The 499,095-nt window shown below is 41.4% G+C and overlaps 3 protein-coding genes and 5 non-coding genes across 12 annotated transcripts; all 8 read right to left on the reverse strand.

Moving 5' to 3' along the window:
* Positions 1–76,366: 76,366 nt before the first annotated feature.
* DYM (dymeclin) lies at positions 76,367–449,233 on the reverse strand. Of its 4 annotated transcripts, XM_065932679.1 has the most exons (18): positions 448,960–449,232; positions 437,830–437,935; positions 427,571–427,762; positions 398,964–399,016; positions 393,054–393,147; positions 391,970–392,103; positions 380,804–380,876; positions 354,674–354,799; positions 353,161–353,303; positions 315,761–315,943; positions 311,149–311,327; positions 308,428–308,553; positions 296,074–296,187; positions 294,972–295,066; positions 202,367–202,469; positions 155,143–155,325; positions 141,490–141,603; positions 76,367–78,528 (listed from the first exon to the last, which is right to left on the reverse strand). In XM_065932679.1, exons 3-18 carry the CDS (start codon positions 427,708–427,710, stop codon positions 78,379–78,381), a joined length of 2,010 nt encoding a protein of 669 aa, XP_065788751.1. In that variant the 5' UTR covers positions 427,711–427,762; positions 437,830–437,935; positions 448,960–449,232; the 3' UTR covers positions 76,367–78,378. The 4 variants fall into 4 exon arrangements, with proteins under 4 accessions (XP_065788751.1, XP_065788753.1, XP_065788752.1 ...); XM_065932681.1 differs by lacking the exon at positions 398,964–399,016 and having other exon boundaries at positions 448,960–449,233; XM_065932680.1 differs by lacking the exon at positions 437,830–437,935 and having other exon boundaries at positions 448,964–449,232.
* Positions 162,340–162,412, reverse strand: TRNAG-CCC (transfer RNA glycine (anticodon CCC)). Its single transcript has one exon. It is a non-coding gene; the product is annotated as a tRNA-Gly (tRNA).
* A 20,086-nt stretch (positions 449,234–469,319) lies between the features above and the next one.
* On the reverse strand, positions 469,320–474,964 carry C4H18orf32 (chromosome 4 C18orf32 homolog). 2 transcript variants are annotated; one of them, XM_065932683.1, is made up of 3 exons: positions 473,466–474,964; positions 471,006–471,193; positions 469,320–470,061 (listed from the first exon to the last, which is right to left on the reverse strand). In XM_065932683.1, exons 2-3 carry the CDS (start codon positions 471,168–471,170, stop codon positions 469,996–469,998), a joined length of 231 nt encoding a protein of 76 aa, XP_065788755.1. In that variant the 5' UTR covers positions 471,171–471,193; positions 473,466–474,964; the 3' UTR covers positions 469,320–469,995. The 2 variants fall into 2 exon arrangements, with proteins under 2 accessions (XP_065788755.1, XP_065788756.1); XM_065932684.1 differs by having other exon boundaries at positions 473,551–474,805.
* Positions 474,965–475,077: 113 nt separating this feature from the next.
* Positions 475,078–479,583, reverse strand: RPL17 (ribosomal protein L17). Its single transcript, XM_065932682.1, has 7 exons — positions 479,287–479,583; positions 478,658–478,710; positions 478,524–478,564; positions 477,942–478,076; positions 477,587–477,685; positions 476,311–476,502; positions 475,078–475,272 (listed from the first exon to the last, which is right to left on the reverse strand). The coding sequence occupies exons 2-7, from the start codon at positions 478,695–478,697 to the stop codon at positions 475,225–475,227; spliced, it is 555 nt and encodes a 184-aa protein (XP_065788754.1). The 5' UTR covers positions 478,698–478,710; positions 479,287–479,583; the 3' UTR covers positions 475,078–475,224.
* Positions 476,198–476,261, reverse strand: LOC136168090 (small nucleolar RNA SNORD58). Its single transcript, XR_010663244.1, has one exon. It is a non-coding gene; the product is annotated as a small nucleolar RNA SNORD58 (small nucleolar RNA).
* LOC136168093 (small nucleolar RNA SNORD58) lies at positions 477,774–477,842 on the reverse strand. Its single transcript, XR_010663247.1, has one exon. It is a non-coding gene; the product is annotated as a small nucleolar RNA SNORD58 (small nucleolar RNA).
* Positions 478,389–478,453, reverse strand: LOC136168091 (small nucleolar RNA SNORD58). Its single transcript, XR_010663245.1, has one exon. It is a non-coding gene; the product is annotated as a small nucleolar RNA SNORD58 (small nucleolar RNA).
* Positions 478,788–478,853, reverse strand: LOC136168092 (small nucleolar RNA SNORD58). Its single transcript, XR_010663246.1, has one exon. It is a non-coding gene; the product is annotated as a small nucleolar RNA SNORD58 (small nucleolar RNA).
* Positions 479,584–499,095: the final 19,512 nt, after the last annotated feature.

A 499,095-nucleotide genomic window follows, 5' to 3' on the forward strand; every position in this document is an offset into this window, starting at 1 on the left:
TAGAAACCAGATGAGATCACGTAAGTGACACTCTGAAAAGTTTCATATGCCATATAAATGCCAGATATTTCCTCCCAAATAAAATCTTTAGTGCCTTTCTTGGTAGGCACAAAACATTGAATGAGATTTGAAAAAATGGAGCTCTGGGAGGTCAAAATCTGCCAAATGCCATAGGGCATGAGTTTAGATTTTGAGGCTCTGACCCAAACTGTGGACAAGCTCCTCTACCCTTTGATAAATACTAAATACATTCATCTTCAGCTATATGTATGTATATGTGTATTACACACAGACACACTAGGAAGGTGTGTAGGAAGGACCACACTTTGAGGGTCCTTTTGCAATAACCTGGGGTTGTATATCTGCAAATACAGAAAACCTTATGCAAACATGATATGAATAATTAGACTATGGTGGCCTGAAGAATTCCATGGACCGTATAGTCCATGAGGTCACAAAGAGTTGGACACAACTGAACGATTTTCACTATTTCATTTCACGGCTATAATATGGCTTCTCAGGTGGCACAGTGTAAAGAATCTGCCTGCCAATGCAGGATATGTGAGAGATGTGGGTTTGATCTCTGGGTCGGGAAGATCCCCTGGAGTAGGAAATGGTAACCCACACCAGTATTCTTGCCTGGAAAATCCCATGGACAGAGAAGCCCAGTGGGCTACAGTCTATGGGACTGCAAAGAGTTGAACATGTCTGAGCATGCACCTTTACATTTACCTTTTCTTTTCTTTTTTTAACTATAATAACACTGTCACCTGTGCAAACTCCAGAATTTTAATTTTACACATTTCTGGCATAAATTGGTGTGATCTTTCTGGACAGCAGTAGAGAGTTTGACCAAGAACCTTAAAAATATTTCTGTGGATAAACAAACCGTGGTATGGAATACCATAATGGAATACAATGGAATATTATTCAGCCTTGAAAAGGAAGGAAATTCTGACATATACTACAACATGGATGAAACTTGAGGACATGCTAAGTGAAATAAACTGTCACAAAAGGACAAATACTGTATGATTTCACTTACATGAAGTACCTAGAGTAGTCAAATTCATAGAGACAGAAAGAACAGAGGTTACAACAGGCTCAGGGGGCAGCGGGAATGAGGAGTTAGTGTTTAATGGATATGGAGTTTCAATTCTGCAAGATGAAAAAAATTCTGGAGGTGGATGGTGGCGATGGTTGCACAACAATGTGAATGTACTTAATGCCACTAAACAGTACATGTAAAAATAGTTTAAATGGTAAATTTTATGTAATGTATATTTTACCACAAGTTTTAAAAAGTGTTTCCATTTCTGAACCAGTAATCCATCTAGGAATGTATTCAAAGGACATAATAAGAGAAGAGGGCAAAGATGTTTGTATAAGGGTGTTGACTTAAGTCTTATTTTGGAACAACTGGAGACAGTCCAAGGGCGAAATAATAGCAGAATGAGCAAACAGATTATAAAATATCTGTGTTAGGAAACACCATGCCGCCAATAAAAAGCTTGCTTTTGAAGAATATATAATGACATGGCAAAATATTCATGAGAAACAGGACTCAAAACCATCTGCTCAAAGTGATCACAAAATTGGAATATGATACCACTATATGAAAAAGGAAAAAGGTCATAAGGAAGCAAACCATTGGTTACCTCTGGGTGGAAGGGATTATAGACACATTTTTACGTTCTTCTTCATGTTTCCTAATGTTCTTTGATGAGTATGTATTAATTACTTTTATATTTCAGAAAAATGGTAATTCAATATTAAAAGGACTATGGCGCTTGCAGATGTGTCTCTAGATCCCTCGTGGATCTGGGTACGCTCAGGCAGAGTGGCTCACAGTGTTTCATAGAAGAGACTTCCAAAAGCTCTCCTGGAAGATGAATCAGGTCTGTAATGTACATTGTCTACAAAATACTTACGGCACAGTGGAGATACTTGTGATAAATGTCTGTGATTATGTAACCGTGGTCAAAAATACTTTATTGCTTTGGGGTATCGGTAGCAGTTTTGTTGAAATTTGGGGGATTATACAAAACAGTTGCCTAAAGATGATATGTCAGAAATACGAAACATAAGGTCAAATGTATATTTCATGTTTGAGAAGGATGTGGTTGACAAGTATGATTCACATGGGTTTAGCTAAAATGTCCAAAATATAATCTCCATTATATGTGAAATAGAAGTATTAGAAGTTGACAACCTAAAAGACAACATATAATGGAAGAAAAGCTCCCATTTTTCAATGCAAACAAAACAAACAAACAAACAAAAAATACTTAGGGAAAGCATTCCACAAATAATGCATGAGCTAAAGGCAGGCATTTTTCAAATGCTAAAGAAGACTTGCATGAATGAAAACATACACCCTGTTCTTGGATAGGAAGGCAGTGTTACAAAGATGTCAATCCTTTTCAGATTAATGTATAATTTAACTTAATCCCAATAGAAATGTCAATGGGTTTAAGCTAAAGATGTGCAGGGGAACTGGCCAAGCTAATAAAAGTAAGAGTAAAGTTCAAATGAAAAGCAAATGCTAGGTAAAATTTGAAAAAGAAGAGGGATCGGGACTAGCCCAACTAAATATTAAAAAGATACTATAAAGCTTTAGTAATTAAACAGGTTTTTACTGACACATGCATAAATAGATCCATGCAACAGGATGGAGAGGTCAGAAAGCAGTTTAAATATATTTCTTTTCAAAGAATCTAGTTATGACTTTGATAAGTTTTTATATTATATATTTGTTTTCTGTTTTGTTAATTGCTGGGTTCTGAGTTCTGTTGTCCTTTTCTCTTTGAATTTCAGGTGTGTTTCTTTCCCCCTAACTGAATTAGATACTTAGATCATTGATTTCTTAGCCTTCCTTCTTTTATAACACATACATAAAAACTATACATTTCTTTCAGTATAATTTTAGCTATAGCTTATAAGCTTTGATGTATTTTCATTGTCATTTAGTTAAAAATACTTTCTACTTTCCATTTGACCCATAGTTTATTTTAGAAGTGTGTTGCCTAGTTTCCAAACATTTGGGGGACTTTCTAGCTCCCTTTTTGCAACTCAATTTCATAGCAGTCAGAAAACATTCTCTGAATGATTTCAAATATATATATGGGATTTAGTTAAATATAAATCTTTCAAATCACTTGAAAGAAAATGAATATCCAATAAATAACATTGGGACAACTCAATGGGGACATGGAAAACAAAAACACCAGTTTCTCACTTCACATAATAAAGGAAATTCCAGATGGATCAAAGATTTCAACATAAAAACTAAAGCCATAATATTAGAAAAATATAAGAGGAAACTTTTAAAACATTTCAGAGTAGGGAAAAGTCTTCTAAATCTAACCTGAAAAGATTGATAAATTTACTCAACATAAAAATACTCAAATCTTTGCTGGCCCAAACTACCATGAACTCGCTCTTACAGGTGAGAGGGCATGTTCTGGGAGGAATATGAGCAGAAGTTAAGTACTGGTAGAGTTTAGGACTCGGCAAGTTTCATGGCCAATAACTAGGTCTTGAATGGTTGGGATTCTATAGATAGGGAGGAAGTGGGGCAAGTACTTCAGATCCTGGGAAGTAAGGACAGGCAAGCGCTTCACCATGTCAGCAAAGCATTTGCTTCAGTCTTCAAGGCGGACTCATCTCATTTAGTGTAATACATTGTCCAGGACTCTAATCAGATGTGTGGGTCATAGGTGATAAAATCCTTCCACACTGAGCACTCTGAGGTTCCTTCCAGATCTGCCACATAGCCCTGCGACCCTGAGCCCATCACTAAATCCCACTGGGTACCATCTCCTCAGCTGTCAAAATGGACAGCATACATATACATACCTATGGCTGATTCACGCTGATGTCTGGCAGAAAAGTGAAAGTCCCTCAGTTGTGTCCGACTCTTTGCGACCCCATGGACTATACAGTCCATGGAATTCTCTAGGCCAGAATACTGGAGGGGGTAGCCTTTCCCTTCTCCAGGGGATCTTCCCAACCCAAGGATCAAACCCAGGTCTCTCGCATTGCAGGCAGATTCTTTACCAGCTGAGTCACAAGGGAAGCCCAATGTTTGGCAGAAAGCAACACAATTCTGTAAAGCAATTATTCTTCAATTAAAAAACAAAAAACGTATGGCATGAGAAGTAGTGGTTAGAAGCACAAACTTGGGACTCCCCCGGTGGTCCAGTGGCTAGGACTCTGTGCTCCCAATGCAGGGGGCGGGAGGGTCCATCCCTGATCAGGGAACTAGGTCTCACATGCAACAACGAAGACTGAAGATCCTAAGTGTGCAGTCAAATAAATAAATAAATTAGAAGCACAAAATCTGGAATCGAACTACCTGGGTTCAAATCTTGGCTTTGCCCCTTGCTAGCAATGTGCCTCAGTGTTCACATCTATAAAATAGGGAGGATGATCATGGTACCTTCATCGAGGATCATTCTGAATTTAATAAATTAACACTTTCATTAGTATATGTAGCAAAACATTTAGAAAATCTCTGACATATAGCTCTATGTTAGCTGTAAAATAACAATCATCAGTGTTACTATTATTTAAGTTGACTCATAAATGAAAAAGACCTCCTATACTAAGAGGTAGATGACTTCGTTTGTAGTTAAAGACGGAATTTTACATCCTGAAATAAGAGATGCTGGGAAATCTCTTTCCTATTATTCCTCAGGAATTACAGACTCAGGATTAGGAAGAACATTAGACATGATTAATAGGAGATCAGATCATCCGGCCTGTTTGAAGAAGTTCAAGCCTCTGAATTGCGCTTTCAAGGAAACCTGCTCTTCTCTTGGTGAACTTTTTAGTTAGAAGGCTGACGCCAAACTGAACTGGTTTGCCTTCTTATAACTTCCCCTCATCCATGCAACTCCTAGCTTTAGCAGTCATGTAACAAATGTAACCTCCCTCTACACTCCAGCTCTTCTTGACAATTTTACCAAGTCTTCCTTCACCTCCTCTCCTAGTAACTAAACACGCTCTGTTCTTTTGGGCTATTGACCCAGAATAGGATTTCTGATCCCTCACCATCACTGTAGCAATGCTCTGGAGGGTCTCAGTTGGTTAACATTCCTGTTGAAAGTTGGTACCCAGATCACAGCATTTTGGGTCTGGAAAGTCCCACACATGAATGCTGAGTGAATGAATGAATGGGACAAAGTTCTCCAATTAGCACCATAATATGCCAGAACTATCATCTCCCTTTTATTATCACAAAAGTGAAAGTGTTAGTCGCTCAGTCATGTCTGACTCTTTGTGAACTATAGCCCGCCAGGCTCTTCTGTTCATGGGATTCTCCAGGCAAGAATACTGGAGTGGGTTGCCATTTCCTTCTACAGGGGATTTTTCCAACCCAGGGATTGAACCCAGGTCTCCCATATTGCAGGCGAATTCCTTACTGTCTGAGCTACCAGGGAAGCCCAGAAGTTTATTATCACAACCTCAGATTATATTAGCTTTTCCAAGTGGAGCATTCAGCTCTGGTCCAGCCTTTCTCCCCTTTGTCATCCTGAGATACAGCTACGGTCATCACCAGCATTTCTGCCATGCCCCTATTTTCCCGGCACAAAATTTCCAGGCATCTAAGTACACAGTGGGATCTGAGGAAACTGATGGACCAAGACTAGTCTAACTTAGTGACAAGGCACAATTTTTTTTTTTTTTTTGCCATGCCCCAGGGCATGGGGGATCCTAGTTTTCCAACTGGGGACGAACCTGTGTCCCCTGCAGTGGAAGAGCAGAGTTCCAACCCCTAGACTGTCAGGGAAGTTCCAACAGGGCAACATTTTTGACTGATCTACAGACACAATAGAGGGAGATCCTCTTGAACAGTAGGTTAGCTGAGGCACAGAAGAATAAAAGTTTGATCAAGGTCACCCAGGGTTGGGGCTGGAGCTGCCCTCCCTCACAGTGCCCTCCCCACAGATGTGCGTGTGCTCAGCCCCGTGCTCTGGTTAAAGGGTTCATGCTGCCCCGCAGAGCAGTCCAGCAGGAAAGCCCTGGTTAGCAGGCATCCACGCACCAGGGCTCTGGGAGGGCATGCTGCGTCTGCCCTTCGGCAAACTACTTCACTTTCTAGATTATGCTTCCTGGAGGGCGGTGAGAGGGGTGTTGGTCTCTCCCAGCATTAAAGTTTAAAGCTTGAGGCTTCCCTGGTGGTTCAGTGGTAAAGAATCCCCCTGCTAACGCAGGGGACACAGGTTCAATCCCTGGTCCGGGAAGATCCCACCTGCCGTGGAGTAACTAAACCTGTGCGCCGGAACTGTTTGTGCTCTAGAGCCTGGGAACCACAAATGCTGAACCCACCTGCCGCAACTAGAGAGGAGCCCCTGCTCTCCACAGCTAGAGACGAGCCTTCATAGCAACGAGGACTCAGCACAGACAAGAATAAATAAATTAAATAGTAATTAAAAAGAAGTTTAATGCTTAAAATCAACTTACTTTATGATTTATTAACCTTTTCTTGACATATAACCTACATACAGAAAAGTGCATGCATCTTAAGCATACAGCTTGATCAACTATCACCAACTAAATACACCCAACTCCCAGGTTGAAAACAAGAACAACACTGGTACTTAGAAACTCCCTTCCTCTTTCCCTCCCAATCACCCCCAACCATGGTACCTAACCATTTTCCTGCTTCCTCACACCTGGGATTACTTTTGCCTGCTTTTGAACTTTCTGTAAAAGGAATCACCACATTTTTTAATGCACTTTTTTCGAAGCAACTAAAAATTTACACGACAAGGAATTTGGGGATGCCATTGTTTTTGATTTGGGCAACCCGCAAGCTGCTTTAAATTCATTCTATATGGACCACGAAGAGATCTGAGAAAAAATATTTTACTTGGCCTGATCAACTCACCAAATGAATCTCAGCAGCCTCTCTGGAGGCCCCTGGGGCTCCTTTGCTAGTGTCCTTACCCCTGTTCAGAAGCACCTAAATCCTATGATTCTAAGACCCAAGTCAGACTAACTTAAAAAACCAAACAAAAACCCCTTCCTTTCAGGATAGTTTTACATTTTAGTCAAGTTACAATACAGTGCAGCCCGTTCCCACATACCCTGCACTCAATTTCCCCTATTGTTAACATCTCACATTACTATGATACCATTTTGTCACAACTCAGAAACTGGATTGGTTTATTACGATTAACTCAACCTCATACTTGATTCTAATTCCATAGTTTTTCCCTAATGTCCTTTTTATTTATTTTGAACAAATGGCTGATTCTAAGGTGTGGGCAGGAACTGCTCAAAATAAGTCTAGAGAACCGTGTAGTGTCAGAGAGCAGGAAAGTGCTCAAAGATCAAAAGGATGGGGCATACATTACATTTAATCCTCATGTCTCCCTAGGCTCTCTGAACTGTGACAGTTTCTCAAGATTTTGCTTGTTTTTGATGTCCTTGACAGTTTTGAGAAATATTGGTCAGGTATTTTGTAGACTGCAACTCACCTGGGTTTGTCCGATGTTTTCCTCGTGGTGATGGGTTTGGGGGAGGAAGATTATAGAGATGAAGGGTTGCCCTCACCACAGCAAATCAGGAGGCCACGACACTGACATAACTTCCCCCTGGTGACCTTGATCCTGATCATCCGACTGAGGCTGTGTCTGCCGTTTCTGCACTGCAGAGCCCCTCTCCTGCTGTCCTGCCCACACTGTACCCTCGGAAGCGAGTCACGAAGCACAGCTCACATTCAATGGGAAGGGTTTTAAGCTCCACTTCTTTGAGGGGAGAATGTCTACATAAATTAATTGGAGTTATCTGTGTGGGAGATTTGACTCCTCCCTTATTCATTCATTCCTTAGATCAATCATTTCTTTGTGTCAGTATGGATTCATTCACGGATATTTACTTTACACTTTGTATTAAAATCCTCTATGACGGTGCTTACTCTTTTGCTCAAATTGTTTCAGCCTTGGCCATCAGGAGCGCTTTCAGGTGGCTCCTGTGTCCCTTTCGCAGACCCCATCCTTTTCATCTTTGAGCACTTTCCTGCTTTCTGGCACTACAAGGTTCTCTAGACTTATTCTGAGCATTTCCTGCCCACGCCTTAGAATCAGCCATTTGTTCAAAGAGGAGATTGGCCAGTTTTGACTCCCTTTCCCCTCAAGATGCTGGGAAATAGCCCAGCTTTATTATGCGGCACAAACTAGCCGTTTGCAAATAGTTTTAAATCCAGTTCGATGTTTTGTGGAGTTTTCCTCTGATTTCGGTTTGTTGCTACAGTTCGGGTGTGTGCTCAACCTCTTTGCCTACCAGCTCTTCTCCCAAATGGTTTCCAATTTGCTTGAAGCTACTTTCCTCACTCACTTGACAGACTGTGATGTTGACCCGCCCCAAGTGAGTCAGGATGCAGAGCTGAGAGAATAAATTACAGAGGTCTTCCTCTTGCCAGGCCTACACACACACACACGCACACACACACACACACTGAGGGGACACACATACTCACCCTGAGGACACACACCACACACACACACACACACACACACCTGCCCACCCACCCAAGAAGGGAGAAGGCAACCACAGGGCGGGCAATAGAGGCCTTCGCTCAGACAGCCGTGTTCAAAGGGAAGAACAGGGAGGCGCTTGGGCAATCCAGCATGCAGGTCTGAGCTGGCCTGGGGTTTTAGCACAGGAGGAGTGAGTTCTTCTGAACAGGACCAATTAAAACCTTTTAAAGTAATTGTTCCCCTGCCTTCTTTCAAAGTGGAGCACTAATCGTCTTTCACTCTTCCCACCATTCCATCATTTAAAATTAAACCCTTTCTTCCCTCCCAGGGCTGCCTGTGGCGCATCAGAGAAGTCACACTACCCAGGTTTGCAGCTGGGGGGCTGTGGAAGGCGGTCCTGAGGCTAACTTTGCTTAACACAGAATGAACAAGGACTCTATCTGGCTCTCATCACCGCCCCCACCCCTGCCGCAGAGCAGAGAGGAGAGGGGGAAAGAGTCAGACAGGTTCCCAGAGCACATGACCAGGTAGAGAAACCTCCTGGCAGTGCTGCCCAGGATGCCCACGAACATTACCCGGCCATGGTGGTGGGATGGGCAGGGCCTCCCCTGGACGGGGCCATGTACCTTTTGCGGCTCCTGGAAATGAGATCCATCAAGGGGACATCACCTGTCCACCTTCTCTCTTCTCTCCCCCTAGCCAAAGTCCCTCCTTTAGGGGAGGATTGTACAAATGTCCCAAGGCTCTGAAGCCATGTGGCAAGCAAAGTTCTCAGGGGAAGGTTTCCCTGTGGAAGTAGGGTAATATATAATTAATGGTACTGCACAGACCTGTGAAGGTTACCTTGACCTTGACTGAGTGATAAATATAACTGGACTTAGACACAGAGCACCCCATTCAGAAAAGCAAAGTGCTGTCTCCTTTTTTATTTTAAATCTCATCTCTGTTTTGCCTCTCTACAGTATCAGAGCATTTTAAGGAAGGAAAACCCACGGGCTCTGTCTCTGAACGCTCAAGACCTCCAGTCACTCTAGTCGGGGTGAGGGGTGTTGGCCTTCCCCGCCGAGTCCACTGTCCTAACCCTGGCCGGGTGGGGTGGCGAGTGACCCAGTCACTCAGCCAGTTGGTGGCAAGGCTGTGACGGGAAACGAGGCCTGGAGACGCCTCTCGCGTCTAGGCGCTTCCCATAATGGAAGCCTTCGCTCCATTAAAAGTTATTTTCAGGATTCCACAAGCCCACCATCATCTCCCCACCGCCCCCCCCATACGGAAAATTTATGTAAACCAGTCAAAATAAAGCAACAGTTTCTTAATAAGTATGTTTGGCGTTTCTCTCTGCACCCAGGCGAGAGGAGGAGGACTTAAAGGTTCCAGTGTTCTTCTCTATACAGCCAGACTATTTTTAACCAGTTAAGGACGCACTCAGGCCCACACCCCTCAGGTTAAGCAGGGCACCCCGGTTCCGCCTGACCCGGCGCCACCGTCCTCGCGGTCCACACACACCCCCCCCACACACACACCTCCCGCACACACACCCCTACACACACACACACACACACACCCGGCTAGACACAGGCGCACACACAGAGACACAGACACACCCCAGCTAGACACAGGCACGCACGCACGCGCGCGCACACACACACACACCAACCCCTACACACACACACACACACCCTAGACATAGGCCCGGGGCCGGGTCCCCTCACCAACTGCATCCGCCCCTCTCCCCTCCTGCCCCAAGTCCCACCAGAGGCCAGGCATCGGGGGAGGAGTTAAGCGCCAGGTCGGTGGCGCCGGAGTCCCAGCTGGCGAGGAGAGCGGGTTAAAAGACAGGATCCAGAGGAGGCGGGGAGAACGCAAAGAGGGGGTACATCATTCCCAGCGGGGTTCAGAGGAGGCGGAGCCGCCGGGGCGGGGGGATTCTCCCGTGGGACGGGGGGAGATGCTCGGTGCGCCTCTGAAAGAGCTGCACGGGGACATCCCCGGGGACTTCCAGCCCCCTTCCGGGCTGCGGGGGTCCAAGGCTCGAGTCACCCGTGACTCAGCCGGTGCTGGCGGCGGGGAGGCCCGGGGAGCCCTGAGGACTCGCTCGGCGCGCGCCCGAAAACACCGGGTTGTGGGGCGGGGGTATGGGGGTGTGGGGCGGGGGTGACGGGGTGTGGAGCGGAGAGTGGGGCGGCGAGAGCGCGCGCGCAGCGGAGGCGCCGGGCGGAGACCGGGGCCCGGCCGTGCGCCGTCAGCCCGGCGCCGCGCTCCGAATGCCCGCGCCGCCTCCCGGGGCGCCGCGCGGGTGGCACAGGTAGAAGCCGGGGCGGGGGCGGGGGCCACCCCGGGGCTCAGGTTCCAGCCGCCTGGCTCGGCCCGCAGCCGCGCGCTGCCAGCGGGCGGGCCCGGGGGGAGTCGGAGGCGCAGCGGGGCGGGGCCGGCGCGGGGCGGGCCCCCCACCGGCAGCACCCCGCCCCGCTGCCCGCAGGCGGCCGAGCTCCCGCGGCTGCGCTCTGGGCGTCGCTGGGGGCCGTGGGGGCGCCCCCGCCGGGCGCCGAGGCGTGGCGTCCCGAGCGGGGCGCGGGGAGGCGCGCCCGCGGCGGGGACCCGGGCGGGGCGCGGGCCGCACAGCCGCGGCGGCGGCGAACCCGTAAACCTTAATGACAGCAATCTCGCCTGTCTGCGCCGCTGACTCACGCGGTGACCCAGCCTCCAGTCACCCGCGGCCTCGCTCTGGCCTCAGTTTCCCCGGCCGCCGAACAGTGAAGCCACTGTGTCGCTATTCATTCCTTAGAGCCCATTCACTCCTGGAGCATCGCCCGCCTCCCCGGGGAAGCGACCGAGGAGACGAACTTTTAATTATCTCCCTGGTGGGGTCGGGGTCGGGGAGTGGCGGGGAAGGCCGAACCGGGCTGGGTAATTGAACTCAGGGCTTATTCCCAGGTCGGTTTCAGCTTTTTATTTTAGACCTTCCTTTCAGCACTTCATCCTGCTTTCGTTTTACCCCTTTTTCTCCACTCTGGTGGAGCTGCTTGAAAAGCCACGAAGTGACTCACCGCCTAGGCCCTGTTGGTTTAGACTTTTCACAAATATTGCATGTTTAATTAATCTCCTCGCTATGAACTTCAGCGCCTACCGAGGGCCAGGCCCTGCGTTGTGAGTGTTAAAGATGAGACTGGCAGTTCCTAAGCCCGGCCTGTCAAAGGAGCCACCTTGTTAGATCCTTGTGTAGGAATGAAATGGATCAAATTACTGATGCAAGCAACAGCGGATGAATCTAAGCCAAACACAAAAAAGTACATACTGTGTGGACCCCCGCCCCCCCAAACCCCGGAAAATGACAAATTTGATCCATAGACCACCATTGGTTGTTGGGGGGGCGGGGGCAAGGGAGGTGGCTGTGATGAGGACAGAGCAATTCAGGGATGATGGAAATGGCGCATATCTTGATCAAGGTGGATATGTGGGTGTATGTATATAGCTGTCAAAACTCACCAAACTCTAAGATGTGTGCATTTTATTGTGTGTAAATTATATCTCAATAAACTAACCGAGGCCATTAGTCTCAGGAGTCTAGGAACTTTGTCAGCCTCTGGCATCATTCTGAACATTTGAGAATGCATTGAGAGAAATAAGTTAAAATACTATAAAACTGGCGAGAGAAGGGATTGAGGAAGGAGCAATGTTATTTGTTGAAGGCTCCAAAGAGAAGTAGTTGCATGTGTTAATTACTGAAATAGTACAAGTCCCAAATATTGCTGTTACTACCCCCATTTTACAATGAAGGAAGCAAACGCAAAGAGATAAAATGACTCACCAGCCTCACTAGACTTATCCTGGCAGTCATCACTGAAAAGGACTGTCTGCATTGCTCAGTGGACGTACCTGATTTTATCGCTGTGTGTGGGACACTGAGGTATGACGTTCAGGTCACCAGCAAGGGCTTTGGAAGCAGAGGGGACCTGTTAGAACCCTGCCCCTCCGCTTTCTAGTGGTAGGAACTGGGGCAAATGACCCTCCCTCGGTCTGGGTAAATTGGAGACAGGACCCTCGGGAGTTGTAGTGAGAAGCTGGGAAGTGCTCCGCTGGGCGCCTGGTTCAACAGGTGCCCGTGAATGTTGGCACCACTGTGACCTTGAGCAAGTTCCTTTTCTGTAAGGGCCTCGGTTTCCTCACCTGTCACATGGGAGGGTGGGCTCTAAGTTCCCCTCCACTCCCTGATAGCCTGGAGGGTTTGGAGGATTAGCTGGGGAGAAAAGGACTAAATAATGTCCAGGGCTGAGGACAAGTGCAGTTCTTGGAAGGGAGGCATCCCAAGAGGCCCTGCCGCCCTCTCAGAGCCTCAGAATGGAAAGGATCTGTTCGTGTCTTTGCTAATCCACGCCCTGCCCTGCAAACGGGAGCATCTTCCGACTCCCCCTGTGAGTGTGGACGCTGGCTTCTGCTGGTATGTGTCCTGGGGTGGGGGCTCAGTCCTCACGAGGCAGCCCCCTCCACTACTGGGCATCTCTGGTTTCCGAAGCATTCTGCTTCCTCATGTGGACCCCCAGTCTGTCCTCCCGGGTCTCTCTCTCTGACCACAGTTTTGGTGACCAGGCCCCGTGACCCCCTGGGGAAAATTTTCTTCCTTTCCCCCTGGGTTTCCTCTTTCCTCTGCCCAGACCCTTTCCCTTCAACAACTAAGGACTAAACTGAGGGAAGGAAGGCCAGTGTGTGTGCCCACGGGGGACTGACAGACAGCCTGTTCTCAGCATCTTTCGGGATCTGTGTCAGCCCTGTTCCCAGAAAGTGGGGTGAAAGCCACGGTGACCTCCTCTGAAAGACACCCCGTGTCTCTGGTTCTGGGAGGCAGGACCCCCACACCTCTGCTTCCCACCCCTCCTTGCTCAGAGGCCAGCCAGCCAGGGAGATTTAGAGACTGCAGAGCAGATTCAGACACATCAGAAACACATCACACACACACACACACACACACACACACCCCAACCCCTGTGCATACACCTCACACCCCAGAGAATCTCACAGCAGTGCACAGCTGTGGCCTCCCCTACGGGCCTAGTTGAGGGGTCCGAGCAGGGTCCTGGGCAGGGCTGGGTGCCCCTGAAGGAAGAAGGGCGCTGTCTCATTTGCACAGAGGCTGGGTCTGTGCTCCCCGGGCCTCTGGCCTGCCCCCCACGGCGCAGCAGTCCCCCCACCTGCAGCCCTCTCTGCACAGTTAGACCTCAGGGCCCTCGGGGCACCCCCGGCCTCCCCACTGGAAGTCCCCGGCCCGTGTGGGGACCCCACTGCTCTGCGTACCCCTCCTCCAGGACCTGGCTTAAGGCACAGCTCAGCTCTTCCCTCCCTGTGCCTCTCTGTCACTTATCACCCAGACCGCTCTGTCACGGTTCACCTGTTTAGCCCCCACAAGCTTGTTCAGCACCAGCTTGAGCCAGGCCCTGGGCTCGGGGCTGGAGACGCAGAGTGGACGAGGTCAAACTCAGAGTCCGTGGACATCAGCCCCCTGCAGGCCGGTGGTCACACACAGCGAGCTGGGTCATGGTCGAAGCATCCGTGGAAGCTGTAGGAACCCAGAGGGGGCACCTGGAACCCTGACCAGGGGAGCAGTCATGGAGAACTTCTTGGAGGAGGTGCACGCCCTAAATGCCATTCACTGTGACTCACAACATGCTGAGCTGTGTTCTCTGTCACTATAAAGGGAGGCCTTGACTTGAGTCCCCAGCCTTGGGAAAGGGGGTCCGACTCAGCTTCGGTGTCCTTGTCCTTGTGAAGTAAGAATGCCAACCTTGTCCTTGAGGTGATGTGGTGAGGTGGGTATGGACGCCGCACAGCCTGCCTTCAAATCCTGGCCTCGTCACTGCGAGCTGTTCTGTTCAGCCTTGGGCAAGCTAGCTCACTCCTGAGTCAGTGTCCTCGTGTGAAACACGGGGGTCGGAACAGCAAGTCCTCGCAGGGGTGTTGGGAGGATTTAAAGCGTTTCGGTCGGGCAGGGGTTCCGCGCGGTGCCTGGCCTCTGGTGAGCCCTGTGTGCAGAGGGTATATGTACATGGTTAGCAGGCCCTGGCACCTAGGAGGCGTTCAACCCATGTGCCGGCACGGACGTGCCCTCAAACCAGTCTCTTCATCCTGCCGGACCTTTAACTGTGTCTGAAGGGAGAGATACCGGGCTGACGCAGAGGTGTTTTCTGAGCTCCTTCGGGACGCAGGCTGGGCCTCGGTTAGTGGAGGGTGCGGCGGAGGCAGGGAGGCTCCTCCGGTCACTAGGTGGATGGCCACAGGTGCTGGCCGGGTGCTGGGCTCCTCCCAGTCGGCACGGTCGCTGGGAGAGTGGCAGTGCCACTCACCGTGATCTGAATGCCTTCCTAACCTCTCCCTTCTCCAAACATGGGCTCACCTTGGCTTTGAGCAGATTTCCGTGAGCACTGCCATTCCCTCGTCTGTTTCTCTCTCCTCAAAATAAATATGTAAATATCAAACATCTGCCCATTCCTCAAACACCTAGAGCTACATTAGGACCCAGCAGTACCACTCCTAGGTATATACCTGAGAGAAATGAAAACATATGTCCTCATCTGTAACATGGGAGTCATAACAGGAAGGACGTGTATGGAAACTTGTATGGGAATATTTACAGCAGGATTATTCTCAACAGTCAAAGGGGTGGAGACAACCGGAATGTCCCTGAGAGGACCAATGAATAAGTAACAGATGGTATATCCACACGACCAGAGTATTATTTAGCAGTAAAAAGGAATAAAGTACTCATACATGCTAAAGTGTGGATGGATCTTGAAAACATTAAACTAAATGAAAGTGTTTGTGTGAACACTCAGTGATGTCTGACTCTGCAAACATGTGGACTGGGGTCTGCCAGGCTCCTCTGTCCGTGGAATTCTCCAGGCCAGAATACTGGAGTGGGTTGCCGTTTCCTTCTGCAGGGGAACTTCCTGACCCAGAGATTGAATCTGGGTCTCCTGCATTGGCAGGTGGATTCTTTACCATTGTACCATCTGTTGTTGTTCAGTCGCTCAGTCGTGTCCGACTCTTTGTGACCCCATGGATTGCAGCACGCCAGGCTTCCCTGTCCTTCACCATCTCCTGGAGCTTACTCAAACTCATGTCCATTGAGTTGGTGATGGCATTCAACCATCTCATCCTCTGTCGTCCGCTTCTCCTCCTGCCTTCAGTCTTTCCCAGCATCAGGGTCTTTTCCAGTGAGTCAGTTCTTCACATCAGGTGGCCAAAGTATTGGAGTTTCAGCTTCAGCATCAGTCCTTCCAATGAATATTCAGGACTGATTTCCTTTAGGATGGACTGGTTTGATCTCCTTGCAGTCCAGAGGATTCTCAAGAGTCTTCTCCAAGAAGATTCTTTGTTTGAACACCACAGTTCAAAAGCATCACTCCCGGGATCAGCTTTCTTTATGGTCCAACTCTCACATCCGTGCATGATGAAGGCCCTAAATGAAAGAAGCCAGATGTAAAAAGCCACCTATTATATGAATCCATTTATTTGAAATGTTCAGAGTAAGGAAGTCTATACAAACAGAAAGTAGGTGAGTGCCTGTGTCGTTGAACCCAAATTCACCTGCCCAACATGTAGTGAGGCCAAACAAACGGAAGCGCAGGAGTTTGGAGTGGAGAAAGATATGTTACAAGGACCAAGCATGAGGGGCTTCCCTCATGACTCAGTCGGTGAAGAATCTGCCTGCAGTCCAGGAGACCTGGGTTTGAGTCCTGGATCAGGAAGACCGCCTGGAGAAGGAAATGACAACCCACTCCAGTATTCTCGCCTGGAAAATCCCATGTACAGAGGAACCTGGCAGGCTACAGACCATGGGATTGCAAGAGTTGGACACGACTTATCAACTAAACCATAAGGACCAAGCAAGGAGAACGGGATGCCTCATGCTCCAAGGATCCAAGCTCCCTGATGAATTTTGGGGAAGAGTTTTTATAGGCAAGATTTTGGAGATCTGCAGGGTGTGTGACCTTCCTATGGTTGGTTGGTGATGAGGTTAACAGGGTTGTTCTAGGAATCTCAATCATCAGCCTTCTAGTTCCAATCAGAAGGGGTCCATGTTCTTGTGTTCAACCTGAAGATACCATCCTCTACTTGGGTGGGGGCCTTAGTTTTTGGGGAAGAACTCAGAGATCTGTATCAGATTGTTTTACATGCCCCCCATCCCCACCCCAAAGGAACCAGGCCCTCCTTGTCCTGCACTATTGTTTCTGCATTCCCTCGCTCTCTTAATTTGTAAGTGAGACTTCCCTTTGAATCTCAGGGAAGGTCTACGAGGCTGAAACATTTCCCCTCCAAACAAGAAATGGGGGACATGGGAAAACTTTTGTACATAGTAGGGTCCCACAGCATCCTACTTGGTTTCAATCCCCCTCTTCTTTGATACTTCTTAATCTTGAGGGGAACAGATATTGGACAAGAAAATGAATAACATTTTGGATAGAAAGGTTAATCATAAACTTGGCAGAGGAACCTGATTTTAGTAGGGGATTCTGTCTTAGTAAAAGAAGGCTGAGTGCCAAAGAATTGATGCTTTCGAACTGTGGTGTTGGAGAAGACTCTTGAGAGTCCCTTGGACTGCAAGGAGATCCAGCCAGTCCATCCTAAAGGAAATCAATCCTGAATTAGAAAGACTGATGCTGAAGCTGAAGCTCCAATACTTTGGCCACCTGATGTAAAGAGCTGACTCACTGGAAAAGACTCTGATGCTGGGAAAGATTGAAGGCAGGAGGAGAAGGGGATGACAGAGGATGCAGTGGTTGGATGGCATCACCGACTCAATGGACATGACTTTGAGCAAACTCCAGGAGATAGTGAAGGATAGAGAAGCCTGGTGTGCTGCAGTCCTTGGGGTCACAAAGAGTCGGACTCGACTTAGCGACTGAAAAATAACAGTTTTGGTTGCTTAGGGCTAGGTTGGAATGGGGGTCTGTGGTTGGGGAATTGGAGAGTAATAGCTAGACATGAAAGGCTTTGAGGTGATGAAAATATCCTAAAACTGACAGTGGGGATGGTTACACTTATCTGTGAATATTCTGAGACCCACTTCATTGTATACTTTGAATGAGTGGGTTGTACAGTATGTCTATTATATCTCAATAAAGCTGTTAAATAAGTACGTGGATAAATGCAGCACTATGGTCCTGACGCAGCTCCCACAACTTGGAGGGGGACAGTGTCGCGTGCAGAGGTCCTGCGTGGAGTCCCCGTGGTGTCCTCCTGGCACCTCTCCAAGCCCACGGCCCGCACAGACCAGAGTGCCCCCTTCCGCTCTTCTGGGGCTGCGTGCACCCCACAGCATCATGACTGACCTTCCTGCTTCCTCTTATCACCACAGCCTGGGAAACCCCACCTCACTGATGGTTCGGTGCCCAAACCCGCCTCATCCCCCCACGACCAGCCTCAGCCTGAACTGGTCGCTCCCTGTCAGGGTTCCTGGGTGTTTTGCTCCGAGGGAGTGAGATTGTTTACCTGTCTCCTTCCCTGGCTAAGCAGAATCTCCTTGAGACTGTCCCACACCCGTTCCTGGAAGAAACCAGGTGCTGAATAAATGCTCTTGAGTTGATCTGAACAACAAGGGACTTGAGGTGAACCAGTGAATCAAAGCCTTCCACCTGAAATGTTCAACCCTTTACTCAGATTCTTTTTTTTTTTACTGACTCATTACTTAAATCCATTTTTGAAAGTTACATAATTTTTAAAGTAACCATTTATAATTTACTTTGACTTTTTAATCTAAAACTTAGAAAATAAAAGTATAATAAAAGCGCATACAGAATAAGACATGATTGTGTCTTGACTGTGTCTGTTAACACAGTATGTGGACACACATGATCCATACATTAGCAAAATACATCTGCTCCTTGGGTTGCACCTTTGACCTTAGTGAAAACAGTCAGAATAATACATATCTAAGAATAAGGAGAGTATTAATTTGAAGGAAAATTGCTTTACAGAATCCATTTTTTAAAAAAACATAGAAAGTACCCAGTGAACTTGAGTTGGAAGCACATCTACGCATTTTCTGAATGCCTTCCAGTTGAACTGGAATACAATAAGAACAATGTTTCCCAAGCTGAAATTCCCCTAGTGTGCAGAAAGTTCTACCTATCCTTTGTTTGGGGGTTCCTCACCCCCTCTGCAGGTGAGAACTCCCCAACTCAAGGTTCCTTGCAGGTTGGTGAGAGATAGGGGAGAGGGTAAGGCCTCTCCTCTCTCAAGGTCACACAGGCAGGCCTGCAGGCTGGATCTTCCCTGGAAGCTGTTTACCTCCTGGGTAGGAAAAACATCTGCCCAACAAATTCCCTTAAGATGTCACCATAAAAAGGCTTCTGGTATTGGTCCTCTCTTGGGTATTTGCAGACAGTCCCTGGGAAAGAGTTGTTTGTATAAAGAGCTCACTATTTACAGGCCTGTTTTTTTTTTTTTTTTAATTGCACCTTCTAAGTTCTAAACTTTTGGCAGAAAAGTACCTGTCATTGTTTTGTATTCTTAGCAAGGAGCTTCAGATGTAGGACTTGCCTGAAGGTTTGGATTCAGTAGACCTGAAGTTTGGGGGTGGGGAGTTTTGCATTTTTAAAGAGTCCTTGTGATTCTGGTGCTCACCAGGGTTTTAGAACAATTTTTATGCAGCACCATTTGCTCAGACGAGAGTCGCACACAACGCAGGAGACCTGGGTTTGATCCCTGGGTCAGGACGGTCCCCCGGAGAAGGGAATGTCTACCCACTCCAGTTTATTCTTGCCTGGAGAATTCCATGGACAAAGGAGCCTGGCGGGCTATAGTCCATGGAATCGCAAAGAGTCAGACATGACTTATCTTCTAAGACTTTCGGGATTTGCTAATGAAGGAATAATGAAGAAGAAGGGAGGGGCTGATAGCTCGCCCAAATATTTCACCAGATAATCTTTTTCTGTTGGGTACTCAATAGGTGCTTAACAACTGTGGCATGTGCAATGAGTGAATGCTTGTGGTAGTCTGGGCCCACGAGGCCATGAGCAATTTCTCCTTGCAGCCTGAGGGGACCCTAAGGATTCCCTAAGGGTCACTGCGCTTTCAGAAATGGTAGCCACCAGCCTCTCATGGCTATCATTTAAATTTAAACGAAAGATGAACTTCCACGGTTGCACCTGCCACAGCGGAGCGCTCACACGCTCTAGAGTCCTGGGGGTCTGAGTGCCGATGGGTCACTGATGCAGGCTTGAGGGACAGGACCCCCGTTCTCTTCTTGCTTTCAGGGGTGCTTCCGGGGAGCTTACTGGAATCAGAGCTCCATGTAGTTAAATCACTACTCCCAGCTCAGCTGGAGGAAAAACCTGATGCTCAGTGAGTGTTTATCCCTTCGTAGGCTGTGTTCATTGTAAAACTCTATGTTCAAATTTTATTAGAAATCTTTCTTAAATCTATCACATCTTCCCCTGAGCAGAACGGAATGCTTTCTTTCTTGGTGACTGTGGTCCCCTCTGCGAATCTTGTTATTTCTTTGGGCTATAACTTCAGAGTAAATATGAAGGCAAGCCCCTCATCCTGCTCCAAACAGTTCAGATGGCTGAGTCTGGATCACTTTTTTCTTCTGACAGCATTTTTCCTCCCCTTTCACCTTTTACTCATTCATGGTCTGGACACTACTAGTTCATGCAAGCAGTTACAATTGAACATAAAGTTTCAAAGGTTTTGACTAAGGTCTCACCAACCAGTGAAGAGTTTCTGTTTTGGAGCAAGGCTTTTTGACATCTGTTTGGCTGCTCAGAAGTCTTCTATTTAAATCCTTCTCCTGCAGGCTTCCCCGATGGCTCAAGTTCTTTATGAATCCGCCTGCAATGCAGGAGATACAGAAGATGCAGATTCCATCCCTGGGCCAGGAAGATCCCCTGGAGAAGCAAATGGCACCTCACTCCAGTATTCTGGCCTGGAGAAACCCAGGGACAGAGGAGCTTGGTAGGCTACAGTCCATGGGGTCACAAAGAGTTAGACATGACTGAGCACGCATGCATACAAACCTGAGGTATTTTAAATATTAATTAGTTGAGGTTACCACTGATCATAAACACAGATACCAAAGAGGGGAAGCTGCTCCTGTTTCCAAAGCTTATCTTCAGCTCCCTGTGACTACCCTGTGGAAATGGGGAGCAGGCCCTAGACTGTCCTTAGTACCTTCTATTCAGCCTTTTCTTCTCCCCCCAACCACTCCCGACAAATCACAGACTTTGAGTCTCCTTCTGTACAAGGAGCTCCCAGATCCTGACTCCGAGTTCCATCTGGTAGAGCTTTGGGGAGCAGTTAACCCAGACCTGAGGGCTTGGGTCAGGACCCTCCCAGCCTCCTGTCTCCAAGGGGCTTGATCAGAGAGAGGCACATTCCTGGAATCCAGCTCTTCTCCAGTCTACCTGCATTTTCTCATAAGAACTTGGGGAGGACAGTGTTTCTCAATGGCATCTCACTCTGAGGGTAGAACGTCATGTCAGGAGACACACTCGTTGGCTGGGTCCAGGGCCCTCCAGCAGCCCCGTCAGAAATTCAGAGGTGGCAGCGCTAAAGGAGGGGGACCCGGATCCCCAATCTCAGGCCGCCCCCGACAGAACCCAGGCCGAGAGCCCTCCCGCCCTCTGCCTTGTCCTTCCCTTGGAAGAGGAGAGCTGTCACTGTTTTCTTCCTGGAGGTGGAACAAGGGTGCAGTCGGAGAGAGGATGGGGAGAACGGGGGAGGAAGCCGTGTGAATTCAACCCCCCACCCCACCACCCCCTCTGGAGCCTATGAGGCACCCCAGTTTGAGGGAAGGTCTAGGAAATGCCAAAAGTGGAAAGAGGTTGCATTCTCTCGGCCTTACTTTGGGGTTACTTAGGACTTTTCACACCCCAAGATGACTGCCCAGACCCTTCAGCCTGTAATCCAGGAAAGAGTTGGGGGATGTTTGTTTCGAGGCTCTGGGGTGGAGTTTAACCACACTCTCCTGCCATCCTGCCGTTGGTTTGGACCATCCACCCAACCATCAGGAACCTCTTACCCTTCCTGGAAAAGCCTCCCTGAAACATCCAATCCTGTACATCCCCTGTTTATAGAAGTCTGTTCCATTTTGACCAGTGCGGTTGGTTCGGCTCGTCACTGTTTGTGGTCAAAGTCTTTTTCTCTCTTGGTTTTCCCTGGCTCTTTTTGCCCTGACTTTCTCAGTGGTCAGCCAGAAGGGCACACAGCCTGCAAAGCCCCCTGGCCCTGGCTGGAGCCCCAGGGTACTGGCTTCTTGGTCCCTGTCCTTCCCCTTCACCCCCGCCCTGCAGAGAGGAGAATTTGTTCAAGGAGACACAGAGGTGGAAGTGTTAGAGCTGAGGGAAGGCCCTTGCCCCAGTATTTTACACAAACAAGACCATCCAATGGTTTTGGGCTCTGATTGAAAATAAATTGGTCTTTCTGCAGTTCTCTTTTTTCTTCCTTCAACCAAAATATGCTCTCTTCTGTTTTTCCCTCTCCACACCGGAAACTCTACTTATGATTTTTAAATGGTCCTAACTGGGGAGAGGAAGTTGATTGGCTGGGGAGAGAATTCCACAACGTCCATATCCCACTGGGCCGAGAGTCAATAGAACGGCCCTCGGGGCTCCAGGCGGCGGGAGACCGGACAAGCCACGAAGTATTTATTTTCTGTGGCTTTGCTCAGGCCTCTGCCGACAGAGTTTTTATTGAATCTGGCCCCAAAACTGCTGGGATTAGGCCTTGCTTGGCTACTCAGAGAGAAGTAAGTGTTCTCAAAAAAAAAAAAAAAAAAAGGCTGCCCTCCCTTGCCCTCTCTTTTCCCTGTTCCACTCTCCCCACGTGGTTTCTTTGTTTAAAAGTTTTCCAAAATTTGCTCATACTGAGGAAGAGAGTCATGTTTTTCTGAAAGCCTGGGACGGCTCCTCTGGACCCGTGGCTGGCGTCAGTCTCGGGAGAAGATGGGGCAGAGATGAAGGAAGGGTCAGCCTCCTTAAAGAGGACTTTGTCTCAGAGCACTGCGGAGCCCAGGGGAGGTGTCAGGCAGAGGGGAGTGGATCCAGGTTCCTGAGCTTCAGACTTCCCAGCAGTGCCCTGAGGAGAAAGGTTTGCAGGGGGACCAGAAGGGAAGCAGGAAAGGCAATTAAGAGATGATTGCAGGGTCTGGGTGAGAAAGGCTGGTGGCCTGGACCAGGCGGGTGGAGGGAGGCAAAGAGACGTAGATGTCCTCCCAGGCCTTCCCCCTGCAGCTCAGAGCTCAGCGCAGGCCCCAGGCCTCCGGGGAGCCTCACTCACGACACAGGCAGCCTCCCTTGAGGTGGCAGCTAAGGAAGGATGTGAAGGGCCCCGTGCAGGTGGCAGACCTTCCCGAGGTCCCAGGCCCTCGCCTGGCAAGGCCAAGGCCAGAATCAGGCAGAGCCGAGCTCCCCTGCAGGGGTTCTGGGCTTTCCTGTTAGACCCTAGAAAGGAGGCTACTTGGTGCTTCAGAGGGCTCATGATCTGCCGGTCTGAAACGGGCTCTCTGGCTGTGCCCTGTGACTTGGGCCTGGCCCAGATCTCGGTTCCTGAGGAGGAGGCCTCGCACGGCCCCTCTGGGGCTGTGAAAGGGGCTGTGAAAGGGAATGAATTCCATCTAGAAACCTCTGCCATCCTGATGGAAGCCCTGAGGTTCTGGGCAGGTGACCCCCTAGTACCTCCTAGCTGCTCCCCCCGCTTCCCCGCTGTGCTCTCTTCCCATTCTCTCTTCTTTCACAAACTTCTCTGCTTGCGATGTGATCACTCTTAAGGCACCATCTAGCAACCAGGTGTATTAACTCCTGTGACTCCTTTATTTGTTTATTCATTCCACAAAGAAATAAAATAACTCTGAGAAGGTAGTGCTTTAGGTCCTAGAGGGGAGCAGCCTGGCTGCTGTTCCCTTGGGACTCTTGCACGCTGTAGACAAGAGGTACTCAGAGAAAAGCCATAGACTGTTGCAGAGAAGAACCAATTCTTAATCTATGTTGGAACTGTTTCTTTGACTTGCTTTTCCTTGCTGTTGTTATTATAATCATACTTAATGGCCTGCCTCAGCGGACGCTGCCCCTCTGCCTGTTAAAGTGCTTTTGTTCAGCTTGCAAGGGAAATAATCTGACCCTGCCCACCTGTGAAAAGAAGAGCTGAATACACCCCTTCCAAAGGCTTGAAATGCGGGAGACCCAGGTTTGATCCCTGGATCGGGAAGATCCCCTGGAGAAGGAAATGGCAACCCACTCTATTATTCTTGCCTGAAGAATCTCATGGATGAGGAACCTGGTAGGCTACAGTCCACAGGGTCACAAAGAGTCGGACATGACTGAGTGACTTCACTTTCAGTTTTTCCAAAGGCTGGCCATTCCTGATGATGTTTTACAAGACTGATGGCCCTTTTTACTTTACTTCCTCACTGCCTCTCCCTCTCTGTTCTGCCTTTTGACTTTAGCTCCTCACTGCTTCTCTCTCTGGTTCTATAAAAGAACCTGGCATCCAGACCCCGGAAAGATGGTTACTTTAAGACATTAGTCGGCCATCTTCTCCATCTGCCAGCTTCCCAAATAATGTTGTATTCCTTGTATCAACACCTCGTCTCTTGGATTCATTGGCCTGTTGTGTGGCAAGCAGGGCAAGCTTGGATTTGGTAACAAGACCACCACCCGAAGGCAGGTCTCCGACCAGGGCTGGGTTAGCTCTTTGCCAGCATTGAGAGAGAGGAGAGCATCGCTGGAGAAAGCACAGGGGCTGGACGAACACAGCATCTGTAGATCAGCGAGGCTCTCCTGGTGTGTTGGGTGGACCGGCGAACATAAGACCTCTCTGGACACAGGCTGTGGCATCGAGCCAAAGATTTGTTACACGGACAAAACACAGCCATGTTGGGTCTGGCGGTCTGTTCATCTGGCTCCTTGCTCCACGCGCAAAGGACTATCTGTGTCGTGGGAGGAGAAGCTGGTTATCACTGGGGTTTATTGTGGGGCTATTAATAATGAGCGTATCCTTGCTCCAGGATGGGGGAGACAGCTTGGGGCCAGCCGGCCCTGTCCCTGGAGCCCCATCCCTCCTGCCCTGCCAAATTCCGCAGAGCCCAGTGGATAAGATTAGCAGTTTCTACTTCCCAAAGGCCCAGGCCTCAAATTCTTATCCAACTCCAGCCTCCCTTAACTTGGGTGGAGACAGAGCTGGTCTGCAAGGGCTGGGAGCTCAGAGTCCCCAGAGAGACGCCGGTCAGGCAGAGGAGAACCTCAGAGGCGCCTTGAGTCCCGAATTCTTGGTGCCGCTCTGCAGGACTTTTCACTCCTCTCCCCACTTTGAGGCCCCCTATTACTCTCCATAGAGTCACAATCCTGAAGACAATTCTGAAAGTGGATGCCCGGTTGCCTGCCCACCAGTGGGCAAGAAGGAGAAAGGGGTGGGGAAGCCAGGCCTGCACACAGCCTGAGGAGTCCCGCCTGGCCTGGATGCTGTGTCCTGTCTTCTGACCCCATGTCCTGACAGCGGCTCTTGCTCTGGTGTGATGGGCCAGGCCTCAGGGCCGGCCTGTCCGTACCTGTAGCTGGTGCCCCCATCACCAGTCAGCCCTCATCCACCCTTTGCCTGCTTCTCTGCTTACCTGGTCTGTGCAAATCCCCCCCCCCCCCGCCCCCCGCCCCACTAGCTCATCCAGGGCCAAACAGCAGAGCACACACTCTAGGCCATGAGGGACTGCTTCATGGCTTCAGGTTTCAGGCTGATTGGTGTGTATGCAGGAGCTGCTGGTTCCTGGGCTGCGCGGGCGCACACACACACACACACACACACACACACACACACACACACGCCCCTGTCCTCAGTGAGCCTCTAGGAGGAAGGCAGGGCTCCATGTTTCTTGACTGTGAAGATTCACGAGGTTCATTTTAAATTCCCTGGGAACACGTGTCAGGAACCTGGACTCTAGAACCCACTTGGCCGCCTTGTGCTGTGTGACCCTGACAAAGTCACCTAACCTTTCTGTGGCATTCTCATTTCCTACTCCAGGAGGAGATTCCATTAGTCTCTCTCTGCAGAACCTGTTAAGAATGAGGCCAGGAGGAGGTCACAGGTTATAGCTGGGTTAAGTCATGCCCAGATTCCTCTGGGGAGGGGAGGAGTGCTGGGGCCGCCCTGCCCCAAGGCAGGATGGGATCCTGGCTCTCTGTCTGCAATCTCTGGATTCCAGCCTGTCTTCTGACCTCCCAGAAGCTTTCCTGACTTCCAGGAAGGAGGGCGGCTACTTCAACTTGGACCCTTCCCCTCTTTCTCTTGAGTGCTCCCCTGCCCACCCTTCTGGCTTCCCACCCCCTTGCTAAGCTCTGATCTAATCCAAGGACAGATGTAGGCTGAGAAGCCTTCAGATGATCTTCTACCTACCTGACACTGGAGAAGAGTGCTAGGGTTTCCTGTGGGAGAGCCATGGCAGTGACCTTGGCCCATACAAAGAGGGGGGAGGGGGGTTTAGAAGTGCTGGGATTGCCTGGAGGCCTCCCAGTGGCAAGGGAGAAAGAGGAGAGGCCTGAGTAGGTTTTGCTGGATCAAGGCTGGGACTGGGGGTAGGATGAGCACCCTTCCTGGAGTAGACAACACGTGGTCTTCGGAGGGTTAGAGGGAGAAGGAAAGGCCGACCTTGCACTGCAGCCTAGCACCCCCAGCTCCTCTGTCCTTGGGAATATTTGTTCCAAGTATTCTTGGGTATTCTTGTCCAGGCAAGAATACTGAAGTGGGTTGCTATTCTCTTCTCCAGGGGATCTTCCCAACCCAGGGATCAAACCCGGGTCTCCTGCATTGCAGGCAGATTCCTTACCATCTGAGTCACCAGGGAAGATTTCAACCTTGGAGGGTTTGAATCCCCTGGACAGCTTTAACAAACGCAGGTACACAGGCTCACAGCAGAGACTCCGATTTCGTCACTTGTGAATCCCGGCCTCTAGAGCCTTGCCTGTCTCCAGGTGAAGGGCACCCTCTCATCACACCCCCCCTCCCCAGTACCTGAAGGTTCTTCCTCCCCCCAGCTCCTGCCAGGAGGACACCTTGCTCACCTGGGGCGACTGTTGACACACCTATCTTTCCTGCAAGTGAGGCTTACCCACCTTACCTGGCCACCCCATCCAGGTAAGTGAAGTGGCATTTTCTGCTCAGGTGGGAGTAAAGTCTCATCATATACCTGTCCCTCAACCTCAAGTTCAAGTCAGACATGTCGGGGAGTCATGGATCTGCGCCTCCTCTGCTCCCCCATCCAGCACTGGCTGGACAGTACCCCAACCCTCCACTATCCCGACAGCCACCGGAAGTGTGGGTGGTGACTGGTGGCAGCTGCTGGGCCGGCCAGTTGTGCAGTCAGGCCAGCCTGGGGTATCCAGTTTCTTCCTGAATGGGTGTCCAGCCTCGACATGACATCATCCACTTTTTAGGACCTCCCATTGAGGACCTCTCGGTCACTATCCCCTCCTCTGGCTTCTGCTCTGGCTTCTAGAATGTTCCCTCCCACCATTCTCACTCTTTCTAAAATTTTGGCTGTGCTGCGCGGCTTATGGGATCTTATTTCCCCGATCAGGGATCAAACTCACGCCCTCTGCAGTGGAGGGGGAACATTCCAGTTGTTCTGTCTCCTTAGAGTTCTCCAATATATTGTGAATGACACTACTGAAACATCATACCTGCTCTGGAATGCTCTTCCCCGCTTCATCTGGCAAACTCCTATTCAGTCCTCAAAACCTCACTTGAGTGCCGCTTCCCCTGGAAAGCCTCCCAGGACCTCCTGGTCTGCATGCAAGAGTGACTTGGCCTGTGATGGAGCACATCTGCTCAGACTTCCAAGGTGGCGACTCTTCCTGTTGCCACCACCCACGGGGAGTTTGGAGTCCTGAGAGGGAACCACAGAGTGTTCAGATGAGGGGAGAGAGACATCACTCAGCCCTTGTGGGGGCCAGCCTGCACTGACTGGGGCCTATCCGTAAAGACATGTCAGACTTTTATGGGACACAGCTGGCAGAGCCTGCAGTGAGCTTTGCCCACATGTCTCAGGCGAGAAGTCGGTAAGAGGTCTTCTCAAGTGAAAAGCAGAGGCCCACCTACCAAGGAGCTTTCCGGGGTGATGCACACATTCTGTATCTTGCTGGGGTTTTGGTTACACAGTGTGTTCATTTGTCTAAACTCAGCCATCGTACACTCATGATTTTGTGCGTTTTGCCCCATACATATATTTTTATCTATTAAAAAAACACGCTTTAAACAAATGCTGAAATCCTGTGAATGATGTGCACGCTGAAGTGACCTGCAATTTACTTTACAACATGTCGGGAGATTACAAGGGATGGAGAGAGGGTGACAGTGGGTTCAGTAGTGCATTTGGGCAGAGTGCCGGTGGTGGGTAAACAGGTATTCCCTGTAAAATCCTTGCCACTTTGCAGTATATTTGACAATTTAAAAACAACTTCCAATAAAATGTTGGTGCAAGAAAGTGGAGGTCCACGGCAGAAGATGGGACGCCGGAGGTCCTGGGAGACTTTCCATGGGAAGTGGCACTCAAGTGAGGTTTTGAGGACTCGATAGGAGTTTGCCAGAAGGGGGGAAGGGCATTCCGGAGCAGGTATGATATTTCAGTAACAGGCAGGAGGGGACGCTCTGCCTGCTTCTGAATGAGACAGCCCAGGCTCCCAATTGAGAATCATCCTAGCTCTTCCCGGAGGGACTGGAGGCTGTTGGGGTTTATAGCTTGCATTTGCACTAGTGGCCTAAAGTGGGTTTGCTTTATCCTAGCATGTGAGCCCTGATGCTCTCAACAGATCCATCAGGGGTCCCCGTAAACCCCCACATGAAGTCCTGGGCGGGACTCTACCTGACATTGCAATCAGGTCCAGGGAAGTGACGGACCCCGTGTTACCCCCAGCACCCAGTAGAATCTCTTTCAATGCGGCTTCTTCCTGCTCCTGGGGTGATGGTTACCTAGCAGGATTCGCCGTGTCCTCGGTTCCCCCCGCTGCATGGTGAGCCGCCAGGAGTAGGGGCCACAGCTGAATTTTCTCTGCCTCCCCCGCGCTTGGCACAGTGCTGGCGTGCGGTGAGGCTCGGAAATGTTTGCTGGGTGAGCGAATGCTCTCAACTGTTTCACGTCACCCGCTGGACTCGGCCAGCCTGGGTGCTCTGACGGTGTGTGAAGCTAAAGGTGAAGTCACCCCCCCAACAGCTGCCAACGGAGATGCCCTGAAATTGCTTGCCAGGTGGGGGTAGGGGACGTGGTTAGTCCCTCTGTCGTAGGTCAGGATGGAGCTACCCAGCCTGGCAGTGAGCGACACAGAGCTTGCCATTGCCTCTCTGGCGTGATTCCTGCAGCTCCCAGCAAGCTCCATCTGCCCAGCCAGGCAGCTCTACCTCTGCACCGCTGCTCACCCAGCGTCCCCTGGCCTGGACTGTCTTCTCCACCTCTCCCTCCTGTCTGAACTGCGCCTAGCTCCCCAGGCCTCGGTCTCCCCGTGTGGGAGCGGCGACTGTTTCCTTTAACTTGTCCATTGCCCACTGGCCTTTCTGCCAGCCTAGCACCAAGCAGACAGTGTTATTAATTACTTATGTGGCATGACCAGTGACTTCTTTCCTTGTGTCCGGCTGAGCTCCCGAGGTCTACCTGTTCCCCACACCCTAGCCCTCCCCTAGGGCTTAGCACCATGCCCTAGAGGGTTTAGCATCGTGCCTGAGAGAGACACACAGGTGAGCTGGTTGACTGAGAGTGAATCTTCAGGGCTGGTTTTCAGTACCAGGACCAGAACAGAGCCATTTTTTTTTTATGAATGAAGTATCTGAAATTGAAACCTGGCAATGTGAAGACAGGAGCGATGGTGCCCAGACAGCGAGGCAGGGATGGTGCGAGTTGAGGCTCCCCACTTCTCCTTTCTCCAGAGCCTCACCTCTCTCTCCTCCTTGACCTCGAAGGGGTCTCACATGGGCCCGCTCCCCTGTCTCTTTCTGAGCTGCCTTCTGTAAAGTGATCTTGCTATATTTACTTAAACTTCTATTTAAAGAGGAATTCCTCATAATTACTCAGCCGCAGAGAGCTGACACTGTTTGGCTCTGTTTATTTAGTTTCTCCTAGTGATTGGCAAAATGTCCTCAGTGGCTTTAAAGAGCAGATATAGACAAATGACCCGCTGGTCATAAAATAAAGTATGATGTTCTTTTCTGTCCTCATGGGAGATGGCATGTGGAGGGGAGGTGCCTCACCATCTCATCCCACGAAATGCTAAACCCCGTCATTTCTGATGTTGGATTAATGAAGCAGTTTTATAATTTTTGAAAGGCTCCCCCCATATCATCTGGACATGAATATGTATGTGTATACAGTAAACCCTTCTCATGTACACACACAGACGTTCACACCCACACACAACCTCACAGACAGCAAAGGGCAGGCACGCCAACAATGGATTGAAGCAGGGATTAATACATCTATTTTTTTTCTTAAAAAAAAATCTAATTGATATTTGGCTTTTAGCCCAGTAGTGGAGCTAAAATAGTAAGTTATTTATATAGAAATGATTCCCTAGGCGCTTTGCTCTCTCCTTTCTCACCCCGCTTCCACCCCACCGCCCATGCAACGACCTTCCTGCTCTGACAACCCAAAGGGAAGAGTATGCTGAATATCATTAGTGAAACTTTGTGGGTTTTCTTCCCCCTGGTTGCGCTGTGTGCCTTTCGGGATCTTAGTTCCCTGACCAGGGATTGAACCCCGGGGTCACCACAGAGTTCTAACCATTGTGCCACCAGGGAATTCCCTCATTCGTGAAACTCTGGCCAGGAACTGGGCTCAGAGATGGTTGGCAATCGCGAGGGGGGTTGGGGGAACTGATAGTACACTGCGTCCTCTCCAGTGAATCCCAATGAGTTTGAAAGCGTGCAGGCAGCGGGGACGATTGTCATGCCTCCCAAACGTCACCTGACCAACCTAAGCCACCGCAGCCGCCCACCCCTCCCCACTCTCAGGAGCCCCTCTCAGCACCGTCCCGCCAGCAGCCCTCTGAGACCTGCCTTCATGGGCACATCCTGTGTGCCCTCTCCCATCCCTGTCCTACGGCTCCCCTCCGGCAGCCTTGAGCTGACCCCTGGGGATCGGGGCAGCCTTCTGAGGCCTCCTCCGCCCGCCCTTCCCTGGGTGCTCTGCAGAGACCTTTGCGGGGCTGCCTGTTCCTCTGCAGCGGGAGCCCCGTAGAGGGGTCTGGGCCTGTGCCTGGCCCCCTGCCACGTCCTCACAGAGTGGGGACCGTGGGGTTGGCGGGGACACACGTGTTCGGGGCCTTACACGGCGCGGTTCAGGAGCCCGAGAGATAGCTGCTGTTGACCAGACCTCTTGGCCCTTGTAGCCTACTTCCCGCTGGGCCCAGGCCTGGGCCAGTGGGCCTCCCTTTCTGGATCTGCCGTAGCTTTGCCTCAAAAGCTGGCTGGCCCTTCTGAAAGAGCCGGGGGCCTCTGTGATGCCATCCTCCATAGCTCCTTTGTCCCAAAAAGGGTTGACAGGGTGTCCTGAGCCCCAGCCGAGTCTTCAGTTGGTGATGATCCATCCTTCACTTCCTGTTCTTTCGGTGACCTTGCTCCCCAAAAAATCAAGAGGACCGTTTCTTTTTCTTTTTTTGTGGCCCTGCCAAGTGGCTTGAGGCATCTAAGTTCTCTGACCAGGGACTGAACCCTTGCTGTGGCACTAAAAGCCCGGAATCCTAACCACTAGGCCACGAGGGAACTCCCATGAGGACCATTTCTGTAAAAGAGATTAGACAAATAAAGATAGAGTGAGAAGCCAGGACCTTCCCCATTCCTCAACACAACCAACAGGGCTCCCCAGGTGTGCTCCACAGCCCCTGGGACAGCCTGCCCAGCCCACCGGCCGCCCCAACCAGCCTGGGGCCTTGTCTCTCCACGGTGTTCACAGCCCCTTTATCACCCGCTTTCCCGAAAGGTCGGCTAACATGCAAATGCTAGCAGAGCCACCAAATCCTTTCCAGTGGTTAAATCCTAGCTTCAATTAATATGATTTCAGCAAACATTGGTTGAGCACCTCTTGTTTCCAGGAGCTCTGCTTGTTTTTCTGCTGTTGATCTTGTTTAGTCTCTGAGTTATGCCCCACTCTTTTTTGACCCCATGGACTGTAGCTTGCCAGGCTCCTCTGGCTATGGGATTTCCCAGAGCTCTGCTTACGCGTCGGTAAACAAAGCACGTGGACCACTACTTTCATGGAGTTTACAGTCTAGCAGAGGGATTCCCAAGTTTTGGGTGCGTGAGAATCACCGTGGGGAGCTGTTAAAGTCCAACGTTGGGCACCAACACTAGAGTTCCAGATTCACCAGGTGTCGGACACGGAACCTGAGAATTTGCTGATCTAGAAAGTTCCCAGGTGATGCTGCTGTGGTTGGTCCAAGGACCACACTCTGAAAACCACAGGTCTAGCAGATCCCCAAAGAATCAGGACCCAGGGCAGTGATTTTTTTTTTTTTGTTCATTTGTTGACTTTCTCCCCCCATTTGTTTATTTTCACCTTTTAAAAAAAAATTTTTTTTTGGCCATACCATGAGGCTTGTGGGATTTCAGTTCCTAGACCAGGGATTGAACTCAGGCCAGTAGCAGTGCCTAATTCTAAGTACTCGGAGATCAGGAAACTCCCCAGGGCAATGATTTTTAAGACTTTTAAAAGAATGGCAGTTCAGAAAAATAAAAGGGTGACAGAAGCCGGCAACACAGGGCCCTCAGGTGCTCAGCCTTTCAGGGTCTCGAGATTTCTTCTGGGTGGGATGAGCTCTAAGATCCTTCCTAGGTCTTGTTTTCTGGAGGATGGGTGAACTGGCAAGAGAGGAGGAAGTGAGCAAGGATGGGGAAGCAGGGCAGAAGGTTCTGGAAACCCTGGGGTTGGGCCGATAGTGGAGAAGAGGAGACAGCGGGCCTCCCTCTGCCCCCCCAGCTTGTCTCTTGGGTTCAGCAGTCTCCTCCGGGGCGGCTCCCACCCCCGGGTCCCAGACACCGCTGCAGCATGGCGGGGCCAGCGAGACCTGGGAGCCGCCGCTGCCCACGGCACCTACAGTTTTAGAATCTGAAGAGCAGATGCCTCTCCTTGCTAAGCAACTCGTGAAACAAACAGCTTGCTTCAGGGCTTTCTTTTTTGAAGCTGACTTTGTTGTTGGTGTGGCGAGATGTGTGTACAGATAAGCTTCTCAAAGTGATGACATCACAAGAATAATAATAATAAAAAAATGCTACTTTGCACTCTGTGTCCTTCACCTCTGAGGCATATTCTTCAAAATAACCACAGGTCCATTCTCCTTGGGACCAGCTCCAGGGGCTGGGGTGGAAGCCGGTGCTGACATCTCTCCACCTCCCCCCCAGAGTCTCAGTTTCCCCATCTTAAAAATGGATTGAGCTAGATAGCTGTTAAGGTCCCTGCCATTCCCAGTTAGACACATAGAACTGATTAAAACTGGGTGTGTAATCAAACTCCATTGTTCACTGTAGTGGTGTTTGTTGTAAGTGAATGCCACCTGGATATATATAAGAAAAAAAAATTTTTGTTATGACAAGGGGTCAGAGGTTGCTCCAGAGCCCTGAAGCTGCCATTATTTGTGAGGGCATCTCCCTAAGAAAAATAAAATCAGAATTCCTAGACAAAATTAGGCAGGGGCCTGGGCTGTGAGGGACCCTGAGGTTCAAGCTTCTTGGCTCCACGGGATCCCCTCTCCGGGTGATTAAAGGCCCTCTGTTGTCCTGGACAGACACCAGGGTCCAGAGTAGTAGAGACCCTCGACACCGTCGTCACGCGCTTGAATCGGCACGTTACAAACCTGAGTGTCTCCCGCACCCATCCCGTCCTGGCCTGTGTTTTGGTCTCGACACTGCGGTTGCCTGGCAACTGTCTATCCTATAGGAATTCACACTCGCCCTTCCAGGCAGACGCACATTTAATTTCAGACCCGGAGTGCTCCGTGATGTGGGATGTCACCAGCCTATGCCCTCACAGAAATAACCCCAAGCACTCAGTCCAAAGTAGCTGAGGGAACTGATACCCGCATTTGATCTTATTCCCCTAAAATAGCTTGGTCCTGTTTATGGGGCCGCCGGTGAGAGAGGGGACGCAGGGGCCTGGCTGTGCTCACGGCTTCCTCCCTCCCGCCGGCTGCTTGCTGCTCCGCGGACACCGCCAGAGACACTCACAGTGACTCAGGGCCTTGAACATGATGTAACACCTCTGGCTCCCGGGCGGGGTGATGGGGAACGTGTGTGACAGCCTTGGAATTCCAGGCGGGACCCTTGGTGCCTGCCGGCCAGTTCTTGACCAAGGTCAGGTTTGGCTGAGAGCTGGGCTCTTGAGCCTCCTGGGGGTGGCTGGGGAGGGCGTCCTGGCCCCTGGGCCGGAGCTCTCACTGAGGATGAGCTCAGGTCTTGGCCGGAAATGACCGCTCATCAGTCCATTCTCTCAAGCACTCCTTCTCAACCTTGACCTTACACTGCAATCACCTGGGGAGTCTTATAAAACACGGATCTGATGCAATAGTGAGATTCTAACGTCACCAGCCAAGGTTGAGAGCCAGGAATCGTTCACCTCCCTGACCAGTAAGGGTTTTTTCCCTTTTGGCAGGTGTGTCTTGGGTCTTGGGCACCCCTCGGCTCTGACATCCCAGGGCCCTATCTCACGCTCCCCAGGCTCCTAGGCCCTCAGCCATGCATCAAGTCTTGACTGCCGGCCTACTATGCCCTGACCAGGGCTAGACTCCCCCAGATGGCTAATCCTGGCCCTCGAGGGTGCTGGGGAAAAGTTAAGACTCCTTGAAAGGTGCTGGGCTGGGACTGGGGTGAAAGGAAGTGGGGCCTTCACAGGGTGGTGGGTAATGAGTGAAGGTAAGAGTTGGCTATTGGGCTTTGAGAATATATTGTAATATATATTTTATTATCATATTATATTCTATATCATATGCATAATAATATAAGGCAGTGTGAGTACTGGTAAAGTAGAGCTCACAAACAGGCAAGCATCAGTTCAGTTCAGTCACTCACTCGTGTCCAACTCTTGGTGACCCCATGGACTACAGCACACCAGGCCTCCCTGTCCATCACCAACTTCTGGAGCTTGCTCAAACTCATGTCCATTGAGTCGGTGATGCCATCCAACCATCTCATCCTCTGTCATCCCCTTCTCCTCCTGCCTTCAATCTTTCCCAGCATCACAGTCTTTTTCAATGAGTCCATCTGTTCATTGGTCACTTTATTTTTTAATTGCTTTTTTTTTTTGAGCTTTTTATCTGTCATATCTTTTTTTTTTTGTTTATTTGTTTTTTGTTTTTGTCTTTTCATTTATCTTTATTAGTTGGAGGCTAATACTTTACAATACTGTAGTGGTTTCTGTCATACATTGACATGAATCAGCCACGGATTTACATGTATTCCCCATCCCGATCCCCCCTCCCACCTCCCTCTCCATCCCATCCCTCTGGGTCTTCCCAGTGCACCAGGCCTGAGCACTTGTCTCATGCATCCAACCTGGGCTGGTGATCTGTTTCACCATAGATAATATACATGTTTCAATGCTGTTCTCTCGAAACATCCCACCCTCGCCTTCTCCCACAGAGTCCAAAAGTCTGTTCTGTACTTCTGTGTCTCTTTTTCTGTTTTGCATATAGGGTTATCATTACCATCTTTCTAAGTTCCATATATATGTGTTAGTATGCTGTATTGGTCTTTATCTTTCTGGCTTACTTCACTCTATATAATGGGCTCCAGTTTCATCCATCTCATTAGAACTGATTCAAATGAATTCTTTTTAATGGCTGAGTAATATTCCATGGTGTATATATACCACAGCTTCCTTATCCATTCGTCTGCTGATGGGCATCTAGGTTGCTTCCATGTCCTGGCTATTATAAACAGTGCTGCGATGAACAATGGGGTGCACGTGTCTCTTTCAGATCTGGTTTCCTCGGTGTGTATGCCCAGAAGTGGTATTGCTGGGTCATATGGCAGTTCTATTTCCAGTTTTTTAAGAAATCTCCACACTGTTTTCCATAGTGACTGTACTAGTTTGCATTCCCACCAACAGTGTAAGAGGGTTCCCTTTTCTCCACACCCTCTCCAGCATTTATTGCTTGTAGACTTTTGGATAGCAGCCATCCTGACTGGCATGTAATGGTACCTCATTGTGGTTTTGATTTGCATTTCTCTGATAATGAGTGACGTTGAGCATCTGCTCATGTGTTTGTTAGCCATCTGTATGTCTTCTTTGGAGAAATGTCTGTTTAGTTCTTTGACCCATTTTTTGATTGGGTCATTTATTTTTCTGGAATTGAGCTTCAGGAGTTGCTTGTATATTTTTGAGATTAATCCTTTGTCTGTTGCTTCGTTTGCTATTATTTTCTCCCAATCTGAGGGCTGTCTCTTCACCTTGCTTATAATTTCCTTTGTTGTGCAAAAGCTTTTAAGTTTCATTAGGTCCCATTTGTTTAGTTTTGCTTTTATTTCCAATATTCTGGGAGGTGGGTCATAGAGGATCCTGCTGTGATTTATGTCGGAGAGTGTTTTGCCTATGTTCTCCTCTAGGAGTTTTATAGTTTCTGGTCTTACATTTAGATCTTTAATCCATTTTGAGTTTATTTTTGTGTATGGTGTTAGAAAGTGTTCTAGTTTCATTCTTTTACAAGTGGTTGACCAGTTTTCCCAGCACCACTTGTTAAAGAGGTTGTCTTTTTTCCATTGTATATCCTTGTCTCCTTTGTTGAAGATAAAGTGTCCATAGGTACGTGGATTTATCTCTGGGCTTTTTATTTTGTTCCATTGATCTATATTTCTGTCTTTGTGCCAGTACCATACTGTCTTGATGACTGTGGCTTTGTAGTAGAGACTGAAGTCAGGCAGGTTGATTCCTCCAGTTCAATATCTATTTAAAAAAAAAAAGACAACATAAAAATCACCATCGGGACTTCCCTGGCGGTCTAGTGGTTAAAACTCGGAGTTTCCACTGCAGGGCGCACAGGTTTGATCCTTGATGGAGGAACTAAGATCCCATATAATATGCAACCAAAAAAAAAAAAAGCCCCCCCAAAAAATTCACCCTCTTGTCCGTTTTTAACCATATAGTATGATAATGTACGACTGTACAGTACACAGATGTGTATACACTGCTGTGTCTCAGATCTCTGGGTCACTTTTGTCTTGCAAAACGGAAACACTACAATTATTCCCCATCCCCAGCCTCTGCAATCACCATTCTACTTTCTGTCTCCATGGTTTTGACCACTCTGAGTATTTCATGTAAGTGGAATTGGACTAGTTTGCTCTACTCAACATTGTATATTTAAGGTTTATCCATGCTGTAGTGTGTTACCTAATTGCCTTCTTTTAAAAGGCTGAATAGTACTCCCTCCCACATGTATACCATGTTTTTTTATTCATTCATCTCTCAGTGGACACTGGGGCTGCTTTCACCTCTTGGGTGTTGTGAATCACGCTGTAATTAACATGGGTGTGCAAATATCTCAAGGCCTTGCTTTCGATTCTTTTGGATATATACCTAGCAGTGAGATTGTTGGATCAAATGATATTTTATTTTTAATATTTTAAGGAACCATTATACTGCTTGCCATAGTGGCTGTGCCATTTTACTTTCTCACCAGCAGCAACAGTACCAGTTTCCTCACATTCTCATCCTCTTGTTATTTTCTTTCTGCCTCTCTTCTCTCCTGTGTTGTTTTCCTTTTTAAAAAAATTTTTATTTATTTTAAATCGAAAGATAATTGCTTTTCAATATTGGACTGGTTTCCGCCATACATCAACATGAATCAGCCATAGGTATATATATATCCTCTTCTCTTGAACCTCCCTCCCACCTCCCACCCCATCCTACCCCTCTAGGCTGTCACAGAGCCCTGGCTTGAGTTCCTTGAGCCACACATCAAATTCCTTTTGGCTATCCACTTTACATACGGTAGTGTGTCTGTTTCCACACTACCTTTTTTTCCTTTTAACTGTGGCCACCCTAATGGGTGTGACGTGATACCTCATTGTGGTTTTGATTTATGTTTCTCTAATGATTGAGCATCTTATTATATGCTTGTTGGCCATTCATGTATCTTCTCCAGAGAAATGTCCATTCAGGTCCTTTGCCCATTTCTTTTTGTTTGTTCATTTGTTTGATTTTAGTTGTGGAGTTGTAGCAAGTTCTTTATATATTCTGGATAGTAATCCTTCATCTGATATACAATTTGCAATTCTTCTCTCCCATTTCGTAGGTTGCCTTCTCTGTTGATTGCTATCTTTAATGTGCGGCTCCTTGGTCAGTTTTTAAATACAGTAGGGAGCTGACCAAATAATTAAAGAACATGCATCAATTACTTGCATTTTGTATAATAAAATTTAGACCTCAAGATTGAGATAAAAATCAAAGCAACATTACACCTACCAATTAATTCTAGCAATAAGTGTAGCAAAATTTTTAGAAAAGATGTTGCGGCTCTACTCTAAGACTCTCCTCCTGCACCTCACAGAGGGCCATGGCCTCCCTGCCATCTAGAGGAGCAAGCCCCCAGCTAAGGGTCTATCTTCCAGAGAAGAAAGATCTAGATCATGGGTTCTGGGAGGAGGGACGTGCTGGGGGCTCCTTGGCTGCATTTAGACCCCTGCGACCCCACTGGCAGCAACATGGGGCCCAGGGCCCTGGGGGAGCTCCCACTCAAAGCTGAGGGGATGATGAGGGTAATTTTACGTGTCAACTTGACCAGGCTTATGTCTCTACAGAACCCTGACTGACACAGGTGAGGAGGGGTGTGTGCCGTCAGGACACGCCCGGCCTCACTCCAGGGCTGGACTCACCCCGCCTGGATGCCCCTGGGCCCCCCTCCACAAGCCTGTGCCTGGGGGGCCCTCCCGCCCCTCACCCGGCCCCCAGTTCTTCAGTCTGCCTGAAGTGACACGTGAACCTGCCTCAGGTTCCCAGAGGGCTCGCCGAGTTTTTTTCCTTAGAACCTTCACCTCACATCCGTGAGGCCATTTCGGCCGGCTTTAGTCGTGGTGGTTCGGGGGTCGCAGTTTTCTCCTCAGGGAATACGTTGAAGGTGTGAGCACCAGACAGAGAGTCCAAGATCTCAGCAAGTCGTGCAACCTACCCAGGCCTCAGTTTCCTCTTCTGTAGAGTGGGAGTGATGTCTCTGCCTGCCAGGGGCCGAAGGCTGAGGGGGAGTCTTGAGCCAGGCGTGCAGGCGATGGCAGACAGGCCGACCCCCAGTTCCACAACTGTCCACACAAGGCTTGGATGAGCCAAAGCCCCAGGTGTGATCCTAAGGTCCGGCCCAGGAAAGGTGCTCTGGGAAGGGGGCCTGGAGTCCTCGGTCCAGCCCGCCCTGATCATCAAATCTCTTTTTGTTCCTGGGTCAGTCACTCAGCTGCCCTAGGCCTCAGTTTTCCTCATCTACAAAGTGGGAATAATGATACTCCTTTCATCTAACTCACCACTACAAAGAAATATACAAGTTTCTTTGGTCTATTTAAAAATTGCTCACATATTGCATTTAACAGATACACACTACTACATGTAAAATAGATAAATAACAAGGACTTACTGTATGACATAGGGAACTGTATTCAATGTATAATATCCTATAACAGAAAAGAATCTGAAAAATAATATATATGTGTGTGTATGTGTGCACACATGTGCATAAGGCACAGATGGTGAAGAATCTGCCTGCAGTGCAGGAGATCTGAGTTTGATCCCTGGGTCAGGAAGATCCCCTGGAGAAGGGAATGGCTACACCCACTCAAGGATTCTTGCCTGGAGAATTCCGTGGACCGAGGAGCCAGGTGGACTTCAGTCTGTGGGGTCACACAGGGTCAGACTTGACTGAGCAACTAACATTTTCACTTCACTTTTTACCTTTTTTCAGTTATACACACACACACATATAAAATATATATAAAACTGAATACATTACATATACATGACTGATTCACTTTTCTATACACCAGAAACATTGTAAATCAACTATACTGAGGGAAAAAAATTACTCACATATACATGGTAAATGTTGACTAGGAAAGTTTGGACCCTGGTATGCTGTCCTCTCCTTTTCCAGGGCTGGCAGTAAGCACCCCTTCCTTGCATTTGCAGGTGTCTTTGCACCCAAATCCCTGTTTGCGTGTATATATTTGTATGTCTATTCATATTTCTTCTATTTTTGGCCGCGATGGGGCGTCACTGCGGTGCCCTGCGTCTTTGTCGCTGTGCTCAGCCTTTCTGCAGTTGTGACGAGCAGGGCCTACTCTCCAGTTGCGGTGTGTGGGCTTCTGGTCGCGGTGGCTTTCCTTGCTGTGGAGCGCAGGCTCTAGAGCGCTCGGGCTTCAGTAGTTGTGGCTCACAGGCTTCGTTGCCCTGCAACGTGTGAGATCTTATTTCCCGGACCAGGGATTGAACCTGTGTCCCCTGCATTGCAAGGCAGATTCTTAACCACTGGCCCTCCGGGGAGGTCCCCTGTGTCACAGATGTTTAGATCTTCATCGCCTGCATGGGTTGATGAATTGGGCTGGCGGCGTGGGACGGTGGCGACCTGGTGTAGCAAGCAGTCCCTGTGGCTGGGTTTCCGTGGCCGTCGGAGTCCCCAGACCGGGGCTCTGTGCTGTGCTGGGTCGCTCACTTAGTCGCGTCCGACTCTGTGTGACCCCATGAACTGTAGCCCAGTAGGCTCCTCTGTCCATGGGATTCTCCAGGCAAGAATACTGGAGTGGATTGCCATGCGCTCCTCCAGGGGATCTTCCCAACCCAGGGATCAAAGCCAGGTCTGCCGCATTGCAGGCGGATTCTCTACCGTCTGAGCCACCAGGGAAGGCCTGGATTCTGTCCTGGAGATTTTTATTCCCTGGGCCCAGGGCCTCTCACCCCTCTAAGGAGGCCAGTGGCATCATGCCCTCTGGCATAATGCTAGGCTTCAGCCAGGCCTGGACAGTGGTCCCTTCCTGGACAAGGCACAGGCTTCAGGGGTACGTGGGAGAGAGTGCTCAGGGCTGAGCTTTCTCAGGACCTGGACTTCAGGGTGGACAGGAACCCTCGGCCGTCTCACCTCAAGGGCCTGAAATGTGTCCATTTTGCTTGACTCTGAGCCTGTCCCAACTGAGACCTGAGTCTGCTTACCCCCTGTCCATCCCCCTGCCCCTCACCCCCGGCCTCTGGGGCAGCTCCTCCCTGGCAGGGTAAGGAGGCTGGAGGTGGTCCTAAGAGGGAGGCAGGAAAAGACGGAAAGGAGAAAGTGGGGTGTGTGGGGGGGGTTCACCAGGCGGTCTGTGGGGTAGTTAGCGGGAGACATCTATGGGCCCTGCCCAGTGCACTTCTGGCTTCATCTACACCAAAGCTGGCACGTTTCCCATGCTCCCGAAGCCCAGCAAGCGGTTTTCTCGTAAGTGACTAGTTAACAAGTTATGTTAGTGACGTATGTGAGCCGAGCCTTCAGCTACAGAAGGTGGCTGACAGGACTCTCCCTTCCTCCTGCGCAGCGAAGAATGAAAATGAAGCATTTCTGCAGGAACAGTTTGCAGTGGCTCAAGAGCTGTCTACACTTTGGGGCAAAGAAGGGAAGAGGGCTGCCATTTCTCCGCGGCCAGGACAGTGCCTGGGACACAGCCCAGCGCAGAGCGAGTGCTCCGCGGAGGCTGACTGAATGCATGACCACCGGGTCGGTTACCAACCAGAAGGATGGCGTGACCCCAAGCAACCTCCATGCTACCGGACTCTCAACCCTCACCTTGCGCCATCTGTCCGCAGGAGTTGGGAGGATCAGCCCCTCCCCCTGGGCTCAGGGACAGCAGACACCGATCCCTTCCAGCCCCCCTCCTCTTCCTCCTCCTCATCGTCTTTCTCCCCGGGCTGCTTCCGTGTCTTCTCTCTGCCTGCTTCACTCAGATGCTCAGAACGTCGTCCTTGAGTTACGCTCTCTGTCGGCTTCAGGAAGGAGATTCTGGTGGCCTCACCCAGTCCCCTCAACTCCAGACTCATCCATCCACCAGCTTCTCTGACCTCTCCACGTGGACGTTTAGTGACCTTGTCAGACTCAACAGGATAAACCTCAAACTCCTAAGCTCCCCGCAGGCCGCTCCGCGAGTGGGCTCCCCCGCTTGGTCAGTGGCAACCCTGTCCTTCTGTGACTCCCTAAACCCTAGCAGTCATCCTTGAGCTCTCCTTTCTCAGACCTCACGTCCCATCTGTCATGGACTCTGCCTTCAAAGCATAGTCAGAATGCAGCCCCTTCTTGTCCCCTCTATTAACCACTGTAGTCTCATCTGAAAGTGTCCATCATGCACTGGTGTCCCTGCAGTCTGATCTCAACACAGAAAACAGAGTAGCCTTTCAGAATGCAAGGCTCTGAAATCCCACCTCTGCTCCAAACCCCCAACCCTCCAGTGGCTCTTTGCTTGGCCCAGAGTAAAACCCAAATAGCTGACAGTCGTCTGTTGCAGTGTTTCTCAGAGCAGGTGACTCAGATGCACACTCATGTTTGAGAAGTACAGGTCTAATAATGACCTACTTCACCTGGTCCTACCACCTCCTTGACCTCGTCGCCTCTCCTCCCCCAGCAGTCACTTCATTCCAGCCAAACAAGCCTCCTTGTCGACCCCCAGACGAATCCCTGCCCCAGGACCTTTGTCCTGGCTGCCCACTCTGCCCCTCGCCTTCTTCAAGTCTTGGCTCTATGTCACTCTCTCAACTGGGCCTTCCTTCCCCCCATTTTAAAACCTTCAACTCTGTTTTCCATTATAGTGTTGTGTACCTTTTGATGTTTTATATCACTTATTTCTAATGCTACTTGCTTAGAGGCTAATGCCTCCCACTAGGATGTCAGCTCTCCTTGGAAGGGACTTCCTCTTTGTTCACTGATGCATCCTAAGTGCCAATAATGGTGCCTGCTTCAGGGTGTGTTTGTTGAATGAAAGAACAAATGAATTAATGAAAATCCACATGACCCCGAAGAGCAAAAGCTACCATTTATTGAGCACATATTTTGTTCCAATCTTTTTTTCAAACATCAGCTCTAATTCTCGCAAAATTCCTGCAACCTACATAGCACAATCTTCATTTTATGGATTGAGAACTTGACTCAGAGAGGTTAGGCAGTGTGCCAAAAGTTACCCAGCAAGAAGGGGCTGGAGATTGGTGTCTTTGTGATTTGGAAGTCTCTGCTCTTTCCCTGATACCAGGCAGCTCCGAAAGCCCTCTACCTGTGCCTCCCAAAGGCTGCTGCAGGCCCCCAACAGGAGGTGACATAGTCTCAATGCCGCAGCTTGGGTAAACCCACTGTGTCTGGGAAACATACCGTAAGAGGTAAGGCAAGCCCTGGCCAACTGGAACCCATTCATCTGTGGATCAGAGCACAAAGAAGAGAACCCAGGCTCCTCCGAGTCTGCTGGTGGCGAGGAGGGGGCTGGCGAGTGGGTGGGCTGCTGTGGTGGTTGGGCTGCCATCCAGCCTTCCTTCGATTCTCATGCAGCCCCTCAGAGGGTGTACCCCTTCACCCAGTCTCTAAGCAACCACCTTCTGCAGCAGGCAGGAAACGATCCATTAATGATACGTTAGGAAACCCTTGCTGAAAATAATTACACCCTCCTCTGAGCAACGTGTCAAAACACGCAGGGTCGTCAGCACAGGCAGAGCCCAGAGGCCAGCCCCTTCCCTCCAGCCCCTTCCTCCCACTCGTTCTCCTCAACCTGGCATGTCTTCTGCCTGCAGACCCCCTTCCCCCTCTTCCTGAGACTGGCAAAGTGGGGGGCACCCACAAAACCCACACTCCATCGCTTTCATAAACCATGCTGGTCAGCTGTCACAAGCCTCAGAGGATGGACCTCATGCTTACAGAAGGTTTGGAATCAGGGCTGCCCCAGGAACCCGGGATGGATGTCACTGTAGCTGCTGGCCCCTATCCCAACTCCTGCAGTGGGGTTTGCAGAGTTATCGGGGCCTTAGGGCTCTGATAGACCTGGGCTTCAGCCCCTGCTTGACCTTGAGCCAGGCATTTGACCTCTCTGCGCCTCAATTTCCTCACACATCAAGTGGTCATAGCGAGTTTATAGAGTTGTGATAATTAAATGACCTTTAACCAGTGGGTCTTCCTCTGTCCTAGAACATGGCCCATCATCAGGGTTTCACAGAGATGCATGACTCTCTTAGGGCTGATGTGACTTAATAGTGAAAGATTAAATACAGAGCACCCAGTAAGCAGGGAAGAAGTTTGGAAGAAGATAGAGATCTGGGGGTCCCAGATGATTAGGAAGAGCCAGGCTGGAAGGATGGGGAGGGTTTGCAGAGCCAGAGGGACAGGCAGGGAGGCAGCAGTGTGGGTCTGACTGAAGGGAGAGATAAACACTGAGCAAGCACATCCCCTTCAGTGACTTGACTTCTCCCTCATCAGAATTCAGGTTCCCGTGGATCGGAGTCTGTCTGTCTGGTTTCTCTGTCTTCCTACCACTGGCCCAGAGTCGTAGATGTTTATGGAACGAAACAACCAAGAAAGGAAAAAAGATGATATGCCAGGCCAGACCCATCACGCAGGATCCCAGAAGCCCAGGAGCTGACTCTGAAGATGGTGGCGAGAGGGGTGCATTTTGGTTACAATGGGTATGTGTATGAAAAATCCTTCTCTGTACCTTTCCTCCAGGAAGAAAATCTGAAAGGATTCACTCTAAATCGTGAAGAGGGGTAACCTCTGGAGAGCAGGAGAGTGTGGGTTTTCCAACTTTTACTTTTTATATTTTGCCATTGTTTGAATTTTAAAGGAGCAAATCATTTTGCAATTAAAAAAAAAAAAGTCAACAGATTGGAAGAAAGTTTGGAACCACTGGAGCAGGGGACTGAGGGGACACATTGGTCCTTGCAGGGTAGCTGGTGGGGAAAGAAAAGTGCGCGTTAGTCACTCAGCTGTCTGACTCTTTGCGACCTATGGACTGTAGTCTGCCATGGGTTTCTCCAGGCAAGAATACTGGAGTGGGTTGCCATTTCCTTCTCCAGGGGATCTTCCCAACCCAGGGATTGAACCTGAGTCTCCTGCACTGCAGGTAGACTCTTAACCATCGGAGCCATCAGGGAAGCCAGCAGGGAAGCTGGTGGGGAGGTCAGCCTTAACTGTCCTGGGGAAGAGTCGGGTGCTCCCTCCCCTCCTGCACTCAGCTGAGGCTGTGGGGCCCGGTGGTCAACAGGGGTGTGCTCTGGACCGCCCAGGGTCCAGTCACTCCTGAGGAAGGCTGATGGCCACGAGGGGAGCAGAGGACAACAGCTCTCCCTGTCCCTGCCCCGCCTGGTCACCACAGCAGAACTCCTTACCTAGGGAGAGAGAACCACTCATCATGGACTTTGGGGCCCCAGTTGGGACTGCAGAGGGTCCAGTAATCTCGCCAACACAAGCATCTTCTTTCCTTGTAAATAAGGCCTGCTTTCAGCCTTCCAATATGATGGGCTGGTTCACCGTCAGAGGCAGAGCCGAGGGCGGGGCACCTCCTAGTTTAGTGGGGGTCATCGGGCAGAGAGGGCGGAACTATTCTGGGAAGGGGAACACAGAGGTCGAGCCCAAGCCCTGCCCAAGCAGGGGGTTTTGACAAGAGGCTTAGGCTGGGTGGGGAAGGCGGCTGCAGGACCCTCTCGGGGGCTTCATCCAGGCGGCTCTGGGGCATTTCAGAAAGATGTCACCTGGAGGAGGCCTGTAGAGGAGGGCAGGCGGCCTGAGGACCACACCCCGGGGCCTGTGGGGGTGTCGAGGGGGGCAGCTGTACCACTGTCCTGCAGAAGGGGTGAGAGGGGCTCAAAGGGACAGAAAGACTGAGGCGCTGCCCCATTCCTGCTAGTGACCTGCCACCTCACCCCCACTTCCCACCCTTTGCCAGCAACAAAATCACCCGCAGCTGACTGCTTTCTCCAGCTCTCTCAAGCGCTCAGACGGTAATGAATCTGCGTGCAATGCAGGAGACCCAGGTTTGATTCCGGGGTCAGGAAGATCCCCTGGAGAAGGGGAATGGCAACCCACTCTAGTATTCTTGCCTGGAGAATTCCATGGACAGAGGAGTTTGGCAAGCTACAGTCCTTCGAGTTGCAAAGAGTCAGACATGACTGAACGACTAACACTTTCACTTTCTTTACTTTTCAAGAGCATATCTTTTTTAGAAAAATTGAGTAATTTATTTATTTGGCTGCATTGAGTCCTAGTTGTGGTGGGCAAACTTAATTGCCCTGCAGAATGTGGAATCTTCCTGGACCAGGGATCAAACCTGCATCCTCTGCATTGCGGTGAGTTCCTTACCACTAGGTCACTGGGGAAGTCTCAAGATCATATCTTTTTATTTTAATTTTTCTTTATTTTGTGTGTGTGTGTGCCAGTCACTCAATCATGTCTAACCCTTTGGGACCCCGTGGACTGTAGCCCACCAGGATCCAAGGGAATTTGTCAGGCAAGCATACTGGAGTGGGTGGCCATGCCCTCCTCCAGGAGATCTTCCCAACCTGGGGGGGAACCTGCATCTCTTATGTCTCCTGCATTGACAGGTGGGTTCTTAACCCACTAAGCCACCTGGGAAGTCCTTTTCTTCATTAGTTTCTAGAATATCAAATATGTGTTGGCTGAAAAATGATAAAACAACACAGAAGTAAGGAAATAAATGAAAGTCTGCCCCATCCTTGGTCTAGCCACTTCCTTCTTTCAGTCCCAGTCCCCGGAGCTAACGGTTTCTTCTCCTTCCTTCTCTCTCCTCTCTCTCTCATGTACTTGTAATATTGTTATTCTGTATTATTGTTCAGCTTTGATTTGTTTTGTCTCCATAAATTTGGGCCGACCTTTTGCATATTCCTCTATAACTTGCTTTTTCATTCAATAGCACAATATCATGGAAACTCCTGGGAATGAATGTAATGCCTGAGGTGCCTGGTATGAGGCTGTAGTTTCCTGGAACAATCTGTACTGATGGGCATTCAGGTTGTCTCTAACGTTTTGCGAATTCAGACAAGGCTGCATGAACATCTTTCTAAAACCGTCCTCTAAAACCGTCCTCGTGAACTTGTACTATATTTTCCCACATGTAGAACTGCCGGGTCGAAAGTGAGGTATAGGGGTGTCCCCGGCAGTCCAGTGGTTAACACTTCGCCTTCCGATGCAGAGGGTGTGAGTTCAATCCCTGGTGGAGGAGCTGAGATCCCACATTCCTTGTGGTCCCCAAACCAAAACATAAACCAGAAACAATGTTGCAACAAATTCAATAACCATTAAAAAAAACAAGTGAGGTATATGTGTAAGCCCCTGAATGCTGTTGCTAAACTAGCCCCTCAAGCTGCTGCTGCTGCTAAGTCACTTCAGTCATGTCCGACTCTGTGAGACCCCATAGACGGCAGCCCACCAGGCTCTCCCATCCCTGGGATTTTCCAGGCAAGAGTACTGGAGTGGGATGCCATTGCCTTCTCCAACCCCGAAAGAGGAGGCCCAGTTTGCTTTCAACTGACGGTGCCTGATAACTGTTCTCACATCCCTCCCAACATTGCATGTTATTAAATTTTTAAACTTTTCTCCACATTAATAGAAGAAAAATGATACCTCAATGGTGTCATTTTGCATTTCCTCTGATTCCAAAGAAAGGCATTGCCAAAGAATGCTCAAAATACCACACAGTTGCACTCATCCCACACACTAGCAAAGTAATGCTCAAAATTCTACAAGACAGGCTTCAACAATAGGTGAATCGTGAACTTCCAGATGTTCAAGTTGGATTTAGAAAAGGCAGAGGAACCAGAGATCAAATTGCCAACATCTATTGGATCATTGAAAAAGCAAGAGAGTTCAAGAAAAATATCTACTGCTTTATTGACTATGCCAAAGCATTTGACTGTGTGGATCATAACAAACTATGGAAAATTCTTAAAGAGATGAGAATACCAGACCACCTGACCTGCCTCCTGAGAAATCTGTGTGCAGGTTAAGAAGCAACAGTTATAAATGGACATGGAACAACAGACTGGTTTCAAATTGGGAAAGGAGTATGTCAAGGCTGTGTATTGTCACCCTGCTTATTTAACTTACATGCAGAGCACATCATGAGAAATGCTGGACTGGATGAAGCACAAGCTGGAATCAAGTTCGCTGGGAGAAATATCAATAACCTCAGATATTCAGATGACACCACCCTTATGGCAGAAAGTGAAGAGGAACTAAAGAGCCTCTTGATGAAAGTGAAAGAGGGGAGTGAAGAAGTTGGCTGAAAGCTCAACATTCAGAGAACTAAGATCATGGCATCTGGTCTCTCACTTCATGATGAATAGATGGGGAAACAGTGACAGACTAATTTTGGGGGCTCCAAAATCACTGCAGATGGTGACTGCAGCCATGAAATTAAAAGGTGCTTGCTCCTTGGAAGAAAAGTTATGACCAATCTAGACAGCATATTAAAAAGCAGAGACATTACTTTGCTGATAAAGATCTGTCTAGTCAAAGCTATGGTTTTTCCAGTAGTCATGTATGGATGTGAGAGTTGGACTATAAGAAAGCTGAGCACCGAAGAATTGATGCTTTTCAACTGTGGTGTTGGAGAAGACTCTTGAGAGTCCCTTGGACTGCAAAGAGATCCAACCAGTCCATCCTAAAGGAAATCAGTCCTGAATGTTCATTGGAAGGACTGATGTTGAAGCTGAAACTCCAATACTTTGGCCACCTGATTCGAAGAACTGACTCATTAGGAAAAAACCCTGATGCTGGGAAAGATTGAGGGCAGGAGGAGAAGGTGATGACAGAGAAGGAGATGGTTGGATGGCATCACTGACTCAATGGACATGAGTTTGAGTAAACTCTGGGAGTTGGTGAAGGACAGGGAGGCCTGGCATGCTGCAGTCCAGGGAGTCGCAAAGATTCGGACACAACTGAGCAACTGAACTGAACTGATTATTGGAAAGAAAAAGTATCTTTTTATACATTTATGAAAAATTTTATTTTCTTTTAGAAATTTCTTCCCTCCAACCTTTGCCTGTTGAGTTATCTTTTGCTTATGTCTAGGCGGTGCAGTGATAAAGAATTCACGTGCCAATGGAGATGCCAGAGACACGTGTTTGATCACTAGGTGGGGAAAATCCCCTGAAGGAGGAAATGGCAGCCCAATCCAGTATTCTTGCCTGGAAAACTCCATGGACAAAGGAGCCTGGCGGGCTACAGTCCATGGCATTGCAGAGTCAGACACGACTGAGTGACTGAGCACAATACAATATACCACAGATTCAGGAGCCAAGTCCTTTATATTTTACGTCTGATGCAAACAAATATAGATGTTCTCATGGTCTGTCATTTGTCTTTGAACTTTGTTTATGCTTTACTTTATGCTTTGTTTTGCTCCTCCTTCAGTTTCTAAGTAGCCAAAGGATTCCTTTCTGCTTTCTGGGTGTCCCCACATCTCGTAAATACTACCCTTCAAGGTAAAAATGATGGCATGGCGGGAGGAGTGCTTGGTGTGGAACTCAGACCTTGTTGGCAGAAAAGCCCAGCCCATAGGCATTACCCCCAGAGAGGTATTTTTTCTGGCAGAAGCCTGGAACCACGGCCTCTGGCTGCCCTTGGAACCATCCCTCCTGCCCTCAGGAGCCTGCAGACTCCCTCCTTGGGCTCCACTGGCCAGGGAGGCAGGAGAGAAGGAGAGCAGGAGACAGGATTTGCCTCCCCCCACCCGACTCCAGACGCCATCCCACTGGGAGAGGGGAGGGCAGGGGCGCACTGGCTCCAAGGCCCAGGTAGGAGAGAGATGCTAATGGCCTCTTCCGGAAAGACTGGGGCTCGGGCTCCAGCGGGCAGATCAACTGACCACAGCTCAAGTCCAGCAGAGACGCCAGTCTTATCTCTGGGGCCTCCGCAGGGCGCCTCGGGGAAATGGGTCAGCAGAGGCAGCCCCTGGAGCAGACCCCATGCTCCCCCACCCCCACCCCACGCTCCCACCCCCCAGGCCCCCCATTCAGTAGTAAGGACCCCATGACCACAGCTGCCCTTTAGTTGTTAAACATTTGGGGTCTTCCCTGTTACAGAGACACTGTGTGTTGTGCTGTGCTGTGCGTTAGTCCCTCAGTTGTGTCTGACTTTGCAACCCCATGGACTATAGTCCGCCAGGTCCCTCTGTCCATGGAATTTTCCAGGCAAGAATACTGGAGTGGGTTACCATTTCCTCCTCCAGGGCATCTTCCCAACCCAGGGATCAAACCCAGGTCTCCCGCATTGCAGGCAAATTCTTTACCATCCGAGCCACCAGGGAAGCCCACGAATACTGGAGTGGGTAGCCTATCCCTCCTCCAGGGCATCTTCCTGACCCCAAGATCGAACCGGGATCTCCTGCATTGCAGGCGGAATCTTTACCAGCTGAGCTACCAGGAAAGCCCAAAGATACTATAAACGACATGCAGAAATCACAGCCATCCCGGAAATGAACCATGTGGAATGTACCAGTCACTTGGGCCCCCACCTCCCCCCACCAGGTCTGAGTCTGTCCAGGACTGATCTGAGTTTCTCTCCCTTTTTGAGCCTCTTTTCCCAGCCGTTCCAAAAAGGCGTGCATGACGTGATCCTGACTTCAGAATGTTACACACAATACTTCCTAATGATCTAACAGTCTCACGCTTATCTGAGCTCCGGTTCCTTTTCCCTGGTCTTAGTGTTGTGTTTTATTTTTTCTCCTCTTTTTAAAAAAACCTTTCTTATCATGAAACAAGCATAGATAAAACTGTGTTTAAGACAAATGTAGGGATGACTAAAGGATTGTAAAGAAATGCCCACACCCACCACACAGATCCTGGGAACGTTCCACAGCCCAGAAGCCACCCCACACCCGGGGGGCCCTTTTGGCCTCCTTCTGGTCTCTCATCCTGACTGTGCCTCATCCCTCGCTTTCCTTTGTATCCGACCCACGTAGTTTGGCTTTGCCTGTTTGCGTCTCTTTCTTAGTGGCTTCCCTGATGGCTCAGGGACTTCCCAATAGCTCAGATGTCGAAGAATCTGTCTGCAATGCAGGAGACTGGGATGCGATCCATGGGTCAGGAAGATCCCCTGGAGAAGGAAATGGAAACTCACTCCAGTATTCTTGCCTGGAGAATTTCATGGACAGAGGAGCCTGGCGGGTTACAGTCCATGGGGTTGCAAAGAGTCGGATATGAATAAGAGAGTTAACACACACACAGTCCCTGATGGCTCAGATGGGAAAGAATGGGCAAGGTCAATGGCCTTGTGTCCTTAAGGGTGGTCTCCTGGGTCAGCTCCAGACCCCCAGCCTGCATCCACACCTCCCTAAGCTTCACCTGTGCAGAGGGCTGCTCTGGCCTCCACCATCCACAGGTGAGAGTTCCTTCTCCCATCACCACTGCACAACCTCAGGCAGGTAATTAAATGCTATAAGCTTCAGTGTCTTCTGTATAAAGCGAGACATTAGGAGCAATGGATGTGTCATACGCAAAAAGCGTCTGACCCAGTTAGTAAGCAGCACACAAATGCTGGCTCTTACCCTTGAAACTTCCCACCTCCCTACTGAGGCTAGTTCTAGTCCCAAGGCTTGGTATCGCTTTTCCCTTCTCTTTGCATGGGACTCTCTTGCTTCTCCATCGGGGCCCAATCCAAATGCCTCAAACTTTTATGACACCCTCCAGCCAGTGACTTGCTCCTCTGGCATTTCTCTCTCACCCTGCATTCCTACATTCTAAAAGCCTAATAAAAATCTCTGTCATTTATTGGGCAACTACTGCATGCAAGTTCTTTCTATATGTCATCTGTCATTCTGGCATCAACCAGGAAAAGTTGATTACAGCTCTGTTTTATAGGTGAGCAAATTGAGGCTCACAGAGGTTAAGGGAATTTGCCTAAGGTCATAGAGTCACTGAGTGAGGAGTCTGGGAGTCAAATCCAGGAGGGCAGAACTCATCCAGGACCACCACTAGCCTGGGCAGAGCCTTCGGACATGTTTGCAAAGGCAGCTTTTCCTTGGGGCACACGGAGCCCTCAAAGGGGTGAAAGTTGTACAGATGGAGTCCAGGCGGAAGATGAGCCCCACCGAGCCGCTGGCAAACTTGGATGAGACACGGACAGGAGGGATCCATAGGAATGGCAGGTGCCCTAAGCACCAGAGCAGGTCTGACCGTGCCTGGGGAAATGGGAAGGCCCCTGCGGAATGCCTGCTCAGAGGCCCCAGAATCTACCTGGGAGGGCCCAGAACCATCTATGAGCCTTTCATATCTTCTGAACTTTAGCATAGGTAAGACCCTGGGGGCCTTATTACTCAGTTAATGCTGTGTGTGCCTGCCCGCCCAGTGGCTTCAGTTGGGTCCGACTCTAAGCGACCCTGTGGACTGTAGCCCGCCAGCTTCCTCTGTCTGTGGGGGTTCTCCAGGCATGAATACTGCATGGAGTGGGTTGCCATGACCTCTTCCAGGGGATCTTCCCAAGCCAGGGATCGAAAACACGTCTTTTGTTTCCCTCATTGGCAGACAGATTCTTTCACCACTAGTGCCACCTGGGAAGCCCCAGTGTGTGGTTCAGTTCAGATCAGTCACTCAGTCATGTCTGACTCTTCGCGACACCATAGACTGCAGCATGCCAGGCTTCTCTGCCCATCACCAACTCCCGGAGCTTGTGCAAACTCATGTCCATCGAGTTGGTGATCACATCCAACCATCTCATCCTTTGTCATCCCCTTCTCCTCCTGCCTTCAATCTTTCCCAGCATCAGGGTCTTTTCTAATGAGTCAGTTCTTTGTATGAGGTAGCCAAAGTATTGGAGTTTCAGTTTCAGCATCAGTCCTTCCAATGAATATTCAAGACTGATTTCCTTTAGGATTTACTGGTTGGATCTCCTTGCAGTCCAAGGGACTCTCAAGAGTCTTTTACAACACCACAGTTCAAAAGCATCAGTTCTTCAGTGCTTAGCCTTCTTTATGGTCCAACTCTCACATCCATACATGACTACTGGAAAAACTGTAGCTTTGACTATACCAGCCTTTGTCGGCAAAGTAATGTCTCTGTTTTTTAATATGCTGTCTGTTTGTCATAGCTTTATGGTAGTTGTGGCCAATTTAGAGGCAGCAGCCTTCACCCTCTTGGCCTCAAGGGACTGTGTAAAGAAGTGGCCAAGGGCTTCAGAGTCAGACAGTCTGGATTCAAGTCCCAGCTCAGTCACCGTCTGCTTGTGCTACCTTGAGCAAGCTACTTCTCAATGCTTCAGTTTTCTTATCTGTAAAATTGTAATGAAAGATTGTACTTACCACTTCTACATAATTGTGATTAAAGATGCTACTTGCCTCATAGAGTTGTTATTAATGGAGGGATTAAGGAGTCTATACATGCTCAGCACTGTAAGGGTTTGTGTGTGTATAGCGGGGTGCTTACCCTTAAACCAATGGCCAAGGATCCTGAAGACTCTGGGAGATCCCAGTGGGCCAATGGACAACATCCATGAGTATACATCCCCTGGATTCCAAGCCTTCTCTAGGCCTGGGTTCATCTCAAGAAAGGTGCACCTAGCTGACTCAGAAGCAGAGAGAGGAAAGAAGGAATGCGTTGGAAACTCATCTTGGTGTGTTCTGGACCACACGCGAGGTGCTTCACAAACATGGATTTCATTTGTATTTTACCACTCTGTGAGATAGGTGTTATCAAATCCCGTTTTGTGAAAAGAAAAAAGAAAAAAAAAAAGGCTCAGAGAGGTTAAGTAACATGCCCAAGGTGCCACAGCATTGGGATTTATGCCAGGTCTACCTGGCTCCAGACTCTGAACTTTCCTTCTACAACTAACTTACTGCCTTAAGGGGGGCAGCCTTCTGGTGCGGTCCTGAGGGAATGACTAAGGTGATAACTTTTATTCTCAAAAATTCCTGCTTCCCAGAAATAACTTCAGAGCCTTAAGAGATTGGGATTGTGTTGACTCTCCAGATCATTTTGGGAGTATTGTTATCCTAACAACACTACGCCTTCCAATCCATGAGCGGGATGCCTTTCCATTTATTTCAGCCCTTTAAAACGTCTTTCAATGTTTTGTAGTTTTCAGAATATAAGACCTACATTTCTTCAGTTAAATTTGTTGCTAAGTATTTTACTTTTTTTGGATTGGTTATTACGAATGGAATTTCCCCCTTTAATTTCATTCTGGATTGTTCATTGCTGGTGTACAAAAATAAAGCCGGTTTTGCATTGTGATGTTGCAGCCTGCCAACTTGCTGAACTTGTTTACTAATTCTAACAACAATCAGCTCAGGGCTCTCAGATGCTCGGCCTGCTCTGGTGTGACTTTGACCAGAGGGTGGAAGCGGGGCTGGCAGGGGAAGATGTTAGGCGGACTGTGGGTCTCCTGTCACCAGCTCAGAAAATGCTGATGGGCCCTGCTCCCCGACTCCCCAGCCTGCCCTGCCCCCCACCCCCAGACAGGGAGCAGCGTCTTGCTCATCTTCACTCAGGGCCACAGGACACACAGGTGCACACTCCCCGCTCTGCCGTCAGAGGAGACCTAGGCTCCGGGCCCATCCCTGGCCGGGGGGCATCTCAGCCCGCTCTCTCTTCGGTTACGGGCCCACTGCTTCCTGCGTTCCTACCCCGCTCCTTCTCGCTCCTGGTTCTTCCTCAGGACTCCTCTCCAACAGGGCGAACCCTCCTGCTCTGTAGGAACCCCCTTGGCCCTTTAGCCCCGGGGCACAGCATCGTTGGGTTGACCCTGGCACAGAGCATGTGTTCAGTAAACGTTCCCCCCCACCGAGTGTGTAGACAGAGGCGTGTGTGTGTTTGGGAGACGGAGGATGGGTGAGAGGGGTGGCCCAGGGCTGGGGAAGGCCCCTCCGGAGTCGGGACCCCGTTCTCCCATGTCCTCCATTCCCGGGGAGAGGCCCCATTCTTCTGGGGTGACTCCCGGGCCGCGCCTGGGCTCGGGGCCCTGATGAAGGTACGAGATGGAGGAGGTATTTATGACGCGTCCACCCAGAGGAGACATGTGGCCTTCCAGCCGTGACCTCTGCTCACGAGTGCACCAGGCGGGTTCCAGCTCGCAGAGGGGAAAGCTGAGGCCAGGGAGGGAGAGAGTTCATCAAGAGACGCCTCCCTGAGGGCCAGAGCGTTTCAGGAAAGAGAAGTCTCCTTCCTCCTCTTTCACCAAACCGAAGGGAATAAGGGCAATTTGCATACAAAGGTCATCTGCTCCTAGAGGGGCTTCTGGGTGCAGGCCCGCTCCTCGCTGGTATCGCCCTCCCGTCTTCAGGCCCGTGCTGGCAGCTGCCCTCTGGTGAGGGTTCACAGGGCAAAGCCGCTGCTGCACACCAGACCTACTGGGGAAACTGAGTCCGAGGCCTGGGGCTTCCCTGGTGGCTCAGTTGGGTAGAATCTGCCCGCAAAGCGGGAGACCTGGGTTCCATCCCTGGGTCAGGAAGACCCCCTGGAGAAGGGAATGGCAACCTGCTCCAGTTTTCTTGCCTAGAAAATTCCATGGACAGAGGAGCCTGGCGGGCTACAGCCCATGGGGTCACAAAAAGTCGGACACAGCTGAGCGACTAACACTTTCACCTTCTGGGGAGTCTGGGGGGTGCGGTGAAGCAGCAAGGCCATGAGTGTGGACGGGGGCAGGTGCACAGGGCTGCGGGGAGCCGCAGAACAGAACCCCTAAGGAGGGGTGGACCTTTCCCCTGGACTCGTGCCCTGCTGCCGGCCTCGATGGGGGAAGGGCCCTGCCCGGGTGCTGCTATTCTGCACCCCGCCTATGGCCCTGTTCAGGGGGAAGGTGGCAGACACGGACACTGTCCCCCTTATGTCCGGGGCCACCGTCCACCCAGCTCTGGGATGGCTATGCGGTTGGGGCCCGGCAGCCCGCGCGAGTCCTCTGCGTCTCCCCCCACGCGAGTCCTCTGCGTCTCTCTCTGGGCCTCTGAGCATTCTGGGCAGACTCTGCTCCTTGAACCCTGGGCATCCGAACAGCTGGGGGCCCAGGTACCTGCTGGCTGGGCAAGGCTCCTCTCGACCTGTGGTCCTGACCTGGCTCGTCCTTGCTGCCCACCTGAGCTCGGAGACAGGGGTCAGGGGGCTTCTGGGCCGGCTATCAGCCCCCAGACCTTGGAAAAATGATTTTGTTTATGGAGCCTCCACTGCTGTCTTCATGTGTCATCACATTTAAGCCTCATGGGAGCCTTATGAGGTGGGCAGTTTCATTAAATCCGTGTCCGGATGAGACAGTGAGATTTTCTTACCGGAGGTCACAGACATGGTAAATGACAGAGAGGAACTGCTCCCCACCTCCTGCTTGTTCCCAGGCCCCACCACCACCGCCCACCCCCCATCCCTGGGCCCAGCTTGGCGGGGGGGATCTCACGGGCCTGTGTGCTGCAGGTGAGTGTTCAGTCTGGGGTCTTCTGCAGTGGGAGCTGGCACGCCTGTTGTGGCCCCACTGTCTGATCTATCTCCTCACTCAGGTCACGGGGGTGATGCACAGCTCAGGTCACGTGTATGTGGAAGAGGGAGGGAAGCCCTATCTATCCAGGATCTGGTGTTCAGGGTGCAAGCTGGGGAAGCCAGCCCTGGGGTGGGGTCCTGGGGAAGAGGCCCCTGGCCCTGGGCATTAGGCGCGTGCCTGCGGAGGCCCCAGCCTGGCCTCGGGGAGAGTAGGCGCCTAGGGGCCAGCAGGGGAGGTTTGCCGGGAGTCCTGGGCAGATGCTGCGGTGTCTGCACCTAGTCCTGGCGAGATTCCCATGGGTGGGGTGACCTTGGCCCAGCCTGCCCTCTCAGGGCTGCAGTCCATGGCTGGGAAGTGTGACCCTCCAGGGTCCCCTCCCGCCTGCCCTCCTGGGATGCCCCTGGTTCTAGGAGAGGACCACGTCTTGGCTGCAGGTGTGTATGTGAGTGTGAGCGTGTGTAATGCATCTGGGTGTGAATGTGTGACTGTGTGTGTTTGTGTCGGGAGTATGCCTGTGCAGTTCTGAAGTGAGTTATGTCAGGTGCCCGGAATATTCTCCAAACCAAGCAGCCCCGGTGCCCCAGCCTGCCTCCCTACATCCTGGGGCTGCTGGAAGTCCCCAGGCTGCAGCAAAGTGACCAGCAGGACCCCCGGGGGGCCTGGCCCATGGGGGAGGGGCAGAGTTGGCTCTAAATCCTCCCCTGCAGGCCCTTTCCAGCCCCCTAAGCTACTAGGGGGAGGGGGAGTCCCGTCCTTGCCCAGGACTAGGGGTGGTCTTGGCTCTGCCCCTGCCCCGTGCATCCTCCTTACCCAGGGCCCTAGATCGTCCCAGCTCCAGATCCAGCGCTTTGGGGTGACTCGCTGTGGTTTAGCCCTGAAGTCTGCTGACCCCCGGGCTCCCCAGGGTGACACCGCACCCTCCTACTGTCTGGCCCGGGGCAGCTCTGCTCTTCAAACGCCCCCCACACTTCTGAGGGCTCAGGAGGTCTGGGGTCGTCCTTCCCACCGCGGGGTGGGTGGCGTCAGAAGCCCCAGTCCTGGCCTCTGTGGATTCCAGACCTGTTTCCGGGAGTGTCTACACCTGTCCGTGGAGGCGCCATCCCCGCACGGGCTCGCAGGTCTGGCGGCCCTCGCTCTGTCTCTGCTGCTCTGCGGGCAGCCCGCCTCCTTCCACTAGTGGCCGCTCCCCTTTACTGGCCTGGTCACCTAGGCCGAAGCTCCCCCACTTCTGGGAGAAGGGGAGCTCAGCTAGCAGGAGGCTGGGGAGGGGCAAGGGGAGCCCTGCTCTGGGGAGGAGGGCTGCGTCAGGCTGCTGAGGCCCGCGGTGACCCAGAGTCCAGGGCTCCCTCGTGGTACGTTGGCATCATGGCCGTGGGCCGGCCTGGGTCGGGTGGGTGGGAGGATGGATGATGTGATGACGCGGTGCGGAGAAGTCACGGTGCTGAGGGGCCGGGCGTCCTGCACCGCCATCCACCGGCCGCAGTCCTTTCGCACCCCTGTGGCCCTCCGTGTGGGGTCTCACGGCCTTCCCGAGGACCCCACCCTTCAGCCTCCTCAGCCGCCTCTGGTAGAGCAGCCCTGACCTTTGCCAGGCCACGCCTGGCTCAGCCCTCGAGGACTGAGGTCCGTACCCCGGAATCCAGTGCCGCCCGCACCTGAAGTCCTTCCACCCCCACCCAGCTTCTCCCCACACCGACCCACTCCCCCGGGGGGACAGCCCTTGTCTGTCCCCACGCCTTGTCATGCTTCACTCCATCCTTCTTGCCCAAAGGCCCCTATTTCCTCCCCATCCTCTCGTGGGGGTCCCCAGGCCCCCGTCTTCTCCCCTCGATGGAGGGGATGGAAAGGCGGAGGGCTTTCGAGTCCAGAAGGAGACACAGCACTGACGGGGAACCTCCCAAGGGCTGTGTCTCCAGGTCGGGGTGAGTCTCCAGGTCGGGTGAGTGAGCTTCCAGAGGCATGAGCTCAGCGGCCCTGCCCCAGGGAGGGGCGGGACCCTGTGGACAAGACCCATGACCTCACCTCTCCTGGCTCCAGCAGCAGCCCTGCCCACCTCTGGAGAATTCCATGACTCAGGTAAGAGGGGTGGGGCCCTGTCAAAGTCTCAGAGCCAAGGTCACGGGGCCCTGCCGCCAGACCCCGCCCCCATCTGTGCTGTTTCCATAGAGGTACACGGCCAGGACTGCCTTTCCTACTCAGCCAAGGGACCAGCCTCCCCAGAGGGCAGTGAGGGGAAGCCTGCAGGGCCCGGAGGGGAGTTCTGATGATCTGGGGGGCCAGGGAGTTGCAAGCTGCAAGCTCCTACCTGGCTAAGCCTGTTGGGTGGGGAGCCTAGGGAGCAGCTGCTGCAGGCAGGACTAGGGGCCTGGGGCCTGGGCCTGGGCCTGGGCCTGGGCCTGAAAGATGTTCCTTAGCAGATGGGAGGTTACACTCGGGCAGCCAAGTGCAGTTGCATAGGTTGTGCACTGCTTAACCCTAGGAGGCGACCCCTCCACAGATTTTGATGTGATGGCTGGTGGATGTGAAATGTGATGGCTCCATGCTCACTCCTGCTCTCTTTCTCCCCTCTTTCTCTCCCTCTCCCTCTCATATACTCACACACAGGCACACACTTAGTTGAGTGATTTTTATATCAAAGTCCTGATGTGTGCACATTTCTTCTGTCCTGTTTAAAGAAGGCAGCAGTCACACAGTAATGGTGATTGTGGCATGGGGTTCCAAGAACAAGAGGAATGGGTTTAGAATGGAAAATCTGAATTGCCTTTCTTCTAAAATCCCTTTCCCAAGACTGCTCCATGTTCCCCAAAGTCAGAATTACCATCAAGACCCTAACTTGGATCCCATGGGACCAGGCCTTGGTGGAGAGGAGTCGCTTTCCCATTCTCAGGACCTGCCTCTTGCTCTCGTGTGGGCTGGGCCCTTGCTCATGTTGTCCCCCATGCACATTTTGAGGCCCAGCTGAAAGGTGACCTTGTCCTGGAGGCTCCCCTGAGCCCTGAAAGCCCTCATGCCAGCCCTCCCGCTTCTGAGGCTCCCATCTCTCTCTTCTCTGACTCCTTTCCCTCAGACTAAAAACAGACCCATATCTTTGCCCACTGAAACCTCCTGCTACACAATTTCCGCCTCCTCTATTCCCTGCTCAGCTTACTGATATGGAAGGCTGTATCCTCAAAGATGCTGGCCACGGGCTCTCTGATCCCATAGCCTCTTCCACCCTGTGATCATGAGCCTGTTCAAGCCAGGTGGGCCCGTGACCAGTAGAATGGGGTCAGCGTGAGGCTGTGTGACCTGAGGCCTGAAGAGGTGATGCTCTTCTGCTTTGTCTGCTGGAAGTCTGCGTGGCGCCCTGACCACCGTGTCCAAGTTCAGCTCCTAAGGCTGTCATGCTGTGAGGAGGTCCAGGCCACAGCGTGGCCGTGGGCAGATATTCTAGTTGCCAGCTCCAGCTGAGGTTCCAGCCAAGAGTCGGCACTGCCACCAGCGTGAGTGAAGATGCCGTGAGGTCACTTTGGCCCCCAGCTGCTGAGTATCCTCCAGCTGTAGAATCTTACCAGCTGAGCTTCGCCCATCACAGGGTAGAAACAAGCTGTCCTCTCTGTGCTCTGCCCCAACTGCTGAGCCACAGGAGCTGTGAGCATGATGACACGGTTCTGACATCGGGCAGGGCCCAGGGGGGTACCTGAGCACAAGGCCTTTCTGTGTCTCCCATTTCTTTTTTTTTAAAATTAATTAATTTTATTTATTTATTTCTTTGTTTGTGCTGGGTCTTCGTTGCTGTGAGGGCTTTTTCTCGAGTTGCGGAGAGTGGGGGCTGCTCTCTCGTTGCCGTGGGGGCTTCTCACCGTGGCTTCTCTCTTGTTGCAGAGCACGGGCTCTGGAGTGTGCGCTCAGGGATGGCGGTGCCAGGGCTTAGTTGATCCACGACACGTGGGATCTTCCTGGGCCAGGGATCGAAACCGTGTCCCCTGCATGGGCTGGGGGATTGCTCTCTTTGATTACAGCAAACAGCCTGCATTCATCCTCTATGACCTCCCCTGAGTTCCAACGGGCAGATTCCAGCAGTTGTTAATCAGGGACCGGAGGGAACGGGAGGCCAAGGACAAACAGTCCAGAGCAGCCTTGGGCAAGGTCTTGTTTCCCCATCACAGGATGCACACAACAATATCTTTGAGCTATTTTAGAGATAGTGAAACCCCCTCCAGGTAGGAGAAGTTATCAGTTAATCATGGTATGCTGCCCACAAGCGTGCAGACTCCAGACCAGGTGGGCCTGAAGGTCGATGCTGCTGACTCCCATTTACCTCACCACCGAATGACCAGAAGAAGGTCTGTGAGCTGATCACACTCTCCTTGGACAATTAATACAAGACTTCTCACTCTCTTTCCCAAATGGGGGACAGACACACAGTTTTGGGAGCATTAGCCGGCTGTGTCCCCGTTTGCCTGGCTAAGCAGGAAGGTAAGGTGAAGTCGCTCAGTCGTGTCCGACTCTTTGCAACCCCACAGACTGTAGCTTACCAGGCTCCTCCATCCCTGGGATTTTCCAGGCAAGAGTACTAGAGGGGGTTGGCATTTCCTTCTCTAGGGGATCTTCCCGACCCAGGGTTCGAACCCAGGTCTCCCACATTGTAGGCAGACGCTTTACCGTCTGAGCCACCAGGGAAGTTCTTCACCCAAAACTCTGTCTCCGAGATTTGATTCGGTACCTGTACACAGAGAAGCCGAATTTGCGGCATCAGTTGCTTTTAGCTACTAGATCTGGGGTTGTTTGTTACATAGCAGGAGATAACTGAGACTGCTGTAGTCTGCTTCTGCTCCCACCCTTGCACGGAAACCCCTGTCGCCACCCCAGGACCTCTTGGTGGCTAAAGTCAAATGGGTTGGTTTCTGCCTGACCTTTCTTCACGTCTCGGCCACCATTTTGGCTTCTAGGAAACACCCTGACCCTTGGCTTCTGACGCCTCCCTCCTTCCCGGTTTCCTCCTTTTCTCCTGGTGCTGGGCCTCCCCTCATGGGGTTCCCTCCATCAGTCACCCCTTGAACGTGGGTGTTCTCAGGAATCCGCCCCAGTTTCCTGCTTCTTTCCTGGCACAGAGGACACCAAATCCACGTCTTGGGTGCAGATAACGTCCCAGAGCCCCCATCGCCTCTCATCCCACCCCCACCCCGGGGGAAGCCCCCGACCCCATCCACCCCTGTCCCTGTGGTTGCTCCCCAGGTGTGGTCTGAGCAGCGTGGTTCCCAGGTGTGGAGCCAACCTTTGGGATGGGTGCCCATCGGGCTGAGGACAGAGGTGATGGGAAGGTACTCGTATGTGACCGAGTCAGGGGCTCTGGCAGTGCTCCCGAGTAACCAACTCATGGCTTTCGGGAGAATTCGAACATAACTGTAGATTTTCCTCCGATGCCCACCAGCCCAATTAAGGACGCAGGGCCCAGATGGACGTCTTTCTCTCACTGTCCGCAAATCAGTTCACCGTAGAGTGTAAAAACAGAGCTTGCTGCTTCCAGTTACCCCCTCTGCCGCCTCCTGCATCAGCTCTGACTCGGCCCGAGCGAGGGGACAGTGGGGTGAGGCCGCAGAGGCCACGAGTGTCCCCGAGCGCAGGTCTGAGGGCGGGGGCTGCCCACCCCGAGCGCCCCCGTGGACGGGCAGACAGGCCAAGGTCAACAACCAGGGAAGCAGCGACACACAGGGGGCGGGAAGCCACGGTAGAAGCCGGGAGCATGAGGAGCTGGCGGCGGAAGGCTGAACTGGAGGACCCCTCGGGCGGGTGGGCGTGGAATCCTTTGAGGCTGCGGACTTGTCAGAAGACCCGCCAGGAGAGACCCTCGGGGAACTTGGCGTGACCTGGTGGGGAGTGGCCTTGGCGGGGGGGGGGGGGGAAGCGTGGGGAGGCCAGTGTGGCCGAGGGTGGGTTCAGGCAGAGGCGGGTCCAGCTTTCCAAGCCAGAGAGAGATCATGGCGAGGCCCTGCCCTGGGTGCGAATGTTAAGGGTGGGAGGGGGGAGAGGCAACTGTCCTGCGCGCCCAACCAAAAAGGGAAGCAAGAAAGCGGGATTGAAAACGGAGGCTTGCTGGTGGGAGCAAACTCAGGGATGGCGTCTGGGGTTATGGGCTGGCTTGTATCCCGCCACTTCCCAGTTCACATGCTGAAGCCCTAAGCCTTAGAATGTGACTGTATTTGGAGATAAGATCTTTAAAGAGGTGGTTAAGGGCAGGGCAACCCACTCCAGTGTTCTTGCCTGGAGAGTCCCATGGACAGAGGAGCCTGGAGGGCTACAGTCCATGGCGTCTTGAAGAGACGGACACGAATGAGCGACTGACAGTTAAGGTAAAAGGAGGTCACTAGTCTGGGCCCTCATCCAACATGACTGGTGTCCTTAAAGGAAGAGATTAAGACACAGACAAACCGAGGGAAGACCGTGTGAGCACACGGGGAGGAGGCTGCCACCCCAGGTCAAGGAGGGGGGCCTCAGGAGGACTCAACCCCACCAACACCCCCATCCTGCTCGCCCAGGCTCCAAAACTGGGAGAAATAAATGCCTGTGCTTTAAGCCCCCCATCTGTGGAACTAATTAAGCAGCCCAACAGCAGACAGACATCTAGGTTCCAAGCTGAGACAGGAGAAGGGGTGTATGAGTATTGGGGGGCACGGCAGTGTTTTCAGATGAGGCTGTGCTTCTCCGCCCCCACCCTACACAGGAGGCCTCCGGGGATCCCTCACCCCCATCTTTTGGCTCTGAAGCATTGCCCTTCTCTCCCCATTTCTTTCTTTTTTTTTTTTTGCTGCAAAAAGCTTTATGGTTTCCATTTGGTTTAAGACTTGGAAGAGGCTCCAGGGTGTTAAAAGTCTGCCTAGTGGCTACAGAGAGGGGCTTCTGGCAGGAGCCCTGACATTGGAGGAGTGGTTCCTCAAAGGCTGCTGGGCTTCAGAGGCTCCTAATCATACTTGAAGGTGAGACTTTGGAGGACTTATGGGACCAGCCAGCCTGCGGAGGTTGGTCAGGTGGTCCACATCTTCTAGGATGTGTCCCTCCAGGAAGTCACCGAGGTGAGGGTCTGTGATGGTTCAGAATCCAGGCCACGCAGATCCAAAAGGGCTGGTTCTGGTGCTTCTCCATGAGAAGGGCGGCTTCCAGAGCATCCTGGGTTTTACCCAACTCGTCTTGAGATGTTTCTGTGCGTCCTGGAAGAGGGTGTGGCTGCAGTGCTAGTTTTGCATTTTCAAGAGATGCTGGGCGCCCTTGCACTTCTCCTCAACCCATTCGTAGAAAAAGTGGCCCGTGCCCTCCAGAGCCACATCATTGTGGTCAGCATAGAAGCCCAGAGAGAGGTAGGTGTAGGAGGCCGGCAGAGGTGTGCTGACCAGGCAGACAGTGACCTCCACCTCAGTGGAATGATTCTGACAATTCTGGGAGCTCATAGTTGATTGTTCATGGGCATGTATACATGCAAACTCGCTGCAGTTGTGTCTGACTCTTTGTAATTCCATGGACCATAGACCACCAGGCTCCTCTGTCCATGGCATTCTCCAAGCAAGAATACTAGAGTGGGTTACCATGCCCTCCTCCAGGGGATCTTCCCGATCCAGGAATCAAACCTGCACCTCTTATGTTTCCTACATTGGCAGGCGGGTTCTTCACCACCAGCGCCACCTGGGAAGCCCTGGTAATAGGGTGGTTGCTGTTCAGTCGTTCAGTGCTCCGACTGTTTGCAACCCCACGGACTGCAGCACGCCAAGTTTCTCTGTCCGTCACCATCTCCCAGAGTTTGCTCAAACTCATGTCCATTGAATTGGTGATAGGAGTTAAGCTCAAAAAACGATGTTGGCTGGTCTTGGTGATGGCGGAAAACTGAGTGGCTGATTCTGAAGGTTGCATCTGCAAAAAAGGGTGGAGGGTGGTCAGAGGCTGGAGCGAGGGGCATCCCTGGATCTGTTCTGTCCTAGCACTGCTGAAGAAAGAGACAGATCCTCGGGGCCGCTGAGCACGCTGCCTCTCTCAGTTCTCGAAGACTCAGCTCCTAGAAAACACACAGTGAATGTGGAAGTGAACCCGGAGGTCCTTTAGGAAACACCGCACCCCACCCATCTCCCACGATGCTGTAGCCACAGTCGTCTCCAAAGGTGCCCAGACACGTGTGTGCAACACACACGCACACACGTGTGCCCATGTGCTTACACTCATGCCAATATGTCATCTATTAAAATTCCAGTTTTACAGACTTGTTTTAAAATTGCCCAGAGGACATGGAAAATAGCCCTGCTTTGAAGATGTGTGCATGTTGGAAGGGCGGTCTCAGCCCACATCTGGTTTTCGGGTCTCTGGACTGAGCGGGGCTGGGGGGGCTGGCTCTGGGCTTCCTGCGCTCCAGTGGGGGGCACGGTGGGCTTGTTTCGGGGTATGTTCATCGCCTGGACACCCCCTGCTCTGCCAGTACGCACCCTGGGTGGGGGCTTGCACTGACCTGGGGCTGGTAGGGGGCAGCAGGTCCTGAGGCCCAGGCCTGAGAGAGAGGGGGGTTGGGAGGGGTCCTTGAGGACAGGGGGATGGGGCAGCCAGGAGCTGGGTGAAGTGTCAATGCACAGGATTCCTTCCATGGGCGTCCTGGCTCCCCACACTCAGGAGCCCTGCTGGTTGGCCGGCCTTGGCAGACAAACGCTTTCCCCGCAGAGAGCAGCCCCTCCGGCGTCTGAGGCCAGTTATCCCCGGGATTCACTGGGCAGAGGAGGGGCGGGGAATGGACATGGAAGCACAGTCTGGGGGGTTGCTGTTCCCTGTCCTCCAGTCTCCCGTCCACTGAGGACACGCTCAGGAGGGATGCTCTGAGGAGGGAGCGGGGGGCTATCGGGGGGCCCACCAAGGCGGGGGGAGGCTGCCACCTGGCAGGGGCGCTGCGCCACCCCCCTCCCCACCTTGAACACCCCCGGGGTGCAGGCCTGCAGTTGAGCTACAGGAGCCCAGGCGGGGAGGACAAATGTTGGGCTGGTCCGGAGTGGCTTTTTGGAGGAGGCTGGATTGAAACTGGACTAATAGGATGAGCAACAGGGTGAGGGGGTTTCCCCCAGTGGCTCAGCAGGCCAAGAATCCGCTTGCCATGCAGAAAACACAGGCGATGCGGGTTCGATCCCTGAGTTTGGGAGACCCCCTGGAGAAGGAAATGGCAACCCACTCCGGGATTCTTGCCTGGAGAATCCCATGGACAGAGGAGCCTGGCAGGCTACAGTCCATGGGGTCACAGGGTCAGACACGACTAAGCGACTCAGCACACACACACAACAGGGTGAGGCCTCCTCGGAGGCAGCCAGGACAGGCGCTCTGCCCTGGCCTCGAGCAGGGCTCCTTCTGCCCCCTGCACCCCCCAGCCCCGCTCCCCCCGAGGCCCGCTGTCCCGCAGCTTTCTGCGGCCAAAGTGCTGGTCCCTCTGCACCCCATCTCTTCCACTGCACGCGGGGAAGTGCCTCCTCTGAGGCGGTCACCCAGGTGACTTCAGTTCAGAGCCAACACTGTTGGCAGCCTGCCCGTGGCAGCTGCCACTGAGAAGCCCCTGCCACCCGCTGAGCCCCCGCTGCCCAGGCCTCGCATCTCTAGCGTTCCTGCAGCTCCACCCGTGACACGCTTGTCATCCCTGTGGCAGACTGGACGACCCAGCTGCACAGACGCCTGCCGAGTTAGCCTGGCCAGCTGCTCTGAAGCCGGGTTCTTTCTGGTGGGGCCGGGAGGACCGCACGGATGCCCCGGGTGGGGCTGTATGTGCGGGAGTCAGCTTCGCCTTTGGGAACCGGGGGGCCCCCGGCCCCTGCCATGCCCCCTTACGTCCCAGGGGCATTTCATCACTTCTCCTGCCCCCAGATGTTCCCTGGGGACCTTACAGATGCCAGCAGGGTTATGGGCGCGCCAACGGTGCTGTCCGGAAGAGTTTCTCAGTAGAGGGCCCCGACAGGGACTCTGTGGGCGAGGGGGTGGGTTTGTCCCAGCAGCCTGGGCCGGGCTGCCTGGCAAAGACAACTTCGGGCCTGCCTTCAAGGGGGGACAGACAAGGAGAGGAAGGTGGAACCACGGAGAGCCCGGGCAGAGGCAGCGGGGCTGACGTTAGAACCTCTCCCTGCCCAGCCCTGGCCCCCAGGGGCTCAGAGGGTAAAGCCAGGTCTCCTCTGGGACCTCCAGCCCTAACCCCCACCCTTGGTATTTAGGGGTTTAGGTGTGGGGGCTTTGGGGGTGGGGGCAGCCCGGAGGTCAGCATGAGGAGGCTGGGAACCGGTAAGGCTCGGGGGTTCAGGTGGGGCGCCTGGGGACCCCTCCCAGGCTGGGGGCTCCTCTACGTTAATCCCCAGAAGGTTCTTGAGTTCCCCAGCCTGGCCGGGTGGGCCCCTTCAGGAGCCAGGCTGGGCTGGGCGGGAGGCTTTGTGCTATGGCGAGGACAGATGTTTCCAGTTTGAGGGCTCGGTTGTCATAAATTGTTTGTTCCCCACCAAACCCTGTTTTCTATTAAGCTGACTCTGGGAGACAGAGGAGCCGCCATTTGTCCATGTAGGTTGTGTGTAGGAGCCCTGGTGAGGAAGTGGCTGTGGGTCCGTCCACCCTGCACACATCCTGACCTTGAACAGGCCCTTGTCCTGAGAATGGTCCCCTGGCTCCCCGGCAGTCTCATTCAATTGAAAGGTTTGAGAGCTGGGATCAGGAGACCTCTGGGTGGGGGTTCTCTGTCTTTCCTCTCTGCCCCTGATCATAGTCTACACTGTTGGATACCCGTCCACCCCCGCCTCCTGTTTCCTTCTTCCTAAAAGAGACTGATTTACATTCCGGTACTTACTCCCCCTTATACAGCTGATCCATCCAGGTTCCAGATCCTGATTAGTTTGATATGATGGCAGAAACTTCTCCTTGCCCGCGATGCTATAGGAAAAGGCGTGGGAAGGAGGCCTGGGCTGGAAATGTGAGGGGACCTCTGGAAGAGAAGACCCAAGCTGTGTCCTAGATGAGATCATGCCTTGATGCAACATCAGGAACTGTGGCAGCCCTCTTGTGACTATGTGGTAAACCAGTCAGAGGGTGTCAAAGGTACAGATGGGCAGAGTCTGGGTCCTTTAGATGACATTGGGCTGCTGCATGAGCCCTCTCTGAGACTTCTTACCATGTGAAATAATACTAGCTATTATTTATTGAGTGCTTATAATGTTCTAGACGCTGTGCTAAATCCTGGCATATTTGACAAGTGTTTCTTGAGGTCAGGCTCTCGTTAAAGGTGTGGGATACAGACATGCAGAAATCAGACGTAAACCCCTGACTCAGAGAATTTAGATTTTTTATGCTTTAAGTATTGTCTCACTTAAGATTCAAACAACTGCATGAGGTAAAGTGACAGCTGCCAGTTTGGTTCACGCAGCACACTCCCACCTCTGTGAACTGGGCTTTCCTGACAGGGGCTGGTGAGCAAGAGCCTTCATTTTCTAGGCTCCCCTGCAGCCGGGGTTCTGCAAGCACCTGGCTTTCCCTAAGGGCACCAGCTGAGACGTGGTGGGAGAGAGCACGCAGAGGTGGCAGGTACAGGCATTCGGGCAAAGTGGTGGCACTTGGTTCCTCTGGGGCAGCTGTGGGAAGAGCTTAGTGACTGGTCTCTAAGGTGCGTGGAGGGGTGCTGAGTGCTGGGTGGGGAGGCAGTCAGGCTGCCTCTCAGTCCTGGGGAGCAACTGGCTATTTCTCCTGGCTGTGTACCTTAGTTCCCCAGCCCAATACCCAGAAATAAATCCTTTTCTACCTAAATTAGTTCACGTATGCTACATAATTGCTGCAAATAACATCACCTAAAATGTGCCTTTCAGCTTGAGGAGGTGGTTGGGTGGTAGATGATAAGAAACCACTCACAGGGGGTGAGAAACCAGTGTCTCTTGTTGGGCAGTGGGCAAGTATTAGGTCAAGCTGCTTCGTCCCATATTTAGGAAGCAAGGCCACAGCCAGACATTGGGCTGGGTGCAGGGGCGGGCTGGGTGCGGCTTCTTTTCTCTGAGGGGTGTGTGCGGTGCTCTCTGTGGGGAAACAAGACTGGTCATGGGTGATGGAGACCCGCAGGAGAATCCTCCTTCATCCCTCTGCAGATGCAATAGCAATGGTGAGTCTTCCAGCTCATGAATCTAATATGCCTCCACTTACCTAGGGTTTTAATTTCACTCATTTTTCTTTTAAGATTGATCTCCGGGCACTTAATGGAGTTTTAAAAGGCTACTGTAAATGGTACACTTAAAAATTTTCATTTTCTCATTGTTCTTGGTGTATAGGAATATGAATGATTTTGTACATGACCTGGCGCCTGGAAGCCTTGCTTGTTCTGCCCATTTATTGGTAGATTCTTTTATCTACAATAATCATGTCATCTGCACAAGATGACAGTTTCTTTCCATCTGATCCAATCTTTTAAAAAAAATATTGCACTGGGCTAAGATCTCAGGTACTACTGCCCGCCCCCCAATACACAGTGAAATTTTTTAAATAAATTTTTAAACATTTAATTCTTTAATTAATTAAATTAAATTTAGATTTGGGGCTGCACTGTGCCTTTGTTGCTATGCATGGGCTTTCTCGAGTTGCATCGAGCAGAGGCTACTCTTTAGTCGTGATGCACGGGCTTCTCAGTGTAGTGGCGTCTCTCACTGCGGAGCACGAGCTCTCGGGTGTGTGGGCTTCAGCAGTTGCAGTGCACGGGCTCAGTTGCCCCACGGCACGTGAGATCTTCCCAGACCAGGGATCGAACTCACGTCCCCTGAACTGGCAGGCGGATTCTCGACCACTGGACCACTAGGGAAGTCCCACAGTGAAACTGAAAGAAGTTTACAGCGGACACCTGTATACCCACCATCTAGATCCTGCCACTCTAGATTTTACCGAGATTACCATACTAGCTTTACTACACATCTTTCCATCCTTCCGTTCTTCCATGAATCCATTGTTTTTTCCTTTCGGTGATGCATTTCAAAGTAGCAGCAGAAATCAGTATAAATTCTCCTGGTACTGTGGCGTGCGTATCAGTATCTAGTATCATTTGAATGGTACTATCATTTGAATGATATCTAGTATCATTTTGAATAGAAGTGTTAAATGGAACATAATTTTCTAGTTTCTATCTTAGAAGGAAAATTTTGATACCTTTAAGTATGATGTGTTTGCTGTAGGTTTTTTGTAGATAACTTTATCAGATGGACATTTCCTTATTTTTCTAGCTTGCTAAACATATCACTCAATGATTGATTGTTGAGTTTTATTAAAAAAAAATCTGTCCACATCTGTTATCATTTACTTTTCTTTTTATTCTGTTAATGTGAATGACTTTGGTTTTTGAATGATAAGCCCAATTTCATCATGATGTATTTAAAAATATTTCCTGTTATTTATTTTGGCTGTGCTGGGTCTTTGCTGTCATGCACAGGCTTATTTGTGGTATGTGGGATCTTAGTTCCCTGACCAGGGATCAAACCTGGGCCTCCTGTATTGGGAGTCTTATCCCCTGGACCACCAAGTAACTCCCAATCATGAAGCATTTTTATATAGTGCTAGTGAATAGATCTATTTGCTAATGAATAGACCTTTTTTAGCCATGATGATAAGAAAGATTGACCTGTAATTTTGGTTTCTTATACTGCTAATAATATTTTTGGTATCTAAGGTTTACGCTAGCCTCATAAAATCAATTTGGAGGTTTTCTATTTTCTGGAAGAGTTTGTGCAAGATTGGCATTTATTTCTCTCTTAGATGTTTAATTGAATTCACTAGTGAAGCCATCTGGACCTGTAGATTTCCTTGTGAAGCAATTTTAAATTATGGGTTCAATTTAGGCAATAGATATAGAATGATTCCAATTTTCAAGATCTTCTGATGTCAGTTTTACTTATTTTTCTAAATTAATTTTTATTATAGTTGCTTTACAATGATTCTACTGTACAGCAAAGGAAATCAGCTATATGTATCATATATCTCCTCGTTTTTAGATTTCCTTCCCATTTAGGTCACCAAAGAGCATTGAGTAGAGTTCCCTGTGTTACTCAGTAGATTTTCATTAATTATCTATTCTTTGCATATTATCAATTGTGTATATATGTTAACCTAGTCTCCCAATTCATCCCACGCTGATGCCAGTTTTAGAGAGCTTTTTTTTCCAAAAAAAGAAATTTGTTCATTTAACCCAAAGTTTAAAAACAGCTTTATTGAGGCAGAATTGACATACAAAAACTGCACGTGTTAAGTGCATGATTTGATTAGTTTTCATATACGTACGCAGTCCTGAAACACCACTCCATCTATATTTAAAATTGATTAGTATCTATAATATCCTCTTACATGTTTTTAATGTGTGCCTAAGCTGAACAAATTCACCCATTTTTCACTTCTGAGACTGGCTGTTTTTCTGTCCCTCCCCCACCCTTCCACCTGTTCTCCTTGCTTCCTCATCAATTTTGTTACAGGGTTGTCAATCCTTTTAAAGAACGAACTTTTCACTTTCTTGATTCCCTTTATTATTTATTTGTGTTCTACATTTTGGCTTTTATTTCTGGGTTTCATTTGCTTTATAAAAAATTTCTAGGTGGTTGCCTCAGTTCAGTTCAGTCGCTCAGTCGTGTCCGACTCTTTGCGACCCCATGAACTGCAGCACACCAGGCCTCCCTGTCCATCACCAACTCCCGGAGCTTACTCAAACTCATGTCCATCGAGTCGGTGATGCCATCCAAACACTTCATCCTCTGTCGTCCCCTTCTCCTCCTGCCTTCAATCTTTCCCAGCATCAGGTGGTTGCTTAGATAATTGATTTTCAGCCTTTATTCTATTCTGTGTGTATCTGTTAGTCACTCAGTCGTGTCTGACTCTTTGTAACCCCACGACTGCAGCCCACCAGGCTCCTCTGTCCATGGAATTTTCCAGGCAAGAATACTGGAGTAGGTTGCCATTTCCTTCTCCAGGGGATCTTCCCAACCCAGGGACTGAACCCAGGTCTCCTGCATTGCAGGCAGATTCTTTACCATCTGAGCCACCAGGGAAGTCTTCTATTCAACATATACAATTAAAGATATAAATTTATAAGCATAGTTTTAGTTGCAACTCACAAGTTTTCTTCTCCGTAAGTTTGAATATGTAGTATTTTCATTATTCAGTTTGAAATATTTCAAATTACCTTTATGGTTTATTCTTTAACAGATGGGTTATTTAGAAAGGCGTTTAACTTTCAAATTTGTTGTTGTTCAGTCGCTAAGTCCTGTCCAACTCTTTGCCAACTCCATGAACTGAAACACACCAGGCTTTCCTGTCCTTCACTATCTCCCAGAGTTTACTGAAACTCATGTCCATTGAGTCAGTGATGCCATCCAACCATCTCATCCTCTGTCACCCTCTTTTCCTCCTGCCTTCAGTCTTTCCCAGCATCAGAGTCTTTTCCAATGAGTTGGCTCTTCACATCAGGGAGCCAAAGTATTGGAAATTCAGCTTCAGCATCAGCATCAGTCCTTCTAATGAATATTCAGGGTTGATTTCCTTTAGGATTGACTGGTTTGATCTCCTTGCAGTCCAAGATGCTGTCTTCTCCAGTACCATAGTTCGAAAGTATCAATTCTTCGGTGCTCAGCCTTCTTTATGGTCCAACCCTCACATTCATACATGACTACTGGAAGAACCATAGCTTTGACTAACTTCCAAATAAATGAGGATTATTACATTATCTTTTTGTAATTGATTTCCAGCTTAATTACATTGTGGTCAGAGAACATATTTCATTGGCATTAACTCCTAGTTTGTTGAGGCTTGTTTTTATAGCTCAGCATACAAATTTTGGCATATGTGCTATTTGTGTTTGAAAAGGAAGCTGTTGAACGTAGTGTTCTACATGTATTTATTTGGCCAAGTTTTCTAATTGCATTGTTTACATTTTCTGTAACTTGATTTTTGTATGCTTGCTTTTACTCTTACTGAAATAGATGTTAAAATCTCACTATACTCACATATTTGCCAAAATTTCCTAGTTCTATCAACTTTTAAGATTGTATCATTACGTGCATAAGATTTAGAATTACTACCTCTTTCTGGGAATTGAAATGACTGCTTTTATTTCTAATATTTTTACCTTAAAGTTTGCTGTAATGTTAATGTATCTACACTAGTTTCCTAGGATTGCTGTTTGCTGGGTACATATTTCTCTATCCTTTCCTTCAAAATTTCAAAATTCACATATTTTAAAAGTGTTTCTTGTAAATAGCATATAATTGTTTTTATTTTTGTTTCTGTTAAATTCTTTTGGTTTTATTGAGATGCAACTAACATACAGCACTTTGGAAGTTTAAGGTGTATGGCATAATGATTTGACTTTAATATATCATGAAATGATTACCACAGTTAAGTTTAGTGAGCAGTCAACATCTCACATAAAAAATCAAATAGAAAAAAGTTTTCCCTTGTGATGAGAATTCTTACGATGTATTCTTTTAGTAATGTTCATATATAACTTACAGCAGTGTTAAATTATATTTATCATGTTTTACATCATATCCCTGGAACTTAAAACTGGCAGTCTGTATGTACTATGGTGTGTGTGTTAGTCACTCAGTCATGTCTGAATCTCTGTGACCCCATGGACTGTAGCCCACTAGGCTCCTCCGTCCATGGAATTCTCTAAGCAGGAATGCTGGAGGGGGTTGCCATTCTCTTCTCTAGTTGTACTACAGTAGTTCTTCTAAAATCAAGCCTGACAGTCTCTGTTAGTCCATTTACATTTAATGGAATAATGGATTTATCATGTATATCTTACAACCCGCTTTCTATTTGCCTCACCTATTCTTTTTATTCTACCCTCCTTGTGAAGCTCTTAATCTTGTCCATGGAATTATTCCCTCTTCTGTCATTAGTTTGGAGAAGGCAATGGCACCCCACTCCAGTACTCTCGCCTGAAAATCTCATGGACAGAGGAGCCTGGGAGGCTGCAGTCCCTGGGGTCGCTAAGAGTCGGACATGACTGAGCGACTTCCCTTTCACTTTTCCTTTCATGCGTTGGAGAAGGAAGAGGCAACCCACTCCAGTGTTCTTGCCTGGAGAATCCCAGGGATGCGGGAGCCTGGTGGGCTGCCGTCTACGGGCTCGCACAGAGTCGGACATGACTGAATCGACTTAGCAGCAGCAGCAGCAGCAGCTGTCATTAGTTTGAAAGTTCTACATTCTTACTAATATTAATCACAATATATACCCTAGACTTACCAAAAATCTAATATTAAATGAGATTTAAAAAACTCTCTTTTAGGATAATGCACAGAGCTTAGAACACTTAAATCCTATTTAAACCCTCCCCATCTCTATGCCTTTAACACATATATAAACTTCATAAGACACAATTATTGTTTTATGTAGTATTTATGTTGACCTGTATATTTCTCATTTTCATTGCTATTCAGTTTTTCCTAAAGCTCTGTCCTTATATTTGGGATTATTTTCCTTCTGCCTTTAGGATACTTTTAATTTTCCTTTAGGGTATGTGTGCTAATGAATTCTTCCAGCTATTTGCATATAAATGTCTATTCTTCATTCTTGCAGGATATTTTCCCGTCAGAAATTTTGAGGCGGGCTGTCATTTTCTTTCAGCACTTCACTGTAGTTCACTATCCCTGCTGAGAAGTTAGTTGTCAGTTTAATTGTTGCTCCTTTGATGGTAATCCCTCTTACCCTTGCTCCACCCCTCAGTAGCTTTAACATCTTTTCCTGGGTTTTCAACAGTTTCACTATGATGTGTCTAGGTGTGGACTTATTTATCCCATTTGAGATTTGGGGCCTACTGAATTTATGGTTTGGTATCTTTCTTGAGTTTTGGAAAAGTTCTCAGCCAATATTTATTTCACTCTCCTACGTTTTTGAGATCTGAACTACATTTAGGTCAGACATCCTCACTGTATCCTTTGTGTCTCTTACCTTCGATTCGCTTGCTGACTGCTTTTGCTCTGAATTTTTCACCTTACTCATTCTTTTCTCAGTTGTGACTAATCTGCTCTTAGACCCATCAACTGAATTATTAATTCTTGCTATAATATTTTTCAGTTCTAGAATTTCCATTTGGTCCCTTTTGTTTCTAACTCTCTGAAATTCTTGGGCACACTGTTTGCTTTTAAACACAGAAAGCATAGGTGGTTCCAATTTTGTGACTGAGACACCTGGAGACTGTGGGCATTTTTTCCCTCTGATTTTTTTTTCCCCCTCTGATTTTTAAAAATGTTGTTTTAAAAATTAAAAAAAAGTTTATGTTACTTTTGGCTGCACTAGGTCTTGTTGCTGTGAGGGCTTTCTCAAGTTGTGGCAAGGCGGGGGCTACTCTTCATTTGAAGTGCGCAGGCTTCTCATTGCAGTGGCTTCTCCTTGCGGAGCACGGGCTCTAGGGCATGTGGACTTCAGTAGCTGTGGCTCAAGGACTCGAGAGAGCAGGCTCAGGGGTTGGTGTGCACAGGGCCCCTTGGCACGTGGGATCTCCCTAGACCAGGGATCGGGCCGGCACCCCCTGCATTGCAAGGCAGACCCTTAACCACTGGACCATTAGGGAAGCCCCCTCTGATGGTTTAAATTCATATAACATATTATTTGGTCTTCTCATATACCTGGATATTTCTGATAGTAACGGACAATCTGAGGCCTTGGGTTATGCTCCTATATTAGGTCAGTTTGGGCTGTTCTAACAAAATACCACAGACTGGGTGCCTTAAATAAGAGACATTGATTTCTCATTTCTGAAAAGGCTGGAAAGTCCAAGATTAAGGGGCTGAATGATTCCATTCCCGGTGAGGGCTTTTTTTCCTGGCTTACAAACAGTGGTCTCTTTGCTGTGTCCCTTTGATGGAGAGAGATCTCTCATCTTTCTTCTTGTAAGGGCACTAATCTCATCATGGGGCTCCACCATCGTGACCTCATCTAAACCTAATTGCTCCCCTAAGGCCCAACCGACTAATACTATCACCCTGGGATTAGGGCTCAGTATGTGAAGTTGGAGGATACATTCAGTCCTAACAGTTCATGTTCTCCGGAGGGAGTGTACATTTGCTAAGCACTGGGGCCACTAGTAGTTTCACCTCAGCCCACTTTCAGGGACTGAATGAGGTGATTTAGAAGCTGGATCACAGTATCCATGAAGGGTAGTTTACTGATAGTAATGGAGTGCTAGGTAATCTAAACCTCTGGCTAATGGTGGCTTGGAAACCTGCCAAAATACTTAAAAACTTTGTTGGAGTCATCCCAGAGCCAACAAAATGATGAAGCATTACCTGGTTAAAGTCACGTGGGGGACAGCTTTCCTCTTTCCAGAGGCCGTGTCTGAGTAGCTGGCACTTTTGAAGCCTGGTGAAGTCAGAAGGGTAGGGGTTGCCATACATGATCTGACCAAGGGGGTGGGAAGTTCCTGATGGATCTCTCTTATTTTGGGTGGGAGATCCCTAATGAGATTAAATTTTATGCTTTGAATTCTTAAAAATAAAAATGCATTATTTGCTGTGGATTGTGTTATATAATTCACTCCTCAGCTGTGTCATACGAAGCTTGGCTCGTCAGAGACTAGTAGCCCTGAACTCCTTGACTCCTGGAGGCGATATTAAGACACTGGAATAGCCCTGAATTTGGTGTCAGAAAGCCCGGAGATCAGTCTCTAATATCAAGTGGCAGCTACTGAAATTACAAGCACCGTGCTTAGGAGGAAGTTAAGAGACCAAAGGGTTGACCCTGCAAACTCAAGTCTATTAAGTATCAGCAAGTACCACAGCTCTAATTTATGGCTCTTGCAAAGCAGTGACTCAGTCTGCAGAGAACCGACATGCCTGAGGCAAGACCCCAGCTTCACAGAATCTGAAGGATAGTATATTGCGTAAAGAATGATATATTAAGAAATTGAGGGCCTAAAAGCACCCCCTGCCACATTCCTCTTGCGGGGGGGCGGGGATGTTCTAACAAGCTGGAGGAACACTCGCAGCCGAGTGTCCCCACTGACGCTGGTCCTATGTTCTTTCCTGCTTCTCCAGCTCCTGCCATTTCCTTCCGAAGGAGAGGACTGTGTGCGCCGCCTACTTTCTGTGCTTCAGGGACCTTCTTCCCTTCCCTTCCTCTGTCTTTGTCCTTGAGCTCCTCCACAGCCCCACTTCCATCTGCACCGCTGAATGGTGGCCATTCTGTGACGCCGACCTTGCAAGGCTGTTGTTCACAGATCCTGCGACACAAGCCTCAACGGGTGACGGGACCAGAGCTACAGTTCCGCAGCTTGTTTGTACAGCGCCTTGAACTCCGAAGGAAAGGTGCTACTGAGAGGAGCACATTCTTTTAAAAACAAACATGATGACAGATGACACAGTGCAAAAACAGCTCTGTATCTTGGGCAAAATCAGATGTGAGTTTACATGCAAACACACAATGAACGATCCTGTGTTGCCTCATTCTACATGGTTTTACTTTGTGGAAAACCGAAGGAATTTCTAAAGCAAATTAACGCAAGTGTAATTCAAGTTTATCATTTTAAATTTATTGTCATGTAATAAATCTTTCACAAAAATAAAGAAAGGCCGCTGGAGGGTTTGCAGAGCCGAGGCAGTGGCGTCTGGAGTGTTTTGGGGACTCCAGCCCTCCTGTCGGAAGAACCGACGGTCCTGTAGCCCAGTGACAGACCCATGTCACTGCGCGCTCCTCAGCCTCTCAGGGTGGTGCTGGGGTCCCACCAGGGGCTCCTCTGCCCCACGTGACCCTTTCAGATGGTTGTGTTTTGGTTTAAAGGAAAGGAAGCGGATCAGAATGCTTGGGAAACAAAGCGATGCATCACGTTTCCATACAGGACATATAAATAACTGCGACCTGAAATGGGCATCTAGTATTTTCCCCTTTCTGACTGGAGGATTCCATCTTCCACCTTCACACTGCCTCCCCTTCAGGCCAGACTAAGCAGAAGCCGTTCACAGGCCTCACCTGCTGGTCTGAGGCCCTGTCTGTGCGACCTTCAGGGAAACATCAGGGTCCCAGCCAGCGTCTCTGGCAGGGACACTCAGAAGCCTGAGGCTGAGGCAGCAGCGGCCAGGCCGCACGGGCCCCCGGGGTCCACCAGGCACGGGCCCCCGGGGTCCACCAGGCACGGGCCCTCCCTCGGTCAGCCGGCCTCAGGGGGCTCTGGTCGCAGCCCTGGCCTGATGACGACGAAACCGGCCGACCTCAGATACTTCCTTTTTTTTTTTTTTTTTCTCAGATACTTCCAAGAGGGTGGGCAGCCAGGCTGTTCAAGGGGGAAACCACACAAGTGTGCACTGACGTGTCACGCGTTTAACCCTTCCCAGAGCTCCGTGTGAGAGAAGATGGCTCCCCTCAGGCCCTCAGAAGATGGTGATGGATCAAAGTGACTCTGGTCGCCAGCCGGGGGACAGGAGAGAAGCTGCTTCTGATACAGATCAGGCAACAGCAGGTTGAAACGGGTGCTTCCCATGCAGAAAAGCACATAACTTTTGTGTCTCTGAGACTGAAACTAGGTCCAGAGGGGTGGCCATGGACCCAGAGCGTGGCTGTAAAGGCCTGTCCCTTCTGTCCTCAGTGCCCGCTGCTCTGCTGGGGCAACCCCGGCGCCGCGTCCCTCAGAGGAGCTCAGGAAGCCAACTGCGGCTCACACAGGCCCCAGAAGAGTTTAAATAAAGTCAGAGACGGACAGGAAAACATGTCTTTCATCTCATGTGGAACACTGCATTAATCAAAGTGGTCTCCTTTTCCTCCTACTGGTCTGGTTGAAGAAAAAAAGACTGCTTTCAAAATGAAGCTTTTCTTTTCCTAATGATTAATACAGAGAAGATTAACTTAATTTGTGCTAGACTCCAATTTAATTCAGCTATAGCTCAGAGGCCAAATCCACAGAAAAGCTAATCTGGGCTTCATGAGGAGGAGTCATTTCTTTCTTTGAGGGAAAGACGTGGAGGATCTAAAGGCTTTATCCAAATGCCCAGGCTTCCATCACGGGTCCTCTGAAAGGCCACTACACACACACACGGCTTCGTTTCCTTATTAATTCCTGTCCTGTCATCTTTTCAGATTGATATTTCTCAGTGTTGAAACACAAACACACCACACACACACACTCTCAAAACAAAAATCCTGAGCAAGCAAAAAAGAAAAGAAAAAGAAGTATGCACTGGTAAAGTATATTATATGCCTAAGGCATCAGGTTTCCTGGAAAAGCTCTAGATTTTTGGTTTAGAAATAAGATTGCATGTAAAATAGCTGGTTTTTACATTTATTATGGTTGCATACCCCCCTCCCACTTTTTGCACTATAATCTAAACTGAGTGATCTATTGCCAACTGGCCTCAATTCTCCAAACCCACGTGTGCAAGGGAAACACGCCTGTGTGATCCTCTTTAATAGAAGATGTACCAGGGAATCTGTCTACCTCCATTCCCCAGAAAGAAAATAAGTAGAAGGACTGCTTGGATGGAGGGGGTTGGAGGCCAGGTGGGGTGGGGGGTGGGGAACGGGGCCCGCTCTCAATCGGAATCCATCGTGAACAGCTGGATGTCCTGTGGGTTCCAGTAGAGGCCTACTGCCGAGTTGTACACCAGGGACCAGACGTAGGGGATAAAAAACTCCTCAGGCTGCTCCTCTTCCACATATTTGAATTTCAGTTCTGGAAATTTCTGCAACGAAAAGAAGATGAGGCGATCAATCTCACAGGCCTGTGCGAGAGCAGCCGGAGTTTGTACACAGTGTGTGTGGGGTGCAGCGGGCCTGGGAGTCCCGGGCCACAGACCCAGCCTCCCGATGGCCCTTTGGAGGCCGGGTGAATCCCCCACGGGAAGGGCACACAAGCCCACCAGCCCTGGTCAGGGATGTCAGCGTGCTGAGAGCAGCAGGGCCCGGACAGGGCATGAGGCGAAGCGAGAGACGTCAGGCAGGAAAGCAGGCCGTGCCCGGGCAGACAGTGCTCAAGCAGAGACTGCTGCATGGCTGGGGTCCCGTGGCTGGGTCTCCTTCAGACGCCTCCCCTCTCAGGGCTGAGTCACCTTGGAGGCGAGGACGTCCCCCCCATAGGTTCTCGGCCTTGACTGTGTGGGCGGGCAGCGCCGGGTGGACGTGGTGGGTGAGGGTGAGGCGGGGGTGCTCCAGCCCTGCAGAGCGGGCGGCAGAGGGGAGCCCCGGCTCTACCACGCTTCAGGTGGCCTGGCCGCACTCTGCAGTCCCAGGTGAGGAGGGAGAACACGTGGAGATTCCTGGAAGTGGCACTTTCACTGCAGCATTTCACCAGGATTGGGGCTTCTGATTTTCTAATCTTACTCCTGATTTATTTATTCCAGCTAGAGCAGAGGAAGTGATGTCCCCCCTCTTTGGCAGCCGAGGAGCCCGGGGTCCCCAAAGGTCCCTGTTGGGGCCACTTTCCAGGCCAAGGTGACACCAGCCAGAGTGGGTGCAGTTTGGTTACCTGTGTCCCAGGTGGAGCAGGGACAAGGGGAAAGTGTTTCAGGAGGAGGGGCAGTGCGGAAGGTCGAGGCGGAGGGCTGAGAGAGAGAGAAGGGAGACGCACACACAGAACGCATGGCCCACGAGAGCAGAGATTCTATATTCACTGTGTCGGCAGCTATGTCCCCTCAGAGAGCGGTCAGACACTTAACAAATGATTTGATGAATGACTCAAAGAAGCAATCAACCATATAAGGACCAACTACGCCCCAGACACAATGGTAAATACTTTACGCATATTATGGTAGTCAATCTCTCTTACGTGAGTCACTCATTCATCGTTCTATTGCCTGAATGTCTGCTCCCCTGCACACCAGGCAGTGTGTGCATCAGGACCTCAGGACACACAGTCGCTGTCCTCACAGAAGGCACCTTCTCGTGCAGCAGAGGGACACAGAAGCGGCAGCCACAGAGCAATGACAGTGCAGTCAGTCACCTACGTATGGATGAGCTCTGTTTCGAGAACACGTTTGTAAGTCCAACCAAGTTAGCCTAGGTACCCAACTAACACAATCGGCTACATAGTACTATAATGTAATAGACTTATAATACTTCTCAGACAAATAATACAGAAAAAAAAACCCACCAAAAAATGAAGAAAACACTTTTAATCTTACAGTTCAGTACCTTGAAAAGTACAACAGTACAGCACAGCTGGCATACAGAGGCTGGCACTGAGTGGCCAGGCAAGAATTACTGACTGCAGTAGGGAGAGGAGGCGGGAGATGGCAGAGCTGAAGGGTCGTCAGCAATAGGAGATGGAGGGCAGGGTGCAAGTCCACTCCTGCCTGATGTTGATCGAGTGCATCTCTGAAAGTTGCTACTTGAAGGTTCGTATGTACAGAACTTCGTGTTCTAAGAAAGGAGTTCCACTAAGGAAGGATAGTGGTTCCAGAGGCCTGCGGGAGGTGGAGGGGCAGCCAGGTGAAGAGGGACGCGTGCTCCTTCTGAGGGAACAGCAGGCAGAGAAGGCAGGAGGTGCTTTTTGTTGGAGGCAAGAAGAGGGACAGTGGGGGAGCCAGCCTTGGCCAGCAGGGCCCAGAGGGGAGGACGGAGTCGCATGAAGAGCCCTGGCCTCTGCTCGAAGATCCTTGGAAACCTTTGAAGGGTCTCAGAAGGGGGCTTGATGAGACTGGCTTTGTGCAGGGACCACTTGATCACAGTGTGGAGGACTAGAGGGCACTGGTGGGGACAGGGCCTGGTCCAGGTGAAGGGAAAATGAGCGTGAACTAAAATGAGTTAAAGATTTTAAACAAAAAGTGAGGGTGTGGGGGGACTGGTGGTGGTGGGAGGTGGTGGGTTAGGGGCTAAGAGTGGGGAGGGAGTAAGGGAGCTACATACACGGAGTTCCCTGGTGGCCCGGACAGAAAGAATCTGCCTGCAGTGCTGGAGACTTGGGTTCGATCCCTGGGTTGGGAGGATCCCCTGGATGGCTACCCACTCCAGTATTCTTGCCTGGAGAATCCCATGGATAGAGAAGCCTGGTGGGCTAAAGCCATGGGGTCGCAAAGAATTGGACATGACTGAGTGACTAACACTTTCACTGTTTTCACTTTCACACAGAGTTCAAGAGATTTTTCAGATAACATGTGCAGTGATTAAGACTAAACATCTAAGTGCTGGATCCTCAGGGTTTCAGAATGACGACCGTGGGGCGGGGTTAAGCAGGAAATGCTTTGTGGCAAGTAGAGTTCTGAGTTAAGTCTTAGCAAAATGTACAGGACATCATGCAAAGGAGGGTCCTGGTCATGGCTGCTACCTCGACACACCATGACGGCACAGTCCCCACCTGTTACAGCTCTAATGGAAACCGACTTCACTCCACGGCTCCCAGGGCATCAGTAAATACAGTCTATACACAAAAGGGTTTTATAAGCAGCCCAGACTCCAACCTTACTGACCGCTATATGCACCCTCATACATTTTACCCCATACTTTGCGAAACGATTCAGGGTTAACGCAAACCCAGGCCTCTCCAGGGCACCAGTGTTTCCGAATCAGCTCTCCCCCGCCCTCAGTGCAGGCTAACGGTCGTGCGCTGAGGGCCGTGCTGGCTTCAGCGCACAGGGACAACTTCTGCCGCTGGGCTCCTGGCGTCAGTCCGGCGGACAAAGCGCGAGCAGCGGGGATGTGGCCCTGCTTCTGGCGCTTACTGGTCTGACTGGAATTCAGTTCCGTCCCCCAGCTTCCCGGCCTGCTGGGTCCCTCCCACCCTGGGCCCACAGTCTCCGGGCACGCCACAGCTGCTCAGCAGCTGGAGGTCTCTGGGGCCCAGGCGTCCGTGATAAGCCTCCTCACGAGCTCTGCGTCACTTCCGGCCTGGCATGGAGTTCTCTGGTGTGGGGGCAGGGTTCTTGGAGGTGGCAAAAGGTCTTTGTCATGGAACCGGGTGTTTTACAGGTAGCAACACAATGATCTTCTTTTCCAAGAAAAGCTTGCATCTGTAGCAAGAGGGTGCAGAGAGCGGCTGCCACCAACCGAAGGACTCCCTGAGCACCAGGTCGGTCTAGAAGCTTCCCTGACGTGTCGTGGTCAGTCACCACGGTGTCCTGGCGAGGCCCCCGTGGCCAACTCCACAGACAGGTGAGCCAGGGCCTGGAGCAGCTGAGTGCCTTGTTTCAGGTTACACAACTTGTGGGGAGGAGTCAGGATTGGAGCCTGGGTCTGACTTGGTGGGAAAGTTTGAGAAGAAATAGCACAGTCACAGATACCACAGTCACCCTACTGCTCTGTCCCCAGATCCAATTCTCCAAGGCTCCAACGGGGCCCTTTCACTATATGGATAGAACCTAGCACACACACAGCTGGTCCTGAAAGAAGTGACCAACCCCACATTGATGTCGAGCATTAAGACATGTGGGGCTTCCTTGGTGGGCCGGTGGTTGAGAATCCACCTGGCAATGCAGGGGAGCACCGGTTCGATCCCTGATCCGGGAAGACCCCACCTGCCTCGGGGTACCTGAGTCCCAGAGCCACAACTACTGAGTCCAAGCCCAGCCACCACTGAAGCCTGCACACCTAGAGCCTGCGCTCTGCAACAAGAAAGGCCACCGTGATGAGAAGCCCACAGACCCCAACAGGAAAATAGCCCCCGCTCTCTGAAACTGGAGAAAGCCCCCCCACAGCAATGAAGACCGCCCCCCCAAAAAAAGAGCCAAAAAAAAAAAAAAAAGAATCAGGAAAGTGTGGTAGACTGTGTGTGTGAAGAAGAAACAAGTTTTACCCTCTAATAATGAGGATGCAAGTCCTAGCTCTTGGAGTGGCCTCAACTTTAGAAAACCTTTCACACTGTCTTGGAGGGGAGGGACTGGGCTGGGGGCTCAGACGTGGGGTGGCTTGAAACCCGCCTCCCAACACAGCAATGACTCTTTCAGCTGGAATAATAATATCCTACGTTTTGAAGTGGGAATGTCACCAATACAACACATTTCTGGTTGTTAGTGACAAAAATGACTAAAAGATGTGAAGCCTTTTCTCCATCAAGTGACTATTCAGGGGTTTTCCTATGAAGGCAGGCCTCAGGAAAGGACATGAGGCAGCTTACCCAAGACCGCCTTCTGTCCCTCCAGGGAGGGTGGGATGGAAATAAAACGAGCAAATTGCTTTCTCAAAAATTCCCTCCAATGAAACTAAAGAAACTTAGGCAAGAGCTGCTTACTGGGATGGCACTGCCTTCATACGCTGGCACCAAGTCTGCTCGCCCTCGTGGTTTGGGGGAAATTCTGACGACTCTCCCATTAGGACGAGCCATGAGTCAAACGCTGCCTTGAGGTCACACACAGCCAGATCCAGGAAAAGGCCACCAGGAGAAGCGCCTGGCACCCCCCACGGCTTCCCTTTCCACCACCTGGTAAAAACAAAGCTGAAAAGGCCTTGTTTTTATTTTTGCTCGAGTTTACTTCAAAATAATCCATCTCACTCTGGAGAGAGTAGTAAACAAAACCTCAATGTAGGGTAATATCCACGTGAATATCCATATATAATAGTATATAAAAATAATATGAAATACTATAAAGTTTACTTGACAATAGCAAACATGTATTTCATTACGAAGTTTTTCAAGCTGATCAATGATTATTTCTATACAAGTTCTCCATAAAAGCTTAATTAATTCCGAGATTATGGGTAACATTTATAGCTACCATAACTGATTACCTATTTTATGGCAGGCATGTTCAAACACATAGACATATAGCTACTCATTTAATCTTTGAAGTAACTAGAAAAAGCATCTGAAAAGCAGGCACATGATCTAGTTCTAGCCCCAGCTTTTCCCATTCATTCATCCATCCATTCATTTATTCAGCAAAAACTTTCTGACAGCCTACTGTGTGTGTAGCAAGCACAGTACTAAAAACATAGCTGTGAATAAGATGAACACAATTTCAGCATTTAAGAGCTAAGAGTCCACTCCTGATTGGCCAGGTGACTTGGGAGAAGTCTTGTATCCTCATTCCAACTTAGGCTCTTTAAAACGTAAGAGTTCACTCTACTCTAAGATTTTGAATTTAACCATCCTGTTTACTTCACAGAAATGAGATTAAGTGCCTAATACAGAAGAAGCACTCAATAAATGTTGGCTATTATTACTGACAATAAAGTGACATGCAAATGTAAGGTACGCTCTTATTTTAGAACTTTTAGTAAGAAAATCCAAAGTCTAGAAATACCACTCCTGGCCTTGTCCTAAGCCCATTTCTCATATTCTACCCATGGTGTACATTTCTAAAGTGGCAACCCTATTTCCTGACTGTTAATAATAATAGAAACAGAAAGACCCTGAGCTTTCCCACATAAAAACCCAGGAAATGTGCTGACAAATGGCTTAAAAGCGACAGACTTCTCTTCATTAATGTTTTTAAAGAACAAAGTTTTGTCACCAGCGAAGGTAGGTTCTGAAGAATGGCCTTCTGTCTGAGTGGATCCTCACTTGCTGAACAGTGAGCTATATGAACAAATGCATGGTTTCATGTCTGCGCACATCCCTGTGATGCAGCTATTTAACTGGATGGGAGGTGGGGCTTGGCTCTGAGGGGAGTTGAGAGCCATCGTGATGATAAGAGAGGGATCACCTCTAAGCTGTATTTGACATCAGTCTCCCTGGATAATTCTGTGGCAGACACAACAACCTCCAATAGGGGTGTGGCGTCTAGCTCCGAGAGGACACGGCTGGAGAGGCTGAGGTGGCCAGGAGTGGGGACGCCAGGCCTCCTGTCAGCTCACAGAGCCCACCCAGCAGGGGCGCTCTGAGGAAGGGACACACCGAGGGTGCCCAGGTGCCAGGGTCGTGGGTCACTTCACCCACAACCACCCAGTAACAAGCAGCACCTCTCAGCTCATCAGTTGGTCTCCACAGCTATTGGGGTTGAGCTTGCATATTTGTTTACTTGGGTACCATCTGTTCCCCTCTAGAACACAGGTCCCAGGAAGGCAGGGACCTTGCTAAGAGGACAGCATCTAGCATACTACTGACACTGAGGAAATGTCTGCTGAGTGACGAAGTAAATGAATGAGTGCATGACTTCAACTCTGCACATAACTCTGTGACATAGGTTTATTAACTATGTTGAATGGATAAGAAAACCAAAGCTCAAAAGGATAAATAAGATGCCAAAGAGGACAGAGCTAGGAAGTGGAGGAGCTGGAGGCCAAACAAAACTACCCTTCTCCCCTGCACGCCCCTCAGTCGACAGGGACCCAGCTGTGCGTTTCTTTAAAATGCCTACATCCCACATGGACGGGAGGTTTTCACGTCTCTCTAGTAATGATAAAGAACCTCAAGCATTTCTTCCATATTCCCAGCTGCTAAGTCGCTAGCCCTCTGTGCTTGAGCGTCCTCACGGGGAACAGATGGGATTGATCTCCAGCTCTGGAGTCCAGGTGGCCCCAGGCTGGGGGTCAGGAGGCATCAGGAGGCGTCGGCTCTCTGCTGGCTCAGCTACTGGCCGGCTGAACCGTTTGGGGCAAGTCACAGCATTTCTGCATGTCTCGGTTCTCTTGTCTTGTAGGAAATGAAGGGCCTTGAGCTCCTTCTGAGTCTTCTGGGTATGGTTTTATGAGGTGACCCCAGTAAGGTCTCCACTTTGGATACCTTATATCTGCATGCCCCCCAGGCTCTGCTGGGTCCACCTGGAGAAAGGGCTGGATGAGTTGGGGTGAGGGACAGCCCTCAAGTCAAGCACTTGTAGGCTGCCACTCAGCCAGGTGTCACCTGGGGGCAGTCTCAGCGGAGAGGGTCAATATCTGAAGGTTCCTAAGCTGCCCTGGGGGCTGACAACAGTTGGGTTTAAAAGGCTAAGACTCCCAAATGCTTAACAATCAAGACACATACGAGGCTGTGGTTGGCCTGCTGAGGTCTGAGAGCTCGTGGCTAAGTGGGCTGAGGTCCCAGGCATGGCCGCTTCCATGGAGTGTGTGCCACTGGACACAGGGCAACCCAGAGAGCAAGCGGAGACACAGTGGCATGGACACACTTGTTACTAGCAAAACCCAGGCACTGCAGACAGTACACGCTCACACCCCTCAAGTTCTAGTACCAGCTCCTGCCTCCTCAACAAGTGGGCTGAGGGAGATTGCTTCTCGGGTTATTTGCTTGAAATTTTTCACCAGCACTTAAAAGGTTCAGAAAGGGGGATAAAGCATAAATAGTAAGAAAAACAGAGCATTTTCTCCAGGACTGGCTATACAAAGCAAACATAACAAAGCACAAAGTAAAAAGCTTCCCTTTTCCTGCAATGAGTTGTTTTTAAGACAGTGTACTGGGAAGATTTTAAAAGGGCAAATAATAGGCATAAATCATAAGAGTTTGGAAAACACCATTCAGTCAACCCGACTGAATGGGAGCACAGCCTCTGCATGACGAACCCTGTCCAAGGAGCACCGAATCTGACACCCTTCCCAACATCTCCCTGTCTATCTAATTGGAGAGAAAGCCCACCTGGGTTGAGACTGAAACAGACATTCTTAAAATATGTGCTCTTCTAAAAGAGATGCTGGGAAAGACTGAAGGCAAAAGGAGAAGAGGGTAACAGAGAATGAGATAGTTGGATGGCATCACTGACTCAATGGACACACGTTTGAGCAAATTCCGGGAGAAACAGTAAAGGACAGGGAAGCCTGGCGTGCTGCAGTCCATGGGATCACAAAGAGTCGGATACGACTCAGAGATTGAACAGCAACAACAATACTCTTAGAACTCGAGAGCTAAGGAAATGAAAGACAAGAGGCTCTATTTGCACTAAAGACACTGGGGACACATTTTGTTAAGATTCAGTCCAAGAAATATCATAGTCTGAATGTCAGATCAACAACCTAGAAAAAGTCCTTTTCCTCTGCTCTTTTCACACCTGTGAAGAACGCTAATGCCATCCTGTGCTGGCTCAGGGAGGCCCAGGTTCCTCACTTGAGAACATCTTCACTCCTGACCTGGTCAGCAGGGCCCAGGCCACTGGGGTCTTCCTGACTCTGAAGCCATCCTCCCCTCTCTACCTCATCTCCTCTTTTGCCTTCTAAAGCCCCCCTATGGGCTCAGTGAGGACTCCTGGGTAGATGGGCTTGAGAACCCACTGAAGATCTGGAAAAGCTGAGGAGGGGGTGGCTCTGAGGGGGTGGGAGCTTTGGTGTGACAGTTACGGCAATAAGGGGCGAGGAGAGGGCGGGGTGCTGGTCACCGCAGGCCCAAGCATTCACCCCTCTCCTTCCGAGACAGTTGTGACTCAGCTCAACAAGGAGGGAAAACCCATCTCTCAAGCTCAGGGCTTGGTCTCAATCCAAAGCTACTTACAACAATCTTGTTGTTTTGACTTTTGGAGCCAGAGGTAATGCTAGACTCTCTCGAGTTTGGCCGGAATGTTTTTTATCAGCTCCAGTGAATCAACCCACCGCAGTGGGACATCCGGACGCCCAGTCCAGAGACAAAGCAAAGGTCTGATTTGGTGGTTGAGACTTGGGTATAATATGCAGACCAAACGCTTTAAAGACTGTCTCTGCTGTCAGCCATGTGATCTGGTGGAAACCCACAGGAAGTTCAGTGAACAGATGTAGGGCTCAACTGCAATAATTTTATTACCGCAAAAGTTCAATGGAGTTTTCCCCCTTCTACCATTTATATAGATAGCATCAGAAACTCTAGCAAGTCCCTGGCATGGCTCCAGAAAGTTTAGTGCGATTTAAAATCAAACAGCTAGATAGCACATTGCAAAAAATTCTTTCAAAGACCGTATCAACCCTCTGAATAATAGACAAGTGGTGGGTGATGGCTGGCAGCGAGGTGGCCCATCACTGGTGGGAGACGGTGTGGGATGGGGTGGGAGAGGTGAGTTGCTGCTGGTGGCATGCCCCGAGGCTGTGGTGGGCAGGTTCTGTGCACATGGAAAGCAAGCTGATTTCAAGACCCCGTCATCAGGTACCCAGGGAGGCAACTACATGCAGTTATTTTATCGTGGGGTGGATTGGGGATGAAGAACCAGTTTTCCTACTATTCCTTCCCTGGTTTAATCTCACTGTATAATGTTGGGTCCCTCAGGAACGGGTCCTTAAACTAAACATAGGAGGTGAGCACCAATTATATATGAAGCATTACACTTGAGAAAGGAGGAAAGGAAAAGGAATAATTGCTGCTCCTCTAACAGGGGGGATAAGTTAGCAGGACGAATAAGAACGGTAGGAGCATGACACAAGATGCAAGGGCAGTGTCCCAGGCAGACTGGCTAACACTGGGGTCAGATGACTGTGGGTGGGCTTGAACGGCAAGCTTTACAAGAAACATCCATATGACCAGTTCAGCTAAATTACGATCTGAACAAGCCTGAGCTGCAGGCTCTTCTATGTGTGATAGAATCCACTGTAAATAGATCAAATATTATTGCTTAACTGACATTAAGGAGATAAGCACTGGCCTGTAACAGCAACACTGGATGTGCAGCAGTCCTATTTTATGCAAATTAGTTTCAGAATGAATTAAATCTAAAGTATAGAAAATTAGAAAGGGGCATTTGTTTTTACTTTACTCTAATTCTATTTTGGGGGGCTTCCCTGATAGCTCAGTTGGTAAAGAATTCATCTGCAATGCAAGAGACCCTGGTTCAATTCCTAGGTTGGGAAGATCTGCTGGAGAAGGGATAGGCGACCCTCTTCAGCATTCCTGGGCTTCCCTGGTGGCTCAGGTGGTAAAGAATCCACTTGCAATGCAGGAGACCTGGGTTGGATCCCTGGGTTTGGAAGATCCCCTGGAGAAGGGAAAGGCTACCCACTACTGTATTCTGGGCTGGAGAACTCCATGGACTGTATAGTCCACGGGATCGCAAAGAATTGGACATGACTGAGCGACTTTCACTTTTGGCTGCACCGTGTGGCATGCAGGATCGAACCCACACTCACTCTCTGTAGTGCAAGTGTGAAGTCCTACCCACTGGACTGCCAGGGAATTCCCTAAAGGGCCATTTATTAAAAATTATAAATTAAGAGATACAAAGCTGACATTAAGAAGTCCGTCATGAGGTGGCTCAGAAGACAGTCACAATACCTTGCATGTCTAAGAGCATGACGGCTGGCTGGGCAGTGGGCACCTTCAGAATCTCCCTAGGAAGAAGAGAGCTACAAGGTGAGCAGGCATGCTAAGTCACTCAGTCGTGTCTGGCTCTCTGCAACTCCATGGACTGTAGCCCACCAGGCTCCTCTGTCCATGGAATTCTCTAGGCAAGAACACTGGAGTGGGTTGCTGTTTCCTCCTCCAAGTGATCTTCCCAACCCAGGGATCAAACCTGCATCTCTTATGTCTCTTGCATTGGCAGGCAGGTTCTTTGCCACTAGCGTTACTGGGGAAACCCAGGGTGAGTGGACACCTATGAATATTTTGAAAGCTCAGGCCAGAAGACCACCTCTGAGATTACAAGGGACACTAATGGCTCTGTGACTGGTGGCCAAAAAAAAAAAAAAACCTCTTAGGAAAAACAGAAAGATACAATATAAGGTTGAGCTTACACTTGCAATGAACTCTTCACCATCACACTATCAGTCAGAATCTGAAGTCTGCTGGAGTCTGAAGTCAGAGCAAATGTCCCTGTTAGACTCTCTCTTTTTGGGTGAAGGGGCACTGGGAGGGCAGCCTGCAGGAGAAGGAAGGAAGAACAGGTTCTCCTGCTACAGGAGAGTTTGAGACGGGCCTTGACAAGTGAGTACTGACCTGTAGGGATTGGGGAGGGGCAGGGAGGAAGCTGGCATTGCTCGTGGAGAGACCCTGTGAGCAAACACTGAGGACGAGAACACTCTCTCGGGCCTGGCAAGTCTTAGGGGACCCAGACACAGGCTCCAAGGCCAGCAGGTGCAGATGCCGCTGGAAAGAAGGGATGAAGACAGAGAGGGGCCTCAAGGGCTGTGATGACACATCTATTCATCCAGTGAGCCTAGAACTGAGAGAACAGACACGTTGGGGATAGATATTTCTAATTTAAACATCATTAACTCAGATGGCAGTTGAAGTAGCCAAGGGTGTAAACTTCTCAAGAAGACTGAGCTGCAGTATTGAGTACTGACTGAGTATTGATTGAGTATTGTAGTATTCAAAACCCTGTTCTAAAGGCAAAACAATCTGAATACAGAAGACTGGGAGGAGGAGAATGTTTTGATTCCATGGTGGGAGATGCAGGGCAAAAGTTAAGAATTTACTAGCAGAACTTCTTGGCTGAAAGCCAGCCCAGAGGGGGAGCCACAGATAACTGGAAAAGTGTATCTTCCTGCAGTGGGCTCTTTATTTTGGACAGGACTCAGATACCCAGGGCTTCCTTCACAGCTCAATTGGTAAAGAATCTGCCTGCAATGCAGGAAACCCCGGTTCAATCCCTGGGTTGGGAGGATTCCCCTGGAGAAGGGAACGGCTACCCACTCCAGTATTCTGGCCTGGAGAATTCCATGGACTGTAATAGTCCACGGGGTCCAAAGAGTTGGACACAACTGAGCGACTTTCACTTTCACTCTCAGATACCTGGTTAAGAGAGTGAGATCCCAGGAAAAAAAAAAAAAAAAGCATTACCAGGAAATAAAAGTCCAAGTAGAATAAAAGCTCCATGAGGGCAGGAAATTTTTTTCCCCCTACTGATACATCCACCAGTGTTTAGAAGATTGCCACGGACTTGAGAGGTATTTGCTGACTGAATGAATAAAGGAATAAATGAAGAGGTAAAAATTGCTGTTCATAAAAAACTCAGTTATTGGAGGGGTGTGGGTGGGGTGGGGTGGGGTGGGGTGGGTGGCGGACTTCCCTAGTAGCTCAGCTGGGAAAGAATCCACCTGCAATGCAGAAGACCCTGGTTTGATCCCTGGGTTAGGAAGTTCCCCTGGAGAAGGGATAGGCTACCGATTCCAGTATTCTTGGGCTTCCCTGTTGGCTCAGATGGTAAAGAATTCGCCTGCAATATAGGAGACATGGGTTCGATCCTTGGGTTCGGAAAATCCCCTGGAGGAGGGCATGGTAACCCACTCCAGTATTCTTGCCTGGAGAATTCCCATGGACAGAGAGGCCTGGTGGGCTACAGTCCATGGGGTTGCAAAGAGTCGGATATGACCAAGCAGCTAAGCATTCTGGGGAGGTGGGGGACAAGAGGGGAAAACTGGATCCTGCACACTGGATGAGTTAGTGGAATAACTGCCCAAATTTATTTGGGACAAAATGAGCCAAATTAATTTGAGATGCAAATGAACTGACTTACTGGGATTTGGGGGCAATACTTATAAACTCATTAGATTAACTTACTTCTCAAACTACCTGTTCTCCTTGCTTACCACCATCCTACCACTGTCATACATAATCTGGCTTACCTAGGAAACTGGATCCTGGATAATGGATGACATTGATATAGATAGTCACAGTCATATTTTTATATTTCAATATATACCTAATTATGGAAAATAAACTTGAGTTCATCAACATGCACTAGTCATGAACCAATGCATAATATGTGAATGGAGAAAAGTTGATTTTTAATGAGTCCTTTACTTTTTCCTTTTGTCAAGACTATAATATGGTTTTTAAAAAGGGGGAAAATAAGGCCTTAAAATGTAAACAGTAAGTCCTAATTAGTGTGTCTATGATAATATTTCTTTATACTTTTTTTTTTTTTTTTCAGATTAATATGTGAATTAAGAGGGAGTGGCAGACAGAGATTTTGGAGAAAGATTCTGAGTCCTGTTTAGACAAATTCTGGCAAAGCAATGATCTTTGCCATGTCTGAAATGTCCGTGCTGAGAGACACATGCGGGTGACATGTGGTGGCTGTGGGAACAAGGACGGGAGAGGCTTTGCTGGCAGGCCCCAGACGGACTGAGGTGCCTCTGAGTGAAGGGGAGTCTCAGTGATTATATCAGGCAAGAAGACACTCTTTACCACAGTATGTCAAAGAGATATCTGGAAAGAGAATTCCAACTAAGATGAACGCAGAGATAAGAAGTTGTCTTAATTTCTTAAGAGTTATCTCCTTTGAACATTCTTAGGATTTAAGTTATGAGCAAATGTGACAGTTTTTCAAGTCTTCTTAAAAAGTCTTGCCTGAATTATTTCTTAGCAGGAAGTTAAAACTAGGCTCTGATAATCAATATCCCTATGTATTCACTATACAAGAGAATTTTTCCCCTCTGCTTATGGAAAGAATAATCTATTCCCAGTGTTCTATGAAAAGCCTGTGGTTGCTAAACCAGTTATGCTTTCTTCAGTCTACCTGGAGAAAACCCCACTTGAATCCATGGTTCTAAAGGCAAGCACTTCAGTCTCAGTGCTTCCTATGGCTGTCCTTCCCAGCGACGCAAGTATGATCCATGAATTGGATGGACCACATCTGTGACTTCCTGTCCGATGCTAAGTCCTGGACCCGTGGTTATTCCAACTGTCGTGATCAATGAATTAAAAGCACAAAATGAGGTTTGTTTCCTTCGCCACAATCATGAGGACTAATAAAGGGAATGAGGAACCTGAGAGGAAAGGGAACAGAAGCAGAATGCTCCAGAAGATTCCTAATAAACCTGTTTGTTGTTAGGAAGTGAGTCTGCCTTAGATGCCACTCAGTGACGGTTATGTCACTGTGAGAGAGAGCTATCTAGAAAACGGGCACTCCCAGCTTCAACTAGACAGGCCTAGGTCACCTAGGAAAATCCGTGTTACTCTCCTGGACCATGACACTATGGGGTCCTGGAATCATAGAAGGTAAGCACTAGAAGAGACTCTCGATTTTAAAAAGAAGGTACAAAAATGTACAAATAAAACCACAAAAATCCTTAACAGTCATAAGGTCCACCAAGTTAACTGGAATTCATATTAAATGACTATACATTGATTTCCTCAAGAAATTGTTCTAATATAGGGAACATATTCATTACCTTAGTCCAAAACTCCCTTAGACTTGTGCTTGTTCCCTTTGGGGAAGCCAATGACACTGTCTCAAAATTAAAAAAAAAATGCTATTGATAAAATAGCTGTGTTTTTATCCCCCTGAAGCCAGAAAACATATTATCAAATGATTCAAAAGTTTGATTTGGTATCATGCATCACATTGTAAGGGGTTTCCCTGGTGGCTCAGATAGTAAAGAATCTGCCTGCAACATAGGAGACCCAGGTTCAATCTCTGAGTTGGGAAGATCCCCCGGAGAAGGCAATGGCAACCCTCTTCAGTATCCTTGCCTGGGGAATCCCATGGTCAGAGGAGTCTGGCAGGCTACAGTCCATGGGGTCACAAGAGTCAGACATGACTTAGCAACTAAGGACATACACACACATCACACTGCAAGATATCGTCTCACTATGTAAAACAGCTATCAGTTGTGAGACACTCAATTCGTTGAAAACCCCAAGACAGAAGATAAGCAATGAATGCATCAGGATGAACTAACCAAAGCAGTTTGTTTAATTTTTCCCAAGGAAAACATGAACAGGAAGAAGCAGAGACAGAGCAAAGTGGGTGGTGGGGTATGTCTGTGAAGGGTGGTGGGTGGTGGTGATGGAATGAGAGAAACGCTAGCACAGGACAGCTATGTGATTTGACCACTAGGACCAAAAACAAGAAGGGGAACCTGTCCTACTGTACATTAAACTGTAAAACTGAAATAACCTGAATGGTGTACTATCCCTCCCTCTAATTTGGACTACCACAGATGGATATGATTTAGCACTTCTACCTGTTATGTTATAATTACAGAAGAATTAACCAACAAGCTGTATAAAATAGGTATTTTATGTATCTAGGGAATACATCCCTACATATCTAGGGAATACAGGCTGTATTTTATTTTACAGTGAAAAAAATGTGCTTGAGATTTAAACTTTCAAAAGTTGTGCAAGTTTAAGATGTATATATTTCAAAATACGCACAATTACATGAAAGGACCAAAGGTTCCCTAACTTACCAGCTTTCTTCCTCCTCTCTTTGCATTTCATCTAAATCAACTAATCAGTCTGTCAGGAAAACTTTATGGAGTATGGCAAGTATAAAGCAAAGTTCAGATGCTCAAAGAACTGAAAATCTAGTACGGAGACAAACTGTAAATGCACAAACTAAACATGTAAATATCCATTTCATTGTTAAATACCAAGAGTAGTGACACAGGCAGTGAACTACTGAAAAGTTTCCAGCAGGAAGAGATGAATACATCTGTTGTGTCTGCGACAGTCCCCATGAAGGCAGGGGGACCTGGGCTGTTAAGGTACAGAAGAGGTGAGGAGACCATTACTTCAGGCAGGGACAGGCAAGGCAGGAATGAAGAGTAGGCTCAGGGGCTGGGGGGCAGAGAACAAGGGGACTGGGCTCAGAGTTTGAACTGTACTCATTTTTCCTGGACTCTTCAGGCATCAGGGAGAGGGCTATACAGGAGGTAAGAGATGAAGTTTACTCAGATGACTGGGTGGTAGAGGTGGTGGTGCTAACGGTGACACGTGTGTGTGTGTGTGTGTGTGTGTGTGTGTGTGTGTGTGTGTGTGTGTGTGTGTGTGTGTGTGTGTGTGAGAGAGAGAGAGAGAGAGAGAGAGAGAGAGAGAGAGAGAGAGAGAGAGAGAGAGAGAGAGAGAGAGAGAGAGAGAGAGAGAGAGAGAGAGAGACAGAGACAGAGACATTTCCCCCAACAAACTACACCCATTTCCTCTTCCCACCCAAGTTACAGAAATGAGATCTACTGACTAGTAGCATCAGTATCACCTGTTAGAAAATCAAATTCTTGGGTCCCAGATATTCTGCGATTCAGGAAGGCAGAAGGGAAAGAATGACCTGAGAGAGAAAGAATTTCCATTCTGGAGGAGCCATATGAAGGAGCACAGGTTCTCAAGAATTGGGAAGAAGGATACTGCAGAACGGCAAAGGGCATCCTCCCACAGGGGAGTTAGAAGGACAGACACCATGTATGGCTCCCTCAACTGGCACATGGGAATACCAAGGCCTTTATTTTTTATTTTTTTTTTTGTAAAAAAAAAACAAACGCACAGTGGTTTATTGAATACTTACAACGTTTACACCTTCAATATTAATTCCACTTAATTTTAGAGGACGGAAGTGCACAAAACAAGGAGCTGCTGGAAACATCTTCAAAGTGGGAACCACATCAGATGCAACTGTGGCGCTAGACACTTACCCCCAACATACATGATGGTGGTGGTTTAATTGCTAAGTCGTGTCCTACTCTTTTTTTTTTTAAATTTTTAAATATTATTTATTTATTTATTTTTTATTAGTTGGAGGCTAATTACTTCACAACATTTCAGTGGGTTTTGTCATACATTGATATGAATCAGCCCGTGTCCTACTCTTTTGCGACCCCATGGACTGCAGCCCACCAGGCTTCTCTGTCAATGGGATTTTCCAGGCAAGAATACTGGAGTGGATTGCCATGTCTTTCTCCAACCAAGGCCTTTAATAACAACCATTTATTTCATTATATAACAAAAGTCCACACAGTTGAAGCTATGGTTTTTCCAGTAGTCATGTACAGATGTGACAGTTGGACTATAAAGAAGGCTGAGCACCAAATAACTGATGCTTTCAAATTGTGGTACTGGAGAAGACTCTTTGAGAGTCCCTTGAACAGCAAGGAGATCAATCCTAAAGGAAATCAATCCTGAATTGGAAGGACTGATGCTGAAGTTGAAGCTCCAATACTTTGGCCACCTGATGTGAAGAGCCGACTCACTGGAAAAGACCCTGATGCTGGGAACAAATGAGGGCAGGAGGACAAGGGGACGGCAGAGGATGAGATGACTGGATGGCATCATGGACCTACTGGACATGAATATGAGCAAACTCTGGGACATAGTGAAGGACAGGGAAGCCTGGCATATTGCAGTCCATGGGGTCACGAAGAATCGGACATGACTTAGCGACTGAACAACAACAATTTCAGATGGCAAGGCTAAAATGTGGCAGAGACCTAACAAGAAATAAGTATTTGGGGCCACTGGGGAGGCTGGCCCTAAGACATAGACAGAGGCTGGGAACCATCTCCATGGAGTCTAAAAACAAAATGAAGGTAATAAGAGAGAAAAAAAGGGAAAAGGATGGCAAAAAAAAAAAAAAAAAAAAGTGCTTCAAGATGATCTAATCTTCCATTGACAAAAGCCTGTTCTTTGCCATTCATGGAGCCTGCTTTTATCCTTTCCTATACCAGAAAAAATATAAGTTTTAAGTTTCTTGTCTTAGTGTGTTAGAAGTTTAAAAACTGGCCCTCCATATCTAAAGTGGAGTGTGGTGCAGGCTTCAGGGCAGACTGGAAATTTAACTGCACTGTATACCAGCTAAGTTCACATGATTTTAATTTTTTCCCATAATTTTCTTAAGAAAGGAATGTTTTACCATTCTGAATAAGCAATACCACTGACGGCAAATTTTTTAAAATATATGCTCAGAGGTGGCAAAGCAGTGGTACTAATCAATAGGACTGGGAGGCCCAGAAAAGAGTGACTCTACATGCTCTGAAGAGGGCTCCTCCCGGAGCCCAGGCCTGGCACTGACACAACTCACATCCTGGGTTGAAGCCTCACACCTACCCTTCTACCTTCATGTGATCTTAAAAAGGGGTATTTCATAAACTGGAAACATCACATAAAAAGGACTGCTCTTGGACTTCGCTGGTGGTATGGTGGATAAGAATCTGTCTGCCCACGCAGGAGACACGGGTTTGATCCCAGATCCAGGAAGATCCCACATGCGGTGGAGCAACTATGCCTGTGCACCAAAACTTTTGAGTCTGTGCTCTGGAGCCCATGCGTCACAACGACTGAAGCCGGAGTGCCCCAGAGCCCGCGCTCTGCAACAGGAGAGGTCACCGCAACGACAAGCCCAAGCACAGCAAGGAAGAGCCGGTGCAGCCAAAAAGAAGGACTGTCCTTTGTACATGAAGGCAGTAGTCCCAGCCCCTCAGACTTATTAACACAGATCCTTTTATATGTGTCTTCTCTGATCTGGCCACATACTTGTACCTGATTCCTCTCAGGGATGTGGGTATAGGATTCGAAAGGGACTGGCTTCGAATCCTTACTGGCTTGTGACTCCAGAACAGCGAGGGGGACCAGGTGGTGATGAGTAACACTCATGAAACATTCTAACCCACAGCTTTATCAGCGATCTACACTAGATCCCTTCCTGCACACTTCAGAGAAGCTGGAACTTCTGCCTTTGCCTGGGCACTCACACTTCTGTCCACCACTGAATGACACTATTTTTTTTTTTTTTTTTAAACCTCATAAGGATGCAGCCTTATCTGGAACACCTCTGATTTCCAAGTCTCACTCTTAAGTTCTTGAGACTGAGGGCAGTTCCTGAGAGGCAGGTATTCCTGAAACTTAGGACATAAGACAAATAAATCATAAATCACTTATTAGTACAAAACATTTTGCTAAAGATGCTACAGCCTTATTTTAAGCCTCATTAGGTACAAAGCAACCTGAATAAAAGATTCGAATGTGCTCTGAGCTGAATGGAAATTCTAAAATTGAGGAGAAAGAGCTAAATGATCTGCAAGTCTTAAATAGGAGGATATACACCCAGAGGGCCCCAGATCTGGGGAGCAGTGGTCAGAACGAGCAAAGCAAGGAGGCTGGGAGGTGCTGGTGCCTGTGTCCTGGGCAGCAGGGGTTCCATGTGCGGCGGGGACGGGCCGAGATGGGACAAATGCAAGCATCGACCGGGGGGCCGGAGCCCTGTGCCCTCTGCCTGTCACAGCCTGGAAGCCGAGGCTGGGCCAGGCAGGACCCTGGGCTCCTGTCCCTTTTAATTCCTCAGCTTAGACAGGCTGGAGGTTGTAAAAGACGGGCAGTTGGCACTTTCTGCTCCTCATGGCAATGGTCAAATGTGCCAATTACGTGAGGCTGAAATAAACACCATGGTAAGGAAGCATCAACTTTGAAGACTAATATGTATCTCTCCCATCCAGGCTCTGAATGGCACAATGGAGCGAAAATTCAGAATATCTGAATTTTAGACTTGGTTCTGACACTAATAAACTTCGACAAATAATGTCACCCTTTGACACTTAGTGACCTCATCTGTAAATCATTACTGCTGATGAGGCCCGCTCTGCCAGCGGTGAGGGGCCGACGTGGAAGGCTGGCTGTGAGGTTTATGTGACTCACGCGGGGCCGGGGGCACAGCGAGGGCAGGGCAGAGCTGCGGCCAACCCCTGCCTTGCCCACGGAAGCAGTGCCCCAGAAGGGCCCTAAACGAGCCCATCTCCCGCCCTGGGACAGTTACCGTCAAAGGAAAACTGGGAACAGCAGGACCCCTGCCTTCTCCATTTTGGTCGGTTGGCCTATTTACTTATTTTTCAGAGCAATGCCACAGAAGGCAAGTAAAACATTTGTAGGTGAAGTGTTTGAAGATCTATGGTCATTTCCAAAACACAACAGTGGTTTAAGAGGAAGCAGTCTTATGTTTTACAATATAGGCTCTGATTAATCCAAATTTACATATTTCAATAAAGAAACATGCATTGCTTATCTTTTAATTTACTTTCAGGGACTAACCACCGATGACTCAGTTTGCTATACACTGCAAGCATGTACACTAAAACTGGAATTTACCTTGAAAGTATGCAGAAGCATTTTGAAGGATATTTCTAAGAGAAATTCTAAATTTAAACAATCAACATATTATATTTTAGAGGAATACTGAAATGATAAAACACTTTTTTATACTTAGAGAAAAGAACACAGTTTATTTAGAGAAAAGACTATAGAACTATGAACTATTTGCTTCACTTTTTAAAAAACAAAAATTTGGGAAGATAAGGTAAAACTATAAATTTTCCCTAAAGAGAACTACTGTATATTTAGCATGAAAGGGATAACATCTGAGTTCTGGGGCTTTTAAAATACAGCTTTACTTTCTTAAGGAAGAGAGAATGTTGTGCTTACTGCAAGAGTAATTTACATTGTTGATACATCTTCCACAGTTTCTCCATCCTAGTGAACATACAAAACACTTTCTGCTGAAGAAGGATGTTAAGATAAAACTTCTGATTAAATCCCTCTTGTAAGGTGACCTGCTAACCCATGCATCCTTCCTTCCTTTGTATTAATATTTACATTTTAATTATAACCACTGATGATTTAACAAATATGGTATTTTAACACAATGGCAGATACGAAAATAATGGTCTCCTTTGCCACCTGGCTGATGGGTCTTCATCATTTGTTGTGACTACACCAAGAGCCCAACCAACTGGCTGGCTCTGGCCGTTTTCCTGGCTGTTCTGGTGGTCAGGGCTGCAGCAGTGCAAAGCAAGGCACAGACTGCGGCCCCAGAGCCGCTCGCTGTGAGGGCGCTGGGCTAGAAGCCTAAGTTGAAGGCTTACTCAGTACCATCGAAGGCCCAACATCTCCCCAAACATTTTACTAGAGATGCCCACATGCAGCCATGAAATTAAAAGACGCTTGCTCCTTGGAAGAAAAGCTATGACAAACCTAGACAGTGTATTTAAAAGCAAAAACATCACTTTGCTGACAAAGGTCCATCTAGTCAAAGCTATGGTTTTTCCAGTAGTCATGGATGGATGTGAGAGTTGGACCATAAAGAAGGCTGAGCACTGAAGAATAGATACTTTCAAAATGTGGTGCTGGAAAAGACTCTTGAGAGTCTCTTGGACTGCAGAGAGATCAAATCAGTCAACCTAAAGGAAGTCAACCCTGAAAATTCATTGGAAGGTCCAGTGCTCAAGCTGAAGCTTCAGTACTTTGGCCACCTGATGTGAAGGGCCAACTCATTGCAAAAGACCCTGATGCTGTCAAAGACTGAGGGCAGGAGTAGAAGGGGGTGACAGAGGATGAGGTGGCTGGATCGCATCATCAATGGACATGAGTTTGGGCAAACTTTAGGAGACAGTGCAGGATAAGGAAGCTGACTAGTCCACGGGGTCTCAAAGAGTTTGGCATGACTTGCAATGAACAATAACATGCACAAAAGTGGAGAGAAGAGTGTGCCCTTCGACCATGGGCATCATGGTCAACTGACAGTCATTTTTGTTTCAGCTATTTCCAACTTCCCTCCTCCGAATTATTTTGGCATCAATTCTACAATTTTATCCCCAAATATTAACCTACATATTATCAAATAGGTAAAAATTTCTTGCTCTACTTTTAAGATAACTCATTAAAATTAAGTTACAGAGTGATCCTTTGTACCATAAAAGTATTTGACAAAAAATATGTCACATGGCCTCTAAGTAATCTTTTTTTTTTTTTTGCCTCTAAGTAATCTTAACAGTTACTTGGAGAGTTAAGATGAGTGCAAATGAAAAAAAAAAAAAAAAAAAAAGGGGAGTCATCAAAAAGCAATTCTCCAGTGTAATCTATTGTTTAGAAGAAGTAATGTACTAATTACCAGTCCTGATTTAGATGGATTCTAGGATGTGTACGAACAATCCAAGTGACCTCCTAGCTCCGTCCGCTTCCTCTCCTTTATACAAACCATCGGCCTCTGCCAAAACGAACTCTCCGAGGTCCTCTGCAAACCCCAGGCGATTCCCTGCTCCTTGCTGTCTGCTTCCAAGACTGCTCTTCAGAGCTAAGACGTCCTCCCCACCACATTATCACTTCCAACACAGCAGGCTCAAACGCTTCCCATCCTCCTCAAAGTCCTTCATGGCCCCTCCAGTGCTGGGTGCCTGTTGGCCCACCCACAGGCATCCGTCTGTACACTTCCCACAAGATGCCTGAACTGGACACAGGTTTGCATATGGCTTATGTTTTGAACATAGACTTTGCTGAGTGAGGAACGTGCCCTCCCCTGTCAGGAGCTACGGTGACAGGAAAGATGCAGGTCTTGCAGATGAGAGCAGGCGGGGAAGCTGGGATGTGATGGTGGAGCTGAGTGGTCCTGAAGGAGGTGGTGAGGCAGGGCAGCTTTTCAGCACAGGGAATTATTTGGAGGCCTGGCCAAACAAGAAAAATGTCTCAGCCCTCCGAAGATCTCCTGGATGCACAAGAGGGCCACAGGAGCAATGGTGAGTTCTGATCAAGGGGGACATCCTTGGCGGTCTGGTGGTTAGGACTCGTCACGTCCACTGCAGGGGGTGTGAGTCTGAATCCTAGTCAGCGAACTAGGATCCTGCAAACTTTGCACACACACCCCTCCCCCGCCAAAATCTGGTCCTGGTTCTCCGTGGCTTAAAGAAAAAAACCTTTGATGACTTACCAGTGAGAACTACTGTCATAGAAAACATCTAAAAGAAAAGACAGGGCTTGCACCAAGGTGTTTACAACCTAAATCTGGAGATAAAACATTTATAAAAATAAGTAAAAGACAAGGAAGAAGTGATAAGTACTGTGTAGGTGTACAAATAAGCATTAACGTAAGGAAGTTCATGGAAGGGAGACATCACTTTAAATGGAGGCATCAAGGAAGGGTTCAAGGAGGAGGTGGCAATTGAGTGGTTTGTAAATGATGGGTAGAAGCTGCACATGTGAAGATAGGAAGAAAGGCATTACAGACAGAGGGGGAGACGTAAGAAAAGACATGGAGGCAGAAAAGCACAAGTGTGCCCAAGGACCAGCCCAAGTTCAAGCTGTTCAGAAAATGGGGACTAAAAGGGGGAGTGATGTGAAACAGAGCTGAAGGGCCGCTTTACAGAACCTTACTGAGCCTGACTCTAGACTCTGGTCTGTGCAAAAGCCACTATGTGTGTTTGAGCAGAGCAGTGATGGGACTGGAATGTTGCTGTGGAGGATTACTTAGGAAGCAATGGGATCCATTTGATTGAGGAGGGCAGGAAGCAAGCCCCTTGCAGAGAGCTGGCAACTAGAGCAGGGGTCAGGTGACAGGGTGAAGGCCTGAACCTGAGATGACCTTGGAAGAGCAGAGGGGTGAACAGAGGAGAGGGTGAGAGCCACCCGGGCGAGGGAGAGAGCAGGGAGGCAGGGAGGGAGGGAGGGAGCAAGGAGGCAGGGAGGGAGGGAGGTTTGGCTGCTTTTCACCACTGCCCCTCCCCAGAAAGGGAGATGAAGGCTCAGAAGAGACAGATCCAGAAATAAATCCAAGAGTCTCCTCTGCTGATGGTCATATGTTGAGTCCAATGACCTTTGTTACTTTTGTTTTTCACTAGAAACAAAGGAGCAGACAAATAAAATCCGGTTCCATCCTCTGTCTGGCTCCATTCTAATGAGTCTTTATCTTTGTGATATGGTTTCCTTGAGCCTGTTTGCCTCTGGGAAGGGGTCTTGGTGCAGCTGACATCACACAGCCTGTATATTTAGGTCAGTGGTAGCTGCTGACAACAGCCTGCAGTTCCACCAGCCTCACAGACTAAGCACGCTGTCTGGCAGGGTTTATCACAGTGCTGGTTCTCCGGTCTCTATCTTTGAAAGCTGGAAATGGGAAAGAGAGCCTGGAAGGAAGTCCTAATATCTATTTCTGAAGGGAGATGTTTTCCTTAATTTTGTCAATTTCAGCTTTTGATCATCGGCCTGTGGATATAGAGAGCAGTAATGACAGCTTAGGAACAAGGGAGAGCGGCTGTCAATGACTAAGTTTCTGATTCCAGTCCAGGAAACGCACCCACATCTAGTTCAGGTTCAGGACCTGCTGAGCAAAGCCCTGGTCAGTCCCCGGGCCTTGACTCTAACATCTCCAGGGCCTGCAGACGCACACTGACTAATGGACAGTCCTCCTGTCAGAAGTCTGAGTCAGGAAACTACCTCCCACATGTTTGAGGGGACAACAGCAAGCCCTAAGGTTCCTGGGACGAGAGTTAACCTGGATTGAACTCAAGGTTCTTCACAGGACCCTGTTTCCCAGGCTTGGAATGCACGTGGTTCCAAGGTCACACTGCTTGTCACGTGTCCTCCCCCCCCCCCCAACTCCCCAACTTTGCCCTTTGAATTATTTGGGAAGAAAACAGGAGTCCGTAGGACACATTAGGGTTAAGGGTTCCAGCTTAACAAAACTGATTTCAATAAGGGAGTTCAGGCTATACAAAGTTGAGGCAACATGCTCCCACTCAGAAATGTGCAAGCAAATTTCATTTCCAGGGTTCTGTTCTGCCCCACGGCATTTCCTCCTCACTTCTGGAAATCAGGAATGGGAATGGAGTGGGTGACAGAAAGGAGGCGATTAGGATAAACCTGGAAAGCCACTAAGGCAACCTGACTTCATCTAAGGGTAAGAGGCAACCAAATTCTCACACTGGCGCTTTCTGTATCTGGACTATTCTGTCACCATTAGTTTTTACTCAACTCTCACTCTCTTTCTCCAGTCAGAAACTAGGCCCCTACTAAATGGAACTTCCACGAAAACACAATTATTCTCAGGACAAAGAAACAAGAGAACAAGCACATGCTCAACATGATGTGCTTCCAAGGGGCCCTCCCGCTAAGGTTAGTACAAACTCTGCAGACTCTCGCACTTTACACAGGCCTGCACATGGAAAACGCACATGAGAAAGCTGACGGAAACAGTCAGATTCTCAATTACTCACAAGAGATAAAAAGCCACATGTTTCTCATCTATGCCTGAAGAATCTCCCTCTGAAGTATAAAAAGCTTTAGGGTCCAAGTTGTACTGAAGGTGTAGTTTATAAATAAATGAATATATAGAGAGAACTAAAGAAATATTAATTTGTAATACTGACAGATACTGTATCACAGAGTCGAGAAGCTGAGTGTGGTTTAGGACAGTCCCAGACCCAGAGGAGCTTCCTGTCTAGGGGACAGCCGTGTGTAGCCGTGTGTGTGTGCTCAGTTCTCAGCTGTGCCTGACTCTTTGCGACCCCACGGGCTATAGCCCGGCAGGTTCCCTGGGAAGGACTCTAAAGGCTAGACCAGCGGAGTGGTGGGGCAAGGCTTTGCTGAGAGGGAGGTAATTTCTAAATCTAGAGAGAAAGGGGTGAGTTCTGACAGGGAGGAAGCACTTTAAGACACTGGGGGAAAAAACACAAATAGGGTCATGTATGCAAAAACAATAGGGAGAGAGTAAAACCGGTCACTCCCCAAAGAATGAGGTTTTTTTTAAATTTTGGTTTTATACATTTTTTTTCAGTCACAGAGGATCTTAGTTCCCCAGCCAGGGACTGAACCTGAGCCTCCTGCAGGGAAATAGCAGAGGAACTGCTGGACCGCCAGGGAAGTCTGATGCATTCTACTTCATATAAATGGATAGTTTATAATTTATAAACCTTCTGTAGATTCTTTATCATAAAACTGCATATGTTACAAAAAATTTATCAGAACAACTGCAATGCCTAGCAAAGCAACCTTTTAAGGCAGATTCTAGCTTGGAAATATATACATTCTTTGATTTCAAAATGGCATGTCTCACAAACCTAGTCACTGGTTAATAAAAATGAACTTCTGAGATTTCACTGATCTTAAACTACTCTTTTTATCTATTCTCCAAAAAGTCATCTATCATTTACAAAGAAAATGTCTTTGAAATAAACATGCAAAAACTTAAATCAAACACAGAATTTTGAAAACAGCTTAGTTTTTGTCAAGTCTTCCATAATGAGCTCTATGACTTCACATTCCCTAAAGAAACTGTTAACAGTAAGAACTTTTACATTCAGTTTTTGAGGTCCACTCTGAATTTTCAGCTATGATCTATTTGATTAAATCTTACTTGAAAGTTAAAAATAATAAAAACAACTATAGTAGACTGATGCAAGGAAATTTTTAAGCTTTGTACTCATATGTAGAGAGGCGAACATGTATTTGAGATGTCCGGCAAGAGTATATTAAGTTCTCTTAATAAAACTTCTGGGATACCATGTTCCAAATATACATTTTTCCTTTTTAGACATCTAGATCTCCAACTGAAATTATTTAATTTTTTCCCATGTTCAAAACTGTATTTTTGCTTTACTTAAAAAAACCAAAATTTTTATTATGGAAAATTTCACACACTGAGACACACAAAAGTAGAGAGTATAGCATAAGAAACCCAATGTACCTACTGGTTAGCTTCAAAGATCATCCAGTCTGCCCAAATTCTTATCTACCGCATTTAAAAAATATAATCCACAGTAATGTATCAGAGTTGAAATAGTTAAAATAATTACTATTATATAATACTTATCAGTGTATATAGTTCCCCAAATATCAAAAAGGCCTGCCTGCAGTTGGCTTATTTAAATCAAGACCCAAACAATGTCTACACATTAATTTTTTTTCTTTTTCACTCCTCCAAGTATTTATTAACCACCTGATAAGATCATTCCAATTCCGAAGAGGGGCAATGCCAAAGAATGTTCAAGCTACTGTACAACTGTGCTCATCTCACATGCTAGTAAAGTTTTGCTCAAAAATCTTCAAGTAGGCTTTAGCAGTATGTGAACCAGGAACTTCCAGATGTACAAGATGGGTTTAGAAAAGACAGAGGAAACAGAGATAACATTGTCAACAGCCACTGAATCATAGAGAAAGCAAGGGAATTCCAGAAAAATATCTACTTCTGCTTCATTGATTATGCTAAAGCCTTTGACTCTGTGGATCACAACAAACTGTGAAAATCCTTAAAGAGATGGGAATACCAGACCACCTTGCTTGTTTCCTGAGAAACCTGTATATGGGTCAAGAAGCAACACTTAGAACTGGTCATAGAACAACTGACTTGTTCAAGATCGAGAAAGGAGTATGACAAGACTGTATGCTGTCCACCTGTTTATTTAATGTATATGCAGAGTATATCATGTGAAATGACAGGCTGGACGAATCACAAGCTAGAATCAGATTGCTGGGAGAAATATCAACAACATCAGATATGCAAATGATACCACACTAGTGGCAGAAAGTGAAGAGGAACTAAAGAACCTCTTGATGCAGGTGAAAGAGCGGAGTGAAAAAGCTGGCTTAGAACTCAACATTCAACAGACTAAGATCATGGCACCTGGTCCCATCACTTCACGGCAAATAGGAGGAGAAAAAGTGGAAGTAGTGACAGATTTTATTTTCTTGGGTTTCAAAATCACTGTTGACAGTGACTGTAGCTATGAAATTAAAGTTATTAGTTTAATTCAGCCAGATCAGAGAGAATAACTCAGAAACACAAATTGTCTCAAAAGTGCTTACAGGCCAATCACAAGCTTTGGCTTGGGCTTCTATGAACATCACATCACATCACATCACCGAAATACCCACAGAAGATGTGGCCTTTGATTTAGAGAAAGCAGGGATATAATCTATATTCTTATTCCCATTTGCTTTACAACCATTAACTCCCAAGTCCATATATTCATCATAATAACTCCTCTAATTCATACTGACAAGGCCATCTTCCTTTTTTTCTTTTTTTGTGTGTGGTAAACAACATAAAATTTACCATGTTAACCAATTTTAAGTGTACAATATTGTTATGTATATACACACTGTTGTGAAAAAGATCTCAAAAAATTTTTAGTTGATCTATCCATAGTTGTGAGTGGGGTATTAAAGTCTCCCACTATTATTGTGTTACTATTAATTTCCTCTTTCATACTCGTTAGCATTTGCCATACATATTGTGGTGCTCCTATGTTGGGTGCATATATATTTATAATTGTTATATCTTCTTCTTGGATTGATCCTTTCATCATTATGTAGTGTCCTTCTTTGTCTCTTTTCACATCCTTTATTTGAAAGTCTATTTTATCTGATATGAGTATTGCGACTCCTGCCCTCAGATTGGGAGAAAATAATAGCAAATGAAGAAACAGATAAAGGATTAATCTCAAAAATATACAAGCAACTCCTGCAGCTCAATTCCAGAAAAATAAATGACCCAATCAAAAAATGGGCCAAAGAACTAAACAGACATTTCTCCAAAGAAGACATACAGATGGCTAACAAACACATGAGAAGATGATCAACATCACTCATTATCAGAGAGATGCAAATCAAAACCACAATGAGGTACCATTACACACCAGGCAGGATGGCTGCTATCCAAAAGTCTACAAGCAGTAAATGCTGGAGAGGGTGTGGAGAAAAGGGAACCCTCTTACACTGTTGGTGGGAATGCAAACTAGCACAGCCACTATGGAGAACAGTGTGGAAATTTCTTAAAAAACTGGAAATAGAACTGCCTTATGACCCAGAAATCCCACTTCTGGGCATACACACTGAGGAATCCAGATTTGAAAGAGACACGTGCACCCCAATGTTCATTGCAGCACTGTTTATAATAGCCAGGACATGGAAGCAACCTAGATGCCCATCAGCAGACGAATGGATAAGGAAGCTGTGGTACATATACACCATGGAATATTACTCAGCCATTAAAAAGAATTCATTTGAATCAGTTCTAATGAGATGGATGAAACTGGAGCCCATTATACAGAGTGAAGTAAGCCAGAAAGATAAAGAACATTACAGCATACTAACACATATATATGGAATTTAGAAAGATGGTAACGATAACCCTATATGCAAAAAAGAAAAAGAGACACAGAAGTACAGAACAGACTTTTGAACTCTGGGGGAGAACGTGAGGGTGGGATGTTTCGAAAGAACAGCATGTATATTATCTATGGTGAAACAGATCACCAGCCCAGGTGGGATGCATGAGACAAGTGCTCGGGCCTGGTGCACTGGGAGGATCCAGAGGAGTCGGGTGGAGAGGGAGGTGGGAGGGGGGGATCGGGATGGGGAATACGTGTAACTCTATGGCTGATTCATGTCAATGTATGACAAAACCCACTGAAATGTTGTGAAGTAATTAGCCTCCAACTAATAAAAAAAAAATTTTTCACTGTGCAAAACTGAAACTCCAGACCATTAAACAACTTTTTCTCTTTCCTTATGGCAATTACCATTCTCTGTTTCTATGAATCTATCTTACCTACTTCATATAAATGGAATCATTTTTTTGTGACTGGCTTATTTCAATTAGCATAATGACTTCAAGGTTCATCCACATTGTAGCATGTGACAAGATTTCCCTCCTTTTAAAGGCTGAGTAGTATTCTACTGTATGTACAGATCAGACTTTGTTTATTCATTTGTCCACTTTCTGGCTATGATGAACAGTGAGTGCTGCTAGGAACAAGGAGCAGGAACAATTGAGATCCTACCTTCAACTCTCTGGGATATATACCCAGCAGCGGATTTGCTGGACCATTGGTAGCTCTACTTTTAATTTTTTGAGGAACCTCCAAACTGTTTTTCATGGTGCCTGGATCATTTTACAGTCCTACCAATAGTGCACAAAGGTTCCAATTTCTCCATATTCCCCTCACCAACGTTTGTTATTTTTTAAAATAATGGCAATCAGAATGAGTGTGTTTTTTAACTGAAATTTTAACAAAATGTCTACCTCATGTCTCATAGTAAAATATATTGCTCACTTAAGAAAAATTTTAAAACAGGGTTTTAAAAAAATTTCATTAGGTCCACAGTCCAAATAGAACAACTATTAAGCATATTCCTCTGAGCCCGTATGTACGCTCAGTTGCTCAGTTGTGTCCGACTCTGTGCGGCCCCGTGGACTGTAGCCTGCCAGGCTCGTTGTCCATGGGATTTCCCAGGCAAGAACACTGGAGTAGGGTTGCTATGCCCTCCTCCAAGGGATCCTTCCCACTCAGGGACTGAACCTGTGCCTTCTGCATTGGCAGGCAGACTCTTTACCACAGAGCCACCAGGGAAGCCAGATTATATTTTAGGAGAGATAAATAATTTGATTTCTAAACGCAAACAAAAACAGTGAGAAGAGTCTTACATACTGATAAAAGTATTTTTGCCTTCACTGAAATCTCCTTGTTTAACATTTCAATGACTTACCATGTTTAACTCATTTTTAAAATAAAGGAGTCTTCAAGGACTGCCTCACTGTTTTTTAGCCTTTTCTGTTATGAAATGTAACACACAGACACAAAAGTCCACAAGCACAAGTACAGAACAACTAAGCTGGTACAAGGCAAGCACTCATGTCACCACCGCCCAGGTCTGACAAAGAACACTCCCGCAGCATCCCTCATTATCGCTGCCTTGACCTTGACAGCATCCTTTCCTGTTCTTTCTTGTACCTTTACCACCTACATTTGCATTCCTTAGCACTCTCTTTGAGGTCTGCCTCTCCTTAAACTTCATATTAATGAAATTACACAGTATATATACCCTTTCACTGGAGTCTTTCATTAAGCATTGAACATGTGAAGTTCACACACAGCGGGCTTGCTATGGTTCACTCATTTGCACTGCTATCTGGTACTCTATCCTTTAAATATATCACAATTTTTAAATTAATTCTACTACTAATGGATACTGGGTTATGTCTAGGGTTTGACTATTATCAACCATGATGCTATAGCTATTCTCATACGTGTCTCCTGGCACGCAACAGCATGAATTCACGTTAGGAGTACACCAAGGAGTTAATCGGTGCACATTTGTTCAACTTTAGCACACAGGCCAAACTTTTACTGAAAGTAAAACTGAAAGTGCTAGTCAGTCACGTCTGACTCTTTGCGACCCCGTGGACTGTAGCCTACCAGGCTCCTCTGTCTATGAATCCTCCTGGCAAGAACACTGGAGTGGGTTGTCATGACTTCCTCCAGGGGATCTTCCTGACCCAGGGACTGAACCACATCTCCTGCATTGGCAGGCTGGTTCTTTATCACTGAGCCACCAGGAAACCCCAAAAGTTTTGCACTGCCCTGTCTGAGGTTTGAACTCAGGACCTTCAGATTATGAGACTGACGTGCTGCCTACTGTGCTCATGTGCATTCAAATACAACCCCAAAATGCAGCTCTAAAAACACAGTACTAGAACACAGAGCCCCTGAGGCCTAGCCTGAGAATATGATAAGGCCTAGACAGACCTGTGATGTTACTGGGACAGGCCATACAATACTCCAAAAGTGGTCCTTTAGGAAAGACATTCTGTTGGTCATAAAGAAGACAGGTCAGGGAAAGAGTATTTGAATGAACACAATCACATCATCAACAGCAAGCACAAACTCACGGCATCATTTTTCTATATAAAGAACAGCCAAGAGCCAATTACTAGCAATAGTTGGACTTTCAAAAATTTCGAGGCTGCTTTGATGGATGATTCAACCTGACGTTAGGAGTGCCAGTACCCCTTGAATGTTGAGAAGTGTCACACGGTGCAAATGGATCAGGAAACCAGGCTCTGGGGATATATCTGCCCCTGCAGTCTGTGACCTTGGGCCATGAGTCAAGTCTCTTCATTTCTCTATTCATAAAATAAAGGGGGTGACCAGGATTTCTAAATTATCTCTTATCTCTCTGTTATAACAATGAATGCTGAGAGAAGGCATATTTTTTGGTCCACTTCCTTAAAAGTGAGAAAAACCCAGTCTGGCTCCTCTGTATCTTTCCCACAAACCCTGAGGCTTATGGAGCGAACCGGCACACCCTGATGCTGTTCCTGAGAAATGAAGGGAAACTGCAGAGAATACTGTTTCTTTATTTGAAGATTTTTTTTGTTAGTCTGGGCTGCTGGAAGTGAGAAGTGTAAGACAAATCAAAACAACCCAAGAAGTGAGCCCTGGCACTTGGCTGCTTTTGTTACAACTTCAGTATCATGTGCAGCTCTCATATGCCGAGGACAAGAGTGGAAATTTAAAACAAGGACGTGGCTTCTCCTATTTTTTCTCCAGGAGTGATTATATTCCAAACTGCCTGTTTTCTTCAACTAGAGAGTGGTACAGTTGTGAGATACAGGCAGGGCCAACTCTAACAGTAAATGTGAATTGTACATGTGAACTGTAAACAGTAAACATGGAGTTGACAGTTCTTTTCATAAATACATAAAGTGTCTTTTTTTTTTGGTCACGCCATGCAAAATGCAGAATCTTAGTTCCCAGACCAGGGATCAAACCAGCACCCCCTGCAGTGGAAATGCAGTCTTAACCAATGGAACACCAGCAAAATCCCTAAAGTGTCTTTTAAAAACACTGGAATCAGGAAAAAAATCTGTAATACCAAGTTTTTAGCTTTTTTTTTTTTTTAATATTGATAATAACATGTATACTGAGGTAGCATGAACAAAACAAAAGCAGTAGCATAATAGGCTGGTTATAGACAGAGCAGAGCTTCAGTGTTAGATCAGCTGGCTCAGCCTCACTTCACAACACGGAACTTTCTAGATGGAGTGACGTGTGAGTTAAATGAGACAACCGAGTCCTGACAGAGTTACTGATATGATCATGAAAAATGGTGCCTAACCTGTAAATTACTATAAATCAAACCAGTTGCTACTTAAAAAGAATTTTAAAGTTACTGTTTAAGAGGATCTGACTATGATTCCTTTCAAACTGAAATATCAGACCCACCAGTCAGTTAAAATCATTCATCATCACTGACTCAACGGACATGAGTCTGAGCAAACTCCGGGAGACAGTGAAGGACGGGGAAGCCTGGTGTGCTACTGTCCCTGTGGCTGCAAAGAGTCAGACACGCCTTGGCAACTGAGCAACAACAGGAACTTCTCTGTTTTGAGTGTCCAGATTAGTGATTTGAGCTTTCTTTGGGCTTGGGTCAGTGATGTGCTGTTCTGAAAGATGAGGCCTTACGTTTCTCTAAGACAGAGATGACCTCAACTGGAGATCCTATAATTGCCCCACCTTTTCCCCAGGGTCAAGGCCTCTACAGACCTGCAACTTCTCTTGAATTGTGTGCAAAAGTTCCTAGAAGATAAGGAAAAGTAAGATTCACACGTGTTGTTTTTACGTGCTTTCCCTTCTTATACCAGGACAAGTGGCCGTTGATTTTCACTACTGTTGACCTACTACATGGAAGTTCTTTTAAGCTGTGGCTTCTGATCTCTTACAGACCTGAGAATCAGATGGCCAAGCTTGTTAGGATCATATATCAGGTTGTAAGCAAAGGGCTTCCACGAATCAAGTGTGCAGGAGTTGACTGTTTAGAACCTACAGTTTTAGTTCTTGGTTTTGCTGTTGAAGAGTGAGGTTGGCACATAATGGGAAAATGACATCGGCTAACAATTACTGAGGGCTTACTCTGTGCTAGGAACTTTGCATTATTGGTTCTTACATTTCCCCAGCCACCTCAGGAGGGAAACAAGGCTATGAGACAGACCTGCTCTGGAGGGGAGAAACTGATATGCAGTGAGGGTTAAGTAACTTTCCCAAAACTCCACAGCAGTGGACACACGATTCACTCTTAAGACTGACAGCATCCTGCCTTCCTATCCATTTGCACACTTCAGGGCACTGGGCTGGGATCCATGTTCTGTCGATCGTCACTTCTTATTTCTAGTCAGGGAAATCAAGGCACCTCTAAATCCTGCAGAGTTGGAGCGGTCTCTTTCCTTTGCCATTCGCATCCCCTAATCTAACTTAAGGTTTCTCATTTGAAAAAGATGAGTCTTGGACTGCGGTTCTATGAGCTGTGCCCTCCTAAACGAGAAGGCTAGGGGACAACCTCTAGCAGAGTGCTATGCAGACCACAGTTGTGGCTCAATCAATACTAGCTGGACAAATAAATGAAAAGCAAGCAAATCCTAACTGCAAATAATAGTTTTGTAAGAATATGAATGGTAGTCACTGGATGTTGGAGATATTTATTCAAGGACTCAGAGGTCTGAGGATTTCTGGGAACAACATAAATAAATATAATGACCCAGAGCCCACACGGTTCCTTGTACCCCATTATATCCTGATTTGAAAACCCCTCAATACGGCTCAGTGTCTTTCTTTAACAGGGACTGTTAATGACAAGAAGCTCTGTGAGAGAATATGGAGAACAAGTACAAAGGACTAAAATACTCCCTGATTTTTCATTTTCAGATCCTGCAGTTTAGGGCGGAGACACAGATGGTCAGAGAGGAAGGCAAATCTTTTATAGCACCTTACTTGCTATTATTTCTTATCTCTGTATCAACAGGAAGAAGGCTGAGTGCACAAATTTAATAAGAGTGCTACTTATTTAATGGCAGAGGTTGTTAGAAACAAGAAAAAGAGCTAGGTATATTATCTGACTACTTTGTTTGTGAAATTCCTCTAACATACTTTTTAAAAGAGAGGCTGTGCTTTCAATGCCCCAAATACGGTCTTTTGCTACAAACATACTGAAACTGAATGGAGAAAAATAAGATCCCTCTTGACTACAAGTAACCACCCACTTCAGTCTGTGTAACACTCCGGGATACAAAGAAACCATGGACACAATGCTCTACGTGCAATTCAAGTTCACAAAAGCTTAGCTCTAGTGATGAAGAGAGAAAATGATTCATTCGCTGACCTTTTATGCAACCAGTGTGTCTCTTTGGGGTTCAGATTATGAGCAAAGTCACCAGCCTGCATGGGCTAAGGGTTGGCTTTGCGACTTTATATATTTTTAGCAAACAGGAGCCATGCCAGTCAAGGGAACTACTGTTTACTGACAATAATTCTTTACTAACTTGGGGGCATAAAATAATCAGGGCTAAAAGTTGAAAGAAAAGTCTCTCCAAAGAGGGGGAAAAGAAAGAGTCTAAGGAATTCACTCCTAAATATGACGAAGTGCATACACTAAATATGAGACGCCTAACGTCAGAGAAAGGACAATAATGGTAAGACAAAGGTTCTCATTTACAGCGTCTTTTCATAGGGACTACTGAAAATTAAGTAAGGCTGTTCCTAGCTGCTACTGCTATCAATTAGCCAGCAGCCACTTCCACAGTCGTAATAACTGCCACATGCCCGCCGCGTATTACCTCTGGGCCTGCTAATTCCAAACACAGGAGGTCGAGACTGTGGACTGCACTCCACAGACCAGCACACAGCCAAATGCCTTGCTAGACAGATTCTGTTTTACAAAGTGAAATGATTCAGTACGTCAGAATATTTTAGATAATTTAGCCTAGTTCCGCTCCTTAAACATATGAACTAGATTACATACTTTGTAATAATTTAACCTTCACTTACCCAAACATTCTCTATGCGTACAGCTCTGTGCACAACTCTGAGATTCTATTTTCATTCCTTGCAGTTTCACAAAATTTAAACAATGATCTTTGGTCTAAGTTACAAGGATATCCTGCCAATAAGGTGGTTCGTGTCATGTTTAAAGGACTTTTTTTTTTTTAAATGAAAAAAAAAAATCAGTTCCATTAAATTAACACTTCACTTTGAAAGACGAAGTTATCAACACTGAAAGAGAAAAGAAACTGAAAGTGAAAGGTGCTCAGCTGTGTCTGACTCTGTGACCCCATGGACTGTAGTCCCTCAGGCTCCCCTGTCCATGGAATCTTCAGGCAAGAACACTGGAGTGGGTAGCCATTCCCTTCTCCAGGGCATCTTCCTGATGCAGGGATCGAACCTGGGTCTCCCATATTGCAGGCAGATTCTTTACCATCGGAACCACTGGGAAAAGTCCCTTGAGAAAAAAAATCCTATCCTAAAGGGTCATCTTTGATACCTATGGAAGCAGCCCCCAGGCTCACTCCACGGCCTGTTCCTCACTCCAGCCCCTTCTGTGTGGGGTTCCTCAAATCCTAGTATGGACAGAGGTACCCGCTATCAAGGCATGAAATGCTGGGCACCAGTAAAGAGTTAAGGCTCCTCCTGAACTTCGGAAGAAACCAGATTTCGGTCAGTGAGGTTTGGCAATGTGAGAAACCCTGTAACCAATTTCATTTCCTGATAAATGAATGGCCCACAGGGGAAAGTTGGCCAGTGAGTTTCAGAACTGTTGAGAGCTCAGACTTTACTGCGAGACTCCTTGAAGGAGCCAGCCTGTCTGTTGCTTATCGCTGCTGGGCCAGCCAGCCCCGTGCAAACAGGGCAGCTGCCAGACTCCATTCACAGCTTGCTCAAGTGCAATTAAGAAGGCTTCACAAACATGCGCCCTCTAAGAAATGACACCCCCATGCCAGATCCCTTCCATTCTACTGGGCCTTTTAACCTGCATGGCTACAAACATATGCCTATTAAAATTATTTTAGAACAGCAGATTCAATGGTCTTCACCATTTAAACTTATTCCACCCGTCCGACCAAAACCAATGAGTTTAGCTTTAGAACTGGGGAAATGCAATACCTAAAATCAACAAATACTTAGATAAATAAGAGAAAAACGCAGGAAGTCAATCTGAGGGGAGTTACATAGAAAGTACCTCAAAGTGCGGGAACAACGTCACTGGGAAAGTCAGTCGGGTGATTAATTGCAAGATCATTCACATTTTAAGCTGGAAAAGAAATAAATATCTGTATGCTTAAGTAAATGAAAAGGCAATTCTCATAAATATAACCACAGATGTTGTATTTATGCTTAAAATGCAAACAAAAAATTTTAAAGAATATTTTTTCACATTAATTCAGAATTGGTCAAAGCATATGCTTAAAAATATGTGTGCTGACTTCAAGTAAATTTTCATCAAAGGTGAGCTTGACAGATTTAACATCACTAATTTAGGCTTGCTTAGAAAACACACACAATTACCCTAACATAAAATAGTCAAGTGAACACTTGAAGGCGGGAGAAGGGAAAAAGTTCTAAATAATGGCTTCAGGCTCTTAATTATAAAAAATAAAGAAAACAAAATCTGAAACTAGTGAGCTTTCAAGAGGCTCACAGGCTTAGACTAGCAGTAAGGAACCTGGACTTGATTAGCCTCACTCTTGCAAAAGGACGTCACAGCAGCAATGAGGAAATGGTCGAGGTTTATGGAGAGGGAGAATGCTAATTTCATCCACCAAGAACAACGAAGAAAACCTGGACAGAGGAAAAGCCAACGAGCCCTCTCGCTTCCTTGAGCATTTGATCCGTCTTTTTCTTTTCTTCATGGTTTTAGGACCAGAAGATGTATCCTTTCTTGGACTCCACTTGGTGGAGATTCTTGGTGACACTGAACTGAGCTGTCTCCAGGGCCAGACGAGTAGAAGAAGTCTATGCATTCACTTGCAGGGAGTCGGGAGTCAGTAAAGGTTTATTTATACCAAAGGTTAAATCATTTGGTAACAGAAAGGAAAGACTGAAGGGAAAGGGAGTTTCCTAGGTTCTTTTAAAACCATCTGAGTTGTGACTCTGATCAGTCATGGGACAGTTTATAAATCAAGGGCAAAAATAAATTTTTCAATATTATGTTTATGAACCACTCCAAATGTCAATGATCTGCATATACAGTAACGGTGCATGGTACTTTTAAATTGAGAAAACCAGCACAACTGAAAAGGTTTAATTTAAAAATAGGGCTCATTACCTGTGGTAGGAGAATGAGCCTGGTTCTTAACATGAAAACTGAGTTATTTAAAGGATAATCATCAGTGCTTTGTGGACAGAGCTACAAATGACTACTGAGTTTAATCGCCAAAAAGCACATTTGAGGCCTTTAATTAATCTCAAGAACTGTTTCTTGTAAATATTCTGCAAAGCACATGAATTTCTTATATGGTAAGTTCCAAGAGAACTAAAACATTTTTCCATTTTCTTCTGAATGTGGCTGCTTTCCGTCAGTCTCAAGTTCAGGAGCTGGATGGCATGTGAGTCAGGGAGAGAGGAGCGGAAGGCTTCGAGAGTGATAACGTCAAAACTGCCGTGGAAAAGGCCTGACGTGACTAGACTCACAGAGTTCTGATAACAGAGGTCGTCGATGAGCCGGGGGGAGGCGGGCGGGGCAGGGTTTCTTCAGATGAGCATCAACTCAGAGTCCAGGAGGTCAGGGACCCAAATTCAACGCTGCCTCCTTGTTGGAGAAGGACGGACAGCACAGCCTTTACAGCCAGACAATGGATGAGGACTGGTGACCCTGGGGATGAGGTCCTTACTCTGAGGAGAGGCCAGGGAAACTCCCCGTCTCAGGATGCTTTTCCTTCCTTCCAGGTTCTTTTCTGTCAACATGAGTCACCATACTTTCCTGTCTGAGAGCTGAGTGTGTGGCTCCTGAGGACGGAGGTCCTGCTGGCTGGGTGCAGGTCTGAATGGGGGGTGCTCCCCCATGCCCACTACTCCTCACACCTCTCCTCGAACTTCCCTCCTAGGATTGGGGTCACCAACAACAAACAGGACCAACACACAGTTGAGCAGATGTAGGTACCAGGAGGTTCAGTGAAGGATGAACAGGGAGGCAATGATAGGATCAAGAGAAAAACACACATTTCGGGATCCTTCCTTGGGAAACTGGCAACAGGCACGCTGAGCTAAACTACAGACTTGAAATTTTATCCACGTTTTGATGACGGGGGTAGTGGGTAAGGCTAGAAAATATCGGAATTTTTCCAACACCGAGAATTCAAAACATTTTCTGCTCTGAGTCTTGGAAACAAGGAATGGTAGTTTAAGTTTTGAGGTACGGAAGCAGAGGGATCAAAAGAATGTTTACTCTGTTTACTAGAAAAAAAATGTTTTATGAAGTGCTCTTTCCAGTGGAAGACATAATTATTATTTTCTGCTGGGAAAGAGTCTGGCTAATTTACAGTAAGGATCTGATATAACATGGGAAGAGTTTAAATCCTATACACTTAAAAGTTTGCTAGCACATATTTTCCTGTAGAGGCTGCGGTCATGTTTATCCTCCATTTAGACAGAGCAATGTCAGAAATGTGTTAGCAGGAGCGCCCTGTTACTGCAGCAGAACAACATTAAAGGGAATTTTCAGAAAGCAAAGCAAGCAAGCAACCAAACCAACCCAACCCAGCCCACCCTTAATCTTACTACTCAAAGTAAGTAAATATTTTCATTTTGGGGAATAATCTTTCTGTTTGTGTATGTGGGCTTACATTCGGATGGGTGATACATACACACCCCCCCACTCCGAGTAAGTGTGTATGTATAAATATAAATATGACCATAGCTGCAACCATATGAAAAGTATTATGATGTTTTGGGAGTCTGGGAGACACATTAAGAAAAACTGCCAATGCCTGCCTACTTCTAGATGACACTGTAAATTATTTCATACTTTTCGTGTGCTCTCCATGTGACAAAGATTATGCCAGAAATAAACCACTGAAAGATGTTTTGGTAAAACGTACTATTGTAATTGTTCAAGTAATCACAACTCCAGTGTAATAGCAAGTGCTATGCTGTCTAGGTTTTGAGACTGCAGCCCCACAAAATGATTTTTCTGGAGTCATTTCACTTGTATATGAAGATTTACATGAAAATGAAATGATGATAAAGTGCAGAATGTTCATTTCCTAAAGACACCTGGGAAGCAGTGAGTTGCTCACATTGTTTTTAAAAACCCCTTGGGGCAGGGGAGGCTTCCCTGGTGGCCAAGTGGTTAAGAATTCGTCTGCCAATGCAGGGAACACAGGTTCGATTCCTGATCCGGGAAGATCCCACATGTTGTGGAGCAACTAAGCCCCTGTGCTACTAAGCCCGTGTGCCTACACCACCTTCTCTGCAGTACGAAAAGCCAAGGCAAGGAGAAGTCTTTACGAGGTGAAAATGACCAAACCGATTGTTTCCTTCTTTTTTTGCTTGAGAGTAGTCCCCACTTGCCACAACTAGAGAAAGCCTGCACACAGCAACAAGCACCATACAATTAAAAGTCACTAATTTTAATGTCCAATTTGATGAATTTTGCTGTTTATATATAATCATGCAACCATCACTACCATCAACATAGAGAGGAGAGGCCCCTCCTGGCCCTTTGTACTTGATCCCGGCACTGTCCCCGCTTGGTCCAAGGCAGCCACAGATCTGTTTTTCAGTCACAATTTTGCCTTTTCTAGTGTTACATTGATTTCTAATTATCTAATTCAGCTTTAATGATTTAAAAATTATTGAGGCTTCTTCTATGGCTCAGTATTCTGGTCTACCTTGGTAAATGTGCCATATGCATTCAAAATGATGAATTCTGCCATCACTGGGTAAGGTGCTCGATGAATATCAATCAAGTCAAAGTGATGTCCTATGCCTTTGCTGATTCTTTTTTTGTCTAGTTGTTCTACCAATTGCTGAGAGGAGGCTGTTAAAATCTTTAAAATAATGGTGGAATTTTCTGTTTTTTTGCTTCATGATTTTGAAGCTCCGTCATTGGTGCATATACATTTACAATTATTATGTCATCTGTTGAACTGATGTTTTGATGACTTTGAAGTATCCCCTTCATCTTAGGTTTATAATAGCCGATGTTAGGGAGCTTCCCTGGTAGCTCAGCTGGTAAAGAATTCGCTTGCAATGCAGGAGACCCCAGTTCGATTCTTGGGTTGGGAAGATTCCCTGGAGAAAGGATAGGCTAAGTATTCTTGGGCTTCACTGGTGGCTCAGACGGTAAAGAATCCACTTGCAATGCGGGAGATCTGGGTTTGATCCCTGGGTCGGGAAGATCCCCTGGAGGAGGGCATGGCAACGAATTACAGCATTCTTGCCTGGAGAATCCCCATGGACAGAGGAGCCTGGAGGGCTACAGTCCATGGGGTCGAAAAGAGTTGGACAGGACTGAGCGACTAGGCACAGCACAGCACAGCTGACGCTAATATCGCCATTTTAATCTTCTGCTGTCTGTAAGGTGTTTGATTTTCTTTCCATCCCACCTATACTTTTATATTTAAAGCACATCCTTTGCAGACAGTGTATAGTTGGGTCTTATCTTATCCATTTTGATGATCCCTGCCTTTTAGTGACTATTCAGTGCATTAACATTTAATGTAATTATTGATATGTTTGGCTTGGTCTCTCATCTTATTTTTAATAAATATTTATTTTTGGCTGTGCAGGGTCTTTGTTGCTGTGTGTAGGCTTCCTTTAGTTGTGGCAAGTGGGGGCTACTCTCTAGTTGTGGTGTGTAGGCTTCTCATTGTGGGACCTTAGTTCTTGGATCAGAGATTGAACCTGTGTCCCTTGCATTGGCAGGAGTATTCTTAGTCATTGGATCACCAGAGAAGTCTCTATCATCTTATTTTTTGCTTCTGTTTGAATCCTCTGTCTTGTTCCTTTGTTTTGCTTTTCCTACTCGGGGAGAGGAGGGGTTAATTATTTGAATATTTTTTAGATTTCTATTTTAATTCTTCTGTTAGTTTTTTAGCTGTTGATTTTCATATGTTTTAAAATAGTGCCTACCCTAGGATTACAATGTATACCCTTAACTTTTCATAGTCAAATTATAGACAATAATTGACTCCTTCAGGGAAAACACAGACTGTCATACAGGGCCACATCACACAGGATCACTCACATTCATTGTCTCTTATCCTTTATGCTGCAGGTGTGTGTGTGTATGTGTGTGTGTGTGTGTGTGGTACATCTACATACATTATAAATCCTGTAAGACAATGTGATAACTCTGGTTTTAAGAATTTACCTAGTTTAAGGTAACGAATGAGGACCTACTGTATAGCACAGGGAACTCTACTCAGTACTTTGTAATGATCTTTATGGGAAAAGAATCTAAAAGTGAGTGGATATATGTATAACTGATTCACCTTGCTGTAGAGCAGAAACACAATACTGCAAATCAACTCTACTATCACACAATAAAAATAACTATATAGCTTGTTTAAAAATAAAATAAAGAGATATAAACTAACAAAAAAGGGGGGAGTGGAAGGAAGAAAAATAGAGACAGAATAGATATGAATATTTTTCATTTATCTAGATATTTGCCATTTCTGGTAAACAGGCATTCTTTCTGAATCCAAAAATCTGAGTTTCCATCTGATACCATTTTCATTCAGCTCAAAGGACTTTCTTAGCATTTTTTTATAACGCAAGTGTGCTGACAACAAGTTCTCTTGGTTTTCTTCATTTTGTTTTCATTCATGAAAGATCTTTTCATTGGATACAGAATTCTGGGTTGACTAATTGTTTTTCTCTTGCACTTTAAAGACTTTGTTCCACTCTCTTCAACACTCTACAGTTTCTAATAAGAAGGGATGTTGATTGGATTATTGTCCCCCAATATGTACCATGCCATTTTTTCTCTTGGTCTTTATTGTTGATTTTTAATAGTTTTGACAATAACGTGCCTTGATAGGGGATTATTTGTATTTATTCTGTTTGTTGTTAGTATTTCACATCTGCAAACTACTGACTTTTTTTATTGTCATTACTTCTCAGCTGAGCCTTCTCATGTCTCTGCTAAGATTTTCATGTGTTGAAAACATGTTAAATGCAATGAAAACATTGAGGAGAGTTACGGTAACTGCTTTTAAATCCTTGACTGTTAGTTTCAACATCTGGTTCATTTTCAGGTTGATACCAGTTGATTTTCTTTTGTGCAGAGAACGTGCCCCACTTTCTTGGTTCCTTGGATGTTGGGAAACTTTGGATTGCATGTGTGTAACAGTAACATTAAGTTGTGGAGATTCTTGTCTGCGTTTGAACTGCAAACGCAGCAGCACCAATCTCTGTTCAGATCTTCTGTTTTAGCTAGGTTGCTTAAAGTCTGGTCTACAGATGTGTAGTTCAACGTTTAGTTCAAGGTATAGGTAGACAGACTTTAGGGATCCTCTTCTCTGATTCTTCCTCTTCTGGGATACCTCCACTATTTTCAGAGTTCGTAGATTCTCAGCTTCTTTTTTTGGTTCTTCAGATCAGGAAGGCTACATCTTTCCCCATATGTCCTATCTCTGCTGTATATGCCTGGGACTGCAATTGGCCTCAGGCTAAAAGATCTCAGAGATGGGAAATGTGCTATTATTTTCCATCCTCCAAGCGAAAGCACACTCTCTACCAGTTTTCTTGCAGCTGTTTATGTTTCTGCATCTTTTGGTGGCAAGTCTGATCTGAGTTCAGAATTTTGGTCACTGGCTGAACTGCTCTGAGTCTGTTTCTCACATATGGTTCAGGCATCAGTCAGAGGTGTAGACAGATACAATCTGGGGGCTCCTCTTCTTCCCCTTCTGGGATTCTGCTACTCTCTTTAGCACTCACACTTTGCCAGCCTCACTTTTGAGGTTCTCCAGGTCAGCACAACTAAGAGTTTTTCCATGTGAGTCCCTCGCCACCACACAGTAAACTGCATGGACTGTGCTTAGTTCTGGGCTAAAGTCATGCACATGGCTTTACTTACATAGCTTTCTGTCTCCCTCTTCTAAATGAGCATGAGCTCCCCGCCAGAGTCTCTTTGCTTCTATTCACTCTTCAGTATATATAGGTAGTTGTGCTTTGTATCATTTGTCTGAGTTTTACAGTTATTTTGTATTATCTGTCTGAGCTTTATAGTTGTTTTCTGCAACGGGTATTATCTAGTAGGGTATCAGTCTGATTCATGTCAAAGTATCGCAAAAACCACCACAATACTGTAAAGTAATTAGCCTCCAATTAAAATAAATAAATTTTAAAAAGTATTCCTAAGCTAATTTTCAACCATGCTGAATGAACTAACAAATTAACTCAATAATATTTAATAAGCAGGTATTCTGTGCAAGGCAGTGTATTATGTTAAACACTATGGAGGGAATATAAATACAGAAAGTACACCAAGAAGCTTAAAATCAAATGAGATTAAAATATATACATACATACTGATATATAAGATAGCAGGAGAATTTTTAGCAGCTTAAAATTGGAAATAATCTAAATGTTTACCATTAGTAAAATGCATAAATCATGGACTATTTACACAATGTGATACTAATACATCAGTGGAAAGGAATAAACTTTGTGTAACAACATAAACATCTCTCATAAACTACATTAAGTAAAAGAAGAAAGGTGTAAAAGAAAATAAACTGCATGAATCCTTTTACAAAAAGTTTGAAAACAGGAAACCATATTGTTTGGCACTATACATACAGATGGTAAAGTTATAAAGAAAAAGAAGATAATCATCTCCAAAGTCCAGACTGTATATTCACAGAGGAACAGGGTACATACACTGGGACTTCTGGGTTGTTGGCAATGTTCCATTTCTTATTTTGAACAGTGATTACATAGATATTCACTGTCTCACAATTTTAAAAATTAAAAGAAAAGGGGGTGGATTTATCAGTGGCCAGCACCTTGACTTCATTCTAGGTAAGATGTACAACTACAAACAAGTTATTATTCTTGAGACTCAATCTACTTCTGAAAATGGGTATCAGATATATTTCTTCCAATCTCACTGAGCAAAAATTTGCTGGTTTAACTTAGCTAGTGCCAGAGAAAAGTTGACTAAGTGCTTTTAAAAAACTCTTTCCTATTTAAATGTAACAGAATCAGTTCCATTTGAAAGATCACGCGAGAAATCTTTCTGATGAGACAAGATCCTTCCTGGACACAACTAATTAGCCTATAACATCATTTTTTAATACTTGGACTTTTTGTATATTAGGTTTTCTTCAAGAGGGGCATATAGGTATCTTCATAATCTAATAATTGGCACTATATTAGTCACAGATTAGGAAATCCTCTCAACTATTTGCCCAAATTTCATATTTTAAGCTATGCTTGGGTTAAAGACTGTATTGCTCTTCCCAAGTTTCAAAATGGATTAGATTTCTAACAGTTGTGTTCAGTGTCCAAGGTATTTCCTACTGTCCTCAGAGCTCCCAGGCAAGAAGTCTATAAAGAACCTGGTGTGCTGAATTGACAAGAAAACAAAAACTGTTAATAAATAAATTGTCTCAGATTCACTGTTAAGCATCAGTTGTATTCACAGTCTTCACAGAACTGTGTTAGGGTTTTAGGACCTCAAATCTTCTAAAACCAACAAATGCTGTATAAAAAATTAACTGTATGGCCAGATACTTAGCAGTTACCTCGGTGTAATTAGTTATATGCCAATCACTGCACCTTCCAACTTGCCCCAGAAATGAAAGCCACCATAATGAAAGCAGTTTTGTTCCTTCAAAGGACCATTTTGCTATGTGTAATGAATCATATTAGTGTTTTAATAAGACAGTGGACTTTGGTTTCTTTAAAGTCTTATATCACCTTAAAAAATCTTCAAACTTTTGTGCTACATGCTCAACTTAAGAACAGCCCTTCAAAAATCATAAGAACCAAATACAATTACTTAGTTTTCTTATTCTTTTACTTAAAAAAATCTATGCAGAAAAGCTGTTTTGAGAATACTAAAAAAATAAACAGAACTCAGAAAAGAAATTACTATATATAATTTGTTAGTCACCCTTTTAATCAGAACTAATTCAGTCTTCACTTATCATCCATTAAAAATATATAGTTCTGTAACTATCTGGGAGCCATTATTTCTTGGCATATATTAGATTACAAAATATTCTGCAAGGATTGTAATAAATGACTTGAGCAGTAACTGTAGAGGCAATGAAACAATATCAGTAACTTTCATATAGTCAACCTAATAGAAAAGTCAAGATTGGGACAGATAAAGAATGATAACTGGTTCTGTTTTCTAACCAACACAGTAGATTCTCTTTTTAGGAAATTTTAGCTTATGAATCATAAATTTCTGATTATACCAAAGAAAATAATTATATCAAAACTAATAGCAGAGATGTAAGGATAAAGTAACAGATTAACTTGATTCCCTTTTCAAAGGAAGGGGATCAACATTTTTCAGAGCTGCCCTTGCATAATGAACTTGTGTCTCTTTGTCACTGGAAACTATGATTTGGAGAACTGGGCAAAAATCTCTTTTCGTATAGAAAAATCAGATGTATCTATCATTTTTCAAGTAAGACTTCTAGTTTTCATAACTATATGCAAGATGTAATGATAATAAAGACCAAATTTTTATACTCTTTGAGATCATAAAGTAAAAAAAATAAAAATTAAGCATAATTCTTATCCACTGAAAGGAAGACAAAATAGGCTATAAACTGCTTACAAACCTACGATATGTTTAATTAAACAAAAATAATGTAAGACATTATAATAAATATGAGTCAGTTTGTTTATCAAGAATACCTATCTTAAAAGTAAATATAACATGAAGCTACTGCATGTGTAGTACAATTTCATCATTACATATGAGAAAACCTCAAGAGTGTTTTAATACTCCTTGAAGTAGCTATGGGTATAACTGTTCAAACATTCCAAAGATTACAACACTGTATATAGATACTGTCAAAACCAAGAACTTAATTAGGTGTATTATGAATGTTTTAGGTTAAACAAATTGATCTAATAGGCAAATGGCTTTGTGAGTTAGGAGGAGACAAATTTTTAAGATTTCAAAGAAGGAATAGTTTCTTTATGGCTCAAAGCTAAGATGGACTGAAACCATCTTGGACAAGCCATTCTCTTATCTCTAAATTCTCTTTTGCCTGTTTTCTCACTTGCAAAATGTAAATTTTCCTTACAGTTCAGATAGTCGTTGGGAAGACGAAATGAGAACACTTGTAAAAAAAGAAAAAATACCTACCAGAGGACTTAGCAAAGAGCAAGTGCTCAATAAACCTAACTCGATGGTAAACAACAAAGAAAAAGGAGCTGAGTCAAAAGGAGGATACATAAATCAGACTAAAGAGCAGTTGCGCCATTTTAAAAGACCATAGCTTTTAATTTTTTTGCTACTATTTGTTTATTAATTTACAAAATAATTGTGTTATTCTTATATCTGGGTTACATGTAAAAGAAATCTATTTAAAAGAAATCTTCTATTTTAAGGTTCATGAAGTGAAAGTTCTTTGTCATTTGTAGGAAAGGAAGATAAAATCATTCTAATCCTAATCAAGGCACTGGACTGGTCAGTTAATGCTGGCCATCATTTCTTTGGCTTTTATCAGGGGAAGGAACTGGAGAAAACTGGGCCACACAACAGTGGTTCGCCAATCTGGCAGATTATTGAGATTACTGAGAGAGCTGTTTAAAAAGCCAGATTCTCAAGTTCATCATCAGACCACTGAATCAGAACCTGAGACGGGATCCAGACACCTGCATCTGAAAACAATGCTCCAGGCAACTGTGTTCATTCTTTTGGAATCCTCACCTTGATGGAAGGAGATTCAGTGTAAGCAGATTTGTTCTTGAAAATGGCAACCCACTCCAGTATTCCTGCCTGGAGAATCCCATGGACAGAGTAGCCTGGTGGTCTACAGTCCACGGGGTTGCAAACAGTCGGATACGGCTGAGCAACTTAACTAACTAAGACTATACAGAAGAAATTTTAATATCAACATTTAAAAATTTCTACTGTGCTTACCATCGTCCTTGGATCCTCCATGGTGGCTCAGACAGTAAAGACTCTACCTGCAGTACAGGAGACCCAGGTTCAATCCCTGGGTCTGGAAGATTCCCTGGAGAACTACAGTCCATGAGGTCGCAAAAAGTCTGACACAATTAAGCGACTAACACTTTCTCACTTTCCTATAGTCCTTATCTTAAAAAAAAATTGCCCTGAAGGATTCAACTGAGGGTCTGACTGTCCTTGGTTAAGTACCATTTGCTTCTTTCATAACATATAAAATTGGTGACTTGGAAAGCTAGAATGGCATTCTGCATGTGTGTGAGAGGTGTGCACATGAGCATGTGTGCATCTGAGATCACATATTACACATGATACTCCTCACATGGGGATTGAATGGTCCTAAAGCCAGCATTATCCCAGCAGTTTCTGAAACCATTTATGATCATGTTTACTGTTCTATGAGAGGCAGAATTAACTCATAAATAGGACTCGATCTGTCTTTACTGGATGAGAAACTCAAGGAGGGTTAAAACGGGAGGAAGAGCCACTCTGCTGGCCAACCTTCTGCAGAGATCATTTGTGGCGTGAAGGAAACGGCAGGAATGTAGCTTGTCTCCCCTTTGAAGGAGAGAAGCCCAGCACAGAGCTGTCCCTTTTACACTTAGTGCTTCTTAATCATCACCTACAAGTAAAAGGTGACTAAGATAATATTCCAAAAAGAGAAAATGGTAAGGGAAAAAAGGTCCAAAGTGATTTTAAAAATACAGGAAACAAAAATGGCTTCAAAGAAGCCTGATAGTTCCCACATGTTCTTCACTCTTCAAGAAAGACTCAGCAATAGAATAAGATCACCTAAGAAACTTTATTCTAATAACATAAATTAGAATAATTTACTCTGCTTGAACTTCAATAAAATCATGGCAGGTCAGAGTCAAGAAGAGAACCCCTGAGAAACTATTAAAAATTTAGTGAGGCCAATTTACATAGTAATTAACTTACTGATGAGGAGTACTACTGTGGAGGTCTTCAGACCAGTGTGTTGCAGTTATAAGGATGTACTGAATGTGGCACAGTTATTACACACTTAAAAAATGTAACTATTTCAGCAGAGTGACCAGGGCCTCCACTGTGAACTTACTAGCTTCTCTATAATATTTTGGTGAGAAAGCTGACCTTGCAAAAGTCTGTAAAGAGCTGTTCTCTAAAAAACAATCTTTACTTAAACGAGCATCTGGGACCATCACTCAGTGGTCAACAGTCCCCCCTTTCTGTCTCTCTCTTCCATTCAGCAAATATTGATACTAAAGCACCCACTATGTGCCAGACACGACTGCAGATACATCAGTGAACAAAATGTGCAGATCCGTGCCTTCCTGGAGCTTATTTTATCTGAAAGAATAATAATAATAATGTAGTATGAATAAGAAGTGATGGAACAGTCACTCAGTTGTGTCTGATTCACTGTGACCCTGTGGACTGTAGCTCGCTAGGTTTCTCTGTCCATGGGCTTCTTCCAGGCAAGAATACTGGAGTGGATAGCCATTTCTTTCTCCAGGGGATCTTCCCAATCCAGGGACAGAACTCGGGTCTCCTGCATCACAGGCAGATTCTTTACCGTCTGAGCCCCCTGGGAAGCCCCCAGGGAAGTCCCCATACTGTCGTATGAAAGTGGAAGTCGCTCAGTCGTGTCAGCTTTTTGCGACCCCAGGGACTAGCCATGGAATTCTCGGGCCAGAATACTGGCCTGCGGTGGGTGGCTGCTTCCTGCTCCAGGGCATCTTCCCAACCGAGAGACTGAACCCAGGTCTCTCGCATTGCGGGTAGATTTTTTACCAGCTGAGCCATCAGGGAAGCCCGTATCATAGTAGGCTAGGTGATAAATGCTGTGGAAAAGGAAGGCCTATGGTGGGATTAGGGGGACTGAGAGTGCTGAAATTTAAGCAGGGAGGTCAGAGCAGGCCTCCCTGAGAGAGAGGCTGCATTTGCTCATGTGAGTAAAGACCTGAAGGAGATGCAGGAGAGAGATGTGCAGGGACCTGGGGGAGAACAAGGTGGGCAAGAAGAAGCCCAAGCAGAGGCCCAAAGGGTGGAGAGTGCTGGTGTGTCTGGGGGATTATCTACTGCTGTGCTTCTGAAACTCAGGAGTTACTCAGAGGGCCACTGCTGGGTCCCGGCCCCAGAGGAGGGGCCGGGCTGGTCGTATTCCCATGGGTGGAAACGTGAGAGCGTGGATGTGTAAGGACGCAGAAGAGTGTGTCTGTGGACATGAGGAGTGTTGGATCCTGTGGACCCGGAGGCGGGGCATCCAGGAGGAAGTGGGCACGCCACCGTGACACTCAGTATTTGGCCCTGGAGACAGAAATGATAGGGAAACAAGAGAGGCCTGGGGTGGAAACAGGGAGAGACTCCTAATGGGAGGTGGGGGAAGATTTGCAGCCAGTCTCCCGCATTACAGGCAGATTCTTTACCAGCTGAGCCACGAGGAAAGCCCAGTCAGTATTAAGATGCTCTGAAAAAACTCAAAATTTCAGTCAACTTCCTGTATTTCTCTTCTTGCAACTAATAATAGTAGTATAAGGATTCTAAGAGGTGGATATAAAATGAAGACTTTAAAAATCATTTAGCATGACGCTGCCGGGTCACTCTTAATTTCTGTAATTTATCAGGTGTTTTAAGGGAACGAAATGAGAAGTTCAATTAGTGCCAGTAACGTGTACTACTGTACAGTCTCCTATTCACCCTAAAAGAGGAATGGTATTCTGGTTCACTCCCCCTGAAAAGCATGACTGAACTTTCAAACACTAGATGTGGCAAAATTTTTAATCCTCAAGTGACATGGGTAATTTACTAAGCCGAAGCAAAGAAGGGACCGGGAAACTTTACATAATGAAGTACGAGGTGTATGGTGGTGGCTGAGAACCTGCACGGATCTGGATGAATTTTTAAAAAGTAATTAATCTGAGTGGCTGTGCCGGGTCTTCGTTGCCACGCACGGGCTTCTCTAGTTGAGCAGCACAGGCCCTAGGCGTGTGAGTTTCAACAGCTGCAGCACGCAGACTCAGCAGTCGTGGCGCATGGACTTAGCTGCTCTACAGCACGTGGCATCTCCCTGGACCGTGGATGGAACCCGTATCCCCCGCACGGGCAGGCGGATTCTCATGCACTGTGATGCCAGGGAAATCCCTGGATGAATTCTGACTGATCATCACGCCATCTCAAATGCTCACTAGTCAGTGAAATGGGAGCCAGCGGTGGGCTCTGCTGTAGATGTAGACAGTGACAAACAAGCTGCAGCTTCTGACTGAGCTCCGGGAGGACACACCAGCTTTATTTATTTCCCTCCAAACTCGAAAGGAGAAATAAGCATCACAGGATTTCAGAGCCTGTTCTTTATGTCTCTGTTTACGTGGGAGGGTCCCAAAAAACTAATTACCTGGTATTGCCTTTCCCAGACTTCACGCAATACCAGTAAGGAGAGGATGTTTAGAATGATATTAATACTATTTACTCTGAACAGCCAAGTTGTTTAACTATATAGACAGATTTATCCAAAGAGTATATATTCCCACACAGGATATTATACAAATATTTTACAAGGCTATGTCAAATAACATTTGATTGAAAAATATTTTATTTGGTTGAAAGTCAATTACTATGCCATGGGCTTCCAGATCTTAATGTTGACTTGCCCAAAATTGGAAGAATAATTCTTCAACAAATTTGGCTTCAGTTCTGCAACGCAAGGAAAACTTCAAAAACTTTTGGCTCATCTTCTTCAGTTGACATTAGCTGGCTAATGTCTCATGAGTAAGAGGCCCTGTGCTTCTCTTAACAACCCAAAAGGCGGTTCTAAATTTTCTAAATGTTTAATTTATATTTTAAGAAAGAACAAATCAGTAAGTACATACTGTTGTACACTTTGACAAAGAGCTCACTATAACAGCATTTCCAATTTGAAATAACCTCTTTTACATCACTCTCATGTACAAAGCTATTATTACATACCCAGCAATTATTTTATCAGTATATATTAGTGAGCCACCCAAAAGCCTACAATGTGCTGTCATGTGGCATGGTACAAATATTATTCAACACACAGCTTGAATTTTCAATCAACTTCAGATACAGCACAATCCTGTGAATTAAACTCTAGAGGTTTTAAGTGATTCGTTTTATTATAAACAACCCAAAAAGATGATTAAAATAATTGAGATAAGGCTTGATTATAAACAGTCTTTTTTTCTGGAAACATCTGTGGTAATAATGTGCTATCATTTAAACCAACTGAGAGTGACTCACCATCTGTGAGTAAATGTAATTTTGGTTTCTTTTCTAGTACTGGGAATGGATTTCTCTCTCTTTCTTTTTTTAAGCTGAATCATCCATCCTCCATCTATCTGTCCCTCTTGTAACCACAGAGTGAGATGGTAAGCTGCTGTCAAGAATACAGTTTCTTGCTATGTTCCAAAACAAAATTAACCAGCCCATTTAAGGAATTTATCTGTGACCTTGGCTTCAATGGGATCTTCCTCTAAATTAGAGTTAACTGGCCTGAGACCTCCCACAGATCAATAAATCTGTGCATTCATTCAGTCATAAATTAAAAAAAAAAAAAAAAAGAGCTATATTTCTCATTTATATTTTACTGTCTCAAATATATAGGATATTTCCTTTCTGAATATATAGTATAATAAATGAACAACAAAGTAACACTGAAACATATAGCCTGTACAGTGAAACTCATTTTCCTTTAAGGTAAGTATTACAGTGAACTACAAAAAACTTTCAGTATCTGCGATGGCCCATGGAGACCTTGGGCCAGAGGTGTTCACTAAAGAAATTAGAAAATAAAAGTTGCATCAGAATAAGTAGAAAAAAATGGACTAAAAACAGAACTCGTGCGATAACCCAAAAGAGAGGAGGTGAGGTTTATCAGGGATGGACAGATAGAAAAGAGTACCTGGGGATCATAGCAGAGTGAGGAAGTGCTAACTATCTGAAGAGAAAGGAGGTGGGAAAGGACAGGCGAGTGGAAGAGTACAGAAAGTTCTAAAAAGGCGGCGGCTTAGTGCCCAGGTCTTGTTTCCCAAATACCATTAAAAAAAAAAAAAGGGAATCGGGGTCATTGAAGAAGTGGTTGATTCCACGGCTGGGGAGGATACAGGAGTTAATCTGGAGGAGCTCCCGCTGGCCAGAGCTAGAACAATTTGAGCATCAAAATAAATGACAGTATTCAATTATAATCTATAGGATAAAATACAAAATTATTGTTAGGTAAATACCACAGTAATAATTGTGTAGGGACGCTCCACTGATGAATGATAAAATCAAGGCAAAAGTGTCTGGAGAAACAGGATGTTAGCAAAGTCTCACTCCTAAGATAGTAATTGAAAACAAAGGCAGAAATAGTGACTTTTCACTGGAGCAATCTGGTAGATATCACAGTAACTGACTGATCAAGTGTAACATCAAAAGTAGTGAGATAGGCTGATACTAGGTACCGCCTAAGATGATGAACTGAGAGGGACACAATGGTACTTTCATGGTATTTTTGCCAAATGCTTGTATAACTTCAATATAATCACGAGGAAACAAGAAAAACCCAAGTTGAGAGACATCCTATAAAATAACTGACCAGCAAACATCCATAGCATCAAGGTCATGAACGACAAGGAAAGACTGAGGAACAATCTCAGGTTGGAGGAGACTAAGGAGATTTAACAACTAAATACAATGTGGGTCTTGAAAAAATTCTGAAACAGAAATAAGAACACTAGGAGAAAAAAAAACTGGCATAATTCAAACAAGGTCTGTAATTTAGTTAACAGTATTGTACTTATGTTAATTTTCTGGTTTTGATAATTGCACTATAGTTATATGTAGTTATATGTGTTGTTAACATCAGAGGATCCGAGATGAAAGGTTTACATGAACTGTCTCTATTACTTTTGCAACTTATCTATAAGTCTAAAAGTATTTTAAAATAAAATGTAAAAGACAATCAAGGTGGCATTGATTCAAATATCTTCTCTTCTCAACACCCTGCACATGTCGCTGCTCAGTCATGTCAGACTCTTTGTGACCCCATGGACTGTAGCCTACGAGGTTCCTCTGTCCATGGGATTTTCCAGGCAAGAGTACTGGAGTGGGGTGCCATTTTCTTCTCCAGGGGATCTTCCCAACCCAGGGATCAAACCCGGGTCTCCTGCATTGCAGGCAGATGCTTTACCCTCTAAGCCACCAGGTAAGCCCTCTCAACACCCTATGACTATCTATTAATAAAACTGCTCCCTCCCCAATACTGTCTACACTCCTCTAATTTTATTTGTTGCTGTTTAGTCGCTAAGTCATGTCTGACTCTTTTTGTGACCTCATGAACTGCAGTCCGCCTGCCAGGCTCCTCTGTCTGTGGGATTTCCCAGGCAAGAATACTAGAATGGGTTGCCATTTCCTTCTCCAGGAGATCTTCCCGACCCAGGGACTGAACCCGGGTCTCCTGCCTTGGCAGTGGATTCTTTACCACTGAGCCACCAGAGGAGCCCCCATCTTTCTTATTACTACTACCTAAGATAGCAAACACGAAATAGTGGCAGACTTTATTTTTGGGGGCTCCAAAATCACTGCAGATGGTGATTGCAGTCATGAAATTAAAAGACAGTTACTTATTGGAAGGAAAGTTATGACCAACCTAGACAGCATATTAAAAAACAGAGACATTACTTTGCCAACAAAGGTCCGTCTAGTCAAGGCTATCGTTCTTCCAGTAGTCGTGTATGGATGTGTGAGTTGTACCATAAAGAAAGCTGAGCACCGAAGAATTGATGCTTTTGAAATGTGGTGTTGGAGAAGACTCTTGAGAGTCCCTTGGACTGCAAGGAGATCCAACCAGTCCATCCTGAAGGAGATCAGTCCTGGGTGTTCATTGGAAGGACTGATGTTGAGGCTGAAACTCCAATACTTTGGCCACCTGATGAGAAGAGCCGACTCATTTGAAAAGACCTTGATGCTGGGAGATTGAAGGCGGGAGGAGAAGGGGACGACAGAGGATGAGATGACGGATGGCATCACTGTCTCAATGGACATGAGTTTGAGTAAACTGTGGCAGCTGGTGATGGACTAGGAGGCCTGGCATGCTGCAGTCCATGGGGTCGCAAAGAGTCTGACACGACTGAGCGACTGAACTGAAGATAGCAAATACTACAAAGTAAGCTACAAGGATATATTGTACAACACAGGGAATAGAGCCAGTATTTCATAATAATTATAAATGAAATGAACTTTAAAAATGGTGAATCACTATACTGCACACCTGTAAATTATTTATTGTCTATCTCCTTCACAAGAAAAATAAATTAAAAAAGCTCTATGAGGTAGGGATTTTTGTCTGTTTTGCCCACTGTTATAACCAGAGTTTAGAACAATGTCTCTTCACATATAGGGAGAGACAATTAAGTGAATTAAAACTGTAAAGAGGGTGGTAAATTAAAAATTAGAAAAGCAGGTCTGGAGATAGGAAATTTCACTTCAGGACTCTTGAATTCTATAAGTCCCCATTTCTTTTTTAGAATATATAAAATGAGCTTTTAATTTGTCTACTTACTACATTTACTAAGTAACTACTATGTACCAGACACTGAACTAGGTAGGCATCAAGAGGATGCAGGTGACTAAGACATGACCCTTATTCTCAAGGAAGTTATAGGTGAGTGGGAGAGAGAAAATATTTAAATAACTGCCTAAAGGTAGAACAGGAGAGGAGTTCCCCAAAAAGTACATATAAAATACAGTGGTTATTTAGAGGAGGAGGCACAGATAGGTTGAGAAATAAAAGGAAAGGCTTTATAAAAGTTGTTAGATTTATCAAGGGCTTCGGTGAATGCTTAGAATTTGAATAAACAAAAAGCAAAGGGGGAGGGGGTGGAGAATGGTATATCGGGAAAAGAAAGTTGTATAAGCAAATCCAAAAATACAGGAAGGAAGAAGGCACAGAGATAGTTCTGCTTGGTTGGAGCACTCGGTGGGGTTGGGGTAGTGGTGAGTAGGGATACAAAGGAGTGGAAGGGCAGGCTGGGCTAGATGGTGAATGGTCTAGAATTCCAGCCTGAGGATTCCAGACCTTATCAGGCTGCAACAGAGCCTGACCTCTAAAGAGTTAAAGGATGTTATTAGGGCACTGCTCTATAAAAATTCTTCATGGAATTTTAGAAGACAGAACTCTAGACTCATAAGAATTACAAGAATTCTTACTCATAAGAATTGTTGGTTCAGATGGTAAAGAATCTGTCTGCAGTGTGGGAGACCTGGGTTTGATCCCTGGGTTGGGAAGATCCCCTGGAGGAGGGCCTGGCAACCCACTCCAGTATTCTTGCCTGGAGAATCCCCATGGACAGAGGATCCTGGCAGGCTACAGTCCATGGGGTCGCAGAGTCAGACACGACTGAGTGACTAAGCACAGCACAGCACAAGAATTACAAGAGGGACTTTCCTGGTGGTCCCGCAGCTAAGACTCTGCACTCCCAGTACAGGGTCCTGTGTTTGATTCTTGGTCAAAGAACTAGATCCCACATGCTGCCACTAAAGATCTTGCATGCCACAACTAACACCTGGTTCAGCCAAATAAATAAGTATTAAAAAAAGAAAAAAAAGAACTGCTTGAAATCTTTGGGATCATCCTGTACAACTTTTTATCAACAACTCTTTCCATCTTCCCCCTATCTTATAGATTTGAGCCCCTTTGTCATCTGGCTCAATCTACACATTTACCATCCAGACTTTATTGCGAATACATTTCACTACTTTAAGAAGCTCCATATGGACTACTAAAGAACTTGACCCGTCAGAAAATATTTCCTTAGGTGGAACTAATACCTGTCTGTATTCAGTCACTACCCATTCATTGCCCTGTGGTATAAAATAAAAAGCTTAATTCCTCTTTTAGAGTATAATCCTTAAAGTAGTTGAACACAGTTCTTGTATCTTCCTTTCTTTTCCGAGTCACATACTCTCTACTCCTAACCTCATGTGACTTAACAGGGTCTTTACTATAACTTCACATGCTTGTGAACACAGTGTATTTTACTGATGAGATGCTCAGATGGAACCTAACAATTGCAGTGTGGTCTTACCAGCAAGGAAGAAGGTAAGGTACAGGACAGGGTGAATGAAACAGACTCTGAGAGACTGCCTTGGTTTGAACCTCAGTTTTGCCTCTGGACAGTAGCTTCTCTGAGGCTTAGCTGCCTCACCTAGAATCAGGACAACAGCACTAATTCATGGTGCTATAAAGCGCTTAGAAGAGTGTCTCATAGCACTACTAGTATTAATGTGGCGCTTGAGTTCTCAAATTCTACTCACAGGCTATACCTGCCAGCATTGTGAGAAACTGTGTATCTGAAGCTTAACATGAAAAAAGGCTGGTAGCTCTTGTTCCATTCTTATACTTACCTTGGCTTTGATTTTATTTAAAAGATATATTCTTTTCCAGTTTGAGATTATTCTCAATGAAGGAGATAAACGGGAATTTGAAAATGGGAGAAGGTATCAATCATGTAATTTTGTCCACTGTTCCTAGGCTGAAGGCCCACAACTTATTCTGTTGCTTTCTCCTCTCAAAAGTCCCCTTCCAATTCGAGTCTTCTGACAACATTTATTTAAGCTCATGCCACTCCATTACATTTGTTCTCTATACATACCATTCTTTCCATCTTTTGCACACATCCTTTAAAAACTCCGTGCTCATCAAGAAGCTTCTCATTTTGCTTCTTGTTTCTTTTGATGGTATGCCATACTGTTGGTGTGGCAAGCACCTCACTTCCCCTTTCATGGTGAAAGCCTGGAAACTACAGCCCCCAGCATCTCCCCAGAAGGGTTTTGGGTTAGACTGTGGCGATGAGACAAACTTGTATTTCAGAAGGTAGAAGAGACACAGAGGCCACTGGTGCTCTGCTAACAGTGGTGGGCAGGCTGTGGGCTTCAGCAAATGTTTTGCCAGTGGTTTCTAGCAATCTTCCTGCAGATCCCCACAAAGATGCTGCAGGCAGGCCAGACCATTGGTGATGATATTCTTGCCACTTCTGATTTCCTGAAAGCCAGCACTGGCTTTCAGTGAAGTTGGTTTCCCTGGTCCTTTCAATGACTGCCAAATTTCCTATATTAAATTGCTTCCTGTTTGCAATCAGGGGTTTTATTTCTCTGACAGGTTTGGTAGGGAGAACAGAAGCTACTCTTTGTATCTTAAGTATAAAGGATTTTATAGGGAAAACAGATTTACGCAACTGTTGGAAAGGCAAGATCAGAGATGCTGTGACAGAAGACTGTCTACAGCACTGGAGCAGGTGGTTTTCAAGAGCTCACAGCAAGCAGCTGCGGCAAACCTCAGTATCTGTGGGGAGCCATCGATGACCCGCACTGCCTACACAGCACGAAGCCAAGCAGGAGCTGCCCTGGAGAATAATAACTCCTTCTCATCTGCCTGATGAAGAGATGATGTGGAGGAAAATTGAAAGCAAAAGGAGACGAGGGCAGCAGAAGATGAGATGGTTGGATGGCATCACTGATTCAATGGACATGAACTTGGGTGAACTTTGGGAGATGTGAGGGACAGGGAGGCCTGGCGTGATGCAGTCCATGGGGTCGCAGGAGTCGGACACGAATGAGCGACTGAACAACAATAACTCTTCTGCTTTCCATTTATGCAAGTGTGCCTCTCCTTAGCGACTTCAACTCAGAACTACAAGACAGGAGGATTCTGGGAAATGCACTCTGGCACTTTTCTGTGATGTGGAGGAGACTGGAGAAGGCAGCGGCTGTGATGCAGAGTTGAAAACGTACTTCAGTACAAACACAGTTCTCATGTTTGTTTGCACAGGACAATCAGTGATTGAACAGTAAATATTTTTAAATTTTATTTGTTTTCCATCCCTCTTGTATTATGTTTTCTTGTTTTGAGCCATATTCAACTTTGAGCAATTTCTGTGCTTCTGGCATACAAATCTGACTTCTCCCTTTGCTATGATGAACTGAAATGTGAGCTGTTTGTCATTAAGAAAAAAAAAAGGCCCCAGATTAATAATACACAGTCTTACTGTTTCTTACATCATCTGAGAGTAAAACTGTTATCGAAAATGTATCCAATATTCTGCTTTGAGGGGAATGATAATGTTGGTATATACACAGACAAAATGATACTCTTAGGGATGGAAAGGTTCTTAAAAGTCACGTAGCTGGATTTGCCAACCAATATTTGAGTCCTTGCAGTTGGAATGGCAGATAATTGCATATATGCACCTTACTGTCTGTTCCTGCTGCCAACAGCAGGCTCTGGGAATGGATCTCAGCACTCTTTCTGCTGGACCTGTGCGAAGCCTGAGACTCCTCCCCTCTCCATGCCGGCCAGCCCGTGCCAACAGGTAAGAGCCTCACCCAGCACGGAACCTGTCTGCCTTCCTGTAAGTGGCCATCATTCTCCAATGCTAACATCTCCTGTGACAGTGACTGCATCACTGCCCAGAAGTTGCCTATTCCGTCTCTAAGTCTAGCTGACTCTTGAACAACAAGGATTTAAACTGCATGGATCCACTTAACGTATAGGTTTTTTTTCCTAATAGTAAATACTGCACTACTACTGCACCTTCCACGCTGGGTTGAACCCATGAGTTCAGAAGAACTGCGAACACAGAAAAGAAAGATAACACTAAGTCATGTTCGACTCTTGCATTCCCATGAACTGTAGCTCGCCAGGCTCTTCTGTCCATGAGATTCTTCAGGCAAGAATACTGGAATGGAAGGGAATGGCAATTCCCTTCTTCAGGGGAACTTCCCAACCCAGGAACTGAACCCAGGTCTCCCGCATTGCAGGCAGATGCTTTACCAACTGAGCTACATGGGAATACAGAGGGCAACTAAATTCCATCTGGGTTTTTGACTGTGTGGAGGGTCTGTGCCCTTAATCCCTGCATTGTTCATGGGTCGACTGTAGTTCCATTTTGCAGAAAGTTCTTCCTTATATGGGACTGAAATGCAACTTTTCTGTATGAAGCGCCTACCCCCTTGGTCCTGTTCCTGAGATCAACATAGTAGGGCCAACTCTGCTTTCGCAAACAATTTTTCCAGTACTTGAAGACAGTAAGTCTCTTCTGCTTGGATCCTGTGAATTCCTGTAAGTATGCCCTCTGTTCTTCCACAGTATTAGTGACTCACTGAAAGTTTTCCAAATTGTCTTAAGGTGTTGCCTCCAAAATTTGCTCTGAATTTTCTAGTTCAGACAGCCTCTAGATACTACTAGCTATGTATATGTACATTGACCTATGTACACTGTTGAGTCACACAACATTTAGCAAAGGGGAGCCAGGCATCTATGAAAGATGTAGCTAGCCAATGTCTGAAAATTGTCCTTGACACCACCTAGTCTAAGTCCAAATTCACTTCTGTAAATAATTCTTCCAATACTTGCAGACCAGTTCTCCAACCAGTCCATCAGAACCTATGTTCAGCCACTATTCCCTGGAGCTTTTGTAAATAATACAGATAATGCTCAGTTGTGTTTGACTCGTTGTGACCCCATGGACTGAAGCCTGTCAGGTTCCTCTGTCCATGGAATTTTCTAGGCAAGAATATTGAGCGGGTTGCCATTTCCTATTCCAGAGATCTTCCCGACCCAGGGATTGAACCCATGTCTCTTGTGTCGCCCTCACTGGCAGGCGGATTCTCTACCACTGGCACCAGCTGGGAAGTCTGACGCAGACCCTAACTATCTCCTAAAAGACCTAAGCGCACTCCTCTGCCAGCCAGACAACTACTTGGACAAACTGTTAGCACTTCCACCTTTCCATCATGGTCCAAGTCAAGCAATAATTTACCTGATCCCTCTGCTCTCACATTCGTACTAAAATCTACTCTCAACACATCAACCAGAGCGATTCTACTAGAATCAGAACCCCACCATGCCTCTCCTCTTCTCAAAATCTTTCCCTGGCTCCCCATTCCACTATCCTGCCCCACCCCTTATCGTCTCTGCTTACCTTGTGCTCCTCTCCCCTTGTCCACACAGGTCTAGCTGCTTTATTCTTCTCATTGTTTCTTCAACATGCCTGGCATCCTCCTGGCTCTGGGCCTTTTCAGGCACTGCTTAGCACTCTACTCTGAGCCAGCACATTTAATTTGTTCACCTTCTTTTTTTTGGTTATAGGTTGGCCACACCATTCTGTTAATTCTACAACTTTCTCCCACCACATCCTCACTGGCACTCCCAAAACCTCTTAAGTTTGTGCGATCATTTCTTTATTTTCCAGAGCATCTACCACTCTAGATCATTTTGTTATTTATTACATCATGCTGATTATTTGTTGTCTGTTTCCGCCTGCTAAACTACAAGCCCTGAAAGGGCAGGGATTTTTGCTCACTCTGCACTCAGGCACTTGAGAGCAACAGCTGTCACAGAGCAGATGCTTGATAAAGGCTTATTCAGGGTCGATGGAACCTGTGGCAAGCTTTAACCTAAGGTCACACGTCCTCGTCACTGGTCATCGCCCCCTTCTCCTGAACTCTCATTCCCACCCTGCTCTGGGCTTTCTCTCCCATGATCCAACCTCCTGTTACTTCTCTGCCTCCTATGCCCCACGCCGCCTTTTCAAACCCCGACTTCATGGTTATTACGTCCCGCGACATTCTCAGTCCCTGCACTGGATCTTCTGGCTCTCCTGCTCATCTCTTTAACAAGAACCTGGTTTGCCCCTCAGGACTCCCAAACCCCTGGAGCCTCTGGAAGTAGAAGCTGATGGTTTTTCACACTCCCCAGTCTTCAGGGCCTGGAGGTGCAGCTGGTGCCTTGTTTTCACTGCTGTTCCTTGGTTGTTGTTCCTCTACCCTTAAGTACAAAGCTCTGTTCATATGAGGCCAATGTAAACTTCTCTTCCTTTTACCTGTAGCACGCTGATTCCTAGGCTGCTCTCCCATTTACTGTAGTGTTTGGCTGTCTTTATTTCCCCCGATGCCTTATCATCCTGGGTTGACTATGATGCCCATGTGTATGGCCCATGGTTGACTTCCAATCCATTAACTGGCTCAATCACACTGACTTCTGTTCACATCCGCATTGTTTCAGTCCCCCATTCATGGCTGAATCCAGACCATGTTGTCATGGAGATCTTCTCCTTGTGAACACCTTCAGTCTAAATATACTGCTCTCTAATCACAATTTCCATCACTTCTACTTCACTGGTTCTTTGATCTCATTCAAATCCCCCTTCCCTCTACTCCTCTGCATTATCCTTACAGTCTCTTGATTGTTATACCTCTTTCTTGACTTTCCTGAACACTACGATCCATCGCTTCCTGTGAGTTGCCACTCTAATCATCATGCCCTGTAACATGGCATAGTTCAAATAAATTCGAAAAGGTGAGAAAAAATCTGAGAGACCTCAGATATCTTACTTCAGGTAAGAGAGGAAATAATATGAATTCTCTACACATACGGACTTGTCAGGAAAAGAGAGCCGTCAGAGCTGGAGGGTCTGGTGAACTGTGATCAGGTTTTATGTTGTTGCCACATGGTGGTGCCATTTTAGCTGAGGAGCAGACCACCCCCCGCCCTCTGCTCAGCACTGTGTGAGCCGCAAGGCTGTCTGCGTACAGTGGAACTTCTGCAAGTGATTATGACTAATGCGCTGTTGCTTGACAAACTCTGTTATTATAACTGAAAATATTTTCATATCCTACAATGTTCATTAAGCAGCAGTGCCAGTGATAGTGCTGCAAAGCGCAACCCCCAAACAGTAACTTTGCAAAGAAGTCAGTTGTGATAAAATATTATGAAGAAGGCCAAACATTCACTATGACACCCTGTGTGTTGTTCATTTAGGAATGAGCACTCCAAAAAAAGGGAGGGGGGGGAGGTAATGAAAGAAAAAATTAAAAGAAGTACTAAGGTAAAAATAGGCAACAATGCCATACATTCACACATTTCTCCCCAAATATCTCCTTTACATCTTTTCCTGTGGGAAAATTAGTCTTGAAGTATGAGTTTTATATCATGAGATTGCCACAGGAACACATTTAGTGCATAGATTTAAATGTTTCCTCTAAACACTGTTTTTCCCCTACCTCTTCCACAAAATACTCCTCTTTCTGTAGCTACACCCAGGTACATGGGAAATAGTGTGGTGATTACAAGTATGGACTTGGGAGCCAAAGGCTGGCGTATGATCTCCTAGTTCATTAATTTCTTAAGTGTCTTATATATTAACTGACCAATCCTCACAACAGCCCTTTGAGGGTAAGTAGTGTTATCATCCCAATTTTCAGATGAGGATACAAAGATAGGTTAAGTAATTTACATTTAGACCCCCCAAAAGCACTAAGTAAACACTGTGTAAGTACTAGCTACTGCTGCAGTTAACAGATCATCATCACTATCACCACCACACCATCTATTGATCAAATTTTGATGATACACACAAGACTGAATTTATTTCAGTGGTTTAAAAAATAAAGTGCTCCTTTATTCACAGTATTTGAATTACTTATAGTATTATGCAGTGGTTACTGGATATGTATGCAGTGGTGAAGACAGTTCTTTTGCGACTTCTTTTGGAAAACTATCAGAATCTTTTGTAACAGCTCTGCATGTCATTGTAGAGGAGAGTAGGCAGTATTTAGAGAACATTTCCCAGCACAAGTGCTGGGTAAGTAGTATGATTCTGAATACACCCTACTCAGACAATAACATTTACATCAATAGATAACAACAGTATGTTTCTTCTCCCAGTCCTACCTTCAGCCTGTCCTTGGGCAGCGCGACAACCCCTTGCTTGATGATTTCCAGGACTCGTTCCACTGACAGCTCAGCTCCAGCTTGTAGCAACCTTGAGCTAAAGAAGGTGATCACCTGGAATGCAAAGTGTTATTTTTTTAAACAAGTAGATACATGAGATATATTTTCAGTAGATGCCTTTCTCACATGGTAGTCAAAGGATCATTGTTCCATTTCTTAGAGTGACCTGGCTTTTAACTCACCCGCTCTCCTAAATCAGTCCTCTATAAAGGGTTTGATGGCTAAATCACAGCCAATCCCCTGAATATTCAGGGTTGATTATCCATTCTGTGGATTAAGTAGGTTCCTGAATTGCACTTTCTTGTGCTACCCCACCTTGCATTTATATTTCATTTAGAGAGAAGCATTCATCAGAAGGTAGGAAGAGAAAGCCAAAGTTTAAAATCTGTTAATATTGAGGCTTAACAGTAACTGTAAAAACAAGTCTTAGGAAGAAAGGAATTTGAAACTAATGGCTAAAATGATGTTTTGGGGATTATTTATCAATTTAATTTATCCACAATACTCATCTCTGATTATCAGGGAAAATCAACAGCAAGCTATAATTTTTTTTTTTTGGTTTCATGTCACAGCATAGCCTGAACTATGTAGCAAGATGCTAAGATAGTAACATTCTGGAAATAACACCGTCTCCTAACACTTGTCATTAAAAACTAAAAGAATATCATCATTTCTTAGGAAATCACTTACAAACAACAATATTAATAAATCAAGATGACCATGGGTCACTTTTTATTTAAGAGCTATACTATACACTATACACAAGTGTTTATAGAGATGCCTGCAAAATATAAAAATTTATGTTGTTTAAAAAGTTGAGTATTTCGATTTACATGCTTTCTATTTTATAGGTAAGATATTTTAAGTTACTAAGAATTATTTCCAAATTGTTTTCTAAATTTTCTTTCAGGATTATTCTCCTAAATACTAATTGTTCAAATGCACAATAAGTTTTCTCCTAACCATTCTAGTGGGGAAGGTGCATGATATGACATAAATGCCACTGAAACGGATTTATTCTGAAAAGCAGAGAACCAGCTAGAGCCAGAACCTTAACAAGCTTGTGCCTTGAAAGATGGTGGCAGTGAGTGAAAACAAAGGCAGCCAATGCCTGGCTACACTGCTGTTGATTCCAAATAAATCGTCTCTTTATCTCAGGCAGTTTGCTGGCACCAGCTCCTTTGCAAGTTGCTTATTTTGTCCATGACAGGTTGGTTTTCAACATGTGCCTATGGCTCTTGTTTTTTCCAAGTCAGATTTTAAGCTCTTTAGGGGAATTTTGGGATAAAATTTCATTCAGAGTTTAGTCACAGCAGGTACTGAAATTGATTTTGATAAATCAAAACTGTCTTTTTACTTTTAAATGGACATTTTGTACGTGTAAAAGAAGTAAATTCAGTGAAAACATTTTTTTTGATTTTTGGTTGTACCTCAAGTTTTTGTGTTTTAATCAATATGTTGATGATCCCTTGACAACTTATTCAGTGGAAGAGAGATTCAGAGAATTTATAAGGAAATAGATGATATTTTGTGTCTTTAAGACAGATGCAATGTGTAAAGAAGACAAAGATTCAATGTAACTGGGGGACCAGACACAGATCAAACAGGTACAGTGAAATGGATTTAAACGTCATGGTAGCATAAACTACAGACTTCTCAAAAGTCAGAGGCCTAGTTTGGGTCCTGCCTGTGATGCTTACTAACAATGTGACACTCAACTTCTTCCAGATGTAGAACTGTGGAGTGGCTAGGAGCACTTAGCAGGTGTCAGATAGCTTGGGTAAATCCCAACTTTCCTTATAAACTAAGGCAAGTTATTTAAGGTCTCCATACCTGAGTTTCCTGATCTATAAATATCAGGTATGGACCTGTCATATACTGCCTTTACTATGTGAGGTATGTTCCTTCCATACCTACTGTGTGGAGAATTTTTAATCATAAGTGGATGGTGAATTTGTCAAGAGTTTTCGGCATCTATTGAGATAATCATATGATTTTTATTCTTCAATTTGTTTTTAAAGTTGCATATCACATTGATTGGCAGATTTTGAACTATCCTTGCACCCTGGGATAAATCCTATGTAACTATGGTGCATGACCCTTTTAATGTATTGTTGCAGTCAGCCTGGTAATATTTTGTTGAAGATTTTTGCATCTATGTTCATCAGTGATGTTGGCTGGTAATTTTCTTTTTTTGTGATGTTTTTGTCTGGTGTTGGTATCAGGATGATGCTGCCTCACAGAGTAAGTTCAGAAGAGCTTATTCTGCAATTTTTGAAATAGCTTGAGAAAAACAGATATTAATTCTTTTCTAAGTATTTGGTAGATTTCACCCATGAAATAATTTGGTTTGGATTTTTGCTTGTTGAGGGTTTTAAAATTACTGATTCAATTTCATTACTTGTAACTGGTCTGCTCATATTTGCTATTTCTTTATGGCTCAGTTATGGGAGAGTGTGCATTTCGAAGAATTTGTCCATTTCTAAGTTGTACATTTTACTGGCATACAGTTTGTTTACAGCAATCTCTTATGATCCTTTGTATTTCTGCGGTATCAGTTGAAACGTCTTTGTTTCTGATTTAACTGATATGGGTCCTCTTTTTTTGGGGCTAAATCTGGGTAAAGGTTCACCAATTTTGTTTATCATTTCAATGAATCAACTCTCAGTTCCACTAATCTTTTTTATTTTTTTTTTTCAGTCTCTATTTCAGTTACTTACTTGAGAATTTTCCTGTTTCCTGAAATAGGCTTGTATTGTTAGAAATTACCCTCTTAGAATTGTTTTTGCTGTATCCCATAGATTTTGGATCATAGGTCATGGGATCATTTCCATTTTCATTTGTTTCCAGGATTTAAAAAAGTTTCCTCTTTTGATTTCTTCAGTGACTCTTTGGTTGTTTAGCAGCATATTGTTTAGCCTCCATGTGTTTATTGCAATTTTTTCCTTCTGGTTGATTTGCAGTCTCACAGTACTCTGGTTGGAGAAGATGCTTGATATGGTTTCAGTTTTCTTAAATTTGCTTACAGTTGTTTTGTGACGTAGCATGCTGTCTATCCTGGAGACTGTACAATGTGCTCTAGAAAAGAATATTCTGCTGCTTTTGGAAAAAAATATTCTCTATGTAATCTATTAAGTCCATTTGGTCTAAAATGCCATCTAAGGCCAATGTTTCCTTACTGATTTTCTGTCTGAATGATCTGTCCATTGGTGTTAGTGGGGCTGCACAAGGTGATTTCAAGATGAACAGATGACCCCTGCAGATGCAGTGGGTTATATTATAGGACGAGAACTCTGAGCTTAGGGAACATTAACTCTTATAATGGTCAGTAAACATGTCTCCCTTTTGTTCTAGAGGGAAACAAAGACATGCTCCTAACCTTCCCCCAAACTGATTCCAGGTATCTGTACAACTCATTCTCTACTTTTTTCAAGTCTGAGCTCAAATGTACCTTCTCAGAGAGGTCCTCTCTGACTTCACTCTTTAGATCTGTAATTTCACAACCCTATTCCAAATAGTACTCATTATTCCTCTCTTTTTTTGGGCATAGCAACTCGTAGACATTGATGTCATTTACAGAGCTAAGGAAGACTGCAGAAGAAAAAGTTGGTTCATTTTGTGTTTGATTTTTTTTTTTTGGAAGAAAATAAAGAATTCTCATTTAACCTTGTTTAACATTCATGGAACTGTTATACAGGCAACTGACTGTGCTAAGGCAACCAGGTTTTCTGTATTTCCAGGTCTGGAAATACAGAAAATCTAGTATAAATTTTACACTGTCCAGAGACAAAAATAGTTCTTGCCTTTATCATATCACAAAACTATTGTTGTTCACTGTCTCTGTCCTCTACTTAGAGTCAGCCATGACATTTCTTTCACGCACTCTCCAGTTTGGTGTGGTATTTCAATCTTGTCCTGTTGCTTGAATTCAGTCAGATCATATCACCTTATGAGTTAGATGCAGAGGCTATGTGCTAGTTGCTAATAATAATTTGGCTACCTGAAACACACATGTATAGCTCCTTCTGCAGAAGTTAAAAGTACTCCAAAGTAGTCACTCCAGGCTCAGACATACACTATTGCTTAACGTCTTAATAAAAAATATCAACTCTCAACTCCCTGTCAGCTAAAAATAACAGTAGATTCACAGTCTCCTCTACCAATATTTTTCAAGGTTAACTCCACAAAAGAAGAAATAGCAAAGGTTTGCTTAAGCCAAGATTTCAGGAGCATTTAGGCGAGGGCAGGAGAAGGTAAAGTGCTGAAAGAGGCAAAAAGTTATTTATATCTTTATCATGGCAATCTTTTCAAAATATGTAAAAACAGGTTAAAATGATTTTGAATGAATTTCCAGCATGCCCAACACTATTCTGGATGACAGTATTCAACAAAAAGTTGTAAAATCTGCTTATTTGGAATCTTATTTAGGTTTATCCAAGTGAATGCTGAAAATATGGAGTTTATAATGAAAAGACCTGGGTTAAAGGCTGAGTGATTTACTAGCTAAGTGACCCTGAACCAACAATTTCACTTCTGAAGGCTTGCTCTGCCTCCCTCATGAGGATAATTTACAGGTCAAACGAGATAGGCATATGCAAATAACCCTCGGTGAAAAGCTCTAGGCAAACATGTGATCATTATTTAAGAGGATGATTCTACTATTTATTTATTTTTGGCTGTGCTGTGTGGCTTGCAGAATCTTAATTCCTCAACTCGGGATTGAACCTGAGGCCTGGCAGTGAAAGTGCTGAGTCCCAGCCACTGACCAGGGAATTCCCTAAGAGGATGACTCTTAGGTGGAGATCTGTGTTAAAAATCACCTAGGAAGCCTTCTCGCAGCCTGTTTGTTTCCTTATTTGTAAAGTGAGATCATAATAACCAGTTTACTGGTTTAAGAGGATTAAAAGGGTAATATATGTAAAGGTACTTAAGTCTTATTCCCAGCACTTAATAGAGACGCAAAAAATGTTTAAGCATATATTTATCTAGTTTTAAGAAGTGCACAATAGCACACAGCCAAATGTTTACCCTGAAGTTGCATTTTTCACTGAATACAGCTGCAGTGTCAATAAGCAGTCCATTCTGGTGACAAGGGCAGGATACAAATCTAGTTTAACACTCCACTTTTATTTCTACTTGTTTATATACTGTGAGAAAAACAGTGAGGGTCCTATTTCTTCTATTTCTTGACTCTGCTTTTTGCTTCTTCCAAAGGAGACTAAGTTTCAAATGGATGTAAAGTCCTTTGCATAGTTCTTGTATGTCCTTTCAAGAAAAATATGGTCCTTCAGGGTTATTTTTAAAGTGTCAATAGCAGGTTACTTTACTCATGGAGTAAAGACTGACTTGACATCACTGGAAGTTAGGAGGAGAAAAGTAAATTTCCAGGTTTGTTTTCAAACCTTTTCAGGTAGTGAATAGGCAAATCAATGAGAAACTGGAGGAACATTTAGTGAATGGCGATAGTAATCAGGCAAGATGATTACAAACAAGGTTTTTTTTTTTTTAATCAAACTGCCTTGGTTTCAGTTCTAGCTTTATCACTTTCTGAATGTGTGATCATGAGCAACTTAAATCTTTCTAAGCTGGCTTCTTTATCTGCAATTGAAAATTAAAATGAAATATACCTCACAAGTTTGTTTTTTAATGAAAATTAAGAGACATAATACATGCAAATGCTCAGCAAGCATGCTATAAAGCTAGCAGTACTAATGATTAATAGAAAAGGAACAAATAGTTTTTGATGTGGTTTAAACATTTAACACTAAATAATTCAAACAATGTGTTAAAACATGATCATCCATCACTGATTACAGTTATGAACATAGGAAAAAATAAATTTTGAGTTAGTCTTTTAGCAGAAAGAAAGAGAAAAAAATGGGTTATTATGAAAAGAGGTATTGGTAATTAAAGGGGAAACACTTCCTTCCAATACACCACAGATATAGTTTATCTGACACATATTGTACACAATTCAAGTGACCATCCAGAGGAAGAAAACAAGAGTGGAAAGAGGGGAGAGGGAGGGAGTGAGGAAGGGAGGGAGGATGGAAGGAAGGAAAGGATAAAAGGAGAAAAAAGATAGGAAGGAAAGAAGAAAGAAACTGAAATCAGAGAGGTACAGTGAAAGGTAAAAGTTATGATAGAAAGGGGAGGAGTTTGCTATAGGGCAGACTGAAACAATTAGGGTGACCCAGGTTAGAAATATGGAAGTTAAAAAAGGATATATTGGACAGTTCTATAATTCAAAGATCTGGATAAATCTTGGAAAAAGCAGGATATTCTCCACCCTGGAACTTGAAAGAGATACATTGATAAGTACTCTAAGAATATATTATTTTAGTACTGCATTGCCCTTTCCTAGGTGATATTCGTAGAGCCAGTTAGACATCAAGAGACCCAAGAGTACAACAGCCATTCTGTTTACTTTGCATACACTTGAAATTTTTTTCTAATAAAATGTTTTTAAAATAAAAAAAGTATAACAGGCCACACTTCGCATCAGATTAATTTAAAAGGATACAAGGTGAAGAAACAGAGAATGGGCACAGCACAGTCACAGGCTTTTGTTTTTGCTGGGAGTGCTCATGGTAGCCTCAGGGTTAGTCTTTGGACCCTTCAATGATAGCGCCGGCGTGAGAGAGACAGACTGCAGCGGGCAGATCCAACAGCCGCCCGAGCTGAGAAGCCAGATGCCAAACAGAAACCAACGCCCCTTGTGACACTCACGGTCCCTGAAAAGCACATGCCTTGCTGTGAGCTTTTTTCCACTCAGGGAAGCCCAAAGCTATAGTCCTTCTAGCCCAGACTCAACTTACAACCAAATGTCATGAGCAATACACTATTAGGAGAAGTAAGAAAGGCTCTGCTTTTCCTACCCAGAAACTCTCCTTTCTGGATAGTTTCTTTGAGAACTGGGATCGGAGAAGGACTGCACTTTCCAGAGACTCTCTCCGTAGACTCTACTTTTTCCATGGAGGTAAAGGTCTCTAGGTGCTTGGGTTTTCTCATCAAAGCAGACACTAACATGCATTCTTGGACTGTAAACTAGACCACCCAGTTGTCAAAAAGAATCTAGCCAACAGAAAAAGGTAGGAATAAGCTGCGACGGATGTCTCGTGGCCAACCATTTGTTTCATGATCTTATTAACAATACTTGTCAATTTTAAAAGGAGATGCTCTTCTGGTTAAACCCAGACTTAACAAGAAGGACATGGGGCCAGAGAAGAAATATTTGAGAAGTGGCCTGAGGATGCTATTACATATCCTAAATATCAGTGTATCTACATACCTATTCATAATGGTGAGAATTTAATTACAGACCTTAAATGTCAAGTCTAACTTTAAGATACAACCATGCTCATCTGAAATGATGTTTCTGCTTTACTCTAACTTCAAAGATGACGATGGTACTCAGCTGCCCCAGTTTTGTTAATGAAATCTAAACAATACTGATAGTAGTTCAGGAAAATGACAAGGGTATGAATGGCAAAATAACTTGCTATAGCTGCAATTGTTAGGTATATAGTTGAGGCAGCTTAAGGCAAGTCCATGAAAACACTAACTAAACTGACAGTGAAGAGTTTTAGTTTTTATTTCTGTTTACCAGCAATCATTACACAGTAGTGATATGGAGTAAATCAATGAACAGAGCTGCAAGAGTATACATAGTGGTAGTTAAACTCAACTAAACTCACAGCCTAATTGTGTGGATTCCAGAGTATTTAGCAACTCACAGAACTTATGTGTTAAGAGTTTCGAATGGGAGCTTGGTTATAGTTCAAAGCTGGTTTCAATTAAGTACCTAACAGCATACAAGACTCTACTGGGATGAGCAAAAATTAACCTACTTGGCTTATGCGAATGGAGAGAACTGTTCTTAAATATCTTAAATGTGATCAGAGTCCATGCGTCCATCTATGTATTGCTGTTATCCTGGAAGAAGCCAGGAAGTTTACACCTTACAGGTCACTCTTACCCTCTTTTCCCCACCCCCAATATTATGCAGTCTCTAACTCAGCTTTTAAAACCCTCACAGAAGGAGGCACAGATCCCAGGCAGGAGCTTGGAAGACTCTTAATATGAGGAAACTGGGTCTAAGAAATAACACAGTGATACTGACATGAAGGGGCTTGAAAGGAAATGGCCATCTTTCTCATAAAAGTTTCAAAGAGAGGAAACAGCAGGAGACAGAGAAACAACCAGGAAGAAATAATTAAATGAGTATTTGAAAGCCCTGAGCATGAGTCTCTAGACTCAAAGGACCCTCTAAGCGCCAAATACAACCGACCATGGCACAGCAAATCATGAAGTTTCAGGACACAATAATAGAGAGGTGTCCAAAGCTTCCCAAGACAACAGTCATATATTAAAAAAAATTTTTTTTTCAGACATTAGAAACTAAAAAAATTAAAAACCTATCTCACATATACCCTTTTCCCAAAAAGCTACAGTAGTGTAAGCTCTATCAATTTGAAGCAGTAAACCAAGAAAGAGGACTTCACAGGACCCAAGATCAACCAAGGGGACAGCTGAGGGAAATTCTCAGAAGGTTCTGCACTTGGGCAGGAGAACCAGAGTCCAACCTGGCTGGGGCTGGAAGCAGTTCTCCAAGAAAAGAATAGGACTGAGAACTGGATGTCTGACTATTCTGAGAGGATTGTTTTAAAGTTATGTCAGAAAGTTTGTATCTGTGTTAGTGACTGGATATTTGTGAAACATAGTGAAGAAAGGTCTAACAACATAACTAGAACAAATAAAAGAATCTACACAAAGATAAATAACTTAGAAAAACTGGCAAAACAGTTGCCTAGGCATCACAAGAGGAAACCCAAATGAAAACCACAATGAAGTGCTATTACAAAACTGACAAAACTAAGGTTCACGAGGTTGTGAAGTAACAGGAATTCTACATACCACCAGTCAAAGAGTAAGATGGCAGCATCCCAGGTAGCACTAGTGGTAAAGAAATCGCCTGCTAATGCAGGTTAAATATAACAGATGCCAGTTTGATCTCTGAGTTGGGAAGATCCCCTGGAGAGGGGAATGGCAGTCCACTTCAGTATTCTTGCCTGCAGTATCCCAAGGACAGAGACTGGGTGGGCTACAATCCACAGGCTTGCATGGAGTCGGACACGACTGAAACAACTTAGCAGAGCGCACACATAACAAAGGAAATGGTATGTGTTGTGCAGCAATTTCACTGTGAGGTGCACATCCTGGAGGAAGGTATGCACCTGTGCTCAGTCATGATGGAAATAACTGTATGTACTTATACTTGTGCAATAATTACTTAAAATCTTCCCAAATTTAAGTAAATGATATGCAAATATCTAACTTATTGGAAAAGTCCCCAGTGCTGAGAGAGATTGAGGGCAGAAGGAGAAGAGGGCATCAGAGAATGAGATGGCTGGATGACATCACCGATTCAACAAACATGAACTTGGGCAAACTTCGGGAGATGGTGAGGGACAGGCAGGCCTGGCATGCTGCAGTTCATGGGGCTGCAAAGAGTCGGACATGATTGGATGACTGAACAACAACAAATATAAGTAAAACAAGGATAGGAATGGTAGCTCTTCAGCTTCCTCTTGTGTATAGCAACTGTGAACCTGATGAGCTATACAACAAATATCTGTGGAATCAAATCAAACTGGGATACATTAATATAGCAATAGAAGGCTTAGCAGAAAAGTCTTTTAAAAAGAACAGGAAGGGAAGGTTCACAGAACTGTGAAAAATGTTCAATCACACTAATTATGAAAGAAATAAAAATTAAAAACAACAATAACATTTTAATACAAAATAGCAAAGGCTAAAATAAATATAATACTCAAAGCTATAAAAATATAGTGAGGTAGACCCTCTCATAGCTCACTTGTAGACGTATGAGATGATGCACAGATACATTAGTTGTACAACATCCAGACAGCAATTTGACATGGGGTGAATCTTGAAACTACAGACACCTCTGACAGGAAATTCCAGTTTTAAGACTATACCAACAGCAGAACTAAAAAAGGTGAGCTATACTTTATTTAGAAGCTGTTAATTATCAGTTAATTACAAAATATTAGAAACAATCAAATAAGCAATAATGGGGTAAGGGTTAACATATTTTAGGATCTCCATAATATAGGTTAATGTTGTTTGGTCGCTAAATTGTGTCTGACTCTTTGTGACCTCGTGAACTGTAGCATCCTCCTCTGTCTTCCACAATCTCCCAGAGTTTGCTCATATTTATGTCCATTGAGTGGTGATACTATCCAACCATCTCTCTCTCAACTGCCCCCTTCTCCTTCTGCTTTCTGGCATCAGGGTCTTTTCCAAAGAGTCGTCTCTTCTCATCAGGTGGCCAAAGTATTGTAACTTCAGCTTCAGTAACAGTCCTTCCAACGAGTATTCAGGGTTCATCTCCTTTAGGATAGACTGGTTTGATCTCCTCACAGTCCAAAGGACTCTCGAGTTATCTCCAGCATCACAATTTGAAAGCATCAATTCTTCTGTGCTCAGACTTCTTTATGGTCCAACTCTCACATCTGTACATGACTATCAGAAAAACCACAGCTTTGACTACAAGGACCTCTGTCAGCAAACTGATATACTGTCTAGGTTTGTCATAGCTTTCCTTCCAAAGAGCAAGTGTCTTTTAACTTCATGACTGTGGACACTGTCCACAGTGATTTTGGAGCCCAAGAAAATTAAATCTGTCACTGTCTCTACCTTCCCCCCATCTATTTGCCATGAAGAGATAGGACCAGGTGCCATAATCTTAGTTTTTTGAATGTTGAGTTTTAAGCCAGGTTTTTCACTCTCCTCTTTCACTCTCATCAAGAGGCTCTTTAGTTTCTCTTTGCTTTCTGCCATTAGAGTGGTATCAACTGCAAATCTGAGGTTGTTGATATTTCTCCTGGCAACCTTGATTCCAGCTTGTGATTCATCCAGCTCCGCATTTCACAAGTTGTACTCAGCATAGAAGTTCAATAGGCAGGATGACAATATACGGTCTTGTCATACTCTTTTCCCAATTCTGAACCATTCAATTGGTCCATGTCTAGTTCTAACTGGTGCTTCTTGACCCACATACAAGTTTCTCAGGAGACAGGTAAGGCGGTCTGGTATTTCCAACTCTTTAAGAATTTTCCACAATTTGTTATGATTCACATAGAGGCTTCAGGGTAGTCAATGAAGCAGAAGTAGATGTTTTTCTGGAACTCCCTTGTTTTCTCCATGATCCAATGAATGTTGGCAATTTGATCTCTGGTTCCTCTGTCTTCTCTAAATCCATATTGTACATCTGGAAGTTCCCGGTTCACATACTGCTGAAGCAAACTGAAGGATTTTGAGCATTACCTTGCTAGCATGTGAAATGAGCACAAGTGCACGGGAGTTTGAACATTCTTTGGCATTGCCCTTCTTTGGGATTGGAATGAAAATAGATCTTTTCCAATCCTGTGGCCACTGCTGAGTTCTCCTAACTTGCTGACATATTGATTTTAATGGCATCATCTTTTAGGATTTGAAATGGCTCAGTTGGAATTTTGCCACTTATGGCCCACTTGACTTCACATTCCAGGATGTCCAGCTCCAGGGGAGTGACCACACCAACGTGGTTAACCAGGTCAGTGAGACGTTTTTTGTATAGTTCTAATGTGTACTCCTGCCACTTCTTCTTAATCTCTTCTGTTTCTGTTAGGTCCTTACCATTTCTGTCCTTTGTCATGTCCATCCTTGCATGAAATATCTCTTGATAACTCCAATTTTCTTGAAGAGATTTCTAGTGTTTCCCATTCTATTGTTTTCCTCTACTTCTTTGCACTGTTCACTAAACAAGGCTTTCTTATCTCTCCTTTTTATTCTCTGGAACTCTGCATTCAGTTGGTATTATCTTTTCCTTTCTCCTTTGCCTTTTGCTTACCTTCTTTCCTAAACTGTAAAGCTTCCTTAGACAATCACTTTGCCTTCTTGCATTTCTTTTCCCTTGAGACAGTTTTGGTCACTGGTTCCCATACAATGTTATAAATCTCCATAACACTGTAGTTCTTCAGACACTTTGTCTACCAGATCTAATCCCTTAAATCTACTCATCATCTCCACTATATAATCATAAAGGATTTGATTTAGGTCATACCTGAATGGCCTAGTGGTTTTCCCTCCTTTGTTCAATTTAAACCTGAATTTTTCAATAAGGAGCTCATGATCTCAGCCACACTCAGCTCTAGGTCTTATTTTGCTGACTGCATAGAGCTTCTCCATCTTTGGCTGCAAAGTATAATCAATCTGATTTCGGTATTGATCATCTGGTCATGTCCACATGTAGAGTTTTCTCTTGGGTTGATGGCAAAGTGTGTTTGCTATGACCAGTGTGTTCACCTGACAAAACTCTGCTGGCCTTTGCCTTGCTTCATTTTGTACCCTAAGGCCAAACTTGCCTGTATCTCAGGCATCTCTTGACTTCCTACTTTTGCATTGCGATCCTCTATGATGAAAAGGACATATATTTTTGGTGTTACTTCTAAAATTGTTGTAGGTCTTCACAGAACCAGTCAGTTTCAGCTTCTTCAGCATCAGTGGTTGGGGCACAGACTTGGATTACTGTGACGTTGAATGGTTTGCCTTGGAAATGAACTGAGATCATTCTATTGTTTTTGAGGTTGCACCCAAGTACTGCATTTCACTCTTTTGTTGACTATGAGGGCTACTCCATTTCTTCTAAGGGATTCTTGCCCACAGTAGGAGATATAACAGTTATTTGAATTAAATTCACGCATTCCCATCCATTTTAGTTCACTGATTCCTAAGACGTCAATGTCCATTCTTGCTATCTCCTGCTTGATCACATCCAATTTACCTTGATTCATGAACCTAACATTTCAGGTTTCTAAGAAATACTATTCTTTACAGCATTGGACTTTACTTCCCCCATCAGACACATCTACAACTGAGGGTCGTTTCCACTTTGGTCCAGCTGCTTCCTTCTTTCTGAAGCTGTTAGTAATTGCCCTCCACTCTACCCCAGTAGCACACTGGACACCTTCCGACCTGCAGGGCTCAACTTCTGGTGTCAAATCTTCTTGCCCTTTCATATCTCCATGGGTTTCTCCAGCAAGAATACTGGAGTGGGTTGCCATTTCCTCCTCCAGTGGACCGCGTTTTGTCAGAACTCTCTACTATGACCTGTCTGTCTTGGGTGGCCTGGCACAGCATGGCTCATAGCTTCACTGAGTTATGCAAGCCCCTCTGACATGCCATGACAAGACTGTGATCCATGAAATAGAAGTTATAGTTATTAAAATGTGAAATTTTCAAAGAATTAATATCACAAGAAAATGTGTTAAGTAAAAATGGTAGAATCCAGAACTATTAAGATATAAAATATGATCTCAATTCTCCTAAAGACATATGTGCATGTACATACATGTGCATATAATACATACACACACATGTGGAAAGTGACAATTGTTAGAATAGATGGCAAATACCATTAACGTTCAAGAGACTATTGTAGGTTTTTTTTTAAATCAAGTTTTGTTAAACTTTCTCTACTTTTATGTTTAAAAAAGAATCATAATAAAAATCTCCATTTACACTTACCAGATCAATATTTTGCATGATATCCTGAAATGAAGGATGAGTTCGAAATTGTTCAAAGAGATCTCGTTTGTAAAGAAGTGCATACACCAAGTTTGGATTGTGATGAAGAGAATTTGTCAGGCAAGAGTTGATGATCTCTAACATCATTCGAATCACTTCTTCAATGACATTTAGGTCTTGTGCCTGATAAAGAAAGAAAATCCCCATAAGAGTCAGTGTTTTCCTCCTTGACACAGAATTAATTAGAATGAGGGCACCTGCTTTACAATTATAACAGCACTGGAATGATCATGCACAAGAACTGTTTAAGATTATTTTTGTCAAGAATTTTTAGAATTAAGTTTATCAGTTACTAAAGGATTTGAGTTATACTTTTGAACTAAATATGGTGATAATCATAAATTTCACATTAATAAATTATAATTGCCAATTTAGAAGAAAATTTGGAGTTTTGATCAATAGATCCTAATTTGTACTCTTATCAACGTACCACCCTAAATCACTAAACTTGCACAATATAAAGTGGTGGTAGGGTCTTATCAATTCCAAGAAGAGTTTCTAATTCAGAATATGACCTCACTTTTTGGCACTGTCATTTCAACGTTCATATTTACAGATAAACAGCCTAATGCTTTGTTTCTGTTTCCTGAGAGTTAATAGTCTTTGGGAATCTGAACACGAAATAGTTAATAAGAGAAAAATTCAAAGTAAGTAATCAACACATCTCTTGAAAGAACAATGGAAGGAAAAAACATAGGTGAATATGACACTTTCCTTCTTCTTTTGAGTTTTCTAAATTATGTTTGACAGTTCGGGCAAAAATTGTAACACTGATGTGGTTCTCAATGGATGCAAAGGAATACCGAAGACAATTACATTATAAACCAGGGAGAGCAAAGGAATTTAAAGAGAGGATACTTTCTACCTCTCATTTGAACTGGGACAATGTCAACACTACGAGATGTGGCAAGTTATGTAAGTTATGTATGTAAAGTGTCTAGAGCAAATCCATACAGAGAGATTTCAATAATTAAAATCTGAACAACTGGATAAAAAATACATGAAGAAACTCTATGCTATCTACAAGAAACTTCAAATGTAACTCACTTTAAATAAAGTTAGATTGAAGGTAAAAGAATGGAAAAAGATATAACATGAACTATTAATCAAAATAAAGTAGGAATGGCTATATTATTATTAGGTAAAATATACTTCACATCTAAGACTGCATGGCCTACCAAATAAAAAATATTTACTATCTGGACTCTGATGGAAAAGTTTATATCCTGATCTAGCAGACAAAAAGGTATATTTATTTCCGTACAATTTACCTCCACCTGTATTGCTTTAAGAACAATGTCCAGCAACAAATCAACATTTACGGGACAAGAAAAAAGGAAAGTAAAAACAGTGTCCAAGGGATAAAGTGGCCCATGGGTAAGAAACACCTGCCAATACAGGAGACATGGGTTCTAGCGTGTGGGAGATCCCAGCACGCCGCGGAGGAGCAGCTAAGCCTGCGCGCCACACCTTCTGAGTACACACTCTAGAGCCTGTGAGCTGCAACTACTGAAGCCCACGTTCTCTTCAGCCCTGCTCCGTAACAAGACAAGGTGGAGAATAGCCTTTGCTCACCGCAACTACAGAAAACCTGTGCGCAATAACGAAGACCCACTGTAATCAATCAATCAATAAAAATAGATAAAATACTGCTATTTACCTCCTGAACAAGATCAAAGGAGGTTAATACACTTTTAACTTCTTGAACAGCAAGGTGCTGACCCCATTCTTCCCTGTTTTGTTACAGTTGCTTAGGTTTTTAATTTCATGTTTTTTTTAAAAAAAACATAAATTGTTTTTTAAAAAATCAGTACTCAAAAAAGGCCAGTTTTCATTTCAATCTCAAAGGGCAATGCCAAATAATGTTCAAACTACTGCACGACTGCACTCACTTTACATTCTAGCAATGTAATGCTCAAAATCCTTCAAGCTAGCTTCAACAGCATGTAAACCGAGAACTTCCAGATGTACAAGCTGGATTTAGAAAAGGCAGAGGAACCAGGGATCAAATTGCCAACATCCACTGGATCATAGAAAAAGCAAGATAATTCCAGAAAAACATCTACCTCTGCTTCATTGACTACACTAAGGCCTCTGACTGTAGAGATCACAACAAACTGGAAAATTCTTCAGAGATGGGAATACCAGGCTACGTGACTTGTCTCCTGAGAAATTTGCATGCAGGTTAAGAAGCAACAGTTAGAACCGGACATGAAACAACAAACTGGTTCAAAATTGGGAAAGGAGTATGTCAAGGTTGTATACTGTCATCCTGTTTATTTAACTTATATGTAGAGTAAATCATGTAAAATGCTGGGCTGGATGAAGCACAAGCTGGAATCGAGATTGCAGGGAGAAATATCAATAACCTCAGATATGTAGATGATACCACCCTTACGGCAGAAAGCGAAGAGGAATTAAAGAGCCCCTTGATGAAAGTCAAAGAGGAGAGTGAAAAATCTGGCTTAAAACTCAACATTTGAAAAACGAAGATCATGGCATCCAGTCTCATCACTTCATGGCAAATAGATGGGGGAAAAATGGAAACAATGACAGACTTTATTTTCTTGGGATCCAAAATCACTGTGGACAGTGACCACAGCCGTGAAATTAAAACACGCTTGCTCTTTGGAAGAAAAGCTATGACAAACCTAGACAACGTATTAAGAAACAGAGACATTACTTTGCCTACAAAGGTCCATACAGTTGAAGCTATGGTTTTTCCAGTAGTCATGTACGGATGTGAGAGATGGACAATAAAAAAGTCTGAGCACTGAAGAATTGATGCTTTAGAACTGTGGCGCTGAAGAAAACTCTTAAGAGTCTCTTGGAAAGCAAGGAGATCAAACCAGTCAATCCTAAAGGAGATCGATCCTGAATATTCACTGGAAGAACTGATGCTGAAACTCCAATACTTTGGCCATCTGATGTGAAGAGCCAACTCATTGGAAAAGACCCTGTTGCTGGGAAAGATTGAAGGCAGGAGGAGAAGGGGATAATAGAGGATGAGATGGTTGGATGGCATCACTGACTCAATGAACATGAGTTTGAACAAACTTCGGGAGATGGTGAAGGACAGGGAAGCTTGGCATGCTGCAGTCCATTGGGTCACAAAGAGTCGGACAGGACTGAGAGAACAAAAAGTCAGCGGTTGGCTAACTTTACATATGGGTTTCAGTGCCCACCACTGATTCTTGCATTCTGCTTCTCTACAGGCAAACTTCTCTTCTCTTTGAAGTACAGCCTGTAATAGTGCTTTCAATGAAGTCTATAGATAATAAACTTTCAGTCCTAGTGTGGCTGAAATCTGTCTTTATTTTCCATTCACCCTTAAAGCTTATCTGGGTACAGAATCAGTTACTTCCTTACACCCTTTAACGACACTTGCTCACTTTATTCTGGCCTCTGCTTGTGGCATTGGGCAGTTCACCATACAACCCTAACTGCTGCTGCCCTGTGGGAAGCTCTGCGGTAGCTTTAAGGCGTCCTTTCCATTCTTTAACACGCCTGGCTTCCACAACCATGTGTTTCAGGGCTGATTTACCTTCATTTATTCTGCTTAGTATTCAGGGTGCTCTTTCCATCTGACAACCTAGTCTCTGCCATAAAGATAATTTGGATAATTTTTTCTCATTATCTTACAATTTACTGTCTTTGATACTGTCCAGTTTAGAATTTGTCTACTGAGCTTTCAAATCCAATGACTATATTTTTCATTGTAAGCTTTCTAATGAAATAGTTCTGAGTCATGTTCTTGTTTCATTTCTCCCTGTTTTTATTTTATATTTATTTATTCTTCTCAATAAATACTATATCCTTCATTTACCTTTGAGGATATTAAAAATATTTGAGTACTTTCAAAATTATCCTATTAATTTTTGCTTCTCTTTGGATAAACTTACCTTACACATGATCATGACTATATTGGCTGTCTTTCTTAGTATTAAGTTAGATTTTAGCATATATTTTGGAATTTTAGTTATGTAGGCTCACTAAGTATGGCTTAATCCTCCCAAGCCTACAGGTCATGCAGAGCTTTCTAGAGCTCTCAGTCTGAAAAGAGGTCTCATCGTTGGTTTATCAGGGCTGCTGCCCTGCAATCACATTAAAGCCAGGATAAGCAAGGTCTGTCACCAAGCCACATCCCCTCACAGTAGGCTCAAGATTCCAGAGTGAGGCTGGTTCTGGGTCTTTCCACATCCCTAGACACAGAACTGGGTCTTTATCAGTGCCTCTATTCAGGCTCTTTTCAGTAAGCGATCTATTCTCCTTCTTACTTTCCAGCAGGGAACCCGGCACTAGCGTGCTGCCTCCCAAGGGCCCGAGTGCTGCGCCTGCCTCGCAGCAGCTGAGCTTCCAGCCACTACTGCCTCCTTCCAGATGAGAAGCTTAGCAGCCTCACAGCTTCAGACCCTGCTATCTGCTTCGAGCGCTTTTTCTATTTCTCATTGATCAAGAAGTTCTCTCTCTCATTTTAGGGTGTGGCTATGTGGTTTCAAGGTTTTTTTATAGTTATGGTTCATTTATTACTTTTATGTGTTTGGAGCAAAGAAAAGGGATTAGCCTTCATATTGGGAACTGACAACATAATCGTGACTATGTTCTCTCAATTGTATTTTCATCTTACACTGCTACTTAAATTAGAAGAAGAGGAGAAAGGAACTTTGAGTTCAGAATTTTCTCTGAAATTTCTCTCATCTAAGAGCAAGCCAGTGAGTCGGTATAACTATCATAGTAATACAAATCAAAACATTAGCTTTCTGCAGAATTTCATGTTCCTAAGTATTTTGTACCCATTTATGTTACATATAACATATGTAACATATGTTATATGTAATATATCAGGCCCCTTAAGTCCTAATATATTAAACTTAAATATAAAAAATGAATTACCTATTGATAGCTTATACTTTCTGCTTTCAAACAAACATATTGATAATTTATTCTCGATGTTTTATTAAGTAATTTGCTGCAACAAACAGGATAATATATTCAATCCCCAAACAGGGATCTGCTCATTTAAACCCAAACGAAGCTACTCAACATCTATTTTGCCCCCGAGTCAGGTGAAGCACAGACCACCTCAGCAAGTGTGCGCCACAGTAGGTCTGACGTGCACTCGTGAGTCTGACTGAGGCTCCTCAGGAGTCATGCCAAGTCTCCTACACGTAAAGGAATTACTAGGTGGCTTACGTCTTTGTTTACTGTTTCTGTGACAAGTTCTAATTCTAATGCTATCTTTCAAAGATTATTTTCAGCTGCAGATTTATAAATTAAATGTCAAGAACATAAAGTTTTTCTGTCATTACTAAAATTGACTAAAAATATAATCAAAGGAGCTAGAGCAAAGACATTTTATACAATATCATATTTTTTCATATTATCACTCACACTAGAAAGCATACTAGTGCTTTACAAAACAAAAATGAGATATGAAATGTAATTCAGAAATTAAAAATAAGCTTAAATTAGGGAGAGGTTGATTATAATTTTCTGATAATACCTGTTTTAACATGTAACTCTATAAATCATTTAAATTTTAAATCCTATTACGGAAAGAACATAGAGATAACTGCCTTTCCAAAGTAGATAAATTAAATATTACAAGTGCAAAGAATCACATCTCTTAGCTTTAGATATGTGCTAAATCCCACTTTTATTAATTTACAAAACTAGTCCTTTAGGGACTAGGTTTCCTTTTTTTATGGAATAAAGTTTCTTAAAAAGACACATTTTCTTTTTTTTAAAAGACACATTTCCAAAAACTAACCAAAATTAGCTTTGTCAGAGATAAAATTAGATGGTTCATTGGTAAAGTAGCAAAATACAGGGAGAATATTGTGTCTTTTTCATTCATGGTATTTACTTTTTAGTACATACAACTTCCATGCCAGGAATGGATCCCACGTCAAATAGACTTTCTTCTCAAAAAGAAAAAAAAAAGCCAGGCTTATTTTATTGCAGAAAATCTCAAATGTAAATACAAGGGCCTTGAGAAAATGGCCCCCTTTTCAGATGTTTCTGATGGTTTTGTACATGTTGGTAACGAACAGTGAACATGATCTGTGTTAAGTAGTGAATTCACGTCAAACGGACAAGCTGGCAGCTGTGGGAGCACCTTACCCTGTCAACAGCAGTCAGGGTTGCTTCCTTATATAAACTTCCTTTTTCTTTTAAGAGGGAATTTATACAGTTAAATAGTTCCAATTCATTTGTTTTTAGTTTCCTTAAGAGAAGCATATGTATCTTGTTTGTATTAGTTTTGGGGGGATTCCAAGAGAGTTGTCTAAATTTCCTGCATTTTCAGCAGAAAATAAAAACCTTCAACAAAATTAATGGGACTTGGCCAAAGTGGGGAAGAGTGGAGTGGAAGCTACAGGCAAGACTCTTTTTTTAAAGTTAACGTGCAAATGGCCTTCAAAGCCAGTCATTCAGTGATGGAGTCTTGCTATCTTTCTGCTGTTAAAATTCACTGGTGCACATTGCTGAAAAGCTTTGTGACCATGCTATTTCCGGCCAGAACTGGAATTGTCCCAGAATATCAAGATTCTGATAGCAAGAACTAGCTTTCTACTACATGCAGAATTACAGCTGAAGAATAATCCTGCGACCAGAGGAAATGATGTGAAACATTAATAACGTGGCGGGTTGGGGGCAGCGGTAGGGGTGGGGGGGTGGAGATGGCTGAGCTCTGGCACCACTGTCTTGGGTAAAATGAAGTGGTCGCCTTCTTCATCCCTTGGGCAGGGTCTGAATGTGGCCAGTGAGCCTAAACTAGAATCCTGGGAAGCCTGTTGTTTACAGCATGCTTACTGGTGGCGGGAAAGCAAGATAATGGTGACTGCCCGGGGACATGGGTTAACTTTACGTGTTTTTGCACACCCGGAAAACAGCCAGAGAACTCCAAAAAAAGGAATGTGCCAACTGAAATCCAGCTAGGCTGCAGCCCCCCACATCTGCCTTAGCTGGCTACTCATACTGGGCAGCATGTGGGGTGTGGAGCTGTGCTCCTCTCCCCTTTCCCAGCCCTCCCGCTGGCAGAAGAGAGGACGTGCACATGGAGCTTTTTTTAAAACAAGGAAATGTAATTAATTAATTCATCATTTAGGCCATGCCACGTAGCATGCAGGATCTTAGTTCCCTGACCAGGGATCGAACCTGGGCCCCCTGCATTGGGAGTACAGAGTCTTAACCACTGGACCACCAATGAAGCCCCTTGAGCTTGGAGTTTTCCATTTTGTTCTTAAAAATACAATGTTTTGGAACTTCCCTGGTGCTCCAGTAGTTAAGAACCCATTTTGCAATGCAGGGGACACGGGTTCTATCCCTGGTCGAGTCACTAAAATCCCACATACCACAGAGCAACCAAGGCAGAGTGCTACATCTACCAAGTCGGCGTGCTCTGGAGCCCATGCACCACACGTGGAGAACCGGAGTGCCATGATAAAAGACCCTTCAGGACACAGTGAAGATGCGGGCGCCCCAACGAAGACCTGACACAGTCAAATAAATGAATGATTTGTTTTGAAAGAGCAATATTTTATATTAAGGATTAGTACGCATGTCTACTCTTCTCCAAAATACATTGTTTATTATAAAACCAATGGCCTTCCAGATCCTATAAAAAGTAACATCTAAGTAAAATAAATCTCTAGGAAGATGTACTGCTTTTTTAAAAATGACTTTGACAGTTGACCGAGTGCTTCCTATCACCCCACTTTGAGATATAAGAGTCCCAGCTCCATCCCAATTCTGCCAGTAACTAGGTATGTGACTTTAACCTGAGTCACAGTTCTTTATTTGGGAAAATAAGTGCTTCTGAGATTTTAAAAATCCCTTCCTAGTCTCAAGTCTTAATTTCCATAAAAAATGCAGAAAATACTGAATTCAGAAAGCAAATTTTATTAGACTAGCCAAAAATGTTAACTCATAGTAGAAAAATCTTTACAGTGACCTCAACCTTCAATAAAATTTAGAATTTACTTTAGATTACTGTGGCACCTAAGTGTCACTGTTCATTTAGAAAGGGAAAAAACAAAACAAACTTTGAGAATAAAAATGCATAGGGCTAAGTTCAGAAACAGTCAGTCTCTAAACCAGGGAATCTACTGATTCTTCTATAAGTCACTTTTTTGCAGTATTTGTTAATTATCTTTGATATTGTTGATGCATAGAAGGGAAATAATTGCTAAGCTCTAGGTCAGGAATTTCACATAAATATCAGAGACCTAAGGTGCTTGGTGCTCTTTTTTCATTCTCTCTTGGGGAGAAGGATGGGTGGTGCTAAGAAAGGCAGTAAAGTATCACACATAAGAGAGCTGTAGCTCTGATGTTTAAAAAAAGGGAAAAAGGAAAAAGAGAGGTAGCTACAAGTTAACAGAGAGAAGCTCTAACATGGGTTCTTGTCTCAGTTTTGCTATCAACTGGACAAGTCACTTTCTGGGTCTCAAATATAAAACAAAATGGGCTCTTTGGGCAACATAGGGAAGCACTAAGAGACGCAGATTGACTTCTGCTTAGGATGTAGAAAGTGGCAAAGAATGCCATCTCCTACTGTAACAAGGAGGAATATCCAGATAATTTAATAATCAAAAGTCTTCTTAAGGCCATCAGAGAACAATTCTGCAAGGCAATCAAGAGTAATGAATTCCCAAGAGGGACAAGCCCCTCTAAGGAAGGAAGGAAGACAAGCACTCCCTCGCTTTTGGCCAAGAGCAGGCAGAAGAGGTAGTCTCCACAGAAGTGGGTAAGAAAAAATCAGCTACAATTTTAAAGAATTCTTAACCGCTCAGTGTGGTCTAGTGTGTCAGTCTGCAAAGCAAGAGCCTCAGATCCAGTGGAGTCTGTACTCACCAGAAAGTTCTCTTCCACCGGCCTTCACCAGCCGCTCAGGAGCACCTCCACATGGCTCAAGCTTGCAGAAGGTGACCAGCTGCTGCTGCAGGTAGGCACCAGGACTCCCCTCCTTCCCAGACATTCTTCTCAAGCTAAGCAAAAGCCTTAAGCTATCGGAGGAGCAAACCCTCTTAGCCTAGAGCACACGCAAATTTTCACTGTTTCTAGGGGAGAAGTAGGAACAAAACCCAACTGAACGAGAAACAATAACCCTCTTACCCCAAGGACATAGGCAAAGACCCATTCCGGCAAAAGAGACAGAAACAAAAACCTAACACTGGGGGTTGGGACCAGGATCCCACGCCTCTACCAATACCAGGTGGACGTCTACTATCATTGGGGAAGGGGCACTCAACTCCCACTTAAGGCCCGCCACAGATATTAGGCGGTTTGGTTGCCAAGGGGAGGAGAGGCAGAGATGCTGAGAAAGCCCTATCTCTAAGACCCAGGTGCAACTACGGACTCCCGAGGATTAAGGCTGGACCAGGACAATAGAAAATACTCCTTCTCTTCTCTAACTCCACTACATGGACTGCTGAAAGCAGAGTATGGTAAAGGAATACTGAAAAAACCCCACAAAACACAGACCCATTCTTTAAACACAGGTAACAACTGCTGCGGGAAGCTGAAGTTGGTGGTACAATGAAGATACAAACCCCAAACTCAACTCCAGTCCTAACTAGAAGGATCCAATGCCATACTGGCAGTCTAGTGGCACAGGTGTGCTCTTTTACAGTCATAAACAATTTTTGCTTCAGATTCTGTTTCTATTCAATGCCAGACACAATGTTTGGCATTGAATACAAAATTAGAGGACACATAAAATAAGTGACATGACCCATAAATAAAACAGAACATATGATCTGGGAGATGCTGGGGACTAAGCCTCAAGACAGAGTAGAATGACGTGTGCTCTTCGTCTCCTGCGGGAACACCAAAATCGCTGCTGAACAACCATCAACAGGACATTGGAGCCCACCAAAAGTAGATACCTCTTGTCCAAGGACCAAGGTGAAGCTCCAATGAGACAGGAAGAGGGCTGCAATAATGTTTAATCAAACCTCATACCTGCCAGAGACTTCTGGAGCGCACACACGAAACTCTGTGCACACTAGGACCCAGGAAAGGATCGTGACCCCCACAAAAGACTGAGCCAGCCCTGCCTGTGAGTGTCTGAGGTCTTCTGCGGAGGTGCGCGTCAGCAGTAGCTGCCACAGGGACAAAGGCACGAGTAGCAGCAGGCCTTGGAGGCACAATGTGTGGCGTAAGTCCCCTTGGAGGAGGCTGCCATTAGCCTCCCCACATAGCCACCTGATGGATGATCCACAAACTGAAGAACAAATATACCAAAGAGTTCTCACACTTGTGGAAGTACTAGTTCACAGAAGAGACCTCCCAATGGGGATCCAGCAAAGGGACTGGGAATCCCCAGGGAATCTGACTATGAAGGTCAGCAGGATTTGATTACAGAATTTTCACAGGACTGGGGAAACAAGAGACTCCTTGGAGGGCACAAACAAAACCCTGTGCATACCAGGACCCAGGTGAAAGGTGTAGCGACCGCACAAGAGGCTGAGCCAGATTTGCCTGTGTTTGGGAGTCTCTGGCAGAGGTGTGGGTGGGTCGACAGTGGGCTGCCAAAGGGTCAGGGACAATGGCAGCTGTAGTCCTAGGAAGCATAGCATGTTGGCATAAGTCCTCTTGGAGGAGGTTGCCATTAGCCCACCACAGAGTGTACTATATGGCAGCCCTAATAGAGACCGCAGACTCCTCAAGTCAAAGTACAGGTAGGGAGCGCAGTCCCACCCGTTAGCAGAAAACTGGACTAAAGATTTACTGAGCATGGTCCTACCCACCAGAGCAAGTTTTTCCCACAGCCAATCCCTTCCATAAGGAAGCTTGCATAAGTCTCTTATCCTCATCTATCAAAGGGAAGACAGAATGAAAATCACAATCACAGAAAACTAACCAAAATGATCACATTGATCACATGGATCACAGCTCTGTAAAACTCAATGAAACTATGAGCCAAGCTGTACAGGGCCACCCAAGATGGACCGGTCATGGTGGAGAGTTCTAACAAAACGTGGTCCACTGGAGAAAGGAATGGCCAACTACTTCAGCATTTTTGCTTTGAGAACCCCACGAATAGTATGAAAAGGCAAAATGATATGACACTGAAAGATGAGCCCCCCAGTTTGGAGGTGTACAATATGTTACTGGAAAAGAGCCAAGAAATAGATCCAGAAGGAATAAAGACGCTGAGCCAAGTGGAAATGACTCCCAGTTGTAGATGTGTCTGGTGGTAAAAGTAAAGTCTGATGTTGTAAAGGACAATACTGCATAGGAACCTGGAATGTTAGGTCCATGAATCAAGGTAAATTGGAAGTGGTTAGCCAGGAGATGGTAACAGTGAACATTAACGTTTTAGGAATCAGTGAACTAAAATGGACAGGAATGGTTGAATTTAGTTCAGATGACCATTGTATCTATACTGTGGGCAAGAATCCCTGAGAAGAAAAGGAGTAGCCCTCATGGTCAATAGAAGAATCTGAAATGTACAACGTGGGTGCAACCTCAAAAATGAAAGAATGATCTCAGTATGTTTCCAAGGCAAACCATTCAACTTCATAAAAACCCAAGTATGGAGAAGGAAATGGCAACCCACTCCAATGTTCTTGCCTGGAGAATCCCAGTGACGGTGGAGTGTGGTGGGCTGCCGTCTATGGGGTTGCACAGAGTCGGACACGACTGAAGTGACTTAGCAGCATGCCCCAATTACTAATGTCAAAGAAGCTTAAGTTGAATACTTCCATAAAACCTACAAGACCTTCTAGAACTAACATCAAAAAAAGATGTCTTTTACATCATAGGGGACTGGAATGCAGAAGTAACAGGCAAGTTTGGCCTTGGAGTACAAAATGAAGTAGGGCAAAGGCTAACAGAGTTTTGCAAGGAGAACCAACTGGTTATAGCAAACACCCTCTTCCAATGACACAAGAGATGTCTCTACACATGGGTATCACCAGATGGTCAATACCAAAATCAGACTGATTATACTCTGTGCAGCCCAAGATGGACAAGCTCTGTACAGTCAGCAAAAACAAAACCGGGAGCTGACTGTGGCTCAGATCATGAGCCATTTACTGCAAAATTCAGACTCATCTTGAAGAAAATATAGAGAAAACCATTAGGCCATTCAGTTCAGTCCAGTTCAGTCACTCAGTTGTGTCCGACTCTTTGTGACCCTATGAATTGCAGCACGCCAGGCCTCCCTGTCGATCATCAACTCCGTGAGTTTACCCAAACTCATGTCCATTGAGTTGGTGATGCCATCCAGTCATCTCATCCTCTGTCGTCCTCTTCTCCTCCTGCCCCCAATCCCTCCCAGCATCATGGTCTTTTCCAATGAGTCAACTCTTCGCATGAGGTGGCCAAAGTATTGGGGTTTCAGCTTCAACATCAGTCCTTTCAATGAACACCCAGGACTGATCTCCTTTAGGATGGACTGGTTGGATCTCCTTGCAGTCCAATGGACTCTCAAGAGTCTTCTTCAACACCACAGTTCAAAAGCATCAATTCTTCGGTGCTCAGTTTTCTACACAGTCCAACTCTCATCCACACATGACCACTGGAAAAACCATAGCCTTGACTACATGGACCTTTGTTGGCAAAGTAATGTCTCTGTTTTTTAATATGCTATCTAGGTTGGTCATAACTTTCCTTCCAAGGAGTGTCTTTTAATTTCATGGTTGCAACCACCATCTGCAGTGATTTTGGAGCCCCCAAAAATAAAGTCTGACACTGTTTCCCCATCTATTTCCCATGAGGTGATGGGACCAGATGCCATGATCTTAATTTTCTGAATGTTGAGCTTTAAGCCAACTTTTTCACTCTCCTCTTTCCCTTTCATCAAGAGGCTTTTTAGTTCCTCTTCACTTTCTGCCATAAGAGGCTTTTTAGTTCCTCTTCACTTTCTGCCACTTTTCATGCAAAGAAATAGAAACAATAGAATGGGAAAGACTAGAAATTTCTTCAAGAAAATCAGATACCAAGGGAACATTTCATGCAAAGATGGGCACAAGAAAGGACAGAAATGGTATGGTCCTAACAGAAGCAGAAGATATTAAGCAGAAGTGGCAAGAATACACAGAAGAAGTGTACAAAAAAGTTCTTAATGATCTGGATAACCACAAAGGTGTGGTTATTCACCTAGAACCAGACATCCTGGAGTATGAAGTCAAGTGGGTCTTAGGAAGCGTCACTCCAAACAAAGTTAGTGGAGGTGATGGAATTTCAGCTGAGCTATTTCAAATCCTAAAAGATGATGCTGTGAAAGTGCTGCACTCCATATGCCAGAAAATTTAGAAAACTCAGCAGTGGTCACAGGACTAGAAAAGGTCCGTTTTCATTCCAAGCCCAAAGAAGGGCCACGCCAAAATGGTTAAGACTATCCCACAACTGCACTTATTTCACATGCTAGCAAGATAGTGTTCAAAATCGTTCAAGTTAGGCTTCAACATGGGCTTCCCAGGTGGCTCAGTGTTAAAGAATCTGCCTGTTAATGCAGGAGCTGCAGGAGACATGGGTTCAATCCCTGGGTCAGGAAGATGTCCTGGAGGAGGAAATGGCAATCCAATTCAGTATTCTTGCCTGGAGAATTCCATGGACAGAGGAGCTTGGTGGGCCATAGTCCAAGGGGTTGCAAAGAATCGGACATGACTAGTGACTGAGCACATACACAGGACAGGCTTCAACATTATGTGAACCAAGAACTTCCAGATGTACAAGCTGAGTTTAGATAAGGCAGAGGAACCAGAAATTAAATTGCCAGTATCTGCTGGATCAGAGAAAAAGCTAGAGAATTCCAGAAAAATTTCTACTTTTGCTTCATCGACTATGATTAAGCCTTTGACTGTGTTGATCACAACAAACTGTAGAAAATTCTTCAAGAGGTAGGAATGACAGACTATCTTGCCTGCCTCCTGTGAAACCTGTATGCATGTCAAGAAGCAACAGTTAGAACTAGACATGAACAACAGACTGGTTGAAAATTGGGAAAGGAGTACATCAAGGGTGTATATCGTCACCCTGCTTATTTAACTTATATGCAGAGTATATCATGCGAAATGTCAGACTGGATGAATCACAAGCTGGAATAAAGATTGCCGGGAAAAATATCAAGAACCTCAGATACACAGATGACATCACCCTAAAGGCAGAAATTGAAGAGGAATTAAAGAGCCTCTTGATGAAGGTGAAAGAGGAAAGTGAAAAAGCTGCCTTAAAACTCAACATTCACAAAATAAGATCATGGCATCCGGTCCCATCACTTCATGGCAGACAGATGGGGAAACACTGGAAACAGTGACAGACTGTATTATCTTGGGCTCCAGAATCACTGTGGATGATGACTGTAGCCACATAATTAAAAGACGCTTGCTCCTTGGAAGAAAAGCCATGACAAACCTAGACATCATATTAAAAAGCAGAGACATTACTTAGCAGACAAAGGTCCGTATAGTCAAAGCTATGGTTTCTCCAGTAGTCATATATGGATGTGAGAGTTGGACCATAAAGAAGGCTGAGTACCAAAGAATTGATACTTTTGAACTGTGATGTTGGAGAAGACTCTTGAGAGTCCCTTGGGCTGCAAGAAGATAAACCAGTCAATCCTAAAGGAAATCAACCCTGAATATTTATTGGAAGGACTGATGCTGAAGCTAAATCTCCAATATTTTGGCCACCTGACTGGAAGAGCTGACTCACTGATAAAGACCCTGATGCTGGGAAAAACTGAAGGCAGGAGGAGAAGCAGGTGACAGAGGATGAGATGGTTGGATGGGATCTGCTGACTTAATAGACATGAGTTTGAGCAAACTCCGGGAGATGGCGAAGGACAGGGAAACCTGGTGTGCTGTGGTGGTTTAGTCACTAAGGTATGTCTGTTTCTGTGACCCCATGGACTGTAGCCTGCCTGGTTCCTCTGTTCATAGGATTTCCCATGCAAGAATACTGGAGCGGGTTGCCATTTCCTTTTCTAGGAATCTTCCTGACCCAGGGATTGATCCTGGGTCTCCTGCATTGCAGATGCATTCTTTACTGACTTGAGCCACCATGGAAGCCCATGGGGTGCTGTAGTCCATGGGGTCGCAAAGAGTCAGACTTAGGGACTGAACAACATGGTCCCGGCAATTCTAACGTTAGAAATTTATCCTAAGGAAATAAGTATGGCTGTACTCAAGGATTCACCCTTGTGAATGTTTATATTAAAGTAAAAAATCCTCACCATACCTGAATTTGTTTTCTATTATTGCCATAGAAATCTATCACAAATTTAACAGTTTAAAACAACGCTGATTTATCTCGCAGTCTCGTAGGTTTGGTTGGTTCCTCTGCTCTCGTCTCAAGAGCCCCAAATCAAGGCATCAGCTGCGTGAGGCACTTATCTGGAGGCCCTGTAGGAGAAACCCTTTCCAAGCTCATTCAGGGTGTGGGCAGAATTCAGTTCCTCAAGGCTGCAGAGCTGGGTTTCTTATTTTCTTGCTGGCAATCAGCCGGGAATCTCTGTTAGGAACTTCCTGCTGCCCGAATCACATTGACCCTTCCATCTCACACCAGCAATGCTGTGTCAAATTCCTCTCAGCTTTGAATCTCTAGGACTTCCCCTTTAAAAGTTTGTCTTCTGCTCCAGATGGATACAGTTCTCTGCTTTTCAGGGCTCACATGTTTCGACTGGGTCCACCTGAATAAGCCAAACTAATCTCCCTATCTTCATAAACTTACATCTTTGGTGCTCCTTTTAGGTAACTTAACAAATCCAGGGGTTCTGGGGATTAGGGCCTGGACACTTTACACAATCCCTTCAGGGTTATAATGCCTGCCATAAAGCAAATGCACAACAGCAGATGACTGGTTAAAGGTAGTCCATCTGCACAATGGAATACCATGTATGTTATTAAAATGACGGGTACTGGGCAACTCACTATGAAATGTATAAAAGACAGTAACGGACTGACAGAAGCTCAGAGGTGAATGGTGGTGGTGGTTCAGTTGCTCAGTTGTGTATTCTTGTGACGCCATGGGCTATAGCCCATCAGGCTCCTCTGTCCTTGGGATTTCCCAGGCAAGAATACTGGAGTAGGTTGCTGTTTCCTTCTTCATTAGAGATAAATAGGTAGGTAACAAAATAAGTTTAGTAAAATATCCACTAAAGAATTTAGGTGTTGGTTTATGGATTGTCACTGTAAAATTTTTCTACTTTTATAGGTTTGAAAAATTTCAAAAAACAATTAGCTCAGTGATCTTCTAAGCCCTCCTCCCCACTCAACCAATGGTCTTCAAACTTCACGGCATGAAAATCTAGGTGTCTGTGAGATTTCTAGCAAAGCATTGGCAAATAAGCTTTTGCAAAAGGTCTGTAAAGAGATTGTCTCAAGTAGCATTAAATAGCACTCTACTTTAGTTTTCAGATAATTAGCAAATCAAAATAAAAAGCAGTAATATAGGATGCATTTTCTGAATTGTTAATGTTAAGAACCAAACTATATTTTATGCTTGAGGCATTTTTATTTTTAAAACAGAAGTTTCCTCTAACACAAAACTAATGCCATCTCTATCAATTATTTCTAGATGGGAATAAACAAATCTATCCCACAGTTTAACAAAATTTGACAGAACAGGCTCCCAACTGATTGAAATAGAGTAATGAATATAACCAGAGAAGACAATGACTTCACAAACAGTAACTGAAGGCCAATGTCATGACATAATAGCATAGTATTAAGCACTGGGGACAGATTCTGAGGCTATAAAATAAACTGTGGTCCTTGTCCTTTACACCTTGGAGTTATAGAATCCTGTCTAATTTTATAAAATAGAAACATCTCAAAGACACTATTTTCAAGATAGCAAGGAATTTAACATTTACAAAAGGGAACAAAAAGCTAACTTGCTATTTTCATTTGGAAATATTGCAAATATAACTGAAGCATGCTAAACGTCAATCTAGACACCAAAAAAGATTCCTATGGACTCAAATCAGGAGCAATTACTCTTATGACTCCCCAATTTTATGGGAAATTGGCCAGAATATGGAAGAGGAGTACTATGGCACAGGAGTTAACAGGCAAGGTTCTGTGGTCAATCTGACTGGCCTTTGAATCCCTGTTCTATTACTGCTCATGTGATCACAGGCAAGATCTAAACCTTGATTTCTTTATCAGCAAAGCTATTAGAGTGTAAACAAGATAATGTGTATGTAAAATACCAATGCCTGCCTGCAAAAGGGGCTCAAGAAATGGTTACTTTTACTAGCAATAGTAAGAGTAAACCAAAATTTCGTATCAGCTTTAGACGTAACTGGGACGTGTGTTAACCATCAGCACTCAGTCAGTCAAACAAGCGCACTGTTCTCTGACTCACACAGAGAAGAGCTTCCACGACACTGAAACTGGAGTTTTAAAACATTTGCGTACATTTCAATGAGATGCTCTGAGCTAACTGTGAATCTGAGCTCTTATGCCCTTGCTATACTAAATGGTTAATCCTTTAAGGAAATACTGTGTTCAAAAATATTTCAAGTCTACTGCTGAAATATAAGTGACTCCTGATTGAAGACAGCTTGATTTGAAATCCACTGCATTATAACTATATTCCACATAATGACCAAAGGTTGTATTTATGGTTGCTTAATGCTGGGACCAGTGCCTACGTTTTGTCCAAATAACTACCAAGGCTCACGATTCAGTCAAGGTCAATGGCAACGAGGGTGACTCAGTCTGCTGCTACAATTAGAGTGAGGGATCACTGAAGAAGTTGCCATGGCAACTGCCTATTGCCCAGCAATTACCATTCAAAAACTTTGGGAGGCAATCCTGTATTAAATTTGCAATTTATTTCTTGTGGCAGAAACTAATTCTAAAAGCAGTTTGAAGGTCCTTAGAGTAACGAAGAATGCTTACTACAGGAAGAGTTACTAAAACAAGATGTCTTCAGTCGAAATTTCATTGGATTTATATTTTCAAAAGCCTCAAAGGCACCCAAAACAATTTTTAACATGCTGTTGTTTGTGAATATAGAGCTATAAACTACACATTTTTCATTCACTGACATCTATGCTTATGTTTCTGTAACATGGAATTAATGTGGGGGACTTTAAATGCCCCACCGTAGGAGCCAGCTCAGCAGTTAGGTCATGAGTTGCGGTTGTCTGCCATTTTGCTAGTTGGTGCCGATTTCTTGGGAAAAGAGAGACGCTTAATTTTATTTTCTGGAAATTCTTCCTGGACAAAAGTTTGTAGAAACAACTATCAATATGTAAAATATAAAATCAAAATGGGGGAGGGCTAAGGTAGTATGAAACAAATACTTCTTTTAGAGGAAAAGAAAAGGTGATAATATAAAAATGTGGGAAAAGGCTATTAAAGGAGTCTCTCCAGTCGAAATTTATTTGACAACAAGGAATAGATTTTCCCTTTCCTTTCCTCTTTGCATATCTTTAAGTCTACTTGTACCACTTTGGGAATAGGAAAAAATTTTGTTAGGAGGAAGATAGGAAATGCAAGTAAAAGACATTTTAAGGTAATGAGTACATAGTAACAAGAAAACTTTTAAGCACCAATGCTAGTATCATTGACAACAAAGCTAAAATTAGCATTTCTCATAAAAAAACAAAGCACACTGACAGTACAAGGAAGTAATACAATGAAGATGCGGCTATTTCTACAATGTGCAGACCATTAAGGTGCAATTTCATGGTAATTCTCTTTGGTCCACTGTCTTGTAGGTTTGTAAATAAAGACAGGCAGTTTTAGTTTTTCTTTAAAGGAAAACCATGGTTTCCTTAAGGTCCAAAATCAGAGAGGTTATTAGATGTGCACAGGCTCGAGTGGAACAGACTGAACATGCTGTAGTATGTGTGCAACAGTCACAAACATGAGTGCAAGAGAGTCTTCTGTGATGGGCGCCACTCACTTAGCTTTGGCAAGGACCTAAACGTGCACAGCTGCGATTACAGAGCCACCTCCGCCTCACTGCATCAATAAAACCAACGATCAGTTTGAACCTTCCTGAAAATCACTTGGGTTTCACCAAAAAATCATACTGAGAGCTAGGTGAACAAGAATTCTCAAATAGTCAAAGAATAAGAAAATAGCAGTAAAAAATCAGTTTTAGCAATTTAGTTGCTTTCTTAATAAAAATGCCTCTCCAACCAAAATGTTTAGGAAGCAGTTTTTCTCCTTGTATGTGTGTTTGATTTATGTTTAAGAAAAGATGTTGTGACATTATTTGAACTAATTTACTGGTTATTATTCAACAGTGACTGCTAACTCTCTTTGGTGTGCCGACAAACCAAATAAAAGAATGATTGGAACCTTCTTAATGGCTTCAACTCTATGCCATTCAAAATCTGAGTAAATGGGGTGAGGAATTGGTCGTGTTGGGTAAAAAGAATTCAAAAACTGAAAGACATATAAAGACAGAGGGAGAAATTAAAATCTCATTAGCTACACACACAAAAAAACAGTTACAAACTGCCTTTTACAAAAGACCTCAAAAACAGCTGCTATGTGAATATTCCTTATACTTCCTTCCAAAGAGCTCTGGAAACAGGAAGGATACTGAACACCCGCCTGGTACTCCATGCTCCCCTGTAATTTACTGGCCCTGGACGATCTGGTTCAAGGGACCCTAGGCAGCTGGGGAACTCTTATTAACTCTTTCAGGTGACCTGGCTAATTGGTGCAATTTAATCAATCCTCCCAATAGCTATTTATTAGTTAACACAACATTCCAAGACGAAATCTGTCCTTTACTTAACAAACACTGCAAGACTGGCGCAGTGAAAAGGTACTGGATGAGACTCAGGATTGAAGTGGTGACCAATTGATGGAGCTCTTACCTAGACGGAGCCTAGACCAGTGGGAGAGAACTGTGAATTGTGGGAAATCCTTCAAGGCAAAGAAAAGGGAGAAACAGGAGGATAAAAAATGCAATTTAGACTGAGGCTTGAATAAAGAAGCACAGGAAGTGTCCCATTTAAGACTTCACATTATAATGCTTTCAAGAGTTTCAGTCAATGTCATTAGAGATTTCCAATTAAATAAAGAAAAATACCAGAAGTAGGAGAAAATGCTTAATTGTGGAATGCATAATTTATTAGCAGTTTTAGCCAATCTCTCTTGAATTACCAAAAATCAGACTATGCTTTATAAAGTGAGGGTGCTGACAAGCTTGCTATTTTATAGGCTAAGCCTTAGAGAATAACATATTAAATTCAGTTTTGAAAATGAGCCCAAATATTTATTGTTACATATGTATAGTTTCCTGTTCCTTATTTCTTTCCTCCTAAACTTCTGTTTTAATTTTTATCAAAGTAACAAATAGTGTGAAAGTTGGGATGACTACCAGATTTGAAACAAAATAAGAGCAGTCAGTCCCCTGATCCATCCTCCTTTCCCTTCTGTAAACGCCCACTCCCCAGAGGTGAGTAGTTTGAGCCATTTTAGCTATTTCCTCCAACATCTGTCTTCTTATTCTGAAATAATATGTGTATAGTGTTATTTCTTGATTTTAGAATGTTTAATTATCTATTGACTTCTTGAAAAGTGAGGCATTTCCTCTTCTAAATTCATTTTAGAATTAGATAAAATTAGATAAAGTTTTTCTGATTTACTTAACTGAAAAGAAAAATTTTTTTTTTTTTTTTTTTTTTTTTTTGCCGCACCACACACAGCATGCAGAACCTTAGCTCCCTGACCAGGGATCAAACCTGCAGCCTCTGCACTGGAAGCATAGAGTCTTAACCACCGAAAGTGAAAGTCGCTCAGTCCTCTCGGATTCTTTGCGACCCCATGGACTGTAGAGTCCATGGAATTCTCCAGGCCTGAATTCTGGAGTGGGTAGTGTTCCCTTCTCCAGGAGATCTTCCCAACCCAGAGACTGAACCCAGGTCTCCCACACTGCAGGCAGATTCTTTACCAGCTGGGTCACCAGGGAAGCCCCTTAAGCACCTGACTGTCAGGTAAATCCCTGAAGATATCCATTTTAAAATCATCGTATGAAGGAGACAAATAAAAAGAAACATGTATAGCTAGAGGATCTGCCCAACCTAGGGGTTGAACCCAGGCCTCTCAAATTGCAGGCAGATTCTTTACCAGCTGAGCCACAAGGGAAGCCCAAGAATGCTGGAGTGGGTAGCCTATCCCTTCTCCAGCAGATCTTCCCAACCCAGGAATCAAACCAGGGTCTCCTGTATTGCAGGCAGATTCTTTACCAGCTGAGTTGGCCCCTAAGAACACAAGCTAAAATGCTGAAAGAAATGAAACAAGATTTAACTGGGAATCTCAGTGTAAGTATTGCATTTCAGACTCTTTCGTTGACTATGATGGCTACTCCATTTCTTCTAAGGGATTCCTGCCTATAGTAGTAGATGTAATGGTCATCTGAGTTAAATTCACCCATCCCAGTCCATCTTAGTTTGCAGATTCCTATGAAGATCTACAAGACCTTCTAGAACTAACACCCAAAAAAGAAGTCCTTTTCATTATAGGGGACTGGAATGCAAAAGTAGGAAGTCAAGAAAACACCTGTAGTAACAGGTAAATTTGGCCTTAGAGTACAGAATGAAGCAGGCCAAAGGCTAATAGAGTTCTGCCAAGAGAACGCACTGGTCATAGCAAACACCCTCTTCCAACAACACAAGAGAAGACTCCACACATGGACATCACCAGACAGTCAACACCGAAATCAGACTGATTATATTCTTTGCAGTCAAAGATGGAGAAGCTCTATACAGTCAGCAAAAATGAGACCAGGAGCTGACTGTGGCTCAGATCATGAACTCCTATTGCCCAATTCAGACTTAAATTGAAGAAAGTGGGGAAAACCACTAGACCATTCAGGTATGACCTAAATCAAATCCTTTATGACTATATAGTGGAAGTGAGAAATAGATATAAGGGACTAGATCTGAAGACAGAGTGCCTGATGAACTATGGATGGAGGTTTGTGACACTGTACAGGAGACAGGGACCAAGACCATCCCCAAGAAAAAGAAATGCAAAAAAGCAAAATGGTTGTCTGAGGAGGCCTTACAAATAGCTGTGAAAAGAAGAGAAGTGAAAGGCAAAGGAGAAAAGGAAAGATATACTCATTTGAATGCAGAGTTCCAAAGAATAGCAAGGAGAGATAAGAAAGCCTTTCTCAGCGATCAATGCAAAGAAACAGAGGAAAACAACAGAATGGGAAAGACCAGATATCTCTTCAAGAATATTAGAGATACCAAGGGAACATTTCATGCAAAGATGGGCTCAATAAAGGACAGAAATGGTATGGACCTAACAGAAGCAGAAGATATTAAAAAGAGGTGGCAAGAATACACAGAAGAACTGTACAAAAAAGATCTTCACGACCCAGATAATCACGATGGTGTGATCACTCACACTCACCTAGAGCCAGACATCCTGGAATGTGAACTCAAGTGGACCTTAGGAAGCATCACTACGAACAAAGCTAGTGGAGGTGATGGAATTCCAGTTGAGCTATTTCAAATCCTAATAGATGAGCTGTGAAAGTGCTGCACTCAATATGCCAGCAAATTTGGAAAACTCAGCAGTGGCCACAGGACTGGAAAAGGTCAGTTTTCATTCCAATCCCAAAGAAAGACAATGCCAAAGAATGCTTAAACTACCGCACAATTGCACTCACCTCACATACTAGTAAAGTAATGCTCAAAATTCTCCAAGCCAGGGTTCAACAATACATGAACCGTGAACTTCCAGATGTTCAAGGTGGTTTTAGATAAGGCAGAGGAACCAGAGATCAAATTGCCAACATTTGCTGGATCATTGAAAAAAGCAAGAGAGTTCCAGAAAAACATCTACTTCTGCTTTATTGACTATGACAAAGCCTTTGACTGTGCGGATCACAATAAACTGTGGAAATTCTGAAAGAGATGGGAATACCAGACCACCTAACCCACCTCTTGAGAAACCTATACGCAGGTCAGGAAGCAACAGTTAGAATTGGACATGGAATAACAGACTGGTTCTAAATTGGGAAAGGAGTACGTCAAGGCTGTGTATTGTCACCCTGCTTATTTAACTTATATGCAGAGTACATCATGAGAAACGCTGAGCTGGAGGAAGCACAAGCTGGAATCAAGACTGCAGCGAGAAATATCAATAACCTCAGATATGCAGATGACACCACCCTTTGGCAGAAAGTGAAGAACTAAAGAGCCCCTTGATGAAAGGGAAAGAGGAAAGTGAAAAAGTTGGCTTAAAGCTCAACATTCAGAAAACTAAGATTATGGCATCTGGTCCTATCACTTCATGGGAAATAGATGGAGAAACAGTGGAAACAGTGTCAGACTTTATTTTTTGGGGCTCCAAAGTCACTGCAGATGGTGATTTCAGCCATGAAATTAAAAGACACTTACTCCTTGGAAGGAAAGTTATGACCAACCTAGACAGCATATTAAAAAACAGAGACATTACTTTGCCAACAAAGGTCCGTCTAGTCAAGGCTATGGTTTTTCCAGTAGTTGTGTATGGATGTGAGAGTTGGACTATAAAGGAAAATGAGTGCTGAAGAATTGATGCTTTTGGACTGTGGTGTTGGAGAAGACTCTTGAGAGTCCGTTGGACTGCAAGGAGATCCAACTGGTCCATCCTGAAGGAAATCAGTCCTGGGTGTTTATAGGAGGGACTGATGTTGAAGCTGAAACCCCAATACTTTGGTCACCTGATGCAAAGAGCTGACTCATTTGAAAAGACCCTGATGCTGGGTAAGATTAACGGGTCGCAAAGAGTAGGACACAACTGAGCAACTGAACTGAACTGAACTGAACTCAGTGTAAGATCAAGCTCCAAATTCTATGACTTTGAGACAATGGCAGTTCACCAAATCCCCTTGTACCTCAATATTATCTCTGTAAAATGAGAGCGAGAGAATGATCATTTCTCTTGCCTTGTTACTGGAGTAGAATCGGAGTCTGCAGAGTTGGGACCATTTTCCAGAGCACTCTCTAAATTCAATTAGACCTGTTAACTGTACCCTATGGTCACTACTTTTGACTGACAAATTTATTTCGTAACTCTCAGAATATGATGAATCCTAGGTGGCTGCTTTATTCCTTTTCTTTTTCTCTTCTTTTCTTTCTTTGTAAGAGTCTGGCATTCTCAATAGGCACAGTAGTGATCCTGCTGGCATTCTCTCTTGCTCCTGTGCTATTACATCTAATTTGTGTGCTTTTATAACTTTGTACTTATGCCCACGGGCTTTTGAACAATGGGCATCCATTCAATAAATCCAAGAAATAAATGACTTGATGATTGTAAGCGCTTTGAACTCAATGGACAGAAGGCTTTACATAAGTAATATAATAGTAAGGACACTAGGATGAAAGATTGAAAAGAAAAAAAAGATAATCTAAAGCTTTTTCAGACACACACTCTCCCTTTCCCTCTCTAATTGTGATTCTATGTTACATAGCACTCATTTCCCTCATTTGTACTTGGTTTTCAAAACCTCTTCCTCTATATTTTTTTGAGAGGAAAATGACAAACATTTATAAAGTAAAAATACATTTATACGTGCTTTCAAAGAGTATTTCCTTTGAACCATGGAAGGGATGGTGAATGCAAGGCTTATTATTTAAGGTAAGTGATACTTAAACAGATCCTACAATCTCATGGAAATAATATCAGTGCTATGAGGAAACCATTCCTATAACCTGAGTTGTGGGCATAATGTACATTTTGACTTTAGTACTTTTCACTTTGCTTGGTAAGCATAACTTAATTTAAAATTTGACAGAGGCACAGGTTTAAAGAAAAGTAACCAGCATATTTAGCTGCTATAAGTTTATCATTGTGAGATGTTGTTAATCACAGTTCTGACGTATAACCTTTTTTTCCCTTTGTGGCTGTACCATGTGGCTTGTAGGACCTTAGTTCCCTGACTAGGGAATCAAACCTGGGAACAGCAGTGGAAGTGCCAAGTCCTAACCACTGGACCACAGGAAATTTCCTAATTTGTGTTTTAAACAAGTTTAACTATGATCATTTTTTCTATTTAATTATCACTCAGCTAACCCAGTGCAACAATGATTCAATTATTTATCCCCTCTGACGTGAAACTCTGGATAATCTAACTGAATTGCCATGTATACTAGGATATGTTTCTGAATTCTTTTTCTTCCAGTGTTCTCTTATTTATTTACTTTTAACAAGTATGTATCTTCAGCTGTGCTGGGTCTTCACTGCTGTGTGCGGGCTTTCTCCTGCTATTGAGAGCAGAGGCTGCGCTCTAGTTGCGTGTGCGGGCTTCTCATTGCTGTGGCTTCTCCTGAAGAGGAGCATGGGCTCTAGGGCATTCGGGCTTCAGTAGCTGCAGCTCATGGGCTGTTACTCTGTGGCATATGGCATCTTCCCAGACCAGGGATCAAACCGGTGTCCCCTGAGTTGCAAGGCCAAGTCTTAACCACTGGATCACCAGGGAAGCACCCTATGTTAAAAGGAACAACTCTATTTCTGTGGCATCATTTCTAATGTACTAATTAGTAAAACTTTGTGTATCCTGTTAGAAGAATATCTTCCCTTTGCTATTTTTCAAAATTTTAGATAGCAGTTCCACAGTTCACCTTTAAGTCTCTGCTCTGCTTTTCCATTTCTCATGTCCTTGGTGCTATGAATGGCAAGTAACATGCCTGAATCTTTACCTCAGTAGGTTTTCAAAATGTGCTCCCCGGACCTCTCTGGGTTTTTTATTTTTTTCACCATTTTGTCTCCTACACCTACTTGAAGTTCTCCAGGGCTATTTTTTTTTTTTTTTTAAAGCTAGAAGTGTTTTTGTTTTCCTTCTCTCTTTGGGTACTTCTCAGATGGAAGGAGCTCTAAAGGTCCTCTTGGCACTAAGGAAAGTTTGAACTCACCTGCCTTGATCTGTGAGGACTGCCTGATGTAGTTTCACTCCTTGTTATTCCTTTCCTATATTTGATGTTCTAGCCAAACTGGATGTCCCTGTGTCCTGACCATCCCACAGTCCACTTCACCACGGGGCCTTTCAACATGCAGCTCCCTCCTGCCTTTCCATCTCTCCCACCAACCTGCATAGGTATCTGCCATGTAACTACCATGTAATGAGCACTTTCCATCTGCTAGGCAAGACAGCAGATGTTGTTTAGTGCATTATACTATTTAATCAGCTCTCCCAGGTGGCGCAGTGGTAAAGAATCTGCCTGCCAGTGCAAGAGATGCAGGGGGTGCCAGTTCTGTCCCTAGGTGGGGAAGATCCCCTGGAGAAGGAAATGTCAACCCACTCCAGCATTTTTGCCTGGAAAATTCAATGGACAGAGGAACCTGGCGGGCTATAGTCCATGGGGTCACAACGAGTCGGACACAACTAAGCGACTGAACATGCATGCATAACTATTACCATTTGTCCACATAAAAACTTCATAAAAGTCGGGTGTGCTAAGAAGTAGGCAGGGCTTGGTCTTCACTGCCACTCGTGGGCTTCTCCTACTTGGAGCAAGCGGGGCTTACTCTCCAGTTGCAGTGCAAGGGTTTCTCGTGGGTATGGTTTCTCTTGTTGCGACGCACAGGCTTAGTTGCTCCAGGGTATGTGTAAATCTTCCCAGACCAGGGATCGAACCTGTGGTCCCCTGCACTGGCAGGCAGATTCTTAACCACTGGGACACCAGGGAAGTTCTAACCAGGAGACGGAGAATAAGCAATATCATACTCTTTCTTTCTTAGACTTCACTTTTTAAAAATCTAATCCCTAAAAGAATCTTCTCATGATTAATCTAGCTACCTGTCAGTTTACACTATTCAAAATAATTCCCATTTCTACATGCCCAGATATCATCTCTGTTTTGCCAAACCCAGTGGCTATGTTTTAATCCTCATTTCATCCTCAATCTTCAACCTATAGTGGGTTCATTCTCTTTCTTCCTTTTAAGACACGGCCTACCTGACACCACACACTTCCTCATCTATCCAGCCTCTGAAGGCTGGCAGCCCCCTAGGGGTCCTTCTTTCCTTCTCATGCCACTTTCTCTCTCATTGTGGGCTCATCTCCCTTGTGACTTTGAATATCTCATTCTGCATTTCCATCTCCAGTCTAGAATTATCTGAGTTCCAAGCCACTCTCATCTCTCACTGGGTTGATTCAACGACTATGAGTCTTAACTCTTACCTCTTTAAGTCACTTCACCACAAAATGCTTTTCAAAAGCATATTAAGCCAGATGCTCTATTGTTCAGAACGCTTTAAAGAGAACTTCCCTGATGGTCCATTGTTAAGAATCCACCTTCCAATGCAGGGGATGTGGGTTCGGTCCCTAGTCAGGGAACTAAGATCCCACACACTGTGGAGCAATTATACCCACATACCACAACTAGGGAAAGCCTGTGGGCTGCAACAAAGACCCAGTGCAGCCAAACAACAACAACAAACCAAAAAACAAACCAAAAAACCCTTTAATGCCTTTATTCCAAATTATGGATAACATCTAAACTCCTTACAAGGAGAAGCCCGTCAGGCTGACACTGACCTATACTTCTAATCCCACTTAATACTTTCCCTACTCAGCACATCCACACTGCAAGACATTCTGATCTGCTTAGCGCTTCCTGAATCAACAGCCCTGTCCTGCTTCACTGCCTTTGCATATGCTGGTAAACATACTACTCCCACTCTTTCTCCACTATTACTCATCTGTCAGGTCTCAGCTAAATATCACTTTCTCACAGAGCAAGCAGCCGAGCTCACCCACATCCCCCAATCTAAATTAAGATTCTCACGATTCTCCTGCATTATGCCTACCCTATTTATAAATTTGTATTCATCTGCTTGCTAATTGAGTGGGCTCTTCCCTCCACTAACTCCCTGAGGTGGGGGGTGGGCAGGGTCCATGTCTTGTCTGTTCAATCGTCACTATGTGCTCAAGTGAAGTGAAAGTCGCTCAGTCGTGTCCAACTCTTTGTGATCCCATGGACTATACAGTTCATGGAATTCTCTAGGCCAGAATACTGGAGTGGGTAGCCTTTCCCTTCTCCAGGGCATCTTCTCAACCTGGGGCAAAATATGACATTAATAAAATCATATGTTTTGAATGGATGATTCCCTCCTTGAATTTATACTTTGTTTTACTTTTGTATTTACTGTATTTAATCCTATTTTAAAACTAACAAGTAACTAATAGTATGACTGTTATGATTATTTTCAGAAGTGGAAGTTAAAACTCAAAAGATTAAGTCATTTCCCTACTGTTAAACAGCTATTAAGAGAGGGAAGCAGGATTCAGACCCAGGTATGTCTGATTCTAGAGTCTTTCTTCTTGGATGGCAAAATGGAAGCTCAGACATATGATTTATCAATGACTTACGTAATGAGAACTTGAAAGCTTTCTTTCGTTCTGCTGGGAAAGTAAGTAGATATGTATTATTATTTTACCTATTGAGGATATAAATACAATCAATTCATTTAAAAAAGTCTCTGTGGCTGACCCCTGTGATGTTAGTGACTTGATAGGTTCCTTAAAGACAATGGCCAGGCCTCCTAGCATCATGCAAGTTCCATGAAGCTTTCTGTAATGCTTTATCTCTTGTGAATGCTCTGTAAGAAGTAATGATGTTGCTATAATGAGAGAAATGTCATGCTGAGTTATTTGATGAAAAGAAATAAAGCAGTGAGGATGGCATCAATAGAAACAAAAAAAAAATTCACAGAATACAGAGTTAGAAAGAGATCTGAGTAGTCACCTCCACTATACTTCTGGAATCAGTTCTGGAGCATTTCCGTTAGGTGCAGACCTCATCTCTGTTGTACCTGAATCGCTAATAGGAAAGAGTGCTTTTCGATTTACATCTGGTACCTAACTAGTCCTTTTTGGTGTAGAGTTTTTTTAACTAGAAAAAAACAAGGTTAACAATGGGCATCGCTATTCCAGTTATCTTTAAACTGCCACCAGAGCACTCCTGTGAGGAACATTCATGCCTCTAAACAGAAAGGTGATATGGCTCTGAGTCAGTCAGTGTTAGTCACTCAGTCGTGTCCGACTCTTTGAGACCCCACAAACTGTAGTCCGCCAAGCTTCTCTATCCATGGGATTCTCCAGGCAAGAATACTGGAGTGGATTGCCATTCCCGTCTCCAGGGGATCTTCCCAACCCAGGGATCAAACCCAGGTCTCCTGCATTGCAAGTGGATTCTTTACCGTCTGAGCTACAAGAAAGATAAGGCTCTACTGATAAACAAAACCCAGTGAAACAAAGAAACGATACTGAAATTTCAAAAGTTGAGAAAAATAGGTACAATTTTAATAATATGTTTTATTAAATCCATTTTAAATCTAAGTCCATAGTTAAATCAGAAATCAATTGTTCTTGCTATTGTTGTTCAGTCACTCAGTCATGTCTGACTCTTCGTGACCCCATGGACTGCAGCAGACCAGGCTTATTCTTATGTCCAGATAAATACTGACCAGGAAGTATATATGGAAAAGCCCATCTTACCTTCCAATCCTGAATAATGATAATCATATATGAAAGAATACAATCTTGGTATGATAATATCTATCACTTACTGTGAACCTACTACGATCAAGGTATTAAGTCAAGAACGTTTTATGTATAATCGCCAATATTTAATCCAACTTATAGAGTAGGTATTAGCATCCTCATTTTGTGGATGAGATAACCAAAGCTTCGAGAGCTACAATAAGTCCTCTGAGGTCACTAAATATTTACTAACCAAAGTAGCATATCAAGTAAGTGTTAAAACTTAGAGTTAACTCAAGTCTGTCTAACTTGTAGAGTAAGCTTATTTCATAATTAGCTTTAGTTTTTAGTGATGGGAGGATGAAAGACATATTTTCCTACTATAGGTGGTAGAAGCTGTAGTGGTAGTAATACTTGCCACTGATATTTACACAGTATATATTTATATGTTGTTGTTTAGTCACTGAGTTGTGTCCAAATCTTTTGCAACCTCTGAACACCTGTAGCCCGCCAGGCTCCTCTGTCCATGGGATTTCCCAGGCAAGAGGATTTTATATCACATATGTATAAAGTTATAGTTATATGTCAGATATTGTGCTAAGTACTTTCTATGCATTATCTCATTTCATTTGTATAACAATCCCACGGGCGAGGTATTGTTTTTATTTAACAAATGAGGGAACCAAAAATCAGCAGGGTTAAAGACAAGGTCACATGAAGGTTAAATCTAGTTTTTTCAGATTCTTATGCTCTTATTCTTTAACTTAAAAAAATAATGTGGTAAAGCATACATAACATAAGATTTACCATCCAACCATTTTCTACCACATCAGCAGTGTTAAGTATAAGTACACTCACATGGCTTGCAACCTCTTTAACTTTTTTAACTGGAAAATTTCAAATATATACAAAGATAGGATAGAATAATGAACCTCCATTTACTTATTATCCAACTCCAACCATAATTCAACTTATGACCAATCTAGTTTCCCTACACTCACCCACTTTCTCCCCTCAAGTGTCATTTAAAAGAAAACTCCAGACATATCTTTTGACCATTAATATACTGATATGTACCTCCCAAAGATAAAGATTCTTCTTTTAAAACTACAATTCCATCCTCAAATATAAAGGGTTAATAGTACTCTCTGAAAATTATCAAATATTCAGTCTTCAACTTTTTAATTTGGCAAAAAAAATGGTTTTTGTCTTCTCTTTTTTTAAGCAAGAGTATGTTAGAATGAGGTTCCAAATAAAGTCTTTATAGTACAACTGGACTTTACTAAGGGATGTTTCTCTCTTTTTCATTGTAATGTATTAGTTGATCAAACCAGGTTATTTGTCCTATCCAGTTTCTCGCAATATGGATTTTGGTGGTAGCATTTCATGTTTCTCTGTTCTAGATACTTCCAATAAACTGGTAGATGAATCTAGAGGCCTGATCACATTAGGCGTTTCTTGTTTGTTTGTTTTTAAAGCAAGACTACTTCATGAATGATGGTGTGCTCTATATCAGGAGACACGTCATGTCTGGTTCTCTTTTTTGTAAGTCAGCAGTTACTCATGTTCATCACTTGGTTCCATTCATTTATTAAGGTTCGTTAAATAGTGATATTCTAATTGTATCATTCCCTTTTCAGTTGTCAGCTGTAACATTTCCCTAAAGAGGCGTTTTCTCACGTCTATTGTTTTGCTACCATCTTATATGAAAGGCAGGATAAATCCTTTGTTTCTTTTAGTAGAAATCTTGTTGCTAGTGATGTTCAATGCTGTGCTACTGGGTTGGTCACTATTTCTGTGAGTTCAAAGGACAGAAACAGAATGACTAAACATAGCTACAGATATTAAAAAACAAAAACATGAGTCCATACAAAGACTTCCTATTTAAACTAAGATCAAACAGTTTTTATTCAATCTCTTCTATTTTATATCTACATACACTGCTTCCAGGTTCCCAAGGCAATGGGGAAAACAAAATTAGAATGTTGTACAATTGCTCCTTTGCTTTATCTTGCGTTACAAGCACAGGTCTTGAGATAACAATACCAAGGTTGTTACACAAATGTGATTAGTGAAAACAGTTTAATTTTTTTTCAGTTGTGTCTTTAAGGCACAGCCTACTAGGGAAGGAGAGTCACTAGGATGTTTGGTTATACCATTGACTGGATATATATTTAGATTTATTTCAATTATTTAAATTTTAGAGACTATTCTTTCAAACTGTTTTATGATCATGTTATATGTATTATCAGTAATATTGAAACCAGCTCTACTGAAGAAACTTTTTCTTAACTTGGGAACTCTTTACGTAGGGTTAATTTAAGTTAAATCTAAAGCAACAGGAATTAGAGGCTACCTTTATCCTTTTCAGAAATCACTATTCCTTCACTCTCCTTACAGGTAACTGTCAAAAAAAATTTTTTTTTTATAGTTTGTCCTTCCATGTTTTTCAAATATAAATCGATCCAAATGGATAAATAAATATAAACAGATCCAGATATAAATGGGTATCACCAACCTATCCTGAAGATGATTATGTGGCAACATACAGAACTTCATATAGCAATATTTTTCATTTATTTTTATAGATGGATAGTACTCTATCACGTGAATGTACCAAAATTTATTCCATCAGTTCTTATCAGTAGTTTTAGACTGAAGATCAACTTGTTTGGTTTCAATGCTCTCACATATAATTTTATGTTACATTCATATACATTCAGGTCTTTTACCTAAATGTTAGTTGCTTAGTCATGTCTGACTCTTTGCGACCCTATGGACTGCAGCCCTCTGTGGGATTCTCCCACCCAAGAACACTGGAGTGGGTAGCCATTCCCTTCTCCAGGGGATCTTCCGGACCCAGGGAATGAACCCAGGTCTCCTGCACTGCAGGTGGATCCTTTACCATCTGAGTTATCAGGAAAGCCTTTCATATGTGGTATATGTTATTTGCTTTCTTTTTGTATTTTATTTTTTGGCATTCAGGAAATTTGTATTTTTGTTTTAATGGTTACCTCTATGTGAAGAACTTTATGTAATCCCTGTTTCTTATTTTTTGTCATTTTCTATTGGCTAGCTACTGTAAGCAATATCAGATTAGCTCATTACTTCATCTTCTTCCTCCCACTTCTCTCCCAGCATCTGAAATAATATCCTTTAACTCCCAATTAACCATCAGGCCATCAGCAGTTTATTCTGTTTACATGTTCTCACCATTTCCCTCCTCCATATTTTAATAGTTGTGATGTACCTAACATGGTCAGATACACAACCTTCACATACTATCTTCACTCTCTCCTTCATGAATATTGTTTCGTGTTAGTTCTACGAGTAAAAATATACATAGTGCTTATCACCAGTCTTTATATTTGTATCTCCCCAGTCACCGTGGTTGTCTAAAGTTCTTTATCTAGTTCAGGGACTGGCAAACTACAAACCATGTGCTAAATGAGATTAGTGGCCTGTTTTAATGTGGCCTTTGAACCAAGAATGGTTTTTGCATTTTTAAAGGAAAGGGTTGTAAATGAAACTCCCCAAACAAAGACAGGTGACAAAGACAGCAGTAGAAAACCTTTGCTGAGCACTACTCTTGTGGAGCCCTAGGGAAGGGAACAATATTCTCAGAGTTTCTATATTTCATAAGATTGTGTTTCTTATATTTACAAGTCAGTTTGCATGTACACTCAGTTGCTCAGTCATGTCTGACTCTGCAACCCCATGGACTGTAGTCCACCAGGCTCCTCTCTGTCCACTGAATTTTCCAGACAAGAATACTGGAACGGGTTGTCATTTCCTACTCCAGGGGACCTTCCCGACCCAGGGACAGAACCTGTGTCTCTGGCACTGGTGGGCAGACTCTTTACCACTGAGTCAGGAAGGAAGCCCTCAAGTCAGTCTGGAGGGATATAAAATCTGTGTCTCTAGCATTGGGAGGCAAATTCTTTACCACTGAGCTAGGAGGGAAGCCCTCAAGGCAGTTTGGTGGGATATAAAATCCTTGGTGATGGAGTCGGTGATAGACATGGAAGTCTGGTGTGCTGCAGTCCATGGGGTCACAGAGAGTCGGATGCGACTGAGAGACTGAACTGAACTGACGGAAAATTGTCTCACGTTTGCTTTCCTAGAGTATCTTTAAAATGTCATTTCACTTTACTGTGGTATAAAACACTGCCAAAAAACCTGTTGACAATTTTATTCTCTTTACTTAAAAGTGACCTGGTCTTTCTGCCTGAGTACCCTTCAAGTTTTTTTCTCTCTCATTTTGTAACTGCAATTTCACTGGAGTTTGTGTTGGTATTTGTTGTCCTGGGTTGAGTTTTCAAAGGCATACAACATATGCTTTTTCAACACGTAGTTTCAAATCTTTTCCTTCATAATTTAGAAAAGTTTCTTTTAAGTATAGCTTTTAGTATCTTTTTTTTTTCTTTTGGGGGATTCCTAATTTATATATGTTGGATTTCTGCCTACACTATCTAGTCACTTTCTCGTGAATCTTTTTTCTTTTCTTTTTGCTTTCAAGCTTTTCTTCCTTTTCACTTTCTGTTTTTCTTAAGGAATTATATGTTTATTTACTAAATGTTTTATCTTTGTGGATAGTCTACATTTCTGAAAATTTTTATTTCTAATTTTATTTAGAAATAAAATTTGTCCACTTGAGTTTTTATAATCCTGATTTATGTTGTTCTGTTCTATCGTTTTCTTTTTTTTTGTAAGTTTTATTTTTTTTTTTTATTAGTTGGAGGCTAATTACTTCACAACATTTCAGTGGGTTTTGTCGTACACTGACATGAATCAGCCATAGAGTTACACGTATTCCCCCCTCCCTGTTCTATCGTTTTCTTAGTTTCTTTTAAATTGTTCTGAAAAGTTACTTAACAATTTTAATCTATTTTGTGGGTATATCTTATGATCATGTTGCCAATACAGGTGTTATTCTTCTTATTCTCTTCTTTCTTTACACTGGATTTGACTGTGACTTCTCTCTTTTGCTCATTTTTAATAAAGTTAGTTTTCCTGCCTTTCTTCACCTTTCTGTGAAGTGTCCATAAACATGGCCATGCACCTTCTAGAATCTCCTGACTCTCTTTCCCAACCCTACATTTATCTGAATTTTTTTTTCTTTGCATATAATCCCTGACCTCCTCTGGGGCTCCATTTCTGGTAGCTTCACCTCACTGTGGGGGCTTGGTCCTAGAAGAGAGCTTCAGCCATTGAGTTTTACAAGCTGACAGGGCCCAGAGGCTGGAACCCCGTCAGCTCTTATAGCAGACCCCTAACATTGAACTCTGGGTTACAGTGTGCAAAACCCCTTCCAGTTTCAGGTGCTGGCCTGTGCACTTTCCAATGAATCCCTCTGTCTCCTTCTCAGATGGTCCCTTGGATGTCTCATTCCTTCTAGTTCCTCTCACACTGATACTGCAAGGATCTTGTAGCTCTAGGTAGTTTTTACCCACCCTCTGGTATTTTGGGTTTCATGTGGCTACCCTGTCACCTAGTTTTATTGTAAATGTTGTGTTTGTTGATGCACTCTATTTGTTGTTTTCATGGGGAAATTTCAAAAAAACTAAAAAACTTTGCAGCTGGATCCACATTCCCAAGAATTCTCCTGACAAAGCTTATATGCCTAACCACTATATATATTCTTAATTAAAAGCCCTTCCACTCTGTAAGACTCAGATGAAAACCACTAAAAACCTTTTATGATGTCTTCTCAGAGCAGTCTTTTATCTGTAGCATTCTATAAAACATAAACTGTTATTTATCAGATCTATAAACATGTACATCACTCTGTGATATCTACAAATGTCTATCTCAAATCCTTAAAAGAAAGGATCAGCATCATCATTTTGTATTTCCTATCAAGCCTTGTCACACACCCAGGCCCGCTACTGTCGTGTAACTCCAGGGTACACCACGTACACTGTATCTGAGGGTTTCAGGGACATGTACCAGGGACGTGGTTCACACAGAATACAACGAGAGTGGAGTTCCCTGTAATTCCCATACATTGCAGGAAAGCACATCCCTTCCTACATACCCAGTGTATCTCCACGGAACTAATGGAACCAGAGAATGCCAATGTTAAAGAAGTCACACGTAAAAAATCTATTTTAAGATACAATTTAAAGGCAAGGAAATCAAGAATCAGACTGGCAAAATAAATTGCCCAAGACCAAAGCAAATTAAAGATAAAAAAACCAGAACACAGGTCTTCTAACTTTGAAGGAAATGGGAACCCACTCCAGTATTCCTGCTTGGAAAATTCCATGGACAAAGGAGCCTGGCAGACTACAGTCCATGGGGTCCCAAAGAGCTGGACATGACTCAGTGTGTGTGCGCACGCACACACTCCTCTAATTTTTGGGCTGTTACTCTATCCAAAACTTTTCTGGATCACTCATCAATATGCATTTGTTCAAGATATTTCTAAATATGGTCCCGATAATACCCTTTCCAGCTACCAAACCCTGCCAGGCTGACAGAAGCTCTTGTCTCAAGCCCTCTACATTCACTGTTCCATCTTCCTGGAACACACTGCCTCTACATGACTCACTGCTGCTCCTTCCTTAGGCTGTGCTCAAACATCACCTTCCCAATGAGGCAAACCCTCCACTGACCACCCATTACTACACTGCTACCTTCCTTTGGCCTGTGGTCTCCATCCCTTTATCCTGCTTTACTTTCCCATGGGAACTTCTTACATTTCATTCACTTGTTCATTTGTTTGCCTGTGCATACAATCATTATATATCTCTCTTCAATAGAATGCAGGCTTCATAATGGCAGAAATTTTTTTCACTGATGTCTTCACAGAGCAGAGAAAAAAGTGGCTGAGAAGATACCAGTTGCTCACTACTTTTTGATGAAAGAATAAGGAATTTCAAATACCAAATGGAGTTTTTTATGCTTGTACTACTCTTGGGTAAGTAGTATTACTGTTAACCCAGATAATATTATTAATTACGTGGAGATCAAATTTCAAATTGCCAACATCTACTGGATCACAGAAAAAGCAAGGGAATTCCAGAAAAACATCTTTCAGCTTCACTGACTAAGCTAAAGCCTTTGACTGTGTGGATCACAACCAACTGTGGAAAATTCTTAAAGAGGTGGGAATATCAGACTACCTTACCTGTCTCCAGAGAAACCTGTATGCAGATCAAGAAGCAACAGTTAGTTAGAACCAGACATGGAAAAATGAACTGGTTCCAAATTGGGAAAGGAATATATCAAGGCTATATACTGTCACCCTGCTTATTTAACTTATATGCAGAGAACAACATGTGAAATGCCGGGTTGGATGAATCACAAACTGGAATTAAGACTGTTGGGAGAAATATCAACAACCTCAGATATGATGATACTACTCTAATGGCAGAAAGTGAAGAGGAACTAAAGAACCTCTTGATGAGGGTGAAAAAGTTGGCTTAAAATTCAACATTCAAAAAACGAACATTATCACATCCAGGCCCATCATTTCATGGCAAATAGATGGGGAAAAAGTGGAAACAGTGACAGATTTTATTTTCTTGGGCTCCAAAAACACTGTAGATGGTGACTGCAGCCATGAAATTAAAAGACGCTTGCTTCTTGGAAGGAAAACAATGACAAATCTAGACAGCATATTAAAAAGTAGAGATATATGAACTTTGCTGACAAAGATCTGTATAGTCAAAGCTATGGTTTTTCCAGTAGTCATGTATGGTTGTGAGCGTTGGACCATAAAGAAGGCTGAGCGCCGAAGAATTGATGCTTTTGAATTGTGGTGTTGGAGAAGACTCTCACAAGGAGATCATACTAATCAATCCTAAAGGGAATCAACTCTGAATATTTTTTGGAAGAACTGATGCTGAAACTCCAATACTCTGGCCACATGATAAAAAGAGCTGACTCACTGGCAAAGACCCCGAAGATGGGAAAAATTGAGGACAGGAGGAGAAAGGCTGACAGAAAATGAGATGATTGGATGCCATCACTGACTCAATGGACATTAAGTCTGGACAGACTCTGGAAGATAGTGAAGGACAGGGAAGCCTGGCGTGCTGCAGTTCAAGTGATCGCAAAGTCACAACTTAGTGACTGAACAACAGCAGCAGTGGACCATTCACAACAGGTATGGGGAATTTAGGACTTATGCATTTGGGTCTAAACCCTCACTTGGTATCTTCTATGATCTCAAATTTGCATTTTGACTGAGGTCACAAGGAGACTATTGTGTTGCTCTAAAATATATCTTTTTCTTTAATGTACAATGCTTACTGATCAACTTAGTGAATGCATTAATGACAAGCTTTTTTTAGGGTCATGTTCTAAGCCTAACAGCATTCTGTGCTCGACCCAGAGTTTTTCCATCAGCCCACACTCCAGGATTTACAATTTTTTCCATTAAAAAGAGCTCAATGATCCTCATCTATTTTCACATCAAAAGCAGTATTCACTAAAGCCTGAGGTTAATGAATGGACAAAATCTGACTGTACTGACTTCTCATGATGTAAGTGGGATCTTTAAAGTTCAGAATGACAATGGCTCCATCTTTAAAGCTGCTATAACTCAAGGGGTGTTGAAAGCTCTAGGAATAGAATATCACACTGTTCCTGGAGACCCCAATCTTCAGAAAAAGTTGAAAAGGCTAATGACATTATTAAAAGACATCCATGTAAGCATCACTTTCACTTTCTTCCTTTGTTTTCTTCCCTGGTGGCTCAGAGGGTAAAGCGTCTGCCTGCAATGTGGGAGACCTGGGTTCTATCCCTGGGTCGGGAAGATCCCTTGGAGAAGAAAATGGCAACCCACTCCGGTATTCTTGTCTGGAAAATCCCACGGATGGAGAAGCCTGGTAGGCTACAGTCCATGGGGTTGCAAAGAGTCAGACATGACTGAGCAACTTCACTTTCTTTCTTTTCTAAGCCTAAAAACGTACTAAATTTTTAATAATCAGTATTAACTTTCTTATGAAGATGTATCATACTGGTCAGTGAATTGAAATTCGAGTAAGAATAACTTTTGTTTCATTATTAGCAGAGTTTTAGCTCATTATCCAAATCCAAGTAAGAGATTAGACCCAAATGCATAAAAATAATTAACCATGCATGCCTGTCCAGTTTATTATTAAACAAACATGATAAGTAACTTCAGTTTCGAGGATTGAAACTTAGTTCTTATAAGTTCATTTTCCAAAAACAACTACTTTGTTGTGTTAACAAATCAAGAAAACCAATACACTCCAAGCATGGAATAGCTTCTAACTGTCAAAGCACAAATCAACTTGTCTTCTGCTTCCCAAAGAATATCACTTCTCATGACTGAGATCTTCAAACTCACATCTCGGAAACTCAAATAATTTATGAAAAAGGTGAGAAACAATTTAGGCTTAACTTTCTCTGGTGTTCACTGAATCTTCTAATAATACCTGAAGCCTAGATAAACTCTGATGATTTCATGTTCATTTTTGCATTTATAAAGTAATACTCAAATATTCTTATAAAGATTTTTTAAGAATTTTTCAGGAAGCCATGAAATTTCCAACAAAACAAGCAGAGCTAAATTCTCAATACAGTTTTTTTTTTTTCTCAGAAATTAAATCCACTAAGGAAAGAGTTGAGTTTCCACTCACACAATGAGTAAGATTACTAGTTTTTGGGGGTCTTATTTGGAGAAACTATAATAAAGTGCCATTTATAAAATATTTGCAGCTTTGACTATAATCAACTGTAATAATAAGATACCAGCTCAAAAATTCTTTTCATTTAAACCTCTTTTGTAATACTGCTTTTTAATAACCCTCATAATAGCCGAATTAAAGGACCCCAACAGAAATCATTCATCCCACATAAAACAAACATTGCCTTTTCTTCTTAGCTTTGTTTTACAGGCTACATTATTTCCAGATGACGCTTGAGGGGACTATGGTTTCAAGAATTAGATGCTTAAATAGACAGCTGCTTTCTATTTGCCATGTAAATCAAGGATATATCAAAGAAAATTCCAAATAGTAGACTTCTTTTCTTCCTATTAGGAACTATGAACTCAGGCAGAAAGGGAGAAAGAGAGGGAAAAACAATAAACAGTTGAGCAAATTAATGATTTCTAACAAAGAAAGTTTGAAGAATCTTAGGAAAAGATGTTTTTATATTAGCTCTGTACAGCAGCAGGTAAGAATGTTTTCACTCCAATGGGAGGGGGAAGAAGGAAACTGTGCTCACTGGTTCTTACAAATTTATCACACATTGCTACTGAATTTAATATGCATGGGTTATTTTTTCTGTATTCTTTAAACTTCTCTTAGAAAGTTAATTAATCATTGCCAGATTTCAATGCAAACATCTGTTTATAAGGCAGTAGAGGGAACATAAAAGTTACTTAAGTACTTTTCATGATAATTTAAAAAAAAGTCCTTAAAAAGGATATTCTACCATATTCTATGAGAAGGGACAGGACAAATTTCCTCTCTAGGAATAAAGGGCAGTAGTCTTTATCTCAATTCAGGTGTGTTTCTTAAGAGTGAAGGAATTTATTTTTCTCTTTTAAGAAAGAGGGGATTTCTCCAACTCAAATTGTCTTTAGAAGCATTCTCAGAACATTTCTGAAACTCCCAGTTCAGAAATGCATCAAAAGCAAATTATAACACAACCAAGAAAATCAGCCTGATTATGTTAAAGTCCTGGTTTTTAATTAGGAAGAAAAAGTGGCAGGGGCGGGGTGTGGAGCTTGCTCACTTGCTAAAGGCCTCATTTATTTGATTTTTTAAATCAATTGTTCTAAAGAAGAAACTTCTTGGGACTTAATCCGTGTGGGGCTTGGAATTTACTTAAGTGCACAGCAGTTGTAGGGAAGGTAGTAAGATTTGTAACTTTATTCACAATGTTTGATTCTTGTTTTTTACATTGGTTTTGACATTATGAAAGCAACAATTAAGATCTTGATTCAAATTTCATGATCCTCCTTGGAGAACTGATTGATTTTAGGGCTTAAGCAGAGGGAATATGAGATGAGTTGGAGCACCGTGAAGGTTGCAAAAAGAAAAAAAAAAGGTTGATGCATATTCAAAGGGTAGCGGACAAAACCTGAAATGGCTAAAGTTGGAATAACCTGAGTAACAAAATAATGACAGTCCTGGATGATAAGAAGAAAATAAGTATCCAGGAGTTTATATTGATAGAAATAAATAACTGCACAGGCAAGAACTTTGGGGTGAGGTGACAACTCTTCCTTGCAGAATTCCATTTATAAATGTAGAGGGAATGAGACAAATAGAAAATCATTCCAAACTCAGTAAAATAATGATGCAGACAAGATTGATCAATGGATGCTAGGATTTGTAGGAAAATGTTTAGGAAAAACTGGATATTGGCATTGTCTCCAAGTATCTTCCCCATATACTCTTCCAATATAGTAGAAATATTTAATACTCTAACCAAGTATTTCCAGTATAGTGAAAATAACTACTGTATAAAGCATACAGGAATTATAAAGGGAAAATCAGCAAGTTTACAGTGAAGAATATTGGCAGACATCATCCTAGTGATGTGATCAAGTGAAAACATCACCAGTGCGTGTGTGCTAAGTCGCTTCAGTCATGTCTGACTCTGTGCGACCCTACAGACTGCAGCCCATCAGGGTCCTCTGTCCATGGGATTCTCCAGGCAGGAATACTGGAATAGGTTGCCATTTCCTTCTCCAGGGGATCTTTTCAACCCAGGGAATGAAGTCACCTCTTTTACATCCTCTGCACTGGCACGTGAGTTCTTTACCACTAGCACTACCTGGGAAACCCAAACACCACCAGTGATATAGACCAACCCTGCATACTCTCTGGAGCGATGCTCTAAGAAGGGCACATCACTTCTGTAGTATCCTTTTAAATAATGCATAACATCAATCTAATCATGAGAAAATGCCAGACGAACCCAAATTGAGGGACATTCTGCAAAATAACTGATTAGTACTCTTCTAAAGTGTCAAAGGTCATAATATACAAAGAAAGACTAAGGAAACATGACAACAAAATGCAATGTAGGATCCTGGACCGGATACCAGAAAAGAATAAGGGCAATAGTGTTAAAACTGGTAAAATTCAAATGAGGTATGTGTGTTAGTCAACAGTATTGTACCAAGGTTAATTTTTTAGTTTTGAAAAATGTTTTATGGTTATGTAAGATATTTACAAAGAGGAAAGCTGGTGAAGGCTATATGGAAATGGGGAACACATGTACACCCATGGCTGATTCATGTGAATGTATGGCAAAAACCACAATATTGTAAAGTAATTAGCCTCCAATTAAAATAAAAAAAATAAAATTCTTTGTAAGTCTAAAATTATATGAAAATAATAAAGACAGAAAGGACTGAGGGAGGGAAAAAAGAAAGAAGGGTGAGAAGGGAGGGGCAAATAAGTAATAAACATGACAAAAACATAAAGATTTTTATCTAAAAAGAAACGTATAAGGTAATAAGTTCTATTTTCCCTTCTTTTCAATCTAACTCCCCATAGGTAACCACTATTTAATATTTTCTTATGCACTATTCCAGAAAAAATAAATGCATACTTCCAATCATACATGTACATATAACCTATATACTATAAAGTATGGTTTTGTTTTTTTCTACCAAATAAAGTGTTATGGATATCTTTTCATATAAGTCTATATGGATTGAATTTGTTTTAAAAATATCTGAAGAACACTGTATTGGATAAACTTAAACTTTAATCAGTTCCCTAAAGATAGATTTTTTCCCCCTTAAATCCATATTTTTGCTCTTAAACCAGGCCGAAAAAATCTGGCTTCCCAGGAGGCACTAATGATAAGGAGTCCACCTGCTAATGCTGGAGACATAAGAGATGCAGGCTCAGTCCCTGGGTCAGGAAGACTCTCTGGAGGAGGAAACGGCAACCCACTGCAATATTCTTAACTGGAAAATTTCATGGACAGAGAAACCTCGCAGGCTATAGTCCATGGGGTTGCAAAGACACATGAGCGACTGAACACACTTGTGCAATTGCATTATCTAGTTGACTTTGGCAGTTTCTAAAGTCAAGTCATGCTCAAGAAACATATTTTCCCTCTCTGAAAATATTGACTTTTTCAGAGTATAAAATTAATTTTTCTAAATTCACTCTCATGCCACAATGCCAGCCAAGCTGGTATCTACATGTTACTACACTCGACAAATAGTTCTTTTCTTTCTACAGTGCTTCAAGTACTAGTTTTTTTTTAAATGGCTTCATTGAGATAACATCCACGACTATGTGCATGTATGAGTGCACGGGTGCTCAGTCGTGTCCAACTCTTTGTGACCCCCCTCGCCAGGCTCCTTTGTCCATACTGGAGTGGGTTGCCATTTCCTCTTCTGGGGGATCTTCCCGACCCAGGGGTCGAACCTGCATCTCCTGCATTGGCAGGCAGATTCTTTACCACTGATCCAGCTGGGAAGCCTTTACAACCATGTACTATGTTAATTTAAATGCATAATTTAACAGTTTCTAGTACATTCAGAATTGTGCAACCATCACTACAATCTAATTTTCAAACATTTTTATCATCCCTGAAAGAAACCCTGAATTATCAGCAGTCACTGGCCATCCTGCACCGGATCATGGATTTTTTCCAATAAATATAGTCGGCCCTCCATAGTCTCAGGTTTTACTTCGGTGGATTTAACCAGTCTTGGATAGAAATTTCTATCCATGGTTGGGTAAATCTGAGGATATGGAGGACTGACTGTACATTACCACTTTATATAAGGGACATGATTATATAAGGGACATGAGCATCCTTGGATCTTGGGATATGTGAGGGCTCCTAGAACCAATCCCCCTCAGGCATTGAAAGACAACAGTATACTATGTTTTTTCCTATACTTACAGCTTATGATAAAGTTTGATTCATTAACTAGGTACTAGAAGAGAATGTCCAAATTGCTAGCATCACTACTCTTGTGCTTTAGGGTCATTAAGCAAAATAAGGGTTATTTAAACACAAGCACTGTTATCCTGCAACAGGCAGCTGATAATCTGGATGGCTACTATGTGACTAATGGTCGGGATATGCTGGACAAAGGGATGATTCATGTCCCAGGCAGAATGGAGCCAAACATCGAGAGATGTCATCATGCTACTCAGAATGGTGTGAAATGTAAAACTATCAACTGCTTATTTCTGGAATTCTCCATTTAATATTTTTGGACTGCAGTTGACCGTGGGTAAATGAAACCTCAGAAAGCAAAACCGGGGCTAAGAGGGGGATGACTGTACTTGCTTAGCAAGTTGGTGATAAACTCTTAGTTACTATTTCTATATCTGGGGATTTTTCTGATCTGGCTCTTTACTCTTTTTGGCCAGGGTCTTTTTGGCTTTTGCCTTTGCATTTATGTTTGGATTGAGATGGGAAAGTGGATTCTATGAAAAGGTTAAAAAGTTCTTTAATGATCATACGGCAATATAATTTGGTTCCTTAAGATTCCATTGAGAATAAACTAGGCATCTCAACTAGTTGCCAAGATAATCATTAGAAATTAGGGAAACAATGTTTACATGTAATTGTGACAACAGTCCTAATTAAAAGCTACAGTTTACATTTAAAAAGCAGCTATAATTCATTTATTATTTTTGTTTCACTGCCTATATTCAGATTTTGTTTTATATGGCCAAAGTTATTTTAAGAGGTTTATTCTTTTCTTTTTTTCTTTTTTGGCTGAGCCTTGAAGCAAGTTGGGTCTTAGTTCCCTGACTGGGGATGGAACCTGCACCCCCAGCAGTGGAAGTGCAGAGTCTTAACCACTGGACTGCCAGACAAGTCCCTAGGGGTTAATTCTTAGGAAAACAGTGTTGAAAGATTCTTCTCTAACAATTCTCTCATGTTTTTTTAGTCACTGAATTAAATTTTATGAAACTCTGATATAAAGACACCAAAACTCAGCCAAGTCAACTGAACTTCATTCACTAGCCTTCCTAGATGCCTTAATCACTCTCTGACCAGCTATCACTGTAGTGAGCATTCTCTCTCCCCATGGAGAGCTCAACTGCAATTTTTGTTTTATTTTTCCTTAAGCAGTCAGGGCATTTCCTCATTATCTAGAAGCTGGCTGAAGGTTTCAGGTTTCTCCTGAGAGGTTCAGACAAAATGGCTGTACTAAAGTACTAATGCTAATGTTTTTGTAACATGCTATTTGTTTTCTATGTTGTTACTCAATTGACTGGTGAATTACCCAGTATAATGACAATAAACTTTTCTTAATAAACTCAGAAATCTCTAGGTAGACTGAAAGTACTCTACGTACTACAGTGAGAAGAAAAACAAATCCTTATTTTTATGCACGTATTCAAACTCTCTGTTAATATAGTTCTCTCAGTCCTGGTGTAGAAAGTATACATCTGGGAATTCACTGCTGCATTAAGGCCCTTTCATTTTCCTTTTCCGTCTTTTACAAACAAGTGTTCTAATGCGTTCGTTGAGGACACAGAATTTTATGTGGCTGTTGGCAAAGACACTTAACAAATGAAATTTCTGGGGAAGAAAAGGGGAACATACTTTATTTGTTCAATTAATGGCCAAGTTAAAAGAAAATGATAATGAGAACATGGTTTCAAAAGTTCACTCTCTCATACACAGTGTTTTGAGCAATGAGAATGACCAATAAAACATGAGTTGTCACCAAGAACTACCGCAGCACCTACTTTTGATGTTGCTACTGTTTTCTTTAGTTACCTTTCAGTCTAGCGGCAGGAGGAGTGATTCACAATTATCGATACTATGACTGAATTAGTGTTACCCACCCTCTTCACTTAGCTCTAAGGAAAGGCAGCAAAATTCAAGTTCATAAACCTATCTGAAAAATGCTGTGATTTGCAAAGTCTCATACATACAAATGTTAAAATAAGACTGTCAATGACAGCTTCATATGGAATTTTCCTTGTATTTCTTGAAAGCAGATGCTTCGAGAAGTTCCTTTTTATTAACACTTAGTGAAAATTTCATGCAGGAGGAAAACAAGGACTCTGTAAAAACCGTACAGTTCAATAGCAGTCTTCATATATCCATTACGAGTTCAGCTTGTGCTTTCACTGCACAATCACCTCCATAACTGGCAAATGCTGTTAAATATGACCCATTTTCTCAAAGAAAATATCAATTTTCAGGCCTCTGATTAGAGGAGAATACTACTAAGGCAACCTCAAGCATACACATTCAACACATTTTGTGTGGAATGAAACAACAGGAATACTATATAAATCAAATTATATGTGTATAAAAATGACAAAACATTTACAGATGAACAAAATTCACATTCTTAATAAACATAACCCTGTTGCCACTCTGGCCCCAGATGTGGATTCCAAGGAGCAAGTATAAAGAATTACTTTTCTTAGAACAAGTTATGATGAGGAAAGAATTATATCAGCCATAATGCTCATTTTTTCAAAAAGATGAGAATATTCAGCTAGCAGGAAAAATTTAAAAGATACTTTTTTTTTTTGGTAAGAGAGAAGTACTTTGGAATTTCAAACTTAATACCTGAAATGGGATGACAGATCATAACATCTTTCTCACACACACACTAAATAAATAAATAAAAGAGAAGAAAAACAGCGCCAGTCAGGTTGTGGCTGCACATAGCTATCTCTGTTTATCAGAGTCTGATATCCGGACTGGGTGCTGTTCCCACAGTCTCGTATCAGCACAACCATTTAGAAATGAAACAAACCACAGCAGGAAACAAGCAAAACAACTCTCTGGCTGTCTGGTACATATCACCACTTCAAACTCAGAATATAAAAATTCTCTGCTCAAGTTTCTGAATATTGACTTTAAGTTGTCCCCAGATAAACAAATAGGGACGTCCTTATTAGAACTGGATGAACTATCTCTGTGACTCGTGACATGAAAGTTTTTCGTAGCCTCATCTAAGCACGCTCCACAATATAAGAAGTGTCACGGACAATGCCGCTGTCCTAAAGGAATCCACATAACGGGTTCCCCTTCTTATTCCACAGGGCTCCTCCCTGGGCTGTGTCTATTCTAGTCTATCATCCTCCTCTGAGGCCAGGTGGTAATAATCTCTTCATCTTTAAAGCAGGGGGAACAAATGCCACATGTTACTGCTGGTCTCTGCTGACCATGACCGACGAGACCCCCAGCAGAGCCAGTTAGATTCTCGCTCCCGGGACCTGAGCATGGCAGGCCTCTGAACAGTCAGCAGAAGGCATGACTCTCACTGAAACATGTTAAGGGTTGGGAGGGAGTGGGGTGGAGGAAGGCTGAGGGCTGCTATTTCAGATAGCAACTAGAGAAAAGGGGCCTACGGGACGCAGCAGCAGAGTAAATCTGAAGCAAAAAGAAGCAGATAACAAAACTAAATGTCCAGAAAGACAGGCTATTTTGAAGAATCCAATAGCTTTTCAACCTTAGGTTCATGTTCCCTGAAATTCAGGTGTGTATCTTCCCCTTGAGTTTAGTGAGAAACCTTTGCATACTTATAAAATTCCTCCTTTCATTTCTCTGTTTGGATGGCATTCCTGACTAAAGTAATAAGATTCCTAATTATTAACAATCATTGATTTAGGTTTGACTTTCTTCAACCACGTGTTAATAATCTTTGAAAAAACTTTTTCCCTTAATTTGAAATGTTTCTCCTTTATTTTCTATTACAGGTTTCTCAGTGGCCAAGAACAGTCAGAACTTGGGAAGAGGGGGAATTGTTATTTTTTAATTTAGTAATGAAAGGAAAAATTTTTTATTGACAAGTAAGGTAACTACTTACATAATCTGGTAGAGGAACATCATTGGAACTCAGCGAACCTCTCAAGGACTGTGTGGCTTGTTCCAGAACTTTGTTGTGTTTTTTTGACAGCAAGGAAAACAAGCTGAAAAAACAAACAAAAGCCCAATTATATTAAAAGAACTAAGTGTCTCCTTTCATAGGTTTTATATGAAATTATATAATTACACAGAATGTCAATTATTTCAAAATATACTTGTAAATGATTATTTTTCCATGCCTGTGTGAACAGCAAGATTAACAATACTATTGATATAATAAATGATAAAGTGAAAAGAATGTTTAAATTCTAAGGGCTCTAAAAAATAAAAGTTTGCCAGTTTAAGACTGTATTTCAAGCACAAGAGAAACTTTCAGAAGATTACTATCATGGAAAGAAAAACAGTGGACAGAAATTTAGAAAACCTGGGACATGAACTGACTTTACCAGTAACTCAGAGTGTATACTCTGTTACAAATCACTTGAGCTTGCTGTATCTCAATTTTTCTCATCTTTCAAGTAAGTATATTAGATTATTTCTCTAGCATAATATACAGTTCATGATTCTATATTATGGCTTTATATTCTTATTTCTCAAAAAGACTGACTTTCAATATTTGTATTATAAGATTTTGTTTCTGGCCATGATGGATTAACTGGTACTGAATAACTTGCCTGTGTAAACAACTAAAAACTGAACAAAATATATGAAATAACTGCTTTCAGATGCTCAACATCTGAGTACAGGATTATGATCCCTAAAATAAGAGCGATCCATAGTGCTGTGTCAGTCACTCAATAGTGTCTGACTCTTTAGGACCCACGGACTGTAGCCCATCTGGCTCCTTGGCCTATGGAGTTCTCCTCTGCTACTGGAGTTCCAGCATTCTGCCCAGGTAGGAATACTGGAGGGGGCAGCCATTCCCTTCTCCAAGGGATCTTACTGACACACGGATCGAACCCAGGTCTCCTGCACTGCAGGTAGTTCTTTACCATCTGAGCCACTATGGGAGTCTTTTGGGGGGCCCGAGTGATTCATTACCTAGAAAGTGAGTTTCTATCTAGAGGAACATTTTAGACTGTGGCTCAGAAAGCTGAGGCCCAAGCAGTGCACAAGAGTACTATACTGAGAAGACAAACATGAATCTGGGGCTTCTGTGGCAGCTGGAATTTGCAGAGTAGATTGTTAGACTGGAGGGAACTGCAAGAGAGAAGTCCAAAACCTGCTTCAGTGTCAATTCTTGAGTTTTTGGCTAAATACTAAGCTGTGCTGTGCAGAGACAGACCTCACAAGGTATGACAGTGAACCGCCATTCAGAAGGCACGAACCGAACAGAGATTTGGGAAATCACAAAAGAATGGAGGTATGCTGAAGTTCCAGCCTGTCAGAGTGGATAACACTCAGTTGAATTCTTGGAAAGGTGATGTTTCAGGAGTAGTATTCTGACCAAGAGTAAATATTATTCTAAGATGGATCCTAACAGAATTAAGTGAGTGATTTTCAAAGTATAAAACAAATTTACATTAAATATAAATGGATTAAACCCTCTGGTTAAATGACAACAGACTGTCAGACTAGGTAAAAAAACTAAACCCAAAAGCATGCTATTTATAAGAGTCACACTTGTAAATTTCAAGATACAGATAAATGAACAGTAAAATGATTCAAAAGAGATATTGTTTAATACAAACACTAATCATAAGAAAGGTGGAGTGGCTATATTAATATTAGACAAAGTAGGTTTAAGGATAAGATTATTACTAGAGATAAAGAGAGAAATTTTATAGTGAAGAATTTACCAAGAAGCTGTAACAATCATAAATGTGTATATGCCAAATAATAGAGTTTCAAATATACATAATTATATGATCCTAATATTATATCTACTGTATCTAATGAATACAGAATTCCTCTTTGGGCTAGACAACAGGTTAAAAATAAAGACAATTCTGATTCCATGTACTTTTCCATATAACTATGGCTTGTAGAATCTTTTTTAAGGCCTGAAACATTACTCTAGTATTTCTTGGTGGTATCTTTCCAAATAGAATATTGATCTGAATATCAATTTAGGAAAATACCTAATTATTTCAGATGGTTTAAATGGGATAATTACTGAAAATAAGACTACTAAGTATTCTTTCCAGATTAAGTATTAACTAACATTAAAATGTTAAAAAATGAATGAAAACGTTTCTTAACACTTATGGGTAATGCTGGATGTGCACAAAGTAAATGGAACAGAGTCAAGAATATTCTCTAGATTCACATTCAAATACTGCAGGAAAATCAGTGATATAATTACTGGGTGAATAAGTGTGAAATCATGTAACACTGATCAAGCACATGTTGATAAGAGAGATTTCTGTGAAATGGAATAGTCCAGTAAAGTTTAACGAAGGGGTTAGACTTTATATAAAGTTTTGAAGAGGAAAAAAATCTGTGCAAGAAGAGAGAGAAGGTATTTCCAAAAAGAAGGCAAAGCACAGAGGCAAAACGGGACAGAGAGAAGAGTGAAGTGGAAGTGTGTAAGGAAGTAGGAAAAAGACTCAATCTGTAAGGGTTTGTGTATTGTTTCTGTCATTTTATTTTTATGGATCTTCTTTATTTGAGTTTTAGTTTTGCCTTGTTTTTTCTTTTTCCAGATTAAAAGTAAACATCATGCTTTTTCCTCACATTCACTCCTATGACCCACTGGTAACAAATGTTAGCAGTTTATTATCTATGATTCCAGAAATGTTTTATTCATCAAAGCATGTATAGGAATGAATACTGTACATATACATCCATACTTTTTAATTCACAAAATAGATATTGCTCTGTACCTTCCACTTAATAATACAATCTTTGATTCATTCAATAAAACATATGACTGTTAGTTAACTGATATCCAAGCATATGTATAAATCACATTTTGATTAATCCATTAGAAAAGTATCATTGCAATGTTTACAATTTTTTGTATCATAAACAGCACTGCAGTGAATACCCCTGTACATAATTTTTAGCATACCTGAGACTAACTATAGGATAAAGTAAAACTGCTGAGTAAAAGAATAACTGAACATAGGACTGAACTGCAAGGTGTATATATTCTTAAAAACAAATTATTTTTCAGGCAATGAAAATTAAGAGATAAAAATATGTTGAAATAGTGTATAAAGCATATTCACAAGGAAATGCATAAAAGGGGGAAATTAGTAAGATTCACCTAATTAGTTACTATGTTGTTATGTTAACTCACTTCAGCTGTGTCTGCCTCTTTGCAACCCTAAGGACTATAGCTTGCCAGCTTCCTCTATCCACGGTATTCTCTAGGGAAGAACACTGGAGTAGGCTGCCATTTCCTCCTCCAGGGGATTTTCCCGACCCAGGGATCAAACCGATGTCTCTTACGTCTCCTGCGTTGGCAGGTGGGCTCTTTACCACTCATGCCACCCTGGCAGCCCTCTGAAATCACAGAGCTATCTACAAAAGCAGGCTTCTGCTCAGGACACTTTTGACTGCACAAACATACACACACCCAGGCATGCCAGCTCTGCACACGGCCACATTCTAAGGCCTTCAAGGTCATTATATTACATAACTAAATATACAACTTAGCGAATTTTCTGAAATAAATGGAGTTTCAGAAGCTTTTTGAGATGAAATGGTCTTTGGTGGTTGACTCTAGTACATGGCATGGCAAGACTCAAAGGGGCATCAACTGGGTGTCCAAACAGAAAGCTAAAGCAGTAAACACACCTGGAAGAAGTGAGAGTTTTGGTTTAGTAGGAGGAAAGGGGGCAAGTGAAGTACAGCAGTGCGCTTTATGTTTACATAATACCAGAACTGCTTCATGGGCTGAACAAACCCAGGAATTTCTCAGTCAGTGTTCTAAGAGTGTACCCTTCAGAGAAGGACAAAAGAGGTAATCTATGGTAGCTTTTATCATCAATTGAAGACATTTATGAAACGAGTCCTGGGAATCAAAGCAAAGAGGGTTTGATAATGCTTTCTTCAGAGAAGAAAGGCCAGTTTGTTTATTTTAAAAGAGAATACTAACAATCTGCTTTCCTTGTTAGTAGAAGACAAAACAAGGAAGGGAACTGCAATTCAAACACAAGCTCTTTCAGTTGGACACAATGGAAAATGTGACTGCTTCGGGCCTGCAGTGTTGATATGGTCCACCTCAAGAACCTGTAGCTAAGCTCCCAGCTGTTTTGAAGAAGGTCGATGTAGGAACAGATGATCTGAGGTCACTTCCAGTTTTCTATCGTGAATGAGAAACAGAATTCACACTTACTCAGGCTATTATTCTTCTGCCAATAGGCTTCTGTCTCAGTTCTGTTAGCCAGAGCTCTCAAAGTTTTCTTAAATTTTTAAAAAAAATTCTAATTTTGTCTTTCATTTGGCATTTTTAGGGCACAATGACCTAAATTTATATGAGACATGATTTGCAAATTGCTGAGAAAAGTAACTTTTGCTTAAAGCTTTTGCATTCAAAATACCAGCTCCAGTTAAATGCTAGTCAGAGTAAGCAACACACATGATATTTGTATGGAAGGGATAATTCTGATTCTGGAAATGAGTGAAACTGACTTCCAAGTGCACTGATACTCAGAATATAGCTGTCATGATACTTAATTTAAATTAGAAAAAGACTGGATTTTCCTTTTTGTACAAGGATGTTCATTATAAATTGGTTTAATGGTGAAAAACTAAAAGCAATAAAAACTCTGGTCAAGAATACAGTGGGTAAATAAATTGTGTGTTTCTTTGACACAGGTGTGTTTATATGACATAGTGTGTCTTATAATGACACTATGTAGCAATTAAAGGTTATCTAAATGGGATAAATCTCAAAAAAACAATGTTGTTCAATGAGCAAGGACCCTGGTAGAGAACGTGAACAAGGCATTATTATTTATTCAGTGTCTTTAGCATACAAATCAACATTATATATCTTCTACAGATAAAACTTTTGAAGTAATAAAACACACATGGAAATGATAAACACGACATTTAGGATAGTCATCATTCTCTGAGAAAGGAAGGAAATGAGATCAGGGAGGAAGAAATGAGAGGCTCGGCACACTCTCTCTCAAATGTCCTTTCAGTTATACTAGATATATACATACTATATATATATATATATATATATATATATATATATATATATATATATTTTGGTTATACTAGATATATACATACTATACATACAATACTTTGGCTACCTGATGCAAAGAACCAATTCACTGGAAAAGACCCTGATGCTGGGAAAGATTGAGGGCAGGAGGAAAAGAGGGCCACAGAGGATAAGATGGTTGGATAGCATCACCAACTCACTAGACATGAGTTTGAGCAAACTCGGGGAGACAGTGAAGAAGGCCAGGGAAGCCTGGTGCACTACAGTCCATGAGGTCCCAGAGTTGGGCACAGCTGAGTGACTAAGCAACAACAACATATCTAGGGGACTTCTAGGTTACCCTGCCCTTTTGGTGTATGCCTGAAATATTACACATTTTAAAAACTAATAAAAAAGAACACACTATCCTGAAGCAAACGGAGCCCCTGTCAACAGTCAGCATTTCATAAAAGAAAGAAGCATATAAACACGCATGATGAGTCTAACCTGGAATGTGCTCAGAAAACCACTGGCTGCTGCAAAGGACTGTCATTTAGGTGCCCAGTTGGTGGTAGGAGAAAAGACAGTTTAAAGACAGACTATGAAGGGCCGCTTATGGCACATCAAGAGTCCTGGACATTTCTATACGGAGTGAGAAGCTAATGGAAGCTAATCAGTCTTACAAAATGAGTACAGAGATGTGGTTCCTTGCCCCCGAGGAACTCAAGTCTAATGGAATAAGGGGAAAATATCTACAATATTGGAATCAGAGAAGGCCATGGGTCTGAGAGAGTGATGTGGGAGTAAAGTTGAAGGTGAGGTGCATCTCCCAGAGGAAATCTATCTTGACAGGGGCCTTGAAGGTTAAGGGGCTGGCCTGTGGGGAAATGTGAAGGGGAAGGGAGAGCCATTCTGAAAGGCGGAGACGCATGCAGAAAGGCACAGAGACGTCAGGGGAGTACCCAGAGCTTACGAGGCAAAGCTAGTACAAGTCCACAGAGAGGCGAGCGTTAGACAAGCCAAGAGATGAAGCCAGCAAGATCGGCAGGGCCTGTTGAAAAAAATGCCAAGAGGTTTGCACCATCAAGTTACTGAGACAGACAGTAACTCAATCATTTACCAAGAACCAACTACATGTCACAGGTGAGCAAGTTGTCTGCTTGGGATACAGCTCCTAGCAAAAGCCACAAGACCTGTTTTGCCCTCTTGGAGGGCACAGTCAGGTCACGGAGGCTATGCTTGTAAACAGGTTCTCCTGTCACCGTGGTGATGGAGAGATGCGGGCCTACAACAGGGATGAAGATGAGGGTGTCTGACCACACCTGAAGTGGGGACAGGAAATCATGTCTGGGGATGATGCCTGAGCTGAATCTTAAGGACCAATCTGAAGTTAGCCAAGCAAATCAGGCAATGGGAAAGGTAACATGGGCAGAGAGAAGAGTATGAGAGGAAGCAGAGAAATCCGAGCACTGTGGGTACAGTCGACAGTACAGCACACATGCTCATGAAGTGTTAAGTAACTGGCACACCACGTTATGGTCAGGGCAGGAACAGGAATACTTCATTCATAAAGTGCCTCTCGTGTCTTAGTGAGACCTTGGACCTGATCCTGAAAGCCAGAGGTGTTTTCTGACAGCAGGACTACAAAGATGAGAGAGAAAGCTGCAAAGCTGCTGTGTTCGGTGTCCAGGTGGGAGGTGGGCAGGAAGGGTGACTGAGTTTCCTTGTTCTTCTCTGTTCTTCATCTCTCCCTGATGCTCTCTCATCTCAAGGTGGCTGCAGAAGCCCTGTCACAGGACCTGAACAGCCCACACCTGTGCAGGGAGGTACAGGTACATCACAATTATACTTGTTTGAGACAGATTCTTGGCCCCTATACAGCACAGGAAGGTTGGACACGGTGGGCAAGAAAACAGGAGTGGAAATAGAAAGATAACATGGCATAACTTTTACGCCACTAAAAGTGAGAGGTGAGGAGGTATGAAACAGATATGAGCTATTTGGGAAAAAAAGGAATCCTCGATGACTCTCAGGTCTGGGAAATCTAGTGGCTGGCTGATAATGTGACCGAACATGCCTGGGATATAAGAAGAGCCAAAGAACAGGGAGAAGACCCAGGAAACAAAGAGCTGTGTCTCAAAGACAACAAGTGCAGCAGCAGGCCGACCGACGGAGCTTCCTGCACATCAGACGCTGTTCATCATCAGATACCACCTGATGTGTGTGCTGTTAATCTCCAGCCTTTTTTATTTTGAAGGGATGATAAAATTGAGGCAGGGAGTGGTTAAGGCTCATAGCTACTAAGTGGTGGAGTCAGGAGTCAAATTCAGGCAGATGGGCTCTCAAAGTGGTGTTCTTAACAGTTCTGCCATGAAACTCAGAGGTGCTCCGGAATATCCAGATGCCCATGGTTAGAAATGTCCAGATTCCAAAAACACTCACCAGGTGCTCAGGAAGGATGTTAAGAAACTTAAGGGCTGTTAGCATCAGTTGAAATCACAAAAGTACAGGTGATCACCCAAGGATAACACATTACCAGTATAAAACAAGATAAGGACAGAATTCTGGGTAAAGCCAGTAAAGAGTATTCGACAAAAGCTCAGAGTAGAAGAAGAGGAAGAGAAGACATTCTTCTGGAAGTCAGGAGAATCACCTTAAGGGGGGAGCATTCGCCACTGTTAAAAGGTAAAGAAGGACTGAAAAAAAGAAAGTCACCGGATTTGACACAAGGCAAGGAATCAACGGCGATGGTAAAAGAAACTTATTTTCGGTGGGGAGGAGGAGGCAGAAGCTGGCCGCTGGCGGCTGGGAGAGAATCAGGCCATGGGGGACAGGTGGTGCTGGGGCGAGGAGTAAGCGTAAGAGCCCGCAGAGAAGGCAAGGCAGACAGAGGGCGTGATGAGGAGGGGTGGCGGGGGTCCCTCCTTGACCACCGCAGACATGGCCACAAGAACCTCGCCGCTGCTCACAACGCGCGGTCACGGCCTCTCCACGTCCCAGTCCTTCGTCTGACACACTCACGACGGGCGCCACCAGAGACAAGAGGCGGCCCTCAACTCCACACATGAGGAAACAGAGCTGGTGGGTCAGCCAAGGTCAACGTGACACAGAGTAGTGAATACAAAAGTCCTTTATAAACCCTCCGGAGCTATTAAAATGCAAAGAAATACCAAGCTTATTAAAGTTATTTATTAAAGCAGAGTTACAGCTAGAAACTGAGTCTCCTCACGTCCAGCTTCACGCTGTCTTCGCGGCAGACATGGGCTCCTCCTCTGGGCAGCGAGCCCCTCCTGCTCTCGGCCCGTCTCAGTGCCGCCTCTCCTCCGATGGAACAACTCCATACCCTCTGTGAGAGACTGCTCGCCCTGCCTCTGAGCCAGCTTTAATCAGCTTGATTGAGGAATGAGCTCCATATTATAAAATGGACCAATTTTAAGCAGGTGATTCAAAGAGTTTTGAAAAATACAAACATCCATGTGACTCATTACCATAATCATGATAGAGACGATTCCCTCACCCCAGGAAGTTCCCTTGTACCCCTCTAAAGTCAAGTCCCTCCTCCAACACGCAAGACCTGACCCCAGTAACCAGGGTCTGTTTTCCATCACAGTGGTTCTGCCTTGTCTAGGTTTCATGCAAAGAGAATCACACCGTATTGTACTCTTATGTCTGGCTTCTATTCCTTTGCATAATAGTCTTCAAATTAATCCACATTGTTTTGTGTGTCAGTAGTTCATTCCTTTTTACTGCTGAGTAGTTTTCCACTGTATGAATGAATCTCAATTTGTGGACATTTGGGTTGTTTTCAGTTTTGAGCTATTATGAATAAAGTGGCTATAAATGCTCTTGTACAAGTTTTTATGTGAACATATGCTTTCATTTCTCTTGAATAAGCACTTAGAAGTGGGACTGCAGCATTGCATGCCATTTGCTTTAACTCTGTAAGAAACCATCAAGCTTTTGTTCTACATTTTGGGTAGCACTTGATATCTCAGACTTTACGTTTAGCTATTTTAGTGGATGTGAAGTAGATCTCACTGTAGTTTCAATTTGCCTTCCCCTAATGAATTTTCTCGGGCTCATGTTTTCTTTGCTGAAGTGTCTATTCATGTCTTTGGTCCATTTTTTATTTACTTAATTTTAATTTTTTTGGTCCATTTTTTAAAAAAGGGTCATTTTTGTTCTTGTGAGAGTTGTGAGAGTTCTTCATATATTCCAGACACAAGCCCTTTATCAGATTTTTCTTTTTTGTCAGTTTTAAAATATTCTCTCCCAGCCTCACTGAGACAATAAATGATATATGACACTGTGGAAGGTGTGCAGCATGTTGATTTGATACAGACACACTGCAAAATGATGATCACCACAGCTTTAGCTCACATCTCCATCCCATCCCAGAACTACCATTTCTTTCTTGTGGTGGGAACATTCAAGATGGACTTTCTGAGCTACTTTCAAGTATATCAGTTTGTTTCAGTTCAGTTCAGTTGCTCAGTCGTGTGAGTACCATGCTGTACATCAGATCTCCAGAACTTAAAACTGGAAGTTTGGGAAGAGAGACTTAGAAAGAAAGGGATATTATGACTGATTCGCATTGTCAAATGGCAAAAATCAACACAAAATTGTAAAGCAATTTTCTACCAATTAAAAAAAAACAAACTGGAAATTGGTACTCTTTGACCAATTTTGTTGTTGCTGTTCAGTCCCTAAGTTGTGTCTGACTCTTTGGGACCCTGTGGACTGCAGTCTGCCAGGCTTCCCTGCACTCCACTATCTCCCGGAGATTGCTCAATTTCATGTCTACTGAGTCAGTGATGCTATCTAACCATCTCATCCTCTTGACCAATCTGCTATCAGTTGAACATCAAACTGGTTGTAGTATCATTTTTTAAACATTTGGGTACTGTCATTGAAATAAAATTACAGTCTCTTCAGAGGCAGCTGTCTCTCATGACCTGTAAGTTATAAATATGCAAATATACCCTAAGTACAACACAGAGTAGGGTGTGCGATATAAAACTAAAAAAAAATTAACACTGAGAAAGATGGAACAATGACCTTAAATACACTGAGAAAAGAATCTATATCTCCTTACTCTGAACCTCATTATTAGGTGTTATTTGTTTTTGTAAACAACTTCTCCCATTCTGGAGGGAGGTAGGCGAAGTGGAGTCAAATTTTAGAATCTGATGAGGTCCAATTCACGAAATTAAAAAAAATTATTTGTACTTTTTGTATTATAAATCTTTGCCTAACCAAAGATTCCAAAGATTTTCTCCTATAATTTCTTCTAGAAGTTTTATAACTTTAACTCTTATGATGAGGTCTGTGCCCCATCTGAACTTTAATATGTATGCACGGCACGCAGTAAGAGTCAAGTTTCATTCTGTTGTTATTGGGGCTTGGGGCATATAAATATTTAATTGTTCTAGAACCATTTGTTGACAAGACTATCCCTTTCACCCCGTGAATTACCCTGGCAGTCTTGTCAAAATTTCACTGACCATATATGCACAGGTGTATTTCTGGATTCTATTCCATTGGTCTACCACATACTGTCTTGGTTACTCTAGCTATAATTTAGAGTAAATCCTGCAATCAAGGAGTTTGAGTCCTCCAACTTAAGTTTTGTCAAAACTGCTTTTGGGTATTCTTGGTCCTTTGTACATTCATACATATTTTAGAATCAACTTTGTCAGTGTCTACCAAAGAGTTTGGTGGGGTTTTGATATGGATTATTTGAATGTATAGGTCAGTTTCAGGATCTTAACAATACTAAGTCTCTGACCCATAAGCATGAGATCACTGTTTATTTTGGTCTTCTTTCTTTCAGCAGTGTTTTAGTTTCATTGTATAGATCTTGCCTAGATTTTGCTATGTTCATTCTTAAGGTATTTCATATTTTTATGCTATTATAAATAGCATTGTTTTAACATCTCAATTTCTGGTTGTTTATCACAAAAATATTAAACTTCTTGTTTTATACTGACTTTTAATCCTATACTCATGCTAAACTCATTTATTAATTCTAGTAGATTTTTTATAGATTCATTAGGATTTTTAAACATCTGACCATGTTTTATGCGAATAAATACAGCTTTAGATCTTCTTAGCTAACCTAGATTATTAACATTTCTTTTTCTCAAGTCATTGCACTGGCTAGGATCTCTAGCACAATAATGAGTAAATATGAAAGAAAATATCCTTGCCATTTTCTTGATCCATGGGAAGATGCTTTTAGTCTTTTACCATTAATTATAACTTTAGCTGTAAATTTCCTCATAGAATTTCCTCACTTGAGGAAATTCCCCTCTATTCTTTGCTAACTGAATTTTCTTATCATCATGCATAGGTGTTGAATTTCACTAAATGCTTTTCCTATACCTATTAAGATGACCTTACAGCTTAAGTCTACAATACAGCAGACCTCACTGAATGATGGTGTTATGCTAATGCAACCTTACATTCCTAGGGCAGATCCCACTGCTTATCCTTGTATGTGCTGAGGATAAATAATGACAGTAAGTTGTCACTTGCTTAAGATGTACTCTATGCCACGTACCTTTTTATCTTTCACATTTTTAACTAAATTAATATACAGCATGCTTAATGAAGAGAGTATTAATGTTATCATCACAATATACAAGAGGAAACTAGGGCATTAGAGGGGCAAATTAGCTTGCCAAGGATTATACTGCTTATACGTGGAAGAGCCAGAATTTACACTTCAGTAACCTGACTTAGAGCCTATACTCATAACCACTCTATTTTATCATCTTATCTAGGGTGGACTTTTTTTTTTTTTCTGACTAACATGATTCACTTCCACTTACTTCTTTTAGGAAAAGAACTGCTTCTCCTGAAAAAAGTTGAGTCCATGGTACATGCTGAGTCAATTGTAATACCCCATCCCCTGGGTCACAAAGAACGGTCAATGGATACGTGCTTTAAGTTGAGCCAGTTGAAAACTTTCCCTAAGATTTTTCCAACTAGGAATGGTGAGAAAGACTGCTGCTCCTCTCTGGTTAGAAGACTGTAAAGACGTAAGGGGCCTAAGGTCATGGTTTAGCTTCATGGAGAAAATCCACGTGCGAGAGAGAGAATGAACCTAAGGCGACAGAGTGAAAGAGAAGAGACAACCCAGACATGACACACAAAGACAGACATACAGCAGAGACACCGGAGGAAAGGGAGAAGGGGCGGGAGGCGGAGACCGCGCTCTGGGGCGGCTGACTCCTCAGTTCAAGTCTCTGAGGTTCCCAACACTCCCTGCATTTCTTCTGTGAGCTACTCTCCACTAAGCATCCTGAAAATAGTGTTTCCTTTTTTCATACGTGCTGGAGTCTGAAATGGCTTGCTCCCTTATCTTCAAGTCTTTGCTCAAATGTCACCTCTTCCCTGAGGTCTACCATAACCCACACCTCGCACGCCCTAGTTCCTTCTACTGCTCGTTTTCCTACATAATTCCTCCATTTATAAGATACTAGATGGTTTACTTATACGTTTTTACTGTTTCTGTCCACTGGAACAGAGGCTGGCCAACAAGAGCTCACAGATCAAATCCAGCCCACCATCTGTTTCTTTTTGTCTGTTTTTGGTTTTTTGGCCATGTAGCTTGTGGGATTTTGGTTCTCTGACTAGGTATCGAATCTGGGCCCTTGGCAGTTGAGAGTGCAGAGTCCTAACCACTGGACTGCTAGGGAATTTCCCCGACCACCTACTTTTGTAGAGAGAGTTTTACTGGCTCACAGTCACATCCATTCATACTGTCTATGGCTGTTTTCATGCTACAATGACAGATACAATCCGATGTGCCAAGCCTAAAATATTTACTATCTTAGTCCTTCACAGAAAAAGTTTTCTGATCAGGCACTAGTAGGTAAACTCCACTATGGCCAGAATTTTCACCTGTTTTGCTTAAGATCCCTTGGAGGAGCAAACAGCAACCCACTCCAGGATTCCTGCCTGGAAAATTCCATGGAGAGAGGATCTTGGCAGGCTACAGTCCATGGGGTCACAGAGAGTTGGACATGACTAAGCACACAAATTCGCAGTACCTAGAACAATGCCTGGTGCATAGCAGGTATTCAATGTTAGTTCACCGAATAAAATACGAAGTAGAAGTTCCCTGAAAAGTACTTTAGCTAAGCTTAAAATTTCAAAGTTTATCTGGTTTCTGATTCTTTACACAAATATCTGGTATTTTTTATGGTTAGGCAAATATCTCCCTTCCATATTTTTATTGCACTTAAAAAAAAAAAAAAAACAAGCATTCTCTTCCATTTGCCTAGAAATACAGTTGTCTTAGCACTCTTCACTTTCACCTAAGAGTAATGCTCCAATATCTCTCCTTGGTATACACACTGAGCTGAAGTCAAAGCCAATAGGATTTGTTGCCAGACTGGATTTGAGGTGAAAGAGAAGAGTCAAGGATATGATCCGAATTTTTTAGCAGAAGCAAATGAAAAGGAAGGTGTATCACTGTCTGAGATGGGAGACTGTCCGCTGGGGTGGGGGGTAGTTCCAGGGGGAATCTTTGGGTGTTCCTTTTTAGATTTGCTAAGTTTGTGATACCTATTCACAAGTGAAAGCTTCAAGTACACATTTGCAAGATGAGTTTGGCTTCAGGAAAGAGATGCGGGTTAGAGATATGCATCTGAGAACCATAAACATACAACCAGAAATTAAAGCCATGGCAATGGATGAGAAAACTCAGGGACTAGTATACATAGAGAGTGGAAGAGAGACTAGAAAAAGCTGAAACCTAAGCTAGGAGTGAAGGAAGATCAAATGGTATTAAGCTTATATTCTAGAACTTTAGCAAGGTACAGACAGTACCAGGTATTCAAGGGAGGATGTAGATGAGGCTCAACACAGGTGACTGAAAATCTGGATTAAAAAGTCAGACTTCCCATGAGTCCCAACTACTGAGCCCGCACACCTAGAGCCTGTGCTCTGCAAGAAGAGAATCCACCGCAGTGAGAAGCCCGAGCACCACAACTACAGAGGAGCCCCCACTCAGCAATGAGGACCCAGTGCAACAAAAGAGTAATTAATTTTAAAAATGGGAAAAGTCAGACTTTGAGTTCCCTCTCCTTCCCCACTCAGTTCAATGAGTGCCTACCTCTATCCTGGCAAAAGAATGGAGGCGTTCACTCTCCAAAGGATGAAGAAGGCAGTCTCTGGACTTAGGGATATAAGGCCCAAGTGAGAATGGGAGTACTATATTGAAAGTAATTAGGTAAAAAGCTAGATGCTGAACACTGAAACTTCTGGCTTCATCCCCCAATCAGCTCAGAAAATGCTATCAAGTGACATTTATAAACTCAGGAAAATTACTGACAAATTACTCTTAGGAGAAGATAAAAAGTGGGAAATTTCCCTCACAGTCCAGTGTTTGAGACTCAGCACTTGCACTGCCATTGGCCTGGGTTCAATACCTGGTTAGGGAACTAAGATCCCACAAGCTATGCTCAAAATCCTTCAAGCTAGGATTCAACCATATGCGAAGAGAGAACTTCCAGATGTACAAGCTAGATTCAGAAAAAGCAGAGGAACCAGAGATCAAACTGCCAACATCCACTGGATCCTAGAAAAAGTAAGGGAATTCCAGAAAAACATTTACTTCTGCTTCACTGACTACGCTAAAGCCTTTGACAGTGTGGATCACAACAAACTGTGGAAACTCTTTAAAGAGACAGGAATACCAAACCACATTACCTGTCTCCTGCAAAACCTATATGCAGGTCAAGAAGCAACAGTTAGGACAGGTTATGGAACAACAGACTGGTTTCAAATCAGGAAAGGAGTACATCAAGGCTGTATACTGTCACCCTGCTTATTTAACTTATATGCAGAGTACACCATGAGAAAGGCTGGGTTGGATGAAGCACAAGCTGGAATCAAGATTGCAGAAATATCAATAACCTCAGATATGCAGATGACACCACCCTTATGGCAGAAAGCAGAGAGGAACTGAAGAGCCTTTTGACGAAGGTGAAAGAAGAGAGTGAAAAAGTTGGCTTAAAACTCAACATTCAAAAAACTAAGATCATGGCCTCCAGTCCCATCACTTCATGGCAAATAGATGGGGCTACAATGCAAATGGTGCCAGATTTTTTTTGGGGGGGCTCCAAAATCACTGTAGCCATGAAATTAAAAGATGCTTGCTCCTTGAAAGAAAAGCTATGACAAACCTATTATTAAATGCACAGACATTATTTTGTCAACAAAGGTCCATTGAGCCAAAGCTATGGTTTTTCCAGTAGTCACGTATGGATATGACAGCTGAACCATAAAGAAGGCTGAGCATTGAAAAACTGATGCTTTTAAATTATGGTGTTGGAGAAGACTCTTGAGAGTCCCTTGGACTGCAAGGAGATCAAACCAGTCAATCCTCAAGGAAATCAACCTTGAATATTCATTGGAAGAACTGATGCTGAAGCTGAGGTTCCAATACATTGTCCAGCTGACTCAAAGAGCCTACTGATTGGAAAAGACCCTGATGCTGGGAAAGACTGAAGGCAGGAGGAGAAGTGGATGACAGAGGGTGAGATGGCTGGATATCATCACAGACTCAATGGACATGAGTTTGAGCAAGCTCTGGGAGATGATGAACAACAGGGAAACCTGGCATGCTGCAGTCTATGGGGTCACAAAGAGTTGGACACAACTAAGCAACTGAATAACAACAACAAGCTGTACAGTATAGCCAAAAAAAAAAAAAGACAAAAGAAAATGAGAAGTTAAAGACAGAAGAACCTGAAGATACTGACACTTGGAGATACTCCAAAAACCTAGCCCAGCTGAAGGACTCTGAAATGAAGTCACCAGCCATCAAAGCCCAACCAAGCACATAGAACTTACAATATATTCTTTAGTGGCTTGCTTTTAAATATCAACTCTGCCACGATGAAAGAAAAAGCCACTAAAATGACAATTCAAAAAGAAAAAAAGAACCTGGATGAAACAGAGAAAAGGCAGGGACAAGATGAAAATCCCCAAATTATTACAATTACTAAGCTAAAGGAAGAGATCTATTGCAGCCATGAAACAAGAAGGAAGTCATATAAAAAAGGAATATCAGAGAACAAAAGAGAGTTCTTGGAAAATACAAATATAATAGTAGACATGAAAAAAACCAATAGAAGAGTTGAAAAATAAATTTGAAGAACTTTCCCAGGAAGTGGAACAGAAAAGACAGGGATGGTAAATAGTGGAAAAATGGCAGAGATCTGGTCCACAAAGTTTAACATAGGATGTTCTAAAAGAGCAGAGAAAATGGAAAGGGAAAAGTAGGAAATTACTAAATAATTATTCCAAGGAAATTTCTCAAAACTGAGAAATTCCAACATAATTTCCAAACTGAAAGAGCTCACCATGAATCCAGAAAACAGGTAAAAAGGAAGCATAAGAGCATATGACTGGAATTTTAAAACACTGAAGACAAAAAAATTCATAAAAACTGAGAGAAAGGGAGAGAAGACCATATACAAACTGTCAAGAATTAGTATGGCATTAGACGTCTTAACAGCTACAAAGCAACGAGCCATGCCTTTCTACATGCAGAGTGAAAGTGACCCCACACATAGAATTTTAAACTCTGCCAAAATTTTATTCTAAAGATTAAAGACACTTTTCTAAGGAAGTAATTATTACCATATTATACTATATGGAACATCCATGAAAAATACCTGGTTATAATCATGCAAAGATGGACTACTGATGCAGCGTGAAATGACTGCTGACCTGTATTGGGAGCGTGGGGTAGAGGACCTTGGAGGTTGTGCATGTAGATGAACCTATCTGTAGGGGAGTGGAAGATGATGACTATTGCTTTTGAAATATTGGTCTGTTCACACAGAATGTTTTTCTTCTTCGTTCCACTTTTCTGCTTCTCATGAAAAATCCCTCGGTCTATCCAGAGAAAGTCGAGCAGAGCAATGATTGCCAAAGACAAGATCCAGCAGTCTTTGCCAAAGACAGTTAGACCAAGTCAGAGGTTGAGGGAAAGGCTGAGGGAGAAATGGCTCTGATAAACATGGAGGAAATCCGAGCATTAAACACCTATGAGTGATTAAAGACCCAAAGTCTTTGAAGACTAGAACAAATTCATTTCATAAAATGTGTCCCTTTGTATTGATACTTGCAAAATAGAAAGGGTATTTTAAAAAAGAACCTTAGCAGGCAGGTTTTTCCTCTTTATCAAATTGTGTATTCCTACTTATTTATTTTAATATGCTGCTTTATGCTATTAAATTGCTATGCATCTACACACATATGTAAAATACATACATGTATTATAAATATGGTTTTTCTCCTATATGCTAACTAAGTTCATGTACAGCTTTGATTGAAGATCTTTTTACAGTGCTTTGCATAAAACAGGGTCCAAATATGCTTGCTACTAATAATGTCTTTCTATTTCTCTTCTTTCTTACTCCATTAAAGAAACTGCAAAGACATCCATAATCCTGTCTTACAAAATTGGAAACAAGAGGTCTTTGTTTATTTTTAAGAACACAAAAATTTTTTTTTTCAAAAATCTTATTTTTAAGGACCTAAAATTAAGATGAAGAAGACAACTAACTACACAATTATGTTTGCTAAAAGCACTGACATTTACAAAAAGAGGCAAGGTTAGCACAAACTGTCCATTCATTCACAGGTAATTGACTTAATAACCATAAGCATTATTTTAGGTATAGAGTAACGAGCTTAAAATTCATTTTCATCCTGGACAAGTGCTAAAATGGCACTGATTTTTATGGTACAGAAGGGAGAATACAGGGACTTCCCTGATGGTCCAGTGGTTAAGATGGGGGTTAAGATGCAGGGGGCAGTGCGGCGGCGGGGGGAGTGGCGGGGGGGTGGGGGGGGGCTAGGATCGATCCCTGGTTGGGGAACTATAGCCTGCATGCCACAACTAGAAACTGGCTCAGCCAAATTTAAAAAAAGAAGGTAGAATACAAAATAAGAAACCTCAGTATCACCAGCTCACTGATTGCCAAGTAAGGCTTGTTAAAATGCAAATGTTTAGTGAACTAGCAGAACAGAGCACAATGCAGGGGAAGATGTGTTGGTCCACACTGAAATGCCATCAAGTCTATACTGCTCCCTGGTTCAACACTCTAAGGAAAATGCAGATACTCATCTGCAAACACTCTGAAGTGAAAGCAAAAGATACAAAGACAAAAAATTTATAAAAATTTAGAAAGCTAGGGCACATCCTGAATTGCAACTAGAGAATCCGATCTCTTTGCCATAAAAACACACCAGGTATCTTGGAAAGAACTTGAAATTATGGTTACAATGTCCAGTATAATCGGCACTGTGTGCATGTCAGGCAACACAACCAAGTATTCAACTAAACAATACTTCTTTCAAAAAATGCTTGACACTCAGGAACTGAATTTTCCTGATTACAGAGACAACACAGGGAGGAAACAGAAAGAAAATGGAGAGATAACTAATAACTTTTAAAATAATGTTACATGAGTTATTATAAGTAAAAATATTTTGAAAATAATGGATAAAATACATAACCTGATAACTATAGTAACAAAAAAATAAGGCATGAAATAAGAGAACCTATCATTAGCTTAAGAACAATTTTATTTTTCACAAAGACACGCATGCAAAACTTTTTTAATGTTTTCAACCTTTAAAGTAATTCAGTGGAAGACACATAATAAGTGGACATAATGCAGAAGCATTGTTTTCTTAAGCAGATTTTTCCAATTGTGACTAAATTTGGTCAGAAATGCTCATGAGTAAGAATGAGCTAACTAAATTTAAAAACTGGTAATTTGACTTATCTCAAAGGAAAAACTTTATCCTTAGTATTCACTTACTTGTTTATACTTCTTTCAAGGATAACATACTTAAAAATGTGTATCCTTATATAAACTCAAACACAATGCAAGACACAAGATATTTTGTAATTAGTATGTATTAGGTTGGAGAAAACGTAATTGAGATTTTACACTGTTGAACTTTTGTCATTTGATACTGGAATACATTCTGAAATAAATATGGTTAGATTATATATCATTTTAATGTGCATTTCTTGCTTTATGTTTTTTTTGCTAATGACTCATTAGTTGCTTTTTATTTTATATTAATTTTAGACTATAGAAATGATGCTAGACAAAAAGCAAATTCAGGTGTTTTTTTTAACTTGACCCAAAATGGGTCATAGAGCAGTGGCGACAACTCGGAACATCAACAACGTATTTGGCCCAGGAACTACTATGAATGTATAGCGCAGTGATGGCTCAAAAAGGTTTTGCAAAGGAGACGAGAGCCTTGAAGATGAGGAGAGCAGTGGCCAGCAGTCAGAAGCGACAACAATCAACTGAGAGCAATCCTCGAAGCTGATCCTCTTACAAACTACACAAAAAGGTGCCAAAGGACTCAACGTGGACCATTCTATGGTCTTTTGGCATTTGAAGCAATTTGGAAAGTTGAAAATGCTTGAAAAGTGGGTGCCTCATGAGCTGACTGCAAATCAAACAAATGGTCATTTCGAAGTGTCATCTCTTATTCTATGCAACAACAACAAACCATTTCTTGATCAGGTTGTGACGTGGGATGAAAAGCGTATTTTATAGGACAACCGGCAATGGCCAGCTCAGCTGGACCGAGAAGCAGCTTCAAAGCGCTTCCCAAAGCCAACCTTGCACCGAAAAGGTCCTGGTCACTGTTCGGTGTCTACTGCCCATCTGATCCACTACAGCTTTCTGAATCCTGGTGAAACCAGTACATCTGAGAAGATGCTCAGCAAATCAATGAGATGCACTGAAAACTGTATCCTGCAGCCGGCACTGGTCAACAGAAAGGGCCCAACTCTTCTCCATGACAGCGCCCGACCACATGTCTCACAACCAACTCTTCAAAAGTTGAATGAATTGGGCTACAAAGTTTTGCTTCGTCTGCCATATTCACCCAACCTCTCGACAACCAACTACCACTTCTTCAAGCATCTTGACAACTTTTTTCGGGGAAAATGCTTCCACAACCAGCATGAGGCAGAAAATGCTTTCCAAGAGTTTGTCGAATCCTGAAGCACAGATTTTTATGCTACAGGAATAAACAAACCTATTTCTTGTTGGCAAAAATGCGTTGATTTTAATGGTTACTATTTTGATTAATAAAGATGTGTCTGAACCTAGTTCTAATTATTTAAAATTCAAGGTCCGAAACCACAGTTACTTTGGTACCAACCTAATAATTCTACAGATAGCAAGTTTTATTAGAAGTTCTGTGGTATTTTCTCTTCTCTGTTTAAAAAATATAAAAATATTTTGCAAAGAATAGAAATGCATCTTCTGACTTGACACAAATCAGACTGTAGTTCTCTGCCACCCTTTCTTAGTCCCTTGAAAAACTGCACACTAAGCAGATCCACTTAAAAATAAAAATCTTGTAGCACAATGTCACTAATTTATGGCAACAATTAGGATTGAAATGATAGCTAATGAGACCATTCACTTGAAAAGAGAGATTATCTCACAGTGAACACAAGAGGAGCCAGGATGAACAGTTTATAAGTTATTATCACAAATCATAAGGCACTTCCTAAGTGTAAAGAAATTTCCTCTCAGGGGAAACCAACCAAATAAAGTATGTTTACTCTATGTCAGATTTTACAAAGATAAGCAAAGGAAACATGACACTAATAACTGTATTTAGAAAATGATGCAGAATACCTACTCTTACAACCCGTTTATCAGGAAGATGGTGGTAGACCCTTAATTCAAGAATCCCAACTAGAACTTCAGGATTTCTTTTTGCTTAGCCCTTCATCTCAATTTAGCAAATACAATTAGTCTTTGGGAGGGCTATAGGAACAGGAAGTCTTAATTGGAATTACAGGTCTTTACTGGTAAATGCCTTTTTTCAACATCTGCCAGCCTCATTACTATTAAAAATCTTAAGACTTGTAAAAACTCTATCCTCTTATTTCCACTTCCTTTCAGTCCTTGTGTATTTAGTTACTAATTTATACTTGTTCTACACATTGTAACACACGTCTTTCTTTATCTTTTGCTTGTATATTTATTCCATTTCTTCCATGAACAGTTTCAAGGACAGAGATGTCCATTCCATTCCTCTTTTTTTTCCAACTCCTTTTCAATGCCTCCTTTAATTACAAAGAAACTTAATTATTCCCTACTCCACTTTCCTTTTAGGAAAAATATTCATTGACTGATTGGTGGTGGATAAAACATATTCTGAGTTAAAGTTTAGAAAAACTTTTTTAGAATCACCAAGGAATCAAATACAAATTCACAGGAACTTCATAAGAAACCCTCCTCTAGTAGAGGGGGAGGCCCCATTCCCACCTCTAGAGACAAACTCAAATCATAAATGTAGAAAGATTTCCATGCAAGAAGTGGTCTATTGATGGCCAAAGGAAAGCTGTGAACTTAACTCAAAAGTCTCATTAGTCTGATTTAACACAATTATCAACAAGATAAACTACTGGCTTCCTCAGCTAAAACTTCCAAATAATAAAATTAACAAAGAAGAGAAAGCCAAGATGGTTTCCCAAAATGTTTAACAGTGTAATTATAAAACAAAAAGAGTTTTGACACCAAAGTAGGAGCACACTTAGAATTCCATTACTCTTTAGCACAACAGTCTATGTTCACAGCAATGAAAATATCAAGAAAAAGACTCAAGTGTGCACATGCCCTGTAGCTGAAAACTTGAGAAACCCTGCAATAGCAACATCTCTTATCTGAAATGCTTTTAAACCATTTTAAGGTAGTACTTTTGTGAAACATGCTTGTGTTATCTGGAAAATATGTGGAAATCCGTAATTCCAGGGATAAATGCAGTGCCACATACACAGAGCTTTTAAAAGCCTGTAATACTTATAGTCACAGTCTCTTTCAGTTCTGGGTTAATTTCAAACAGCAGAGTTATTAGAGTATCAACTAGAATATTTCTGATATGATAAAAATTATGATTTTTTATTAAAATATATTTAACAATACAGAACATAAACCATAGTAATCCTCACGAGTAACCATTATTAAATGCTGTTTTAGAATATAGCTCTTTATTATAACTACCAGTAATTACAGAGGTAGAATTCTGTCCATTGTTATAAAAATGTCACCATTTCAAGACAAAATTACAGCTCAAATCAAGCTGAACATAACCTGATAAAACATAATCTTCTGCTTTAAGAACTGTGGTTAATGTTTAACCATATAACCTCCCCCCACCCCCTCCAATTTTCCTAAGATTCAGACATAAATTCATGCTTTGTGCTCCCTCTGCTGGTCCTATAGCTATAGTTAAAACCCATTCTTGGGAGATATTTTGTACAATGCAATCTTGTTACAGCACAGTGAAAGGCAATGGTACATTAGATTAGTGATCGCAAAGATACAATCCAGCTCCCTCCTTTGGGCTTTGAGGAAAAACAAAAGAAGAGATATATAATTTGACCAAGGTCACACAGGATGCTGAGAGAGAGAATAATTCTGGTCTCTTTGATTCCTAATCCAGTGCTCCTTCTATTCCATAACAATGTCAATGTATTCATGTACAAAACTATACTTTGCTACAAGTATCTAAAATCTGAAGCTTGGTACCTTTGGGTCACACACGGATTTTTCACTGAATTCTAACTACAACTGACAAGGGTATTTGACCAATATTCACTGCAGACATACAAACAGTGTCTCTGATTCTAAGTTTCTTGGACAGTGCCCAATTAAAAATGAAAGTTTTGGGGAAAAGATACTTTATTTTAAAAAATGAACCTGTTTAATTTCTTTCAAAATTTAAGCTTTTAAAGCAGGGGAGGTATTTTAATACTTAGCTTACTTCTAGTTGAGTAATATGACCTATACCATAAATGTTCCCAAAGAATAAGGCAGCATTTAATTCCAGTTGACTTTTGTATAATAGATGTATTCAATTATTCGTCAAATAGTCTGTGTGTGGAAAACTGGAAATACTAGCTCTAGTCTGATAACAGTACTATTTAGATAGACACAAACAGTCTGGGATTAAAGAATCTAATCTATTCAGACAAAAAGTAAATATTTATTAAGCTAGAATATACAAGTCTATCTTTGCAGGGAAGAGACATTTGTTTCTTGATGAAAGATATAAATTGTTATCTAAATCATGAACAATTTTTATTCAAAGTAAAGTTCTGTGTTCCTTTAGAAAACATAAAGACATCAGTGCCTATCCTTGTTTTCTGGCAGTGATTAGCTGTTGTTTTCATGGAAGGGAAATATGTTAAAGTATCTACATAAATAGGAAAATAGTGTTAAAATGAAGAGATTTCTCAATGATTTATTAGTAACTTATTTGGATAGTACAAACAACAAACGTGAACATTTTAGAAATGAGAAAGCAGCCTGTGTTAAATCCAGCCTTAAGGAATTTAGGGAAAACTGACAGATGAATGAAAATTTAAACTCTGCACAATTTAAATAATGTGATAAAATTTGTCACCTATAGCTATCATTATATAATATTATAGGATGTTGATTTTTCAACTGAAATGAAAGGTAAAAATAACCTTGCTTTGATGTTATAGAGACCGAGTTTAGAATAATTCAGATATACTTCTGTTTCAACATCAGTCCTCCACTTACTAGCTTGGTTCCTTAACTTTTCTGAGACCCCATTTCCTTACATGTGGTAGTGATGGTGGTAAAAGCTACTGAATAAGAATTGCTGTGAAGATTAAATGAGACAATTTGTGTAAAAACACTTCACGGAGAGCCCAAGGAAAAAGCCTAAGGAGAAGCGTGGCCCTGGGTTACCATTTATCTGCTGGCAGCAAACGCCAACTTTTCAAACGCGCTGTGCAGAACCAAGCGCAGCCCCTCTGACTGAGCCCAGAGCCCAGGTGCTCCGGATGCGGCTCCTGTCCTGGAGAAGCGCTGGGGAGGCCACACGCCCTGACGCTGAGCAGAGCAGCTGCAGCCAAGGCCGTGCTGGGGTGAGGCGGCTGTTCTGAAAGCAGGGGGTGTGCCCCAGCAGGAGAAGCCAGGGGCACAGGCTAGGAGGATTTCATGAGAAAGGCTCAAAGCAAAAAGGGCATTTTTTTCCTGGAAAACCATAGTTTTGAGATAGCTTAGTACTATACTTACATCCCAATTTAAAATCTTTGATGTTTGTATAAATGCAATTCCATTTAATCCCCAATTCTCCAGTAAAGAGAGTATGTTCTATCAGAGACAAATCATTTGGTTTACAATAGAATCCAAATTCTCTACGCCATTACATTCCTATGTCCAGGATACAGTACAAAATTACTCAACATACAATCCTGGGTAGAGATGTATCAATATTATTGATCTTCTCAAGGAATGAATTCTGATTCTGATTTTCTCTACTGCTTTTCTATTTTCTATATCATTGCTTTCTGCTCTTTATTACTATCTTTCATTTCCGTATTTTGGTTTAATTTGCTCTTCTTTGTCTAGTTTCTTAAGGTGAAAGTTGAGGTCATTGATTTGAGACCTCTCTTCTTTTTCAATATAGGCATTTTAGGTTATAAATTTCCCCCTAAATACTGCTTTAGTGGCATTGTACACATTTTGAACTACTGTATTTTCATTTTGTCTAAACTACTTTTTAAATTTCCTTTGATTTCTTCTTTGATCCATGGCTTGTTCAGAAGTATATTTTTAAATTCCCAAATATTGGGGGATTTTCCAGGAAGCTTTCTATTATTGATTTCTATCATAATTCCTTTATAGTGAAAGGACATACTTTCCATGACTGGAACCCTTTTAAAATTATTGAGACTTTCGTTTTGATGGCAAAGAATATGGTCTTTCCTGATAAATGTTCCTGTGTACAAATGAGAAGGAAATGTATTAGAATGTTATTGGTTGGAATACTCCATAAATAACAATTAGATCAAGTTGATTGATAGTCTTGCTTGGGTGTTCAATATTCATGATTATTTTCAGTCTACTCCTTCTATCAACTATTGAGAAAGAAGTATTCAAATCTCCAACTGTAAATGTGGATTTGTCTATTTCTCTTTGCAATTTTTCCTGTGTTTTCCTTCATGTATCTTGAAGTTGCTGTGTCTTTGGTACATACATCTAGGATTCTAACAGTCCTCTTGATGAATTGACTCCTTTACCATTAAGAAATGGCTTTTTAAAAATTCCTGGAGAGCACATGCTCTGAAGTCACCCCCTTTCTTTTGACCAGTGCTACTTATGGAATTAAGTTTATGTTGCTCAGGATTGCTGTCAGTTTTCTATTTGTCCCATCTATTCTTTTTTCTTTCCCTTTTCCTTTTTTTCTGCCTTCTTTTGGATTGAGGGGGTTTTTTTGTGTGTGTGAGTCCACATGTTGACTGATTAGCTGTAATTCTGAGCAGTGATCCAGAAATTCTCTTACGATAGTAATCTGCAATATTCGTTGGGATCATTTCCTTTTGTTTCTCATCTATCAGGCATTAGTTTCTTTGAATGCCTCATGCTCACTATCTCACAAACCACTGTTTCATATATTTTGTCTGTTTTTGTTGTTGTTTCAGGTAGAAGGGTAAATCCACTCTCTGTTCTTCTATCTTGATGGGAAGTGAACAGTGATTTTTAAATATTTACATGAAAAAAATGCACAGCTTCACAACTTTTATACAGAAACAATGGAGAAAACCAAAGATTTTTAATCTAATATCTTTCCTTATTTGAAGCTGTGATTACAACATTTTTCCCACCTCTAATATAATCACAGATTTTAAAATTTCACCCTGATTCTCAAATATGACACTAAGTATATATACTTAGTTCAATGTGTATGGAAATTCTGTTTCCTTAAAATAATCTAACTACATGCTTTGTGCTACTGCACTTTATTTGTACTATTAGTCTCCTCTGTAGGTTATAAGTGGCTATCATTCCTAGTCTTTTCATTATTCTTCCTTGTCTTTCTACTTTTTCAGATAAAGCTGTGACACCATTAGGGAACACAAACACTACAAAGGAGTTTCATATTTCAAGTTCGAGTCCATTGCCCCCTACTTCATTCCACACAATGTCCACATTGATCTGCTCATCATTTCCCAAACACACTACCCTTTGCTCATGTTACCCTCTTTGCTTTTACATCCCTTTCTACATAAATCTGCCTGGCAAATTTCTACTCACCTTCAAACTTAGAAAAAACATTGATCATGTTAGTTAGTTGTATCCACATTTATTTCCCTCACTAAATTATTACATTCTTGAGCATAGAATAATTCTTCAGTCTCCCTGGTACCTAGCATAGTGCCTATGGAAAGATTCTCAAGAAAATTTAATTAACTAAACTCAGAAACAGAAATAATTTGGGATGCAGCATGTCACGGATTGAGTGTATGTGTCGTTTCAAAATTCCTACGGTGAAGTCCAGACCACCAGTGTGGCTGAATTTGGAGTGAGGACGTTACTGAGGCTAAATGGGGTCATAAGGATGGGGCCCTGATCGGACAGAATTACTCTCCTTATAAGAAGAGACATGAGCTCCCTCTACATGGGTATAAAGAAAAGCTCATAGCCAGAAGGCAGCCATCTGCAAGTCAAGAGCAGAGCCTCTACCAGACATCAATTCTGTTAGTAATACCTTGATCTTGGACTTTCAGTCTCCAGAAACGTGAGAAAACAAATTTCTGTTAAGTAAGTCAGCCAGTCTATGATATTTTGTTATGGTGGCCTGAGTGGACTAACATACACACATAGGTTGTTAAGCTGAAGCAGCTCCTGTCTCCTAACCAGAAGGCAGGTTAGGGTTCCTGAGTCTCAAAGACCAGCAGTAGGAATGTTCTCTTCCATTTAAAGAGAAATTCATTTCTGCTTTTCCTCCAGAGGGCTATACTTGAAACAATGCTGCTATTTCACCCTTAGCCACTGACACTGCAACTTACCCCAAATCAAAAAGATCAGACATTCTATAACCTTGTTTATAAGCAATTTCAATTCTGAAAGAAAGCTCAATTCCCTAAGGACTAGGTTACTGAGATATTAGAGAAGCACAAGTTTTTTTTTTTTTTTATTGCATCACAGGATTGGAGTTTATAATTACTCCAGCAATATATACACACATATCTCAGAAGTATGGGGATGATCACAATGCTTCTGAAATAACTGTCATTTATGAAAATGAATCTAAAGAAAGAATACAGAGTGGAGAGAGGCTCTGGTTTTTGATTGGGTAGTCAGAGAAGGTTTCACCGAATAAATGATACTAAGACTTAAAGAAAGTGGGGGTGTGAGCTGAGTAAATATCTGGGGGAAGAACATTCTAGGAAAAAGGAATAAATGCAAGTGGACCATACATAGAGCTAATTCACTTCACCAAACAGCAGAAACTAACTAATATTGTAAAGAAAGTATATCTCAATTTAAAAAAATGCAAGTGGACCAAAGAAGGGCATGTTCAGGTTGTATTACTGATAACAATCTCAAGAATCTCTCTAAAGAATTATTTAAAGCATAAAAGACCTAAAGCAAAAGTCACAGTCATGTCCAACTCTTTGTGATGCAACCCCCCCTGAACTGTATAAAGAAGAGACTGTAGCCCGCCAGGCTCCTCTGTTCATGGAATTCTCCAAGCAAGAATACTGGAGTGGAGAGCCATTCTCTTCTCCAAGGGATCGAACCTGGGTTTCCTGAATTACAGGCGAACTCTTTACTTCCTGAGCCACCAAGGAAAAGATCTAAAACACATAATCATTTTTAGTTGCCAAGACATACTCCACCCCCTAGCAAAACTAAATTTATCCTTTTTTTAAAAAAAAACTAAACAGAAAATTAAATGATTACTCTTTAGCCAGCAGTCTGCTGCACAACAGGAAGTGGATTTGAAAAACACAATGCTACTGAAAACATCTTTAAGACTTAGTTGAAAGCAAAATGAGAGTTACTGTATTCAATAATTCAATAGCATGACTGTGACAATCTGTCTACATCTGTAAAATAAGAACTGGCATAGATAGATAGAAGGTGAAATGTGAGTTGTGTTCTATTAAAGCTGGAATGAAAATTAGTTTTCAAACATTTCTTTAATTATGGAATTATCGTTACCAATAAAAGGTGGAAAGCTACCAGCAACATCAGTATTTGTTACTTTAAATTAGCTTAAATTGAAAACATGCTAACCACCAATATGTAAACAGGAGTAGTGATTGCACTAATCATAGGAAAAACAGTAAGAACAGAATTTGGTTGCCTGGTACGTGACATTAGCATTGTGCTAAGTGTTTTGTGTACGTCACCTCATTTAAATTTGACTTCAATCTGGAGAGGAGGTTTCCCGATTATCTCCATCTTACTTGCTCAAGATTCCCAGCTACCCAGCAGCAGAAGTAGCTCTAAAGTCTAGGCAGCCTGTCTCAACACATAAGCATCCCGCCACACTGCCATGGAAATGCCAGCATCTGTGAATCAACTTCAGTGATGGGTCCTGCTAGTCTTGGCCAGAATCTGATACAACTATTTACAGTTTATTTTGTTAAGGAATATTATGGCATAGCACTTTCAAAACTCAGGATTTTAATATTTCCTATCTTTGTAATCTATGAATGAACTCCAAGTAAGCACTCAATAATAACATGAGAACCATATGCCCCGATTTGCCCAGGACAAGTCCCACTTTACACACTTTGTCCCAGGAGAACTATTACACAGAATTCCCTTTCACTCTATTAAGGGTCCTAGTTTGAATGCTATATTATATGGTCTCCCACTTAATAATCACTTCAATTTTTTTGCTCTGCCCAATCACTGCCCTCCATATTAAACAGTGAACTGCCATCATTCTCTTTTGGGGTATAAGTTCACCACACATTTTTTTTGGCTGCACCTCATGGCAAGTGGGATCTTAGTTCTCCAATCAGGGATTGAACCTGCACCCCCTGCGTTGGAAGCAAGGACTCTTAACCACACCATAGGGGAAGTCCCTCATCATACCTTTTCCTCTAATCAAAGTGTTGGTGTTCTCAACACTTAAAGTACAATGTTTTTCTTGTCTCCAAATGGTTCCACAACTCTTTCCCAATTTATATGTCTGATCTCATCTCCTCCCACACCCTGTCCCAGTCACCATTCTTTTCGCCTAAATGAACCCTTTGTCTTTCGTACCTACTCTTGCCTATATTCTCTTTCACGCCACCCCCCTATGCTTGGAACAACCTACTAGTTCACCAAATATCTGCCCTCAAATCACTTTGTAAAAGTCACTTTAGTCAGTGAAGCCTACCTGAGGTCACCCATCCACCCACCTGTCCTACTCATGGACTGACTCCATCAGGGTCAAATCTGAACTGCTTTTGGTATTACATTACCATGAGGTTCACCATATTCAGTGACACCAGAGAGAACGTGAATCCTGACAAACAACACAACTTAAAAGTAGGGCTTTTAGATATATCTATATTAACCAAAGAGAATGTGTAATCCAGATGGATCTTACTAAAAATCATATCAGTAGATAAACCACTGCTTTTAGAGGATACAGGGACACACAATCATATGTGAAAATTTGACTGTCAAAAAGAAGGTCACATTCATTGGTAATATACAATAAGAAATTACTTCAAGTCTTGTGGGTAAAATGAATGAATTGGAACACTGGTCTTACCCTGATTCTATCACCTACAACTTGTCCGATTCTAAAAATCAGAGCTCTGTCCACCTTGACAATAAGGACAGAGGTATCTGCTACAGAGAAAAATTAGAAAAACAAAATATCCACGGAAAATCATCTCTTTTAGGCTAAAGATTAGTGATATTTAGAGAATCAGTCTAATGAATTAATGTATGGCTTGCATGCTCAGTTGCTCAATCATGTCTGACTTTTTGTAACCCCACAGACTGTAGCCTGCCAGGCTACCCTGACAGTGGGATTTTCCCAGCAAGCATCCTGGAGCGGGCTGCCACTTCTTCTTCCAGGGGAATCTTCCTGACCCAGGGGCCGAACCTGCACCTCCTGCACTGCAGGTGGATTCTCCACTGATGAGCCACCAGGACGCCCAAACTAGTGTTTAATACATCTCATTTGCATATTATTCTTTTCAGTGGTATTTTACATTCAAGGAGGAAGATAAGTAGTTCTAGATAATACTGTAGTTTTTGAACACCGTGGTTTGTTTGAAATAACCAGGCATTAAAATTCAAAGCTGAAATAACAACACCAAAAGTTATTTTTAATGAGGCAACATATCTAAAAGTAATAAAATGAAAAATAAACTCTCCTCAGAAAAATATCTGAATAACAAATATTAGTAGGCAAAGATATAACTACTGCATTTATACAAGTATAGGTCATCAGAAGAAATGTCATTTGATTATATAAGAGGGAAAACAAGCTTCCATAAATACACAAAATCAGAGAATGCACCTCCAGAATCAGATTAGGAATACCATGATAATGCACATAGCTTCATGAAGCTAAAGAATGCAACATGTATTGGGAAAGTAAGTTCTATGGTTGTGGTTATGGGGAGGCATGTCAAATTTCCACATGCTGTCAACAAACAAGGCTATATTACCCTTTGAGAAGACTACTTTTTAATTTTAAATTATTGCAGTTAACGAACACTGACTCATTTTAAGTATGTAATTTCAAGCCATGTGCCAACGAATTCAAACCCAAGACTACAAATACACTGAGTTAGTAAACAAAGCAGTAATTTTAAGAGTTCATTTTACTGTTTGGGGTAATATTCCCATGATAGCAGAACAAAAACACCGTCATTTTGGCTCTAAAAGGCATTGCAAATTAAAGCCAATTGACTTTGGTCTCACTTAAAGGAAAGATGCATATGTAGGTTATATTTACAAGTTTGCAACTGATAGCTCTTAGTTTATATTACAATTCTAGCTCAAGTGGATCACTGTTCTGTGGAACCCCAAGTTATTAATGTATACGGATTCACTGTATAAACCAATTAATAGTATCATTATCATATTCACAAAATACAATGAAGGGAGGGACTAGAAAACCAGACACTGAGAGAAATAAGATGTCTCTAACAGGAAACACCACAAACTATTACCAAGAGTCATGCAAAATTTGGTAACCTGGATACCTCTTGCATTTGATACTTAGTGCCAGCAATAGAAATCAAGCTAGTTGTGTTCCTGAGAACAAGTATTTTTAAAAATATGAAAATTAAAGCTCTTTTCTTTCCTTCCTTATCACCACACACTGCCTCAGTATCTTGCCCGCTAAGTAAAACACTGTTACGCAAGACAAGAAAACAGCAAGAATTAAAAAGCCCACAGAACAGATGACTGCCCATTGTGTTTGACAGATTTGCATTTAATCCACAATGATGTTCCCTTCCTGACCATTTAAGGATAGTAAGAGGAAACCAGAGGCTACAGTAAAACCAGCTACACTTCAAATAATATTCCTCAAATGAACTTTTTTCACTGCACATGCAGAAATAAATTTACCTGTAGCTATTTACTTACTGGTTTCAGACTAATTTGTTAACCTTTCCTTTATTTTCTAACATTTTACAGAAATGATACTAAAATATGGTCATATCTTAGTATATGTAGTTGCATTCCTATCTTCAAACATGACTTTGGAAGTTTAGGACTGAAGGACATGATGCAAGTCCTAAAAGGTAGACTCACCCCAACAAGACACAAACAGCTCTTTGCCTAGGTCCCCACTGTCAGCCACAACCACCACATGCCAGGATGTACAGTGCACAGAGTAAAACTTCTAAGTCATGAGCGACAGGGACTTTGCCTTGCTATTGGCTTCTAGTATGTGCTACCTGAGAATAAATGCACATAGGAAGAGGAATTACTGGTACCAACATGAAGTACATCAAGAATAAACTTTAAAATAACAAATATTTTTAAGTTTATGTAAATGTTACCTGTTTAAAAATGTACATATATAGATAGTAACTATACGTCTAAATCCCCAGGAAAGTGGCTGCTTATTTGTTTATTCAAAGTTAGAAGGATGACCCAATTGTTAAGTCACTAAACAGAGGAACCTATAAGACTTTTAGTCACTACTAGAAATTATATTCAGTTGCTAATTGCTCTTCTTTTTTTTCTTCCCAGTGGTAAGTAAAACGTAAAACATATCCTTGGGTTACCCTGAAAACCTGCCTATGAACGCTTACTTTGTGAAATCTGGTTAAAAATCTTTTGAGAATAGCTTGTATCTTTTTTTACTCTGAGAAGGAAAAAACTACATCAAAACTATAGCAAAAGTTAAAATCCAACTTAGACATTTGGGATACAACATTATGAAACTTTTATAAGGATTAATGGCTTTGAAAAACAAGAGAGACTGCATGTTTAGAGAGTAGAAACCAGACTAAATGGTACCTACAGAATTTAGAGGACCAAGAAATACAGTTTTGAGTCTCTTCTATTTTTACAGTCCACAGCTCAACTTTGAATTTTAGCCAGTTTTACAAACTATCTCCAAGTGAAATTTTGCGTGGGCAGAAAAGTTCAAAAACGTAAACACAAAACACAAACAGTTTAAAATGTATAATCATCAAATAATATCAGATTTGTATTGGGCTCTGATTTCAACAAGGGCAAAGTTACTTATTAAAATCATACTATTATTAAAAGGCTTCTTAGGAGGCAGTATAACATGACAAGTGGAGTTTTTATAGCTAGAATAATTTCAGTTCCAATACTGGCTTTACCATCTTCAAGCAAGGATTAATGCACTCTGTGCATCATTTTCCTCATTTATAAAATAGTATAATATTAACGACTTCACAGAGTGGCTTTGAGCATAAAAATAAAAATAGTTAATAATTACAACAGTGTCCATTACAGAGTAAGAGAGTTCAATAAATATCAGCTATTATTATCACTACTGGGCAAAGAAAATATTTTGTGTGCATGCTCTTAATATACAGCCTTTAGAAAATCTATACAGTACATCTATAGTTCATTTAAAAATTAATTTTTAATGACCACCTCTTACAGATAGTTAGTTTGCACAACTGTTGTGCAAAACAAGCAACCTCTTGGAACATATTTGATTCTAGTTTAAGATCAATATAAGACTGCATGTGGAAAATGCCTAAGACAAGTAGTAACTCTTCAATTCCCATTCCAGTTCAAATCTTTAAGATGGAGATTTAAAATGTAACAGATGGGAGAAGGTGAGGGTGGGATGTTTCGAAAGAACAGCATGTATATTATCTGTGGTGAAACACACCACCAGCCCAGGTGGGATGCATGAGTTGAGTGCTCAGGCCTGGTGGGCTGGGAAGACCCAAAGGAATCGGGTGGAGAGGGAGGTGGGATGGGGGACTGGGATGGGGAATACGTGTAGCTCTATGGCTGATTCATATCAATGTATGACAAAACCCACTGAAAAATAAAAAATTTAAAAAAATAAAAAAATAAAAAAACAAAAAACAAAAAAAAATGTAACAGATATAAAATATAACAGGATTGAGCTGAAATTATAAAATCTAAACACAACTTTAAAAAAAAAATTAGAGACGCTATCTACTGAGCATACTTCATTAAGCACATGTATAGTGAGACGCATTTATCTCGTTTTATAATGCTGTGTCATTCAGTAAGATGAAACTTTGATCTCCAGAGACTTCCAGCTTGTTATGTGATCTTTGTCAAACTTAATTTCTCTATCTTCTCCTCTAATTCTTCATCTTTTGCATGACGGAAATAAATTATTCTGTTGTCAATCTAACTTAGGGGGATGGGATTAGAGTAAATGTCATTCCCAGTCTGTGGTCAAATTGAGAAGGATTTACCTCGCTCATCGTGAGTATGATGATTTAGTTACTTAGTGCCGGTAGGTGAAACATTAACTTCTGATTTACATCACCACCTATTTAAATTCTGGAAGTCAAGTAAACGTAAGGCTGGCATCATGACGTGCCAAGGCATGAAGAAAGGGTGAAATCACTTTTCTTCCATATACAGGAAACCCTGTATGTTTAAGTCTGTTAGACATTTAGTAACCAAGAATACTTCTATAATAAGCAGTTATGCAAGTCTGCATGTCTGAATATGTATATGAAATTCCCTGCAAACGGAGCCCCAGGGAAAGAGCATACAACTTGGGGAATTCTGTATCCACTCCAAATCCTACATAGTCTAAACTATTTGAGACATTTTAATTTTGTTGTTTAGAGAGCCCATCTTCGCGAACTCTGGTTACACCTATGCACCACAGGTACGTTAACTAAGACTTGAATGCCTCCTTTACCAATGAAACCCACTTATGGAAAAATAGATTTTAAAGAAGCATATATTTTCTGCCCTCATGGAGCATATAGTCTACTCTGAGACAGAAAACAAACGTATGTGTAAGAGAAAATGCAGTATTATGTATAACAATGGTTTTGAAGATAAGGGGAAATGTCTGGGGAAGTAAAAACATAAGAAATACAGAATTGGGGAAAGAACATTCTAGACAGGGAAGAGGAGCATGTAAATAGCCTAAATATGGAAATGGGGCCCATGAATCCTAGAAAAGGAAAGTATTAGTGTGGCTGGAGGATGTACCACCCTAAGGGCAAAGGGACCCAGTGAAGGATTTTGAGCAGGGAAGAGCACAAACTGGGTTTAGAGGATCTGAAGATGCTTGCTAGATGTGGAATTAGGGGTGGGAGCAATAAGCCTGGAAGAGGAGAAACCAGGTGGGTTTTCTCAGTCTAGCTAAGAAGATGGTTTGAGCTACAGCGGGGGCAGTAGCGACACAAAAGAAGGCAGATACTCCTTACCTTTTGGATACAGAAACGAAATGAACAGAGGATGGATGCAGGAGGTGAGGGAATGAAAATGATTTTCATGGGAAGGACATAAGTAACTTGGTGGATGGAGATACGACTTACTGAGATGGAAGAGACTAAAAGATAAAGTTAATGGAGAAAGGTTAAGTTCACCTGGGAGATGGGCCTGTGAGAGGTGCAAGTGGTGACGATGACATGAAGACGGCTGCCAGCATGGGACCAGAGCTCAGCATTGCAGCTGGCGTTGTCAACTGGCACTTGGATGGCATGGAAAGTCATATTAGTAGAAATAGATTAAAATGCCTAAAGTAAGAGTTTAAGTTGAAAAGAGAGAAGGACTTTAGTGGTCAAACTTTAAGGAATTCTAGTATTTTCAAAAAGAGCCTAAAAAGAAATAGCAAAATGGTGGGAAGACAGCCCAGAGTATGCAGTCACAACGTGAAGAAAAGGGTGTGGGGCAAAGTTCTGAGAACAAGTAAAGGTGGCTGCTAGATTTGTCAAGCTGTGCCCTCTTCTCTCCTCTAGAGTGCACGGCAGTGATTCACTCCTATAAATCTTGAGATGAAAAAAGAAAACCCCAAATCCCCAGATCAGAAAACACTACTAATTTAGAAAAGTGATTTTTTAAAAATTTAACTATTGCTCATTCCTCTCTAGCTTTCTAATCCAAATTTACCTGTTCTATTTTCATTTATATGGCATTGAGAATTAAAGTAGTAAATCTTAAGACTGAACACTGCAATACAGAAAACGGGATATGCATGATGACAAGATCAAGTAGTGAATATGTAATTCAAAAGGAAACCGTAATGGTTTAAGTGGGATAATACATTTCATTCATGCCACAGAAGTAGCACAAAAATCAATACAGCACATAGCCACAACAGAATTATTAAGACAGTATCAGATGCATGAAAAATTATGACTACGGTTTCAAATATTTATTCATTACAGACTTAGTGAGCAGCATACACGATGCTAAGACTGTTCCAGTGATTTTAAAAAACTCTTTTGAGGAAACTCATTAGAACATTATCTTAGACTTAGATTGAAGATGAGTCCTTTCAAAGCAATAAAAAGGCACCAGATGTGATTTTTTAAACCACAATATAAAAGACATACTGAATGGGGAAAAGCATTCCTAAATTTGAAAGTGCTACAGGCTAGAGAAATGACGTAATGTTGTGCTTAGAATTATAAACCCATTCTCAAAAAGGAAACAAACAACAAAAAAAGAATTTATGAAAATTCTAACATAAGTCACAGGAGAAATTTTCTGTGATCAGATCAGGAACTCCTATCTATTCCCATAATTTACACTGCAGATCATTGTCAATTAATAAAAGGATATTATATATGTAGGGAGGGAGGAGAAAAGCAAAAGACACAGATTTTACTTGACGCAGTAGAGAGAAGCACAGAAAAGGGAGAGGCAATTTAAATTTGCATATTTTTTAAATGCCTAAAAAAATAAACTTAAGTTTTAAAAGAATGTCGTGTATATTTTACTAATGTTCCACAACTATTTTTATACATTAGCTTTTGTCCATGTGTATATAATTTTATACAATTGTATTTACAGCAACATATAACTTTATATACTTTTTAAACTTACCATTATATCAGATCACTTCCATATTTCTAACTCATTTTTCCTTATAATATTTTTAATCCTGCAAAATATTCCACTGGGTTGACAGGACAGAGTTTACTTGTAGTCACTAGCGATTAATTACAATTCTCAAATACCCACTCAGATTTCTCAATTTGATTTCTACAGATGTCAACTCTCAGGTCAGTAATCTGAGGGTTGATCTCAGCGCTAACAGGATAAAGAGAAGAAGCTACCAGGTATAGAAAGCTTATAGCTTCACAAGGTTTGACTCAGAGAAAGACAGGAAAAAATCAACACACTGAAGTAAGAACAAATGTAAAGCCCTGCAATTAGGTTAAAAAAAATCAGATGTGCAACAAGTCTAAGGAGATGTGTGCTCATGTGAGAAAGATCTGGAAATTTCACATAAGCTTAGGTGTGCCTGCTTTAAAAAGTCAGTATAGTCAGTCTTAGCACAAATTAACAGCGTATAATTTATAACTATAATTTAGCTTGTAATTTATATAGTTTTCATTTACAAAGGCCAAAATTATGAAGTACAACTGAAATATTACACCCAATTCTGGATACCAATTTTTTTTAAAGCTTTTAATTTTATACTGGGGTAGAGCCAATTAATGGATAAGGAAATGGCAACCCACTCCAGTGTTCTTGCCTGGAGAATCCCAGGGACGGCGAAGCCTCGTAGGCTGCCGTCTATGGGGTCGCACAGAGTCAGACATGATGAAGCGACTTAGCAGCAGCAGCAGAGCCAATCAGCAATGTTGTGATAGTTTCAGGAGGACAGCAAAGGGACTCAGCCATACACATACAGGTATCCATTCTCCCCCAAACACCTCTCCCCCCCAGGCGGCCACACTGAGCAGTCGGGCAGAGTTCCCTGTGCTACACAACAGGACCTGGTGGTTACTGGACACCAATTCCTGTGATAGTTGTTGATGAGTATAATTATCCAGAGAGAGAAAAAGAAGGCTGAATAATCTAAACATCATTTGTCTCAGTAATGGTTAGCATAACCAAGCTATTTAAGCTAAAGAAAAAACATTAAGGGGAATCATGACAGACGTTTTTAAAAACCAGAAGGGCTCTGATAAGCAGCAAAGTATTTATCTCAAGCAGAGCCAGATTAATATATGAATGTTATTGGCAGGCAGACTTCACTTATGACAATCTTTCTAACAACAAAACAGCAAGAAATCTACCACTTCCTGAAATAGGAAGCATCCAGAAGTTACCTCTTAAGGATGCAATAAAAAGAACTTATACACTGGAAATATGTTTACAGTAGAAAGACTGAAATTTCTCAGTGATCTGTGTATAAATTCTTAAAGAGATGGGAATACCAGACCACCTTACCTGTCTCCTGAGAAACCTGTGTGTAGGTCAAGAAGCAACAGTTAGAACCAGACATGGAACAACTGACTGGTTCAAAATGGGAAAGGAGTACAACAAGGCTGTGTATTGTCACATTGCTTATTTAACTTCTATGCAGAGTACATTAGTGCAACATCGGACTGGATGAATCACAAGCCAGAATCAAGATTGCTGGGAGAAGTATCAGCAACTTCAGATATGCAGATGATACCACTCTAAAGGCAGAAAGTGAAAAGGAACTAAAGAGCCTCTTGATGAAGGTGAACGAGGAGAGTGAAAAGGCTGGTCTAAAACTCAACATTAAAAAAACTGAGATTATGGTATCTAGTCATATTACTTCATGGCAAATAGGAGGGGGAAAAGTGGAAGCAGTGACAAATTTTATTTTCTTGGGCTCCAAAACCACTGTGGACAGTGACTGCAGCCATGAAATTAAAAGATGCTTGCTCCTTGGAAGAAAAGCTATGACAAACCCAGACAGCATATTAAAAAAGCAAAGACATCACTGCTGATGAACGTCTATATAGGCCTATGTATACTGTCTGTATAGTCCTACGGTGTTTCAAGTCATCATGCACAGATGTGAGAGCTGGACCATAAAAAAGGCTGAGCTCATGCCGAAGAACTGATGCCTTCAAATTGTGGTGCTGGAGAAGACTCTTGAGAGTCCCTTGGACTGCAAGGAGATCAAATCAGTCAATCCTGAAGGAAAACAATCCTGAACATTCATTGGAAGGACTGATGCTGAAGCTGAAGTTCCAATATTTTGGCCACCTGATGCGAAGAGCTGACTCATTAGAAAAGACCCTGATGGTGGGAAAGATTGAAGGTAAGAGGAGAAAGGGGTTGCAGAGGATGAGATGGTTAGCATCACCGAATCAATCGGTATGAATCTGAGCAAATTCCAGGAGATAGTAAAGGACAGGAAAGCCTAGCACGCTGCAGTCTATGGAGTTACAAAGAGTTGGACATGACTTAGCGACTGAACAACAGCAAAAAAAGTTCCTACTTAAGTAATTGGCTTATACTTCTTTCTAGGAACTGAATTATATTTTAAACATTCTGCATAACCAAAAGTTGAGGTTGTGAAGGAAGTCTGTGATTGCTTTTCTCAGACATTGGGCTTGGTTTGTCCGTCCATACAACGTAATTCTGTTGAAAATCTTTCAAATGCAGGGACTAGATCTCATCTGATCACGTGTCACTGTATGTGCAGAATGTTCAACACCTGCAGATGAACACGCCACAAGGTGGTCAGATATCTCCTTTTATGCGAATTTTGCCCCCATTCTGAGCTCTGTCCTGAATCAAAGTGTTTCCTGTCCACTGTCTCAGCCTGCAAGTGCTGGGGTCGGATAAAGCCAGCAGGGGAGGAGGAGGAGCCCACGTCCCTAACCTCTGCACTTCTCTGCTGTTCATGAAAACTGAACAGGGCCAGGCAGAATTTGGAGGCCAAGAGACATGCACACACTTCTGATGCAAATGCTGTTATGAGATGACAGGTCAGGGCAGTCAGAGTTGCAAGTGGGCAGCATTTCAAAAATGCTGTAAGTTTTGCTGGCATCAGAATCTTTTCTTAATCAGGCCTACCAGGGCCTGACACTTCTTTACCAATGTGTTCTAAAGGCTCTTCAGTCCTGATGAGGATGTTGGACTGAAAACCATTCCCTTCGGGGGGCTAATACCTTACATCACTGCTGAGAGTTCAGAACAACCTCCTGAGGATGAGAAATGACCTGGAGTGGTGATAGGCTGGGGGTAAGGGGGCGAAAGGGTGCCTTTGAGCAAAAGGAAAATGGGAAAGAAATGCTACAGTGACTCAGAAACTGAGCATGGATTTAACTTGGCCAGGAATCAGGTGAAGGGGGCTCGAGAACGCACGCTGCTTTCTTCAACCATGTGGGACCTTCATCTTTTCCCTTCTCAACTGTTCTCTTTTCTTCCTGCCTACTCTGATTTCCTGGTCCTTTTCCTTCCATTTCCTTTTATCTTCCCAGTTGACCATGCACTTCTCTCTCCCGTCTGTTCCTGCAAAGTGAGGGGGGAGACTCCAGAGTACCGAGGTATGCTGTCACATGTGGCAGATAGTTTGGCAGATATTTGGAGTGAGTAGATGATATTACTGCTGCAACTGGTATTAATGAACAACACACCAGGCATGGGGTGCTAGAAGATGTACAATAAGGAGTTAAGATTCAGTGTCTATACCCCCAGCAAACTCACAGTCTGGTACGACAGACATGATGAACATGAAGACACACAGGAAAAAAAGAAGCATAGTGTGGTGGTAACTTTATGTGCCAACCTGGCTAGGCTACAGTGCCCAGCTGTTTGGTCAAACATGTATCTAGACATTGTGTGAAGGTATCTGGGTGTGTGATTAACATTTATAATCAGTTGCCTTTAAGGAAAGCAGACGACCCTCAATAATCTGGGTGAAGGCCTTCACAACAAAAACTGAGGCTTCCTGAGGAAGAAGGAATTCTGCCTCAAGACTACAACATAAAAATCCTGCCAGAGTTTCCAGCCTGCTGGCCTGCCCTGTGGATTTAGCAATTAAGATGGCAACATCAATATGTGAATTTCTGCCTGTCCTACTGCAGACTCACCCCTAAAATCACCAAAGCCAATTCCCTAAAATAAATCTCCATCTCTCCCTCTATACACACACACATACATACTCACACTCTCACATACACCCTATCAGTTCTGTTTCTCTGGAGAACCCTGACTAGTACACTAGCAAATAAGGACAAGGTCAATCATGCTGCTCAATTCGGAGGTGGAGTGATTAGTAGCTGCTCTCTCCATTCCTTGAAATCAGATATATTCTGTCTCCAGGTCCAAAGAGTATTCACTTACCTGATGTTCACTCACTTTATGTAAGTCAGTTGAAAGTCACTGGCTTTAGTAAATTCTCCTCTCTTATATATGTAAGAGCTAAACTGTTATTTCCACTTGCTTTTCGACCCCTGATTTTTTTCATTTCTTACAAATGTCATCACTGATTCCGTAAGAGTCTGACCAATATCACTGAGTGAGTGAAAGTTGCTCAGTCGTGTCCAACTCTTTGCGACCCCATGGACTATACAGTCCATGGAATTCTCCAGGCCAGAATACTGAAGTGGGTAACTTTTCCCCTCTCCAGGGGTTTTCCCAACTCAGGGATTGAACCCAGGTCTCCCACATTGCAGGCGGGTTCTTTACCAGCTGAGCCATGAGGTAAAGAATCCGAATACCATGGGGGAGACCTGGATTTGATCCCTTGGTTGGGAATATGGGAGTCTAAAATGTTTCTGCTGCCAAGAAAAGGCTGTCACCTTAGATGTCACACTGTCCTCAATTCCTAATAATCAAAGTGCTTTCACTTACATATTGAATATTTTGAAGCTTTCCTATACATCTTCACCTGAAAAGCTCTATGTTAATTTTAAAAACCTGTTCTTTTCTAGAGGATGGTCATGGAATTTTTTCTTTCTTCCTCAAATCAACTGGCAGTGAAGACACTGCCTTGACACACCATACTTGGCTAACAGTACACAGTGCTGATCTGCGTCATCTCTGACTTACAGAAAGTGTCAAAAATGTCAAGTGCAAGTACAAAGCAGTAATGTCATACTGCCCCTTTACTAAACAGCAGGCATTGATTTTCTCTGATGCATGACATTGATGGCTTGTCTCTTTCTTACTACTCCCATCCATCATTACGTTTAATCTAAATTCATCTATGACACATGTAATTTGCTGATTTTATAACCCCTTTATATGTAAATAAAATGAGTAAGAAATACAAAATTCCAGTGAATAATTTCTACCTTCTTATAAAATCAAACCTGCTTAGCTGAACGTATGTCTATCAAAATATAAGTGAAGCCCCACAGCCAACTTTCAGCTTACAAGCAGAGTAAGAAAGAGAACTCAAAATCCATATGTAATTAATAGTTACTGTAGTCTATTTCATACGTAAACGAGAAAGAGCATCTCAACTATTAATAAGTTAAAAGATTCCCAAATGAAGCAAAGTAGAGAAAAGTTCTGTTGAGTTTACCTAACAACTATGTGGTTAAAAACTTTTCTCTCTCCCAAGAAACATAACAAAGTACTTAAGACATTTGTTTAAAAAAAAAAAAAAAAACACCCACAAACGTCAGCCATTCTTTTAAAGAATTTAGTATCACTTCAAATATAAATTTCCTCCTTAATTCTTTAATTGACATGTATCCCATTAAAGCATGCAATTATCAGTCATCTACAGCATACAGCATGCACCATGCAGTAAATGGACAGCAGAGGTTAATAACCTGGAAGCATAGGATCTGAGAATGTGAGAGCAAGTTAAAGACAAGAGTTCCTCTCCATTGTCACTGAGGTTCGAGAAGCAATGCTGAAGCGTAGAACAGTGAGAGTGGGGGAAATACAGTTTGTCCAACACATAAACATATCTCCGCAAGTGGCGGCAGGTATAACTGAAAGACAAGGGTAAAAGGAGAAAAACAGAAAGAGTTTTCCTTTGAAAAAATAAATCATTCTTAAAGACCTCAAAGCTTTCTGTGTGTTTTTACTAAATGGCACCCAAGAAAAAACAACTTTTAAAAGAGAATATTAAAAAGGTAACAAAAGAAAACGAACAACCTGAGTTAAAAAAAAATAAGAAAAGGACAAAAGACCTAAGCAGACACCTCACCAGAGAAGATATACAGAAGGCAAATAAGCGTAAGAAATGATGCTCTACATCATATGTTATGAAGGAAATACAAATTAAAACGAGATACTGCTACACATCTATCAGAATGGCCAAAATCCAGAATACTGACACCACCAAATGCTGAGGAGGATGTGAAGTAACAGAAATTCCCACTTATTGCTGATAGTAACGCAACACAGTACAGTCACTCTGGAAGACTGTTTTAGATTTCTTACAAAACTAAACATGTTCTTACCATATAACCCAGCAACCATGCTTACCCAATGAGCTTGTTTACCCAAATGAACTGAAAATGTTATGTTCACACAAAAACCTGCACATGTATGTTCATACCGGCTTTTTTCATCATTGCTAAAACTTGGAAATCAATAAGATGTCCTTCAGTAGGTAAAAGGATAAATAAACGGTGGTAAACCAGAGAGTGGAATGTTATTCAGCACTAAAAAGAAATGCGCTATCAAGTCATGAAAAGACATGAAGAAAACGTAACATGTGTATTACTGAGTGAAAGACGCCAATTTGAAAAGGTGATATAATGTATGATTTCAATTCTATGATACTCTGGAAGAAGAAAAATCACGGAAACAGTTAAAAAAGAAAAAAATAGTCAGTGGTTGCCAGGGGCTGGTGGGGAGGAAGGGATTGGTAGGCAGTGCACAGAGGATTTTCAGGGCAGTGCAACTATTATGTATGATACCATAACAGTGGATACATGATACTATACATGTGTCCAGATCCACAGAATGCAAAACACCATGGGTGAAACCTCATGTAAACTATGCAGTTTGGGTGATGACATGTCAAAGTAGGTTTACCAGTTGTAACAAATGTGTCACCTCTGGGGCAGAGTGTTGATACTGGGGGAGGCCAAGTGAGAGAGAAGGCAGAAAGTATGGTGGGAATTCTCTGTACTACCTGCTCAGTTGTGCTAGGAACCTAAAACTGTTCTTAAAGAAAAAGTTTATTTAAAAGGAAAATAATGAGATATACTGACAGAGGGAAAAGTCTAAAAATATAGTTTCATTAGTTAACTATATAAAATTTGTCTTGGTAGATCAAAGTGGAGAAGGCAATGGCAACCCACTCCAGTACTCTTGCCTGGGAAATCCTATGGATGGAGGAGCCTGGTAGGTTACAGTCCATGGGGTCGCTAAGAGTCGGACAGGACTGAGGCCTGGTAGGTTACAGTCCATGGGGTTGCTAAGAGTCGGACAGGACTGAGAGATTTCACTTTCACTTTTCACTTTCATGCACTGCAGAAGGAAATGGCAGCCCACTCCAGTGTTCTTGCCTGGAGAATCCCAGGGACGGGAGCCTGGTGGGCTGCCGTCTATGGGGTCACACAGAGTCGAACACAACTGATGTGACTTAGCAGCAGCAGCAGAGCAAAATAATGTGAGATATTTGCTCTTTGCAGTATTACAAATACATTCCTGGAAGACAGGCAAGACTACTACAGCAATGTGGAAGATACCATGGTAGAGGAATACTGAAGTAGGAGTCAGAAAACTTAGAAATCTAGATACAGCCCAACCAATGGCAGCTTGATAACAGTTGGTACTTGATCTTATCTAAGCCTCAATTGCACAACTGCAACATGAAAGTAAAAAGTTTCAATTATCCCAAAACTCTGAAGTGGTATCATAAAAAGGTAAAAATAATTTAATATTATTATTGTCAGAGCAATTTCATTTGTGTCACATTTTAGATTACTTAAAAATAACAATTTTGAAAGAGAAAAATATCAAATCAATTTGACAATGTCAATTAACCAAACAGTAAACACACCAATTGATATGCCTAGACTATATTTGTCTTTGAGAACCATGTATGAAAAACCATACCAAAAGTATATCAAGTTCCTAAGAAGGCAGCAAGTAAGCTTTAAAGTGTGGTAGAACTGAAAATAAAACTAAGAGATGAAAAGATTAGAAATAGGCAACATTGTCACAAATGGACAATCCAATCATCCATTCAACCAAGTAATGAAATCAATCAAGTAAATCAGCTACATGGTATCTATAGAATACCATCTACTGCATGTAGCAACAGTGCTGGACACTGAAGATTGGATGAGGAGGAAAATACACACAATTCTCACCCATATATACAGCTTACAAGATAGAAAGACAGATGTTAGACAATAACAAAATTCCACCAAAATTGTATAATTTCAAACTTCAAAGTGCAATAAGCACTCTAAAGGAAAAGTATAGAATGCTTCAAGAAGAATAAAATGGAGATCTTGAGATCTGGAGGCTGAGGAAGGGCTTTTACAAAGTGAATTTTAAGCTGACATCTTAAAGAAGTATTCAAGTTAGCTAAATTAACAATGTGGGCTAGGGAGGGGGACATGATTCAATTAAAAATACATTACAAGCAATACACGACTGTGGTTAGAAAAAAAGTGACTTCAAAATTAAAAAGCCTTCCTCTATTAAAAAAAAAAAATCCGTTTTTAAAAAATACCATGATTCTATCACAATGATATGAAAAAATGATGAAGTTGTCAAAATAAATAAAAAGTTATACACAAGTATGTATGAAAAATCTTTAAAATGATAGTAAAGAATACACACGAACATCACCAGATGGTCAATACTGAAATGAGATTGATTATATTCTTTGCAGCCAAAGATGGAGCAGCTCTACATAGTCAGCAAAATCAAGACCGGGAGCTGACTGTGGCTCAGATCATGAACTCCTTATTGCCAAATTCAGACTTAAATTGAAGAAAGCAGGAAAAACCACTTTTCAGGTATGACCTATTCAGGTATGACCTAAATCAAACCCCTTACAATTATACAGTGGAAGTGACAAATAGATTCCAGGGATTAGATCTGATAGACAGAGTGCCTGAAAAGAAGCTCCTGACACTGTACAGGAGACAGGGACCAAGACCATCCCCAAGAAAAAGGAAAGGAAAAAAGGCAAAATGGTTGTCTGAGGAGGCCTTACAAAAAGATGAGAAAAGAAGAGAAGAAAAAGGCAAAGGAGAAAAGGAAAGATATACCCATGTGAATGCAGAGTTCCAAAGAATAGCAAGGAGAGATAAGAAAGACTTCCTCAGTGATCAAAGCAAAGAAATAGAGGAAAACAATAAAATGGGAAAGACTAGTGATCTCTTCAAGAAAATCAGAGATACCAAGGGAACATTTCATGCAAAGATGTGCACAGTAAAGGACAAAAATGGTATGGACCTAACAGAAGCAGAAGATATTAAGAAGAGGTGGCAAGAATACACAGAAGAACTGTACAAAAAAGATCTTCATGATCCAGATAACCACGATGGCGTGATCACCCACCTAGAGCCAGACATCCTGGAATGTGAAGTCAAGTGGGCCTTAGGAAGCATCATTACGAACAAAGCTAGTGGAGGTGATGGAATTCCAGTTGAGCTATTTCAAATCCTAAAAGATGATGCTGTGAAAGTGCTGCACTCAATATGCCAGCAAATTTGGAAAACTCAGCAGTGGCCACAGGACTGGAAAAGGTCAGTTTTCATTCCAATCCCTAAGAAAGGCAATGCCGAAGAATGTTCAAACTACTGCACAATTGCACTCATCTCACACGCTAGCAAAGTAATGCTCAAAATTCTCCAAGCCAGGCTTCAACAGTACCTGAACCATGTACTTCCAGATGTTCAAGCTGGTTTTAGAAAAGGCAGAGGAACCAGAGATCAAATAGCCAACATCCGTTGGATCATCGAAAAAGCTAGAGAGTGACAGAAAAACATCTACTTTCTGCTTTATTGACTACGCCAAAGCCTTTGACTGTGTGGACTACAACAAACTGTGGAAAATTCTTAGAGATGGGAATACCAGACCACCTGACCTGCCTCCTGAGAAATCTGTATGCAGGTCAGGAAGCAACAGTAAGAACTGGACACGGAACAACAGACTGGTTCCAAATAGGAAAAGGAGTACATCAGGCTATATATGGCCACCCTGCTTATTTAACTTATATGCAGAGTACATCATAAGAAATGTTGGGCTGGATGAAGCACAAGCTGGAATCAAGATATTGCAGGGAGAAATATCAATAACCTCAGATATGCAGATGACACCACCCTTATGGCAGAATGCGAAGAAGAACTAAAGAGTCTCTTGATGAAAGTGAGAGAGGAGAGTGAAAAAGTTGGCTTAAAACTCAACATTCAAAAAACTAAGATCATGGCATCCGGGTCCCATCAGTTCATGGCAAACAGATGGGGAAACAGCAGAAACAGTGACAGACTTTATTTTCCTGGGCTCCAAAATCACTGCATATGGTGACTACAGCCATGTAATTAAAAGATGCTTCCTACCTAGATGCCCATCAGCAGACGAATGGATAAGGAAACTGTGGTACATATACACTATGGAATATTACTCAGCCACTAAAAAGAATTCATTTGAATCAATTCTAATGAGATGCATGAAACTGGAGCCCATTATACAGAGTGAAGTAAGCCAGAAAGATAAAGACCAATACAGTATATTAAGCATATATATGGAATTTAAAAGATGGTAATGATAACCCTATATGCAAAACAGAAAAAGAGACACAGATGTACAGAACAGACTTTTAGACTCTGTGGGAGAAGGCGAGGGTGGGATGTTCAGAGAGAACAGCATTGAAACAAATACACTATCAAGGGTAAAACAGGTCACCAGCCCAGGTTGGATGCATGAGACAAGTGCTCAGGGCTGGTGCACTGGGAAGACCCAGAGGGATGGGATGGAGAGGGAGGCGGGAGGGGGGGATCAGGATGGGGAACACACGTAAATCCAAGGCTGATTCATGTCAATGTATGGTAAAAACCACTACAATACTGTAAAGTAATTAGCCTCCAACAAATAAAAACAAACGGAAAAAAGAAAAAAAAAAAAAAAAAAGCCTCCTCCTTGGAAGAAAAGCTATGACCAACCAAGACAGCATATTAAAAAGCAGAGATATTACTTTACCAACAAAGGTCTGTCTAGTCAAAGCTATGGTTTTTCCAGCAGTCACATATGGATGTGAGAGCTAGCTGATAAAGAAAGCTGAGCGCTGAAGAATTTGAACTGTGATGCTGGAGAAGACTCTTGAGAGTCCCTTGGACTGCAAGGAAATCAAACCAGTCAATCCTAAAGGAAATCAGTCCTGAATATTCATTGGAAGGACTGATGCTGAAGCTGAAACTCCAATTCTTTGGCCACCTGATTGAAAGAACTGACTCACTGGAAAAGACCCTGATGTTGGGAATGATTGAAGGTGGGAGGAGAAGGGGACTACAGAGGATGAAATAGTTGGATGGCATCACTGGCTCGATGGACATGAGTTTGAGCAATCTTTGGGAACTGGTGATGGACAGGGAAGCCTGGCGTGCTGCAGTCCATGGGGTCCCAAAGAGTCGGACATGACTGAGCGACTGAACTGACTGAAGAATGGATTTCACTTCTATGTGAAAATAAAAGAAAAAACAATCAAAGCCCATAGATACAGAGAACAGACTGGTGGTTTCCAGAGGCAGGGGCTGGGGGTGTGGGGTAAAATGGTGAAGGTGGTCCAAAGGTACAAACTTCTAGTTATTATAATACATGTCATGCATGAAGATGTAACGTACAGCATTGCGACTAAAGCTAATAATACTGTATTGCGTATATGCTCTCTTGACACAGATGCAAAGAGAGTAAATCTTAAAAAAAAAAAGTTCTCACTCAGAAGAAAAAAAAATCTGTGATTATGTATGATGACAAATGCTAACTAGACTTACTGTGGTTTTTAGACTTATTATTATTTTTCAATGTACACAAATATCAAATCATTATGTTGTACAGTTGAAACTTTCCCTGGTGGCTCAGTGGTAAAGAATCTGCCTTCCAATGCAGGAGATTCAGGTTCAATCCCTGGGTCAGGAAGATCCCCTGGAGAAGGAAATGGCTACCCACTTCAGTATTCTTGACCGGGAAATCTCATGGACAGAGTAGCGTGGCGTGCTACAGTCCATGAAGTCACAGAGTGTCAAGACATGAGACTTAGTGACTAAACAACAACAACATCTGAAACTAATAATGTTATATGTCAATTACACCTCAATAAAAAATAATACATTTAGAAAATTTTAAAATAAAATAGTAGTAAGGAAAAATTTTGGGCTCGATAAAATGGAAAAAATATTTTTATACAGGAAACTCTAGGATTGTAAAGTTGTCAAATGTTCATGTTATTCTAAAAATTAATATGCTCACAAATATCAGTAAGATTTTTTTAGAAACTAGACAATACTAAGGCTCGTGTAGAAAATTAAACATTTAAGAAGGCCCAGGAAATCCTTAAGATGGAACCAGCTCTACCACCTATTAAAATACACTCTAAAGCAACACTGTAAGAAAGTCTGGTACAGTGTCTGAGCAGACAAAGCATCAGAATAGACTCAAATAGGACAGGAATCTAGTATAAGATAAAGGTGGCACTTTAAAACAGAAAACCAGCTAAGTTATTCGCTAAAAGACATTGGGATAACTGGGTAGATAACTAGAAAAAAAATACAGCTGACTCTCTACCTTGCTTCTTAAAATAAATTCCAAGTTGGTCAAAGACTTGAACGAAAAATAATGCTACAAAAAAGTTCAAAAATAAACCATACACCCGAGAATCATTTAAAAATAAAAGACTCATAAATTTGACCACAAAAAATGGAAAACATGAATGGAGGAGACAATCAGTTTTCACCCTGTATCATCTTTTGTACTATTGGAACTTTCTGCCATTTTCACGTATCAAGGAAATAAAGAATTAATTTTTTAAAATTTAAAGGGGCACAGGAGCAATACTTTTGATCAGAGGGAATATCCTAAAGCAGGGCAATCTAGGCACGTGAACAAACCTGAGAACAGACCTGAGAAATTCAGTATGGTGGTTGTAACAGTGAATAAATAGTCAAAGTTAAGGCAGGTGTATGCAGGGGCTTGTGGGCTATGTTAACAAATTTATCCTATCAAGGAAAATTAAGGAAGGGATTGAGTAGGGGAGCCACCAGGTCTGATTTACATTTTTAAAGATACATTTCTTCAATGCAAGGATAAAAACTGGAGAAGGGCAAAAGTTGAAAGATAAACCTAGACTCGGGCAAGAGTAGAAAAACAAAGACCACTGAGAAGCTACTGCAACAGTGTTAGGCAAATACTGCTGATGGCTTAGAGCACGGGTTGGGCAGAGAAAAACCAGTAAAACCTGAGTCCTGACTGGAGTGGGAGATGATGTCAGGGGAGGAAGATGTCAAGAAAAACTCCCTGATTTCTGGTATTATGAACTGAATGAAACTACACAAGCTGAGACAAGGAGAAACTGGAGGAGAGATGGGTTTTATGGAAAAGATCATGACTTTGGTTCTCAACATGTACAATTTCAGGTACTGTAGTTGTGAGAAGTCAGAAAATGTTGCTATGTATCTAAGTTTGAAGCTAGGAGAGGAGTGGGATAACCTAGACATACAGATAAATACAGTCACTGACACTTAAATGGAAATCAAAACTCTGAGAGCATGTCTGAGACAATCTACAGTCAAAGTGATAATACAGAACCAGGCCCCAGGAATTACAGTGTTTCCAAATTATTAGAGGAAGGGAGAGAGGGATGAGGGAGGAGAGAGGTTGATAATGAAAACTGAGTGGCAGCTAGGTGTCAGGAAGAAAATCTAAGAGTGTTGTAAAAAATCAATAAAAAAAAAAAGTGTTTCAAGACGGTCTTGGTAATAATATACCTTTAAGACAACTTCCATTTATGCTAAACAAATAATAAACTTCAAACTGTATGACTGAAATAGCTAAAATATTTTCATAAACAGAGCTACTGTTCAATTTAGGGTTCATTTCTCTTAATCCTCTTGAAATATTCTTTATTTTTTAATAGAGATTGAATGGAAATACCCCAGGTGACTATCAGACATTGAAGTCTATCTGCGTATTTTCACAACAATTGTAATAATGGTAAAAAATGAATTCAGAAATTCAGTAAACCCCTAGACTTTGAAATTGCTATTTTGAATTTAGTTCAGTCAGTCTATAGTTCTTAAATATAAATCAAGGCACAGAAAACTGACTTTTAATTACCTTCAGTTATTATTATTAGCTAGTCTTTATGAGCATCCACTGCACAAATATATTAATTGGTAGACAAACAAGACATTAGTTATGAAATTATTTTGAAGGCGTGTGTGTGTGTATTAGTCGTTCAGTCGTGTCCGAATCTTTGCTACCCCATGGACTGTAGCTAACCAGGCTCCTCCTTCCATGGGATTCTCCAGGAAGAATACTGGAATGGTTAGCCTTTCCCTTCTCCAGGGGATCTTCCTGACCAAGGGATTGAACCCAGGCCTCCTCCATTGCAGGCAGATTCTTTACCATCTGAGCTAACAGGGAAGCCTTAAAGGAATGTAGTCTACAAAAAATTAATATAATATTTCAAAAGGTACAAATAGGAAAATGGATAAAAAGATACGATGTTGCCCTCACGTCAGCATTTTACATAAAAGAACACCTTCTGACGACCACTACTGAAAAGTAGTTATATGGCGTCTGATTGAAATCTTGCTGAGACAGAAATATCAACATCTCAGTTACCTTATTCTAGATATACACTAATTTTTAAATATTCTTAAAACACAGTGATAATATTACTATTACCTTTCATGCACAGAACAGTATAATATTTTTTGATGAGTATAAGTTTACATTAGGCTTTTGGAGCAGTTGCTCATATATTAAGCAGGTGACCAAACCTAATGTATTACAGGACAAGCCTTCCAATCCTTTATTTTACAACTGATCTTTGGAACTTAAATTAGGAAATGTCATCTTGCAGTGCTTGGGTTCCTTCTAATATGTCAAGATAATTTTGAATATGAACTCTCTGACTTTGTCATCTATAAAACTGAGAATCTCATTATTTCTTGTAAGAAGTCATTAACAGAAGCACTGAATAGAAACGAGTCAAGGACAGACCTCCTAGAAAAGCGCACTAGAGATTTCTGTGTTGGCCATCAGCGCACAGGGAAACACTCATCAATAGCTTTGTCTTGTTTTTCTATATATAGTTATAAATATATGAAGAAGAAATGTGGGGAAAAAAGAAAAGCACTTTCACATTTATAGCCTACTTATGTTTTCTGTCCCCACAATCCCCTGTGGTGATTAAAACCAAGTATTATAATCCCCATTTAACAAACGATAAAACTTCAGAACAAAGAAGTGATATGTTAACTATCCTGTCAATTAGTAATGGAAGAATTTTACCAGTGGAATCCACCACCTATGCTGTCACACTCAAGCCCAGAGGCCTTCTAACTCTGTCAATGAATAACCAAGTCCAGAATCCACCTGCTCTGGAAGTTCTCCAAGTCCTATTCCCGCCCACTTCTCCCAAATAAAAGTACAAGAGAAGGTAGGGTTAAAAATTTCTTAAAACAGGTTTACAATTAAATAGGTATTTTTATTGAGTCCTCGAAAGGACTCTAGGACTCAATCCACCAAAGGAAAGCAAAAACTAAAGAAAACATAAAAATTGTGCTCTTTAAAAATGCACATCACCATCAATTTAACAAGCAATCACAGTGAATATTAACATCAGTAAAGTAGACCTCATGAGTCTCCTGATATGATCACGGCAGAACTTAAGTCTAACCACACAAAATCATCAGGCAAATCCAAACTGAGGGGTATTCTTTTAAAAAAAAGAAAAAGAAAAACAAACAAAAAGCCCTGTTTTGCTCATATTTTGAAAGATAAGGAAAAACCAACCAAGGGACTGTTCTGGATTAAGGAAGAATAAAGAGGACAACTAAAATGTAGTATGTGATCCTGGGATTGGATCCCAGACAAGGGGAATAAAAAAGCACTTTGTTTTTTCCCCTAGAAAGGAAATTAGTGGGGCAAATGACAAAATTTGAGGGCTTGTAGATTAGACAAGAGTATTTTCTCAATGTTAATTTTCTAACTTAAAGAAATATACACTGAAGTTCTTGGTGGTAAAAGTACATCTTGTTTATAAACTTATTCTCAAAGTTTCAGGAAAAAATAGGACACAATAATGTGGTGAAAATTTAACATTTTGGGAATCTGAGTTAAAGGTAAGAAATCTTCATACTATGTTTTTCAGTATGCAATTTCAAAGATTTTCAAAAATGAATATTAAAACATCACAAAACTAATTTATTTTTAATCTAGAAAATAAAATCAAACTAGCTTTTTTGATACAGTGAATAATATCCATTTTGAGATTATGGAATTAAAATCCAGAGCCCTAAAATGTCATCCTGACCTCTATACTTAAAGCTTAGGATGCCAGAAAAACTAGAGCGTGGGAAGTAAGCAAATGCGGTCTGGAGCTATCCCATAAAAAACAGTCACTGTTACTTAAGACTTGCACTTTCATAAGAAAATAAATTCTCCTTAGTGCCTTCTTATATGAAAATGTCCAAGGTTATGCAATGTATAGTTCTGAAATGTTACTTGATATGGTCATGCCTCACCAAAGTAAAATATGAAAATGTTCTGTCCTGGAACAACATTTAAGTCTGTAAAAGAGCCCCAAACCACAAGCAAAAGAGTGATGCTTTAAAAAGACCCTAGGGTCAAGCTTTCTAATAATGCATTTTACAATACTTTGACAAGAAAATTATAACATAAAAATGAGATTACCAGGGGCAAGGTAAACTTTATGGACTACTGAAAATATTCGGTGTAATCCTTTCCAAACTCTGTTTTTCTTTCATTCTCCTTCCCTTCCTCTTGCCCTCTTTTACTTTCTTTTGAAAAAGCTTGCCAGTCACTAGTAGGTTCAAAATACCAAGAAAACTAAATTAATAAATGTTTGGGACCAGTATGAAGAAAATTATAAAAATTTATTATTGTGCTTAAAAAAAATCTTCAATAAATGAAGAGATACCAGTATGCTTCTGGATGGGAAAACAAAGTACAAAGAAGGCCATTATCCTCCAGAGATTCAAAATCTCCATAGGAATATTTGATTTTGACAATATAACTCTCTCTCAGTGATTCCTAAATTTCTTTTATTTAAGTGCTCATCTTAAAAGCCAATAAAAGATATGGATTTCCCTTACAGTAAGATGTACCAAGTCACACAAAATGTTTTATATAAAATTTCAAGATCTTCAGAGGATGCCTGAAGTCCATTCATATGACCTCTACATCCCAGATGCATGAAGCACAAGTCCTGAGCAGCTGTGTAGAAGAAACAGGTCAGAAATCCAAGAAGACTGAAAAAGAATAGTAATTAGAAGGAATTTAACCTTATGCTATTCAAATATGTAAGTCTATAATAATAACCGTATCAGGAAAAGGTACCAAAAGAAAAGGAGACTTATGAATCAATGTAACAGCCAAGAAAACCAAAGACCAGAATCCAGTATGTGACAAAGGTTGCCATGTAAACTCTGGAAGGGAGAGGAACTTTTTTTTTTTTTTTTAATATGGAAAAACCAAGCAACATATGTGAAAACGAACACACAAACGAAAACTCTCAAGGAGACATATATCTTACACAGCAAGTCAAACAAAATTCAAATCAATTAGAGTTGAATGTAAAGAAAGATCCATCAAAGGATGAGAAAAATAAAGGAGGGAAATGGGAGAAGTGGCCGTAAGAAAAACGGTTATTGATATAACTTTATAAACATTCAGAATGTCAAAGAATCAATAAAATTAAAAGAGAACACAAATATTTATAACATAGTCAATTTTTCATTGTGTCTATATAGAGGTCTTCAAAATCAGTAAATGATGAAAAACAGAACCGATGAACAAAGTACACATGCTAATATTTCATAAAATACATAAGCAATAAACATTTGAAAACAGTTTACTCTCACTAGTGATTATAAAAAGCAAAATTTCAGAAAGACCAATTTTTGGTCATCAAAATGGAAAATGTCTTTAAAAGAAATAACTGATGGGAATGGCAATAATACAGGAATATGGACATTTCATGAACATGGGATTTGATCTCACAGAACATACAGTTGAACAGAGGAACATTGAGAATACATGAGCTAAAAAAAGAAAATTTCAGTTAATAAAATAAATAAAATATGAAAAAGGTGGTGGGAGAGGGACTACAACTCAGCTTCTCAAGTATTTCAAAATACTACGAACTATCTTACATTCTTTACTCCATAACTGAATAAAAACATTTGCTATTTTAACTGAAAAAGATATGAATAAATTTTAACAGGGCTTACACATGAACAAGATTGTGAGGTTTTCTCAGTGGATGGGACTGGAAAATAAGGATGCTTGATAATGGGCTTGGGAGGGGACCAGGAGGTCATCATATTCAATCTTCTACCCACAACATATGTCTTTCAAAGCACTCCTGCAAGTTGCTCATGTTGCTCTTACTATATACATCTTTAAGCAAAAGGGACTGCTCTAATTTGACAAACAGCCCCATCCCACAGATAAGTAAGTGCAACAGTTAGAATATTATTCCTTAAAGTAAGTTGCATTTCTACCCAGTTATGACATCCAGAATTACACAAAATTTTTCTCTCTACATAATAGAGTGATCAAGGAGGTCATAATAAAATAAAATAAACAAGAAACAAAAATGCATTAGTTACAACTGAAGGTAACAAGGGAAGGAATTAATTAAGCATTAATCCTACCTTTCCAACTAAATGTAACTGGAAAAAAGAATTCCACCTAAAAATACACTTGTAATATAATAGTTAAAATTTTTCCTTTTGGCAGCCTGCAATGAAACCAGTCAATCATCAATAGATGAAACCATCATGCATAAGGCCAACAGAACGAAGGGAAAATGTCTCCTATGCAGTGAAAGACAGGGTGGCAGGAGCAGACCTTGCAGGAGAAGAGAGGTAGATGGGGCCTCTCCTTATTCTAAGGACAATGGCGAGCATCTGAAGTCTATTAAGTGGAAGAGTTACAGGGTAAGATCTGCATTTGGGAAAGATCAGTCTGGCTGTAGACAGGTGAATTGGTAACAGACCTGCTAGGAAGTTACTGCAGCAGAACCTGTTAGGAAGTTACTGCAGCAGAATAGGGAGCTAATGAGATGGGTAAAGAAGTGAAGCGAATGAATTTGAGAGAGAGTTACTTACAAGACTGGGGCCTGAATTGGATGTGGGAGGTAAGAGAAAGGAAGCCTCAAAAATGACTCCCAGCTTTCAGGCTTAAATAAAAGGTGATGTCATTCACTGAGGCAGGGAACAGAAAGAGGATCAGGGAGTGCTAGGAAAGGAAAAGAGTTCCATTTTGGCCTTGGTGCCTTTGAGATGACATTGAGAAACTTGAAAGATGATACCATGTATCTGACTGCACAAAAGGTTTCAGAAGTCCAAGGGTAGGTCTAGCCTGGAGATGTGTGTTTGCAAGTCATCCACATATAAGTGGGAGTGGCTGAGATCACCTATGGAAGGAGTGGAGGTGACTTTGAGAAACGCCAACATTTAATAGCTTCATAAGATCATGTTAAATCTAAACTAGAGGAAGACAAGCTTTCACAGAAACAAACAAACCAATCAACCCATAAGGAAGATGAGGACATCAAGGAGAGACTGTTTTAAAGAAAGAGTAGTTTAAAGGGTCAAACACAACTGAGGAGACAAGAGAAAAAAAATGTCCCCTAGATTTAGAAATATGAAAGTCATTGGTGAGCAACACTTCCTTTTGTTAGCAACATAAAAAAATAGCATTCATTAAAACACACACTTGGATACAAGACAAGTTTAATATCATTGATTAGCTCATTAACATGCATTAAATATCATTAAGTTGCCAGGGATGGTTTTTGCAAATCAAAAAATTTATAAAATCTCTTTCACACACTTAATTTTACATAGGATAAAACTTCCAATACAATGTGGATATCTAAGGATAACCAAGAAATAAGCAAAGGAAAATCTGGGACGCGTGTCAGGAAACTACACAGCAGCGGTGGAAGCACAGCCCCTGAATCATTTAACTCCCTGGCAGCAGAAGTCACTTTTCCTGGAGCAAAATCTATTGCCAGCAATGAAGATCCTGAGAATCTCTAGTATGAAGGATTAAGAGACTGGCCCAGACATTGGAAAATACATTTAAAGGAACAATCCAGTACTAGCTCAGAAAGGATGAAATGACTTAATATGCCACGGCCGGGTCTAGAAAGTAACAGAGATTGTAATAATAATAAAAAAGGATCTCCTCAACAACAATGCAACACTATGATATAAACTTCTTTTCTATGATTTATTTCATGTGTTAAAGAAATTCAAAATAAGAAAATCCCCTAGATTTGCAGTGTAACAAATATTTTAATCAGAATTTATACTATCATTGATATTTAAAATTAATCAAATTCTCTAATTTAAAAAATCTTCAAATAAGCACTTGCACCCTAAATTACTTTCCTTGAGATCAACAAAGACTTACAATGTGAACTTAATCAGAAAATTTAAAAATAGGCAAATATTTCATGTTGTCCATCCATTTTTAATTGTTTTTTTGATGTTGTGTTATTTGAGCTGTTTATATATTTTGAATATTAATCTCTTATTGGTTATATTATTAGCAAATATTTTCCCCCATTCAGTAGGTTGTCTATTTGCTTTGTTAATGGTTCCCATAGCTGTGCAAAAGCTTTTGAGTTTAATGAGGTCCCACTGGTTTATTTTTGTTCTTATTTTCATTGCTTTAGGAGACAGATCCAAAAGAAAACAGAGGGCATGCAGGTGGCCAAGAGGCACATGGAAAGATGCCCGACATCACTAACCATCAGGCAAAGGCAGATCAGAGCCACGCTGAGCTACCAGCTCACACTAGGCAGGGTGGCTGCCACCAAAACAAACATAAATCACCAGTGCTGCTGAGGACATGGAGAAAAGGGAATCCTCTTAGACTAGTGATCTAAAGGTAAATTGGTACAGCCACTACGGAAAATAGTATGGTGGTTTCTCAAAAACTAAAACTACCATCAGTTCAGATCAACCACTCAGTCGTGTCTGACTCTTTGCGACCCTATAGACTGCAGCATGCCAGGCCACCCTGTCCATCGCCAACTCCCAGAGACTGTTCAAACTCATGTCCATCGAGCTGGTGATGCCATCCAATCATCTCATCCTCTGTTGTTCCCTTGTCCTCCTGCCTTCAATCTTTCCCAGCATCAGGGTCTTTTCTAATGAGTCAGTTCTTCACACCAAGTGACCAAAGTATTGGAGCTTCAGCATCAGCCCTTCCAATGAACATTCGGGATTGATTTCCTTTCAGATTGACTGGTTTGATCTCCTTGCAGTCCAAGGGACTCTCAAGAGTCTTCTCCAACACCACAGTTCAAAAGCATCAATTCTTCAGCGCTAAGCCTTCTTTATGGTCCAACTCTCACATCCGTACATGACTACTGGAAAAACCATAGCTTTGACTACACAGACCTTTGTCAGCAAAGTGATGTCTCTGCTTTTTAACACATTGTCTAGGTTTGTCATAGCTTTGCTTCCAAGGAGCAAGCGGTTTTAAATTTCATGGCTACAGTCGCCATCTGCAATGATTTTGGAGCCCCACCCCCAAAAAGAATTTCTGTCACTGCTTCCACTATTTCCCTTTCTACTTGCCATGAAGTGATGGAATCAGATGCCATGATCTTAGGTTTTTGAATGTTGAGTTTTAAGCCAGTTTTTTCATTCTCCTCTTTCATTCTCATCAAGAAGCTCTTTAGTTCCTCTTTGCTTTCTACCATTAGACTGGTATCATCTGCATATCTGAGGTTGTTAATATTTCTCTCAGCAATCTTGATTCCAGCATGTGATTCATCCAGCCCAGCATTTCACATGATGTACTCTGCACAGAAGTTAAATAAGCAGGGTGACAAGATACAGCCTTGAGGTACTCCTTTCCCAATATTGAACTATTGAACCACTTTGAGTCACTTGTTGCATGTCCAGTTCTGTTGCTTCTTGATTGAATACAGGTTTCTCAGGAGACAGGTAAGATAGTCTGGTATTCTCATCTCTTGAAGAATTTTCCACAGTTTGTTGTGGTCCACACAGTCAAAAGCTTTAGTGTAGTCAATGAAGCAGATGTTTTTCTGAACTCCCTTGCTTTCTCCATGATCCAACTGATGTTGGTAATTTAATCTCTGGTTTCTCTGCCTTTTCTAAGCCCAGCTTGTAAGTCAGGAAGTTCTTGATTCACGTACTGCTGAAGCCTAGCGTGAAGGATTTTGAGCATAACCTTACTATCATGTGAAATGACTGCAGTTGTACAGTAGTTGGAACATTCGTTGGCACTGCCCTTCTTTGGGATTGGAATGAAAACTGATCTTTTCCAGTCCTGTGGCCAATGTTGAGCTTTCCAAATCTGCTGGCATATTGAGTGCAGCACTTCTAGCAGCAGCATCTTTAAGAATTTGAAATAGCTCAAGTGGAATTCCATCACCTCCACTAGTTTTGTTCATAGTAAAGCTTCCTAAAGCCCACTTGACTTCACACTCCAGCATGTCTGGCTCTAGGTGAGTGACTGCACCATCGTGGTTATCTGGGTCATGAAGATATTTCTGGTATAGTTCTTCTGTGTATCCTTGCCACCTCTTCTTAATATCTTCTGCTTCTGTTAGGTCCTTACTGTTTCTGTCCTTTATTGTGCTCATGCTTGCATGAAATGTTTCCTTGACAGCTCCAATTTTCTTGAAGAGATCTCTAGTCTTTCCCTTCTCTTGTTTTCCTGTACTGCTTTGCATTATTCATTTAAGAAGGCCTTTGAATCTCTTCTTGCTATTCTCTGAACTCTGCATTGAGATGGGTATCTCTCTCCCATTCTCGCCTTTTGCTTCTCTTCTTTTCTGAGCTATTTGTAAAGCCTCCTCAGACAACCACTTTGCCTTATTGGATTTCTTTTTCTTTGGGATGGCTTTGATCATTGCCTCCTGTACAATGCTAAAAACCATTATGTATAAAATAAGCTACAAGGAAATATTGTATAAACTAGGAAATATAGCCAATATTTTATAGTCCCTATAAATGGAATATGACTTTTAAAAAGTTTGAATCACTATATTATATACCTACAACATACAATACTGTACAACAAGTGCACTAAAACTAAAAAGAGGGCAGGAAGCAGTGAAAAAAAAAGGCAAATACGTTACAGAGCAATTTCATGACATCACTGTAAGTGTACTTGCTTACTAATTTTAAAACATTTGTTTTAAAATATACATTTGATGGTATCTATAGGATTAATCATACAATCTTTTAGGGACAAACTTTATTTCCAAGAATGTTTTTGAGAACTTCAACTTTGCTTTTGGAGACTTGATCAGTTTTTAGAATCTCTCCTTTTTATAGAAAACCAAGAAGTTAAAGACACTGACTTTCACATATGTACTACAAAAGCAATGCTGATAAATCACTTGAAAATATTTTTAAGTTTTGTAAACAGTCAGTGTCATATGTACCAAATACCTAAAAATATTAGACGAAGCAGATGGCAACTTACATGGCACTCATTAAGTATAACATCACCCCCTTGTTTTAAAGATGATGTTACAACCTATATTTACAGGTGCGGATAAACAAATCGATTTATTACCAGCATTTCTTTTTACATGGCATATGTATTTTTAAAAGTCTTTTGACTTTAGACAAGGCAACTATTTAAAAAGAACGTCACCGTGGCTCTCCATCACAGTCTGCTCTACAGGTGCCCAATAAGGCTGCGCAGCCACGTGGAGCTGGCTTGGTTCCCAGCAATGCAGTTATGCTATATGGCCTGAAACTGTGTTTCAACATGTTAACAGTGGTGCTGTCTATCCTACTTGTGGTCTAATAACAAGGTCTAAGAAATTCACAAATGTAGACATTCATCTCAAATTCCTTTATTCAAGGAAATAAAATTTACTTGAAAACAATTTCTTGATTGGATTTGTTTACAATTTATATTTTAAAAGAAACATTTCTATATGTCATTATGTTCCTCCTTATGTCAAGGGAAGTGGTAGATTGATAGAGCACACATTTAAGCGATGCCACCCACAGATGCCAAATTGGTTCCAGTGGGGGTGGAGTTAGTTAACTCAAGGAAAGAAAGACCTGAAGCACATGCTTATTACAGTAACAGCTATTAAAGACAGAGAACTTAGTCTGAAATTTTTTAAATTTATCTTTACACATCATCTTGGGAAATTAAGAGACTTGTTTTTAAAAATCTAGTCTTTAAGAGACATTCATAACAACTATACACTACATTCAAAAGTGTTGCTCAGTCCACAAACATCTGTCTACACTAAGAACGTAATGGAAAGACTGAGTCCACAATGAACCAGGTACAAAATAGCATACTCAGCACATTTTATGACTATCAAAAAAGCTTGCTCACTTCTATGGTCATTATTTTACAAACTCTCTCTTGACACAAAGGCACAGAAAGATTTACAGCTATTGTAAAATTAATTCTGAAAAATCTGAGTTCCAAGTCTTAATTCTCTCAATCTACATGGCACAAGTCTCAGCTCAGAGAAGTAAGATAATCTAGAGTCATGAGAAAAGGCTGATTCTATTAGGACTAATTTAAATATTTATATCACACCCTTTCTAAGGCAGACAGAGCTGGAAAAATACACACAAGACAAAAATGCTACACAAATCTATTGAGGTCATTAAAAATAAGAACAAGCCTTCATATAAAGAAATTATGCTAATAACCCATCATCAGAAGACCATTTTGGAGTCATTTTTTAGTGTGCTCATAGATACACACTGAAAGAACCACACTCCTTCACTTTTCACCCACATGGACATGGTGACACATTCTATACCCACATCTGTGAGCTGGTGGGCAAGGATCATGGGAGTTTTCTGCTACAAGAATGTGGTCATCGTGAAATTGAAAAAGCTCACTGGTGGAGGCGGGTGGAGATGAAAAGCCCGATCTTGGTCTCACCAGCTTAATGCTCTCACCAACCTAACTAGAGTATTAGCCTTACTGCCACAGTAACTGACAGACACACCAGGACACCCTTCCTTGGGTGAAAAGACAGGCATATGTTCTTTTGCCTCTGGGTCTTTGCAGCTGCTGCCAAATCTATCGGAGATGTTCATCCCATCTCCTTGTCGCTTTGGCAAACCCCTCTTCCTCCATTCAGGAAGTGTTTCTCTCCTATGAGACCCTCTCTGATGGCTTCAGGCACATGTTGGTGCTTTCCACTCTCGTTTCCCATTTTACCTTGTGCTCACTGCCAATACACCACTTAACAAAATGTGCTGTACCCATCTTCCTCTCTCTCTTCTCACTCAACCATAACCTCTGTGAGGGCAGATGCCAGATTTTTATGTTTGTTTTCCTAGCACCCAGAACAATGCCACGCATTAGGAAAGCACAGTATTTACTGATTCACTGGAGGAAAACTGACAGAAATTAATGTCCCATATTCAATAATCCATAAGTTATCCTGTTTATGAGAGTATCTGTGCATTTTATACTACACCAACAATCACACTGTAGGCTGGGCCGGGATTCAGAGTCATAACCATAAACATACAATTACTTCCTTCCTTAGAAGTAAGCAAAGAGCTACAAATCACTAGCATCAGGAACTGACACAATAATTTCTCTCAAAGGGCCTAACTGTTAGTTTAAAAAAATTTTTTAAAGAATCCCACGTCATTTATTGGGGTGTGGAGTTGCGGCAGACACAGTTAAGACGAGGCTATACTGGAGTAGGGTGGGCACTTAATCTGACCTGACTGCTCCGCACAGGAAGAGAAGAGAGACAGAAACAGGCAGGGAGAAGATGGGCTTTTGATGACAGAAGCAGAAACTCAAGTGAGGTAACTGTAAGCCAAATAATGCCAAGGAATGCCAGCAGAACCAGAAGCTAGAAAAAGAAAGGAAATATTCTACCCTACAGGTTTCTGAGGAAACGTGGCCTGGCTGACAACTTGGTTTTCGAGTTTTAGCATTCAAAACTGTGAGATGACAGATTTCTGCTGCTTCAAGCTCCCAGTTTCTGGTACTTTGTTACGGCAGCCTTAGGAAACTATTTAATGGTACAGGGGGCAAGATGTGCCCATTCAATTGGAAACGATGAGAATATCCATAATCCCATCCACACGACCCTCCCCTGTGGGCTCAGCAGACTCCTCTCCTCCCAGCTGAGGGAGCAGATGAGAGATGGGGAGGAACCTGACTGACAGCATGTGAGAACAGTAGCAGCAGGCAGGCCTTTCTGCTTGTTCCTGTTTCATCATTACTTAAAATGGAGGACTCCAAACAGGAAAAAAACCTTAAGGACCACTTAGCTGTCCTCAAGCATTTTTCTGCTACTCATTAAGAACAGTATTAGGACAAAGCAGAATCAGAAGCAAAAATGCAAAATTTATGCAAATTCTACTTTCACACTCAAACCATGGTGAATTCTAGGTATTCTTAATGTCTTCCTAGAGTTCTTTAGTAGTTTACAAGAACACATGGTGTAACTTAGGACGATATAAAGAAAATATAGCTCTAATCTTTTCTAAAATGCAAGACTTATACATGAAACATATTCAAAGTCTGCTATATAAATCATTACTGAGAGAGAGAGAGAGAGAGAAAGAAAGAAAGAAAGAGTGAAGTCGCTCTTGTCCAACTCTGCGATCCCATGGACTATAGCCTACAAGGCTCCTCCATTCATGGAATTTTCCAGGTAAGAGTACTGTAGTGGGTTGCCATTTCCTTCTCCAGGTGATCTTCCCCACCCAGGGAATGAACCCGGGTCTCCTGCATTGCAAGCAGATGCTTTTACCATCTGAGCCACCTGGGAAGCAGTATATTGTCCAGAAAGGAAGCAATTTTTCCTTCACACTTCAACAGAGCATAGGTGCTGACTTATTTTAAACCCAAGTGAGTCTGGTTGTTTTCAGCCTAATTCTTTACTTTAAAAAATGCTTTGATGTCTATAAATCTATCAATCTAACATTAAGTCAATTTATCAATATAAAGGTAAAACTGTGGCTTTAATAATTTGCAGTTGCAGCTTCTGTGATGCAAATGATTATCAACTCAAGACAGACCACCATCAGAGCGAAACCCAGAGGAGAAAGGAACAGGGAAGGGACAAGCATGTTTATGGGCTCTTTCAGTGACAAGTTGGATGACGCTCCAAGGTACAGCTGCAGGGGGCGTATTTCAATGACCCTGTACATACAACAACCAGGGCAGTCTCTCGAAAAACGGGGGCAGGGAGTTCAAATGTTTGCCAGTTTTATCATTGTTCTTTTGACTTATTAAATTTCTCTTTCATTCATTAATCATTCTTTTACGTGGTAAATGCAAAGGACATTGATGGTGAAAGGCTCATTGCCATAAATTCTGTAAAAAAAAACCTCCAGGAGCTACAATTGCCAAATCCACTGGAAAAAGGATATCTTTTTGACAATTATTTCTGGAATAATTACATATCCAAAGCAAAAGATAAACACTAACTCCTTCTTTGTACCATATGCAAAAAATGAAAAATAAAACCTGAAACTACAAAACTTCTATAGAAGAAAGCAATGCAGAATATTTTTGTAGCCTTGGGTTAGGAAAAGAATATCAAAGGGATATCAAAAATATGACTCATAAAAGAGAAAATGACAAATTAGACTTAACCAAAATAAAAAATTCTGCTTTTTGAAAGATGCTATTAAAGGAAGAGACAATCACTGACTAGTTGATGTATCTCTGCAAAACACATACCTGTGTATTTTATATCCAAAATATATAAAGAACTCTCAAAAGTAAAAACAAAACAAAACAAAACAAAAAACACCAAATGACCCAATATAAAAAAAAAGGTATGAACAGACATTTCGGCAAAGAAATTACATAAATATAATGAGTTATATGAATACATGAATATAAACAAGCTAAATCAATTATATGAACACAAAGCTGCTCAACATTATTATCCTCAGGGAAATGCAAATTAAAAGCACAATGAGATACTACTATATATTTACTAGAAAGGCTTTTACAAAAAGTTATTATTAGTTTTTGGTGAAAATGCACACTCATGCATTGCTAGTAGGAATGCAAAATGGTACAGTCAGTTTGGAAAAGAGTTTGGCGGTTTCTTTAACATATACTGATTATTGTAACCCAAAGACACCATTTTCAGGCATATATCCAAGAGAAATGAAAACTTACATTCCCACAAAATTCACTACACAAATAGTCATGGCAGTTTCATGTATAAATGCTTTCAAATGAAAACAATCCAAATGTCCTTCAATAGACAAATGGTGAGAAAGAAGAATGGAATTGGAGGAATCAACCTGCCTGACTTCAGGCTCTACTACAAAGCCACAGTCATCAAGACAGTATGGTACTGGCACAAAGACAGAAATATAGATCAACGGAACAGAATTGAAAGCCCAGAGATAAATCCATGTACCTATGGACACCTTATCTTCGACAAAGGAGACAAGGATATACAATGGAAAAAAGACAACCTCTTTAACAAGTGGTGCTGGGAAAACTGGTCAACCACTTGTAAAAGAATGAAATGAGAACACCTTCTAACACCATACAAAAAAATAAACTCAAAATGGATTAAAGATCTAAATGTAAGACCAGAAACTATAAAACTCCTAGAGGAGAACATAGGCAAAACACTCTCCAACATAAATCACAGCAGGATCCTCTATGACCCACCTCCCAGAATACTGGAAATGGGACCTAATTAAAAGCTTTTGCACAACAAAGGAAACGTTAATCGAGGTGTAAAACAGCCCCCAGAATGGGAGAAAATAATAGCAAACGAAGCAACAGACAAAGGATTAATCTCAAAAATATACAAGTAACTCCTGCAGCTCAATTCCAGAAAAATAAATGACTCAATCAAAAAATGGGCCAAAGAACTAAACAGACATTTCTCCAAAGAAGACATACAGATAGCTAACAAACACATGAAAAGATGCTCAACATCACTCATTATCAGAGAAATGCAAATCAAAACCACAATTAGGTACCATTACACACCAGGCAGGATGGCTGCTATCCAAAAGTCTACAAGCAGTAAATGCTGGAGAGGGTGTGGAGAAAAGGGAACCCTCTTACACTGTTGGTGGGAATGCAAACTAGCACAGTCACTATGGAGAACAGTGTGGAAATTTCTTAAAAAACTGGAAATAGAACTGCCTTATGACTCAGAAATCCCACTTCTGGGCATACACACTGAGGAAACTAGATCTGAAAGAGACACGTGCACCCCAATGTTCATTGCAGCACTGTTTATAGTTGCCAGGACATGGAAGCAACCTAGATGCCCATCAGCAGACGAATGGATAAGGAAGCTGTGGTACATATACACCATGGAATATTACTCAGCCATTAAAAAGAATTCATTTGAATCAGTTCTAATGAGATGGATGAAACTGGAGCCCATTATACAGAGTGAAGTAAGCCAGAAAGATAAAGACCAATACAGTATACTAACACATATATATGGAATTTAAAAAGATGGTAACGATAACCCAATACGCAAAACAGAAAAAGAGACACAGATGTACAGAAAAGACTTTTAGATTCCTTGGGAGAAGGCGAGGGTGGGATGTTCTGAGAGATTAGCATTGAAACAAGTATACTATCAAGGTTGAAACAGATCACCAGCCCAGGTTGGATGCATGAGACAGGTGTTCAGGGCTGGTGCACTGGGAAGACCCAGAGGGATGGGATGGGGAGCGGGAGGGGGGATTGGGATGGGGAACACATGTAAATCCATGGCTGATTCATGTCAATGTATGGCAAAAACCTCTACAATACTGTAAAGTAATTCGCTTCCAACTAATAAAAATAAATGAAAAAAAAAATGAAATGAAAAAAAAGTAGTATCCACACAGTGGAATACTACTCAGTAATAAGGAATGATACAACAACATGGATGAATCGCCAGACTCAGAAGACTACATATCATATGATTTCACATATAAACAAACAGAAAAAGGCCTGGGTGGCCAGAAGGGTATGCCTATAGAGTTGTACAGGGGAATAAAAATTACCTTTATCTTGATCATGGTGGTAGATTCATGACTATAGGTGTTCATCAACTCAAAAAGCTATATACAAAAAGGTGAAATTTTCTGTACATAGTAAAGTCATTTTTAAAACTGTTCTAAAAATGAAAAACAACCATCACCCATGGTGAAATATTAGTCTTTGCTAGTCAGACACACTAAATGTATTCAAGGGAAGAAGAAAATTAGGTTATAGATCCCAAGCTTAGTTCTATATAAGCACAGACTCTTTGTCTTAGTAAAAAGAAAAAGAAAAAAGAAAAAGACAAACCTGTAATATCAAGCCTTTTTAATCTCTGCACACGTCTAAAGTTTCTTATTCCATGCCATCATCAAAAACTTGTCACTATTTCCAAATAAGTACTATTATCTAATGAGAACAAAACCCAAGTACCATGACAGAGACTGAACATCTCGCCAGAAATGAACTATACTAAAGTTAGACATGCTTCTGAGAAAAACTTACCACACCCTAAGTACTAGAGCAATGGTTCATTCCATACCAATCTGCATACTGGCCCAAAACAAACAAAAGGCTTATTAGAGAAGCATTATTTCTGGAGGTCTTAATGGAAGTCAGAGGAAATAGTCAATGAAACAATAAATATTTAATTCAAAACACTCAGTATACTTGGTTTGGCAATATGGGACATATGCCTTATAATTAATAAAACAGACTTTCTCCACAAGAACCTACATTCTATCTTTTAATAGATAAAATTCTATGGAGAGCAAAGAACAAGAGAGAGTAAATGATTAAGAGCCAAGTAGCAAAACTCAAAAACCTATAGGCAGACACAAAAAAAGACAAAAGAAAATGTTTCTAAATTACATGTATATAAGAAAGTGCAGAGTTTAAAATAACCAAATAAACCCATTATTTATTTAAAAAACATTGACTTCACTAATGTTACTTTAGAAATGCTATTATTCTAAACGATATTCATTGTTTAGATCTTTAGATCTTTTAGATGGCTATTGTACCTTAGAATAACACACTGCCTTCTGAGAAATGTGAGGAAACATTAGATCAACATCATTACTATATCACTTAAGGAAGTCTTTTCTAATTTTCACCTTAGTCATTTATTTATGGAGGTGAGTATGTATGTATGTGTTAGGGGAAGCACACTGACTGAAACTGCCCACCCTGGCCAGGCACCATAAGAATCATTTGTGTGAGTTATTTTACAACAGGAGGTCCTAGTAACGAACACAGAACTAACAAGCCACCGTCAACAGGAAGAGTTCGGGAAAGGTCAAAAGGAGACGCCATGTGTCCTACCACCTCCCAGAATCCTTGTCGCTGGCATCCATTTTGGCTGAGCAATGCATGCGCCACCAGGAAGGACCCTCAGTCAGAATAACTGGCCAAAGACAACCCGGAAACTAACCCTACCATCATAAAACCTGAGCCTGTGAGCCCCATGGCAGAGCAGTCCTCCTGGGTTCCCTTACCCTCCTGCTCTCCGCCTGGGCACACCTCCCAATAACGTCTCTTGCTTTGTCAGTACACGTGTCTCCTTGGATAATTCATTTCCGATTGCTAGACAAGAGCCACTCTGTGGGCCTTGAAAGGGGTCCCCTGCTTTCTGCAACACACATATTTAAAGCAATGGAAACTCTTTCTTCAAACGAAATCTAATGTGAAAGTGCAATCAGGAACAGATATACAAGCAGAGCAGTGCTATTCTCCAAGGAGTAAGGTGGCTTGAGAGCCCTGGTGGCTCATGTGGCCACCACCAAGGAAAAATGGTATCTACAGGAGAACAAAACACAAAATCAGATCTACAGCATCTTGGATTTCAGAGGGACCTTACTGTCTTGACTTTTTATCAGTCTCTCCTATGCTGCCTTCAAAGGCGTGCAGCCACTGTTGAAGAGCTTAAATTACCTTAGTCTTTTCCCAGGTTAAGCTGAAATGAAGGCCATTGTTTCACTGTTCTTTGTGAAAGACACTGAAATATATGAAAGCTAGCTACCACACCCTTTTTAGCTATTAGTGTCAGCTTGCCCACTTTGCAAAACAGAGCAGGGTGGAGTAAATCTATTTGTGTCCAGTTACTTCGAATTAATGGCAGTCTTGATCCAAAGATTATGACATTAAACAGCCATTAAAATGCCTCATACTCTACCAGCATATCTAAAGCTAAAAAATTATCAGAAGAACCTTAGTCAAAGTCTAAATGCAAGTTTAGTACGCACTAGTCTTGAAGAGGGCTACATTAACATGACTCCTAAAACACAAAGTGTCTGTATTTGATTTTTCTTTTTAATTGTATTGTTGGTTCTTAGGAAAATCTTTTTTTCTTTTTTGGCAGCTCTGTGTGGCATATGGGATCTTAGTTCCCTAACCAAGGATCAAACTCCTGCCCCCTGCATTGGGAGCATTAAGTCTTAACCACTGGGCTGACAGGGAAGTCCCAGGATCTGAATTTACTTCTGCTAAAGGAAAAGGAGTAGAGACTGCAGACCAGAAAAGCTCTTAAGTAAACATTCATTGATATAAGGTTAAAAAAAAAAAACCGACTTATTTCCTTTGTAATAACATAGGCTGCATTAGTGTTAGTTGCTCAGATGTGTCCGCCTCTTTGTGATCTCATGGGACCCAGGGACGTTCTGAGCCCAGGTCTCCCACCTTGCCCACAGATTCTTTACCACCTGAGCCACCAGATGATAAAGAAAGGAAGTTCTAAACACTTGCCAAAATTCATCTCCCTTGTCAGCACATCGATGTTTTCTTAGTTACATATATGATTCTACTGTTTCCCTGACTTCAACTGTTGAAATATTATTCATACTTTCACAGTTGACTCCCATGGGCTTCATGGACTCATCCATTTTATCCTAAGTAAGAGTTACTCCCCACTTGCTTCTATGTTCCTATAGCACTTTGAACAACTTACCATTTTCTGTCTTATTTTACAGTTGGTCTTATAGAAATCTTACTGGATTGAAACTGAATTTCTTATTTCTAAATCATACTTGCACATTTTTTTCCCAGTAGGTTAGACACTTACATGGTGCCGGCATTAAGGACCCACATAATGCAAAAAAGGACGGATTGGTTATATACCGTGGAGATTTCTAGTTGGGATTCAATATAATATCCAAGGGTGTATTTTCACAGAAAAGTTGGATTTAAAAAAAATCCACTGTAACTTTATAAAATAATTTTACTCCAAGTGCCACGTGAGCAATAACACTTTTTGTTCACGGCAGAAGTATTTACTAAAATCCACGCTGTGAAAGCACTGAGCCGGTTACACAAGAACAGCTGACTAAATCGAGACTAGACGCTCTCCCAGGTACAGAAACTCGGTGTCCCGGTGTCAAGCAATGCTGCTTCTTTAAGGACCCGCTTCAGTGTGCCCCTGAGGGCCTTCAGCTCACCCAGGAAGCCACCGCTGCCCTCTCTACAGTATGGTAGTTGTGCTATTGCTACCCTCTAGTTTCTTGTTTTCCAGACACTGGAAAAACGTTAACTTGTTGGTTGTTTTCTAGTGGCCCATTTCCCCCTTCTATAGGAACAGATTCTTCTAGCAGAGCATGTGGCTGCAGTGGATAAAAACTACATTTCTCAGCTTCCACTACTGCTCCATGTGGTCAGGTCGCTAAGTTCTGACTTATAAGGTATGAAGGCAGCCTCTGGAAACCTTCCTTAAGAGTCACCTGGTGCCTTGCCTCATCTTTTATTCTTTGTCTCTTCCTCTATCCTGTGGCTTAAACTCAGATGCTGACTGGGCCCATAAATAGGCAGAACAGAACCTAGGGATGGTGGAGGTACAATGAAAGGAATTTGCTCATGCCCCAATCCTTGGGATCTGTGTACATGAGACTCTGAATCTCAGGGTCACTGGGTTCAAGCTCCACATTGAGTGCATCCTTTTGGGCTTCCCCAGTGGCTCAGTGGGTAAAGGCTCCACATTGAGTGCATCCTTTTGGGCTTCCCCAGTGGCTCAGGTCTATGGCCTGCAGTGCAGCACCCACAGGAGACATGGGTTCAATCCCTGGGATGGGAAAATCCCTTGGAGGAGGAAATGGCAAACCACTCCAGTATTCTTGACTGAAAAATCCCATGGACAGAGGAGCCTGACAGGCTATAGTCCAAAGGGTCTCAGAGTTGGACACGACTGAGCACACACGCACAACTCCCTATTTTAAAATTACAGACCCTAAAATAGGGAGATTATCCCAGACCATCAGATGATGCACAATCTAATCACAAGAGCCCTTAAATGCAATGAACATTCTCTGGCTAGATTCAGGGGGATGTGGCAGAAAAATAAGAGATTCCAAGCATGTGAATCATTTAATATGCCACTAGGCTCTGACATGTACAAGAACCAGGGAGTGGCTTCTAGTAACTATGAAGTAGCTCCCAGTTGAGCATCAGCAAGGAACTGGGAACCTTGGTTCTACCATCAAAGGGAACCAGTTCTGCCAACAACCTGGAACCTAGAAGCGGATTCTCCCTGGAGTCTTCTGAGAAGAGTTCAGCAGACCAGCAGCTTGATTTAGGCCTTGTGAAACTTGGAGCAGAGACAACTGGTGAGTCAAGTCAGATGGCTGACCTACAGAATTGTGAGATAATGCATTTGTGTTGTTTTGGGGAGTTAAGACTGTGGTGATTTGTTACGGCAGATAAAGGATGCTCACACAGACTTCCTAGAGCAGGACCTCCTCCTCATCAGCCTGGGAAGGTCTACTTTAACTTTTATCTGGAGGAAGAAAAAAAAAATCTCTTTCTTCTTTAACCTACTAGGGGCTTTCCTGGTGGTCTATGGGTAAGAATCCACCTGCCAATGCCCAGGGTTTGATCCCTGGTCACAGAAGCAACTAAGATTCCACATGTTGCAGAGCAACATGTGCTACAGCTACTCAGCCCACGTTCTAGAACCTGGGGGCCACAACTACTGAGCCCATGTGCCACAACTACTGAAACCTGCATGCCTAGAGCCCGTGCTCCACAACAAGAGAGGCCACCACAACGACAAGCCCAGGCACCACAGTGAAGAGTAGCCCCACTCACTGCCACTAGAGCAAGTCCACACACAGCAATGAAGATCCAGCACAGCCAAAAATAAATAAATAAATCTTGGAAAAGAAAAAACTACCAAGATTGTCAGTTTTCAGTTACTCATAGTGAAAGTGAAAGTGAAGTCGCTCAGTCATGTCGACTCTTTGAGACCCCATGGACTGTATCCCCGCAGGCTCCCCTGTCCATGGGATTTTCCAGGCATGAATACTGGAGTGGGTTGTTATAGTTGAACCTAAATTTGACTGGTGTACTTGATAAAATCCTTTCAACATAGCACAGCACCATAATCAACTGCTATAAAGAGTAAGAGGCTAAAGGAAAACACTATTTCAAGCTGTGAACACTTCATATAGGAAATGATAATAGACAGTCTTCAATAAGGTTTATTTTCACTTTTTTTTTTTTTTTTAACCTTCGGGAGATATATCATTATTTCAAACTTCATAACACTTAGTACATGATCCAATTTTAAGAAAATCTAAACAAAATGGCGTAAGATTACATTGGTATCAATGTCTGGACCAGTCAGGATAAGTAGCTATTTTGGACCATAAAGAAGGCTGAACGTAGAATAATTGATGCTTTCCAACTGTGGTGCTGGAGAAGACTCTTGAGAGTCCCTTGGACAGTGAGGAGATCAAACCAGTCAATCCTAGAAGAAATCAACGCTGAATATTCATTGGAAGGACTGATGCTGAAACTCTAATACTTTAATCACCTGATGCAAGGCGCCAACTCACTGGGAAAAGACCCTGATGCTGGGAAAGATTGAGGGCAGGAAGAGAAAGGGGTAACAGAGGAGGAGATGGTTGGACAGCATCACTGATTCAATGGACATGAGTTTAGTAAACTCCAGGAGATGGTGAAGGACAGGGAAGACCAGCGTGCTGCAGTTCATAGGCTCACAAAGAGTCAGACATGACTTAGCAACTGAACAACAATATGAAATACAATATACATGAGCAAAATAGATGCAAATGGTTTGGTAGAAAAGCAAAGCACAATTTTAACTAAGGACTATACGTCACCATGAAAGAAAAAAAAATACCTGTGGCTTGAATAGAAAAAGCTTAAATCTTTTAATTATCACAAAATACTCTATTTCATAATTGCAATAAAAGACTACTGTAAAACCTTCATACTATCCCTTTTTCTTTACAAAGAAGCAAAGACTTCTGCAAACAAAATCTATTTAAGCTAATTCAATCTAAACATGAAATATCTGAATCTGGATATGAGGAAAACAGAATCTGTATAAAAGACTTGAAATTTTAATTTTTGTGTGTGATGGAATGCTTTATTCATACTTCAGGTGTCACTCTTAGATAATCTAAAAATTGAAACCTTCTTTTTAAGCCTATCAGAAAGAACTTATAGCTTTTCCTTTCGGTGAGGGTGGTCTGGGAAATATCCATTATGCGTTGCAGGTGGATTCTTTACCAGCTGAGCCACAAGGGAAGTCCAAAAATACTGAAGTGGGTAGCCTATCCCTTCTCTAGGGATCTTCCCAACCCAGGAATCGAACTGGGGTCTTCTGCATTGCAGGCAGATTCTTTACCAACTGAGCTTTACCAACTCCCCAAACATTAATGGAAGTATTTATATAAAGAGCCATTCTCAGTCATATTATTTGTATTCCAAAAGTGCTTCAATGTGATCAAGCATAGCCCACTTGAAGAGAATCAACATGCAGAAATTTCTTCAAAAACGGTGCAACTCAGGGAGGAAAATAGGCAGGGATGAATTCTAGAAGCTAATTATCAATAAATAGGAAATGAACATAAAGCTTTTTAAAAATAATAATCTAGGGAGATGGAAAAGTGTGAACTGGCTGCTCCAAAAGGCAACTATGTAGCCTCTGAGGTGGCAGGAGAACACAGCATGTAACCAAGCAGTCAGATTAGTCCAAATGTGTGTTCTCTTGGCTCATATCATCTAGCATGGTGAACGGGTGCTCTCCCCAGAAAGAAGCTTGAAAGACTTTCCCTGCTACATAATGACACAAAGACACACCTGAGATTCGGGAGTATAATGAGATCTATCTCTTTGAAGTGAACTCCCCTGCAGCTGCTCATTCTGGGTATCTTCATGCAAATTATCCATAAGGGCCTCCTGCTTGAGACCCCAGGGATCATTTTGGGGGAGAGCACCTAAAAGACGAGCTACAAACAAATATCTGTGAAGAGTTTTGAGGGTCATTAATAAAGAACAGTAACAGTCACTGAGAATCAAGTCTGCCAATTTATCCCCATATTTGGAGAAGAGGCTGGCTAACACATAAACGTGCTAAACACTGTTCGGAAAGGTTTCCATACTGCTACCGATTTAATCCTCACATAATGCTACAAAATAGGAATTATGACGACCCACATTTTATAGATGAGGAAATGAACACATGGCAAGGCTAGGGAACTAGTTCAAGATCATACAGTGAACAAGAGGCAGGGGGCGAGGTTCTCACTCCAGTGTGCGCTGTTCACCGTCATACACTGTGTCCCCCATGCATGCACAAGGATCTGCTTCCCAGAGCCAACGTGCACACACCTTAAACGCCCAAATACACGGCATTATTAATTTCACTGGAGAGACTCAGGGAATCTTTGAAGCCATCATGTTATAGAACTGGACCTTCTCAACACAGAGGACACACAGACACATGATGTGGCTACTAAGTGATACACTGGATAAAGGGATGATTCACGTCTTGGGTGGGACAGCCCGAGAATGGCATGCAATTTAAAACTTATCAATTGTTTACTTCTGGAACTTTCCATTTACAATTTCGACCCACAGTTGACCACAGGTAACAGAAACCGAGGAAAGTGAAATCTTGGGTAAGGGGAACTACTGTATACGTGTGGGCCCATGCTTTGCTTTTTCAAAACATAATGTATCTTGGAAAGTCCTCTCTTAGTACCCTTACTGTTATTCTTTAAAGTCTTTGTAGTTACACACTGTCCGATGTATCAGCGTACCATATTTACTGAAATGTCTCTACTGATGGATACCTGAGTTGCTTTTAGCCTTTTTCTTTTAGTAAAAAATACTGCCAAAATAAAGTATATGTCGTAATGCAGGTGTGATTACTGAGTCACAGGGTAATACATTTAGGATCTGCTCACATATGGCCACTGTCCTTCATAGGAGTTGTACCATTTTTACACTCTCACCAGAAAAGTTCAAGAATGTTTTCACATAACCATGCAAACAAGTTTTTCTAATCTGACAGGTGGAAATGGCATCTCAGTGAAGTTTTAAATTGCATTTTTCTTATTAGAGTGATACTGGGCATTAAAAAATATATTTAAGGGTTATCTGATACCCTTTTATGTAACTTTAAAACTTTTTTAAACTGTGTGAATACATCGCCTTTAGGCAAATTGGTGTCTACCTTCAGAGCATCTACTAGCAGTTCTGGACCTGGCTTGTGTTCAATTACGTGTTATTTTTTTCCCTTTTCAGAAAATGTCAAGAAAGGGAATAGCGATGATTAGATTATGAAGACAATAACCACATCTGAGTTCCCTTCGGCTTCCCTGCTAGCTCAGCTGGTAAAGAATCTGCCTGCAAAGCAGGAGACCCTGGGTTCGATCCCCGGTTTAGGAAGATCTCCTGGAAGAGTGACTGGCTACCCACTCCAATATTCTTGCCTGGAGACTCCCAGAGAGAGAAGCCTGGTTGGCTATAGTCTATTGGGTCACAAAGAGTTGAACATGACTGAGCGACTTTCACTAGTTCCCCTTAGTCTAGCACAGGGCCTGGGGCACTTTAGGTGTCCAATAAAATGTTTGCCAAAAAAAAAAAAAGAAGGCACAAAAGATGTTTTCTTTGGAAGTTGACAGCACAACAGCACCACCAAGGGGAGCTTGAGCAGAAGCATAGCCCCCATCATGTCCTTCAGTCAGGTCTCAAAGTCACAGCAAACACATATTCAACCTGAGTCCATGTGATTGCTGCACAAATGCCCCTCCAAACCATCTCTACGCTCTACCCTCCATATTTAATGCTGCCCCTCAACCTCCCTCGAACAGGACTCCTGCAGCTGCCCCTGACAGACAGAACATCTAGCCGGTCACACTGTCATAAGGTCACACAGCCTTATGCTTTCTCAACGCAAAGATAAGAGCTGGCCATTGTCAATCACTGGGTGACCAGCAAGTGTAGCCCCATGAGCAATTACAGGACAAGAACTCCGCACACCTTGGTGTAAGTAAAGACATTACTGGAAAGTGGGCGTTTCCTTCTGAACCAAAGAAACTGAACATAGGCAAAAGTCACAGAACGTTTATGTCAAATGCGAAAATGCAGACAGCATTTGAACGGATTCAGCTTCATTTTCTCTTCAGAATCAAAATTTAGACATTTATCTTCAGCCTAGAATTTGAGGATGAAAGCAGTAGTTTGTTCCTCCAGCTACCCTGGGTAATTTATGAGTCTCGTGGCAGCTAGTATCCAGAGACAGCCACAGATGCGCCAAGCCTCCCAGGGTGTATGTCTCTGTGCAGTCCCTCCTCTTGAATTTGTTCTGGTTCTTTTACCTGCTCAGGACTGATAAAATGTGCTGAAATGTTATCACCCTCACAAGGTGAGGGTGAGGGACAGCTAAGTTAGGTCATAAGAAACCTGAGTTTCTCTTCTTTATTCTTAAATATGCATTTGTTTATTTGCCTACGTCAGGTATTAGTTGTGACGCAGGATCTTCTGCAGTCCAGGGACTCTAGCTGCGGCTCACAGGCTCAGTAGTTGCACTGCTTAGGCTTAGTTGCTCCGTGGCGTGTGGGATCTTAGTCTCCTGTCCAGAAATCAAACCCAAGTACCCTGTGATGCAAGACGGATTCTTAACCACTGGACCACAGGGGAAGTCTTAGAAACCGTTTCTGTCCCTCTTGGGATGTTCTTTCTTGGGAGCATCCTTCTTGGGAACTTGTGAAAAAACCAAGCTTGGTGGACCAGTCATGTGAGAAAAATGAAGAGCCTCAGTCACCATCTCAAAAGACCCAGCTGACAGCTGGCATCACTTGCTAGCCAGGAGACTGGGTCACACTGAACACCCAGCCCAGCTGCTGTCTGAATGCAAGTCTGTGAAAAACCTGGAGTGAGACTCACTCGGTTAAGCATCAATCCACAGCACTGCGGGAGAGGACTGTGCATCGTGGTTTTAAGTTTTAGGGTGGTTTGTTACACAGCAATAGACAACCAGGACAAATTTATTTTAAAGCTACACCCAGGCAAGATGGGCAATAAACTTAGAAGACAATTTAGTAGTAACCGCACCAACTTCTGACTTTTAAAGATAGAAACCATGTGCTCTAACAGGGAATAAACATGATTTATATATTCTATACATCCCTTTTCTCTTCCAAACTCTAATAACTCTGTTCTCAATAAATATTTATTAAATGGAAGCATGAATAATACAAACATAGCCAGCTATTGATTATATTGATGGAAGGAAGTAGGGGTATAATTAATTCAGAAACAGTAGATATTTTAAAAGTATATACAGTGACCCCTGTGATACAAACATACTCACAGTCACTGTCTCCATCTCTTTCTCTAAAAGGGCATTAAAACAGTGATTCCTAAACTTATCTCAAGGCGCCTTGAGACCCTTGAAAAATTACTGAGGCCCCCAAAGAACTTTTTATATGTGGGATAAACCTATAAACATTAACTACAGTAGAAGTGAAACAGAAAAATCTAAAATACTTGTTAATTCATTTAAATATAATCATGAATACATTACATGCTAACATAAATAAAATAATGAAAAACAACTCCTTTCCAATACAAAAGAAAATGTGATGAAGAGGAGCATTATTTTTTATTTCTGTAAGTTTTTTTACTGTCTGGCTTAACAGAAAACAGATACTCCTGCCTACTTCTGAAGTCAAACCTCCTGCTATATATTTTTTTAATTGAAGTACACAAAGAAAATGTAGCCTCAAAAGGATATCAGCTTGGGAAAGGAAGCAGAATTTCAATGCCCTTTACAGAAAGGTGCAGACACTATTCTTTGCTGTTTCAATAAAACGAGTGGTAATTTCTTAAAGACAAGCTAAAAAGGTTGCATCAGACACCATATCAAAAAAACCTTTTGAGTCTGTTGCATTCAGATCCATTAGTCTAAATTTTTTGTACCTACATTTTGTACTTTTAATGACTCTTTTCACTCATACATAATTTTGAAACTTCATGTATTGGTCATTGGAAAAATACCACTTCACTGAGTTACACAGATCTCCCAAATGTCGATACACTGTTTCCGCAAAGTACCATGTGTATTAATATAATCGTCAATGTCATCACAAACATCTTTAATTATTGGGAAGCTGTCAAACTCGTGGTGCTAAAACAAGTTTTTTAAAATTCTATTTTTGCTTGTAAGTTCCAATTTTATCACTGGCAACCAACACTGGAGGTTGTCTTCTTGAAGTGACAGGCTCATTTTATTAATTTTCAAGAAAATGTCTGCCAAGTCTAAATAACCACAGATTGTCACTTGTTCTTTCACGGGAAAATGGTATACTATTAAAAAAAAAAAAAAAAAGGGCTGGTCCAGCTCACAGCTCCATCACACACATGATCACTGTAGTTCTGTATGCAATGGACATGTTTTCATGTGAACTTCATTTCATCACATAGAATATTACAAAGACATGGGCTCAAGCGTCAAGATTTATCACAACTAATCATTTTTACTGTTGTGGCTTTCTTTATCACCTGCAAATGTGTGACTGTGGAAAAATCAGTGATTCCCAGTATAGTCTGGTGCCACTGCCTTGATTTATGCTAAGGCACCAGTGTTTTTATAACACTGGTGCAAATGTCAGCACAGTGGAAATGGCACAGGATGTCTTATTATAAAGAATGGTTTAGATCCATGGCACCTCTGTGGTATGTGAAGGAAACACTGAGAACCTCCACACTGGTGTGATTCAAGAAAAAAAAGACTGTAGGAACTCTAGACAGTAGACATTCCACAAACTTGGGTTTAAAGTGTTGACATCTGTTTTTCCTTGTCAGTATTTATCAATGTCAGGTCTGCCATAAGGAGAAGAAATAACACTTTTAGGCTAGGGCCACTCAAGGATTCCGATTTCAGCTCTGTTACCCTCTGAGGTATCTGATCCTGAACATGTTTCCTTACCTATGAAACAGAAATTATGTACCACACACAGGGTTATAGTCACACTTGGAGAGTCTCCAAATAACAATGACAAGCACTGTGTGTAAGTCCTAAACTAAACAGGATTCTAAGTGACTAAGCACCAAAAATATGACTAAGGTCCATATCTGAACGGCAGTGGTGACAATGACTTTATTTTTCTCTCTACCACTTGAGGAGGGATCAAATCATAATAGATGTTCGTTAAAAACTCATCCTTTAAAACAATGCAGTTTTACTAGGTGAAGTGTCAGAAACTGCTTCAATACAAAGGAGGAAAAGGTAGAGACATAAAATAATGCCAGTCATGAATCAATGTATTTGCTGAATGGGAACCTAAAGATTCATTATAGTATTCTCTGTAAATACATTTTGAAGTTCCAAGCTAAAAAGGAAAAACCTGATCACTTATTTGAAAAGTTTTAAAACCTTGTCCACTGACTCCAGCTAACTTGATAATCTACAAATTCACAGGTTCAGCGAGTCCCTTTCTATACGCGTGCATTTTCCACAACACCACACAGCACACGCTTGCCTTGCCACTTCCCATCCCACTCCATCAGGGAAGCGCTGATCTTATCTGCATCTTCAGTCACATCAAATTTTAAAGTCATATGAGTATTTCAATAATCTGACAACTATAGCAAAACTTAAAGTTTTTAGAATAGGAAAATAAAGTTGCTCTAAGGTCAGCTTTCTAGAGAGCTTATGCAGCAATTGCTTTTATTTTAATACATATTTTTAAAAAATTTTATGAGCTTCCTCTAGGAATCAAGTTAGTTGAAGTTAAGTTTTGTGAGTTTTTCTGTAACTAGCTAAAAGGGAACCATATTTATATAAATGAAATCTTAACCTAGGAGAGCAAGACCATGGGAGAAAAGAACCACCTCCCTTATCACCGGTATAAAAGCAGGAAAACTTGAGCATCACCTGACTGGGGAAGGCTGCAGTGGTAGTCAGGTCAGCTGTCTGCTTTCTCCCTTGTAGCCCTGTCATCAGTGCACTTCTTATGCTGCCCTGTGGTTATTAATCCACTGCCTTGGCCAGATTAGAAACTCTTTGAAAGCAGAGCACAAATATATGACACGAATCTCCCATGACCAGCAATGTCTAACACAAAGCAGACGTAGAAAATATTTGATAAATGACTAAATGACCCCTAAATACCTACCCTTGTTTTAAAAAATCACAATCATGTCATAAAATACTCCATGAAGAAAACATTATTAGAAGCAGTTACTCTATAGTCTCTCAAAGGGTACATTTAGAATCTCAGTAATTTATTTACGACTAAGTGACTCTAAATGGAAAACCTGTAATGATATGAAGGTCTCTGAACTACCTTATATACAAAGGTCCCATGATTATGCTTAAGTAGTGAATAATGAATGACAGGGTTATGTACACTTCTGAATTTCTAGGACTACTGAGTACATGAAAGTTCATGAAGTGAATAATATACAAATGTTCCTGGGCTTCAGTATGATGTTTATGTTTGACTAATGAAGGTAAGAAAACAAGCACTCCTGGTAGTTACAATGGAAAAATTTAACAGGAGTGTCATATTGGGTTCCTACAGTAGTTTATCTTAACTTGTGGGTCTCAAACTGAAAAAGTCCTTCAGATCCTCTTCAACCAGAATTCCTAAGAAGGTGTGAGTTTGGCTAATCAATCAACCTCTCTCCTACATGTTTAGGAAGGTGTTGTCTGTGTGCCATCTTTGGAAGAACTGAGCAAACTCACTCATCTCATTCTCCACAGGGCTGGACTCCCTCACGGAACCCCAACTGAGAAAAGCTGCTACAGTACTACAAAGAGTCTCAGATGCCCCTCATTCACCCTGGACTCTTCTCAGTCACTAAAAGTCAACAATTTTTTAAAAATACATCAACAAGGGGATCACATGCTTAGAAAGATAGAAAATAACTTACCCAGGACAGGATGTGATATTAAAATACCTTGTACAGAAATTATTTGCATGCTTTTAGTTTAAAGCTTCATTTATAAGAAGCACTTGACAATGGGAGGTAGTACAGTATTGCGGTGGAGAGAAAAAGGCTTAAATCCCAGTATTCTCACTGTTCAGCAAGGCGGCCATAAACTAACTACTTGTCTGAAACTTAAGTTTCTTCACTATCAAATGAAAATAACAGTACATGTATCATCACATAATACAAATAACATGTACAGGGCCCAGTGTGTAGTACATGGCAGTTACCAGCTGTACAAAAATAAATAAAAACAAAAATAACAACAGTGGTCTATATGGCATGTTGTTTTCTCCTCACCTAGAGCCAAAGATTTTAACTATTTTCTTTAAATCCAGTCAGTGTCAGAATTTCATCATTCATTCCAATACCTACTGAACCACCATAAGCAAGACGTGGTACTGTCTGTTCTCTAACAAGAAAGAATTTTTTCCTTCTGGTAATTCCTAAATGACTGCTATTGAAAAGACAATATATTCTAAGTGCTTTAGGCATAATAACCCATTTATTCCTCATGGCAGTCCTAGGAGGATATTCCCGTTTTGTAAATGAGGAAATTGAGGCCCATTAAGTGAATAAACAAATGTTAAATGCTCAGAGTACTCATCGTGATTGGTGGTGGGGAGTATTTACCTACCTCTGCAGTATTTGCCTTTTCCCAGCTATCCTTCCATTTGCCCTAAAGCCACATTCTCCCTTCCCTCATGGGTCACTGGCTCAAGTATAATATATCCGATTCTCCGTGTATTTATATTGAACACGAGTCGTTTTAAATCTCTTACCATTCTGTTTACTCTCAGTTCTCCTCTTAGCACAACCCTTGGGTTTGTTTTGCCTTGGAAAATGCTTTTTAACAAAGTCCATGAAGCACGTGCAATTCATCAAGAAGGAAAAGGCTTCAGTAAGTCATTTTTATTTCTCTAACCTGACCTTAGCATTATTAGCGTATCAGGTATCACAACTATGTGCATATGGGGAAGGAGGGAAATATGTGTGCATGAACATACACCTTTTTTCTCTTTTGTTCTGGGAGGAATACTAGGCAAGGAGCCGGGAGGCCTGATTGCTCCATCTGCTTCTGCAGTAGTGTTCACCAACACTAGTCATATAATAAATCTAGGTGTCAATACGCTGCATGTAAAATGTGCAAACTTCTCTTAGATGTTCTTTAAAGGTCCTTCCAAATATAAAATTTCATGATTTGTGTTTAATACCAAAATATTTGGGTAATGTCAAAGCCATTCAGAAACAAGGTTTTAAGGGCTGCATTCATGACACTAACTCCAGAGCTGGAGATTCACTGTGACACATAGACAACCCAGAGGCTAGGGAGGCCAGGCAGTCCTTTACTGCTCCTTAGATACATAAAGCCAATGTATTAGCAAGTGAGATATAAAAGCTACAACAGGATCAACTAAGCTACCTAATGACCTGATGACAGATTTTTCCAATTGGCAACAGAAAGGCATAACTAGGTACTAAGACTACAGGGGAAGAGTTCCCCACAGTTCTCTGATGTTTCTGCACATCTTGTAAGCAGAGGCATTAACAGCCTGGTGCTCTGGGTTTTCTTTTCATGGACTTTGTAGAGTGAACAGACACAGAAAGTAGAAATAATGATACCCTCAAAAACAGAGGACAGTTTGCTGCTATCAAATATTTTAAGGGTGTCTCCATCCAAAGCAGAGTTTGCGCAGGTTTGCTTGCAACCTATTATAAAAGATGGGGTTTCCTAAACTCTCATAGCTCAGTTGGTAAAGAAACCGCCTGCAACGCAGGAGATCCCGGTTGGACTCCTGGGTCAGGAAGATCCCCTGGAGAAGGGAAAGGCTACCCACTCCAGTATTCTGGCCTGGAGAATTCCATGGACTGTATAGTCCATGGGGTGGCAAAGAGTCAGACAGGACTGAGCAACTTTCACTTTCCTAAGCTCAGGGTTCTCTACTGTAATGCAAACCACTACATGTGCACATGTCACCTGACCCTGGTCACGCTGTGCTGTTAAGCATGGGGAACCTCACGAGAAAATGAGGATACTCTGGTTCACACTACTGTGAGCAATAAACTGTCCTTTGTCTCTGACTCACTCATGAAATCTTGAGTCTCTACCAGGACTCACAAAACTGGGATGGCTCATTTGTTAACCTGAAGCTAGAGTAAGAATCTCCGATCCTTCACAGTAGTACACAGGAACGCGGGGTAGACAATTATAGGCTAAGAGAACAAAGTCTGAACTCTCCCATTACCTCTGTAATGTGACTGCAACATTTTATAAAGCGCTATGCAAATTAATGTTTAACTTCCCATGTGACAATTTAGTCCACAAAGATCAAATTTTACTTAAAAGAAATCAAAATTCAGATGAATGTATGAGATGCTTCTTTAAAAACTGACATTTTGAATGTGCAGCAGTCTAAACTGAAGCTTAAACATTCAGTTACAAACTTTTTACATGTCCCCTCAAATCTACCAAGATGCTACGCTGTATGATGGTAGGAATCTCTGAACAGTAAGACATTTTCTATTGGAAACTTACAAGTTTTCAACTGGGAGCTGTCTAAATGCTCTCAATTTAACTTCTAAAGAAAGGGCTAAAATGAAAAGCAAACCATAACACAGCTTTTCTTAAAAAATGTAGCTACCTTCAAAGTACCACTGGCTGTAGGAAGTGCAGGAAGCCAGATTTTTAAGGCAAAACATTCCTCTTCTTCCTTTTCTGGCTACTGCTTTGCCAAGAGCAAACAAGGATGAGCAAAGACCAAAGCAATGGAGAAACTGGAACTACTTTATGGCCCAGGCACTGGGCTAGAACAAGTTAATTCTGTCTTTTAAAAAATAAATCACATAAGTTTAAAAGAAATACACTGCAAAACCACTGCTCAGATCTCTTACCAATACAAAATAAAATACTATCATTTAACCCATTTGAAAAACAAAACAAAAACATCGTATCTATATTCAATGAGGTCTTCACTGTCTATTTTTCCCAAATATTTCCCTCAATTTGATGATCCTTTGGGAAAGGAATCAGAATCTAGGGATATTAACAGAAAGCAAAAAATTTTTTGTACGAAAGCTATGTAGATTTATTTTTAGACTAAAATGACTTCAAAATGTTATCATAAAGTAGAGCTACAAAAGATTTTATAAGCCAATTATTAATTTGACAACACTACAACAAAGTAGGTATCATATATCATCTTAGAGATGGAAAACAGAAGTTAAACAACTTACCAAGATTTTAGAAACAAAACTGAATTATTTGTTATAACTCTTAATATTAGATAATCTTCCCTAAAGAAACAATTTCCTGACTACAATGAAATCAGATAATGGTATGAGGCTGAAACTGAATTAAGTTTTAAAAAATAAAACCAATATGACTGTACACTTAATTTCTAGATACAATGAATGGCATTAGTTTGAAATTAAAATGTAAACAAATACGAAACTAAAGAAGACCTTGGCAGTGGTAGGTATGTAGCAAAAGCTCAATAGATACATACTAAATTGCAAGTAAAATCTAACATCAAGGATTAGATGTAAGAAAAACATTAAACATTTCAGACTGAAAGATACACAGTTCTTGTCCTTTCCATGTTTATTTTCCAGGAACATATCCATATACTCATATACTATGCATTGCAAGACCTGACACATCCATACCTTTCTCAATTATCCAGTTCAAGTAAGAAAGAGAGAAAGAGAGAAAAGGAAGGGGAGGACGGGGAAAAGACCCTCCAGTCTTCGCTACTATAACCTTAAGGACTTAGCTACATAAGGAAGCTGGAATGAGAGCTTGAGAGCAGCAGATGGAATAACCAAAGGCCTGTCCACCCTAGGTTACAGAGAACCACCTGTTTCAGAACCCCCAGAGGGTTGGGGTCAATGGTCCCATGGCAGGTGAGTTACTCTCATTAACAAATGTTCTGCCAGTCTTTCCATGAAGTGCTGGGGAGTGAGCATGGGCTTCTAATCTGGGCAAACTTGTGACAGCACTTATCAGCTGTGCAACACCAACACCCTAAATTATATAAGCCTCCAGACTTTCACCAGTCCTAAGTTTAACAAAAGAGACAAGTAATGAGACACTACAGGTGACAGGTATGAATTCACCATCAAAGGGACCTTATATTTTAAAATAAGACAGCATTCCTGAAACACCAAAATCAGAAGAAACAACCAGTGTTACTATATCTGAAATTTTTTTTTTTAAATATTATTTTATTAGTTGGAGGCCAATCACTTCACAACATTTCAGTGGGTTTTGTCATACATTGACATGAATCAGCCATAGAGTTACACGTATTCCCCATCCCGATCCCCCCTCCCACCTCCCTCTCCACCCGATTCCTCAGGGTCCTCCCAGTGCACCAGGCCGGAGCACTTGACTCATGCATCCCACCTGGGCTGGTGGTCTGTTTCACCATAGATAATATACATGCTGTTCTTTCAAAACATCCCACCCTCACGTTCTCCCCCAGAGTTCAAAAGTCTGTTCTGTACTTCTGTGTCTCTTTTTCTGTTTTGCATATAGGGTTATCGCTACCATCTATCTAAATTCCATATATATGTGTTAGTATGCTGTAATGTTCTTTATCTTTCTGGCTTACTTCACTCTGTTTAATGGGCTCCAGTTTCATCCATCTCATTAGAACTGATTCAAATGAATTCTTTTTAACGGCTGAGTAATATTCCATGGTGTATATATATCTGAATATTTTATGTTGTATAATAAAATGCATCCCAACAACAAAACATCCATTTTGCTCCTTAACATTCTCTTGTATGTTTCCAGTTCAATGTATTAGTTGGTTCAGAAAAAGACAAAAAATAACTCCTGAAGACTTAAATGAGTGGGGACAAAAGTGAGGAAGCCTAAGATGGTAACCTAATACTAGAGTGTATTTAAAAGCAAATTTTCCAACTTTCTTTGACTCCATCGACTATTCTAAAAGATCTAAATTTGTTGAAAACAGAGGAACTAACCACCCAGCGTTAAATAAGTCAACCTGTGCTTTTTATAGTCTTCAAAAAAAGCTGAGTTATATATACACACACACACACACATATATATACATGTATACCATCACATGTGCAGAGCAAACAAGCTGTCTTACAGAAACCACCAACTTGCGCTAGACAGAGAAAAGATGGGAAGCAGCGACTGTGGTTAAAACCTGAAGAGTGTGTGTTTACTGCTGGCGGGTGTTTACAGTAAGAAAAGGAGGCATAAATTATGGACTAAGAATTTAAAATTTTTTTTAATTACATGATCAGATTTTACCAAAAATATCCCAACAGCACTGTACTGCTCTAACTAAATAGTTTCAATTACAATCTACTCTATGTTTTATATTATTTTATTCTCAGGAAATTTAAAAGACCATAAAGTTTTCAGTGATAGATTTTGTCATTAACTTCACAGGTTTCAAGCAGCAGCAAATATCTGCAAAATGGGATGAATCAATTTAGATGAAGTCTCAGAATGATGAGTGTCAGAACTAAGCTTTAAATTCAGGATGCCAGCCCATCCTCTAAGAATCCGTCCTTAGCTATTTATTAAAATCCTCTTGTGTGCCTACTGACAGGTACTCTCGAAAAGTGATCCAAAGAAATCCAAGAGAGATCCTTTACCCCCCAGTAATTACTACTCTGCTTAAGCAACAAGACTTACAACTTGGGCCAGCTCCGTGAGTCACAAGGACCTACACCGGCCAGGTCAAGACTCTTAAGTTCTCTCTCCCCGACCCTCTACTCTGTGAGAATCCATATTTTCTAACATGTGACTTTTTCCTTTCCCTGGCCCCTTTCCTCTCCATTTCTACCTTAGAAACTAGCTCCCAGACCAGAAACTGATTGTGTGACTGCTGCTGCTGCTGCTAAGTCACTTCAGTCATGACTCTGTGCGACCCCATAGACGGCAGCCCACCAGGCTCCCCCGTCCCTGGGATTCTCCAGGCAAGAACACTGGAGTGGGTTGCCATTTCCTTCTCCAATGCATGAAAGTGAAAAGTGAAAGTGAAGTCTCTCAGTTGTGTCCGACTCTTCGCGACCCCATGGACTGCAGCCTACCAGGCTCCTCCATCCATGGGATTTTCCAGGCAAGAGTACTGGGGTGGGGTGCCATTGCCTTCTCGATGTGATTGCTAGACTGCTACAAAGAAATAAACAGCCAGATAGGTGGGTCTGAAGAAAAAAAAGGCCTATTGGTGGTGCTGTACTGGTGGTGGCGGTGGAGGGCACCTGACCACTGCAGGTTCAAGATAAAACAGAAGAGAGGGCAAGGAACCTGGTGGGAAAGAATCTACAGAAAGAAGAGGTGACACCAGGAACTGCCTCAACTTCTTTCTAATACCAGACCACAATTATCCAGACACAAGAGTGCAACTATGAGAGAGGAGGGAACTATAATGATTCAGTAGGGACAGAGGGCTAAGCATCAAGTATCAATACAAGATGAAGAGCAAAGGGCAGGCGACTCCCTGCTGGTCCAGTGGCTAACAGTTCACGCTCCCAACACAGGGGGCCTAGGTTTGATCCCTGGTCAGGGAACTAGATCCCACATGAAAACAACTAAGAGCGTACATGTCACAACTAAGACCCGGGGAAAGCCACTCAGTCCTGTCCAACTCTGCAACTTCTTCATGGACTATACAGTCCATGAAATTCTCCAGGCCAGAATACTGGAGTAGGCAGCTGTTCCCTTCTTCAGGGGATCTTTCCAATCCAGGGATCAAACCCACGTCTCCCACATTGCAGGCAGGATCTTCACCAGCTAAGCCACCAGAAAAGCCCAGGGAAGACCCAGTGCTGCCAAATAAATAAATAAATAAATTTTTAAAAAAGCAAAGGGCAGGGCTCAGATCACGTCACTCTAGGACAAGGCTGCTCAGCCCCAGCACTTCTGACAGTTGGGGATAGACAGTTCTTTGCTGTCAAGTGTATTACAGGATATTTGGCAATATCCCTGGCCTCTACCCACTAGATGTCAGTAGCAACCTCCTCCCCAGTTGTGCCTACAGAAAAAACAAAATAGCAAGAAAACAAAACAACAACAAAAACACCTTGACTCTCAACGTTGCCCGATGTACCCTGAGGGCAAAAACTACCTGTGTCTGAGAGCCATGACTTTGAGGAGGCTGAATTTTTACCAGCTGGCAACAGGAAGCCCCTTAAGGATTTTAAGCATAGGAAGCAATACAGATTTGCTTTTCAAATGAATGGAGCACTGTAGAGATCAACTGTAGAGGAGCTGGGAGGGAAGCAAAAGGACAAGGCCAACTAAAGAACTAGCTTGGGATAAAGATGATAAACACATGAACCAAGACAGGGTAAACCAGAAAAGAGGGCATAAAGGCTAGCTACAAAGGTAGAGTTAAGAATGCCAGGGCCCAGTCAGATAGAGCATTTGACGAGAAGGAATAAATCCTACAGAATTATTTGTAGGTATCTGACTTGGCAATTTAGATGGCTGCAGTGAGGGACACTATCTTGGATAGGGAATTTAACAGGAAGAGCACGTTCAAAAATGAATTTTGTTTTAAACACAATAAAAGTCTGACAAAAGTATGGAACATCCAAGTAGCAAAGTTAGAAGAGCTAGGGCTAATGTGACCAACAGTTAACATGGTGAACACTACGCATCACTTTACAAATATTCATTGAGATAGCAACTACTGTCACCCCATGAAGGAACTTCTCCAAGATGCCATAGCTAGTCAGTTTTGAAGCTGAGGTCCCAAACTCTGAGTCTGTGCTCTTAACCACTACACTATACTGCCTGCCTCAGGAAAAAGGAGAAAAGACTGGGATTATAAATGTAGATCTGGATGGTTTTCAGTATAAAAGCGCACAGTAGGTAAAGTCACAGGCACAGATGTGAACTCCCAAGAAAAATGAGCAAAGAGAGAAGAACCCAATATGAAATACTGGATAAAAGTATGTGTGTGTTAGTCACTCAGTCGTGTCTGACTCTTTGCGACCTCATGGACTGTAACCTGACAGGCTGCTCTGTCCATGGGGATTCTCCAGGCAAGAAAACGGGAGTCGGTTGCCATGTCCTCCTCCAGGAGATCTTCCCAACCCAGGGATCAAACCCAGATCTCCTATATTGCAGGTGGATTCTTTACCATCTGAGCCACTAGGGAAGCCCAAGAATACTGGAACAGGTAGCCTATCCTTTCTCCAGGGGATCTTCCCAACCCAAGAATTGAACTGGGGTCTCCTGCATTGCAGGTGGATTCTTTACCAGCTGAGCTACCAGGGGCCAAAGCTAGAGGAGCCAGAGGAAGGAGCCGTGGGGGAGGAGGTGATGGGATGAGAGAGGCAACAGGGAAAGTCTTAAGGGCAAGAAGTACATGATAATGTATTTGTAACTCACAACAATCTCTTGCATATAATCTATTCCACATCAATATTTTAACTGAGTTAATAACCCTACAGTTCCAAATAATGATCATATCAAATATCCACACTCACAGTACTTTCAAAAAATTTCACATGTGAGCAATACCCATACCATGTATGTTTGCAGTTTCTCTAGAATACCAAGGATTTGTGGAAGACACAGTGTCATTTAACATGAAACAACACCTTAGATACCATATGAAATCATTCCATGTATTTATGTCCGGCTAAGAAGATTTTTTAAAGCTTTATTCACATCTAACTTTCACAGCAATGAGACACGTCATTCTGTTTTGCATTTTGTTGATGAGCACAGGAAATACTGACTCCTCTAGGTTTTGCAAAGGATGGATAAACTGTGCAGTCTCTTCCTAAAAAAGGATTTAGGAAACGTAAATGTGAAAACTAATGACTTCTCACACTTGAAGGAGCTGCTATAGCATCTGGTGGGTCTTGAGCTGTGCTGCTGTAATAAATCTCCTGTGTATCTAAACAGTTTTGGGTTATGCATTCCTTACTATACTTTACAATTTTATATCCTAAACACAAACATTTAGTGGAGAATGAGTTTCCTCAAGATACAAAAAAATCTTGCTCCCACTTCCAATTCAAGACAAGTGTTTCCTAAGGAACTAAATCTTATTTCCAAGCCCAAACTCAAAGTACTTTCCAAACTTTAAGGCATGAGCAAGCCATTCAGGGATCTCGTGGAAATGGAAGGCTCTGATTCAACAGATTTGAAGTTGGGCCAACTCTCTGCCTTTTTAACAAGTTCCCTCCAACATGATACAGATGCTCTGGTCTAGCTACTCCACTGTGGCACCTGAACCAGAAGCACTGACCGCACTGGGGAACCGTGAGAACTGCACAGCCTTCAGTATAACACACAACAGACAGACATCAACTGCTAACACTGATAACTCTACACATTTAAAGCCTTTCTTTTCAAATCCATTTACAACTCATTCATTGACTTTCCTGTTTTGTTTTTTTGTTGGTACAGAAAATGAGACCTTCTTTTCTTTCTATTCCTTCCATTATCCTGAACTGTGAATCCAATAGCAATAGCAATAGCAATCCAAACCCCTCCGCAAGAAGGACCCAGCTGGTTCTTCCAAGTTTCTCTCCTATAATCCCTGCACCGGTCCACAACACACCAAATGAATTAAGTGGTTATCTTCTAAATGTAAATCACGCTCTCCCACCTCTTGTTTTGGGTTGTGTGGCTGATGCTCTCCCCTATCAGGGCAGACTCTAGAGCTGGCCCTCTCTATTTACTTTGCCCAATTTTTTAGTGAGATGTGACCTCACCATTCTCTGAACCAACCCCTCACACTCATTGCAGAGATTTTTCTTTGCACTCCAATATTTACTACATTCTGCTGGAATTTAACATATGTTGGTTTTCTGTCTTGTCTTGGCTACTGAATTACAAGCTATGCAAGGGTAGGAATTCTTATAACTAATTTTGATACCCTTTGCACTGCCTAACACAGTTGTGCACTAAATACTAAAAAAAAACAGCTCCAGTAAAATGAATTAAAGCACTACCCCTTAATGATAATAAACTTGATATAAATATTCCCAAATCACAAATTTAATGACATTTCTTATTTCTCCAAATACCATTGGCTTTCTACGTTAGTCAGCACAGAAATTTGAGCTCCAAAGTTGAATCCAAAGTCAGTCAAACAGACAATCTCTCAAGTACAAACCAAAAAAATAAAATAAAATTCAAAATAGTGTACTATTAAAACAGTGAGTCAAATAAAATTATCTTGTGCTAAATCCTGAAGACAAATAGACTAAGAACATAAGTTAATTATGACTAATTATTAAAAATGAGCCCAGGTCAATAACTGTCTCTAACCAAAGGATGGAAAGTGAGATCTGAGTTTAAAAGTGACATGGAGGAGTCGGGTGGGGAGGGAGGTGGGAGAGGGGATCGGGATGGGGAATACGTGTAACTATATGGCTGATTCATGTCAATGTATGACAAAACCCACTGAAATGTTGTAAAGTGATTGGCCTCCAACTAATAAAATAATATTTAAAAAAAAAAAAAAAAAAAAAATAAAAGTGACATGGAGTTGTGATACTCACCAATGACTGGAACGTAACTAATCATCAGGGCTGCACTGCCTCAAAATCAAGAATTAAAAGAAAGGATCTAGTATCACTGAATACATCACAAATGTTCTGCTTGGCAGTTGCAAGGACAATACTGAGCATCCTGCCTGAAGATGAAAAAGTACCCATATTTGTTAAATCTTGCAAATGATATTCATTCATTGACTTGTTAATTAGTTTTCCTAACCTGAAAGATTGTCTTTGGCAAAGAATAGGGAAGGGATGGGAGTGTCTGGCGATGTTTGACAAGTAGAGTAATGGCTTCCTCAGAATGTCCACATCTACCCTTCATGAACCTATGAATATTTGACCTTACAAGGAAAAAGGGACTCTAGTTGTGATTCAGCTGAGGATCTTGAGGTGGATAGATCACCCTACATTATTCAGGTAGGGTCAAGGCATTCACAAGAGTCCTCAAAGTAGAAGAGGTCACTGAAGTGATGAGATGTGAGGAGGACTCAACAACATACTGTTGCTGGCTTTGAAAACACAGGAAGGGGCCATGAGCCAAGGAATGTGGGCAGCTTCTGGTAACTGGAAAAGGCAAGGAAAGAGATTCTCCTCGAGGGCCTTCAGAAAAGGTAGCAGCCCTCCTGATATCTTGGTTCTAGCCTGGTGAGACCGCTGTTGAATGTCTAACCTACAGAATTGTATAATAAATGTGTTTTTTTCATTTGTTTATTTTAATTGGAAGCTAATTACTTTACAATACGGTAGTGGTTTTTGCCATACAATGTGTGCTGCTTTAAGCCCCTAATCTGTGGTAATCCATTATGGCAGCAATGCATGCATGCATGCTTAGTTGCTTCAGTCGTGTCCAACTCTTTGCAACTCCATGAACTGTAGCCCGCCAGGCTCTTCTGTCCATGGGATTTCCCAGGCAAGAATACTGGAATGGGTTGCCATTTCTTTCTCCAGCAACAGGAAATAATAAAATGGTTAACTGCTATGAAAAAAAATTCTCTAAAACAAGTAGATAACTCCTTTTTAAAAGGGCAGAGTGATGCTCAGCAAATATGTGAATCAAGATTTAGTCTGCATTATTAAGAAATAGACCTGCTCCTCTGCAAAAGGCCATCACACAAGCTTAAACCTAGATTTTTATAAAAAGGTTGAAAGCAAATACGACTGACTTTGATTAAAATGTCTGAGTTAGAAAACAAAGCAGAACAAGGTATTTTCAACCAAACAAGAAGGTGATTAAAAATTAAGTAGAAAAATGTTATATTCCTCCTAGATAGCCTTTTAAAAGGGACCACCATAGTATTCTTTTCAAAAAGCCAAAACCGCATCTCTTTCTTAGCTGTGTTTACCTGACGATCCTCTGGGCAGCATACTGATGGAGGGAACGAAACTGCGCAGACATATTCGCTAAAGCCGCCAGACAGTTTGTGTGAAGGTACTTGTCCTGCCAGAGAGCAGACGTTTAGAACACACATCAGAGAGCAGAAGTTTAAAACACACATCAGGTCTTCTAGACATTTTCAGCAAGGTTAACCAGAAACAAGTGGAAAGTCAACTGTCACTCATTTCAGAGAATTCAGACCCACAATCCGTTTCTTTTAATTCTAAAACCTGTAAAGTGCAGAAAGTTTTTTCACCACTAATTTGGAAGCAACATCTGGCACAAAAGACGATGATGGTATTTATAGTCTTCATTAAGCCCACCCTGGAGAAGAATGAAATATTTCACTGCAGAAATATTAATGTCTAGTTACAGTGTGCAGCTCCAGAACCTAACGATTACATATTGTGTAGCATAAGAACTATAAATATCTTTCTAAAATAAAAAAATTCTCCATTCTAAAACACACATGTGGCCCCAAGAGCTTCAGATAAAAGATTGTGGACATGTAGAATTTCAGATAAAAGATTGTAGACATGTATCTACGTCAGCCTCCCAGAAGGGAGTAACTGAAAATGGTGCAGTAAACTTGACCATTTCCCTGAGCTATGAATTCTGTATACTTCCTAGTGGCTGGAGCTGACATCTGCTCTAAGGTATACCAAATACAACCTAGTTCAAATTTTCCTTTCACTCTTTAAAATATTCTCTTTTTCTCTATGCTTCTGTCCCATCTGAATTCATATTTTCTTGTGTCTGCATTTTCTTAAGGTTTGTTGTTGCCACTTCTTAAACTTAAGTCAGTTTTATCAGTTCGGCAAAGGCAAAGGAGCTACACCATTTATTTTCTATTCATGTAAAATCTCTCTGATCATACAACCTATGAAATACTCAGATGCAGACACTAGAAACATTACCTTAGGATCATAATACAGAGAATATATGATGATCTATACTTTTCTACCATACTCCATGAGAATGTTAGCACTCTAAATATTGAGACTGCTTTAAACTATAGTCTTCATTGCATTGTATATACAAAGGTAGAAAAATAGCTACGGAATACTTACTCTTGTCCTTGTCATGTTGTACTGAATGGTTCTTATTACAACCAGTATCAGGAGACTTCCCAGTGAAATTTCAGTTAAAACCCGCTCTGAATACCAAGTAATATTTTTTAACATCTGTAATGGGGAAGAAAAGTTTAAGTAAGTATGATTGCTTTATGGAAGAAGGGATTATCCATGTCTACAATTTCTGATAAGCCATGGATTTGCTCTGAAGGTGAGTTAAATAGTATATAAAAATAAATCATGAGAATTTCAGTTCAAGATAGCAAAACTGTGATGTATTTACTTCTTCTTCCTTCTCAAATTAAAAGAAAAACAGACAATTTTGTTAGTAGACAAATAGAAGCTATATCTAAAAAGGTATAAGGATAAATAGGATAAGATTGACAGCACAACCGTCAGAGGTCACTCTTTTGAAAGCAAAAAATAAGAAAACCAAGAAATGTCTTGAAAAGTAGAGTTGTCGCAACAGCCACAGAAAATCTGCACCCCTGGGTCAAGGAGAGACCAAGCGTGTAACTTAGCTAAGGTCTTCAAGAAGAGATGGGCCCACGCTCTGCTCAGGCTCTTCAGAGCAGGCGGCTCTGGGGCTTGCCTCCAGGCCTCGGTAAGTGAGAGCTGTCTAGCTTCAGCTGGTGTAGTCCCACGGCCATACCACAGAGAGAGAAAAACTGGGCAACACAGTGGCCAATTCCTGGTCACAGCGGAGGAGGCAAAACGCACAAAACCCAGCAGGCTCAACTGGCACAGGACTCCCCTAACATCCTCTTCCTCTAAGGTCACCCTAACTTCTTTTCTCCTTGACATGGAGCCAAGGTGCCACATTCTTTCCATCTATACCTGAAAAAGAACAAGACTTCTGGCTGATTCCTGCCCTCTCTGCAGTGGACTCTTACCATCCACATCTTCCAAAAGGAGGCACCCCCTACCTTTCAAAACAAGTGAGTCTGACTTTCTTTTACAGCTATGAATGGACAATAAGAAGCTACAGAAAAAGCATAGAAATTCAGTAATCTGAAAGAGAAGCTGAATCCAAACAAGCCTCTGTTCTAACTGCCAGTAAGTATGAAATACAGAGGACTGAAAAACACAATAAATAACACATAACAATGACATAATCAGCCAAAGCCAAATGTATGAAATTCTACTAAATAAACAAGCCAGTTTCTATAAAAAATAAATGGTGTAGTATGGAGAGAGAGGAAAACACTGTTGCAGATTAAGAGTTAAGAACTAAATGCATTAAGCAGTCTTTGGAAACTGATTCAAACCAACCAACTCAATAAGACATTTTAAAGAAAACTGAATATTAGCAGGCACAATAAAATATTGTCAATTTTGTTGGATGTGATAATGGTGCTATATTTATTTTTTTATGCCCACATTTATGGGCATGAGATATTTAAATATTTGCAAATGAAATTTTATATATATATATATATATATATATATATATATATATATATATGTTTTATAGGAGTAAGAAATCTATTTTAGTCAAAATAGAAAAGGCAGAGAGGGTGGAGTGGGTATATGAAATAAGAACAGAAGAATGTTGATGAATCCATAGAAATTCATTATACTATTTTTTCCAATTATGTTTACATTTATTGGGTTTATATTTTATATTTACTAAATAAAAAATAATATGAAAGCTAATATTGTATGAAATAAATACTATAAATAATATTGCATGAAACAAATAAAAGTAAATAAAGTGAAACTAAATAAGAATCGGGATGGGAAATACATGTAACTCTATGGCTGATTCATATCAATGTATGACAAAACCCACTGAAAAAATAAAAAAAAATAAAAAAAAAAAAGAACAACAAACAGATCCCCAATTAAACAAAGATAATTTAAGAAGCTGGGGAAACTTTTTAAAAATTCTAATCAGTATCTTTGATGAGATCTGACAGAATACTGTAACCACAAAATAAGAACAGGCAACTATGAAAAATGAGAATCAGAGAATGAAGAAAAGCCCCTGAAGGTTAAAAAGAGTGATGACTGAAACTTAAGAGAGAAGAATTAGCAGAATGGGCACTATGGAAAAGAGAATCTGTGATCTGAAAGACAAAACTCAGACATCCCCTCAGACAATAGCAATAAAAGGCAAAAAGACAAAATATAAGAGAAATGTGGAGATCCATAATATACTTAATAAGAGTTCTAGAAAGAAGAGACTGCAATCGACCCTTGAACAACATGGGTTTGAACTGCATGGGTCCATTTATACGGGGTTATTTTTTTCAATAAGCGTAACAGTCAGCCCCCCGTATTAGGTGGTTGCATCCTCAAATACGGATATAGACAGCTGACTATGGGACTTGAATATCTGCAGATTTGAATATCCACGGCAGGCCCTGGATCCAGTCCCCACTTACACTGAAGAAGGACTGTAGAAGAAAAACAGAAACATTAGTAATAGGCCCAGGTTTGATCCATGAGTTGGGAAGATCTTCTGGAGAAGGAAATGGCAACCCACTCCAATACTCTTGAAGGAACGGAGGAATGTGGTGGGCTACAGTCCATGGGGCCGCAAAGAGTTGGACATGCTAGTCCAAGGGGTCGCAGAGAGTCAGACACGACTGAGCGACTTTACTTTTTTAACATCAAGACATTTCTTTTCACTCTTATTCTCTCATGAGGGTACAGTTCAGTTTTCTGAAGGCTACCTAACATGCCTAATAGCACAATTAATTTAATACAGAAGGAGACCTAAGACTCTGTTAAGGCAATTCATTAAAGAGACTTGCAAAAATGTAAAACAATGCTGCTCTTCTCACTAAATTTTTGTTTGTGGAAAACAGTTACTTTCATAAAAATCTGTTACTAACTATCCAAAAATCTGTAACTAAGTATCCACATAGTAAACTTATGACGTTACTATGAAAATTAGAAATCCAATTTAGCATTTACATAAAGGTCCATCTTTTCTAACGTGTAATGGGTTTATTGTAATAATTATTTCTAAATTAACTAGTCAAATATTTTTTAAATCTGTTTTAATTCCTAATACATTTAACATAGAGAACAATAACCCACATAAAGATTATTTGCATAAAAATTATTTGTTGTCCTCAACTATTTTTAAGTGTAAAGACCAAGAAGTTTAGGAACCACAGCTCTAAGTCTCCAGGAGAATACTAACCCAGGATACTCAACAGGCAGCTTAACTAGTGACAGGAGTCTCTGTCTTTTAAAAGGTCACATGCTTGAATATAGTTTGGTTTCTCTTCTCCTTTGGCTTCTGTGTTTACAAATAAATTATCATAAGCCACCCTTATTTGAAACCGAGGTCACTGGTTCTTAACATCTGCCTGTGTGTGTCAATCAGAAAACTGGATGGAAGAAGTGTTTTGAATAAAAGTAGTCTTTTTCATTCAACGTTCAGTAAATATTTAGTAAGTATCCACATAGTAAACTTATGACGTTACTATGAAAATTAGAGATCCAATTTAGCATTTACATAAAGGTCCATCTTTTCTTACTATGAAAAGTAAATTATTGTCTGGAAATTCTGGTAGTGTCTAAGAAAAATTAAAAATAATTAGTTACAGAACTCACACAGTTTCCCACAGGACACTGATATATAATAGGCAGCATACAGACAATTTTCTTGGTAACCTAGCTGTAGATCTTGACCTATTTATTTGGTTCTTATAAAAGAAATTCCTCATCTCTTACATTCAATGTTCGTATAGTTTAATATCTACAGATTTATCACCTTGATCACACATTATATCTATTTATCACTTTATGCTAAAATAACTCAATTAATATGTAGAAGAAAAGCCATGGAGGATCTGAAAATATCTTTCTTCGCAAAAAATATATAATTGTTTGGTTTCTTTTCAGCCTTTTCCCCCAGATATTTGTCTTTATTGAATATATTTTTTCCATATGTTACACAGGCTAGAATATTACATAGCAATATATAGTATCACCTGTTCAAGAAATTAAATTTGGACATAGAAAAACACAAATAATAATTAACTTCCATACTCCCACAATTGATAGTAACATTTTATTAACATTAACACTTAATGTTTTATTTTTTAAGATACAAATTCCATTTTATTCCCCCAAAGAGGAATAACCACTATCTTGAGTTCGGAATATATCTTTCCAGTCCATTTCAAATACTTTATGTGTAAACTGATACATGTGCACATGCACAGACACACATGTACACACACACACACACACACACACACATTCCTTTGTATAGTTTCTAGTTTACATAAACATCATCATAATATATCACACTGAACAATGTCCTCCAAATTGGTGTCACCCAAAACCTGTCAATGAGACTTTATTTGGAAATAGGGTCTTTGTAGATACAATCAACAGAGATTACACTGGATTAGGGTGGGCCCTACATCCTATAGGACTGGTGTCCATATAAGACGAGGAGGAAAGACAGGCACATGAGAAAAGGCCACATGATGAGAGGCTGGATGCAGCTGCAAGCCAAAGAACATCAAGGATGGATAACAAGAGACAAGGAATCACCTCCCTTAGGTCCTTCAGAGACAGCATGGCCCTGCTGACACCACTGCTCTTAGACTTTTAGTCTCCAGAACAGTAACAATCAATTTCTGTTAATTTTAATAAAGCCACCCAGTTTGCTATGACAGCACTAGTAAACTGATACACTTAATATCTGCTTGCATCATAATTTTTTCACTCAATACATCTTTGCAACTCTTCTATATGGATACATATAAGAAGAATGAATATTCATCACATTTGCCAATCTAGTATTAATGGTACTAATTTTTTTTAATGAACTACTTCTATACTAGTTATACTAGTTAGTTAAACAGCTGCTTCCCCCAGCCACTCCCCCAGGACCTCCTCCAGGTTTGGCAATTAATGCAGAGCAGAGAACAAAGGACGAAAGAGCTGAGAGCCATTCTTGCTGGATGACTGCTCTCTCTGGTGCCATGCCAGGTAAACAACTGAGCATCACCTCTGCTTCACTCCATCCCAACGCTGGATAGTCCTGGGCCAGTAGGCCCCTTTTTTTTTCCCCACTCTTCTGTTATGGGAATTTAGGTTATTTCCAGTTTTTCCCCTGTGAAAAACAATGCTGCAACATAGATCCTTGACCTCACTATCCAAAATGTCACTATAGTAAACTCAGAAACAGGGAGTCCTTATTTTTCATACTCCATACTCTTTGTATCCTGACACTAAATACCTTAAGTTAGGAATCACATTCATTTTGAAAACAAAAGTACCTGTAAAATCTCTTTTAAGCTACTCTGTTTGTGGTACTTAGTGACTTCATGAGCACATCACCAAGAATTTGTTAGGAAGCAGAACTGCGAAGCCACTGAACAGTTTCTTTTAAAAATATATGTATGCTTTGCTTCTAAGCCCGTGCACCACCACTAGAGAGAACCCCAGGCACCACAATGAAACTCCCACGTTCTGCAACGAAGACCTGCTGCAGCCAAGAATAAATAAATATATAAATGTTTTTAAAAATAAGTAATTATGTATGTATGTATGTTTTGGTTAAGTAAGTGAAAGTCACTCAGTTGTGTCCAACTCTTTGTATCCCCATGGACTATACAGTCCATGGACTTCTCCAGGCCAGAATACTGGAGCGGGTGGCCTCTCCCTTCTCCAGGGGATCTTCCCAACCTAGGGATCGAACCCAGGTCTCCCGCACTGCAGGTGGATTCTTTACCAGCTGAGCCACAAGGGAATCCCAAGAATACTGGAGTGGGTAGCCTATCCCTTCTCCAGCGGATCTTTCCGACCCAGGAATCAAACTGGGGTCTCCTGCATTGCAGGAGGATTTTTTACCAACTGAGCTATCAGTGAATATTATTAACTAAAAAGTACAGAGCACCAGTATCCAACACAGCACCAACCACAGCAGCACCAGCCACAGATTAAAATTTAATAAAATTAAAAATTCAATTCGTCAGTCACACTGGCCACATTTCAAGTGCTGCTTGCTATATTGGACAGTGAAGTTACAGAGGATTTCCATCAACTCAGAAAGCTTGACTGAATATTCTGGTTAGAGAACACCATTGTACCCATTACCCAGTTTTAGCAAATGTTAATATTTTCACTTGTGAAGCACCTAGAGCTCTACAGCTAACCTCTGGCAACCACTCTCCTAAATGTGATACTTCACTACCATGAATATTTTTGAATTTATTATGATCAGTCCATGCAGTTCTATTTCATTCACTGTATTAACAGTTCCTCTGTAGTATTTCATTTATGTTATTGCTGTTTGCAGTTTTTGGAACACTATGAACAGTACAACAAGGAACATTCCTTCAAATGTGCTCTTGTGAATCTATGGAAAAGTTTTTCCTAGGACTTAAATCAGGAAATGGAATTGGTAGGAGGTCAAGTATTTAATTCTGCAGGTAATATGAGGAATGTGAGAGGCTGCACTCCTTTCAAAAGTGGTTCTGTCAGTTTATACTGCTACTATCAGTATATGAGAGTACTTTTTCTCTATATCCTCACCTGACATACATCTCATACTTTTTGCCAATCTGATGAGCACACAATATTTCAGTTACCTTAATAAGAATGATGCTGATGAATCATCAAGTTGAACATCCTTTAAAAATGTTTACCAGTCGCTCAGGTTTTTATTCTGTTTTTCTAGTACTCTGTCCATTATTCTAGCAACACTTTGCTTTTGTAATTGATTATAAGGGCTCTTAAAATTAAAAATGCTAACCCATCTTTCTGTATCTTTTTTCACTTGTTTGAACAGTGAAAATTTTCATTTTAATGTAGTCAAACTTATTTATTTTCATTCATGATTCATACATTTTACACTTAAGAAATCCCTTTCTCAGAAAGTTTATAGAAATATTATCCTTTAATTTCTCTTTGAAGATTTTTAAGTGCAGTTTTTCACAGCTAGCCTTATTAATCCAATTGGAATTTCTCTTTGTATGTGGGACAAGATAATCTAATTTTACTTTCTCCATTTGGATGAGCCATGTTCTCAAACTCAGAAAAAGAAATTTACTTACTACTTAGAATTGATGCTTTTAAACTGTGGTGTTGGAGAAGACTCCTGAGAGTCCCTTGGACAGCCAGGAGATCAAACCAGTCCATCCGAAAGGAAATCAGTCCTGAGTATTCACTGGAAGAACTGATGCTGAAGCTGAAACTCCAATAATTTGGCCACCTGATACAACGAACTGACTCACTAGAAAAGAACCCTAATGCTGGGAAAGACTGAAGACAGGAGGACAAAGGGACGACAGAGGATGAGATGGTTGGATGGCATCATCAACTCGATGGACAAGAGTTTGGACAAGCTCTGGGAGTTAGTGATGGACAGGGAAGTCTGGTGTGCTGCAGTTCGTGGGGTCGCAAAGAGTCGGACACAACTGAGCGACTGAACTGAACTTCTGTCACACTTCACATTTCCATATTTGAGTATGTAGTTTCTGAACTAAGTTCCTTCCATTTATCTGTTTTCTATTCCCCTGTTAATAAAACACAATCTTAAATACTAAGAGTTTAATAACTGATCTATCTGGTAGGGTGAATAACTCCACAATGAAATGTTTCAAAAACTTCCTAGGCTTTTTGCTTTTCCCTATAATTTCTGGGATTAGATTTTCAAGGCACACACACACACATACACACACATAAAACTGCTAAGATTTTGGTCAGATGAACATAGTAATTAATTTGAAGGCAAATTAACAATTTTATGACACTGAGTCTTCCCATCTGTGAACACAATATCTCTCTCTATTTATTAATACATATTCAGTCTTTTTCATTTGGGCTTCCCTAGTGGCTCAGTGGTAAAGAATCCACCTACCAATGAAGGAGACAAAGATTCTATCCCTAAGTCGAGAAGATCCTCTAGAGAAGGAAATGGCAACCTACTCCACTGTTTTAGACTGGGAAATCCCATGGATAGAGGAGCCTGGCAGGCCACAGTCCATGGGGGTTGCAAAAGAGTTAGACACAACTTAACAACTAAATGACTATTCATGCCATTAAAAAATTATACTTCTTTTAGATTGATTCCTAGGTTCACGGTAGTTTTACTATCATTGTTAAGTACTATCTCTACACCATATTTTGAAGTTGTTATTTGTATGCAGAAACAGTATTTAGTTTGTATAGCTTAGTTTCTGAATCTATGACCCAGAAAGTTTGTTCAACTTTTTTAACATTCCTAATACTAGAGTCTTGAAATTTCTGGGTAGTCGATTATAACATTTACAAATACTGTCATTTAGATTTCCCTTATCCTTTTTCATAAACAACTCACTTTTTATGCTTTAAAGTACACATTTTTTTTCCTGAGCCACAAACAAGTATTCCCACAGCAAGCATATTTACTAATGGGACAATGAAACTGATCAGCATATAATATGCTCAGCTCCTGATTTAAAGAGTATAGCAAACTAGCAATGCTGTGTCTATTTTCAGGAACAAAAGATCCCAGATTATTCCTGGGGCTCATCCAATAACCAAGAAAGAGCCTGAAAAACAGATAACGAATATTATAACAGACAATGTTCATTTAGAAAGAGTTTGCTGGGACTTCCCTGGTAGCACAGTGGATAAAGATCCATCTGCCAAAGCGGGGGACATGGGTTCCAGCCCTGGTCAGGAATATTCCACAGGCCGCAGAGCAAGTAAACCCATGAGTCCCAGCTACTGAGTCCGCGTGCTGCAACTCCCGAAGCCTGCCTGTCTAGGGCCTGTGCTCTGCAACAAGAGAAGCCACCAAAACGAGAAGCCCACACAACACAGCGAAGAGAAACCCTTGCTCACCAAAAACAAAGAAAGCCCAAGCAAAGCAACGAAGATCCAGTGCAGCCAAAAATAAGTAACACAGATATTTTTAAATTATTAAAAGAAGTTATCCTATCCATGGTATGATCAGAACACACACAAGGGTGATCTTAAACTTCTAAATGTACAAATCTTTGATTATGCTTCTTTTTCACTAAGAAATAGAAATAAAAGTTAACTATAGCATATGCAGTGAAAACAGAACCAATTGTTAAAAACTCTCAACTTTACATTACTATACAGTTTATTAACAATGTGTGATGGTTTCAGGTGTACAGCAAAGGGATTCAGTTTTACATACATACATGCGCCTTTCTTTTTCAAATTCTTTTTCCATTTAGGTTGTTACATGGTATTGAGCAGAGCTTCCAATGCTATACAGTAGGTCCTTGTTGCTTATTCATTTTAAATATAGCAGTGCGTACATGTTAATCCCAAACTCCCTAACTATCCCTCCCCCTCACCCATCCCTCCTTAAAACCGTAAGTTCATTCTCTACCTCTGTGAGTTTGCTTCTGTTTTGCAAATAAGTTTCTTTGAATCATTTCTTTTTCAATTTCCCATAAGAGCAACTGAAAGTTGCTTAGTCGTGTCAGACTCTTTGTGACCCCAAGGACTGTAGAGTCCATGCAATTCTCTAGGCCAGAACACTGGAGTAGGTAGCCTTTCCCCTCTCCGGGGATTTTCCCAACTCAGGGATCGAACCCAGGGCTCCCGCATTGCAGGCTGATTCTTTACCAGCTGAGCCACAAGGAAAGTCCCATAAAAGCAACATCATACAATATTTCCCCAATCTCCATGTTGCTGTAAATGGCATTACTTCATTCATTATAATGGCTAGGTAATATTTCATTGCATATATGTACCACATCTTCCTTATCTATTCCTCTGCCAGTGGATATTTAGATTGCTTCCATGTCTTGGCTATTGTAAACAGTGCTGCAATGAACACTGGGGTGTATGTATCTTCTTGAATTATGGTTTTCTTTAGATATATGCCCAGGAGTGGGATTGCTGGATCATATATGCATAGCTGCTTTAGCAAAAATAGGCCCCAAGTGGGAAAAAAGCCAAATATTCACCAAGAAGGGGATGAATAAATATACACTGGCATATTCACAGAATGGAACAGTATATGGCAATAAAAAAAACAAACTAATGATGCAGTAACATTTGTGAATTTCAGCAATACTATGCTGAGTGAAAGAAGCCAAAACAAAAGAGAACACACTAATTTCATTTCCTAATGCCCAGTGACAGGCATTTTTATATAGTTTATATACTTATATACCATTTTTATACTTATATACCATTTTGTATTCTTATATGCCATTTTTATATACTTTCCATGTGTATATATATCTCCTCTTGAGAAGTACTTTTCCAAATTTCTCCCCACTGTTTTAAATTAAATTTTAATAAATTTTTTATTTTGAAATAACTATAGTTTTAAGAAAAATGCTGTGAGAGTCCATGTATCCTGTACCAATTTCCCCCCAGAAACAACTATATTTCAAGAAGAGGTAAAAGCTAATCTACTGGGAGGGAATTCTTCTAGAATGTGGTTAACACTGGGTGGTGTGGGATATTAACCAGAATATGCAAAAGAGAGTCTTCTATTATGCTAGAAATGTTCAATAATGTGATCTGGGTGGTATTAACACAGGTATATACATATGTAGAAACTCACAAGTTGTACCTTTAAAATCTGTGTACTTTCTATTTTGTACTTTAATTGAAAAGCATTTTTAAAAATCATACTTTTTTATTCTTTATCAAAAGAAAATAAATGCTCTTTAAAAAAAAACTAAAGCAATGCAAGTATTTTTTCTCGAGGTACTTTACTAAATATGAGGATCACAAATTTAATATGTTTTATCCTCTTTCAATAGCACTAGTATTCCTTAAACCTTAGTTGAAATGGTAGTCATACTACATAAGAGGCAAAAATAATTTCAATAGGAACAGGAGAGAAAAGATCACATAAAATCTCTTTTAAAGAAGCAAGTGTTTATATACTTATATACCATTTTATATACTTATATACCATTTTTATATACTTTCCATATGTTTATATATCTTCTCTTAAGAAGTATTTTTCCAAATTTCTCCCCACTGTTTTAAATTAAATTTTAATAAATTTTTTATTTTGAAATAACTTCTCTCTTCTCTGAAGAGAGAAGCTCCCAGCCCCGTCTCATACTAGACAGCCATAGCAGACTGTAAGAATCCCTTCTAAGAAACTGACCACCCCAAAAGAAAAGGCTTACAGAGAGCAGGACATCCAGAGAAATAGACTATGTAGAGCACATTAGACTGAATAAGTCTTGCCCACACAAAGAACCTTCAATCAAAGTTTTAGTGCCTGCTCCTAAAGAGAAATAAACAAGCAAGAAATACCACACATTTGAGGAAAGCCCCTAATGAGGATGAAGACAGGAGTCAAAAACAAAAATGAAATTGAGAAAATAGGCAGTATGCTGTAATAGCTTGAGAGGGGATTCTCAGTTTTGTTGAAGTAGTGGGAGTTGCATTAGTGACTGGTACATGAACATAAAACAAAGCAATGGTGTTCTACAGAAAAATTAAAACATGTACAAGAAAGGAAACACAATTATCACACAGTCCATCTGAGGGTAGAGTAACAGTTAACAAAATCACAATAATGTAAAAAGCTGAGTTATCACAGAACAGTAATAAGATGGGAGAGGAAAAAGTCTGTGCTGGAAACAGGTCTAGGAACCCAGAGGGCACACTCAAGATGTACGGTAAGGAGAACTAATATCATATATTCTATCTTAGGATGGTAACAGTTAGTATCTACAAATCTGAAAAATCAAGAAACAGACATGGACAAGAAATTAGAAACATGGACAGAGCTGATGGCATTTGCTTTGGGGAGGGGCAATCAGGTATGGGATGGACAAGGGGTCTACTATTTTATGCTGAAACCTAGTACTTCTTTGTAAGTTTTAAAACTTACATAGTTTTAAAACTATGTACATGAATTATTTTGACACAAAATACCACTGAGGAAGAGAAAACCAGTTTGGGAATGGAACTCACTGACAGGACTAAAATTTAAGGAGTTAAATTATAGTACACTACTTTACATTGTTTTTTTATAAAACAATTTTTCAGTCCTTTTCTTTTTCCCTATTCTTTCATTCATTCTATATAAAAGGAGGAAATCTATGTGATCATTTCCACCACAACTAAAAAGAGGAAATGGAGAGGAAAAATGACCTCAGCACAGCATAAACACTTCTATATAAATTTCCATCTAAAACATTTCTATCTAAAAAACTAAAGGAACTATTTGGGGAGAGTTTTTAATAGTAGTTAATAATAGTCATTCAGGAGAAGAAAAAAAAAAGACCATAAATCTGAAGAAAAATACTAAGTCAGGTATTTGCAGAAACATCTACTAGAAGGAAAAGAAGGAAGAAGGGTACACTAAGGGTGGTAAGTTTTATGGACTTACGTGTCCATTTGGTAGCTCTGGTCAACGTGAAGATAACTTACCACTTCATGAATGGACCTATTGAACCCATCATCTTCTGTAAGGATCAACAATATTATAAGGGCCATATACACATGGTGCGAATTTCTTTCTTCCACATGATACAGAATCTCGAGAATTGGTAAAACCTAGTGAATAAAAATTTTAATTTATTATTTCAATTACTTTATTTAAAACTATTGTTTCCAGCCACTACACTTTTATCATGTACCCTTTGCTTTAATTTCACAAATCAACCTGTGACTGAAATTACTTTCCGTATGCAGAACTAAGGTACCAGAAGAGAAAACCACCCCCAACTGGGAAGCTCTGCCACCATATAAAGTTTGAGTTTAGGGACTTATCTGGTGGTCCAGTGGTTAGGAATCCACCTGCCAATGTAGGGAACACAGGCTTGATGCCTGGTTCGGGAAGATTCCACATGCCATAAGGCAACTAAGCCTGTGCACCACAACTACTGAGCCTGGGCCCTAGAGTCTAAAAGCGCTACAACAAGAGAAGCCACGGCAATGAGAAGCCTGTACACTGCAACTAGAGAGTAGCCACAGCTCACTGCAACTAGAGAAAGCTTGTGCATAGCAATGAAGACCCAATGCAGCCAAAAAAAAGGTTGAGCTTACAGAGACCACTTAGGCTCATGGCCAACACCTGATACTCAATAGAGGCAAGTCTCCAGCCTAGCGGGAACTTATACAATATGATACTTTTAGAAACAGGGTTTCACTGGTGGCTCAGTTGGTAAAGAATCCACCTGCAATGCAGCAGGCTCCGGTTTCATCCCTGGGTCAGGATGATCCCTTGGAGAAGGAAATGGCAGCCCACTCCAGTATTCTCCCCTGGGAAATCCCAAAGACAGAGGAGTCTGGCGAGCCACAGTCCTTGAGGTGGCAATGAGTTGGACACCGCTTAACGACCGAACTTCCCTGGGGGCTCAGACAGTAAAGCGTCCGCCTACAGTGCAGGAGACCCGGGTTCAATCCCTGGGTCGGGAAGATCTCCTGAAAAAGGAAATGGCAACCCACTCCAGTACTCTTGCCTGGAAAATCCCACGGACAGAGGAGCCTGGTAGGCTACAGTCCATGGGGTCGCAAAGAGTTGGACATGACTGAGCAACTTCACTCACTTTTAATGACTAAACAATAACGCTCTTAGAAACACTGTAATATGTCAAACATTACCTTTTTAATAGCAAAGATGCTAGGATAAAAGAATTGTTAACAACAAAATCAGAGCAGCACAGTGAATTTCCTTCCAGTAACATATTTTCTAATCATATTCAACAAATTATAGAACAAAAAGGACAGGGAAGGACATCAGCTAAAACACTCTAAAAGTAACCTATACAAAATATTAAAAATGAAAACAAATATATCAGTATAAGCCCCATCTCTCCCCACTCCTCCCCCCAAAAATCCCCAAACAAAACCTTTTAACTCTTCACTGGGGTTAGGTCATCATATAGACAACTGTTCTCCTGCATGATCTTATGTACCAACAAACATCCTTACCATGGAACCTTCTAGAGCAGATGATGTCATGGGCTTTCTGCCTATTGCCATCATTTCCCTTAGGCTACACCATGCTCAGAACTGTCTCCTTATATTCACTCACCCATTAGCCTTTCTTTACAAGTTTTCACTCACATGAGCAGAACCTTGTCACACCCAATTTCGCTATTTAAGCCAATGTTTTCCACATATAGCTGGTGTGCAAACAGGTTCTTTCATCACATTTTTCGGTCCTTAGTGTCACTTTGACATAGTTTGTTTGACTCTTCAAACAAATTCTAATATTCCATGCTTACTATTTTCATCTTAAATGCTGAAAAAAAACAGCCACCAAATCTCTGGGGAACCCTGCTATCAGTCTGTAAAAATCGGTGTAGAGGGGACATTCCTTTTGCCACCAGCAAGCTGCTGGCTATTTCAGAGATGGTCACAATTTTATTAATGCATGAATAGTTCAACGTTACCTAGATAGTATGTATTTCAAATGTGACATTAACACCTTAGTGAGGTAGTTTACTTTTCATAGAAACATTATTTTTTTTCCCATAGAAACATTATTATTTACATATTAGTTAAAATGGAAATCAGTGATTGCCTAGAGGGGTTTTTGTCTATGAGCAAAAATTTGGAACAATCTCCCTCACACAGTGAAGGATAATGTGCAATTATGTGATGCCTGGCAATGGTACCTTAAAATAACTATAACACTTCAGGAATTGAGTTCAAGACAGCCTTAGCATCTAAGCCAGTTGAAGGGATAGGACATTTGGGAGCTGAGTTGAAAAAAATCACCCTTCCTTTTAGCCATACTTATCAGGAATACACAGCAACTGTGGCTTGAGCACGGTGGGTGGACACTGAGCAGTGGAAAGGAGCCAAGAGGGCATAAGTATCTTCCTGAGAACGGCAGCCAGCATGTCCTGCAGGACTGATCAGGCTGAGTCAGGGCAGCAGGCTGGCTGCTAAGGACCCTGAGGACGGGGCAGCTCGCTGCGCCGTGTGCTCCCCTGCTCCGCTCCGTGACCCCCATCTCTGCGTGCACTGTCTCCCACACTGTCAAACTCGGACCTCTGCCTTTGCCGGCAGCATCTCCCCATCAGCCTCTTGACTATCCACCTTTGTGGGCAGGCAAACAACATACGTATCCTCCTGGGAAAAGAAATTACTCTTCAAAATATTATAAGATACAAACACTATGCTTAATAGGATACTTACAAGATTTTCCATATCTGTGCGAGCCAACATGTATGTCCTAATATTGCTGTTCTGATGCAGCAACGTATACAAAAGAAGAGTAGCTTGGTCGGATGTTTGCTGTTCACACAGGGCCATGTACAAACTGTTGAAGTTAATCTGGAAAGCATGTGGAATGGACGAGGGAAAAGGACTGCTATCTGGAACATATAAAACACAAAATCTTAAAAATATTACATTTTCTAGACTGCCTGATATAAATAATAAAAGCACTGTTAATGTATACAATTCCAATTAATTTTATATAAGTTGTTACATTTCAGGCTCAAAATTGCAATTAATGTTCTAAATTTTACTTAAAAAGAACTAAACTAAAATGACTACAATTGATAGTATATTTGAAATTTGCTAAGAGAATAGAATTGAAACGTTCTCTCACACACACACACAAAATCCCCCACAAAAAGAAACACAAAACCCCAATCCAATCCAATCCAAACTAGGACAATTTATTTCTCGGTACTGTCTAAGCCACAGCTTTCCAATGATTATAAATATATGAGCAAATACCATGCAACAGAGTGGCTTTTTTTAAGCCAAGTATTAAAAAAAAAAACTAAACTAATAGTTTGATTCCATTACTATTTTTGCATTAATACACCTGAATTGTCAATAAAATATAAACAAATAAATACAGCTATGGAGGTAGGTAAAAAAATTAAAAAAAAAAAAAAACTCTAACGCATATAATTTAACCATGACATTGATATGCTTTGTTATTTATGCTTTGTTATTAATACCAAAACTAAATAGCCATCAGTCCTAAATAAAAATATACAGAGACAAACAGGAAATCCTCTTGTAAAATAAAAGTTAAAAAGAAAAAATAAAACAACTGCCTTGAAGTTAATTTTTTTCAAGTGAATTATCAGAGTTAAAGTATTCATCTATGCAATTAATCCATTTATGAGGAAAATGGCTAGAATATATAATTTAAATAACAAAAATATTAATATCAATTTGCTCAACATTGTCTTCTATGATAGACAGAACAAACCAAATCTAAGACAACTACTGGAAAACTTATAAAACATTTTTATTTAAAGGAAAACTTAAAACTAATTGACTACAACTACTAAGAAACTTTTTTTAAGTAGAATTACTGAAGTGATGAAAAGCATAAATTACAACCCACACAGGAAAAATTCTTGATATTCCAAAACTGACACAGTCCCTTTCCTACAGTTTACTGAATTTGCTTAAAAACTGAAGCAAGCAAGGTTAGGAAGTTAAAAAGGAGGTAAAGTTAGGTTAACTGACTTAAGAGAAAATTATAGTTTCAACAGATAAAACACTAGCACAAGACAGCGCAAAGAACAACATTTTAACATGTTTTGACAAGTAAGCACAAAGAACTTTTTTTAAGACACAGAACCACTAGCAAAGCAAAACAAAATTAAAAAAAACAACAACACTGTTCTAACATTTCCAGAAGCCATGCTCTTATGGAAAAGAAACGTGTACCAACAAAGTCTTTGCTAGCACAGCCCTATGCTTCTCAGATTTTCCTTTCTAAACTTTACATTTGTGAGAATAATGTACCTAAAAACTATCTTTAACTTTATTACAAAATGCCCTCACTTTCCTTCCACATTCAGAACACAGGTTATTTTTTCAATCCTAATCCTTATTTAGTACTTACTCTGTATTTTTGACACATACGAAAGTAACTGTTTTGTTAAGACTAACCTATATTTTTGCAAGGAATGGAACAAGGAAGGGCTGAATATATTGAGGATGCAGATGCTACACAATCTACAGAAGATGCAGTAGAGGAGGGTCCTGGACACAGCACTCCTCCTTGCAGAGGAAGTAAAATAACAAGTTCCCCAGCCTGACTACAAATGGAAGACATATGTTGTGTGTCTGTTACTAGCTAGTAAGTACTATGAACCAGCCATTATACTGACAGCTTTATCTGTATTATCTCTTATTTAGCCTGTATAACAACCGTGCTATCACTCTGACCAATTTTACAAAGTAAAGCCTTACAGAGATTAAGCAACTTGTTAAAAAATTATTTATTTCTTTTAATTGGAGGATAATTATTTTACAACATTGTGATGGCCTCTGCCATACATAACCTTTTCCAAGAACATTCCTGAATAAACACAGATCTGCTCCTGTTGTTTCCACCACATTATACTGTTTCTTACAAAAGCAGCAATGATTTAGTGAGTCTGTTCTATGATAAATGCTCACTTAATTCTTATAAAACCTTATGAGCCAGAGATTGTAATCCCTGCTTCATTAATAAGGAATCTAATGCTTAAAATCTGGGATATGACTCCTTTAGGGTCATTCTAACCCTAAAGCCAATGTTCTGAATCACTATACCACAGTCCTCTAAAGATGACTCTCAGAGGTTCAACCCTGAACAGTAAGTATCCTTTGGCCAGCGCAGCAAAAGGAACAGCAGCAGGTACCACCTACAGAACATCTGTTATGCTGCCAAGTCTGAGCTAATTATTTTAAAACTTTACCTTGTGCGGCACTTACACAAATCCGATTAGGTGAAACTATCTTCATTTTACTGAAAAAGCCATTAAGGCTTATTGAGATAAGGCCTGATATTGGCTTGATAATGAGATAAGGCCTGATAAGGTTTATTGTGAAAGGCTTGATAGCTCTGAAGTAACAGGAGTGTGACATGAATTCAGATCACCTTGCCTCTAAAACTTACTTTTTTAACCCTAAAGTCACACTGTCACTAAGAAGAGTATAGAAATGAGAATACAAAATACTATTAGACACATGGGTTTTCATTTCTTTTCTTTTTGGTTGCACTGCATGGCATATAGGATCTTAGTTTTCCAACCAGGGATTAAACCTGTGCCCTCTGCATTGGAAGTGCAGAGTCTTAACCACTGAATAGCCAGGGAAGTATGAGTTTTCATTACTTACCTATTAAACTGTTAGAGACTCGCATGCGCGTGTGTGTGTCTGCTCAGTTGTGTCCAACTCTTTGCAACCCTAAGGACTGTAGCCCACCAGGCTCCTCTGTCCATGTGATTTTTCAAGCTAGAATACCGGAGTGGGTTACTATTTCCTACTCCACAGGATCTTCCCGACTCAGGGATCGAAACTGCAACTCTCGCATCTCCTGCGTTGGCAGGTGGATTCTTTTCCACTGTGCCACCTGGGAAGCCCTAGAGACTATATCCCACTGCAAATAATAATGCCAGGATTGACAAAGCCACAAAAACATTCATCCACTGTCTATAAGAAACATCCCAGCATAGTCTGGAAAGGAACAGAGCATAGAGCACAGAAGCCTTGAAAGTGTTCCCATCTAATAACTGAGCTTCTAACCCACCTCAATTACACTAGTGTTGGATGTATTTTGAAAACCTAGCTACTGTATTAATCTTGCTTTAGAAGTGTAACCTTTTGATAAGTGATTACTGTTTCAATATGGAAATATTTGCGCATGCTCTACTTCAGGGTTTGGCAAATTACAGCCCAGATAGTCCACCACCCGCTTTGAAAATAAAGTTTACTGGAACCCAGCCTGGCTCATTTGCTCATGTATTACCTGTGCTGCTTTTTGGCGCTTCCCTAGTGGCTCAGCTGGTAAAGAATCTGCCCGCAGTGCAGGAGACCCTAGTTTAATTCCTGGGTTGGGAAGATCCGCTGGAAAAGAGATAGGCTAACCACTCCAGTATTCTTGGACTTCCCTGGTGGCTCAGATGGTAAAGAATCCACTTGCAATGCAGAAGACTTGGGTTCGATCCCTGGGTTGGGAAAATCCCCTGGAGAAGGAAAAGGCTACCCACTCCAGTATTCTGGCCTCAGAATTACATGGACTCTTTAGTCCATGGGGTTGCAAAGAGCTTGACACAACTGAGCGACTTTCACTTTCTTTCTGTGCTGCTTTTATACTACAAGGGCAGTTAAGAGGTGGGGTGACAGAGACCAGAAGGCCCTGCAAAGTCATCTGCCCCTTTGCAGGAAAAGTTTGCTAAGCTCTGTTGTTATTTTTAGTTCTACAAAACTCTAACTGGAACACAGACTTCAAATAAAAAATTTCAAACAACGTATCATTTCCTGGTAATTCCTTCTTAATAGGTAGGACTATGTGCTAAGTCACTTCAGTCATGTCCAACTCTTTGCAACCCTATGAACTGTAGCCTGCCACACTCCTCTGTCCATGGGATTCTCCAGGCAAGGATACTGGAGTGGGTTGCCATGCCCTCCTCCAGAGGATCTTCCCGACCCAGGGACTGAACCTGCATCTCCTGCATCTATTGCATTGCAGGCAGATTCTTTACCACCAGTGCCACCAGGGAAGCCCCAATAGGTAGGACAGGTAGATCCAAATTAAGCCCATGCTGGCTTGTTTATCTTGGAAAGAAATGTAAATAGATATAAAGAACTGGAGTTCTCATCTGAAATTTACTTGACGTTCCTGAGAATACAGACATAAAATTTAAGTTTTTCTCATCTTAAACCAACATGAAAATACAGAAATTGACAGTCATCCCCACTGCTGAAAAACAGTAAACAATTTGGCATAAGCAATACCCTCTTTCCTCATTAAAAAAGAATATTCAGAGTAAAAAATACCACAAACCTTGTGTGTTCTTAAAAGACATGATGGCCTGTCTGTAGGGGTTTGGCGCATCTGCAGCATCTGTCAGGTTGGCCAGCACCAGCAGAAGCAGAAGACTCTGGTTGGCCAGAGGGGAAGAAAGTTCTGAGGCAGTGGCCACTTTGCTGCCCACGCCGCCCAGTGTGAAGACAGTCCAGAGTCCAGCTTGAGAAGAAAACACACAATTGAAATGTACTGGAACTAGCAAGATGAATCTATTTCTGTACAATATTGTATACTTTCTCATATTCTAGAGTTTTAAATAATACTCTTTTTTGATTATGAAAGTAAAACAGGTCCATCATTTGGAAATTCTCATATTGCCCATGGACATAAGACTTCTAAAGACTGTCATTTCCTGTTCCCATAATTCCACTTCCACTTTCCAAAGATAATCAGGATATTATTAAGTTTCTTATACACCTTTCTCAATTTTCTTTACATATCAAAACATATATGCGATTATAAAAAAATTTCACGTACAACTTTATACCAATATTTTTTTAACTTTATACCAATATTTTTGAAAACCTAAGCAAAATATGCATATCTAGGAAAATACAAAATACCAAAATTGGCAAAGACGATGGAAGTCTGAATGGATAAATAACTTTAGGAGAGTGTAAACAAGAGTCAAAGAGCCAACCTTTAAAAACAAACCAAGTTCGAATTTTTATTTTACAATTAAGTCTACCAAACCCTCAACGTTATACATATATATAATATATATTATAATACTTCTCATATTATATATGCAGTGCCAAAGTACAGAACAAGAATCATAGCTATATACTCATTTGACAAGGTCAGAAAAATCTCCTTGATACTGAAACTGGATTAAAAAATGCATTTAATCACATTAAAAAAAAAACTTAGGAATAAACCTAACCAAAACAAGAGGTAAAAGACATATCTGTTGGAGGTTCCTCAGAAAACTAAAAACGGAATTACCGTATGATCAAGCAATCCCACTCCTCTGCATATATCCAGTTGTTGTTTTTGTTTAGTCATTAAGTCATGTCCAACTTTTTGTGACCCCATGGACTGCAGCACACCAGGCTCCTCTATCCTCTATGGGATTTTGCAGACAAGAATACTGGAGTGGGTTACCATTTCCTTCTCCTGGGAGTCTTCCCAACCCAGGGAGCAAACCTGCATCTCCTGCACTGGCAGGCAGATTCTTTACCTCTGAGCCTCCAGGGAAAGATACACGCACCCCTATGTCCACAGTGGCACTATTCATAATAACCAAGACATGGAAACGACTTAAATGCCCATCCACAGATAAACGGATAAAGAAGATGTGGTACATACATAAAATGGAATACTATTCAGTCATAAACAAGAATGAACTAATGCTATCTGAAACAACATGGATGCAACTAGATATCATACTAAGTGAAATAAGTCAGAAAGAAAAAGTCTATCACTTATATGTGGAATCTAAATTATGACACAAATGAGTCTATCTATGAAACAGAAACAGAGTTACAGACATAGAGAAGAAACTGGTGGTTTCCAAGGGGGGATGGGTGAGGGAAGAATGGAGTGGGAGACTGGGGTTAGTAGATAGAAGCTTTTACATATAGAAAGGATAAACAACAAGGTCCTACTGTATAGCACAGAGAACCATATTCAACATCCCATGATAAACCATATGGAAAAAAATATTTTTAAAATATAATGTGGGTGTGTATATATGTATATATATACACACACATTAAAAACAAACTAAAAATATAAGTGATCACTACACACAAACTTAACTTTATTCAAAACAATGTTCACAATATAGTTGGGAAATTTGAGGCATTTAATAAGAAAAGCAAAATTATATAAGAAAGTACAACCAGTAGCCAAGTATTATTTGCTTTGGGACTGATTTGCTGTTTATCTTGACATTTTTAAAAATTTCCAGTCACTTCCTTCCACCCAGAGTATGCGCCATAACTGCCTTCCCCTATATCCAACACTGTGTGTTCCAGGATTGCAAGCAAAGAAAAACACAACTAGAAAGTTCAATCAGCAATAAAAATAATCACAAAATGCTCTCCAATGTAAAATATAAGTGTTTTCTCTCTCTTTTTTTGGGGGGGGGGATTCTCTTCACAGCTGCACATCTTCATTACTAGGAGAAATAAGAGTCGACTAGCCCTGGACAACTTTAACAAACAACATTCAGATTCTCTTTTGACAGAACTTCAAGTCTCCTTTTTTTTTTTTTTTTTTTAACCCCCTTTAAGTTTTTCCAAGAGGTCTGCAAAGCTGCTTATAAAGTCAGACAAATGAACATTTTATTGAGAAGCTCTCCCACCCCACCCCCACCCGACACACAGCCTTTCTTCCCTACTCTGGTAAATATCACTGCTATGTGGCTTTTCCTTCCTTATAGGGAAAAGGAGGCACCCTGCCATTGCCTACATTGTAGTTTAAACTGGCCCATAATATTGGACTAAAATTCTTCCAAAAGCTCGTTTCTTTTTGCTGATCCAAGCCTCTGATCTCTGACCCAAGAATCTTAGTGGAATTGCATTTTCCTGCTGGCAAAAAAAAGTTTCTCTCCACCAGAAAAATAAGGGAAAGTTACAGTATATTTCCTTCTGTTCTAAAAACCAAATTAAGAATGATCTCCAAAGTTTTTTAATTGTATCCCTCAGGTCTCCAAATAAATGCTTAAAATAAAATACATCTAACTAAGAGTACTGAAATTAACTAAAAGAAAAAACAGTGTTGGTGATTCAATCTTTTAAAAGTAGTGACTCAAGATTATTTATCCTTAAGAATAAAAATGTGAGAAAAATATAAAGTGTGACAAACTGAAACATCAGTAAAGTAATAATCATTTTAAGAAATTTTGAACTCAAATTATTAAGACAATGGAATTCAGGTAAATTACTACTTTCTTCACATTACTAAACATGCCACTTGCCACACTACAACTGATTTCTTACATCTAACACCTATATTGTAAGACACTACTTATTCAAGCAAAACTATACCAAAAACACATAACATACTATACTGTCTTCCATAGCTATAAAAATCTGATAGAAGGGTCATAGTCATATATTTTGAGCTGTATTCCTGTAACAAAACAGATATCATGAAAAAATTAAGGAGAAAGCAGGTCAGATAAATACTTATAAAAATTCTGCCAGAGACATTTCAATCAACACAGAAAAAAGGGTAATCGGTCAATAAATAGGCAGCAAGTACCTAATTGCGGTTAGGCCCTATGCCAGGTACAAAATATATAAACAAGAAAAAAATCATACTTTGTCTCTGAGGAGTTTAGAGAAAGGGGAAGCAAATATTCATATCAATTTTAATTGCCATAATGATCCAACAAATATACATAATTCTTAAGGCATCTATACTTTTCCTCTCTAAGTGTAGTGAAATAAAGGAAGTCACTGAACATGCATTCCAGGGCAGACATTAGGGCAGAGTAAATACCTGACCCCAATATCATGCTCTCTTTCCTTTTATTAATAAAACACTCTGATGTTTAGCTGGGCAGAACTACATTTCCCAATCTGTCTTACAGAAAACTATGGCCACATAACTAAATTGCAGCCAACAGGATGTGAGTAGGAACAGCACTTGCAAGTTTTAGATTATATCCTTAAAAAGAACTTATTTTCTCTTCCAATCCTCATGCTTCACATGTGCGAGAACTCAGGTAAAAGGGTGGGCAGGCAGATTCAGCTTTGTGCATGAGGATATGACCAAGGGAATGGCAAAACGAGAGAGAAGGAACTCTGTTCTCTGGATGGCCTCAGGAAGCAAACCTGCCTATACCCCTAGACTAACTTAGACTTTCACGTAAGAGAAATGTAAATCTTTTATTTTTTTTTTTAAGCCACTGGTATCTGATCTCTATTAAAAGCCAAACCAATATCCTAACAAATTAAGTGTTGTTGTTGTTGTTGTTTAGTGCTGTCAAGTCTAATTCACTGCAGTTCTACGAACTGCAGCACCCTAGGCTTCCCTATCCATCACCATATCCCAAAGTTTGCTCAAACTCAGGTCCATTGAGTCGGTGATGCCATCCAACAATCTCATCCTTTGTTGCCCCCTTCTCCTCTTGCCCTCAACCATTCCCAGCATCAAGGTCTTTTCCAATGAGTCAGCTCTTCGTGTCAAGTGGCCAAAGTATTGGAGCTACAGCTCCAATTCAGGGTCAACTTCCTTTAGGATTGACTGATTTATCTCCTTGCAGTCCAAGGGACTCTCAAGAGTCTTCTTCAACACCTCAGTTCAAAAGCATCAATTCTTCAGTACTCAGCTTTCTTTACAGTCCAACTCTCACATCCATACATGACTATCTGAAAAACCATAGCTTGGACTACTCAGACCTTTGTCAGCAAAATGATGTCTCTGCTTTTTAATATGCTATCTAGGTTTATCATACCTTTCCTTCCAAGGAGCAAGCATCCTTTAATTTTGGGGCTGCAGTCACCATACACAGTGATTTTGGAGCCCAAGAAAATAAAATCTGTCACTGTTTCCACATTTCCCAAACAAGTCTAGCCACAAAGTGATGGGACCAGATGCCATGATTTTAGTTTTTTGAATGTTGAATTTTAAGCAAGATTTCTCACTTTCCTCTTTCATCCTCATCAAAAGGCTAAGGTCCTCTTAGTTTTCTGCCTTTAGAGTGGTGTCATCTACATATCTGAAGTTGCTCATAATTTCTCCTGGCAATCATGATCCCAGGGTGTGATTCATCTAGCCCAGCATTTCCAATGATGTAATCTGCATAGAAGTTAAATAAGCTGGGTGACAATATACAACCTTGACATACTCCTTTCTCAATTTTGAAGCATTCCATTGTTCCATGTCCGGTTCTAATTGTTGCTTCTTGTCCCGCGTACAAGTTTCTCAGGAGACAGGTAAGACGGTCTGGTAACCCATCTTTTAAAGAATTTTCCACAGTTCATTGTGATCCACACAAGTCAAAGGCTTTAGGGTAGTGAATGAAGCAGAAGTAGATTTTTTTCTGGAATTCCCTTGCTTCCTCTATTATCTAATGGATGTTGGCAATTTGATCTCTGGTTCCTCTCCTTTTCTGAATCCAGCTTGTATGTCTGGAAATTCTCAGTTCATGTACTGATGAAGCCTAGCTTCATCAATCCCTCAAAAATTGAAGGATTTTGAGCATTATCTTGCTAGCCATGTGCAATGAGTGCAATTGTACGGTAGTTTGAACATTCTTTGGCATTGCCCTTCTTTGGGACTGGAATGAAAACTGATCTTTTTCAGTCCTGTTGTCACTGCTGAGTTTTCTTAATTTGCTGACATATTGAGTGTAGCATTTTAACAGCATCAACTTTTAGGATTTTAAATAGCTCAGCTGGAATTCTATCACCTCCACTAGCTTTGCTGGTAGTAATACTTCCTAAGGACTACTTGACTACACACTCCAGGATGTCTGGCTCTAGGTGAGTGACCACACCACTGTGGTTATCTGGGTCATTAAAATCTTTTTTGTATAGTTCTTTTGTATATTCTAGCCACCTCTTCTCAATCTCTTCTGCTTCTGTTAGGTCGTTACCATTTCTGTCCTTTATTGAGCCCATCTTTGCATGAAATGTTCCCTTGTATCTCTAATTTTCTTGAAGAGATCTCTAGTCTTGCCCATTCTATTGTTTTCCTCTATTTCTTTGTGTTGTTCACTTAAGAAGGCTTTCTTATCTCTCCTTGCTATTCTCTGGAATAGCAGAGAATATTCTTGCTCCTCTCTCAAGGAGCATTCAGTTGGGTCTATCTTTTCCTTTCTCCTCTGCCTTTTGCTTCTCTTCTTCTCTCAGCTACCTGTAAGGCCTCCTCAAACAATCATTTTGCCTTTCCTTTTTGCATTTCTTTTTCTTGGGGATCGTTCTGGTCACTACCTCCTATACAATGTTACGAACCTCTGTCCATAGTTCTGCAGGCACTCAGTCTATCAGATCTAATCCCTGGAATCTATTTATCACCTCCACTGTATAATCATAAGGGATTTGCTTTAGGTCATACCTGAGTAGACTAGGAGTTTTCCCTACTTTCTTCTATTTAAGCCTAAATTTTGCAATAAGGAGGTCATTATGTGCTATAAAGTTCCAAAACACTACCACTTGGTTAGTGATCTTTTTAAAAAACAAACAACAGTTTTTTAAAATTCTTTGCCTATCAATCTCCTTAAAGTTTCTGAGATAATTATAGATGTATATGCTCTCATTTAAAAAAAAAAAAAAAAGCACCTTTTTCAACCAATTTCCTCTAATGGTAACATCTTATAAATTTATAGTAGAATATCATGATCAGGATCTGACACTGATATCATCAAAATACAGAATGTCTGCATCACCAGTGAGAAACATTTGCATGGGAAAAAATATCTGATGACCCCTTAACTTCGTTGAAGTTAATTTCTTTAAAGGGTCACATACCAGACACAGAGGAAACATACTGTCACCAAGTATGTACTTACTACCTGGGCACTTATATACACTCGTCTCATCATTTAAGAAGGTACTGGTATGGATCAGTCAAAGTGCAAGAAACTACACCAGACACTAATGAACCCAAAGACAATGAGGCCCTATCCATGAAGTTTATAGTCAAAAGGAAAAACAAATACAGAAAAGACAAGTAAATAAACTGTCATGAGTTTAGGGGGAGACAAAGGATGACCCTGGAAGAAAAAATAGTTCAGAAATCAATGAATAGAACTGACACTGGTTTACAGACTTTTTTTCAAGCTTACAATTAACCAAAGAAGGCATTCTACTTTCTTCCATTTTTAAAATTTTTTCTTTCATTTCCTTCTCCTACTTTTTTGCTTTAAAAAATTCCTCAAGGTCCAAATCAGACTTGTCTATTCTAATAAAGCAAAAAATAACTGCTTTTACAGTACTCTGATTACAACTCTCTTTAGCACTGTACTTAACAAAAGTCTGGTTTTGATCATACTTATGCATGTAAGATAAATCATTCAACATCAGAGTAATCCAAGTCTATGCTCCAACCACTGTTGAAGAAGCTGAAGTTGACCGGTTCTATGAAGACCTACAACATCTTCTAGAACTAATATCAAAAAAAAAAAGATGTCGTTTTCATCACAGGGGACTGGAATGCAAAAACTGGAAGCCAAGAGATAGCTAGAATTAACAGCCACGTTTGGCCTTGGTGTACAAAATGAAGCAGGGGAAAGGCTAACAGAGTCTTGTAATTAGAAAACGCTGGTCATAGAAAACATCCTTTTCCAACAACCCAAGAGATGACTCTACACATGGACATCACCAGATGGTCAATAACAAAATCAGTCTAATTATGTTCTTTGCAGCCAAAGATGGAAAAATCTATACGGTTAGCAAAAGCAAGACCTGGAGGTGACTATGGCGCAGATCACGAGCTCCTTATCACAACATTCAGGCTTATATTGCCAAAAGTGGGGAAAACCACAAGGTCATTCAGGTATGACCTAAATCAAACTCCTTATGATTATACAGTAGAGGTGACTAATAGATTCAGGAATTAGGTCTGGTAGATAGAGTGCCTGAAGAACCATGGACAGGTGTTTGTAACACTGTACAGGAAGCAGTGACCAAAGCCATTCCAAAGAAAAAGAAATGCAAGAAGGCAAAATGATTGTCTGAGAAGGCTTTACAAACAGCTATGAAAAAAAGAGAAGCAGAAGGCAAGGGAGAAAGGGAAAGATATACCCAACTGAATGCAGAGTTCCAGAGAACAGCAAGGAGACACAAGAAGGTCTTTTTAAATGAACAAGGCAAAGACAAAGAGGAAAACAATACAATGGAAAAGACTACAGATCTCTTCAAAAAAAAACTAGAGGTATCGAGGGAACATTTTATGAAGAATGGTCATGATAAAGGACAGAAATGGTAAGGACCTAAAAGAAGCAGAAGAGATTAAGAAGAGGTAGCAAGAATGCACAGAACTAAACAAAAAAAGTCATAATGACCTGGATAACCATGATGGTGCGGTTGCTCACCTAGAGCCCAACATCTTGGAATATGAAGTCGAGTGGGCCTTAGGGGGTATTACTACAAACAAAGCTAGTGGATGAGATGGAACTTCAACTGAGCTACTTAAAAATCCTGAAAGATGATGCTGTTAAAGTGCTACTTTAGGTAGCAAATTATAGCAAATTCAGAAAACTCAGCAGTGGCCACAGAACTGGAAAAGGTCAGTTTTCATTCTAATCCCAAAGACCATCAATGCCAAAGAATGTTCCAACTACCATGTTGTTGTTCTTCAGTCACTAAGTCACCTCAGACTCTTTGCAACCCCACCAACTGCAACACTTCAGACTTCTCTGTCTTTCACTGTCTCCCTGAGTTTACTCAAACTCAAATCCATTCAGCCAGTGATGCCATCCAACCATCTCATCCTCTGTCATCCCTTCTCCTCCCGCCTTCAATCTTTCCCAGCATCAGGGCCTCTTCCAATGAGTCAGCTCTTCACATCAGATGGCCAAAGTATTGGAGCTTCAGCTTCAGTATCAGTCCTTCCAATGGACATTCAGGGTTGACTTCCTTTAGGATTGATTGGTTTGATCTCCTTGCTGTCCAAGGGACTCCCAAGAGTCTCCTCCAGCACCACAGTTCAAAAGCATCAGTTCTTTAGTGATCAGCCTTCTTTACGGTCCAAATCTCACATCCATACATGACACTAGTGGAAAAACCATAGCTTTGACTATATGGACCTTTGCTGGCAAAGTGATGTCTCTGCTTTTTAATACACTGTCTAGGTTTGTCATAGCTATTCTTCCAAGGAGCAAATGTCTTAATTTCATGGCTGCAGTCACCATCCACATTGATTTTAGAGTCCAAGAAAATGAAATCTGACACTGTAGCCACATTTTCCCCATCTATTTGCCATGAAGTGATAGGATCAGATGCCATGATCTCAGCTTTCTGAATGTTGAGTCTTAGGCCAGCTTTTTGATTCTCCTCTTTCACTTTCATCAAGAGGCACTTTAGTTCCTCTTCACTTTCTGCCATTAAAGTGGTATCATCTGCACAACTAAGGTTGTTGATATTTCTCCCAGCAATCTTATTCCAGCTTGTGATTCATGCAGTCCAGCATATTTCATGAGGCTTCCCTGGTAGCTCAGATAGTAAAGTGTCTGCCTACAATGCGGGAGACCTGGGTTTGATCCCTGGGTAGGGAAGACCCCCTGGAGAAGGAAATGGCAACGCACTCCAGTATTCTTGCCTGGAAAATCCCATGGACTGAGGATCCTGGTAGGCTACAGTCCATGGGGTCACAAAGAGTCGGACACGACTGAGCGACTTCACTGGCAGACTGTCACTCCGCATATAAGTTAAATAAGTTGGGTGATAATATACAGCCTTGATGTATTCCTTTCCCAATTTTGAATCAGTCATGACATTGTTCCATGTCTGATTCTAACTGTTGCTTCTTGTCCTGCCTACAGGTTTATGTATGTCAAAGGTGTATATTGTCACCCTGCTTATTTAACTTCTTTGCACAGTACATCTCTCTAAGTTTTCCCTGTCCTTCTCTATTTCCCAGAGTTTGCTCAAATTCATGTCTACTGAGTCTGTGATGCTATGTAACCATCTCATCTTCTGCAGTCCTCTTCTCCTTTTGCCTTGAATCTTTCCCAGCATCAGAGTCTTTTCCAATGGGCCAACTCTTCACATCAGTTTCACTATAATGGCAGAAAGTAAAGAGGAACTAAAGAGCCTCTTGATGAGGGTGAAAGAGGAGAGTGCAATAGCTGAGTGGATACTCAACATTCAAAAAACTAAGATCATGGCACCTGGTTCCATCACTTCATGGTAAACAGAAGGGGGAAAAGTAGAAATAGAGACAGATTTCATTTCCTTGGGCTCCAAAATCATTGTGGACTGTAACTGCAGCCATGAAATTAAAAGAAGCTTGCTCCCTGGAAGGAAAGCTATGAGAAACCTAGATAGCATATAAAAAGCAAAGATATCACTTTGCTTACATAGGTCTATATAATCAAAACTATGGTTTTTCCAGTAGTCATGTATGGATGTGAGAGTTCAACCATAAAGGTTGAGTGCAGAAGAACCAATGCTTTTGAATTGTGATGCTGGAGAAAACTCTTGCGAGTCCCTTGGACTGTAAGGAGATCAAACCAGTCAATCCTGAAGGAAATCAACTCTGACTATTCAAAGGAAGAACTGAAGCTGAAGCTCCAATACCTTGGCCACCTGATGCAAAGAAACAACTCATTGGAAAAGATCCTGATGCTGGGAAAGACTGAAGGCAAAAAGAGAGCAGCATAGGATGAGATGGTTAGATAGCATCACTGACTCAGCAGACATGAATCTGAGCAAACTCCAGGAGACAGTGAAGGACAGAGGAGCTTGGCATGCTCACATGATGCAACTGAACATCACTGAACAATGTAGGTATAACTTACATACAAATCTTCCTGTGGTCTCCTTGATGGAAAAGAGCTGCATCTTTTTCATGTTTTACATTCCTTAGAGGGCTTCAAGTTATAAATTTAATTTGCTCCTTTACTTCAACTTTGCTTTCTTTAGTATTTCAGTTACTTACCAAAGGTTGTTTTTACAGTGTATAAGACAGAACTTATATTTTAAAAGTATATAAACAACAGGGATTTTATATTTGGTATTTAAAGGGAAAGCATGCTATTTTTAATCATCTCAATACAGCTCTCAAAAATTGGCTTTAGTCATACATTTCAAATTGTAACACTTTAACTGTGACAAGGATACTAGGAAACAGGTATTTTCAGACACCAGGGGCAGGACTGTCAACGGGCTCCATGTTTAGGAAGGGAAATCAAGTAATGTGCATCGCAAGCATTAGCAGTGTTTAGATTATTTGGCCTAACAAGTCCAACTCTACAGTTTATTCTAAAGAATGAATACAGGGCATTCCCTGGAGGTCCACTGGTTAAGAATCTGCCTTCCAACGCATGCGACAAGGATTCTATCCCTGGCTGTGTAAGATCCCACATGCTGCAGAGCCACAAGCCCACACACCGCAATTCGAGAGCCTGCGTGCTCTAGAGCGCATGCGCTGCAGCAAGCAACGCCCACACCACAACTAGAGAAAGGCTGTGTGCCACATCGAAGGCAGGGCACAGCCAAAAAAAAAGTGAACGAACACAGAGATCAAATTAGAGAGCCAGCCATCTTAAAGCTCAGCGAAAACATATGTGTGTAAATATTAAATAAAAAGGAACTGGCTGAATTAATTGTGACATATTCGTCAACACAAGAGAAAACCAAGCCTGTGGTTAGAAAGCCAGGCATATCACCCAGAATGTCAACAAGATTAACATTTTCCCAGTAGGCTATCACCTAGTTTTTTAACATCTAAACTTCCTAGAACATGTCACTCAGTTTAATGCTTTTCAACTAGTGTTTATAAAATGATCTTTTATATTTATACCTCCAAAACTCAAAACATTAAAAAAAAAATAATGTATTGGAGGGGAGGGAATCAAATTTCATTACAAATATAATTGGTATGACAGAATCATTGACATTTTGAAATTGAACTGAGTGTTTTTTTAAAAAAAAAAAAAAAAAAAAAGGAGACAAATGTCTCAGATGTTATTGATAACTAAGAGGGCATCTCAGTGTCATGCCCTGTGAGAGACATTCTCCACCATTGGGCACATATACTAAATGTGTTTTCTAAGACCTTTCACAATGAGCCCTTGATTTTGCTAAGTGTTATACAGTAAGAGGCACAAGTTTGAAAAGGTTGTAAATAAGAAAGAGAAAAAATGACTAAACAGAAGAGAAAAAATTATTATTTAAATCATTACTTTGATCAGGAAGCCATGTTTTAAGCTTTTTATATAAAAATACACTAGTTTGTTAAACGCTGGCATTTAGTGTGCTTTTAAAAACGGGTTGAATATTTTGAGTTATTATATATACAATTTTTAAAATTTAAAATAATGGTAGATACATTCCAGATCAGTATTTTTGGCAGAATATCTGATTTTCATGAATGGATTACTGATATTAAGTGGCAGATACCTGCAATGCTTAACTATTTCGGAGAGCCAGTTGTTGTGGTTTGACTACAAAGGAACACAGGGAGACTTTTGAAGATGACAGAAATGCTCATATCTTATGGTTATGTTGGTCAGTATATGACTGTATGTGTTCGTTAAACAGAAGGTAAATTTTACTGTATATAAATTATATCTCAGTAAACACACTCCATCCTTTCCTTCTCCAAAAACCTGTTGGGCATGGATATGGAACAAGGTGAACTCTGATATACTCTAGTAAGAGCGTAATAGGTGAAAACAATTTGGAAAACTGTTTAATTGTACCCACTATACGTGAATGATGCACAGCTAGGACCCAGCAATTTGCCTAATTATTATACTCAATAAAATGCTTACATATGTGCAAAGATATGTACTAAGATGTACATAGCATTATTTTAACAGGCAAAAGTTGGAAATAATCAAATACTTATTACAGTATGAAGGAGAAATACAATATGAGATAGTCTTAAGATGGACTAATACAAAAATGATCAAACTATACCTCATGAAAAAACATAAATGAATTTTACAAATCAAAGAAGACAGGAAAGAATACATATGATATCATAGCATATGATTCCATCAATATAAAGTTCAAAATTAATCTATGGTGCTACAAGTCACAGCAGTGGTTTCCCCTGCAGCTGGGAGAGGAGAGCTATTAGGAGTGCATGAGAGGAGGTTCTGGGGTGCCAGGAATACTGGTCTGTATGTATGTTCAGACATACATGTATGTTCATTCATTTTTGATAATGAACTGAACTATACACTAATTGTACATTTTTCTATATGTTAAACTTAAATTAAAATGCATACCACTAGGAAAACACTGTAGGCATTCCCTTTTGTAAGATGATGATAAGTATATACCATAATGCTTAGAGTGGTTTACCTCTGATTACTGTTGCTAAATGTGATTTGCTTTTCTGATTAGAATGTTTTGATTTCTAAAATAATGTAAAAGAAACCATAAAATTTGAAAAAGTTTACATAGTATCTTTAGAACAATATTTCTTAAAAGAAATATACTAAAATATTAGTTTATTGATAAACACATACCCTATTTGATATAGTATCTTTATTAAAGGGCCCACCCAGTCCTCAAGTATCTCTTTCAATGTAATCAGCCTATATTAAGGAACTTTCATTAGCAAGTTTTTTTCATTTTAAACTGAATATAAAACAGCAACATACACAACCTTGAACTACAGCCAATCATACCATAGTGCTAGGAAAGGGGAAAGGGTGGTGAGAAGGTCACTAATATTTTCACTTTTTTACATATGTTCACATTTAAAGCACTCTTAAAATATCTGGTGACTGTTAGTTCCTAAAACAGTTCTGAGTCAAATTCAATTTTCCTAACATAAAACAACACGATATTACTACCCCCAGCCTGTCTCCCAAAAGGAATGCTTTGACCATCTCAGGAAAGAGAAAAAAACACACCATAAAAGAACAGAGGAAAATGTTTTAGAAACTCATAGCACACTAAAACATTTTATCCACCTTTGTAGTTTGAAATCTGTCAGAATCTCTGATTTGTAATCCAGCATAATATAAGCCATATGAAACTTTAAAAGTCTTATTCTTTTAAGAGTACAAAATAGAACTATTAAAGAAAAATTGAAAAAAAAATCTGCTGAAATAATTCAGTATTTATGAAGATAATACCTGTTTTCAAAAAGGAAAAACAATGAAAGGTAACAGAATTCATTTGTCTAAGTAAAACTCGAGAATCACCTCTAAATAAACATTTATAAGAATCTAAGATGAGCCAGGTGGAATACTAAAGTGTAGAGTATGAAAGGAAACAAAATGAATAAGAAATCTAGTGTCCTCTGAGATAAACCCTATCTCATGTTCCCATGCAAATAACTATGATCCCTGAAATACCAAAGGGGCATTGTGCCTGTGTGTTCAGAGAACAGACAGCCCTTCCTTGAACAGGCCCGTATCTGGCTCCCCAGTAACTTCATTCCATCTGTCCCAGGGTTGGCCTCTAAAGCAGAGTTTCCCCACACTGATGAAGTGAGAGATGGTTAAGATTTTTAACTTTTTAAAAGTCTTCAGAGTTATGTACATTAGAAATATATAAACTAGGATATCAATCACACAATTTTCAAGGACTGAACCATTTAATATAAGGATAGAGTAAATAATGTACTTAAATTTTTGAAAAAGTGATGTAAGTAGATTGAAATTTAACCTGTACTCAGATAAGACAAAGTCATGGTGGTTTCATGGATGTGGGTGAAGTTGGGGAAATATTCCTATAGGAAAACAGGACAAGTCCTTGTATCACAGCTCTAAGCATCTGGCAGTGTATAGTTTCACAGGAGTTTCTTTCAACCAAAAAAGCCCTGTTCCCAAAATATTTTTCCATGATACATGGTCTTTAACCCCTCAACACCCTGGCCACCCTTCCATCTACTGGCAATGAGGCATCCCCAACAAAACATAAAATATAGATATGTATGTTAGTGACGGAAGAGAAACGGTAAGTACCTTTCAACCAAATACAACCATTCACTCCTCCTTCAGCTGAATGTTCTACATCCAACAGTACTGTATGTTACCCATGAGAAAACTACAGATTCTTATCAGGGCTATAAATTTCATTGTTAACTACAAACATCTCCTGTCTCTTACACATGGCTGTACTCCTGCATACCCTTGGCTGGCATGACTGTCTTCCCTGCCAACTGTGGGATGCTTGAGATGAGTGTCTCCCTTCTACACTGTGGTTTGATTTCTCTGCACCTTGACAATGTAGTTTGTTATAGTACATCAAATAAGAAAATGAGTAATTATTAATTGTGCATTTGTGTAGACTGAATTTACCTTTAATGTAAAAACATTTGTATGAAATTATTTTCTCCAAATAAAAATCAAGATTGAAGTGTGAATTATGCAAGAGATTTTGTCAAAAACTGTATTAATAGTCTACTAACTTAAAGAGTGTCAATAACCAAAAAGTATCAATTTGGAATCCACAAATAAATTTCTAATAGTAAAATCGTCCAGGAGTTAGTGACGGACAGAAAGCCTGGCGTGCTACAGCCCATGGGGTCGCAAAGAGTCGGACACAACTGAGTGACTGAACTGAACTGAATGGTAAAATCTTAGAATGAGTGCCTACATTAGCATCCAACTCCCACTTGTGAAGGAATAAATATAAATCAAAAGACTATAATAAAGTATATAGAATAGATTTATTCCCACAACAGTAACAATCATTTTTTCCATATAGGTCTCCAGCTGTTACTCCTCTGGACATTAAAACTGAGAGTCTGTGAGTAACTATTACTCTTTGGTTCAAAGTGACATTCAAGGAAAGATGAGAAGTATTTCTTCCAAAATTCTGACTATTTTAAAATGAATTTTTAAATTCCTTAAAGGCAGCAACAGCTGCCTTTAAAGATTAGAAAGGACTAGGAGACTAGAATCTATGAAATGAGAGGACTTTCATAAATTTCTGAAAAACAGAAAACCAAATGAATAAACCCAAAAAGTTCCCAAGACATAAAGGATCCCCAAATGAAAGCTGGAGGTAGCAAATACAAATAAGAGTGAACACTATAGATCATATGGTCTGAAAGAACTCATGAGACTGAAGAAATATCCCTAGAACATTCAATACAATCCAGTTAGCAGTCCATAAACACATACTAACATGAGTAGTCTCCAGAGTGGGTGAGGAGAGAAAATATCAGAACTTCGTGTTTCATCTAGGAAGCATGAAGACACGAAGGCTTAGTACACACTACTGAGACCGGCGCTGGTGCTCACACCCCGCCAGAGGTCACTCGTCATTTCAGAGTCCAGGGGTCCTGAGTGGGCTTTTCTGCAGCATAAGGAGACTTACTGAGATCTAGTGTGCTTGATTATATGTCTAGTTTAACTAAACCGACTCATGTAAAAATCTATTTTAAAAATAACGGAACCAGGGAGTTCTCTGGTGGTCCAGTGGTTAGGACTCAGCACTTTCACTGCCCAGGGAACTAAGATTCCACAAGCCTCGAAGCATGGCCAAAAAAAGAAAAACACTTTTTTTTAAATGCAATTCTAAAACTGTTTTAGACTTTCCCATAGCTCTCTCCCCATCACCTCCAGAACTCACATGTTTCATCAGAAAAAACCCTCAGTATTTTCAAGCTCGGCCTCTGCCCCGATCCAACAGAATCGTGCCCCCAAGGACGGTTCTTTCTCTGGGGCCTTGCTAAGTGCTGACGTGCTTTTCTCGCCCCACACCCCACGTACCACAGAGGAGCATTACAGCTTCCAAACCATGTCTCCCGACATCCCAGGTACCCTGAGGCATCCATCAGACTATGCAACCCATCAACAATTCTTCCTACTGCCATCTATGACAGCATTGTCACTCCTGCTTTTTTCCTTAGCTGAGCCCCTGTCTGCCCCTCCACACTGTCCAGTCCTCATTTTAAAATCCCCTCATGGTCCAGTGGCTAAGACTTCACCTTCCAATACTGGGGGTGTGGGTTTGATCCCTGGTCAGGGAGCTAGGATCCCACATGCCCAGCAGCCAAAAAAAAAACTACCATAAAACAGAAGCAATACTGTAACAAATTCAAAAAAGACCTTAAAAATGGCTCATAATAAAAAAATCTTTAATAAAAATACCAACATACTCATAAGGTCAAGCCAGCCAAAAATATGGTCGTTAAGGCCTTGATCTGCTTGTTCACTTTCTCTAACCTACCCCAACTACCCATTCCCATGGTCATGCACTAGTTACACATTCTCTTTGCTAATGACTGTACTACCCCACAATTCTGAATTCATATATTCTACTTTGAATGCCACCTCCCAGATTTCCAGACCATTTCCTCTACTATCCAATTCCAACAATTTCTGACCTGGCTGGCTCTCTCTACCCCTTTGTCTTTGTCCACCACCACCCCCATGTCCTCACTCCTTCCTAACCTAGCTCAGACTCGGGGGACCAGAACTAGGATCACCCCCTGGCAGACTCATTCCCAGCTCCCTCCTGCTTTCCTCCACTGTATCTGCCGAGCAGAATCCCAGCCTTGACTCAATCCAATTCTCCACCAACTCCACATTCCAAAGTGGCTATACACAACTGAAGAACAATGATATAACCATTCCAATTGCGTTTAAGTTCCTCCCCGTGAATTTCAAGTGGGCCCTCAGCTCTGTCCAGCAATCCTATTACATTTCTTTGGTGTCCATTTCTTTAACTCTCCTACAGCTCTCATTTTGTAAAATTCCAACACCAACCCCCAAACTTCATGCTCCACTGACTCTCAATAGAGTCTATCAGAGAACTACCCTATATTTCCATTTTAAAATCCACAAACACATCTGCGTCAGCGTGTACATACTCTGCCTTCACTCCTGTTGTAAAGGAGTGAAATACCCCTTTCTCCTATCTTCAGGAATAAGAATTTTTCCATTTCTACCAAAATGTAAGTTCTACAAGTGCAAGCATTTAGTAATATTTATAGAACCAAAATGGATCATTCCTATCACAGTATATAAACATGCTATGCCATTTTCCCAACCAAAAACAAACAAAAAAGCTTCCCTAAAATCCATGTCCCCTTCCAGTTGCTGCCTTGTTTTTCTTCATATTCTCTGACTCCCATTCTCCCCTCAACCCACCCTAATTAGTTTTCACCTAAGTGATTCTTGACAAAGTAACCAATAAGTTCCATCTTACTAGATTTCAACAGTCAATTCTAAGGCTTCTCCTTAACCAACCTCTCACTTAAATCTGCATAAAGGTTACTGCACCTATGTTATATTTCGAACAGCAGAAAACTTCAGTGAAAGGATCTCACAGATGAGACAATTGGAAAGAGAATGAGTGAACTGGAAGATAAATGTGAATAAATTTCTCAGAATTGAGAGAGACAAATGAAACTCTAAGAGAGATTGAGAGATATGAAGACTACGAAGACATGACAGAACTATCAGAAGTAAAAAGAGCAACAGAGGGAATTCCCTAGCGGTTCCATGGTTAGTACTCTGGACTTGCACTACCAGGGCCCAAGTTCAATCCCTGGTCAGAGCACTAAGATCTCACAAACCATGCAGTGCAGCCCCCCAAAAAGAACAGCAGAGACAGAAAACTAACACAATGAAACAGCAGATCACAAGAGCTACCAGAAAGCAGAAGTTCAACACTCTCCATCACTCCCTAAAGTAGCAAAACTGGCAGACTCAAATCCAAGTTTCAGGCTTTTTTACAATGTACCACACAACTGACAGAAGAGAGAAAGGAAAAATCCAGTCAGTGAAGACATGCCACTAGGCCTGAACCATACACATGTTATTAACCATACACACGAAGGCTAAACTTTCTGGAGATAATCCATGATGTGCCAGAAATAAGCAAGGTCAGAAAACAAACATGATACTTTTTCCTGGACCATTAACTTTACACTAAGATATTTAGAAAGTTAATTAAAGTCATTGGACTGTCATGTAATTCCATCTTAACAGTAATAAAACAAACATGAATATGATTACTCAAGTAGAACTTAAATGTACACTAATTTATAAAACATGAAACCTGAACATTGTCAAGTGGTTTCTGACAAACTCCTGGTTCTTTAAGGTTATTACTCATTTGCCTCAGCTGTTATGGGCTGCCTGAAAAAGCACTGCTAATGGCTCTAACGGTTTTCTCAATAATGCATAAATTACTATGGTTGAAAATTCAACAATAAAAAAAGATTACTTACATAATTCACTGTTTTGTTGTTTCTTTTACTCTGAACTTAAATGTTGTATTTTGTGAAGCGTGTAACAAAAATGCTGGGGAACTGAGGATAAAACTGGTATGCAGAGAGGGAGAAGTACTAGGTTCTACCTCATCACACTTTTCTGGTCTCTGCGAGATTATTCTGATAACTCCTACAAATAATCTGTCCTAGAAAGCCAGTTTATTACATCACCTTGTCTTATACACCATACACTGTCAACCAAGCATAAGTCAGGATTAGGGTAAGTTACAAGTAACAGACCTATATTAATTCTGGCCTCAACAGAAGTCCCAAAGTAGGTGTAGCAGAGCTTGCACACTACTCCATGATATTCCAGAGCCGGTTCCTTCTCTCCTGTTGTTCCACTGTGTACTATCTCCACTTCTAAACTTACTCATGATACAATGTGGCTAATCCAGCTCCAGCCATTACATTTTTATTCAAGTCAGCAGATAGAGATGGTGACACATACCTCCTTTAAGAACTCTATCTCCTTACATTTCCTTGGCCGAACTACAGACCATACATATATGGTTTCAAAGAGGACTGAGAAATATGACCTATTCTTGGCATCCATGTAGGCAGATAAAAATGGGAGGAGAACCAATCAGCAGTCATCATTATGCCATATTTGAATATATCCTGTGCAATGTCCCCAAAATATATTTCTCCTACTTAAGATGATGGAACAGCTAATTGGCTTTAGGTACCCTGTCTTTTGAGTCCTTTCTTTACCTTCACTCAGGGAAACTGTGCCCAAATAAACCAGTGAGCTTCATTAGCAACATGAGAACTGGCAGAAGTACTGGTACCATGACATCTTCCCTTTGGATACTAGCAACAGGATACCTCAAAATATGTGCTATTAATCACACAGCCAAAAGAAGGAAGTAATTTTAGCTGCTTTACAGCAAAAATTTGCCTGCTCTCCTGATTTGACCAAATCAGGAAATGAAATTAATAAAAGTAACAGCTTGAATTTAAACTGCACCTTTCTTTATTAGGACTCAAACTTTTCAAGTATATAGTAATGTGCTATTTTATTTTCATAACCCTAATGATGAGATAAACTTAATATTATTTGCATATTTTAAATACCTACTTTAGTATCTAATTTGTTATATGTATAAATATATACCTATATACAAGGACAAGGACTAGGAAAAGAATGAAAAAATGGAAATAACTGACTCATTATAGTGGTAGAATTATAGCTAAACTTATTTTTTTGAAATTTTCATAACTTCAAGTGCCCCTGTGCCATAATGTTTAAGATGATGAACACACATATGTTCCTCACATTCACAGAGCACACAGTGTGGAGAAAGAGCGCCACACACGATATCTACGAACTGTGTGACTTGATGAAATTACATAACCTCTGTAAAATAAGTATCACAGATCTGGACATCCAGTATCTGTCCGCTCTCACTTCCACACACACTCCCCATCTACGACTGTAATGCAGGGGGCTAGAAACCTACAAACACTACTTTCCAAACTTCTCTGCCTGTTGGCTTCAGTTAGAGCTGCAACAGGAGACACCGAGTTGCGGGGAGGAGGGGTGAGCAGCCAAAGCAGTGAAAGCGCCGAGTATTAACCCCTGGACCGGCAGACAGTTCTTGGCAAAACTACTTTTACTTTTAGAAATATCTGTGGAACACTTTATGCTTTGGAATAATTACTGAAATAGAACCTCCTTTCTTAAAGCTAATATCTGTTCATCTGTGTACACTTTCTAAAATAAACTGAGGGTTAGAAAATGACTAACTTCAAAGAGGCACAGGAAGTATTATTAGAATGAGTTCTGAAAAGACAAGTTGAACATTTGTCAACATTTACCCTTAATCCATAGCATCAGAAGCCATAGAGAATACATCTCAGACTATGAAAATACATGGCTTATCAACTTGTGACATGTTTAATTGCAAAATCAGCTCCAATTTGGCTTGCTTTTGCACCACTTGGGCTTCCCTTGTGGCTCAGCTGGTGAAGAATCTGCCTGCGATGCAGGAGACTTGGGTTCGATCCCTGAGTTGGGAAGATCCCCTGGAGAAGGGAAAGGGTACCCACGCCAGCATTCTGGTCTACAGAATTTCAGACAGAATTTCATGGGGTTGCAAAGAGTCAGACATGACTTGGTGACTTTCACCTTGTACCACTCAAATGGCCTGAAAAATGGTACTGCTAACTAGCAAGGCTTTCGATCTTGAAGTTACAGTTAAGGATGCTAAGATCCTGGCTCTGTGATTCTCTTCCCTTTTTATAACCTAAAAAAGAGGGGGAGAATTTTCTTAATTTTCTAAGTGAAAAGGCTAAAGGAACATGAAACATGTAAGATAAAACATGGAACGTGTTTGGAAAACTAGAGAAATTGACACAGGTGCGGCTGGGGGAAGATGAGACAGGCAAACGATAGCTAGTATTTATTATTAGTATTCACCATGTTCCAGACATATATGCACTACTTGTCCTATGTTATTTATATGTAACAAAAGCCCACAAGCAAAGATATTCTAAGTCCTACTTTAAAAAATTGTTTTTTTATTTTTTTATTTCTGGCTGTGCTGGGTCTTCCTTGCTGCACAGGCTCTTCTCTAGTTGTGGCGAGTGGGGGCCTACTCTTCGTTGCAGTGCATGGGCTTCTCACTGCGGTGACTTCTCTTGTTGTGGAGCACAGGCTCTAGGGTGCGGGGGCTTCAGCAGTTGTGGCTTCTGGGCTCTAGAGCACAGGCTCAGTAGCTGTAGCACGTGGGTTTAGTTGCTCCACAGCATGTGGGATCTTCCCTAATGAGGGACAAGAACCTGTGTCTCCTGCATTGGCAGGGAGATTCTTTACCGCCATCAGGGAAGTCCTAAGTTTCACTTTTAAAACCAGAAAATTAGGACTCAGAGAAGTCAAATAAAATAACAAAACCAACAGAAGCCAGAGTCCGGTTTCCAGATCAGACCTATCTGATGCCAAAAACTATCCACGATCTGGTGAGGATGGTTAGCCGCTGCTCTCCCCCTCCTTTCTTTTGTCTAGCCTCTGTCAAGTATGGGACCCCCATGGCCTTGCAGAATTGATTCTGGAGGCTGCTGGCCAACACGATAAATGGTACCTCCCTCTCTCTCTCTCCACCACTGCATCCAACTGAACTTAATGGGTCTTCAATGATCACAGTCTGACAAAGTACAAGAGAAAAATGAAGAGGCATTTGTCATAATCCTAAAAGGAACCATGATTCCATTTTTACAAATGGGAAAAGACTTGGAGAAGATACAAAACTGTCACAAGGTTATAGAGCTAATTAGTTGGCAGTGAGAGTGTGAGTCCAGGTCTGGCCAGACCCCCATATTCTTTAAAAACTTAGGTAGAAATTCTGGAAGGACTAGAAGTTAAGAGATAACTTTTTAACGGACAAACTGAAATTTATAACACTAATCCATCATCACAGTGATTCTACTTTTTCCCCAACATTATAAAGATGGTCAAACATCCAGAAAAACTGAAAGAATTATATAGTGAAAATCTATCTACTAACCATCGAGATTTTACAACAACATTTTGCTTTATTTAAGATAACACCCCTATCCACTTATGCAAACCCATATTCCCCATCAATGTAGCTTATTTTATTTATGCATTTCAAAGTAAGGTGCAGAAACATTTTACATGGGAAGTCTTTGAATCCTAACTCTAGACTTTATATTATTATTTATTCATGTAAAAATGGTCTCAAAACTATACAAACTATAATTTATGAGGGTTTTTACTACCACTGACAAATTTTCTCAGCAAGTAATCTTGAATAAATCTAATCTTTTATTTACTCCAAATGTCCACGCTGAAATCAACGTAAATTTTAAAGCAGCTGTTTAATGAAAGTTGGACTCCTTGACTGTGATAGAATTTAACAGTTGTAAAGCAAATCTGCTCTAATTGCTTCATTTTTCAAGTAAGATTTACATTCCCCAAAATTAGAATTCTATTACTTTAGTATTCTTATGTTTAAAATATCTTTAATACGTTAAATTCCACAATAAAATAAATTATGTTAGCAGAGTCTCAAAAACAGATTAAATCACTGATGTCAAATAAGTAACACTTACAGCAAGTCTTAGAAATGTATTCCTAAGATTTCATTTGAAATTGATTGCATTATTCTGGTTTCTTCCTGGTGAATATGAATGAACTGATTCCCAAACTATCTGTGGCATAAAAGAAGCTTCAGTCCTCCCTTCAAATCAGTTAAGAAGAAAATGTGAACAGAGGGCTGGCATACTGACTTTCCAATGCCATTTCTGGAAATTGGTTTACGAGTGATTTCCAGCAAATTACAAGGATAAAGATAACAAGTCAATACTATTATTTTGACATTTTCAATGAATATCATTTAATAAACATTTTTTAAAACTCTAAAATCTGAAATAATACTTTAAAATTTTTACTTATTTATTAATTTATTGGCTGTGCTGGGTCTTCATTGCTGCAGAACAGCTCTTTTACTTGCAGCAAGTGGGGGCTACTTTCTGTTTAAGGGTGCAGGCTCAGTAGTTGTGGTGCAGGGGCTTAGCTGCCCCACATCATGTGGAATCTTTTCAGACCAGAGATTGAACCTGTGTCCCCTGAACTGGCAGGCAGATTCTTAACCAATGGACCACCAAAGAAGTCCCTAAAATAATACTTTTTTCAGAGAGCAATTAAAAGTAAAGTAACTTATATTATGACTCTACAACAAAATATGATGTTTGGGTTGCAGATACTAATCTAAATGTTCACTGTAGCCCTGCAAGGGAACCATTAGAAGGAAACAGAATCTGAAATTAACTGTTTTATAAGCCACAAAATGAGTTCAGTCTTGAAAATAAACAAGTGGAAAGAAAAAGTCACTCTTTCACCTGGTATATAAAGATCTATCAGATCATTCCAAATAAAAATGAATCAAGAATGTAATTATTATTTATAAACCACTTTCTTTTTTGAAAGTTCAAAGTGCTTTAATTAGAAACGTTTTCACAACTATGCCTGTTTCTGAGTGTCACATACTTTTTCTCTTACTGTAGTTTTTCTTTCTCTCAATGAGTCAGCCCAGAAGAAGCCAAAACTGAAGAGAAAAACAACCGTCACATGAAATAAATTACAACTACTACACACCATACCTATCATAATGAATTCAGTAACTTTTTTTCAATAACAATTGAGGGAAATGAATCTTAATCTTCAAATCTCTATTAATTTCTAGTATAGCATTTGCCTAAACAAATAATCACTATTTTGGCATTATAGTTTGGCTGGGACAGCCAGCACAGCAAGCAAAGGAAAAAAAAACATTTTTGATGGCTCATTCAAATGGAAAAGCCATATATCAGAAGTTATTGTGTAAAACCTCAGTACTTATGATGGAAAGCACAGTTTGGCAGAACACATTTAATTAGGCTTGGCTCTTTAAAACATTAAATACTCAGTTATAATCACATCACAGCTTTCTCTTATAATGAAAAAATACACAAGAAATTTCAAAGTCAACTCTTCCTTTGCTTCATCCTTTTTTTAGGTATTAGAGGCTACTTAGAAGCCTGAAAATATATTAAAAGACGAGATCAAAGAAGGATAGAATCAAAAGAAAAACAATAAATGTTATAACTTATTTTTCCTTCTCACAATATAAACTTTCAACCTCTTTCAGTGACTATCTCAAGTTTCTATTATAAGTGTATATACCAAATAACAGATATTTTCAAAATTTACATTAAAAATCTTAGTAAGTCATTAAAACGTCACTGAATTTTTTCTAAACAGAAGTTATCTTTCAAATATAACTACATAACACTTGCTACTAATAGTGACCATTTATTGTGTACCTACTGGGTTACAGGCTCTTGCCTACACATTGGCTCATCTGATGACCCCAGAGGCCCTACAAAGGAAAGAGTTATCCTCATTTTACCTTGAAGAATTTGAGTCACTGATAGGTTAAACTGCCCAAGAACATCTAGTTAGTAAATACCAAGACTGGCATTCAGTTCTAGGTCTACTACCAACAGCCAGACTGATACTTGTGTTTCTTCCATGATACCAAATTATCAAAATATAGAGCCAAAATCCCTCCAAAGGACAATAATAAGGGGTGGCCTCCAAAATCAGAAAAGAAAATAATTTGTTTCAATTACAGGATTATTATCGGAAGGTCTCCTTATGCATTCTGGAATGCCTCTTCTTCTGTTTTTGTCTGTTTTTTTAAACATATTAGTGAGGTTTGAATGGGCTGCGGGTGATCTACTTTGGCCACAACCCTCAGCACCACCACTAAACAGGTTGTGGTTTGAAATAAAGAATGACTAGTGCTAAAAGGTATCTTAGATATCAAAAAACATAAGGGACTAGCAGCCTCCAGAACTGAGAATTTCAGTGAGGAGAATACCAGCATGACCTACTTAATACCTACTACTGACTGAATGTTTGAGTCCTCCCCACCAAATTCATCTGTTGAGCCCTAACCCAAATATGGAGATAATAGGAGGTGGGGCTTTTGGAAAGTGATTAGGTTTAGCTGAGGTCATGAGGGTGGAGCCCCCAGGATTGTATTTGTGACCTTGTATGAGGAAGAAGAGACAGCAGTGAAGAAACACCATGTGAAGACACTGTGCAACCAGTCAAGAAAAGAGCCTTCCCCAAGAACCAAATCAGACAGGACCTTGATCTTAGACTTTCCAGCCTCTAAAACTGTTGAGAAATAAATATCTTCTGTTCAAGCCATGCAGTCTATGGCATTCTGTTATAGCTGTCAGTCAGTTCAGTCACTCAGTCATGCCCAACTCTCTGCGACCCCATGGACTACAGCACACCAGGCTTCCCTGTCCATTACCAACTCCCAGCACTTGCTCAAACCCATGTCCATTGAGTTGATGATCTGACAGAATGTTACCACCATAAACACTGCTCCATCACATGACAAGTCACACAGGTAGAAATCTTCATTCATATGTTTTGTAAAACATCTCTAACAGTGTAAGGTGCTTTGCTTACAGATTAAAGTAAGCATCAAGAATCAACTGTCTTGCCAACTAACTAATATATCTTGGACTAATTGAACATTTAAAGTATTTATTACAATTCAGGGTGGGTCAGCATTTTTTCTTTACTAAAATTTCTAGCTAAGTTTATAAACAAAATATTAAAAAGAAAACATAATCTTATGAAAAACTAATGAGTAAGAAATAGTACCATAGTGACTGTTGTCAAGGCAAGTTCATTTAGGAAGCAAGGAGAAATCTCTTGTGGGCAATATCTATTTAACAATCAGATTTTCCTTTCTGACTATCATAAGCCAAATTTTGCACCACATAAAATGAAAAGTGAGTTGGAGAATGAGCAAAAATCTGACTGGTATATTCAGTTTGGTCAGTATTTCAAAACATTTTTTACCTAAATTTTAAAGCTTGAGCAGATGAAAAAGATAAAATAGTCTCTCATTTTTTAATTGTCTTATATAAATTTGTTAAGAGACTTTTCGGTCACTTATGTCATCTGTTTAGTATATATTCTTTTAAATTATTTTGATTTTGATTAGCAGAGTACTGAAACTGCAGAGTTTCAGTACACATAACAAGAGTCATTTACCTAAGTAGGGAGGTTGTATAGTTTTAAAATTGGTTTTATATACAGTATTTCACTCACTCTTCACAATAACAATAACCTAATACAAAAACCCTATTTTTCAGCTTTATAACTAGAATAATGAGATACAACGAGTTAAAGAACTTGTCTAAGGACCATGCTAAGCTGGGGCTCCATCCCAAATAACCCGATTCTCCATTTCAAACTCTGGAAATACACCCTCATCCACAAGGACTTTCAGGAATGAGAGAAGAGAAAGAGCAACTGAGAGGTCTCTGTGGTGCAACCCAAACAGAGGAGACAGAGGAGGAAAGGGGGCCTCATTTGAACTCACAAAAGGCTCACTCAGCACTTCCTCCCATTGAACTACAAGTTCCAGGTTCATGAAGATCCTTGTGCGTCAGTCCTAAAAGTCAGAGGAAACTGTAGGAATCCACTTTAACTCGAAAAGTCTGCTCTCTGGGAAAACCACACTACTTACGACCCTCACAGCAAATCCTCACTGGGAACCCAGGAAATCTTGTCTGTGTAGAACAGTCACAAAATCCCTAGTTGTATTAATACTGTTATTTTACACGTGCCACCTACATAAACACGCTGTTTTCCACACTGGAATTAGAATGTATCGATCCTCTCAATATGATGTCTAGCACCTAACTCTGAATAAAGCAAGAAGCCCCAAAATATTAATATTTGTCTAATGACAATTTAGGGCTCCAATTAGAGTAAATCTTATGCATTGACTAGAGCTATGGATGACATTACACTAGCAAAATTATACTGAGACAGATACACTGAAAGGTCTGTACCTGTATATATAAAACCTGAAGGGGAGTAGGACATAAAAGTTACATATGGAAAATACTTGGATAATAAAATTAATAATAAAGCCATTAACAACTGAATGCTATCTGCCAAAACACTTAATGGGCAGTTACTCTAGATGAATAAGAAAATACAGTGTCCAGAATCAGGGAATTTGGAGTTCCAACTGATTTCATGCTGTAGTACCGTATTGTTAGACTTAAACAATCCTAATAAACTAGACCTCATCAACTAAAGATAGCAAGAAGAGAAAGCAAGGTAATACAAAAGGAGAGGGTCAGTTAAACCCATTAGAGCTGCCTCAAAGCAACACATTCCCCAGTATTTAATAGTATTGACTCAATTATCTGCCATGATGGGCTCCCAGCAGAACAAATTCAGGCACTGGAAAGGGACCAGTGTGTAATTTTGTACTCCAAAACTATGAATAAAAGCTAGCATGTACTATAGATATTATCAGATAAAGTAACATATTAATATATAATTCACTCTGACCTCTTCCAGTAAAAGAAATAAATCACATTTGACACATACATGAAAATTACTTTTTTAAACAAAGAACAAAACTTGTTTTTTTCAGTTTTCTAACCTTATTGAGGTTTTCAATGGCTAAGTCAAAGATCTCTCCTGGTAAATGTCACTGCACTTAAAAATATGTGGGTTACTTTCAAATATCTTTTGATATTGATTTCTAACGTAATTCCACAGTGATAAGAGAACAGACTCTTGTATGATTTCAATACCTTTAGACCATGAGACTTTTGCATCTTGTCTATGTCCCTGGATATGATCCAGTGTCTCCTAGTTTATAATCTATGGGAACTTAAATAGAATTTGTATCCTACTGCTGTGTGAAAATTTTATTTGTGTGTATTACTCGCTCTGGGGTGTCCGACTCTTTGTGACCCCATGGACTGCAGTCTACCAGGCTCATCTGTCCATAAAATTCTCCAGGCAAGAATACTGGAGTGGATAGTCATTTCCTTCTCCAGAGGATCTTCCTGACCCAGGGATGAAACCTAGGTCTGCTACATTGCAAGCAGATTCTTTAGCATCTGAGCCAGGTGCTTTTCAGATCTACTATATTCTTATACTTTTCTGTATATTTATTGTATTAACTTTTAGGAGTTTGATACTAAAACTCCAATTAAAAACCTTAACTTATCTACTAAAAATAATTGTAATATAGAGTGGAACTATATGTAACTTTGTTCTGTATTTTCCAAGTCTCCTGTAAATGTGTTATGAAACTTAAGTAATTTAAAAAATAAAAAGACAAAAAAAGAACAAGATTTATAGAAGTTAATTTTCATTACTCTCATTAACTGCAATAAACTTACTAGTGGTAATCAAACGTCATCCAAGCACTCACTACCAAGACCTCAGGACCAATAATTAAGCAGAAAGAAGGGCATACGTACTAACCAAAGCAATCTACAGATTTAATATGATCCCTATCAAATTACCCATGACATCTTTCACAGAACTGGAGGAAATAACCCTAAAATTTATGCGGAACCACAAAAGACCCAGAATTGCCAAAGCAATCCTGAGGAAAAGAACAAAGCTGGAGGCGTAACACATTCAGACTTCAGATAACACTACAAAGCTACAGTAATCAATACAGCATGGTACTGGCACAGAAACAAAAATATGAATGAGAGCCCAGAAATAAACCCACACACCTATAGTCAATTAATCTTTGATGAAGGAGGCAAGAATATAAAATGGAAAAAAGACAGTCTCTTCAGCAAGTGATGCTGGAAAGCTGGACAGTCACATGTAAATCAGTGAAGTCAGAACACTCCCTCAGATCATATATAAAAATAAACCCAAAATGGCTTAAAGACTTAAATATAATCCAACACACCATAAAACTCCTAGAAGAAAACATAGGCAAAATGTTCTCTGACATAAATCTTACCAATGTTTTCTTTGGTCAGTCTCCCAAAGCAAAAGAAATAAAAGTAAAAATAAACCAATGAGATCTAATCAAATTTACACGTTTTGCAGAGCAAAGGAAAGCATAAACAAAACAAAAGACTGGAAGAAAATATTAGCAAACAATGTGACTGACAAGGACTTAACTTCCACAATATACAAACAGCTTATATAACTAAAAAAATTAATAAAAAAACAATAAAAACCCAATCAAAAAACAAGCAGAAGAACTAAACAGACATTTCTCCAAAGAAGACATGCAGATGACCAACAGGCAGAACAGATGCTCAACACCACTAATTATTACAGAAATGTAAAGCAAAACTACAATGAATCATCAACTCAAACCAGTCACAACAGCCTTCACCAAAAAGTCTACAAACAAATTCTGGAGAGGGTATACAGAAAAAAGAACCTCCTACACTGCTGGTGTGAACGCAAACTGGTATAGCCACTATGGCAAATAGTATGGAGGTTCCATAGAAAACTAAAAATAGAGCTACTATAAGATCCTGCATTCCACTCCTGGGCTTTGTATCTATCAAAGCAAAAGTTCTAATTCACAGTATCATAAGATACACACACCCCAATGTTCAAAGTGGCGCTGTTTACCAAAGTCAAGACATGGAAGCAACCTAAGTATCCACAGATAAGTGGATAAAGAAGATTTGGTCTACACACACACACACACACACACACACACACACACACACACACACGCTACCCTGGTGGCTCAAACAATAAATAATCTGCCAGCGATGCAGGAGACCCAGGTTCAATCCCTGGGTCAAGAAGATCTCCTGGAGAAGGGATTACCTACTCACTCCAGTATTCTTGCCTGGTGAATTCCACGGACAGAGGAGCCTGGCAGGCTATAGTCCATGGGGTCACAAAGAGTTGGACGTGACTGAACGACTAACACTTTCACTTTCATATATATATACATACACAAACACAAAACAGAGCATTACTCAGCCATTAAAAAAAAAGAATGAAATGATACCATTTCCAGCAACATGAATGGACCTAGAGATTACCACACTAAGTGAAGTGAGACAGAAAAAGACAAATATCATATGGTATAGCTTATCTGTGCAATCTAAACAAACAAAAAAAAAATGATACAAAAGAACTTATTTACAAAGCAAAAACAGACTCACAGATACAGAAAACAAACTTATGGCTACCAAAGGGGATGGGGAGATAAATTAGTTTGGGGTTAACACATACTGACTGTATGTAAATTGGTAAAAAACAAGAACCTGCTGTTACGTAGCGCACACAAAACTATACTCAATTATCTTTTAATACGTTGTGAAGTCTATATATGTATATGTATGAATGACTGAATCATTTTGCTGTACATTTGAAACTAACAACACTATAAAATAACTATACTTCAATTTTTTTTCAGTTTATAAAAATAGAGACATCCCCTTTTAAAAAATACACATTCAAGTATTTAGGGGTAAAGGGCCATGATGCATACAATTTATCTTCTAATTGTTAAAAGAAAAAAACTTGTGTGTATGTGTGTGTAGAATGGAGGTTGGAGAGAAACACAAATACAAAATAAATCAGATAAAAATGTTAACAATAAATCAGTCTGGTTAAAGGTATATACTGATAATTTGGGGAGTTTATTTTTGGAATGATTAGATATATCTATATATATCTATATATATATATATATATACACCATCTGCAGTGATTTTGGGGTCCCCCAAAATAAAGTCTGCCATTGTTTCCACTGTTTCACCAACTATTTGCCATGAAGGGATGGGACCGGATGCCATGATGTTTGTTTTCTGAATGTTGAGCTTTAAGCCAACTTTATCACTCTCCTCTTTCACTTTCATCAAGAGGCTCTTTAGTTCTTCTTCACTTTCTGCCATAAGGGTGGTATCATCTGCATATCTGAGGTTATTGATATTTCTCCCGGCAATCTTGATTCCAGCCTGTGCTTCATCCAGCCCAGCATTTCTCATGATGTACTTTGCATATAAGTTAAATAAGCACGGTGATAATACACAGCCTTGATGGACTCCTTCTCCTATTTGGAACCAGTCTGTTGTTCCATGTTCTAGTTCTAACTGTTGCTTCTTGATCTGCATACAGATTGCTCAAGAGGCTGGTTGGATGGTGTGGTATTCCCATCTCTTTCAGAATTTTCCAGTTTGTGGTAGTCCACACAGTCAAAGGCTTTGGCATAGTCAAGAAAGCAGAAATTGATGTTTTTCTGGAACTCTCTTGCTTTTTCGATGATCTGGTGGATATTGGCAATTTGATCTCTGGTTCCTCTGCCTTTTCTAAAACCAGCTTGAACATCTGGAAGTTCACGGTTCACATATTGCTGAAGCTTGGCTTGGAGAATTTTAAGCATTACTTTGCTAGCATGTGAGATGAGTGCAATTGTGCAGTAGTCTGAGCATTCTTTGGCATTGCCTCTCTTAGGAACTGGAATGAAAACTGACCTTTTCCAGTCCTGTGGCCACTGCTGAGTTTTCCAAATTTGCTGGCATATTGAGTGCAGCACTTTCACAGCATCATCTATTAGGATTTGAAATAGCTCAACTAGAATTCCATCACCTCCGCTAGCTTTGTTTGTAGTGATGCTTCCTAAGGCTCACTTGACTTCACATTCTAGGATGTCTGGCTCTAGGTGAGTGTGAGTGACCACACCATCGTGATTATCTGGGTCGTGAAGATCTTTTTTGCACAGTTCTTCTGTGTACTTTTGCCACCTCTTCTTAGTATCTTCTGATTCTGTTAGGTCCATACCATTTCTGTCCTTTATTGAACTCATCTTTGCATGAAATGTTCCCTTGGTATCTCTAATATTCTTGAAGAGATATCTAGTCTTTCCCATTCTATTGTTTACCTCTATTTCATTGCACTGATCACTGAGGAAGGCTTTCTTATCTCTCCTTGCTATTCTTTGGAACTCTGCATTCAAATGGGAATATCTCTCCTTTACTCCTTTGCTTTTGGCTTCTCTTCTTTTCACAGCTATTTGCAGGGCCTCCTCAGACAGCCATTTTGTTTTGCTTTTCTGCATTTCTTTTTCTTGGGGATGGTCTTGCTCCCCGTCTCCTGTACAATGTAACGAACCTCCATCCACAGTTCTTTAGGCACTCTCAGATCTAATCCCTTAAATCTATTTCTTACTTTCACTATATAATTGTAAAGGATTTGATTTAGGTCATACCTGAATAGTCTAGTGGTTTTCCATACTTTCTTCAAATGTAAGTCTGAATTTTGCAATAAGGAGTTCATGATCTGAGCCACATTCAGCTTCCCATCCTGAGGCAGATAAGTATTAGCTTTTGGTATTTAATTACATACAAGTATTTACTGACAGTCCACAAATATAAGGTGCTCTGCTGCAGTGAACACCCTCATATAAGTCAAGAAGCAGCTTATACACTCAGGACTCAAGTGGTGACAGTGAAAGACCAAACAGTAAGGACCTATACAGGAATAGAATCTAAAAAAGAGTGGGTATGTGCTTAGTCGCTCAGTCGTGTCCTACTCTTTGCCATCCCATGGACTGCGGCCCGCCAGCTCCTCTGTCCAAGCGATTCTCCAGGCAAGAAACTGGAGTGGGTTGCCATGCCCTCCTCCAGGGGATATTCCCAATCCAGGGATCGAACCCTGGTCTCTCACACTGCAGGCAGATTCTGTACCATCTAAGCCAACAAGCAAGCCCAAGAACAATGCAGTGGGTAGCTTATCCCTTTCTCCAGGATATCTTTCCAACCCAGAAATCACACCAGGGTCTCTTGCATTGCAGGCAGATTCTTTACTAGCTGAGCTACCAGGGAAGCCCCAAATCAACTATACTTCAATTCAAATTTTTTTAAATAGAAAAAAATGGAAAAAAAAAAGGGGGGGGGGGGACCAGACAGCACAAGTCAAGATTCAAAGGAACAGAGCTAAAGTGCAAACCAACATGACTCTTGGCTATGTGATCTTAGACAAATAATTTAATATCTAGGAACAGCTCTTTACCAACTATATTAAAAAAGTAAAACCATTTATTTCACAAGGTTGCTATGAGAATAAAGTTAGATACATAAAAGTTGCTCTGTAAACTGTGAAGTTTTATTGTATGCAGAACCAATGGAGGGAGAATGAGACTTGAACCTAGTGATCATAAGACAAAGCAGAGTGTTAAATGCCTCAGGAAAAAACCACATCTAGCTTCGAGGTAGGAAAGGAAGTCTTTTGTGGAGAAGGTGGTACTTAAGACGGATCTTAAGGGATGGAGGGTCAGAAAAATTAACATCAGAGAGAGGAGGAAGTAGGATTCTAGGTTAGAAAGATGACCCAAGCAAAAGTATAAAAAAGGAAAAAAAAGTCAGGGATGTAAGAAGCAGCAGAGTTTCTGCTAAAGTCTGGGCAAAAACCAAATATAAATCTGGAAAAAGTGAGAATAAACTGGAGGGGGCCCTGCCGAACTCTTTGAAGGTCCAGATGTATGGCTCACTGCTCCTCTGTACTCCAGTTCTAACAAAAAGAGTCTCTTCTTCCTTTCCAGTTACAACAAAAACTTCACTGTCGAAAACTGTTGTGTTCTTTCAAAGAAGGCACCCTAATTCAAAGGAAATAATTTAAGCAAACCATACTATACATATCCTGCTATGAAAGGAAATGCTTTCTAAATCCAGGAAAAATTTAATCCCAAAGAAAATGAATATAATCCAAAAGGGTTTACAATTTACATTTGGCTTTAGAATCTTTTTTTTTTTTTTGGTGTGGACCTTCCAAATCGTATCTTTCTCAAGCTAATATTAAAGAAAATTCCTTAACTACCAACCAAAAGACCATCAAACCAAAAGATAACACAACTAAGGTCAAATTTCCTTTGCCAACTCTTAAGAGGAAAACATAGGCAAAACACTCTGTGACATAAATCACAGCAAGATCCTCTATGACCTACCTCCTAGAGTAATGGAAATAAAAACAAAAATAAACAAATGGGACCTAATTAAACTTAAAAGATTTTGCACAGCAAAGGAAACTATAAATAAAAAAAATAACCCTCAGAATGGGAAAAAAATAATAGCAAATGAAACAACTGACAAAGGGTTAATTTCAAAAGCAGCTCATATAAATGAATACCAGAAAAAAAAACAACTCAAGCAAAATGTGGATGAAAGACCTAAACAGACATTTCTCCAAAGACATACAGATGGCTAACAAACACGTGAAAAGATGCTCAACTTCAACTCATTATTAGAGAAATGAAAATCAAAATCACAATGAGGTATCATCTTACACCAGTCAAAATGGTCATCATAAAAAAGTTTACAAACAATAAATGCTGGAGAGGGTGTGGAGAAAAGAGAACCCTCCTGCACTGTTGGTAGGAACGTAAACTGGTACAGCCACTATGGAGAACAGTATGAAGATTTCTTTAAAAACTAGGAATAAAACAACCATAAGACCCAGCGATCCCACTACTAGGCATGTATCCTGAGGAAACCAAAAGTGAAAAAGACCCATGTTCCCTAATGCAGCTCTATTTCTAATAGCTAAGACATGGAAGCAACCCAGATGTCCACTGATAGAGGAATGGATAAAAAAGCTGTGGTACATATATACAATGGAATATTACTCAGCCATAAAAAGGAATGCATTTGAGTCAGTCCTAATGAGGTGGATGAACCTAGAGCTATTATACAGAGTAAAATAAGTCAGAAAGAGAAATACAAATATCATATACTATTTAGATTTAGAATTTAGAAGGATGGTAGGTACTGATGAATCTATTTGCAGAGCAGCAATGAAGACACAGACATTGAGAACAGACTTACAGACACAGCCTGGAGGGGAGGGAGAGGGTGGGAGGTATGAAGAGAGTAACGTGGGAACATACATTACCAAATGTAAAATAGGAAGCCAATGAGAATTTGCTGCATGACTCAGGTAACTCAAACCAGGATCTGGTAACAACCTAGAGCAATGGGTTGGGGAGGGAGGCGGGAGGGATGTTCAGGTGGGAGGGGACAAGGGTAACGCAATGGCTGATTTATGTTGATGTTTGGTAGAAACCAATGCAATACTGTAAAGCAATTATCCTTCAATTAAAAACAAATTTTTATTTCCTTTGTCAACTTGATTGACTTACATGGAATGTAACTTAATTCAAAATTACATGGCTATGACCGTTCTTTTTTTTTATTTTTTTATCAAAGGATATTTGCTTTACAGAATGTTGTTGTTTTCTGTTAAACTTCAGCATGAATCAGTCAAAGGTATACATATATCCCCTCTCTTTTGAACCTCCCTCTCATTAACACTTTCTTTTTTGCACAAAATACATAAATGTGCTTTTTAGAAGAAAAATATCCTTTGGTTGTTTTTTTTTTTTTTTTTAATAATCTTTTGGGCCACATACTGTAAAATAATAAATTACTCCATCACTTATACTTTTACATGAATAGTTTTATGAAGACTTAAGAAGCTATGAAAAATGCCTTATCACTACAGGCACACAAAAATCCTAAGTCTATTTTAATGCCCTTAGCTGAATACTAAACTTCTTAATGCTAGGGGAAAAGATCAGAGAACCATTCAAAATTATGTGGAAATAGTCTTAAGAGATTATCTATTCCAACTTTGATAGACATTTGGGAGACAAACTGGCAATCTCCTTCTAATACACAGAGTATATCTGAAATTAAAAATTCTTTTGGCACGCAGTACAGATGACATTACATACCATACTGGACTTCTTTATGATGACACATAACTGCAAGAAAATTCAAGAACTACACACATCTATGAAAAACTGCGAAGTATTGTCATTGTTTCAAAGAAAGCAGTTAATGAATTTATAGTATCTCCTCCAACCATACTGGAGAGTACTAGAAAATACTCAGCTTTTGAACACTAACACTAGTTTAATGACTGAAAAGAGAAAACACTGGGAATCCCCCAGTTTTCCAGTGGTTAGGATTCTGGACTTCCACTGCCAAGCAACTGGGTTCAGTTCCTGGTCGGGGAACTAAAAATCCCACATGCCGTGTGGCCAAAAAAAAACCTAACAGATTAATCAAGCCTTTCCATGGAACACACAAAGCCCTTCCTGCGCTGCCTTTAGACACCACAAAAAAGCAAGCCTCTAAAACCTCCTTATCTGAAACAATGAGGACCACAGGACGGGTGGCTCGGAGAATGAACCTCTGCAGATCTGATGATCGAGGCAGCATGTTCAGCACCAGAGACAAAGTCAAGAGTGATTAAAAATGTAATTCAACTTATAATACTAAAAGAAGTCAAAAGAAGATGACCTAGAACAGAGGTCTTTCAATCCAAAGAGGTTCCTGAGACTAATCATCTCATAAATTATCACACAGTACTCCATTTTCCTATCAAACTGATACCCTGGCTAGAGTGTGGAGAACATGTCACTGCCTAATTCAGCTGCGGAACTCAGTTCCATTTAAAATTCCTTCAGACAGCTGAACTCTGCACTGTGTAATTAAGTGGACCATATATGGTTTCTTAAGTAAGAGCACCCAGGCAGACCGTATGACTGCCAAAGTGCCAGTGTAGTTTTTGTTTCTCTTTCAGAACAAAGCACAAGTTCAGCTGACGTAACCTCACATGACCCAGGTCCTCTGGTATTTCTAGTCTCTTTTAAGTCAAAACACTGTGAAGCAGAAATGAGGCTTTACTGGATGATGGGAACGGATTCTTCAGTTAGTGAAATTTGCTTCCAATCTGATAAATTTCATGCTTGTGCCATTTCAGAATTTATTATAAGCCTCTTCACAATGTGCTAATTTGTCACCAAACAAAGGAAACGTGTGTATAATAAAAAAACCTACACCTAATTAGTCATATAAAATCCTACTCAAGAAAGCCCCTAAAACAGAACAATTTCCTCATAAAACATAAGTGATAAAAAGTTTCCAAGAGCATAACTGTATTTATATTGCACAGCTAGGATGCATACAATATGCATGCTTATTCTTCTTGAAAAATGCTGTCTTATAGGTAAACAATCTATTCATGATTTGCATATACTTCCTTGTAAAACTCAGTGCACCAAATGAAAAAAATACTCTATAAACTATTTCCAGTATTTCACACTCAAGCCAGCAATATAACGGTACTAGCAGTCAAGTGAACAGAACTTCTTATGACTAATAGGACAAAACCTACTACATACATCACAGAACTGACAAATTCTGGTAAGACTTACTTGCTACTCCTGATGCCAGTCCATAGAGCAGTCCTCCCCCATCCGACTGCTGAGGCAATACATGCGTTCCTGGAGGAGGTGGCTTTTCCTGTCTGATGAAGTTATACAATAAGGTTTTCACAAGTTTGCTGGTGTATGGAAGACTACACAAAAAGAAAAAGAAGAAGAAAATAAACTCATATTTTGGGGAGTCAACTGACTCTGTATCGTGATAAATATAATCTATCAACATAAGGATTAGCACAATTCAAAGAAAATCTAGCATTGTCACAAAACAGAGACAATTATGGGCTGTGAGATCAGATTTCAGGTTGAATGAATTCTGGCTTTCCTCTTACTATGCTGTATATTATTCACCAAATCATTTCAACTCCTAAGCTTCAGTTACTTTATTTGTAGTCAGTACAACAGTTGAGCTATTACAAATTCAGTCTATAATACAGTACTTGACACTTGAAGGGCGGTAGTAACAGAATCAGCAGGAAAAAGCAAGAGTTAAAAAATATGGAAACTGATGTGAACAGTAATATTTGACTTAACCCAATATATCCAAAATATTCAACATATAACCAATATAAATAACTACTGAACCTGACATTTTAAAAAATAAATAAAAATATGAAATCATCCAATCTATGCATGCATACAAAAACGTACCTATACATATACAGACTTTTTTTTCAATGTTAATACTCTGTTTTTCAGTAATGGATGGAGAGGAGAAGGGAGAGAAAATAGGTTAAAAGAAAAATGTGTTCATAAATTAGTGATGAATCAATTCCTGCAATCTGGAGAAAGCTTTTAAATAGACTCTTGAGCCAATGCTTAAGGCCTTTTCATCTCTATTATCAGTGATTTTAAAATGTGTTCTAAAAGAGTCCTGAAGGATTCTGTGAATGTGCCATAGGTATAATCAAGGTGGCAAGAGGGATGTAAGAAGACAAAGGTGCCCCTGTGTGTGTGCATGTAATATTTATCTCCTCCTATCCCCACTCACCAGGGGACTGTAAGCTTATGCTCAGGAGCACAGCTCCACATCCTAACACATGCCTAGCATACAGTAAATATTTGTGGCCTAAATTAAAGGAGGGATGGTCAGTGAAGCAGCTGCCGGGGAAGTCCAAACACATGGTGAGGAGGCATTACGCTGCGTAGTACTTTCAATGGAGCTAATGGGAAGGGGAAGCTAGAAATAATTTCAGTGAACAAATATGACTGGGTGACTCCTTAACACATACAGAATGACGCAGCAGGAAGAAAAAGAGGACTTCATAATTTCAACTCTACAAAGAAACCAGCAGAGAAGGTAAAGGAGTTGGAGGATGAAAGGGGTGGGGAGGATGGCTAGTTTAGCAGGAAAGCACATCCTTATGTGTTCGGTCTGAAGTTCTGATGAAAACAACCATAGGAAACGTCTATTTGGAGATATGGAACAACACTAAGAAAAGAGGACAACAGGAGAACTATAGATGAAGACAAAAAAGAACTTGACAAATTTAAAAGAGAAACATACCATCGACCTCGCATCAAATACTTGTGACTGATGCTCTGTCGCAAAACTTCCTTGTGGAAGAGTTGGCAAGAAAGGAAAACCATCATTGTTGACACAGCTTCTACTGATATGTCATATGTAATATCTCTGAAAAAACAGGAAACAAAGCAGAATAATGATCATTTAGGAAGACATTGTTCTTTTCTAAATAAACTATACATTTAAAAATAAAACATTCAATGTTTCTGGATTATTTTAAAAATACTAATATGCTTAATATAAAAACTAAGTCAAGCAAAAATATGAAACCTTTCCTTGTCATTAGTTCCTGTAATGGGTGAAGTATCCCATTACATTCTTATTTTCCAGTTCCATCTACTGATGAATGACAAGTATATTAGCATATAATGGAAATAACTGCCAGCAAAGATCCACTCTAAAGCCCTTATGTTTATCCCTGTTTAGTGATAACACAGAAACAAACATTCAGATTGTAAAACTGAAGAGAAGTCACAGGGTAGGGAAGACAACAATGACTTTCTGAGTTGATATTCGCTTTATAGTAAGAACAATGGTAAACTCTAGATCTTCTATCTCTAAGAGCATACGTTCTCAAGGCCAACTCTGCCTGTTCAGCAAAATATGAACAGTAAACAAATTATCCCTGTTTTATTAAGCATATTTCTTTTACGAAAGACTACTACTGTCCTCCAAAAACCATTAACCCCCTTTAAAACAAATCTTAGATCAAATGAAAAGGAAACAATTTCAGCTGAGTAGGGAGCACAAACAGGAACAAATGCATCAAAATTTTTTCAATTATGGCAAAACTTTAAACACAATTATTAGGCAAAAGAGTAATGTGTTAGACCAGGAAAGTGAAAATCTCAACAACACAACAGCTCCAAAAAATTTTAAAATATTTTTACAGAACTGAAATATTCATGCAAAGTGCAAAGAAAAACACTTAACACCTACTTACATGAAGCTCATTAAACAAATTAAAGATGATTTGATTCTAGAAATGGGCAAGCTAACCAGACTTTTGAACTTCCCTGCAGGAGACCCAGGTTCAATCTCTGGGTCGGGAAGATCCCCTGGAGAAGGGAATGCATACCCACTCCAGTATTCTTGCCTGGAGAATTCCATGGACAGAGGATCCTGGCAGGTTACAGTCCATGGGGTCGCAAAGAATCAGACACAATCGAGTGACTAACATTTTCATTTTTCACTTTCACCAGATTTTTAAGTTCTAATTCTAGCAGATATATATGGAGTTCATGCAGAAAGAAATATCTTTTGGAAGTATACAAAACAAAACCCAAAAGACCTGTGCAAATGATCTTATTATGTAATAAATAAATCTCATTTCTGCTCATAAATGTAATACAGTAGAACACTTCTCTTTCCTGAAACTTCCATAAATATTATTGTAAACATTAACCACATAAAAGGCAATTTTTAAATTTGCTCTTATTTCTCAAAATGAATCAAAAACAGTCCTGATGTGTTGTGTTATGGTTCATTAATTCTTTGCTAATGATGATTTGGGTGCAAAGCCCAAAGGATTTTGAATCACAACAATTATTTATTCATACAGCCCATGCCCGTCAGGAATCTATACTCTATAGTCAATTGGCTAGGCTCTTCAGTTGGGTCAGGGCTTGAAGACAAATCCTGAAGAACAAATATCCTGCCACAGGGTACAAGTAATCTGGATAGGTGACTATCTCCAATATATTTGTTAATGTATTCAGTCATTGCATCAATAATTAAAAAAAAAAAAAAAAGAGTGGTTTACAATTCAACATCTTACTCTAGGTCCCAGAACCAGGAAGAAACTGTTATCGTTTGTTTAAACTATAAACTATGGTTATTAATAAATACTAGATGTAACAACCTTAAGGAAAGAGTATAGATTTAGAACAAAAGGCTGTTCTCCTTCCAAATTAAGGGGGCCTAACAACCTCAGAAACGGGACAACAGGAAAAGTTTCAACCCTTGGGCCATTGTCTCTGGCCACAGAATTGTGCAAAGAGGTTCTGATGTTGGAAGGCAGGGAAAGCTTGTAGCATAAAAGAATACTGACAGAAAATGACATTTTCATATCAAGCTGAAAGTTCATTCCTCAAAACTCTTACGTGAATGAAACTAAGCAATCCTTCCTGTGTGCTTCACGTGCCGCACTGTGCTTAGGTGCTCAGTTCTGTCCAACTCCTTGCGACCCTATGGACTATAACCCGCCAAGCTTCTCTTCTGTCCATGGGCATTCTCCAGGCAGGAATACTGGAGTGGGTTGCCATGGGTTCCCTCAGGAGATCTTCCCAACCCAGGGATCGAACCCAGGTCTCCTGTACTGTAGGTGGATTCTTTACCATCTGAGACACTGGTGTGGTTCACAGATCCACAGATAAAAATTCAATGTGTTTATCATATTGTATTCCAGTTGATACATCATTCAACAAATAAAAAATTTATTCCTACTATGTCTAAACAGGTATTATATTACACATTGGAGATACATCCATTAACAATAGATAACCTTTGTGGATGTTACACTTCAGTGGAAAAAAAGAACTCAAGTAATAATTACTCCAAAAAGGATCATAAAGAAAAAAGAGCAAGTAACAAGAAGAAAAGATTATACAGTACTCCAATCTTAACTGCAGGATCAAAGAAAAGCTCCTCTGAAAAGGCAACATTAAGACCTAAAATATGAGAGGCAATGATTTACAGTCAACTCTATCTTTCTTACCAGAATACATGAGATTTTAGCTAGGGATTCTTTTGTGTTTTAGTTGTTTGTATTCCCAACTAGAGTTCATAATAGGCAATCAATGGATAAAGGATAGAGAAACAAGAGGGATCTCTTTTGCTCTGATTTTGATTGGAACTCACTGGGACTTCCTGAATAGTCATCAGAACAGCATGCCAGGCATACAAAACTCAGAATAGCAAGAAAAAGCAAGAAAGAAATATATTGAGGTCACATAATACACGATCATAATACAAAAGGAATACTCACTCCAACAAAAATGTAAAGGGACTTTCATGGAAAAAAAGGATCCAGAATACTGCTAACCGACTTATTAGAGAATATCTTATTCATCCTGTTGGCCAGCACTCATTTATTAGTATTAAAACACTAATAAAGGGCAAATAGGCTGACTGAAAGGAATGGAATGACAAAATACCACAAACATAATTCTACATAAATTAATCACAACTAAAATTTTCAGTGAGCTTCTTTCAGAAACTCTAACATTTTTGAAAGAATAAACACATAGCTAAGTCAACCTTGAAACTGAAAAGAGAAGAGAGAAACTTCCCCTACGAGATATCAAGCCATGTTACACAGTTGTAGCAATAAAAACAGTATCGTATTTGCAAGTACACAGACAAAAAAGAAGACAAACCAATGGAACTCAACTGAGAACTGAGTGTAGAGGACAAACCTGTGTTTCTAGGGAAATGTACAATAAAATGGATCCACAAATCAATGGAGAACAGATTGTACAGATAACTGTAGTTGTTCAGTCGCTAAGTCATGCCAGACTTTTTGCAACCCCATGGACTGCAGCACACCAAGCTTCCCTGCTCTTATCTGCTGGAGTTTGCTCAAAATTACTCATCACCATTGAGTCGGTGATGGCATCCAACCATCTCGTCCTATGTCATCCCCTTCTCCTCCTGCCTTCAATCTTTCCCAGCATCAAGGTCTTTTCCAATGAGTTGCTTTGCATCAGATGGCCACAGTATTGGAGCTTCAGCTTCAGCATCAGTCCTTTCAATGAATATTTAGGGTTGACTTCCTTTAAGACTGAGAAGGAAATGGCAACCCACTCCAGTATTCTTGCCTGGAAAATCCCACGGGCAGAGGAGCCTGGTAGACTACAGTTCATGGGGTCGCAAAGAGTCTGAGACGACTGAGCGACTTCACTTTCACTTTAAGATTCACTGGTTGGATCTCCTTGTGTCAAAGCGACTCTCAAGAGTATTCTCCAGCAACACAATTTGAAAGCATCAATTCTTCAGTGCTCAACCGTCTTTATGGTCCAACTCTCACATCCATACATGACTACTAGAAAAACCATAGCTTTGACTATACACACCTTTGTCAGCAAAGTGATCTCTCTGCTTTCTAATATGCTGTCTATGTTTGTCATAGCTCCATTCCAAGGAGCAAGCGTCTTTTAACTTCAGGGCTGCAGTCACTGTTCACAGTGATTTTGGAGCCCAAGAGAATAAAGCCTCTCACTGTTTCTACTTTTTCCCCTCCTATTTGCCATGAAGTGATGGGACTGGATGCCATGATCTTCGTATTTTTAATGTTGAGTTTTAAGCCAGCTTTTTCACTCTCATCTTTCATCCTCATCAAGAGACTCTTTAGTTCCTGTTCACTTATTTACTACTGTATCTCTGGCATCTTGTGGCTGGCCACAAGCACACTTTCTTATACAATAGTCTCATTTCTTACTGTACTTGTCACATTCTAACATTATAAATTAGTTTGTTTACCTACCCTTACCACAACTACAATCTATGTCTTATTCATGTACCCACCTTAAGGCCTTTCCTCTGCTGTTGCCTCTGCTTTAGAAGCTCTCCCATCACAGAGTGACAGGATTCCCTCTCTGACTTTGGGTTTCTATTAAAAGGTTCATTTCATAAGGAGTCTTCCTATACAATCTTGGCTAAGATACCACAATATTACTTTTTTCCATTGTACTTGTCACATTCTAACATTATATATAAATTTGCTTATTGTCTGTCCTACCCAACCCACAACTAGAATCTATGTCTTATTCACAACTGTATCTCTGGTACCACTGACTGGCCACAAGTACACACATACTTGTTGAATAGTCTCTTTGTGCTTGTGGGCACAGTGAGAAATTAATTTTGGGTTTACCAAAACAAAGAAAAATACATTCCTTCATGCAAAAACTTTACATGACAAAAAAATATCTGAAATTCACAGCTTCCAAATACTATTTTATGATTTAGTGCTCTGCACAAAAATTCACACACACACACACACACACAGAAGAATTCACACACACACAAACTCACACAGGCACACACACACACACAGGCACACACACAGAGAAGAATTCACACACACACACACAGGCACACACACAGGCATCCCCTGGCGGTCCAGCAGGGCTCCATACTTCCACTATGCAGCTGATGCAGGTGTGATTCTTAGTTGGGGAACAAGATCACAAGTGCCACACAGCACGCACCCCCTCCCAAATAACTCACTAGACTCCTGGGGCCACAGTTATAGAACCAGTAGCAACAGCAAAAATATTACTGAACATATTTTCGCTTACTCCATTTTCTATCATAAGTGGTACTAAAAATAACTAGTATTTTAAAAGTCAGCTTCAAAATAAGGAACACAGATTTGGGTTCTATCAATAACCTCAGATATGCAGATGACACCACCATTATAGCAGAAAGCGAGGAGGCACCAAAGAGCATCTTGATGAAGGTGGAGGAGGAGAGTGAAAAAGCTGGCTTAAAACTCAACATTCAAAAAAACGAAGATCACAGCATCCGGTCCCATCAGCTCATGGCAAGTAGATGGGAAAACAATGGAAACAGTGAGAGACTCTATTTTCTTGGGCTCCAAAATTGCTGCAGAAGGTGACTGCAGCCATGAAATGAAAAAATGCTTGGGCTTCTTGGAAGAAAACGTATGCTAAACCTAGACAACAAATTAAAAAGCAGAGACATTACTTTGCCAACAAAGGTCTGTATACTCAAAGCTATCATTTTTCCAGTAGTCATGTGTGGATGTGAGAGTTGGACCATAAAGAAGGTTGAGTACCAAAGAATTGATGCTTTTGAACTGTGGTGCTGGAGAAGACTCTTGAGAGTCCCTTGGACTGCAAGGAGCTCCAACCAGTCAATCCTAAAGGAAATCAACCCTGAATATTCATTGGAAGGACTGATGCTGAAGCTACAGCTCCAATACTGTGGCCATCTGATGTGAAGAAGTAACTCATTAGAAAAGACCCTGATGCTGGGAAAGATTGAAGGCAGGAGGAGAAGGGGACGACAGAGGTGAGATAGTTGGATGGCATCACTGACTCTATAGACATGAGTTTGAGCAAGCTCCGGGAGATGTTGAGGGACAGGGAAGCCTGGCGTGCTGCAGTCCATGGGGTCGCAAAGAGTGGGACACAACTGAACAACTGAACAACAATGGGGGTTAGAGAGAAACAACGATCTAGATACAAAAACCTCTGAAATAGTCACTTAAGTACATTTTAAAGGCACACATGGATAAAATGTAACTATCCATCAATTATCTATCTAGTTACCATGTTCCCTCACATCTCCTCCCTCTATGCTCACACCCAAACTGCTTGGCTGACTCGTACTGTCATTTAAGACTTTGCACTAGCTTCACCTTCTCCAGAAAACCCATAACTATAATGCTTCTCATACTCTATATCATACAAGAAAATATTTGCTGAACCAAAAAAATCAACTAATATTAGAAAATAATGAAAAATATAAGAAGACACTGCTTACACACTAACTTACAGAACTAAATAATATTTAAAGAGATCACAAGATTTAAGACTACTTCCATTTCCAACAGTGATGGACAGAAAATTCAAAAGACTATTGCTGATGAAGTCAACAAAAATCATTGACGGGAGGGTCTGGAAGGACACGTTCTAAAAAGACCAAAGAGCTAGTAAAATATGAAGCATTATTAACACAAGGCCAAGACTGAGGCACTAGGAAAACCTAGAGGTCAGCTTGACTTCTGGAACTGCTTTGGCCTTGGGATGTTTCCTGATCCATAAGCAGTGGTTTGGAAACTGAGCAGTGCTTGTGAAAGGGTTGACAGTCTAGGGGACAAAAGCTGGAGTCCAAGGCTGTCCAGGGAGCAAGCCGCAGAAATCCACTCCCCATACAGGGCAGAGATTCTCAAGGGGATCCTGAAATCAACAGTCTCATGGACTAGAACTGAGCTTTAAGTTCCCTGGGTGGTCAGGAAAATTCTGAAACAGAATTAAGAAGAATCCAAAGCACCCAGAGAAACAGACAATCCTCTTTGAATAAAGATAAAATCATCCTATCAAATTATTTTTACAACTCTACAAATGCAAAAACTAGCAAACAATAAAAAATGGGCACATAAAGAGATAAGAGTACATGAACAAGAATCACCATACACCCACAAAACAAACAAAAAACTCTCTTTCAACAGTAATTAATTACCAAACACAAATATACTTGCTCTACTTATGGAATAAAAACCAAATTTATCAAATGAAAATTTTCTCAAGGATCTGTAAACTATATAAATATAGCAGGTTGTTTTTTTTTAAGTTCTAGGAAAAAAATGTCTTGAGCTGAAAAAAAAAAAAACAACAGCCAAATTTTAAAACTTGATTTTTAAAAAATAAGAAATAAATAAGAAGAAAGGAAGAAAGGAGAGAAGAGGGACACGGGAAGAGAAGGAGGGAGGGAGGGGGAAAGGAAGGAAGGAGGGAAAGAAATAACCTCTATAAATGGGTTTAACAGCAGAAGATTATTTAGACTCAGCTGAAGAGAGATTCAGTGACTTGGACATTAAGTCATAAGAAATAACCCAGAATAAAGTAGAGAGAGACAGCAAGATAATGTTGAGGCATTTGTTTCCATATCAGAGCTATTATGAAAAAGTATTTTAAAAAGACTTACAAACATCTGCATGTAAGTCATTTACAAACATTTATTTTCAATTCTCGTAGGTGGATGCCTGAAAATAAAACTGCTAGATGAGAGGAGAGGTGGATGTCTGATTTCACGAGAAACTGTCAAACCTTTTCTCAAACTGGTTGTACCATTTTATATATTGAAGCAATTCTTTATACAGATTTTATTTTTCAAAACAGCTTGAGGTTCTCAGCAATACTGAGGATACAGAGAATTCCCATATATCCCTTGCCCCCGCAGATGTGTAGCCTCCTCCACCACCCCAGAGCAGCATAGATGTTAAAAATGGTTAACTAACATTGACAAATTATCATCACCCAGAGCCCATAATTTATATTAGAGTTCACTATTGCCATGTGACTTTTACAATCACAATAAATTTTGACAAATGTAATAACATGTACCCATGATTACAGTATCATACACAACAGTTTCATTGCTCTAAAAATATCTCGTGTTCTACTCTATATCCCTCCTTCCCTGCAAAACCTTGGACAACACTTATTTTCTTACTGCCTCCATAGCTTTTCCTTTTTCCAAAATGTAGTTAGAGTAATACATTATGTAGCCTTTCAGACTGGCTTCTTTAACTACAGCAATTTCTGAAAGTTTCAGTTGCTCCACATTCTCACCAACATTCAGTACAATTTTTCTTCTTAATTTTAGCTATGTTAGTGGTGTATAGTGATATCTTACTATAGCTTTAATTAGCATTTTCTAATGGTTAATAACATCAAAACTCAATGTGTTTACTGGCCTTTTACAGATCCTTTTTGTGAAGTATCAATTTAAATCTTCTGTTCATTTTTAATTGGGTTATTTGCCTAATTATTTTTAAATTGTAAGAGATCTTTATATATTCAAGAACAAATTCTTTTGTTAGTTATGTTTCAGACATTTTCTCCCATCTGTGGCTTGACTGTTTTTTTTTTTTTTGAACAGTTTCTTTTGAGGAGGCAAGATTTTTATTTTTGAAGAAGTTTAACTTATCAAGACTTTCCTTTTATGGCTATCGCTTTCTGTATCCTTTCTAAGTTTTCTTTGCCTAAACCAAGACTGTGTATATTATTCTGTGTTACATGTGAAGATAGGAGTTAAAAGTTTTCTTTGTTTCATTTTCTCATATAACTACCTTTCCCAGCACCATTAGTTTAAAAACATTCCCCTCCCCAATTGAATAGTTTTGCTGTTTTTCTCAAAAAAAAAAAAAAAAAATTGACCACAGAAGTGCAGATCTATTTCTTGGCTCCCTCCAGGGCTTCCCTAGTGGCTCAGATAGTAAAGAATCTGCCTCTAAGGCAGGAGACTCAGGTTCCAACCCTGAATCAGGAAGATCCCCTGGAGAAGATAATGGCTACCCAATCCAGTATTCCTGCCTTGGAAACCCCATGGAGAGAGAAGCCTGGCAGCCTACAGTCCATGGGGTGGCAAAAGATTCGAACACGACTTGAGTGACTAACATTTTTTCACCAAACTCAGTCACTGATTGATTTGTCTATTATTTGGTCAATACCATATTATCTTTAAAACAGTAGCTTTGGGCTTCCCTGGAGGTCCATATGGTTAAGAATCAGTCAAGCAATGCAAAGGACACCAGTTTGACCCCTGGACTGGAAAGATCCCACCTGCCATGGAACAGTGAAGCCCATGCACCACAACTACTGAAGTCCGTGCACCCTACAGCCTGTGCTCTGCAACAACAGAAGACACCACAGTGATGAGCCTGGGCACTGCAACAAAGACTAGTCCCCACTTTCCACAACTAGAGAAAGCCCACGCACAGCAACAAAGACCCACCACAGCCAAAACAGAAATAAATCTCAAAAGCAAAACCAAAACTGTAGCTCTACAGCACACTGGGAAGAGACACAGTGTTAAGTGTTCCATTTGTTCCTGCTTTTCAATTATTTCTTCAGATATTCTAGGTTCTTTGCATTTCCAAGTACATTTTAGAATCGGCTTGTCAGTGTCTAGAAAAAAAAAACAAACAAAAAACCTGGTACAAATGTGATAAACTGACTCTGTAGCTCCATCTGGGTGATACTGACATCTTAAGAACATCTGAGTTTTCCAATTCGTGAACACAATGTATGTCTACGTTTAGGTCTTCTTTGACTTCACTGAGCAATGTTTTGTAGTTATCAGTATATAAGTTGTACACATATTTGTTGAACTTACTATTTCATGTTTTCACATTGTTTTAAAATGGAAGTTTTAAAGTTTTAGTTTCCAGTTGTTTGCTACTAGTATGTGATTTTTGTATAATCATCTTGTAGACTGGAAACCTGCTAAACTCACTTTTCAGTTCAGGTAGCTTTTCTATGTTCCTCAGGGTCCTCTACATAAACAATCACATTGCCAGCAAATAAAGACACTTTTACTTTTTCTTTTCCAATCTCTATGCCTTTTATTCTTCGTTTTCTTGAACTGGCTAGGGCCTCATATAATAGCAAACAGAAATGCTTAGGACAAACACCCTTGACTCATTTCTAATCACAGAGGAGGTAAAGCTTTAGTTTCTCATAATTCTGTGTGATGTCAGCTGCAGGTTTTTCATGGATGCCCTTAACCTAGTTGAAGATGTTTCTTCCTAGTTTGCTGAGAGTATTTTTTTCCATGAATAGATGCTGAATTTGGTTAAACTCTTTTTCCACATTTACTGAGACAATCAAATAGCTTTTCTAATTTATTTTATTAATGTGGCATATTATATTGATTTTCAAGTGTTAACAATATTGTATCCCTGAGATAATAAGCCCCACTTGGTTATACTGTATAATCCTATTCCATTGTTGCTGAATACAATTTGCTAATTTTTTTTAAAGCTTTTTCTCCTACATTTATGAGAAATATGTCTGTGACTTTCTTTTTTGTGGAATGTCATCATTAGGTTTCAGTATCAGGGTATGCTGGCTTCATAAAACAAGTTATTCCATCTGCTTTTGAAACAATATATTTAAATATTTGCTTCATGATGTGATGCTGAGCAAAGACAGCAGATCAGTACTGTGCACCATATGAATGAATACACATACAGATGTTAATATGCAAAGAACAAAAACAGCAATCCTGGAAGATGAGATTATAGGTGACTATTTTTTATTGTATTTAAGTTTTCAAAATGGGAAGGACATAAAGGAAAATGAGTAGGAGAAAGATTGCTTCAAACTGGCTGTCTCCACTGGGAAATTTCCCGAAAAATAAAAAAAGTATCAGGAGAGAAGGTCTGAAGATCATCTCTAATCTCATTTTGACCAAAGGTTTTCTGAATTATTTCTGTCTCTCACTTCACTGTAAACAATCAAAGTACCAGAGATTTGCAACTAGGAAAAACAACCCAGTGTCTCTGTCCTTTTGAACTGCAATAACAAACTTACATAATAAACAATGGAAATGTACTCCTCACAACTTTTGAAGCAAAGAGTCCAGATCAAGATACCTGCAGATCCAGTACCTGATGAGAGTTGGTTTTCTGGTTCACAAAGATTAAGTATGTTTTTGCTGTGCTATCATATTATAGAAGGCAGCAAGGACATTTCCATGGGTATCTTTTAGAAGGGCACCAATCCCATTCATGAGGGCTCGGCCCTTGTGACCTAATCCTCTCCCAGAGGCCCCAAACCTTCTAACACCATCACTGCAGAGGTTCAGTTCAGTTCAGTTCAGTTGCTCAGCCGTGTCCGACTCTGTGACCCCTTGGACTGCAGCACACCAGGCCTCCAAGACCATCACCAACTCCCAGAGTTTACTCAAACTCATGTCCATTGAGTCGGTGATGCCATCCAACCATCTCATCCTCTGTCGTCCCCTTCTCCTCCCGCCTTCAATCTTTCCCAGCATCAGGGTCTTTTCTAACTGTAGAGGTTAGGTTTTAAAACATGATTTTGTGGAAGGCAGGAACATTCAGGCGACAGCAATGAACTAGCCACACTTGCTGCATTATTTAGGGCTTTCCTAAATATACTGACATAATATAAGGAGATACATACACACACACACACATATATATATATATATAAATTTATATCTATTTATAAGAGATTGGCTCACACAATCACGGGGGCTAAAAGGTCCCATTATCTGCCCTTTGCAGGCCCAAGAAAGCCAGCAGTGTAGCTCCAGTCCAAACCTAAAGGCCTGAAAAGCAGGAAAGCCTTGGCCTGAGTGGGAAGGCCCAAGAAACAGCAGTGCCAACATCCAAAGACAGAAAGAGATGAGTATCTCAGCTAAAGACAGGGAACAAGCTGGCCCATCCTCCACCATCCTGTTCTATTCATGTCCTCAATGGACTGCAAGACATTCACCAACACTAGTGCATATGATCTTTTTCATGAAATCTACCAATTTAAAAGCTAATCGCTTCCAGAAACACACTCAGAGACACACCCAGAAATAATGAACTAACATTTGATCTCTGGGCATCCCTCAGCTCAAACTGTCACACAAAAATTAACCATTGCAGTTACCAAAGACCTAAGTTAAATTTTCAAATACCAGCACAAAGCCACAGATTCAGTCTCATTAAAAGCATTTAAGCACTATTTGAAAGGTTTTAGACCTCGAAATTTTTGTTCCTTCATAAGAAAATAACAGCATTCTAACACCTAATTTGTTACATAAAAAGTAAATACATATTTCATTAACTTCAAAATTTGACATCTATCACAGGTGTGTTATAATTTTAAGTGGGAACACTCAACAAGAAGTTGACATTTGCACTAAGATTTGAAAGAAATAAACAAGCAAGGGAAAAATCTTCTAGAAAGAAAGGCCAGCATATGCAAAGGCCCTGAGGTAGGAACATGCCTAGCATATTCAAAGAATGGCAGAGGCCAACGCAGCTAGAAGGGAGTTTGCAAGGAGAGTGGTCAGAGATAAGGCCAAAAAGGTAACAAGAAGCTTGGAAGGCCTAAGAGCTGTAACAGATTGATAAATTCCATTTCTTAAAAATAGTTTCTAAAAATTTATCATGGCAAACACACACACACTAATAGCAAAAAAGTCAAAAGGCACATATAGAAAAAACACAATGTCACAAAGGACTAATCTTTCTAATGTAAAACGGGTCCTAGAAATAGATACAATAAAGATGCCAATATGAGAATGAGCAAAAAACATTAGCACAAAGATGTTAGCAATCCTAATGCCCAACAATAGGGGAATGATTAAATATAAACTGATGCTGACATACAACAGAATACAACGCAACTTTTAAAAACGAATGAAAAAGGATGTAGACAAATCATCACTCACACACAAGGCTAGTGGGAATAAAATGATGAGGCCACTACGGAAAGGTCTGGCATTTCCTCAAAAAGTCAAACAGAGTTACCACATGACCTAGTAACCTTACTCTTAGCTATATACCCAAAAGAACTGAAAACCATGTCCACACAAACTCTTGTACATGAATGTTCACAGAAGTATTATTCATAATGGCCAAAAAGTAGAAACAACCAGAATATTTATCAACTGACAAATGGAGAAACAAAATGTGGTATATATTCATACAATAAAAAGAAATGAAGTACCGGGGCATGCTACAACATGGATGAACCATGCTACATTATGAATGAAGACAGACACAAAGAGCCACACATTGTATGATTCCATTATATGAAATGTCTATAAAGGGAAAATCCACACAGACAATAAGCAGATCAGTGGTTACTACGGGCAAGAGGGCGAGGGAAACGGGGAAGGACTGCTAATAAGTAGAGGGGTTCTTTTGGGGTAATGAAGTTCTGGAATTAGACAGCAGTGACAGGTTTACAACTTTTCTGAGCTTATTAAAAACCATGTAAATAGACACTTTGAAAGGGTAAATTCTGGAGTACCTGAAGTATATATTAATAAACGTTTTACTTGAAACACAAAAATGAGAAAGCTCTCTAAATGCTTGTATACAGAAACTGCCAAGAGAGACTGCTAACTGAAAAAAGAAGAAAATTCAAAACACTATGCATAATTTCCTACCTTTTACATGAATACAGGGGGAAATAAGAATCTAAATTCATAACTGAATATACATGCATAAAAAAATCGGGAAGGATACATAAGAAACCAAGCATGAACGGTGGTTACTATGCAGACAAACAGGAGGGCTGCAGAGATGGGGAACAAGGACAAGCAGGAGATGGTTCATGTGCACTTTTATGAGTTTGATATTGGAACAACATAAATGTATCTATCACCTGCTTGAAAATGAAATTAATCAAGAATAGAGGATTATCATAAATGATAAAATCAAACATTTACTGATTACAATCTGATGACACAGAAATAAGAATAAGCAAAAACCTAAAACATATTGCTGTATGCTGAATGAGTCACTGTCCCCAAGTTAGAAAACAGAGGCTCTGCTTCTCAGTTCTCTACTGAAGTTACTCTGTTCACTTCAAAAAATAACTCCCCTCGGTCTCAGTTTTCTTATTTGTAAATAAATACATTAGGCAAGATGATCTCTAGTGTCAATTCTTGCTGTAACTTTCTATAATGTTTAAAAAAGGAATTCAAGGCAACATTATATTGAAAGCAACAAAGTTTTAAATCTATTAATTGGGCTATCTGAGGTGCCAAATAATCAGGGAAAAGAGCCAAGACAGGCCACTACTTGAAAGAAACCAAAGTTCCACCATGCTGAGTGTGGTGGTTTTTAAAAGATGAAAAATGTTTTAGGCCAACAGATCTTTCTTGTTTAATGTCCTTGTATAATCTTCAGAAGATTTTCATTACACAATCGCCAAAACAAAGTCAACTTTAAAAAGCCAAAATGTTGCTTCGGCTGCCATGTTATCCCAAGAACTTTCCACCATCTGGGCTGGAAATGTCCTAGAACAAACTACTGTTGGAGCAAGTTATTAATTTCATGTGAAGAAAAAAAAAGACAAGCGCCATGACCTTGCACTGCTCTGCTTGGGCAGAGTGGAACACTTGGATAAAGACAAAAGCCTTCATGACATGCGTGTTAGTGTTGGCTAAGGACAAAGTCAACGAAATGTGCAGGAAAAAAACATCCTCCTCTGACTTACTATTGGATAAGAAATTGACAGTACTGTAAATGGATCCTAAGTTTAATAAAAACAACTTACAAGTTCAAAGGATTAATACCAAACATTAGAAATATCAATGTCATGCCAACATGAAGATTCCAGAAGTAAAATATGAGGAAAGACTAAAAAGTGGTATATTTCAGATACTATCAACAGCAGAGAAGTTTTGAAGTTAAAAAAAATCAAAAGCATGGTAATACTCCTCGATTATAAAAGCATTAACAATGGAGCAGAAATTACCTGGATATTAGGAGTCAAGAAATCTGCATTCTAGTATCAGAAATGTCACTCAATTACCTTCATCAGTCACCTTATCTGTCAACTTTATCATACGTAAAATAGTAATGGAGTGGATCAAATATATTAAACACATTCCAAGTGTCTATGGTTTCTCAAAGAACTAATGCTATGTATGTAATGATGCATCAAATGGATGAAATAGCCATATTATCTTCTTGAAATAAAGCTCAACCAAGAGTTTTTAGAAACATTCTAAAAAATAAAAAATTAAGATGCACTGATAAGGTGGATACACAATAATAAAGCAAATATGCTGAAATTGTTACATGGGTGTCCAAAGTGCAATTATGCCTGCTTAAAAGTTCCATCACAAACAAGGAACAATTAGAGAAAAGGAGCTCTCAAAAATTAGAAGTGATTGCTGAACCTTCATCGAAACTTAGAAATGGCTTTTAAATACATGAAGAGATAGTCAATCTCACTTGTAATGGGAGAATGCATCTGAGGATCATTGATGTGATTTCCATTTTTGCCTTTGGACATGGGGTATCTCTTTTTGGTGGGTTCCAGCATTCTCCTGTTGAAAAATCAATAGCCAACTGCGATTCTGGTGCTCTTGCAGGAGGTAAGCACACGTCCTCTACTCTGCCATCCTGATTTCCATTTCTAACTTACAAAAAACCTGTAACAGACTACATTGGCATGGCTCTGTTAAATGTTTTTGGTGGAACTTATAAATGGTATACTTCCTTTAGGGAACAAGTTTTTACCAAATTTACTATATTTTTATCAAATTTTTAAATGATCACACTTAATTCCAATTCTAAGACTTATATGAGGGCTATATATGTGTATAGATGCATCAAGTGAATTTCTGTACACATATTGCATCCAATGCAGTATTATTCAGATCTAAAAAGACATGATCTACTAAGCTAGGAACACAGAGGAAACTTAAACACACATTATTAAATAAACAAGGCCAATCTAAAAAAGCTTGTACTGTAGGTTCCAACTATATGACACTCTGTTATTATAGTTGTTTAATCACTAAGTCATGTCTAATTCTTTTGCGACCCTATGGACGGTAGCCCGCCAGGCTCCTCTGTCCGTGGGATTTCCCAGGCAAGAATACTGGAGTGGGTTGCCATTTTCTTCTCCAGGGGATCTTCCCGACCCAAGGGCTGAACCAATGTCTCCTGCACTGCAGGCGGATTCTCTGCCACGGAGCCACCTGGGAAGTCCACAGGACACTCCAGAGAAGGTGAAAATGTGGAAGCAAAATACAAGGATCAGTGGGGTGACCAAGGCTTAAGGGGGTATGAGGGATGAACAGGCAGAACTCCGAGGAATTTTAAGGCAGTGGAAGTACGCTTATGAAACTATAACGATGGATGTGGTAGCTGCTGTTGTTCAGTTGTTAAGTTGTGTCCGACGCTGAGATTCCACAGACAGAAGCACGCCAGACACATGTCATTATACACCTGTCAAAACCCACTGAATGTACAATGCAACAAGAATGAACCCTAATGCACACTATGACTTGGGTGACAGTGATGCATCAATGTATGTTCATCGACTATAACAAATGTGCCACTGTGGTGAGAAATGTTGACAGCAGAGGAGGCTATGTGTGGGAAGAGGGATACAGGAATATTCTATACTTCCTGCTCAGTTTTGCTGTGAATTTAATATTGTTCTGAAAAGCAAAGCCTTTAATTTAAAAAAATGAAATACTGTTATATTATTTAGCTAAATAGATAAAGGTAAGATAAGGGTAAAGGTGTATATATAAACCATCAAAATAGCTAATAATGAAAAACGATTGTCTCTGGAGAGTAAAGAGACATAAGACAAAATCAGTTCTCAGCATAACCCCTTTGTGCTTCTCGACTGCCTTCCCAAACCCTATGCACATACACATTATAATCTAAGACAAGTGCATCAATGACTAGCTTTAGCTATCCAAAGGTAATGTAATCTGGATTATGCCCCCAAAAGAAACAACTCTATAAAGAATTAACTTATTGATACATAAGTAGGACAAAAAATTAAAAAGGAAAAAAAATCAACTGTTTGTTGGTAGAATTAAAATTCAATTATTAATGTCAAACCAGCTCATTCATATTTTGCGATACTTGTACTAACAATAGGAAAAGAAATTAACAAAAGCATCCTGTACCAGTCTTGCTTTTATTTTTTTACTTGTATTAATTTACTTTGGCTGCACTGGGTCTCTATTGCAGCCCACAGGCATTCCCTGCAGCGTGCAGCGGCTTCTCTAGTTGTGTGCACAGGCAGCTCCATGGCAGAGCGCAGGCTCTAGAGCACTCAAGCTCAGTAGCTGCAGTGAGTGGGCTTCTCTAGTTGTGGCACCCAGGCTTAGCTGCTCCAAGCCATGTGGGATCTCAGTTTCCTGAACATGGATCAAACCCACGTCCCCTGAATTGGAAAGCAGATTCTTAACCACTAGACCACCAAGGAAGTTACCAGTCTTGCTTTTATAAGAGTAAAAATTCTTTGAAGGCAGAGATTCAACATTTTCAGGGCTGAGCTATACGGAAGAATCCTGCAAACTGAGTCTCTTACACCTAACGCCAGGCTACAGCCAGTCCTCCAAAGCAGACAGAGAAGCTCTTTGAAGCAGCCTGCCACAAAAGAAACTTACTTCAGTTCTCACACAGAGGATTCAGCTTATGCTTTTGAATCTTATACATCCTGTTTCCTATGACCACTATACTTGTTAATGACCAAGGCTATTAGTTTCTACTGAGAAGTTTAAAATAGGAAAATTAACTCAGAAGAAAATATAGCCAATGCTTTTCTTAAACACTATGTGTAATGTGTGTGTTAGTCACTCAATCGTGTCCAACTCTATGCAACACTATGGACTGTAGCCCACCAGGCTCCTCTGTCCATGGGACTTCTCCAGGCAAGAATACTGGAGAGAGTTGCCCATCCTTTCTCCAGAGGATCTTCCTGACCCTGGGATTGAACCTGGGTCTCCTGCATTGCAGGCAGATTCTTTACCATCTGAGCCATAAAGGAAGCCCTACCATGTGTAAAGCAATACACTTTGGCGGTGGGGGAGGCCTATGTCAGTTTTACTCGCGGCATGTGGGATCTTTGTTGTTTCATGCAGGAGCCTTCGTTGTTGCACACAGACTCTCTACTTGTGGTGTTCAGACTCAGCAGCTGTGGTGTGCAGGCTCCGGAGTGCACCGGCTTCAGAAGTTGTGGCCTGTGGGCCTAGGTACTCTGCAGCAGTGTGGAGTCTCAGTTCCCTGACCAGGGATGGGACCCACATCCCCTGGATAACAAGGTGGATTCTTAACCACTGGACCCCCAGGGAAGTCCTGCAATACATTTTTATTTAATCATGAAGCATTTTAAAATTTACAAAAGCATTTTCGAGTGTTTTACTCTGGTCTTCAACACAATACTAAGCAACAGATCCTTGGCAGTGAGAGCCCTCGACAGACCTCATCCCAGGATGAGACGCTCCCTCCCAGCTGCCTGTCCCTCTAGGCAGCCAAGGTCGTGGTGTACTAAACTATTGGCAAGTTGGGCTTGTCCCTCAATGGCTACATGAGTTGATCTCCAAACTGATGCACTTCAGTCTCCACATCTAAAATATTAAACTGAACTGCTGCTGCTGCTGCTAAGTGGCTTCAGTCATGTCCGACTCTGTGTGACCCCATAGACGGCAGCCCACCAGGCTCCCCCGTCCCTGGGATTCTCCAGGCAAGAACACTGGAGTGGGTTGCCGTTTCCTTCTCCAGTGCATGAAAGTGAAAAGTGAAAATGAAGTTGCTCAGTCGTGCCTGACTGTTAGCGACCCCGTGGACTGCAGCCCACCAGGCTCCTGCCTTCTCCTAAACTGAACGAGATGCCTTTAAATGTCTTTTCCAAGTGACAGTCTATGATCTATGAACTTCAATTTTAAAATGAGAAAATTGAAGTGACACTGCTGATGAGTGGTAAAGCTAAGATTCAAACACTAGTTTCTGGATTTAGAATTAATGGTGTTTTTTCCTACTATCAAATGTCTCTTACATGCCTTGGCAATAGTCAATTATGTGATTATGAACAATATGAGCACATGTCTTGTAATATTAACATTTGTGGTACTGGATATAGCTCAGTCAGATTTCTTCAGTAAGCCCAGTAAAGACTTACATGTTAAATTTTTTAACTAGGATTTGCGCCCCGCCCCCCCCCCCCCAGAAGCACCAAAAATCAAGTTTAAACTAATAAGCTACTGTGAACTTGGTTATGTCTTACTGGTATTTGAAAATGCCATCATCTTTCATTCAGTGCTTATAATGCCTTGAATACCTAATCCAACCAGAAATCTACACTAGGTATTTACAGCACCTAAAATTTAAATGCTGACTTCTTTTAGCCACCTACTCTGTTGAGGCTGGATTTGACACAAGTTTGGGTATCAACATGCAGGGCTACAGAAAGACAGTTTCCCAACAGTTAGGCCCTTCACTGTCAACACGCAGTCTCCAGTTGCTTCACTCTCAAAGACTTGCAGACTTCATAAAGAAACTGTTTACAGTTCTTCAGGTTCTTGAACCACCTATTCATCATTAGCACCAAAAGTTTTCAACATTCAAATTTTACAAAGTATGACATCTAGGCCAATACCAACACCTGCGAGTCAAATAAATATGTATTTTATATCATTTTATTATACTTCATAAATCCAGCAATGTTAATTTTATAAATAAGATTCTTAACAGTTCCATTCCTCCCCAAATACATCCAAAATGGGTAAGAGAGAAATTATCTCTAAAATATATGTATTATGTTCTTATACATTCTAATAAAGAGACCCTTTAATATAATAGACTGTTAGCCCTTCTAACATGCAAGTCTTTACTTCATCGAACAACACAGCTTCTCTAGCCCTAGTTTCCCACAAACTCTCTGCTCTAATCCAATGAATCCACTTGTATTCCCCAAACACATGATATATACCCAAGAGGTCCCTATGCAGCTCCTCTCTGCCTTCTTGAAGGTCTGGCCGCAGCTCATCACTACAGCTCCAAATGACTGCAGCATGTATCAGCTGTTCCTCTCAGTGGGCTTTCTATGCATCCATCCATCTCTAAGCTCTTCCAAAGTCATGTCTTTCTTTGCCCAGGGCCTAACACAGTAAATACACATAGCAAAGTGTATTCATAATATATATATTTTTTGCAGATTAACTTAATGAAAAAGAAATTATTACATTGTGAAGGGATAATCTAAGGAATGCTGCTGCTGCTGCTGCTAAGTCACTTCAGTCGTGTCCGACTCTGTGTGACCCCACAGACGGCAGCCCACCAGGCTCCCCTGTCCCTGGGATTCTCCAGGCAAGAACACTGGAGTGGGTTGCCATTTCCTTCTCCAATGCATAAAAGTGAAAAGTGAAAGTGAAGTTGCTCAGTTGTGTCCAACTCTTCGCGACCCCATGGACTGCAGCCTACCAGGCTACTCCGCCCATAGGATTTTCCAGGCAAGAGTACTGGAGTGGGGTGCCATTACCTTCTCAGAATCTAAGGACTACTGAGATATAATGTTGATTTTCCCTAAACTAAATGGCCCCAGACTAGTCAGCATTTATAACTAATTATCTGAGCTCCAATACTTTGGCCACCTGATGCAAAGAGCTGACTCATTAGAAAAGACCTTGATGCTGGGAAAGATTGAGGGCAAGAGGAGAAGGGGGCAACAGAGGATGAGATGGTTGGATGGCATCACTGACTCAATGGACATGAGTCTGAGCAAACTCCGGGAGACAGTGAAGGACAGGGAGGCCAGGTATGCTGCAGTCCATAGGGTCACAAAGTCAGACACGACTAGCAATTGAACAACAACAATCTACCATTTCCTTAAATGTTGTGAGATGTGATTTCTCAGTGTTTCAGTTTCTGGCTGCCCCTCCAAACTGCTAATATCTATAAGACACCTAGTGTTTGTAATACAATGTACCAGAGTACAGACATGACTGAGTGACAAACACTTTCACTTTTTTCACCAACTGCAAGGGGCTCTGAGCCACTCTGTCTGCAATGGACTATTCCTTAGCACACTACCTTGTTTCCATATAGACCACATGATGAGCAGCAAACAAAATATTTAAGCACACTGAATAGGCTGTGCCCCCAGGGACTTACTCATTCAACAAATATTTTTTGAGTCCTCTACATGCCAGGCTAACCTCAATACTAAGGGGACAGAAGTGAGCAAAACAAAGTGCTGGCACAGGAAGAGCCCTTGTTTTCACACTGCTTTCATTCTAATTTTATTTGAGAAATAAAATAACATGAAATAATAATATGAAAAGTAGTGATAAGCATTAGGACAAAAAAATAAAGCATGATGAAAGGACAGACTATGAAGGGGTGCTATTTTACGGTAGGCAAAGCAACTGTTTCCAAGAAGCCGAACTTTGAGCAGAAGGAAGGAAGCTTGAAGGAGGACAGGACATGAGCCATGCAGATGTCTGAGGGAAGATATTCAAGGCAGGAGAAGGAAGGTCAGAGGCCTTAAAGACAGGAGTGGGTTGGTAAGTTCCAAATTAGCAAGAACACCAGCATGACTGAAGCAGAATGAGTAACATGGACAAGGCCAGTAGATGACACCAGGTACCTCTGCACTCGAGCGGCAGACTAAGTCTCATCACACACACACAGTCCCCCAGAAAAGGCAGTGAAGGCAATCCATTATGAATATCACATCTTTATCAATATATAACTTATGACAAATCTAGATTAAGTTTCTTAGATTACAGAATTAAAATATCTGCCCATTAGGGCTAGGCTGAGAATTAAGGCGTCCTGGTCCTTCCTCCTCTTTGAATTCACAGGTTAATAAAGGAGAAGACACATAAATGGATCTCAGAGGAAGGGGCCAGAGCTCACAGCAAGGCCCGCTCTAAGCAGACGTCCAGGAAATGTCCAGAGTGGGGCACAGAGGAAAGGAGCAGAGCCTGCTCTCAACAGCAGCCTCGCTGTAAACAGCTGAGAGTGAGAGCTTTGATAGAAACAGCAACAAACAGACCAGGAAAGAAACCCAGTTCAAGCTCTCAAAATAAACTCTACTTCATAATAAGAAAAGCATCCTAAGCAGTCCTCAAAACATCAAGTACTATGCCCATCCAACATTACTGCTTATGCGGCTAGGGCCCCATCTAAACTCCATCACTGGGTACAGTCATAGAGTCTCCATTCAACCTCAATGGTAAAACTGGAAGAACCCAACCAGTGTCCCAAACTCTAAGTGTAGTGCTTTCAACTCCAGCCTGCCAACCATGTTCCATTTCACTCTCCATTAGTGCCTTAAGAGACATACCTTTGTCATACCTTATTCCTCTCCCATTCAACTCCTTGAGATCAAGAAGGTATAACAGTTAAAAAGACAAAGCTTTACTTTTGAAAGACACTAATTCTAGTGGATCAACCCAATACACACTGAAAAATGTCAAGTCACAAGACTGTGCCTGACTTAATCTTTCTTTTAAATACACATATAAAAGCTGAGAGGTATGGAGTTAATAAGGAAGGATTCCCAGAAGGTGTGCAATTTTAATCTGACACTGAAGATTAACACCTCATAGAATTAATATTTTATCAATAAATCCAAACTGAGAAGCAGAATCCACTTACTGCTTAAAAGTAAATTTTCATTACAGATGCATTCTTAGAAATTCTAGGAGTTTACCATAGGTCATCCTGTTCTCCTAATTATGAAGAATCAGTTAAAATTTACAGATTTCTAAATTCTTGTAATCACTTTAAGTTCTTGGTAATCACTTACCTTCAATATTAACAGAATGATTTCAGAGTCTCAAATGTTTAAGGTAGAGAAGTTTTGAATTACCCATGAAGGCCATTAAAATTAGATACCTCTTGCTATTTACCCACTAAGGCAGCACATTAAACTTCAATGTTTATAGCAAGATAGATGATAGTCAGGTGTGTCAGAGCATCGCCAGTTTTCATAGGCTAATATTCCTCCTTAAATTATAAGCTGATCCATAACACTGCACTATGGTTATAGTAGATGAAACATTTGAAGAGGAGTTTGGTTTCACATGGAAACTGTTACCAAGACAAACCTTCTTGTAGGATGGAGTTCCAAGAACATTAAATCATAAGAAATTGTTTCAGCAGCTGGTTAAAGCTGAGTGTACATAATATAAGACATCTGGTTGTCTGTGCATTTTCAGTTCATTTAAAAAGTATAAACACATTAAAACACTGAAATGTTTGATATATTACAACACTGTCTACTTGCTCTCCAAGTGTTTAAGTGGTTGGTCTCGACATGGTATTCACGGCTTATTTACTATCTAAGGGGATTTATCATTTCCATCCCCCTTAACTTTACCACAACATTTTATCAACAACAGTAACAAAAACAATATACTTATTTAGGATATATATGAAATTGCTGGTACTTGGTAATAACAAATGTAATACAGGTGGCGCTGTTTTTAAAATTAACATCAGGAACACAAGAAGCCTCACACATACTATGATAAACAAATAGTAGGCAACACACAGGGCTTCCCTGGTGGCTACATGTAAAGAATCTGCCTGCCAACGCAGAAGACGCGGGTTCCATCCCTGGGTCGGGAAGAGTCGTGGGGAAGGAAATGACAACCCACTCCAGCATTCTTGCCTGGCAAACCCCATGGACAGGGGAGCCTGGCAGGCTACAGTCATGGAGTCGCTAAAGAATCAGACATGACTTAGCAACTAAACAATGACAACAAGCAATGTGTGTGTTCCCCCTCCCACATCTGACCATATGTAACAGAAAGCTAACTACAGTGGCTTAACCAAAGGAACTGTTTGCTCTTTTAACACAAGAAGAAAACCAAAGGTAAGCCATCGAGGGCTGGTGTAACAGTTCCATAACATTATCAACACCCCACGCTCCTGGGACACTGTTCTTTGTGTGTGGCACCCATCATCCTAGATTCAAGAAGGTCGGAGCACTGCCTCCACATCCAGGTAGGAAGAGAAGAGCCAAGGGCGATGAGCTGAAGATACATGCTCTGCAAGCTCCAGACTTCCACTTACATGTAACTGGCCCAAACTGCCATGGAGCCACATTTAGTTCCCAAAGAGCCTGTAACTAAGCTGGGCACACACATCCCCCAACAATATTGAAGAAGAAGGTGAGAAAGGATACCAGGCATGTAAAGAACTGTGTCTGTCATGAGAGTTCCACTACCTGGGACACTTTCTCCATGCCCTTTCCCTATCAGTGATTCCTCAGCTGTCTCAGCCCTACCTTCCAGGCTGCACATGACCAGACCAGGTCACAACAGGGTTTGGTGGTTCTCATTTCTAAGCTTATAATACAATTCTTCCTATAATACAATAAACCTATAATACAAGGGTTTCTCTTGTGGCTCAGGTGGTAAAGAATCCACCTGCAATGCAGGAGACCTGGGTTCAATCCCTTGGATGGGAAGATCCCCTGGAGAAGGGAAAGGCTGCCCACTCCAGTATTCTGGCCTGGAGAATTCCATCAACTGTATAGTCCATGGGGTCACAAAGAGTTGGACACAACTGAGCAACTGTCACAATACAATTCTGGATGCTGCACTCATGCACAACAGAGGCCTGTTTTCTCACAAATACCCATCTTTCCTTTTGGGCCACAAGCAAGGGGCATATTTCCAACAACATCTACAAACAGACTGAGATTTTGTGATGATAAATCTTAAAACCTATTTTTTTTATTTCAAACAATAACTCCTCTAAAATGTGCGATCTCGGGAATTCCCGATTTGTCCAGTGGCTAGGACGTTGCACTTCCACTGCAAGCAGCATGGGTTAGGTCCCTGGTCAGGAAACTAAGATCCCACCTGCCGTGTGGTGTGGCCAAAAATTAAAAAAAAAAAAATTTAAATAATAAAATATGCATTCTGAATAGTGGGTGTAAGAGACCACCCTCCAGTGGGGAAAATTGGTTCTTTCAGGGGTGAAAAACTTCATAGATATTATACTGATATATGGCCTTCCAAAAAGTCACAGCATATAAACATATTCAGTGTATCTGGAGTATTCAAATTTCATTAGGACTCTGGAGAGGCAATTAGGAAAAAGAATCCTTTTCTTTTTTTTTTTCATTTATTTTTATTAGTTGGAGGCTAATTACTTTACAATATTGTAGTGGTTTTTGCCATACATTGACATGAATCAGCCATGGACTTACATGTGTTCCCCATCCTGATCCCTCTGGGTCAGGGAAAAAAAAAAATTCTAAAAAGGCTCCTCTGAGAGACAAATAAGGTTGAGAATAACTGCTTTAAAAGTAACAAACATTTTGAATTATACAGGAACTGCATTCAGCTGTAGTAACAGAAATCTAGTTATAACAGTGTAAACAGGTCTATTTTTCTTACATGAGAACTCCAGGAGTGGGGGTGGGAGAGGGGTAGTGGTTGATCACTTTGGTTCAGCAGCTCAATGCCATCAAAGCAGAATTTGCTGTGATTCTCTTAGTTCATGCCAAGACGTCCAACACAACTCTAAGGAGACCTTGCCCACACTCTGGAGAACAGGACAGTGGGCTCTCACAGATGAAAATATATACATGCCTCTCAGGTGAGTCAGGTCCCTGTAAAGAGCTATGCCTGTAAGTTTCACTGGAGGACGTCCCCCTACATCTCACTGACCACATCCAGCTTCAAGAGAAGCTAGAAATAGAAATCCAAGCTCTCCAAAAGAGGCCAGATATAAAATCCAGAAGCAAGGAAGAAGGGAAGAATAAATAATGGGTGGACAGGTAGTTATATCTACCATGTATGTATCAGATTCAAACTGCTTTTCTCCCAAACCCTGGTTTACACAGATTAATTCTGTGCTTATCATATGCTTCATGTTGCTAAGGAGTTCATCTTCCCCGCAACAACATAAAATTCTTGTGTTGACGACAGGTCATCAAAGTCTAACTATTATCACACAAGACAAGGAGAAGCCCATGGATGTACATGGAGGCATACATAAAAGAGATACATGAAAGTACTACGTCACACCCACAAACTCTTCAACACGATCAATTAGCATGTTCAATACATTAAGAAGAGAAAAGTAATCCTGGCTTAGCCAGAACTTACAAGAGTGGAATATCAGTGATTAACTGCATCAAACAGCAGAGCAATTCTTCCAAAAGATCTTCTGAGTCAGAACCTGGTGAGACACATAAAAAAATTTTTTTAACAAAGTATAAAGTAGAATTCAGTTGTTTGGAAGTTCAGTTTTCATTCCTAATGAGAATAATCATTATTACAGAAACTCAGATACTAAGCTGCCCTCTGAATAAAATCTATACACTGAGCAAGTTAACATCTATTATAATCTTCATCTAGTAGAGGAATTTTGAACACCAGCTATTAATTATATGGCTTTTAATGTCTGAAGGCAACTATGACTTCCGTAGACCAGTGGTTTTCAAATTTCTTATACTGTACTATGTCTTTTCAAATAAAATTTATACTGAAGTCAAAATATATAAAATAGATAAAAACTCAAGCTGCTCCAGCTGTTTAAATCAGAAATAGACTACCCGCACTTCTTCCCCCAATGAAAATCTGACCTTACCCTTATCTCCCTGCAGACCCAGAAGTGCCTTCTCTGAACTCATGGAGCCCCAATGATTACGACTGGAACCCACTGAGAGTCTAAACACCTCTTTACAAAGAGCCAAAGTCAAAATGGCTTTCCCAAGTCACAAAGTAAGCAGCAAGGGTTGGTTGCACACTACTGTTCCAACAGAAATGCTCCTATGTCCCAAACTTCTCGAACCAAAGTGACTTTCTAACTTACGAAGCCAATCAGGATCACATGTGGCTCCCAGTTTTGGAGGTGTTACTGATGCCGATATCTACGAAACTCTGTCTTCCTTCAGTTCCTATGACTTCTTTCTAACCCATTACTTTTTAAATTCACTCGCAGTATCCACTTCCTCAGAATACCCTTCAACACTGGCACAACACCTAACTCTCTTGCTCACCCTAAATAAAAACAATCATCTACACGGCATCTATGCCTTGTGCATCTGTCTGTTAATGTAAATGTTGGCTGCATTATCCCAGAGCTTCTGCTTACAAGTAATGCATGCCCTTATTGGACTTTGGGGCTTTCCAGGTGGCACTAGTGGTAAAGAACCTGCCTGTCAGTGCAGGCAGATGCCAGAGACAAGGGTTCAATCCCTGGGTCAGGAAGATCCCCTGGAGGAGGGCATGGCAACCCACTCCAGTATTCTTGGAGAATCCCATGGACTAAAAAGCTTGGCTGGTGGGCTACAGTCCAAAGGGTTGCAAAGAGTCGGATATGACTGAAGCGACTTCGCAAGCACACATACATGCACTGGACTTGACCCTCTTACGGGAAAAAGACAGACAAAGAGTTTGGCACATAATGTACACTCAATATATGTTCACTGAACTGAACACAGGTGTCCAAGTCCAAATTTAGTAATCGCTTCTAAAACATCAAAGCACTTGGCATCTCAAAGAGAAGTTTAGCAATTCTTTTTTCTAGACCACATCACCTGGTATTCAGTTTGAAGAAATTCCTTCCTGCCTTGCAATAAATAGAAGTAACTGGCACAGCAGCCCTCTGAGAGGTCAGTGCAAAGCTTGAAGAGAACATTAAATCATACTGAAAACATCAATCAATGCTAAAAAGAATACACAGCAAGACTCAAGTTCAATAACCACGTTAAGTCTGACTCTAGAAGCAGTAGGTCACTACCACTTAGCTCAACAAGTGAAGGAAAGTCAGGAGAAGAGCCAACTCAATCTTTCTCCTCCAGAGCTGTCCAACATGACCCATGTGAGTTAACAACCTATTCCAACAAGTGGTTTGTTGGCATGTATTAATAATATATACTCAGTATATATTTGCTGAACTGTCATTCCATGCCTTACCCTAGAGAATGTGGTGACCCAGACCCAGAAACGTTTAGAATCACTGATTTCCTAAAGAACATTTTAGACTAAGTAAGTTGACCAGTTTACTAACATACCCCTGCTTTAGCCAAGTAGCCTGCACAAGTTTTTTAATTACAGAGGTGAGGGAACAAGTGCTCAGGACCCACAGATGGCACCTAATTGGATTTTTTTTCCCTCCAGGGGTGTAAACACATCTAAATTTCAAATCTTAAAATGGTGACTGTTATGCCCGATGTCCGAATCCCCGAGCGGGAAGAGAGAAGGCTTCCAAGACAATGCAACTCGCAAAAAAGGGAAGTTTATTACTGACTCGAGCCAGGGACTTCTGCCCCACCCATCACAGTGGTGCAGGGTCAGAAAAAGCCCTGAGCCCAAGCTGTTACGCAAATTTATAAGATATGCATAAGCAATTAGTAGCTGGCTTAAGCGGATTGGTTACATGTTTGCAAAGCAATTCTATTGGCACAGACTTTCCCGGACTTTTTCAAACCTGGGCGTTCGCGGGCTTTTCAGCTCTCCCTTTGTTTCTTACTGGGCGCATATTGATTGGCTGGCTCCAGGTTACCTGATGAGGGTAGGGAATCTTACCATTTCGGGGGAAGCTAAAACTTAGGTCCAGGCTGCCTGTCATGGTATTAACCCTGGCAGCCTCACAGTGACAAAGACCTCTCTTTGGTTCCATGTGCCATCCAAATCATGACTTCAATCAAGTTTATAGGCGGTTAACTAAGGAGTACATTCACAGCTTCGTTATCAATGTAATCCTAATGAAAATAATGTTGATAAATCCATCTCATACAAGTAAAACATAGCATTTCAAGGTCAAAGTTCTAACAAAACTAAAGATAAGAATAAGCAAATTTCAAGTGAAATCTCTGACAATTTCCATTTACTAAAACAAAAACATTCTTGCATAATACTATATTCTTATTTCTGGGGTTATTCTAGAAGCAAACAATTGCAAGGCAAGTCAAGAATGCTAAGATTTGACTGCTTACCAGGCTTTACATTAAGCAAGTCACTCATACTGCCTTAGTTTCCACGCATCATTTATCACTCAGCTTCCATATGAGGCCAAATATCTTCCTTAGTTTCAATTAAAAACAAGTAAATATAAAACTCACCTGCCAAAAATTACAGTAACACATTCATGCATTTCTTACAGGAAAGAGAATCTTAGAAGTCCTTGAAATTTGCAGGTCCATGACAAAGTAAACTGATGCTCTTTGAGTAAAGGACTTTGCAGAGATTTGAATGTGTTTACTGTGCTGTGAAGTTTTACAAACCAGAGTTGTGTGTGTGCTTTTTTTAATCTCTTAAAAGAGTTTTAAATTGCCTCTATAGCTCCAGCCAAATATTTTAATACTTTAAATCATAAACATTCCATTATCTCTAGCCCACATTAATCCTAACAATCATTCTTAACGAGTAGGTATCATCATCATTTCACAGATTAAGGCTCAGAGAGGCTATTTACCTACAGTAAGTGGCAGAGTTCAGATTTAACCTAAATTCAGACTTCCAAAGGGAGGGTAGGTGTGGAATTTACAAATTACTTTTAAAGACCTGTTTCTATACAAAGCTAGAAAAAAAATCCAGTCAACCAATCCAAGTGTCACTGAAGACCCTACAAATCCCTGGTAAGTATTCTGAGCCACGTTAAGGAAGAGACTGGAAATACCACAGATTATTTTACACATCAAGGTGATATCCTACAGAGCCATCAATACTTACTCAAGTCCTTGACTTAAATATCTCAAACAATGAATAAATTACAATCTTTTATTAAGAATATCTTGCAGAATAAGGTCACTGAAACCTCACCCCATCCTTGAGGTTCTCCCACTTTCAAGCCCAAACGCCACTTCAGTAGTCCCTAGGATCTGTCAGCAGAGGGAGGCACAAACACGAGAAAGCAAAGATAGAGAAAGACAAGCTTTCGGGTCACTCACAGCTCTAAGGGGCTTCCCTTGGGGCTCAGCTGGTAAAGAACCCTCCTGCAATGTGGGAGACCTAGGTTCTATCCCTGGGTTGGGAAGATCCCTTGAAGAAGGCAACGGCTACCCACTCCAGTATTCTGGTCAGGAAAATTTCACGGACTGTATAATCCATGGCGTTGCAAAGAGTCGAACATGACTGAGAGACTTTCACTTCACTTCACAGCTCTAATAATCTACACCTGAAACTAAGCGGCGGTTGCTCCCTGTTAATGCTTTCCATTCAGTATCACAGAAAAGACTCGACTCTTTCATTTTGACCTTAGGGAGAGAACCAGAGATAATAAAACACTGTCATGATAAAATGCCTCCCATCAGAGTCAGAGGCATGGCAGGTGTGGAAGAAAGGGAGAACATTTTTTACACACTTACTCAGGGAAGGGGAAAAACAGCACTGACGGAAAACTAAGCAGCAGTCAGAGAAAAGAAACATACGGTCACTTAAATCAGGTTACACGTCGTCACTAAAACGAATGCTAAAAGACAGAGAGCAAATGGCTGTTGTTTTCTTTACATTCAGAAAGTCAAGCTAGGGCTTCCCTGGTGACTCAGTGGTAAGAATCTGCCTGCCAATGCAGGAGACACGGGTTCAATTCCTGATCCAGGAAGATCCCACTTGTCACGGGGCAACTAATAAGCCTGTACACCACAGCTACTAAGCCTGTGCTCTAGAGTCGGCGAGCCACAACGACTGAGCCCACGTGCCACAACGACTGAAGCCGTGTGCCCCAGAGCCCGTGCTCCACAACAAGCGAAGCCACTGCGGTGAGAAGCCTCTGCACTGCAACTAAAGAGGAGCCCCCACCCTCCGCAACTAGAGACAAGCCCACGCAGCAGTGAAGACTCAGCACAGCCAAAATAAATAAATTAAATTAATTAATTAAAAACAGTCGAACTGTCAGTTTCCCAATGCTGCCCAATACTGTGCTAATACAGGCACTTAAAACTTCAGAATTAACAGAGCCACACTCCAAAGAGGACTTGAAAGTTCAGAGCAAAAGACTCTCTTAAAATGAAGACACAGAGCTAGATTATACTTACTATAAACTCATAATAATCCATGGTTTTTCTGAGGGTCTAGGTTACTATTTTAGTGGTAAAGCTAATACTCGCATTATCCTAAAGTATTAAAAATCATACTTAAGCTTCTAATTAGCAAAATCAAACATACCTCCATAAATCAATTAAGGAAAAGCAAATGGATTCACTCTTCTCTAAAAATAAAACTGGTCTACATCTCCATGCATTACAATATTTATAAACCTGTGTCCTACCCATTCCAATAAAATCTGCAATAATTCTGGTTGACTGCTATTACTGTGGTCAAACAGAAATGCTTCTGTTTACCCTCAAGGATAATACAGTCTATGAGATTTCATCATAAAATGTGCTGTTAGTAAAATTTAATTCATTCTATTTCACTGATTACATAAAAGAAGGGGAGAGAAAGAAATATCATGAATCACACTCTCACTTATTATATGACCAAAAACAAGTCAAGAGTTCCTAGAAACACTTTATTTTTCTGCAAAGTCATATTATAAATCTTATAAGCTGAATATTTTAAAAGAATAAATCTGTGCTAAATCTACACTTTCTTTTTTCTCTGAGTCACATTTTTCAACCATCGTGGGGGGCTTTTTGCATTATTTATCCATAACTAATGAGATTAAACTATGAAGTTTTATGTTAAGACAAAAATAAAATAAAAACCCCTCAACACAACTGTGTGCCCCCAACACAATTTCTGGTTTAGCGGCCCCAGGAGTGAGGGGCCAGAGCAAGCAGAGAAGAGCAGTAAAGCCTGCTGTCATGGGAGCCTAAGCACCTCCAAACACATCTCAGATTTGGAAGGTAATTCCAAAGAGTTTCAAAAAAGTTTTAAGCCAGACGTGAATGTGAAGGAAAGTGGTTGTGTTTCCAGAGCTGTGATTACAGATTTTTTTCCGTAAATTTCCATCTCGTATAATTTTTTCTTGTTTGTTTTGGTCTCTCACCAATCATAAGTTTTCTCACCTGTATGGGATCCTTGACTTCCATTACCTGCCGGGGGGAGGCACACGCTGACAGAAGCTCCAGGTGCGGAGGCACAGCCTGCCAGGCGGGGGCTGCCAGTGGAGGGCCCTGAGATGCTTCACAGAAGGGCACCCAAACGTCAGTTGCTCTGAGTCTTTCCCTGTTTTTTGGTTCATTTATTCAGAAGAGTATCCACTTATGGAAGGAAAGGGAGTGGAGTGGGTAAAACCCCAATGTCAGCATTCTAGAAGCCAAGTCAAGACGCCTTACTCTTTCACGTGTAGCCTCTCCTCTCAATCCTGTTCTCCCTACACCACTGCCTCCACCGTGCCCGAGAACTCATACAGGGAGGCCCTGCTGGTCCAGCCTCTACAGAGAACAGATTTCAGTATTAAACTGGGAAAGGGGTGGTCCCATGATGCGTGTCACAAGAGTAGAGACCTTCCGGTAATGCCCCTGGTTGTCTGCCTTTGGAGAGACCTGGCACTTCCAATTCCTAAACCTCTCCAGAGTTCTGTGGCAAGAACTGGCTTGTTTCTGAAATTCTCCAACCCTGAGGGCATTTAGCTCCCAGCTTCTAGTGGTCAGTTTAGCTCAGCATCACTCAGTTTTCCAACTTGCAAACTGTGATCAACACTGTTTCCCCTCTTTCTCTTTAACCTAATAAATTCATAACTTGTTCAAAATCCCTTTACTGACATTTTCTGGGGGTTTCAGGAGAAAGCAAAGATGATCATGTATATTTAATCCACTATGCTTGAGAGCAAGTCCTACAAAATAAATAATTTTAAAAAATAAATACAGGGGAGGGGAGGAAGGCTCAAGAGAGAGGGGACATAGTACACATGGAGCTGACTCACTTTGCTGTACAGCAGAAACACAGTATTGTAAAGCAATTAGATGCCAATAAAAGATAATAAATGAAAAAATTATAAAAACATATGTATGTTGAACTACTCTGTGCCAACAAAACGTAGTCAAGCAAGCCTTTTGCCTGGACTTGACAAGTCTCTCTTCAAACCTGCACAGCGCTGTGCTAGCTGGCTCTCAGACTCCTCAAGCCCACGGCTCTCGCTCTGCCAGCGCTCCCCACCAAGGCTGCCTCCTTTCTGCTTCTATCTTCAGTCTCGCAATATCCAAAGGTATCTTCCCTCATTTGAAAAATGTTTTAACCTTCGTAACTATAATTGCCTTCCACTGGCAGCAGTACTGTGGAGTAGTTACTCCAAAGAGCCCTCCTGTACAAAAATAATGAGTTCTTGGCTAAAATAAACTCTTCAGTGCACTAATGGGCTTCCAGAAAGTAAAGGACACCTCCCAAGGACCCCAGCACCATAACCAAAATGAATAACCACAAGCGAACACTCTGTGGCTTGAATCTGAGGTAAAACACTGAGCAAGAAGCAAACTCTTAAGGACAGGGTGTCCCTGAGGATGCAGCCAGCTACTGGGAGACCTAAGCCTTCAGCCTGGCCACTGGGACACTAAGCTTGACAGCGCCATTAAACCAAGAACTGCTAAAGGAGACGAAAGTGGTCGATGCTGCAGTCCCTGGGTCCCTTTAGAAGCAGATGCAAATCCCTCCCTTACTTGGGGCCTTAGATTAAGATCAAACAAATAGAAGCTCACAGTCAGTATTATCAAAGACTTAAGGAAACAAGCCACCGTAAGTGCTTAACGAAACCAGCAACAGATTTTAGTCCCTAAGGACTTAAAATACTGGCTTTATGCACACAAAATGTAAAATATCAGTTATTGAGTCAGCAAGAACAGCACACAACACCAACACTGAGGAAAGCAAACCTGCACTGAAAGCAAAGGGAGAACGCAGACAATTCTGCAGCATGTCAGTGTTGCTGAGGGCTGGTTCTGTCCCTTTAACTGTTCCTGAAAGCGTGGAATCGTGGAAAGACCTATCTTTGCATAATGATACAAATTCCCTCCAGCAAACAATCCACTACCACATCACACAGAGCCCACAGCAAAGTGTTCAAATATGAAATCCTCACATATTTCAATTATAAACTGAGCGCATACTGAGAGTCACTTTACCCTCATAAAGACAGCTTCACTGACTATGGCAGCAATATCCATCTGATCACAACAATATTACAGTGAATTGGGATAAACAAAAAAATTCAGTAAGCTGTAATAACCCAACAATCTTAAAAAGTCTCAGTTGATTTGTTCAGTTGTTTGCAGACAGTCCTCTACTTTTGTCAATTTAACCTTTAAAGACTCCTTACCATTGTATATTTATCTATTCTTGAACAGTCTTTCACACAACTAAGTCAAATATTCATACACTGGCTAATCAATGAATGTTTTCAGCTATCGTACAGTGAGGTTCCATTTTTTTCCATTCAGTCGTATCTGTGCAATCATTTAATTTTATCACACCTTTATAAACCATAAAAAGACACTGACAGAAAATATCAATGTCACTAAGACTTACACTAGTGATAAGGAGTCTCAAACGAACAACCTAAAGCTAAGATGAAAATAATTTTACATATGCCAAAAACAGCAAGTCTTTAACCTTAAGAAGATGTCCACTGGACTTTTACGCTGGTGGAAAAACAGCAGCTCAGCTGCAAATGAAAAGAACAAAAAAGCACTGTAAAATCCTGAATTGCTAACCAAATAAAGGAAGAGGACAGTCTGTCAACACACAGAACCATCAACGACCAGTCCTCACAGACGGCTCCTTCAGGGGGACAACCATCTTGATAAAGTGGCCATGACTGAGGAGTGCCATCTGCCCTGACTCTACATGAAACCGCCTGGGATGTAGAAAACCATGGTTCTCAAGCATGGATGCGAGTGGGGAGGGCAGGGACAGCAAGGGTGATCAAAAACGTGCACTGTATCTCTCAAGCACATCAGCCTTCTCAATGCTAAGTCTGAATAAATGCTTTAACAGTAAAATAAAAATGATATTATATTAAACAAAGCACAACACTTCCCTAATTCTTCTCACATAACGCAAAACAAAGTTTAGGGTTTGCAGGTGCGGGCTGGACTGTGCTCTCAGGCTCAGTGGGGGTAAACATTCACTCCATTATTGTTGACAGAACTTGCTGGAAAGGAACGCAATTCACTAACAGAACTACATTTGGCACAGTTGGGACCACAAAGACAAAGCCTAACATTAACAAAACTAACACATGCAAGGCATAATCCCCATTAAAAGCTCTAATCAGTTAAACACCAATATATATTTAACAAATATAGAAGGCTGATCATCAAAGTAGTAAATTAAATGTATTAATGTATAAAGCCCTATGTGGGCAAGCAAGCCCAATGAAGGCAGAGGTGTTTTGAAAAAATGAACCCAGGAAACTCAGAAGCAAAAGTGCCTTTGCCTTGAGAAAGAGAGAAGCAAACATGAAAGGAAGATGCAAAACTACACCCTTCTGTTTGCAGAGCAGAGAGACAGACACGGAGGACAGAGACACGGACACAGAGGACAGACAGAGACACGGACACAGAGGACAGACAGAGACACAGACACGGAGGACAGACAGAGACACAGAAAACAGACAGAGACATGGAGAACAGACAGAGACATGGAGAACAGACAGAGACACAGAGAACAGACAGAGACACGGAGGACAGACAGAGACATGGACACGGAGGACAGACAGAGACACAGACACGGAGGACAGACAGAGACACGGAGGACAGACAGAGACGCGGAGGACAGACAGAGACGCGGAGGACAGACAGAGACGCGGAGGACAGACAGAGACGCAGAGGACAAACAGAGACGCGGAGGACAGACAGGGACACAGAGGACAGACAGAGACACAGACACAGAGAACAGACAGAGACACGGAGGACAGACAAGGACACAGAGGACAGAGACACAGGCGTGGGGAGGAGCAGCGAGGACAGGAGCGTCACCATGGAAACACACACTACCACATGTGAAACAGAGAGCCCACGGGATCTGCTGTGACTCAGGGAACTCAAACCAGGGCTCTGTAATCACCCAGAAGGGCGGGACAGTGAGGAAGGTGGGAGGCAGGTTCAAGAGGGAGGGGACATAGGTATACCTATGGCTGATTCATGTTGATGTTTAGTAGAAACCAACACAATACTGAAGAGCTATTATCCTTCAATTAAATATAAATTTTAAAAAACTGCATTCCTTGTATTTCATTTGTTAATAATCTCATTATTTTCCAGACTGTAAGTTTTAATGCAAAGAAATGAAACACCAGCAGTTGATCCTGAAAATTACAGGCCCTCCTAACTACTGAGGAAAAAAAAAATTCTCACCAATATCAGGAGAAAATGGTAAACTCTTCCTATAACTTCAGAAAAAGATAATATACTTTGGCATCATAAAATTATCCTTTAAAATGTTCTTTCTCAAAGAACAAAAGATTACTGTAGTCAAGAAGAATGAAAAATCCTGTTATTTCTGATCTATTATTTTCTGTCTTCATATCAAATGTGTTTTCTCTGCAGCATTTATTATAACTTAGAATTATTTACTTCTTTAAAAAAAATAAGGCTTGAGCTTCCATCTTTTTGTTTATATTTTACTGTGCCCTTATTGAGGTCCTGTCATATTCTTGCCATTGAATATTTGTATGTAGGTTGATGTGAAAGAATAAATGATGAATAAAGGCAAAATAAAATAAAATTGTTATTTCTGATCAAGGAGTCCCAAACATACCCAGACTCAGAGACTGTTATGTCCCACGAAAGTAACTTTTAACATTTACAGAATCTGTACTTCTGATTGGCTGTCTCCCTTAATGAAGTACTGGCCCACTGCGAGTGCACTCATGCTCGCTCAGTCACTCACGCCTGACTCCGTGCCACCCGCCTCCATGGACTGCAGCCCGCGAGGTTCCTCTGCCCCTGGGCGTCTCTAGGCAAGAATACTGGAGCGGTTGCCATTTCCTCCTCCTGGGGATCTTCCCAACCCAGGGAACGAAATCTGTGTCTCCTGCCTTGGCAAGAGGATTCTTTACCACTATGCCAACTGGGAAGCCCAGTAATGGCATTTAAATTAACATTTGCTTCCTAAAAAAAGAAATATCTGTGATATATATAGAAGTCAAAATAAAGAAAAGTCTCAATCGTACCAGCTCCCTTATTTTAAAAAAAAAAAAGAAAAAAACTATGAGTCTCAGCTAGTTTAAATTAATATAGGCAAAGAAAGAAGAATGGTGTTAGGTCATTTAAAAATGAAAATTATCAGGAAAAATAGAATTTTCAAAATTATACTTTTATTTTTCAAATTCTATCTTTATGTTACACATGCTACCCCCAGAACGTCATCTAAGGCAAGACTTACTGTAACTGCCAGGAGATTTTTCTTCATAAGTAAAATGAAGTTGTAACTCTTCCTCTGACATCTCACAAATGAACACTTTCAGCAAACAGCAAATAATAAACAAAGCATTGTGTGTCTGCCAGATGAAGATGTGGCTAGAAAGGAAAGAACAAGAAAATCACACAAGAAACAGTGTTTAATCATGAGCATAATCCATTTATTTCTAGTCCATGATTTCTCATTTTGCTTGTAATATTAGAATAATGTCCATATCTTTCTTCATGATCCATGATTTATGACACTGAACCAATGACATCTACTACAGTTTACCTCATACTTTATTCTGTATTTTACACAGTGAGTCGATTTAAAAAAACTTTTTCCTTTAGGCATGACAGCTCTTTGTTCTTAATATTATAGTTGTCCCATATACAAGCAATTCAAACAAAACTAAACTAAAAACAGAAAAAATAAAAAATACAGTAACATAAAGAAAATATATGCAAATACATAACCAAATTTTAAACGGGGCATCACCAGTTGTACAGTATTTCTATTCCTGCTATTTGTATTAATAATCATGGACTCAGAACAATTTTAATTGAATTCAACATAAATCGTTTGGAAACAGGGAAATGAGCAATCTTTTAAGATACCATTATCCAAAAATAGTTTCAAAAAGTTCTTAAGTGCATAAAAGGTGAACCTTCCACTATATAAATATAAAACCATAATGTCTAATCTGAACCTTCATTCACCTAATATGTAAGAAATAAAGGACACAAATGTAGAATGAAATAATACTCACAGTGAGTCATTAAACTAGATATATCCAGCAGTGAAAATGGGAAAAAATTAACTTTTTTAATAATAATTACACAATTAATCTTCTTAAAAAAAAAATGCTAACTAAAATCAGATTCCAGAATTTATAATTTCACCCTAATGACTTGGACAGTTAATTAAAACCTCTTTTACTTTTCCCCTAAATAATGAGAATAATTCCTTTATAGTTTTCAAAAGACCATAACCTATTTCTACCAATAAGTGAGTAATTGTCATACTGTTAAATATAAATTAAACATAGAGAGAGCAGCCAGCTTACTTCTGACATTCTGCTGAAAGTTTTAGTTCTTTGGTTCTAGAAAGGAAGACCTTAATTAGTGCACCAAGGTTTCCTGTTCGAGGATTATTTTCAACTGCAAGAGAAGAAAAGGTTTGAAAAAGTTAAAAGTTAAGAACTGAAATCAAAGTGGGCATATCATAACATTTCTAAAACCAAATGTCAAATTGAAGTTGCTCAGGGACCAAGCTTATTGTCAATTTCAAATCTAATTGGGGAAATTAGCAATGAGAGAAACTGCTGCTTGGTCTTAATTCTAAACAGCAAAAATTGATTCACAAATGAAAATGATAGAAACTGTAGGAGAAAAGTTATCTCGGAACTCAAAACCGTAAAGAAAAGATGTACATGGGAATAAGTGCACCATTAAGCACATCTGTTTAGTGCTCAATAACTGTCCAATTAGTCCAGGTCTATCAACTGGGTATGTGTTCTTGTCACAGCTTGAGAGCAGATCCAAGTAACTGCATAATCTCCTCAGATAAAATGTGTAGCACCTGACTGATCCAAGTGTGGTTCACGGACTAGCTGCAAGAGCAGTTACCTGGGAGCCTGCTGGAAGTGCAGAATCCCACGGCCACCCTACACTACTGAAGTTGACAGTGCTTCTCAAAATTCAACATGCATCTAAATCACACAGCATTCTCATTAAAGTTCATATCCTGATTCCGCATGTGTGGAGTGACTCTGCACCTGTGACAGTCTCCCAGGTGATGCCCAATGCTGCTGGGTGGAGAACTCCACTGATGAGTACCAAGGGGCAGCTAAGTTAGGGCAGGTTTTGTCTAGCTTTCATAACCAGAATAGGCATATGATTAGCTATCACTAGAGTTTCACACTGAATCAAAAATTTCCAACTTTTAAGCTTTGGGTTTAGCTTAAAAGTCCAGGAAGATTCCACATGCCTCAGAGCAATTCAGCCTGCACACTGCAGCTCCTGAGACAGCGTGCTGCAACTGCTGAAGCCCACACCCTAAAGCCTGTGCTCTGGAGCTTCAGGAGCCAGAGTAAGAACAGGGGATATCTGACAGGAAGGCAGAAAAGCATGTGGAACTAGACTACAGAAAGTGACTAGGTTCAAAGCTCAACTTCACCTCTTGACTAGCTGTGTGACACCTGTCAACTTCTTTAACCTCTCTGTACCTCAGTTTCTTCACCTTTAAAATTCAGATAATGATAATACATAATAGAAAACTAATTGGACTCTAGAGCTTGAATCTGTTAACTAAAATGACTGTGTGAAAAAGGAATTCTCTGTGTCCACAGGAGTTCAAGCAAAGTCTAGGAAATACTCAGATAATGATAATAATCTCACTGAAATACCTATTCCCATTGGGAATACCCAATGGATCCCCAAGGTCCAATAACCAATATACTGAAAACATAGAGGACAGAGACAAGTTAACATCTATGAAGATGCAATCAACAAAATCTCACTGTGGAAAATTCTACTATCCACTTTCTTCAATAAGAAAAAATTGGGGGGGGGGAGACAAATTCAGGAGGAATTAGCTATGAAAAAGAATTGTAAAGACATATTAACTAATAATAACATGTACACTTTATTTGGCTCCTGATTGAAACAAACTGAGACAAATAGAAATTTGAACAGTCAGGGGATGTTTTACAATACTAAAAATTTGTTTTTAGTAGATAATGATATTTTTTCCTTTAAAAAATCATTACTATGAGATACATACCACAATATCTATGGATGAAAAATATAATGCTTGAGGTTTATGCCAAATTAATTATGTCAGGATATGTGTCTGGATTCATATACACTTTTTATTTGTGCACTTTTCTACACGTTTATATGTCAATAAATAAGTGAGAGATATAGATGATGCCTTCGAAGTGTGGTGCTGGAGAAGACTCATGAAAGCCCTCTGGACAGCAAGGAGATCAAACCAATCAATCTTAAGGGAGATCAACCCTGAATATTAACTGGAAGGACTGATGCTGAAGCTCCAGTATTTCAGTTATCTGATATGAATAGATGGCTCACTGGAAAAGTCCCTGATGCTGGGAAAGATCAAGGGCAGGAGGGGAAGAGGGTGTCAGAGGATGAGATGGTTGGATGGCATCACTGATGCAATGAACACAAACTTGGGCAAACTCCAGGAAATGGTGAGAGACAGGGAGGCCTGGTATGCTACAGTCCATGGGTTGCAAAGAGTCAGACATGACTAGGCAACTGAACAACAACAGATGAAACAAGATTGGCCATGAGTTGAAAATGACTGGAACTGGGAGATGAACATATGGGAGGTCATTATATTATTCTCTGTCTGCCTTTGTATGGGTGTGAAATTTTTTTTTAAATAAGGAATTAAAAATAAAACATCCATGAAGAAATACACAAAAATCAATGCTCATGAAAAATGCTGAATGAGTACAGTCCTTTTCCACCCCAAAAGAACAGGAAACCCTTTAACAAAATACAAATTCTATAGAACTGAACGAAAGTTTTATTTGTTGGATTATTAGCAGGCTTAACTGCTAAAGTACTTTTGTCTACTCCAACCAGAACACTCAATGCTAATCGTCTCACCTGATAGTTTGCTATACAGATTCAAAGGTAACAAGTCCCAAAAAACAACTGGTAAGAAGTAAACAAGGTGAACACAGGGCAACCTTCACCTCCTCACATAAAACAACCGACTTGGCTCTCACAGTACTAACCTAATAGATAAGAACTAGGGGGAAACGGACAGGAATGCACTTAAAATTCACTATGAGGTAAAGAAATTTGTCTTGGACCCAGAGTGCCTCATGTGTAGATTCAGGGGATAAATAATAAAGATGAATACAAAAAGGCCAACAAAAATAATGGCCACAAACATCCCCAAATTGATGAAAACATTAATCTATGTATCTAAGTAAAACCCTAAATAGAATAAAGAATAAATTTCAAAATTTTGTAAAAGACAAAATCTTGACAGCAGTTAACAGAAAAATGATTTATTTACAAGAGAACAACAATACAATTAAACAGCAGACTTTCCATCTGAAAAGAGACCGAAAGGCAATGGAATAACCTAGTCAAAGGGATGAGAGAAAATAAATGCCAACCAAGAACTCTGTATCTAGAAAAACTGTCCTTCAAAATGAAGGCAACAGAGAACAGAGGACACAACTTTACAGTGGAGAAAATGGACAAACACAACACTGGCCACATAATCAAGGTCAACATCATCAGTGAAACTCATGCATGTACCGTTGATATGATGTGTTGAGATCAGCACATCACCTCTGTGATGCCTACAAACCCGTAACTCCCATCTAGCCATGAGAATAACATCAAACAAAATGAGGGACATTCTGGAAATACTCTACCAGCAATTCTCAAAACTCTTAAAAGTCATTAAAAATGAGGAAAATCTGAGACCAGAGGAGGTTAAGGAGACTTGATGACTAAATGCAATGTAGCATCTTGAAAAAGAAAAAGGACATGCGGGAAAACTAGTGAAATCTAAATAAAAGTTTAGATAACAGTAATGCACCAAAGTTAACTCTTTAGTTGGGACAAATATACCATATAAATATAAGATGTTGACAATAGAGGAAATTGATGAGGGTTATATGGGAACTCTCTACATGGTTTTGCAACTTTTCTATAAATCTAACGCCATTCTAAAATTTAACTTTCATTTTAGAAATCTCAATAGATGGGTTTAACAGAAAAAAAGATGAATAAACTAAGGACAGATTAATAGAAAATATCCTATGGAAGGTCATAGAGAAAAAAAAAGTAAAATACAAAAAAAAAGAGCCTAACAAACATATGGGATATAGTGAAAATGTTAACAAGTATAACAGAGACCCTTGAAGGAGAGAAAAGACAGAATAGGACAGAAACAATGTATTAATATAAATCAACAATGGCTGAGAATTTTCCAAAATTGATGAAAGACATCAAACCACAGATCTAACAAGCAGGGAGGGAGGGAGGAAAGGGGAGGAAGGAAAAAGGTAGGAAGGAAAGAAGGAAGGAAGGAAAAATACTCCTGAGCATATTCTAAGATGCTGAAAACCAAAGGATTAAAAAAGAAAAACGCTAAAGTATCCAGAAGGAAAAAACCTCCATTTTTTTTTTCAAAAGAACAACACTAACACTGACAGCTTTAATCTCAACAAAATGAGAACAACCAGAAAAATAACAGAATGGTGTCCTTAAAGTATGGAAAGAATTATTACCAACCTAGAATTCTACACACAGCACACCTATCTTCCAAAAGTAAAGGAAAAATGAAAACATTTTCAGACCAAAAAATAAAACAGAATTGTCATATACCCACAAAACCCTTAAAATCTATATGCATTTATATCTATTGACATGAAAAGAAGCTCCTGAGTACTGCTAATTGAAAATAACATATAAATAATACCACTTACATAAAACTGTGCATATAAATCAATATACACAGAATACTCTGCTAAGATTTTGATCTTATCACAAAAGATTAGCAGTGATTTTTTTTTCCTATTCTCCAAAGTGGTTTTAAATATAGAATGACATACTTAAATATACAATACCAAGTGAAAAACAGATTAAAATAATTGTATGTGTGTATTTAATATTGTGTAAATGTGTATTCAAAGAAGAAATAACAGAAGGCAAAATATTAACAACAGCTTTGTGAGGGTTGTGGAATATGAGCAAATACTGCCTTTTTTACATTTTAGTATGCTTTCCAAATTGTATTAATAAGTATTATTCCCAATTTAAAAATGCTATTTTTGTAAAAACCCCAAGGTCACTTAAAAACTATATCATAATAACTGCATTGATATCATTGTTACACAAAATTAATTCTCAGCGAACTGTCACACAGGTTTTTGAAAGTCAGCTCTATTTAGTACAAAATTCTCAAAATCTATGGTTATAACTGAAGAAAAAATTCAAGGCAACTATTATATTAACACCTCTATCATTACCAACATAATTTGTTTTTAAAAGCAAAAATATTTCATCAAAGACTGTTTTTGGCAGAGTAAGTTAAATCGGAGTTAGCTTACATGGAGCATATCCATAAGCTTGATTTAAAAACAAGCTTGTCATCACTCATTAAGCTCTTGTACACCACTTGTTTAACAGACATATTATCTCTAATTTTCAAAGCAACAGTGAAATATAATTATCCACATTTTTTAAGGCATACATTTCTTTCCAACTGTTACCAATTTGAAAGTAAAGTATTTGAGAAGTGAGGTCCAAAAAAGGTAACATTTATTGACAGAAATAATGAACAATGACAAATCCTAGGCACTGTACTGGATATTTCATGCTATCTGACTTTTCCTCATGAAAATTCTGCAATTTAGATTAAGAAATTAAAGCTCAGCTAATAATTAAGTAGCAGAGTTATAATTAAGATCATAAAATAATTCAAGAGCTCAGGCACTTTACCATTAACACAAGGTTGTTATTACTAATTTGAGAAGCTTCTGAATATATTTTCCTATTAATGAATAATAATTATTCTAGTTAACATAACCAACAACAGCATCTTTTGCAACTGGCAAAGGATGAATGATCCTATATTCTCTAGGAACTATACATGCAACTACAAAACAAACAATATTTGGGGCTATTCTCAGTATTTCAAAATTAGCAAAAAGAACAAGCTCTATGTCTTAGAAGAGTCCATTACCATGACTGCAAATTAAGCAACCATGTGTCTCACTGCTGTTAACTGAATGGTACCCTCTAGTGGCATCAATGAGCACCAAGAATAATCACTACTATTATAATTACCATCATCAAAAATATATCACTTCATTAATTCAATTCATATTGCAGTAACAAAATTTATTAACAGAAATTTTAAAATAACTGCCTCACATTACACACACACACACATACACACACTCATTTTTCCTCCTTACCTAAAGACCTGCAAACTGAAATGGTTGCCTCCTCTAGGAGCTTCAACTCAGTACTGGAGAAAGAGAAGAAAGGTAATTAATAAATATAACACTAATCATGTTCCTAACTATAACACTAATCATAATCCGCCTGCAATGCAGGAGACCCCAGTTCAATTCCTGGATTGGGAGGATCCCCTGGAGAAGAGAAAGGCTACCCACTCCAGTACTCTGGCCTGGAGAATTCCATGGATTGTATAGTCCATGGGGTCGCAAAGAGTCCATTCCATGGACATGACTGAGCGACTTTCATTTTCAATCATATTCATACTAACCAGTTAAAGGACTATATAAAAATAAACATAAGAAAAACAACTCAGAAGGAAAATACAGTGTACAGTGGTAAACAATAACATCAGCAAAATAAAGCTTCTATTCTCAATGTAATTAGAAAATTTACTGTAATTCTCAACATGGGACTCCTAAAAAAAGCAATTGGGGCGTGTTGCCTTTTAGGTACTGAAGCAGAGAGGAGAGGCAGGACTGGAGGGACTTATAGAAAAATTCAAGAAAGGTATTTCCAAATGCAGAGCACAAGGCACGAGACTCATGTGCCCAGCTCCAAGGGAAGTACTTATCATAGGATTAAACTTCTTTAGATAAATGCCATTTTTTTCATAATACTTTCAAACAATTCAACAACACTGAAAAAGAAACAAAGCAAGAGACAAAACCCACATATATAAACTCCAATAATTTATAAATATATAGAAAAACTGAGGTAGATGCAAACTGACACAGAGACAGGAGGCATAGACAGAGACAGACATAAACCTCAAAAGTAGGGAAGATTCATGACAGTGGATTCAGCAGTGGTTTCTTACATATGACACCAAAAACACAGGCATCAAAAGAAAACAAATGGACTACATCAAAATTTAAAACTTTTGCATATCAAGGGATACTATCAACAGAGTAAAAAGTCAACCCAACCAAATGAGAGAAAATATTTGCAAATCATATAGCTGATAAGGCATTAATATCCAAAATACATTTTAAAAAAACTCTGACTCAACAACAACAAAAAAGCAATTTAAATATCTGCGAAGGATTCAGGTTTTGGAGACTTTATGTCTCCAAAGACATAAAAATAGCCAACAGGTGTAAGAAAAGAGATGTTCAATATCACTAGTCATTTAGAGAAATGTGAATCAAAACCACAATGAATACTACTTCACATCCATTAAGACGGAGTTATTTTTTAAAAAGAGAAGGAAAAGAAAAGGAAAATGGAAAAAAGTGTTGGAGGGTATGTAGAGAAGCTGGGACCCTTGGGTACTGCTGATGGTTATGCAAAATGGAGCAAGTGTTGTGAAAACCAGTATGCCAATTTTTCAAAAATCAAAAACAGAACTACCATACGACCCAGCAGTTCCGTTTCTGGGCACACATACACCCAAAGGGTTAAAGGCACAGAGTCACAGAGACGGCTGCACACTGAGACACTCAGCAGCACTGTCACAACAGCCAAGAGGCAGAAGCAACGAAGTGCTGGCCTGGGTGAAGGACGGCACAAAATACGGCACATGTGTATGATGGAATATCATTTGGCCTTAAAGAGGAAACTTCTGATACATGCTACAACATGGATGTACCCTGAAGACGTTATGGTAAGTGAAACAAGCCAGCCACAAAAAGACAAATATTGTATGACTCCACACATATAAGGTTCCTAGAGTAGCCAGCCCATAGAGACAAAGTAGACAGCTGGTTGCTGCTGGCGTGTTTGGGAACAGTGAGGTGGGGAGCAGGGAGACGGCAAGCCAGTATGTGGTGACTATGGAGTTTCAGTTGGGGAAGATGAAAAGTTCCCAAGATGGACAGTGGAGATAATTAAACAACAATGTGAATGTACTTTTATCACAGAAATGAACACTTAGAAATGGTAAAAATGATAAATTTTTTGTTGGATGTATTCTGCCACAATTTTTAAAAAGTGCATTCCAATTCAACTACTTACTAGCTGTGTAACCTTGGGATCATTTAACTTTCAGCTTTCTCATACATAAAACAGAAATTATTTTTTTTTAAAGTGCTTCAAAAAATGTTGTTATTATTAAATTATGCAATACAGCACTTAGAACAGTGCCTGGCATAAAGTAAAACCTCAATGATAGCCACTCTGATGCCAAAATGCAGTACGTTTTTCTCTGTTAATAAAAAAAAATAATGCTTTCCATTTGTGTAACATAAAAACGTTAAAGTTTTTCAAAGCCCTTTCAAATTTATTAGCACATGAAAACCTCTTCTATTGAGCAGGACAGTTACAAACCCTATTTTAATAGATAAGCAAACAGAGGCTTCCAAGGACTTTAAGTAACATCCCAGGAATCAGTAGTCTAGGAAGAACAAGAACCAGCCTTTACAGCCAGGTGACTGGTTTGAAAATGTTGTTCTTTTCTGCCAATACACATGGCACACGGCGAACCCTCTACATGGGCAACTCTTTCAGGGCAAGCTGAAAAATCTCTACCTTCCATGGTGCTCTGCTGTTGCTGCTGAAGCATATTTTGAAAAGAACAATGCATAAGTACTGATGCCTTTGACAAGAAAATTTTAGAGCAACTATGAAAGAAAATGGATTACTTTAACTGTTTCTAGAACTATGCTATCCAATATGGTAACCAATAGCTACACGTAGTGAAAGACCACTTGAAATGTGACCAGTCCAAACCGAGATGCATTGGAATACAAAATATATACCGGATTTCAAAGATTTTTAAAAAAACAGAAAATACTTAATTATTAGTCCTTATGTTCATGAAATTGTAACTTTGGGGAGATGTTGAGCCAAATAAAACATACTAAAATGAATCTCACCTGTTTCAGTTTACATTTTTAATACGGCTACTAGAAAACTTCACATACATGCTAGTTTAACCTTTTATATCTATTAAAGCTACACTGGAACTTGTCTCCTAGCAACTGAAGCCAGTATCATGCATTAAAAGTGCTGTACATACACACAGAGCTAGAACTAACTACTTCAGTGAATATGCTATTACCTTAAGAATCTCAAATTATATTCACATTCAAAGATAAATATTTTTTCAAAGTAAATCTTTAAAGTTTCCTCTAAGATTGAAAAAATTTTAGCCAAAATTACCTAGAAATGATTGCACAGTCAACTGTTCATACGTCCCAGGCATACATCCCTGCATCAGGTACTTCTGGAGTGTCTGCCCAGCACACACTATGTCTGCTGTCCTCCCTTCCCTTTCTTCCACGTCCCACCTGCTTACTCCTCAGGGCTGAGCGGAGGCAGACAGGCTTGCCCAGCCTGACCCCACGCCCTGGCCAGAGCTGACTGGATCAGAATCTAAGCCATGCCAGGGTCTTAGGGAATATGGAATTGAGATGGAGAGACAGGTTATCCATATGGCTGGAAATGGGCTGCCAAGATGAGGGTTACAGGAAGCCAACCTCTATCCACAGAGTGGCAGAGATAAACAAAAAGGACACTCAGGATTCCCACTGGTCTTCTAATTCTTGGGACCAGTTCTTCCTGAAGCCTAGCTGTGTTTCTGGGGTTCTACGAGACATCCCTGTCTCTTCATCACACAAGCCTCTTCCTTTTACTGACATACGCTAAATCAAATTGATTTTTGCTAATAACCAAAAGACTTCCAATTAATAAATCACTGTGGTCAGATTTAATAATATACATTAGTAGTTGGCAAGAAGTAAGAGCTATGAATTACTCAGTTTATGGGTTACTTGGGCAAAAAATAAAAGTAAAGAGGTATAAAATGCAAAAGATCGTAAAGAGTTTTACGAGGTTAATAACTAGACCACATGTATAAAATCTGTTTCACCAGTACTTCTGCTTTCTTCAGTCAATAATACTCTCTTAAAACCAGTTGGAACCAAGAGCTTCAATTATACACATATGGCTACAACCTTCAAAAGCTTCAGAATTTACTTGTTCAACAAACACTGCCTAGGTGCCCAGGATATGCTGGGTTCTGTGAAAGATGCTGTCTCTGCCTCCAGGCTACACACTGGAGTGAAGAAACAGACTCTGGTGCAGGGGAAGTACAGAGATCAAACCCAGCCCTACGCATGAGCTTATGCGATGTGCACCCAACCCACCCTATGAGCAGTCAAGAAAGGCATCCCAGAAGAAGTAACCGTCCCAAAGGAGGAAGAGAAGACAGCTGGGCAGACAAAAAGGGAAGGCTTTCAAGACACAAGGAATGTGTATGCAAAGGCATGGCAGTCACAGACAGCCTGGCAGATTCTGGGAAGCAAAGGTTAGTCAACACTGGAGAACAGTAAACTAACTACAAGTCTGGAGAAATATACCAGATGGCTGGAGTACAGGGTTCAGTTTCTCAACTCACTCTCAACAGAAAGGTATTGAGCGTTCCCAAGCATTCCCAAAACAAGGTTCTGGTTTCTTCTGAATACAGTATTAGCCTGAAAGAAGAATTAATTCCAACATGTGTAAGTGAGGATGGTTTGGACACCATTTCCTCTAGGAAACCACCTCTGATCACCTAAGCCCTGGTAAGAAGCCTGATTTCTATCCCCAAAGCACTCAATCATGAAACTGAGCACCTGTAGCAAGACAAACCAGTTATCTATTTATGTAACCAGCTAGATGGGGGCTCCTGGCTCCTTCCCAGCCTGGTACAAATCAGGCACTCAATAAAAATGCACCGAATCAATGAAAGTCTTTTGTCAGACACTAAAGAGGACAGAATTCCTTCCCCGCCCCTCAGGAAACACTTCACATTCTCTAGATTTCAAGGCAATGTCCATTCCCAAGTTTAATTTTTTATTAAAATATTTTTAAAGACACCTTTTTTTGTTGTTGTTCAGACACTTAATTCAGGTCCGATCTTTACAACTCCACGAACTGCAGCATGCCAGGCTTCCCTGTCCTTCACTATCTCCCAGACTTGCTCAAACTCATGTCCACTGAGTTAGTGATGCCATTCAATAATCTCATCCTATTTTCTTTTCTCCTCCTGCCTTCAGTCTTTCCCACCATCAGGGTCTTTTCTGATGCGTTGGCTGTTCCCACCAGGTGGCCAAAGTATTGGTGCTTCAGCTTCAGCATCAGTCCTTCCAAAGTCTCTTCAGGGTTGATTTCCTTTAGGATTGACTGGGCTTGGTCTCCTTGCAGTGGTAGAGATCCTCAAGGGTCTTCTCCAGCACAATTCAAAACCAGATTTGTTTCCAAATGTAAAACAATATATCTTTTTGAAGCAGGCTGGTTTCTTGGTCACTCAAGAACTCTCCCACCTTTGTTGGAAAGCTCTCTCTGGTGATAAGATGGTCAGCATTGCCATTCTGTGATTAGGCCCCTAGGGCCTGGGTCCCCTACAGATGGCCACAATCCAACACAGCTTATACCCAGCCACCACACCTCCTCAAAAATCACCACCACAGGTCAGAGCGTCTTCAATGTCCAGACTATAAGCTCCTTGAGAAGAGGGAAAGTGTCTCATTCACCCATGCCTTCCCGCACCATGCCTGATACAGTGGCTCAGCCAGAAGAAAAACACATGACAGTTACCTATGAAATTAAGGATTTACAGAGCTCTGTTTGTTGCATTTTCTGCACTCTGAAGTGTTATTTCTACAAAGGAAATCAGCCAGGGACACCCTTGCCAAAAGCAACACACTGTTATAATAGAATTCCTTTCCTCCCATCCTCCAATTTTCTAAACTTCTTGGAACATTTTAAGAATAATCTTCTTTCCCATTTGCTTGATTTAGAGCTAAAAAGGGGTGGTAAGCAACTGGGGTGGTTGGTAACTGCTGCCGCGTGTTACAGGCATCTATGCACAGTACCGTTGAGTTAAACAAATGAGCTCAGATGTTCTGGCAGCAGGCAACTAACAAATCATCATTTGCAGTAAATAAAAGTAAAACTCACTGCAAAATATGCCAATGTTTTCAGGACAATTACAGTCAGAAACTGAATTCTGTTTCTGAAAGCAACAATGCTTCTGGGACACTGGAAGCATACAACAGCGGGGCAAAGAGGCAGCAGAAATTCACACCAGTACAGATTAAGTAAGTTAACATCACACAGAGGTCTTCAAACTTCCTGTATACATTAACTCCACAACCAGGTCAATCTGAAAAACGTCATTAATGGGAGATTAGGAATAAATACTGAAAACTAGTCATCTCAAGCAAACATTTGCTAAGGGAACTAAACTCTAGATAAACAATCCTATTGATCCAAGGATCAGGTGTGGCTCTGTCCGAAGCAATCCCTGTATGTGAGAGCAGATCAGGCTCCTCCTTTTCAGAGTGCTATCACTCCAGCAGCGACAAAACCAGAGGGATTCACAGAACAGGAATCTCAGTTTTACAGGTGACATCCCAGTGGACAACAGGACTGATGGGACTGAAGAGCAATGCTCGAGAATCTGTCACGCACATGGGAATATTTGAAACTGGTCTAGGGCTTTTTCCAGTTTTAAGAACCTCCACTGGCTTTCCTGAAGATAATTCAGCAAGGGAGTGGTTACCAAGATTTTCACAACTGCAGGGAAGTTCTTTAAACATTACCAAATCCATTTCTAGGCTATATCCTAAGTCTATCCCCTTCTCTGCTCTGATTTCATGAAGAGACTATCCCTCAGGAGGGAACTGTCATCAACACCAACCTCTCATTCTCTCCCCACTCCAGTGAGCATTTCCACAACAAAAGGCCCCGCTGGGGGTCAGTAACACGACTGGACAGCTTCTAAGTTGTATAGTGATCAATGTCATCTCTGCCATCTCTGCTGAGTGCACCAACATTCACCATGAGAAAGTCAAGTAAGTGGGGAGAGCAGGTAGCAGAGAAGACTTGAAAGGTAAAAAAAAAAAAAGCAAAAGAGAGAAGAACTTTAATGCCACCTTAAGGAGTTTGGATTTTATCCTACATAAAATAGGAAACCAATATACAGATACTCAAAAATAAACACTAATAGAACTCTTAATAGCACCAGCAAGGTGCTTCAGGTATACGATGGTTAAATATCTTCAATCATCCTCAGATTTTTAGCAAAAGACAAAAAGATAATGTGACCAGCAACAACAATAATAATAGTGCCCCTAGTAGTACATACAATCAAGCCTAACCGTGTGCTCACCCAAAAACCACTATAACTGACCAGTGTTGCCCACTGTTGGGCCAGTAAACTTGGATAAACCACTAACTGCTACTAGTGCAAAACTCAGTCAATTACATTATCTTTAAAAATTCTAGTTTAATTCCACTAAAATAATACACCAAATTGGAACACTAGGAAGAAATAGCAATGGAAATAATATGAATGACTCTACAGCCACTAGAGTCACAGGCTGGTCACTTTAAATTCTTATACCCCAAGTGTGCTACCTCTCAATTTAACCATTATCATCAATTAACAAACTCATTCTGGCACAATGGATTTCCAACCATTCCCACTGCTGAAGACAACGTATGCTCCCCATATAATGAAAAACTCCAAAGTCACAAATTTCAATTCCAGCTTCCTCATTCCAATTGGTACGACTGGCCAAGATACTTAATTTGAGCATCTCAGCTTCCTCACATGTAAATGAAGGTTAAGAATGCGACCATCTGATAGGATAGTTGTGAAGGGTACACTATAATGTACTCAGAAAGTCCAGGTTTTTGTGTGACGTAAGTTTTTATTTCTTTGAGACAAATGCTTAAGAGTGCAATTCACACTACACAGAAAGTACACAGCACTCAGCTCCACATACTCAACAACGAACAAATCCATGAGTGTTAAAGCTGTCAACTTTGCATTTATTTATTCCTTAATGCATCTTATAAGTAATTTGCCAATCTTCACCTTTCTTCTCTCTACAGGGCAGAGGGGAAGTACAGCATAATGTAGTAGTTTTTGAAGTAGTTCCACATTTTGAAATAGCATCAAAACAGCTATGTCAAACAATGGTAGATGATCTGCTTTGATTTTATTTCCATTAATATGTTACTACAGTAGAATCACAACCCCAGTGGATTACAAAGGAAATCAATATTCCTTATTCACCTAGCAAAACTTCTCAGTATTAAGTGATGTTTAATAAGTGGCAGGAAAGAAACTTAAATCAAGGCAATTTTTCTTTTTTAAAAAGGAAATTGATTTTTATTTGTTACTGCAAAAACGAACTATGCTAAAACCACCATGAGGTAACGCTATACACCTATCAGAGCTGTTAAAATAAACAAGAGTGATAGCATCAAATGCAGGCAAGGATTTAGAGAAACTGGATATCACATACATTACTCATGAGAATGTAAAATGATAGAGCCACTCTGGTCAACAGTTTTGGCAGTTTTGTACAAAACTAAACATTTACCACATAACCTAGTAATTGTACTCTTAAGCATTTATCTCAAAGAAATAAAAACTTATGTTCACACAAAAACCTATACAAAAACCTGGACACAAATGTTCATGAAGATTTATTCATAAAAACCAAAAACTGGAAACAATCCAGATGTCCTTCAATAGGTCACTGTTTAAACAAACTATAGTATATACATAACAGAATACTACTCAGAAAAAAAAAAGGAGTAAACTATGATATACACAACAACTTGAACAGAACTCAAGGATACCATGCTGAGTGAAAGAGCCAATCTCAAAATGTTACATAATGTATGATTCTAAATAACCTTCCTGAAATAACAAAATTAGAGAGACAGAAAACTGAATTAGTGGCTGCCAGGGTTTAGAGATGGGGAAGGTAGAAACAATGGATGAACCTATTTTTCAGGGCAGGAACAGAGATGCAGAGGTAGAGAATGGCCATGAGACGAAGGGCTGGGGAGAGGGAAGGCGGGATGACCCGGGAGCTGGGACTGACACACACACACCAGCACGTGTAAAGCAGAGTCAGGGGGAGCCTGCCATACGGCAAAGGAGCTCAGCTCGGCACTCTGCGGTGACCTACGGGGTGGGTGGGGGTACTTAGAGGGAGGTCCACGAGGGACGGGATATATGGAAACATATAGCCGATTCACCTCAGTGTACAGCAGAGACTAACACAACACTGCAAAGCATTACGCTCCAATAAAACTAAGACGGGTGTGGCTACGAAGGGAAAGCATGAGGGAGCCTCGCCAGGGTGAAACAGTGATGCACCTAGACTGTGGCGGTGTTCAACCTGTGAAACCGTTGTCCAGAGCTCTGCAGGGCTTCCCGGGCGGCTCAGTGGTAAAGAATTTGCCTGCCAAGCAGGAGACACAGGTTCCATCCCTGGGGTGGGAAGATCCCCTGGAGAAGGAAATGGCAACCCACTCCAGTATTCCTGTCTGGGAAATTTCACGAACAGAGGAGCCTGGCAGGCTACAGTCCATGGAGTTGCAAAAGAGTCAGACATCACTTAGTGATTAAACAACTACTACATGCACACACAAATGACTGCATTAATTGCTGAACTCTCAATAATCTTTGTGGCTTATACCAATGTCAATTTCCTGGTTTGGGTACTGAACTAGAGTTACAAAAGATGATACCATTGAGGGAAACAGGGAAGGATACAAGACATCTCTCTGTACTATTTTTTTTTTTTTTGCAACTTCTTATGACTCTATAATTGTTTCAAAATAACAAGTTAAAAATCATAGAAATAAAGCTATAAGAACTTAAACAGAAGAATTATATTAATATATAATTTTTAAAAATATATAAAACACACATATATAGAACACATATGTGGATTTTCCTGTATCTATAAATACTCATTATTAACGCCTGTATACTGTTCCAGTGTGCAGATGCACCATTTTTATTTGCTTGTTCATTCATCACATCTCCTTACTGGCACTTAGATTGTTAGCAATTTTCAATTATCATAAACACTGCTACCAATTGTCTTTACACATATATCTCTCTACATACATTTCTTAAACTTGTCCAATCATCTTCTTAATATAAATTCTAGAAGTGGAATTGCTAGATCAATGACATTTCTGTTCTGGTGAATTATGCAAATTGCATTCCACAAAGATCTAACCAATTACCATTCCCACCAAAATGCATAACTGTGACTTAACCCACAAATATTCCTAAATCTGCAAAATTACAAACCCAGATCTTTTCCACCAAATCCAATGATTTTTATATTCAGATAAGCACATGTTGACAGTAAGCAAGCATAAGAACCTTCATGACAAATTCAGATTTTTCCCCCCCTTTAAAATGGCCCATGGAGAGGAACTCATAAAGGATGCAACATCTAACTGGCAAAATATCATGCCACTGTAATTTTTTAAAAAGTTCTATTCAACACCATGTATTCACTGTACCAGGCAATCAACTTTTGTATTAGCTAACATGGAGATGGGTCACATTAAGAACCACTGTACAGAGTTTACAACTTCTCTGGATTTAAACTCTGAATTACAATCCTTTGACATGGCAAACAACTCTGGCCTTAATATGAAGAATGGTATAGTGAAGAGGATACTGAAATATTCGATTGTGACAGAAAACAAAGAAGCTTAGCAAATACAAAGTAAAAAGTAGTGGATACAGCAAACTCAGTTCTGAGAAAACCAACCTAGAAGGGTGGCAGGGAGGCTCAAGAGAGAAGGGACTTATGTATACTTAAGGCTGATTCACGGTGTTGTATGGCAGAAATACAACACTGTAAAGCAATTATCCTCCAATTAAAAATGTTAAAACTGTGGATATTTTTTCAGTGTTACAGCATACATCCCTTCATTCATCAACAGAGTACCACTGTCAGATGGCAAGCAGTTTTCCAGAAGTGACAATTAAAACAAGAAGGAACATTTCTTGGTAGGGGAGAAAAGCTAATTTCATATGAAGCCTGTAGTTCAAGAATTCAAGCGTCCACAACCCAAATAAGTATATAAAATGGGTCATCTAATGAACTTAGTATCTATTCCTGATAACTGTCACACGTATTCTTGCCTGGAGAATTCCATGGACAGACAAGCCTGGTGGGCTTCAGTCTGTGGGGTTGCAAAGAGTCGGACACAACTGAGCAACTAATACTTTACTCAAAAATATATATGAGTTATTTACAATATCTCAGTCAGTTGGTATAACAGGTCAGACAGGCCACACTCAGCCAGTAAAATACTCACCACTGGAGTTAACAGAAACTGCATACTCAGGCTGTAACTGATGACCTATGACCTACATCACAGGGCCAACATACAGCCTCAGAAGGAATTGTTTGTGGTCCTTCAGGCAGATTCTACCATTCAACATATTTTTTCTATTTTGACTTTCTCTTTTCTATCAACCCATGTGTCTCATTCTTCATCTGTCCACACTTTGAATTTTTAAGAAACATAAAGAGTCCCAATGGAAACTGTCAAGCCAGTGTTGGATCTCAGAGATTAAAGAAAGGAAAGAGAGGTAGAATAGTATATAATCTTAGAAAAGAAATTTACCAACTGGTTGTAGAACAACAGTGCAACCTAAGAAAGAATCTTATCATATTCCCAAGTGCAGAACCAACTTGGTTTCCCATATAAAATCAGAAATTTTAAAAAAAATTTTCACACTACAGAGAAAAATAATTTATTTTTAAAAACTCAAAACTGCAACTAAGTACTGTTTACATTTAGCAGATTTTCAGTAATTTGAACTCAAATAATTTAGAATTTGGGAGTATTTCAACATGGGATGAGGAGACTTAAGAAAAGAACTATTTAACTTTCTACAAATAAAGATATGTTCAGGGCTTCCCTGGTGGTTCCAGGGGTTAAGACTGTGTGCTTCCAAGGCTGGGAGCTTGAGTACGATCCCTGGTCAGGGAACAAAGATCTCATGTGCCTCTCAGCGTGGCCAAAAAAAAAAAGTATGTTCAAAGACTTCAGCATATACTTGGAAAGTTGAAAAGTTCTAGAGGGAGATGATGGTGGTCATTTGCACACAATATAAATGCATTTAATGCCAGTGAAATGTACACCTAAAAATGGTTAAAATGGTAAATTTTGTTAGTTATATTTTACAACAAAAAGAAAAAAGATTCTTTGAGCCCAACATTTAGAAATCTTCTTAACCAGCTACTCTCAGGACTCAGAAACTGGGCTTACATTCTGATTCAATCATTAACCTTCACTTTTCTTATGTTTCTATAGAAATGACTCTTAATAAATCTGATTGTTTGCACCATACAGACCTAACTTTGGAAGTTCACTTGAAAAATTGCATCCTGAAATGAGACCTGACCCTTTAACTGAACAACGATCCTATTCTCAGGGCTTGGAATGGTTCACTGAGATATGGTTCACTTGGAATGGTTTACTCAGCTTCTAGATTGTAAAACTCAATAGGGAGCTCCCCTGGTGGCTCAGTGATAACAGAATCCACCTGGCAATACGGAAGACCCAGGTTGGATCCCGGATCCACAAGCATCCCAGAAGCCGTGGAGCATCCAAGCCCGCGCACCCCAACTACTGAGCCCGTGCCCTGAGCCCGGGAGCGGCAACTATTGAGCCTGCGTGCCCCGGCTACTGAGCCCGCGTGCCAAGACTACGGAAGCCTGCGTGCCCCGCCTACTGAGCCCGCGTGCAATAGAGCCCACGCTCCGCAACAAGAGAAGCCACCGCAGTGAGAAGCCTTCCCACCGGCAACCAGAGGGTAGCCCCTGCTCCCCACAACCAGAGAAAACCCGCACACAGCAAGAAGATCCAGTGCAGCCAAAAATAAAATAAAAATTATTTTTTAAAAAAACTTTAAAAAAAAAAGAACTTAATGGGGCAGTCTCAAAGGTGGGAATTAGGGGAGCAGAATGTGCCACCTCAAAATATGTCTCTTTGATATAAAGATCATTTTGAGCTGGTTGTATTGATAAACTGCAGAAACAGGAGAAACTCTGAAAACAAGGTAAGAGTTACCTTTTTGTAAGGTGAAATTACACTTACAAAGACAATCTTCATTTATGTAAAGGTGTCTCCTATCACCAGGAAAAGAAAAATGACGAACTGTCCAGAAACGCTGGAGAAGGCGTTTAGATTTAGATTTCCATTTCCCTTTGCCTGCTGTGCTTTCGGGCTTCCCTGGTGGCTCCAATGGTAAGGAATCCGCCTATGATACAGAGACTTGGGTTCGATCCCTGGATTGGGAAGATCCCCGGCTTGAGAACATCCCCTGGAGAAGGGAACGGCTACCCATTCCAGTATTCTAGCCTGGAGAATTCCGTGGACAGAGAAGCCTGAGCTTTCCTGGTAACTTTCCGTAACTGGCCTTCCTCCCTGACTCCCTCAACCAAAAGAAGCCTTTCTTTTGTCTTTAGCTAAAGATGATATTTAAGCAGGTGGCTTTGGCCATCCTGGGGAAGTACTAAGTTTCCTCAGGTATCTTCCATACATGTGACATATACATGTTAATAAATTTGTTTGTTTAAAAAAAAGACCTCAGCATATTCATTGTTGATATGCAAATATATCTGCTAATTAGCTACAACTTGCAATATGTATAAAGTGAAAGTGCTAGTTGCTCAGCTGTGTCCGACTCTTCGTGACCCCATGGTCTGTACCTCACCAGGTTCCTCTGTCCACAGAAAACTCCAGGCAAGAAGGTTGGAGTGAATTATCATTTTCTTCTTCAAGGGATCTTCCCAACCCAGGGATTAAACCTGGATCTCGTGCATTGCAGGCAGATTCTTTAGCATCTGAACCATCAGGGAAGCAGTATGTATAAGCTTATATACTATTCTAAGTTCTCTCACCTTGATTATTTCATGTGACTTCTTTTAAAAACCCAGAAAAGTTGACTAAGGAAATAGGACTATCATCATCCTACAAGTGACGGAAACAGAGAAGCTAAGTAACTTAGGTCACAAAATAAGAATGTGTGCTTAGTCACTCAGTTGTGTTGACTCTTTGTGATCCCATGGATTGCAGCCCACCAGGCTCCTCTGTCCATGGGGAGTTTCCAGGCGAGAATACTGGAGTGGGTTGCCATGCCTTCCTCCAGGGGCTCTTCCCAACCCAGGGATCAAACCCAAGTCTCCCGCATTGCAGGCAGATTCTTTACCACCTGAGTCACCAGGGAAGTCCATGTAATACACTTTCAATATGAATATTTAGCTACATTTTTATTAAGGCAAACCCACATAACATCAACCTAGAACATTACAAGTAACTAAACAGAGTTTCCATATATACCTAAATGAAGTTGCCATAGATGTATTATCCATTATAAAAATTATATCTGTTATGATTTAAAACATTTAAAAAGTATATGAATGACAAAGAAGTAGAAGAAAACAGAAAAATTAAGTCTTAATAAGGAAAGTGGTAAGATGATAGATCATTTCTGTAATAGCTAGGAAATCATACACTGTAGTTTGGTATGAAATTTTAAATTACATATTCCCTAACTCACAACTTTCAGTAATTCAGACTGGTTTTATTTTGCTTTTAAGCACACCAATCTCATATATGAATCTCAATAACTAAAGATGATTGAGAAACTCACAGTTCAAATCTTTTAATGAAAAGCAGATGGGCAGAAAATTGTAGAGGGGAGATTTACTCATAGATTTCTGACACTGATTTGCTAAACAATTCAAGTAGCTATGAGGTTCATAAAATAAGCATGGAAATTCGTAAGTCTTTTTCACTGAAAATTCCACTATAAAATGATGTCAAAGTTGACACTTTATATTAATAGTGTCATTTTCAGCCCACAACATACATTCTCCAATAGACTGTATGTTTGTCAGCTTAAGACACAACCTAAGTAAAATCAGCAAGTAACCATTCAGAAAAGCATAGAAGCACTTCTAAAGATATTTTCCCCCTTACCTTAGCAAAGAAAGAATTACGGAAATCATTCACAAAACTAACAAGACAGCCCATTCAGTGTGGGAACGTTAAGGTTTTAAAAGAGTCTATTCACAGGAAAAAGTCAAAGGATAAAAACTGTATAAAAGATTATTATAAGCACTTTTTAATGCACCAAGTAGAACCAAAAAGTATTTATATTCATGTGATTCACAGACACTCCTATATGCTGTCATTCAACTGCCAAAATGAAAGATACCATAACTATTAAAATGTAAAAATTTCAGCAACTACCAGAAAGATCATACAGCAATTTTTTTTCTCAAGAAAGCAACAGAAAAAATGACTTAAAAATTCAGATTCCAACCAAAGCAGTGAGAAGAGGAAAGAAGGGTACACTTGGAGCAAAACTCATTTTCTCCCTTATTTTAATGCTTTGAACAGTATTAGTTGTCTTCCCCCACTTAAGCTTTTAGTTTAAGGGAGCAATCAACCCTAGACAAGCTCAAGCGTCTTTTCAAATGATTCTGCATGGAAAAGTATATAAATAAAACAAAGGGGAACAAAGGTTTTGACTCAAGATGTAAAAACTGAACTTCTTTCAGTTCCTCAACTTGGGAAAATAAGATGCAAAAAAAGTCTCAAATTATTTATTCCCTTAGAAAAATGGCCAAGTCACTATCTTGGTCACCATTCAAGTGAACATATGATGAAAAAACCAGAGTTTAGGAAACGGTTTAGGAGTTATCCCAGGCCCACCTTAATGACAGAGGAGATTGTTTCAACTTGAAAAGCTCTAATAAAATTGTACATAAAGTGGGCCAAAGAGAATAAAAATATGAAAGCAGAGACAGGCATCAAAAATTCAAAGAAAAAAAATGTACTATCGCTTACGTTTCTGTCAGTTAAAAACTTGTGACCTAATTTAGTAAAAGTCTCTTTTCCTGTTTCTCAATTGAGGAAACAGATCAAGAAATTCTGAGAAAGGCTCATTCTGGCAGCTCCCCTTAGAGAAGACACATTCCACTTGAGGCAAGGTTATCCATCAATATTAATTGTAAATAATATATTTATTACATTCATATTGTAAATAATGGCACTCAAACAAAGTATGTGTTGTTACAGACCTCACTCTGAAAGTGCTTGAAACCGTGAGCATATAAACCTGGGGATTCTTTTCTTGAAGATGAGCATCTCTAAGTTCACACTGCATCTCTTCAGCCATTATTTGAAGCTCAGACAGCAATCAATCTACACTTCCCAGTGGAGACCATGTAGCATGATACCCAACAGAATTCATCTTTGAAGATACATAAAGCTGGTTTGAATCTCCTCCATGCTAGCTAGCTAGCTACTAGCCATGTGACCTGGGAAAACCTTCCCAAGACTGTTTTCTGACAAGCAAGAATATTAAAAGTACCAACTTCACAGACATGATGTGAGAACCAGATGAGGAAATCCACCTAAGGCAGTGAGCCCAGCACCTGGCACAGAGCACATACTCAATAATTAACTGCTAAATTAACACTCTTGTTTACATCAGTCCAGTCTCTTAGGAGAATGAACATATTCTTTATAATGCAAAGAGGATCCCTGAAAAAAGAAAATCAAAAGAGAGAACCAGAACCTAACAATGTGGAAGAGAAATGAAAGGCATTTATTTAAAAGAAATATAAAAAGCACGACAAACTGATATTTTAAAAAACATTATGCAATGAGGGAAATACCTACAATGGATATTATTCACCCTAAAAAGAAAGGAAATTCTGATGTGTGCTAACTACAACATGAATGAACCTTGAAAATATTATGCTAAGTGAAAAAGGCCAGACACAAAAGGATAAATATTAAACAATTCAATTTATACATGGCACTGAGCATAGGCAAATTCACAGAGACAAAAAGCAGAGTACAGATTACCATGGTCTTGGATGTGGGGGAATAGGGAGTTTAATGTGTATAGTTTCTGTTTGAGATGATGGAAAGTTCTGGAAATGGAGAGCAGTGATCACTGTAAAACATTGGGAATGTACTTAATGCCACCACATCATACACTTAAAAATGGCTAAACTGAAAAGAAAAATGGCTAAAATGATAAGCTTTATACTATGTAAATGATACCACCATAAACAAACTATGTGAGTAAAACCTTTCCACATTATAGGAGGGTTCATAAATTACAGCAGACCAGACGAAATTCCCAAATACCAACATAAAAGCATGCTCGTCTCTGGAATACCACACAGCACAAAAAATCTTCGCCATGGCCAGAAGTCCTCATGTCATTTGTTTCCTCGCTCACTGCTCTGCCACACTGGCCTTTCTGCTATTCGTCTAACATGCAGAGCACAGTCCTGCCTCAAGTCAGTTACACTTGCTGTTCCGTCCACCTGATGGAATACTCTTTCCCCAGGACATGCAGGGCTCCTGATTTCATTCACATCTGCTTAAATGCTGCTTAACCAAGACCCTCTGGCTAAAGAAATCTCCCACTGTCATTTGCTCCCATTCGACCACTCTCCATGAGCTTGCCCTGCTTCATTTTTCAGAAATGACTTCCTGCTTTCATTTCTTTACTTGTTTAGTGTCCATCTCTTCCACTAAAATTTAAGCTGCATGAGGACAGGAACCTCGTCCCTCATGTTCACTACAAAGTTTCCAGCCCTTAAAAACAGTGCCTAGCAAACAGGAGGCATACAGTAAGACAGCCCACATGCCGCACCTACCGAGCGGACACACCACAACGAAAGGCCCCAGGTGACGCACTGAGACCCAATGCGGCCAAATAGACATTTTAAGTATGGGACACACCAAAATATCAGAAGTGGCGATCTCTATGTGATCAGGATACACTATTATCTTCCCTTTTGTTTCTGTATTTTCTAACTTTTATACAATGAAAGATTTGAGTGATTAAAAAAGAAAAAAAAAAAAGACTGTTTTACCAGCAAATCAACTACTAAAAACTCACTCTAGTTACATAGTTAGTGAAAGTGAAAGTCACTCAGTCATGTCCAACTCTTTGGGACCCCAGGGACTATACAGTCCATGGAATTCTCCAGGCCGGAATACTGCAGTGAGTGGCCTTTCCCTTCTCCAGGGGATCTTCCCAACCCAGGGATCAAAACCGGGTCTCCCGCATTGCAGGCGAATTCTTCACCAGCTGAGCCACAAGGGGAGCCCAAGAATACCAGAGTGGGTAGCCTATCCCTTCTCCAGGGTTTCTTCCCAACCCAGGAATCGAACCGGGGTGTCCTGCACTGCAGACTGATTCTTTACCATCTGAGCTACCAGGGAAGCCCTGATACACAGTTAGGGACAGCACAAAGACTTGACTGCAATGACGTTCATCACAGCTTTACACTTAATTAAAAAAGATATGAAACCACCAAAATATTCAATGATGTAAATTATGGACATCTATAAGACAAAACATTCTATAATCACTTAAAATTATGTGGTATGAAAACAATGACATGAGGAATATGTGAGCTAAAGAAACAACGTGTGGAATATGGTAGAAGCATTTTTAGATGAGAGAACTAACAAGATATACACCAAAAGTCAATAACGGTTACTTCGGATTAGTATTATTTTTATACATTTTTGCATTCCTTGAGCTTTTCTGTATTTAAAGGTACTAAAAATGAACATGCATTACTTTGGTACTGAGGAAAAATGAGCTTAGTGATAGTGTGACTGTGCCAAAAGCTGCCTTCTTGCCTTATTTGAGCACCATCTAGTGCTCAGTATACATAATACAATTTTCATTATGCAATAAAGGTTTCTAAAAAGTAGCCTTTATAAAAAAGGACATTGACAAATATTACTATACTCTGTGTTTGGCCTAATTTTTAAAATAGTTGAACGATTAATTCAAAAGAGTCATACAATTTTCAATCAGAGAATGAAACAGTCATAAGAAAATTGGTTAAATCTGTGCTGCTTATTTTCAACCCTCAAGTATTTTAGAGTAACTCTCAAGACATAGCCTTTGATTTTTTAAATTAATGGGAAAGAAGAAGAAAGTCAGAGAGTTTATGTGCATTATGGCTTTTCTCCTCCCTACGAATACACATGGTAAGTAATATCACTGCCATTTTACAGAAGCGTCAACAAGCTCAGTGAGATTACGGGGCTTGCCTGTGCTTCCCAGGCGGCTCAACAGTAAAGAATCACCTGCCAGCACAGGAGGCGCAAGGGATTTGGGTTTGATCCCTCAATTGGGAAGATCCCTTGGAGGAGAAAACAGCAACATACCCTGGTACTCTTGCCTGGAGAATCCCATAGACAGAGGAGTCTGATGGACTACAGTCCACGGTGTCACAAAGAGTCAGACAGGACTGAACACACATGCACACACTCTAAATTCACAAAGCTAATAAGCAGCAGAGCTGAGGTGCAAGACAAAATCAGTCTGACTCCAAAATCTATGCTCCCCTGATCATATTCTGCTATTTCTATTCTCTACCCTTTGTCCACTTTTTGGCAAAATGATTCTCATTCTTGGTAGGCATACAAAGTATCACTACACTGCTCAGCACTGCTCTCAAATCTAGAAAGATGAGCTCATTCAGTGTTAATGCTCTAATCAAATATCAATTTAAAATAAAAGCTTTTGGCAATCCACTCCTTTATTCTTGCCCGGGAAATCCCATGGAAAGAGAAGGCTAGAAAGCTATATAGTCCATGGGGTCATGAAAGAGTCGGACACAACTCAGCAACTAAACAAAAACAGTTTTAGAAAGCATCCTTTTTTTAGCTGAGATGTAGTTATTGGTTTTTAAATATCTGTTTCATATCTTTGCTGTTTATACATTACATGAAAAACATTTAGGGATTTACTGCAAATCTGTGGATTACAAAGTCAAGAAATAGCATTTAGACATAGTCCAATTGTACATGTCTATTCTTAATCAACATCAATTTTTTTTATTACAATGTGTGAAGTTTAAACTGTGAAGTATCAAAGTTGCCTCGTATTTTAGTCTCCCTTTCACATCTTTCAACTTTTCTTCCTTTATTTTCATGTTCTAATATTCTAAATACTGCATTTTACTTAGTTAACTTGTTTGTCTCTATCACTAGAGTGCATGAACCACAAAACGGTGCCTGGCGTGTTAGTAAACGTTTGCTGACTTTTCAATCTACCACTCACTTACCCCAAAGAAAACTCCTTAAAATAATGCTTTCACCAAATCCACTTAACAAGAACCCACAAGGAATCACAATTCTAATCCCCAGTTTTCTAACAAGTGTACCAAAAATGGGTGACATGTGGACAGATTTTGATCTTTCCAGTCAGTCCTCTGTGGTCAAAGGACCCTCCAAGCTGCCAGGCCACCACATGTGACCAGCCTTATCAGTTTTCAAAAAACAAGAAATACGTGTGGGAGCACTATCAGCGCTCCATAAAGTCTCTTCCTGACCTGTTAACACTTGTTTCTCATGCCCTGACAACATGAACTGGAAGAATTAATGGAAGTCATTTTACCAACCTTTACTCACAGGATAGAAATCACTTCTACCGTACATATAAGGCTACTGGTGTATTATATGTAATAGGAAAACACTGGAAGCAATCCAAATGGTAAAAGTAAATGGCTATATGAATTCTGATACATTCACCAATCAACAGACACTTCAGTCTCTTCCATTTCTTGGCTATTGTAAATATGCTGCAATGGACATAGGGGTTCATGTAAATGCACTGTTGAGTGCACAAGGGTTTCCTTTTCTCCAGATCCTCACCAACACATATTTGTTGTCTTTTTGACCGACTCAATAGACATGAGTTTCAGTAAACGCCAGGAGTTGGTGATGGACAGGGAGGCCTGGCATGCTGCAGTCCATGAAGTTGCAAAGTGTCGGACATGACTGAGCAACTGAATTGAACTGATGATTGCCTTTCTGACAGATGTGAAGTAGTATCTCACTGTGGTTTTCATTTGCATTTCCCTGATCATCAGTGGTACTGAATATCTTTTCATGTGTCCAATGGTGTTTGTATTCCTTCTTTGGAAAAATGTGTATCCAGGTTCTCTACCCATTTTTTTTTAATCTGGTTGCTTGTTTTTGGTTTGTTTTTTTTTAATGTTAAGATGTATGAGTTCTTTCTGGATATTAATCCCTCATCATATTATTCATTTTGGATATTAATTCCTCATCTGATAGATCATTTGCAAATATCTTCACCCATTCCGTAGACTGCCTTTTCATTTTCTCAATTGTTTCCATTGCTCTAAAAAAGGTTTTTGGTTTGATGGAGTCCCACTAGTCTATTTGTGCTTTTGTTTCCCTTACCTGAGGAGACATACACAAAAAATACTGCTAACAGCAGTGTCGAAGAGCATATGCTACTCATGTCTTCTAGGAGTTTTATGGTTTCAGGTCTTATGTCAAGTAATTAATCCATTTTATTTTTGTATACAGTGTTAAAGAATGCTCTAATTTCTTTCTTTTACATGTAGGTGTCCAGTTTTACCAGCACCACTTCCTGAAGAGATTTTCTTTTCTCTACTGTATATTCTTGCCTCCTCTGTTGTAGACTAACTGAACCTAAGTGTATGGGTTTATTTCTAGGTTCTCAATTCTGTTCCACTGATCTGTGTCTGTTTTTGTGCCAGTAACATGCTATTTTGATCACTGTAGTTTTGTAGTATAGTTTGAAATCACAGTGCGTGATATCTCCAGTTTTGTTTTTCTTTCTCAAGATATTTTTGGCTCTTTAGTGTCTTGTGTGTTTCCATAGAAAATGCCATTGGTATTTTGAAAAGGACTGCACTACATCTATAGAATGCCTTTGGGAGTGTAGTCTTTTTAAGAATATTAATTCTTCCAATCTATGAGCAGGGTATACCTTTGCATTTGTTTGTGTTGTCTTCAATTTCTTCCATCAGTGTCTTCTAGTTTTCTGAGTATGTACCTTTTACCTCCTTGTTTAGATTTATTCCCAAATATTTTTGATGCAATTTTAAATAGGATTATTCTCTTAAATTCTATTTGATACTTCATTGTTAGTGTACAGAAACACAACAGATTGCTGTATACTAATTTTGTAACCTGCAACTGTACTGAACTCATTTATTAGTTCTAATAAGTTTTTTGGTGGTATCTTTAGAATCTTCTATACATAGTATCATGTCATCTGCAAAGAGTGACAGTTTTACTTCTTCCTTTCCAAGTTGGACTCTTTTAATTTCTTTTTCTTGTATGATTGCTCTGGCTAGGACTTCCAATACTCTGTTGAACAAAATAGTGGACAATAGTGGACAGCTTTGTCTTGTTCCTAATCATAGAGCATGCTTTGAATTTTTCACTGCAGAGTATGATGTTAGATGTGGGCCTGTCATATATTGAGGTATGTTCACTTTATATTTACACTTTGTTGAGGGTTTTTCTTTTTTAATCATAAATGGATGTTGATTTTTTGTCAGTTTTTCTGCATCTACTGAGATGATCATATGCTTTAGTCTTCAATATGTTAATATGGTATATCCTATTGATTTGTGGATACTGAATCATCCTTGCATCCCTGGGATGAATCCCAACTGATCATGGTGTATGATCCTTTTAATGTACTACTGAATTTAGTTTGCTAATATTTTGTTGATAATTTTTGTATCAGTGGTTATTAGCCTGTAATTTTTTTTTGTGTGTGTGGTCTTTATCTGCTTTTGGTATCTGGGTGACACTGGTCTCACAGAATGAGTTCAAAAGTGTTCCTTCCTCTGCAGTTTTTTGGAATAGCTTGAGAAGAGTAGGTGTTATTTCTTCCTTAAATGCTTGGGAGAACTCATCTGTGAAGCCATCTGGTCCTGGACTTTTGTTTTTTGGGAGCCTTTTGATTATTGATTCAATTTCATTACGGGTAACCAGTCTGCTCATATTCTTTATTTATTCCTAATTCGGTCTTGGAAGATTGAATATCCTAGGAATTAATCCATTTTTTCTTGAAATCGTATCAAGCAATATGAGACTAGACATCAGTTACAAGAAAAAAAACCAACAGAAAACCTCAAAGGTGTAGACAGTAAACAATATGCTACTAAGTAACTTCCAGGTAACTAAAGAAATCAAAGAGAAAAAAAAAAACCTGGAGACAAATGAAAAAAGAAATACAATGATCCTAAACCTATGGGATGCAACAAAAGCAGTTCTAAGAGGGAAGTTTATAGAGATAAAAGCCTACCCCAAGAAACAACAAAAGTCTCAAACAATCTAACCTTATGCCTAATTATAAAAAGAAGCAAAACCCAAAGTTAGTAAAAAGGAAAGAAGCAATAAAGATCAGGGCAGAAATAAATGAAACAGAGGCTAAAACAGCAGAAAAGATCAATGAAACTAAGAGCTGATTGTTTGAAAAAATAAACAAACTGATAAACCTTTAGCCAGGCTCACAAGAAAAAGAGGACTCATATAAATTAGAAATGAAAAGGTAATTACAACTGATAGCACAGAAACACAAAGGATTATAAGAGATTACCATGAACAATTATATGCCAATAAAATGGACAGGCCTGGAGAGTTTAGTAGAATATTGTTTACCCTCCATACATTTGGAGTTTTCTATAGTTTTCTTTCTTCTTATAACTGATCTGTAGTCTCATATTGCTTGATACGATTTCAATCTTCTTAAATTTACTAAGCCTTATTCTGTGGCCTAGCATGTGATCTATCCTGGAGAACATTCCATGTGCACTTGAGTCTGTATTCTCATGCTTTTAGATGGAGTGTTTATATGTATGGATGTATGTGTGTATGTATATACATGTATCAATCATCTGGTCTAATGTGTCATTTGGACGAGGGTTTCCTTACAAATTTTCTGTCTGATCTGTCCACTGATGTAAGTAGGGTGTTAAAAGTCTCCCACTATTACTGTGTTACTGTTAATTTTTCCCTTTATGTTGGTTAACTGCTTTATGTATTTATTTGTTCTTATATTGGGTACAAATATATATATGTACTTACAACTGTTGTATCTTCTTGTTGTACTGATCCTTTGATCATTATGTAATGTCTCTCATTACAGTCTTTGGTCTATTTTGTCTGATATAAGTATTGTTATCCCTGCTTTCTGTCTCCATTTGCATGGGAAAACTTTTCCATCCTCTCACTTTCAGTCTATGCCTTTAGATCTGAAATGAATCTCTTGCAGGCAGCACATAGATGGGTCTCGCTTTTGTATCCATTCTGCCTCTCTTTTTTTTTTTTTTCACTCTGTCTTTTGATTGGAGCATGTAGTCTATTTATAAAGTAATTGTTGATAGGTATGTACTTATTGCCATTTTGTTCATCATTTTCTGGTAGTTTTTATAGTTTTTCTCCTCTCTTCTAACTGTGGTGTTATATTTGGATTCCTTTCTCTTTGTGCATGTGTATCTATTATAGATTTTTGGTCTGTGGCTACCATAAGGTTTATATATAACTATATACATATATAGCTTAGTGTTTGGACATCATATTTTACAACTCTGTTACATGTATCTCTTAACTATTTACTGCAGACAAAGATGATTTTACTACCTCTGTCTTTAGCTCTGCATTGTTTTTTATTTCATTGCTATATTTTCCCTAGTGGCTCAGGTGGTAAAGAATCTGCCTGCAATGTAGGAGACCTGGGTTCGATTCCTGGGTCAGGAAACTCCCTGGAGAAAGGAATGGCTACCCACTCCAGTATTCTTGCTTGGAAAATTCCGTGAACTAAGGAGTCTGGCAGACTGCAGTTCATGGGGTCACAAAGAGTCAGACATGATTAAACAACAAACACTTTCCCTTTTCACTTTAGTATGAAATCAGTCACATAAATAATTTCAAAACACTTTATTAAGAAAAACAAGCAGTATAATACTTAAAATTTACTCTAGATTTAATCTTGATTTTACTTCACACCTTTGCTTCACAAGGAATTTTAATAAGGTGAAAAGTTGAAAACTATTAAAGAATTTGAACATTTTTCAACCATGCCTGGAAACTATAACAAAATCTTGCTACCCTGGTGCCAAAAACAGTTTACAGTAAGGAAAGATTAGATTAGTCCTAAAGGACTTAGTGCTTCTAAAAAAAACTGGCAGACATCAATTTTTGGCTGCACTTGAGGAAAGCACATATGGGATCCAAGGAATTCCAGGAGTGAGCAATCTCAGAAATGTTTGGATTCAGAGTCTTCCCTACAGATATTCATCGTAGAGTTGAAAAATTCATAAAGTAAGTAATACCATCCCTGACTATCAATGAGGTGGAACCCTCGACCTCAAGGCCTGCTCAATGTTAACATTCTACAGGTCACATACCAAATACTAGCACTGAGGAGCTGAGGGCAGGGGAGAGGAAAGAGGAACTTCAAACAAAGTGACAAAAGTACATGCCCCACCATGAACAAAACTTTTCTGGATATTTTGACTAGCTATCCCTCCTCCACTGTAATGTACAGTTTACTCACTTTATAGCTTTTTACTCTAAGATTCCTTTATAAATGAGGATGAATTAAGAAAAAAAAAATGATATGAAGAATAAATCATAACAGCAAAGGATCTTTGAGAAAAAGCAATAATTAGCAAAACAAACTATAAAGCCATAATAATTCAAACTGCAAGGTACCAGCACAAGTCAAGAAATAGACAATAATGGATAACAATTTATTCCCACCACTATTGCTTAGAAATTCATCCTTTTCCCAATGCTCTGAAGTGCCAGCTTTGCATAAATCAAGTACACACACACATACACAATCTTCTTCTTCCTTTCCTTCTAAAGAGCACTTTAGCTATTATTAATTTTTTCTTTCCCATTCAAATTTTATCTATCTCTAAATAAGAAAGAATCTTTGTCGTCTAGAACTACTCTGGCGCCTCCATATTCTGGGAGAAGAACTTTATCTCCAACTTGCACGCTAACTGGCTGACTCTCTCCACCCTTTCCCTTACAGCCCAATCCAACAGCTGCTATCATTGCTCGCAATGCTTTTCCTTGTGGTTTTTCTGGAAGCATAATGTCTCCTATGGTTACAGTTTCAGCTGTACCTCTTTCAGCTAACAGTCAAAGAGGGGGCAAAGCCTCCCGGACGCCTGTCCTGCCGCGACTCCAGCTGCTGCGGTTCACACTCTGCCCTCACACTGCCACCACAAGGAAAGGCCTTGTCAGACGCTCCGCACGTGAGCTCAGGTAAGGCTTCTTTGATGTCTTTCGGCAGAGCACAAATGGATTGTAGTACAGTTTACATAAGTGAAAAGAAAATTTATTTTGAATAATAAATAATATTCTCTTTATATGCTCTTTTTTCTCTCAGTCTTATTACAACATGAGCAGAGATACTCAATGATAATTCCTTCAAGATTAAGGAAATGATTTCAAAATGTACTGATACTATAGCTCATCTTCAGTTTGACCTCTCTCATCAATCCACAACCACCTTTAATTTTCCAAGGATCTCTGAAGCAGTCATATGTAGCCACTTCCCATAATATACAACTAACTCACATTATCACAAAACTGTACACTAAGTCAACCTTGTTGAGTCCAATCCAACTATATCTAAAACTCAGAAATCAAAATGTATTGCCAAAATATATAAACAATTCACAAAAAGCAAATACCAATATTCCTTAATCCTCAAACATGAAAATAAACATAACCTTGATTGTTAAAGGATAACACATATACATACATTTTACATATATATATTTAATTCATAGGCAAAAGACAGAGAGATAGCCCTTCCAACTCTAGGGTCAGGGAGAGGAAAAATACAGACTAAGTTGTCACCATTGTACCATTTTCATTACTGAAAATCAGTAGAAGAATTGTTTCCCCTTATTAATAATATAGTAAAAACTATGTTTTACTATAACTTAATTCATGAAAGCACTCCTTTACAGGAGAATTCCAGTTAATAAATGCATAAGGAATGACCAAATTAAAAATAATACCATTTTGTAATCTCTTATGAAATAGGTGATTGGAACCAAAATCATCAATGGATGCTAAAACACAACCAAACCTCTCAGTCTTAGCATGATAACTGATTAAGACTGCACATTTTCTGTATCCTAATGGAATACAATATAAGGCACCTAGCATCATTTATGAATTAATTTTATCAAAATGTTTAACTCAAATTTTATCATCTTTAATCTGATGATCAATTTATAGAAAATTCAAATAAAAAAAAACAAAATATAAGTAGTAGGTAGATCTAGAAGGTGGAATAGTCTACAGAAAAACTGACCCAGTTTCTTAAAAGGAAAAAAAAAATGAACGGCATAGGCATATGGGAAAAAAAAACAGTGGCAGGAGTTGGGAAATATATACCTCTATTCGAGATTAAAGACATTCAAGAAATATAACTACCAAATGCAATGTATACAGCTTATTTATTTCCTAATTGTAAAAAACAAACTATAAAACAACTAGGGAAATTTTAAGAAGGACTGGGTAAGTGAAACTATTGCTATTTTGTGTGATATTACTGTTAATTTTGTGATTGTTAAGATGTGATAATGGTATTATGATTATAAAGAAAATGCCTGCATTTTACTTTACTTTAGAATACTTTAAAATATAGATGAAGTAAATATGAAAATAATCCAAATGGCTGTTAACTGATGAATAGATAAACAAATGATTATATATTCATATAAACAAACCTTACTCAGGAATAAAAATGAATGAAATATTGATACATGCTACAACATATCATCAAAGATTTCAGGGACTAGGCCACAGATATCTTTAGGGGGCCATCATTCAGTCTATCATAGTAAAACTATTAAAAATAAATAAAAATCCTTAAAATCTACATACTGAATAATGGGAATTCAACATTCTAGTCAATCTACATAGTTATATGTTAGTCAGTTTTTATAATAGTTAAAAAGGAAATACTGGTTTTCATCTGCCAAAATGGCAAAGGCCAAAGAGTCTAAAAATGCATTAAACTGATAAAGGCAGGGGAAAGCAGACCTTCTCAGATGTTGATGGTAGAAGTATATATTAGTACAACTTCCATGAAGCAGTTTGGTAATATCTACCAAAATTACAAATGTACATACACTCTGACCCAGCAATTCTACTTTGAGGAATTTATACTAGAAATTTACTTATATGCATGAGAAATTATGTATGCAGCATTATCTGTTATAAGAAGATATTGGAAACAATCTAAATGTTCACCAATAAAAAACTGACTTCATATAATCTGTGGATACTCTTGGTGCTTCCCCAGGGGTTCAGTGGTAAAGAATCTGCCTGCAATGAAGGAGACACTGGTTTGATCCCTGGGTCGGGAAGATCCCTTGGAGAAGGGACTGGCAACCCACTCCAGTATTCTTGCCTGGAGAATCCCATGGACAGAGGAGCCTGGCAGGCTACACCCCATGAGGTCACAAAGAGTCAGACACAACTGAGCTACTGAGCACACATCGATACTCTGCAGTCACTTAAAAGAATAAGGCAGGTACATATTAACTCTGGGGAAAAAAGCAAGGACAACAAGCAAGAAGAAAAAAGCAAGGTATGTGTGGTATGCTAGCATTTGTCTTTAAACAGTCTTATAAAACTACATGAAAAAAATGGCTTTACTATTTCTGGAAGAATTCAAAAGAAACTGGTACCAGGAATCATCTCTGGAGAAAGGAGGTGGCTGAGTGGGGGAAAGGAAAGAGAAAAACTTATTTCCTCCTTTTCATAACTTTTGGGTTTTCTACGAGTACATGTACAACAAATGGAGAGAGAGAACAATAAGATAAAACTTTTTTCAAAAATCAGTATACCACACAAGTTTATGTGGCCCTCAATACAAATTTTCAATTTCCAAGTTACCTCTTACCTGCTTGTTGGTGCAGGGAAAGAAAATGACAGAAGCTGATTCCAGAACGGATCATTCTCAGAGACAGATTCTGTGCCTGATAACTTTTTCAAGTACTCATTTTTAGGAAGATCACCAATTCTGCTACTGTTTGATCCCATCTTTTAATCTGTTGGATAACTTGTCCTTAAACCTTCATTTCCACAAAACAACCTGTAAAGAATAAAAAGAAATTTCAAACGTGCTCAAAATAATTGTCATAATTTTCCTACCCATGACCTAAATATAAGAAACTATAAACCTACTTTTTAAAAAAAAATCATACCTCCCTTTATTTTTTTAATCTCAACAGTGGGATACAATACACTAGTGAAAATGAATTAACTAGATCTATAATTACCAACATGCACACATCTCAAAAATATTTATTTAAAGAAAGCTATGGAATAATGACATGGCATGATTTCATTTATATGACTTTAAAATGTACAAACAATATTATGGATATATTCATAACTACTACAAGTATTAAAACACATATGGGGAAAATACAAAGCAAAATCAGAAGAATGCTTTCATATAATGTTATTGCTTGAGGAAAGGGGAGCCTTCAGTCGCATAAATACTTTCTAAAAAGAAAATAGAAAGGAATAGAAACAGATTATTGTTTAGATTTGCTGGAAAAGGAGAAGAGATACAAAGGTCTTGTTTCATTACCCTCTATTCCTGTCTGTCTTATACATTAATTCTTAAAAAGAAAAAAACTGGTTTCTTAATCTCGCAGCAGCAATACTGGAAGCTAGATGATAGGGAAGCAATGCCTTTAAATTAAGAAAAAAAAATTTACCTAGAATTCTATACCTAGCCAAAAGCTCCCAGAGAGTTTGAAGGTGGAACAGCATTTTTAGATTTGCCAACACTCAAAAATCTCCCATGCACCCATTTGAAGCTACTGGAAAATTTCGCTATGAGGAAATAAACCAAGAAAAATGAAGACAGAGAATTGAGGAAACAGAATTCAACACAAGATAGGTGAAGAGAAATTACAGGTCAAGAGCTGTGCAACAGCTGGAACAAGGGTCAGCATGGCCCACTGACCTCCTGGGGAAGAAAGAAAACACAGAACTGATATAGGTCACCTGATGTGTCCAACCTTATTCAGAAGAGTTTTAAAATACCAGAGAATATGGAAGGAAGGGGGCAAGGAATGACAGTTACTCAGAACACAAGTATATGATTTAATTACATATTCTGGGGGAAAAAAACATTGTTCAACAAAAGTTTGTGTAGTCACAGGGCATAACTCATTTCAGGTTATGAATATTTATGCAATCACTGTAATATAAAGACTAAACCAAAAATTGTGAGGTAATAACTATACTAGGGAAATGCCAGAAAAAGAAATGAGAGTGGTGGCTTAAGAATGTGAAATCGAGACTTTCCTGGTGGTCCAGTGGCTAAGACTCTGAACTTCCAATTCAAGGAATATGGGTTCCATCCCTGGTCAGGGAACTACTCGCACATGCCACAACTAAGACCCGGCACAGCCAAGTAAATAAAAATAAACACTAAAAAAGATTATTTTAAGAATGTGGAATCTCTGACCTCCACTAAGTAGGTAGGAGGTCAATCTTAGAAAATATTTTAAATTACTGAATCAGAAAATAACAGTAAAAGCATATTAGTTATAAATAAGGAGGTAAGTAACAAGAAGCAACAGCTCAGAGATTTGAGAGTAGCCACCTTTGAGGAAAAGGACTCAAGTGGGGAGGGTGGTAGTACAGTTTTTTCATCATAAGTCCATCATATTATTTGATTTTTAACCTATGTCTATATATTATTTTGATTTTTCAATTAAATATTTTTCACCTTGACTATTTCATTTCTGGAATTAAAAATTTAAATTTCTAACATATACACAAAACACATCATAACTAAATTAATAGTGATAAAAATGTGAAGTATTCTTTTATGATGCCTACAACTAACAACCTTAAGGAAATCTATTTGTAGGATACAGTTTAATGTTAAAATATAAATTATTAAAGCTGATAGCTCCCAAAATGTAAAGTTCAAATTTCCATTACTACGTATGTTTACTGACAGGTCACACATGTTTGGTTGAAAAAGAGAATTAAATCCAAAGACACAGTGACAAACACATAAATAAAACAAAAAAACTTAGAAATGGACCCACCAAACTGCAGCTAGTTGGAGTTTTTCAACAATGCAAAATCAATTCAATAAAAGGACAATTTTTTCAAAAAATGAAGCTAAAACAACTGGGTATCAACAGGTCACACTCTGACCTAAACCTTTCATGTTATACAAAAGTTAACTCAAAATGAATTACAGATCTAAATGTAAACTTAAAAAGTATAAAACTTTTAGATGAGAACACAGGAGAAAACCATGACTTGGGGTCAGGAAATACTTAAGACACAAAAGCACAACTCATAAAAGAAAACATCAATAAATTGAGCTCCATCAAAATTTAAAACTTGTGGTCCATGAAAACCCTATCTATGAAAGATAAGACACATAAAGAATCTGCCTTCCAATGCAGAGGACATGGGCTCCATCCCTGGCTGGGGAGCTAAGATCCCACATGCCAGGGAGCCACTAAGTTTGTGCACCGCAACTGCTGAGCCCCCACGCTTTAGAGCTCACGCTCTGCAACTGCAGAAGCCCCTGTGCCCCGACAAGGGGACGCCTGCACCCCGTGACAAAGGCCCAGCACAGCCAACAACAAAAAAAATAGAAAGTAAAATGCTGCCTATAAAACTACTTGAGGAAAAAAATGAAGATCAAAACATTCCGTTCTCAATTAAATAGACAAGTACTTCATGATAAATTTTTCAAAAGAGCAAAACTCCATCCATCCACCTCATAAGGCAACAATAAGAATATCATAGAGTCTATTAATGAAAATTTAAGTCAGACTTGATTTCTTATTTGTATTTTATTTTTTGAATACTATAGTAACGTACATGGTACAAAATAGACAGGGTTCAATGGATATACAGTAAAAAGTCTCTGTCCCATCCCTTCTAACCACCTAGTTTCTCAACTCAGAGAAAATATTACTAGTTTCTTGGCTGTCAGTCCACAGATTTTCTGTGTATATATAAACACATATTTTTTCCTTTTTACACAAACTGTAACACACTACGAATGCCTCTTTGCTCTTCCCAGTTAACATATATTAGAAATCATTACATATCTATATATAAAGCACTTCATTTATTTTTCACAACTCTGTAACACTCTGGTTTTTAATTCCATAAGTCCCATAATGACGGACATTTACATAATTTATGGTCTTTTGTAAACTACAAATCACTCACCAGTAAGCATCTGGTATACAAGATATTTCACACACGTATCAGTATATAGGTACAATAAATCCACAGAAACAGAACTGCTGGGTCAAAGATCCCATGGATTTCTAATTTTGGTAGAGACTGCTGAAAGGCAGCAGAAAAATGCCACCTCAAAATGCGCCACTGTGACACTTAATTCTGAGCTGCAGGCACTTGAAAACAGTAAATGCAGGGTGAGGCCTTTTCTGAACCCTCCTTCTCTGCCTGAAGCCAGACTCTCCAAAAGGAACTCCACTGTCATAAATTGATCAGTTTCAACAATCAAAGAAGATTGATTCTTATCACAGAGGAGCCAAGAAGCTGACACAATACTGAGATAAACTTTGTCACAAACCATCACTTCTCATCTGTGCTTCTGAGGCCCGTTTATCCGTCCTAAAAATCATCTCTCCTTAAGAGGCCTACGTTCCCCTTTCCCTTCCCCCTTTAAGATGGTATTTAAACCTGAATTGAGTCACCTCAGGAGCTACTCATTTTTCCCTAGGTATCTCCCATGAGGTATGTATATTAACAAACTTCTCTTTTCTCCCGTTGACCTTTTACCACAGGGCCTCAGTTAAGAACTCAGAAGGGAGAGGGGACATCATCTGCCCTTTCCCACACTGCCTTGCTGCCTTCCTTAGAGGCTGCCGACCTCCACCCTCTTCGGCAATGCCTATTTCTCCACACCACAGTCATCAGTCTTTAATCACACTTTTCAGTCTTCGCCAACTGATATGTGAAAATAGTTTTCAATATGACTTTAATTTGCACTTCATTTCTCGTGCTGTGAATGAGGCCATTACCTGCTTATATCCTTTGCCTACTTTCTACTGATTTATACGAAATAAATTTTATTTTCAAAGCTGCTAGGACAGGTCAAAGTATGAAAACAACTGCTCCACCCAGGACCAATACGAAACCTCTCTGAGACAATATGAATGAAGCCTGTAAGCTGTAAGAGGAGACTGAACAAAATGTTAACAAGGAAAACCAAGATAGCCAACTGAACACAAAATGCAATGTCTCCTTCGCCTCTTTTCTTCACCCAACCCTAGAAATAACACTCGTGCATGCGCCCACACACACTCTGTCAATTACTACACAGCCATGCTCAAAATGACACAGAAAACCAAAAGCTGTGAGGAATCCCTATAAAATATAAAACAGCTGGAGATGGACTGAAAAGAAAAATGACATCCAGGACAGGGAAAAGAGCCTTCAATCAAGGGCACCAAGAGTATGAATACCAACCCAAGCCCAGAAACAGACAGCCAGAAAAGGGCCAGAGCCCAGGGGCAACAGGCCTGCCTAGGACATCCTGCCCAGTTACCCCTACCCTCACTCCCCTGGGCAACAACAAAGTACCGTCTGCTGAGAACAGAGAGTGAAGGCAGCACCCGAGGCAGCTGCAGTATCAAGGAACAAGCTCAGCCAAGCAGACAACTAGTCATGAGGTACTCTTGCCAGAAAGTTCTACCTGCTGAAAGCAAAGCAGAAAACTGATACCCAATGGCATCTCTTCTGCATCTGATTCATGCCAAGGATTCCAAACATATACACACAATCACCTGTACTCAATGTGTGTGGAACCTCCAAGATCCCTACTGATGAAAAGCAGAATAAACTGAAACGTCAAAAACCCACTAGCCAATCACCTCAACTCCTATTGCTCTTCACTCTCACTGTGCATCGGAAGACTTCTCTGGCTTTCAGCTCTTTTTCTCAATATGTCAATAACTGAGCCACTCTCCTAGGTTCACCAATGGCTTCCATGATTCTACTTTCAGATCTCTCCTATCCCAACCTCTGATTGAAATGCCAGAACACTTGAGTTATTTTTTAAACTTAAGGATTTGTTGTTGTTGTTATTTAGTTTCCAAGTCATGCCCAACTCTTTTTGCGATCCCATGGACTATATGTAACCTGCCAGGCTCCCCTGACCATGGGACTGCCCAGGCAAGAATACTAGAGTGGGTTGTCCTTTACTTTTCCAAGGGCTCTTCCAGATCCAGGGCTCAAACCTGCATCTCCTGCAATGGCAGGCAGATTCTTTACCACTGAGCTACCAAGGAAGCCCAAACTTAAGGATAATATAACATATATTTATATTTACATTTATATTTATATAAGGGCTTCGCCAGTGGCTCAGCAATAAAGAATCCACCAGCAATACAGGAGACACAGGTTCGACCCCTGCATTGGTAAGATCCCCTGAAGGAGGGCATGGCAACCCACTTGGGTATTCCTGCCTGGAGAATCCCATGGACAGAGGAGCCTGGTGGGCTACAATCCATGGGGTCGCAGAGTCAGATGTGACTGAAGCAACTGAGCGTGCATGCATATTTTTATCTATATATATATATATACCACACATATATATACATATATATCCATACACACACACACACACACACACACACACACATATACACACACACATACATCCAGCAATTGTGTGGATAACAGCGCTCCTTGAGAAACCTACACTAGAAATAGGCAGCGCGCTGTTCAGGCACAGTCAGTTCTCTGTTTAGTTGCTCAATCGTGTCCAACTCTTTGTGACCCCATGGACTGTAGCCCACCAGGCTCCCGTGTCCATGGGGATTCTCCAGGCAAGAAGAGTGGAGTGGGTGGCCATGCCCTCCTCCAGGGGAATCTTCCCAACCCAGGTCTCCTGCATTGCAGGTGGGTTCTTTACCAGCTGAGCTACCAGGGACGCTAATGTAATCAGTAACTCAATCTTAACATGTGTAAAACTGGTGCCACTCTTGCTCAAAACCAGTCTCCTCTTCCCACTACTCTAGCCTGAAGTGCCCGTTAAACTACCTTTAAATGTCATTGTTCTGGAGTATTATGATGTATCTCCCAAGGTAGATTATTCCTGAGAAGCATGAATCAGGCTTTATATCTTGATATCCCTGGGTAACCTAAGGCACCTCCTAAAGAGACAGTACTCAAAAAAAAAAAAAACCTTCCTGAAATAGCCAAGGTCTCACAGCTAATAAGTATATTAGAAGATCTTCAGTATAAATGAGGAATAAAATATGCTAATTAAAACAGCAAAGCATCATTTTTACCCTTTAGATTAGTAAAGGTTAAAAAACAAAGCCTTAACCACAGTGTGAGAGTAGTAAGGAAACAGGCACCCCCACCATTAATGCGTTAAGTATTTGGCAACATGTCAAATTTTTAAGTATGCCAAAATTTTGGTTTTGGTAAACTCATACAAGTTGACAAGTTCTGTACATCCAGAAGTTAATCATTTGGAATAGCAAGCTGTCAATAAAACCGGAATGACCATCATCTGGAGATTAATTACAATATGGAATAAGCATATATGGAATACAATGTAGCCACTGAAAAGAATGAGGTAGACCTTATGCGTTAATATGTAAAGAGATCCCAAATATGGCAAATATCAGTAAAAGCAAACACAAAGACACAGAACAGCTCATATAGTAAAATCCCATTATTTTTTAAAAACATGTAAATTCTTATACAGACTAGATAATTTCTGGAAGAAAACATAAGCAATGGTTCAAGACAGATTACCTCTGAAGAATGGGACTGGAAATTTGGAGGAAAGGGAGTTTTCACATTATGTCTTCCTACACTGCTTGACTTTTTTTAAAAACCAGAAACATGTAAAGTTAAAAAAAGGGATTGTTCTCCTTCTCTGCTGTCCTTCAGGAAGGATCTTTATGTGCTTCTGGTTTGTGCTTTAAACTCTATTGAGTGGCACCAGAACTAATATTTTGTCTTGACTTCTCAGTCAAAACCCAAGCATAAATCTCTACTTATTGAACATTTCAATTTGATGTCTTGCTATCATCAAAAATCTTAAAGTAGAATTTAACATTTGTCCCCTAAAACAAGGAACCCCTCCAAAAGTCACTATTCCTTGTCAATGTTATCAGCATTCTTGGCTCAAGTTATCTCACTCACATACCAAAGCGTATATTCCACACACACTTATTACACACTTACTATAAATGTAGGTGGTATGATGGCTACTGAAAATGAAAAAAGAAGTAAAACCAGGTCCCTGCCATTAATGGACTCAAATCCTGGTGTGAGAGACAAATCTGTCAATAAATTATTATAACACATTTGATAAGTATTACAATGAGTTATTCCAAGAAGCCACATAATTGCATGGGAGCACCAGAGGCAGAGGAACCACACAAGCAGCGGCATGAGGAGCAGACTGACTCACACGATGTGCTTCACACTCGCTGATTCATCCAGTCCCCAGGAACAAATCTGAAAGGCAGGCACAGTTCTCTCATTTTACAGATGAGGAAACTAAGGCACAGACAGGTTAAGTAATTTACCAAACACGTGAGGTCCCAGACATACTAAGTAGCAAAGGCAGGACTGGAATCTAGGCTAAGTCCAGGGTCCCTGGTCTTTACCACTTTACTAGGGTAACTCCCCAACAACATCACCAAGTTCTGTGGGTTCTGCTACAATACCCACAATTCTCCAAGTCATCTTTTAAACAAATATCTTGATCTTCCTGCTGCCTCCATTAGGGACCAGGCTTCTTCAATCTCACATGATTTAGCGCAACAGTATTGTGATTTCTTTGCTTCCAATCTCTCCATTTTGATTCACTCTACACACTTCACTACTACATAAATCCTTAAAAAACAGGAAATTCAGTCCAGCATTGAAATTAAGACCAGAGGTTCTAGTGTGTGATAGACCCTGCTAAGCCTGAATAATCAGTCTGAATCTCCATTTTACCATTTATCAAACCCCACTGCTTCACAAGAAAACAACAATACTTACAACCTCTAAGATTTTCTGAGGATGAAGCAATATGATGCATGCAAAGCACGCAGTAAAGGCCCTGGCTCAGGGTAGGGTCAGCCAAGGAAAAAGATTAAACCTATTTTTAATATTAGTGAAGTTACCACTTCACCACTTCACTCACCAGCTCAAAAAATATTCAAAGATTCTTCATTACCTGAAAAGCCCAGTACTGACATTCAAGACCTTCCATAGTCTGAAAGCTCACATTCTAACTTTATTTCCAACCATCTTCCAAAAAAATCCTTCTCAAACTTAAAGGTACGTAAAAAACACCGGTGGAGCATGAGGCTAAAAATGCAAATACTTATGCCTCAAAGATTCAGAAGGTCAGGGTAGAGCCCAGGCATCTAAATTTTCTAAAAAGCATCCACAGTGATTTTGATACAAGCAGTGCGTGAACCTCAATTTGCAAATAAGAACCAAAACAAAGTAAGGCGGGCCTGTTCTCAACACTGAGGATGTTCATTCACTCCTCTGCTCCGGCCTTCCACACCCACGTTCCCCCAGCACACCTGTCCCACAGCACCTGAAACCCTAGTCACTAAACATAGCAGGAGCACTCTCTTTTCTCTAGACCAAGGGTGCACATTAGCTTCACCACTCATTTGGAATTTAACTGCCAAGTTAAACTAACTACCATAGTTAATTTGGGAGAAGGAAATAACAATCCACTCCAATATTCTTGCCTAGAGAATTCCATGAAAAGAAGAGCCTGGCGTGCTACAGTCCATGGTGTCACAAAGAACTGGATATGACTGAGCAACTACATTTTCCCTTTTCATAGTTAATTTAACTACACCGTGGTCTGCTGTCTCACTCTCATATAATACTGCCTTTCAGTATTTTCTGATCAGTTATTTCCTCTAGTCAGCTTTACTATCATGAGTGAAAACAATACTCTGAACAAGAAATGATATTCTCAATATTTTGCATTTAATTTGTGAAATATTTGATACATGTGCATGCATGCATGCTAAGTTGCTTCAGTCGTGTCCAACTCTTTGCAGCCCTATGGAGTGTAGCCCACCAGGCTCTTCTGCCCATGGGATTCTCCAGGCAAAGAATACTGGAGTGGGTTGCCACGCCCTCCTCCAGGGGATCTTCCAAACCCAGAGATCAAACTCGCGTCTCTTATGTCTTCTGCACTGGCAGGCGAGTTCTTCACATAAAAAGTAACTCTCCTCTTCTATACAAACTGATTCACCAAGTTCTGTCCTAACACCCTCAAAAGGTGCAAATAACAAGCTAGGTGCACTCTGTCCCAACTGAGGCTGAGACTCCATAACTCATAAGCTATATTCCAGAATGTACATATGAGCATATACATACACACACACATTTGCACACAACAGACTTTAAGGCAAAACCTCATCCCTGAAACAAGAGTCCAGAGAAACACTGGGCAGCAATCACTGGCCAAAGGACATGTGAAACACCACAAGTGCCATTAGTCCAAGTAATGGAACATTCTCTTCAAGGTTACTATGTTCCAAGTGCTATATTGAGTTAAGTACAGTTGGGTATTCCACTTCTGTGAAATGAGAGTAATGAAAATAAAAAGATTTAAGCCTACAAGTGTAAGATCAGAGGAAGTGTGAAAGACGAAAAGGTGACAGAGAGGCAGTGACTGAACTAGCAGACCTGAGGATGTCCGCAGCATACCTGCCTGCCAAAGGAGATGCTAACAAGAAGCAAGCCAATCACCCCACGGAACGCTGGGAAGGCAAAAGAACTGAGAAGGGCACCATGAAAGACCGGTAAGGCACGGGGCTCAAGTCTGCGAGTCTCCCCCGGCTGTCCCCCCACCACCCACCCCAGCAGGCAATCATGTGTGCGCGCTCTGCGGAAATCTGACTGGAGAGACTCTGGACTCTGAAGCCAAGGTTGGAGACAGTAACGAGGCAGAGGATGAAAATGGGTTAGTGACGTTCAGGTGGGTTTGCTGCAGAGCTACACAGCAGGTTTCCCAGTCTCCCAGGCAGGAGACGGGAGGGTTCTTCCTAAGAGAAATGGAAGGCGGAACCAGGGGAAAAGACAGAGACATATGGGATTTCCCCCATTTAAAAGCTGGCTTGCTGCCTACAATCCACCACTCACCACAATCCGCTCACACACACAGCTTCCAATCGATGCTGGGAGTCTTGATCTTAATTAAGAATGGGCCACCAAAAATGATTAAACTTGTGAGAGGAAAGCCTCCAATCTGAAAATAAATAACAGTAACAAACCAAAGAAATCAATCAGAAAACAGGTGATTCTAAGGGAAAAATTTTAAAATAATATCTGCAGGGAGATAATAAAAATAATAACAAGTGCAAAGATTTACACAGCATTTACCATATCCCCAGGTCCTAGTCAAAGTGCGAGACACACATTGAGCTGTTTAACCCACACCACAATCTTTGAGGCAAGTACCAATAGTACTTACCCTAGATCATGGGTCAGCAAATTATGACCCAAGTGCTAAATCCAGCCTGCTGCATGAGGCATGACTTTTACATTTTTAAGCAGTCAAGAGAAAAACAGTATTTTGTGACATGTGGAAATCATATGAAATTAAAGCTTCTGTATCGACAAATAAAGTTCGATGAGAACACAGCCACGGTCATTTGTTTACAATTGTCTAAATCTGCTTTCGAGATACGACAGGGTTGAGCTGTGAGGAGGACAAGGACCGCGTTTGGTACTCTATACCGCTGCTCGGGGCACAGCAAATCTCGACGACACGTGACAGCAACAGCATATCTGGCGTCAGGCATACTGTCATACTTCAGCATTTTAAATTACCAGTGGGTAGCTCGCATATCAAAACAAGAACAAAGCAGACTCTGAAATCATGTTTTTTCTTTTTTTGTAATTTCTGTTTTATCTTCTAGTGTGTGATATGCATTCATAGTTCCCCTTTTTTTGGGCACAGCATGTGGGGTTTTGGTTCCCTACCCGGGATCAAACCCATGCCCTCTGCAGTGAAAGCACAGATTCTTAACCACTGGACCACCAGGGTAGTCCCACGAAGTCACACTTTTACGTCACAGAGGAGTGTAGATTTTTTTTTTTAATCTAATTAGATGCTGAAGGGTCTTCCCTGGTAGTCCAATGGCTAAGACTCCTTGCTCCCAATGCGGGGGGCCTGGGTTCAATCCCTAGGCGGAGAACTAGGATCCCCCATGCTGCAACTAAAGATCCTGCATGTAGCAACTAAGACTCAGTGCAGCCAAACAGGTAGGTAAATAAAATGAATATTTAATCAGATGCTGAAGTACTACGTTTATCATGTAAAAGCATCATAGCTGTGTCAGAACACAAGATGGGAAGACATTACCAACATGACCTGCCCCACCACACAGCACTCACTCCCAACTCATCAGAACAACAATCAGGAAAATTTGAAAATGTCAAATCATTTCACCACAAGCAAAATGCCTTCTCAAAAATAAAAAAATGAAAATGAGGCTACAACTGAGTAAGATTCCAAATGGTTCATCTGTTAACCAAGCAAGGCAAGTCATTCACCAGTCATGAGTTAACCCATGTTTGATTACAGCAGACAAAGCAATGTGTCCAGAAAAAACAAAACATCCTTAAGACTTGTCTTTCAGTGAGAATAACTGCTCAAAGAACAGTCTGTACAGAACAACTACAGCCATGAATGGTTTCCAAGATAATTGAAAAGATAGTAATTCAGTACAACCTGAAGTGAAATCTGCTAAGATGAATAACAACAGATGGTGGCAAACGTGTGGAGTAGTAAAAAAACTCACCTGGACAAGTTTACAAACCTTGTGAAAATGCAAGGTGTTTACAAAATTTTGTTTTACTTTGGAAAATAAACACCTTTTTTCCAAAAACATGTTATTTATACTAACATGTAGATTTAGTATTTCTATTTTTAAGTAAATTAAATATTTTTTTAAAATGCAAAAGTGTTTAAAGCCTATTCATTATATGAGCAGAATACTCTGTATAAAATATTTGAATCTATCTTGTTATTGAACCAGGAATGTCAATAGTTAACTTCATCCACTCTCATGAACTTAACTATCATCAATTCCATAAAGTTTTTCTAGAAATAAAAGTTGAATATCCTGATACGTTCTACCATGCAACAATACAATGGCTTAGCAATGGTACAGTTTTACTTAAATTTTTCAAGCTCAGGGTTGAGACTGAAATTGTTCTGAAGAAGAAGAACCCCCTTCAACCACTGTTATTAAACAATGAATGGCTTTGGAAATTAGTTTTTGCTGCAGATTTAATAACATTTCTCAATGAATTCAATCTAAAATTAGAAGGCAAACAGCACTGATCTGTAAAATTAACTGATACTGTGTGAATCACAAGTAACAGCAAGCTGTTTTACACACTTCTGATGCTGTCAGAAATCAAAATAAGACTTGAGATCTCCAATCCCACACAAGTCTGCAGTAGATAAATTTTTCAAAGTCAAACTACACTTCCAATAGCATTTTTCAGACCTCAGTGCAGGTACAAAAGTCCTTTCCACTTTTCAAAAACCATCTTACTGTGCAACAAACAGTGTCCACATAATCTCAGTCAGAACTGGCCAGGCCACAGCAGAGTGATTTACTGAAGGGTAAACGCCAGACATGAACCTCACATAATTCTACAGATGCCTTCTAAGCGATTCACTCACTGTATCAAAACCACACAGGGAATTTCCTGGCAGTCCCGTGGTTAAGACTTGGACTTTCACTGCCATGGACCCAGGTTCGATCCCTGGCTGGGGAACTAAGATCCCACCAGCCATGCAGTGTGGCCAAAAAGTTATATATATGCTCATAAATTGATGTCAGTATTTGGCAATATTTGTTGTTTAGTCTCTAAGTCATGTCTGACTCTTTGAGACCCCATGGACAACAGCCTGCCAGGCTCCTCTGTCCATGACATTTCCCAAGCAAGAATACTGGAGTGGGGAGCCACTTTCTTTTCCAGGGGATCTTCCTGACCCAGGGATTGAACCCGTGGCTCCACGTCTCCTGTACTGGCAGGTGGATTCTTTACCCTGAGACAACGGGAAGCCCCTGGCAATACTTACCTGTTGCCTGGGAAATCCCATGGACAGAGGAGACTGGCAGGCTACAATCTATGGGGTCACAAATGAGTTGAATACAACTTAGTTACTAAACAACAATAACAAAAAGGTATATTCAAAGATGAAATACAGAAAATCTCATTACACATCAGCATTAGATATGAACATCTGTGATAAATTCTGATGATAGGAAACAGTAACTCAGAACTCCAACTAAGTAATATGGTATCCCCTCTTCCCCAAAAGAAATTTCATTCTTCTCATTAGCAAACCTCTCTTAGCAAAAAAAAAAAGTTCTCAACCATTATTAGCACTGTATTTTTAACTTCATCAATAAACACTTGTAGAAATTTTTTCTTCCGTGTTATGTGAGTATCTACATAATGTTCTTCACTTTGCCTCTGGGTCCACAAAGCCTAATTTTTATGATCTGGCCCTTTAGACAAAATGTCTGCCAACTCTGGGCCTAGAAGAATAAACCGAGGCAAAGAAAAGTTAAATGACATGCCCAAGACCAAGACGACAGAGTTAGAAAGTGACAGATCAGGTTTCAGGCCATGGCAGTCTAGGTGCAGAAACCATGTTCTTTACCACTGTGCCACACTGTTCCCATAAACCAGAGCAAGATGTCAAGGAAATAAACAACAAGACAAGAAACTTGACATTAAAAATTGATTTAAAAACTCAATAGACAGAAGATAAGGTCAAGGAAACACCCATAATCAAGAATAAGAAGACAAGGGACTTTCCTGGTGGTCGAGAGGTTAAGAATCTGCCTTTCAACGCAGGGGACACAGATTCAATCCCTGGTCGGGAAACTAAGATCCCACATACCACAAGGAAACTAGGCCCGCATGCTGTAACTGCTGAGCCCACACACTGCAGCTAGAGAGAGGCCTGCACACCGCTACAGGGAGCCTGCAGGCCGCAACAGGGGGTTCCAACGAAGATCCCATCACGCCACAACTAGGACTGGCACAGCCAAACCTAACACAAATAAATATTTTTTAAAAAAGGAACAAGAAGACAAATAGAAAACAGGACACAAAAAATAATAAGAGCCATTTAGAAGGTCTTAATAGATTAGTAACAGGAGTTCCAAACCGAAAGTATGAACAAAAGAGAGGAGCCTTCGTTCAAGACACTGTCAAGTCGGGAACCACGAAGGTCTGGGGTTGTACTTTACCTGTGCACCAACAAAGACAGTGAAGCCTCTGGGACAGGGATGAAAAACAACTCACTGCTCATGGCAACAGCAGTAGCCAGAGCAACGTCTTGCGTAAGCTTCCTGGATTCCAATCCCCACAGGTCCTTCCACATATTTGGTAAAAATCAGTAATGTGCTCATAGAAACATAAAGTAAATAGAGTTGGGGGCAGGAAAACAAGATAAACTCAGCTCAGCAGTGACATTTATGCAGTCATAATAGTGGAAACGCTAAGCACCAATTCTTAAGTTTCCACACCAAAAGGGCTGGAAGTGGGATAGGAGGAGGAAAGGGACCTCTTCTACCATAACAGGAGTCAAGAGACATTACCTAAAATTGATAAATCACAATATAGTCATTTAGACATATTACTTCCAAACATAGTTAAAAGTAGTTGTCTCCAGGAACCACACTAAAAAGGATAGTAGGTAAGACATGGGACTGTTGATCTTTTACAATATTATAAATTATTATAAAATATTTTATATAAAATATAAATAATATTATATATTATTATACTTTACCTTTCCTAACAATCCGCAAGTGTTGCTTTAAGTATTAAATCTTAATTGGAGTCAATTAACTCTCCTAAATTGGAGAGAATATGCTTTACTATTTCACAATCATTGATTCATACTAACAACTCAAAATGCCAATATCAAAGAAGAGTTGCAGGGCTGAATAAACAAACTAGCAATACCTAAGATTCGTCATACTGGTTATGGAAGCACGACTCTGTATTTTGTGAGTGCCCACCATGTGGCCAGCCTAATACTAAGAGCCAAAGTTAAAACTGGGAAAGATGGATTTTATTTACAGCTGAGTATGAGATACAGACAAACCAACAAAAAATTATAATATGGCAACTATCCAAGACTCAGTGAAAGCTTCCCAGAGGTCATGCCATAAAAAGCTAAGACCTGAAGGACTGGCCTGGTTGGGTGCAGGGGTTCAAAGTAAGGAGAAAAGCCTGGGAGTAGGCCTAGGATTAGGCAAAACAGGCAGGGTCCATTCCAGGAACTGAAAGCTCAACATGGCTAGAATAGGGAGGGAAGCAAAAAAGGCCAGAAAGCAAGCTGATGCCCGAAGGGGAAGCTTTACTAAAGGGCATCTCTTCTACTATGTCCACTGTAACCATAATATAGCATCTATCTCTCCGTCTTCTAAACTAGTGAACTCCTCCCCAGTACATTGATGATTTCAAAATATCTACATCTATGCAGGTCAGGAAGCAACAGTTAGAACAGAATATGGAACAACAGACTAGTTCCAAACAGGAAAAGGAGTACGTCAAGGCTGTATACTGTCACCCCGCTTATTCAATTTATATGCAGAGTACATCATAAGAAATGCTGGGCTGGAGGAAGCACAAGCTGGAATCAAGATTGCCGGGAGAAATATCAATAACCTCAGATATGCAGATGACACCACCCTTATGGCAGAAAGTGAAGAAGAACTAAAGAGCCTCTTGATGAAAGTGAAAGAGGAGAGTGAAAAAGTTGGCTTAAAGTTCAACATTCAGAAAACTAAGATCATGGCATCCGGTCCCATCACTTCATGACAAATAGATGGGGAAACAGTGGCTGACTTTATTTTTCTGGGCTCCAAAATCACTGCAGATGGTGACTGTAGCTATGCAATTAAAAGATGCTTACTTCTTGGAAGGAAAGTTATGACCAATCTAGACAGCATACTGAAAAGCAAAGACATTACTCTTTCAACAAAAGTTGGTCTAGTCAAGGCTATGGGTTTTCCAGTGGTCATGTAGGGATGTGAGAGTTGGACTATAAAGAAAGCTAAATGCCGAAGAATTGATGCTTTTGAACTGTGGTGTTGGTGAAGACTCTTGAGAGTCCCTTGGACTGCAAGGAGATCCAACCAGTCCATCCTAAAGGAGATCAGTCCTGGGTGTTCATTGGTGGAACTGATGTTGAAGCTGAAACTCCAATACTTTGGCCACCTGATGCGAAGAGCTGACTCATTTGAAAAGACCCTGATGCTGGGAAAGATTGAAGGCAGAAAGAGAAGGGGACGACAGAGGATGAGATGGTTGGATGGCATCACCGACTCAATGGACATGGGTTTGGGTGGACTCCGGGAGTTGGCGATGGACAGGGAGGCCTGACGTGCTGCGGTTCATGGGGTCGTGAAGAGTCAGACACGACTGAGCTACTGAACATCTAGTCCATAACCATCTTGTGGGTGTCAGACCATTTATCTGACAAGCCATAAATTACCGTCTGGACACAGAAATCAAGGGCTGTACCCTAGAGGTGACGGGTGAGAAGCTGGAAAAGGGGATGGGTCACTAATGACAGTGGGCTTCCCAGGCAGCTCAGTGGTCAAGAATCTGCCTGTCAACAAATGAGATATGGGTTCAATCCCTAGACTGGGAAGAGAAAATGGCAACCCATTCCAGTATTCTTGCTGGGAAAATCCCATGGACAGAGAAGCCTCGTGGGCTATAGTGTGTAGGGTCACAAAGTCAGACATGACTTAAGCACAGCACCCTAATGACAGTAGGGCCGCCATATCAGCCCTGAATTGTCTACCTCTGGACTTCTTTTACATAAGAAGCAAAGTAATGATATGTTTAAGCTAGTATTTGCATGTATAGCCAAATCAAACCTTGACTGACACAGGAGGCTCTGAAAATATTCTAAGGTGGAGGGTTGCAAGAGATATTGTGAAGGAATAATTGTCAAGATTCAGTGACTGACTCAATCTAAAACAGAAATTTATTATCAGTCATATTACATACCAAAAAATGTTTGGTTTTTTTCTTCCCCCAATGACCTTATCGGAGAGTTACAGTCACTTGGGGGGCCTGCATTTTTCAATTGAGATATAATACACATATAACATTATATTAGTTTCAGGTGTACAACAACAAATACTGTATTGCAAAATCATCACCACATTATCAGTCTAATTAACATCTACCACCATAAACAGTTAATTTTTTTTCTTGTAATGAGAAATTCAAGATCTACTCTTAGCAACTTTCAAACATATAATACAGTATTATTGACTACAGTCACCACACTGCACATTACATTCCTAGATGATTTATTTTATAACTGGACGTCTGCATCTTTTGACCACTTTCACCCATTTCACCCATCCCCACCCCTTGCCTGGTGTCTGAATTTTTAAAACAATGCTAAAAACTAGAGAAAACATCAAAAACTGTTGACCAAACTTTCCTAAAAGAATGAAAACAAAAAGTCAGTAGCAAATAAGAGCTATGTAAACTTGTTCTCAGTCCTACTAAATTACTTCATCTAGGAACAGACCAACACAAGGATCACTTAAAACTGCAAGCAGCTTTTAAGAAGTTCAGAGCATTAAGCTCAACTAAGAATCTTACTAGGGAAAATAAGCCTAAAGATAGGCACAGATATTTAATGATTCCCATTATACTTATTAATAATAATAAATAATTATTACCTATTAATATTATTATATTTTCATTATATTTAGCTTAGCGGTAAGCTAAAACACACCACCATCAGAGTAGAACCCCCTCAAGAAACAGGACTTCCTGAAATCTCCACCGAGAAGTTTCAACATCTTCTCCACAGCCTGGGAAAGGAAGAGCAGCAAAGGCCATCTTACTCCTCTGCTTTTCAGGCCCACAACCATGCAGCTGAGTCACATTAAGGAAAATCCTGGAAGGGAATTCGAGCCCAACTCTCACAGTAGCTGGTTCCTCCTGCAAATTTTCTCTCCCTCTGTCTTCCTATTGAACTGGAGGTGCCTCCATCACCCACCAGGACAGACAGCACCTGGTCTCTCACTCCGGGCAGGGAACCATCACTGCCCCAGAGTGTCCTGTAACTTGAGCATTATATGTACACTCTGATTACAAGTATGCAATGCTCAAAAAACATGAATGTGAAAAAGACTGAAATGAAATACAGAAAGACTTTACACATTATTACACTTTTTTTTAAAAGGTCTCGCTCTACAAATGTCACAGACATTTCCCACATTATCCGTTTACCATCACTAAAGGGAAAATGAAACAGTCCTCTCTAGCACTAAGCCCATTATCTTATGAAGTGAAAGATGACATACAGCATTTGTAACAGCAAACAAAATCACTGAACAAACTATCCCCGAACACACTGTGACAGGCAGAGTAACAATTCCCGAAGATGTCCAATCTATGGAACCTGTGATTTTGGTGTTTTACATAGCAAAAGGGACTTTGCAGGAATCATTAAATTAAGAACTTTGAGTTGGGGGAAATTACCCTGAATTATCCAGGTGTACCTGATCTAATCACATAGATCCTTAAAAATGGAGAATCTTTCCCAGCTGTGGTCAGATCAACTGCATAACAGAAAGATGCAATACGGCTGGTTTTGAAGATGAAGAGGGTCACAAACGAAGGAATGTGGTTGGGAGAGGCAAGGAAACAGATTCTCCCCTAGAAACTTCCCAAAAGGAAGACAGGTTTAACCAACTAACTTAAGACCCATTTTGGACTTCTAAAACACAGAACTTTAAAAGAATAAGTCTGGGGACTTCCCGGGCGGTCCAGTGGCTGGGACTCTTGTACTCCCAATGCAGGGTGCCGGGGTCCCATCCCTGGAGACGGAACTAGATCCCATGTGCCACAACTAAGAGTTCGCACACCACAACTAAATATCACACATGGTGCAATGAAGACGGAAAGTCCTGCATGCCACAACTAAGACCCGGCACAGCCAAATAAATAATTTAAAAAAAGAATAAGTTTGTATTGTTTTAAGCCACTAAATTTGTGATTTGTTACAGTAATCATAGAAAACTAACATACACACATTAAACAACTTCTAACAATATGTGAAATCATCTAGAGGAGAGAAGCATACTCAAACTGCCCAAATACTTAAAGCATTACCAGAGATAACAGTTATTTGTGCATTTTGTGGTTTAGTTCACTTCTATTTTTCTCATGCTCTCACAAAACTCCACCCACTAAAAAGCCAGCCAAAGTGACAATTCTTAAAACTTTCTATAGAAGGATGAACCATATCAACCAAGAAAATAGAAGCATCAGGAGAGCAGGATTGACTGGAAAAATATGGAAACAATACTGTATTTTTCAGAAAGTCAAACATCAAAATGTTTGCACTGTTTATTCAGTATCAGATGGATGCCACATTTTCAAAAATAAGTCCTTCTAAATATAAAAGAGATTATTTGGGGTGTATGCTAATCATATTGTGGATATATTAAAAAGAGTGACTCAATCTTCTAGAGATATATACTCAAATATTTACAAAATGGAGTGAGACTAAGAATTGACAGAGCCATAAATGAAATTAAATTAGCCTGAGTTACTGTTAGAGCTGGGTAATGGGTACATGCGGGTATATTATACTAGACCAGGTTGAACTTTTCCAAATTAAAAAGTACAAAGTCCTTGACCTATTTATCATCATAATATGGACATTTAATAGTTGAATAGTTTAAACTCCTTCCTATAGCATTTGTTGTTTAGTCACTAAGTAGTGTCGGACTCTTTTACGACCCCACAGGCTGTAGTCCACCAGGCTCTTCTGTCAATGGGATTCTCCAGGCAAGAGTGGTCACCATTTTCTTCTCCAGGGAATCAAACCCAAGTTTCACCTGCATTTCCTGCTTGGCAGGTGGATTCTTTACCAGAGCCATCTGGGAAGCCCTCCTATAACATCTGCCCCACCTCAATTTTCTGCCACTTAATCCACGTGCCATCAATTACTATTTTATTCCCACTCATTTTGCCTTATTTACTAATCTAATAAGTTTCAGGAAGTTACCTATCAGCTAAAAGACTGATTCTTCATTTGCAGAATGGGAAGCGTTATATTTGCTCATATCTGAGTTGCAGAGAGAATTATCTAAGATAAACAACACAAAGCAGGATAACCATTCAGAAATTTACATTATTTGTAAATTTCAAGCTCAGCAGCAACCATTCACCGATTCCCATAGATCCTCTTCCTCCCACCTCCAGTTCCTCTCTTCAGCCCTCAATTGATCCGCCCAAAGCCAGGTTCCCTCTGAAAGGGTGCTCTAAACACACACACACACACATACACACAGTTATACACACACAAACTTTCTTCCGGGGTCCCTCTTCCACCGCCTACACACACGTTTTCATCTCTTTCGGCACACCTTCTCTCTACACGTCTCTCCCTCCAACCTTCCCTCTTCTAAGGATTCTACTCAATCCCCCCCTTAGCAAGTCTATCCTGCGCACTCCTCTGCTGGCCCTATTACAATCATCCCATTGCTTCCCTGTATTTCAGTACTTTCATCCTATCAACTCTGTTAATCCAGTACTGTTCACAAACACTCGACGAGCTAACTTCCCATCCTCTCACCTTTCAGTTAAAATACAATCGCTAGTTGCCAGGGAGAGGGGGAGTGGAGAATAAGGAGTGACTTCTAATGGGTACAGGTTTCTTTTTTGGGTGACAAAAATGTTCTGAAATTAAGATAGCTGCACAGCCTTGTGACTATGCTTTTTAAAATACACTGAGTTAAAAAAAAACAAAAAAACAGTTATACTTCGATAGTACTTTTAAAGGGTGAATTGTATGGTATGTAAATTACATCAATAAAAATTTGTCTCCCCCCCCCAAATCAATATTATTGCTCGGTTGCCCATCACACGCCCACCGGTCACCTCAATCCCACCTCCCTCATCACCTACTTGCTCTTCGGTGGCCCCCACGGACTGAGGTCGGCCCCCACCCACTCGCTTGCTTCACACACCCCCTCACTTCTCGGCGCCGACAGGCACTGAACCCTGGATGCGGGGGGCGGCTCTCCCGGCCCGGGAACAGCCCCTGCACGACTGGGGGACTCTTCTGCCCAGCCCCGACCGGGGGAGGGGAGGCTGCTCCCAAAGCCTCTCTGACTAGGGGCTGGCGGCCCCGCCCGGCTTCCAGGGCCGCGCGGCCGGGGGGGCGGCGCCACAGCCCACCTGCCTCAGCCGGCGGGGAGATCCGCTTTCAGCGCACGGACAGACGGTCGGGTAACAGCGGGGACACGACGAGCCTCGGTCACGCCGCAGCCGGGATGGCGCACGCTGCCTCAAGCCTCCATGTTTCCCACGTCTCCACGGCTCCGGCTCCGGCTCCGGCTCCGGCTCCTCGGCTCGGCTCCGGCCCGGGAAGCGTCGAGGCGGAGGCCCGGAGGCGGGGACTGAAAAGAGAAGCAAGCGGAGAACGCCGCTGGGGGCCGAACGGCCCAGCGCGCGCCAGCCGGCGGTCACTTGGCGTGCGGCGCGCGGGCTTCTGGGAAGTGTAGTCCTGAGCGGGGGGCGTTAGACGTTTCTCCGCCCGCCTGCGCCTCCAGGGTAACGGCAAAGCCACGTGGCAAAACCCAGACGCCGCGCGGCTTTCTCACCCTCGTGGTGACGTCCTGGCTTACCCCGCAGCGCTTGTGCTGGGAACTTAAATTTATTAAAGGTCCCTGTTCATTCCAACCCAAGAGTCACCTGAGAATCAAGCAGTTCCTTGGAGGACTCTGAAGAATTTGGGAAATAGGAAAATAGTGTTCCATGGAGCTCGGGTAGCAGGGACAGCCTGCCATCCTGTCAGAAAGAACAGGTCCGACATGACAAGTGTCGATATGGTACAGCGCCAAAAGCATGGAATTTGTAGTCAGATAAGCTGAGCTTACCAGATTGATGTCACTAAGCCTTTAGTTCACCTCTCCAGCCAGTTTTCTCATATGAAATATGTATACAAGACCATGCTTATACTTCCCATATAGAACGCTTGTCGATGTCATGATAGTAATTAACAACTCAGATTATGGATTGTTTTCCATGTGCTGTCCATACTTGATCTCTTCAAATAACGCTGTGAGATAGGTAACAGTGTTATTTCCTTAATATAAATAGTATATGCCAATATACTGAAGTATTACAGAGGTCTTAAATATACTTTTCCAGCTTTTATTGCCAGCAGGTTCTCCGAATTTGCAGAATTACTACAAGAAAATATACTAAAATACAAGATACCTGGGAGCCTAGCTGAAAAGAAGTGGACATGGCCATGCAGCCATTGTAAATAATGTCATGGCTACTGTGTTCATGATACATGGAGTAGAAACAGTATGTATAGTATTATTCCATTTATTTTTGAAAATTGGATAATAAATTATGTTTGTAATACTTATGTATATACTCCCAAGAGGGGAGAGGCTGACAGAATATTAACAGTTATTCTCTTTGGGGAATAAGATCATGCATGATTAAAAATAGTTTTTTCATATGTGTTCTCTAACTTGTCTGCAATATATATATAAATTACATGCTAATTAAATTTATGGAGCAAAAAGAGAGTCAAGCACCAAAATAAACCTCAAAGTACTTTAGAATTTTGGCTCTACAAAGAGTACACAGTCTGTTCTACCCCAAAATGACCTAGCAACAATTGTGAGTGTCTCTTCCGAACTGACTTATAGACCAAGAAGCAACTTATTCTACTTCCAGGCAATCCTGTTTGTGAGTTTTAATATCCTCTCCCTTTTGTATCTTTTGGATAACTTAAAATAAAAGTTTCACTAGAAACCAGTGTTCATAGGCACTTGTCATAATGTTGCTAAGCAAACATGATAAATCAAAGAATAATAATAGGAATGGTTTTCACAATATATAATGCATGAGTTGGAGTAGCAGTCTTTTAAAAACTACTTATTGTTGATGTAATGTGCAAAGTATCATCCTTGGTCACCAACTTTCAATACTGCCTGCACAAGTAGCACAATAACTTTGACTGACTTGACTATTTCAGTGTCTAGTTAGTGCAGAAGCACTAACAAGAAAGCCATGAAAACCCTCACACTAAATGTAAGGGGTATCTTGGATTGGATCCTGGAACCAAAAACAACAATAGTGGGAAAACTGATGAAATCCAGATAAAGTCTGGACTTCAGTTAAGGATAACCAATGTTAATTTCTTAGTTTTGACAAATGTGTGATGGTTAAGTAAGATACTAACATTGAAGGGAACTGGGCAGAGGATGTTCTGAAACTATCTGTACTTTGCAGTTCTCTAAAATTAAAATTATTCCATGTGGCAGCTCGAATAATGGCCACCTAGAAGATGTGTGTGGCTGTGTGGATCACAATAAACTGTGGAAAATTCTGAAAAAGATGGGGATACCAGACCACCTGACCTGCCTCTTGAGAAACCTATGTGCAGGTCAGGAAGCAACAGTTAGAACTGGACAGACTGGTTCCAAATTGAAAAAGGAGTACATCAGGGCTGTATATTGTCACTCTGCTTATCTAACTTACATGCAGAGTACATCATGAGAAACGCTGAGCTGGACGAAGCACAAGCTGGAATCAAGATTGCCTGGAGAAATATCAATAACCTCAGATATGCAGATGACATCACCCTTAAGACAGAAAGTGAAGAGGAACTAAAAAACCTCTTGCTGAAAGTGAAAAAAGAGAGTGAAAAAGTTGGCTTTAAGTTAAACATTCAGAAAACTAAGATCATGGCATCCGGTCCCATCACTTCATGGCAAATAGATGGGGAAACAGTGGAAACAGTGGCTGACTTTATTTTTGAGGGGGACTCCAAAATCACTGCAGATGGTGACTGCAGCCATGAAATTAAAAGACCCTTACTTCTTGGAAGGAAAGTTATGACCAACCTAGACAGCATATTAAAAAGAAGAGACATTACTTTGCCAACAAAGGTCTGTCTAGTCAAGGCTATGGTTATTCCATTGGTCATGTATGGATGTGAGAGTTGGACTGTGAAGAAAGCTGAGTGCCAAAGAATTGATGCTTTTGAACTGTAGTGTTGGAGAAGACTCTTGAGAGTCCCTTGGACTGCAAGGAGATCCAAACAGTCCATCCTAAAGGAGATCAGTCCTGGATGTTCATTGGAAGGACTGATGCTGAAGCTGAAACTCCAATACTTTGGCCACCTCATGGGAAGAGTTGACTCATTGGGAAAGACCCTGATGCTGGGAGGGATTATGGGCAGAAGGAGAAGGGGATGACAGAGGATGAGATGGTTGGCTGGCATCACTGACTCGATGGGCATGAGTTTGAGTAAACTCTGGGAGTTGGTGCTGGACAGGGAGGCCTGGCGTGCTGCGATTCATGGGGTCGCAAATAGTCGTACACAACTGAGCGACTGAACTGAACTGAGAAGATGTCCACATCCTAATCCCCAGAACTTATGAAGATATTAGGTTACATGGCAAAGGGGAATTAAGGTTACAGATAACGTTAAGGTTGCTAATCAGATGACCTTAAAATAGAGAGATTATCCCTTACTATCAGAGTGGGCCCATTGTGACCACAAAGGTAGAAAGTAAGAGAGAGACAGAAAAAGTGAGTCATAGATATGGCTCTGGCAGATCAGGTGATTCAACATGAGGATCAGGCATTGCTGGCTTTGAAAATGATGAGAGACAGGATGTGGGAGTGACCTCCAGAAGCTGGAAAAGGCAAGGAAACAGATTTTCCCCTGAGCCTTCAGAGGACACAGTCTTGCTGATACCTTGATTTCAGCTCAGTGAGACTGAGTCAGACTTTTCATCCACAGAGCTGTAAGATAATGTTTGTTGTTTTAAGCCACTATATGTGTGATAATTTTTTTGTAGCAGTAGTAGAAAACAAATACACTCAGAAGTTTTAAAATATAAATAAAAGAAAACTTCCAGGAATTCCCTGATGGTCCAGTGGTTTAAGACCCAGGCTTTCACTGCCATGAACCTGGGTTTAATCCCTGGTCAGGAAACTAAGATTCCCACAAGCCATGCAATGAATAAAAAAAAAAAAAACCCAATAAATAAATAAAAATAAATTTAAAAGAAAATTCCCAAATGGCTACCTATCTTGCCAACACATTCCCAGTCTGGGAATGTACAAATGCCCTTGCTACTTAGAATGTAACTATAAAACAGAAAATGCATAGAGCTTCCCTGATGGCTCAGGGGTAAAGAATCTGCCTGCCAATGCAGGAGACACAGGTTCAATCCCTGATCCGGGAAGATCCCACATGCTGGGGAGCAACTAAGACCATGTGTCACAGCTATTGAGCCTGTACTCTAGAACTCAGGAGCCACAGCTACTGAGCGACTTTCTGCAACCAGTGAAGCCCTCGAGCCCTAGAGCCTGGGCTCAGCAATGAGAGAAGCCAGCACAATGAGAAGCCCAAGCACCACAATTAGAGAGTAGCCCTTAGTTCCCTGATAAGGGACTGAACCAAGGAACCGGCAGTGAAAACACACAGCCCTAACCACTGGATCACCAGGGAGGTCCTCAACATCGTACTAGTAAAACTTATACCTGCAAATGAGATTTCCTTTAGCGTTAAAACAAATAGAATGGGACCAAATCAACAACAAAAAATTATTCCACCATGGTCCTTCAGTAGTAAATGGTTTCTAATATGATCAAATGGCTATGGAGTGATGGAACTTTTCCTAGGTTTACCCAAAGAATGAAATATACTGCAAATCTCAGAGTGAGATTATTCTGTAATCTTGATTTTCTCTGAAGCTCTAAACATGATTCCCTCCCTCCACCTCCATTAATCAGACCATGTCCCTCACCTGCTAAAAGACTTCCAGTGACTTCTCACCTCATTCAGAATTAAAACCACAGGGGCTTTGCTGAAGGCTCAGCGGTAAAGCATCTACCCGCCAATGGGGCAACTAAGCCCTGCCCCACAGCCATGGAGCCTGTGCTCTAGAGCCCGGAAACTGCAAATACTGACGCCTTTGCACCCTTGAACCACAGGAGCCACAGAGCAACATGAGAAGCCACCGCAATGAGAAGCCTGCACACTGCAACTAGAGAGTAGCCCCGGCTCTCTGAAAACAGAGAAAAACCCTCGCAGTGACAAAGACCCAGTGCAGCCGAAAAATAAATAAATAAATTTTTTTAATCCAATAGTATTTAAATGGCCTACAAGATGCCTCAATCCCAACCCCATCCCACCCCTCTAATCTCACCTCCACTTGCCTCTGTCAGACCTAATTGGAAGGGCCTCCTTGCAGGTACTCCTGGCACACTTGCAGGTCAGGACCTAAGATACCTACTGTTCCCTCTGCTTGGACCACTCTTTCACCTTCTTTTAGTAATGAATATTTTATTGCATGCCATATAAATTCCAGACATGACTCTAGGCACTGGGATGTTATCAACTGTGTTATTTCTTGCCTTCAAGAAACTTACATTCTGGTGAAGTGAAGTGAAAGTTGCCTAGTCGTGTCTGACTCTTTGTGACCCCATGGACTATATAGTCCATGGAATTCTCCAGGCCAGAATACTGGAATGGGTACCCTTTCGCTTCTCCAGGGGATCTTCCCAACACAGGGATCAAACCCAGGTTTCCCACATTGCAGGCGGATTCTTTACCAGCTGAACCACAAGGGAAGCCCTTGTTTCTGGTTCTGTTCAGTTCAGTCTCTTAGTTGTGTCCGACTCTTCATGACCCCATGGACTGCAGCACACCAGGCCTCCCTGTCCATCACCAACTCCTGGAGTTTACTCAAACTCATGTCTTGAATCAGTGATGCATCCAACCATCTCATCCTCTGTCGTCCCCTTCTCCTCCCGCCTTCAATCCTTCCCAGCATCAGGGTCTTTTCAAATGAGTCCGCTCTTTGCATCAGGTGGCCAAAGTATTGGAGTTTCAGTTTCAACATCAATCCTTCCAATAAACATTCAGGACTGATTTCCTTTAGGATGGACTGGTTGGATCTCCTCACAGTCCAAAGGACTCTCAAGAGTCTTCTTCAACACCACAGTTCAAAAGCATCAACTCTTCAGCGCTCAGGTAGAAGACAATTAAATAAGTTAAACAAATTATAATTAATTTAGATCACTGTGAAGACTTTCTCCCATATCTCCTCCAAGACTGGTCAAATGTGATATTGTCCACCCTGCATAAAATAGGGATGTCTCCCAACCCTCACCTCCTGTCCTCTATTCCAGCACTATCCATCCTTTCCCCTTCTTCATCTTTCTGCACTGCTTTTATTCACCCCTTGACACATTGCAGAGTTATCTGTTTATTTGCCTCCTTGCTACTGGAATGTAAATTCCCTAAATAAGGGACTTTCTATTTATTGGCATAGTCCAAGTCTCCCATAGGCACTTAGTAAACATTTGGAGGGGCTTCCCTGATGGCTCAGTTGATAATCTGCCTGCAATGCAGGAGACCCAGGTTCAATCCCTGGGTGGGGAAGATCCATACCCCCCTCCCCCTCGGAGAAGGAAATGGCAACCCACTCCATTATTCTTACCTGGAAAATCCCATGGGCAGAGGAGCCTGGTGGGCTACAGTCCATGGAGTCATGAAGAGTCAGACACGACTTAGCAATTAAGCCGACACCACCACCAAACTTTTTAAAAATTAATTAATAAACCATTTCATCAGGTGTTATGGATTGAATTATACTCCCCCTGTCAAAAAAAAAATCATATGGTAAAGTTCTAACTCCTAATACCTTAAAATGTGACCTAATTTGAAGATACAATCTTTACAGAGGCAATCAAATTAAAATGAAGCCACTAGAGGGACTCCCGTGGTGGCCCGGTGGCTAAGACTGCACACTCCCGAAGCAGGGGGCCTGGGTTTGATCCTTGGTCAGGGAAATAGATCCCAGACACTGACACCAAGCGTCCACATGCCTCAACTAAAAAGATTCTGTGTGCCTCAATGAAGATCCAGTGCAGCTAAATGAATAAATGCTTTTTTAGAAAAATGAAGTCTCTAGAAGGGATCCTACCTCAGCATGACAGGAGAAAATTTGGAAACAGAAACACAAGGAGGGCGCCATATGAAGATAAAGGCAGATATCAGGGTTGTGTATCTACAAGCCAAGAAACATGAAAGATTGCCAGTAAAGCCCAGAAGCTAGAGGAGAGGTATGTAACAGATCCTCTCCTAAGCCCTCAGAAGAAATCAATGTTGCAGACACCTTGATCTCTGACTTTCAGCCTCCTGAACTGTGCAACAATAAATTTCTATTGTTTAAAGACACCCTGTTTGTGCTACTTTATTATTGCAGTTTTAGCAAACTAATGTACTGGGTAATCCATCATTTCCCTATTGTCTGTGTGTGCAGAACTGTGTACTTGACTAAAAAATGTCACCGAAATACTAAAAGTTCAATGACAGGGGCCTGACTGAATGCACCATGACACATCCATACCACAGGACACGGTGCCTTTTATGGTGATGGTGGAAGGAGAGATTGTAGCTCGGAATTGAACTATATGACTCTGGGAGCAAAGAGTCTCTGGACGTCCCTGGAATTCAGGAAATCCCAGTTGGAGAACTAGACGTTGTGGTCAGAAACTGACCAGCAAAATTCCACTGGCTGGCAAAAATATAAAGAGAGACAATAGACTTGGTGGGAAAACTATAATTCAAAATTCTTTCAATTAACTACAGCAGTGAATAAAAAAAGCGCTGGATGAAATTTAAAAGAACTCTAAAAGTCTGCATTTGGTTTCAAAACACTGCTGCCCAACACAGGAACAGTTAATAGAAAAGGAAACATTAACAGCTCTTAAACACCAAAACTCCCTTATAATAGGAGTCAAATGAAAGCTACCCTGAAATATTTTCTCAAATCAGATTGGTGAACATTCAAAACATTTGATAGCATACTGTTGGCAAAGATGTGGGGACTAGGCCCCATACATTGCTGGAGGCTGTATGTCAGCACAGCCAACAGTGTGACAATATTTTCAAAATTATGAAACACATACCCTTTGACACTGCAACATACGTTTCTAGGAATCTATTTTACAAATATGAGTGTACATACAAGGGTATTTCCTGGCTATCCAGTGATTAGGTCTCTGTGCTTCTGCTGCAGGAGGCATGGGTTTAATCCCTGGTCTGGGAGCTATGATCCCATATACCCTCAGTGTGGTAAAAAAAAAAAAAAAAAAAAAAAAAAGTGTATATAAATAAAATAATTTATATGCAAAATATTTACTATAGTGGGTTTTATCTGATAATTTCAAAAACATTTTTTATTGCAGTTAGCAAACAAAATTTACTGTCTTAACCATTTTTAAAATGTACATACCTGTAGTATTAAATACATTTACATTGTTGTTTAACTGTCCCCAACACCTGTCTCCAAAACTTTTTCATCTTCCCCAGCTGAAACTCAGCACCCATTAAACACTATCTCCCTTTCCCCACTGCTCCAACCCACCAACGGCAACCATTTTCTACTTTCTGTCGCTATGACTTTGACTATTTTAGATACCTCATATGGAATCATACAGCATTTGTGTTTTGGGAACTGGCTTATTTCAGTTAGCATAATGTCCGAAAGGTTCGTCCATGTTGCAGCACAAGTCACGATCTCCCTTCTTTATAAGGCTGAATAGTATTATTATATTGGTTTCCTTCTATTTCTAGATTGTTGAGTGTTTTATCATAAAAAAGATGCTGAATTTTGTCAAATGCTTTCTCTGCATCATTTGAAATGATGATGTAGAGTTTCTTCCCCTTTATTCTGTCAATGTGGTATATTACATTGAGCAATTTTTGTGTTGAACCACTCTTCTTTAAAATTTTATTTTTAATTGGAGGATAATTGCTTTACAGAGTTGTGTTGGTTTCTGCTCTACGACAACACGATGAAGCATTCTTGCATTTCAGGAATAAAGCCCACTTGCTTGTGGTGTGTAATCCTTTCAATATGCTGTTGAATTTAATTTTCTAGTACTCTGCTGAGAATTTTTGAATCTATATAAACCAGAGATATTGATGTGTATGTTTCTCTCTCTCTCTCTCTCTTTTTTTTTTTTTTTTTTGTAATGGCTCTGACATTAGGGCAAGGCAAAACTCATAGAATGAGTTAGGAAGTGTTACCTCCTCTTCAATTTTTGGGGAAAAATTTAAGAATGATTGGTGTTAAATCTTCTTTAGATGTTATTGTAGAATTCACTTGTGAAGCAGCCATTAGGACTACGGCTTTTCTTTGCTGGGAGATTTTTGATTACTGAGTCAATCTGTTTAATAGTCATAGATCTATCAGGATATCTATTTCTTCATGATTCATGAGTCTTGGTAGGTTTTGTGTTTCTAGGAATTTGTCTGTTTCATCTAGATTATCTATATTGTTGGTGTACAGTTGCTCATAGTACTCTTATAATCTTAATTTCTGATGCATAGATTATAATGTTCCACTTTCACTTTTGATTTTAGTAATTTGACTCTTCTCTTTTTCTTAGGCAATCTAGATAAAAATTTGTCAATTTTGTTGATCTTTTTGAAAAACCAAAGTTTGGTTTTGTTGATTTTCTCTATCACTTTTCTATTCCCTATTTCATTTATCTCTGCCTTTAATCTTTACTATTTCCTTCCCTCTTAGCTTTGGGTTTAGTTTGCTCTTTTTTTCCTAGTTCCTTAAATTGTAATGTTGATTTGAGATCTTTCTTCTTTTTAAATGTAAACATGTGTAACTATAAATTTCTTACTTAGCACTGCTTTCACTGTGTCCCATAAGTTTTGTTACATTGTGTTTTTATTTTCATTTGTCTCAAGAGTTTTTTGGAGGGGAGGGCACATCATGCAGCTTGGGAATCTTGGTTCCTCAACCAGGAGTTGAACTTACACCCTTGGCAGTGAAAGCTCGGAGTCCTAACCACTGGACCACCAGGGAATTCCCTCAAGATAGTTTCTAATTTCCCTTGAGAATCTTCTTTTATCCACTAGTTGTTTATGAGTGTGTTTTTTAGGGACTTCTTTGGCAGTCCAGTAGTTAAGACTGTACCCTTCCAATGCAAGGGGCGCAGGTTGGTGAAGCTGGTTGGTGAAGTAAGATCCCACATGCCGCTTGGCATGGCCAAAAACAAAAAAAAAGTGTGGTTTTTAACTTCCAAATGTTTGTGAATTTTCCAGTTGTCCTTCTGTTATTGATTTCTAACTTCCTTTCACTGTGGTCAGAAAGGATACTCTACATAATATTATCTTTTAAATCTATTGAGACAATTTATGGCTTAACATATGCTTCTTGTTATATGAGAACGACCCATGTGCACTTGAGAAGAAAGTGTACCCTCTTGTTTTTGAGTAGTTTCCTACATGTGTCTGTTAGAACCAGTTGACTCACTGCGTTGGTCAAGTCCTCTCTTTCCCTACTTACCTTCTCTCCGGTGGTTCTAGCCATCAGTGAGAGGGCTGTATTGACGTCTCCAACTATTACTATAAACTATCTCTTTTCTCCTTTCAACTTTGCCCATTTTTGCTTCCTATATTTTGATAATCAGTTATTAAGTGTGATTATAGTTTTTTTTGTAATGTTAAAAGAGAAAAAGCAATCTAATAGCCACTGATCTTCAAGATACACTTATTCTTTTTAAGTTAGTCCAGTTCAGTTGCTCAGTCATGTCCGACTCTTTGCAACCCCATGGACTGCAACACGCCAGTCTTCCCTGTCCTTGACCATCTCCTGGAGCTTGTTCAAACTCATGTCCATTGAGTTGGTGATGCCGTCCAACTGTCTCATCCTCTGTCATCCCCTTTCCTCCCACCTTCAATCTTTTCCAGCATCAGGGTCTTTTCTAATGAGTCAGTTCTTCGCATCAGGTGGCCAAAGTATTGGAGCTTCAGCTTCAGCATCAGTCCTTCCAATGAATATTCAGGATTGATTTTCTTTAGGATTGACTCGTTTGATCTCCTTGCAGTCCAAGGGAACCTCAAGAGTTTTCTCCAACACCACAGTTCAAAGGCATCAATTCTTCAGCGCTCAGCCTTCTTTATAGTCTAACTCTCACATCCATACATGACTACTGGAAAAAAACATACCTTTGACTAGACAAAACTTTGTTGGCAAAATAATGTCTCTGCTTTTTAATATACTGTCTAGGTTTGTCATAGCTTTTCTTCCAAGGAGCAAACATTTTTTAATTTCATGGCTGCCGTCACCATCATCATGGCTGCAGTGATTTTGGAACCCAAGAAAATAATCTGTCACTGTTTCCATTGTTTCCCCATCTATCTGCCATGAAGTGATGGGACTGGATGCCAAGATATATTTTTAAGATATACTTTTAGTCAAAAGAAGAAAACTAAGCAGTGACTTAAAGAAAGAGAAAGTAAATACATACCTATGTGTGTATTTGCTTACACCTTCAAAAAATAACTCTGGAAGAAACTGGTAAACCTGACTGTCTCTTAGGAGGCTAACTGGGTTCCTGGGAACCGGGATAGGAAGAAGAAATCTTTCTCTGTGTGCACTCTTATAACTTGTGAATTTTGTACCTTATGAACATATCACTGATTCAAAAAAAAAAAAAGTATGATTAAAGATTTTTAAATACTGTAAACTGAAAACTGTTTAAAAATGGGTAGGTTATGGCTCAAATTAAAAGGATCCTAGAAGGTATTAGATAACTATAAATTCAGTTAGTAGTACAGGCTACTAAAAGAGCTTGCCTATACTCTGGAAAACTCAGATTAGATATGATGGAGAAAAGGGGAAAGAGCTGGGGCTAATTATTCAGTTGTTAGTTTGTTTAGACTCTTCTCCAAAATATTTAAACTGACTTGCAAACACATGAAATACAAAATTCAGAACATTAAAAGCAGGAGGAGGGACTTCACTGCTGGTCCAGTGGTTAAAAATCTGCCTTGTAATGCAGGGGATGCAGGTTCAATCCCTAGTCCAGGAACTAAGATCCCACATGCCAACTACACAGAAGCCCACGTGCTGCAACACAAGATCCCACACAAAAAAGCTGCACCCAAGACATAACGCAGCAAAATAAGTAATTGTTTAAAAAAAAAAAAAAAAAAAAACAGGAGGGAAAGAAGGGCTGGGTCGTAAAGTGGAGCCAAATGGGTAGACCAGGGGTCTCTCAAAACCTCCTGAATTGGATTTTTTATAATTACCAGTTTACAAAGTTCAGAAGTGCAGCTTTCCTGTGTTGCAAGTTGGAACAGATTCCACATGTGAACAAATCTTCACCTGGAGGGTGCTGTCTCTCTTCTTAGAAACTAACGGGTCAAAAAAGACCTCTGCCTGTTAGAAGGTCACTCCACGAGCAGTGTCAAAACTATCTCAAGATTATTGTTTCACGCCTGTCGGTGAATAGTGCTCCCATTTCCAACTTTTCTGAAAAAAGAAGAGCTGACTTTGGAGTCAGACTTGTCTGAATTCTGGTTCAGCTCATAATTATGAGCTGAACAATTTGAGAAAGTCACTACCCTAGTCAGTTATTCGTTATCTCCTGTAACTGAATACCATAGACTGGGTGGCTCAAACCACAGATGCTTATTTCTCCCAATTCTGGAGGTTGGGGAGTCCAGCCCCTGGCGATCAGGGCACTGGCTCATCTGGTATCTGGTGAGAACACTCTTCCTGATCTGCCGATGGCTCTTGCCATCATAGCCCCACACGGTGGAGAAAGAGGGGCTAATTTCTTTCTTTCCTAATACAGACTCTAGTCCTCTCATGGGGGCTCCACCCTCACGACCCCACCCAAACCTAATTACCTCCAAAAGACCCCACCTCCTAATATTGTCCCATTGGGATTAGGGCTTCAATATATAAATTGGGGTTGGGGTGGGGGCGGGAGACAAACATGCAGCCCATAATAGTCACTTAACCTTTTTGAGACTAGTTTTCTACTGGAGACAGTAACACATTCATATGTCATAGTTGCTGTGAGAATTAAATTAAATAATGCATGTAGCATGCCTTTTTCTATAAATTTTAATTCACCTGCATAATCCAGGTGGTAATCATCTCACATGTACTGACAGCTGCCGGTTTCTGGGTGCCCCTCCTAAGGGACATGTACTGTACATTAACCAGAACTAGATTATCCTGCGAAGGGTAATCAGGAGGGAGAGAGGTCTCATGTCCAATGTGAAATGGCTGACAGCACTGAGGATGCACAACTAGATTAAGAAAAGACTTAAAAAAAAAAAAAAAGAAAAGAGAGGAATTTCCTTGGTGGTCCAGTGATTAAGAACCAGCCTTGCAATGCGGGGTGTGTGGGTTCAATCCCTAGTCAGGCAACTAAGATCTCACATGGAATGGAGCATCTTAAGCCCACATGCCACAACACCTGAGCCTGAACTCCACAACTAGAGCATCTGAGCACCCTAATGAAAATTCCTGATGACTCAGTGAAGATACCGCATGCCACAACTAAGACTGGATGCAGTCAAATAAATATTTTTTTTAAAAAAGAGAAAGAAGACTTGAGAAAAATATGATCACTGTTCTCAGAGGTCATGACCCATTTATTTTTGGTGTTCCAGGGAACCAATTTAGGACCATAGGTCTGAAGTTACAGCTTGCAGATTTCAGTTCCATGTAAGAACTTTTTGACAATAAGATCAATACTAATAATCAAACATACGCAAGTTGTTATGACCTATGTACTGTATTTTGTTTAAATCTCCAGACAATCCTATGAGAAAGAGTTGATGTAGAAAGCTAATTTAATGGCCTGAAAAGCACTTCACAATAGGTTGTGAAGTAAAATTAAGCTTCCTAGTAGTGAAATGGTCTACCTGGAAGGAAAATGAGATTCTGATCTCTTCATGTATTCAAGCAGAGGCTGGATTCATCCAGAGGCTGGATGAACAGATAATCAAATAACATCGCTGCTGGGAAAGGACAGTGGCAACTAACCAAGTCTGTCTACTCGAGATGAGGAACGGAGACTTAGGGACCTGCGAGGACGCAGACACTCACTGCACAGCCAGTAAGCTGAGCAGAAGACTGGAATGAGCAGTCCCTTAGGCCTCCTGCATGCAATAGTGATGAATTCCCTGTGATGCCAGCCTTTAGCAGTCAGATAAGACCCAACTGCCAGAATGCTCAGAGGATGTGACTCCTCAGGTCTGGGGTGTTGACTGTGTGGCTGAGTGAGAGGTTACTCTGTTCTCAAGTCCCTCCTGCCTGCAGGAGGGCCCAGCTACATAACTAAGTCCACAGAGTCCCTGTTCCTCTTTCCTTATTTGGAGCCCTGAGGCCACATCTCGCAAAAAAGTTACCTCGACAGCCAGACCACTGCAGTTCCTAATAGTGCATAGTGGAGCTATCCTCTGCTTCATGCTGGAAGAACTTAGGAGCGGGGTCACTGTGTATTTGTATCGGCTTCCTGCTGGGGCCAAATTAGGATGTTGTTGTTGTTCAGTCCCTCAGTCGTGTCTGACTTTTGCAACCCCATGGACGGCAGCAGGCCAGGCCTCCCTGTCCTTCACCATCTCTTGGAGCTTGCTCAAACTCATGTCCATTGAGTTGGTGATGACATCCAACCATCATGTCCTCTGTGGTCCTCTTCTCCTGCCTTCAATCTTTCCCAGTATCAGGGTCTTTTCTAATGAGATGCCTCTTCACATCAGGTGGCCAAAGCATATAGGAGCTTCAGCATCAGTCCTTCCAATGAATATTCAGGATTGATTTCCTTTAAGATAGACAGGTTGGATCTCCTTGCAGTCCAAGAGATTCTCAAAAGTCTTCTCCAACACCACAGTTCAAAAGTATCAATTCTTCTGCGGCCTTCTTTATAGTTCAATCTCACATCCATACATGACTACTGGAAAAACCATAGCTTTTACTATACGGACATTTGTAGGCAAAGTAATGTCTCCACTTTTTAATACACTGTCTAGGTTTTTCATGGTTTCTCTTCCAAGGAGCAGGCATCTTTTAATTCCATGCCTGTAGTCACCATCTATAGTGATTTTGGAGCCCAAGAAAATAAAAGTCTGTCACTGTTTCCATTTCTCCCATCTATTTGCCATGAAGTGATGGGACCAGATGCCATGATCTTAGATTTTTGAATGTTGAGTTTTAAGCCAGATTTTTCACTCTCTTCTTTCACATTCACCAAGAGGCTCTTTAGTTCTTCTTTGCTTTCTGCGACTAGGGTGGTATCATCTGTGTATCTGAGGTTATTGATATTTCTCCTGGCAATCCTGATTTCAACTTGTGCTTCATCCAGCCTGGCATTTCACATGACGCACTCTGCATAGAAGTTAAATAAGCAGGGTGACAGTATTCAGCCCTGACGTGCTCCTTTCCCAATTTTGAACCAGTCTGTTTTTCCACGTCTAGTTGCATAACTGTTGCTTCTTGACCTGCATACAGTTTCCTCAGGAGACAGGTAAGGTGGTTTGGTATTCTCATCTCTTGAAAATTTTTCCAGTTTATTGTGATCCATCCAATGGGTATTGGCAATTTAATCTCTGGTTCCTCTGCCTTTTCTAAATCCAGCTTGTACAATTGGATGTTCTCCGTTGATGTACTGCTGAAACCTAGCTTGAAGGATTCTGAGCATTACCTTGCTAGCACATGAAATGAGCACAATTGTACAGTAGTTTGGATTCTTTGGTATTGCCCTTCTTTGGGATTAGAATGAAAACTGACCTTTTCCAGTCCTGTGGGCACTGCTGAGTTCTCCAAATTTGCAGGCATATTGAATGCAGCACTCTAACAGCATCATCTTTTAGGATTTGAAGTAGTTCAGCTGGAATTCCATCACCTCCAGCAGCTTCTCAGACAGTTGCCCTAGGTTCCTGGCCCCTGATGTACATATATCTTCTCCCAAATACCGATCAAATACTAAGCTTAATGCTGCTGCAAAAGAATTTTGCAGATGTAATTAATATCCAAAATTAGTTGACCTTAAATTAGGGAAATTACTTGGATCTGACATAATCACATGAGTCCTTTAAAAGCATTTTCTCTGGTGGTCCCAGTTTAGAAGTCAAAGATGTGCTCTGCCTTCCTTGGAAGAAAGTGAACATACATACTGTGAGCTGACTATAGGGGCCACACGCCCAGGAACTACAAATAGCCTCTAGGAGCTAAGAGTAGTTCCAGACTGACTAGAGAAAAGTGGGAACCTCAGTGCTACAGACATAGGAAAATGAATTCTGCTGGCAACCAGTGAACTTGGAGGCCCAGATGAGAAGTGCAACATCCTGGTTTCAGCCTGGTGACACCCTAAGTGGACAATCCAGCCATGTCATACCCATATGGCTGACCTGCAGAAAATGTGAGATAATAAACTCATGTTATTTTAAGCCACTAAGTTTGTGATACTCTGTTATGCAACAATAGAAAATGAATACACCAAGGAAGTCTAAAACTTTACCCGCTGAATTACAAGTCAGGAGCAGGACCTCTAGGACTGCGGATGTGCTATGTATAGATCTCAGGGCATCATTTACAATTGTTTTCCGTGTGACGGAACCCTCTGAAAATGGGCAGTGCACGCAACACAAGTGTACATAGCAGTCCTGCAGAAGACTTGCCCTGTTCCAACATCTGGGTTATTTCTTTTTAGGCCATTTAACCATTTTAGATGGAGAAAGCAATGGCAACCCACTCCAGTACTCTTGCCTGGAAAATCCCATGGACGGAGGAGCCTAGTGGGCTGCAGTCCATGGGGTCTCAAAGAGTCGGACATGACTGAGCCACTTCCCTTTCACTTTTCACTTTCATGCATTGGAGAAGGAAATGGCAACCCACTCCAGTGTTCTTGCCTGGAGAATCCCAGGGATGGCGGAGTCTGGTGGGCTGCTGTCTATGGGGTTGCACAGAGTCAGACACAACTGAAGCAACTTAGCAGCAGCAGCAGCAACCATTTTAGTAGAAATGAGCGGATGGGGTTAGGTGTATCTGAAGGTCCATACCAGCTCGACATTTGGAGTGTTTAAGTATATTTTGCAACTACTCCACCATACACTCCCTTCCTCAGTCATACCTTCTCAATCTAACCTCTCCCTTCACTTAAATACATCTACCGGTAGTCTGTCTTTCTTAAGGAACTGTTTGCCTTATTAACAAATATGACTTTGAGGACAGAACTAGCTGGTTATGTTGGGAGGAAACCACAAGAGAACTTCCCCTTTTTTCTTTTGATTATAAGTGAACCTGGGACATTTAGCTTTAGGTAGCTCAAGAGGCTTAGGATCAGTGGGTAGTTCTTTTCAATCCCATCAATCTGTTGAACAGATCAACACATCAGAAGGGGTCATTTCGAGTAGTGCTGACTCACTTGTTTCCTTGGAATGAAGCTCAATAATGAAAAAGACATGACAAAACCCAAGTCTTTCAGGAGAGCCTCAAAAGACTGTCTGAGAAAATGTGTCCAAGAGACAGGAAATGCAGTTAACTAGCACAAAATCAGTTCTTGCAAACTCAGTTAAGAAAAAAGTCATGCTAAATGTGGGCAAAATCGAACCTTGAAAACAAGTCAACGTTAATTAGTCTACACTCTTCTCCACTTCTGCCCCATTATTCCCACTAAGGTCTGACAAGGTATCAGCCACTGTGACTGCTCTGCAGGGGGTCAATGTCAAGACAATTTAAGGGTATGGCTTTGGAATCCTAGACTCTACACCTAACATACATATAATATAGACTAACATGTTAGGGCTGATATGGGGTGGAGCAAGATAATACTTGTGTGGTATAGAACAGTGACTACCAAATCCAGTCCAAGGATAGATGATTTTTCACCAACTATAAAGAGAAAAACATGGCCAAAATTGTGAATTTCTCATGAAAACACAAAGATATCCTGTATAAATGTATTCGTGTTAATAGGCTATTGTTACTCTTTATTCCCATGTTCCTTTTCACTCTTTTGCTGTCAAAATGTCTTTTATGAAATAAAGGTGATAATAGATCACATCATTTTAATACATTCCCACTTGGCAAAATAAAAAGTTGGCACCTATGTTGCAGGAAGGAGGACCCCTTCCAGGGCCCGAAACCGGGCTCTTGTCTAACACAAGGAAATGAATTGTCCGAGGAGACACATGTGCTGACAAAGCAAGAGGTTTTATTGGGAAAGGGCGCCCCGGCGAACAGTAGGGTCAGGAACCAACAGCTGTCACATGGCTTGCAGTCTGTTTTATGGTGATGGGATTAGTTTCCCATTGGTTGTCTTTAGCCAATCATTCTAACTCAAGAGTCCTTTCTGGTGGTGCATCCTTGTTCAGCCCAGATGAGTGCCAGAGAGGATTCTGGGAGGTGGTTGGACATGTGGTATCTCATCTTGACCTTTCCTGAACTCAGGTTGGTGGAGGCTTATTAGTTCGGTGTTCCTTACCAGGACCTGTCTAAAACAACTCATGCAAATGGCTACTATGGTGCCTGGCCAGGGTGGGCGGTTTCAGTCAGTGTGCTTCCCCTAACAACTATGGATCATCCTCTTCAGAAATTTTTAAGAAATTTCTGGCGGCACTGGCTCTTATTTCAGCACTCAGGCTCCAGCACTTGGGCTTAGTTGCTCTGTGGCAAGTGGAATCTTAGTTCTTGGACCAGGGATCAAACCTGTGTCCCCTGCACTGCAAAGGAGATTCTAAACCACTGGACCACCAGGGAAATCCACTCCTCAACATTTTAAAAAATATATTTTTTAGTAGTATGTAAAAATACAAGATTGGGAACCACTAGTCTCTCTCTCTGATGTGAGACTGCTAGAAGTAGAAATGGCCTTAGAAAATCAGGAATTCTAAGGAAGGTAGGTTTAAATGAACTGGAATGATCTAGGGGATCACTTTTCAAAATTATCTGTGTTAACTTTAGGGAAATTCAGTACTGAATTAGAAAAATTGGTATGCTTCAGGAACACGAACACTGAAGGAGTAAACCAACAGAGGAAGATGTGAGATCCAGGGAACAAGAGATGCAACACAGAAGTGGTGAAGAGAAGTCCTAAGGACTGCCCCTGCGCCCTGCACCCAGGCAGCAACTAGTCAATGCAGGAAGTGTAGGGGGAGAAAAGGAAGCAATTGCAGGAAAGAAATGCTCTGTGAACAGCAACTTGATCACACTACACCCACAACCCAAGCAGGGAGCTGTAGTCACCTGCTCATCCTATCAGTGTCCTAGCAAGGAGACGATGGTAGCTGTGAGATAAAGCAGTGACCCAGAGCCACTACTAACAGATGCCATCACCACTAGGCCCAAAGAGACAAGGAGAGGGAGAGTTAGTGGAAACTGGAAGGAGTCATGTGGAGTTGGTCACCATAAGGTTCAGTGACTTCTGGCTGAGGAACACACCTGACCTGAAGACACCTTGAAGGGAAGGAGCCAAGGAAAAAAATACCCTGACCTCACACTTTCCTTTACTCTCTCCCATCTCCTGCTGCAGATACCACTGGCCAAACCAACAGATCCCAGAGAAGGGATCCCACTTCAGAGAAAGGATTCACAGGAAGCCCACTGAGGTAGTCCATACAGCTTTCTTGAGCGGGAGGGTAGGGTGAGGGAAGCAAAGATTTGGAGGGACAAATGGAAGACATCTAGAGCACACATGATGATATATATACTGATCAATAGGTAAAATTTTGCAAATTTTGCCTCAAAATTTACAAAAATAGTATTTGGAGGATGTATGGGAGAAGAGGGAATATAGTGTAAAATAGCTATATCTCAGTCATGCAGAACTCATTAACGTTTACAGCTGATAGCTTCAAAAACTGTATACATGTATTACTTAGAAATATGAAGATAAATCATGAGATAAAAGCAACAGCTAAATGAGTAAATTCTTTGGGGACTATGAGAATAAGGATATTATAAACCTTGCAATATTATTTGGTTTTTAAAAAATGGTATGCTTAATAAAAACTTCATTTAACAAAGTTGCTGGGTGGCTATAGGAAAAGCTAATAGTGGCTACCGTCTTTGGAGCCAGAATAAAGGAATGAGAGTAGAGAAAGGATATTTTTCATTTAACCTGTCCTAGCATTGTTCTATGAACATCTGCTACTTTCACAATATAGTTTTTAATACCTTAAAAAGCAATCCAAGTTAATCAACTGGATTTAGCAGCTAACAGGAATTTATCTAATCCCTCAGCTGCGCTGGGGTAGAAAAACTGAAACAGACTCATTTCTATCAAAAGAAGTTCAAGGTGGATCAATGACTTAACCAGATAGTTTAACAGAGCCTCAGTTAAGATCCAGGACTTCATTGGGGACCCAAGGTGGGGCGTTCCTTCTAACTTCTCCTTACTTCAGAGAGAACAAACATTATATAAAGATATGTCTTGCCATCTTTGAATATTTGTATATCCCAATAGTAGAGGGAAGAAGCCCAGGGATGAAAGACCATGTGGGCAGGCCCAGACCCGCAAGTAACTTACCAGTCAAATCACAGTTGCTAAAAACCACTAACTTTAGGGTATATTATTATGGAACAAAATAACTGACACAATCTAAATTTTTTTTTTAAAAAGAAGAAAGTATCACTGCCCCATAACTATTCTGATGCCATCACACTATTCCAATCCTGCTTTCTGATGCAGTTAAAAAATCTTGCTTTTAAATATTTAAAAGAAAAAAGAACAAGCTAAACTGAATATTTAATACATTTGTAGGAACAGAAGGAACAAAACAAGGATTAGAATTTTATATTACACATTAGACATTTATGTAAAAGATGTTCCATTTTCCAGAGAGGTTTCCCCTATTTCCCTGTCTTTTCTATCTTCCTCAGAGCAATAAATAGTAATTACTATTCTCACAGATAAGCTACTCCTTTGAGTTGGACAGTAACTACATCTTTATTTCAAGTTTTTATCATCTCCAAAAACTACCTTTCATTTGACTGCAGAGTCTCACTGCAATGTTTCACAGTAAAATTACACTACTCAAATTTGAAGAATTTGAATAAAATTCCGAATAAAAGCTAGAGCCCCCAGGGATTTCTAGGTACTGACTTAGTAACAGTGGCTACTGGCACAAACCTTATATATTTATTCATATTTTTAAAACTGCAATAAAGGAAATGAAAGCTACTTTAATGAAAAAGGAACTCAGGAATGAGGTCGTTAAATATAACTAGCTACATTTTAAATACAAATACCAGGTATTCCCTGATTAGTGTCAGGTAAATATCTAAACTATTAATATCTAACCCAAATTCTGGTCTTGGAAAAAGATCAGAGACAATTACAAAGAAGGTGCTTCATAGTATCAGGTCCATTTTTAAAACAATGAGATCCTTCGGGACAATCAGTTTAGTCTTTCTTTTTATCACAGATTTCTGTTGGTCCTCTTGTTGGTAATCCATTTATGTCTGCACCCTAAAATGAAAAAATATTTTAGATATCATTACAAAAAAAGACATTATAAGAGATATTCTCTTTAAAAACACAAACTTCAGAATGAAAAACTACTGGAAATGTGCAGGTTGGCTAAATTCGTGCAGGTGATTGAATTTAATAATCACCAACACTAAAGAAAACACAGTTGTCTAAATATTCATTAAAAAAATAACTGCATTACAAGAAGAAAACCTCTACTCATTACATCTCTTATCAAAGTTATCAATCAGAGAAACTGGCTTATTCAGAATCATCTTTTGTCCTCTATTAGCTATTTACCATTACTCTTACCAGACAGGAAATACTGTTACTATCTTGCAAGAAGCCAATGCATAAATCAGAGGACTTACTTAAAACCTTAATTTAAACCAAGTGTTAATTATAAATAGAAAATTCCAAACCCCAATTAAGAGAGAAATTTAGACTTTAGTAGTTTTTTTCTTTTGAACTTTTTCTTTTGTATTGGCGTATAGCTGATTAACAATGTTGTGATTTCAGGTGAACAGTGAAGGGACTCAGCCACACACATACACGCATCCATTCTCCCCCAAAACCCCTCACATCCAGGCAGCCACACAACACTGAGCAGAATTCCATGTGCTATACAGTAGGTCCTAGTTGGTAATCCATTTTAAAAATAGCAGTGTGTATATGACCATTCCAAACTCTCTATTTCTTCTCTCTGGCAACCATAAGTTCATTTTGTAAGTCTGTCTGTTTTGTAAGTTCATTTGTGTAATTTATATAAGGGATATCATATTGTATTTCTCCTCTGGAAATTTAAACATATTAATGAAGTTTCTCGTTCAAAGAACTTAACTTTCCAAAAGTCACTATGGTTCAAAGAACTTGATTTTCCAAAAGTCACTATTTTACCCTGACTATACGGCCCCCACCCATTCAAGGCATTTTAATGTTCTTACCTTATAGTCTCCTTTGCCTTTGTTTTTATCGTTGGTTTCTCGTATAGCTTTCCGAGGCCACATACGGCTAACAAAGGGGGAGATCAGAGGGTATATATATGGCTCCAGGAACTTTTTGTAGACCCAGAGCAGAACTGGAATGACGATACAGGGAATGCACACCATTGTCCCAGATGTGAGTTCCTGAACTATTGACAAACAGCAGAAAAAACAAATCAGGTCATCATAGACTAATGACTGAAGGAATATACCTAGATTAAAATATATGAAAAGACTATTTCTACACTGAAGGAAAAACTTAAATCACACTACAGGTACTACTGTAAAGCAAGAGTCTATTCATTAAAATGCTTCTATCTACAAGGGAAAGGAGCAACAGGTAGTAGACTTGAATGTAAGAGTGAGGATAAGCCTGCCTCCAAAACTGTCCAACACTGTTTCACAATCATAAATTTGGTGATAAAGGAAAGACAGGGCTTCCCAGGTGGCTCAGTGATAAGGAATCCGCCTGTTAATGCAAGAGACATGGGTTCAGTCCCTGGGTGGGGAAGATCCCCTGGAGAAGGAGATGGCAACTCACTCTAGCATCCTCGCCTGGGAGATCCCTTGGACAGAGGAGCTTGGAGGGCTGCAGTCATAGGGTCATCCAACACTTCTTAGCACTGAGGATGAGGCAATTAAGCCCTTTACCCACATCAACTCAATTAACCTTCAAAACACCTAGTCAGGTTGGGTACTTGGCGTTTCCATTTACATATAAAGAAAAGGAGTCACCAAAACATTAAGGAATTCGGAGTAATTACTGGTGAATGAGTAAGCATTGTTAAACTAGGCAATTTAAAATGATTCACAACACAAGCGAGGAATGATATAGATAATCCAATCTGAAATAAAAATGTACATGTACATCAGGGAATGACCACTATTTTACAAAGGATTCATAACTAAAGAAAACAGTCCTCTAGTCTCAGGAGGCACGAGTGGTGGTAAAGAAACTGCCTGCAAAGGCGGGAGATGGAAGAGACACAGGCTGGATCTCGAGCAGGCAGACCCCCTGGAGAGGGCACAGCAACCCATTTCAGTATTTCTGCCTGGAGAATCCCGTGGACAATGGAGCCTGGCAGGCTATGGTCCACAGGGTCACAAAGTCAGACACAACTGAAGCCAAGTGAGCGCACACATGTGCCAGCCAAATTAAAATAATTTAGGAATTTGCCAAAAATATTTTGCTCCAAACTTTTAAAGAACATATCCTCTGATCAAAATAAAGCAAAGAAGCAAGAGTCTTTTTCAGCATTTTACAAGGAATATTTTGGGCTAATAGACTTTTAGAATCTCATCTGAAGAGCTTCAGATTGGTTTAGGTCTTACAAGTACCACAGCCTAATAATCAAGCAGGAACCAGGGGAGCTGCCTGGATTTGAGACCTGCTTTCATTATTTTCTAGACAGTGTTCCTGAGCACGTTACTTGACCAGACAGTGCCTTAATTCTTCCATGTGTGAAAAGAAGATATATATTAGTATCTATATCAAAGGGATGTAGTGTGGACTAGACAATAGGAATACAGACCTCAGAACAGTGTCCGCATATGGTAAGCACTATCTAAATGTTGTTACTAAAAGAAAAAAACCCCAAAACAGATTAAAAAATTGGAACCTGTCCAAAGCCCACACTTTAGGTAACTAGAGCTGGCTAAAACCAGAACTCCTAATTCTAGTTTCCTAGCTAAACGCTCTTGCATTTCCCCTTCCCAAAACACACAATCATCATGATATTCCCCTTTCTAACACTTTAAAAAACGAAACCCTTCAAAACAACTGGCAATGCTACCGAGCACCAGGATAATACGATGACTTGCAAGCGTTCCATCATAAAGATTCACGTTTCTAACCTACTTGAAATTGTTTTAAATAAATTCTCAAGAACAATTACTACTAGTTACTTCTGTCATAATTATGGCTTAGAAAGGCCTAGAAACTGTGGCTTAAGAAAGGTCTAGAGGTGGCTATGATAAGTTAATAAAAAATAATTTCATTTACTGTCTCCAAGCCAATTATCGAATATTACAACACAGTGAGATAAATGGATCGAAACTGCTGGAGGAGAGGAATTTCTTTCACTCGACTCAGTCCAATACGATGGACAAGAAATAGCTAACGCTCTTTGAGAACAGGCAGCAGCTGAGGAGGGGGAACGTCTGCTCCTGGAAGGAATCAGTCCTCCAGAAATCGGTCTGGAGACAAAAGAGAGCGGGACAGGCCGAGTCAAAGGTAAGGACTGAGAGAGAGGAGAGAGGAAGAGCGAAAAGGGGGTGACGATAATAAAAAGTGATACCGACAGTTCAGGCCAGAGAGCGGATCCGGAGTAAGAGGAGGCAGGAGCGGGTGGACGCGGGCGCAGGGCAGGCAAAGGGCGAGGTGGGCGGGAGGCAGACGCGCGGGGCTGGGGGCTGCTGTACCGTGAGGGCAGGAGAACCGCGCTGCGCACCGAGGCCACCGCCCACGCCGCCCCGATCCCCCAGGCCACTACCCGGCCCGGCTCACCGGCGACGATCAAGTCTCAGGGGCAGTATCCACGCTTCCGGAAGTAGGGTCGCGGGGACGCGCCGAGCCGAGCCAATGGTACCGCAGGAGGGGCCGACAAAGGCGCGCATGCGTCAGCCTGACGACGCGCCGGACGTAACGGGTCGCCCGCCGGGGGCGTGGACGACTTCCGGCGCGGCTGCGGCAGTCACTCGAGCCTGCCGGCGAGGTGGAAGCACTCGCTTTCTCAGGTGCTCCGTCGCCGAGCAACACCCACGACGCTGGGCCCGGAGGATGGCGCCTTTGCGAGCGGCTCACCACCTGTGTGAAAGCTTGCTTCACAGTGACGGCTAGCATGTTTTCGAATGCAGCTGTGACTGAGCTCATCCTCTTTAGTCGCTAGGTCTCCGACTTTTTGCGACCCAATGGACTGTAGCCGGCCAGTATCCTGTCCGTAGGATTTCCCGGCCAAGAATTCCGGAGTGGGTTGCCACTTCCTTCCCCATTTTAAGACCTGCTACAAGGGTCTTAAATTCCAGAGCACGGAAAATTAACATTCAAGTCGATTTCGAGGGATTTATCTTACAAACAATGGCCGTACCACTTCAACTCCCACTGGGACAGCTGCTATCAGCTAGGCTTTGATTGCTCCTGGGCTTCCCTGGTAGCTCAGCTGGTAAAGAATCTGCCCGCATTGCGGGAAACCTGGGTTTGATCTCTGGATTGGGAAGATCCCCTGGAGAAGGGAACGGCTACCCACTCCAGTGTTCTGGCCTGGAGAATTCCATGGACTGTAGTCTGTGGGGTCGCAGAGTCGGACACGACTGAGCAACTTTGACTGATCCTACATTGTGGTAGCTCAAACAGTAAAGAACCTGCCTGCAACGCAGGAGACCAGGCTTCAATCCCTGGGTTGGAAAGTTCCTCTGGAGAAGGGAATGGCAGTCCACTCCAGTATTCTTGCCTGGAGAATTCCACGGACAAATAAGCCTGACAAGCTACAGTCCGTGGGGTCAGAGTCGGACACGACTGGGCAGCTAACACACATATTGCAGGTGGCACAGTAAATGCTACTGTTTTAGGAGTCCTGCAGGTCCTCCGATGTTCACTAAATTCAATCCCTGGGTCAGAAGATCCCCTGGAGGAAACCCATTCCGGTATTCTCGCTGGGATAATCCAATGGACAGAGGAGCCTGGCAGGCTAGTCCCTGAGGTTGTATAGAGGAGGACACCAATGAAGCTAACACCTCACGCCAGAACAAAAACCCTGAAAAAAAAAACATGCTAAGTCAAAGCATTGTGATTTAGATGAAAAGTCCAGAATAGGCAAATCAACATAAGTATAAGCTCAGGGCTGGATTGGGTTAGGAGGAGACAGTCAACCACTGCTAAGGTTTCTCTTTGGGATACTGAAAAGCCTCTAAAACCCCAGTTATGGATGCATAACTAAATACAGTAAATGCTATTTCAGTAGCAGACTTAGGGTGCTTTAAGTTAAAAAAAAGTAGGTGGAAAAGAGTCAGAAATTTTCCCATGTTCTCAATTCCATTTTATATGAAGTACCAAAAGATGCAAAGAGCCTGTTTATTAACATAAATAATCATTTGATCCATTTTGTGGTTAACACTTGAAATACATTTACTAATTAAGACAACCAACACTTTTACTTTTATTTGCATTTATTTTCTGCGGCATTTATTCCCGGGCCATAAGTTTTTGTTTCTTCAGTTTCTTCTGGGATATCTGGGGTAAAGGAAAAATAAAAGCACTATTAGAAGAATGATTCCAGGAGAAACACACATCTTAAAGAGGAAGTTGTATCTCAATGAAGGTAATCGGAAATTTCATCATAAAGGGAATGAGTCCTTTGGCACAGAGAAGTGGCATGGAGAGAAAGGCAGCCAGGAAGAAATTAGAGCATTAAGAAGAGAATGAAGACTACAGGCTGGCAGCCCAGCTGGAAAGAACCAAGTGGCAAAAAAGGATGGAGGATAATATGAGAAAATCAACAGAAGACAGATTCATTAGGATTTGAGTCATCCCCGGGCTCCAGGCTAAAGAACTAAATATAATCATTTATATTTCTTGGAGATAGGGGCTGCAGGGAGGGGGTGCCCTGTTCCAGATAAATTACATCTGAAGTGGTCATGGCCATCTAGGTGTGGACATCAGCATATAATCACACAGTTTTAACACACTGAACAATACGAAATTCCCACTCGCTGTTAAGAAACTAATGAGGATAAGAAAGCTGTGGTACATATACACAATGGAATATTACTCAGCTATTATATTCGAGACAGCAAAAGAGCCACAGATGTAAATAACAGACTTTTGGACTCTGGGAGAAGGCAAGGGTGGGATGATTTGAGAATAGCACTGAAACACATATATTATCATACATGAAATATATCGCCAGTGCAGGTTTGATGCATGAGACAGGGTGCTCAGGGCTGGTGCACTGGGATGACCTCGAGGGATGGGGTGGGGAGGGAGGGTCAGGATGGGGAACACATGTACACCCATGGCTGATTCATGTGAATGTATGGCAAAAAACCACAATAATGTAAAGTAATTGGCCTCCAATTAAAATAAAAATCTTCCAAGATTAAAAAAAAACTAATGAGACTTATGAAAGCCAAAATAAAATGATTATAAGAGGTTGGTGGTTGCTCAGAATAGCTTCCTTTCATGGTTATTCCAAAGGTGTCCTAAGTTAGTCATCACAGCAACCACAATCTAATACACCAAGTGAAACAGAGCAGAGACCAAGTAATTTACCTTTTTCTTCTGTGCAACCTCCTCTTCTGGTTTAGGAACAATCTGTTCTTTTTCAGTAAGGATCATCTCAATGTGGCAGGGAGAGCTCATGTAGGGGTTGATCCGACCGTGAGCTCTGTAAGTCCTGCGCCGCATCTTGGGGGCTTTGTTCACTTGGATGTGCTCAATGACCAGAGAATCTACATCTAAGCCCTGGGAAAAGGGAGCAAAATCATGTAACATTTAAAAAAAATTTTAAATCAGGTAACACCTTTATCTTAACACCACAAACTGTATCACTCAAGTCCTTATGACTTTAAATAGCACATTTATTTTTATTTAAAATTTCATTCTAAGTTCCCTCCCTTAAATCTAAGTAATTACCAAAATTCAGTGCTGGTAATTGCCCCTATTTTATAAGTGGTATTCATTAGGGAGCAGAGTTACAAGAATCTCAAAGGATCTATATCTAAGCTTGATTTTGACAGCAAGGCTTAGCAGCTAGAAGGGCTACAGCTAACAGACCTACACTAATTCCAGTTCTAACCCAGTTTTCCAAATGCAAAATGGTAAAGGATAACTGCTCAAATGGATAAATTTGTTTAGTTGGCATAGGATTTGTTCAATTACATACTGCTGTTTTGACCTCTGAAATTTAACATCTCTCCATTATGAATGTAGGCAACAAACCACAGGCCAATCATATGATTCCTTTCTAACTGTATTTATTTGTATTTAAATATACCCTGTGAAGGGGTTCACAAACCTCAGTATAAAAAAGGCCTCCCTGGTGGCTGAGATGGTAAAGAATCTGCCTGCAATGCAGGACACCTGGTTCAATCCCACTCCAGCATTCTCGCATGGAGAACTCCATGGACAGATGATCCTAGCAGGCTACAGTCCATGGGGCCGCAGAGCTGGACACCACTGAGCACTAACCTTTACAGCACAAGATTACAAACCCTTGGTAAAATACTCAAGGAAAAAAAAAAGCATCTCTCTTGCATGTACTGGCATTATGTCTCTGTGTGTGTGTGTGTGTAGGGGGGGTAATTCTAGAGTCTTAGGCTTGAAATTACTGCAGACCGCGCTCCTGAAACGCTGTATAAACAAAAATTTTTTCCTGTTGGAAATTGAAAGTAGAGATTTAAAAGAACCTTTTTAATGGGAACTCTTGCTACTTTCATCAAGTCAATCAAAGAAAAAGCAAGTCAACCAAGGAAATAGATCCAGACAACAACTGTAACTGAGTTAACAATCCAAGTTGCATGTATAAAGATGCTTATAGTGTGGGTACCTTAAGTTCAGCATTACTCTCTGCATTTTTGAGCATGTGTAGTAAAAATTCAGCACTCTTTTTGGGCCACCGACCCTGCGTCCAGCCCCACTGTTTGGCCTAAAAAACAAAACCAGAGAGTTTATTAGTAATTTGCCTCAATTTAAATCAATGTTACAAGATGAAATTTACTTCAACCTACATCAAGGTTGTTCAGAACATTGTTTTTTTTTTCATGGTTAATCCAAAGGTGTCCCAAAGACTGTTATCACAGCAACCATAAGGAGCCTCAGTAAAGGAGGACAATGGCCATTTTTACTCCATCTACTCCCTTCCCTAACAAATTGTCTTTTAAATGACAACTATGAATTCTTACCTGTGCACACCTACCAACTCCACCATTGTAACGACGGAATGGCACACATTGCTTCTTTAAAGTGACATCCTTCAGATACTTGGTGGCTTTTCGGATATGCATACCCTTTATGGCCTGGGCAGTCTCACGAGTGTTCTAAACATAATAACGTAAGCTGTCAGATTTAAACAAATTCCAGTATTTTCAACGTGTCAACCTTTATCAAGAGCCAAATACCTTCCATTCTTGAAACATAATACAAAATCTGTTATGAACCAGGGAGACTTGGTTTGAAGGTGGAGAAATGTGAACCCTAAACATGTTTATTCACTGTTAATATTTCTCCATTATCTTGTAAACTACAATTACGTTTCCCATAACTTGATCTGTGCACTAGGTTCTCAAGCAGTTCTCTGGTAATTTTACCCAATTCCACAAATCCTAAATCAAAGTGTTCACTAAAAGGTGGCTGCTCAGAAATGATTTATTTTCATGGTGAATCCAAAGGTGTCCTAAGAAACACATCATCGCAGCTACCTTTTTAGAACGGTTAAAAAATACTCAAGGAACAATGCTTTCAGAACATAACTACGATTCACCTACCTTAAAGTGAACACGAAGATTTGAACCTCTTGATTTGCATGCTAAAAAATACGGTGAAAAAAATTTATTTTTGGTTAATCTTGGTATCTGGGTGCCTTATACTCCAAAATAAGAAATGTTGCTTGCTCACTTACATTTTGTGGGGTTTTCTGGGTCGAGTGAATAGCGCACCATTTTTAAGGGTCAGCTGGAAGCAAGAATAACTGTCAACATATATTTATAGCAACTCACAGTTTAACATTTATGTACTATAAACTGTCCACAGCTGCTCAGAGAGTAGTTGTTTTCATGATTAATCCAAAGGTGTCCTAAGAAATGCCATCATCGCAGCCATCCTCTCAATCCAGTTTCATCTCATCTACAATAACCAGCTGCCTACAGCAACGTTGACACTACTAAGACTAGTGACACGGATGCCCTTCCCTTAACCCTCTGGAAGAAAACACAGCCTGTTTCCATCCAAATCTGGATTCAAGTATCCGTGCCGAGGAGCCCAGCGCCCTGCTCAGCATCAGATCCTTCAAGTCTGATCAGTCAGTTAACTCGACCCAAGGACATGCTCCCTCTACAGAAACCTCCTTTACTCACAGATTCACAAGAAAGCCAAGCTTTCCACACACTTTAGGGTGTTACCCGCGTTAAGCGCAGCTCAACTCACGTTGAGCCACTGAGTAAACCTCGACTCGACTTGACCTCATTCCCCTCCCCCAAAACTTTCTTTCCATTCGGCCCCAAATGCGCTGCGTTCGCGGCCCCCACTCACCGCGAGACACTGGCCCTCAGGAGTCGGCACCGACCACAGCCGGCTTCTAACCTCGTCACCCCCATTCTCGCCCATTGAGCCCCTTTGCGGCCTGTAGAGGCCCGGCAGCAGAGGGGCGCCAAGCCGGGGGCTCCGACACATCCCCGCGCACAGGACTGCTCCACCAGGGAGGAATCAGTAGCCGCTAGAGTCCTCCTCCTGAGGGTCTCGAAATCGGCGCCGAGAAAGCCAGGATGGCAGGGATTACCAGAGGATTCATCACTAGACAAAGATGCCGAAGAGACACACTCACCTCTGGCCGCTTACCGGAAAAGGAAGAGCGGTGGCTCATGGGAGAATTCATGAGAGCTCGAAATCTCGCGAGAGTCCCTGCCTAAAGAAACGAGATTTGTAGAGGTGGGGAAGGCGGAGGAGAAAGGGAATGTGGAATATGTTTGAGAATATCTGAAAACGAATTAGAGGCTTAGGGACCGTGTCAAAATTATCCTTTTTTGTATACAGAAATAAAGTCATGTATTTTAAATATCTGTCAATTAAAAACAGGTTTGTACAAAAACAGATTCACAGACTTAGAGGACGAACTTATAGTTACCAGGGGGAACGTGTAGCTGGGGAGGGATAGTTAGGGAGCTTGGGATTGACATGTACACACTGCTCTATTTAAAATGTATAACCAGGAAGGACCTACTGTATAGCACAGGGAACTCTGCTCAGTATTATGTAACAACCTAAATGGGAAAGAAATTTGGAAAAAAAAATACATATGTAGAAGTATAACTGAATCATTTTGCTGTACACCTGAAATTAATGTAACATACTTAATCAAGGATAAGTGAAGTCGCTCAGTCGTGTCCGACTCTTTGTGACGCTATGGACTGTAGCCTACCAGTCTCCTCCACCCGTGGGATTTTCTAGGCAATTACACTGGAATGGGTTGCCATTTCCTTCTCCAGGAGATCTTCCCAACCCAGGGATTGAACCCCGGTCTCCCTCATTGTAGGCAGACTCTTTACCGTCTGAGCCACCAGGGAAGTGAAATGAGGTAATCAAAGATACTCCACTATAAAAACAAAGCAAAACAAGTTTGTAGTTCTAGGACAATACTACATATTATTTAGGTATAGATGAGACACTTTTTCATCAAGATTCATTAGATTTGGTTATGTGATTATATGAAAATGATTTGTAAAGGGACAATTCGCTGTTGTTGTTGTTGTTGTTGTTTAGTCACTAAATCATATCTGACTCTTTGCGACACCATGGAATGTAGCCCACCAGGCTCCTCTGTTCATGGGATTTCCCAGGCAAGAATACTGGAGTGGGGTGCCATCCCCTTCTCCAGCAGATCTTTGCGACCCAGTGATTAAATCCTCATCCCCTGCATTAGCAGACAATTCTTTACCACTGACCACCAGGGAAGCCCAAAAGGAAAAATTAGGGAGATCCAAAGGATGGGATGTAATTATGTTAATCATAAATTCTCAATTTGAGAATATTACACAATCAGTGTGATAAAGCAGCGCATGTAAAGGATGTACTAACTGAAGGGTCTGGTTCAAGATTGAGATCTGGTTTCCCCACTGCAACTTGTAGATCTTCATATGGCAAAAGATAACTGTTCCTTGAAAATAAAAATGCCAAGGTGCATTTTCTTTCCCAGGTCATCATACTGGTTATTCACTTAGAGTCACTGGTGGTGTTAGCACTTAACTTTGGATCTTCCTTTTATAGCCTCAGTGACTTCTCTGTAAAATTTAAGTGAACTCTTTAAATTGTATTTGATATACATATTTTCCTCCAATCTGTTTAGTTGCGGTTTGAACTTCTATCTGAAATTTGACATGTTTCTCCACTATGAATATAGGCAACAAACCACACAGCAATCATATTGGTCCTTTGTAACAGTATTTTATTATTTGTATTTAAAAAATACAGGAGTTCCCTGGTGGCTCAGAAGGTGAAGAATCTGCCTGCAATGTGGGAGACCTGGGTTCAATCCCTGGGTTGGGAAGATCCCCTGGAAGAGGACATAGCAACCCACACCAGTGTTCTTGCATGGAGAATCCCCATGGACAGAGGAGCTTGGTGGGCTACAGTCCATGGGGTCACAAAGAGTCAGACACGACTGAATGACTAAGCACACACACACACAAATATCCTGTGAAGGGGTTCACAAACCATAGTATAAAAAAGGTCCATGGCACAAGTTTACAAACCCTTGGGAAAATACTCAAGGGGAAAAAGGCTTTCTTTTGCATGTACTGGGGAAAGTATATTTTAATTTTACTATATTTATTATTAAGAAATCTTAATTATTAAAGCAATTGTGTACTGCAAATAGGGATCATCCTTGGCAATCAGTTGACCTGTTCATTTAGCCATTAAATGAATATTCATCGAACACTTATATGCCTGCCGTCGTGCTGGATGCTATGCTCTAACAGATGCTAGGAGAGTCTCGGCTGCCAGGGAACCCACAGTTTTAGAATGAGGGTAGGGACAGGGAGATAGGTAACTAGGAGGTGAACAGCCAGTTAGAATACAGTGTGAAACTGCTAAAGCAGGGTGAACGTGTAGAGTAGGAAAGCCTCCCCTGAGCGGACGACATGGCAACTGCACCATGAATGACCAGAAGGAGCTGGCTGGTCATGGCAATACAGTAAGAGAGAATTATTGCCAGCAAGAAAATTCTGCTATGGGAACTGCAAGGGTTTGAATTCCTTTTGGTTGTGGGTGGGGAGAGGTAAGGGCGAGTGGCAAACCTGATCTGGAGGGAGCCTATTTATCTGTCAAGGAGTTTTGAATTTAACTTAAGGTCAACGGGCTTCCCTTGTGGCTCAGCTGGTAAAGAATCCGCCTGCAGTGTAGGAGACCTGGATTTGATCCTTGAGTTGGGAAGATCCCCTGGAGAAGGGAAAGGCTACCCACTCCAGTATTCTGGCCTGCAGAATGCCATGGACTGCATAGTCCATAGGGTCGCAGACTCAGACACAACTGAGCAACTTTCATCTTCAAGGTCAATGAAGAAAAGTGTTTAAACCCTTGGGGATGGGCATGGGTGAGGTGACTTGATCAGATTCACTTTTGAAAAGATCACTCTATAGGAAGAAATTTGGGATGCCTCAGGGGTAAGGCCACAGGCTGGCAAAAGATGGGAGTGGCTCGAACTGATGAGGTTCAGTTTAATTTTTTTGGCAAAGAATGGAGAGTGGTAGATGAATTCAAGAAATTTTGGTAAAAGTCACATGATTTTGTGGTTGTAAACTGTAAAAGTTGGTGCCTGCCTGACTATCTGACTATGCTGCCAGCCCATAGCTGAGCCTGTAACCCAGTCTTCCACTTTTCTCGATCCAGGCATACCTCTGAGACATTGTGGGTTCAGTTTCAGAGCACTGTGATAAAGCAAGTCGCATGGATTTTTTTGGTTTCCCAGTGCGTTTAAAAGTTGCATCTTTCCTGGTGGTACAATGGACAAGAATCTGCCTGCCAGTGCAGGGGACACAGGTTCGGTCCCTGGTCTGGGAAGATTCCACAGGCCACAGAGCAACTGAGCCCAAGCGCCACAACTACTGAAGCCTGCACACTCTGTGGCCTGTGAGCCACAATTAATGAGGTCCTGTATTCCAACGACTGAAGCCCACAAGCCTAGAGTTTGTACTCCACAAGAGAAGCCACTGCAATAAGCCTGTGTACTGCAACTAGAGAAAGGCTGTGTGCAGCAGTGAAGACCTAGCATGGCCAAAAATAAATAAAGCAGTGTGTACATGTCAAAAAAAAAAAGAAGAAATAAAAAATGTTACATCATTGAGAATTCCCTGGCAACACAGTGGATAGGACTCCTAGCTTCCACTGCTGGGGGCCTGGGTTCCATCCCTGGTCAGAGAACTATTATCACACAAGCTGAGTGGCTTAGCCAAAAGAGAAAAACAAAAAGTTACTTCTGCATGATGTTGTAGTCTGTTAAATGCAATAAATAACATTGCAAAGATTCCGTAGATAGAGGTCAGCAAAGAGTCGGACAAGGTTTAGAGACTAACACTTTCACTTTAAAGAAAGCTATGAAAAACCTAGACAGTATACTAAAAAGCAGAGACATGACTTTGTCAACAAAGGTCCATTTTGGTTTTTCTAGTAGCCATGTGCCAGTGTGAGAGTGAACCATAAAGAAGGCTGAATGGTGAAAAATGGATGCTTTTGAACTGTGGTGCTGAAGAAGACTCTTGAGAGTCCCTTGGACTGCAAGGAGATCCAACCAGTCAATTCTAAAGGACATCAATCCTAAATATTCATTGGAAAAACTGATGCTGAAGCTGAAGCTCCAATACTTTGGCCACCTGATGCAAAGAGCTGACTCATTGGAAAAGACCCTAATGCTGGGAAAGATTGAGGGCAGGAGGAGAAGGGGACGACAGAAGATAAGATGGTTGGATGGCATTGTCAACTCAATGAGCATGAGTTTGAGCAAGCTCTGGGAGATGGTGAAGGACAGGGAAGCCAGGCGTGCTGCAGTCCATGGGGTTGCAAAGAGTTGGACATGACTAAGCAACTGAATAACACCACCACCTCAACTCACTATGGCTAGGCTGTGCTTCTCCACCCTGCCTTCGGACCATCCATCTCTCCTTTTTTCGGAGGGGGGCTGTGCCAGGTCTTATTTGTGGCATGAGGATCTTTCATTGCAGCTTTTGGGGGTCTGGTTCCCTGACCGGGGATCAAACCCAGGCCTCCTGCATTGGGAGCGTGGAGTCTTAGCCACTGCACTGCCAGGGAAGTTCCGAGGACTGTCCATCTCTTGACTGGCTGACAAGCTTCCTTCCAGCTGTCAGTGTCCTCTGGGGCCCGGTTCACTGTCTCCTTTTCTCAGCCCACTGCTGCTGCGTTCATCAGGGTGAACCTAGTGAAAGCAATGTCGAGCACGACTCTTCCTGCTCTGACACTAGATGGATTGGTAAGGCCAGCAACCTCAGATTAGATTCTGGAAAATTCTGAAAAATACCAGAAAAGCTGTAGCAGATGAGGTAATATGAGTTTGGTAAGGGTTGAAGAAGATGGCAATGAAACTGAGTGGAGGCCTGGGGGATGCCCAGGCCTGGAGGCCTTTCTGTCCCCCATTTTTTATGGGCAAGACTCCAGCCTCCGTGACCTTCCCGGAGTTCCAAAGGGTGGATCCCAACTGTTGCTATTCAAGAAGCAGCAGCTAGGAGACCACCTGAGGCAAGATTAAAGAGATCAGAGAAGTTCATCAAGATTAAGAGAGCGACTACCTGAGATTAAGGGACTGCAAGCCCAGCTCACACCATAATCTTGTCAGAGACCCCATCTTTGAGCCAGTGCTATAAAACGCTTCATCAATCCTCTGGAATTGAGACACCTAGTTTTTCTAGGGAGGAGCCCGGTGTGTTCCTGTTTGCCTGGCAAAGAAATAAAGTTATCCTTTTCTGTTGTTGTTCTGCTCTTTTGCGACCTCGTCGACTGAAGCCTGCCAGGCTCTACTGTCTATGGGATTTCCCAGGCAAGAGCACTGGAGTGGGCTGCCATTTCCTTCTCTAGGGGATCTTCCTGACCCAGGGATTGAACCCTCATCTCCCGCATTGGCAGGCAGATTTTTTACCATACCACGGAGCCACTCTGATTTTATCTGGCTCTGGTGTACAGAGAGGCCATACTTGGGTAACAGGAATGGAACAGCAAACGCTCTGGACTCGTCAAACACGACTGAAGCACGGCTCCCCTTGGGACCTTCTTCCAGTGAATTTTCTTTGATGGTGACCACTGAGGCTTCAATTGCTGTGTAGATCTCCAGGGAGCAGCAGGCAACAGCAAACCCTCAGCCTCTCCAAGTCAGAGCCGTTCTCCTCGCTGACCTGACAAACACAGATGTCAAGTGGGCCCTGCGGGAGTTTGACAGTTTGTCCAAACAACTGTTTTCAGTTGAGGCTATCAATCTCTTAGGAGAAGATAGATTCATCTGCCTGGCTGTTCCATCGGCTGGCCAATATAAATTAGTCCGACCATCTTCTCAGAAAAGAATGCCTTTGGGGATTTTCAGTCGAGTGACTATTCAATATTCTGTCTTGTAGAATTACCGTCCAGCTCCCCTGCCCCATAGAATAATATTCAGACAGTTGGTTTCAGGGCTCTGGGAGAGCCAGGGGAAGAAAGTCTTAATCCCTTAGCAGGATTTGCTTGGCTCTCCCCAGCGTGAACCTTCCATACAATGCTATTTGAGTTTCTCTTAGAAACTGGCCTCCTCTGCCAGGAAAGGGGAATTCTTTACATGACAATAAGGAAAATGTAATCCCTTACACCAAGGGTGGAGTCCTTTTTCTTTTGCCTCTTAGGAGGGGGTGCTTCTGCCAGCTCCTCCCTGCCTCCAATCAGTCTTTCCCCAACCTCCCAAAGCTAGAACTAGGGGGGAGGGGGGTCATTTGAGGGATAGAGGGACAGTGTGTGTGTGCGTGTGTGTGCGTGCACACGCGCACACTCTGTTGTGTCTAACTCTTTGCAACCCCATGGACTGTAGCCTGCCAGGCTCCTTTGTCCATAGGATTTTCCAGGCAAGAATACTGGAGCAGGTTACCATTTCGTTCTCCAGAGGATCGTCCCCACCCGGGAGCTGAACCCGCGTCTCTTGCATCTCCTGCATTGGTAGGCAAGCTCTTTACCAGCTGAACCACCTGGGAAGCTCTAGAGGGGCCACTGACATCCAGGAACTGGGGTAGAATTCCACCGCTCCCCAGCCAGGTGCCCCAGTGCAAGTTACTTGGTTTTGCTGAGCTTTTCTCCTTCATTTGTGGGTGGGAGGGAAAAAAAAGATAACAAACCATCATACTGGGTTGCTAGGAAAAAGAGAAAGTTAAAAGACATAGTGAAAAGCGTAAAGTTAGATATTCATTCCTGCTTTTTCTATCTGTTACAGGAAGGGAAATCCCTTCCAGGGCCTGAGAGTAGGCTCTTGCCTGACACTCAGAAATGAATTGTCTGAGGGGACACTTGCTGACAAAGCTTTGTTGGGAAAGAGGGCCCAGGGAGAGAGCAGCGGGATAAGGGCTTCCAGGAGAACTGCTCTGCCACATGGCTCGAAGTCTTAGGTTTCATGGCGATGGGATTAATTTCTGGATTGTTTCTGGCCAATCATTCTGACTCAGGGTCCTTCCTCCTGGTGCATGCATCACTCAGTCACTATGGATTTCATCGAGAAGGATTCTGGGAGGTTGGTAGGCTGTATGGACTGGAGTCTCCTCTCTCCTTTTTATCTTTCCCAGCTTCTTGCAGTTGGTGGTACTAATAGCTTGTTAGTTTTGCATTCCTTTAGTTCTTATTAGTTCCTCCTGTTGTAAGATAGGGACCAAATCCAGGTCTTAGCTTAGCTGGTAAAGAATCTGCCTCCAGTGCAGCAAACCCCGGCTCGATTCCTGGATCAGGAAGATCCTCTGGAGAAGGGATAAGCTACCCACTCCATTATATTTAGGCTTCCCTGGTGGCTCAGCTGGTAAAGAATCTACTTAACTCATGCAAGTGGTTCTATCTTGCCTGGCCAGGGTGAGTGGTTTCAGTCAGTGGTTCCCCTTAGAACTTATTCTTGGAATCACCTGATCTGCTTCTTTTCCCTCCAAGCAAGGATTTCCTCTATGACACCCTGCACTGGATACTCTCTGGGTGTCTCCCCCAGATTCGTCCTCTGATGTCTGTGCCCCATGAAGCTGAGCCCTCCAATCCCTCCAATTACAAACCAAGCCTCCCTGCCAGCTGACTTCTGGTTGAGTGTGGCCCATCGTGAGCTTAGGTAGGAGCTGGAAGTTCAGGCAAACAGGCTGGGCTATTTTTTCCTAGCCTCCTTCCTGCCTTGGCACCAGGTTCTGGGGTGGCTACATCCTTTTATGACTCCCAGCCTCAGTCATGTGGTCCGTCCTCCAAGCTCAGATATCTCTGGACTCCATTTTGATACCTTCTTGTCCAATTTGTTGTAGGTATGGAAACGTCTCAGTGGTTGCTAGTCTCTGGGTTTCTAAATGTCTCTTGTTAGTTCCCTTAAATTTGCCCCCATCACTTGAGTTCCTTAATGCCTCGTCTGATGACTTCTTTGTTGGAATTATTTCCTGGTGGCATCCAAACAGGAAATTATCCAACCTCTATTTGAATACTTCCAGGAACCAGAGCTCAATATTTATCTTTTCACTCCTGTTTTTTGTTTTGTTTTGTTTTGCTTTTTGGATGTGTAGCATCTTAGTTCCCCGATCAGGCATCGAACCTGGCCCGGCAGTAAAAGTGCTGAGTTCTAACCACTGGACCACCAGGGAATTCCCTTTTCACTCCTGTTTTTAAAATAATGATGTACTAGGGACTTTGCTGGCAGTCCAGTGATTAAGACGCCGAGCTTCCACTACTGGGGGCATGGGTTCTATCCCTGGTCAGGGAACTAAGATCCTTCTTAGTTCCCTTAGGATGCTGAGTGGTGCCACAAAAAATAAAAAAGAAACAATAATGTCCTTGAGAATGGAACTAATCTTTAGGGTACATCTACTGTATTTTGAGTGCTCTGTACGCTTTGTCACACTTACTCCCCACAGTGACTTTGAAAGGATGATTGAGCTACCCACATTTCACAGAGGATGGACCTGAGGCTCAGGGGAGCTGGTCACTTGCCCCAGTTCTTACAGCTAGGGTGTCCAGACACCTATGTTTACTCTTTTTCCAGTACACTTGCCTGTCACGGGGGAGAATTCAAGAGGGGAAGCTGGAACTATGGAAAAATTTGCCTTGGATTTCACAATTTTTCCAAGGGCTAGCCTGGAAAGAAACCCTAATGTTGTTCATAAAAACTTCTCTTGAAAGACAAGGTCCTGAGTGACACCCTGGGCCACTAGATGGCACCAGGTTAGCATTCAGTTAAAGCTTTTTAACATTTCTGTGGGCAAAGGGTGTGCCTGAAAAGTTCTGTTTACCTTGACGTGTAAACGTGACTTTGATGTCATGAACTATGTGTTTCCTCCACACTAGGCTGAGTTTCAAAGGCAGAGGAACCAGAGATCAAATTGCCAATATCCGCTGGATCATCGAAAAAGCAAGAGAGTTCCAGAAAAACATCTATTTCTGCTTTATTGACTACTCCAAAGCCTTAGACTGTGTGGATCACAATAAACTGTGGGAAATTCTGAAAGAGATGGGAATACCAGACCACCTGACCTGCCTCTTGAGAAACCTGTATGCAGGTCAGGAAACAACAGTTAGAACTGGACATGGAACATCAGAATGGTTCCAAATAGAAAAAGGAGTACGTCAGGGCTGTATATTGTCACTCTGCTTATCTAACTTATATGCAGAGTATATCATGAGAAACGCTGGGCTGGAAGAAGCACAAGCTGGAATCAAGATTGCCAGGAGAAATATCAATAACCTCAGATATGCAGATGACACCACCCTTATGGCAGAGAGTGAAGAGGAACTAAAAATCCTCTTGATGAAAGTGAAAGAGGAGAGTGAAAAAGTTGGCTTAAAACTCAACAGTCAGAAAACTAAGATCATAGCATCTGGTCCCATCACCTCATGGGAAATAGATAGGGAGACAGTGGAAACAGTGTCAGATTTTATTTTTGGGGGGCTCCAAAATCACTGCAGATAGTGACTGCAGTCATGAAATTAAAAGATGCTTACTCCTTGGAAGGAAAGTTATGACCAACTTAGATAGCATATTAAAAAACAGAGACATTACTTTGCCAACAAAGGTCCATTTAGTTAAGGCTATGGTTTTCCAGTGGTCATGTGTGGATGTGAGAGTTGGACTGTGAAGAAAGCTGAGCACCAAAAAATTGATGCTTTTGAACTGTGGTGTTGGAGAAGACTCTTGAGAGTCCCTTGGACTGCAAGGAGATCCAACCAGTCCATCCTAGAGGAGATCAGTCCTGGGTGTTCATTGGAAGGACTGATGCTGAAGCTGAAACTCCAATACTTTGGCCACCTCACGTGAAGAGCTGACTCATTGGAAAAGACCCTGATGCTGGGAGGGATTGTGGGCAGGAGGAGAAGGGGACGACAGAGGATGAGATGGTTGGATGGCATCACTGACTCGATGGGCATGAGTTTAAGTAGACTACGGGGGTTTGTGATGGGCAGGGAGGTCTGGCGTGCTGTGATTCATGGGGTCACAAAGAGTCGGACATGACTGAGCAACTGAACTGAACTGAACTGAGGCTGACTTTCAAGCTTTTCAAAGGTGAGATTGTGAATGGGGCAGGAGGGGAAAGAGACAGGATGACGCAGCCTCAGCCCCACAAAGGGTGGCTTGTAGTGGGGACAAACAGTGCCCCACCTTTAACCCCAAACCAGGTGAGACTGCCAGGCAAAGGCTGGGAGAGCATGAGAGCTGGAAGGCTCTGATGAGGGCTTCTAGCCTAGCCTTCTCACTACACAGGTGAAGAGACATTCCTCTGTTGCTTTCTGTGCAAAGGACCCCCAACTTACCCAACTGCTCTAATAAAAAATACTGGCCTAGCATCTTTTGCTTTGTGACGCTCCCAGGATTGAAAGGCAACTAAAGGATGCAACTTTTGCTCCCCTGTCTTTGTTTCTGAAGGGACTTCTTTTCTTTGATGCATTTGAAATTCACTAGACAATTTTTTCAAATCTTGACTTCTTTAAACAACAACAATAGCAACAACAGGGAATATATTCAGGTGGTTCAAAAAGTCAAAATATTAAAATACTAATAAAATATTAAATATTTTTAAAGAATATTAAAAAGCAATAAAAATAGTCTCACTTTTATCCTTTTCTGCATTTCTCTCACCCTTCTACCCCTCAATCCACGAGTACCAATCATTTTTATTACTTCTTGGGTATTGTGCTTGAATTTCTTAATGCAAATACAAGTAAGTGCAACTATGGAAAGGTTTTTATTTCTTTTTTGGGGGAGAAAGGATTCTCTGCTGTTGGCCCCTGGCTGCCAAATGCCTTGTCATTCCCACTTACCTTTAGCAGTGATTTCTACAGTGGCCACACTTTTAAGGGGGATAAAAAAAAGAAACCGAGACATAGTTTTGGCAAGTACCAGTGACCGTGCCTAGATGGTGCTCCTGTTCTGGGAACCGTGGAAGCTGTTGACCCTGCAGCAAGTCCAGCGCTCCTGGGTTCAGATGCTCTCTTATTCCTGGAGGAAGAATTCCTTTTATTTTTTTTTCCATCATTCATTTCTCCTTTATGTTTTTCTTTTCCATTATGGTTTATTACAGGCTATGGAAAGTAGTTCCCTGCGTTATACAGTAGGACCCTGTTGTTTACGCATCCTGTATATAATAGTTGGCATCTGCTAATCCCAAATACCCTCCCCCCTCCCCACTTGGCAACCACAAGGCTGTTCTCATATCTGTGAGTCTGTTTCTGGTTTGTGGAAGAAGGCTGTGTCTGCTACTCCAGGAGCCCTCCAGGAGACTCTGCCCCGCCGCCTCACTTCAGAGCCCCTCCGACTCCTTCACTCCTTCCCACGGCTCCCACTCTCAGCATCCCTGGGGCTCCCACTCTGCCCCTCCCTCCCTCCTCCAACTCTTCTTTCTCTTCCCTCAACTCCTTCCTTCTGTGCCTTTCTTCCCCTCTTTTCCCAGCAAAGTTCTCTAAAGACTAATTACTGAGCTTTATTCCCGACTTACTTCAGTTCATTAAAATCGAATGAGCACCTACAGTGTGTGAGTAATCGATGAGGATGACTCAAAGATAAAAAGGATGTGGTCCCTACCTCCAAGGCTGTTCTGGGGCTTTTCTGGTGGCTTGGTGTGCCAACGCAGGTGACACGGGCTCCATCCCTGGTTTGGGAAGATCCCACATCAGCTCAGTTCAGTCGCTCAGTCGTGTCTGACTCTTTGTGACCCCATGGACTGCAGCAAACCAGTCTTCCCTGTTCATGACCAACTCCCGGAGTTTTCTCAAATTCATGTCCATTGAGTCGGTGATGCCATCCAACCATCTCATCCTCTGTCGTCCCCTTCTCCTCCTCCCTTCAATCTTTCCAGGCATCAGGGTCTTTTCCAATGAGCCAGTTCTTTGCAATAGGTGGCCAAAGTATTGGAGCTTCAGCTTCAGCATCCGCCCTTCCAGTGAATATTCAGGACTGATTTTTTTTAGGATTGACTGGTTCTTGCAGTCCAAGGGATTCTCAAGAGTCTTCTCCAACACCACAGTTCAAAAGTGGGGTCTGGGAAGATCCCACATGCCGCAAAGCAACTAATCCCATGCACCCCAACTATGAAGCCTGTTCTCTAGAGTCCTGAGTCCATATGCTGCAACTACTGAAGCCTGCATGCCCCCGAACCCGTGTTCTGCAACAAGAAAAGCCACCGCAATCAGAAGTCCAAGCACTGCAATTAGTGAGTAGCTCAGGAAGCAATGAAGACGCAGCACAGTCGGAAATAAAAATAAATGAATAAACATTATTAAAAAATAAGGCTCTTCCGCTCAGACCTAATGAAGTGAAACACTGGGATACATGCAGTAATACCACCAGCAGTCTAAGTAGGCTGAGCACAGAAGTGTCCATACTTGGAGAAGGAGATTACACAAGGGCCTGAGGCCAGGGTTGAGTCTCATAGGACCATTTTGAGTCTGTCTGCTCCACCATCTCTAAGAAGGGATTCCAAACGTGGCCTGTTGGATTTGAAGCTCACAGTCATTGGGTTCCTCTAAGGCAAGCAGTGGGCATTTGACCTGGATCAGAGAGGACTTGGAGATGGGATTCATATGGACAATCTTCTGGAACTCGGGTCACCACATGGATGAGGGCACAGATAGAACTAAAATCAATACTGGGTGTTATCAGGAATAGCTTTAACCTCAAATAAAGGGCTTCTAGCATTTACAGTGACTTAAATAGAATGAGCTGACTGCCTGCTGCAGTGGCCTGTTCCCTTCATCACCTTCATCTCAGCACCGACGGCAGGATGATCTCTGTCCAGGACACTGGAGGGGATTCCACTAATGGGTGAAGATATGCTGGCAAGGGTTCATGACCTCAGCCTGTATTTCTTAGAGGTTGTCCAAGGTGGACACTGCAGAGCCCAGTGGCTGGGTGGAGGAAATATCATGGAGGAAGTTAGATTTCACTCTGCTTGTGAATCCATCCAGAGGCCCCCAAAAAGCTCCCCCTTCTCACACTGACCATCTACCTGGGAGTAAAGGTCAAGATAATGGCAGGAGTTGTTCCCACGTGGAAACTTTTCTTTGAATTTATTATCCTGACTGTGTAGATAAAGAGACCCACTGACCAGGGAAACGTGGAAGCCATATCTCTTAGAAGGTCACACTCCGTGCTTTCCTGCCCACACTGGCTGAGGTTGCAATGGTTCCCAGTTAGAGTGATCCAAGCTGGTCACCTGATGACAGAGTCTTGTCCATTTGAAGCTGCAGAACCAATGAGCTGAAGTAAACACCTCACCCCACAGTTTACTGCCCCATGTGCAAATTCCTCATCTCACTGATAGTTCTTTTGTGTGTAACTGAAATTGTGCCAAAGGTTATCAGTTCTGGGACAATGTGTGTAACTTTGCTTAGATAATAAAGCTGCTTTCATTTATGTATTTATTTTGTTGGAAAGAATTGCTATCACTTCCTCTAAGAGTTTTTGACAGGAAGTTAGAAAGACTCAGGTGGAAGCTTTCAGACCATCACGTTAATCCTGCTGAAAGGGTTTGGAGGTGGATTCCTAGGGGCACAAGGGCCCATCCGTTAAAGCTATCCTTTCGAATCCTGATTGAACTGATGCATGATTAATCCTTTGCTTGTTCATACTCTCTCAGGCAGAAGTGTAATTTGAGGAAAACGGGGAGTGTATGTGTTCATGTGTTTGTGTGTGTGTGTGCGTGCATGTGTGTGCATGTGCGTGCGTGTGTGTGCCTGGTTTCTTCACACTCCTCTCGTGTCTCTGGGCTTTTATATCTGTTGATGCTCTCATTCACTTGGATAGGCTTGTCTATTTCTCTCGTATAGTCAGCAGAGCACCAGGGAGGCTCCAGCCCTGATGGTAGCATTAATGTGTGGGGACATGCTCAGGGGCTCAGTATGTCTGACTCTTTTGTGACCCTATGGACTGTAGCCCTCCAGGCTCCTCTGTCCATGGGATTCTCTAGGCAAGAACACTGGAGTGGGTTGCCATTTCCTTCTCCAGGGGGTCTTCCTAGACCAGGGATGGAACCCGTGTCTCCTGCTTTGGCAGGGGGATTCTTTACCACTGAGCCACCAGGGAAGCCCTTAAAATGGAAGTTAGAGAAGGATTATTTCTTGACTTCTGTCTGTCATCGATGCCCGGGCCAGAGCCTTCAGAGCCCTCTAGCCCACAGTGATCTCATTTGTTATTTATTTAGCCTATACTGCTTAGCTAATTTGCGATCTATTTGTGTGTGTGCTGTATGTAGCCCTTTTGCACATAAGCTCTTTTTCTGCTCCTTTGTTTCCTTTCAGTGCCTAAAGTGATGCCTTAATCATAACTGGTTTAGTCTTTGTGGATGGACTGCTTAATTAAAGCTGGGATCCATGGAAGGAGACTTATTTCAAAGTGACCACCCAATGCAAGGACGTTAACTTCAGATCATTTTATGCCCCCTTTCATGGTGAAATGAAGACTGAATGACACAATCGGAATGAAAACTGCAGTGTGTCATGAGTTGGGAAGAGAAAAAAAAGGAAGATATCTATACATGTCATTTTCAATCATCTTGAATTGCCTGGTCTGGTTTGGTCCGACAATAAAAGCTGGGGGGAAGCGGTTAAACTTATTTCTTGGTTCTCTGAGACAAAGTAACTGGCTGATTGACTGTCTTTTCCACTCAGCAGAAATGGCTGGCTTCAGAGGCCATGACCAGAAACTGAACTGAGACAAATAGGATCACAGCAGGGAGGAACCAGAAACCTGGCAACATCTTTATTGTTGCTGTGTTGGTGTAACCTTGCTCACAAAGCAGACGCGGAAGAGAAAAGACTTGGAGAGCGGGAGAAGAAAAAGAAAGTCACATCGTGAGGAAGGGCCAGGAGGAGACAAAGGAACCAGCCAGTTAATGCTAAGGGAGTAAGCAAAGTGTCCGTGGGAAGACAGGGCAGGGCTCGCCCCACGTGCGGGCTGACAGCGGGCAGTTAGGCCCTTCCTCCCAGCTCTGCCACCCTAGAGCGAGGCCGTGGCTACCCCCCGCCTGAGGGTCTCACACCCGCCCCTTCCCCAGCAGGCAATAAAGGTCCCCTCACCTCTGCCTATCCAGGGGTCTGGTTGCAGAGATCCCCTCAAGCCCTCATATCAAGGCCCTCCAGAGGAAGGGAACCGACTGTACCACATGGGGTGGTTTTCCACGACCCCCATGGAAACCTGAAATTGGAGGATGCTCAGGTCCCCTATACAAAAGGATGTGGTATTTACATATAACCTACATACATCCCCCAGTACACTTTTTTGTCTCTAGATTACTTATAATACCCAATACGAAGTAAATGCGATAGTGGTAAATTCAATATAAATGTTATGTACGTTGTTGCTGACACGTGGCAAATTCTAGTTTTTGCTTTTTGGAACTCTTTGGATTTCCCTCCCCGCCCCGCCTCCAGATTTCTGTGATATGTGACTAGTTGAATCCACAGATATGAAACTTGCGGACAGATATACCCAGCCAGTTCACATATAAAATAAACCGCTACCTCTGGGAAGGGAAGATGGTTCCACAGCAAAGCTAATTTTGGAGGGAAGTGGCTGCTGCTTTTTTTCTTCTTTTAAAACTTCTTTATTTATTTATATTTTCAAGCAGGAATACAGGCACATGGTAAACAATTTGAAAGATCTAGATAAAAGTATCTAGTAAAAAGTGCGAAGTCACTTCAGTCGTGTCCGACTCTTTGTAACCCCATGAACTGTAACCCACCAGGCGCCTCTGTCCACGGGATTTTCCAGGCAAAGACACCGGAGTGAGTTGCCATTTCCTCCTCCAGGAGATCTTCCCGACCCAGGGATCAAACCAACGTCTCTTATGACTTCTGCATTGGCAGGCGGGTTCTTTACCACTAGTACCACCAGTCTGCTTTCCACTCCTAACCTGTTTCTTGAGAATTCTTTCAGAGACATTGTATGAATACAGAAGCACATTCCCATGAAGTGTTACATACTGTACACGCTTCAGGCGCTGTACATTATTGTTTCTTCTTTGCTTAACAAGAAAAGTTTTTTCTATACCCGCCTGCTCTAGTCTACTGCATCCTCTTTAATGGCCAGATAGTATTCCACAGTGCCTTTACCACAGTGCCTTAACCAGATACCTGGTCTCCTAGCGATGTACAAGTAGGCACATGTGTCTCCATCTGCGTCTGCTGCAAATTGTGCTGCAACAAACATCCTTCCACTGGAAGTACCCCTTCCCCTACTAAGCCCCATGATTTCGCCAATGGAAGCTTCAGGTGAGCTCAGTAATGATTTTCTAACCTATCCCAATCCTTCTAGGTTACACCCTGCCTTCATCCATCTTTCTAGGTAAAGCCACTGCATCTCCTGCAGGCTCAAGTTCTCCTTCCACTAAGAAGCTAATCTCTGTCTGGTTTCCCGAGACTCGCCTCTGTTGGACAGTGTCTGCCTGTGTGTCTTTAACCCGCCCCAAACGGGGTTCCTCAGCGGCAGCTAGGCTTGCTCTTTGTTGAAGAGAGCCTGTATATTTTTCTAAGCTTATTTCAGAAGCAGCAGCATTCAGATTCAAATTTCTTCTGGCACTTGGCTGCAGTCAAAGTGACAGAGCGGAATAAATTGCAGCCAGACAGCCTGCATGGAGGGTTTTGTTGGCTACAAGTCCTGTCACCAGGCAGGCAGACATCCTTATTGCTCTAAAAGCAGTCTCGTGGGAGGCCCTGATAGACAGTGAAGGTCGGGCTACCTCCGGACTCTGGGAATAAGTTCTGGCTCCCAGGGGGCTGGACAGTGTGAAGTCGGAGTTGGAAAAGGTTGTAGAAACCATGCAGCCCAGTCCTTCTCATAACAGAGGAGGAATCAGAGCTGGCCCTCTGAAAAACCATCTCTGGGCTGCACCTGTCACCCCAGTGGTCCTAAATCTTCTGGGGTCAACAAACTCCTTGGAGAATCTGGTGAAACTGATGAAAACTTGGACCCTTCTTCCCAGGAAAGTGAACGTATGCATAGACAGACCGTATTTCGGATACAATGTGTGTTTTGCTTGGGATGGTTGGAGGAGAGAGGATTCTGGTTTGAGTCAGTGAAGATGATGCCTGAGAAACTTTTTCTCTCAATGTGCTGTGCAGAGGCCGGGTGTTACTGTAAGATCTTCTTTGGGAGTGCTCAGACCAAAACATCCCTCCACTAACTTGTCTTTAGCTGGACTAGCTTTAAAATCGTTGCATTTCTGGGACTTCTTTTGGTGGCCCAGTGGTTAAGAATCTGCCTTGCAATGCAGGGGATTTGGGTTTGATCCCTGTCAGGGACCCAAGATCCTATAACTGAAAGCCTATGAGCCACAACTTGAGAGTGCATGCATTGCAACAAAATATCCCCAGTGACACAACAGAGATCCCAGTGCCACGACTAAGGCCCAATGAAGCCAAGTGAATAAATAAATACTTTAAACACACCACTGCTTTTCTGGAAGGGGAGGGCTGAATAAAACCTCCTTTCCTGAGAGAGGAAACTGGTTTTCCCCAGCTCACTGATCTGAAGTGTGGACATGCTTAAATCTATCACGGCTACTGGAAAGCTTCGTTCTCTTTAGACTGGGTGGAGTGGGTCCAGTGTGACCCGGCCACACTGCAATCTTTGACCTCACCTCTCTTCAGATGGCCCAGCTTGGGTCTGTTTGCCTCCCTGAGAATACAACAGAACTGGGGACCAATGGATGCAAAACAGAAGACGGCTTATTTTACATTGGTGAGGAAGAACCATGGTGGTATCTCCCCACCAAACTTAAATATATGTAATACTATCTCTTCCCACTTTACCAAAGTGGAACTTGTTCGTTTCAGAAAATTTGTGCGTGCTCAGCTGCTCAGTCGTGTGCGACTCTGCAACCCCATGAACTGTAGCCCGCCAGCTTCCTCTATTTGTGGGGTTTCCCAGGCAAGAACACTGGAGTGCGTTGCCGTTTTCCCCTCAAAGGGATCTTCCCTACCCAAGAATCTAATCCGCATCTCCTGTGTCTCCCACATTGCAGGCAGATTCTTTACCGCTGAGGCATCGAGGAAGCTTTGGGGGATAACATTGCCCAAAGCTCCCAGTCTCTTTGAACATTCATTCCTGCTGTGTGGCAGGAAATATTTATTGATTCAAAATGAACCCACCTGGACAGTGGGGAGGCCTGCTAATACCACCTCCCCTGCTGGGTTAGGGATGAAATGATGTAATGGAAGTTTGTTGTTGTTGTTGCTCAGTTGCTAAGTTTTGTCTGACTCTTTGCCACCCCACGGACTGTAACCCTCCAGGCTCCTCTGTCCATGGGATTTTCTAGACAAGAATACTGGAGTGGGTTGCCATTTCCTTCTCCACAGGATCTTCCTGACTTGGGGACTGAACTCTTGTCTCCTGTGTCTCCTGCATTGGCTTCTTTACCACTGAGCCACCTGAGCAGCCCTCATTTTAAAAATACAGACAAATAAATAGATAAAATAAAAATCACCAAATAATTCCAGCACTCAGAGAGTTTAACTGGATTGTCAGTATTTTATTTTATTTTTTTGACTGCTCACCTCAGCTTTCGGGAACTTAGTTCCCCAACCAGGTGCCAAGCTCAGGCTACAGAAGTGAAAGCGCAGAGTCCTAACCATAAACAGCCAGGGAATTCCCAAAAAGTGTCAATATTTTGTATTTTGGTGTATGATTCCCCAAATACACAGGCAGAGAGAGACAGATAACCATACATATTTTACACAGCAGTTGTACTATTATATGAATGGTAACTTTCAGTTGTGTCCAACTCTTTGTGACCGCATGGACTATACAGTCCATGGAATTCTCCAGGCCAGAATACTGGCGTGGGTAACCTCTCCCTTCTCCAGGGAATCTTCGCAGCCCAGGGATCAAACCCAGGTGTCCAGCATTGCAGGCAGATTCTTTTTTTTTTTCCCATTTATTTTTATTCGTTGGAGGCTAATTACTTTACAATATTGTAGTGGTTTTTGCCATACATTGACATGAATCAGTCATGGATTTACATGTGTTCCCCATCCCGATCCCCCCTCCCGCCTCCCTTTCCATCCCATCCCTCTGGGTCTTCCCAGTGCACCAGCTCTGAGCCCCCATCTCATGCATCCAACCTGGGCTGGTGATCTGTTTCACCCTTGATAGCATACTTGTTTCAATGCTGTTCTCTTTGAACATCCCACCCTCGCCTTCTCCCACAGAGTCTAAAAGTCTGTTCTGTACATCTGTGTCTCTTTTTCTGTTTTGCATATAGGGTTATTGTTACCATCTTTTTAAATTCCATATATATTCGTTAGTATACTGTATTGGTCTTTATCTTTCTGGCTTACTTCACTCTGTATAATGGGCTCCAGTTTCATCCATCTCATTAGAACTGATTCAAATGAATTCTTGTTAACGGCTGAGTAATATTCCATAGTGTGTATGTACCACAGCTTCCTTATCCATTCCTCTGCTGATGGGCATCTAGGTTGCTTCCATGTCTTGGCTATTATAAACAGTGTGTAGGCGGATTCTTTACCAGCTGAGCCACAAGGGAAGCCCCAGAGGTGTGACAGGGTGCTATAAAAGAGATTTTTGCAGTAGGTGAGCAGTTGGTTCAGAAGCTTCTTAAGGATTCCGTGTACTAGGTGCCTTGGCAAAACTCCCCCTGTGAGGAG

This window comes from Muntiacus reevesi, chromosome 4, assembly GCF_963930625.1.
Source record: "Muntiacus reevesi chromosome 4, mMunRee1.1, whole genome shotgun sequence".
NCBI classification, from domain to species: Eukaryota; Metazoa; Chordata; class Mammalia; order Artiodactyla; family Cervidae; genus Muntiacus; species Muntiacus reevesi.

Bases quoted from the DNA above. Each gene is read 5' to 3' on its own strand.
- DYM (XM_065932680.1), bottom strand. From the start codon at position 427,710: ATGGGATCAAACAGTAGCAGAATTGGTGATCTTCCTAAAAATGAGTAC. The intron at 392,104-393,053 runs GTAAGCTGGCTG...TTTCCTTTCTAG, and splicing joins CTTTCAGCAGAATGTCAGAA to CCACATCTTCATCTGGCAGA. The intron at 308,554-311,148 runs GTAAGTATCCTA...TTTATTCACTAG, and splicing joins GCACAGATATGGAAAATCTT to GTTTTACCAATTCTCGAGAT.
- C4H18orf32 (XM_065932683.1), bottom strand. From the start codon at position 471,170: ATGGTGTGCATTCCCTGTATCGTCATTCCAGTTCTGCTCTGGGTCTAC. The intron at 470,062-471,005 runs GTAAGAACATTA...TTTTCATTTTAG, and splicing joins AAGGCAAAGGAGACTATAAG to GGTGCAGACATAAATGGATT.
- RPL17 (XM_065932682.1), bottom strand. From the start codon at position 478,697: ATGGTGCGCTATTCACTCGACCCAGAAAACCCCACAAAAT. The intron at 478,565-478,657 runs GTAAGTGAGCAA...CGTATTTTTTAG, and splicing joins CCCAGAAAACCCCACAAAAT to CATGCAAATCAAGAGGTTCA. The intron at 476,503-477,586 runs GTACCCACACTA...CCCTTTTCCCAG, and splicing joins AGAGTAATGCTGAACTTAAG to GGCTTAGATGTAGATTCTCT.